The sequence below is a fragment of the Papio anubis genome, chromosome 1 (genome assembly GCF_008728515.1).
Source record: "Papio anubis isolate 15944 chromosome 1, Panubis1.0, whole genome shotgun sequence".
Taxonomy (NCBI): Eukaryota; Metazoa; Chordata; class Mammalia; order Primates; family Cercopithecidae; genus Papio; species Papio anubis.
In genome coordinates, this window is record NC_044976.1 from 16,273,807 (window position 1) to 16,850,522 (window position 576,716).

Below are 576,716 nucleotides of genomic sequence, written 5' to 3' on the forward strand. Positions count from 1 at the left end.
ATTGTTTACCACCCTGTCCTGACTGCAGGGGCCCTGACTCAGAGAAGACCCCGGGTAAATATTTACCATTTGAAGAATGAATGGCTTCCTAAGTTTGTGCACCTAGAGCTCTCTGGCCTTCAGCTGCTTCACCTGTAAGTAAGTAGAGCCTTAGGTCCCCAGGACTAGCTCACCCTTAAGATGACTTCTCATTCTTAGGTCCTAGAAAATGCTTTTTAAAATTCCATCTTCCTTTCCCAAATTGAAACAACAATGTCATACCAATCAGGCTGGAAAAAAAAGAGAAATTTGGATAACAGCATGTGCTGAGTGCCACTGTCCCAGAAGAAACCCGTCAGTATTCAGGGCAATGAAGCACTGCGCGCCTTCTGACCCCACCATCCCACTCCTGGGGGGACTCCAAGGAAGCCCTCACATGGTCCCAGTGGGTCACTCACACGGTGGGACATTGGAGGCAATCTAGTGTCCGCCCCTGGAACAGCGGACATCTCTCAGGAAATTCTGCAGCAGTCAGAAGCATCGAATGAGCTTTATGCACAGCAACTCAGGTAGATCTTAAAAAACCTGGTGTTAAGTGAAAAAATTAAGCAACAGAATGAGATCTATAGCCCCATACAATTTATGTAAATTAAAACACATTCGCACGATGAACAACACCATATATTTTATAGGAACCATCCATATCTGAGGACATATATTAGAGATTTTAGAGTGGAGCTGCGGAGGGGGCAGTCAGGAGGGGCCAGACAATAGCATCACGGAGAAGGAGAAAAATCGAACAAAGCAAAACAAGAGTGAGGCTGTGTGAGACCAGGATGTTAATGGATGGTGAGTTGAATGTTGTGTTGGACTTGGACTAATCCAACTCTCTTTTCAAGGTGAATATAATGATTGATTAACGAACGAAGATTCCACCTTCCCTTCCTCCCGTGGATCCCAGCAAGCTTCCAGGGCGTGGGTTAGCATAGGTTTGAAGGTTTCTCGGCCTCTGCACTATCTACATTTTGGGCCCACTAAGTCTTTGTGGTGGGGGCTGTCCTGTATATTGTAGGATGTTTAGCAGTTTCTCTGGTCTCCACCTACCAGATGCGAGTTGCACCCACCAAATTCTGACACCCAAAATGTCTTCAGATATCGCCAAATGTCCCCTGGGGGACAAAGTCACCCCTGGTTGAGAACCACTGGGTTGGAATAAAAGCCTGAAAAACCACTCCAAGCCTACCAGTTAAGTGACCCACACTTGCTTTACAAAACCCCATGCACAGAGCAACAGAACCTTGGGACCTGGGACTAGGCTTGTACCTCCATGTTGAAAGCCTGCATCGTCACTTGCATGTTTAAATCAAGGCTCGGTGGAGATTCCAGTTACAGCCTGCAACTGCGTCTGCCTTGGGCTTCCTACTAATTTTAACCAGCAGCTGGATTTGCATAGGACATTTGCATCTGAAATTACCCATGATTCTGTGGGAGCCACAGTCTACAGCAGATGATGGCAAAAAATATATATAATTCCATTTCAGCTTGCAAAGTAGGGGGGAGGAAGGAGATGAAGACTTCAGGGAGGGAGAGTACTTTAAGAAAATTTCAGTGCTTTATATAATTGGTGAGAGAGGTTGGAAGTAGATGCCCTGCTGGTCACTGGCAGAGAGAACTGTTCTGGCAATTCGCATGTGAATTAATGACTCCAAGAGTGAATGCACGAGGTCCCCTGAGACTCCCCCAGGAGTGGCCTACTGGCCCAAGTGGAGGCAGGCAGAGGAGAGGGAAGGATGGTGCAGACCTGTGTACAGAACTGCACACAGCCCAGTCCCAGGCCTCCAGGAACCCAGCCACCCGCTAGCACTGGCCTGCCGGGAGCCTGCCGCATGCCCGAGAGTACTCACTAAGTGCCTTCCCCACGTGGGCCATTTCATCACACAGCCTCACCTCTCTTGATGAAGCCATCATTCCCCACATTTGGAAGAGGAGGAGATGGAGATTCGCAAGTCTCACTCTTAGTAAAGAACAGAGCCTGAATTGGAAGGAAAGTCTGCCAGACTCTAAAACCAGTGCTCCTTCCTCTAGGACCCTCAGCGGGCCATTTGCTGACTTACAAAGTTAATGCACAGGCAAAAGCATGGCAGGTCATGCCGAGAGGGGCAGAAGACCGCTCCTTTGCAGCTCAGCAGTTTCTGCTCAGCCTGAGATTTGGCCAGGCCTGGGTTCCAGAATGTAAAGGTAGACATCTGCAAGCCATGCCCTAAATGCCAGGTGAGGTGTGTCTGTGCCACATGGGCTAAGGCTTAACTGGCACCTTCCTGGTCACCATCTGCAGACACCAAGGTTAACCACACCCTCCACTGGCTGCCCCAGGGCCTTGCAGTCCTCTGTGATTGCATTACTTACTCTTTCTACATCTCTCTCCCCTACTAGACCATAACATCTTGGGGGCAGAGATCATGACTGGCTCATCTATCACTCTATCCCAGAGCTCCAGAAATATATGTGCTATAAACTGAGCTAATTTGGGACTGGGAACAGGAGATTAACCAATCTATGTCATTCCAATTGAAATGCTATCTTGTCCAGGAATAGTTTCTTGATTTTCCCAGGAGGAAGAACATCTTAGGTGAGATCTTCCCTTAAGCTATGGGTAACAGGAGCACTTTCCACCTTGTACACTTGATCCCCTTGAATATGCTGAAGACTCCTCAAAGGAAGGGGTCTAGCCCAATTGTTTTTGCATTTTCAGTGTCTAGAACAGGGTTTTGCATAGAGGAAATAGAACATGGATGGATGGACGGATGGATGGATGGATAGATGGAAGGATGGATGGATAAACAGTTGATGAAAAGTAAGAAGGCAGACAGATGATTGGATAGGCATTTGGTTGAGTGGTGATTTAGTAGTTAAGTGGACAGACAGATAGATGGATTTATAGATGAGTTGGAAGATAGAGAGATGAATGGATGGAACAAGGGTTTGATGGCTGCGTGTTTGGATATGAAGAGTGAGCAGGCCAAAGATGAGCGGATGGGTGGGTGCAAGGTTGAGTGGGTAGGTCGATGGGTTGGATGTTGAGTTAAGTATATACGGGTGGGTGGTGAAGATCTGGATGGGTAGATCCACGTGGTGTGATAGAGTGGCTGGCTGATGGGGTAATGGTTGCATAAAGACACAAAGTGTCTTTTCACCTTCCAATGTTATGCTCAGACTTCTAAGTAAAACAGCTCCTTTGTACTCCTTTTTTTCCAGATCCTACTTTTAAGTCCTCCTTCCTCTCCCACTCTCTTCCATCCTAGAGCAGGAGCTCTGGGATGCCAGATGGAAGCTTCCCAGGAAGTTCAACTCCAGTCCCTGCCTGTGTGCTGAGCACTCCACATTGTGCAGAGATTCAATACTTAACTCCAGCCTCTCCCCGCTCCTTACCTGCCTGAGGAGGTAGAGGCAGCGATTTGCATATTTATTAAATATCTCTTAGCAGGATCCACAAGCCGCATTGCTACATCCCGCTCCCGGAGCCGTCCTGCTGACAGACAAGACCGTGTGCGATCAGCGCTGCATCACAGCCGGTTAAATAGCTATTCCAGGGCCCAGGAGGCTAGGAGGGAGCCAGGGGCCATGGGGAGGGTGGGGAAGGCAGAGGCCACGCAGCAAAGGAGGGCCTAGAGGCCTGGCATGTGGCTGTCTCACACTTGCTTAACAGTGGGGGCTTCTGTCCATGACCCAGGCAGAAAGTGCTCTGGGGGCATCTGTTTCAGACCCCTGCCTCCACGTGGGCACCCTGGAAATCAGCCCTTCCCTTAGAAAATTCCAAGAGGAGGACATTTTGAAGCATCTTTATTTTGTGTTTCTTCTGCTGCTTGGCTTATTTGGAAATTCTTCCTAGTGTCTGAACAGAAGTGTGCCTGCCTTTGCACAAGCCCCATTCTGGTAGGCTGTCTTCGGTCAAAAGACAGAACAGACATTCGTAAGCATGGCCGGGGTGTCCTCCCCAAGGCAGTTATCCTATAAGGTCTGGCCCTAGATCTAAATTTCCAGGGCCTTGGGCATCAGTCCCTCTTCTGTCTGGAAGGGTGCTCTTGAGGGTAGAAACTGGCTGTCTTTCTGGGAACCAGGAGCTCCCTGCTCTAAACTGGGATGAACCTGCCCTCTTCAACTGGGCTCCCTGACTCTTCTTCCTGTCTCCTGTCACAGTTCCTAGATCAGGGTTCAAATCCAATAATGTAGTTTCTGGAGTCAAACTATCCAGATGCTAATCTCTTCCCCACCTCTTACTAACTGGGTGGCCTTAGATAAGCGATAGAACCTTTCAGCCTCAGTTTTATCAACTGTAAAATGGAGATGATGACAGCACCCACTTCCTGAGGTTATTATGCAGAGTAAGTACAATGAAGGGCTTTCCGGCTTAGCATAGTACCTGGTTCTGATGTAGACATTGAGAAGATGTTGGTTATTATTGCTACAGAATCCCAGAAAGTTCTAAGTGCAAAGTGAGGTTGGTGGCCCACCTGCCTTTCCTAGGGTGAGAGAAAGAGTGGAGGGGTTCCTACCTACTCTGTCTGCTGACTGTGCTGAGCATGTCTCCTCACAACAACCCTGCACACTAATTACTTCAAACACTCCCTATTTTACACATGCAGAAACTGAGTCCCAGGGGGAGAAGGGAAATGCATGAGACCACATGAGTTGGGAACCCACATCTCTCTTGATCTCTTCCCAGACAGGTTATGAGGGATTCCCCCACCCCAGGAACAGCCTAAGATCTCAAGGAGAGGAAGAGGAAACCCACAAACAAACAGCTTTTCCAGTTTCATCTGCCCCCACCTCCCCGAGTCCTGGACTGGTGGGATCCAGAAGGAAGGGCCCAAACTGCAGCCTCATAAACCTTCCCGAAAGCCCTCATAAGCACCAGGCCCGGCTGGTGCCATGTCTGGTGCTGCAAAAAGCAAACGCTCTAGTTGTAAAGTAATCCTCATAAAACAAGGAGAGAAAAGAAGAAAAATCTATGTGATAAACACAGTAATGGCCTCTAGGAAACAAGGAAAAGGAGCCCAAGTTCCTATGACTGCAAAGGGAAGCAGGGGCTTCAGATCCAGCAGGCACCAACTGAAAGGCACCAAGCTCAGGGAGCCTGGTGGCCCAAGCCAGGACAATGGCTGGGGGTGGATGGGAGTGGAAAATGGCTGGGAGTGGATGGGAGCTGCAGCTGCTGCTGCTGCTGGTGGTGTTGGAGATGGTGATGGTGATGGTAATGGTGATCCTGGTGCTGCTGATAATGATGTTGATGCTGGTGATAGTGATGGTGGTGGTGATGGTGATGGTAATTGTGATGCTGCTGGGCTGGTGGCGATGGTGCTGGTGCTGGTGATGGTGATGCTAGTGATAGTGATGGTGCTGGTGATGATGATGCTGGTGATGGTGCTGGTGGTGATGCTGGTGATGGTGGTGATGATGCTGGTGATGGTGATGGTGCTGGTGGGGTGATGGTGCTGGTGCTGGTGATGTGATGATGCTGGTGATGGTGAGGGTGGTACTGGTGGGGTAGATGCCTGTGGTAATGATGAATGATGATACTGAGTGATAGGGTGATGTGGGTGCTGAGGTGGTGGTGATGCTGCTGGTGGTAGTGATGCTGGTGCTGGTGATGGTGCTAGTGGTGATGCTGGTGCTGGTGGTAATGGTGATGGTGGTGATGATGCTGGTGATGATGGTGCTGGTGGTGTGGTGGTGATGCTGGTGATAGTGATGGTGCTGGTGGTGGTGGTGATGATGCTGGTAGTGGGGAAGTTGGTGATAGTGATGGTGATGGTGCTGGTGGTGGTGATACTGGTGATGGTGCTAGTGGTGCTGCTGGTGCTGCTGGTGATGGTGATGGTGCTGGTGGTGGTGATGCTGGTGACTGGGGTGCTGGTGGAGTGGTGAGATGGTGGTGTGATGGTTCCTTTAGTGGTTGTGTGCTGCTGCTGGTGGTGGTGATGGTGGTGGTGATAATGATGATGGTGATGGTGCTAGTGGTGATGGTGATGGTGCTGGTGATGGTGATGCTGGTGATGGTGAGTGGTGATGGTACTGGTGGTGATAGTGATGGTGATGGTGCTGGGTGGTGATGGTGATGGTGCTGGTGGTGGTGGTACTGATGGTGGTGGTGATGGTAATGGTGATACTGATGATGGTGATGGTGATGGTGATGCTGGTGATGGTGATGGTACTGGTGGTGATGGCGTGGTGTTGATGGTGATACTACTGGTGCATGCTGGTGATGGTGATGCTGGTGATGGTGATAATGATGATGGTGATGGTGCTAGTGGTGGTGAATGGTGATGGTGCTGGTGATGGTGATGCTGGTGATGGTGATGGTGATGGTACTGGTGGTGATAGTGATGGTGATGGTGCTGGGTGGTGATGGTGATGGTGCTGGTGGTGGTGATGGTACTGATGGTAATTGGTGGTGATGGTGATGGTGATGGTGATGGTGGTCTGCTGGTGATGGTGATGGTACTGGTGGTGATGGCGTGGTGTTGATGGTGATGCTATGATTGCATGTGTAGTGATAGTGATGGATGGTGATGGCACAATTGGGCAAGTGACGATGGTGGTGGTGACAATGGCACTGCGTCTGGTAGGTGAGTGATGATGGGTGCTTGGCCAGGTGGTGATGCTGAGTGATAGTAGCTGATTGGTGGGTAGTGATAGGTGATGATGATGGTAATGGTGATGATGATGGTAATGGTGTTAAGTGATGGGTGAGTGCTGCTGGTGCATGTACTGGTGATGGTGTTGCTGGTGATGCAGTGATGAGCCAATTGTTGATGGGCTACTGGGCAGGTAGAGTGATGCTGTGTTGTGTGAGATGATGGTGATGTGGTCTGGTGATGGGCAGGAGTGATAGTGCTGGTGGTGATGGTGATGGTGATGACAGCACTGATGACAGCTTCTGTGAGACCTACATTCATGCCCACCCCTTTGAAGGCACCTCTTAAAAGTCTCCAGGTTTCCAGGTTAGGAATCCTATTGTATAGATGTAGAAACTGAGGTCAAGGACAGCAGGAACTCTCATCCAGAGTTCAGGCCTGCTGCCTGCTCTGTGACCCTACATTGCTGCTCTTGTGAGCCTGAGGAGAGATAGGGGCAGCCAGGCCCCCATGCTAAGGAATTGCCAAGGCTTGGGAGGTAGGCATGGCTATGGGATCTTAGGTGGGGGCCTGCACATCCTAGAGTCTCTGTTTGTCATCTGTACATTGGGGATGTTCACTCTTACCTCACCTGGGGAGGAGGAAATGAGCTAAGAGATGGACAGGGCCTGAGGGTCTGGTGTGAGCTAGGGGGTCTGTAAATGGGACCTATGGAAACCGAGGGTGGGACACTTAGAATCAGGATGCAGTGAGGCTCCCAGGCTCAGGGGACAGGAGAATGTTTTTGGGTGGGGACAGATGTCGCCAACTTAGCGCTGGCATAAACCACCTTTGCAATCTTCAGCCCTTGAGCAAGGCAGCCTTGCTCAGCAGCGAGTCTCTCAACCCTGACAACTCACCGCCTTCCTTCCCTTCTTCAATCTTTCCATTCCCAGGCTTATCTCTTCCCTCAGTGCCTCTCCTTCTCCCTCTGCCGCGCCCTCGGCTTTTGTCTCCCAGGCTCTGGCTTCTCCATCTTTCCTCAGTGCTAACAATCTCCTTTGCTCTCTCTCCCCAGGTATGGGAGACTATTGTCCCTCCTGCTCTCAGAGGCTGTCTCTGCCTTTCCCCCATTTAAGACAACACTGCCCCTGCCTCTCCTTGCTCTCTCTGGGGCCCTGTGGAGGACTTGGACTCTGCCCCATCCTTAGCTGCTTGGGGAAGCCTTCCTTTGGTCTCCAGCCCAAAGCCCTAGGAAACTCCCTTTAAGTGAAGAGGGACTCCTGCCTCCCACACACCCCTTCATAGAGCCCTACCCCATCTCCAGGGAGGGTTCAGCATGGAACCATCCCTGCCGCAGCACATCCACCGAGCTTTTTACACATCTGTCCCCGCTCCAGCAGGACAGGGCCAAGGGACCACACCTTGCTATCTTCTTCTCTACCCAGTACAGGCACTTAGGAAGGCATGTTTGCATGCATGAGCCTCTCCAGGAAATGAGCCCCTGACACAGGGGTTTCCGAGGTGGAGACCGTGCCAGCTCTGCTTTTGTCTTATCACGTGTAACATGGAATCATAGAACTTACTCACAGGGCTGCTGGGAGGCCCAAATGAGTTCATAAATATAAAGCATTTGCAACAGTTCTTGGCACATTGTAAATAAGCATAAGAGTGTAATACAAGTGTTTGCTACTGTCTTTTCTGGTAGTGGTGGTGGTGTTACTGGTGGTGGTGGTGGTGTTACTGGCAGTGGTGGCAGTTGTTACTGGTGGTGGTGGTGGTGTTACTGGCGGTGATGGCAGCTGTTATTGGTGGTGGTGGTATTATTGGTAGTGGTGGCAGGTGTTATTGGTGGTGGTGTTATTGATAGTAGTGGTAGTGGTGTTATTGGTGGTGGTGGTGGTGTTATTGGTAGTGGTGGTGATGTTATTGGTGGTGATGGTGGTAGTGGTGTTAGTGGTGGTCATATTGGTGAGGTGGTGTTGGTGGTGGTGGTGTTATTGGTGGTGGTGGTAGTGATGTTATTGGTGGTGATGGTAGTGGTTTTATTGGTGGTGGTGGTGGTGGTGTTATTGGTGTGGTAGTGGTGATGGTGATGGTGTTATTGGTAGTGGTGATGGTGTTATCGGTGGTGGTGGTGGTGTTATTGGTGGTGGTGGCGTTGTTATTGGTAGTGGTAGGTGATGGTGTTATTGGTGGTGGTGAGTGTGTTATTGGTAGTGGTGGTAGTGGTGCTATTGGTGGTGGTGTTATTGGTGGTGGTGGTGGTGATACTATTGAGTGGTGATGGCGGTGTTATTGGGGTAGTGGTAGTGGTGTTATTGGTGGTGGTGGTAGCATCACTGGTAGTGGTGATGGTGTTATTGGTGGTGGTGGTGGTAGTGGTGATGGTGTTATTGGTGGTGGTGTTATTGTTGTTGTTGGTATTACTGGTGGTGATGGTGGTGGTATTATTGGTAGTGGTAGTGGTGTTATTGGTGGTGGTGCTGATGTTATTGTTGTTAGTGGTGTTATTGGGGTAGTGGTGATGGTGTTATTGGTGGTGGTGTTATTGGTGTGGTGGTGGTGTTATTGGGGTAGTGGTAGTGGTGTTATTGGTGGTGGTGGTATCACTGGTAGTGGTGATGGTGTTATTGGTGGTGGTGTTGGTGGTGTTGGTAGTGGTGATGGTGTTGGTGGTGGTGGTGTTATTGGTGGTGGCAGTTGTGTTATTGGTGGTGATGGTGGTGGTGTTATTGGTAGTGGTAGCGGTATTATTGGTGGTGGTGGTGATGTTATTGTTGTTGGTGGTGTTATTGGGGTAGTGGTGATAGTATTATTGGTGGTGGTGGTGGTGGTGGTGATGGTGTCATTGGTGGTGGCATGATTGGTGGTGGTGGTGGTGTTATTGTTGTTGCTGGTGGTGTTATTGGGGTAGTAGTGATGGTGTTATAGGTGGTGGTAGCAGTGTTATTGGTAGTGGTGATGGTGTTATTGGTGGTGGTATTATTGGTGGTGGTGGTGGTGTTAGTGGTGTGGTGGTGGTGTTATTGGTAGTGGTAATGGTGCTATTGGTGGTAGTGGTGTTATTGGTAGTGATGATGGTGTGATTGAGTGGTGATGGTGGTGTTATTGGTGGTGGTCAGTGGTGTTATTGGTGGTGATGGTGGTGGTGTTATTGGGGTAGTGGTAGTGGTGTTATTGGTGATGGTCGTGGTGTTATTGGTAGTGGTAATGGTGTTATTGGTGGTGGTGGTGTTAGTGTGGTGATGATGGTGTTATTGGTGGTGGTGGTGTTATTGGTGGTGGTGGTGCTGTTATTGGTGGTGGTGGTGTTATTGGTGGTGGTGGTGCTGTTATTGGTGGTGGTAGTGGTGTTATTGGTGGTGATGGTGGTGGTGTTATTGGTGGTGGTGTTATTGATGGTGGTGATGCTGTTACTGGTGGTGGTGTTATTGAGTGGTGGTAGTGGTGTTATTGGTGGAGGTGTTATTGTTGGTAGTGTTACTGGTGGTGATGGTGGTGGTGTTATTGGTAGTGGTAATGGTGTTATTGGTGGTAGTGGTGTTATTGGCAGTGCCGATGGTGTATTGGTGGTGGTAGTGGTGTTATTGGTGGTGATGATGGTGGTATTATTGGTGGTGGTGTTACTGATAGTGGTGATGGTGTTAGTGGTGATGGCAGTGTTATTGATGGTGATGCTGGTGGTGTTATTGGTGGTGTTGGTGGTGTTATTGGTAGTGGTGATGGTGTTAGTGGTGGTGGTAGTGGTATTATTGGTGGTGATGGTGGTGGTGTTATTGGTGGTGGTTGGTAGTGGTGGTGGTGTTATTGGTAGTGGTGGTGGTGTTATTGGTGGTGGTGGTAGTGGTGTTATTGCTAGTGGTGTTATTGTTGTTGTTGGTGGTGTTACTGGTGGTGATAGTGGTGGTGATAGTGGTGGTGTTATTGGTAGTGGTGATGGTGTTATTGGTAGTGGTGTTATTGGTGGTGGTGGTGGTGTTATTGGTAGTGGTGATGGTGTTATTGGTGGTGGTGGTAGTGGTGTTGTTATTGGTAGTAGTGTTGTTGGTGGTGGTGTTACTGGTGGTGATGGTGGTGGTGTTATTGGTAGTGGTAGTGGTGTTATTGGTGGCGGTGGTCATGTTATTGGTGGTGGTGGTGTTATGGGGGCAGTGGTAGTGGTGTTATTGGTGGTGGTGGTTATGTTATTGGTGGTGGTGGTGGTAGTGGTGTTATTGGGAAAGTGGTAGTGGTGTTATTGGTGGTGGTGATGGTGTTATTGGTGGTGGTGGTCTTACTGGTAGTGGTGATGGTGTTAGTGTTGGTAGTAGTGGTGTAATTGGTGGTGATGGTGGTGGTGTTATTGGTAGTGGTGATGGTGTTATTGGTGGTGGTGATGGTGTTATTGGTAGTGGTGATGGTGTTATTGGTGGCGGTGGTGATGTTAGTGTTGGTGGTAGTGGTGTAATTGGTGGCAATGGTGGTGGCATTATTGGTGGTGGTGGTGGTGGTGTTATTGGTGGTATTATTCCAGCCTTCTTTCTGTCCCCAGTTTCACTTCCAATCTTAACTTCTTCTCTCCAACCCTGAAAATGCAGGATCTTCCACAAATGCAGAATTTTCACAGTGGGCTGATTTCTTTAAGGAACTGGGATAAAAATAACAACATGAGTAACCATAGTGTGAGTAGGTGCTGTTTATTGAGTGGTTACTGCATGCCTGATGCTGCACCAGTGTCCCTCTCAAATGGTCTCATGTCATCCAACCAGGAGCCACCACCATCCCCTCCCATTCCCAGGTAAAGACAGACCCAGAGAGGCGCAGCGACTTTCCTGAGCCCACAGAGGAGCAGGGCTCTGGCTGAACAGCATGTTCTGTCTGAACTCACGGGAGGATTCTGCTGCCTCAAGTCATCGGGTAGTGTTGGGCAAATCACTTTCCCTTTATGGGCCTCAGTTTCCTCATCTGTAAGATGAAGTGCCGGTGCCTGCAGGTCCTGGGATATGACAAAGGCCATGCTCCAGTTAAGCTTTGATGACTGGGCTGAGGTTGAGGGCTCAAGTGTGACCTGCCTGGAGAGGGTTAGGTGCAGAAGCCCTGAGGGCTGCATGGACTGGCCTAGGGGGCTGGGTCCTCTCCTCACGGGGTGCCTGTATACATGCAAGGACCTATGTGATATGCAGGGATGCTCATGTGGGTGCACAGATGTAGAATGTACATCCATCCCAGCACTTGGAGGTGCAGAGATAATCGGCTTCAGTGTCGCTCCATTGTGGAGAGAACAAGGGGTTAGCGAGGCTGACCAGAAAGCTCCTGAGACCTGGGTGGCATTGCCACCAGCTGGGTCCCTGAGCTCCTCAAGGGGTCTGAGGAGGGCAGAGGCAGATCGATGACAGAACCAGGGGCTCAGAGCCCAGCAAATGCGGCCCCAGACTCTGCAGATGGAGCAACTGAGGTCAAGAGCAGAGCGGGGCCTCTGACTTCCAGCCCAGTCCTGCCAGCTCCCCCCACCCCCTCAGCAGCTCTAGTAATAGTAGTAATAAAAATCATACTACCCCTAATCATTATGGTAATAATAGCTACCCTGATTGAGCCCTTTCTCTGTGCCAGACACCTGCTTGATGTCTTACAAATATGATCTCATTCACCCCCATGACAGTGCCCTGGAGAGGGAATCATTTCACCAGCCTCCCTGTAAAGGCGGGAAACGCAGGCTCCAAGATTTGCCCCAGCTCACCCGGCTGTGGGTGGCAGGGCTGGTTTCGCACCTGGGTCTGACTCCAGTCCATACTCTTTTTAAGACACTGGACGAACTCATACAGGACCTGTTCTGACTGATTCTCTGATGATTCTGTGTCCCTCTCAAGCTTAGCACAGATGGCACATTTCAGCGGGGGTCACTCTGTGAACTGGAGTTGGACAGGCCTGGGCTCAAATCCTGATGCCCTGTAAATGACAGGGTGCCTGTATACATGCGAGGACTTACCTGACATGCGGGGATGAAGCTCGTGTGGGTGCACGGATATAGTATGTGGTTATTTGGTTGATTAAGAGGTTGATGCATTGCCCCCACCCATCCCCCATGAGGGTAAACATTGACTAATTTCTCCAAGCCTGGAGATCCCTCACATTTAGCCATAAACCCATTTGTATTTCAGAGCCTTCCTGCCTGCATGCCTGGAATCTCCATTTCCTCTGCCTGGAATCTCTGCTATTTTCCCACCTGGTTGTTTTCTGCTCATTCTCTCAGACAGTTCTCCAGGAAGCCTCGCCTGATTCCCTAGGCTGAGTTAGACATGCCCCCCTTCCTTTGCTGGCCCCGTAGCACCTTTAACATCTCTCTCTTCCTGGTAATTGCCAATTACACGTCTGTCTAGAGTACTGTGAGGTCCCTGAGGGCAGGGAGAGTGTCATACTTGTCTCATGTCCCCAGCACTGTGCTGCACTTAGAAGGTACTCTGAAATGGCTGCAGAGTGAATGAGCTAATAAGCAAATGAATGAATCAACAAATGAATGAGTGATGGGAGAACCAGTGCAAGGTGCCCTCCTATCCTGCCTTATTCTGGGTCACAGACATGGATGACAAGATCCCTCTCCCATCCCTACTCCTTTCCCTAACGTCCCCATCAACCACCATAACCCACCTCTTCTCAGCATTTAAATTTGCCTGTTGTCTTTGCAGATGATGCTGCCAAATCTACCTCCAACCCACCCACGCCCTCTTTCCTCTTCTTTGTTTTGGTCTTGCATCTAGAAGGTCAAGACAACAGTGACTTCTGGACTCCAGCCCCTGGCTAAGGATGCAATCTACCTGCCCACGGGCCAGTGTGACGCAAGATGTCAAGGGATGGTGATCACTGAGAGACCAAAGAGTTCCTCCGAATTTGCCTGGATTTTCAAACCACTTGTTTGTTCACTGTAAAAGGGAAGAACATGTGTACCTACAGCAACCCGGCTGCAGAAATCGACATTATCCTTATTCCGAGAAACCCCCCAAAATACTACCACCAAAGTAAAAACCAAATTTATCCCGAATTGACATATACTCCCTAACCCCAGCCCAACTCCATACTCCTCTCAAGGAAGCAAAATCTATTTCCTTTGCTTTAGATTCCAGCATGTAGGCTTGTGGACTTCCAAATGCTGTCTTCCAAGAACTTGGAGTTTAAACACGATCCCTTGGGTGATATGTCCAAAGAAGTTCTCACTGAAATTCCCCGCATCGTAAAATGTCAGGATGTCTGCGGTCTTTATTTATAGACAGATTGCTTTTCAACTTTTCTCACTCCAACATTTCAATGTGTTATTCCTGAAGATAAATGCACATTATGATTTCATAATAGAAATTGCATTTCTCCCTTGTGTCACCTCTAAGCATGTATATACATAAATATGGCACATTGCCTCCGACAGTAATTTAAAAGGCACTTTGGAGAACATATTGATCATGACCAGAGTACGGAGCTGGCATGGTCTAGATTTCATCGAATCTGCCTCCTCCCCACCCCCGCTCTCTTTCCTCTTCTTTGTTTGGACTCCGAGGCTCGGGAACTTATGATTTCCATTTATGTTTGTATATCAGGGATGTTTGTTTATAAGCATCATGGGGTTTAGGAGAGAGGGAAAAAGTGAAATTTTATAACTCCAAAGTGTAAACAAGGAAGGAAAATGCAACTCCCCACCAGAGTGGGTTCCCTGGAGACAGGAATTCTCCATGTCACTCCCAGACAAACTTGAGATCTTGTGTGGTGGATGCTGTGCACAGCTGCCCAAGCCACTTGGGGATGTGGCTGTCTTTCAGCTCAGCATCATGTGCTCCGAGCATCCCCCTGGGCTGGCCCAGTATCCTCCTCTCGACTCCTTCATCTGCCTCCTGGAGACCTCAGGCTCACCTTGGAACTTACACCTCCTCTGAGCCGTTTGAGCCACTCGTCATCATTTGTGGAAACTGCTAGAAGCTCATCTCTTCTAGGAAGTTTCCATGACTACTCAGAGCTACATCCCAGTATCCCACTTTCTCCCTGGTACCATCTACCCTCTGCCCATGTTAATGATGATTTATCTCTGGGCTGCTTTTAAAGATGAGATTATTCTGGGTCAGGTACCTTGATGTGTTGGAGGAAACCAAACTGAAATCAATTAAGCATCTGCAACACACCAGGCAAGTTCCTTTAATCCATCTCATTTAGTCACGGCAACAGTCTTGAAGGGCAGTGTTTTATTCCCCCATTTTATAGAAGACCAAATGAGGCACACAAATGGTGAGTTACCCATCCCTTTAGAAGATCTTGAGCCACTAAGTGAAAGAGCCTTGATTAAAATCTTCAAATCCCACTCCCTCTGACATTTCCTAAAGGTGATGGGGCTAGGGTTTAGGGTTGGAGGTCAGGTTTTCAAAATATCAATTACTTTTCCAATCAAGATGGATAGTCCCATGGCTGTGCACTGATGGCAACCATGGCAAGTGTCCTGCAATGTTCACCTCTGGTCGTAAGAGACCCAAGCTGGAGTGAGCTTAGTTAGTTAGTTTTTTTTTTTTTTTTTTTTTGGACAGAGTATCGCTCTATTGCCCAGGCTGAAGTGCCCACTGCAACCTCCGCCTCCTAGGTTCAAGCAATTCTTGTGTCTCAGCCTCCCAAGTAGCTGGAATTACAGGTGCCTGCCACCACACCCAGCTAATTTTTGTATTGTTAGTAAAGACAGGGTTGGGTTTTATCGTGTTGGCCAGGCTGGTCTCAAACTCTTGGTCCCAAGTGGTCTGCCCACCTCAGCTTCCCAAAGTGCTAAGATTACAGGCGGGAGCCACCACACCCGGTCCTTGGAGTGAGCTTAGCTCTGTTGGTACTCACACTCTTTGTCTTTTCTACTCTCTCTTCCTCGCTGTCAGCCTTTTCTCTGCCCACTCCTTAAACATCACTATTCTCTACATTTGGTCTTGGGCCCCCTGTCTTTGTTCTCTTTCCACTCTTCCTCAGCTCTCCCCCATCTCCTACCAGTTACAAGGACCATTTTTCTCTTGGCAACTTTGCAACCTTCACCACAGCTCAGATCTCTCTCCTGCCTAACTGCCTACTGGACATCTCTGTTGGGATGTCTTGTAGGCCTCTGAAATGTAATATGGCAACTATTGAACAAAACATTCCACCCTCTCAGTGAGAGTACTGTCACCCACCCAGGTCACTAAAGCCAGAGACCCCAGCCATCATACTCCTCCTCTTTGTTCTCCCATCCATTGATTGATTCATGCTAGGTCCTGCATCCTCTGCATCCTTCACACCTCCCTTCTCTCTGTGTGTCCTCTTTTTCTGTGTTAGTTCAGACCAACACTCGTTCAGACCTGAGTCTCATGGCTGTAGCCGCCTGACTCATCTTCTAGGCCCCACTCTTGCCCCTTTCAGCCCATTTTGCATATGACAGCCAGAGCGGGGCTTTTATCAAGCAGAAAGCAGAACATGTCATGCTCTTGTTTAGAACCCATCATGGCGCCCATTCATGGCCAGTCGGGGCATCGGCATTATGTTTCCCCACTCACGTCAGGCCTATGTAATAGGCATTCAGTAAATCATTGCCAAAAGATTTTTCTCCCCATTCTCCTTGGGTCTGTTCTCAAGGCTTGGTGCCTGCTAACTTTTCCTTCCAGAGCTTCCATGACCCATTCCGCTTCAGCGTCTCAGTCCTGCCTTGGAGCCAAGACCTGGGGGCTGAGTTGGCCTTTGCCTCTGCCATTAGTTGTCTTCCCCTCTCAATTACATGGTAATCCCTGTTAAAATTACAAATTTATTTATAGTTTTTTTTTTCCATTCTTTTTTCTTCCCCACCCGGCAATTTTTACGGCTCATCGACCGTAACAAATTCTACTTCATAAAGCAAAGGCGCGTCTTATTATTACCTTATGGAAATAGACGGCAGCAGCTGGCTCCTATTCCCGGCCGGCGTGTTGTCTCCGCGAATCCGTAATGGTTTCAATCAATACCCCTGTGGGATTTGTTCCGCTCTTTGAGGACGAGAACATTTAGACCTGAGAGTGGTGTTTCTGCCTCCGAGCCAGTTGGCAGTGATGCCCCACCCAGAGGCCTTGGATTTTGGGGGTTGCCCAGTGAGAAGATTCCTGCAGGGAAATCCTGGTGTTTCTATTTTGTCCACTAATAAAGAGGTCACTCTTGTGCACAACATGTATGGAAGGCACTCAGTAAATACTATTATGGTAACCATATGAGGTGGGTGCTAACTGTGATCCCATTTTCTGAGTGGGGAAAGTGGGACTTAGAGAGAGCTTGGGCATCTCTAAGGGGCTTGCTCCTCCAGGCCCAAGCAAGAGGGCAGGAGGCTCTGAGGGTGCCCTGGGCTCCCTTTCCCACTGCAAACTTTTCCTAGACTCTACTGTGAGGACCATTAAGTCATTCCCTCATTCATTAGTTCGTTCATTCATTCATTCATTCAATACAAATGGACTGGCATTTACTGAGTACTGTCACTATAGCAGATGTTTGGATCCTGAGATAATTCAGCCGTGGATGAAAGGGGTGGACGTTATCTCCTTCCCCATCAGATCAGAGGGCATCTTTTTTAATTATAATGATACTACTAATAATCTGGAGGAAAAGAATTCTGAGAAGTCAAAGATGAAGACAAAGGGGAAGAGAAAGAGCGCTAAGACCAGGCACTCTGGCAATTGATCCCAGTGTGTGATCCTGTGTTATCTTCTTGACCCCACAGATGCCAGGGTCAAGGGGCTTAGGAACACAGACTCCAAGTGCCTGAGTGTGAACCCCAGCCCCTCCCACCCAGCTCTGTGACCTTGCTCAGGTAGTAATGCTCACTACACCTCGTTACTTCAAGGACAAAATGGGGGTGATACTAATACGCATCTTTATCTTAGCACGAGGAATAAAAGAAAAATCATATAATTTGTGTACAGTACTTATTAAAAGCTCTCTGTAAATAGTATTCGTAACCACACACGGTAAGTACTATTTATTATTCCATTTTACAGGTGAGGAAAGTATGGCTCAGAGCATTTGTAACTTGCCTAAGAGAACGAAGCCAGCAGGGGCAGAGGTGAGATTCTGGAGTCAGCCCCAAGGTGTGCCTTCTCACCCATCACCTCCCGAGACCCTGCATTACCACCATCCCAAGCATCAGTTTAGTAATTAGCTTTGCCAGGGCAGGGCTGGCCTCACAGTCAGGAATTCCCACAGGGTAGAGGTATCTGCCCTAGAGGAGTTACAGTCTCCTAGAGTACAGGGCTGTTAACAAGAGTTAATTCACTTTCAGCACAGCCCTGTGAACCTATGAGCAAACCATAGTGGGTGGGCACAAAAGAGGAGGGAGCATTCCCTAGGCCAGGATTAGGAGGGAGGGGCCACAGGGAGATGAAAATCCTTGCATTTGAGATATGGGAAAGGAGGATCCAAGAAACTGGTCCAACTGAACTCTTGTCATCATCAGCATCTCCGTGCTGCTGACCAGAGCGCACCCTACACATCAGTCAGGACTCCGCTCTAGAACCAGCTCCCCTAGAAATTTCCTGACCAGCTCAGACCCTGCTGGGCCCTGCACTCACCCTGGAATGTGCCTCCTCTGACGCTCATCCTTATCCTCAGGTCTCCAGGATGAGCATCACCCTCGACGTGACCTTCCTTTTTGGGGCATAAAATTCCTCATACTCACTTTTAAAAACCCTTATACGTGTATGGTCTTCCTGTAGTGTGAACAGAAGTGTTATTAGAACAAAAGCAACTCAAGTGTGAATTATTAGATTGTTTCATAATAAAAGATGTGATTTTTATGCGAAGGTCTTTGCTCCAAGTTGGCCCCATTAACAGGTCCATTATTGACCTTTCTAGGACTTGCAACTGATGGTCAACACAAGGTAGTCTGGGGCTTCTGTGAGTGGGAACACGGGCCACCTCCTCCCATCAGACTGGGTATAGGAGGCACGAGGGGTTAGGGTAGGAAATGCAAATCATCACTGGTGGGGACTCCACTGCTCTGTTGTTTCTCCCTGCCTCTGACCGCAGACCTGATTATATTTGGAAAGAAAAATCATGATCATCAGAGAATGGCAAGTCATCCTATTGGTTGGGCACAGACATGGAAAGGACTAGCAGGGCACACCTCTTCCAGCCCTGCTGAGATGCCTCTGAAGACAGGGAACTCACTACCCGCAGAGCAAGGCCATTCTTGAGCAGCGCCAGTTTTCTTTTGATGGAGTCTCAAGACGGCAACCCTGTATCTTCAGCTCAGACATCGCAGTTCAGCTGTTGGAGGCTTGAGAGTAAGTGGAATCCTTCCTATCCACATCACTTGCTTGCCTATCTCAGTGTGACCTTCTAGATGCAGGACCAAAACAAAGAAGAGGAAAGAGGGCAGGGGTGGGTTGGAGGCAGATTTAGCAGCATCATCTGCAAAGAAAACAGGCAAATTTAAATGCTGAGAAGAGGTGGGTAAACATGGAGAAGACACACACTCAGGGCAAACACCACATAAAGGCGAAGGCAGGCAGGATGGTGCCTTTATGAGTCAAGCCATGCCAAAGAGTGCTGGCAAATCACCCAGTGAGAGACGTAGAACAGATTCTTCCTGTAGCACTCAGAAAGACCCAACCCTGCAGACATCTCAATCTCAGACTTCAAGCCTCCAGCACTGAGTCAATACATTTCTGACTGCTTAAGCTTCCCATCTGTAGGACCCTGTTACAGCAGCTTTGGCCGGTAAGACAGCTGCTAAGTGCAGAGCCAGGATTACACAGAGCTGGATGCTCTGATTTCAGTTCGGTGTGCTGAGATGTCCTTTCACTCATACCCAACCTTTCACTGAGGCCCAGCCAAAGGGAGGTGGAGTGAGGATGTGCTCAGCAAATGCTTGGAGGAGGCGGGGCGTGGAAGGATGGGGAACCGAATACCACCGCGACCCCCACCAGCCTTTCTAATTAGAGAGCAAAGCAGATCCAGGCAGGAGCCAGAGTCAGGGGTGCAGCAGGACCGAGCTTCCACTCATGCAGGAGGACATGAGCCAGCTGAGAAAAGACCCTTATGCCCACTGAGTCCTGAACCTCTTTAAACCTCCAAGTGGTTAGGGATCAGCTCCAGGAGGAAGAACCGGCTGTGTCTGACAAAATTGACCGCCTTGGCAGCTGCCAGGGCTGGGCTGGGCTGGGTTGAGCTAGGCGCAGGGGCAGAGAGGGATGGGGCTGGGTGAGCAGGGACAGGGAGCCCCCGCTGCCTGTGGGTTGCCATGGTAACCGTGATCTTCCTAGTATGAGCCAGAGGGGGCTGAGGTCTGAGGGGATTTAGTGAAGACAAGGGTGCACGTGCCGGGGGCTAGGATGGCGAAAGCCAGCGTTTACCGAGAGTTGAGCGTGTGCCGGACACGAAGCCAAACACCATCCTTAGCTTCCCTTGTTAAAAAAAACCCCACAATAGCCCTTTGGGATGGGATTTTTTTTCTCTCTCTCTCTTCTGCAGATGAGGAAACTGAGACCAAGGGAAGGGGAAAGTTCTGAGTCAGGTCAGACATCTGTTACGAGAAGAAGCCAGAATTGGAATCTGATCTCTCTGTCTCCAGAGTCCCTGCTCTTTCTTTCCACCCACCAGGCTGCCTCTGGGACTCAGCAAGTCTGTACTTTGAGGCAAGGAAAGGGACATTTATTTGAGCTTCCAGCCAGGCTTCAGGAGACAGGTACCTGGTAGTTGTCAAGCCCCTTCCACATTTTGGAGTAAACCAAAAAGTTTACCGGACGGTAGAGCCTCCTTGCCTCCGAAGGCTGCTACCCTCCATCAGCCATATTAGTCAGATGGAAGAGGATAAAGACATGGTGGAAACAAAGCACTAGACATTCCACACGGGCCAAGCCGGGGCTGCACTGTATGTGCCCAGGCAAACTGGAAGATTATGGGGAACAGGCAGAACTGGCGTCAGACCAATCCTGACCAACTCTACTTTCTGCAAATGGTGATGATCCAAGAAGCCAAGGAGCAGGCTGGAGCTGGCATCTAGCCCCAGCTCTGGGGTCAAGTCACAGACGAACACCACATAGGCCAGATCCTGCTGCACAGATGAGGAAAGTAAAGCACAGACAACTTGTCCAGGGATGCAATGACCACAGCCCCATCGCACAACAGGCAGAGGGGTGCATTCTGAGGTCCTTTCCAGCTCTCATTTTCTTTATGTGGTGTTTGCCCTGAGTGTGTGTCTTCTCCATGTTTACGTTTCTCCATTTTATGAGGGTCATGTCTGATTAGTCTTTACTTTGATGACCTCCTTTTAACTTGATTATCTCCGTAAAGACCCTATTTCCAAATAAGTTCACATTTCTGAGGCACTGGGGGGTTAGGACTTGAACACGTGAATTTTAAGGGGATGGGATCGAACCTGTAACACAAGGTGTGGCCCTGGGCAAGTCACTTCACCTGTTGGGTCCTAAGAAAGGGTCGCCTTGAAAGTGGGGGTAAAAATTGCCACATCCTCAGGGGATTGTAAGGACTGAATGAGACAATGTGTATAGGTTGGTTAGCCCAAAGCTAGCTGTAGTGGGGCTGGTAATCATAACTGCTGTGAATTTCTGCTTGAGGGAGGGGACCATGACCATTGACGCATTTACTCTCAATGGACGAAGTGAAAGGAAGGGTGGAAAGCGAACTCTCAGGCCTCTTAGGGTTTGTTGTTGTATGACCTGCCTCCTAGCAACCCCAATAGGGCTACACTTTCGCCATTCATTCACCAACTCCATCAATCTATTTGACAAGTGCTGTGTGCATTTTATATCATTTAATCGTTACAAAAGTATTAGGTTGGTGCAAAAGAAATCACAGTGTTGCCATAAAAATCATGGCCAAAACTGCCATTAGTTTTGCACCAACCTAGTATTAATATTATTATTGCCAATTAACAGATGAGGAAATTGGGGGTTTGGGAGGTGGCATGGCCTGCTCTTAGTTCCACGGCATGAGGAATGGTGGGGGCTGGGCTCACCGGTTTGGCTGCGTGGATGTACACTCGACTGCAGGGGTATGTGCCTGGGGCAGCTTGGACTTTTCTGGCCTTTTCTGTCCACATGGGCTCCACAGATCCTTTGAGCCAGAGCTCCCTGACCCCCTTTGCATCCCATCCCTGGAAGGAATTCACAGTAGTTATGATTACCAACCCCACTATAGCTAGCCTTGGGCTAACCAACCTATACACATTGTCTATTCAGTCCTTACAACAATCCCCATGGGAACTCACACTCCCATGTTGTTGGCACTGGGTGCTGGAAGCCATTGGATTGCACCCCAGCACCCAGCCCTGGGTTATAATTTTTTGTATTTGTGTCTTTCCTTTGCCTGTCATCAGGCTGTTTATCGGCACGCGGCGACGCATCACTCGTACGTGTTAAATATATATACGTCTCTGTGTATGTGTGTGTATGCCTTCCCAGTTCTATTTATGCAGTTCCTCGGAGGATTAATTTAGCCAAATAACTGAAGTTATTTAGGTAGCTGACATTCACACTGGAAAGAGAATGTGGGAGCGAAGTCAGCGAGGCACTGGCTCCGCTCCCAGACCCCCCGAGACTCAGTTTCCTTCAAATTAAGGCCTTGCGTGGTAGAAAGTGCAGGAGCTCAGCTAGTCAAAGGTTCTAACCCAGGCCCTATAATGGTGAGCTGTGGATGCTGGAAAAAGTCCAAAGCTGAGCCTCAGTTTGTTCAGCTAAAAAGAGGCCTTTTTTTCTTACAGAGAACATGCAAGCTTTGATTGATTTAATGAATTTAAAGCTTTTTGTTCATTGTAGGCATTTATATGTTAGTGGCACTCTCTCCTCTTTATCTGTTTATGTCTGTGCCAAGTGATGCATAAGATGAAATGGAAATTCCCGGCCGGGCGGAGTGGCTTATGCCTTTAATCTGAGCACTTTGGGAGGCCGAGGCAGGTGGATCACGAAGTCATGAGTTTGAGACCAGCCTGGCCAATATGATGAAATACAAAAAATAGCCGGGCGTGGTGGGGCGTGCCTGTAGTCCCAGCTACTCAGGAGGCTGAGGCAGGAGAATCACTTGAATCCGGAAGGCAGAGGTTGCAGTGAGCCAAGATCGCACCACTGCACTCCAACCTGGGTGACAGAGTGAGACTCCACTTCAAAAAAAAAAAAGAAAAAAAAAGATTCCCTGGGTTGGCACCTGAGGTCCTTGGCATTCTGATCCTTATTGATCTTCCTTTCTCTGGAATTGTTACTCTCACGTACCTGGACATCATATAATTCAGTTGGGATGGTTGATGCTGTTGGTGCCCTTTTAAGTCTCTTCCTGGCACTCATCTTTCCTGTGTATGGTGACTCTACGGCTTCCATCAGCCAGCATACTGGAGGGCTTTCTCTGGTGGTCAGTTTCCAGTTCACATGCCAAAGGGCAGGCTGGAGGTGGGAGCAGCTTCCAAACAAAGCAGCCCCGAACCACCAAAGTAGGGAAATGGTACATACACACCCCAGTCATTCATTCATCGAATAACTCACAGGCCTGTTCTGTGCCCTCACCTACTGCTTCCCAGCAGGCTGGAACCCTGGTTGCCCCCTGCAGAAACCTGCTCCATAGCACTCTTAGTTGGCTTCCTTCTCTTCTCTTCCCTGTCTCACTCCCTCATTCTCCTACAGGCGTGTCTGGAAGTCACTTCAAAATAAACTCTATGCACTCAAATCCTTGTCTTAGGGTGTCCTTTTGGAAAAGCCCAACCTAAGGCCACGTAGGATGGTGAGCATTAATGGTCTGAACTCTGGGGTACACCCACCTGTCTTTGAAATCTGTTTCAAGAGTCAGCGAGAAATTATTTAGCCTTTCTGAGCCTCAGTTTCTTCATGTGTAAAGTAGGGGCAGTAATGACAGTACCTGCCCCAACAGAGGCATGAGATGACTCACAGAGATAGACAGGGTCCTGTCCCTCTTTGGCTACTTACCCTACTTCGGTTTGTTCCAAAACTCCCTTCACCCAGTTCACCTTGGGGATTCCATTATTTGTTGATTTGCACATGGTCTTTCCTTCACATAGACTGTCCCCACCTCATTTAGATGATCAATGTTGTGAATGGGGGTCTCTGTCACTCTTGTTCACTGCTGTTTCTCAGAACCATGGACAGCGCCAAGCCCACTCTACTTTCCGAGCATGATCAGATCTCTCATTGCTCTCTCAGTGGCCCCCACGGGTGCGTTACCCATTCTTGGCTCTAATTTTGCTCTAGCACTTCCTAGCACCTTGGATTCCTGTTCTATCCAACTCTATTCATTATTTATAGCTCAGGAAGTGATCCCATGCTTGGTCATGGCTGACTGGATCTGGGATCAAGGCCTAAACCAAAAGCATCTGCCTGTAGGCTAATGGGAAGCCTGTGAGTTGGCCTGGGGTGGAGGCTCAACCCCAACCTAGCAACAATAAATCATTGGTATTGAGCACATTCTGCACACCAGGCACGGCACTGAGCACTCCACCACACAACCTCCCTAACTCACAGCTGTCCTTTAAGGCTGGTGCTGTTATTATCATGCCTCATTTCATAGATGCGAAAACAGACTTGGGGAGGTTACACAACTTGCCTGATGTTAGGATTTGAATCAGATCTGTCTGACTCCAGAGCAGGCACTAGGAATGCCTCCCTGTCTTCTCCTTTGGGGTGGTAAATAACTAAAGCTCTCCAATCCTCCTTCTTGAACCATGAAGTTCTTAGTGCCCCTGCTCACAAATGTGTGTGGTGTGTGTGTGTGTGTGTGTGCATGAAAGAGAGAGAGAGAGAGACTTAGGGAATGGGGAAGGGCAGATGTGGCCAAAAAGTGTGGTGAGAAGGCTGGAAACTGAAGCCAGAGGTGAATAGATGTCTTAAGAGCAGAGACCAAGAGCTGAGAAAAGAGGAGCAGCAGAAAGGAAAGACCTGAGCTATGGGGATGGTGCCTGGGGGGATGATCCAAGCCTTGCCCCATGACTGTGACCTTTTGATCTCTCACTGGGCACCCAGTGAGTGCCAGACACCAACACTGAGCAAAGCTCCCATTCTCCATGAGGCCTGGCCCAGCAGTAGCTGGGATGGTTTCCCATCCCCCGAGGAACCCCAGAGCATATATTCTCTGCTATCTGAGTAGCCAGCCATGTGGCTACTCCCAATATCACCATCACACTGCACTCTTCCCTGACATCATCCCAACATTGGGTACCTCCATCCCCCTGACCTTGTGACATCATTTCATAGATGTCTTCTCCATACCACTCATATCACCTGCATCAGCACCATCTTTCATTTCTTCCTTCATCTGGCAAATATGTATGGAGCCTCTATTATGTGCCAGGTACTCTTCTAGCCACTGGGGACACAGCAGTGAACAAAATCAAGTGTCGGCTCTCGGAGTCTTCCATTCATCCCATTTATCATCCTCACCACTCCCTCCATGACCTTGGCTGCCAGCACTGTTACCGTCACTCTAATATCATCAACAATTGTTTCCTGAGCACTTCGCTTGGAGCTGAGCACATAAAAAAGTTACCCCATCCTTGCAGCCCATGTTCTGCTTCCTATCTTATCATCAGCACAGAGGGAAATCCCTCCTTACAGAGACATGCCTCCAGTTTTCCCTCAGAGTGTAGCCCCCCAAAGCCCAATGGGTGGAGGAGGGCTGTCTCGCCTGCTTGGAAATTTTCTTTTAGTGTAAAAAGGAGCTGATGCTTCATCCCAGAGACAGCTGCATTTCCCCAGAGCAGGAAATGAAATAACACAAAGACTGTGGTTCTCCCAAATGAAAAAAAGTGCCCATGAGATGCCAGAAAGGGACTCAGGAGAACACTGTGGCTTGTGCTGGGTTCTGGCTGCCTCTGCCCACAAGAAGCATCTCAGCAAGATCCTCTTAAAGAGTAACTGACAGGGCAATAAGGGAGCATGGGTTGGGGGGAACAGATCATCTTTAATTCTCTGGCTGCAAATGAGCTCATCTATTCACCCACGTGGCTCGTTTCCCCTCCTCCCACTTCCCAGCATCTGGCTTCCTTCTAACCTGGCACTCCGTATTACAGAGGGCTCCATTAGCCCCCAGGGCTGGGATTTATTTAAATGGTGAGTGAGCTGTGTGGCCAAAGCCGGTGTTAAGCAATGTTTATTACAATCAATAAATCATGGTCTCGTATCTGATCCAGAGACGGAAATAGCTCGCAAGCCCAGGATGCAAGGGAGAGTGAGGTGAGCACAGCCCGAGATAAGACAGACTCAGTTGAGGTCAGTCTCTCCACCCTGGGGCTCGGTGCTCTAGAGCTCTGGTCTCTTCTCTTGACATTTCCTCTCCCAACTACCCCTTTGAGAAACCTCCCCCAGGGTTTGCCTTGTCTCCACATGAGAGAAGGCTGACCTGGGAGCAGAGGCATGGCTTGGAGAGCCAAGTGGGCTCCTCAAGAGGAGCAGGATCTGGGTGAGAAAATTGCTGGGTCTCCTTTGGTGACTTCTTTCCTGGTGGGTGGAAGGGTAGCTCCACATCCTGCCACTCTGGAAAGCAAGCAGGGTAGTTAGGAGACAACCTGAAATGCCCAAATCTGCAAGTCTGCAGCTTGGAAGGAGAGGAGCACTAAAGAGATGTAGATTCATTTAGTTTTAAGAGCACAGTTTTGGTATCACCAAGAGCCAGCCGGGTTCAAATCCCAGCTTCACCACTTCCTTCCATTAGTTACCTAACCTCTCTGTGTAAACTGGAGGAAAGAATATGGCCTTCTTTATAGGGTTATTTAAGAGAAATGCAAGGAGTTAATGTGGATAGGAGTACTTCACACCAGGGCTGGCATATGGTTTCTGCTTAATAAATGGCACTTGCTGTGGTAAGCTGAATATGGCCCCCCCAATGTCCTTGTCCTAACTCCCGGAACCTGCAAATGTCACTTTTATGGCAAAGGGGACTCTGCAGAATCATGAAGGATCTTGGGATGGGGACATTATCCTGGATTATTCCAGTGGGCTCTGTGTAGTCACAATGGGCCCTGGAAGAGAACACAAGATAATAGAGAATTCAGTGTGAGAAGAAGGTCATGCAACAAGAGGGGCAGAGGCAGAGAGAGAAGATGCCATGCTGATGGCTTCGAAAATGGAAACGGGGTCCTGAATCAAAGAATACAAGTGGATTCTAGGAGATAGGAAAGTCAGGAAACAGGCTCTGCTCTGGAGCCTCCAGCAAAAACCAGCCCTGTGAACACTGTGGTGTTAGTACGTAAGCCCCACGTCAAACGTTTGGCTTCTAGAACTGCAGGAAAAGCAATTTGTGTTGATTTAGCCAGTGAGTTTGTGATAATTTTAAAAGGATCAAGATGGAAAGTAATATATCTAGGAAGACCATGGTGCTGATGATGCCAGAGCCAGCTTCTCAGATGTCTCCCAGAGTCCCTCAGGTCATACATGGAACCCCATCCATCTTCTTGGAAGGAGGAAACCAGGCTAGAGAACGTTTTACATGTGCCTACTTGGCATTACCAGCTCAGAGAAGTGGGAATGTGGAACTTCACACAGATTTCTGATGTCCATGTAGGTGGTGGTCAAACCCTTTGTGGTCCCAGTCTTGTGGGTCACCACAAGCTCATCAAGCAGAGCTTACTTCATGGAGTTTGTTTAGTCAACAGATGCCTTTGCACTGGCTGAGAGTTGGCCACTTGATGCATAGAGAGGGAGGAAAGGCAAGAGCAAGTTCTGGGGAACCTAAATGTTGTGCAGGTGATTAGGAGTGAGGACTTGGCAGAACCAATTGTCAATATGGAGAACTGGACAACGGCTTGATAACAGGGTGAGGTAGTAGATCCCTTACCTGGGTCGAAGATCAGGGCAAGCCTTCCTTGGTGAAGAGACATCCGAGCTGGTCCAGGGCCCCTTACAATGCCCCTGGCTAGGAGTAGGATTGGCCCTAGGCCTGAAAGTCTGGGGCAACCTACAACAGCATCTGTGAGCAAAAACCACCCAGGGAGATGGACTAAGGGACGGTGACAGTGGGAAGTTTCTCTTCCTTCAAATCATGTTCTTCTTTGGACAGAAGCATGGGCTCGATCTCAGGATCTACTCTGATAAGGGAGGGGCTCCTACTCCCAAGTGAGACAGATGAGCCACCCCCAGCAGTGACTCAGGCTGCTTGAAGCAGTAGGTGGCAGTTTCCTTTTCCTTTGTCTTTTTCCTAGGCAGGGCTGCCAGCTCTCCCGGAGGCTCCTTGCCTGTCCCAGAAAGACTGACGGGAGGAGTGGGAGATGGCGAGTGATGTTGAAGATGGGTGCTGGAACTGCCTCAGGGGAGATGCTGGGGAAGACAGGGATGAGGTGTCGCCAGCATGGATGATTCTGGGGTCTCCCCTGGTGGTTCTCTAATGCCGATGCCTGAAATAGATATAGCAGAATCACCTGGGGAGCTTGTCTACAGAGCACACTCCGGAGACCCACTGCAACAGATTCCCGCTCAGTGGTCTGGGATGGGGCTTGACATTTGCATTTTTAAGGGGTAGGTTTGGGAGCCACCAGTTTGCATGGGTTTCAGACAAGCAATGTCCACAAGGCTCCAACAGACTTGGAGAATAGAGAGAGGGGGGAATAGGAAAAGCAGGATGAGGACAAAGAGAGAGAGGGCAAAGCCAGAGTAGAGGAGAAGAAAAGGCAATGAGTTGAGCACCCACTATTCATGGAGGGCTCTCTAGGCACCGGGCTCATTTGTTCCTCCCTGGAATCCTTCGAGTTCAGTATCAAGATCTCCATTATTCTGTTGAGGATAATGAGGTCCAGGGAGGTTGTGTGACTTGTCTAAGGTCACATGGACAATGGGTTGGAATTTGACCACTGCATACTGTCCATATTTGTGGTCATTGTGCTTACAGAACAGCCCCTTGAGGACTTGCGTCCCCTAAGTTGAATGGCAGGGAAGAAACAAAAATGATTGTGTTCTTTTATGTTCTTGGGTATCTGGAGAAGAAACAACTTCCCAGCTGGAGAGCGGAGGCTTCTGTGGTGGCCCCTGGTCCTCATCCTAACCCTAGGTTTTAGTGACTTAACCAGGAGTGAGTTCTTATGGTCCAAAACAGAGTACCTCAGGGACCTGACAGAGCTTGTCCCTCTCCCCAATCTCCCAGGCCCACCCTGTCTCTTGCAGGCACCCAGCCCCTGCCTAGGGCAATCCCCTCTGGCCTTCCCATGAGCCCCTGGCCAGCTCCTGCTCCAGCTTCCTCTTGGTTCAGATTACAGCTGCATCTCTTACAATGGCCCTGGACCTCTGGATTTGGCTTCGTGAGTGGCTCTTCCCCTAGTGTTTCTGGCCCTTTCCCCCAAAATTTGCTTTCAACTCACCCAACAGGTTTGTTCTATTTCAAATGGTGAGCCCATCAGCAACCCCAACTGCATATCACTGCAGAACAGCGGTGCAAACAGACCCTGTACTTAAGGCATCATGTGGGAACTGGGAAGGGAAAGAAGCTTGTCTTATCCTATTAGTTTTTATCTTGTGTTTGTACTGGGAGGGTTGATCACATTGTCTCTATCCTGGGATCCCCAGACAGGGCCCATCCTAAAGAGCTGTGGGTATCACACTACTTTAGGGGTGATCATCATCATCAGAGGAGGAAGGAAGTTGAGAAGGAGGAGGAGGAAGGGGCACGAGGAGGAGGTAAAGAAATAATGGCCTGCTTCTCTCTTCCTTCCACCCCCTTATGGGCCACTTTCAGCACAGCAGCCAGAAACACAACTATGATGCATATGTTTAAAGATCTCTCTATTGGTTTCTCTGGCATTTTCGATCAGATAATGCTTTGTGTGGAGGGCTGTTCTGTGCATTGTAAGATGTTTAGCAGCATCCCTGGCCTCTACACACTTGATTCCAGCAACTCCTGCCCCGTCTTAACAGCCAAACATCTCTCCAGATATTGCCAAATTGCCCCCTGTTGAGAACCTCTGCTGAATTGCTGAAAGCCCTGCAACGACTTCTCCAGTGTGCTGCGCTGTTGCTCTTAATCCTTCCACACCCATAGCTATATGCCTCTGTACCCCTTTCCAGTAGAGGCAGAGTCTGTTTCCTCATCCCAGTGATACTGGGTTTAGCCATCGACTTACTTTAGCCAATGGCATGAGAATGGAAGGGACAGTGGGTCAGTTCTGATGGGCCTTAAGAGTCATCACCTATTACCATCTTCTGCTTCTGCCATTGCCTCAAGAAGGACATTCCTGGGGCAGTTCGCTGGCCCCAGGAAGAGGATGGGTACATGTGGCGTATACCTGGACCTCATCTAGAGTTCAAGCCACTCCCAGCCAAGCTCCAGCAAAAGTAGACAACCCCGATCCAAGCTGAAGATGAGGGAGGACAAGTGATTGTCACTTTAAGCCATTGAGTGGCTTGCTAGGCAGCATTATGTGGAGATAGCTGATGAACACAGCTTCCTGTTGAAACTCAGAGAGACTCTAAACTCTTTCTCTAACCTCTAAGGCCCTGCATGATTCAACCTCTGCCAAACTCTTTCAGGGATGGGAGGAGCATACGTGGCAGAGGGAAGAGCAAGGAAAAAGACCCTGAGATGTTTCCAAGTCAGGGTTCAGAAGACAGAAATATGGCCAGTGTTAGGCAAGGAGCAGATTGTAGCTGCAGGCCCTGCTTTCTAGAGAAGCCAGGCTAGGACAGGTACAACTAGCGTAAAAGTCCAGGAGATTCCAATTCTAGATTTCATGCCCTTAACTCCCACACTGTAGATTAAAAAAAATAATGATTATTAGAAGTAACAGTCATAGACTGGGTGTGGTGGCTCATGCCTATAATCCCGACATTTTGAGAGGCTGAGGTGGGAAGATTGCTTGAGCCCAGGAGTTTGAGAACAGCCTGGGCAACATGGCGAAATCCTGTTTCTACAAAAAAAAAAAAAAAAAGAAAAAGAAGTAATAGTAATAATATTGCTATTAAGCTTTCTCTACGGGCCAGGCACTAGCCTAAGCACTTAACCTGCAGCATCAAATTCAGTCTTTCCATGCGAATGAGGGAAGTTCATTATTGTAGCCATTTTACAGATGGGGAAATCAAATCATAACTTACCAGAGCTCACACAAGTCATGGTGACAGATTGAGAATTCAAACCCAGGTCCATCTGACCATAGAACTCAAGCTCTCAAGCCACCCCTTTGTCTCTCCCCTGACTAGCTGTGAATATCCAGACATTTTCTAGAACAAGTTTCTTTTCAGAGAGCAGGAGAGATGTGCTGCTTTTGAAGTGCATGACACCTTCCAGAGACAAGTGTCACCGTGGGGCCATCAAAGCCTTCAGTTACTTTCAAAGGCTGGCTGCTTGCTCTCCAGAATCACATCGCCATGTGCCCTCCTCTTGCAGGGAGGGGTTGGCTTGTGTATTTCTTTGGGGACAGGCTTTAGGGTACACAGCCTCCATTATAGGACAGACTCCAGGATTTTCAGTCTCTGGAATTTGATCTCATGGCTGAAAGACAACTGGGAGAGGGGCAGATAGACTAGGCTAAATAAGAGGTTGGTTTTGCAGAAGACTGGCCAGGGTGGAGGGTCTTGAGGAGGCCTTCAAAGCTTAGGAGAACTTTCAAGAGTACAGAAGGCTGGGCTCCACTCCTAGCCTCTGATTTGAAGGTCAAAACTGTAATTTTTTTTTTTTTTTTTTTTTGAGATGGGGTCTAGCTCTGTTACCCAGCCTAGAGTGCAGTGGCATAATTTCAGCTTACTGCAACCTCTGCCTCCCAGGCTCAAACAATCCTCTCACTTCACTCTTCCGAGTAGCTGGGACCACAGGCACACACCACTGTAAGCCATTAATTTTTGTACTTTGGCAGAGATGTGGGTGTCACCATGTTTCAGGCTGGTCTTATCTGAGCTCAAGCAATCTGCCCATCAGCTCAATACTGGGGCAAGGTTGGGATTACAGGCTTGGCCACCCATCTTCGGCCTTCCAGAGCTGTACTTGTTTTAAGCCTTCCTCCATCCCCAAGTGATTCCAATTTGCACTCCTGTTAAAAATATCTGCCCTGGGGAACCCAGGAGGCAGAGCTTGCAGTGAGCTGAGATCCAGCCACTGCACTCCAGCCTAAGGAGCAGAGGAGACTGCCTCAAAAAAAAAAAAAAAAAAAAAAAAAAAATTCTGCCCTGGAGACTGTGTCCATATGGAATGCTCTCTGCTTGTCCCATCTCCTTCCTCATTATGTTTCATGGCCAGGGGTTTTGGTATCACCTCTTTCTGGATGATGCCTTCCTGGGTTCATTAGTCAAAGGCAAACATCTTTTCTAGGCTTTTCCCATACCTGAACATTTGACTCTTAGAAGGTGCTTCAAAACCAACATACCCTCCAAAAACTCACCTTTGGCCCTAATCTACTCCCTCTTCTGGGGTTTTCTGTCTCAATAAATGGCACCTCCATCCTTCCAAAAGCCAGAAAGGGAAGGTATAACTGATTAAGGACTCAGGTCCTGGGCTGTGCAGTCAGCCTCCTGGGTTGACAGCTTGGTTCCACCACCAATGGCTGTGTGACCATGAGCAAGTCACTTCCTCTCTCTGAGCCTCAGTTTCCTAACCTAGGAGATGGGATGAATTACTTCTGTATCCCGGGGTTGTGGTTAGGAGTCGGTGAGATGCGATATGTAAAATGCTTAGAACAGCACTTGGCCCACAGTGTGTGCTCAATCAGTGCTCACTGTAATCATCCTGACATCTCCCTCTCCTTCCTTCCTCATATCCAGTCCATCACCAAGCTCACCAGTCCCTCACCACTTCTGTCTCCTAAACATCAATTCCATCCTCTTCTCTCCATTTCCACCTCAATGGCCACCTGCAGCACACAGTCTCTGCAGGACAACTACACCTGCTTCCTTATCGGCCTCTCTGCTCCCGCTTCCCTTCTGCTTCCAATCTATTCTCAACACAGCAATAGCAGCGGCCTGGACGATCTTTTAAAAACACAAATGCAATGATGGGATCGTGCCCCTCCAATGCTTAAAACCTCCAGTGACTCCTCAGTGCTCTCAGGATGAAATTTAAATTCCCAAACGTGCATGAACAGTGTTCTCGACCTGGTCTTAGACTTTCCAGCCTCCTGCCTTGACATAGTCTCTCTGTCTCAGTCTCTGTCTCCTTCTCATCCTCTCTCCCCAGGCTGTCACCATGCAGATTCTTTTGCCTAATCCACTCTACCCCCCTTCTGTCTTCCTCTGTCTTCCTCTCTCTTCCTCTGTCTCCCTCCTACTCATCCTTGCAGCCGCAGCCGAGATGTTGCCAGCTCAGGGGGAGTCTGATTCTAGGCCAGATCCCTGGCTCTGTGCCCCACAGCCCACCCTTTGCATCCCCCACTCCAGCACCTGTCATGCACACACCACGTTATGATGATCTCTGGTCCAGTCTGCAAACATGTTGTTGCCTGGCACAAAGTAAACAGTTGATGGATGCTGCTGTGATCGTCATCGTCAAGTCGTCACTATCATCATTTGCTCTGGCCAACTCCTGGTGTTTGCTGTCCTCTTAGAAGCTGCGGTATGAATTGCACGGATTACATTCATGCGTCACCCTTCCCTGTGTCTAAATCCCATGCCTGTCGCTTTGCAGTTCTCCTCTCTAAAGAGGCCCAGTCTGTTTCCCACCCCTTGAGTCTGGGCTGACTGTCACCCATAGAATGTGACGGAAGTAACAGAGACCAGTCTGGAGTCTACGCCTCGAGAGGCCTTGTGTGTTTCTGCTCTGTCTTTGGCTTCTTGGTCTTCACTGTGGGAACGTGCCTGGGCTGACCTGCCAGAGAGTGAGATGTGTGGAGCAGAGCTGAGCTGCTGAGACCATCCGAGACAGTAGCCGGCACCCAGCCAACCCCCAGACTGTGATCAGTAGAGCCACTCGGCTGACCTGCAGACGAGAACAGACACACAATCAGGCCTTTCCCAGACGAGCTGAACCTCACAGGCTCACAAGCTGAATAAATGCTTATCGTTGTGCGCTGCTGAGGTTTTGTGGATATTTGTTAGGCAGCCTTATAGCAGCAATCGATAACTGATACAGAAGCCACCAAAGGGAGTAAACTAAGTCCTAGGGAAAAATGTTGCCAGGCGTTCGGCCTTCTCAGAGTGATAGCTGCTCATTAGAAAGAAGCCAACTTTGACTGTCACCTTCTCTGCCACTTGCACTCTGTTAAACCCAGAGACCAGCAGACGCTTTTCAGCACAGCCGCACTCTGTCTCCCCTCCCTTCCTCCCAGACTCCTGTCTGAGACAGAACAGTATCTTTGAGAACCCAAGGGCAAAATCCTCCGCAGGAGTAGGAGGCGGCTCTTAAACAGCCCCAGGCGATGTGAAAGGTGGGCGGAGGCTGAGCTATTACACTACTCCCCAAATCCCAGCGCCTGGCTGCATCTCCACACCTGAAGTCTGCTTACCCCGGTTTAAAGACCTCCCAGCCTTCCTGGTGACAATCCCTCATGGATTCTTGCTACTCTCAGGATTGTGCAGTAAACCTTTCTCCTTCATGCAGAGTAGACACGACGAGAAAGTCTATTTCTGGCCTGACTATATCACATCTTATTTGACACCTCTGCTCAGCTGGCATTCAGGTGGGCACTACCTGTTCATGGAAAGTCCAGGAGAAAAGGGAAGAGAAGACTTTTTTAGGAATCAACAAGTAATTCAACATCTTTCTTTCTTTCCTTCTTTGAAAGAGAGAGAGAGCAGTGGACAAGTCAATTTCACAGAGGCTGAGCGTTTACACCAGTGTGAACCTGGGCTGGAAAACTCTGTTCACCCCAAGCATCATGGTGAGTGGAGAAGGAGGAGGCAGCTGCTGCCTTGAAATCACCAATATAGCTTTATTTCATTGGCCGTGAGTCAGCCAAAACATCAGAAGTTCCAAACATTAGACAACCTTCCAGGCCGATGTTAGCCCCAAAGCACAACCAAAAACCAAAGAGAAGCGTCTTTCAAATGTTCCTGAACGTTTTAAAATGTCTTGGACAACTACTCTGCTCTGAGGGAATGTGAGAAGAGCTGTCTGCTCCAGGGAGGCCCCAGAGAAAATCATTTCCCATGCCAAGGCTGGAGCTGGTGTCTGTTTCCCTGTAGGGAACGGGGTGGGCTCCATCACCCTCAGACAAACTATAAAACAGGCATTCAAAAAGCGTATACTCCGTGGGAGCAATTCCACTTCTGGAGATACATTTTTAAAAAATCAAAAGCAGGATCTTGAAGAGGTGTGTGCATACTCATGTTCGTAGCAACATCATACACAATAGCCAAGAGGAAGAAGCACCCAGACATTCAGTGACGTATGCATGGATGAACAAAATGTGGGACATCCATCCAATGGAACATCCAACCTTCAAGAGGAAAGGAATTCTGACAAGGATGCTGCAGCATGGATGAGGCTTGAGGACAGTATGCCAAGTAAAATAAACCAATCTCCAAAAAGACAAACATCACATGATTCCACTTATATGAGGTACCTAGAGAAGTCAGATTCACAGAGACAGAAAGTAGAAAGGTGGTTACCAGGGGCTGCAGGGAAGAGGGAATGGGGAGTTGTTTATTGGGTACGGAGTTTGAGTTTTGCAAGATGAAAAAGTTCTGGAGATTGTACAACTATGCGAATATACTTAACACTACTGAAATATACACTCAGAAATGGTTAAGATGCTATATTTTATGTAATATACTTTGTGCCACAATTTAAAATAAGTTTAAGGTCAGGCGCGGTGGCTCACGCCTGTAATCCCAGCACTTTGGGAGGCCGAGGTGGGTGGATCACCTGAGGTCAGGAGTTCGAGACCAGCCCGGCTAACATGGTGAAACCCTGTCTCTACTAAAAATACAAAAAAATTAGTCAGGCATGGTGACATGTGCCTGTAATCCCAGCTACTCGGGAGACTGAGACAGGAGAATGACTTGAACCTGGGAGGTGGAGGTTGCAGTGAGCTGAGATCACGCCATTGCACTCCAGCCTGGGTGACAGAATGAGACTCCATCTCAAATAATAATAATAATAATAATAATAAAAGTTTACACTGTTAGCCAGGTGTGGTGGTGTGTGCCTGCAGTCCCAGCTACTCAGAAGGCTGAAGCAGGAGGATCGCTTGAGCTCAGGAGTTTGAGGTTTCAGTGAGCCATGATCATGCCACGGCACTCCAGCCTGGATGACAGAATGAGACCCCGTATGCCAAAAAACAGTGTATGTTATACATGTGTTAAATGTTTTAATACACAAAAATATAAAGAAGAAAGCAAAAAAGAGGCCCTTAATTCTCATAGCCATGGCACTCTTTTGACATTTACATATTTTTAAAAACCCTGATATACACACATGGTCAGAATACTTAGAATTATAGACAAACATAACTTATATCAACTTTTAAAATTTACACAGAAAGAGTCTTACACCATTCTGGATCTTACCTTGTTCGCTTAAAATATATTAGAGACCTTTCTAAGTCAGCACTATCCAGCTACCTCATTCTTTTCAACAGTTTCACATTCCTAGTAAGAGTTTCCGGCCCAGCACAGTGGCTCATGCCTGTAATCCCAGCACTTTGGGAGGCCAGGGCGGGTGGATCACCTGAGGTCAGGAGTTTGAGACCAGCCTGGCCAACACGGTGAAACCTCGTCTCTGCTAAAAAAAAAATACAAAAATTAGCTGGGCATGGTAACGGGTTCCTATAATCCCAGCTACTCAAGAGGCTGAGGCAGGAGAATCGCTTGAACCCAGGAGGCGGAAGTTGCAGTGAGCTGAAATCGTGCCATTGCACTCTAGCCTGGGCAAGAAGAACAAGACTCCATATTAACAACAACAACAACAACAAACAAACAAACAAACAAAGGATCTCCATGTTTGAGCCCGTATTCTATTCTTATTTCCAAATGATCAACGTGATAACTCATTAAACCTTCCCAGCAACCTCTGAAGCAGATCCTGGCATCATCCTCATTTTACAGGGAGAGAAACAAGTCCACAGAGATTAGTGACTTGCCCAGGAGCATGCAGCTGGTAGTGGTAGAGCAAGGATTCAAACCCAGACCTTTGGGCTCCAGAACTGTGCTCATAGTTTGCCACTTAAACCAGGGGGCTTTTTATTATATGAATAAACTGTACTCAATGGAACCAGTCTCTTGCTCGTGGCCACCAAGATTGTTTTTGCTCTTTTGCTACTGTAAATAATGCCGAATATTTGTGTGTGTGAGTGTATCTTGCATGTAAATACAAGAATGAGTCTATAGGGTATGTTCCTAGCTACGGAATAGATGGGTTAAAGGGGTTGTGCATTTCAAATTTTGATATTATTGCCAAATCGCCCTCCAAAGAAGTAGCATCGATTTACACTCTCACCATTAATGGATGAGAAGCCAGCAAGAGTATCTTTTGAAGTACACACCCGAGGATATTACAGGAATACTGGGGAGGGCTTGCAATCCTCCTTTTAAAAGCTGACTTCTCACGCTTCAGCAGTGTACTAGCCACCTTGAACGAGCTTCTTAGGGAAGATTGGGGGCCTGGATCTGGCATTGGCATAGACGCCCGCCCAAACCCAGAGTGGTGCAGACATAGTCTGAACCACAGTAATGTCACGGCTCGAGGTCACTGAATGCTCAAGTGTGTTCAGCAAGCAGCATGCTGCTGCTGGGCTTTCCTGGGTGAAAGCAGAGCAGGTAGCCACACCTGGAGGATTGTGGCGAGACCTCTCGAGGTTGCAGTCAGACTAGATGACAGAGCACCTGGGTTTGAGTCCCAGCTCTCCCAAAACTTGCTCTGTGACCTTGGTCAAGTGCCTCTCCTTCCTGGGCCTCAGACTTCCCCTCTAAAATGAGAGAATGGGACCAGGTGCTGCAGAACCCTTTTCTAGCCCCACTATTCTGTGATCCTGTGGCTCTCAATATAAGCAAGGATTTTCCATAGGCCTCTGTCACCCGCAGGTATTAATATTTCCATGCAGCGTGATAGAATACTGAAATGTGTGGGCCCTGAAGCCAGTATGCTGGGGCTCAGAGTCCAGCTCAGGGTCATATTAGCTGTGCATCCTCAAGCAAACCACCTAACCTCTCTGATCCCCCGGCCTTTTATCTGAAGGTAGGAATAAAAAGAGTTTGTGAGAGTTATTTTGAGAATTATAGAAGAGATAATGCATCTATTGTGTCTCACTGTTAGCAAGCACTCAACAAATATTAACGACAAGTGCTGCTGCTACTACTGTTGTTCATTTCTTTCCATTGATATCTGGAGCAAGGAGGATGCTGGGGATGGATGTCTCCTTCCTGGACTCCAGTTGCCTGGCTGGCCTTTAAACAGAGCTCTCTCAGGCAACTTGTGCCTTGAAATGCCTTGAAGCTTCATTTCCAAATGAAGCTTCAGTGTCATGTGCTCCGGGCATCTTGGAGAGGTGGAGAGACATGTTTGTTGTTGCAATTAATGTTGGCAAAGGGTTTGGGTCAACCAGGAGAGGATGCTCCAGAAATGTAATGAAATAAACACACCTTTCCCTGCATCAGCGTCTTCGGTCCCAGCCAGCCCCAGGGAGGCAGTGCGAGGGGAGTGGTGAGAGGACACTGTGGGGAGGGGGCTGCTTCTTGCTCTGCTTTGGTGGGAAAGGCAGGGTTTAGGGAACCGACAGGCATGGAGTCAAGGCTGCCTCTGATATCTAGTAGCAGCCCATGTCCTTGGGCAAACAGCCATGCTCACGGAGCCTCTGTTTCTTCATCGCTAGAATGGGGATGGGAGTTGCTTTGAGACTGCAGTATTGAAGGTCATAGCATAGTGCCTGACACAGAGCAGGGGCTCAATAACTGTCAGTTTTCTCTCCTGCCCTTTTCAAAATTCAGGCAGCCCTGGGTGCGCAGCCTTGACTTGGGCACCGTGGGTTGTCCATGGGAAACAGCAGGTGTGAGCCTCTACCCCCAGGGAGCTCCCAGTCCAAGTGGCGTGCTGGGCCCTGCCCTTCGTGAGCTTAAAAGCTTTGGCCACCACAGGTGTCATTTATTTGTTCTTCCTGGAGAGGGACATGGGGTCCTGCTCCTCAGAGAGCAGCATGTGTTCTGGCAGCACCAACATCCCCAGAGACCTTGTTAGAAATGCAGACTCGCAGGCCCACTCCAGGCCTCCTGAATCAGCACCTGCACGTTGACAAGATCCCCAAGTGATTCATGTGTGTGGTCGTTTAAGAAGCGCTGGTACAGGGCACTGAATGTTGTTCTCATTATCCCGGCCCAGGGTTGCCATGGGCTGCCCTCTCCCGGGCCAAGAAGACAGTGAAGGATAGAAGAGGAGTGGCTACCCCAGACCACAGAAGAATTTGGAGATGCTCCCAAAGGGGGCCCTGCTCTGGGATGCAGATGTGCCTTCTGGGGTGGCAGCCTGCCCCGCTCCTCCTCCAGCCCTGGGTCCAGGTGGCCTGCAGAGACAACAGATGGTGTGCTACTACAGCAAAGCCATCTTCAGAGGTCAGGCCAGTGGGAAAAAGCCTCTGCCCCCACCAGGCAGGTTTCCCACAAACTTCCTCCCACTTCCCTCTCCCCTGTCTCAGAGGGAGTAAGTGAGCTGGGGAGACCGAGGCAGCGGGGACCAGCGGGCTGATAATGGCACATCCACCAAACAGCTGCCACAGAAGGCATATTAAAGACGCTTGCTTGATCCCACTTTAATAACCTGCCAGTTTGCGCGGCCAAACGCAGCTAAGAAGTTGTGGAACAAGAGGGCCATTTCTTATTATTTTTAATACAGAGCTTTTTATAACTGATTTCATTGGTGCTATTAACATGCCACATGTTTAATAAGACTACATGGTAACAAGGGGCCTGTCTCGTTACTCACAAGCCACAGAAGCAGCTGTGGGCACAACCGCCCTCACATACCCATGTGTACCCATGCAGGTGGAATCATACACATACAAACACGCCAGACAGGCACACATGCAGCTTTACCCACATAGGCAAGGGATACCTGTGCACACGGGAGCACATACTTTGACACATGCGTGCTGTCACACACGTAGACAAGTCACACACATGCAAACATGTGAGCCTGGTGATCATGTGAGCTGCACACACATATGCACATTTCACACACACACACGCGCACACTCGCGCACACACACACACACACACGGTTTTCCAATTGATGTTATGGAGGGGAAAGGCATATGAGAATTGTCTCCCACAGGCCCACATGAGTACTCTCCAGGTGCTCTTCAGGCAGCAGGACTGGGGCAGGGGTTCATGGAGCCCCTTTCACCCTGTGTGTGTCAAACAGGAGAAGGTGGGTGCAGCAGACCCAAGTTGGGTATGGCCAGAGAGGAGAGCGAGGCCCCAAAATCTGCCAGCAAAGGGAATTTTCAGAAACAGGAAGGCTGTAGAGTAGCAAGGAACTCCCTGATGGAGGAGAGGGGGAAGGAAGAGGAGGGCAGGGCAGGAGGGGAGTGGTTGGAAGACGGCAATTCTGCCTCTTCTTTCCGGGATGCCCCTCCACTCCTCAGGGTCTGTTTCTGGATTCATCTTGAATCTGACACACACACACACATGCACGCGCACACACACATAGTGGGGTAAAATAACAGCAATCGCAGACACTCACAGAGTATCTAGAGTGCACCTGGCCCTCTTCTAAGTGCTGCGTGGGTATTCGCTCATCTGACCCTCTCAGCCTCTGTGTAGTGACTCCATGATTCTCTGGTCTTACAGTCAAGGAACTGGTACTTGAAGAAGGTAAGTCATTGGCCTAAGGTCACCCCTCCTGGAAGGGATGGGGACTCTGGCATCCCAAGTCCAGAGCCTTGACCCCGCTGTGCAAACATTCTCTTCTAGAATCAGAGAGGGCAGAAGAGGAAGTGAGAGGTAGGGTTGAGGATTCAGAATGAAAAGAAAAAGGACCAGGAAGAGGGGAAAAGACATATGCTTGGGCCTGGGGGACAAGGGTGACGTTGAGCCAGGAGGACAGGCCACAAGTACCTTCCTGCCCACCCTGGGAGGGAGGAATTGGTGGCCTTATTTCTCAGTGAAGGACGGGGAAGTTGTGTTGCATGCCCTTGGTGACACGGAGGAGAAGGCGCCCCACCTAGGTCTGCTGGTTTGGGGCCGACTTGCAATGTGGCGTAGTGGAGCTTCTTCCCGCCACTCAGATCCCCAGCTCTCCTCCCGCTCCTTTGTCAGCAGAGGCAGCCGCAGAACAACGGGTCAGCATCTTCCTTAGAACAACCCCGTGCCGGGCGAGTGGTAACGAGACACCTGTCAGCCTTCTCATCCCCAGGCTTCTGTGCAGAGCAGATGAGAGGAGCTCTTTGCAGAGTCGCGCTGAGTAGGAATAAAGAGGAGGAGAAGGGCAGGAGTGCGAGGGGGCGGGAGGATGAGGAATAAAATCATCGACGTTTGCCGAAGAACAGATGCAGCGTTTTCTGCCTTCGGATCTGAAAGCCTCTGGAAATTGGGGGTCTGCGGGGGTCCCTCCGTGTGGCCATTTTAATTCTGGCCTCTCTGCTCCATGTGGCTTTCTGTAACTGTCATTGAACGGGCTCCCCAAAGGAGACATCGATACGCCCGGGAAAGACAAAACCATGAGTCCCCCTGCCTTCTCCGGGGGCTGGAAGGAGGCGGTGGGCAGTTGGGGAGCGATCGACGTTTTAATAGCTGCAGTCAGCGTGGCACCAGGCAGCCCAGGTCCAGACAAAGGCGCTGGACCCCGCACCTCCTGCACCCTGGCCTCCTCCCGGCTTGCTGCTTTCCTGGGCCCCTTCAGAGTTGGCCTCACACACACTGGGCCCTCATAAAGGTCAGAGGCTCCTGCCTGCCAGGCCGAACTTAGCCTTGAACTATAAAAGGAGGAGAGACTGTCAGGGGCTGGGTTTGGGGTCGATGGAGACTCAGGGAAGTGATTTGAATAATAAGGGCTGTGGTGCTTGGGGATGGGGAGGACCCCAGGGGCAGGGGCACGGGGTGGTCCAGGGCAGGTAGCACTGTAGTGGTCACCTCTGAAGTCAGGTGCAGCCACATCAGCCCTTCTGGCTTACACACTGTCCTACTTTCCCAGCTCTTCATCTCTGCACTGTTTCCCGGATCCAACCAGCACCCCCACCATACCTCTCTGTGCACTAAAGCCAGTGATAGTAATGGATGTGTCTTGGGTGCAGCTTCAGGATTCTCCATTATTGCCCACAGTCCTGACACGCAGCTCCAACCAAGCTCTGCCAGCCCAGCAGGTCTCAGACAAAGGAAATGAAACAATGGCCAGGAACATGCTTTGTAAATTGCAAAAGGGGCTGCATGAATATGGGCTGTTTGAGTTACTACTATGAGGGAAGGATTTTGGATGCACATGATCAGGACTACGGAGACAATAACTCCTGTGTTGAGCCAAGCATGGGGTTCAGAGGTTTGCATAAACAATTGTATTTGGTCTACACGTGACCCTAAAAGGTATGCATTAGGACCTTTCTTTTACAGGTGGGGAAACTGAGTCTCAGAGACATGAAATGGCTTGCCCACGATCACAGAGGGTCAGAGGCTGAGTTTGGGTCAAAACCCAGGCTTCCTGACTTCAGATTTCACACTGTTCTGCTTTCTCCAGTTATGGGGGGCCTGGGAAGCCTTGCGGCTCCTCCTTGCCATCTGGCTTCCCCTTCCCCCTTGGAGGATATCCTCTCTGCCCGTCATCTGTCCCCATCCCCGACTGGCCCAGTTACCTCCAAGTGTCCCTGGACTTACTGTCACTTGCCCCGGCACCTCTTTTCCCAGAGGCTCCGAAATTTCTCCCCAGTGGAAGTGGAATGATCACAGTGAATTTGTCTGAGCAGGCCTCAGATAGGGTGACCCCACCCCTAGACCCTGCCAGGAACAGTGAGTATGGTTTTTGAGCTCAGCAGCTGCCCATGGCAACACACTAAGATACTAGCCCAGGGGACTTGTTGGGGTAGGGGGTGGATAGAGGATGGGGTCTTGTCCTGGGAGTTTGAGGCCAGCAGGAGCAAGGGTCTGTCCCATAAGCACCATATAGAGAAGGATCCCAAGTTGGAGCAGGTGCCTGATTTCTTGCTCTGCTGCCAGCCCATGGCATGGAAAGTGCATATCCCTCCAGCCACCAGCCATATGTAGAATCAACCTCCCACATCCATCTCTGGAGGCTGAGGGACAAAAATGGGAGACCACTTGGAGTCCACACTTGGGAATCAACCAGACATGGGTTAACCCTAGTTTTATCTCATATTAGTGATGTGATTTGGGCAAGTAATTTCACCATACTGGGTCTATTTTGGGACTCAGTTTTCCCATCTGTAAAATGGGGATAATAAGACACTCTACAGATACTGCAAAGATTAAATGTACCTGATATAGCACAGACATTAAGTGAATGATATCTACTAATATGGGTGGAGAATTAGGTTCAAGCTAGGCCCCCTGACACTGCCTCCTGGAATTCTCCACTACATTTTTGGAGAACAGGACGAGGAGCAAGGAGTGAACATTGGGAGCCATCAACAATGCATTGGGGGTCATGAGGAGTGGGCAATCAGTGGGCAGAGGCCGGTTGACTACTTGGTAGGAATGCTTTGGAAGACTTCTCCCATGGGCAGCGAGGTAAAACTGGATGGCTCCTGAAATCCCATTCTATCTGTACAACTTCATGCAATCAGAATAGTTCTATTCTTCCCTCTTAGCTAGATGGGAAAAAAAAGTAGCCTTTGAATGTCAATGTCTAATTCAAATGACTCAGGTTGGATCAACCTGAGAACTGGGACCACCAGCTGAGGCTCTGAAATGCAGTTGTATCTTCACCAGGGCTTCTTCAAAAACCTCAGATAATGATGATGAGGACAGATGGACAGAACAGACCATGGGTCTGGATGAGCTGAAAAGGAAAGACAGGGATAGGAAACAATTCTTCCAAGACAATGGAAAAATGATTTATTGAACCTTGCTATTCCCCCAGGACTGGACCAGGCCTGGGGGCCCCATGGTGAGGACAGCAAAGCCCTTGCCATGGATGAGTGGGAGACAGACATTTTGGGCACCTTCAAGGCGGTAAGGCTAAGTCAGAAGTAGAAGCAGGATGCTGTGGGAGCTAGTGAACAGACATCTATCTCAGCCTGGAGACGACAATCTCCGATCAAGTCCCAAAGGGCAAATAAGCTAGAGAGAGTGATGGCAGAGAAACATAAATAAGAGATTCCTTTTAGAGAGAAGAAAAAGACAAAAAGCAAAAAAAGAAACAAAAAAGAAATCAAAAGCATGGTCTATAATCTATGTGTTGTTCACCATAATACTCTAGGACTTTGCACAATGCCTGGCAATAGTAGGCATTCAATAGACATTTACTGAGTGAATAATAAAGTTAGAACTTGCACATTGCTTATTAGTTTAATCTATTTGACAATCCTATGAGGCAGACGTTAGTAATACCTTCATTTGATAGATGGGAAATAGAGACATGGAGAGACCAAATAACTTGCTCAAGGTCAAGTAACTTGAATAAACTAGAAAGTGGCAGAGCTGGGATTCAAACAGAAGGATCCTAGCTCCAAAGCCTACATCTGAGTCTCTGTGCTCCAGTGTGGCCCTCTTCCATTCTCCTGATGCTGAGCAGTACACTGCGTCCACAATCCATGAGCAGGAGTGCTTGAGCTGGCCAGGGCTGCCGTGACAAAGGACCACAGACCAGGGGGCCTTAAACAACAGAAATTTATTTTCTCATGATTCTGGAGATCAGAAGTTCAAGATCAAGATGTTGACAGGGTTGGCTTCTTCGGAGGCCTCTCTCCCTGGCTTGCAGATAGCCGTCTTCTCTCTGAATCTTCACATCATCTTTGCTGTTGTGTGTTTGTGTCCAAATTTCCTCATCTTATAAGAAGACCAATCATACTAGATAAGGGCCCACTTGAATGATCTCATTTTAACTTTATTACCCCTTTAAAGATCCTATCTCCAAATGCTGTCACATTCCTAGATACTGGCGGTTAGGACTTCAAGACATAAATGCGGGGGCTGAGGGGACAATTCAGCCCGTGACAAGGGGGTTCAGGGAATGAGTGGCAGCTGAAGATAGAGGGGAAGGCAGGGAAATCCTGCTGGCTCTGTACATGGAAGGGATATAGCCAGACCACATCTGAAGGAAAGGATGAGGCCCTAAGCAGGGTGGCGAGGCTGTAACAGACACTCTCAGATGTTTCTCTACACGGATTACATCAGTGGGACAAAAGGGTCCAACGTGTGCCCACTTTACACTTGAAAAAATAAAATTGGTGATAACAGCAAAACATTAACATCCATGCAATTGCACACATTTGCTTTAGCCAAGGATGCATGGATGATTCATTGTTAACTTCAACACATACACATTTTAAAATCTAATAGGGTTACCTGAACACTGTAAAATTAACCAAACCATCCCAACCTACTAAATTGAACTAAATTGATAGTGACGTCAAACTATCAGGCATTGCTAATTACAGAGCTAGAGGAACCGCAGCTGAAAACCACAGCTTACTTGTGACCACCCTGCTTATTTGCTGATAACAGGACATCCCCTCCCCACCATGAACTGGGGGACTTGACACTCTCTGCGTGAGCACTGCACAATAGGAGCTCTGTGATACTGTCACACGTGTGAGGCAGCCAGACCTCTTAAAAGAAAGATAGATCCCTGACTTTATGAATACCACATTTTGGTCACTGGTAATAATTCACTGAGTAAGTTAGTAATCAATAGGTCTTTGATGTCAAAACAAAAGCTCATGAAAACAAGCAATTTACCTGGAAGAATGGAAGAAAAGTTCTAAATATGAATTAATTCATGGTCCAACAATGCCCTGCCTCCACCACCCATGATCTATGCAAGTATTTTGAAAGTTTCTGTAGTAGAGAAATATCTCATCTCTGTCACTACCAGCCTTGTGCCCCAGGGCCATCCACCATAGTACAGGTCCTGATGCAAACAAAACACACGTAAATACATTAAACACATTCTCGTTGAGAGATGCAAGCATTTTGTAAATCCATACTTAGAATGTAAAAGAAATAAAATGGCAACTTTTGACAAATTATGTTCTAGAAGAAAGAGTCCTGGACAGGCAGCCAGAAGGCCTTAGTTCTAGACCCACCTCAACCACGAATCAGCTATGTCAGAGATTGATCTTATTCTGGAATGTGCCCATGTATACAATAGGTGCCCAAGTTTCTTTTAGGTCTGTGTGCCTATGGAATATCTTCTGTTTCCTGCTCCCTTCCTGTATTAGTTATCTACTGCTACATAACAAATGATCCCACAACTTAGATGTTTAAAACACAACAAGTTTATTATCTTACAGTTTCTGTGGGTCAGGAATCCAGGTGCCACTTGGCTAGGTCTTCTGGCTCTGGGTTTCTCCCCAGGGCTGCAGTCATCTGAAGGCTCAGCTGGGGATGGGTCTCTTTCTAAGCTCATTCCATTATCACTGGCCAGATTCAGTTGCTCATGGCCTTTTGGGCTGATGGCCTCAGTTCCTTATGAGCTGTTGTCTGGGGTCAGGAGAGGCTTCCTTGGTTCCTTGCTACATGGGCTTTTCCACAGGGCAGTTCACAATATGGCGACTTGCTTCATCAAAGCTAGCAAGGGACGGGGCCACAGAGAGTGCTAGTGAAGCTGAAGTCACAGCCTTTTGTAACCTTATCTCAGAAGTGACATCCCATCACTTTTTCCCTGTTCTATTCATTAAAAGCGAGTCACTAGGTCCAGCCCACACTCAGCAGGAAGAGATAACACACATGCAGGAGATGGGGATCATTGGGAACCATTGTAAAAGCAGCCCACCAGACTTCCCTCCTCATTGTTCTTGGCCTCATTGGGTCATCTGAGACCGTGGCTCTCCCGCTTAGACTTTTACAAGCTGCTCCATTAAAAAGGGGCTGAGAAGTGGGAAGTGGTGATTGGGAGAGTGTGAGCTAGGTCGCTAAGCAAACCCCTGGAGGGGGGGTCGGTGCACTGGGAAAATGCAGAGAGGGGAAATTGACAACAGATGTAGCCCTATTACAGTAATGGGAGTTGCTTCAGCCAATTACCCCATGGGTGCTGCATCCTACTAATGCAACTCAGGAGAAAAGGCAGTGTCTGAGGCACATCAGATCAGTCTTTCTCGTGCCCCAGGAGGCCTCCTGGCCTCAGTCCTCTACTTCCATGTTGTCAGAGCACTGGAGGGTGGCAAGACCACTGGAGCAAAGCATTGCATTTAATCTGTTCTGTTGAGCTCAGTAGATATTAACACCTTCAGGAAGAGAAAAACAAAAAGGCAAAGCTTCTTTAAGAAGGTTCATGGAGAATCCTCTCCGTTCTGAAGGAATGACTCTTTTTTGTTGTTGAGGTGAGTTAAGGATAAGTTAGAAGCTTTGCAATATGTGGAAGGAAAAAAAACTAGGCGTGTTTCAATGGTCTTGCCTTGACCAGTGGCAGGAAGGACCTGGGGACTTGGAGTGTAGACAGTAAAATGCCCTTGTTTGACAAATGCAAAGATTTCATTTGAACTCCAGCTGCAGATTTTGGCTGTGTGAATGAGGCCTTACCACTCTACAGTCCCAGATGGCAGGGCCTGGGTAGGCCATAGTGGAGATGAGAGTGAGACATAAAGGGTACACAATTTTAAGGAGACCTTCATTCTCAGAAGCACAGCAGGACCCTAGTCCTGGCCCTGGTGTAGATACATTGGTTGTGTGGTTGTTTGTTCAATGTTAGCCTCTCCACCTACTCTGGGCATTCCATGTCTGTTTTTGTCCAGCTTCATGTTTCCCGTGTCTCCTGTGGGATCTGGTACTTATATGTGGGATGAATGAATCAATCAATCAATGAACCAATCAATAAACTCTCTCCTGGGTGAGATTCCATTTATCTATCAAGACACAGCTCAAAGGTTCTTTCTCCCTGAAACCTTGCCTACTGCCTGGATAGCACTGAGGGCCACCTCTTGGGTTTCCATGAAACTCCATACCGACTCCCCACCGACTACCACCACCACCATAGTGTGCTCACTGAGGTGCTGTGGGATGGTGCGTAGGAGCTGGGGTTCCAGAGTTGTAGTGCTGGGATTTGCATCCTTATTCCATATCTTATTGGCTCTGTGATATGGTCTGGCTCTGTGTCCCCACCCAAACCTCATCTTGAATTGTAATCTGAATTGTTATCCCCACGTGTTGTGGGAGGGACCTCGTGGGACGTGATTAGATCATGGAGGCTGTTCCCCCAGGCTGTTCTCATGATAGTGAGTGAGTCTCAAAGATCTGATGGTTTTATAAGTGTCGGGTATTTCCCCTGCTTTCACTTCTCTCTCCTGCTGCCATGAGAAGAAGGACATGTTTGCTTCCCCTTCTGCCATGATTGTAAGTTTCCTGAGGCCTCCCCAGCCATGCAGAACTGTGAGTCAATTAAACCACTTTCCTTTATAAATTACCCAGTCTTGAGTATTTCTTAGCAGTGTGAAAATGGACTAATACAATTTGTGACCTTGGCCTCATGCTGGACTTCTTTATACCTCAGTTTCCTTATCTATAAATTGGGGCCACTAATAGTTGTGTTGTAAGGATTAAAGACATTAATGCATATTAAGCACTTAGGATTATGCCAAGCTTATAATAGGTGCTCAATAGATACTTGCTATTCCCTGCACTCATTCACTCATCACCTTCTACTGTACTTATATACCTAGTTAGACAAGACTGTGATTTAATCATTTCAGTATCCTTTCTCTTGGCACACAATAGGTATATATACTGTATTTACTTAGGGAACCATTTTGTCTAAGGAGGATAGAACAGAGTCTTGACCTCTGAGAATATCCCTGCTATGTTTCATCTCCCCACCTCCATTCCCCAACACCCCTTCCTGGTACAGACCCCTTGGCCCCTGGAGACCTTCGAGCTCTGGGTCCCATGTTCCCCCTCCCTACCTCTTCATTAATCTTGATTAGGGAGTCCTTGCACTGGAGTTCATTTTCTTGCAGATGCATATCAGTCATGTAGCAGGGAATCTCTCCCGTGCTAATGAGGAATCATAGTCTTGCCATGTTATTACTTAGCTAATTAGTACACAGGCTTCTTTGGGGGGGAAAAGGTCAGGAAAGATATTGGCAGAAAGTTGTGATTTTCAAGGGGACTGGGCATGGTGGTGAGGTCCAGAAAAGGAGGAAAGGCGTTGAACTCCCAGCTTCTCCATCCTGCTGGACTCGTCCCAGGAAGTCAGGCCAGGGCAGAGAAGGTTTCAGGCATCCCTACCTTGAGCCGGTGTCTGCACACAACCTCAGCTCACTGGATCTAGGCCACAAGAGCCTCTGGCTTGTGAATCGGATTCAATGTCCTAATTAAGAAAGAGGCTGAGATGGGATAGGCAGTTCCTGAGGGCAGGAGGACTGTTTGGCTGCAGGCAGGGTTGGGAAGCATTGTCCAGGCCAGTCTGGAGACCAGGAAACCAAAGCCCTCCTGTCAACAGCTGAACTAGAGCAGAGGCGGTTACTGCTGTGGCATCTGCCTTCTCCAAGCTCTTTGTTCTGCCAAAAAGAAAAAAAAAAGAAAAAAAACCTCAGAGCTGGACAGTAGTTGAGGCTGTAAAAACAGATTTGATTCAGGACTGTTGTAATAGAGGAAAACAGACCAGCGTAGAACCAGGCTCATTTCTGAATACGCCCTGGGAAAGTGTGAATTTTTAGCCAAGGAGCAGGTTGGGGTATAGTCTGCCCTTTGTATCTGCCAGTTCCTCATCTGCAGGTTCAACCAGCTATGGTCAAAAATATTTGCAAAGAATACATACATAAAAACTAACAATACAACAACAACAAAAAATTAATAATAAAAACAACACAGTATAACAACTATTTACATAGCACTTATATTGGGTATTATAAATAATCTAGAAATGATTTGAAGTAAACAGGAAGATATACATAGGTTATATGTATATACTACATCATTTTATATGAGACTTGAGCATTCTCAATTTTTGGTCCTAGAACTAGTTTCCCAGACAATACCAAGGGATGAGAAACAACACCTGGGGGATGTGGAGGATGGGGCACCCTATCAGATATGGAGGATGGGGGATTCTGGTTAAACCGACTTAGCAGGATTCTTGCTAAAACTGGATTCCACAAGGAAGTGCATGAATGGACCTCAGAGGAAGTTCTGGAACCCGACTAAAGTTTGAACAAGCAAAGAATCTTTGTCAGTTCTTCTGCTAAAATTCCAGGGAGGGGGTCTGGATCACCTGCCAGCCCCTCGGTAACGGGAGGGTGTCACCACTGCACTGACACCTTATGGAAGGGTTAATCCTTCCAAAGGAAATCAGAGCCATGTTAGGAAGTGGGAATAGGTGCCAGACAGACAAGGTAAAAAGGGCTGCTCTGCCTCCCCCTTAAAGAAGTGTCCTTCTTTCATTCAACAAAGATATATTAGGTGCCTATTATGCGAATATAGCACCTTGAATATGGCACCTTGGGATGTGCTTAAGGAATTAACAGAGAGGTCCTTAGGGGACAGCATTAGAGAGACCCCCATGCATCCCTCAGGGGCACACGATGGAGGGCATGCTAGTCACAAGGTCCCACAAGGGATGGGGGCCTGGGAAGAGATCTGCAGTTTGAGGGTTGTAACATCCCAGGCAATTGCAAAGCAGAGTGGGGTCAGGACCAGGAAGGCAGCACAGCCTAGTAGGTCAGACAGATCTTGGCCACAGGCCATGAGACTTTAGGCAGTTCATGTCTCTGGGCCTCACCTTCTCCATCTGTAAAATGGGATGACATAAATAAAGGGTACAATAAAAGCCTGACACATGGTGGGTGCCCAGGACTTGTTGGGGAGGTGGGGGTAGGGTCCAGCGTTTGGTCCAAGGAGTAAATGTGTCTCTATCAGGGACCAGTTTAAAAGCTCAGGCTTCAAGAAGGAAATGCAATGAAAGACTGGGAAGGCCAGCTCAAGACAGAATGAGGTAAGACCGTCCAGGAAAGTCCTTTAGTTGGATTCTGCTAGAGGGTCTGGGGATGCATTGGCTAACTTAAAAATGGTTGCAAACTTGAGACAGCCATCTTCCCAACTAAACAGCAATGCTCTCAACGTGGGGAGTGTGCTTCCTGCATCAGATCAGGCCTTCTCCTGGGAAGAGGTTGTGCCTCCCTCATCAGTATAGTGTTTGACAGCACAGACTGCAGATAACTGCTTCTGTTCGAATCCTTTCTCTGCCACTTCTTAGCTGTGTGACCTTGTGTAAGTTACGTGGCCCCTTTGAGCCTCAGTTTCCATATCTATGAAATGGGGATATTAGTGGTTCTTACGTCATAAAATATATGCATGCAAAGCCCACATTAGGTGATTTTAAAATTTTTTCTTTATTTATCTTTTATAAAATGGGGTCTCACTATGTTGCCCAGGCTAGCATGCAGTGGCTACTCAAAGGAGCAATCATAGTGCACTACACCTGCAAACCCCTGGGTTCAAGACAGCCTCCCACCTCAGCCTCTTGAGTAGTTGGGACTACATGCATCCTTCCCCACACCCAGCTGATATTAAGTGTTTAATAAGTATTCACTTGTGTACTAGTCATCAACTACTGCATAACGCATACCCCAAAATGCAGTCATGTAAAACAACATTGCTAAAGAATTGAGGGTCAGGAATCCAGGTGTGGCTTAGCTGGGTCCTCTGGCCAGGGATGTCCTGCAGTCTGATTGAAATATCAGCCCAGGCTGTGCTCACGTCAGGGTTTGACTGAGAACAGATCTGCCACCAAGCTCCCTCCACCCACGGTTGGCAAGATCAGTTCCCCACGTGTTGCTGGGCCTTGGCCTGGGAAGCTGTTGTCTTCCCTCCTTTCCTTGCCACATGGGCCTCTGCACAGGGCAGCGCACAACATGGCGGCTTGTGCTATCAGAGCCAACAGGGGAGGGGCCTGGAGAGAGCGCAGGCAGGCCAAAGCCACAGTCTTTTGTAACCTAATCCCAGAAGGGACCTCCCATCACTTTCCCTATTCTATTCATTAGAAGGGAGTCAGTCTGTCCAGCCTGCACTCAAGCAGAGGGGATTGCATAGACCCGTGAATAGCAGGAAGCCTCATCAGGGCCACATCGGAAGTTGCGTTTCAGACCTAGACTGGGGGCTGCCTGTGAGAAGGGATGAGGAGAATGGGCTTTGTCTTTTCCTTCACTGCTGTGTCTCCAGCACCTAGAAAAATGCCTGGCATGACACAGGAGCTCCACAAATGTTTGTCCAGTGTATCAGAATGAGGGTCCCTTGGGGCAGGGGCTGGATAAACAGGAGCTTCCTCTCCCCTCTATCCCCCTCTGAGCACCCAGACAGAATACTGCAGCCCTGAGCCCCGAATAATCCCCCTGAGGAGAGCCTTGCCTACTCAGAAAAGCCTCTGGTGGCATTGCAGTGTTTTGCTCCTGACCTCCCCCTCTGAGGGAAGGCAAATTCCATTCAGAAGGAGATGTGTGAAAATTGGATTTGCTGCCGGGTCAAACTTTGCTGTGTTTTATCCCGGCTGTCACCTGCCTTTGAAACACAGAATGTTTCTCCAAATGATGCCTCTCACTCGTGGCCCCTCCTTTCTGGAATCAGAGCCCATGAGCTTCCACTGGCTTCCTCTGGGCCATCTCTCTGGCTGCTGCCCGGCCCAGGCCACGTTCCTCTCTCTCCTTGTCCCTTGCTGTGGTCCCTTGACTGGTATCCTCATCTCCACCCAGTCCCCCTCCTTCCCATTTTTCACGCAGTCAGAGAGGCCTTCAAAAACACAAATCGGATCACATAATTCTTCTCCTTAAAGCCTTCTCCTAGCTTCCTATTGTTCTGGAGTAAAATCCCAACTCCCACCCTGCAGGCTTTGGCCCTGCCACCTCTCCCAGCTCATCTCCTAAAAGAGGTCCTAGGCCCTCCCTTGCCACAGGCGTGGTCTGCCAGTTCCTGAAACATGGAAGCTCTTCCTCCCCACAAGGCTTTGCTCTGTTCTGTCTGCCTGGGCTCTTCCCCTGGCTCTTTGCAGTGCTGGCTCCTTATCCTTCTTATCTAGCTTAGTAGTCACCTCTTCAGAGAAGCCTTCCCTGACTGCACTATGCTTCCATTATTACCATTCTCATCATCTTGTTTACCTATTTCCTGGTCCAGATTACAACTTGTAGTCATTTTGGTTTAATTGGTTCTATGAGGATGGAGGTGCCTAATAGGTCACAGCTATATCCCTTAGGTTCAGCACACGGTAGGACAAATGAATTTCCCCTTTCCTGCAGGGATTTCAGTAGCCTCTCCGCTGTCTGCCCTGCCCAGGACTCACCTCCTCCAACCCACTCAGGACATAGCTGCCAGGGAAAGCATAGCCCTGAACATGTCCCTCCCGCCCTGGAAGCCCTCAGTGGCTTCCCACTACTCAGAAGCATCAGGGACGCTTGGGCTCAGCTTCCAGACTGCAGCCAGCCAACCATTTCTTAACATTCCCTTCCATCCACCCCATGCTCTGGTCAAACTGGAATATTTGCTACATTCCTGAGCACTCCTTGCTCTTTTGTATCTCGGGGCTTTGGCAGGGATGTTTTCCCTCCACCTGGAAAGCCTTTCTCTCCTCTGCAAGACAAAAAATGCATCCTCATTTCAATTCGTCTCCTCCTCCAGGAAGCCTCTCTGGCTGCCTCTTTGGTGAAGAGGGAAGAACTTGGAAGTTGGTGTCAGGCCTGGGTCCATATCTCTGCTCTACCATTTGCAGAGCAAATGAGTATATGAATCCCTGTGTCTGAATCTGTTCAGTGGGAACAATTCTGACTCTCAGAGTCATTGAATGAAACACCTTATAAGAAAGCCTCATACACCATGGAATACCATGCAGCCATAAAAAAGGATGAGTTTGTGTCCTTTGTAGGGACATGGATGCCGCTGGAAACCATCATTCTTAGCAAACTATCACAAGAACAGAAACCAACACCGTGATGTTCTCACTCATAGGTGGGAACTGAACAATGAGATCACTTGACTCCGGAAGGGAACATCACACACCGGGCCTATCATGGGAGGAGGGAGGGAGTGGGATTGCATTGGGAGTTATACCTGATGTAATGATCTAGAAGTTGATGGGTGCTGACGAAGCTGATGGGTGCAGCACACCAACATGGCATAGGTATAAGACATATGCACAAACCTGCACGTTATGCTCATGTACCCTAGAACTTAAAGTATAATAATAAAATTAAAAAAAAAAAAAAAAAAAAAGAAAGCCTCTGGCCCAGAGGAGATGTCAAGTAGACGTGAGGCCCTTTCCAGGTTTACTGGTAACTTGTGATACTCCTTCACACTTCATCTTCTTATAATGCACTTGGGGTGAACCTGTTCTCCTCTGTCCCCACTGCCCCTTCTGGGCAGGACCATACCTTCTGCCTCTCCCTTCCCTTACCCTGCCTGCTAAGATATTTTCTTTATGCCAAGTCGGGTCTAGGGAGAGTCTGCTGAATGTCCTTGACCTTTCCTCTTCTCTGGATATTCTTTCTTTACAGAGAAAAGCAACTCAGTACAATTTTATGCTAATTCATGCATTCTTTTACCGAGCTTCTATCATGTGAACAAGAGCCTGGTGGAATTTTCATTTTAGGATGTTGGAACTGCCATCGTTCATTCGGTCAACAAACATCTGTCTACCACGGTTGTGAGTGTTCAGTTACCCCAGTAATGTCTCTAGCTCCCTGGTGGCAGTCATTAGCTATTGCCCAGGGCACTTGAGTCCCTCTTTCCTATAGTTCAATCTGTTCTTAAGGACCATTCTCCAAGCTTCTAGACATTGTTCTTCCCCACTGGATAGCTGTGGCTCTGCTCTGTGTCTATAGTGAGGCCTGCCAGATGCAGGACCCTTGAAGGCAGACAGCTGTGAAATCCTCCCTGACCCGCTGTGGCCAGGGAGGGCAGTCTGGCATTCTCTGCCTCTCAGGCTCCTGTGTGCACTTCAGTCTCTCTGACCAGGCTCAGAGACGGCTTCAGAAGCAGCCAGGGGTGCAGGGCAGGTCTCCCTCCTTAAAGAGGAGCAACTGTCTGATCCAGCAGTTTCACGTCTGGGGATATATTCCAACAGAAAACAGGATTTCAAAGGGATATTTGTACCCCCATGTGTAGAGCAAGATTATACACAAAAACCAAGCAACGCAAGCAACGCAAGGGTCCATCTGCTGAGGAGCGGATAAGCAAAATGTAGTCTATCCATACAACAGAATATTATTCAGCCTTCAAAAAGAAGGAAATTCCGACGCATGTGACAACGTGGATGAAACTTGAGGACATTATGCAAAGTGAATAAGGCAGTCACATAAAGACAAATACTATGTCGGACTACTTGCATGAGGTATCTAAAACAGGAAGTGGAAAGATGGTTGCCAGGGGGCGGGAGAGCGGGAGTCGGGAGTTATTTAATGTGCATGGAGTTTCCGTTTTGCAAGATAATATGGTTCTGGAGAGCTGTTTCCCAACAATGGAATCTACTTAACACTACTGAGCTGTCCTCTTAAACACTGTTAAGACAGTGAATTTTGTGGTTTGTGTATTTTACCACAGTGAAACATGTAAGAGAAAAAGAGAAAGAGAGGTACAGAGAAGGCCTTCTGGGTAAGAGCACCTCATCAGGTAGGAATGGCCTTAAGGGATCTGGCCTTGGCCTCTGAGCCCTACCTCCTCCCTAAGGGCCCTCAGCTTTTACTTCTTCTCCCGCCAGACTCAGCAACCCTCCCTGTTTATCAGTGGCCTGAGTGTGGATGCACCTTCTTTCCTCTTACAACGCTGATCACAGCTGATTTCAGCTGCTATGTCCAGCTTTTCTAAAAAAGAAATAAAGTAGAAAGGAAATAAACAGAGAACAACCAAATTGGAAAACCATGTTTCCACCATCCAACAACGGCCAACTTGTTTCTGTGGATTCCGAGCCCTGCTCTGTCCCAGAAGGGCTACCCTCTGATGGCCTCATTTAATTCGTCATTTAGAAACAAAGATACTTTTTGTATAGGGAAGCTATGCCTGGTTGGTATGGAGTTTCCTTACGTCCCCACTGCCAGAGCCGCAGACCACCACCAGCATCACAGGCTCTGCCTCTGCCTTTGCCTTTGCAATTGTATTAGTCTGTTCTCATGCTGCTGATGAAGACTGGGTAATTAATCAAGAAAAAGAGATCTAATGGACTCACAGTTCCATGTGGCTGAGGAGGCCTTACAATCATGGCAGAAGGCAAAAGGCACATCTTACGTGGCAGCAGGCAAAGACAGAGCGTGTGCGGGGAAACTCCCCTTTATAAAACCATCAGATCTCATGAGACTTATTCACTGTCATGAAAACAGCATGGAAAAGACCTGTTCCCATGATTCAATTACCTCCCACCAGGTCCCTCTCATGACATGTGGAAACTGTGGGAGCTACAATTCAAGATGAGACTTGAGTGGGGACACAGCCAACCCATATCAGCCATGTTATTTGGGGTTCTCACTTCTGGCATGCTGATGTCAGCAAGCCCCAGGCAATCTCCTTGTCCAGTCCACCCTGGTCACCGGCCCTTCAACTTGGCACCTGCTCTTAGGGGCTGCACCTCCACTGGACCTTCAAGATATAGTTGGGGCCTCCTGACACAGGGCCGGGGGGCTGGGACAGCCCTTTGTGGATAGAAAGTCTGCCAGTTCTGAGCCCTGGGGCTCGGCTCTGGGCCATCCAGCTGGCCTCCTGGGATAACTAAGCCTTGCAGGAGGATCCCTTCTTGATCTTCCACAGCATGGGGTGTGGGTTAAAGAACTGAGAGACTGGAGCTCAGCATCCTCTAACCCCCATCCTTGGCCATCAGAGAGCTGTAATTGCTCTAAAATCCATCTTCTTCCCAGGCACATCCCTGCCAAAGCCCTTGGTTCCTCTCCCCTCCCCCTGCCCCGCCCTCTCTCTATCTCTCTCTGACTCTGGGGACCTGGCAGATGAAAGCCATCCTTTCTCTGTTCCAGCCCAATCCTGATGAAAGCTGGACCTGGGTTGCTGGGATGCAGCTTTCAGAGGGGGTGTCGGCGTAATGAGCTTGCTTCCAGACCATATGTTTGCTCTTCAGCCAGCGTCACTGTGGGGCTGCTTTGGGGGACTCAGCACAGGACGGCGCAACCCCTGACTGGAATTCACAGACCATCCCTCGTGCAAAGCAGGCAGCTGAGACAGCAACTCTACAGGCCACCTAGAGAAGAGCGTCACCCTCACCTGTGGTCAAACCTGGGCTGGACCACTCCATAGCCTTGTGACCTGGCACTAAGTCCTTACCCTTCCTGAAATTCAGTTTTCCTCATCAGTAAACAGGAATAACATGCCTCCTCGCACTGCCTTACTGTCATGTTCAAATGCGATTATCTATGTAAAGCCCCCAGCCCTGGAGCTGGAGGTCAATGAATGCTATTTCCTGTCCTCCTTTCTGAAACAGGTGAGGAAATCTGCAATGCCTGGAACAGCCATTGTTTGCATTACTAGATGCCGCCTTGTTCTGTCTCTCACCTGCTCCAAATGAAGGACTGGGGAGGAATAACGATAGGCCTCTTGCAGTTGTATATTACTGTTCTCAGAGTAATATACAAATTCTTCGTCATACTTGTTCCCTTAAGGGAAAAAAAAAAAAACCTGGGAGTCTTCCAGGGAAGGCACAATTAACTCCACTTTGTAGACAGAGATACCAAGGTCCAGCGAGGGCAACGACCTCATTCAAGGACCTCATTCAAGGTCACAGAGCCAGGAAGTGGCTGAGTTAAGATGGGAACCCAGATCAGGGTGCTTTTGTTGGCTTTCGTTTTGTTTTTAAGCTTTGTTATGGAAAGTTTGCCAAGGCCTCACCCTGTTCTCAGGAGTGTATCAGGGTAGACATCATTCTCAGGAGATGGGGCCAGGGAAGCTGTCAGGCCAGGAGAGGTGCTTTCGTACCCAGCAGAGCCCACGCCCCGGATGAACTAATTACCATGCTCCCTCACACTCATACCGAGCCTTTCTTCCAGAGAGACCCTAAAGTGCTTCTGAGCTGCTCGTACATATTTATATGCCTGCGTGCACGATAAAAATAAAACCACTTCACCCACCGCTGAAATGCAGCCTCTCGGGGTGTGAAATACGGGGCTTATGGAACAACGGCGAGGAGCGGCTCTGAAGGAGAGGCGTGTGTCCCTCCTGACATTGCAAGGGGGCAGCTGGAGGGAGGTGGAATTTAATTATGTGGGTGAGTAAGCGCTGGACGTGGAAGTAGAAGCCAGGAAGACTGTGGGTCCCTGGGCACCTGGGACTCCCTTGGCCTCCCTGGGATGGAGAGCTTGTCCTGCCAGGGAGAATGGTATCAGCTAGAGGAGTGCATGGGCCCCTCAGCTTCCATCTGTTTACAGACCCCTGAACCCCACTCCCTGGGAGCTGCCTGCAGGTATGTGGGCTCCAGCCTTCTGCCCTCCAAAACCCAATGTGCCACCAAGCACTATTTCTTCCTTTAAAGGAAGGCCCCAGGAGGCGTTGGTTAGTTAAGACCTCGTGGAGTGAGGACCAGCAACTTTGCTGCTGTCCGGTCAAGGCAGTTGTAGGTAAGAAAGGTGCCATTCTCAGAAGAAGCTGAGCTTCTTTTCTGGCCATGGCAACCTTTCAATGGTTCTTTGACTTTGTTCTGATTTCTGGTGCTGAACCTTGCTGTACATTGAGACTTCTGCTCCTGCCTGCCCTCTTTTCCCTCCCTCCCTCCCTCCCTCTCTCCTTCTCTCCCTCTTTCTTTCCTTCCTTTCCTTCCCTCTTTATTTCCCTTTCTTTCTTCCTCCCCAGTCCTTCTCTCCCTTCCTTTCTCCCTCCTTCCTTCCTCTGTTCTTTCCTCCCTTCCTATCTTCCTTCCTTCCTTCCTCCCTCTTTTTCTCCCTCTTTCTTTCCTTCTTTTCTTCTTTCTTTCCTTCCTTTCTTCTTTCTTTCTTTCCTTTCTTCTTTCTTTCTTTCTTTTCCTTCCTTCTCTTCCTTCCTCCATCTACCCTTCTTTCCTTCTCTTCCTGCCTCCCTTCCTTCCTCCGTTCTTTCCTCCCTTCCTTCCCCCCTTCCTTTCTTCCTTCCTCCCTCCTTGTCTCCCTCTTTCTTTCCTTCCTTTCTTCTTTCTTTCCTTCCTCTCTTTCTTTCCTTCCTCCCTCCCTTCTTGTTTTCTTGCTTTCTTGCTTGCTTTCTTGCTTGCTTTCTTCCTTTCCTCTCTCCCTTCCTCCCTTCTCCTTTCTTCCTCCCTGATGTATTTTGGATATTTTTCACTTCCAAATCTCATGTTGGAATTGATCTTCAGGGTTGGAAATGGGGCCTAATGGGAGATGTTTGGTGCCCTCCCTGATACTTCAGTGGTGAGTGAGGTCTACCTCTCTAGGTTACTGTGAGATCTGATTGTTAAGAAGAGCCTGACACCTCCTCCTCTTTCCCTTGCTCCCTCTGTTGCCATGTGACACTCCTGCTCCCCTCTACCTTCCACCATGAGTAAAAGCTTCCTGAGGCCTCACCAGAAGCTGAGCATATGCCAGTGCCATGCTTGTACAGTCCGCAGAACCACGAGCCAAATAAACCTTTCTTTATAAATTACCAGTCTCAGGTGTTCCCTTATAGCAACACAAGATGGACTAATACACCTGCCCTGTACTTTGCCCATCTGACCACTATAGTCTTAATCCCCTGGTGCAAGCACAGAGGCTGAAAAAGCCAAGAGAAGGCATCCAATGTACCAATGTAGGCTTCCTGAACTAGTGACAAAGAAAGCTGAGCTCTGGAGCAGGAGCAGAATTTAGCCAGTGTAAAGGATGTGTGTGGGGTGCATGGGACAGGGTAGGGGAGATGGGAGAGAGAGGGGAGCTTGGCTGGCTATCTCAGGCAGAGGGGGTAGCATGTAGAAAGGTCTGCAATCAGGAGAGAGAGCTTCATGAACTCTGAGAACTGAACATGTGAACAAAGCTGCAGAAGGGAGCCCAGGATGGAGCTGAAGACCCTCGTAAACCATTCCAGGAATGCTGGCTTTAGTGTGCAGGCCCTGGGGAGCCAGTGAAGGACTTTAAGGGAGGTGTCCTGATAAGCTTGTAACCCTGGGTGTACCCGGGTGACCTGGATGTGGATAGTTGAGGGTGGTGCTTTCTACAGAAGATGAGGTCTAAGGAATGGAGCAGATGTCAGATCTGGGGAGGCCCAACTGTCCTTCCTTTATGTGGAGGCCTGAGTGAGGTGATGACTGGGGACACAGCAGGAGGGCAGGAGCCTGAGAGAGGCATCTGGGAAAGAGAAAGTAAGTGGACCAGGCAGTGGGTACAGCTCTGCTGGCAATGAGATCTGGTGAGCAGAGACAGGCTGTCTGCCCTGAGATGTTGGCGCTCAGGTGGTCTTGATTCTGTACCAACACTTGCCAACTGTGTGCTCCTCAGGGCACAAACCATGTCCTTTTGCTTCTGTGTCCCTGGTACCCAGCTCAGTGCCTGGGCCAGAGGAGCAGTCCAATAAACACGTGTGTTCTTCAAAGCCCTCAGCGGCAGCAGTGATCCATTAGAACCATTTGTTTAGGGAACCTGGTATAATGCTGTTAAGGATTGGGGGCCCCTGAGCCCATGACTCTCAGCTGCCATGCCCCCAGTACCTAGGCACCTTCCCTTGAAGACATTAAAAGTGTAAACAATGCCTCTGTGTTCCCAGGGCTAGCAGTCCATTAGCACTCCTTTCAGGAAAAGATAGCTTTGAAAGGTTAGTGATTCTCCCTGTGTGCCTCTCAATAGCCTTTCGTTCCAGGGAAATATTCCAATCTGATTCACCAACTGCCTCTTTGGAAGATCATCCTCTTGCCAGGGACAATGGAGAGCAGGACAGGAGGCTGAGCATGGGTGGAAGTCAACACAAGGAAGCCAGGGAGGGGAGATAGCGTTAGGTGACCGGCTGGGGTATGGGATTGCTTCCGTCTTCAATCAGTAGTGGAGAGAGAAAGGAGGAAGAAAAAGAGCACCTTGGTGGAGATGTGAGGGCTCCAAGGATGATGAAGCATCTTCTGGGACTGAGAAGGAACTGGTCAATACAGGAAGAACTAATGTCGAGAGTCACCAAATCTCAAACTGGCATGTGCATCTCGTTCATTTGTTCAATGCAGTTTTCATTGCTCCTTTGCTATCCTTCAGCATTCACCGCCCTGTGTGGTCTACAATAACCCTGCCTAACCTCACAGCCTCCTCCCCCTACACCCACTGGTTCCTTGGACTACTTGCTGTCTCCCGGAAGGCAATGTTTGCTGCATGCTTTTGTAAGGCATCGCACATGCAGCTCTGCCCCCAAAGCTTTTCTTTCCCTGGCTAACTTGGGCATCCTTCAGAGCTTTAGGTCTCACCTCCTGCAGAAAGCCAGTCTCCCAAGTCCTAGCTCAGTGCCAGGTGCAGAGTAATCGCTTCCATAGTGGCAGAGGAAGGAAGAGATGAAGAGAAGGAAAGCGGAGGTGGACTTGTTCCCTGAAAAGCCATAGGTTGTTAGGGGCCTCGGAAAGCCAGCCCAGCCTTTGCCTCTTACAAATGAAAACTGTGAAGCCCAGAGAAATGAAATCACTTCCCTGTCCTATAAATCAAATGGGGATTTTCTCCAATGTTTCAGGGCCTAGAAACTCAAGAGGGAAAATAGGCTAAGGAAATTGTCAGGCTTCACTGGATGGCGTTTGTAATTAATCAGAGGACTTTTGTAACAAATGCCTCTTCATTCCCCAACTGAGTGACGAGCCTGGTTAGCTGGACCTTCCTTCTTTGCTCCGAGTTCCTCCAGAACCACGTGACCCAGGCTCGAGAGGGGTGGTGTGGAAGATAATAAAATAAGGAACAAAGTGAAATGGGCCCAGACTTCCCAAAGCATGGACTACTACCTGGGGAGGCAAGACACATGGGTGAACTGGCTGAAGAGAGCATTGCTGCGTTATGCAGGAGGGACAAAATGCCCCTCCAAGAGTGCAGGGAGCCGACAGTCTTGCTTTGGGTCTCATCTATAGTATTATGGACCCATTGCACAATTGTGGCTAATTAGGGAGCTTAAGTATTTGTGTTTTGTAATAGCCTTAGTCACTGCAAATATAATAAAGCCTAAAGAATTCATAAAACAGGAAGCTGGTTCGTTTTACAGAATATAGATAGGCCCTTGAACTTGAAAGGTTGTGAAAATGGAACAAATCATGTATTCGATGGCGCCACCTGTTGTCAATGTGTGATATTGCAGCTTGTCAAGGAAAGGAGGAAAGGGGCGGCTCCAAGGGTGACCTCAGAAGATCCCAGTGGCGGCTGGACAATGTCGAGACGAGAGTTCAGAGCCAGGAATAGACTGACTGACGCTGGAAAATGCCACAGAGGAAAAACGAATCACAGGTTCTGTTCTCATTGGCTTTTTCCTTTGATTTGGAGTCATGGCCAACATCTGACTCTCTTGAGATCTTGACCCTGGGAGTCTTTATCCACCCCTCTCCACTTAAGAATGTAGGAAGCTAAGGACAAAAAGAAGGAGCCACAGTGTGGGATGATTACAGCATCATATGGCTGCCTCAGCTTTCGGTAAAAGTTGTTACAGCTAATGTTTATTGGGTGCTTATGTCATTTGAAGCATTGTCTTAATAAATCAGCACAGCTTGATAGGTTGGTACTGTTATCCGCATTCCTATTTTACAGATGGGGAAATGGAAACACAGGAAGGTTAAATAATTTTCACAAGTTCTTACAGAAGTTTCCTCCTTCCGTTCCTTCCTTCCTCCCTCCCTCCCTTCCTCCCTTCCTTCCTCCCTTCCCTCCCTCCCTCCTTCCTTCCTCCCTCCCTCCCTTCCTTCCTTCCCTCCTTCCATCCTTCCTTCCTTCCTGCCTTCCTTCCTTCCTTTCTCCCTCTCTTCCCTCCCTCCCCCTCCCCTCTCTCCCTCCCTTCCTTCCTTCTTTCCTTCCCTCCTTCCTCCCTTCCTTCTTTCCTTCCTTCGTTTCTTCCTCCCTCCCTCCTTCTTCTCCCTCTCTTCCCTCCCTCCCTCTTCCCCCTCTTCCTCCCTTCCTTCTTCCTTTCTTCCTTCCCTCCTTCCTAACTCCCTCCCTCCCTACTTCCTTTCTTTCCTTCCTTCCTTCCTTCCTTCCTTCCTTCCTCTCTTCCAACCATCATTTTTTTTTGAGTGCTGAAGCTGGGATTTGAGCCTAGGCAGTCCAACTCTGGAGCTTAAAGCCCATGCTTTAAGCCGGTGCACTTGACTACCTCTGTTGGCACCTTCTAACTATGACTAATATCTGTTGGTCTAGGTCTCTCACACTTAGCAAATGCAGTGATACAGGAAAAAGTAAAAATCTTGCTGATGCTTTCTAACCTTGGTTCATCTATCCATGCTTCCATCCATGTCCTTATCCACCCAACAATCCTTTCTCTAATCCATCTGTCAACCCACCCACCCACCTACCATTACTCATCTGCCCACTCACCCATCCATCCATCCATTCATCCAAGGATTCCCATATCCATCCATACAATCATTCTCACATCCTTCCACCCATCCATTCATCCACCGACCCAGTAATTCTCATAACCAACTTCCTTCCTTGCATTTATCCAACAGTCACTTTCTTGAGCACCTACCACCTGTCAGACACAGTCAATACAGAGATGAATCAGCTGTGGTTCCTACGCTTATGTTGGTCACATTCCCGGACATCCATAAAACAATGTTACAGGTGCTGGTCCTGTGATCAGAAAGGCGAGTTACGCCTGACCCTGAGGGAGGGGAAAGAAAGGCTTCTCAACAGACGTGACTATCAACCTTGGCCTTAATGGATGAGTGGGAATTGTTGGTTGGAGAAGGGGAGATGGCTATCAGGCAGGTAGAACAGGACCAGCAAAGGTAGAGAGGCAACAAAAGCCCCATAGTGTTGGAGGGACAGAGAATGATCCAGAGCATGAGGTGAGGGAGAGCAGGGGAAGGAGGGACAAAACCAGAGGGGGCTTAGGATGCAGCCAAGGGGGCATACTAAAGAGCTTGGGCTTTCGACAATACAGAGTGCTGTGAAAATAGAGAGCAGAGGAGTTGAGGTACAGACATGGTCAGAACCGTGTAGGAGAAAGGTCTCTCCAACGGTAGCAAGGAGGATGAACTGGGGAGGCTGGGTCTGGCAGCAGGGAACAGTTAGAAGAGATCATCTGGATTCAAATGACAGCTTCACCTCTTATTGACTCTATGCCCTTAGGCCAGGGCTTGCATTTCTATGTGTCTCAGTATTCTTGTTTATTCCATAGTCTAAACACAGAAACTACCCACAAGATTCTGGAAAGAATTCAACGAATAGTACAAGCAAAGTATAGCACTTGGCACATAGTAAGCACTCAATAAATGGCATCAATTGGCAATGGTTGTTATTATTATTATTACTATTTCTACTGCTATGACATCGAGGAAGAGATCGGGAGGCTTGTTCAGGGCCAGAGTGGCATTTTCCACCCTGTGATTCACAGAGCTCTTGCTCACACGATGTTAATAGGTATTAATGGAAAGAGGGTTCTGAGGCCAAACAAGTGTGGACTTCAACCAAATAAAACTGGAAAACGAACACGGACAACCCAAACACAAAAAAACTGCAGGACTTCTCCTAACCTTTCATAGGCTCATGTGAACTATAAACTTCTGAGTGGAGAACAGATGAGTTTGTAGCATTTCTCGAATATATTTAGCCATGAAACCCTCTTGCAAGAAATGTTTATTACAAACGTGCAAAACAAATGGTCAGTGGGACCCGTTTTGGGGAACAATGGTCCTCCCAGGTCTAGTCCTTTTCTCTGGTCCCATAATGCTGAGGCCCCTTCTCCAGCCCACAGCTCGAGGTTCCCACGCACACCTGCTGACATCTTCCACCGAGAATATGTGATGGAACTTGAGAGCCCAGGTGGGGCTGAGCTTCATTAAGGACGGAGCATTGGACTTCATTCCAAGTGGCTGACTCCATATCAATTTGGGTCACTGGTGTTAAGGTGTCACTTTCAGTTGCATTTAATTTAAACAAACAATAAAAAGCTCTGTCCTGACTGCGATGGAAGGTGGTGGAGGTTTAATTCCAGCACAGCGAGGCAGAGTGCAGGATAGGAAAGCCGGAGGCCTGCAGGACTCAGTGGGTTGATGAGAGAGGGAGAGAGGAGGATAGAGAGGGAGAGAAATGTGGACCTCTGGGCAGGGCCTGTCTGGGGAAGCCCACACTAGATCCTTGTCCCCAGAATACAGTATCCTCTACCCTGGCCACCTTGGGTAATTCTTTTCACTTCTCTGAGACTCAGTTTCCTTATCTGTAAACCAGACATAAACGAAGTTGGCACAGAGGACTTCTAGGAGGATTAAATGAGATAAGAGAGGTGGAACACACTGGATTCATGAGTTTTTATATCCAAATACTGGCTTCCAAGATGTGTGCCTGTGTATGTGTGTGTGGACACGTGTGTGTGTGTTTCTGTATGTGTATGTATTCCTCTATGTGTGTGTGTACCCGCGTGTGTGTGTTCCTGTATGTGTGTGGACACGTGTGTGTGCACACTTGGGTGTGGACATATGTCTGTGTGTGTGCCTGGGTATGTGTGGACATTTGTGTGTGTGTGTGGATGTGTGTGTGTGTGCGCGCCTGTGTGTGTGTGTGTGGGCATTTGTGTGTGTTTCTGTATGTGTGTGTGGACACGTGTGTGTGTGTACACCCGTGTGCCTGTGTGTATGGACATTTGTGTGTGTGTGCCTGTGTGTGGGCATTTGTGGGTATGTGTGTGTGCCTGTGTGTATGTGTGTATGCTTGTGTGTGCCTGTGTTTGTGTATGTACACTTGTGTGTGTCTGTGTTTGTGTGTGGACACTTATCATGTGTGTGCCTGTATGTGTGTACACTCGTGTGTGTCTGTGTACATTTGTGTGTGTTCCTCTGTGTGTGTGTACACTTGTGTGTGTGTGCCTGTGTGTGTGTGGTGTACTGTGTCTAGGTAAGGTGTTTGAGAACTCTGGTTCTGGAGTTCTTTCTGGGTTCGAATCTGGTCCTATTCCTTAGCTGTATTGTATTGAGAAAGTTGCTTAACTTCTCTGAGCCTCAGCTTTGCTATCTGTAAGACAGGACTAATGATGGGACCTACCTCATGCATTATTGCGCAGTGTCAATGAATTTACATACATTAAATACTTTCATAGCACACTGCACAAAGAGTCACTTTCATAAGTACTTAAGACTCTTATTATTGAACCTCACTGGGTGTCCTGCTGCAAACCATCAGAGCCCACGCCCTTGGGAGCCAGGTTTGGGGAGGCAGTCATGTGCTGCATCCCTTCCCTTTCCCGGCAGGGAGGGCCGGGACTAGAGGTCACAGAGGGGCCCTTTGACCTCTGGGACTATTCCCTGGGGTCCGCAGAGGAGAAATTTGCTTTGTGCTGTAGCGCCCTCTGTTGGGAGAGCCTAGCTCAGCACTATGGACAGAGGGAGGCTGGGGGCAAACAGGCAAGGACTCAGGCTCAGCCAGTGTCCGAGGAAGAGGCCTGTCCTGCCGTGACTCTTGGGTCTGAGTGCCAGGACTGCAAAGTGGAGGCCCTGCCAATCTATTAGGAGACAGGAGCCAAGGGACGTTAAGCAAATTAAAAGCCCCAGGGCTGTCCCGGGTGACCTTTTCCTTTGGCTAAGTCACCCCACCCTGTGCCCTCTGCTAACTGTGCTTCTCAGTGCTCCAGAGATGTCTTTCTCTGGGACAAAAGAAAGGCTTCAAAGCTGTATCTCATGACACGGGAGCTGGAGGAGTGGGCTTCCCCGGAGAGGCTTGTGAAGGCAGCCGTATTGCTACTCTTGTTACCATATGGCCATAGACAAGCACACCACAGCCAGGCCCCTTTGGGCAAAACCAACCGTGCGCCTGGGCAGACACCTCCTCTCTGATGGGCCCAGTCAGAACACGTGATCCTGGCGCTCCGAGGAGGTTCACTGCCACAGGACGCCTACCAAGTCCCAGGCTTGTGCAAGGAGCTGAGGAACAGAGTGGATAAGACGGAATGACCTACCCTCATTCATTCATTCATTCATGCATCCATCCAACTGGTATTTGTAGAGGATCCACCATGTGCGAGGCACTGGCTAGGCATAATAATAATTATAATACAGGGTGATGTTAAAGAGAGTTGGGGTGATTCAGAAGTCCTGGGGCTGAAGGAGATCTCCAACACACCATCCCCAATCCTTGGTCCTAGGAAGCAGCCCTCCCTTGGCTGTTAGGCCTGCTTTCCTCTTCACTAGCGTATCCTCAGATGCCATTCTCTAGCTCCTTCTGTTGGCTCTCTTTTCTAGCTGGTGTGAACCATGGCTGGGAAGAAACATCACTAAGGGGCCCGGGAATCCCACCTGCTCCCTGGCCCTCATTTCCAAGGGCTGGGCTGCAAGGAGTGCAGCCAGGAAGCCTCACCCATTCAGGGTTCACCTGAGGAGCTGATGTTGTCCACCTGCTTGGCTGCACGCTGATTTGCAGCTGGGGCCGGGGAGTAGGAATGCCCACACAGTGATGCTTGGCATTTCCCTGCACAACTCAGACCAGCACAAGGGACCCCCCCAGCTTGATGCTGTTCCCCAGCCAGGGAGCGCCTTCCACAGAGGGCTTAGAACGTGGGATAGACTTTTGGGTTTGTTGACTTTTTCTTGGATCAGAGTGGGGAGGGGAGGGCTGGGGAGGAGGCAGTTAGGGACTGTGCCCTGCAGCCTGAGAAGAAGGCGAGGGGGAGAGGTGACCTCAAGCTGACCCTCAGCAGCCTGGAGAAGGGGAGACCTGGGTGGATGCGAGTGAAAGGGAGCAAAGAACAGCAGCCCAAGGGAGAAGAAAGGACCTAAGGCTCCAAGTGTTCAAGCCATATGCAGTCCAATCAACCTGGCAACCAATTAGTCTGATTCACAAAAAAAAAAAAAAAAAAAAAAAAAAAAAAAAATCCCACGTAGGGACAAACTGTAATCAAACACCTATTTATAAGGGTTTATTATGATCATTGTTATTATTTTACTGAGAGGATCATTCTAAAGCCTGTCAGGTGAACGTATGCTTTCAGATCTTCATAAATGCAAATCGCTGCTTCTGGGGCGGGTGAGCAAGCTGAGCCACAGGGCTGCCTTGGGAGGCCATGGGGTGAGGTTCCAGAGGGCAGGCGGAGGGAGCAGTTTGGTTTCATGGACACCTCTGCACAAAGCTCACCGAGAGGCAGCCCAGCAACCACCCATTGCCCACCCTACTCCCCACACTCCTCTCAGAGGGCTGCTGGAGATGGAACTGGCTATGTATCCATTGCCCATGTAGGTAAACAATGCAACACCCTGACTCGGAAACCTGCCAGAGCTAGGGAAGCTGGAGATTCTCCACAGAAGGCCTGGGTAAAGGGCCCTTCCTGAGTTCTGAGCCAGTTTTGCCCCTGGCTTTTCTGGTCCTTGTCAATCTCTTGGGTCCCTACCAATGGTGAAATTCTATCTCCTGAACTTCCTCATCTAACCACATCCCCAGCCCACCCCAAGGGCTAGAGTACCCCTCCCCTTCATCCTCACAGGAGGCCTCAAGGTCCACCGCCAGGGCTGAGGCTCAATGGTGTGTGCGTGTGTGTGTGTGTGTGTGTGTGTGTGTGTGTGTTGGTGGGAGAGTAATGGTAACATACAAGTCCCAAACCCGTTCTTCTCAGACCTGGGGAAAACCGGTGTCAGGTCTGGCAAAAAGGTGGAAACTTGGTCTGTGCCAGGAGGAAACAACCAGTTCCTCACCCATTCCTGGCTGGATCCCAGCATGTGGAAAAAAGACAGAACACACACATTTCCGTGGGTCCCTGGGGGAAGGAGCAGCCGTAATTGGGGAAGTTTCAGAACACGGAAACCCCTTAATCTTGCCCAACGAGGGCATTCATCGTTGGCAAGGCCAGAACTCCAGAGCCACACCCTGCCTGCCCTGCTCCCAGGATGGCATCTTTCCCTCTCGGGAGGGAGGCTGCCTCCTTTCATCAGACTGGGTAGTGGGGAGGGCGATGGTAATCCCGGGGATGCGGGGGTGCTAGGGGAAGGGGGATCCGACGGCAGGGCGGGGTGCTGGGTCACCTGGGTAAGGGTTAAGAAGCTGGAGGCAGCAAGCCAGTTTTGAGTGAGGGGAGAGGGGAGGTTAGGAAGGGGTGAACTCTCCTTCTCCCTGCAATAAATCGGCTTAGCGGACGAGAGCCGAACAGCCCAGAAAGGATTAAAGAAAAGTCTGTATAATACGCGGAGAGCGCGGCGAGGGGAGGGCGAGGAGGGCGGGGGGCGGGGAGAGGGGGAGGGACGGAGGGAGGGCGCGGGGAGCGGGGTGCTCTCGCCGCCGGGAGAGGCGAGCGCGAGGCAGAGAGCGCGCGATTCGGCTCCAAACTCCGGCGCTGCAGCCGATCCGACTCTGGGCCGCGGTGGGCACCGCGCGCAGCCGGGGAGCCGAGAACCGCGGCGCGTCCCGAAGACGCCCAGAGCTCGAGGGTTGCTACGCCTCGCAGAGCCGGAGCTGAGTCGAGCCGGGCGCCTGGGCGGCCCGGCCGCGGCGGCATGGGGGCGCCCCCGCGGCGCTCCGCTCTGCCCGCCACAGCCTCGGCCAGCGGCCGGAGGCAGGAGCGCGTCTGAGCCCATGGCGAGGGGACCCGCCGCCGCCGCCGCCACCGCCGCCGCCCCGCCACCGCAGCCAGCTCCCGGGCACCATGCGAGCCGTCCCGAGCCTCCGCCGCTGCGTCTGCCTGCTGCTCGCCGCGATCCTGGACCTGGCTTGCGGTGAGTGCGCGGGCGCCTGGCGGGTGCCGGGCGGGGAACGCGCGCGGGGATGGGGCACCAGGGGACAGCGCGGGCTGGGGTCGCTCCGAGAGGCTTGGGCTACGAGCACCGGTCCTGCCTGGGGTCTGTGGAGCTGGTTGGCTTGATGAGGGAGGGAGGACGCCTCTGGGGAGATCGCTCATGGGTTTGTGCCAGGGTGTGTGTGTGTGTATACAATCGTGTGTCTTTGTTGTGTCTCTGGGTGAGGGTGTCCGGGAAGGAGCTATGTGGGGAGAAGGTGCGGGATTGTATTTAGAGATGCAAGTGTGTGTGCGCCTGTGTGTGTGACGGTGTGGGGTCTGTGTGTGAGTGAGCGAGTGTCTGGAGGGGTGTTAGAGTGTCTGTGTCAGTTACATGGAGAAGGTGTATGTGTGAGAGTGTGAGAGAATGTTGGGGGGGGTGTGAACATGTGCCAGCTTCCCGGTGAGGGTGTGAAGTGTGTGAGCTTGTGCCATTGTGGGTGTGAGGTGTTAGGGGGTGGGTATGTGAGGTTTGGCGTTTCACGCGTCTCCCGAGTGTGCAGGTCTCTAGGGGTGTACGACAGCGGATTACTATTTCTGTGTGCACAGGAGACGGGACTTGGGCAGGAGTGTGCTTATCTGGGATGGGTGGGGGTGGAGGTGCCTGGGGGTCGTGTGCTTTGTGGGCCTGGGAGTGTGTGTATGCGTGCCATGGAGCGTGTGGTTCTTGTGTGCAGGGAGGTATGTACGCGTCCGGGACTGGGGAGTTGTGAGCAGCTCAGTGTGTGTGTGTGTGTGTGTGTCCCGTGTGGACTTGCTCCCGGGTTAGGCTAAGCCAGCTGGAAGGAGGTTGAAGCTGAGCGGGTTCTCCGGAGCCAGCGAGAGGTGGCTCCGCAGCCCCAGGGTCCGCGGTTCGCGGCCGGCCTCCCGCCCAGCGCAGCCGCGTAGTGGATCTTAAATGGTGACAGAGCCGAAACCTTTTCGCGCAGTGAGCGGAGAGCCAACGCGAGGCTAAAAGCCAGGCGGGAGGGAGGCGGGACCAGGGAAGAGCCGCGGGCACCGAGACTAGAGGGTCCGCGTTGGGATCCTCCTCCGAGCCTGGTGCCAACCTCAGCCTGGCTGGAGTCAGAGCCTGGCTCCGCCTCGGAGGGGGAGGGGGACGCGAGGTGCCAAAAAGTCGTCTTTATGATCAGTAAGGTCTCGACCCTGAGCCCCACTGGGTGATAGAGGTGGGCATCACCCCTGCCCTATGCCATAGCCTTGTCCCAGCAGGAGGTGCCTGCCTAGGCTCCGAGAGTGCCTGCCAGGAAGGGGTGCCCCCTTAAAAATTACCCCAACTCCTTCTACCCCGAAGTCCTTGGGGAGTGCTGGGTCTGCTGATAGGAGAAGCTGCAGAATTTGAGCCTGGAAGGTAGTCCTGACAGCGAGGGGGGAGGGGTTGGTGTAACCCAGAAGGAATGCAAACCCTGTACTTTGTTCCCCTATCCTTGGAACAAGAGACTTTCCAAAGTGGATCAAAATCTACCCCCTCAACTTTGGGTTGAGGGTTCCTGGCTTCGGATGCCTCTAGAGGGAAAGGTTATATGGGGGAGGTCCCGGTTCCAGCGCCGCCGAGAGGGCACTGGGTTTATTGAAAGGCACTGGAGCCCTCACCTGGACATTGCAGGGAGCGGGGGTTGAAGGTTGGGGACCGAAGGTAAGCACCCCTTTCCCTGGGAATGCGCATAACAGAGAGACGAGGCAAGGTGGTGGAGAGGACTGATGGGAAGGGCTTGGTGGGAAACCCTGGCTCCGTCAGGACCCCACCCTGCGAGCTCTCCCTGGAACCCGGGAGCAGCGTTCTTCTGGCTGCCGGGCTGCGGAGAGCTGACCCGGCATCCTGGCGTCTCCGATCCCTTTGCCCGCCTCTGCGGGCTGCGGGAGGCGGGGGTTGGCGTGGCTGAGGGTGAGCGCATCTGGGCCGGGGGAGCCAGCGAGGCCTCCGAGCTCAGCTGCACAGGATGAAGAAAGAGCGCAGACCCGGATCGCGAATGGGAAACTTTGCGCCTCTGGGGTGCAGAGGGAGGTCCGAGGCCGCCGGGAGCCCTCTCTTCTCCGCAGAGGAGAGCACAGGAGGGTGGGGTCCCTCCTTCCTCCTTCCAAGTCTGTACCCAGAATGGGGGGCGGGGTGCGAGAAGAGTCCGTGAGAGACGCAAGAGGCGGGCCGTGCCGGAGGAGGGCGCCCTTCCTGGAGGTGGCCGAGAGAGGTGCACCTGGCAGCGGCTTTGCAGGGCCACCTGCCTCGGAGGGCGGGGAGAGGAGCAACCCGAGCCGGCCTTTACGAACGTACTGGCGGTCACTGCTCGGGGAGGGAAACGGCCAGAGCGCCCTTGCCGGTTCTGCCCCATTCGCATGGCAGAGCAAGGGTGCCCGACGCTGGAGAGTCGGGTCTGGCAGGAGGAAGGAGGCCGCTGCCCCTCGCACTGGCTGGGCCGGAAGTCCTTGCCCTGGCTCCCCACTTCCCAGAATCAGACCCTCCAGAGGAGAATCCCACATTTCTCGGGGCTCCCGGGAGTGTTCTGGGGCGTTTTCAGCTCCTCCAGCCCCCGTGAACTGTGCCTGGGCACTTCTGGGAAGTCCTGCACTGGAGCCTGTGTAGTGGCGCCGGGCTGGGGGTGGAGGAGTGGTCCTCAGCCGCTGTTCAGCCCTGGGAAACGCTCCGCTGACAGCAGGGTGGGGGCGGCCCCAGTTAGGGGTAGCCTACGGCCCCATCCGGGGGTCTCCGGGATTGCGCGGGCGGAGGTGGGCGGCCCGGCCGGTTCTCTGGTTCTCTGTCTCCGCAGCCGCGTGTCAGCAGGTGGGTGGGATGGAAGGGCTGTCTCCGCTGGGCCGCCGCAGCCGCAGAGCCGAGACTGCGGGGGCTGTGCGCGCGCGAGCGGGTGTGACGACTTTATATATTTATCCTCCCTTCACACGCCCCCTTCCCACCGGGCGGGGACTCTGGCGCGGTAGGGTTTCTTCTCCAGCCCCAACCGGGGGAATTAAGGCTCCTAATCCCTTGCAGGCTGCCCCGCCCATGCCCCTCCAGTGGGCCCCCCCCCCCCCCCCTTAAACCCCCCCCCCCTCCCCCCCCCCAACCACCCTGCAAATGGGAGTTTTTCATTTTCGTGTTTTAAGTGCAGAGAATATTGGAGCTGGAGCGACCTCGGAGATCACTCACTTCGGTGGTGTTGAAACTTCTGTATTTTTCTTTTTCTTTAAAGTAGGAGAACCCGTTTGGAGGAAACATTATCACCCTCCTAAATTCCCCATACCTTGAGCAAGATGATAGGTCCGAAAGCAGAGCTGCCCTAGTGGATGCTGGGATGAGGCCCACATCGAGCGCTTCTTCCACACAAGTCTTTCACAGCCTTAGACTGCTCCCTTCCTCCGCAGCTAATATCGTAGCTGGGGTTTTGTTTTTTCAGTAGCCCCGATTATATGGATCAGCTGCGATGTGTCAAGCAGGATGCTGGCTGCTGCTTCGTAGTCCTCATTCATGCTGCAAGATGGATTTAAGACCTTCTTTTCACAGACTAGGAAACTGAGGTTCAGAGGTTTCAGACTTGTTAACGACAGAAGTGCAGGCTCCTTCCCTCTCCCTCCTAGTTCTGCCCCCGGGCTCCTGTCCTCCACATCTCCCCTCTCTCTGGCCACAAAGACTCCCTTGGGCAGGGCATGTGAGCAGAGAAGGACCCAGGTCATCTGAGTGATGCCTCAGATTTGCCTGGCTACTCTGATATTTCAGAACATCAGTCACACACATACTTGAACTTCACTACACTCTCCCAAGATGGGCAGAGAAGGGAGTAGGAGAAGGAGGTGGAGGAGTTTAGGGGACTTGCTTAGGTGCCTGGTTTATAGCAGTGTGTGACTTCAAAGGCAGAGACCAACAAAAAGGAGGCTGGTTAGTTCTATTAACTGGGTTTCCTGGGATCTGCAGAGGTATTTAACCTGGGCAGTTGACAGCCTGGCTTACCACCTTGCCTACCTCTGCTACAGTCCCAGGCCACCAGGAATTCATGTATTCATGCATCCAACAAATGCTTATAGTACACCATGTGCCAGACACGGTGCTGAGCATTGGGAAAGGCTCTGAGCTTGGTAGAGGAGTCCCCTGCCTCTATGGTGTTTAAGGTCAGTGGTAAATTGATGCTTCATTTAGAGGGAGGAAGGGGCTATTATCTCTCTCTGGCCCTAACCAAGCCAGGCATCATGCCATGTGGTTTATCATTCTTGTCTCATAGAATCCTTATAAGCACCCTGAGAAGTAAAATAAGGCCCATTTTGTAGATGAGGAAACTGAGGCTCAGAGAGGCTAGGTAACTTTGCCAAGCTACCGAGTCGTTAAATGGCAAACAGGAATTCAGATACAGGGTTCTCTGACTCCCTGACCTGTGCTTCCTCCCTCCATGCTCCACTATCTCCTGGTGATAATTTCCTGAGCCCCCGCCACATGGATGTGTCCAGTCTCCTGTCTGGATGCCTGACTCCTTCCCAAACCCACACTGAAATAGAATCATCCAGGGTGTTCATCTGCACAGATGGGAGAGGGAGTGTTCCTGAAAGCTATTGCCATCACCAAGAGAACGAATAGGCATCTGCTGTGGGCAGGGCACATCTGAAAAGAGCAAGGCCTATGAGTGTGATTCTCATCCCAGGGCAGCGAGAGGCTGGGCATGTTTCCGAAGAGATGAATGACAATCTGTTTTGTCCATCCTCCCTCTCCACCTCCTTTCCTCCCCCATCCACTCCTGCTCCCTTCCCCTCTTTTTTCTTTTCTTCTTCTTTTTTCTTTTTTAAATAAAAGGAGGTTCAGGATCTTTTGTATGTGGAGGAACTGGGAGTTTCAAAACCAGGTCTGAAGCAATCCAGAGACAGCTGCTTTTTCATCACTAGAAAGGGAGTACGGCAGCCCTTACTACTTGTAGGAGGGTGCAAAGCTGTTCATTTCGAATGATAAATGTCAGTGGTGGTAAAACACATGACATCACTTCCTAGGAGATGTCCTTCTTTAGGATGAAATTCCAAGGAAGATTGGGGTGGTGAGATCCTGGAACCCACCTTTATGCTTTCAGTGAGCTCCAGGAGTGGAGGGGGCCCATGTTCACTAAGACCCCTGGCCAAGATTCCATGGACAGAGCAAATAAAGGTAGTGTGTATGAGGCTGGAGGTGTAGGCCCTGTTCAGCCACCTCTGCAGCCCAGAACAGCAGGAGAGACAGGTCGTGGGCAGGGGGTGGATTGGGGGTGAGGCCTTTCTGAGACTGAGATTTCAGTCCCCTCCCAGGAAAGGAACTTGGTGTTTGTCTTGTCCACCAGTCTTTGTTACATCTCCTGGCCACGTACTAGATTTGCTTTGGGAAATCACCCCCACCCACCCCCACCCCTCAAACACACAAATTGCATGACATCTTGGTGAGTGAGACTACCGGGTAAGGCATCCCCAAGGTGGGCCCTGGAATCTGAATATTGAGCAGACTGTCACAAAGACTGAGAATCACTAGAATGTCCCCCTTGCCATTGGGACCCCCTGGAAACCATCCTTTGTTGGTTTCCTGAGACTGATAATGATGGGACCTACCTCCCAGGGTGCTGAGAGGGTGGAATCAGGCATTACAAGCAGAGCTCTTGGTTAGTCCCGTGGGCTCTGATGCTTGTTACTATTGTTAACCATGATAACGATGAGTACCCGCTGAAGCAGCCCCAGTCCTTGTGGTCCTCGACTTTTCCACAGTGTTCTCATTGGTTACTTTTTTTTGGTTTGAGTGTCCAGTGTCAATTTCTGCTGCTTGCAAGGAAAGCATCGCATGTGAATACCTCCCTAGGTGTGATGACCGGTGCCAGCCTTGGAGTTGCCAGTCAGTACACTCTTGGTAATACACAGAGGATGGTTCATGGCCCTCTGGCTGGGGATGACCAATCCCACCGCCTGTCCTCTGTCTTTCCCTGGAGTCTTGAGGCCCACTGAGTGCAGTCTGAGACACAAGCTGTTCCCTGCTAGTAAAATGTACAGATGGAGCCAGTCTTATTGTGAACTTCCAATCCCCTGACCCACTAGACCCTGCTCCACACAGGCAGGGACCCCATCTGGTTCTGCTCACTGTTGAGTCTTCTCCACAAAACACATAGCAGGTGATCAGTCAGGTTGTTTGTTTGGATGATTAGGCTACCTCTGGCCTTAAGACATGTGCATCCTGGTTTTGAAGAGGGCTGAGCATGTGGCTTTTTATTTCTATGGAAAATTGTGTGAAAAGGCTTATAGCATGTGGAATTGAGGCTGGACTTGCAGGTGGACTTCCTGGCAGCAAAGATGTTCTGATCCTGGAACTACATTCTTTCTTTCTGAAGTTTCTCAGATAATCAAAGTAGCAGAGGCCCAGACTAGACATCTTAACCCTCTACCTGCTGGCAGTACTTGAAAATGGACAAAACACTTCCACACCCATTATTCCATTTAGATCTCACATCAGACATGGAGACAGCTAGTCTTGTACCCGTTGAACAGATGAGGGAAAATGAGGCCCAGGAAGATGAAAGGATGGCAGTAGGCAGTGGTTGGACTGGAACCCAGATTCTGTGGCTGCAAGCTCAGCCTTCCTCCCATCCTCAACCCATTGCTCGGCTTCATTCAGTCCGCAGGGGTGTGGCATGAGACAGGTCAGTTTCCCATGTGCTTACAGGCCAGTAAGCTTTGACCTGAAGTGTGCACTGTGAGCTGTGTGCTGCTGTAGCCACTTTGCAGATGTGACTTCCTCCATCCTCCACTACTGTCCAAGTGGGTGTTATATCCCCAGTCCACAGGTGAGAACACTGACATGCCCATGGTCACACAGTTTGAGACCAGAACTCACTGTCTCCCCTGTCCCTACAGTCTTGTCCTGCTCAGAGATTTCTGGCCTTAGCTTCTCCATCCTTTGCCTCCTCCTCCACTTCCGCCCTTTTTTGGCTCAGAGAGCAGACATCTGCCCTCAGCTAGCACAGCCCCTGGCTCCCTATAAGGCTTTCTCCAAGTCTCTGCTCACCCACATCCTCCCTTCACAGCCCCCCCCCACCACACACACACACAGACTCAGGTGTGCCCTAAGCATGTTGGCAGCATGGGCAACACTTTGAAAGCAGCCCTCCTCTGGGGCTAGAGATGGTTGAGGGTAGTCTCCCTCCTGAACAGAACTCTTGAGGGTGAGCATCCCTGCACCCCCGGCCCTGGCACCCAGCCTGGCTCTGAGCACATAGATCCTGAAGATGTGTTTGTTGAATGAATGAATGCTGTCTCCCCTGAGCCTGAGGTTTGGTTCAAACACCAGACCCAGGCTTGTTTCTTGGCCCTACTCAGTTGCCTCTGGAAGTACTTTCTGGTGTGAGAATGTGTCCATTGTCCTTCTCCATTCCATGGACCACTGTGGCATCACAGCTGGCATCTGGAGGAGGGGCCAACATTGCAAGGTGGTGGGAAGACCAAGGGGGCTTCGTGTCCCTTCTATGTTCTCCCTGGAGAGGGGACTGTCGTAGATGGCCAATGGTAGGGGGATTTGGGAAGGTAAAGAAAGAAGGAAGGAGGGAGGGAGGGAAGGAGGGAGGGAGGAGCGAGCTTTCACTGAGCAGCTACTATGTGCCAAACCCTGTGCCAGACATGTTCACACGTAACATCATACTCAACTATCCCAGAAATGCCCATTTGGAGGACAATATTCTCCACCTTTACAGATGAGGTAAAGAGACTTGGAAAGATTATGTGACTTGCCTGAGTGAGGGGCAGAGCCAGATTCACACCCAGGCACTGATTTGCACATCTCTTCCTAACTCTGAATTTTTCCCATTGGTAGCTTGAAATGGACCATTACTGGAGTATTCACACAATGAAAATCAGCAAACTATACACTGGGGCTTCCCTCACCCCAGAATTGGTTGTTACACATTTGCCAGCACACCCCTAGGTATGCCCATCCTTCCTAATCCCTGTCTCTGTGGGGGAGCCACCTGGGGTTAATGTGCTTTGGTTTCCATCTGCACTGGGCTCATGTTGTCGACCGCTTCCTAACAAAGTATCCTTGGGCAAGACACTCGCTGTCTGAGTCATAGTTTCCCTGTCTTTTAAAAATAGAGGGTAAGTGAGAGAGAGTAATAGCACATGAAAGCTTTTGGCATGAAACCGGCCTTTCCCTTCCTCCTGATGGGACCAGCAGGCCGTGGAGACTCCGAGATGAGAGTGGGGTCACTGTTTCTTCTCCCTCTGCTGGAGCTGCTTTGGCCGAGAAGTCCATGATCCAGTTACTTCCATTAATTAAGCAGCTGCCCCAGGCCTGATTCTGGACTGACAGAGACATCTCGGGAAGTTTCAGGTTGTGGGCAATCCCACGTTCACTGGGAACAATAAAAAATCACGTGTAATCAAATGGCCAATACAGGGCTTGAACCAAGCTTATGTCTTTGGGGATTAAAGGCAGTGGCGCAGGAAGGCTCTGAAGGATTGAAACAATCTTGACAGGTCAGGAGAGGGTTCCAGGCAGAAGAAACAGCACATGCAAAAGGCTGGGGGGAGAAGGGGGAATGCCATCTGGGCAGGTGAGGGTTGGCGCCATGAGGCACGTGGCCTTGCTTCAGCGCAGGTCCTGGCTGAGAAGCTGGGGAGGAGGTTGGAGGAGCTGGCAGAGACCTGCCTGCTAGGGAAGCAGTCTGGATTTGAGCCCATGGGCTGAGGGGAACGGTTGAAAAGAGTGGAGTGGCATTCCCAGAGCACGGCTCTAGGAAGATTAATTTGGCTTTTCTGGGCCACCTGAAGCTGGAAGCTCTTTCGAACCTCCACTGGGTTATAAATGGTTGCTCTGAGCTGCCCAAAGAGACAATGGACTCCAGAAAGAATGCCATCATTTGGAGATGGCCCACTTCTCCCAGCACATCCTGACTCGGCAAGAAGCGAAAGCCAGGGCCCTGCCCAGGCCCTACCAAGATTGCGCAGCCTGGAATGGGGCTGCCCCAGCCCAAGTGTGTAACTTGGGCCTGATCCAAGAGGCCCAAGGGAGGAGGAGCGTGGTCCTGGGGAGAAGCTTCTAGACCTCCAGTGGGCATGGGCTTTGTGGTCTAACCGGCCTTCAGATTCCACCTCCACCACTTGTTCAATATGTGGACTCAAGTAACCTCTTCATTGCTTTTATCCTTGGTTTCTTCAACTGCACTTGTAACTCTTCACGGTGTCCTCATGGGGTGGGGGCTGCTGGGAAGCGTGAATGGATAATACCAGGAGACCACAGGCACAGTGGCTAGCACACAGTAGGTGTTTGAAAAGTGGTTGCTCCCTTGATGATGTTTGGCTCCCGACCACATGGTAGGAGCACCCTCCAAGTTTGAAGGGGAAGAAGTGTTTATAACCCTCGATGCCCAGGAGGAGAGGATGCGTGGCAGGTTTCCCCATGTGGATCACTGGAAGAATCTTTGGGTTTGGAATTACAGAGCATCTGAGCCAGAAGGGCGCTGGGAAATTATCTGCACTATCTCCTCTCTCCCCATTTTAGAGATGAGAAAACTGAGGCCAGAGAGAGGAATGAGTCCTCCTTTGTTGCATGCACTGAGCATGATGTAGGGGGCAGGTCTTCTCCTTCAATGTCAGGGATCTGTCCCAGGGCTTGGCCAGGTGGACCCACCACCTGAACAGCCTGGCACGGGGAAGCCTCTGGGTCCCCTGAAATTGGGTGGGGACATTGGCAGTGCTTCAGTAGGGAGCAACCCCCAGCCTCCTACATCACAGGACAGCTTGGGAGTCGCCAGGGAGAGAAGCAGCTGAGCCTTTGGGTTTTTTTTTTTGTTCCTTTGCCAAGCTGTTCCCTTTGCCCTTTTGTTTCTCTTTCTGCAGAGGCGCTCAGCCCTCCTCTGATGGGCTTGTTTGTCAGCAGTCGTTGGTGCTTCCTTTATCTCCCCAGCACCATCTCTTCCTCCTTTTATCCCTAACACCGCCCCAGAGGAAGGCGTCCATCACTGGCTGCCCTGGCATCATTCTGGGCTGGGCTGGGCTGGGGGAGGGGCAGCACAAGCCTCCGATACACTGGCAGAGGCTGGGGCGGCCAGAGGGTGGGTAGCTGTGGCATCCTGAGCTGGAGCTCACCGCCCGAGTGCTCTGGTTTTGTCCAGTGGGTGTTCAGGCCATACAACAGCCAAGAGCCGAAGGAAGGCCAGGTGTCTGGTTCCATAGAAGCAGGTGATGAGTTGCTCATTGTCGCCCAGCACCTAATGTCCCAGGCAGGGGCGGAAGGCGTGAGGTGGGGGGCGGCAAAGGCAGTCACCTCACAAAGACTTCTTTGTTCCTGTCTGCAGCAGAGAAGTGGATCTGATCTCGGCTTGGAAGGGAAGAGGCATCAGAAGGCCAATTCCTAGGGCCTGTTGCCTGGCTGGGGAGCTTTTGGGAAGGTGGGGGGAAGAAGGACAAGTTACCCCAGGGAAAGCATAGGGGTTACCTCATGGGGAAGAGTTAGCCATTCCCAGGCCAGTCTGGCTTGCAGAAAGGAACTTCTTGTTTCAGGAAGCAGCATAGTCTCTCTCTTCCTTTCCTCACTCCTCTCTCCCTCCCTCCCTCCCTCCCTCCCTCCCTCCCTTCCTTCCTTCCTTCCTTCCCTCCCTCCCTTCCTTCCTTTTTTTCCCTCCCTTCCTTTCTCCCTTCCTTCCTTTCTTTCTTCCTTCCTTTCTTTCTTCCTTCCTTCTTTCTTTGTGTGATTGAGGAACTGAACTTTGTTGAATTCAGTTAATAGAAGCCAAGACACTGCTCAGTTTTCATTTAAATGTCAGTAGTCACACATGGCTATGTATTGATTGGAACAGTGCAGCTCTAGACTGTAAGCCCTAAGAGGGCAAGAACTTACCTATTCCCTTCTTTCCTTCCTCTCTTCCTCCCGTCTTCCCTTCCCTCCTTTGTTCCTTCTCTGGCTCTTGTTCATTCGTGCAGCAGATATTCATTGGATGTTTCCTGGGGGTCAGGTACTGTGTTGGGTTCTAGAAATCCAGAGGAGGGTGAATGGGCAAGTTCTTGCCCCACTGGGGCTTACAGTCTAGGGCTACACTGTTTCAATACGTGGCCATGTGTGACTACTGACATTTAAATTAAAACTAAGCAAGTTTTCTCAGCTTCCATTTAGCTGAATTCAACAAAATTCAGTTCCTCAATCACATGAGTCACATTTTAAGTGCTCAACAGTGATTGGTGGCTAGTGATGACAGTATTGGGGTTGTGCACTTCCAGAAGCTCTACTGGACAGTGCTGGTCTAGGACAATGTTCCTCTTTGGGTGTGGCATGCCCACTGACAGGAAGAAAGTCACAAGGAATCGTAGCTAGGGGGTGGCTTTCCCTTTGCTTTTCTCAGATTGTCTGATGCTCTCATGCTTTAACTCCCCTCTGTCACAGGCTGATTTCTTTCCAACAAAAAGATAATGGGTCTGGGGCAACCAGCCTCCAGCAAGCCAGAGGGGGCAAGGCTTTTAATAACAGTGTTTTGTTTTCATTGTAATTATTTTTCAGTCACTCTCTGTTTAAGGCAACTGATACCAATTTGCCATTTGGGACAGTGATTTAAATTCTCCCTTTTTTAAAAAAAATGGCTTTATTTAAGTAAAAAATGAGTCAAGTTAAAAATGTTAAGTACATAGTGAAGCAGGTGGCTGCAGATACGGCCAGTCTGTGAAGGTGGCCGACGTGAATGTCTGCAGTTAGAAACCTTGGTTCAGACGGAACCACATGGGCTTCTGGAGGCACCACCATTTCTATGTTCTGTGATCCGGGGAACAAGTTACTTCACTCCTTATCAATCAGGTTCTGGCAGGAAATGGCAGGCTCAGCCCGGAACGTCTGAGGAGGGCTTGTTCAAGGGACTATTTGCATAGGATTTCTGGAAAACTGCAGGGGATGGTGCAGCACCTTGGAGCTAGAAGAATCAGGCACTTTCTACCTGTTGCCTGGAGGAGAGATGTAACCAGAAAGCAGGCTGGGCTGTGCCAAGAGGACTGCCAGACAGTCAGGTGGCTCTGTGTAGAGGATTACAGCCAACTCTTGGGGGCCTGGCAGGAAGCTGGAGGGAGAAATACCCTAACTTTACCCTCTTCCTGCCTTTGGGTCCCTTGATGGTGCCATCCATTGATCAACCCTATTGGAAGCCCATACAGACCAGCCTCCAATGTGCAGAGCTGGTAGAAAGGGAAGAGAACAAGCTGGGGTCCAAGCAGCAGAGATCCAGCACAATCCCACTAAGTCTCAGTTTCCCCATTTATAAAACACTCTATGATGCTCATTGTACCTGGCGGGGTTGTGGCGATGATGCAATGAGACAACATATATATAACTAATGATCGGTAGCTATTTACATTTACAACAATAGCAGCAATATGGTGCTTACTCTTGTGTCCAGTCCCAGGTTCCATGGTAGATTTTTCCTGAGCTAGGAAGTAGCGTATGAGAATGGGGTTTTAGGGTACACGGTGGAATTTGGCTTTTCAGCGGCACGTAGATTTGAAGGGGCAGACAACTTTGGAGGCACATTGCAGCTTGCAAAGCAGAAGCACTAGCGCTCTCCACCGGCTGGTATTGACCTTTGCAGTGTGTCCTTCCTACTCTGGTCTCTTCGACATTTCCACATCTCCCCTGTGCCCTAGTCCATCTTGCTGATTGATTACTTCACCCCAGGGCTCTCCGATTTGTCATTCCCCAGTCTATTTTCCACCCTATTTCCCATGGAGACGTTCTTTCTCCTTAGATCCATTTAGGTCATCTTTCCACCATCCCCACTGGTTCCCGTCATGTGCAGCCTGGTCCACGTCAGTTATGAAGAGGCTGAAAGCTGTCTTCTTCCAAATGGAAGGCAGGCACTCTCCAAGCCTCCGCTACTCCTGCCAGAGGCTGCTCTCACCCTTGCGGGAGGGGGAAAGGAGGATACTCTTAAGTAACTTAGCACTTTGGACCACTGGATCTTTATCCTTCACCTGAAAGCTGGAAGTGCCATTGCCACTTTTAGAGGGATCTAAAGGAGTAGCTGGAGCTCAGGGAGTAGCTGGCTTCTACGTGGAGATAAATATTCCTCAGGAAAACTTCCACCGGCAGTCCTCTTAGCTCCCAGCTTCTAAGTTGCCTGAGGTGGCTTTTCTCACGATCCTCTATTTTCCTTCGTCCAGTCCCTTTTCTCATCTACCTGACTGTTGAAATTGACTTTGATGAAGACTAATTTTGTCCGTTGAAATTCATGAGACACCCATTTCATGCTTTGCTGAAATTGCCGTGACAAATACCAGTGGCAATTTCTTCCCTGGCTCATTCTCTAAAGTGCTCTGGGCAAGACAGAGTGCCCCTGCCCTCGCCGACATGCCATCTGTCGGCTCTGCCATCCTCCACCAGCCCTGCTGTTGGCCCTGCCCCGATGCAGATCCATCTGAGCCCTTCCTATGTGCTCAGTGGTGTGTGATCCTTTAGGAGGGGATGAGTTGCCTAAGGGGGACAAATATGCCTCAGGGGGAAAATTTCACCCACACCCCCACTGGGTCTCAATGTCCAAGTTGACTGAGGTGATATTCCTTTACCCAGCCCCTGTTCCATGTACCTGACGGTCCAAATTGACTTTGATGAGGACTCATTTTCCAGTTGAATATGAGGACGCGTTCTGTAGGCCAGTCCTCCATCACAGGCAGGTGCACCACTTCTGTCTCCTTGAGCCAGGTCCCGGGTCACCAGGATAGCTTTGGTCACCCACGAGTGACCAGCCTTGTGGCTGGTGAGCTCCGAACCAGTCCCTGGTCTGAGCCTGGACACACTGCAGAGATTGCCAAAGAAACCTCAGTCACTCGCTTCACAACTTTTGTCATGTCTGTCTCATCTGTGCTTTTTTTTAAAAAAAAAAAAATTATTGTTTTGAGACAGAGCCTCACTCTGTCATCTAGGCTGGAGTGCAATGGCACAATCTCGGCTCACTGCAACCTCTGCCACCAGGGTTCAAGCGATTCTCATGCCTCAGCCTCACGAGTAGCTGGGATTACAAGTGCATGCCACCACACTCGGCTAATTTTTGTATTTTTTATAGAGATGGGGTTTTGCCATATTGGCCAGGCTGGTCTCAAACTCCTGACCTCAAGTGACCCACCTCCCTCGGCCTCTCAGAGTGCTGGGATTATAGGCGTGAGCCAACATGCCCAGCCACCCCATCTGTACTAATTTTTACACCATCATTTTCTTAAAATCAAATTTCAATGGACTCCTTTTTTGGCTTATCTGGTTCGAGGGAACAATGTATGGGTTTGTAGTATTGACCTTAGATTTTTTTTTTTTTTTTTTGGAGATGGAGTCTTGCTCCGTCACCTAGTCTGGAGTGCTGTGGCATCTTGGCTCACTGCAACTTCCGCCTCCCGGGTTCAAGCAATTCTCCTAACTCAGCCTCCCAAGTAGCTGGGACTACAGGTGCACGCCACCATGCCCAGCTAATTTTTTCTGTATTTTTAGTAGAGATGGGGTTTCACCATGTTGCCTAGGCTGGTTTCGAACTCCTGAGCTCAGGCAATCTTCCTGCCTCAGCCCCCAAAGTGCTAGGATTACCGGCGTGAGCCACCATACCCAGCCAGATTTTTCATTAATTCATATTAAAATAGTGAGTATTTGAAATTTTAAGAAGCTTCTTTCATACCATCTTAGCATCAGCCTGTCAGCTGCTTTGGAAAATACCAGTTTGGTAGGAAGGACACTAGCCTCGCAGTTCTGGACCCTAGGATCTGATTTTAACTTCTCCATTAACTTGCTGTGTGGCTCATCCTACTCTCCTGGGTCCGTAAAATGAAAGGGTGAGTCTGGATGATCCCATTCTAAGATTCTTCAATGGACAATAGGATTTAGAGGGAGCACCCCACTTATGCTCAAAATATTTTTTGAAGACTATTTTGATGCCTCCCCAGCGTCCTGCCTCTGGGATGAAGCATCTGCCTCTAGAGAACCCTGGCAAAGAATAGCTGTGCCAGTGACAAGGGATGCTCCATTTCCTGGAAGCATAGGACAAAGCCTTATTCCAGCTCCAGTCAGCAGCCCTGCACCAAGCATCTGCTCTTTCTCGGGCCTTCTACTAGGGCTGGGGCTGCAGAGACGAATAAGACCCAGTACCTGTCCTCAAGGAATTCCTAGTCTCTTGGGGCTGATAGGCAGGTGAACAAATAAATCACGGCATAATATTGGAAAATCTAAGGTTGAAATAGCTACCAAATCATAGGGGGAGTGCAGAAAAGGGAATGCTTAATCTGCTTGAGGTGTTGAGGAGAGTCACAGATCACTAGAAGGGGCGATGCATGATTGGGTCTTGAAGGATGCATAGGAGTTTGCCAAGTGAAGAAGGGAGTGGAGGGATCTGAGCAGGAAGCAGCAGCAAAGATAAAGGCTTATGATCTGGAAGAGGCCTGGGGCACATGGGGGACTTGGGAGGCAGGGGTGAAGGATGTGTATTGCAGGTAAGAAGTGAGGCTGGAGGGGACACAGGGGACAGATGAAGTGCATTTGCTAGAGGTAAATCAGTCCCCCAATTAGACAGATTCCGTAGCTGTGGGCTCCCTGGCCCACTGGCACTCACAGAGGCCTGGACTCTGCTGCCCCCCCTTCCCCGCCGGGAAGCACGAAGCTCCTCTTTCCCACTGAAAATGCCACTGGTGCTGTTTGCCTCACGCAGACAGGAAAGCACTGCAGGGGACAGGGCTTCAGAGCAAGAAGCAGAGGCTGGTCTTTTGACAAGATGCTGCCTCCTTCTAACCCAGGCCCTGCATCTGCGACAGCCACACTGGTTATAAAGCAGCCCCTCTCAGCCATGTGGATCCAGAGAAAGAGTGAAGTCAAAATAGGGGTGTGACCAGGTCCAGGCTCTCTTCTTCCTGGGCCTCCTCGTCCTCACCTGCAAAGTGATAACAGTAGCAAATGCTTATTGAACTTCTGCTGCGCACCAAGCACTGTGACAAGCTCCTGCTTGTATTGCCTCACTCCTGAAATCTTCTCAACCCCCCAGGAGGTGCATGCCGCTAGTATCCGCATTTTACAGGAGAAAGAACTGTAGTGCAGAGAGGTTAAGCCACCAGCTCCGGGGTTGCACAGCTTGTGAGTGGCCATGCTGAGTTTTGAACCCATTTGGCCTGCTTCCTGTGCTCTCTGCCTTCTTGCTTCTCTGCAGAATTCCCTTCCAATTTGACCTTCTGTGATTCTGAGGCTGCTTGGACTTCCCATCCTGACCCTATGTGGCTCTTCGTGTCTCAGGGGCTCCAGCCACAGCTGGAGGTGGCCCCGGACCCTGTGACTGGGCCACTGTGGAAGGTCACAGGGTTGTCCTTCCCTGCCTCGGCAGTCACTGGGTGGCAGCTCGGCTCTGCTGTGTTGTCTCTGGCCTCGTTATTATTATTATTTCTTTCCAGCATGCTGCTAAAAGCTTCCCACAGAGAGCACACAACCCAACTCTTTAAAATTTAAAGGGCTTTACTTAAACAATGCTATTTCCCTCAGAAAGGAGACAGAAGAGGCATATGCGATGGTTATATTTAGTGCGGCATGTGGGTCTGAGCAGATGAGTGTGGTGCTTGGTGGGCGTGCAAGTGACCAGGGAGATGTCATCCATGGGGATGGGGCCAGGGCAAGGGCACTTGAGGGGAAGAGTTGCGCCAGCGTCCCCTCCCTCTCCTTCCCCAGAAAGTGTGGCCTCAGATAGAACCTATTGTACAGTGCTCTGGGAAGAAGAGGAGGATGGTTGCCATCTGAGGGACTCGCTAGAGAGAACATAAAACTGGACAGCAGGCCCTGCCCCCCGGAACACAGGCTCTCAGCACTCCTAGCTGTCCCGGGGCCTTTGCACATGTGGTTCGGACTCTGCAGGAACCCACCTTCTTCTTTGGACTATATCTTCTTCATGATTCAGGTCTCATCTGGGACATCACTTCATTCAACACATATTTTCTGTGTACCTACTATGTTCACAACACCATGGGGTACAGAGACCAGTTGTGACTCCTTTTCATGTCCCCTGCGCCTGGCGCAGGTCCTGGTGCAGAGCAGGCATCAGTATGTGTTTAGGTAATTGATGAAGGCCTGTGAGGATGCTCTGGGGTCTGGAGAAAGGATATGGTTACCTCGTTGGAATTCACACCAGAAGCATCAAGAACTCTGAACGAGCTGATTAAGGCTGGCAGAGCCATACCTGCTCAGGGAAGGAAGGGAGAGTTCACGTCCTTTCTCCTTTAGCGCATCTATTGATTCATTCATTTATTCATTCAACTCATGTTTATTGGACTCCTGCTATGTTCCAGATAGTGTGCTGGGCACTGGCGATACAGTGGTGAATAGGCCAAAGATAAAACCTGCCCTCCAGGAGCTTACCTTCTAGCGTATATGACCAGCCAGCTAACACATACACGAACAGATAACGTAAGGAAGTAGTAACTGCTATGAAGAAGAGTAAGACCTGGAAGAGTAATGGTGAAGTGTGGGGGTTCAGGATTGGGGAGGGGCGCTATTGATTGAACATCTATGTTCCAGACCCTGTGCAAGCCTTGGGGCTGCAAACAAGTCAAAAACAGTAATCACCAACTCCAGGAAATGTTCAGGAGAAAGGAGAAAGCCAGGATAATCCAGTTGGTAGGACCGAGGAAGGCTTGCTATCAGGGAGGACTTCAGTGAGGTCCTAAGAGCAGAGCAGGGCCTTGAAGGATGGGAGGCCATAGGCAGGACTTAGCAGCTGGCTTTTGGTTTTCAAACTGTGCTCCTTGGAACCCCAGCTTCCTATAGAGGTGGCCCAGGGGACCACTTTGGGAGGCGAGAATGTGGCTCAAGATGATGATTGAGGGGGTTCTCGTGCCCCAATCAAGCTGAGAGCTTTGCTTTGGCGCTTTCACAGATGGGGCTTCAGCTCCAGTTTCACTTTGAATGAAAATAAAATAGCCAAGAAAGGAATTTGAAAATGAGTGGGCTGGATGATGAGGAGGAAGTGCAGGCCATCTGGGCTGGGGGATGTTCTGGAGATTTTCTGCTTGGTTGCACCCTCCTTTCCTCCATGTGTGGGGAAACTGAGGCTCAGAGAGGCCTTTGGGTTGTCCCAGGTCATCAGCTTGAGGGGGCCAGATCTGGGATAAATGCCTCCGACTTCTGCCTCTTTCCAAGCTGGGAGGGAAGCCCGTGAGAAAGCCCACTTTGACTCTGACCCTGGACCCGAGGCTGGCAGCTGCTGTTGGGGATCCTGACTGTGGCAGTGCCCCCCTACTTGTGGCTTCCCCACCCCAAGCCCAGCTGCAGGACACCCCCTCTAAACCTCTCGCCTCTGCCAGCCCAATTGGCCTGCCCCACCCTCATGGGACCCCTGAATTAAATGAAATATTTTATGATCCCACGCTTCGTTATGTTTTATTAAAAGAGCTGGTGCTGGCTTCCGCTGGCACAGCTGCCGGGCCCAGGCCTGAGGCTTCCTCCCCCCATCCCCTCCAGAGCTGACAGCTGCCACCCATCCCCCACCCCTCCCTCCAGAAACAGCCAGGGTGTCAGGTGTTGATGAGATGAAGGGGAATCCTGCAGGTGGGGACAGACTGGGGAATTTGGAACGATAATCCCGCCTGGTATTCACACGTCCCATTAGATGCCCCTCACCCTGCATTTCTGACCCTCCCCATGTACTCCATGCAGATACAAGCCCAGGCTGTTGTCCCTTCCCAGGCTGCTCATGTTCAGCGACCACATGGAATGCCTTGCTCTCAGCCAAGCCACTGGCTAGATGGGCCGTCTTGAACAGGACACGTGACCACTCTGAGCCTCAGTTTCTTATCTGCAAAAGGGGAGTTGGCCAGGCCAGGCAAGAGTTTTGGCCTCACGGGCTGACATTCTGGTGGATGAGACAGAAATAAACATACAGATACATAACCTACCTCTGGCTGTGGACCTATGTGAGGGGAGTACAGCAGGGCTGTGGGATAGTGAGGGACCCTGGGGGCAGAGAAGCTTCTCTAGATTGAGTGGTCAAGGAAGGCTTCTTGGAGGAGGTGCCCTATAAGCTGTCAGTTTCAGTGTGGAAGTCATGAGGAAAGAGTCCTGGCATCTAGATATTTCTGGTGGAGAAACAGCCCTCCCCTTCCCCTGCCCAGACGGTGCTGTAATGGTATCAGAGGCCAAGTGCAGAACTTAGGGTGGGGCCTACTTAGGTCTGAATGGGAGTTGAGCCACCAGCTAGATGGGTCATCTTGGACAGGGCACATGACCACTCGGAGTCTCAGTTTTTCATCTGCAAAATAGGGGTTGGTTGGGCACTGTGGCTCTTGCCCATAATCCCAGCACTTTGGGGGGCTGAGGTGGGCAAATTACTTGAACCCAGGAGTTCAAGACCAGCCCGGGAAACATGGTGAAATCTTGTCTCTACCAAACAAAGAATAGAATTAGCCGGGCATGGTGGCACACTCGTGTAGTCCCAGCTACTCAGGAGGCTGAAGTGGGAGGATCACTTGAACCAGGGAAGTCGAGGTTGCAGTGAGCCATAATCATGCCACTGCACTCCAGCCTGAGTGACAGAGTGAGACTCTGTCTCTTAAAAACAAATGAGAGTGAAGATATACATCTTTGCCCAAAGCATCTGACATCTATAGCTATTTAATTCACTGTGAGCTCCCTCACTAAAGGAGAGAGGGTATTTAATCAGGTCTTCATTCAAGGGAAGAGATTAGTGATACTCTTGGATATTATTATTATTGTTGTTGTTAGCTAATACTAATGGATAACTTACTACTGCTTTATCAAATATTTATTGATCTCCTACTGTGTGCCTGGGAGGTGGTTTTGAACAGGAGGCAAGAGCTTTGGCCGCGTGGGCTGACATTCTGGTGGATGAGACAAGAATAAACATATGGATTAATAACCTACCTCTGGCTGTGAACCTCTGTGAGGGGAGTAAAGCAGAGCTGTGGGATAGTGAGGGACTCAGGAGCAGAGCAGCTTCTGTAGATTGGGTGATCAAGGAAGGCTTCTGGGAGGAGGTGCCTTACGAGATGAATAGGGAAGAAAATAGCAAGAAAAGTCTGGCTCAGCCCTGGTGTTGGCATCTCCTGGCCAGGGTGTAGGTTTGTAGCTGATTCCTTCCCCGGAAAGGGCCTTCTCTGGACTCTGACCCCATTACTGGGAATCTGTCACTGGCAATTCCCTGACACCAGTGATGCAAGCTCAGCTGGCCCATGACAGTGTCCCCTTTGGCCCTGGGGAGACCCGAGGAAAGAGCATTCCAGACCCCAAGAAGCAATTCTAGACCTGTTCTTATTTAATTCTTGCAGAACTCCACATGGCGAGTCCCACTGCACTCTCCATTTTGCAGATGAGGAGACTGAGACAAGAGATGAAACTCCCATAGTTGGTTTGTGGAGGAGCTGGGATTTGAACTAAGGTCTGTCTGACTCCATCACTGCTGAGTTAGCCACTGCCTCCTGCTCGTTCACTGTGTGTGTCTCTGTGTCCCATGGGAGGATGATGGAGGGAAAAAGCCCACCCCTCACCTCCTTTTATTTCAGCTTGAACCCCAGGATGCCTCTGGACAGGGTTGGAGCCTCCAGTGCTTGGGTGAGTGGGCTGGGTGGCCTGGAGCCCACAGAGTATTGATGGCTCTTAAAGCTGGCAGGCTTTGGGAGGTAGAAAGGTATTAATTAGCAGTTATTCCCCGGCAGTGGGGAGATGGATAGAGATTAAGGTGGCGGTCCGCGCATCCGTTTTGTAGCAGCCGAGAAGCAACAGTAAATCAGTGCTATGAATCGATGCTGTAAGAGGGAGATATGTTTTAATCTTATTAGCAGTATAGCGTTACAGGGAGAGAGGCAGGAGAATTCCTCACTCAAGGTTCCTGGGTCAGGAAAAGGGGAGAGAGACTAACCGGGGCTTGGACCATCTGGGAGGGCACCAGGATGGCAAATTTTACTCAGGTTGGGAAAAGGCAGGGGGCAGGGAAATGAGAGGCGGGAGAGGAAGTGAGAGGCGGGAAAGGAGTGCTGGGTCAGCAGAGGGGGACCAATCCAGCCTTCTGAAGGGTGTCTGTCATGGATGCAGTCCTCCCGTGCGCCCCCTCTAGCTCCTCCCCGTGAATAAGGGCTCTGAGTTGGACATTGGTTCAACCACCCCACCTCGATGAGTCTCTGACTCTGGCACTGGCCCATCTGGGGTTACTGGCCTGGCTATACCACCAATAACTCAGAAGCTGAGGAGGCGGATGGTGGGTGGAGGCGTACAGGCCAGCACCCCAGGGTTGGTGAGGAGGGAGCCATCGTGGAAAGCAGCCTCAGCAGGTGCAGTCTCGTATTGACCCAGTGACCCCTCGCAGTAGGTGTCTTGTCCCCATGCACAAAGGATGTTGTGATTTGAATGTCTGTCCCCTCCAAAACTCATGTTGAAATTTAATTGCCATTGTAGCAGTATTGAAAGGTGGGATGGTTAAGAGGTGATTAGGTCATGAGGGCTCCACACTCATGGGTCAGATTGGTGCTGTTATCACTGGGTGAGTCTGGCCCCTCTTGCCCTTCCGCCTTCCAACATGGGATGACACAGCAAGAGGGCCCTCGTCAGATGCCGGCCTCTCCATCTTTCCAGCCTCCAGAACCATGGGCCAATACATTTCTGTTCATTATAAATTACCTATGTTGTGATAATTTTGTTAAAGCAGCACAAAACAGGCTAAGACAGAGGGGAAGAGGTGCAGGAGGTAAAAAGACTTGCTGAGTACAGGCAGCACCAGGACTTGGCCCTACCTCTGAGCGGCAAAAACCCAGTGTCCTTTCTGCTCTAAGCACTGGACACCACCCCCCAACCCCACCCCACAAAAGCCGTGGGAAACCCTATGAGATCTGGCCTTTGAGTGTGACAGGGGGCTTAGAAGTGAGACACCCTTTTTTTCTCTTTCTCCCTTGCTTTAGTTCACTTCTTCACACCAGGATAAGAAGTTCCTATGGGAAGAAGACTGGGAGGCAGAGAAAAGACAGAAACGGAGCAGTCGGGATGAACCATGAGCACCTGCTCTGTTCCACCCAGGGCAAGGGACTGGCTCTCTGGGCCTCGTTTTCCTTACCAGACCTCTGAGGGCTCTTCTAGCTAGAACACTCTCTGATTCTGTGTCTCTTACTTCTTAAACCATCAGTTGCCCACTGTATCATGTAATCTGAGTCTCAGTAGCCCCTGTGACATAAACATTATTAGCCCCATTTTCAGGATAGGTAAACTGAGGAACTCAAAAAGGGTTAGTAACTCACCCAAGGTTACACAGCTAGTGAGTGTCAGAGCCTGGATTCAAATCCAGATCAGTTGGCTCTCAGGAGCTCAGAACTCTTCATTACACAGTACACCTCCCTGTGTGAATATCAGGACATTTGTGGAGAAAAAAAAAAGTTACCTGAGAAAAAAGATGACTCCAGACCACTCATGGAGAGCAGCAGTCCTCCTGCAGGTGTGCAGTGGGCCCTCCTGCCACTCACCCACCTCAGGATCTGTCCATGTCTGGCTGTCCCTGTTGGCCCCCCGGTCTGATGGCTGAGCCAGCCCTGGAGAATATGACTCTCACAGCCTGGACGGGGGGCCTGAGTGCCCCTCAGCTCTGGCAACCTTGGACTGGCTAATGGAGATGTCTTCGAGGTCTGCCTAGGCTGCTGAGGACAGAGCCAGGCCTGAGGGAGCCTAGTGTCTGGACATCCTCATTTCCTCTATCCGGGGAGGAGAGAATGGAGCTCCCTGTGGATTGAGAAAAACCCCTCCAGAAAGATGGCCACTGCTAGAGGAAAGGGGCCCAGCCTGGGGCTTCCTGTCCCTGCTTGGGGAGGGGGAGACCCGAGACAGATTTTTGTTTTTTTCTTCATGTGTCTCAGAAGCAGAAATCACACTGGTAGCTCAGAGATAAACTCCCAACCCTAACTTCTGAACCCAGAGGTTGATGAAGACATCACTCTTCCATCCCAGACTGATTTTCTCATCTATAGCCCCAGCTAGGAGCACATTGTCATATAAAGTGAATGGATGAAGGATGTGGGAGTCGGGTTCAAATCCTGCCACATTGCCTACGAGCTGTGTGATGCTGGGCAAGTTACTTCACATCTCTGATGTTTGTGACAATTAATTGCCATGTGGAATTGTTATTAAGAATCAAATGACATTATTTTATCTCTTTGTTCACTTACAGAAAGGTGCGTTATAAAATTTAATTATATTAGCCATGGTAGAACTTGTTTCTGTAACAAACCCCCACATTTCACTGGCACAAGTTCGATAGAAGTTTATTTTTAGCTCACATCACCGTTTACTGAAGGTATCTCTGTAGGTGGGTGGTTTTCCTCCATGTGGTGACTCAGGGATCCACACCCCCTTCTGTCTTGTGGCTCTGCCATCTTCTGGGGCACATAGTGCTTTCCAGACAGTGGAAGAGGAAAGGTTAAGGACTGTCTTCTACTTCTTATCAGGCTGGAAGTGGCACATGCCTTCTCCTTGTGGTTCATGTACAAATATCACTGGCAACACTTGCATGCGGAAGAGACTGGGAAATGTATCAAGGTGGTAGGGGTGGGGGTTGAGGGGTGGTTTGCCTTCCAGAGACAACTCCGTATAATGCTGAGTAGGAGAGACATGAATTTTTGGTAGCCAGCTGCTGTCTCTACTTCAATAAATACCTCATTTACTTGCCTGCTTTACCCTCTGTGTGAAATCCATGAAGACAGTGTTTCTGTCTGTCTTATTGATCCTGGCTTATTAATTTCTGTAACCCCAGCACCTAACACTGTGCTGGACACAGAATATGTTTATCCAATATTTGGACGAATGGATGGATGGATGGATGGATGGATGGATGGAATGATAGTAAGCCAAACCACACCGACCTATGACGAGGTCATATCTATGACCCATAGATTTCCTCTGGATTTATGGTCAGCTCTGTGGGCATAGGGCCCTGCCTGACTCATTGACTGTCAGATTCCCATCACTGAGCATGGTGCATGGCAAAAGGCAGCTTTTCAGTGTTTGTTGAATAGAAGCCTTACAGAAGACCTTTGGAAAGGTCAGTATTGGAATCTGGGCTGAGCCTCGGCAACCCCAGCCTGGAGGCAGAGGGATGGCCAAGATGACTGAGGTATGAGCTAATTCCCACACTGCAAAATGACTGCAGAGATTTGCCCCATGATTGCATTCTGGGTCCTGGCCACCTCTTGGGCTGTCAGGGAAGGAGGGAGGGAGGGAAGCCCCGGCAAAGACTGGGAGTTGATACCCTCACTTCCAGGAGCCCCACGCAATCCATCCTGTGCTCATGGGTCCGTTGGTGGGCAAGGGGGTGGGGGACTGCTGCTGGGTTCAACAAGGTCTGCAAACTTCCCCATGATGCCCTTAAAAGGTGTCCTGCCATCCCTTACGCGTCTGGCAAGCCTCCTAGCATCTCCCTGTTTTCTTCCACTGGGCGAGGTCTGGCCTGTGGGGCAGAAACAGAGGCTCTGAGCAGGTGGAGGCAGTGGGGGAGGGAGGGGACAGAGACAGGGTTGAGTGTGTTCCTTTCTTCTTGCCAGACCAGTGAGAATTTGGCTTTAAATTTTTAACCTAAATAGAGTTATATTCATTCTCTCTCCCTCTAGATGCAAAGCACTTTTTTGGAGCAATTAAGGAAAAGCATAAATCAGTCCGGTTTTAAAAGCTCAGGCTGACTTTGTGGCTGGCTAAAATTAGCATCTCCATAAAGGAAGTGGGAGGGGGAGGGAAAGCTGAATTTGGCTTCAAGACACCCATGCACTGAGGCTGGGGGTGAAGCCAGGCCTCTGGCCCCAGCCCCAACCTTCCTGAGGTCCCCAAAGCATGGGAGCCAGGGCTCTGGTTCCGTCTCGCCTCTGCTGAGCAGCACAGCCTTTCTGGTCTAACCCCCGTGTCACGGCTTCCCTGATTCCAATTTGGCGAAGATAGTGGGTTTGCAGAGTGACTGGGTCTGCACTCCGGCTTCACTACACAGCTGCTGTGTGGCCCTGGACAAGTTGTTTCACCTCTCTGAGCACCCCTGCTTCTCTGTCTGACAAATGGGGCTATAATTTACCCTTCATGGCATTGTCCAGTGGGATCATCTGAGCACATGTGCTTTGTAAATGGACAGGTGCTCCATGCTGCCGCTTACAGGTAATCTACAGCCTCCTCCACCTGACTACACTGTCAGCCCCCTTGCACCACCACCACCTCCAGATCTTCCCCTACCAACTGGCTGCCCCACGGCACAGAGCTCAGAATACAAAATAACCACCTTTCCCTCCGTGACCTCTGCCTCGGTTTGTAATGACGAGTCTTCAGGTCAAATCCTTCACTATTGGACCACAGCAGATCCCCGTTATGGGGCTGGAAGCCTCCGGTGGGGGGTTTTGTTGGCTTGATCACTGCAGGCACATCGTAGGGGCTTGTGAATATTTACTTGTGGATGAATACATTCATGATGACCACATGGGTCAGTCACTTCACTCCTCAGCCTTCTAAGCATAAAATGAGAATCATAAGAATATTTACTTTGCAGCTAAATCCCTTATTTAAGAGATCTTTATCAAGTTTTGATAAAGCCAGGCTTTGGAGACAGCAGCGAGCAGCATGGGGAGGTTCTATACCTTCGGGTAGCTACAAACTAGAGGAAGGTAATGTGTGTTTTAGCACCTAGGAGAGTGGCTCACCAGTTACCCTTAGTAGAATGTGAGTGAGTGAGTGAATGAATGAATGAATAAAAGGAAAACCATCTGCTGTGACCCCTCTTAAGCCTCCTCTGTGGCCTTCCCATTACCTGGGGAGCTGGCGTCTGTGCTGTTTACAGGTCTGATTCTGCTCTCACCCTCTCTGAACTTTCCCCATCTGTAAGGGGTGCAGAGAGCCTGTCATCTCAAACCCTATTTGAATTGCCCGAGATGTTCTGATTCCTTGTGGACATAGCCTCAGAAGCTTCTGAAGCAGAAATCCTATAACCAGCCCTTTCCTCCTCTGGTTCTTCTCTGGGTCCAGCTTTGATGCCAGCTTATCTCCCCGGGGGAGGGCTAATTACTCGCAGGCACTATCCGCTCATCTCCCAGGCCTCTTATCTAAGACATAAGCGTTTAGGCAAACACATTAGGCCAAAGCAGGGCAGAGCCTTTGGACAAACATCTCTGGGCTTTTCCTGGGCTGTGGATGCACATGGGCCTTGGCCTGGCCTCCTCAGTGCCCCCCCACTGCTCCCCACCGCACCCACCACAAAGACCTGTCCAGCCCACGCCTTCAGGGTCGACCTCACAGGTCCTGAAAAATCCCAGGCACCCAAGCCCAGGTCCTCTGCCCCAGAGTCCATGGGCAGTGAGATTCCACTGTGGCTGGCTCCTCCCCCACTCAACCTGCTCAGACCTGGGCCTCAGTCAGTTATAGTGAGGCAGAGAAATCCTACATAGGGTTCCACAGCCATGCCTGGGAGATTAGAGGATTCTCTGTGATTTAGATTGAGCAACAGATTTTTCTGGAGGAAAAGGGCTGCTACTGAGCGTATGCTCGCTCAAGGCCCTGAGCTTCGAGCTTCCACACACACCAGCCCACGCCGTCCTCCTGCCAGCTTAGTGAGCTGGGGTATTGAGCTCCTGCTACAGATGAGGACTCCAAACCCCAAAAGTGAAATGGCTTCCTTCAGGAGGCTGGGGAGAGAAAGTTACCTTGACTGGGTGCTTCCTGGGGCAGGCTCTGTCCAAAATGCTTCACGGACCTGTTGTAGTAGACAGCTCTTACATTGCTGTAAAGAAACACCTGAGACTGGGAAATTTATAAGAAAAGAGGTTTAATTGGCTCATGGTTCTGCAGGCTGTACAGGAAGCATAGCACTGGCATCTGCTTCTAGGGAGGCCTCTAGAAGCTTCTAATCATGGCGGAAAGTGAAGGGGGAGCAGGTGCATTGCATGGCCAGAGCAGGAGCAAGAGAGCAAGACGGGGAGGTGCTGCACACTTTTCAATGACCAGATCACACACGAACTCCCTCGCTATGCAAAGACAGTACCAACGGGGGATGGTGCTAAATCTTTCATGAGAAATCTGCTCCCATGATCCAGTCACCTTCCACCAGACCCCACCTCCAACACTGGGGATTGCATTTCAATAGGAGATTTAGGCGGGGACACACATCCACCTGATCCACCTGATCCCCCTGTATCACCTGTCTTCTCTAATGCTCACCCCACTCTAAGAGATAAGAGCCATTGTTATTCTTTTTTCACAGATGGGGAAACTGAGGCTCTGAGACATGCAGTCACTTGCCCAAGATCCCATGGGTGGTGAGAGGCAGTGCCATATTTCGTAGCTGGGTGTGGGAAACTCCAGAGTCCCTTCTTTGTATACTACATGACAAAGCCCACTGAGGAAAGCCACTTTGTGGTGATGGAGACATAGAGAAAGTTCTTAACTCTAATATATTTGCATGGATTTCTACCACGTATGAAGGATTTTCATGTGTTTATCATCTGGTGATCCTACTACAACCTTTTGAGGTAAGCAAGATAGGTATTTATTTAACAAATATTTATGTAGTGCTTATTGTACGCTGAGCAGTCTTCTAAGAGCTTTATAAATATTAATACGTTTAATCTGCATTAAAAACTCCATGAGTTAGATTCTCTTATTTTCTCCATTTTATAAATGGAGAAAACTGAGGCACAGAGAGGTTACGTAGCTGACTCAAGGCCACACAGCGAGGGAGTGGCAGAGCTGGGATTCCGTTTCCAGCAGGTGTGACCTGGAGATAGAAACCAGGGCCACCTCCTTTCTCTCCCTGCTTTTGGCCCACCATGTCTCCAGCACCGGGGGCACGTGACACATGCAGCTGCCCCAGGATTGGGCTAAAGATAATGGGTTTGTAAGTGACAGGCGGACTGAGCTGGGATTAACAGAGCCAGAGACGGTCTGTTCTGGAGCCTTACGCACGGGCTACAGAGCCAGTGAGCTTTAAGATCCTTATCTCACCGAGGAAATATAATAATCCCTCGCAGGACATGTGGCCTCACTTTCTTCATTCCCACAGCTTTGTCCAGCTGTTTATCTCAATCCATCCTTACGACGGCCTGAGAAGTAAGCAGGGATCAGCGGGGTGTTGCTTGGTCACTCGCTCCTTAGGGGTCTAGCACGGGGGAGCCCGTATTCCTACTACTGCTACTGTTATTGCTCGCTTTTGGGGTTCCCTTCAAAGCAGAGCCAGAGAGACGGATTTGGATGTAGGGGTTTATTTTGGGAATGACCCCAAGAGGTAGAAGCAGGGGAGGAGGGGATGCAGGCTGGGAAAAGAGAGGCACCTGATGCAGTTTTCACTTTGGCTGTCTCAGTGGGGGAGCCGCCGAGAGGCAGTGTGGGACATACTCTGAATTACCAGGCAAGGGGCGAGGAAGCTGGGGTACTGATCCTCCAGCCCCCACCCCTCAGTGACCTGCCCCACACATGGGCCAAGTGCTCTCACAGCAGAGGCTCCTTTTAGGTGAAGAAGTGCAAGATGCCAGCTTGGCATCTGTTCCCTCACCACCACCATTAACTGAGCACTTACTATGAGCCAGGATGCCCCCTAAGGCTCTTCCCTGAATTAGCAAAATGTCTTGTCAATGGACATTATTGTCCTCTTTTTACAGATGAGGAAACTGAGGCCCAGAGAGAGCCGCAAAGAGAGTCTGTGGGAGAGTTGGGATTCAGACCTTTTATTTTGTCTTTAAGCACTTAGTAAGCACCTGCTGAGTGCCAGCCAGTGTGCTTTGTCCTGGCTTTGACTTTAAAACCCACATGCTTACCCACTGAATTCAGTGCTGCTGGTGCAGGAGCTCTGGTCCCTCTTGGGTGCAGAGTCCATATTTTCTGGATTCTCTAGGATGGTCCCAATGGCGACTACTTTTTATTCTTTTCAATAAAGATAATTTGTGGTATATATAACCAAATGCACTCTAATGTTTAAATCTTGGTAACACTTTTTGCATGAATAAATTCACTCTTCACTTCCCACTGGGAGTGCTGTGTCTAATGAGAAATTCTCGTTTGGGCTGGGAAAATGTGGCCACTGAACCAGAGGAACGGGAGCCAGGGCATCTGACTCAGAGCTCAGGGTTCTGGGAGGCACTGTCCGGGTCGCACGATGATGGGGCTAGTCAGGTTCCTGAGCACCTCCCCCTGCTAGAACATCGCGGAGGATCCCTGGGAGATCTGTCTCACCCTGCCTCCTCCCAGTGTCTTCAGCCTCCCAGAGCTTCTTGCCCCCATTCCAGAGCCCAGGGCCTTCCCCTCCGTCTGCATTTTTCACCACCCCCTGAAGTGCTGTCCTTGGGTCAGGAATGGACCACGGTCAGGCAGTGTGGTTCAATGGTTATGGTCAAAGGCTCTGGGACAGGTCTTCGGGTTTGAAAGCCAGCCCCACAATGTGTTGGATGTATGACCTGGGCCTCATTATCTGGATGCCCTAGGCTTCAATTTCCTCATCTGTGAGATGGGGTTAATACTGTGGCAGACGCTGTCAGTGCCTGGCCATACTCTCTCTGTATTTCTCTCCACCCACCAAAGTCTGCTTACTATGAATGAAACTCATTGCCTGAGGCAGCATCCCTGGCTAGTGCACAGGGCAGGCCGGAAGTGCAGAGAGCTAGGGCTCCTGGAAGCAGATCTCAACCGAGGACGGACAGCGAGTTTGATAATGAATATCCCAACTTCCTTTTTTTTAAAAAAAAAAATTTTTTTATTTAGACAAGGTCTCGCTGTGTCGCTCAGGCTGAAGTGCAGCGGTGCGATCACGGCTCACTGCAGCTTCAATCTCCCCAGCTCAAACAATCCTCTTGCCTCAGTCTCCTGAGTAGCTGAGCCTACAGGTGTGCACCACTGTGCCTGGCTGATTTTCAATTTTTTTTGTAGAGGCAGAGGTCCCATTATGTTGCCCAGGCTGGTCTCAAACTCATGGACTCAAGCGATTCTCCCTACTCGGCATCCCAGAGTGCTGGAATCACGCAACTTCCGTGCTATTGGTGTTGATACTTGGAGGTGTAGCTTCTACCCTGTCTCTCCTAGTTCCTCAGCAGGGTGGAGCTCCAGTTGCCTGCAGGAAAGCTGGCTTAATGCACCCAGCATCCTGCCCTGCCTTCCTGCTCCCTCACTGATGTTTCCTGGGTCACCTCCCGAATAAACTACCTGCACTTGAATTATTTTATCAGAGTCTGCATCTCGGGGAGCCCAAGCCAAGCCTCAATGTGCCTAGTGTGGGGGCAGCTGTGGGGATCATATGGGTGAGGGTCTGGAAAGCATCGGAACCGGCCGCACAGACATGCTCCGTGGAAGCGGGCACTCCCACATCGTGGCTCCAGTTCCCCAGCCAGACCATGCTTCACAGTCGCGTGTCTGCTCCTGCCACGCCCTCTGCCTGGTTGCCTTCCTGTTCCCCTTCACCTGGCTCATGCCAAGACATCCTTCTGGACTCAGCTCAGCGGTCACCTCTTCTCGGAAGTCTTCCCTGACTATGCCCGGTGCTTGGCTTGCAGGGGACTCCCTCCTCTGTCGTGGCATTTACACCCAGGATGACCATCCTCTGCAGGCTGCCCCTTCTTCCTACTTATTACTTGAGGCCTGGGACCACGTCTTTTTGCTGCCCAGCTCTCTAGGGGAGGAGGTAGCACAGGTGTGAATCTTGTACACCCCTTAGCCCTCTGCTCCCCATGGCCTTTGACCTGTGTCTGCACACAGGAACCCAGCAAACGTGGCACAATGAGGGCTTAGCGTCCACCTGGGGACATTGCAACCAGAGTGAAGGACCGCCTCGGGGGTCACCCAGCAGGAGAGGACGCTGGGACAAGTGGAACTGAAGGTTGGGCATCCAGGCTGATGGGAACTGGCTTTGAGAAGGAAGAATCTTAAGCTCAAGGTCTCATCTACTCAGAAGGAAGACGGGAAGGAGGAGAGAGAGAGTTTAAAGCTCTGAGACCTTGCTCTGTCTTGTTTCTATTTATTATAATGACGATTATCATTATTATTTAATGAGGTGAATGGTGAACCAAAGTTTTCCCCACTGGCCAATGATGAAAAAGAGACAGGTGACTTTAAAGCAAGAGAAACTGCAGTCAGACACAAGAAGGAACTTCCCACTTTCTGGTTGAGCAGGGTTGGCTGTCATCACATTCTCAGCAGGCAGAGAACTTGCTGGAACACGGGGATATAGGGCAGGGGGCTCAGGGAGAGGACAGGGAGGATGCTGTGGATCACCAGCAGCTGCTGGGGCAGGAAGAAGCATGTGACTGAGGGTGAGGGGCCTGAAGAGCTAACTCCCTGCACTACTCTCAACTTGCTGGATGCCTTTAGGCATGTCACTTCACCTCTCTGGGCCTCCATTTCCTTATTGGTAAAAACGGGGACCATAATACATTCCTGGACAACTTCTCCAGCTGTTTCACAGGTTATTAGATGGACATGCACTTTATACAATTTAAAGCACAGTTCATGGCTGGGCATGGTGGGTCCTACCTATAATCCCAGCACTTTGGGAGGCCAAGGCGAGCAGACTGCTTGAGGCCAAGACTTTGAGACTAGCCTGGGCACCATAGCAAGACCCCCATTTCTACAAAAAATACAAAAATCAGCTGGGCATGGTGGTGCACGCCTGTGATTCCAGCTACTTGGGAAGCTGAGGTGGGAGGATTACTTGAGCCCCGGAGGCCTAAGCTGAAGTGAGCCAAGATTGTGCCACTGCATTCTAGCCTGGGCAACAGAGTGATACTGTCTCAAAAAAAATATATATATATATATATATATATAGCGCACAGTTCGGATGAAAAATAAGCAAAAACAAAACCAACAGGGTGAGGAGAGAAGGTAAGAACCAAGTATGAGCTTCTCTTTCTCTTGCAAGCCTTGTCAGGACAAGGGGACTCCATTTAATGAATAACTACTCTATGACTAGCACTTTACCTATAAAGGCCTTAATCCTCACAACAGCCTATGTAGGAGGCTCATCTCCATTTTTCAGATGAGAAGACTGAGGCCCAGAGTAGTCAATTAACTGGTCCAACTGGGATTAGAACTCAGGCCTCTCTGACTGAAAGCCCTGGTTTTTTCCTCCTTTGCTACATTACTGGAGCTGGGATGGTCAGATGTTCCACGCTTATCTGATCACCTGATGGTTCTTCTCCCTCTGCCCCAAACAAAGATTAGGAAACAAGACCCAGGAAGTCTTCCTAGGCCCTCGGGCCCTCCCTGCCCCTTCCCAGATGGCCTGGGCTCAATCTGGGACTTCAGCGTCCACCCAACCAGGCCTCAGCTGAGAAGGAGCCGGGCTCTGAGCCCAACAGATAAAATCCCGAGCCCCACAGCCAATCCTGGTGGCCCGGCCAAGCATTAGGCAATGCTAATTGCTCTGTCCACAGTGGAGCCTTGTTTGCATATATGCAAATTGGGGGGCTGCTTAGCGCTTCCCCCAGATGGGTCAGTTCAGGCCTCTGCCTGACCCCTGTACTGCCTGGTTTAAAGCACTAGCGAGTGGGACAAATGCCCATCCAGATGGGAGACGCAGCAGGCAGAGGCGGCCTGTGGCCTGGGCAGCCTCCGGTGGCTATTGCCTGGCAGCTGAAGGGTCCAATCATGACCTGAGTGTTTGGATGGGGCAACCAGAGGCTGTGGTCACATGGTCCCCAAGTCCCTACCCAAAGGGTCTGGCCTCTGCAATCTGGGGGACCCCAGGATGCCCAGGGCCTGCCCCGGGCCTTCTTCTCTCAGGGACAGGACTCACGAGCCTGACCTTGGCCCCACACAGGCCTAGTAACAGCAGATGTCTGCGGTTCAGCTTCCAAGGCTCCCGCAGATGAGTGGGCATCTGTAGAGGAGGACCCTGGGCTTGTGTCCTTGAGCTCAGCCAGGCAGCTGCTTGGAGTGCAGCCGTGATTTAATCTCACTGGGCCCTTCTGTCAGGCCTGGGCTCAGGATGTGATGCTTCAGGACTTCTGTGTGCCATCCCCCATCTGCTCGACTGTCCCCTTTCAGGCCACGTCCCTCATCTCTAGGCTGGATGACACAACAGCCTGACTGCTGCTCTCCTGCCTCCACTCTTCCTCTAGACAGTCCCGCTGAGCTGCTCAAATCACAAATCTGAACACTCTCCCTCCTGCCTAGAACTCTCCATGGCTCCCCAGTGCCCGGTCATAAAGTGCGAACTCCTGCACCGGCCCACGCCCATGGCATGGGTTTCCAATCCCCACTTTCCTTGTCAGTGTCCAGCTCCCCACACCACGGATACCTGGTGCGGGTGGATGAAGTCTTGCTGGCAAATGTGTCCTCAGAGCCTGGCAGAGCATGGCTGGACTTTCAAAGGCCAGAGGAATCACCTTCCCTGGGAGGCTTCCTGAACGCCGTCTGTGCAACCCCTGGATTTCGTGTCTTTGAGAAAGTCATCTGCACACAGGTGACCTGGTAGGCCTGTGCCTTCCCTTCTATGTCTCTCTGAAGGGTTCTAAAGTCCCTTCTCTGGGTGAGGTCTTGTCTTTCTGTGTAGGTGGGAGCTGTTAGGTGGTAGGGGGGTAGGTGGTGCCCTTGAGACTTGGATTCTCTCCTCAGGGCAGGAGCTGTGATTCCCCCATCAGACTGGGACCTCACCAGGGCTGGAGCTATGGCTCTTTCATCAGATTTGGGACCTCCCCAGGGCTGGGGCTGTGTCTCCCCTGTCAGATTAAGGCTTCATGATGGCAGAAGACTGTGTCCCTGGATCAGAATGGGAGCCCCCTGAGGTCCGTGTCCCTAGACCTTGTCACATTTCCATCTTAGGGGAATGTCAGTGTCTACTCTGTTCGTTTTCTGTTCCTTGATGTTTCCACGTGGTCCTCTCGGGGAGGAGGCATGCAGAGGAAGGAGGACAGGCCAGCAGGAGCCTCTGCTCCTCCCATCTTCTCCCTCCCTAAGCCTGGCCCACAGCCCCTTCCCAGGACAGAGCAGCCCCTTGGTAAGCCTGAGTCGAGTGGGAAGGACTGGGTCCACAGGCGGCTCACAGACCTCCATGCCCTGCTGCCCTGGACTGGGAGCCAAGAGCCCCATGTTCCCCTCGCACTCGGTTCCCCAGGTCCCGCCCAGAGGTGGGGCTGCCCCCAGTCACGTCCCCGCCCAAGCTGCCTGTGACTGAAGCAGCTGATTGGGCTCCGCCCCGAACCCTGAAGAAATCTGGCCCACCTTTCCTTCCATTTATTCCTCTACCCAATTCTGACCTAGCTTAGCCTAGGTCTGGAACCTTCTGGAAGCACCTAGGTCCAGTCCTCCAGTCCCCTGAAGATACCACTAGGTAGTACTAGGTGACCTGGCCTAACCAGAGAAGCCTCCAGTAAATAGAGCCCCTTAGACCACCAAGAAAAGCTGCCCAGGACATCTTCAAAGCCAGAGCACGTCGCCAGTCTGAGAACGGTCAACCAGGACTTCCCCCTTGTGTCAGCAGGGCCACTCGGACAGACAGGGGTGAGAGCCAGACCAGAAGGGCAGAGTGGGATTCCTGTTGGGGCCCTTGTTCTTGACCTTGAGTAAGGCGTTTAACTTCTCCGTGCCTCAGTTTCCCCATTTGTCACAAGTTGACGACTGTGGTGAGAACAAAATGAGAGAGCAGAAGAGGAGCTTCCCTGATGAGTGATTATGATGGGTGAGTCCCGGGTGCCTCAAAAAGCCTTCCTCCCCGCTGTTTTGAATTATCTGACTCTAAAAGATAACTTTTTAAAATTATTATTCCAAAAGTAATACCCGAAAGCTGGAGATAATTTGGAGCGTTTAGAAAGGCACAAAAAAGAAACTAGCATGACTCAGAGATGACTGCTGCTCGTGGCATGGTGCTGACCCTGTCAGCCTTTTCTGTGCATGGGAACATGGAAGAGTGGAGGGAAACAGAGAGGAAGTTATGGGATATTTTTTAGAAAAGTTATCCTCGGAGTCATTTTTGTGGCGAGATGGCTCCTCCCCGCCTTTGTTCCCTGACCCTTGTGTGGGTATCTGAAAGCCGCCCATTACCCTATTCTTGCCACCAATTTCCTCAATTCACACTCCCTATAAACCACCATGGGGAACTTTATAGGCCCACAAAGGCATTCAAAGTTAATGGCAAAACCAGCCATGTGAAAACTCCGCAGTAAAATCCACCTCACTCTCTCCACAGTGCCCGGGCACCCCCAGCCCCTCCTGGTTCCCGTGAGGCAGCCTGATCCCCGCCGCCCCAACTGGCACTGGGCCCTGGGACAGAGGGACGGGCAGGCAGAGAGTCCTGGGGGTGACCTTCTTTCTGCCGAGGACACGAAGCACACACATCCTCTTGCCACAACACAGACGCAATAAATACGGGGACTGTAATTTATGTAGATGTTTTGAAGTCCAAACAGAAGGGTGGGGAGGGACTAATAAAATGCCATCCCTCATGTCGGCTTCTCGGGACAGCAAATGTGGCAGGTTCATAAGGAATGCGCAGGGCACCTGCCGGCTGAGCATGGAGGTTAGGGAAGTCCAAATGATGCCCTTGGGCTCCCCTGCAGAGGTCGACGCTCTGCCAGGGGATGGAGCCCAGAACCAGGAGGCACTTTGTTGCTCCTTTATTCCGCCTTCCAAGAAGTGTTTCCGGGCTCCAGCTCAAACCCTCCCGGGCAGAAAGGGACAGGAGCCCAGCTTTTAGGGGAGAAATACGTGGCTTCTGCTGGGGCAGTGAATGAAGAGTGGGCTTGGCACTGACCCTGGCTCTGCTGTGTGACCTTTGGGCAAATCCCTCACCCTCTCTGATCCTGTTTACATATCCATCTAAAGGAGAGAAAAAGGAGGGTATTATGAGGATTGAGTGCCATACTGTAGGGAAACAGACAGAGAGGGAATATGTAATCAATGCCAGGTTCTCCCCACTCTCCATCGGTTTCCGAATTTCTTGCAAACTGCAAAGGACAGATCTCTTGCTATATTTGTGCCAGAACACTGAGTCCAAAGCACTGGGCCTAGTGGGGGTGAGCGTCCATCAGTTTGGGGATGGTCCTTTCCTCTGCTTTGGACCAAGAAGGGGATAGGAGGAGTGCGGTATGGAGGTGGGGCAACGTGAGTCTACTCTGGGCCATATCGTTGGCTCAGCAGGCTACCTTGACTGAGTCATTCCACTCTCAGGAGAGGCTGGAGCTGAGCCAGTGCCCCTTCTCCTGGGTCCTCCCGGGAACACTGCTCCAATGCAGAGAGGGATTGGGACAGTGAAGAGTCAGGCTGCTCCCCACACCAGCCCAACCACATGCCACCCACATCTCCATTCCCTTAGGGGAGAAGTGTCTCCTTTTGGTCAGGGTAGTAGGAGAGGAACTGAGCATTCAGCCTTGTTTGATATGTGAGCAAACTGGAATTGGTTTCTGGCCAAGGTTGTGGAGCCACTGAGGGTCCCAGGTGAGACCAGAATCAGGTCTGACGTGCCCCTGTCCCCAGCCTTTCTTCCACATTTCTCTCTTCATGATACTCTCCCATCTCTGTCTTCCTGTCTTATCTTAATTGATCCTCATAGCACCCCTGATATGTAGATGAGGAAAGCAAGGCTCAGAAGGGTTAAGGGACGTATTCGAGGTCACACAGCTGGTTAACGGTAGGGTAAGAAATAAAATACGTGCCTTGTAGCAAACACCAAAAGTAAAAACATGAAGTCAGCCTGATTCCTCCTCTGCCCTTGCTCTCTACGCCTGGTCCAGGAACGAGTTCTGGCGGCTCTTCCCCCAACACATCCTCCATCTGGATGATGCTTCCCTCTGACACCACTGCCACCCCAGCCTAGGCCACCACGCGTCCACGCCTGCCACAGCCTCCCTGCTGGTCTTGCGGCTGCCACCCTCATCCTCCAGCTCTCGGGGTGTCCAGAGAGATATTATTCAAACGTAAATCAGATGCAATCGCTTCTGGGCTTGAACCCCTCCAAGGTCGGCCATCATGCTTGAAGTCAAATTCCACGCCTTACTCTGCTTCCTCTGGCGGTGCCTCCTCCCCCACCTCACCCTGTTTGATTCTCTGCTGTGCTCATGCCACTCCCGCCACTCTGGTCCGCATGCTTTCTCCCAGGTGTGCTTGTCCAGCCTATGGGCCTTTGAACTTGGAGCTTCCTCCTAGATCACCCTTGCTCGGATGTTCCTAAGGCTACAACCTTCCTGTCCTGCAGGGCTGAATTTAAATACAAAGAAATACCTTCCCTGACGCCACCCCCATTGAAACGTCACCTCCTTCCCCTATTTTCCCTTTATATGAATACATCTGAGCCATCTGTCAGGGCACTGCTTGCTAGCATTAATAATTTTGTTGGTTTTTTTGCCCATCATCTGTTTCCCCACTAGAATATAATTTTTGTTGTGACTATGATGATGAAACATGGTGTACCTCCTACATACCAGGATGGTTCTAGGTTTGCATACGCATAACTTATCTAGATTTGCAACAACTTTGTGAAAGGTACTATTATTATCTTCATTTTTACCAAGGACACTTGATATGGTTTGGCTCTGTCCCCACCCAAATCTCATCTTTACTTGTAGCTCCCACAATTCCCATGTGTCGTGGGAGGGACCTGGTGGGAGGTAATTGAATTGGGGGGCGGGTCTTTCCCGTGCTGTTCTCGTGATAATGAGTAAGTCTCATGAGATCTGATGGCTTTGTAAGGGGGCGTTTTCCTGCAGAAGTTCTCTCTTGCCTGCTGCCATATAAGACACCTTTTTGCTCTTCCTTCATCTTTTGCCATGATTGTGAGGCCTCCCAGCCATGTGGAACTGTGAGTCCATTAAATCACTTTCCTTTATAAATTACCCAGTCTCAAGTATGTCTTTATTAGCAGCGTGAAAACTGACTAATACAACAATGAAGCCCAGGGAAGCTAAGTAATTTGCCCAAGGCCACACAGCTGGCTAGTGGTAAAGCTGGGATTTGAACTCAGGCAGTCCAGCTTCAGCGTCCAGACTCTGGACCACAACACTAGGCTGTAAATTGCATCAAGGCAGCAGCCAGGTTTCTTTTGTTTCTTGCTGCATCCCCAGTGCCTAGTGCAAGGCCCGGCACCAGGGAGATGCACAGTAGATGTTTGTGGAGTGACAGGATGTATACCGCAGTGAGTAAGCATAGAACTTGCCCTCAGAGATCTCATATCATCGCTTATTTCACTGCTCAGAAGACACAGGGAAATAAAAATAAGAAGTGGAAAAAACAAGCCTGTATAATTCAAAGAATAAACATTTTATCACTGAATGAGTGAGATTGTTTGTAGTCAAGTACAGAGTAGCCCGCCTGCCCCTGCACAAACAAGTTAGTGTCTCATACTCATTAAAAAAGCCAGAGCATAAACCCAGTGCTTGAGCTAAGTGTGCATGAGTTCTTACGGTGTCAGCAAGGCGTGCCCACCAGAGTGTGTCTGGCGGCATCCTGGAGACTCTGCCAGGCTAAGTGCATACAGCAGGGTTCAGAGGTCTGCGTGCTCCGTAGTACTCCTGCGGCCCACCTTGCCTGGACAACAGCCAGGGCTGGCGTGTCACTGACATGTGTGCCTGAGCCCCTCTGTCCAGCCTGGCACAGCCCTTGCTGGCCAGTGCTGGGACATGGGCCAGCAGCCTGCAGAGGGTGCGTGTGGCCATGGTGGGTAATGATACGTGGAGAGACAAGAGGAGCACTTGCTGTGCAGGGGAGACCATGGGGGCAGGGACAGTCTCCAAGGCTTCAGGGCAAGGGACAGATTTAAGTGAACCATGCACAGTGGGGATGACACACACAGAGGGAGGAGGGGGTGGCCATCCCGGCACGGTTCAGAGGCTCAGACTCATGGCTGTGCTAATCATTAGTGTCAATACCGTGAATGCTGGCGAATCACAGAACTAATGGTGCTAATAATAAGGGGTGATATATCCTGACTCCTCAGTCCTGGCTGGGTGCCCAGCCAGCAAGACCTGCCTCCCCAGTACCGCTCAGCTAAATGGCTAAGCCACTCATGCATGAGCTCTCGGTGGCAGGCCAGCCTGACAGCTTGGCCCAATAGGTCTTCGTAACATGGACAGATTGTGGAAATCCTCAGTGTTTTTCTGAGGCTTCCTTCGGGGCAGGATCAGCCTGGCTTCCCTGATCCATCTCCAGACCCTGGCTCCATCCTTTTTCAGCTTTGTGACCTTGGGGAGTCATTTCCTCTGCCATCATTTCTGCATCTGTAAAATGGGAATCATTAATGTCTACTATAAAAGGTGGTTCCGGGGAGCCTCTGGGATGAGGTGGAACTCTGAGCAGAATACCAAGCGTTTCACTGTATGCTAATTATTATAATAATAATTCCATTTTCATTTATTCAGTAGCAAGAATGTAGGCTTTGGGGCCGGGGAGTGGTGGCTTATGCCTATAATCCCAGCACTTTGGGAGGCCGAGGCAGGAGGATTGCTTGAGCCTAGGAGTTTGAGGCCATCCTGGGTAACAGAGGGAGGTCCTGTCTCTGCAAAACAAAAAATTAGCCAGGTGCAGTGGCTCATGCCTGTAATCCCAGCTACTTAGAAGGCTGAGGTGGGAGGATTGCTTCAGCCCAGGAACTCAAGGCTGCAGTGAGCTATGATCATGCCACTGCACTCCAGTCTGGGTGACAGAGCGAAAGAGAATTTAGGTTTTGGAACCAGGTTGAGCTGGGGTGGAATCCTCTGCTGCCACCTGCTCTATGGCCTGGGCCTCTGGAAAATGAGGCTAACTCCTGCCTTACGGAGGCTGGGAGGATTGAAGACAGTCCACTTCTAACACGGAACATGGTGCTTGGCCTGGCGGAGTGTCTCAGGATACTTAAGGTGGTTTCTAGGTTTTTTTTTTTTCTTTTTTTTTGAGACGGAATCTCGCTCTGTCGCCCAGGCTGGAGTGCAGTGGCCGGATCTCGGCTCACTGCAAGCTCCACCTCCTGGGTTCACGCCATTCTCCTGCCTCAGCCTCCCGAGTAGCTGGGACTACAGGCGCCTGCCACCACGCCTGGGTAATTTTTTGTATTTTTAGTTGAGACGGGGTTTCATCCGTGTTAGCCAGGATAGTCTTGATCCCTTGACCTCATGATCTGCCTGCCTTTGGCCTCCCAAAGTGCTGGGATTACAGGCGTGAGCCACTGCGCCTGGCCCAGTTTCTAGGTTTTAACTGAGTTCCTGCTGCTTGCAGTCATTGTACCCTGCCCTGGAGATACTTGTCGCAGATTCTGGGTTCGCTCTAGGTGTTTGAGTCAGTATGGCCAGAGACAGGAATGCTGGCCTCTTTGGAGATGTGCTTGAGGGGCTAGGCGAGACCAGTACCTCAGTACCTAGATCAGGGCCAGCTAGTCCACATACATTTGACCCTTTCCTCGTCCTTGAATTCCAGAGGGGACTCAATCACTTTCTCAGCACCTCCCAGGGAGCCAAGAGCCCTGAAGTCAGTGTAGGGTCCTCCGTCACTCCTGCCATCAAGATACCCCATCAGGGACACCAGCACTTTCTCTGGGGCAATGGGTCTTGCTGAGTGGGTTCACAAATGCCAGTGCACTCTGGATCATTCTGCTGGCCGGGGCAAGATGGCCTCTGCACTGATGGGACAGCCCTAGCCCCAAATCCCTCTCGTGTCCATTACCACATCAGCCTCTCACCTTAGTGCCATCAGGAAAAAAAGCAGGGGTGGTGCCTTTCCCAGTTGGCACCAGAGACAACAAAGGCTCAGGCAGGGTATGTGATGAATCACTGAATACCTGAGTGCCCCAGGGCCTCCACCCAGGCTGTGTCCTCTGTGTGTAGGGATCTTTCATCACTTCGTTTAGGTCTCTGTTCAAATCTTCCCTTGTCAGAGAGTCCTTCATGAGCCACTTGTCACAGTCAGGGTAATTAACACCAGCTGCTGTAACAAACAATTCCAACCTCTTCTTGACACAGCACAGTAAAAGTATATTTTTTGCTTATGCAAAATCGAATGCATTTATACCTGGTTAGAGGTTCCCCTGAGCACCCACATCCAGGCAATGGTTCTGGGGGCCCAGCCTCTTTCATTTTGTGCCTCTGCCATCCCTCCGTTCCCCACTGGATCCTCTGTATTCAGTTGGTTGAAGAGTGAAGAGAAAGATCACATGGAGGATCTGATGAGTTTCAGGGACCAGGTCCAGAGTGGCACATACCACTGACATCCACATTCTAGTGGCCAGAGCAGGTCACATGGCCAAACCCAACACTGATGGGGATGGACAGTGTATGCCACATGTAACAGGTGAGGGAGAGGGGTGAATAATTCACACCATGGTAGAGGATTTCACAGGATATCTGGGGCCAGGCTTGGGTGACACTTATTCCCTGCTTCCATGGACACAACTGACTCACACGTCTTCCTTAACTGAAGGAGGCAGTGGGGGGTGGGTCTTGGAAATACAGAGAAGTTCATGGATGTTGGTGAAAACTAACAAGTTTCTGCCCCACCACCTAGTAATTAAAGAGAGCCTAGTAGTGCTTCTCATCATGTGGGTGACCTTATAATTCAGCTTCCAAATGGGACAATTTTAAGGTGAAAGGTGTCACTAACGATTATCCTCTGAACACCGGGTTTCAAGCAGGCTGCCCCAGGGATTTGGAGCATGTGGTCACCCTACTCATCACTCTGCATCCTCTTAGCCTGCTTTATTGTTCTTTTTCACACTTAATTACTGCCTAGGAGTGGACTCCGTGAGGACAGGGACCTTTCTTCCTCTGTTGCTATATCCTCAGTGGCTAGAACTGGGCCTAGCACATTAGAGGTGCCCATTATCTGCCTGGTAAACCATCTCACAGATTCCTTTCGAGGACTGACTGCACATTCATCCACAGTGCTCCTGCCCTCCTGGAGCTAAGCAGATGTCAAATGAGAAAGGGTGACATCCAGGGACTCCAGAAGCTCATGCCTGAGTCTGGAGGTGGTTTAAAGGTTTTAACTGAGTTCCACTGTGTGCAGTCATCGTGCCCTGCCCTGGAGATACTTGTCCCAGGATTCGATGTTAGCTACACATGTGAGGTCAGAGTGGATCCCTTGAGAAGGTGACATTTGAGCCACAGATCTTTAGAAAACAGAGACCATAGACTCAGTTCCAAACAGTCTTGAGCTCACAATTTGGTTTGGCCTTTGGATGCTGTGTAAGCCCAGGCGAGTCACTTGACCTCTCTGAACCTTAACTCCCTCATCTGCAAAGTGAGACCAGGCATCCGAACCTTTGCAGGTTGGCTGGGACCCAGCAACTGGTGTTGATTATCATAATCATGATTTCTCTTATTTGGATTTTAGACTTGAAGCTCCATCACGATGGAGCTTGGCCTCTGGTCATGGAGGGGTCATGAAGTTCCGCCCTCCTCATCATGCATTGCTGTAAAGCCAGTCAAGGATAGCTCCCCAATTCCTGGTGCCCAGAGCCCTAAATAACAAGATGCTACTTCTTCACGTGGAGTTCCATGCTCTGGCCTTAGCTCTGCCAATTAATAGCTGTGAGAGTCTGCACAGCTTAGCCTCTCTGAACCTCTGTTTCCTTGGAATAGGAATATCCAAGGCTATCTTAGAGGGTACAGGTAAGAATAGAAGAGATAATGCAGGTAACAAGCCTCCTACAGCTTCTGCCCACAGCTATGATGGAAGAGCATGAGGGCTGATGTTGATTGCTTGCAGTGTGCCGGCCAGCAATGGTGACAGCCCCAGGTTTGGGGGTTCGGTGTTTGAGCCCCCAAGGGCACTCAGGTTCTGCCCAGCAGTAGCCACCAGGGTGCCGAAAGGAGAAGGTTTGCTCCCAGCAGCTCAGCTGACTTAGAACAGGCAGTGGGTGGTAGGGAGGCCAAGAGAGTGATGGAGACATTCCCGAACGTCACTTCAGCTTCATTGTAAACTGTGGAAGAGTTATAGATGGATTTGTTCTCTTGGAGATGTCCATCCCATTAGCATCCGCACACGGCCCTAATGGGCTTCGGAAGGCCAATGCCAACAACCTTGTCTTCACTCCACAGAGGAGGCCCCAGCCAGAGGAATGGAGTGGGGCTCAGAGCTGCTCAGACATCCGCAATGTAGCCCCAGGAAACTCAAAAGGCCCCAGGTCTAGGGCTGGACCCTAAGTGCAGCCAAGCCCCAGTGACTTGGTTCAATAACAAGTCAGGAAAAGCAAGGCACAGTCACTGCTTGTAAAAGCCACAGGGTGGATGACTGACTGGGAACCAGGTGCCGAGTGTGAATTTTCTCCTTTCATCCTCACCATCCTATGGAGTCAGTGTGATGATCTCTACTTCACAAATGAGGCAACTGAGGGTCAGGAGAGTTAAGCGATCTTCCATGGTGGTCCAGCTAGGGATGGCAGAGGTGGTGGGGTGGGGGACTGGGAACACGGAAGGACCAAGACTTGAGTTCCGTTGGTCTGAGTCCCAAATGCATGCTGTCCCCAATTCCCCAATTCCCCACGCAGCGTCTGCGAATCCGTCACCACTGACTCAGAACTGTCCGGCTACATCTCACTTCATCAGCTGCTGTGAACCGGAACCCCTCATGCAGCCCTGAGCCCAAGTGTTCCTTTAAAAGATGGAGACACTGAGGCCTGGAGCAGGGAAGGGCCTTGCCCGCATCACACAGTGATTTAATTGTAGGATCCGATTCATTCCCAGGTCTCGCCACCTTATCTGCATCCGTGTGATCCACAGGCCACTGACCGGCATCCCAGGAGCCATGGTGGGCCCACTGTCTGTGTGTTTTAATTTTCTTACCTTTAGGTAGAGCATGCAATCCTCACTTCACCCCAGTCCCCACCCTTCCCTATCGCCTTCACCTGGGCTGATTTGCTCATTTGCTTCGCCGGCCTGATACTGTCTGCATTTGCCTCTCCTCCTGGGCTCTCCTTATAGGGAACTTGGATGGGATTTGATTTGGGTGCTTTTCTCTCTTTTGTCATCTCTTTCAAGGCCTACGAGTCCCATCTCCCATTTTACATCTTTTTTTCAGCCCTCTTTCCTATATCAAAACTTCCCCATTCAAAGCTTCGCCTCCTCAGGTCTTCAGACTTAGTAAAGGAAAGGAGACATCAATGGGCAGCCACTCAGTCTTCTTGGCTCATGGAGGCAGGGGTCACCTCTGTCACCCCTGACCCTGTGCTGGGCCCTGCCCTGAGAGAAGCCCACATGTCCCCAGCTGTAATGGATCTGATGCTGAGAATGATCCTCATTCCAGGCAAGGAGGCCTAGGGCAGGGCTGGGGGAGGAGGCCCTGCCCTGGGAGAGCAGTGGCTTCTGGGTTAGAACTCACTTGAAGGATGTGGGGAGGGGTGGGGGTGGGGTGCATTCCAGGCAGGAAACACAGGAGCTAAGCTATTTAGGCTCAGAGAAAATGGAGTTGCTTTGTGTAACCAAATTTGTCCTCTCCTTTCTCCTCCCCTCCCTTTCCCTCTTTCCCTCCCTTCCTTTCTCTTCCTCCCTTCACTTTCCTTTCGCTTCCCTAGAGGAGGGGTTCCTTGGAGACCCTTGTGACTGGCTGGAATATGGAAAAATCCTGGAGGACTGTCTGGAGGAAGCATGAATCCAGGGAGGACAGACTGTGAGGTGCAGGAGGGGTGCAGGGGCTGGGCAGATGGGGGGCTCACTCATGCCTCCTGCAGGTCCCAGCTGAGGCTGATATAGTCAAGAGACTAGGGCTACTACATTCACACTTCCTCCAGGCAGCCTTCCAGAGTTCTTGTAGATTCTAGCCAGTTACAAGGGTCTCCAGGGAGCCTCTGCTTCCTGGGTCCCAGGGCACTGTGCATGCACTTGGATTTTGTCACTTGCCTTTGTCATTTGCACCCACCTCCCCAGCCATGACCCCTTGAAGGCAAGGCTGTCCTGTTATACCTGGCACCTGGCATGGGATGGGACATAGAGAGAGCCTTGCCCCTGCATGGAAGCTGTCCTATGAGTCCTCTGAGTTTTGGCCCTGGCTCTGCCAGTGCCATGTGACTTCCTTGCTGAGCCTTTGCTCCTGCATCTGTAAAATGGGGATAAGGATACCTACTTTGTAGGGTTGCTATAGGAATAACCATCCAGCCCCTGCCTACCATGAGCTCGGCACCTCTGAGGCAGTCAACCAACTGGCTTGAGAACAGACAGAAAAAGGGGCCCCACCCAGGCTCCTCCCAGGGCTAATTCCGCTGAGCTTGCGAAGGGGAAGAACACACGGCACGCAGGGCCCAGGGTGCCCAAAAAGCTGGGGTGCCCAACAGAGGGACTCAGCCCCCCAACCAAGTCATGGGACATAGAGACTATCTTGGCAAGCCTGAAATCAAGAAAGACGGAGCCAGGCTTGGGGACTGGTGATGAACCCCTGGTGCAGTGTTGAGGGGAGCTGGGAAGGGCTGGAAGAGGGCAAGCCAGCACCCCTCTCTGCTGAAGACCAGACACAGGCTGGGCCTCCCAGGAGGCCTGGGCGCTGACCTGGGGTGCGCCATGCTCCCGTCCCCGCCGGATCAAGAACGGGAAGCTAAGAAATGTGGTCGGTCAGGAGGCTGAGAGCCTAATTGGTTAATGTTGTACATGTTTTGACGGGCCCAGATGTAGTGCTGGCGAAAGGTGAAGTATTAATACGTATAATATATAATTATGATGTGCCACCAGCCTGGCAGCCTGTGTAAATAGTTACCCAGCTGGGAGCTAATCCCGGTAAGTGGGCCGGGGCACCTCTCACACGCGACAGGCAGGCTTCTGCCCTGCGGAGAGGGCCTGGGCTTCACCTGGCCTTGTCTAGCCCTAGAGGATCAATCTGATTGAGTGGGTGGGCATCCAGGGCTGGGGCTGGCACTTCCAGGGGTTGGAGTGTCTGGGCTGGCGTGGAATTGTCCACTATTAAGGAGGTGGTCATCAGGGAAGGAAGGAAACCAGGCTGGACTGGCCTCTCCTCACTGGCTAAGCTCTGTGCCCACCGGGCACTCCCCACTGGCCAAGCCCTGAGCCCACAGCTTCACACCTCATGCCCACTCTGTGTCTCCTCCTCCTCTCCTCTCTGCAGATGGAGAAAATCAGAGAGGCTTAAGGAAGCACAGCAAGTGGGTAACAGGGCTGGGATTCAAATGCAGTCACCTGGCTCTAAGCCTGAGTGCTGATTCTCCCAGAAGGCAACCACAAGGCCACTGCCCCCATCCCTAGCCCCAACCAAGGTCACTCTTGCTGAGCCCCTAGAGGATTCCCATTGATCCCCTGTACTGAGGATACGGAGGGAGGTCTGCGGCCTTCTGGATCTCTCCCCTTAATGTAGCTCAAATGTTGAGAAACCAGAGAAAGTTTAGGGAAGATTCCAAACAAGTTGAGCTGCCCCTAACAGCCAGCTCTGAGGTTTTCGTCTCTGAGTGTTTGTAGCCCAGGAAGCCTGGCATCCACCGCAGGTGACCGGGCAGGGTGCGGGTGTGAGGCTAGGAGTGAGAGTGGACAGTGGGACTGAAATCCGGACTCAGCAGGTCCCATCAAAAAGACACGCAGACTCTCCCAGTGCTTTGGGAGGCTGAGGTGGGTGGGTCACCTGAGTTCAGGGGTTCCGGGCCAGCCTGGCCAATGTGGTGAAATCCTGTCTCTTCTAAAAATGCAAACATTAGCCAGGCATGGTGGTAGGCTCCTGTAGTTCCAGCTGCTTGGGAGGCTGAGGCAGGAGAATTGCCTGAACCCGGAAGGCGGAGTTTGCAGTGAGCCGAGATTGCACCACTGCATTCCAGCCTGGGCAACAGAGTGAGACTCCACCTCAGAAAAAATAAAATAAAATAAAGAAAGAAAGACATTCAGACTCAAAATAACTTTCTGCACCCCTCACTGCTGCTGTGCTGCTCAGTCCAGAGCCTCAGATTCCCTGGTTCCTCGCAGAATTTCGGGGGGCAGTGGGGCTTCTAGCCCATTCTTTGGAGGGCTGACTCTGCCTTGCTGTCTGTCTCCTGGCCTTGGTAACTCACCTGCCTGGTGGGCACCCCAGGACCTCATTCACCCTGTGAGCCGCTCTGGGGGCAGCTCCAGGAGCTCAGGTTTACTGCTCCCCCTCATCCGCTCAAGGTCTCGGTCATAGCCGCACCATGGCCCTGTGCGTGTGCCTGTCCATAAGTCAGTGGTTTTCTCCCCTGCCTCCATGCTGCAGCCCACAACCTGGGGACTCCCCAGGCAGGGGATTCATTCATGTCTGTGGTCACCATCGTCCTGTTCCCAACGTGTCTGCTGTGACTTCCTGCCTCCCAGCCCGGTCTGGTACACACGTTAAGCAAGACTGCAACCTGCAAGTCCAGCCCATCTTCCTCCCGGCTGCAGCCACTAATGGGATGCTAAGTGCCTATTTTGCAGATGAGGAAATTGCAATTAAGAGAGGTTAAGTAACTTTCCCAGGGTCACATATTTGGTTCGCCATTCCAACACCATGATGTTTCCACTCCATCAGATTGCCTCTGTGCTGGACGAGTCTTGGAGGGGAGGGCTGTTTCCTCCATCTGACTCAGGGCTCCCATAGGGTCTTCTCCATCAGAGTAAGCATTTGCTCAGAGCAGGAACTCTGTCTCTGCCACTAGACTGACAGCTTCCCGAGGGCAGAGGCTACACACCTCCCGTCAGCCAGACCCTCGTTAGAACCTGCAGTTAGAACCTGCATCTCCTCCATTACACTAGGAATATCCTAGTACAGGGTCCCAGGGGACACTATGAAGGTCATATCTCCCCCCCATCAAACTGGGATCTTTCCCTAAGGGCAAGCTCAGTGGCCCCCCTGCCCCCATCAGACTGGGAGCTCCCTGAGGGCAGGGACTGAGTCTGAAGTCCTTCAGCATCTCACATGCCTGCCCTGTCATCCTGTCCCTGGCCTTAGGACCCCCTGCCATGGCACCCCTGATGGTGTTCACTTCCTGCACAGGACTCACCCTCAGCCGGAGCAGAAGCTGCCAACAGACCACTAAACCACAGTGCACCCTCGGCATTAATTAGTGTTGCTGCTGTTAAGTGTTTCTTCCCATTTATGCAAATCAGCGAGGTAAGAGGCATATAATGAAGTGTTTGTGGTTTAATACTGTGCGGTAGGAACGAAGAGGAATTTTAATTACTGGCTCCTAATTGGATGGACGGCTTGTTAATATCCTCCTGACAGGACATCTGAGTCGCCGCTGCCCACTCACCCAGGCCCAGGTGTCTGCTGCCCACTCCCCACCAGGGCAGCGTCAGGGAACAGTGCCTCCAGGAGCCATCCTTGCTGTCCTTGCCCAGGGGTCATTCCTGGCAACCCTCCGCCCTTGACTTTGGAGCTCCTGTGGCTTTCAGTCTCTTCTCTTCTCTCTCTCTCTCTCAATCTCTCTGCCTTCGGAGGGCCCTGGGCTTGTGTTCGAATCCCCATTCTGCCACTTAACTGTGTGACGCTGGACAGGTCACTTCCCCTCTCTGAGCCATGTTCTTCAGGCTAAGTTCTGGAATATGGGTGATGGGCATTGAGAAATCAGGAAGTTTATGCAGTTAGGAAAGGTTTTCCGGAGAAGGATGAGAGGGTCCTGAAAGACACATAGCATCTTGAGGTGAAGGGAGGCCTACCCAGGCAGAGAATCTGGAGGAGAAAAGAATGTAGGGTATGTGGGAGAGTCTGGAGGTGGGCGTTACCCCCAGAGGTAGGAGGTGCTGAGGACAATTCCCTCCCCCTCATCCTTCAGGGCTCAGCCTGGTGTCCAGCACAGGTCCGAGACCTGAGACAGATGTACTCAAAGGACTTGTCTGCTGAAGATGCTCCAAGTCAGGGTGCAGTTTGGATTCTAGAGAAAGTAGGCAATAGGGTGCCATGGAGGACTCCGAACAGAGAGCTGAAGAAATGTTAGAATCAATGGCACCTTCACGGCTCCCTCTGCCTTCTCTCGGATTCACCTCCCGATGTGGTTTGACTGTGTCCCCACCCAAATCTCATGTTGAATTGTAGCTCCCATAATTCCCACGTGTTGTGGAAGGGACTGGAGGTTCCCCCATACTGTTCTCATGGTAGTGAGTAAGTCTCATGAGATCTGATGGTTTTATAAGGAGAAATCTCTTTTGCTTGATTCTCATTCTCTCTCTTGCCTGCTGCCATGTAAGATGTGCCTTTTGCCATGGTTCTGAGGCCTCCCCAGCCGTGTGGAACTGTGAACCCATTAAACCTCTTTTTCTTTATAAATCACCTAGTCTGGGGTGTGTCTTTTGTTTTTTTTTTTTTTTTTTTTTGAGACGGAGTCTCGCTCTGTCACCCAGGCTGGAATGCAGTGGTACGATCTCGGCTCACTGCAACCTCCGCCTCCCAGATTCAAGCGATTCTCTGCCTCAGCCTCCTGAGTAGCTGGGATTACAGGTGCCCAGCACCATGCCAGACTAATTTTTTGTATTTTTAGTAGAGACGGAATTTCGTCATGTTGGCCAGGCTGGTCTTGAACTCCTGACCTTGTGATCCATCCACTTTGGCCTCCCAAAGTGTTAGGATTACAGGTGTGAGCCACCACACCCGGCCTTGGGTATGTCTTTATTAGCAGCATGAGAACAGACTAATACACCATCCCACCAAACATCCAAATCTTGACGTGGTCCAGGTCCTCAGAGGACAAATTCAGAAGCATTTCTGGATCCCCTAGGATGGGCAGAGTGGTGACATTTGGGCAGGGCCAGGCTAGGGGGAGAGAAGGAAGGAAAAACAGTCACTTCTCACCGAACAAGTTTTAAGAAGAGTTATAACCAGTTAGAGAAGCCTCACTAGTCTCACTCTGCTGGAGTTAGAGCCTAGCTTTGGGACTTAACCAGCCTCGGGGTCCTTCTGAGCCTTACTATACTTATCCATAAAATGGGTTACACCTACCTTATCAGATGTGCTCAGAGAATACGTGACGTAAAGCACTTCAAGCGCTCAGCATTATGCTCACATGCAGTAGGTGTTCAACAAAAGGCAGATGTTATTATAATTCGATTTCCTACAATGGCAGGCAGTGAGCTCTCCTGGGTGTGGCTTCCTGGTGACAAGCCCAGGTGTCTGACTTAAGGCACAGCTGGCTCTGCACTTTCCAGCTGGGTGAACTTGTGTGATTTCCTGTTTAAGTCATACTTTCTTTTCTGGTAACATGAGGATCGTATAGTCCCTCCTCACAGGGTCTGGGGAAGGACTGGGCACTCAGAGTGTGCTCATTCGGTGTGGCGATGGCTGCTCCTGTCATAGTCATTATAGCCCACTGATGGGAGAACTAAACCAGCGGCTTCCCCGTTCTGAACTTCAGCTTCCCTGTTCTATCCAGGAATCACAGTCCCTGCACCCGCAGCCACCCAGAATCATTGCAGAGTTAGCAGATCCTATTGCTGACCAGCCTTCCTGAACTGTAGAGCGCTGGACCAATGTGGGCTCTGATGGTTAGGACCACAGAGGGTATGGAGGGGGGTGGTGGTGGCTGTTCCTGGAAGCTGACTTGACCTGCTCGAGATGGGAGGTGACTGTGATCCATGTACCCCCTGCATCCTGGAAGACACTGGAAAGTCATTATGGGTGCAGGGGACCAACTGTAGAGCTTTAGGCCTCTGTTCCTGCTGGGACCTGGCCAGAGACTCTCTTGGGCCAGAGTTTGGCCTCCTTGGCCTGCACTTGAGATCAGCAAGCTCCTGAATCTCAGGGGTCCAGGTAAGGCAAGAAAACCCTGTGACTCGGCCCTCTCCTGTTTCAGTACGGCCAGCCTTCTTTCTCCAGAGTGCCTACGGGGCCCTCCCAACCTCCACTGGCATGAACGAGAAGGGAAAACCAGCATTTATACAATGCCTGCTGTATAGAGCAGGTGCTTCTCTAGGCACTATTACCATCCCCATGCCACAGACGAGCAAGCAGAGGTGGCTCGCGGGGATTGTGCAGTGAATGACCATTGGAGATAGGTCACCAGCCCATGCCTGCCTGATTCCAACATCGTGCCCTCTATTCCAAGCCTGCAGATGCCAGCTTGAGTCCCAGAACTCTACCCAGGCCACCAAGAGCTTTATTTACCTTCCCCCCAGCCCACTTTCCTGGGCTTATCAGGCAGAGGCCGAAGCAGCTGCTCACACTGCAAGCTCCCGTTCCAAGTGCCCCGCCAGTGACAGGAGAAAAAAGGAGCCTGAACCCTCAGGAATCCCCTGGCTGAGAGGCCTGCCAGAGTTTTCAACGGCAAGAAAAGCTACGAAACGGGGTTAAACAAACACTTGTTTGAAAGGAAAACAGATGCCAGACAGATGCGCTCCCAACTTACACTGATACAGTCTCGCGTGGCGGTGGGAGGAGGCCAAATATTGATGAAGCATTTACCGCAAGAGGCAGAGCGGTGGAGCAAAGGCACAGAGGCTTGAAATTAAGCAGATGAAGCCGACCTCGGCTGGAATTCCAGATCCCCTTGGAGGGCTGTGTGACCTTGGGCAGGGCACTTAACCTCTCTGAGTCTGTTTTCTCATCTGCAAATGAGGACATTTGCCAATTAGGACAAATCGTACCCTTGCTATAGAGCAAGCTTCTTAATTTACAGGTGGTCCCCAATTTACAGTGATTTGATTTCCTGTTTTTCTTTCTTTCTTTTTTCATCTTTTTTTTGAGACAGGGTGTCACTCTATCCCCAGGCTGGAGTGCAGTGGCATGATTACAACTTACTGCAGCCTCAACTTCCCAGCCTAGGGCGATCCTCCCACCTCAGCCTCCTGAGTAGCTGGGACTACAGGCACATGCCGCCACGTGTGCCTGTATTTTTGTATTTTTTTTTTTTTTTTTGTAGAGACAAGGTCTTGCCATGTTGCCCAGGCTGGTCTCAAGCTCCTGAGCTCCAGAGATCTGCCTGCCTCTGCCTCTCCAAGTCTGGGATTACAGGTGTGAGCCACCGTGCCTGGCCCAATTTGCCATTTTTCTACTTTACATTAATGGTGTGAAAGCAATAGCCATTTGGTAGAAACCATCCTTTGATGGTTCAAACCATCCTTTGAATTTCGAATTTTGATGCTGTAGGAAACTCCCTAGCAGTGCTGGACAGCATCAGGGAGCTGCAGCTCCCGGTCAGCCGCGCCATCAGGATGCTGATACACTGATACCCTGCAGCTCACTGTGCTGCAAAATGGTTTTGCGCAATATAGGCCAATGTAAGTGTACGGAGCACGTTTCAGGTCAGCTAGGCTAAGCTTTGATGCTCTGTAGGTTAGGTGTACTAAATACATTTTTGACTTAGTATATTTTCAACTTAAGATTGGTTAGTTGGGATGTAACCCCACTGTAAGCTGAGGAGCGTCTGCATATTAGGGACATAGGTACTCAGTAAATGTTAGTTTCATTCCCTTCATTAGAGGATTTAGCAAGCTGAGATATGAGGTCGTATTCGCCCTCTAAACCTGGCCAAAAGGAAAGAGCCGCTCTCCTGGGGACAATGATGGTAAGTGAGGTCCAGAAGGCAGGAGGGTTGAAACCCAGAGGAGTCTTTGGACTTGGGGGACCGGGATCATGTTCTGTGAACTGTGATGGTGTCACCCTGGGGGTGCTAGATGGAAGGTGAGTTGGAGTTGGCCATGCAGGATTTGGACATGGGGAGCTTAAATTAATCCCCAGTCATTCTAGGGTGATTCTTCTGAAAGGAGGAGGTTTCCACGGGGCTTGGGGGCACAGTGGCAGAGGCTGGGTGTCACGTTCTAGGGTTAAGACCCTGGACAAGTCTGCTTCACTTCTGTGAGCCTGTTTCCTAAACTATAAAGGGAGGCTCATGATATTTACCTTCTAGAGTTGTCGGACAAAAAACGAAAAAAAAAAAGCAAAGTGCCAGGCCCGTGGCGACTACTCAGAATAGTAGTTGTTATTGGTGGTGGGGTTAATGTCATAGGAGGAGGTATGGCAGATGCGGTGGTGGACAGAGGATGAGTTGCAGAAGGAATAAAAGAGAAAGAAGTGAGAGGGTGGAGGGAGGAGTTAGTGCAGGATGGGAGGATCAGTGGATCTGCATCTAAATCCCAATTTCCTTGGCACTTGCGGGGAGACGGTTTCTTTACGCAAACCATGACACATTTGCACAAGGTTGGAGCAGATCTCCAAGGCTCTGGACAAGCCTGCATGATACATTTCAGGTACATCAGTCTCGGTTTCCCCAGCAGGAGACAAGCCTCCTGAGACAAACCTATACAGTCCTTTTCATCCACTCTGTTTGTGTTGGAGACCTGCATTTTTCCAGCTTCCCTGCAAACCCTTTGGAGCAGCCAGCATTGGTGGGTAGGAAAAGGTCCCCCAAGCTCCTGCCCAGCGCCTCTTTAGGGTGAGAAAAGGGAAGGAACGGAAGTGCCCACCGATGTCTTCTTTGACTTCACAATGTCTTGACAACCTAGGGGCATTGGCTGGATTTAGTTAAGTGCTCATAACTTCCAAACCAAAAGTCAGAGCTCAGGATTTAACAATAACTGGTGTTTTCCAATTCCTGAAAAAGGATGTATATGAAAAGGGAAATAACGTGATAGCTATCATTTATATGAAATGCAATTTAGTTGCTGATTTGGTGTATCACTGGACTGCAATGAACGTGAAAAGAAGTAGAAAATTCACCAATGGGAGACTGCCCAGTGGCTGACAGATGGAGGATAATGAAGACAATAATGATAGAACAACATACTAGCTCCATCTGTATAGCACTCTACATGGCATGTATTATGACTGCTCCCTTGTACAGATGAGGAAACTGAGGCATAGGCAAGATAAGAAACTTGCCCAAGGGTTTAGGATTAATAAGTAGCAGAGTTGAGATTTGAGCCTGGGTTTGACTGACTCCAGGGCACAAGTTTTTCCCTCCCTTGCTCCTTCCCTCTCTCCTTTCCTTCTTTCCTCCCTCCCTCTCTTCCTTTCTTCTGACCCCCTTCTTTCCTTCCTTTCATTCTTCTCCCTACCTCCTTTGCTGTGCTTCCTTTTCCTGTCTTTCCCTCCCTCCATCCATCTTTCCTTTTATCCTTTTCTCTCCTTTCTTTCAACTGGATATTGATAAATTGCCCTCCATGGAGGATGTACAATTTACGTTCCCTCCAGCAATGTTGGAGAGCCTCTCCCTATTCTCCCACAGATTTGCCAAACATGGTGTCAACAAACACGTGCCTTAGGAAATGTTGCCCATCTGATCAGCGAAAGATGGTATCTCAGTGCAATTTTAACTGATTGCAAAGGAGGTTGAGCATCTTTTCATATATTGATGAGCCATTTGTATTGCTTTCCTTGCGATTATCTTTCATAATTTTTGCCCATATTTGTTCCTTTGTTGGTATTTTTTCTTATCAGTTTCTAGGAACTTTTCATATATTGAGGATAATTTCATAATAGGAATCTGTATTTGTTTGCTAGGGCTGCCATAACAAAATACCACAAACTGGGTAGCTTAAACAACAGAAACAGATTTTCCCACAGTTCTGGAGGCTGGAACTCCAAGATCAAGGTGCTGGCAGGGTTGGTTTCTTCTGTGGCCTCTCTCCTGGACTTGCAGATGGTCACCTTTTTGTGGCATCCTCACATGGTCTTTCCTCTGTGCATAGGAATTTCTGGTGTCTCTTTTGTGCCTCCAAATTATTTCTTCTTATAAGGACACTAGTCAGAGTGGATTAGGGTCCACCCTAACAGCCTCATTTTAGGCCAATTACTTCTTTAAAGGCCCTATATCCAAACACAGTCACATTCTGAGGTCCTAGGGATTAGGGCTTCAAATAAGAATTTTGAGGGAACACTTCTCAGCCTGTAAAAAGTAAAGTAGAGGTTCTTCTTCAAAGACTTTCCTCCCCATCTAATTAAGGATAAATAGTAACTTCTCTTAGAAGGCAAATTTGTTCAAAGACCTGTGCTAACATTCTTAAACATCTGCTAGCTGTAATAAAGAAATCAATGCACTTTATGTTCTTAGCTCCCACAATTTAGCCTAAATATTTGCCCTGGCATGCTTATACTGGTCCAAGCAAGCATCAGGTCATAGCCTGTTACTCTTCCTTATTTAAAAATGTTTTTATCTTTCTCAACATCCCACAAGTTACTTCCTCCTTCCTTTGTTCTCTTCTGCCTTTGCCTCTTTTTTTTTTTCTTCTTTTTTTATTTTTTTGAGTCTCGCTCTGTCGCCCAGGCTGGAGTGCAGTGGCTGGATCTCAGCTCACTGCAAGCTCCACCTTCCGGGTTTACACCATTCTCCTGCCTCAGCCTCCCGAGTAGCTGAGACTACAGGCGCCCGCCACCTCGCCCGGCTAGTTTTTTGTATTTTTTAGTAGAGACGGGGTTTCACCATGTTAGCCAGGATGGTCTCGATCTCCTGACCTCGTGATCCGCCCATCTCGGCCTCCCAAAGTGCTGGGATTACAGGCTTGAGCCACCGCGCCCGGCCTCCTTCGCCTCTTTTAAAAAGTTCTAAGTGGCTAGCCAATCAGGACAAATACAAAATGTGAGGTCCCGTTCCAGCCAATAGAAACCGGACACAGCAGTCAGTTTATAAATGACCTGTCTCCTTTGTTCAGTATACTCCTGTGGCAAAACTGCTAGCAAGTGTACCCTTTCTGCAGAAAGTAAAAATGGCCTTGCTGAAGAAATTAAATGTGTGTTCAAGTGCTATTTCTTTACAGCACCAGCGAACAAGCATTCCTAACAAGCCAATAACAAGAGTCCCACAAATTTTTTTTTTCTGAGCTTGCTTTAAAAAAATACTTCACCTTCTATATTTTCTCTCTACCCTATGCAGTATAGTGTCCTCAAGTCTCCAAATTTGAATATCTGAAATCAGCTTTGCTCCAGAAAACCGAGTGTTTATCTTTGCCTGGTTTCCCCTAATTTGTCTTCAGAGACAGTTTGGTCCAGAGGAAAGGGTGTGATGGACTTTGGAGTCACTTTGACCTGGCCTGAAGTCCTGGCAATCTGCACAGCTGCAGGGTGACCTTGGGCAAGTCACTCTATCTGAGACGCAGTCTCGCTTCTATAAATGACACCAATAATAGCTAGCTGGCAGAGCTGCTGTGAGGACGAAGTGAGATGATGTCTCTAGAACGTGTAGCTCCATGTCTGGCCTGTCACCAGGGTTCAGTATGCTGCAACCATTGCGATTTTCTTTATGAATAAGAGGTCATGTTTATCAAGCATCCATGGCACCGAGGGCCTGAGGGGAATGGGGATGCAGAGTGGGGTCTGTCTAGGCATCTGCTCTCAGGGACTCACCGTCAGGACCACAAGCTGGAATGCATGGGCCATGCCCCTGCTGTCCTTCAAAGCCTAAATGGGGACGGGAGACTCATATCTGAGCCTTGTAAGTGGAAGAGGATTTTTGCAGGTGGGAAGTAGGGGCGAAGGGGAGGGCATTGCAGGGGGAGGGCCCAGGATGTCCCAGAGCAGGGAGGCAGGAAAGGAGAGATCACTTTCATTGGATCACAAGGCATCTCTGTCCACTCAAACGTTTCTGGTTTGAAAGCGGGAGGCAGCGTGGAGACTGTGTTGTGGAAACAGGAACTGTCCTTACCTGAAACAGGCAGAACACACAATGTTCATTGGAGTTTGACTGTGAGGCTGGAAGTGCTTGCAGAGGGAATGGACACAGGGGTGAGCAGATGATGTTCACACTACACATCACTGGCTGAGGCTGAGCTTGCAGGGAGCAAGGGCTCTGCTGGCACAGATCGCAGAGGACTTGAGGAGGGTGTATCTGAAGCGAGAGTGTTGGATGATCAGAGACATCCCCAAGAAGTGGGGATTGGTCAAAGGGCCCATGTTGGTTGGAGGTGGCTCAGTGCCTGGCCCTTTACCTCATCTAACGCTAACTACAAATCTGCAAAGTGGATATGATGACCTCATTGTACAGAGAAGGAAACCGAGAATTGAAAAGGTGAAATTGTTTGCCCAAAGTCAAATTAGGGACTAGGTGGAGGAGCTGAGCTTAGAACCTGGCAAGCCTCAATTCTCTGCATGCACCCCCGTGCTGGTTAGAAAAGGGTCTTGGATGGTGGTGACCCCAGTGAAAGTGATCCCTGTGGAAAGGCTCAGTGCCCTCCACCACCTGTCTTGCCAAGTTCCCTCCTTTCCCAGGGTGAGTGGATTAGGCTGAGAAGGCATGGGGTTTATGGTGAGCCCACTCCAGAGAGCCCACTTCCACCTTTTCCTTCTGCTGCTGGAATCTCATTTCATAACTCCACCCTCGTGATCTGCTGGGGTGAGGGAGCCTATGTGGGGCCTCACCTCCGTCCTCACTCCTGCTGAACAGAGGACAGAAGGGTCCCCACTGAACACTCTCTATTCCCCAAAGCAAGTGCGGTTGTGTGGCCAGGGCACTCTCAGGTTCCCGGCGCCCTGGGTGCCACTCCGAACTGTCTGGCTCCTCTCCACGGATCCCAGGGCCATCTCCTTCTGCATATTCATCATTCTTCTCCCTGCTCCGCGTGGACCACAAACACCTTGATCACATCTACCGCAGGAACACCTGCTGTGCTTGAAACGATCACATTCATGGAACGAGAACAACCAGCTTAGCATCATGGTCCAAAATGTCCCCCAGGGGCTGGACAGGACCTTGGGAGTCCAGCAGGGCCACCCTGTTGCCTTTGGGATGGGGGTGGGGTGAAGACATGTTAAACCCTCTAAACCGCAAGGAGGGCCTCTCTTGCTGCCAGAGCCCCCTCCTCGTCACTCCGCTCACCAAGGAAGAGCATCTGGCCGTTAACTTATATATAATAACCCTTAAACGCTGCCATTAAGTCACCTCTCATTCTTTTAAACTACCCAGGAAGGGAATTCAGGGTGATATATGGAGGCTTTTATGGCTGGTACTGGGCAGCTTAAGGACTTAGCAGCACACTGAACACGCACATTGTTGCATAAATAAGAATCACTGTAATATCAAAGCATCACTCAGCTCCATGCCTGAGTTTCTCAGCAGCACAGAACCAACACCTTGTACTCTGGGTCATCATCACTTAGACGAGGGGACCTGAGGACAGGGGCATTGCCCCAGAGCTGGACCACTGAATCCCATGATGTTACCACTGCTAGATGCACCAGGAGACCATGTCACTTTGTCTCCTGTCCCTCTCTCCTTCTTTCACTCAGCCTTCTCCTTAATTACGCCTCATGTTGCGAGGGTCAGGAGGGGAAGAGGAAAGGAATCGCTCCCTATCAGAATTAACTTGCTGCATGCCAGGCACCTTACACATAATATCTCATGAAATGCTCGATTTTACACAGTGGTAAAGATGTTATTGCTCATTTATAGCTGGGGAGACTCAGTAGCTTGTCCAAGTTCACCCAGCTTGTAAGTGACAAAGCTGGGATTTGAACCCTGCCTATGGCCCTTGCATATATGTCATTTGCAGGAAACATGGGATTCTGGGGCTGGAGGGGGGCAGGTGCTGGTGCAGGCGGACAGCCCTGAGGGGCCCCGGAGAACTCTGTGTGTAGAGGCTTTGAAACTGGGAGTGGGGGGGCTCAGAGAGTGTGTCTGGGTTTACAGGCAAGGGCACGGCACTCACCTGCGGCTGCTCACCTGCATGGCTATGCTCACCTAGGAGCACCCAGTTGGCAAATGGACAGTGTTAATATTTAATGAGTGATGGTGACTTTGGGGGAATTGCTGTTTACTCAGCAATTCTCACCATCCTCCCTTAGAGGAAGGCTCAGAACTCACATCGGCCCTGATGGCCCAGGCAGAGACTCCCCAGATCAGATCACCACCAGTTGGATCCGCCATGGAGGCCCATCTGCGAAACAGCTTCGGCGAGTGGGGTCCAGTGTCAGGTCCTGAGGGTGGAGGAATAGCAGGGAATTGGGAAGTAGGGCCCCTATGCTTGGGGAATTCCACTCATGCCTGGGAGTGGTTGAAGATGAAGCCCAGGCAGTATTTCTTCCTTCCACCTTTCCTCTAACCCCTCTCTTGCCCACGCCGACTGGGATGCCAGCCGTGGTGCTGGGGTCCTCTGCTCTTCCCAATTCACAAGGGCAGTCCAAGGGTTCCAGAGCTAATTCCACTTTCTCATAAGACCCCAAGGGAATCACATACCCCGGCTGCTTCTGCCCCACATGAGGATGGCGACACAGGTGGTTGAGTTAGCGAGTGTCTTTGCTCACGGCTGGACCCCCCGCACCCAGCCCAGGGTAGGGAGTGCTCACTGGCACTCAGATGTGCCTGATTAACAGAAATGAAAGATGAGCTAATTGCTGCTGAATGTGAGCCACTTTTTGGTAGGGAGAGCAGGGTTTTCAAATCATGGAGTCCTGGAGATGTGGGGAAGGACTGTCCGTGGGGCTCCTGGTCCACATTGTGGTGCTTGGCCCACAGAGATGAGCTGCCTGTTGGTGGGGGTGGCAGAGAAGCTGGAAAATGTGTGGACCATAAGAGAGGAGTGGAGCAGGGTTTTTTGGTGGGGGAGGGGATCTCTTACTCTGCAGGAGATGGAACCGGGAGAAGTTCAACAGAGCAGTGGTGCCAGCAAGGTACGGCAGGTGGCCATGAAGGCCACAGACCTCGGGATTGAGTGCATCTGCGTTCAAGCGCAGGATCTGTCACAAGCCCCAGCCCACAGCAGGCACCCGGGAAGTGGTAGCTGTGAGTGCCGTCATTGTGGAGAAGGTAGGGAGGGCATTCCAGTTACAGGGAGCCGCGTGGGCAAAGGCATCACTGAACCTGGATGCTACATTTGGGGGATGCTGCATTTGGGGGATCCTGTACCAGGATTAAAGGATGCAATGGCAGGGACAGGGGAGGAAGTGAGGGTAGAAAGAGAGATCCTTGGGGACCAGACATCTAGCTGAGGAATGGGGTCTTATGAAGCCAGTGACCATTTCTGAGTAGGGATTCTAGAATCCAGAGTGGTAGATAGATCGGTGGCTCCCAAATGGCCAACTCTGAACCCATGCTGGCTGGCTACAGACCCCAAAGACTCCATTTGGATAATACATTAACATACAGAGTACCAGGTCCCACTTCCAGAGAGTCTGATTCAATAGGTAAGAATGGCTAATATGTATTAAACATCTTCTACTTGCTTGATTTTATGCTATATATTTTGCTTGTTTAATATAATCCTCACAAGAATCCTATGGCAATAGGTACTGTTATTTTCCCCATCTTACAGATGGAGGAAGTAAAGCACAGAGAGGTTAAGGAAGCGTGTGACGGTACACGATTCCTGGCAAGGGCTAAATAATAATAGGTAAGGAAATAGTCATGCTGAGGAAGAGGTGTAGCAGAGCAGCTCAAAACTCAGTCCCCAGCATCAGAACGTTTTCATTCCGGCTCTGCTGCTCACTAGCCATGAGACTTGTCAAGTGACTTTTCCTCTCCAAGCCTCAGTTTCCTCTGCTGTAAATTAAGAATTTTGCTGGAGCTGTCATGCAGAATCAGTGAGATAATGCACAATGTTTATCACAAGCACTCAATAAACAAAAGCCTTCATTCTTATTTCTGGCACAAACTCCCTTGGCCAACTACCTAGCAACCATTCTTTCCTAGCAAGACTTTAATTTTGTTGAATAATTCCCTTTCTGCCATGTGGATATGGGCTTCAGGGGGCTTCAGGGGGGTGGCACCAACTCTAGAGCCAAGAAGTGAGTGACAATTGGTCTAAGGCTCAGCCAATCTTGGTTGACCTGTTCCCTCTAATAGTGATTGGTTAAGCCATGAGCAGCTGATACAGTTCTGGCCAATTAGAGGAAATCTATAAAGGAGCTTCTGGGAAAGGTTGAAGAGGTACCTGGGAAGAAATAGTTCCTTTTCTTCTTCCCTGGACAGGATTGTGTCTGCAGTTGAGGGCTGGAACCACAGCAGCCACCTTGCAGCCATGAGGGGAACTATGCTCACAGGCTGAGGAGGGCAGGGAAGAAAGATAGACTTGGGACCTTGATGAGGGCCTGGGCTGATGAATTAATCAGCCCTAGAATCCCCCTAGCTCAGGACTTCTTATGTGAGAGAATAATTTTCAACATTATTTAAACTAAATTGAGTTTCCTGTTGATGTTTCCTATTACCTGAGCTGGAAGCATCTACCTAATACTCTATTAATTAAAGTTTGGTAAGCGTCTGTTATTCCTGGAGCAAGGCACTTACGTACATATCACTTCTTGTTACCCTCACACTAATAGAACAGAATTAATATCCCTTTTGTCTTAGTCCGCTCTGGCTGCCATAACAAAATCTTAGTCTGCTCTGGCTGCCGTAACACATATCATAGACTGTGTGGCTTAAACAACAGAATTTGATTGTCTCACAGTTCTGGAGGCTGAAAGTCAGATCAGGCTGCCAGCAGGGTCGGGTTCTGGGGAGGGCTCTCCTCCTGACTTGTAGATGGTCGCCTTCTCACTGGGTCTTCACATGGCCTTTCCTTGTTGCACTTGCACAGAGAGTGAGAGTGAAAGAGAGAGAGAGAGCGAGAGAGAATCTTATACTCATCTTATAAAGCCCTCCAATCCTATCAGATTAGTACCCCACCCTTACGACTTCATTTAACCTTAATTACTTTCTAAAACCCCTATCTGCAAATGCAGTCACATTAGGGGTTAGGGCTTGAACATATGAACTTGGGAAGACACAATTCAGTCCATAACACAACTGCATCCTCAATAAAAATTAGGCTCACGGATGTGAAGTGACTTGCCCAAACCACATCACCTGCAATGGGACACAGCTGGGCTTTGAACAGAAGTCTGAATTCTAACGTGTGTGCTCCCTGCACTAGTCAAGCATCCCCTCTGGTGTGTGTGTGTGTGACTCAATCCATAAGTCATCTTACTATCCTACTTTGGGAAAGATTATTAATACACAATTTTTCACATTTTACAAAACAGCTTTAGGCCAGGTACGGTGGCTCACACCTGTAATCCCAGCACTTTGGGAGGCCGAGGCGGGTGGGTCACTAGGTTAGGAGATCAAGACCATTCTGGCGAACACGGTGAAACCCCATCTCTACTAAAAATACAAAAAATTAGCTGGGCGTGGTGGCGGGCACATGTAGTCCCAGCTACTCGGGAGGCTGAGGCAGGAGAATGGTGTGAACCCGGCAGGTGGAGCTTGCAGTGAGCTGAGATCACGCCAATGCACTCCAGCCTGGGCGACGGACTGAGACTCCGTCTCAAACAACAACAACAACAACAACGATAACAACAAAAATCAGCTTTAATTGAGGTATAATTTACCAACAAAAAAGTCCAATTAGAACTGTCCGATTAGTTGCATTTTGACAAATGTATGCAGTTGTGTAAACACCACCACAGTCAGGATACAGAACAAGCCAATCACTCCTAAAAGTCTCATCACAGACATTTTGGAATCTCCTTCATCCTGCCCTTAGGCCCAGGCAACCACCTACCTGCTTCCTGTCCCTGCTGTTTGGCCTTTTCTAGAATTTCCTACGAGTGGAAGCATATAGTTTGTGTCTTTTGGGTCTGGCTTCGTTCACCTGGCATGATGCTTTGGAGATTTAGCTGTGTGGTTACATGGACCACTTGTTCATCCCTCTTGTTTCTATGTAGTATCCTGTTATAAGGAAATATCAGATGTGGGTTTATTTGAATTTTATTTTATTTTGTTTTATGTGTTTATGTATGTATGTATTTATTTATTTATTTGGAGACAGCGTCTCACTCTATCACCCAGGCTGGAGTGCAGTGGTGCAATCTTGGCTCACTGCAACTTCTGTCTCCCAGGTTCAAGCGATTCTCCTGCCTCAGTCTCCTGAGTAGCTGGGACTACAGGTGCGCGCCACCACATCCAGATAATTTTTGTATTTTTAGTAGAGAAAGAGTTTCGCCATGTTGGCCAGGTTGGTCTTGAACTCCTGACCTCGGGTGATCTGCCCTCCTCGGCCTCCCAAAGTGCTGGGATCACAGGCATGAACCACAGCGCCTGGCCTATTTGAATTTTAAAATCGTGCTTTCCATACAGGAATGTTCAGGGAAGCTCAGCCTCATGTGTTCTGCTGCTTGCAGGGAATCACACCGCAGTCAGAAACACCCAGATGGCTGGGCCTGCCAGGGGCCTGTACTGCTTTCCAACAGCCATGCTGGGATCTTGCATCTAAACAGCTCTAGTTTCCTCCTGTCTCCAGAGAGCTTGCACCCCACCCCCGAGACATTGCAGGAAGCAATTCCATGTGTTCCCTGAATCCGAGCAGCCCGTGTTTAAGCGTCTTCGCAGATGGGCAGTTCTTCTTTTATCTAGTCTCAAGCCTTCATGCTTCATTACCATTCTTCCCGTTGCTGATGAAATGAGGCTTTGAAGTGAGGGAACTGCATGGATCTGAAGGCTCAAGGAAGAGGATGACGGGAAGGCCCAGGAGTCTCTCCCATGTCCCTGGTTAGACAAAAAGCTGCCTACTCCAGGAGCAGATGTTGTCGGAACCCACCCATATCCCCTCGCTCGCTCTTGTCACTTCAAGCGTACCACCCGACTTCCCCCTGCCAGCTCTCTAATTTCTTTGCCTAGGGTTCTCTTTGATTGGCAGGGCCTGTTTTGCCCACCTGATTCCCATCACCTTCTCCCCCAAGGGAAGGATAACACCGAGGTTCACGTCTGTTTGAAACTGGCTCCCAGGGTTTTCCCAGGGCTTGAGCCCCATTGCCCACCGGGGTAGCTCCTGATGACACACTCTACCTGCCTTCTCCTGTGCCCTGACAGTGGTTCTTGATGTTGTCTGCAAACAAACTACCTGCACCACAATCCTTGCCTCGGATCTGCTTCTGGGAAGCCCATTCTGAGCCAAATGGTAGCGGTGAGCACTGGCGGTCTCTGGGGCCCTGGGCTGGCTGCTTTATGGACTGATTTCATCACTATAGTCCCTGAGGTGGGAGGGTTCACTGCCGTCTTGCAGATGACGGGTAACTTGCCTGAAGTCGAGCACTTAGTAGGTGGCCAAGCCAGGTTTCAGACCCCCCAGCCCCTTCCCCACCCACCTACACCCTGAAACAAACATATTCAAATGCCCGTGTGACCCTTATCTGGAGTTTGAGTAAAATTCTTGGGCTTGGGAGTCCAAAAATCAGAACTCTGTTTCTGCCTCTGTCACAGATGTGCTGTGTTGTCTTGGACAAGTCACTTCCCCTTTCTGGGCTCTATTTCCCCATTATAATCTGGAGGGACTGGATTGTGTGATGTAAACAGGCCCCTCTAGCTCTGACATTTGGTAGAAGCTAAGGTGGAAGGAGGTGATTTTAGGACAAATACTAGGCCACCCTATCTTATCCAGCAGGGAGTGAACTGCAGTTAGCACCTGCAGACAGCAGGGAGGGAACGAGAAAGAGTCATTTGAAGGACTCAGAGGAAGTTGCCATGGAATAACAAGGGCAGCTCCTTGAGGGATGTTGCGGGGAGAGGGGTGCAGACATCCAAGGTTAAAGGCAGGAGGGGTCAGTCTGGAACCTCCTTGTCCCTTGCTCCTGGCGGGAAGTGACCTGGGAAGAATCTGGGGTAGCGGGGGCTCCCTTCCTCTGTCCGGTCCCTTAGAAGGGGTCCCTTGGGCAGAGGCTGTTCCAAACCCTCCTTCCTATGAGGACTCTCTCACCAGGAGGTCACCTCCCCTAGCACAGGGGTGGCAGGACAGGGTGGAGGGAGAGCTAATGAGCCAGAGCCATGCTCTCTCCACCTCCAAAAGCCCAGAGCAAGGCAGAGGGAAAAGCCGGGTGAATTATGCATGCGCCTGTTAATCACGCACTGATTAAAATGATTGTACTAATATTAATTCTTCCAGCCCTCTTGGAGGAGAGGGCAGTGCCTGTTCCCTGCTCCTGGCACTAGATCATGCCCAGCAGACCTGTGGATTTGTAGGATGCTGGCTCTCTGCCAGTCCCTGGGCACACTGCTGAGTGTGAGCTCTTTGTGCCCCCTGCCTAGTGAAGAAGGGAAGGCCCGGTGCCTGGCCTGGATGTCTGAACCTGCAGAGTGAGGTTCAGAGATGTCAAGGGCCTTAATTACGGACACACGCAATGAGCCTGGTTAGGAAACAGGCCTCCTGCTCCCTGGGCTATGGGCTGTGCCTATAGGGTGAAAACAAGAAGGATTTTCAAGGCAATGTCACATGGGTGAGCTGCTTTTAGGCAGATAACTGCAGGAGGGGACACTGAGGGGCATCCTAGCTTAAAGATATCTGATTTGCAAATGTCCAGACACCTGGCTTCATTTTTCAGACATCTGAAGGCATTGTGGCAAAGTTAAGGAAACAGAACAGATTCTGGGGCCAAACAGACTTGAATTCCAGTCTGGTCTCCCCCAGCCTCTAGCCAAATGATCTTGAGAGCAAGACTTTTCCTCCTTAAACCTTAGGGGTTCCATCTGCAAAAGGAGTCAGTCAAGCCCAGAACTGTTGTCAAGATTTAAGGATAAAATCTAATAAGTAGGGTATCTCTTGGCACATAGCAGATAATTCTTGGGACCAGTTTTCCAAGGAGTAAGCCTTTTCACACTGATGTGCAGTTTTCACATAACTGGTATTTAACAGCATCTGCGCCCCTGCCCCTATGACCTTCTGCTTCCCAGCATGGAGGACTTTCTTCCTCTTCCTTGGTGAGGTGGGAGGAGTTCCAGGGTGTCCACAGAGAATTTAGAATACAAAGCAATTCCCCAAGGAAACAATGTTACAAGTCATTGGTAACCACAGATACAAATAAAACATTGTCAGCTTCCTTGGGGATTAAGAGGGTTTAGGGGCTACCCTGGGACTTCAAGGACAACAGGCCAGCTGTGAACTTTAGCAATGCTATCAGTAGCCACGCCCACTGTTTACTGAGTTCCTATTTGCTGGGCACTTGACATACAGCACTTCCTATAATTTTCCTGGATGTATTTGAGGTTGGTGGATATTTTTATTCCCCACTTTAAGAGACAAGGACACAACAGGGTGGTTTGATTCCAGGCTGAAGTCTGCCTTCCTCCCAGTCTGTGCTTTTAACCATGACTTTCTTTATTGCATCCACTGACACTGTTTATCTGGGAAGATATATTGCTTGATCCAAGAAGTTGACTTAGAAGTGAACTTTAGGGACAGATCCTTCCATACACTAAAGATTGCAAAGACTCTGGTGGCCTGGAGAATCCAGAGTCAGTAATAATCCAATAATGGGCACTTTCTGAAGGGCTCAGACAACAGGGCACGTGGTCCAGGGTCCAAGGTTTTTCCTTTGCCCAGAAAAGTCCACACAGAGCCCTGAGCATGTGCCCAGAGATGGCTGGCAAGGACCGTGGTCATGTGTGGGGATGGGATCAGTGAGGTGTGTGTGTGTGTGTGTGTGTGTGTGTGTACACGGTTCTTGGAACATATACATAAACCTATCTATATTCATGTGCACATAAAACATAAACACAGGCCGTTATCCAGTCTCAGATTCTCTCTGATGATTTTTTTTTTTCTGCAGTTGATTATTGCCTTGTCCTGTCTCCTCATCGCTTATTCACAAACACACTTACTGATGTGGTCTGCACTTCATTAATTTGCATGGGTTTGCATAGTGCCTGGGGAATGAGCAAATGTCTTATCCTCTCTCTCCACTTGAGCAAGGAATTCCCCATTTAGAGCAACGACCCTGTGCAAGGAGGAGTGGGTGTGTTTGGGTGACTGGATCGAGGAGGTGGCACGTGTATGTTAAAAAGTCATATTCGGTTGCCCATTGTCTTCCAAATATATCCTATAGCAAACAAGCTTCTCAGTGGGTGGAGAAGACCATGAATTTGGATCTCCTAGGGGGTGGATGAAGAGGCGCTGAGATTGGTGAGTTTATCTGAAGGGGCAGGGGTGGGATGCAAAACTGGGCACAATGGGGCAAGTTTCTTTCTTTTTTTCCAGCTCTCATTGGCCAGTGCTTAAGCCATCACATAGATTTCAATCAGCTGTAACAGATATAACCTTGAAGTGTGAGGTTGTCAGGAAAAAGAAGAAAGGAAGGCGGGGAAGCGGGGAGAGAGAAACAGAAAGAGGGAGCAGGCTGGAAAAGAGAGAAAGGGAGTGTCAGACACTGTGATAACAGGGTCATTCCCTCCATTGTGTCCTGTTGACCTGCCCCAGGCCAGCCCCAAAATGCATACAGCCAGGTCTTGCCCAATCAGATCTTCTCATTATCCCCTTAATTATTCTTTACAATTAAGCTGTATGTTCTCCATTTACAGAAGAGGAAGTGAAGCCATAGAGAGGTCCCTTGGCCACCAAAAGGGAGACTCGGGTTTCAGCCAAATGTCTTTCTTCCTGAGTTCAAATCCCTGATCCGCCTCTTAGCATAATACCATGTGATATCAAACGAGTTATCTAACTTCATGTTGCCTCAGTTTCTGCATCTGTGAAGTGGGGGTAATACTGCAGAACTCATTAGGGTTGTGTAAGCCTTAAATGAGTTAATATATGTAAAATGTATAGAACAGTGCCAGGCGCATATTAAATTCTATATAAATGAGTATTAGCTATTATTCTATTGTTATTATTCTATGAGCATAGATTGTTCAGTTACAAACCTTGTCCCTCCCTCTTTCTCCCCAATGCCCCTTCCTGCCAGCTACTCCTTCCTTTTAAGAGTTAAGCCCTGGTGTGGGCTTCTCCAGCCAGCAAGTGATGTCATCCCCCCTTCCCCTTTTCCTTCCCCCTACCCCACCTCAGAGTCTGGCCTTCTGGAGGATGGTCTGTGCCTGTTTTCCAGACCCCCAAGCAGGCAGCAGCTCAGGGAGCAAGCACAGGGATGCTTATTCTCCGCCCTTCCTCTCTTTGAGAATCTAAGGGTATAAGTTAGATAACCGTGACACCTGTTTTAAATTAGCCTTCAGAAGCCTCCGACAGCTGAGAAATTATTTAACAGGGAAAGAATTGAGTACATGAATAAATATTAATATTAAATCACCACTTCCCTAGATTTAAGAGGAAGGGTGGGGGACTCACCAAGAGATGGAGGCAGCAGGTGTCCTGGAGATGCCACTGTGCAGGGCTCAGAGAAGCCAGCTGTGGGGCAGGACTACGGAGCCACCAACCATTGGTCACCCAGTTCCTGTCCAAGCCGAGTGGGGACTCTGTCCATCAGGGAGGCTGGCAGGTGGCAGAGGCAACATCCAAGCAGCTCATGGCAACTCAACAGGTGCTCGTTTGAGCTCCAGCCTTCCCAGGCTGCAGTCCTGGAGGGACGGAGACTCCGCCTGAGAGCTGCCCAAAGCATGGAGCAGACTCCCACCCCCATCCCGCAGAGAGGCGCCACTGTCCTGGCCCGGCCTGACCCCATTGTGGCTTTCATGGGCCCAGCACTGTTACCTCCGTGGGCCCCTGCCTCCATATAAAAATGGTAACATGTTTATTTTATGACCACATTGGAATAAAGATGAATCCAATCCAGGCTGGATTCGCAATTCTATATTCATTACTATTTTACTCATTTTTTTCCCCCTGATTTTAAAAGGAATCAAAATGAAAACAGTTTTTGGGCCCTGGGCATGGTACCTACTGGGCCTGATGGAGGGGGCAGCCCTCTGGCTGGGGTCAGGGTGGCAGAGGCTTGAGCTAGGGAAGCAGGAACTGGTGAAGAGGGGTCGGCTTGGGGGTGAGGGTCTCTGGGAGATGGCAGAGACTACACCCAAGGGCTATGGAAACTCAGATCCCATCCTTTAGGCCCCGATCACAGATTGAAATTAAGTAATAATAAGCAATGTCTATGAATAACAAAAGTAATAATAATGTGTATGAATGAGTAGTGCCCTTTGCTTTGACTGTCCTGACCACCTTGGCTTTCTTCGAAACCCTCCAAGCAAAAGGAAAAGAAACTGCCAAGTGCATTCCAGGCTCAGGGCCTTCGCTTCGGCCCCCCTGGCTCGGCATCCTCTTTCCTGGTATGTGAGTGACTCGCTCTCCCTTCTCCTTGGGTCTCCCTCTAATGTCACCATCCTAGTGAGGTTCTTCCTGGCTTTGGATTGAAATAGTCCCTCTACTCCCTTTATCCACTGTTCTTCACCCCTCCTTAATTTTCTCTATAGCACTTCCCGCTTCCTTATATTCCACTGCATGACTCATGTAAACGTAGGGTATAATAGAATATATGCTGCATGTAGCCAGGTGTAGATGTATACGTGGTTGTAGGGACTTTGTCTCATTCTTCTTTGTGTCCTTAGCAGCTAGAACAGTGCCCAGCACGCAGGGTGCTCAATAAATCCTGAATGAATGAATGAGACATGTCTGGTACATACATGGCAGCTATAACCATCTTTGTGCCTACCACTTTGGGTTGCTGAGCCCTCAGCCCCCAATGAAGAGGTATTGCCGTTCTTCTACCATTGCAGAGACTGAGGCCTGGACATACAGGCAAGCATGCCCCACAGTCATACAGCTAAGGTAGATCAATAGCTTCCCTGGATAAAATAAAGTGTAGACAGGTCCAAGGTTTGAGCAAAAAGGTGGTTTGGAAGGCGCAGATATGGAAGGATGAGAGAATAAGGGGGCTGATGATTTCCCTTCCTACTGCGGGTTCAGCATTTCAGTTTCTGTCTGCACCAGAGCCTTCTAGGCTCTTTGTTGGAAGCTGTGGATGTCACACTGTAGCTAATACTTGCTTATACAGAATTTAATATGCACCTGGCACTATTCTATGCGTTTTACATATATTAACTCATTTAAGACATACACAACCCTAATGAGTTCTGCAGTATTATTCCCGCTTCACAGATGCAGAAACTGAGGCAACATGAAGTTAGATAACTCGTTTGATATCACATGGTATTATGCTAAGAGGCGGATCAGGGATTTGAACTCAGGAAGAAAGACATTGGAGTTGGGGACACTGGTTTAAGTGCCTGCCCTGTGGAACCTAAGCAGATCTATTTCCCCCTGGGCCTCAGTCTTCTCCTCTGTACAGGAGGGAACTGGGCCACCGTCTGAGATCCCTGCGTCAGGCAGGGCTGAGCGCTCCCTTCTTCTGCATCCAGGCTTCCCACCAGGGAAGGAAGTGAGCCCTCCTCCTCACTGCTCCCCTCCTCCTAGTCCCCAGCTCAGGGCCTGACGCCTGCAGGTGGTGGTGGATCCTCGGTGGTGCAACGGATGTGTTCTGGCATCACTTAACACCTGCCTCATATCTCCAAAGTCCCATCCTACACGTAGATGTGAGCGCATCGCTCTGCGAACTCCAAATAGACATAAGCCACTGCCCTGCTCAGCTTCTTGTCTGCGACATTGATGTGACAGGGTGCGTTTAGTTAGAGGACCATGCGCGCTGACCCAAACGCTGTTTTGGCTCAGAATTTTCCAGCTTCAGCAGCCCAAACCCTGTGTGTGATGATAATAATAAGGACCTTTAGATTGTGCTGGGGATTAAATGAGATAATGCATGCATCTGGCAGGGAGCAGGGCACCAGCCAGTGACCTGTGGTCAGGTCCCAGCTCCTCCTTCCCCTTCCTGCTCCTGACATGGATGCCCACTCTGCCTAGCCATGCCTTGGAAAGGTGCCCATCCTATCTTGGCTGGGCAAAATGTCAGCTCTGTCTTTCTTGAATTCGTCCTCCAAGGATTTGCAGGAGATGGGAACAGGGGAGGCCTTCTGAAGATAGTGACTCTTCTCCCAACTCCCAGAAGCACATCTGGCTTGGCAGCATCTTTGGGCCACTCAAAGCCAGGGTCCCTCGGCCCAGGCAGCATTTGGGTCAGTGTGAGGGTCTTTAGTAAGCACATGTTCCCATCTTGACACCACTGCCATCATTAGATAAGACACCGAGAAGGACGGCGGGCTGTGTTCATTTTGTGACTGGTGAGCTCTGCTATAAATGAAGAAAGTAGTTCAGAGAAGTTAAGCAACTTGCCTGGAGTTGTCCAGCTAAGCATTTGCAGAGCTGGACTCAGATTCAGATCTCTGGGTGTCTGCCCTATGCCAGGCACCCCCATTTGTTAGCCTTTAAATGGGATCTGAAACCTTTATTTATCGGGACAATGCCTGAGTATCCGGCAGACCAAGCTTTCCTTCCTTTCCCTCCGCCACGAAGTGGAAAGTCTTGCGACCATTTCCAGAAAGTGTCGTGGTTTTTTTTGTTTTTTTTTTTTTTTAAGAAGTTCTCACTCTGTTGCTCAGGCTGGAGTGCAGTGGCACGATCTCGGCTCACTACAACCTCCACCTCCCGGGTTAAAGCGATGCTGCCGCATCAGCCTCCCCAGTAGCTGGGATTACAGATGCATGCCACCAGGTACAGTTAATTTTTTTGTATTTTCAGTAGAGACAGGATTTTGCCATGTTGGTCAGGCTGATCTTGAACTCCTAACCTCTGGTGATCTGCCCACCTCAGCCTTCCAAAGTGCTGGGATTACAGGCATGAGCCACCACACCCAGCCCCCAGAAAGTGTCTTTTGAGGGTAATTTGTTTCTTCTTTTCCTGAACCTGTGGCATATGTCATAGCCCTTTTTACCGGCTGTCCCAGCACTGGTCTTCTCCTCCTGGCAGTGACCGGAGCTGTCATTAAGTGACTCATTGTGAGAGCAGAGATTCTGTCTCTGTCACCACTGTTGAATGAATGAATGCATGCATGGATGAATGAATGCATGAATGAAACATGAAACTCCTGCATTCTGTCCTTTCACTGCTCTAGCAAGCTGCCCTCTGAGCCCTTCCCACCCCTTGAGGGGGGTCATCTGTACAGGGATGGGAAGAGAGCCAAGGTGCCTAATGGGGTCTGAGGCCTCTCCACCTGGTGAAATTGCCTGTAGATTCCACGTCTGTGTCTGTCCACTTGACCCATGCTCCAGGCCCCACTGCCCTCATCTCTTGTTCCCCTGATGAATCACACGAGGCCTGGTGACACAGCATCATTACTCTCCTTATCCAGCAGACGCGACATCACCCTCCTTCACCCGCTGCAAACTGGCTGCCCAGGCATTACAGGAAGCCACCCCGCCCCCTCCTGGGCCTGGCTGCCCTCGCCTCTGTAATATCCTTTTTCTAATAGAGTGACCTGAACCCCGTGTGCTGTTCTAAAAGCAGCCTCAGAAGCCCCTGAGACAGGCAGCCAGGTAATTCCCCTGGCAGAGGCACGATCTTACCTTGCCCTGCATCTCTGAACCTGCTGGTTGGCTGAAGAATGTCAGTTTTATAGAATATAATAAAATAAAACAGGTTCATTCCACGAATTTTGAGGCACCATCTAGCTCTGAGATTTGGGGGCTCTTCCTTTCCATTAAGTTGTAAACTGCATGAGAACAGGACCATGTCTGTGAATGGGTGAATTTTATTTTATGTAAATTAAACCTCAGGGTAGCTGGTAACAATGAATGCAAGTAGATAGGATATATGGCAGCTGAAAGAATATTCTAGGAACAATGAGAACCTTGTGCATCTGGTACCAATGAGGAGGAGGTCAGAGGTGAGCGTGGAAAGCTGGCACAAGCCCAGGTCATGGACAGCGTTGAGCAGCATTTAATGTCGTGAGATACATAACAGCCATTGCTGTGTAACAGCCAGCCCCAAACTCGGTGGCTTAAATGTAACCATTTAATCTCCTACCATAGATTTATGGTGGGTGGAGGTCAGCTTGCATGAGTTGGGCTCAGCTGGGCCATTTAAGCTGCTGGTCCAGCTGGGCTTGGCTCCAGATGGTGGGTTGAACTGTGTGTTCATTCTGAGGTCCCAGCTGAGGAAGCAGCAGCTCCCTCAGGTGGTGCGGGGGTGGGGAAGCTCTTCTTGTGAAGGGGGCAGAAAGGCAAAAGGGAGGGTCCCACTGGGCAAGCCTATTCCAAGCCATTGCTCAACTTAACATCCCATTGGCTAAAGCAAGTCACATGATCAAACCCCACACTGATGGGATGAAGAAGCATGTTCTGCCCACAGAGAAGGGGAGAAGGGAGTGGGTATTTGCTGAACATCAGTTCAAGCATTCACAAGGTAGCTCAGGATAATGTCAAGATAATAAGTTCTGGAGTCTGGGTTCACATTTTGATATTCATCAGCCATGTGACTTCAGGCAAGTAACTTCCCCTCTCTGTGCCTCAGTTTCCCATCGAAAAGGCAGATATCAAACATAGCCCATTCAATGACATAATCTCCATCAAGCCTTCTAGTTTTGGGCTTCTCACACAGTGAACACTTACGTTCACCACGATTTCAAAGATGATGATGAAAGATTCCAATTTCCTCTTTGTCATCCTTTCTGGTTCCCCGCATCCTCCTTTCTTTCTGCTGGGCCAACCACCCTCCCTTCTCCCCCTCCCCAGGGCCTCCACTCTCTTCAAATATTTGGAAACGTCCCTGAGGTCCCCAATCTCGGTCATGGTTAAGCCAAGCTACACAGATTTAGTTCCTTTAATCTTTCCTCGTAAATTAATCCCTCTGAACCTTTAATCATTTTCCTCGAATGAGATTCAAATGAGACTCTTGTCTGGACTCCCACCACACACAGGCTGCAGCCTGGTGACAGCCTGTCATGCCGACAGGTTTCTTGCCCTTTGGGGAGGGCACACCAAGCTGCCCCAGGGATAAGAAGATTGTGGATATCAGGAACCTATACCAACAAAACAGCCCAAGCTTTTGTGGGTGTCCTGCCTCTTTACCTGTGTGTTTCCTGAAGTAGGAATGGGTGGTTGATAACGTGCACCCTCCCTCCACCAGCTCCTCTTGTGACTCATTGACCACCAGTTATCCCTTATATGGAATGTGTGCCCTGTCTTTGTACTTGGCATGTCAAATCCTCACCATCTCTCTGAAAGGTGAGATGAGACAATAGTAAGACTGTGAGTTCAAATCCCAGTCCAGACACTTCTGAGCTGTGTGACCTTGGGCATCTATAACTTAACTGTTTTCTCCCCTGGAAAATGGGGTCATAGGAGTACCTGTATCATAGAGTTGTTGGAAGAATCTGATAACTTAATACAAGGGACAGCTTTGAGTAGTATTTGGCACAATAGTATTTGGTCTTGATGGATGTTGGTTGTTGTAAGTCATAATTATTCATGCGTGGCAGACAAAGAGAGTCATTCAGAGAGGTGAGGTGAGCTGCCCAAGTTGTAGAGATGGAATTAGAACTCCTCTCTTAATGTAGGTCCAACACTCTGGCTCAGCCTGGCAGAAACGGTGCAAGGGATCCCTGCATAGTGGGACAATGAGTGGGATCCACAGACCCATCTAGCGACTAATGGAATGTCAGATACATGAACAGCCTGTCCTTCTCTTAGTCTCTGGGATGTGGGTTTGGAAGCTGGCTGCTTGTTTCTATTACCTTCTAGGAAATATCCTTCTGACTGATCTTCGAAGTGGTTTCCAAGTATTAAAGTCAATGGTTGAGGAGAAACAGTTGGGACAAAACATATTCCCTCCCAGAGTTCCGCCAGGCAGCAGGATCCACATGAATTTGTAATTCCTAATGGCGTCACTCAGGCATTGTTTGGGCATTTAAGCTGCAGGTTGTGCAGCCTATAGACAGCTGGAGTATTGTTACATGGACACTGGGCAGATCTGAGTTGAATTTCTCCTTCCTAATTGTGAGGGCCTGGTGTTAAAGATAGATTTTGGAGTCAGACCTCCTGGCTCAGAATCGCAGCTCTGCCTCTTACTCTCTGACCTTAGGGAAGCCACTTAACCTCTCCATGCCTCAGTTTCCCCATCTTGGAAAAACAGGGATGATAATAATAGCACCTGTATCATAGGGTTGCTGTGAGGATGAATAAATCAAAATGTTGACAGTGCCTCTGAGAGTACCCAGCACAGAAGGAGCGCTGGTCATGCGTTTGTTGCCACTGTTGTTGCCATTTCACTGTATCTCTGCAGCTGCGCAAGTCGTTGCCCCTCTCTGAGCCTCAGTTTCTATAAAATAGGTGCCCTGGTACTTGTCTCCCAGGGGCTGGGTGAGAATCTGGTGAAATAAAGTGGTGGAAAGTGACTAGCAAAATGCCAAAGCGTTATGCATTTTGAAGGATTATTAGGGGGATGGCAGCAAAAGTGTGAGTGGCAGTGAGGTGAGTGATGAGCTGGGCTATTTAAATGAGAACTTCGAAGCTCCCCAGAAGCCTGTATTCCCTGTCCCCAAACACTCACTGTGTTGGAACATCTCGTAGTTTTCTGCTTTCCACCTGGGAGACTGATTTGCTCAAAATTGGCTTGGGGAGGGCAAAGCTCTTAGGGGGCTGAGCACAAAGGGAGAGGGAAATTGTAAATCTTGCCCCCAACAGCTAGATGATTGGGAAATGGATTGTTGAATCTCAAACTCTCTGTCTCCTGCTCTTCCTCCCTCCTCTAAAGCAATTGAAGAATACGATGGATACCATCTGTCTCAAAGCCAGGCACCTGGAAGTCACTCCTCATACCTCCTTCTCCCTCACCCTCCATGGCTAGTCAGTCACCAAGGCTTAGAAGGATCCCTCCAGAATATCACTTGGAGTGACCCAGTCTGTCTCCCTGGCTGGAGTGCCCAGTGTCTCTCCCCTGAATGTCTACAGTGGCATCTGTCTGCATCGTTTACCTCCTTTCTTGTCCTTTAGAATCCACTCTCCGAGTAGCAGCTAGCCGAGTGTTTAAAAAACACTCATCTGATCTTCCCCCAATTCTTTGTTGGCTTCCCTTTTTTAAGAAAAGTGTTCAAAATCCTGTAAAGAAGGAGCTGTTGTTATCTTATTTTGCAGAGGAGGTTCAGTCCAACTTCAGTAGCTTTGCATATGCCTTTCCTGCCCCCTGGAATTCTCTTCCCTCCTCTCATGATCTCCCTGCCCACTCTTAACTTCCCTGGGGTAACTCCTGCTCATTGTTCAGGTTCCCATTTCCTTGCTCACTGATGGAGGCCTTCCTGGCTGTGTCTGGGATCTATGCTCTCATAGCATCCTCTGTCTTTCTTCAACACATGTATTTTTGTAACCATCATCCCTCCTGTGACCATTGTTTTAACCTCTCCTAGGAGAGTGGTACCATAAAGGCAAGCTCGGGCTGCTATAACAAAATACTGTAAACTACATGGCTTCAACTATAGATTTTTTTTTTCTCACAGTTCTGAGGACGAGGAAGTCCAAGATCAGATGGCAGAAAATTTGGTTATTGGGGAGGGCTCTCTTCTTGGCTTGCAGATGGCTGCCTACTCACTGTGTCTGAATATGGTAGGAGGGGGGAGAGAGAGAGAGAGAGAGACAGCGAGAGAGAGCAAGCGCACTCTGGTCTCTCTCTTTTCCTCTTGTTACAAAGACACTAATCCCATCATAAGGGCCTGTATTAGTCCATTTTCACACTGCTGATGAAGACATACCCAAGACTGGGTAATTTATAAAGTAAAAGAGGTGTAATAGATTTGCAGTTCTATGTGGCTGGGGAGGCCTCATAACCATGGTGGAAGGTGAAAGGTACTTCTTACATGGCAGCAGCAAGAGAGAATCAGAGAGTCAAGCAAAAGGGGTTCCCCTTATAAAACCATCAGATCTCATGAGACTTAATCACTACCACGAGAGCAGTATGGGGGAAACCACTCCTGTGATCCAATTACCTCCCCCTGGGTCCCCCTCCAGAACACATGGGAATTATAGGAGCTACAATTCAAGATGAGATTTGGGTGGGGACACAGCAAAACCATATCAGGCGCCACCCACAAGACCCATCTAAACCTAATTACCTCCCAAACCCCTGCCTCCAAATACTGTCACATTAGGGATTAGGGCTTCAACATACGAATATTTTTTTTGGGGGGCAGGGGAGACATAAACATTGAGTCTGTAACAGGCAGTTATGTTCCTCTCTGGACCACTGATTCTGAGCACAGTTCTTGGCACTAAGCAGACACTCAGAATGTTTGTAAAATGAATGAACAAATGGATGAGTGAATGAATGAATGAATGAACAAGTTAATACATGAAAAAAATTATAGCCCTGCTTGAACATTGAATCTGGAGGTCCCCCCTAGATTTTGGAGGAACCCTGTGAATCCACGTATGCCTCAAGAGGTCTTCGTGATGACAGGGGAGGCTGGATAAGCCACTATTCAGCAAAGACTCTACCTTTTCTTAGCAGTGACCTAACTGGTAGCAAAGTTGTGGCTTGCTAGGATATTTTCACTTTTTCTGAAACAAAAATAAATTTTCGAAAAAGAAGAAGAGGAAAAGTCACGTTGAACTGCTCTGATCTCCCAGCCATGAAATATCCCCCTGGGATTAGATCCCCCGCTGTGAAGTATTGCCCCGTGATTAGATCTCAAGCCATGAAATATAACCATGAATTTAGATCTCCTCCTTGGAAATACAGTTTGCTGATTAGATCGCCCCCATGAAATATGGCCTTTGGGTTAGTGCATGCCAGTAAAATATGGCCTTTGATTAGATCACCGCAGGGAAAGCTGAGGTGCTAGCTGAGTCTGGGAACTCTCACCACATCCTCACAAAGTAAAATCTAAATATATGGAGAGGAAGAGAAAGAAGAGGAGGTAAATTAATAACGGTGAGATTTTGGAACTCGGACTTTCTTGAAGGTTGTCAGCGAGAGGGAAGGGATGGGGACAGACCCAGGCGTGTAGACTCCTTCACTGGGTAACCTGGTGCTGGTGACAGCTGGTGTATGAGGCTCCCTGTGTACCCAGAACTGTGCAGAGCCCTTTACGTGTGTTAGCTCCTCTAGCTCTCAAGAGGAAGGTGACATTATTATGGAAATTGAGGCACAGAGAAGCAAAGTCAGTTGATCAAGGACCCATAACCAGAAGTGTCAGAGCTGGATTTGAACTTGGCTCCTCTGCCCCTTGAGCTTTTACCCTTAGCCACTGCCCTTTGGTTGGCCCAACCGATGCCACTCCTGACTTGTGGTGTTAGGAAAGTGTGGCCCCCGCAAACCCTCTGCTGCTGCAGGGGTGAGGAGTGTGGATCCCTGCGAGAGTTAGAGATGAGCTGGCACTGCCCCTGGGCTCACCCTGGGTGAGGAACAGAACAGATAGTCCCAGAGTCAGAACCCAGAGAAAGGCCAGGGAGGCCCTTCCCCAGACTTAACAGGAAGCTCAGGGCCCAGAGATGGACAGTGGCAGCAGGCCTAAGGCCTCATAGCGGTGTGCCAGCAGATCCAGACCTAGAAGCCAGTGTCGCCCGACTTTGGAGCAAACATCCCCTCTTTGCTGTGTAGATCTCTCTCTTGCTCGCTGAAAGGAGCAGAAAACTAAACTGGGATCATGAGTTTATTCAGAGAGATGGCTTAGTGTCATCACCTCCCAGCTCAATTACTAATCATGTGAGCTGGACACTGTGCTGGGCACCATGGTGCAGCCATCTCCAACCTTTTTGGCACCAGGAACCAGTTTCGTGGAAGATGAAGTTTTCCACAGACCAGGACAAGAGTGATGGTTTCAGGATAATTAAAGTACATTGCATTTCTTGGGCACTTTATTTCTATTATTATTACATTGTAATATATAATGAAATAATTATACAACTCACCATGATGGAGAATCAGTGGGAGCCCTGAGCTTGATTTCCTGCAACTAGATGGCCCCCTCTGGAGTTGATGGGAGACAGTGACAGATCATCAGGCATTAGATTCTCAGAAGGAGCTCACAACCTAGATCTGTCACATGCGTAGCTCACCATAGGTCGGAGCTCCTATGAGAATAGAATGCTGCTGAGGATCTGACAGGAGGTGGAGTTCAGTGGTCATGTGAGCATTGGGGAGTGGCTGTAAACATAGATGAAGCTTGCCTGCCACTCTCTTCCTGATGTGTGGCCCGGTTCCTAACAGGCCATGGACTGGTACCAGATTTGAACTTGGCTCCTCTGCCCTGGAACCTTTACCCTTAGCCCTTTGGTTGGCCCAACCGATGCCACTCCAGGCTTGTGGTGCTAGGGAAGTATATGGCAGACCCTCTGCTGCTGCAGGGGTGAGAAGTGGGGGCCAGTATCAGTCCATGGCCTGGGGCTGGGGACTCCTACCGTGGTGGGCCACCCTCAGTCCCCTTCCTGGACAGAGGCCCTGCTCACAGCTGATCCATGTCTGGGAATTGCCCTTGAAGGCCACCACCAGACCCAAGGTGACGCTCTCCAGAGGCGGCCCCCATCTGTGCCTGCTGGGTGAGGACACAAAGGCCTGCCTCTTGCCTCAATTCAAGGAAAGCTGGTCTCAGCTTCAGAGCTCCCAGTGGATCCACAACCAGCTCCCTCTTTACCTCGTCCCCACTTTTCTGCAGAAGCTGTCTTAAGAGTACCCCAGTCTCCTGCACACAGCTGTCTATCTCGTGGTCTGTTTCCCAACCATATCTGTCCCTCCGCCCCTCCGATTCCATCTGTGGAATGGGAACGGAACACCTAACCCGTGGTAGTCTGGAGGCAAGCATGCCAATGTGTGTGTGATGTGTGCACAAGATTCCTGGCACACACTAAGTGTTCACAAATATTTGCCAAAATCCCCGCCGGGTCATCTGGAGCTGAGAAAGTCACAGAGAAGGGATTCTTCACCTCTATTCATCTGCAGCGTGGGACCGATAAGCCTGTCTTGTGGGTCTTTGTAAACTCTGCTGGGCAGTGCTGGGGACGGTGGGGGTGAGTGGTTCCTCCTCAGACGTCATCTCTGGTCCCTCTTTCTTTGCCTGCAGGGTGCTCAGTGAAAGCCCCCCGGGCAGGAGGCCGGCCACTTCCTTATCTCACAGGAGCCAGCCACTGGCCAGCTGTTATCAGGGATTTGTGAGCTTGTAAAACATGGCCAGCTATCATGCCATCTTCCCAGGGCACAGTGGTTTCTCGGCTGGGCCTAATCACTGGGTGATCTTGGCCTCTGATTGAGGGGAGAGGTGGGTTACCCTGGGAAGGCAGCAGCCAAGTCTTCTGGAAAAGGCCGGAGTCGGGTGGAGGAGCTGGGAGGCATCAGGGCCAGGCCTCCTGGAGCTGACACATCACTGGAACGGACCATGGCAGACTCCATGCCCCACTCTTCCTTCTTCTCTTCCCTGCAGGGAGATGGTAGAGTGTGGGGGGACCCTGAGAGGCTCCAGGGACCCAGAAGGGACAACTCCGGAAAAAACGTTAAGAACTGCATCAATGTCAGTGGCCCCCTCACCCATTCCTCGTAAAGCACCCACTCGGTGGGTGCTTTGATAGGCTATCCAAAGTGCTGGACTTTGCTGTGTGACCTCAGGCCAGTCACTTGCCCTCTCTGAGCCTCAAGTGTCCAATGGGAATAATAGTGCCCATCTCACCAGGTTACTATGGGGATCCCCTGAGGCAATGGATAGGAAAGAATTGCCTTACAATCTGTGAAGTCCTGTGCCCATAAGGATGAGATCAAAGGATAAGCCTGCATGTGAATTACACATCTAAAGGAATGGCTTTAGAGGGATGAGGGACATCTCAGGGGGACCAGAGAAGGACTTCTGGGGCAGGAGATCATGCGAGGGTTTGCTGAAGACTCTGGAGGAAGGCGGGGTTGAAACAGACAGGGCATTCCAGGCAAAGGGAATGGGATCCATACGGGCTGCTGGGCAGGGGATACACGGGGTGTGTATCCCCTGGCGCGGAAGCACACAGCTTGAGCTGTGTGGATCTGTGGCAGGCTTGCGGGTTGGGGAAGCCGGGCCCATCTGGCTCTGTTTTTCTGCTGTCATTTTGGATGCTTTTGTGCTGAATTCCCCGTTTGTCACTGTTTCCCTGCGATTTTCTTTTGAACCTGGCATCTGTTTGGGGCTTCATCCGGTCCCTGCCCCCTGCGTTCTGAGGCTCAGATCTGTTTGCAACCTGGGCATTGCTCTTAGGGAAGTAGGTCGTTCCGGCTGCCTCAGCAGGTCTCAGAGCCGGGGTCCAGAATGGGTGGGGCGAGGGCAGATCTTTGTGGAAGGCACTGGCCCTGCCTGACCCAAACATGTGACATCTGCCCTCCTGAGAGCCTGGTGAGCACCTTTCTTCCTCCAGCCCTCCTGGGCTGGGGAGGGCTGCCACACTCTGTCATGCACACCTGTCTCCCCCACCAGGCTTCAGACGGCAGAAGAGCCCAGCCTTCCCCGGCACTGGCTTTGGAGCCACGAAAGCCTGGGTGGACTCTTGGCTCTGCGTTTACCACATAAGCATCCTGAGCTAAACCTCTAGAAGCCTCTGTTTCCTGCCTCTGTGAAATGGGGATCATGCTCCCACTTTGTAGTACCATAGGGATGCAACAAGATCAGTCTCGTCTAGCACCTTCCTGCCTGTGGTCAGCAGACCGGGGCATGAACACAGCTCTGGGCCGGGTCTCTGGAGTCTGCATCCTGGTTCTTTTAAGGCACATTAGTGAATCTCTCTCTGTGCCTCAGTTTTCTCATCTGCAAGTTGGGAACAAGACCTGCTTCATAGAATTAATGGAAGTACTCGATGAATTTATACATCTGCAATGTACTTCGAAGGTGCCTAAGGCACAGTTAGCGCCACGTGGGTGCTCACATTGTCATCCCTACTGGTGGTGTTCTGTGACTTCCCTGGGATCCAGAGCGGGCAAGGCCATTGCCAGATATGCAGCTGGGCACACTGGGGACCACAGGGTTCAGCATCTGCACTGGGACGCTATGGCTGAGCTAGGATTTGAGTCTGTGTGCTGAGGGCTGGAGAGCAGTGCAGAGGGGTGATCAGAAGGCCTGGATTGGCATCGTTCCCCTGCATGAATTATCTGAGTGGACAATAGCCAGTTGCTTCCATACTCTGAGTTTAAATTTTGGTTTCCTTCTGCCAGAAAATTGGGATAATCTGCCTCCTGAAGTCTTTGTGAGAATTAAGCAAGAAAATAAACATGAATATCCTTTGAAAAACGTAAAATGCAGTGGGCTGATTCAATTCATTTATTCGACACATATTAACTGAATATCTACTAAATGGGAAGCATAGCCCTGGCGCTGAGGATCTGGGTTGAATAAGGCTACCCTGGAATCCTGGTCCTCACAGGCCTCCACTCCAAATGGGCAGCAGGTAGCACCCCCCAAGCAGAGAGAGAAGCACGCCAAGTTCATGGGGCTGAGACAAGGGGAAAGAGAAATGGCCCGCAGGGAAGGGGTGAGGGCTGTGTCCAGGGGCTTTTGGGGAAGGGCATTGGACACCGAGAGCTGAGAGAAGGAAGAACAAGCCCAGACTTGGAGGACCAGGGGCAGTAGGACAGAGGGAAGAGCAGCATAGAGGCCCCCATGGAGAAAAGCAGCAGTGGGAGAGCCAGTGTGGCTGGAGCTGTGGTCAGGGGCCCGTGCTTACAGGGCCCTGCGGGCCAAATTCAGAATCTGGAATCTAGTCCAAGGGAGATGAGAACCATGGGAGTCTGTATTAGCCAGGGTTCTCTAGAGGGACAGAATTAATGGAAAATATATATATATATATAAATTGAATATATATATATACAAGGTGTGTATATATATATTCCATATATATATAGGGATTTATTAAGTATTAACACTCATGGTCACAAGGTCCCACAATTGGCCATCTGCAGGCTGAAGATCCAGGAGTGCCAGTCCGAGTACCAAAACTGAAGAACTTGGAGTCCTATGCTCGAGGGCAGGAAGGATTCAGCATGGGAGAAAGATGTAGATGGGCGGCTAGGCCAGTCTAACCTTTTCACATTTTTCTGCCTGCTTTATATTTGCTGGCAGCTGATTAGATGGTGCCCATCCAGATTCAGGGTGGGTCTGCCTTCCCCAGACCCCTGACTCAAATGTGAATCTCCTTTGGCAACACCCTCACAGACACACCCAGGATTAATACTCTGCATCCTTCAATCCAATCAAGTTGACACTCAGTATTGACCATCACAGAGGCTTTGGATGGGGCAGGGCTGGATGGGGTGGGTGTTTGTCTATTATGTGCTAAGGTAACATACAAATATGGTTTAGCCTACAATGGAACAAACTGAAGGGGAGTTTCCCCCTGAGTGTGTGTCTGTGTGTGTGCTGGATGGTGCCACAGTTGAGGACATTCAGGAATCAGAAAAGGGTTGGACTAGTCAGCCCCAGTATGCCCTTTGACCTGGAGATTCTGTGGTTTTATGAAGAAACCATCATGTGGGCTGTTTCCTAAGTCTCCAGAGAGTGAATGAGTGAATGAGTGAATTTAGGATAATAGGAATTTAGGATGTGACTGGATGTGAGAGATGCTGGAGCAAACAGGTCAGCAGGGGAAGCCACTGGAATTCCCACTTCTGCAAGACAACAGGTCTCTGCTTTTGGTGAAGGGAAGAGAAAGGAGCAGCTCCTATTGAGTTAAAAAGGGAGGAGAACGAACATGTTTCATGCATGTACCGTGTGCAGGCTCCGTGCTGACCATTTCACAAACACTGTACTTTTGACCCTTGTTATCTTAGCTTCCTAGGGTACTGTGACAAATGATCATAGACTGGGTAGCTTAGAACAACAGAAATTTATTCCCTTGAAGTTTGGGGACTGGAAATCTGAGATCACGGTGTCGGCAGGGCCATACTTCCTCTGAAGGCTCCAGAGGAGGATCCTTTCTGCCTCTTCCAGCTTCTGGTGGTTGCCAGAAATCTTGGTGCTGTTTGGTTTGTAGATGCCTTGCTCCAAGCTCTGCCTCTGTGGTCACACAGCCATCATCTTCCTGTGTGTCTCTGTCCCTTCTCTTCTTATTAAGACCCCACTCATATTGGCTTTAGGGCTCACCCTCATCCAGTATGACTGCCTCTTAACTAATTACATCTGCAAAGACCTATTTCCAAATAAATTCACATTCTGATGTTCCAGGTGGACAGGGATGTTGTGGGGGACACTAGTCAACCCAGGAGACCCACTCTTTTGAGGGAGTGATAATGTCACCCTCTGTTCTCACACTTCTAATAAAGACACACCCAATACTAGGCAATTTATAAAGAAAGGAGGTTTAACGAGTTCATAGTTTCACATGGCTAAGCAGGCCTCACAATCATGGTGGAAGATGAGTGAGTACCAAAGTCATGTCTTACATGGTGGCAGGCAAAAGGCCTTGTGCAGGGGAAGTCCCATCTATAAAACCATCAGATCTCTTGAGACTTATTCACTACCACAAGAACAGTATGAGGGGAATGGCCCCCAGGATTCAATTATCTCCACCTAGCTCTGCCCTTGACACATGGGGATTATTACAATTCAAGGTGAAATTTGGGTAGGGACACAGCCAAACCATATCACACCCCCACTTCACAGAGCATCCAGAAAGCTAAGAAACTTACTTAAGGCCACAGAGTTAGAAAGCAGCAAAGCTGGATTTGCACCCAAGAGCATCTTTGATGACAGTCTTCACTCACTCTACACAGCCCGGCGGTCTCCAGGGGATGGAATGTCATGCCAACCTCAGAACAGCACAGGGAACTTGGGGTGTTCTGGGCACCATGGATGGATTATAATGGCTGGAGCAGGCATGGAGGGAGCTCAGTTGAAATGAAGTTGGAATGAGGATCAGAACAGGCTTGGAGGGGCAGAGGAACCCCTTCTTCCTCTTTCTTCTTCTCCACTTTCTGGAACCTTCTGAGCCCAGCACAGGGACCACCTTCCTCTAACACCTTCCCAGATTCCCCGTCTCTGTGTGAATGTGTTCCCTTGCTCTGAGCTGCCCAGCCCTGTTGTTTGTGTCTCTCTGGAATGAATTCCATTCTCTATGCACCTGACATTCTCTTTGGACCTCCTCAAGGCCTGGACTGTGCTCTTTTCTCCTGCATTCCCTGCACCTAACACAGGGAGCGGCACACAACAGCTGCACTGTGGGTTCACTCATTTCACAAGAGTTTTTGAACCCAATTACGTGTTCAAAGCAGGAAACACAGACGAGAATGAAATGAAAGACAGTCTGGTGGGGACCCAGATTCATTAACAGACATTGGTCCCCAGGGTAGTGCATGGCAGTAGTGGAGCCCAGAGAGAAGCCTGGCCCAGAATGTGGTATGGGAGAGAGGCAGAGAAGGCTTTCTGGAAGAGGTGGCAGCCAGCACAAATGGCAGGTGCAGAGCCCTTGGGCAAGACTGAGAGCTCAGCCTTCTGGAACTGCAAGCATCTTGATGATGCTTGGGGGTGAGTCCAGAGAGACATGGTAAGGGAAAATGTTGATAGAGAGGTCCACATGAAGAGGCTGGGGCTTCATCCTTGGGTATCCCTTTTCTTGAGATTGACACGAGGGTGGAGGAGGATTTGAAGGGTTTAAACAGGTCAGATCTCTGTCAGATATCCAGAGGCTGGAGGCAGGGAGGCCAGGGAGGATGCCACCTTATAATCCCCTAGAAAGATGCTAGCAGGGTGAATGGATTTGGGGTTACGGGGAAGGGAGGAGTAATTTGGGTTATTACTAAATGCTCACTGAGCTGGATTCTGTATTGACCCGCTGGACTCCATCTGACCTCATGGCAGGGAGGAAAGGCCATGCCTTGGATACTTCCTAAGTCCCTACAGGGAGTGTCTGCAGAATCCAAATGTGCAGTGTGCAGCCAAGAGCTCAACAACCAACATGCTTAGATGTCAGCAAGAGAGTCCAGGGTCTGTCCTCACTGCCAAAGCTTAACAGGGGGCTCCATAGGGTCCGGAACATACCCCCTGAAAATGATCCATGTCAAGGCTAACCTTTATTGAGGGCTGTCTGGTTGCCAGATCTCGTTGGAAGTGGTCTGTTTTATCTCATCGGAGCCACATAATGGCCCCATGAGGTGGTACTCTTATTATATCTATTTGATAGATGAAGAAACTGAGCCTCCAAGCAGGGAAGTGACTTGCCCAAGGTCACACTCCTAGGCAGTGGCAGAGCTGGGACTTGAACACATGATCTTGAGCCTCTCAAGCCCAGGCCTCTGCTGCCACCTCCAGAAGATGCTGTTTTCCCCGGAAGCTGATATCTCCAGGAAGACATCCTTCTACACAAGCCACAGAGACAAGTGGGGGAGCTGCCCCGCGCCCCTGTCCAGATGAGCGAAGGAAGACGGACGAGCTGGCTTCCTCTCTTTTCCCAGCTTCCCGGTACCAAGTATATATTTTTTCTAATCGGCCCGGCTGCTGATGGTTATCTGGCTTCGCTAGAGAGCGAAAGAGACTTTGTGTCAAATGCTGAAAAATGACTTTTCAGGCAGCCTCTCTGTCTCCTGAAAGGAGGTGACGTGCTCAGAGCATACAAATCACTCAGTGCTCGGGTGTCTCGATGCGAGGAAGGAGTGTGTTTGGATTGCTAAAACCACTCCTGTCCCTTCCCAAGGTCATGGGCAGGCAACCCAGCCTTGTCAGTGCCTGGAGAGCAGAGAGGCCTGGTGCAGAGAGGTGCTGTGGCCCCCAGATGGCAAGCCTGTGGGATGTCTGGATCCAGGAGGGGTCCCTTGGATACACAAGGTACAAGAGTCCAAGAGGGAGGCTGACCTCGGATTCCAGGTCTCCATCAGCCCACAGTAAGCTGTGTGACCTTGGATAAGTTACTTAACTTTTCTGGTCCTTGGAAATCTCAGTCCATAATTATCATCCCACAAATGCTGTTTTCAACTAAGCTGTTCACCCTGCTGGATGTTCTAATAACTGCGTTTGCCTGGTGCTGACAAATCCTCAGTGATTCCCAGGCAGCAGAAACATGCCTGGTACCTACAGAGAGGCCACTGGGTGTGAAGGACAAAGGCAGACCTTGGAACACTCCAGAGAGGGACTTGAATCCAGGCTCTGGAGGCAGCCTGTGGGTTCAAACCTTGGCTCTGCCACTCAACAGCTGGGTGACCTTGGGTATGTGACTTTATCCATCTGAGCCTAAGTTTCCTCATCTATCAACTGGGGAAATAACCAAGACTCCCTCATATTGGGGGTATGGAGAAAGCCAAGGGCTTAGAACAATGCCTGGAACAAGAGTATGTCTTCAGCCAGTGTCAGCTCCTGTCACAGTGACTGCGTCTTAGCTGTACCGATGTGGCCACTGCCTTCTATAAGAATCCAGTGGATTCTTGGAAAGGTGTCATAACCTCTCCAAGGCTTGTTTTCTTCATCTGTGTAGAGGGGATGGCGATTTAAAAATTTAACATTCTTAAAATGCTTGGCACACAGCAGTTTCTTAATCACTTGTAGACATTTCTCTGGCTCTTTGCAGAAAGATATTTTAAATAAAATTTCAGTTTTCAAGTGTATCTGATATTTTGCAATCCTTTGAAAATTTATAACAAAGATGTACGCGATAGAATCTGTCTCGAAGTGAACACCGGGTTGACTGAACTATGCCATTTTCTGAGTGGCCACACCAGAGTAAGAGCCCACTGGAGATCAGAACTTGGGGGAGAGTGCCCAGAGCCAGCTCCAGCGAGTAGGACGAGGCCCAGTCGTAAGTGGCAGCTCTGGGTCCTGCCTGCCTCTCTTCCTGAGATGCCATTTATAGCTGCTGAGACCCACATGGGCCCGTAGGGTGGCCCCTGCCCATGCAGAGAGGGGAGCAGCTCTCATTGTAAGAACTGAGTGAGCCCAGGAGCCAGGCTCCCAGGATGCCAAGGGATCGTCGTCATTCATCTCCCCCGTTTTTATTTTCCTCACTATAAAACGTAGAGAAACCACATAGCCAGACCTTAAAAAATACAGACGGTCTCCAGATGAGTCTGTGATGTTAGGCAAGGCCTGCCAGGCGCTTTCTTCATGCTGTAACAAAACTGGCTGGGGAAAAATTCTAAAATTAAGGAGGAGGCCGGCAGTATAAAATGTATGGGGGAGAGAGAGGGAGAGAGAAAGAGAGAGAGAGAGAGCAGAGTATTGCAGCGAGTGCCCCACACTGGGCCCCAGGTGGAACTGGGTGGGGTCACTTGATGGCAGGGTGACACCACTTCCGTCACTGCCCCCCTGGCCCCACTTTACTGCTGGGGTGTTTTGAGGATCGAATAAGATCAGGGGACCAATAGGCTTTGTTATTTACAAATAATTCAAATCAAAGGACAATGGGAATTCCTCTCCCTTGCCCCCTCTGCCCAGATGCCCCCAAAAGCAGGACTTCTTGATGGTGGCAGGTTCCATGAGACAGATGAGGGCGGCTGGCTGGGACTCTCTGTCTTTCTGCCCTGTCCATTTCACTGGTCCCTCTTCCCCAGTGGGCCTTGGACTGAGGCTGGAGTGCTTTAGTGCCCGTAAATGGGGTGAATGAATTAGACCCACGTCCTTATAAAGCAAACTTTAAAAAAATATTCAATTTTCAAGGTCCCCCAGTACATTAAACAGAAGGGAGGGTGGCTCTGGTGAATAAAGAGTGGGTTGGGGCCCCTGCACCCATCAGTGAAGTCCCCTGAGTTCAAACACTGTCCCTGCCACTCACCACCCAGGGGATGTGTTTCAGTGATTCGACCTCTTCAAGCCTCTATCGCATCATCTGTAAAATGAGGATAGTGCTAGAACCCACCTCTCATGGTGGAGATTCAGTAAGACAAAAGATGTGTCTGGCTGAGAGTAAACTCCACAGATGTCCCCATTACAACATGTGTGACAGTTATTCGACTGCTCTTGGATACGTGGACACCCAGGCGCCCCTCGGATCCTGGGCACCGAACAACTCTTGAAATGCCCTCGCAGAGGCCCTGTTAATCCAGGCATCTGAGACTCTACAGTTCTCAGCGTCCCAGCCCTGGTGACTCCGCTGCCTCCTCTTTGGCCATCTGCATGTGCGTGACGGGAAATTGTGCCTGTGCCTGTCCTCAGTGGCTGCGGTAATAGAGCCCAGAGGGAGCGGGTGACAGCTCCTCCCCCTTCCCAGGTCTCCCTCCCTCCCTATCTCTCACCTCGGCTGCAAAGCTCCGACTTTATTTAATCGCTTCCATTGTCTGCTCCACGCCTGGTAATCTCAGCTGGGAACACATGTTAACAAATGGGCAAAGTTTTATCGGGAGCCCAGAGCTCCTCCCTGCTTTGTCAGATAAGGTGCTCTCGCCTGGGGGCTCACACTAGGGAAGCTACTCCCGCCCCCCTGGGAATCCATCCCTAGGCAATTGCATTGTGTGAGCGGGATAACAGGAGGGATGGGTAGGAGTGGGTCCTAGGGGGCTCTGGGGATCCAGACAAAGACCCCAAGCCCCTGCTGCTTCCCAACTCATGGGTTCTGCTGCTTCTCCTGCTGGCTAGAAGATCCTTGAGATTCTGCCCATTGTGAGACAGTGGGAAGGCTTGCCTTGGTTCTTGGTTCGCATCCGGCCTCTTGCCTCTTCCCAACTGCATGACTGTCACTTCCGTTCTCTGCGTCTTGGTCACCTCGGTTATAAAATAAGAAACAAGCCTATCTGCCTCCCGCAAAGAGAGGTTAAGGAAGGTTATGTACGTGAAATTATCTAGGGAAATGCCTGCGGCTTAGTAGGTAGACAACGCCCCCCTTTGCTTCCTACCTGAATTAGTTTTCTAGGACTGCTGTAGCAAAGTGGCTTAAAACAGCAGAAGTTATTGTTTCACACTTCTGGAGGCTAGAAGTCCAAGATCGAGGTGTGGGTGGGCCACACTCCCTCTGATTCCTACAAGGGAGAATCCATCCTGGCATCTTCCTAGCTGCTGGTGGCTGCTGCAACACGGCGTTCGGTGTTCCTGGGCTTGTGCCTGCATCCCTCCAGTCTCTGCCTCTGCCATCATGGGGCCTTCTCCCTCTGTGTCTGCTTCTGTGTCCAAATTCCCCCCTTCTTATAAGAACATTATATTTGATTCGGGCCCTTCTTCATCTTCACTTGATTATGTCTGCAAAGATCCTATTCCAAATGAGGTCGCAGTTACAGGTGTAGGGCTTAGGATTTCAATATACCTTTTAGAGGGATATAGTTTACTCTACAATGCTACCTTTTGGCTAAGCCTTCCTAACGTGAGTGGCCAGGATCCTCATTGTCCTTGGATCAGCCTCTGTCACTGAGCGGACCCTGCTTTGACTTTCACTTGATTTATCTCATTGACTTTATCCCAGCCCCATGAGGAGGGGTAATGAGGAGGGGTCCACATTTGCTCTTCTGCTGCCCTATCCTGTTCTGTGCTAGGGACAGGTATAAACAGATAATGGTGTTTACATGAGACAGGGGCCACACTAGGGAGATAAGCATTTACGGAAGCAAAGATAGTGTCCCTTTCTCACCAAGGGGAAGTGAAATTAGGGAGGCTCTCGAGAGGCCCACTGAGCTGATCCTGGAAGGATAAAGAAGGCATTCTGGGAAGAGGAAGGAGCTTGAGCTGGGAACTGGAGGAAGGAGCACCCCTGAGCTGTCTCAGCATGGGTGAGCAGCCCTGGGAGACTGAGTCAGGGACTGAATGTGTGCTCAGGGAAGGATGGTGCTCCCTGGTGGTCACGCTTTAAGGGCAGCCAGGCTGACACTCAGAATGGCCAGGCTAAGAAGTGCAGACTTGATTGTGCCAGCACTGGGGAGTCAGTGAAGATTGTGGAGCTGAGAAATGGCAGGAGAAGAACTGTGGCTCCAAGGACTAATTCAGCAGCAAACACATTTCAAAGTTTTTGCTGAAGGAAAGCCTCGCCACAAAGGGACACAATGATGGTTGGAATTTCTATCGCCCAGAAATTCCCCAGAGGAACCTTCAGCCTGGCTGGGTGGACAGCACCCATGTCGACTCAGCCTCCTGGTCCTGATTCCTCCTTCACGCTAGTGAGGGACAGCAGGCGTGGCCCCAGGATATCTGGGAGCTGGGACCCAGCTGTTCTCCCTTCTCAGGGAAATAGCAAGGAACAGGTATCTCTGGACTTTGCTTCCTTTGCTTTCTCATCGGGTTGTATGTTGGGGGGCCTGTCCTTTACTGGCATCCCTCTCCCATCCCATGCCCAAGATTTTAACCTTTACAGCCAAGTCTGAGCTGTACTGATAGAACATCCACAAAATCAACACTGAGAAGGTTCCACAGGCCCAGGCATTCCTTCTTGTGCCCTATAAGTGGAATCATTTATTTCTGTCCTCTAATCTTGATTAAACCCACCTGAAAATAAGCTAGATATCAAATCTATGACTTCAGTCCTCCCTCCGTTCCTCACCCTCTTCTCCCTCTAGTTGCCCCAAGCGTGGCCAATTTTGTTCAGGAGAGCACCAAGCACTTGGAAAATTCCATTCCCAGCCTTCCCAGCTCATTTCTGCTTCCACGCACCCTACTGCCTCCTGACAGTCTCACTTTTAACTCTATTTACATTCTGGAAAGTACATAAGATTTTTATCATGTACTTTCCTAATGTCAATTTTCCCCTGATGAGAATAAGGCTGTAAACACCCATATTTTCATAAGCCTGTTACAGTCCTCCATGTATTCAAAGTCGATGAGCAACACAATCTCACATTCCCAGGGCTGGCTGGGACTGGCACGGCAAGACAACACAAGGCAAACTCTGGGAGCCAAATTCCTAGGCATCTTCTTTGTCTTTCTTTGGGTTACCACCTTCATTACTTTTGGGGGCCCTTCTTTTATGCCTAAATCAGTGTGTTGCTTCATTTTCACTCTGCTATAAACAAATACTTGAGACTACGCAACTTATAAAGGAAAGAAGTTTAATTGACTCACAGTTCCTCATGGCTGGGGAGGCCTCAAAAAACTTATAATCATGGCAGAAGGCCAAGGAGAAGCAAGCATCTTCTTCACAGGGTCGCAGGAGAAAGAGAGAGAGAGAGCCAAGGGGGAAGAGCCCTTTATGAAACCATCAGATCTCATGAGAAGTCACTCACTATCACGAGAACAGTATGCGGGAAACCATCCCCATAATCCCATCACCTCCCACCAGGTCCTTCCCTTGGGGATTACAGGTTGAGATGAGATTTGGTTGGGGACACAAAGCCAAACCATATCAATCAGTATATCTATTTTTTGGTCAGAGCCTGCTAGACTACTCTTAAGCTGTGAGAATGGACAAACACCAAAAATGGCACCCAGAGAAGGCACAGACTATGTATCCCCTAAACCTGTTATCCCAGGGAAAGGTGACATGGGCCTGGTCCATTAGACCCACTCCAGTCTTGGCTCTGGGTGAGGGACACCATTCATGACACTCCACAGACTTCTAAGGAAGTTGGGAGTGGCCAGGCTGCATCAGGCTAGCTGGGTAACAGTGGGATTTGCAAACCCCTGAGCCTCTGGGTGGTCGAGTGGGCCTTCTCTAGAGGACATGAGAACTCAGTAACTGAGATGTTTTCTTATCAATCTACTTTTACTGAAACCTCATGGACCTTCCTGCTGAGCCCACTTATTGCAAGGCTAGGTGGGGAAAAGCTCAAGGGATGCTGCAACAAGCAGGCTTTTGCCTCCTCAAGTCTATGAACATAGCTGGCTCCACCTCTGGTCCTTGATAATTAATTGTTTTTTTTTTGTTTGTTTGTTTGTTTGTTTGAGACCAAGTCTCCCTCTGTCACCCAGGCTGGAATGCAGCGGTGTGATCTTGGCTTTCTGTAACAACGGCCATCCAGGTTCAAGCAATTCTTGTGCCTCAGCCTCCTGAGTAGCTGAGACTACAGGAGCATGCCGCCACATGTGGCTAGTTTTTGTATTTTTAGTAGAGATGGAGTTTCACCATGTTGGCCAGGCTGGCCTTGAACTCTTGACCTCAAGTAATCTGCCCATCTTGGCTTCCCAAAGTGCTGGAATTACAGGCGTGAGCCACCACGCCTGAACTAATTGTTAATGAATGACTGAGTGAATGAATGAATGAGTGTTTGTGTATCCTTGAATCTGAAGAAGCTTCATTCACCAGGATGGGAGCAGCAGAGTCTGCTGTGAAGAGGAACAGGTCGAGGAGGGGCAAGGGTGGTCAGAATCCTGCCTCCAGTATTAGTTCTTTCTAAGCCTGGGGTCAGCAAATTTTTCCTGTAAAGAGCTAGATGGTAAACATTTTAGGCTTTGTAGGCCACAGGGCAAAATCGAAGCTGTTAGGTGGGTATTTGTATATCATTTAAAATGTAACTATTTATAAATATACAAATCATTCTTAGCTGGTGGGGCCTACAGAAACAGGCTGGCCAAGATTTGATCTGGGGCCATCGCTTGCCGAGAGCTGTTCTAAGCCTCGTTTCCTTTATCTGTAAGGTGTGACCAACTTCTGTTTCTGAGGGTTGTGGTGGGTATTCCACACACGATGGTAACACCACAATCCTAAAAGCCCTATGGCATGGAGGGCTTACCGGGTCCCAGGCACTCCTCTGAGAATATGAACTCATAAGCTCCTCTGACCCCATAAAATAGGTACTGTTCTGTCTCCATTTTACAGATAAAGAAACTGAGCCTTAGAATGGTGCAGTCATTTGCCCAAAGTCACATGCTGGTTAAATGGCAGAGCTGGGATTTGAACCCAGGGACTCAGGTTTCAGAGCCTGTGCTCTCAACTTCAGTGATCAGCAGCTGCAATAGTCATTGTTGCTGCTGTTAATTATCATTCTCAGGAATCCAAAGGAATCTAAAGTGAGCCAGGACAGGAACACTGCCAGAAAATAGATGATACAAAAATCTTACTTCTTTGAGTGTGGCGTTCATTGCTTGGTTTTATTTGGCCACCAATTCACCTCTTGGGTTACCATGGCTTGGATCTGTTGGTTTGATATCTCTGAATGTGTGCTCAGAAGTGGAGGGGAGAGGAAGGGGAGAGGGCCTAGGAAAGGCTGGGTCAAGTAGGAGGGCCATCCAGTTTACAAACACACAAAGCAGTGCATGTCTGGTCTCCCTTGGAGCATGAGAACTGGCTTCTCTCAGTCCTGGAAAGAGAGATTTAAGTTGGGCAGGAGCAGGAACTACAGAAAAATCCTGAGAATGGATCACATTCAATTCGTGACCCAGTTTTAGCCCAGAGGCAGGGGGATGACTGAGTTGACCTTTCAGGGCTACATCCTGCCTTCCCGTTGGGCTTGGGAGTTTATGACCCGCAGAGAAAAACTACTCCATAGGTACAAATATCTTCCTTACAGTTCGGGTGTTCAAAACTCCCTTTTCATTTTTTGTTTAAAACAAACAGGTTGGACACACAGCCTCTGAGAGGATTTCCAAAAACTCCTGGAAAAGTTTTAGATCATTATTGTGTAGGACAGAGAGGGATTCCATTTACACATCAAAAGATGTGAAGGCCACGGAGTCCTGCTAAAAAGTTGATGGGCGGAGAGAGGAATGGGGGAGGGAAGAAAGAGAAAAAGAGGGGGAAAGAGAGAGAGAAAAAGAAAGAGAGAGGGAGAGGAGAGAGAGAATTCTGCAATATTAACCATGGCTTTCTCTGTGTAGTGGTTTATGGGAGAGGATTTTTGTTTTTTTATAATTACCTGGGTTATTTTTTATTTTCTACAATAAACATATATGATTCTTGAAATCACCAGAGAGAGATGTCATTAAAGATTAAAATGTTGATAAGAGCGAGTCTGTGCCTCTTCTTCCAGAGCCAGGTGGGAGTAGGAAGCTGCCTTTCCAGCGGGAAAAATCATCCCGTTTTACAGGACACGTTTGTCATCTGGTGTTTCCTTGACTCCCTCTTATCTTGCTGACAAGGAGAAGGATGGAAAAGGGACTGTGATCGAGTGAGGCCCACGGAGCGTGACTCAAACAACCCATTGTGAGGGAGGGTAATCGCAAAATCAGCTTTGGAAATCAAATAAAATGCCGTGTCTTGTAGCCAAGAGACACTGCCCAAGCATTTGATTTTAAGCTCAGCTGAAACCCTAGAGTCTGTCTTGAACTGAGGGGAGGACTGACTCAAGGTGGGACTCAAGGTGATCTATATGAGGAATTCTAATCAAAATGTAGATTGAAATCAAACTTAGGAGAAATCGTGAATGATAACTGTCAGGGATTCGTGAGAAAGGTTCAAAATTCTACCCACAGGGTTCTTTTAAACACTCGCCCTGTATGATGATCTGTTTTAATGCTATGTTACAGAATGGTCGGATTGATGTATCATTTTCAAGAAGCAGTAGAAAGCACTTAACACTATGCCTATCTCATCATAGGCCTTATAAAATATCAGCATTTCCTGGATACTGTTTCTTCTGCTGGACACACTACGGTGAACAAAACAGACAAAATCCATCCCCTCATGGGGCTGACATTCTAGTCAAGGGGTAGATAAATTTTAAATATGGTGTCGTGCAAAGATATAGCACTGTAACAAATAAATCAATTTTCAGGACAGAAAGAGAGATCAGCTAGGAATTTTAGAGCATTTGAGACTGGGTGGTCAAGCCTTCTGTGGGTTATGACATTGAACAGAGACCAGAGCAAAGTGAATGAGCAAGCCATGTGCACAGCTGGCTCAAATGTGTTCTAGGGGCTGGGTGCTGTGGCTCATGCCTGCAATCCCAGCAGCTTGGGAGGCTAAGGCGGGAGTATTGCTTGAACCCAGTAGTTCATGACTAACCTGGGCAACATAGTGACACCCTCATCTCTACAAGCAATAAAAAATTAGTTGGGTGTGGTGGTGCATGCCTGTAGTCCCAGCTACTGGGGAGGCCGAGGTGGGAGGATTGTTTGAGCCCAGGAGTTCAAGGCTGCGGCAAGCCATGATCACATCACTGCACTCTGGCCTGGGTTAAAGAGCAAGACCCTGTCTCTAAAAAAAAAAAAAAAAAAAAAAGAATGATGTTCTAGGAAGATGGAACAGTAAGTGTAAAGACCTTGGGGTGAGAGTGAGCTTGGGGTGTTTAGTAATGAGCAAAGAGGCCAATGTAGCTGGAAGAGAGTGGGCCCAAGAAAGTGGTAGAAGTGAGGTTGGAGTGAGAGCTGGGTGCCTTATCACACTGGCCTTTGGGCCATGGAGAGGACTTTGGCTCTGGCTGTTCGGTATGATGGGAGCTACCTGAGGGTTTGGCACAGAGGAGCAGCATGATCTGCTTGATGCTTCAGAGGATTGTTACTGTCTCAGATAAACATGTTGTATTGGTCTGCTATTGCTGTAGTAACAAATTACTACAAACTTTGCAGTTTACAACACCACCTGTCTATTTTCTCACAGTTCTGTAGTTTAGAAATCTGAGTGGGCTACACTTAGGTCTCTACTCTGGGGCTCACAAGGTCAAAATCAAGGCATTAGCTGACTGGGCTCTTATCTGGAGGCTTAGGAACAAGAATCTACTTCCAAACCCATTTAGGTTGTTGCAGAATTCAATTCCTTGTGGGTGTAGGACTGAGGTCTCTGCTTCCTTGTTGGCTGTCACTCTCTTCTCCTATAGACTGCTTGCATTTTTCTTCAAAGACCATGAGGGCATGTTGAATCCATCTTGGACTTTGAATCTCTTTGACCTCCTCTCCCATCGCAAGAGGGAGAAAACTTCCCACTTTTAAGGGCTCATGTGATGAGATGAGGCCCACTGGGATAGTCTCCTTATCTTAAGGTCAAGCGTGTCATGTAATATTACATGATCATGGAGTGATAACCCATCATATTCATAGGTTCTGGTGATTAGGATGCGGAACCTCAGGGAAGGGGAGCGTTTTTAGAATTCTGCCCACACGCGTGTGAAGCATGGTTTAGCTCTCCTTGCAGGAAAGGCATCTGGGTATGTGGAAGACTCTCTAATATGGACCATGAAATCCAGGGTTGCAAAGTCAGGACTACAATACCAGCCTCTGTTGCACTCCTTCAAAGAGCATTTATTAAGCACTTTTGCATTCCTAAGAGTGTTTTGCATGATGAAGGATTTAAAACAACAGACACACTGGGGAGCTGAAACTAATGATGCAGAAAGCAAGTACTGGGTTTGGTAAAATGCGAGGGAGCTCAGTGCTAAAGGATGCAAAGGCAGGAAGAATCTGGCAGGGGCTGGCATTCCCTATTGACGCCTCTCCCCCCAGACCAGTCCATGTTCTTGTCTGGTGCCTGGCTCAGAAACTAGCAGGTGTTTCATAAATATTTGTCCAGCCAGTGCATGAATCAATGTGCTTCAGTTTTCCTACCAGTAAATAGGGGTATTGTCCTCCCCACATGTTTGTGGGAAGATCAGATACAGAAGAGCATGTATACTTGGGGGGTAAAAAAAAAAAACAGATTCAAAAGTCAGAGTCATTGTTTTTGGGAGTGGCAGGGATTTGTTTTGACATGGCCCTCGGAGAGAGATAGGGATTTAACAACCACATCAAATGCAAATAATTGGCCAACAGGGGAGTTTTCCTAAGGGAAGATTTATTGGAAAAAGTTTGGATTGGGGGAAGCAATAGCACAGAGGGGCCCCTGGGATGAAGTGAAGGGGCCCAGAGGCCTGGTGGGCATGCTGAAAGCACCCTTCACCTTCTTCATAACCCACTGGAGGGTCTTCTTGCCCAGAGCTGGCCAAGAGCAGAGTTCAGTTCCCCTGGGAAGGAAAATGCTGCCCCGAGGTTGTGGGTTTTGGGCAGTTCTCCTTCAGTCTAGTAAAAATATCTTAATACCAATAACAGACTTTTCTCATAATAGGCCCAAACTGAATGGCCTTCAATAGTAGGTGGAAGGAATAAGTGGACTGCAATATTTCACACAATGAGATACTAACCAGGACACATTTTCTAAAGCACAAACTCCTGATAAATGCAAAACATAGAGGAATGTCAAAAACATGTTGAGAACCTGTAGCCAGATGCAAAGGGGCACATACTGCAGGATTCCAGGTGTGTGGGCTCAAGAAAAAGCAAAGCTAATCTATATGGAGAAGCCAGGATAGAAGTTATCGTGGGGGTGAAGGTAGTGACTGGAGAGGAAGGAGAAGGTGGGAACTTTCGGGGTTTTGGGAATGGATGAGTGGTGTCTACATGAGTGTGCACATAAGTAAAAATGCATCGAGTTGTTCGCTTGAGCATTTGTGCATTTAACTGTAAATTATACCTACAAAAAGGAATAAAATCATTACAATAGTGGTAGCATCAACCACATTTTGAGTGCTAGATTAGCACTATACAACTATTATCTCCAACCTTGGGAGATAGGCATTATGATTCCTGCTTAATAGATAAAAAGACCGAAGCTTCCTGTGTCCAAGAGCATAGTTAGGAAGTAGCAGAACAAGATTACTGGCTGCTTTCTTGGCCTGTCTCAATGCCATTCTTTCCTATCAGGTGACCTGGGCCCAAGGCCTACCCAGTACCTGCATACAGTGGGCCAGCCTTTTCTTTTCTTTTCTTTGTCTTTCTTTTCTCTTTTCTTTTTTCTTTCTTTTTTTTTTGACGGAGTCTCACTCTGTCACCCAGGCTGGAGTACAATGGGGGGATCTCAGCTCACTGCAACCTCCGCCTGCCAAGTTCACATGATTCTCCTGCCTCAGCTTCCTGACTAGCTGGGAATACAGAAGCCCGCCACCATGCCTGGCTAATTTTTTTTTTTTTTTTAGTAGGGGCAGAGTTTCGCTATGTTGGGCAGACTGGTCTTGAACTCCTAACCTTGTGATTTGTCCGCCTTGGCCTCCCAAAGTGCTGAGATTACAGGCATGAGTCACCGCACCCGGCCAGGCCCACCTTCCTTTCTAAATGGCACTGGACAGTTGGTGGAATGTGCCCTGCCCTGGTCCTGCCATTTCTTGTCCCTGGAGACAAACCTGCCCCAGACACTGTCCATGCATCCCTTGTCTTGAGGCCCCAGGCATTTCTGTCTTCATGTGGAATCTGGCAGCCTGCAGCCCTGAAGAATGGGAATAAATGATCTCCTGTTCACCTCACCCCGGCCCACTTGCACCTCACCCAACCCCTCCATTCAATAAGACGTCTACAGTCTGCACCTGGGCCTTCAGCAGGAAGAAGTTAGATGGTGTGCAAATCGGGTCCAAATAGCCTTCGGGTGACATCCAGGCACTCTATAACCATGCAACTGTAATAGGCTGATGTTTATCATGTTTATCTTGCTGGATGTAGGAGGTATGCATTTAATAAAGTATTAATATGAAGACCAGATTGCTTCTCCTGTCAAGCGGCAGAATGAGATTAGAGAGGAGAGAGAAGTTGGGTGCTCCCCTGGGAAGGGGGATCCCCCCAGACATTCTCCTTTGCAAGCCAGGACTCCTTTGCTTTGCAGAATAAATGCATCCTAACAGAGTGACTGTAAAGGGACTTTCTCATAGGATTTTTGCATTGCAAAACCAAAATATGTTCCAGAGAGCAGGAAAGATGCTTCTGTGGAGTGAGTGGATCTATTTTAGTGGCAAAGAAGTTTGGCTGAATGTCAGGTGTTAGGCATAGCTAGTGCGGGGTAACGTTTGGGGAGAATTTTTTCAGTGATCTATACTTCCAGCTTTTGACGGCCGGTCCTGATGTTGGAGACTATCTCTGCTGTGCTAGGGAACTCCTGAGCCCACGTGCATATCCCCCTGAAGTTTGTTTTCCTCCCTTTATTGCAGGATGTCTCAGCCTCAGCACTTTTGGTGCTTGGAGCCAGATGACTTTTGGTTGTGGTGCTGTCCCTGCACTGCAGGGTGTTTAGCAGCATCCCTGGTTCCTGCACACCAGATGCCAGTGGCACAGCCCCCCTCCAGTTGTGACAGCAAAAAATGTCTTCGGACATTGCCAACTGTCCCCTGGGGGTCAAAAATCACCCCTGGTTGAGAACCACTCTGCTTTCTTGAACCGTCTCTTTATTTTATATTATTTTTTCTTTTGTAGACAGAGTCTCGCTCTGTCACTCAGGCTGGAGTGCAGTGGCGTGATCTCAGCTCACTGCAGCCTGCGCCTTCTATGTTCAAGTGATCCTCCCACCTCAGCCTCCCAACTAGCTAGCTAGGTTTACAAGTGTGCACCACCACACCCAGCTAATTTTTGTGTTTTCAGTAGAGATGGGGTTTCACCACATTGGCCAGGCTGGTCTCGAACTCCTGACCTCAAGTGATCCGCCCTCCTTGGCCTCCCAAAGTGCTGGGATTGTAGGCATGAGCCACTGTGCCTGGCCTTCCTTGGACCATTTCTAACGGCTGCTAGAGTGGAGATGTGAAATCTCCCTGGGCCAGTCGGGCTGTTGCCCTGATAACTAAGCTGTCCAGCTTGAAGAGTCTGAACTCAAGAGCTTTGATCCTGCAAGAAGAGCCCATTCCCTTGTTCTTCAGTGGGAAAACCCTGTCACCTGAGTTCATTTAAAACTGATGCAAATCCAGAGAGCAAAGCCACACTGCATTCAGAACATGTCTTAAGACAATAGGTTCAAGGAAACAGCTTTGTTACTGAGCGAATTCCCTTTGCAAATTTCCAGGCCCTTCCGTGCCAAAGCGAGGTAATCCAGTTTAACACGAGTTGCCTTTTTGGGAGAGAAAAATAAAAGACAAAATATTTAAGGATTCCTTTATTCTGCTTTTAGCTTCTGAGCCCAGCAATTAATTCTTATGTGCTAAAGGACTTCTGTGTTTATGAGGCATTATTATTTAATGTAGGCCTATTTTAAATTGTAATTTTTTTCATTAAGTTGCCTCTTTTTACTTATTAAGACCAGTTTTATAACCTAGCATAGACTGTATTCCTTGAGTAATAACTATTTTTCTTTTAAAATATTCCTTAATAACCCATCATCCATATTTTAAATTTTATTCTGAGTCAGAGATGCCTCCCTGTTGCTCACGCGTCTCTCCTCATGTTTCTGAGTGATGTTGGAGGATGCAGGGCTGCCAGATCCTCTGCCAGCTTTGCTTTAAGTCTCAGTGCAGAAAGCAAAACAGCAGCCACTGGTGACTGCCCAGCCTCCACGCTCCTGAGGCCCACCTGGAGCAGCCAACAGGTTGGGCCATCTGCCCCACAGCTTCCCAGCAATGTTCCACAAGGCAGACTTGCTGGGAGCAGCAGCCGATGTGGGGCACAGAGAAGTGGGATAGTTGCAGGGAGCCGGAGCATGGCAGGGCAGTGAAACCCAGGTCATCTGTGGCAGCACAGCCCCCGGGTGCCGGGCACAGTACTACGCTCCTTGCCTGGGCATCTCTCTGCATCTCCCCTTGCCAGCCTTAAGAAGTAAAGAGAATTATCCCATTTTGCGGAAGTGGAAACTGAAGCTCAGACCAACGGCGTGACTTACGCAGGGTTGCAAGGCTGGCTTGTGATAGAGTCAGAAGCTGTCCCCAGGTCTGTCTGATTCCCAAGCCCAAGGTCATAATCTCTCAGCACTAGTGGTCCTGACAATTCTCCTACAAGCAAGGAGACCAACTTCTCCAATAGAACATTTCAGAACACCTTCCCTGCTGTTCTCATCTTGGCATCACCATTGTCCTGAGAAGTAAGGGCCACGAGCCCATTTTTCAGATGAGATGACTGAGGCCCAGAGAGGAGTAGGGACTTGCCCTTTGTGTCCATAGCAGAATGAGGGCTAGCCCGGGGTCTTCTGCTTCAAGGTCCGGGTTGCTTTCTTTTCTTCCTTCCCCAGCCTATGGTTTCCCCATTGCTGACTGCACCACCAGCCCAACCCAGGGGGTCCTGGCCCCTCTGCTCAACATGCCCCTGGCCCTGGAGGGGGCACTGCAAAGACAGCCATGGGCTGTCAGAGCACCTCACAAGCATCCTGTGTCACATCGGTCTCAGCCCTCCTCCCTCTCAGCAGTTTTAGCTGTTCTTGGATACAGGATTGCCCCAGGGTTAAGAAAATGGTAATTCCCCTCACCTACCACAAAGGACATGGAGAAAGTTCCAGAGGGTGACCGCAGGCTGTCAGATGAAAGATGGTCAGAGAAAAGACACTGGTGTGGTAGAAAGGTCACAGGACTGTGCTTTAGGAGACAGGGGTCCTGGTCTTGAGTTGCCTGTTAATTGGCTCTGTGGCCTTCGCCTGGGCCTTTCTTTTCCCTGGGCCTTGATTTATCCATCTGTGTAACAAAAGGGTTTCAATTCCATATCCTTAAGTCCCCTCCCTCTGATGTTCTGCCATGGGAAACCTGCTATGGGACTCCAATTCAGCAATGGTATGGCCAGACCCACTGATTGATTTTGTTGCTTTTTCATTCATCTTATTCATTCATTCACTATTTTTCCACCAAGAACATTATTGAATTCCCACTGTGTGCAATGCATTAGCGGGAATGTAATAGTAGACTAATTGCTGTAACAAACCAAATTTCAGTGGCTTAACACAGTGGTATTTTATTTGTTATTCATATCAGGTCCACTGGGGACCATAGGAGGACTTGGCTCCACACAGTCATTCAAGTACCCAGGTTTCTTTCACCCTTTCATCTTATGATTCACCCTCTGCCAAGTCCTCAGAGCCCTCCCCACCCTGGTGATGAGTGGAGAGAGAGGGTGTGCAGGCAGCATGGCAGGTTTCTAGGGGCCAAGCAGGAAGGTCATATTCCCCTGGCCAGGATACAGTCACATGGCCCTGCCAAACTGCAAGTACCGACTGAGTAGCCAGGAGGGAAAGGAAATGGAGTGTGGGGAGCACACGGCCGTCTGCCTGGGTCTGGGGAGCACACACACAGCACAGAGCAAGGACCATGTACAAGACAGAAGCTTCAGACCCCAATGTGAACTCGGGTGAAGGAGTCTGGGACAAACACAAGAATGTGAGGTCCCAGGTGGACGTGGAATTGGCAAGCCCAGCATTGCATCCCACAGGAATCCCTGTCATCAACCCAGGATCTGCTGCCTAAGGAAGCATTTCCCTAGTCTCATCACCTTCCCTGCCCAACACTTCAGAGGCATGAGGACTGACTGAGCAAGTCCTGCCCTTCTCTGGCCTCATTGTCACCCATCCATAAAATGGGAAGAAAAATGACCATCATTAGCTTTGCAGGGAATTAGAGGAGCATCAGGTGTCTACAAAGGGTCGTAGAACAGCCTTCCCAAGTCTTATTAATAGTATAAGCATATCATTATCAATAATGAAACACAAATTAATAATAAATAAACAAACGAATGATAAATAATGCATACATCATGAATAATACATTAATCCTACAAGTTTTTGAACATCTATTGCCTCTGACAGAGGGGAATTTGATTAGTTTGCTGGAGATTAGAGAGGGGGAATATTTCAAAAGAGCCTGGGAGGTCGGGGCAGGGGATGGATGCCAGAAAGCACTGGGGATTGTTCCCTGCAAAGGCTGCAAATCATTTGAAGTCCCTGGTGGCCCAGAGTTGAGCTGACCTGTTAGGGGAGGTGAGAACCAGGAATCTTGAGTGGGATGCTCCCCCTCTGATGTACTTTCTTGGCCCAAATTTAGGATGGGAAATCCCTAGCTCAATAAGGCAAAAAGTATCCAGCCACAACAAAATTAGAGTCCATGGTCCAGGCTAGGCCAGTTGAATATACCTATTGTATTAGTCCGTTTTCACACCGCTTTAAAGAACTACATGAAACTGGGTAATTTATAAAGAAAAGAGGCTTAATTGACTCGCAGTTCTGCATGGTTGGGGAGGTCTTGGGAAATTTATAGTCATAGAGGAAGGTGAAGGGGAAGTAAGGTATGTCTTACATGGAGGCAGGAGAGAGAGAAAGTGAGGGAGAAAGTATCACACTTTTTTTTTTTTTTGAGATGGAGTCTCACTCTGTCAGCAGGCAGGCCAGGCTGGAGTGCAGTGGCGTGATCTTGGCTCACTGCAACCTCCGCCCCCCGGGTTCAAGCAATTCTCCTGCCTCAGCCTCCCAAGTAGCTGGGACTACAGGAGCCCACCACCACACCAAGCTAATTTTTGTATTTTTAGTAGAAATGGGGTTTCATTATGTTGGCCAGGATGGTCTTGATCTCTTGACCTCGTGATCCGCCCACCTCAGCCTCCCAAAGTGCTAATATTACAGGCGTGAGCCACTGTGCCCAGCCAGTACCACACTTTTAAACCATCAGATCTCGTGAGAACTCACTCACTCACAAGAACAGCATGCCCCATGATCCAAACACCTCCCACCAGATCCCTCCCCTGACATGTGGGGATTACAATTCAGGATGAGATTTGGGTGGTGACACAAAGCCAAACCATATCACGTGTAGAACTTATTAGTTCATTCATGGATTCATGGATTCATTCATTCATTCATTCATTCATTCATTCATTCATTCAATGCGTCTTCAATGCCAGTAGTGTGGCCAGTGGCATGCAACGCACCAAGAATGTAGTAACAGAGACATGCATTTGGCCCGTCAGAGGCTCCCAGTCTACTGTGGGAAACAGACTGGCAAAAAGAAGTGTCCTCATGCAATGAGTTAGGGCTATGGTAGATGTTGTGAGAGGGCCACCTAACCCAGATTTGAGAATGCTGGGCATGGGGTAGGTGAAACTGGAGTGTACATCAGGAGTGGTCTTTGGGGTAAATGACATCTAAGCTAAGACCTGAAGGACATAGCGAAGTGATGGGGGCAAAGTGACGGTCTTCCAGGCTGAAGGAATGGCAGGTACAAAGACCCAGTGGCCCAATGCAGCCTGACATACTTGGGAGCTCTAAGTAACTCAGGATGGCTGTGGCTCAGGGTGCAAAAGATAGAAGGGCAAGAGATGAGCAGAGAAGGAGGAAGGCTCATGAGCGGTCTTATGTAGGGGTCAGGGGTTTGGACTTCATCTCAGAGGCAACAGGGAGACAAAGAAGAATTTAGATGCAGACCAGGACATAAGCACCCTGGGCTGCAGCAAAATCCACATTGTTCCAGGGCTCCATAGCTCACAAAGCCCCAGAAGGTATAGTGTTCGTGTCTTGGTTCATTTGTTACTTCATTTGTGCAGCACACTCACTGAGCACTCATCATGTGCCAAGCATTATACGGAGGTGCATACCAGGTCCCTGGGCTTAAGGAGCACTAGTCTGATGTCTGAGACAGACACACGAAGAACCACATGTTATATTACGATGGAATGTGTTTGGACTGTGACTGAGATGTTTACAAAGGTCTATGAGCTCAGGAGAGGGTGTATCAGACTCATATCAATCAAGGAGGGGGTGACTGTCACATTGAACCTGGAAGGATACAAATTTCCCTACATGAACTCAGAGGAGAAGGGTATTCCAGGAAGAGGAAACAGCACAGGGAAAAAGAATTGGAGGGGTTTGGAAGGGCTGATGGGGGGTGCTGCAAGGTGGACAAAGGCACAATGTGAGACTGATTGAGTTGGAGGGGCCGAGAGAGGCAAGCTCATAAGGGACTCAGTTGGCCATGACAGAGTCTGAACTTTATCCTGAATTGGAAGGCAATGGGGCAGGGAAATTGAATGGCATTAACCAGACAGGTGGCATAATCATATTTGCATTTTAGAAATATCATTGAGACTTTAGGGGGCTGGGTACCTTAGAGGAACAAGTTTGGGGGCTAGAGATCAGTGAGCTGGCTATTGCAGCGCTCCACCGGGAGATGTGGAGGGACCAAACTAAGGCCAGATTGGTGCAGAATAGAGTGGAAAAGACAGTTGTGAGAGTTACTGGAGAAGCAGAATTGATCCGTCTTAGAGACTGATGACCTGTTAGCTTTTCCCCTCTTTATGGAGTGGCTTTCTTTTCTTAAGAGGCACTGCCCACCCCCGGCCCCACCTCTCACCCTTGTTTCTGCCAACTAGGAGGTGGATGGTTGGGAGTGCCCATTAGTCCAGCATAGAAGAGTGTATTTCACAGAACTCTCTGTACCTGCCTAGAAGATATGGTTGCAGTAATTGGTTTGTTGTAATAATATTTATTACAATAGTAATTACGCAGCACTGGAACCCAGGGAGGATGTCCTTAGTGTCAAGATAGGGTATTTGTCTTCATAAGATAGGGGTGACCTCTTTTCTTCATGAGTGGTAGTGTGTGGAGCTCCTGTTATCACATGGAGATAAATTCCAGACCCACAGCAGGGGGAGAGTGGTGCGAGGAATTTATGTGGCCCTGACCGTCATGGTCCATCCCAGCAAGACCTAAATTCCAGCTGGTGGAGCTGCTGCCAACCACCTGACCACCCGTCTGCCCCAGATCGAGTCGTGGTGTGGTCCACAATGGTTCTCTTAGGAGATAAGGGTCCTTGAATTCTTGTCACCACTGCTGCACTTCCAGATCAGATGCAGAGTGGGCTGAGAACCTGTCCCTGCTCTCAGGAGCTCCTAGTCCAGTGGCAGACACACCCGCTGCCCCCTGAGAAAAGGATGGAGGACCCATGTTGCTTTTCAGTCTTCACTAGTTACTTGCTCTCAATAAGTAATGGTTTGGGTGACACACGGCAGACACTTCTGGGCCAAAAAACTATTCCAGAGGTGGGTTCAGAGGACTGCGTGTCAGAGATGTGGTGGAACAAATTGGCCAGCCCAGCCACAAGTCTCTTAGAGTTCCAGAAATGTTCCCAGTCAAACACATCTTCCTGGCCCTCCTAGCAGCCTTTGCTGGCTTTGAACTTGAAAATAGCCTCAACCATCAGTCTTCCTGCTGCCCCCTTGTGGATGCATTGTGTCCTGTTACTATAGCGGGGTACTTGACCCTGCTACACCCCAGCAAGACTTCTTGTGTACTTCCTAGCCCCTAGTCCCACTACCCACTACCCACTCCTGTTTTCAGCTTCTTCATTTAGAAGCAAGGGGGAGTGGGTTGCCATGAGATGGTGGGAAGAGTACTGGACTCAGAGTCAAAGGGCCTGCCTGCCAAGTCTGGTTCTCTGTGATGGTGAGGAAGTCACTCTGCATCTCTGAGCCTCTGTCTCCTCCCCTGTAGAATGGGTACACTATCCTACAGGGCTGCAATGGTAATCAATGAGATAGTAATTACAGAAATCCTTTGAAAACTGCCAAGCACTGGTCACATGCTCATTTTTTCATTCCTTCAACAATTATTTATTGGGCTCTTACTAAGTGCTAGGCACTGTTCTAGATTCTAGGGATATAGTAGTATTAGTCCATTCTTGCATTGCTATAAATAACTACCTGAGACTGGGTAATTTATAAAGAAAAGAGGTTTAATTGACTCAAAGTTCTGCAGGCTGTACAGGAAGCATAGCTGGGGAGGCCTTGGGAAGCTTACAATCATAGCAGAAGGTGAAGGGGAAGCAGGCACATCTTACATGGCTGGAGCAGGAGAAAGTGGGGGAGCTGCTACACACTTTTAAACAACCAGAGCTCTTGAGAACTCACTGCCTCCATTGTCCAGTCACCTCCCACCAGGCCCCTCTTCCAACACTGGGTATTACGATTCGACATGAGATTTGGGTGGGGACCACACAGCCAAATCATATCAAAGTGGTAATTAAACAACATGAAATCAAGAACTTCCAGCTCTGGTAAGATGAAGTAAAGACAAGCTTCACTTCATCTTTCACTAATTCAAATATAAAACCTAGGTAGAATATATGGACATCTATTTGAAAAATCTGAAAAATAAGTACTAGCAGATGGATTGGGGAAAAACACCAGAATCAAAATGCCACATAAAGAATGAAGATAAATAAAACCTACAGTCTTACTAGGTAATACTTAAAGTGTGCAAAATACAAATGAAAATGCCTTGATACACACACAAAAAAAACACCCATGAAAATCTCAACTCACATGGAGAAAGACAATTAGTAGACTACAATGATGAGATGGCACAGATGGTTGAAGTATCTGACAGAGATTTTGAGGCAGCTATTAGGAAAATACTTGAACAAGTTATCAAAAACAGTCTTGAAACAAATAATAAAATAGAAGGCCTCAGCAAAGACATAGAAGATATAAAGAAGCACCAATTGAAAAACTAGAGCTGAAAAATACAATAACCAAAATAAAAAACTCCCTGACTAGACTCAGTAGCAGAATAGAGATGACAGAGGAAAGAATCAGCGAACTTGGAAGTAGATTAATAGAAATTATCCACTCTGAATAACAGAGAAAAAAATATTGAAACACACACACAGTCTCATGAGGTGTATAGTCTAGTTGGAGGTCAGGGATGTCAGCAGACAATAAACAAGTAAGTATATGTAGGTAGTGATAAACGTCTAAGAAGGAGTAAAGCAGGGTAATAAGTCAGAGAGTGACAGGGGTGCTCTTTACATGGGATAGTTGCAAGAGTCTTCTCCAAAAAGGTTTTGACATTTGAGCAGAGAAAGATTGAGAGGTTGAGTCATGTGGGTATCTAGGGAAAGATTGTTCTGGAAGGTGGGAGCAGCAAGTGCAAAGGCCCTGAGGTGAGGATATTCTTAGGAAGTTCAGGGGCCAGCAGCATTCATTGTGAGTAGAGAAACTGAATGAGTTCAGAGTGAGGGGAGCTGAAATCAGAGAGGTAGGGAGGACACAGGGCCAGGTGAAGGCAGAATAGGTGGGCCAGTGAGGAGATGGAGCAGTAGGTGACACAACAAATGATGGCCAGGTGCAAGGAGGTAGCAGCAGAGGGGTGAGCTAGTTGGAGTTTGCATATATTTTATAGAGCTTACAGGCCTTGCTGGCTGCTTTGATGTGAGCATGAGAAAAAGAGGTTCCAAGAAGTAGACTGGTGTGCTCTGCACTCCCTGATTGGGAAATAGGGGAAAACATCACATCAGTGTAGGGCCTGTTTCCTTGAGGTGCCTGGAGACAACCAAGAGGTACATCAGGCAGTGATGGACTGCCTTACAGCAGGGTTCGCTACCCAGGACTTGGGCATGGGCATGGGCATGGAGGATGTTTGCATTTCTATATGTGAAGTTTCCTGGTTAATCTGAGTCCATGCATCTGGGTTTGTGAGATAGCATGAAGAACCACACCCTCATCTGCTGCAAGCTCCTTTGTTAGCTCCCTTGGTGGTAAGGAAATGGGAGAAGCCAGGAAGATAGGACACCAGCTCAGCTCACTGTCACCAGGAGAAGCAGAATGTTGTTCAGGCTGCTACAACAGCTCCTCTTGCAGCCCTGAGTTTGCTGGTTCTGACACTCACCCGCTGAGGTGGGCACCAAGTTTCTTGCTCGAGGGCCCTGTTATTATGGTGGTTCAGTTAAGTGCCACTACCTGTGGATTTGTCTGCTGTACAGTCTCTCCCCTACCACAGTGCTGTCTGCTGACTCATGGTTAATGTCTCATATCCTACCATCCTGAGTGAGAGAACCCGAAGGGGTGGCCACTCACCACCCAGTGCTGATTTCCTCTGTTGGATGCAGTTCTGACACTTGGCTTCATGGGAGGCCATTGGATACTCCAAGCTGGCAGCAACACCAATCCAAGCAGATGTGGTCAGAGAGGCAGGTTCAGAACACACCTGAGGTCAGGGGAATCTTCGGCCCAGGCTGCTTAGGGAAAAGCCCATTAGAAAGAGATGCTTCTGTGAGGGCCCTCCTGGGAATTATAAAACAGTCAAGGAAATGAGTAGAATCCATTTGTTTCTTTCTTCACACCATCTTTGATCCAGGCACTGTTCTAGGCACCTGGGGACCATAGCAAAGAGAAACAGTTCATAACCTGTGTTGAGGTGAGCATACCCTGAATATGTCATTACAGGTAATTTTCAGCGTCCCAAGCAGTAGGAGTGTGAGAGGCAGGAGTGCTTTGAGGACTATGGAAGTTTGAGGAGTTGTTTTCTTGAGGAGGTAACATTTTTTGTGAATCCTTGAAGGATGACCAGGAGATATCCAAGTTATCCAAGTGAGGGAGAGGGCTTAGGGCAGAGGGACAGCCAGTGTTCAGGCCCAGAGGTTAGAGGAGGCTGTGTGTGCAGGAGAGCAGAGGCAGCAGAGCCAGGATGATGAGCGAGAGGGGCCGGAGGAACCTGACAGCTAGGCATGGCCACATCTCCCTACTGGGGAGATGTGCATCTTTTCCTATGGAGTAATGGGAAGCTCCTGGAGACCCTAAAGAAAAGAAGGCCAGGGGCGTGCATTTTAGAGAAATGATCAGGGAGCATGAATGGGTGCAGGAAGCCCATGTGGCATACTTTGTCACCACCATCATCTTCTGAGAACCCAAGAGCAGCCATGCTCTGAGGAGGGGGTTACCATTCACTCTCACTCAGCCTTACACCAAGTCAAGGGAGGCACAGTTACCCCTATTATCCAAGTAGGCACGGAGGTTTAAGTGAATCAGCCAGGGCCATCCATGGGCCATGGTGAAGTTATAACAAGGGTGAAAATTCATCTCAATTTGACAGAAACATTGTCAGTTTTAGGTGCTGAAAGTCTCTCGTCCCAGGAGACCCCCTCGGTCCTGGGCAGATCGGGACATGTGGTGACTCTAACATAATTTACGTCTCTTTTCAGAGACAGACCCATATCCCTTTCATGGAAGCCCCTGCTGACCCTGTCCACCCCTGGGGCCAGACCTGAGCCATCCCTCTGGACACATTCCCTTGGAGCTGGGAAAGGGCGGGGAGCGATGCTGGGATGTTGCCAGGCGAGTTCCCGGGTGGAGGAGCTATTTGTCATCACCTCGTTAGAAGGGTGCCAGGTTCCTAAATATTGTCTGTGATTTTGCTAAATGTATCTTAACAGGAGTGGTGTAAACACTGTCAGAGATAGAGGAGAGAGTGATGGCGCTATTCAGGATAATGAACTGCTTAGTTAAGATGGATCTGTCTCCACTCCTGATCCACTTCTCGATACCGCGCTTAGGGGGGCTCACGCATCGAGGCTGATTGGTGGCAAATTTAATGCCCTGAAAGACACAGCTCCATCTGCAGCTGGTGGCTGAGTAATTGGTGGGTTTGCTTCTCCAAGGAATGGTGTTGAGTGGTACCCAAAAGGAAGGTGGCAGGGTGGCCTCTGCTTCTGGCCTCCCAGGTTCAGGCTCAGTTAGCATCTGATATGGGGTTAGTTGGAGCAGGAAGGCCCCCAAAATCAAGTTCCTTTCTCATTTTACAGATGAGGAAACTGAGGCCCAGAAAGATGGAAAACTTGCCTGAGGTCCCAGCGCTGGGTGGCAGTGTAGCTGAGACTAGAACTCACCACTCCACTGCTCTTCACAGGCATCCCCCACCCATGCCTGCTCAGCTGTGCCTCCTCATTCCCAGGGGCTCCATAGGAGGGATGAACCCCGAAGTGCTTCCATTCAGAGGCCCCTCCTGGAGAGTCCCCAGCAGCGGCCTACTTGAGCCTGCTCTCCAGTTTTATGTCCTCTGCCTTGGGGGAAGCTCTCACTTTGTCGGTCTCCTGACTTTGACCCCAGCCTGGATGAAATGGCTGGCTGAGCAGGTCATCTCTGAATCTTTTCTTCTCTCCAGTCGGCTTCCAGATGCCAGTCTCTGCTCTTTCAGCCTCTACCTTGGAGCTGTCTTTCCTAGACTGGACAGTGGAATGCTGGAGTGAGGCAGGCCAGGGAAGGGAGTTGGCGGGAAGTGTGATGCCACCTCACTCGGATCCAGGGTGTCCTGTTTGGGCAGAGCTTGTGTCGAATGAAGTCCTCAACCATGCTTTACCACTTTGGACCCCGTGATTATTCCTGCAACCACATTACATGTGGGGAAACTGAGTCCCATGGCGGTCCCATAACTTGCCCAGGTCGCTACTGAATGCTAGAGTGAGAAACTTGAACGTTATCAACTGACTTCAAATTCTGGGGAGGTACGTGGGTGGGGAAGAGCCAGGAAGGATGGGGAGGAGATTTTCAGGAAAAGAACCAGTGCAGGGTATTTGGAAGATGATGGAATTTTGTGAAATCAGGGCTGGGGGAATATTCATTGGACCTAGAGGAGAACTTTTCCTGTGGTTTTCTCTTGGAAACAGCTCCCTTGCTCTATGAACCCTTGCCATCTCCTCTCCTGTGTGTGTCTGTGTCTTAGAGGTGTTTTCTCACCTGTGATCCAGGTGTTGATTAGTGCTGTCATGGCCTTGCCTGGCACATCTGTTGGAAAATCACCTTGCTTTCCGCCTTCTCCCTCCTCACCCCAGCCAGAGAGCCTACCTCCAGACCTGAGACTTAGACTCCACGTATCGCCTGATGTTTGTCGTGGCCTTGGATAATGAGCAGGCCACAGCTCATTGTCAGGTTGTGACCTCAAGCCCTGAGGCAGTAGGGTCTCCCCTCTGCCCACCATCGGTCACGTGAGCCTGGACCCAACCCTAGGTCTCTCTGTTTATGGTTCCTATCATTCAGTGTGTAATTCTGGGTCAGTCCTTTCCCCACTCACCTGGCCCAGCTCCTGCACTGACTTCCCTGCCCTGTCTGAGAGCCAGGCAGCTGGTGGAGACTCAGTGGCAACCGATGGAGCTGCAAATTGGGGGACACCCCCCAGAATTCCCAAGAGACCCAATCAAGTAGTATGATTCTGCTCCAGGCAGTAGTAAGAAGTGGTAGAAAGACACTGGCTTTGGAGCCAGACGGCTCTGGGTTCAGATCCCCGCTTGGCTGCTCTGTCCATGTGGCATGGAACGAGGTGCTCCACAGCTCTGAACAGTAGCTCATTCCTGTCTGTGACAGAGGCATATTTACAGGAGGGTATGAGGATCCAAACTGCCTGTGCCCATGAACGCTCAAAACGCATCACTTACTGTATTCATATTTTAATACTCTACTGATATTAATGGAATTCACATTCCAGAAGGAGAGGCAGATGTGCAAACAGACAATTGCACTCCAGTGTGACATACTCGTGGTCGCAGCATCGTACAAGGCACTGGCTGCTGCCTGAGCTGCTGAAAAAAATGGGAGTGAAAGTGCTGGGAAAACTAGAAGTGACACGTTTTTAATCCTTAGAGCGAAACCTGTCTCTGCAGCCTGGAAACCCCACTCCCTCAGCTTCCTGCGCGTCTGAGAAGGGGAGTGCCCAGCTACGAGCATTTCTCCCCGCCAGCTGCTACCATGACTCCAAGTAGGGGCATCCCTGGAATGGAAGGCACAGTCACTCCTGCCTCGGTTTACAGCGGTGTTTCCCGATGTTTGTTTTCAAGGACACCAGCAGGGCTGAGACTAGGGTGAGGCTAGCCAGGTGCACAAGGGGTAACATTCAAAGGGCCACCCACTCACTCTCAGGATGGTGCAATGAGAGTGTGTCCTTTAATTTTGCACTGCAGGCCCCTTGCTTGCCTCACTCTCTTCCCTCCCATTCCTGGCTCAGGTTCTACAAGATGCTCTGAAAAAGATGGGCTCCAGGGTGTAAAATATTAAGAAAAATTTCCCACTCTGGCCCAAACTTGGAGGGTTACAAGGCACTGTGAGCACACAATCCAGCTTCAGGGCCTTTGTGCTTGACATATCTTCTGTCTGGAATGCTCTCTCCTCAATACCCCCATGGCTCACACCTTCCTTTATTCCAGCCTCCTCAAAAGGGCCTCCCAGGGCCCCTCTGGCTGAAGAAGCCCCTCCCCCATTACCCTCCGTCACTTCACTCTGCTTCGTTTTTCCTCATTATGTTTATCACCACGGAACATATTTTCCATCATTTATTTGCTGCTAAACTGGCAGCTCCATGAGGGAAGGGACGTGTCTATTGTTACTGATATGTCCCCAGTGCCTACAACAGTGCCTGGTATGGAACAGATTCTCAATTAATATATTTTTCATGCATAAAGGAAAGACAGGAAAAAGGAAAGAGAGAAAGTTCAGAGAAGTCCTGAAGGGAAGAAGGGGTTTAATTATAGTTAACCCAAGACCTCTCAAAATTCATGGATGATGGAAATCATGTTTTCCTGCCAGACATGGTGGCTCATGTCTGTAATTCTAACACTTCGGGAGGCTGAGACGGGTGGATCACTTGATGTCAGGAGTTTGAGATCACCCTGGCCAACATGGTGAAACCCCATCTCTACTAAAAATACAAAAATTAGCTGGGTATGATGGCAAGCACCCGTAATCCCAGCTACTCAGGAGGCTGAGGCAGGAGAATTGCCTAAACCCAGTAGGTGGAGGCTGCAGTGAGCCGAGATCACACCACTTAACTCCAGTCTGCATGACAGAGTGAGACTCTGTATCACACACACACACACACACACACACACACACACACACACACAGAGAGAGAGAGAGAAATCATGTTTCTTGAAACACTGGTGAGAAACTCCCTATTCTCTGCACATTCTGGGAAAAGCTGTCTTGTCTTAACCTGTCAGAGCCACCCCACTCCTGCACACACCTGATTCACCTCTAAGACTGAGTGCCTGTGCCTCTGATCTCACCCTGGCATGCCCCTGTGAATCCTACTGCCCCAGACATCTGCTGCACCTGCCAGGGCTCCTAACACTACCACACAATCACCAGAGCTGCAACCGCTCCCCTACTTGCCCTCCCCACCACTGCCACACTTACACTTGTAATTCCCTCATGGCTTGCCAACAAAGGGTGACCCTCCATCTCACCCTGCCTGCCTCACAGGCACACACCATCTGCACCCACCTCAGGCTGCTCAAAGATTTATGCATCTGAGAATATGTCCTTCCCTCCTCTTTCCAGTGGGAGGAGGACCTTCTTGAGCCTTGATCTCATCAGCCATCTGGACTGATGATGCTCAACTCATAACTATATCAGAAAAGGTGAGAGAAAGCCCAGGGCAGGGAGGTCTCACTGAAAGATTGAGCCACATGGCTCAGAATTGTGGCCATGGGGTGAGGTCCTCAACTCTTATCACAGTTCCTGCCACAATGCCCATCCTCCATCTTTAGGGCTGGAAGAAAAAATGTATGCAGGCTGCAGATGTACAGTGTTTGCCACTTTCTCTCACCTCTTCCGAGAGGCTGTAATAGCATGGTGGTTGTCATGGAGCCCGAAGGTTTGGGTTTGAATTCCAGCTCTGTAACTTGCAGCTGTGTGATCTGGCAGGGGACTTCACCTCTTGGTTTGCTCGCAGAAAGTGAGAATCATAATAGTTCCTCTCTCCTAGGAGTGTCGTGGTGATTAAGAGAGTAGATGTATATCATATCAAGTGCTTAGCCCAATGCCTGGAATGAAGCAGGTGTGGACATCTGAGCCATTGTCACAATGCTACACATGGGCTTGGCTTGCCCTGAGGTCTCCCTTTCTGTGGGGAAAGTTGTCCTCCTGAAGGTGGCCTCCTTGTTTGTCATGCCCCATGGCTGGGATCATCCGGGCTGGATCAGGTTCCCTCTGTGCCCACCCACAGCCCCCCGTCTGCCTACCTAGAGGCTGACTGGTCACCTGAGTGGTGACTGTGTTGGGCATCTCTGTCTCACCCTTACCACTTGTTCCTGGAGGGCCGGGCAATGCCTGGGTCTCTGCTTCCTGGATCCTGGCCCTGGGCCTGCACAGGGTAGGTGGGAGTGAACTGGGGTTGAATAAAAGAGGAAAGAAGGATCCCCGTTGGTCCTTCTGGTCTTGGAGGTTGGACCGGTTGGCTCTGGTCGTGACTTTCTCGGACCAAGTGGGCTCCAGGGCTATCCAGGAGCTTGACCTCTGGCCTAAGTTAGAGGCCACCCTGGAGTGAGCCCTGTGCCTTGCCCCTCACCCTGGAGGCTGGGTCCTGAAGCCTCGGACCATGCAGATCCGCTCTGACTCCAACTTCCAAATTGATCCTCTCCAGGTCGATTCTTGTTTTGTTTTGTTTTGTCTTTTCCTGGAGTGTTGTAACCATTGAGTTCTAGGCAGGGGTCAGGCCCGTGGGCTCCATCTGCTCAGCTTGCCTGCACAATTGAAATCTTCAAACCCATCCTGGCTAGTTTTCTCATTAAGACTATTGGACTGGATTGATCCATTAGATCGATGACTGGACATCAGCCAGCAGGAAGCCGATCAAATGAGCCTGGATGATCCGCCCAGGAATGAGGTTCCCCTTGGAGCAGCAGTGAGGGTCCAGGCCTCTGGGATGGGGCTGGTGGAGGCAGAGGAGTGGGTTAGAGGCCTCACCAGACTGGACTTTGGTGTGGAGAGAGCAGTGTCCCCAAGGTGTGGCTACCAAGGCAAGTGTCCCAGCGTCTGCTCCAGGCATTCCCTGGTGATAGTCGGGGAAACATCACTTGGTGTCTGCAGTGAGTTGAGACTCTTCCCCAGATGGTGGGCCTATAAGGGACTTCTCCAACATATCACTACTGCCATGGCCAACGCTTAGACCCTCCCCTCCCTTTGGGTGGCAAAGTATGTGTGATGGGAAAGCCAATGATGGGTGTTAAGGAAGCCAATGGTTGTTTCCCAGGGCTCTCTTTTTACCAGGAGTCATTTGTTTATGAGGTTGGAAATGGAGGAGTATGGGCACTTAGAACAGCATGTCCCAGTGTGTATTTCCCAGATCCTGGCTGCGTAGGATGGTGATGGGGCTTAAAGGGTGGCTGAGCGAACTGTATTCAAATAGGTTTGGAAATGCCAAGTAAATACATTTCAGCATTCATTTCCTGGAGGACCGAAGAGATGAATCATGAATGCCACGACTCTAAAAAGGGGCGGAGGGGCGATGTTGGAGCACAGAAGCCTTCCCTGGGGTGTCTTATAGAAATACATTGAGGCTTTTCTTGGAGGTACCAGCAGGTCCTACCTTTAGGGGAAAACGTGTCCCAAGCAGAAGTGTTTTTGGTTTGGAGGGATCCACTGGAGCCAGGGAGGCAGCCTAACGGGAGATGTTAAAGAAAGGGAAGAAGAGGGTGATCGGCTCCATTCAGCCCTGCAGTCACCATTCACAGAGACCACAGTGTGAACAGCATCCCTCAAAGTTGTGCAACTATAGACCCCAAGGTTCCCTCTTCTGTCTGCTCTCTCCCTGGCCCTGCCCTCATCAGCCCAGCCCCGCGATCAGCTCGTGCCCTTACCATCCCTTTCTCCTCTCTTCTGTAGGCTACCTGACAGTCAACATTGAGCCTCTCCCGCCTGTGGTGGCTGGAGATGCCGTGACCTTGAAGTGTAACTTCAAGACAGATGGGCGCATGCGGGAGATCGTGTGGTACCGGGTAAGTCACCACCACTGCCCCCTCCATGCCCATAGCCAGGACTGATGGGAGGGTCCTCAGAGCCCTCTGGACACCCTCATTGGCGTGGCTATGTCCTCACCCCGACCCAGTCCTGAGCTGTCCTGGGCCTCTGCTGGGTCCCTGTCCTCTGCTGACACCCTCCACGGGGACTAGCCCTCCCTTCTACCCTCAGGATTGATCTGGTTTCCACCTCCTTTGTGCTCCTATTATGCCCCTACTCTCGGGAAACTCCATTAGGCAAAGTAGAAGTTACTGAGAACACCCTGGGCCCTGGGCGCAGTGTAATCACGAAGTGATGTCTGATGGTGGGATTTTGAGCATGAGGCTTTGGATAATGTTTTTGGCAAGGGAGAGAGAAAAACAGGAAGGCTTCTTGCCTTTTGCAAAATCAAATCACAGAGATAGTCTGCCACCTAATCTGACTGCATATAGGACTAATCCTGGTGTCTGGCACCATCTGAGAAGGGAATTGATTACAGATGAGCAGGTACCCACTTGCCCAGGGTCCAGATGTTGGCACCAGGAAGAATAGCTTGGAGTCTTGAGCACAGGTGACCTTTTCAACCACTGAGTGAACTCTTCTTTTGTCTGGATGGGGCATCCCAGTCTTCTATCCCTTTGCCACAAAGGAATTGGGGCTGGGCTGAGAAGATCCAGTGGGCACTGATGCTTTTCTTGCAATGCCATGCTCGAGTGTGCACAGATAGAAGCACCACCATCCTGGGGAAGAACTCCTCTTCCATCATCTAAACAGGGTTGGTAACATATTTTGGTGAAGACTGAGATTGTAAATATTCTCCTGTCTGCCAGACATTCAGTCTTGGTCACAGTTACTCAACTCTGTTGGTTTGGCACTAAACAGCCACAGACAGTGTGTAAATGAAAGGGCACGGCTGTGTGTCAATGAAACTTTACTCATGGGCACCAAAGTCTGAATTTTGTATAAGGTTCATGTGTCATAATTTCTTCTTCTTTTTATTATTTTTTTCAATGATTATAAAAGGTAAAAATGGTTCTTAGCTCACCGGCTGTACAAAACAGGCTAAATATAGGGTGACTTGGTTCATGGGCTACAGTTTGCAAACCCCTGATCAGAAGCCATGCTTTCCTAATCTTTGTTGTCCTTTCTTCAAATGAAACTAATGGGTAGCACAGTCAGGTGGAGTTGTTCTAGAGGGAGTGAGGGAGCGTGGAAGAGAGGGCAAGGAAGGTAGGGGGTGGGCACCAAACTGTGATTCGAGATCTAGAGCTGGCTCCTCTGCTCCTTGGAGCTGTCACCACATCTACACACAGAGCATGGAAACTCAGTGTTAGAGGAATCCCTGGGGCATGCGTGCTGTTCATGGTCTTGACTCAGAACAGCTCTCTTCAGTCTCCTTGCTCCTGGTCCAGGTGAGCTTTGAACCAGCCTGTCTTGGCTGCTCTGCTTTGCATTTTTGGTCTCTGATTCATGGTTTGCTTGTTGTGGCTATTTTGTTGGCTGTGATCTGCACTCCTTCTAATCAAAAATCATGGTTCTCTATTTCAGCATTGCAGTCTCTCCTGCTTAGAGTTAATTCTAGTGCCCTCCACCCAAGCTCTCCAGGTAGCCTGGGCCTCACAGGTGTGAATCTGACATCCAGCACCCTAAAAGGTCCCAGCCTTAGGGAAGGGCACCATCCTAGATAGATCAGTGGGCCTAGAGAAAGTCAAGGCATATGTTAAATAGTGCCATGAACTGAATCACTAAGAGACGTATTTACAGGATATGGGAACTGCTTGGCTGACACAGGCTGCGAGCATCTCATTAGCACCTGGCAGAAGGACAGGGATAAATTAACTCCAGCTCACTGCTGACGATGGGACCACATCTCTCCCTCAGCCATCCAATAGATGGGATCAGAGGGAGGGGTGGTGAAAGACAGATAGAAATATGGAGACCCAGTGGAAACAGTTAATGGAGCGAAATGGAAGGAAGCTTGGAGATGGGAAAATAGCAGTGGGCACCTCATTGCCTTCCAAGCTCTTGAAGCAACTGCCCTCCCTCCGGTTTGAAATCGAATGTTACCATAGTCACAGTGGCGAAAATCTCCCTGAAGAGACTCCTGCTGGAGTTATGGGCAATGCTAGTGCCAGGCTGGGCTCAGGTGTAGAAGCCAGAAGCAGGTTTTCCCGTGGCTTGACTTGATGCTCTTGAAGATGGTGAGCAGGACTGGGGCAGGAGGATCCGTGTCCTGGGCTGGACAGACTCTTCATTTTCTTCTCCATCCCCTAGTAGGGAGACTCTCCTCTCTCCCCAACTCTTACTGCCTAACCTTGATGCCACTGATTGTTTTAAGAATCAGTGGCATCTCTTACCAGTGTCAGGCCCTGCATATCGGGCCATGGTAGGCTGCACTAATTAATTTATTTTATTTCATTTCACATCCTTTGACTGAGGGCCTCTGGAGGATGGGTATGCAGATGTATGCAAATCACATGCAAATCACCCACTAGAGCCAAATGCCTGGGCCCTTGTAATTCTGTAGCTGGACGGAGGTGGTGGCTCAGCTGACTGGTTACTGTCCTCAGGTCCCGGGGAGCCCACGTGCCCTGCCTATGATGGGAAGGATGGGGGCAGAGGACGGAAGGAAATTCCAGGGGACTCCGTGTGGCCAGTTTTTGCCTACTGCTACTCCAGCTTTCCCTAGTGATTGTCTCTCTTCCCAAAGAGGCAGCTGAAGGGAGAGACATTAGAGCCTACCAAGATGGGGGCTCCAGGAGTCAAGGTCAGGGCAGGGCTTCCAGAGGGAATGGGAGGAGGAGCAACAGGAGCTTCAGTCTCCTTCTCCAGCCAGACCCTCCTCTGACCCCTTCCTCGCCTGCCAGATGAACTCCCCACTGCGGCTTCCTTCCCCATCTCCCTCTCCCCACAGTCTGCTCCCCTCCTCCAAGCAGGGAGCTGCCCAGTGCTGTTTGTTTTCTGTACGTGTGTTTGCTTCCCGTCCCAGCTTCCTTTCTCCATCCTCCGTGAATGAGCTTACAGAGCCCGGCTTGGAAGGAAATGAATAGATTACACAGGCCCAGTCAGGACTGTGTCTCCTACCCCGTTAGAAGGAAGAAGCAGGGCATTGTGATGAGGCCGCCACTGCCTGCTCAGCACAGTAGGCACAAAATGGCCCAAAACAAGTGTCAAGCCCAGCAGCCTCCCCTCTGGTCCTAAATACATTATATTAGCAAAGGGATCATCCTGAGCTGTTAGGAAACATCATGAATGCATTGGATTCTTTGGGTAAATCAGGGCAGCTGATGAAATTGTCTGAAGCCATAGGGATCACCTAACCTTGGAGCTAACAAGACCTCTGGCTGGGTATTTGGGATGGTCTTGCTTGTGGACCCCTCAAGGGAGGGGAAGGAAATTGGGAGGAAGTGGCAAGAGCCTGACCCTTGGGCACTTTACCCCCATGGTCTGGCCAAGTGGGGAGGAGCTCAGCCCATTTGTAGAACAAGATGCCAAAACTATGAGAATAAACTCAAGAAAGTATGTGTAATCATAGCCCCTGGGTCTGGATTGTCCAATATGGTAGCCACCAGTCATACGTGGATGTTAACCTTTAAATTAAATCAAATTAATTTTAAAATTCATTTCCTCAGTCAGACTAGCCACATTTCAAGTGCTCACTAGCCACCTATAACTGGTGGTCTCCATATTGGACAAATGAAGTATAGCACATTTCTATCACTGCAGGAAGTTCCACTGGACAGCCTACTCTAGAGCTCTGAGATTTTCTTCTGCAGCTTCTGGAATACACTGTGCTCACCTGACAAGAGAATAGCAGTGAATGCTCATTGAATCAGTTTTCCAGGCAAACTTGCCCTGAAATGATTTTTAGTAAGATGAATCTCATTTGGTAACCCGACATCATTAGATTGTGCGTGTGTGTGTGTGTGTGTGTGCGCACGCATGTGTGGTGAGGGAGGGTGAAAAGAGGGAGATGGTCATCATGCTCAAATCACTTCTTTGAAAACATACAGATGTCAAGAGAGTCATCAGTCCTCTGAGGTGCTGGGTATCGTAGTTGTCTATTAAAGCCCTGTTCAACTTGAGGATGCTTTTCTCCATCTCCCTCTGCTTTCTCCACTGTTACATGGGTTCATCTCCCAGATTTGAGTGTCCAGGCTTCATCTTCACAGCTCATGTAGATAAGCTCCAGAGAGCTTTTTTTTTCTTTTTTTGTTAATAGAGTAGGGGTGCAATTCCATACTTCACCAGTAGGAGGCTGTCACCTAATAACTAATCTACCCTAGCACTTAAGTCAGCTCTTGCTTCCAGAAAATGAATGACAAATAATGTTCTTTACTTAATAATTCCTATTTACATCTCTAACTGGGGACTCATTTATTAATGCTGCTTATACTAATTTGAGTGGCGGACATTGAGCCTTTACAATGTGTGAGCACTAGATCAAGTGCTTTACATACATGATGACATTTCATTTTCATGTTTTCACTGCAAGGTAGGTACTATGATTAATTCTATTTTCCAGATGAAGAAACTGAGGCCATTCGAAGAGACTGTGTCTCAGGTCATGTTGCCTTCCCTGACCTCTCCAGAAAGCTGTAGGCACACCCTCCTCCATGAATCCTCTTTGTGGATCTTTAGTGCTTACCTCATCATGTCAAAATACCTGCCCCTGGACCGTGATCGTCTGAAGAGCGAAGACTATGTCTTTTTTCCTGCTGTATTCTTGGCACCTAGAGCAGAGTCACCTCAGTGAACATTTGCTAGATTAACAAATCATAGAGCTATAATGTGCACCTGTTGACAGACCATGCTATGTAGCCCACTTCTGTCTCATGTGGGCATTTGTGTAATGTTGATAGTATCTGTTGGTCAGGGGGTGAGGAGTGTGGGTCTTTGGATACTCAGGGGGCTTTGTTAAGTATGAAGGAAAAAGGAACATTTCTTATTAGGAAACACTGTCTAAACTCATTTAGTTGGAGGCCACCTGCCCAGCAGGCAAAGCCGAAGGTCTGTTTATATCATGGAACTCCATTAAACAGCCACAGAGAGCCATGGGAGTTTAACCTTTTACAGCAGTTTTTATCATCCCTCCTTTGTTTTCTCTCCTTCTTTTACAATTTGTTCCCGGGAGTTGCTCTGGGCCCAGGTTACAAGGCCACAGAAAAGAGAGCCAGAGATAGAGAGAAGGAGATCTACAAACAATGATAACATCCCTGCTTTCAGTACCCCCTTATCTCACCATTTTCACCATGTGGGAAGATGTGTACCTGGGTGTGTGTTTTGTGGTGCAGATGATGCAACCTGGCCAGGGTGATCGTCCCCTCTGGGTTCTGCTGGATGCCTCTACAATGAGGACTTGTGGTCGCTTGGGACCATTTGAAAAAGAATTGAGACTAGAGGCTGGGAAGGCTGAGGTAGGAAGAGAGGACTTGGGCATCAGAATACCTGTGTGTGAGTTCTAGTGTTTGACCTTGGGTGGTGACCTAACCTTTCAGCCTTTTAGAAACTTCACCTGAAATTGGGCATGAAAACATGTATTTTGTAAGCTTAAATGAGATAATGTCTGCAACCAAAAGAGCCTGGTGTTTAGCTCACTGTGGCACCTATTCAATGATAGCTATTGTCATTTCATGTCTCTTGATAGCTTACAGGATCTAGAAAAGGAAATTATAGAATAAGAGGGGAAGGTAATTTTGGGGAGGATCACCAGGGTTAAATTCCTTGAATTCCATCCTACCACCTGCATTCCCAAGGGATATGGGCAGAGACAACATTTTAAATGGTTATGCTATTGAACTCACTGGGTTTCAATTCTTGGAAACCCAGTGGCTTAACACAGTTCAGCCATTTCAATGGATTTTAGCTCTCCCTGAAGCAGGGAGTTATTTCAGAATGGCTTTACTATCATTGGCTCTCTCTCAGTCCCAACCCTTGACAATGTTTCATTATTTGAAGCAAAACTGAAAATGATGATCCTAAGGAGACAATACAGTCCAACCATATCATAAGGGCAAGAAGGTAGGTACACTCTCGGGTGACCAAGAGAGACCAGCACCAAGGTCCCAGAGGATGGGACTAGACAACCCCTTTGGACCTTCTTGCTTGGCAGCCACTCAACCTGGCTGCTCCTTGTTACTTCTCTGACCCCACATTCTGATCTTGAATTCACATCTTACAGATATGAGATCTGGAAGAGGATGTGAGTGAGGAAGACAAAAGCCAGGGTTGAACCAACCCAACCTGTCTTGTCTAGGCCTTCCTTCCCCAACCCCCGGCCTTCCAAAGAGCCAGGTTCTCCCTGATGAGGTGTATGCAGTGCTCAATCTTATACCAGTCACATAGGAAGGAAGATAAGTCAGCCAGAGAGGGCCTACCAAAGGACAGCTGATTTTAGAACAAATGCAATAACACATAAAGAGGAAATAAGAAAAAGTTCCCACATCTAATTCCATTGTAATCTGTATTCATCCATTCTCATGCTGCTATAAAGAACTGCCTAATACTGGGTAATTTACAAAGGAAAGAGGTTTAATTAACTCACAATTCTGCAGGGCCAGGGAGGCCTCAGGCAACTTACAATCATGGTGGAAGGGAAGCAAAGCCGTCCTTCTTCACATGGTGGCAGGGAGGAGAAGTGCCAGCAGGGGAAATGCCAGGTGTTTATAAAACCATCATATCTCGTGAGAACTCACTATCATGAGAATAGCATGGGGAAAACCATCGCCATGATCCAATCGCCTCCCACCGAGTCCCTTTCTCGACACATGGGGATTATGGGAACCACAATTCAAGATGAGATTTGGGTAGGGGCACAGCCAAACCTTATCACAATCCTTTAATGCATCCCCAAGGAAAACTCCACCCCTAACCACAGCTGTTAAGTTGTAACCATCCAGACTCATCATATTGTGCTCTTCCTCCTGGGGATGGGGTGATGGGAGAAACCTTCAGCTCCCTCTAGAGGCCAGAGTGTGAATCACAATCATTGCTGCCCTGATTCTTGGTATTTATTGCAAGTTCTATTGGAAACCGGCAGGGGTCCCTCACTCTGACAGCTCATTAGACTTTTCAGAGGCCACTAAAAATATACTGTTGCCTGAGACTCATTCTACAGTTATTGAATCCGAATTTCCAGGACTGGAGCCTCAGGGCATTTGTACTTTTAACGAGCTCCCCAGATGACAGTGATGTACTCAACCCAGCCAGGGAGCATGTCATGGTGTTTGTGAAACTCTGATAGAGGGAGCTGTTCCATGCACTCATTCAACATTAATTCAACACATATTTATGAAACCAGGATGGTTCTAGGCACTGGGATTTCGCCAAGGAAGAAGACAAGATCCTGTGCTCACACAGTTTACCATGGGGGAGGAGTTAAAAGATAAACAAATAAGAAAGATACCAGCTAATGATAAGTGCAGTGCATATAATTAAAATCGAGTGGTGGGATAGAAAGGGATTGTGTAGTTAGGAAAAGGCATTTAAGCTGAGATCGCAAAGGCAACAGGAAACCTACCATGCCAAGGGAAGAAGGCAGAACAATCCAGGCAGGGGGGAAACAAATGCAAGACAGTTCTGTGGGAAAAAGCTTTGTATGTTCAAATAACAGAAAGTGCATGTGACTGGAACAAAGTGAATAGAGGGTGATGTTGGAAAAATGGCCTGGGACCGTTCATACCGGGCCCTGTGTTCTAAGGAGCTGAATCTGGAGTTATTCTAAGGGCACCAGGAAGCATTGAGGATTTTAAGCAAAGAAGTTACAGGATCTGGTTTACTTCATTAAAAAGGTCACTTCTGGGTGGAGAATGGATTGCAGAGGAGGTGAGAGACTGGCAGCAGAGGGATCACTTGGAGGTTAGAACAGTTCAGGCAAGAGGCAACAGTGGTTTGATTGAGTACCAGGATGGTGGTAGTGGAGATGATGAGAGGGAAAAGTGTTCTGCTTATGATTTGCAGGTAGAAGCTAAAGGGCTTGCTAACATGTGGAAGGGATGAGAGAAGGGGGGATTCAGGATGACTCCCTGCTTTGGGGTTTCAGCTGGTTTTGCAGGAGCAGTGCTATTTAATGGGACAGGGAGGACAGGACAGGAGAAGCAGGTTGCAGGGTGATATGGTTTGGCTATGTCCCCACCCAAATCTCACCTTGAATTGTAATAATTCCCATGCATCAAGGGTGTGGCCAGGTGGAGATAATTGAATCATGGGGGCAACTTCCCCCATACTGTTCTCCTGGTAGTGAATAAGCCTCATGAGATCTGATGGTTTTATAAATAGGGGTTCCCCTGCACAAGTTCCTCTTGCCTGCCACCATGTAAGATGTGACTTTGATCCTCATTCGCCTTCCACCATGACTGTGAGGCCTCCTCAGCCATGTGGAACTGTGAGTTCATTAAACTCTCCTTTATAAATTACTCAGTCCCAGGTTTGTCTTTATTAGCAGTGTAAGAACAGACTAATACACAGGGACAGGCGTCAGGCACTCTCTGTTGGCCATGTTAAGCTGGGAGTGCCTCCAAGACATCGAGATGGAGCTGCTGCAGCTGCTGTTGAGGCCACAAACCTGGAATTTTGGGGAGAGATGAAGCCTGGAGACTTATACTTGGCACTGTCAGAGAATAGATGGTGCCCAGTGCTAGATCCTTGGGCACTCCAATATTTAGAGACAGAAAAGGAGACCAACAGAGAGGCTGAGAAGGAGGAGGAACAGCCAGCAAGATGTGAAGACAGTGAGGAGAGTGGGGTGTCCTGGATTCCAAGAGAAGAAAGTGGCTTAAGAAATAGAATAGTCAGCTGTCAGCTAGCTGTGTCTCACACTCCAGTGAGTGACTTGAGAGCAGAGAAATGACCATGAACTTGGTAGCATATGGAGCCCAATGGGGGCCTGGGCAAGGGCAGTTCTTTGGAGGTACTGGGGGCTAAAGCCTAGCTAGAGTGGGTTGAGGGGTGCTTTGAGATCAGCAGTAACACGGCCTTGAGATTTTGTCTAGTAAAGAGATTTGACCTTGAACTTCTGAACAAACCTTTGCAAGTAACATAAAGACACAGTTCCTCCTATTGAATCCACTCCTATTCGCAGGTCATTCATAAAATTACAAGCCCATTGTCTTTTCCTACCATCCTTAGCCTTTCAATCTGGAACTGGTGGCAGCCTTGCTCTCCTCCTTGAGAATGTGAAAGTGGCTGCCCAGAGAGTTCAGGGGATTCTAGTGTAATTAAACAAAGCATTTGGTATTTGAAAGAAAGATCCTGCTCTACCATTTAATTAACTCAGTGGCCTTGGACGACAACTATTCCCACAACTTCCTAGGCATGGTACACAGGGCTGAAGGTATAAAGGACAGGTGGCCCTACTTCCCTCGAGGGGAGCGCTTCCCGTCCAGTTGCCTATCATTAAGTTGTTAAGTTCTGTTTCATCATCTGGCCAGTGGGCTTGATGGCACGTTCCCTAAGGATCTCACTAAGATTTGTGCAAAACAGATGAAAAGCCCCACAGACGAGCTGCTTCCGTCCCCCCTTGGTGCAGGGGAAATAGGCTTCACATATATTACTTCATCCTGTCTTTTCTGCCTGGACAAATCTTACTCATTCTCTCCTCTGTGAAGCCTTCTGACCCCTCTCACCAAAGCAGAATTAAGACATCACCTGCTGTGTTCTCTCAGCATTTTGTACATATTTCGATTAGAGAGACAACACCTGGTAGCTTAGTTATCCATCTTTGCATCTCTTGCAGAGTTTCATTTTTCTGCTTCTCTGATGTGTCATTCATAAAATTACAAGTCCCTTGTCTTTAGCCTTTCAATCTGGAACTGGTAGCAGCCTTGCGCTCCTCCTCGAAAATGTGAAAGTGGCTTCCCAGAGAGTTTAGGGGACTCCAGTGTAATTAAACAATGTATTTGGTATTTGAAAGAAAGACCCCGTTCTAGCCATTCATTTATGAATGATCTCTGGGCCAGGGATTCAATGTGGGGGCCTCAGGATCCCTAGGAAATATGTGGATGGGCTTCTGGGGGTGCTTAAAATCCCAGAACGTATGCTTAATATGTTGTGTGTGTTTTTGTAGGAGAAAGGGGATGAATATTTTCAAAGGACTCTGTGACACCCCCATGCCTCAACTGAAAAACCCAGGTACTGCAACAGCAGGTGTGCAGGTGTTCGCTGAGTGTGAAATGTGTAGGGCATCTCATTATCTCCACTCTTGGGTCATCAAGGTCCATATTTAGGATGGCTCTACCAGACCCTGTAGCTACGAGGTTGTGTCAGATGGCCCATGAGTGATCCATGAGCTTCCAAGGACTACAGTGGGAGATGGGGGGTGAGAGGTGCTGTAGTCAGCCTCAGGCAAGAAGAGCTGCCGGGTGATTGAGATCTGTCCAGACACCACAGCTCAGTCATCCTGGATTTGTGCACAGATGCCCTTGGACGGGAAGAGGAGATAAGAAGCAGGGTGGTGGGGGAAAGCTGGCTTTGGCCACGCATCACTGCTCTCCCTGGCTTGGTGGGGGAGGGGTTTTTGACCAAACAAATCCATCTTCTCTTGGGGATTAAGATCAGGTTTCTGATAATGGCACTGAGACCACTTCACTGCTCCACGTGGGGTTGATAAGAGCTCTTGGCTTCCCAACTGTTGAGAGGAGGTGCCAACAGTTGAAGTGGACAACCAAATAACATGTTTCACTGGACCACATGCAGAGTCCACCAGTGATGGGCTCCCACATTGGATGGCTGAGAAAGACATAGCATATCTAAGAATAACACACTGGTGGCTCAGCTTACTCTGGAGAGTGTGTCCTCACTTACCAAGAAGAGAAAAGAGCAAGGGCCTGGGGCACAGCATCCTGCTGTGTGACCTTGAAGAAACCACAACCCCTCTCTGAGCTCCAGGATCTTCACAGGTAAAATAAAAGCGTGCAGTGAGATGGTCTCTAAGGAATGTGCAGCCTCTCTCCCACCTTGCAGTCACCTCCTCACTCCGCTATCCTTTCCCCATAAGACTCTGGGCTAATGGAAGAGGTGGGTGCCTCCCAGGTCAGGGCACCCCCCAGGTGAGGCTTGGACAATGCTTTCTCAGGGGGTGAGAGTCCTGGCCTGAGCTACTTCGGGGCCTCCGAGCACATGGAATCCAGAAGCTATATTAAGCCCAAAGTGTAATTTCCAGCAGATTCTCCTGGCTTTCCTATGCCCTGTTGGGTTTAAATGACAAGGGGCTGACTTAACTTGTCAGAAAAGGATTAAAGGTGAACTTCCGCTCCAGCACACCAGTGAAAAAAAAGAACATGACTGAAATGAGGGATGTTTCCCAGAAAACCAGCTCAGGCTCACCCTCCCTCCTAAATCCTTTCTCTCCCTCCTCTCCCCACGTTTTCGTTGTTGGGTGTGAGCTCCCACAGGGCAGGCAGTCTTCCCGTTGCAGACAGGCACAGTCGTGTGCTTTTCTAAAGCACATATCTGATCTTACCATGACTGCCCCTCCCTGCCCCACATTTCACAAGAGCTTCTCATCACCTGAAGGACCAAGTTCAAGGTCATTGGCCCAGGATACAAAGTCCTTCTTGATTCAATCTCTGTTGACTGATTTCTTCAGCCTTGCTTCCTACCACGTTCCCAAATGGGCCCACCACTCGAATCATATGGCTGATTTGCAGTTCTCAGAATGTGCCAACGCTCTTTCCCACCTCCGAGCTGGTGCATATGTGCTGCCTCTGCCTGCAATGCCCTTCTCCCCTCCATCTGGTCAACTCCCATTTGCCCTCCAAGACCCAGCTTCAATGTTGCCCCCCGCCCCGCTTCCTGCCACCAGAGGCCTTTCCCCATCCTTTTTTCCCCTTTCAGTCTTCCGCATTCAACTGCCATGACCCAGACTGAGTTAGCTTCTCATAACACTCTCAAAATACTAAGCACGTGACCATATGACTCAACACACTGGACTCGTGTTCATTTTTACAGCAGATATTTCTTGAGTACCAACTAGTGCCAAGCCTTGGGAATAGAGCACAGAATAAGAACAATGGGCTGGGCACACACAGGCTGTGGCTCATGCCTGTAATCCCAGCACTTTGGGAGGCTGAGAAGGATAGATCGCTTGACCCCAGAAGTTCAAGAACGCCCTGGGCAACATGACAAAACCCCATCTCTATAAAAACACAAAAAAATTAGCCAGGTATGGTGGTGCTCACACCGGTAGTCCCAGCTACTCAAGAGGCTGAGGTGGGAGATAGATCGAGCTCAGGAGGTCAAAGCTGCCGTGAACTGTGATTGCACCGCTGCACTCCAGCCTGGAGGACAGAATGAGATCCTGTCTCTGTCTCAAAAACAAAAACAAAGGAACCCAAAACAAATAAGTAAAACAATGTAGCCCTGTTTTTTATGGAGCTTGTAGTTAGGTGGGAGGAAAACAGGTATTACATGAAAGATAGTCAAATGAATGCCTCTTTCAAATTGTGGTCACTGCCCTGACAGAGAAAGACAGGTGTCTGCTAGCTGAGAGCTCATAATGGGAGATGAACTGTAATAGTTGCATGTCTCTCTCCCAGAATGCAAACCCTTTGCTGGCAGGAACCAGGTGTCTGTTTGTCTTTCTCTCCTGAGTATCTAGCATGATGCTGAGCACATAGCTTAGAGGATGGATGGATGGATGGATGGATAGATGGATGGGTGGATGGATAGATGGATAGATGGATGGATGGATGGATGGATGGATGGATGGATGAATTGATGGGTGAGTGGGTGAATGAATGGATGGATGGATGGATGGATGGATAGATGGATGGGTGGATGGATGCATGGATAGATGGATGGATGAATGGATGGATGGATGAATTGATGGGTGAGATGGGTGGATGGGGTGGGTGGATGGATGGGTGGGTGGATGGATATCTTATGTGGCCCTGAGGGTCACAGAGGTAAACTTGTAGTTAATGAGGTAAATACTTTTCCCACAACTGGAGCTTTTCAACCATGGATGGGCTGTCTTAAGGACTGGTGGACTTCCTAACCCTGGAGATGCCTAAGCAAATGGCATGGCCACCTGTCAAAACTGCAATAGGAAGTAATCCTGGGCCCAGTGCACCCAGAACTATTGACCCTATTTGGTTCAGCTCTGAATTCTGTTCTGCCTCAAGCTCAGCTGCGCAGCCATGACATCATGACAAGGGGTAGGAGCAGAGCATCCAGCCAACCTGCATAGTTAGGATTGAGTTTGGGAATTCTGCGGAAACCAGGCATCAGAAAGTTCCAGATTCCCCAGGAGTGGGGTTATGTGAGTGTTCTGGGAAGCAGACACATGTGGCTGTAAATGTCCAGAGAAAGCGCCCCACCCTTGAGTGAACATTCAAAGGTGAGGCCAGGGGACACCTGGGAGCTGAGAGGAGGGGGAGGATGCAAAGGAATTTTGTAACTTCCAGAAGTCCACTCCACAACTTATGGCCTTATACAAAGCATCTCTGTCCGTGCTACCCCGCTTTAAACACATCAGTGAAGCCTCTCCATGGTTCTTAGGATACGGACCAATATCCGTAGTGTTGCCATAGAGGACCCTGCATTGTCTGGACTCTGCCTGCCCCTGGAGGCTCCTCTACCAGTGTGCACCCTAAGTGAAGATTCTGGGGATATCAGAGACCTCAGAGAGCCTTGAGAGAAGGAAGTGGAAGGATTAGAGTCAGGGAGACTGAGGTTAGGTGAGGTTAAGCAACTTGCTCAAAGTCATGCTGCTAGACAGTGGTTGAGTCAAACTTCAAACCCCAACTCTCTGACTCCAAAGCTCAGCTCTTCCTGTTAGGTCCCATTGAAGGCCGTAAATACCCTGTTAGGGATGGGAGGGATTTCCCCCCGAGTGATGGGCAGCATGAGGACTGGACCCTCGAATGCACTGTATCCCTCTGGCTTGGGGAGCCTGTGGCAGGTAAGACAAGTCTTCCTCCCATCTCTCCCTCATATCATCATGAATGCCACCACCGTAGCACAGGTCAGGCGCTGCGCTAGGTACGTTACAGAAATCACCTCACTGAATCCACACAGGAATCACAAGATGCTGGTACAATTGTCCAGCTTAGGGTTGGGGACGTTGAGGCTCAGAGAAGTTAACTAACTGGCCCCAAGTCTTGCAGATGGTAAGGTGCAAGGGGTTTGTCTGACTCCCCTTAGAGCAGCCCAACCTTCTCACTCCAAGCTGATGGGGTGGCCTGGATCCCGCTTTGGGAAGCTCTGTGGCCTCCTCTGTGGGGGAGAGATGGAGATGGCCTGTGGGGCAGAGGAGCCTCTGGACCTGGTTGCTTCTGGCTGTCCTCATCATCACCCTGCCGGAGCCACCTGTCTGCAGAAGTGCAGCGGCACAGATCCACACAGACAGAGGCTGTCAACACCAAATGAGGACTTGAGGGAAAACAGTTTCCACCCCGCAGAGATGACACAGGCAGCACGGTTCACCTACTCCAAGATGACACAGGCAGCACGGTTCACCTATTCTCAGCACAGCGGAGCAGACAGGTGTAAGGAAGGGACCCTTCTCTCCCACGCTGCCTCCCTGTGTGCCCCTCCCAAGCTGGACTCTCTTTTGGTGAATGGTGGAAAATGTGCAGCAAAACTGTCCATGGCCAAGGCTGCTTCCAGGCATGGCACACAGACCTCAGGAATCCCATTAATAAGAGGGATGGCTTCTGAATTGGATACCATTCTTCAAGAAACGAAGTTGTATTATTATTATTTTATTATTTTTGCAAAGTGGTGGAGTAACTCAAATGAGTCTAAACAAGTATTGTCAAGTACTGGTTCTTGGGGGACCTGCTGTAATGGCTATAATAGTCATTTCAATTGGCACATTAATTATATGGGAGCAGGTGCTTCTAAAATAATTGAGGGTGTAAGAAGGCTGTTTATTTCCTTACATGCTTTAAACATTCCCCTTCAACCCTGTTTATTCTATGAATATCAAGTCATGCAAGGCCCGTTCTTTGGAGACAGAGAAGTGAAGCCTGTCTGAAATCGCAGGTTCTAATTCAGAGAAGTCTCCAGTTTATTTATTCATCCCTTCATCCTTCCAGGTGGAGAACTAGCACCTTTCAGAAAACCTTGGCAGGGCCTTGGCTGCAGCATAGACATGCCATCCCTGGCTCACACTCTGCTGGAGGGGACAGGTGTCATGTGACCTGCACCCTGGTCTGGAGCTATTCAGGAGTGAGGAGAGGACAGCGGGCATGGCAAGTAGAGGCGAGAGCAGGTGCAAAGGCCTGAGGGGTGCCCATCTGACTCCCATCAGGCACTCAGTGAAGGGGCAGGAAGAGGGGAGGCAGGAGGAGGAGGCTGAGAGCAATCAGGGATCTATGCCAAGTCTGGGGTGCCCTGCAATGGAGCTTGAGCTATATCCAAGGGAAACAGTCAAGAAATTTTAAACGTGAAAGCATCATCATACGATTTTAGGAAGCTCTGGACCCCTCCCTAGAGGTGTCTGATGAGCATCTCAGAGTTAACATGGCCAAAGCAAAGCTCTGCATTTCTCCCCTAAACCTACCCCTCCCTTAGTCTTCTCCACCTCAGCAAATGGCATCACCATCCACCAATTTCCGACGTGAAAAATCTAGGGAGTCTCTCCTGCCACCTCCCGTTCCTTGCCCCTGCCCACTCCCGGCACCTCTTCCATCGGATCCATTCTAAAAGACAAGCCCTGAACCCACTACCTTTTCCCCATTCCTGGGCCTCCACACCAGCTGAACCCTCTATCCAAGTCAGCACCCTCCTGATCACACTCCCTGCTTCCACTCTTGTCCCCTCAGCCGCCAAATCCAGTGTTCACCAAGCAGCCAGAGTAACCTTTTGAAATCAGAACAGTCTTATCGTTCCTCAGCTTTGCCTGATACTCAACAATGAAACCCAGGAGGCACCACCCGGTCTGGCGCTGCCCCTTTCTGGCCTCGCCCACTCCACTACCTCCCACCACACCATCTCATTTGGGTTCTGTAAACAGGAGTCAGCCCACACCTCCAGATCCCCGATGTGCAGCCCCTGTGTTGGGTGCTGCTGGGATTTCAAAGATGAGCAGCATGAACCCTGAGGAGTGAGCATATGGACCAGCAGTCAAGACGCTGCTTTGCCAAGGTGCCTCTAGAGACAGAAAGATCCAAGACCATCTCCTGCCTCCACCTCTTCCTCTGTCACCTCTCCCACTCTCCATAACTGTGTCTGTAAAATGGGATGGCGATAACAGCACTGACCTCGTGGGAGGGCCGTGACAGCAACCATGCAGCGAAGTGTGCCTGGAACAGTCCAGATGGCACTAGTTATCTGAGGGTGACTGTTAAGAGCAACCCTTGTTCAGCTTCAAAAGTGCCTGATTTGGACAATAAATGACACTTTTGCCAAAGCAGCATTCTGGAAGCGCTTTGCAAACGTCAGTTCTCAGGATGGTGCTCTAGTTCTCTGTGCACACAGACTACAGGACAGATTCAAGGGCAGCGCTCCATGCATTGCCCCCAGTCGGGAAGTTACTTAAGCTACCACTCTGGGCTGTGGTAGGAAAGAGGGACGGAGCCCTAGTCTGCCAGATGAAAAGAGGGTTGACTTTGGAATTCACCTCCTTCTCCCTTTCCACCATGGACCATGGGCCTTGATCCCACCCAGCTGTTAGGCTGAGATGGGCAGGACAGGAATCACAGTTTAAGGAGCTGTTGCAGGTGATGCTGGATGGTCCTTTCTCTGTGTCCAAAAGCACGTGAAGGAAAGGCAACCCAGTCACCCAGGAGTGGACTCAATACCGGAACAATGGATCCCTTGAAGAAGTCCAGCTGCATTGCCGACCTATGTGGCCTTTCCAAACTGTGCCGCACGTAGAGCCTGTTGCTTCATCTTTCAGCAAACAGTTATTGAGAGCCCACCGTGTCTCAGGCCTGATGCTGGATGCTGCCACAGAGGCCACTGCCCTAGTGGAATAAAGGAAACTGGTAATTGTACATTGATCTTCTATGCAGACATCTTAATGGCACTTATCAGTGCTAATAGATTTTTTTATTTTGATCTTTTGCATTTTTATGTGAAAATATTATCTGCAAATAATAATAATATTTCTCTTCTCTTTCAATGCCTGAGAGACGGCATTTTTAAGGTATAAAAATGTATATCCTGGAACCAGATCACTTGGATTCAAATTCCAGCATTGCCACTTAGAAGCTGTGTGACTTTGATCAAGTTACTTAACCTCTCTGTGCTCCAGTTTCCTCATCTCATGTAATGAGCTTAGGACAGTGCCTGATGCTTTATAAATATTGGTGGGGTTATACTTATTGAACTTATTATAATTTCTTGCCTTATTCCATTGTCTAAAATTTCCAGAATGCTTGTAAAAAAAGGTTTCCCTGTCTTATTCCTAGTTTTCATAGGAATGGATTTATAATTTTAACATTGCATATGATACTTCCTGCTGGTTTCTGATAAATATTCTGTTGTGTTATGAATAGAAAGGTTGCTTCTATTCCAATTTCACCTAGAATTTTTATAAAGAAAAATTAATTAAATGCTTCTTAAAAATCTATTGAAATAATCATATGGTTTTTCTCCTTTAATTTACTAATGTAATGAATTATGTTGATGTTTTTCCTAATATTGAGCCTCCATTGGGTTTTTATAATTTCTTTAAACAAATAGCTTGTGTACCAAATTAAAATAACTCTCAAGTATTTATTTTTTATTATTATAAATGGGATCTTTTTCATTGGATTTTCTGTGGGTCTCTGGGATGTAAGAATGCAATTGATTTTTTGTGGCTTTATCTCGCATCCTACAAATTAGATGAATTCATTTTTTTTCTCTTTAATAAGCATGTGGTGCTTTCTCTGAATTGTCTAGGCATCCAGTCTCCCCAGCTGATATTTTTGTTTCCTTCTTCCCTGTATTTTCAGATCTATTGCATTAAGCAACGAGCAAGCATGTGTGGAGTGCCTACTATGTGCCAGGCACTGAGCTAGGATCTGCTTCCTCTGCTGCTGTTGCTGCTGCTTGGCGGGGTGGGGTGGTTGGGGTACCCTCCTCAGCTGGAATATTGACAGCAGGGGCCTTGTGAGGGAATGAATCCCAGGAGGTCCCAAACCACTTACACAGATCAGAATTCAAACACATTAACCCTCAGGTCGGGCTGTCTCCTGACTGATGACTCTCCCCTTCAAGGGGCAGGGGTAATTAACCTTGACCCGGAAGGGGAAACCAAAACTTGGGAATGCAGCAGTCATTTCTGGCCTGGAGGTGAAGATAGATGCCGTTACCCTGCAACCTGACCTTGAACGGTCCAGCTCTCTGCCCTTCTTTTTGTTCCTGCATCTGGGACTTGCTGGTATTAAACAGGAGTGAAAGTCCCAGTTATAGTTTGTTTCTGTTGAGCAGCATCCCGGCTCTGGGGGGCATGAGATGACACAGCAGCATGCTGCCCTCCCAGGCTCTCCCCGAGTCTGTGAATGAGGCCCTCCTGCTTCCTGGGTGAACGTCACTAAGATGCTGATGGCATCTCAGTGCCCAGCAGGCCCCCCTCACTGCCTGGCATGCCTCTTGCTGCCTTAGGTCCCACACTCTCCTGCCTATAGATTTGCTCTTGGTTTTTGAGCTAATTACTCCGTCTCATCACTGCACTGACTCTTCCCAGCATCTGACACCCCTATGAGCGTGTATCTTGTAATCTCCCTTCACCTAACGCAAGTCAGCTTAATTATCCGTGTGGAACTTAGGACTCCAGCCTCCAGGCTCGTACTCTGCAATTATTTCTGTGGTCGTGTCCCCTCTGGCTTCCTGCAAAGATGGCAGCTGGTGTCTTGCTGTGGAGTCCCTGGAGTTACACCCTACACAGGGTGCCTGACTGAGAAGGCAGAGGGAACTAGCTCAGTATGTGCTGTAATCTCCAAACTCCATGCTTGAGACGTCTTTTATTAATTCACACAATTGCAGTGTGGTTTGTGGCAACCTGTCTAGCATACCCTGGTGGCACCAAAGAGCTGCCCTGTCCACACCAATGACAGGCTTGGGAGCCTCCCAGGATCCCGGGAAGTCTTCAGGCTCTGCACCCTGCCCCAAGCTCTTGGCAGATTCTGTGAAGCTCAACATGTCTGAGTTTGGAAGCTGCTTCGGACTCAGGGAGAAGAGAGCAAATCTTTCTTGATTATTCATGCCGAGCCAGGCACTAAGCTAAGAGCTCTCCATGTATCACTGGAAGGAGGAACTACGAGTAGCTCCATTGTATAGACAAGAAAACTGAGGCACAGAGACGTGATGTGAATTCCCAAAAGTTGCAGAGCTGGAATTTTTTTTTTTTTTTTTTTGAGACGGAGTCTTGTTCTGTCACCCAGGCTGGAGTGCAGTGGCACGATCTCAGCAGAGCTGGAATTTGAACCCAGTCCTTCTAACTCCAGAGTGTTGGTCTACCCATTTTCTTCTTCCCTTGAGATGGTCAGGGGATGCGATTCTTCCACTTCACGGAGGCTGCCAGCCTTGATGACCGCAGGATGGGGCCAGCTCTGTCAGGCTTCTGGAGGTAAAACTGGGTGTCTGACCTGTGCTGGGGCTGAAGGAGCAGGTACATCCCCTTCCTCCCATGGGACGTCAACTCCCTCATTGCCCTGGGACCTGTCGCCAGCCTCATCCACCACCTGTCTTTGTTGCCCTGGATGATGGCAGGGAATGAGGGCGCCATCCTTTGAGTGTGAGCTTCTGGGGCTCTTACACTCAAAGCATCAGAGATGAACGTGGCAGGGGAGTGCCCAGCAGGAACCACGGGCCAGGAAGCAGCCCATCCTCAGAGGTGGCAGTTCGCTGGCCTGTCAAAGCCTCTATTCCCTTATCTGCAAAACGAGGGAAGTAACACTCCTGGATGGGATATTGCGGAGAGAAAATGACATCATTTTGTCAAGGGCTGGCAGATCATATCAATGCCAATAACAAGCTACTGTTTATTGAGCACTGACTACAGACCAAACGCTGTCTAAGCACTTCACATGTATCGGCTTCTTTAATCCCCATGGCAACCTTATGGGTGGGTACTGTCATTGTCCCCATTTTATAGACGAGGAGACAGAGGCACAGAAAGGCAATCGTTTGCTCAAGATCCCACAGGATTTGAAGTGGGATTCAAACTGGTGATTTGACTTCTTTGTCTACACCCTCATTTAGTACCTTCTTCAAAATGTTAATTTCTCCTCCAAACTCCAGCCCCCCCGACACACAGTCTGCCCAGGCAAATCAAGCCATTAGCTATAGGTGTGAACAATCCAGTAAAAAAGCCCAGGGATTAAAGAATCTATACTGGCAAGGATAGAAGCGTCTACACTGCAATGAGGATTTTTCCTTTAGTGCTGGAGAGAAATGTGCACTTAACACCACCAAAGGAGATGCAACCAGGTTTTGGGGATTATAAATGTTCCCCTAAGCTGAGCCTCTGCCTCTCCTTCCCTTTTGTTTCTTCAGCACTCCCCACAAGAGGCTGTGTACATAGCGGAAGCCTGGCCAATGCTAGCTAACTGGACTCTGAAGGGAGACACTGCAACTCATTTCGAGCTGCCAGAATTAACCCCTCTGTACATCTCAAAACTTTGCACAGCATAGCGGGAGCTTTGGGCAACCTGTTGGAGGTTGATTTCTGTGAGCTGGTGAAATTCTGTGGCGTGATTGATAGATTGCCTTTGTAGAAAAGCGATGCTGGGATTTTCCATTAGAACAGGGCGGCTCGCTGTTGTGGCTTTCTAGAAGGTCAGAGGGTAGGAGCTGGAAAAATGCTACCCAAGCAGACAGACAGTCTCCTTCTTGGGGCCTTGAGAGATTCATTCAATGTGTTCATTTCGTGCCTGCCGTGGTGCTTAGGAGGCAGATATTGATAAGATAATATCTGACAATTCCACACGGCGAGTTCTCCAGTGCAAGGTACTCTGGGTGAAAATCCTTCATTCCTCCAACATTCCCATGCCATTCCTTTACTTAGCAAATAGTTACCAGGCCCCTACAGGGGTGTCAGGCCCTGTGCTAACTGCTAAATACAGTATTTAGTGCTAAGACTAAATACAGTGTTGAACGAGTTAGGCAAGTTCTCTCTGCACCCAAGGAGCTTACATCCTGTTGGGATGCAGAGGGAGTAGGCCTGAACTGTTTGATAAGTGATGGAGGGGTACATAGAATGACCCCCCCCAAGCCAGACTCGAGTGGTCAAGGTTAGTTTCGCAGGGGAAGAAAAGTATACGCTAAGGTTTGAAGAATGAGCAGAACCTCGCTGGGAGCCTGTGCAGGCCTTCTAAAATGAGAGAAAGAGTGACACACTCACCCACATTAAACTGGATCATGCAGTTGGAGGCCAGACAGGGAGGAGGAAAGGAATGGATAGCAGCCAGAGAGGCGGGCAGGACCCAGATCAGGTATTCACCTTGGTGAGATGCTTGAACCTTACCCGGAGAACAAGGGGGGCCACCCTTCTTAAGCAGAGGAGCAGCATGGTCTCATCTGCTCGCTAGCTGTGAGGTCCTTGAACTAGGATTAGGGGAGGGTGGGAGGTGTAAGGACAGGGCAGGGGCTCCAAGTTGAGGGCAGCTGCAGCCATCCAGGTGACAGCAATGGCAGCCCGAGTTAGGGGATCGGCAGTTGGGGGTGGATCATGGGCGATGGGTGGGTGGCCTGGTGCCTGCTAGACACACCGCACAGTGAACAGATGGTTGAGTGAGAACATGGAGGCTGCTTCACCAGATGCAGAAGGTGAGGGAGAGGGAAAGGTGGTGTGGGCAGGGCAGCTGTACGTGTAAAAGCAGTGTGGGCATTGGGGGCGTCCTCTCTGGGCTTGGAGAGCTCAGCCAGCACAGTTAGATGGCCGCCCTGAATGAAGCCCAAACCCAGTTTTGCCCCCGTGGTGTCTCTCACCCCGCTGTGCCTATAAATCTCTCTGGCTGGGGCCAGAGGAATGGCCCAGAGCCATGTAGCAAGAGAAGTTTCAGTTTTTCAAATAACACCTGCCAACAGTTGCTCTGATTCTAGATGCTAGGTTTTGCCTCCCTTTCCCCTACTGACCCACAGTTGTGGATGGGAAACCCACTGGCGCGGGTGCTGGCAACAGTCAGAAACTGCACCCTAGGCCCTGGCTCCGGACCACCTTCCCTTTGTGTGTCCTCAGCCTCATTTCCTGTTGCCAGGGGAGGCATTGGCAGGATCTGACTCTGCTGCTGGCTCTGCTATGAGGCAGGCTGCTCCCCTCCTTTCCCTGGGGAGAGAGGTGTGGACACGGAGGAGGCAGATGGGGCTCCAGTGCCCAACATGGTCTCTGTGTCTCTGTCTCTCTCTTTCTCCTCCCCTCCCTCCTCCCTCCCCACTACCCTCCCTCCCTCCCTCCCTCTCCTGCTCTCTCTTAGCTCAATTTGTACAGGCTTTGCAGAGACCCCAGGGAATTCGCATGTGTATTGCTTTGTAAATGTTCTTATGATGCTCTCAGATGTCAGGGCTGTGTCTTCAGCATCAGTTTGGGAGTTCCTTCAGGAGCAAATGACTGCATCTCCCTCATCAGACTGGGAACCCCTGAAGCCAAGGGCTGAATAAAGAGAAATTACTAAAAACAGAGTACGTGCTTTTGCACATACCGCTGCCCCTGCCCACACCACCTTTCCCTCTCCCTCACCTTCTGCATCTGGTGAAGCAGCCTCCATGTTTTCACTCAGCCATCTGTTCACTGTGCGGTGTGTCTAACACGCACCTGGCCACCCACCCATCGCCCATTGCTGTCTCTCCCTCTCTTCTTTGTGCTGTCTCATAAAGAGACATGTAATTAAAATACCTTCAGATATTATATGGCAAAAATTATAAACTAGAAAGAGGATTGCCATGTAGTTAAAGCCAGTTTGAAATCTCAGCTCTGCCATTTACTGGTTTGAACCTCTCTGGACCTCAGTTTCCTCTTGTGCTCAATGGGGATAGTAACTCCAACCTCAAAGAGCCATAAAGTTAATGTTCCCAGTCTACAAGCATTTATAAAGTGCCTACGTGCCAGGAACTATTCTAGGCACCAGGATATAATGGTGAATAAGACAAACAAGATCTCTGCTTTAGTGACATAAGGATACAGACCATTAATTAATTAATTAGCAAGAAAACATCAGACAGTGATAAGTGTGGTGTAGATAATTTCAGGTGATGTGATAGAGAGTAACTGGGGGTTCTTAGATCAGCAGGCCAGAAAAGAAGCCTCTGGGGAAGTGACATTGAAGCTGAGCTCTATATGACAAGGAGTAAGCCAAGCAAAGATCTGAGGGAAGAGCATGCCAGGCAGAGAGGGTATCTGTGGATGGGATGAGCGTGATCACACTGTCAAGGGATTAGGCTGTGTGCTTGGAACATACAGAGCCAAGGGAAAGGGAAACGTAAGTCAGGGAGGTGACAGGGCTATCTCACACTGGGCTTTGTAGATTTTATTCTTAGCATAATAGGACTTAGCAGAGAGTCTTAGGTGGAGAATGACATGATCTAACTTAGGTTTCAAAAAAAATTCTCTAGCTGTCGTGCAGAGACTGGACTGTAGGGGAGTGTGCTAGTCAGGAGAGCCTACATTGTGCCCCACTAACAAAATAATCTTTATTCTCAATGGTTTGATGCAACAAAGGTTTATTTCTTGTTCACAGAAAGTTGGATGTGAGTCTGGCAAGTCTCCAGAGCTACTCTCTTCCATGAAGTGACTCAGGGATCCAGGCTCATTTTGTCTTGTAGATCCACCCTCTCAATATGCAAAGTTACCATCCAAAGGGGGCACAAAACCAAGAGAGTCATGTGGTTTGCTCTTATGGGCCAGTCTGGAGGTGGCTTAGGTCATTTCCACTCATTGCATCCAACCATATGGATGCAACTGTGAGGGAGGCTGAGAAAGTGTAGTTTTACTGGATGCTCAGGAAGAGGATAATGAAACAAGATTTGGGGATCATACAGCACTGTTTCTGCTAAGGACAGAAGTGTGTATATGGAGGCTCTCCCAATCTTCCTGATGAAGGGCTAAGAGGCTCTCCTAGTCTTCCTGTTGAGAGATTATGGTGGCCTGTGTGTGAGAAGTGGCAATGAGGATGCAGAGAAATGGACACATGTAACATTCATACAACACTTGGTACTATGCCTAAGCAGTAGGCCCCTGCTACACAATAGTTCTTATTTTAATATTCCTTATAATTAAAACACCTTAATCTTTCTTTACAGGATGAAGTCATATTTGCCAAATGGTTTTTCTCTGATTTCATAAGGTCAATAGGCTGGAACACTTGCTAACCAAGGCTTTTTTTTTTTTTTTTTTCTGAGATGGAGTCTTACTCTGTCACCCAGGCTGGAGTGCAGTGGCACAATCTCGGCTTACTGCAAGCTCCACTTTCTGGGTTCATGCCATTCTCCTGCCTCAGCCTCCCAAGTAGCTGGGACTACAGGCGCCCGCCACCATGCCTGGCTAATTTTTTGTATTTTTAGTAGAGACAGAGTTTCACTGTGTTATCCAGGATGGTCTCGATCTCCTGATCTCGTGATCTGCCCACCTCGGCCTCCCAAAGTGCTGGGATTACAGGCATGAGCCACCGCGACTGGCCTGACCAAGGCTTTTTTAAAGACATGGTCATAAAACCTTGGAATGTAGTAATGGCTTTTAGAGATGCTCAAGTTTTCCTTCTGCATTTTACCAGGCAGAAAGAATGAGTGCCTCAGAGGTGGCTGTGGCCTTGCTCCAGTCACAAAGGTGGTTGACATCTAAGCAGGGGCCAGGGCCAGGGCCCAGGTCTATATGCCTCTCTATGAAATCAAGTGATTTCTGGATTTTTTCTCCCCCAGCAAGTCCAAGAGTGCAAACAGCTGGGGAAGCCTGGGGTAGAGTTTCTCTCCCGGTCACATAGGTTAAGATTTGAGTGGAGGAGGAGGAAGGGAATCAGAGAGGACTTGGTCTTGCCCACCCAAATCTGTCTGCTGCTCTTTTTCCTTCTCCTTGTTCCCGAGAAACAATATACAGGGGCTGGGGGTACAAAGATCATGGGTTCAATTCCACCTCTGCTATCTCCTCACTGTTACATCTTGAGTTAGCTACTTAACCTCTCTGAACTTTAGATTTCCCTTTTAGAAAAGAAAGCTAATGATGCCAGCCTCGCCAGGTTGTTATGAGGGCTGAATGAGACAGTGTAGGTAACAAACCTTTAACTTACAGCTTGAGACCGAGAAGATCCTCAACCCTGAAAGTAATTAATTGGAAGAAATGCTGAGCCTCCTCTCCTCGCCTTCCTCCTCACAAGCAGCACCCTGGGTGCTGTCCCTGTGTCACCTTGTGAAAGCTCTTCTGGAATTGGGACAAGCTTAGGAACTCACTCTACCATAATGAATGAATGTGTCCCTCTTTCCCCAAGCAGGCTGCCTTTCCCAGCATCTCCATCCAATGTGCAGGGTCTACCCAGCCTCGTGTTTCTCTGCTGTAAGATACACTATGCATCCTTGGCACCTTGCCCAGAGGGCCAGGAGGTCCTCAGTAAACCCAAACTTTCCTGAGTCATCTGATGGGCTGCACTGTTTCCTGGCACCCTAATGTCCTTAAATGAGCTTCTGTTGTTTCACTGGGAGCAGGGGAACCAATGCACACCAATGAGGACTGGGCCAGGTCCCAGGATTCTGGCCACAGCCTGTCAGCCTCGCAGAAGCTGCATGGACCCCTTCGTTGCTCCTTGGTCCTGCCCAGGGAACCCCCAGGTTGGATCCTGCCAGTCCCTGGGATACAGCATGGCTTTCAGAAGTAGCTCAATAAAGAGAATTTTAAAACCTTTTAATGCTTGGCAGGGAATCTGTCCTTTGCCAAAGCACCAATTAAAGGGCCAGGCCAGTTCAACATGACTTTATTACTAGCATTTTATCTGGAAGAGGAGGGACGGGGGGGAGGTAGCATTTTATCTGGAAGAGGAGGCAATGAAGCCTCTGGGACACCCCTTCTCTGCTTCCTCTGCCAGGGACAACCCTGCACAGTCACTGGGCGCCTGCTTCCTAGAAGGCTCCAAAGAGAAGCCAAAGGAGAGAAATGAGATAATGGAGTGAGGTTACTCAAAGAAGCCTTTCTGAAACAGCAGATTTTAAGCTGGGCTTTGAAAGGTGGATCAAGTCAGGGGAACGTGGAAAGAAAGCAGGGGCTTCTCAGGCGGGAGATTCTGCAGCAGCAAAGGCGAGGCTGGAGGACTAATCCTCAGTGCTGATTGGACACCTTCGTTGTCTCGGGAACTGCACTAAGCATTTTAGACATGATCTCTAATCTTTCAAACCACCCTGGGACACGGGCTCTATTATTATCACCATTTTGTAGATGTAGAAGCTGAGACTTAGGTGCTTCTACCCAGTTCCTGCTTGTAGTAAGTGCTGGAGCCTGAACTAGGCCCAGGCAGATGATTCCAGTGCTTCCGCTCTTAACTCCAGGCTGAGAAGTGAGAGATGAGGTGGGGAGGGCTCAGGCGGATGTGAAGTGGAGAGAGTTTGTCCAGAGGCCCCCATTCCTTGAAGTCCAGAGGCCCCCATTTCCCGCTTTTTGAGCCATTCACTGGATCTAGACCTCTGTCTGAATACAGTGAATGGCTCAAAAACCTAACCCTAGCCCTAACCCTAACCTTACCTAGCTCCATCCACACATTCATTGGATCTAGACATCTTTAACCCTAACCCTAGAGTTAGATTCAAAAACATAGTCCTAACCGTAACCCTAACCCTAACCTTATTTAGTTCTACCCACTCATTCACTGGATCTTGACCTCCTGCCTGAACTGGTCCCTGCGCCCCAGTCCCTTTTATCAACTGTCTTCATCCTTTCTAGTCTAGTAGGTGCCATTGAAAGTCATTGCTCCCAAAGGGGTATCTATCTGTCAGGTGGCCTTCTCAGGTTGTGGCTGATGGACTTGAAATTTCTCATCAACCACTAAATAGGCTGTTACCTGTGCCACTCCTGGACATAGGCTGTCCAAGTCAAGTGTCTGGTGGCTCTGTCCCACTTCTGGAATCTTCCAGAAACTTCTAGAACCTATAAGAGTGTGGTGATCATTCAGTTGTTTGCCCATTCTTCCATTCATCCATCCGTCCATCCATCCATCCATCCATCCATTCATCCATCCATCCAGCCAGCCAGCCAGCCAGTCAGCCAGCCAGCACTTATTTTGAATCAGTGACCTTGTCCTTCTTACACTGGGCCCTCAGCACTGTGGGCTGGGACTATCTGGAGAATGAAGGACTTAGTTCACACAGCACATCTGCCTTCAGGCTTTGTCAAGGGATAGGTGCTCTGAAACCACAAGGTGAAATACACTGACCCCAGCGAAAGTGACAGGGTTGGCCCTGCCCAGATCTGGTCTTCCAGTCTCCAGCCCCTTCCTCTGTAGGGACATGCATGAAGAAGTGTCCCAGCACCTGGATTACAGAGTGAGAAACTGAGGCTTGGAGGAGGGTCTAAGCCTGCCTCAAGAGCATGGCAATCTAAAGCCCAACTCCACTCTGCACTCCCCTGGGTACCTGCTCAGTACTCACCCACCTTGATGCCCCTGCTGGGCTTGTGGGGGCTTTCTCTCATCCAAGCAGGATGGTTTTTGTGAAACCCAATATTGCTCATGGTCTTGTGCAAAAGTCATATGTCCTCTGCCTGTTGCAATGCTGTGATTGGGACAGACATGGACACATCCTCATAGGACACACAGATGACAAAATAAAGACTCAAATCCCTTCTCCTGATTCTGCCATCATGCCCCTAACTTCCTCGTTCCCTCACTTCTCATGACCCTCCCTTTCTCCCACATTCCTCACTCTCATTTATTTGGCTCTGTTCATCTCTGTTCTAAATCATTCCCTCTTTCTTTCCCTACAACTCCCTCTCAATTATACCCTGTGTTCCTCTCTTCCTCTCTGCATCTTACACCTGCTCACACCCATTGAGAGTCATCCTCAACCCCCCTCCCTACTATTTCCCCATACCCAGGTCATCTTGCTCCAAGTCTTGTCAATTCCACTTCCTAAATCTCTCTCCAATATGCCTGCTCCTCCCCTCCCTCCTGAGGTCCTGCATGCTGTTCCAGTCTACCATGATCTTAGTCTGAATGACTGTCACCTCCCCACTTGCCCAGGGGTGCAGGCTTGTGCAGTCCCAGTCCATTCTCCACACTGTAGCTAGAGGGAACTTTCAAGATGCACATCTGATGGTGTCATTTCATGGCATAAAGCCCTGCAGCAACTTGCCATTGGCCTCAGGATGGAGTGCAGCTCTGTTCCACGTCCTAAAAGGCATTACAGGATCTGGCCCCTGCCCACTCTGCACCCTGTCCCAACCCTCCCACCTGATGGTCTAGCCATGCAATGGGACTTCTTTCTATTCATCAAATAAGGCATGCCCTCCCTGACCTCTGGGCCTTTGCCTGCTGTTTCCCTTCCTGGAACATACCCTGCCCTCTGACTAGGGTAATTCCTAATTCCGCTTTAGCCTGGAAATCTTTTCTCAACTGCCAAGTCTGGGTGAGATGCTTCTGCACTGAGACGCCACTGCACTGCAATGGTTCCCTGTGATTCCTAAATTACAGCATTTATTAAAGGGAATTCTAACTGCCTGTTTAATTGTCTACTTTCACTACTGGAGCCACAAGGGCTTAGGGTACAATAGGCTTCCAGTTTCCCAAAGAAAGTGTCCAGCTGGTTCCCCAACGTTTGGTTTCAGGTTACCCAGGGAGCCGGCTCCCAGGGCTAGCTCTGAGAGCTGTCCATGGTGCTGATAGCTTCCGTGTTTCAGCAAGGGGCAGCCTCACTCAGAAAACACCCCGGCAGTGCCCTGTGCGCTTCTCCTGGATGTTTCCCACGGGGGAGGGAAAGGCCTTGGTCTGACCTTCTTTTTTTTTTTTTTTTTGAGACGGAGTCTCGCTGTGTATCCCCTGGCTGGAGTGCAGTGGCGGGTCAGCTCCTGCAAGCTCCCGCCTCCCGGAGTGCCACGCCATTCTCCTGCCTCAGCCCTCCCGAGTAGCTGGGACTACGAAGCCATGCACCTCGCCCGGCTAGTTTTTTGTATTTTAGTAGAGACGGGGTTTCACCGTGTTATGCAGGATGGTCTCGATCTCTCCTGACCTCATTGATCCACCCGTCTAGGCCTCCCAAGTGCTGGGATTACAGGCGAGCCACGGCGCCGGCCTGGTCTGACCTTCTGAATCCACGATCTGCCCTGCCCTGTGGATCGGAGCCTGCTGGTTTGTGGAGGTTCACTGGGAAGGCTTTGAGCTGCTGCTGTTACCCCCTGGTACCACATTTGCCTCTCAGCATCTGGCCATATTTCTGAGACAGGGGAGGAGACATTCCAGCCGCAAGTAATTTAATAAAGACTTTTCCATCCACTAGCCTAATCCCCTCTTCCTCCATCTTTTAGTACCAGGGACATGGAGACCAGGACTCCTTTACTAAAACCCTGGCCCAGTTGCTGGCAGGCGGACCCTCTCTAGCCAACTTCTTTGCTCCACATCATTCCGGGAACTGTCTGACTCTCTACGTAGCTCACCCATCTCAGTTTCCTCCTCTTTTCCTCTCAAACCCAGCCCTCTTGGTAATATTGGATTAGCCCACTTTCTTGAAAGCTGATTTTATTTGCATAATCCTTCCCTCTCAGAGTTGCTAGGGCCTCCGTGATAAGCTGGTGGGCCAGGGCAGTCAAGCAAATTATACTCTTTATTCTGAACAGCCATTGAAAGTGAGGGAAATTATTTTTTAAAGAAAACACATGCTTTATTTTCATCTCCACATTCCTTTTGACCAGGAGTTTCATTCCAGTGTTGACTGCACTAGCCTATGTCTCCTGGAATACACAGATCTTTATTTTACTAAACTACAGCAGGCAGAATGGAAGTCAGACCTATGGAAAGACTTCTTGATATTAATAGTGAAGAGAATGCATATGAAAGTCCCTTATAATGGCAATACATTATGCTTTATGTATATAAAACATATTTCCACCTGTCATCTAATTTTTTCCCCATCCAAAACTATAGACTACTGGATAGGCATTTTCCCCACGTTACAGTGGAGGCTACAGAGGCTCAGAGAGACCATAGGTCAAGTCATGGCTGGAGTGGAAACTGGAGCTGCTGATTAGAGTTTCTAGGACGCCTAATGCACTGAGCTCAATTCTGGCCTACAAACACTTAGCAGCTACCCACTGTGTGGCAGAGGCACCGAGCTACAGCCACAGAAAGGCTTGGGTACAGTGAATTTTTACCGCATGCCTACTGTGCATCAGGTTCAGACACTACAACCTGGAGCGATTGAGCCCAGAGCACAGACATCTACAAAAAGGGGGCTGGAAAAATAGTCAAGACGAAGGCATCCTTTTCCTTAAGGCCTCTTCTCTCTGTCCAGTACTGGACAAAGGGTAGAGGACATGGGAAACTTCTCCCTCCTCCTCATGAACCCTTCAGCTGAAGTCTTCTGAGGGCCCTGTGGGTGAGGGTGAGGGGCCCCTGCTGCAGTCTCCCACTCGCTTAAAAGTGAGTGATGCTCTTCGTTAAGCTGAGGCAGGGCTGCTGGCTGCTGAGTTATATTTATACCATTTGTAAATCATCCTGTCAGACCCTCCTGAGAAACCCAGGCACCACTGTGCAGGAGGTAGCAGCCTCTGTAAACCCAGGCACCACTGGGCAGGAAGTAGCAGCCTCTGTTGGCTTCTTCAGTTCCTTTAGGACAATCGCGCTCCCTGACGCTCCCCAAGTTTTTTGCCTGCTTAAGGTGAACCACCAAGGACACACGAGCAAAGACAGAAGAGATGGGAGAGGGAAAGGGGTCCCCTTCTTTGCATTGGGTTTTGTTGCTCTCTCCAAGATCTCTTCTAGGGGGTGTTTGGGGATTAAAGGGACTTCTCTCTACCACCCTGCCTACTTCTCTTCTCTTCTCTGTCTAGACTGATTAAGGAGCAGAAAGTCCCAGAGGCAAGAGAAGGGACTCAGTAACCACCAATGGTAAGGTGGACCCTGTAGCCTTTGGGGCTCCAGCAACCTTGACCTTGGCAGTTGGTGCTTTTAGCAAAGCCAGGCAGGATGGTAGAAGGAGGACTGGATTGGGAGTCAGGAAACCTGGGTTTTAGTCTTGATTTTTGTCATAAGTACACTGTTTGAGCTTGGGCGTGTCTAAGCTTCAGCTTCCTTGTGTGTGAAATTTCCTCTTCCCCTATGTAAGAATGTTTAAGGAGAGAATTCTTCCATAGGGTGGAGGCATGATACAGTGAAGAGCTTAGACTTGCATTCAAAGTCTGGTCCTTGCATTTTCCAGCTGTGTAACCGTGAGCTGTTTGCTTCACTTTATTGAGACTCAGTTTCCTCATCCATAAAATGGGAAGATACTTCCTTCCATGTGATCTTGTGAGAACAGAATGCACAGCAAAGCTGAGTTTCTGATACAAGGCTTAGCAACTAGTAAGTGTGCAAAAGTGCTCATATCTCCTCTTCCCCCAAATCCAGTTTCCAGACATGCTTTCTGCAACTGGATCTGAAAGAGTAACCAGGTTTTGGTGCTCATCTGAGTTTCATGGTGGACAGAACCAGGCAAGAGGCCAAGTGCAGCCCCTTTTTCCCTCCCTCTCCCCTTGGCCTCTGCTGGGGCCCTTTTGAAAGCAGGCAAAACACGAACATGCATTGAAAGAAAGTAAGTGGATTTGGCCACTGGGCCTTTAGGTAAATAAATAAAAGAGTAAAAGGAGAAAGATTACTCTTAGGTTGGGTGCCTGCCACATCCCCTTGAGGTTGGGCCACATGGCTGATGCCAGTTTATGAGAGAAATCTTAGCTGGAACTTTGGGGCCAGGCCAGCTTGGGTTTGCATCTTGATTCTCCCTTTGGGCATTTTTCTAGTGCTGAATGGGGCCACTCTAAGTCTCAATTTTTCTATCTGTAAAATGAGGAGATCCATACCCATCTCACAATGGTCAGGACTAGAAAGAAAGTCACCATGAACTCATAGTGGACAGTAGGTGCTCAGTACAGGCTAGTACTCCACCCTGTCCCAGAATCATGGAACAAATCAAGGTCATTCATTTTAACTGCAGAGGATAAAGAAGAGGTCTGAAAAAGGCCACTGGGTTTGGCCCCCATGAAGCTCCTGTTGGAAGGAAGTCCACCTATAAACGCCTTTCTTCCATTCTTTACCTCCCCAGAACCTCCTGCATTCTAGTCTTCACTCTTGCCTCTTCACGGAGACTTTTCTCCTTACATTTTATATAAAGAAGAGAGAGACAAAAGTGTGAGGGATGAGGCACAAGGAGAAAGCATGTGTGAGTGTGTGTGTGTGCACATATAGGATGAGGAGTTGTACACACGTGTGTAGGCTGCAGAGAAGGAGCCAGTGGGTGGAGAGAGCTTGTAGGTGCAGTGATGGAAAGTCAATGAAGAAATGAGGCCCCAGCATGTGTAGGCAAAGGTGGGCTTGGGAACTCAAGTGAAGGGCTCACGATAGAAAGGAGCATGAGTTCTTGGACAGTAGGGGCACAATGGTGTTCTGGAGATGTGTGTGTGGTGACAGACAAACCTGGGTTAAAACTCCAGCTCTATAACTTGCTGGATGTGTGGCATTAGTCATGTCCCCTCATCTCTTTGAGTCTCAGCTTTCTCCCTTCTTGAATGGGTACAAGAAAGACCACCTCATCAGTTTGGAGAGGTGGTAGATTTCAGTAAAGACTAGCATGGTGCTTGGCACTTGGAAGATTCTTAACAAATGTTGGCTTCCTTTCCTCCTCACTGTGGGAGAAGCACACAGAGGATGAGTGAAGATGTGGAGAGGGGCAGACAGGAGGGACATTGAGCATGGTCTGAGAAGAGTAAAAGCCCAATGTCTGTTGAGGGAAGGGGCAGGCCGGTCCAGAGGCCAAGGCCAGCCAAGAAGCAAGAGGCCCGGAGATGGTGGCAGGAGAGCTTTGCCTTATCCTTGTGCTGCAGGGTGGGGGAGCCCCAAAATTGGACCTTAGCCCTGGAGGGTTCTTGGCTTCACCAGGAATAATTCAGAGGTAAGCCGATCGTGTTAGACAGCGACTTGTATTGAAGCAGCAGTGCCCAGCAGCAGCTGAAGGATTGCTCCTTGCAGAGCAGGGCTACCCCACAGGCAGTGCACCCAGAGTCATAACTCAGAGGCAGTTGCACACCTATTTAGACCCACTTTTCATTACATGCAAATTAAGGTGTGAATTATGTGGCCATTTCTAGAAAAAGGGTAGTGACTTCTGGGTTATCAGGTCGTTGCTGTGGAAGGAGGCAGTAACTTCTGAGTGTTGGCATGGCAATGGTAAACTGACATGGTACATTGGTGGGCATGTCTTACGGAAAGTTCCTTCCATCCAGTCCCTGTTTTAGCTAGTCCTCAGTTTGGTCCAGCATCCAAGCCCTGCCTCTGGAGTCAAGTCCTACCTCCTACTTCATTTGGAACTTTTGTACAGTTGCCATAGGAATCCATCCTGTTCTTGGCTAGTGGGGGCCTTGTCCACGTGGAGGTGATGGGGGCCACCTACCTAAGGGGAGGTATGCAGAGTGAGGGAGCAGCAGATGGAGCCTACGTGAAAAGATGCGGGGGCATTGCTTTGCCTTGAGGTCCTATCTCTTGTATTCTGATTCAAATGGAGCCTGGGACTGCTGGAGCACCCAGCTGGGGACCCCAGGCCAACACAGCTCGCTGTTCCTCCTCCCACTTCAGCCAGGCCAAGCAGCTCTGGCTGCACCTGCTTCAGGAGGATGCTTGCAGCAACTAAATGAGAGGATGCATGGGAAGCCCTTAACACACTGGCTGGCCTAAAAAATGTTTTGCAGAAATGTCATGCAAGAAGATAGAAGAGGAGAAAGAGAAGAAAAGCCAGTCAGGGGTCTTAGGTCTTGGCCTTCTGGGCCAGAACAGAAGGACCTGGTACCTCTCAGAACTCACCCTCACCGTCAGCATCCAGAATGTTTCCCCGCCTTAGCCTTGAAGATGGCAGAGGAAGTGGAGGGACTTGGGTCTGTCCTAGGCAGGGTTTCCCCTGAAGCCCCCCCGACTCCCCGCACCCCTCAGGCAAGGATTTGAGTACAAATCATTTATTTTGGAGGTGATGTCAGGAAGTATTGTCAGGGGCATGTGGACGTGAACCAGCAAAGGGAAGAAAGCCAGTGAAGTTGTACCATTGGGCAGGTGGGGCATGAGGCTCAGCTTCACCAGGGAGCTCTGGGAGGTGGAGTAGAATGGAGTTGCTAAATCTCCAATGTGTGTAAGAATCACTTGAAGAGGTTTCTAAAAGCTTCCAGAGCCCCACCTCCAGAGATTCTGATTCAGCAGGTCTGGGGCGGGGCTAATAATCTGCATATAACAAACTCCCAGGTGCTACTGATGCTGCCAAATCGGGGACTGTACTTTGAATAGCAGTGTAGACTACACCTCTGGGTTAACTCCCAGCCTACAAAGGGATGGGGAAGCTGGAGCATTTATCCACCCACTCCCCGTCTGTCCTTGTTGAGGGGCTGCTTCTGGGGGTATGAACTCTGGAGATCCTGGCAGCCAGATAAAGCACCTGAGGCAGAGGGTGCAGTGGATGGCAGCAAGTAGACATGTGAGGAGGGATGGGATGAACACCGTGGCATCTGCTGCAAGCTCAGAGGGTCCGGCTCTGAATCCTGGCCCTGTCATCTATAATTTGTGGGATTTAGGTAAAGTCTATAATCTCTCTAAGCCTCAGTTTCCTCACTGAAAAAATGGGGATAATAATTCCAACATTGGTGTCATTACAGAGATGTAATGAGATTAATCTGGTGCGAGTGCCCAGCACATAGTAGATGCACCATAATTGTTTATTGCATCTGTAGCAGCGCTGTTCCAGAATTGGGATGAGAGAGATCTGGTTCCTAGAGAGAGCTGGAGGTTGCAGGCTGGCACAAGCCCTGCATGAGTCCATGTCTGCTTGGATCCTCGTTGCCTTGATAAGTAAATAATAAATTGAGAGAGATTCTTCCTGGGTGCTAAGAACTAATTACTTTCCATCTGCAGCCATCCAGAGGCAAGCTTTACTAAAGACCCGGCCTCACAGGGCTGCCCGCAACCTGGCATGTTTCCCAAGGGGCTGGTGAGGAAAGTCTGCATTTCCAGGGGTGGTCGGCAACTGCAACTGCACACTGAATGCTGTGGGAATGGAATGCATCGACCACCTCCCCCTCCCCCTCCCGGGGTAGCTCCCAGCCCTTTCTTTTCCCTCCCTCCCTTGTGTATCTGTAGGATGGCATAAAAGGAAGCATTCTAGGACATCTGCAGGATGGGGCGATTGGCACCTTCAAGACAAAATCAAGAATTTCGGGTGGTGGAAGTGGAAGGTCGTGCAGAGAAGAGGAGGTCGACGGTGAAAAATACGGAGGGCCGCTTGGGGAAATAAAAGAACAACAGCTCAGAGAGTTAACCACATCACACTGAGTTCTTCTAGTTTGTAATAGCACTGGGGATTTGGATGTAGCATGTCACTCACAGCCAGTTTCGGGAAGGACTCTTTCTGCCTGGGAACCGTTTGGCTTTCTCAACCTACTTGCATCACTGTTTGTGAAATGACAGTGAGGTGAGTCTGAGCAAAGAGAAGAAAGAGTGTGGGGGTCTTCCAGTCCCACCCCCACCTCTACTAGGCACCCGCTCAGCACCATTGCAGTGTGATGGGTCCGGTTTTGGACCGGGCAAATGCACGTCTGAGTTTCAGGTTCATGTCTGCCTCTCACTCGCTGTCGGATCTTGGGACTCCAGATTTTATTTGCGATGTGAATCTATTCGATTATCTCTGGGGTCCTTTTTGCTGACAGCTTCCGGATCTTAATCTTGGAGAGGTCTCTCAGAACCAAACACTTCTCCAGCCAAGCAGGTTTAGGGAGAACCTAGAGCAACCTTCTCAGAAGATATGGCAGCATCACCCAGAGCGCTTGCAAAGAGTGCAGATTCCCTGTCCTGCTGGGGCCCTGCAGAGTCAGACCCTCTTCCTGCAAAACCCAGAAATTTTCATCTTTCACTGCATGCTCATCCCCCGTGACTCTCACACATATTGCCTTTTGAAAACTCCTGTCTAAAAACAAGAAAATTTTCTCATCTTCCTTCTCTTCTGTAACTGGTTAAACAAAGCCACCCAGCCGGGCCAGGTCACCTGATGCTGGTGCATTTAATATCTAAGTGGAAGCAACAGCTCATCAAAAGGAACAGTTTACAATTGCCTGGGATAAAACTATTTTCTTTTCAATCTTCCCTGGAAAGTGACAGATAATAACCAGCCTGGAGATTGTAATATTATTAGGGCCAAAAATAAAATAAAACCCCTTAACTGCTTCCTCTTACAGAGAGAAGCCAAATAGTTCTTCAACTCATTTAAATAAAGTGATTGTTTTCCTTGCTCATTATCTTAAATTCCCAGGAGCCTGAAGTCCCCTCCTTCCTTAGGAGGGGATGGTCCTATTTTCCCCTCTCTCATCATTTGTCATTTCACAAGAATCCCGTTAAGACCAGCAGCAAGAAACCACACATTTATGAACCACTTTTAGCATGCTTGCTTCCTGCCTAGCCCCCACCCCTTAAATTAAATGAGATGATACATCGGAGGCATATAGAACAACTCCTGGCATAGAGTAAGTCCCCAACTCATGTTTATTGTCATTATTAATGACATTTGAACACCATGATTCTGGTCTCACCAAGATAGCCTGTGCCTTGAGACAAGTCATAGCACACTGAGCCTTAGTTTTTCCAGTGGTGAAATGGGGAGAGAACACATGGACAGAGGGAGCCCAGAGCAGGGATTATTATGCTAGGATCTCATTGCAGGACATGAGGGCAGACAGCTCCTAAGCAAAGGGGTTAGAGTTCTTAAGGCCTTGTTATTTCCTTAACATACCTACAGAACATACAGGAGCTATGTCCGCCCCCAGACCTCTTGGTGCAAACGTAGCTGAAGGAATCATTGAGTTTGACCTAAGCCTCTGTCCTTCTAGGCACTTTGTTCCAGATGATTCTCTGAGGACAATTTACCTCCTCTATGCTCTGTCTCCTCTTATCAGTGTGGTGACTTAGATGGCTCCCGTAACCTTGACAACCCTACCTTTCCCTTCTCTACCAAGTGAAGAAGACAGGGCCTGCTTTGCAGGGCCATGGTGAATATTCCAACCAGCTTAGGCTCAGGGCCACCACATGGCACCACCCCACAAATGGCAGCTTTTACAGTGGTTATGAGGATGATGTCACAATTCTGGCTCTTTTCACAAGCCTGCAACCCCTTCCCTGCAACCCAGAAATCCAAAAAACTCTGATAAATGAAAGATTTATTTTATTTTATTTTTTCCAATTCATTGGATGAGAAAACTGAACCTGATCTGAACTGACTTGAACTGACTTGGTGGCAAAACCCAGCCCAGTTCAATGGGAGGATATTTATGGTATTTGTTCTTCTCCCTTAGTATCACCATCCAAATGCATCACTGCAGAAATATTAATGTGGGTGATTACATAGTGATTCTTTGGACCCCACTTGTGTTGTGTGATATATTGTACATGCCCCATATCACCTTTCAGAAGTAGGGTTCAGCCTGAGCTCTGGGACACATCTGGCTTCAAGGATACGGGATGGTGGTTGTTGGACTAGTATTAATGTCAGGCAAAGATTCTCACCTCTGAGTGTCCTCTGGGCGTTCCTCCTGCAAGCTTTCATTCTTGGAAAATTGTTGTTCATGCAGCTGCCTCTTCATTCACCCCTGTGCATAAATCCATCTCAAGCCCATCCACCTGGGTACACCTGAGCGTGCACACACACACACACACACACACACACCAGCATCCCTGCACCCTTGGGGAGCCCCTTTCTTGGAGTGCTCAGTCTCCATCCTATCGCACTGCCCACCTGCCCCTACACCAGTTCGGTTTCCAGGCCAACGCCTGCGCCCATCAGGCCACTAGAAGGGACAACGTCCTCCCTGCCTGATGTCCACATGCTTGCCTTCCCCCATGTGGTGCTGCTGGCTGAATTATCTGCTCTTCATGCCAATTTTTGGCACCAGAGCCACACAGCCAGGATCTCAAAACAGAAAGCATGCGTTTCCTAGGCAAGCCTGCTCTTTCCTTAAGCTCGCAGCCTGAGGAGCGGGCGAAGTGCAGCCAATGGGCTCTGTCCCAGCACCTGGGCCTTCCATTGGCATTTTCTCCAGCAGGTTTTCCTCCTGAGTCATAGAGATTAAGAGCTTGGAGGTGCCCACTGAGGAAGAGGCTTTTAGGGATTTAATGCAGGCATGATGAAGCCAGGAGACAGGGGCAAGGGGTTCTTTTCTATCAGACTGTGCAGATGAAGTGGGAATGCCCCAGAAGTTTACCCTGCAGGCTCTGGAATAGCAATATTATTATGAATAATATTGATGGATCACTTTCTATACTTCAGGCTCTGCGTTGAGTACCTTACATGAACTATCTCATTTAATCTTCACAACACCCTAGGAGGTGGCTTCTGTTATTATTCTCACTTTATGGGAGAGGAGACCGAGGGTCAGAGAGGCTAGGTAACTTATTCCAGGCCACACAGCCAGTATATGGCAGAGCCAGGGGCTGATCACAGGCAGTTGGATTCAAGAGCCCACATTCTTGACCATATGTGTATCTGTGATCTATTACCATGCAAATGCTGTGTAATACATGGACATAGAGCCTCAGTGGTGTACAACAATAGGCACTGTTTTGCTCACATTTGGGTGGATGAGCCAGGTAACTGTGCACACTCCTATGTCTGAGGGTACCTGACCATTGGCTGACCCAGGCTGTCCTTGCTGGGACAACAGGAGTGACCAACTCTGTCCCATGTGTCTCCCATCCTCCAGTGGGCTGGCCCAGCATGTACTCATGGGAGTGGCCCAAGGACATAAGTGGAAATTTGCTGGGCCTCCAGAGGCCATGCACTGTCACTCATGCACTGTGGCCTCCCTGTTGGCCAGAGCATATCACATGGCCAGCCCAGGTCCAAGGAGCAGAGAAACAGATGCTGCCTTTTTAGTGAGAAACCCTGAGTGTGGACCCAAGAAGGGGTGAAAATGGGAACCATTTTGCAATTCACTATGTGACACAGGGGCCTTCACAGCCACAGTGTGCACCTGTGTTCTCCTGGGAGACAAGAGGGACCACCTGTCAGTCTCATGACCCTGGATTCCACCGCTGTGAGCTCCCAATCAAACTGAAAGGGAGACCCAGCTACTGGGGTCAACACTCTCTGCTTTCACAAACTTCCAGGACTAATAAGGGAGACGACACTTGACCTCCAGGAGAGGCCAGCATGATGGAGGAGACTAGGTCTCTGCCCTTGGAAAGCCCATGGCCCCTGGCTGTGGAAAGCTGTATGTATGTAACTCAGGCTCAGAGAGCTCCCAGTAGGACAGGGTAAGCACTGACCTCACTCTAATGGGAATGGATTGTCTAATGGGTGAGGCAGGACACGGATATAAGCAGAAAATAAATGTCACTGTGCACTGAGGACCAGCTGATTTGGGGAGATACAGGAAGAACTTATTCAGGAGAGTCAATCTGGGTGGGCATTTTGGAGGTGGTGAGTTTTGGCCACAGTTAAGGAAGCAGAAGCAGCTCTCAGCTGGACGAGGATTAGAAGGTGAGGATCAGGGTGCTCGGGAAAACAGGATGTGGGGAGCTCATTTTCCAGTTCCTTGGCCGTTGGTGGAGACTCTTCTCTACCCTGCCCTGGCCTCCCACTTAGGTCTACTCTCTAGGAATATTCTAGATTCTCCACAGTAGCCACTATGGAAAAGGACATTTCTAGGCTCAGAGGGAGAGTGGAAAGAGGTTTAGAGAAAGGTCTCAGGCCCCTTTGAGAAGCTTGGAAAAAGGGGAGGATGGAGGAAAGGGGAGGAGAGGGTAGCTCTGCGGCTGGACCTGGGACTTTCCCAGACACTGAGCTCTCAGATCATGGGCCCCAGGTGGAGGCTGCATTCCTTGGACCACGCCTGGGTCCACCATCAGAGTTGGAGGAGCTCATTCTGCAGCCTCTGTCTTCCAGAACAGGCCTCTAGGAGAGATGGAACTGCAGCCTGCAGGCCAACTCTGGCCCACCACCTGTTTCGTAAATAAGATTCTGTTTGAACACAGCCATGCTCATTCGCTCAGGTATTGTCTACAATAACAGGCTGAGGAGTGGCAACCTAGAACATTTGGCCAGTAAAGCTTAAAATAGTTACTGTCCGGCTCTTTACAGAAAATGTTTGCCAATCCCTACTCTATCTAGAATGAGAGCACCACTAAGGCAGGGATCTTTGTCTGTTTTATTTGCTGCTGCTGTGTCCCCAGTGCCCAGAACTGTGCCTGGCACATAACAGATGCTTAATCAATGCATGCACAATGCAGGAATGGATGACTTGGCCTCTCTACAAATCCTGTTTTCAACCACACGGAGCAATATTACCCAACCTCTTTGTTTTAATCTACTTCGACTGATCTTTTTTTTTTGTTGGTTTGTTTTGAGATGGAGTCTTGCTCTGTCACCCAGCCTGGAGTGCAGTGGCCAGATCCCAGCTCACTGCAAGCTCCGCCTCCCGGGTTTACGCCATTCTCCTGCCTCAGCCTCCCGAGTAGCTGGAACTACCATGCCCGGCTAGTTTTTTGTATGTTTTTTAGTAGAGACGGGGTTTCACCATGTTAGCCAGGATGGTCTCGATCTCCTGACCTTGTGATCCGCCCGTCTCGGCCTCCCAAAGTGCTGGGATTACAGACTTGAACCACCGTGCCTGGCCTCAACTGATCATTTTACGGATGGGAAAACAGAACTTAGGGAAGTCAGAATGAGCAGCATTAGTCCTCCAGCCAGTGAGTAGCAGAGCCAGCTCTGGGACATGGGACTACTGACCCACAGGGCAGGGCTCTTTCTGGACATGCTGAAATACTCCTCAACAGTTTCTTTTTTTTTTTTTTTTTTTTTGAGATGGAGTCTCGCTCTGTCGCCCAGGCTGGGGTGCAGTGGCCGGATCTCAGCTCACTGCAAGCTCCGCCTCCTGGGTTCACGCCATTCGCCTGCCTCAGCCTCCCGAGTAGCTGGGACTACAGGTGCCCGCCACCTCGCCTGGCTAGTTTTTTGTATTTTTTTAGTAGAGACGGGGTTTCACCGGGTTAGCCAGGCTGGTCTCGATCTCCTGACCTCGTGATCCATCCATCTCGGCCTCCCAAAGTGCTGGGATTACAGGCGTGAGCCACCGCGCCCGGCGCCTCAACAGTTTCTTACCCAAGGTAGCCTGCGCTGTCAGTTCAGAGGTTTTCTCCTTTGGTGTTTGGTAAAAGATTCCCAGTTGCTGTAAGTGCCTTTGGGCTGTGGCTGGGGGTGTCAGGGACTCCTGGGTCCCAGGAAATGAAGCTGAAGCCAAGATGGGTCCCAAAGACAGGTCACCAAGCTTACCTGTGATATGTCTGGAAAGACACCCAACCCCAACTCAGGTGCGCGGTGGAACCTGCAGCCGTGGTTTGTCTCGTCTCTCCTCCAGCCCTAAGGTGATCACCAATGTGCCTTGGGAGTGGGGGAAATTATTTGTCAGAACTTGCAAAACAAAAAGCCAATTCATTCCTCTGCAGATCCAGAAAGAGATGGAAGGGTGGAAGGAATCACACATGTAGTTGGTCTCCCTCCTGAAGGGCTCCAGGTTTGGGGCAAGGGCTGAGAGCTGTCCCACAGGCTTATCCAGATGGAAGGCAGTCTTATGTCCCACATGTGACACCAAAAGCAGGAATCCCCTCATCCTGTCCTCAGCAGATTCTACAAGTTGAAACACGTATCGGACAGGCCCACCTCACTCTCATGACAGCTCCCAGGTATGTTGTATAGTAAATCCTGTGCCTGTAACAATCCAGAGCAATCTTGTTCCTGAGCTGGTTCTTGATGTCCTCAGCTCCTCATCCAAACCTTTTAGTCCAGGAGCAAGTGAGCTGTAAACAACCATGTCACATGGGGCGTGAGAGGAGCTGCTGTTGAAGGAGGAAGTGAGGCTGCAGCAGCTTTGCAGACAGAGGCTCACTGGGGATTGGGGTGGCTGCAGCCTCTGATAGGACCCCACAGCATCTGCAAGTGAGGGAGGCTGCTGATGTTTATGAGACTTGGGGTGATCCAACTGGGGCAGGCCTGGGACAAGTGTGATGCCCCGAGGGGCCATTTGGGCACTTGCCTGAGGTTTTAGGGTGACTGTTCTTTCTTAGTGCATGCAGAAGGATTCAGAGAGCCTTGATCCTGTGTCATTGTGATGGATGCAACTGCTTGGGGAGGACTTCTTGGAGGAGGAGGAGGAGGAGGAGGACAAACATCTTTGAATGAATGATACGTTTACAAGGAAAAGCTTACTGTGGGCTCCCCTCAGCCAACAAGTGGGACTGAACAGAAGGTCTCTTCTTGGCCCAGAAACTCCCTAAAGTCCAGAGTCTGCACCTCCTGCTGCAGAGCTCTGTCTGGGAGCTAAATAAGAGTCAGAGCTGTGTCTCCACCATCAGTCTGATGATTCCTCAAGAGCAATAAGTATACATATGCACCAGACCAGTGGCTCCTGGCGGGTGGGTGCTAGATACCCCCAGTCTGAAGCGCATCTCCCTCCTCCCTCCAGCAGCAAGGTGAGCCCTTCCTTGCTCTCTAATGGTGATTCGGACCTTTCTTTCCCTGCAGGGTCCACTGAGAAAGAGCAGAGTCTTCCAGGAAGGCAAGGGCAGCCACTGAGTTAGGAAATGGAATTTACTGTGTGACCTTAGGCAAGTCTCTTTCCCTCTCTGGGCCTCAGTGTCCCTCAGACATAAACTCAGAGGCTTTTCCAGCATGTTAGAAACTGGAACCTTACAGTTCTCTCAGTTCCTGCCGTATGCCTCCTGGAGATAACCTGCTAAGGACTCTGCACCAACCACCGCCCTTCACCCTCATGCTATCTCCCTTCCTCAAGGACCCCAGGCCCCGAGGCAGAGCCAGGTGACATCTTAGCACTTACAGTGGCTGACTTTACACTAGCTGTTTTACTCCCCACTCTGCATTCACAGCATTTCTTGTGGTTGAACTACCGGTCTTGCAGGGAAGCAAAATGAAGAGACCCCAACCCTGCCTGCCGTCCACTCACTCTCCAAAGCGCAGGGAAACAGCTCCTTTGAAGACCTCAGTTTACACAAGGGAGAGAACAATTCTGAGATTTTCTTCCCACTCTCTTGGCTCCGTCCCTTATAATGGTTTCCTTCCCAAGCCCCAGATATTCTGGGGAGGGAGAATGGGCAGCGGATGGGGGCGGACCTGGATGACTTATGCCCTGCAAGGTTCTGCCAACACTCGGCATCTGGTCCTGCTTCATGCCTCTCCAGGGCAGCCTCATGCAAGAGGGAGCCCTTGGTGTCAGAACTCAGGGAGAGGGCACATGAGCACCAAGCTGGCACCTGGGTGAGAGGTGTCCAATACATGCGGCTTCCTTCCCTGTGCAGAGCACCTGCAGCGGGACTCTTCTTGTGTACTCAGAGCCCACCGTTAACTAGAGACCAGATTTCTGACCAAGGCCATGGAGGTGACCATGTCAGCTGCCTTGAAAACGACCGGGCTCCGTGACAATGGGCTTCCTGCCCTTCGTGCAGATCCCACCACTGGAGGGGGGGTTCTTCAGCCTCCTTCACATCAGTGTCCATCAGAGATTCAAAAAGAAAAAGAAAACTACCCAAACTGGTGCCATTGAGGCTGTCACTCACTCTCCTCCCTACGAGCCAGCTGAATGTGTGATTTGACGCACTGGTAGCATTTCTGCAAATTACACATCATTCTCCCCACTGATGCCGCACCTTTGACTGCTGTAATATTTACCTGACCGTGCAAGTAATTTTCAGGCTTCACTTAGTGGGCCACTGAGGCATGGAAGAAAGCAGGGATGGCATTGACTTTGGACAGCAGGCCCAAGAGAAGCTAAAATGTTATGAGAAGGTGTCCTAATAGCTCAGGCAAGCACAGAGAGACAGCTGCTCACAGGGCTATGGGCAGAGGATGGGTGTTCATGGTTCTCTATGAAGCATTGTCTCACTGCTGCTTACATGCCTCTGGTGATGGGGAGCTCACCACCCACCGTAGATACACCATTCCATCTCTGAGTGCCTCTGACAGTTACAAAGTACTCTATTGACACTGATGGTATCTGTCATCCCATAACTTCAACCCGTTAATGCTGTCTCTGCTTCGTGGGTGATGTAGAATTAAGGTGATCAGCTCATTTCGACTTGCCTGGATGTTTCCCAGTTTTAACACAGAAAGCCCCACATCCCAGGCCTCCACTCAGTGTGGTTTGTCTAAACCTATCCAGATTTTAAGTCTGAAAGTCCTGCATCCTGGTAACCCTCTCAATCGCAAGCAAACTTGGCCTAGTGATCAACCTGCACAGAAAAATCTATGTCTGAAAATCTGAAAATCTTTCCTCCTCCATCTGATAGCCTACCCAAGGTACAAGGGCTGTTTCCATGATTCCTCTTGCCCTCCCTCCCCTGGGCACCCCAGGGAGGCAGGAAAGATCAACCAGGAGCATCAGTGGCTGGTCCTGTCTCTAGAAGGGGCAACAGGATGGATGGGCCAGACTCAGTCTTGGACTCAAACCCACCTGTGCCACTTCTCAGCTGTGCGGCCTCAGCCAAAGCCAAACCCCTCAGGGCTGTGGAAGGGTGTCAAGGAGATTCTGTATAGGAAGCCCTAAGACCATGGGTGAGTAGCTGGCATAGAGGACAGCACCTTGAGAGGCTAGGGATGGGGTGTGGCTAGTGATGGACAAACAGGGTGTCATTGAGAGTCAGGGCAGTGTGGCAATGGTCATAGCCTGAGTTCCAAGCCCACTGTATTAGTTCATTTTCATGCTGCCAATAAAGACATACCTGAGACTGGGTAATTTATAAAGAAAAAGAGGTTTAATGGACTCACAGTTCCACGTGGTTGGGGAGACCTCACAATCATGGCCTTACAATCATGGCAGAAGGTGAAAGGCACGTCTTCCACGGCAGCAGACAAGAGAGAATGAGAACCAAGTGAAAGGGGTTTCCCCTTATAAAACCATCATCTCTCGTGAGACTTACTCACTAACACTAGAACAGTATGGGGGAAACCGCCCCCATGATTCAATTACCTCTCACCAGGTCCCTCCCACAACACGTGAGAATTATGAGAGCTACAATTCAAGATGAGATTGGGGGTGGGGCGGGGGTGGGGGGGACACAGCCAGGCCATATCACCCACTCTGCCACCTCCTGGCTACATGACCTTGGGCCAGGCACTTCACCCCTCCAGGCTTTGGTTTCATCTATGTGGTGGGAATAAGAGCTCTACTTCCTAAGGCAGTTGCGAGGATCCAGTGAGCAGGTGCACACACGGCACTTACCACATGGCCTTAGGTGAGTTCTGAGGAAACGGTCGCACCTCCACTGTTGCCATCGCTGCTCTCCACATCATTATGTTGATGCTGCAGATCCATCACCCATGTGACTGTGACAGCCCCTTCTTCCATTTTCCAGTTTTGGAATGAGTGGCTTGGAAGAAACTGGATCTCTTAGTAGGTTGAGTGTGTCCCCTCAGCTCTTGCCAGGGGCCTGGCTGCCCTGGGGCAGTGGAGAGGGGGCTTCTCAAGCCTCTCACAGTCTCGCCCACTGGACAAAAGAGGCATTTTAATTCAAAGATGCACTTAATTTTAAAGGCCCCTCCCCCAGAATTTTCCCCATTTGGCCTTTAACATGCATTGAGACCCCTCAGATGACAGAGACATGTGGGAGGAGACAATAAAACCACAAAAGGAATGGACAAGGGGTCCAGCCTCTGTTCACTTTATACTCAGGTGGGAGCTGGTGTCTTTCTCCATTATTGACCAGGTCTCCTTGCCCCCACTGGGCCCTCCAATCCCTTCTTCACCAGAAGTCAGATGGATCTTTTAAACACATGAATCAGGTCAGTTTACTCCCCTGCTCAAGACCTTGCAATATCTTCCCATTGCAGTGAGATGAATATTTACCCTCCTTGCACCAGCCTTTAAGACCTTATATGATCTGATCCCAGATAGCTCTCTTAACTGAGAGCCCAGGGCTCTCTACCTTGCTTACTCCACTTCTGCCATACCAACCACCTTTCTCTTCCCTCAACAAAACAAGCTTTATTCCATCCCAGGGCCTTTGCAGTTGCTCTGACCTCTGCTTGGCCAAGGCTGGCCCATTCTTATCATTCAGGCTTTAGAGAAGCCTTCTCTGGCTCTTAACATAATCCCCAGATCATTTTCTTGCCCCTCATCCCCTGTGCGTTTTTGGCTTCATAGCAATAATCACCACCCAAAACCATCTTTCTCTTTAGATTTTGTAATTTGGTCTCTTAGTACAATGTATACTCTCTGAGAGCAGGGTCCCTGTCTCTTATAAAGGGGCATGGCACAGAGTGATAACTACTGACTACGTTATCACTTCATTCTTGCCACAACCTTGGGAAGGAGGCATCATATTCCCATTTTACTGACAAGCAGGCTGAGGCCTCCAGAAGTTAAATGAATGGGTTAAGTCACTCAGTGAATCAGTGGTAGAGCTGAAATTTAGATGCAAGATTGTCTGACTCCAAATCCTGCCTTTTTCTTTCTTCTTATTCTTTTTTTTTTTGAGATGGAGTCTTGCTCTGTTGCCCAGGCTGTAGTGCAGTGGCATGATCTCACCTCACTGCAACCTCCACCTCCCAGGTTCAAGCAGTTCTCACGCCTCAGCCTCCCCAGTAGCTGGGATTACAGGCACATGCCACCACGCCTGGCTAATTTTTGCATTTTTAGCAGAGACGGGGTTTCACCATGTTGGCCAGGCTGGTCTTGAACTCCTGACCTCAAGTGATCCACCCACCTCAGCCTCCCAAAGTGCTGGGATTACAGGCATTAGCCACCACACCCAGCCTTTTTCTTTTCTTTCCTTTTCTTTCCTTTTGTTCTTTCCTTTTCTTTCTTTCTTTTTGTCTTTCTTTACTTTTTTTTTAACCACTCTGCCCATAAAGTCCTTGCTGTTTGGGGATAACAAAACACAACACAACCAGATCTCTAATGAAAAGCAAATGGGATTTTGTTGTTGTTGTTGTAATAACATCAAGTGTTTGGTTAAAGCCAGGCAAAGTTTTTTTTTTTAAAAATACACTGGGTGATTTTTTTATTGGACAGTTTCCTTATAATGGAAACCAACACTAGACTCTTAAACTTCCTCTCTCCCAAAGGAAATAAACCAGGCCTCCTGCAGATGAGGTGGGAGGGAAAACATGCTCACAGCTCTCACTGGGACCTGAGATAGGAGCTGCCCGTGCTACGTCTCAGACTCTATTAGGACCCCACTGCCTAAGTCTAACTCCTGGGTGTGGCTGAAATGCACCTGGCCTGGGAGTTTGAATTCCAGCTTCGCCACTAGTCTGCTGCTTTATGTCTCATGGAAAATCACCCAGCCTCTCTGGTAAAGACACCTACCAAGTCAAAGATGAGTCAGGGGCTCACACGGTCCAATTAGAAGGAAAGAATTGTAATGTATGGCAGTGCGTTTGGGTACTGGCTAACTTGTTTTTTTACCCCATTATACTAGGACTGGAGATACACAGTGTTGGGCAAAATGGTTCCAGCCCCTATCCTTCCGCAGTTTATAGCCAGCTACTATCAGGTATCTACGACAAAAGCCTATGAAGGTTATAACCACACCTTCTTGCTCAACACTCTGGCCCTTGTGCCTATCACAAAGCTAGCCTCTTAGCTTGGGCTCAATAAGTAAATATGTGCAGGTTTCGGTCAGGTTGGGCAGAAGAGGAGAAACTGAACTCTTCCTGGAGAGATTAGGAAAAGTTGTTGACCTGAGTCACAAAGAATGAGCCAGAATCAGACAGGTAGATGAGGAAAAGAGGGGCTTATAATCTAGTCCAGGGGTTGCCTGACTCTGGCCCATTGGCCAAATCTGGTCCACCATCTGTTTTTATAAATAAAGTTTTACTGGAATGCAGTCATGTCCATTCATTTCTGGATTGTCTGGGGCTGTTTTCATACTATAAGAGCAGAGTTGATTAATTGTGACAGACGCTGTGTAGCCTGCAAATCCTAAAATATTCACTATCTGGCCTCTTAAAGAGAAAGTTTGCTGTCCACTGATCTAGACAAAGGAGTCAGGCCAAGGAAAGGCCTAGAGATCTCTTCCTTGCTTGGAATTAGAACTGGCCACCAAATGACTGGGCATGGTGACTCACACTTGTAATCCCAGCACTTTGGTAGGCCGAGGTGGGTGGATCACTTGAGGTCAGGAGTTCAAGACCAGTCTGGCAAACACAGTGAAACTCCGTCTCTACTAAAAATATAAAAATTAGCTGGATGTGGTGGCATGCACCTGTAATCCCAGCTACTGGGGAGGCTAAGGCAGGAGAATCGCTTAAGCCTGGGAGTCAGAGGTTGCAGTAAGCCAAAATCGCACCACTGTACTCCAGCCTGGGTTATAGAGTGAGATTCTGTCTTTAAAAAAAAAAAAAAATAGTGGCTACCTACCCAAATTGTGTGGCCCAATGCAGAATGAAAACAGGGACCTCTTTTTAAAAACTGATTACAAATTTCAAATTTCAGCAATAGAGTCTTAAACCAACTGCAGAGCCCTTGTAGGCACAGGTCTTTGTGCAGCTCTTGCAGGCTCTGGGCAGAGTTAGAAGCTGCGCTCATGCTCTTCCCTGGGAAACCACACTGGGAGTAGATCTGAGACGCAGTCCTGACCCAGGGATCTAAGCTGGGGCTTGGCGTCTCCAATCCCCTAACCAAACCTCCAGAAAGACCAGCTCTGATCTACTCCCCAAGCGAAGGGGATGGAGAACTGGCCTTCCCGTCTCAACTCTCCCGTCCCATTCATGGAGCCTGGCTGTGATGAGAAGCAGAGGTGGGCCCAGCTCCCTCTCCCACCAGGAGTGTCTTGGTGATCAGACATGTGGCAGCCATAAGAAGACACATGGCAGTTTAATGGGACCTTTTCTCTGGCAATGCTGTTCTTCCCATGCTCACCTGGAACTGTCTGATGGGGGAGCGGTGGGGAAAGGGATCTCACTTCACCCAACTATGGGACAGCAAAATGAGAACAAGGGCTCACGGAAACCTCCCATGCTTGGCGTCTGCTCAACCCCAACCCCTTAGATTCTTGGACTAAAGTCTGTGTCATCTGTCCTTCCATTGCACATCTTCCCTAGACCCTCCATCTAGACCTGCTCCTACCTTCTCCATCCTTCTCTGTGCCCGAGGATGACCTGTACGGGTGGTTTCCATGTCTGCTAACTTCCAGTTGGGTTTGGCCAATGGGAGACACCTGCAGGAGACAGGAAGCCAGATGGAAATGTGGCCAAATATTCCCCAGCTCCTCCCAGTGGGAACCCTGGGTCCCTCCACCCAAGCTCTTGGGTGGAATTCTTCTTCAGCTGCTGCTCTCTTGGATTCAGGGAGACCCCCCCACTCCTTTGCCCCCTTCCCTTTTCTCCTAAGAGTACTTCAGTCCCCACTGGTCCCTGCCCCAGTGCTGCCTCATGCCTCATTGGAATTCCTCAGCCCTGCCCGTATCTTTGTAAATCATCTTGGAATTAAGGTCTCCTTATTTATGATCTTTTCATGGAACATCTGTTTCCTGCTGGACCCTACCTGACACAACATTCTTCCCCCAACCCAAATGGCTTCAGTCAAATAGAGCCTTGCAACAGTCAGATGGAAGTTGCATCCACACTTCCTGTTGCACAGGTGGGTGCTGAACAGGGCTCCTCCTTGGCAAGAAGTTGACCACTGCTCTGGCTGAGCAATTCTAATGCTTCCCCTGTTGTCCACTGGGATTACTTGGTAGTATTCAGTGGGTGGCTGATCAGGTCTGCAGGGGTCAAGGCAGCTTTACCCACCTGCAGGCATGGCTAGAAGGCTGGCTTAGCAAGGTCCCCCTCCTTCTCCAGGTGATCTCTCTAACGCCACACTCAGATGTCTTAAGCAGCAGCTCAAGATGTGCTTGTTCCCAGAGCCCTGAATGAAAGCTTCCAGCCCTTAAGGCTTGGGCTTGGAAATTGGCACACGTCTGTGATGTCCGCCAATTCCACGGGTCGAAGCAGTCTCCAAACATATCTAGTTTCAAAGGCAGAGATCATAGACCACCCCGGCCCCCCGCCAACCCACCATCTCTCAATGCAGGAATCTCAAAGAATATGTGCCATCTTTCATCCACACATTCCTTCCTTTCATTATCATCACCTTCTTCATTTGCTGAGAGCTGGGGTCACAAGCCATTGTCTGGGGCCAAATCTATCCTGCAGATTGTGTTAATTTGATCTACACTGGGGTTTCTGTTTTTAATTAGATGACTTGGACCTGCATAGACTCCCTGTCTCAACACTGGTCCCACCCTTCCCGCTGCCTGCCAGGGGCTCACAACTTGGCTCCCGGGGCCATCACTTGGTGGTCCTGGATTAGCAGGTACAAGGCACAAGTCGGATGGGTCACACAAAACGACACTCATACATACAAATTATCAGGACTTTTATATAACTCAGCTCTCCCAGTCCGATTTCTGTAAATAAATGCTGGTTCAACAAATGTGTAGACCTTTTTTGAAGTCTCCAAGACGGTGTTGGGGAAAGAGCCGGGACTGAGAGACCCAGGGACCCATGTTCTTGTCACCCTACTGCCCGGTGGCCTTGAATAGATCGCCTGGCCTCCCTGGGCTGTTGCTTCTGCATTGTGCAGAACCAAGAAAAGATGTCACCCCTGCATCGTGCAGGACAAAGGCTGGGGTCACCCCAAATTTGAGGCCCAGCTCCTGCTGCTTGTCTTGGGCAGATCACTCCATCACTCTGGCCTCGGTTGCCTCCTTTGAAGATTGGGGCCACAACGTGAATCCCGTGGGGCTGTTGCAAGGATGAAATACAGTGCCAGGCACAGAGCACTTGGTCCTGGCAGGCCCTCCTGTCCACTCTGATGCTCTGTGCCTGCGTGGGGCCTTTGGAGGCCAAACTCCGCCGCCCTAGCTGAGACTCACTCACCTCTGTGTCTAGCACAGGGGCTGACACATAGTAGGTGCTCAGGGAAGCCTTGTTGGATTGAACTGACGCTTTGTCAAACAAAGTAGTAGCAAGAGAAATGAAAACATGTGATTTTTTTTTTTAAAAGGAAACTTATGTAAGAATGTTCTTAGCAGCTTGAAGCATAGCAGAGCCCAACTGGAAACTGTCCAGGTGCCTTTTAACAAGAGAACAGCTAAACAAACGTGGTGTCTCCTTGATATGGCATACTACTCAGTGATTAAAAGGAATAAACCATGGTACACACACAGCAGGGGCGGAGCTCAAAAACATGACGCTGGGAGAAAAGAGCCTTCATTGGAAACTACGTACCATATAATTCGTTGATACGAAATTCTAGAACAGGATAAAATGTGAGAAACAGATCAGAATAATGATCATCTCTTGGGTGAGGTTTGGCTGGGAAGGAGCGGAGAGAATTTTCTGGAGTGACAGTAGTGTTCTGCATCCTGAGACGGGCTCAGCTTACACTGGTGCATGCATTTGCCAACACTCAAAAAGAACACTGAGAGGTACTCTTGAGATGTGTGCAATTCATTATATGTAAATTTGACCTCAAAAGGAAAGGGATTGTAAATAAATACTGAACTCTAAATGGAGGGTTTAGGTGTAAACTGTACGGGTGTCTGCAGCTCACTTTGGAAGTCATCAAATAAATGAGGCTGTGTGTCTGCATCGAGAGGGATGAATAGAGGGTAGGGGAAGATATGATAAAGCAAACATGGTTGCATTTATTTATTTATTTATTTATTTTATTTTGAGACAGAGTCTCGCTCTGTCGCCCAGGCTGGAGTGCAGTGGCACAATCTCAGCTCACTGTAACCTCTGCCTCCCAGGTGCAAGCAATTCTCGTGCCTCAGCCTCCTGCGTAGCTGGGATTACAGGTGCCCCCACCACACCTGACTAATGTTTGTATTTTTAGTAGAGACAGGGTTTCACCATGTTGGTCAGGCTGATCTCAAACTCCTTCGCTCAAGCAATCTGCCTGCCTCAGCCTCCGAAAGTGCTGAGATTACAGGCATGAGCCACCGCACCCAACCCATGTTCACATTTTAATTGTGGAAGCCAGGTAATAGGTATACGGGTGTTTGCCTTAAAGTTTTTCACACTTTCCTGCATGTTGGGAAATGTTCATAATCAAATGTTGGGGGAAGAAAACATGAGGCTGTAGAACTAAGCTGGGGCTTATCTCTGAGCCTCATCTATAAAATGCAGACAGCACTATCCAGACGGGGGTCCCTGGGATCAAACAAGAAGCAGTGAATAAAGAGGAGCCCATTGGGAACTGGCAGGAAGTAACTTGATTCTTCTAAGCAAGCGGGGCCCCGCCTCCTCATTAGGATGTCAGCTTACATGTGACCTTCTGAGGCTGCCCTCCCCTGGTCACCCATCTCTTCTAGCCATCACCCTATGTTAATGTCTGCATGGTAGTTCTCTCTAACTGATACATCTCTTCCATCTTCCTTAATTTAAGGTATCTGTCTCCTGACAGTAGAATGTGGATTCGAGGAGAAGAGGGACATTGTCTTATTCATGGCAATATCCCTGGCACATAGTAGGGACACAGTAACTCTTTGTGGAATGAAGGAAGCAACGAGTAGGGCCCACCTAAGCTCTAGTGTAACCCCACAAGTGCAGAATTCTGCCACCCAGAATTTGCCTATTGCCAACGCCACCCCCATAGAACAGCAGGAAGAGAACATAGAGATCAGCCATCCCCATCCCATTTAACGGATGGGGGAGCCAAGGCCCAGAGAGGGAATGCAAACTTCCCAGCATCCACTACCAGTGAGTGACTGAGCAGAGATGGACCCAGGTCTCCTGGCTCCCAGCTCAGTGCTCTTCCTCTCCAACTGGCTGCTGGGGCTCGTGGTAAAGTGCTGATTCCCAGGAACAGCCGGCAGATGGACAGACAGGCTTCACTGGGCTGGGCTTCCCTGATGCCATGTGTTAATTACAGCAGACACGATATGCCAACCTAGCAATGTTTGCCGGTGCACCCGCCCCTCGTTTAGCAGGTGGGCAGGCTGGCGCAGGCCGCTGATCTGCCACGGGTCTGCCGGCGGCCGACCATGCTGACACAGGCCCAATTGTGCACGGCGCCTGCTGAGTGGGGTGGGCCGGGCAGATTGGCACAGTCAGGTCCCTCCCCGAGGACTGGCAGCCCCTTCTGACTGCATCGGTCAGCCAGACTGGTATAAGCTGGGCATCTGTCCCGTGATGAGCCCTTGCTGAACACAACCTGTCTACACAGGTGTGCCCACTGACCAGCAGCCCAGGGAGGTAACACGGGGACTGAGTGCTGAGCATGACTGGGGGAGAGATTGTAGGGGGTGTCACAGGCAGGGGACTGGGGGGAGATTTTAAGGGGTGTCACAGGCAGGGGATGTGGGCCAGAGCCTCGCACACAGGTATACAGATACTGGGATCAGATAGGACTCTGCCAAGCTCCCGCCCCTAGCACCTGCCCTGTTGACTGGTGGGATCCAAAAATCAAGTTTGCAGCCCTGAAAGAAGGGCTGGAAAAGTGGTCTCTTCTCTCTAACCCAATGCCTCTTCCCAGTTGCCACCAGTTCTACTATTCACACCGCAGCCAGGGGGATTTCTCTGATACCAGTGGAGCTGGTCACAATCCTGTTTGAAGCCTTCAATTGTTCCCCATTTCCCTCCAATAAAATAATAGCAATAATAATATGCATTATTATTAGCATTTTACAGCTAACAGTACTCAGTTACAGCGTGTGTACTATGCGAATGACACCTCCTTTTTTTTTTTTTGTTTTGACAGAGTCTCCCTCTGTCGCCCAGGCTGGAGTGCAGTGGCACGATCTTGGCTCACTGCAACCTCCACCTCCCAGGTTCGTTCAAGCAATTCTCCTGCCTCAGCCTCCCGAGTAGCTGGTATTACAGGTGCCCACCACCATGCCCAGCTAATTTTGTGTATTTTTTTTTTTTTAGTTGAGACGGGGTTTCGCCATGTTGGTCAGGCTGGTCTCGAACTCCTGACCTCAGGTGATCCACCCGCCTTGGCCTCCCAAGTGAAAGACATCTCCTAAGCACTTTATAGGGAAGAACCTGATTCATCTTCCACCCTAGAAGGTGGTGCTACTGCTATCCTCATTTTACAGGTAAGGAGACTGAGACAGGGAGATAGGAGACCTCAAATTGACTTGAACTCAGAGGTCTGACTCCGGAGCCTAACCACTACCAAACCCAGACTCCACACGTGTGAGCCATGACCCTCCCACACTAGGCCCTTCCACACAGCACCCCCAGAACTTGTCCTGAATTCCCCTCACTCTCTGGCCAAGCCTTGCCTTCTTGTTGATGTCTGGGGGCCCCCATGCTCTCCTCCTGTCTGCCCCAAAGACTCTGCTTCATCCTCCAAAGCAGGGCTCAGGGTCCCCTTCTGGGCAGGGCCTGCCCTGGACCCTCCCTGGCAGAGCTCCTCGGCCCCCACGCCAGCGCCGTTTCCACTCCATGTCCCGAGCACCTGCTGCTAATGTTTCTCTCCCGACCCCAACCTCCACCTCACCCATTCTGTGGACTCCCTGATGACCCCTCTGTCCACAGGCCTGGCCCGCAGGAGGTGTTTATGAATGAACAAATGAATGAATGAATGAATGAATGAACGAACGAACAGGTGAGTGAGTGAATGAATGAATGAATGAATGAACTGGTGAGTGAATGAATGAATGAACAGGTGAGTGAATGAATGAGAAGCTGAGGTCACTCGGGTTACAGGAATGCACACTGAGGGTGCATAGTGAAGAGTGGCTTTCGGCTGGGTGCAGTGGCTCACGCCAACATTTTGGGAGGCTAAGGTGGGTGGATCTCCTAAGGTTAGGAGTTCGAAACCAGCCTGGCCAACATAGTGAAACCCCGTCTCTACTAAAAAAATAAATAAAAACTAGCCAGGCGTGGTGGTGGGCACCTGTAATCCCAGCTACTCGGGAGGCTGAGACAGGAGAATTCCTTGAACTCAGGAGACGGAGGTTGCAGTGAACTGACACGGTGCCACTGTACTCCAGCCTCAGCAACAGAGTGAGACTCCATCTAAAAAAAAAAAAAAGAGTGGCTGTCATGGAGACACAGGTGGCTGAATAAGTCCCTCCTCCTTCCTCCTCAGCCCACTCCTTCCAGAATACAAGAGGGGAGGGTATTTGTTAAGCTGGGAAAGAGCCCCCGAGCCCCTCTCTTTAGGGGTGAGCCGTGTGACCCTGAACCCTGTCTCTAACGCTGGATTTTCCAAGAGCATACTTGTCGGGAGGCAGGGAGGAGGCAGCAAGGAGCTGGACGTGATCACCTGGTCTGAAGGAGGAACCTGAATGTCTCAGGTGCTGCAGCTGTTCAGCACTCAGTGGTGAACCTGGGCTTTTAGGGTCTGGATTCCAAGCATCTGAATTTGGGGGTGTGGTGGGAAGAGGATGTGCTTCAGAGCCCAGCGCCTGGCTCCCAGCCCTGCTGCCGCCTCCCTCTGTGAGCCTGGGCATGCCCCTCTCCTCTTTGGGCCTTGGCTTTGCCTTCTGTAAGGTGAGAGCCTTAAATGGGACAGTCAAGGGCGCTTCTACTCTGAATGACCTCCTAGGGCACCAAGGGTCCAGCAGTTGATGGCCCCCTGGGAACGCTGTAAAGAGGCCCTGGTGAGGAGTGGTCCTGGGGGCTCAGGACAGTGTCTCCAGCTGTGGTTCCTGACCCCTGTATCCAAATGACCCGATGAATCTTGCTGAAAATGCAGAATAAGACTGCACTCAGGACTCACTGAATTTGAACCTCCAGGATGGGCTTCCGAGGAAACTGACATATTCAAATCCTACCCCGACTCTGGCCCAGGTGATCCCACTGTGCACTGAAGTTTGAGTGTCTGGCATCTATCTGAGGCCCTTTCTATTTCCCCTGCTTCCTATCTGCTAGTCCCTAAAGCATGAAGGGGGAGCAGGGTGCTGCACAGGAGGTGGAGAAGGAGGTCTCAGAGCTTCCATGCGTGTGTCTGATAGAGTTTGGGGGGCTCAGGTGGTTGGGTCATGACTATGGGCTTTGTGTTCGACTGGTAGGAGCCTGTCTGGGCATGGGACATGGCAAGGGAGCAGAGTTGGCATGACATCCCCCGCCCTGGTAGATACGACCTGACATTTGCCAGAAACTCATCCCCTTACACATACACACAAACACACACCCTTTCCCGGAGTGAGAAGCAGGGTATATAACTGCACTTACAGCCGTGGGTGCAGGCATTGTGCACGCACGACACCTGAGTCCACAAACAGACACGCAGCCCTGAAGATGCCTGCACACACTCTCTTACACTCCCTGTAAGACCTCCTGGTCTTCCCTGTGCAGACATCTAGAACTACGCATGAACATTCTCATTATTACTTTGCCTTGCACACATACGTGCAGCCTCGTATGCAGCCTGGAAACACACCTATTTGTACAGTCATCTCTACTGACGCACGTCTGCACGCCCATACCCCATTGAACACAGGCTTCCTCGTTCACAGCAGGCTCACCCACGGGGGCTGGGGCCCCAGCTCACAGCAGTGGCACACACCGCCTCACACTTGCAGGAGCATCTGCCCACATGTGGGGTGTGGGGCCCACAAAGAAGCTGCAGCCGCTCTCCTCCCTGCCGCTCTCCCCCCAGCCCCCAGGCCCATCTCTGAGCTGCTGTCTGCCATCACACGGTAACCAGATGAGACAGGCAATTTATGACACCAGCTGTCTCTGTCAAAACCGGATCTCCCACACACACCAGGGGAAGCCAATTACCTTGAGCCCAGCCCTGCCAGAAACCGGGGCCCACAAGGGAGAGCAGGGGCTGCCCAGAGAGGTGGGTGGCACCTGACTTGAGGATTTTCTGCCTCTTCTTGTCCTTGGGAATCTGGCGTCCTCTTCCTCCAGACCCCCTTGGGGAGGACACAGCCTGCCCTACCCTCTACGAGGCTGCTTCTCTGGCCCAGCTCCCAGGCCTAGGAACTGCAAGAGCCATTTCAGGGTGGAGAACAGGTGGGCAGGGAGGTTTAGGGGAAGAGTGGTCCAGGGTCGTTATGGCAACAAGAAAGGCAAGAACCCTGTGCCCCTCCCCCTACACAGCAGGCGGCCAGGCGGCTGCGTCATTCTCCCCGGCTTCCTCTCCGCCTTCATTCTCCTCACCTCTTCCCTCAACACCCCTGCCCTGGTTGTCCTCTCCCTAGAATACCTATTCCCTTTCTTGTCCGCCTGCCCAAAACTAAATCCAACTCTACTACCTGAGCCACTTCCTGTCTGGACTTTGGAATCAGACCCAGGTTCAAAGCTCTCCACTTCACCACCTCCTAACTGGGAATCAGCACAAAGGGCATCCCTTCTCTGGCCATGAGTTTTGCATAAAAAAAAAAAAAGAATTTCATTTCTATTAAAAAAATGTTGAACAAGGGTGTTCTAAGTACCAGACCCTGTTCTATAATCGAGGATGCAACATTGAACAAAATGAAGTCCCATCCTAGGCTTCAGGCTTCCCTGGAGGAGTTGGAAAGCACATGTTTCAGAAATTTAAGAGGGATGAGTAAGTTTTCTCACTGTCCTCATCTGCTTTGTTTACAGCCATACTCCCAGCACCAAGCGCAGCTCCTGAAAGGACCTCAAGCAATAGACAAACTCACAAAGGCACCAGTGGACTCAAGCTCTAACCTGAGGTTGACTTGGTCTAGTGCCATCTTTGTGCCCAGTCTTGCAGGGAGTTTTCTAGGCATACTTTCTGAGTGGCTGGGATGGCGGCAGATCTGCTTAAGTGAACAGGGAGTCTGTTCCTTCCTTCACTGACTCATTGGTTCATCCCACAAATGCACATTGAGCATGTGCTACGTGCCAGCTCCCGTGCTAGGCTCCTGGGATCAAGTGAGATAAGCAAGGGACTCCCACGTGATAGTTGCATGGCAGAAGTTTCTAGATTTGCTCATCACCTCCCACAGTCTAGAAGCTGAGCAATAAATTCACACTAACAGCAATGTCCACTTGCCTTTGCATTTTACAAGATGCTTTTACATATGTTTGTTTCTTTTAGTATTTCTTACAACTCTGGGGCGTGAGTTTGATTAACATCTTTCACTTTACAGATGAGGAAACTGAGGCTTCGAAACAATCAGTGACTTTTCTGAGAACCCAGAGCCAGGGAGGGAAGCACCCACAGTAGAACTGAGTCTCCTTCTAGCCCTCATTCATCTCTTGCATTATCTAACTTAAGGCCCTTTTCCCCATACTACCATGAAAGGTAGGTATCGCCTCAGGCTGTTTACAGCCAGGGAGCACCTCTTGCCCAGGCTGGGATTGGAAGCTGTGCTGGGCTGACACAAGATCCCAGGCGCCATCCGCTCCTCTCTATCTAAACAGTTCATTAAAACCCTCCTTGCAAACACTCTCACGCTGCCTGGACACGGAGACCTCAGCTGCTCCATTTCCAGGAGAGCAAATTCCTTCCCGGCTGGAGAGGAGTTGGGATAATGTAGGCAGGCAATTTAAACAGCTCCAGCAAAATACACCAGCAGTTTTCACTCTCTGCCACTATTACACTTTCCAGCCATGGCGGGATTGGCCCATAAGTGGGATATCAAGTTTATTACAGCTATTTCCAACCTGTAATTGGTTTTGTGGAACACATAGAGAAGGAGGTTGGGAAGGTGGGGGGAGGCGATATTTTCCCCCTTTCTTTTTTTTTTCTTTTTCGGATGACGGCACCCAGGGACATGAGTGAGGCAGCCGAAGTTGGAGACTTATTTGTTTTTCAAATTGAAGATCCAGGCCGGTAGGTGGACTTTCACACTGCTGGTTGGACTAAGTCCACCAGCCACGTTTTGATGACTGTACTTGTAAAGCAACCTGGCTTGGCTGCAGCCAGATTTGCTGGTTGGGGTCAGGGAGCAGCCGGGGCCCAGAGGTGGGGTCTGGCAGCTCTGGAGCATGAGAAACTGTGGTCTGTAGGCTGACTCTTCTAGAATCAGAACACTGTGGGCATTCAGGGTAGCCAAGAGTCCTCAGTTTCCTCATGGAACATTTAGGGAAACTGAGTCCCAGAGAGAGGAACAATGCAGAGACAACCTTTGGGACTTAGAACCTAGCTCTCTGCCTCTCAGAAACTTCTACACAGTGTAGCTGGTCATTTGGGGAATTCCTGGCTGAGATGCTCTCAGGATGGGTGAGAACAGAGACACCTGTTCTTAAGAACCTATGTTACGGTCTGCTGCCATCATTGCAGTCCACCTACCCTGACCAACCTCCCTACTTTGGACTTAAGAGAAAATACATAATAGCTAATATGATGGAGTACTTTTCTGTTACGATGACATGAGTTGATGTTTGCAAGCAATATCTGGCACAGGGTAGGCGCAAATGCATGCCAGCTATTATTATTTCCATCACGTTACTACTACCACATGCCAAGCAATCCCCCGGGCTCTCTGTGTGTTCACTCTTATGCGCTGAAATCTCACACACGTGCCTTACAGGGAGGCATCATCCTTCCCATTTTGCAGATGAGGAAACAGAGGCACACAGAACTGTCCGACATCACCCAGCGATCAACTGAGTGGCATAGCTGGGGTCTGAATCCAGAGCAGTGTGACCCCAAAAGCCTCTGCACATTTTCCATATCCCCAGCCTCACAGTAGGTCTTCTGCTCTCTTCTTTGGGACTAATCCATGCTGACCGGTCAGCTCTGCTGTTTACTATTACAAGTATAACACCTGTGTGACCTTGGGCAGTTCACTTGCCTTTTTCTTGGCTGTGGTTCCTCTGTCTGCAAATGCGGATGATGACACACGTCTCTTGGTATAGTTCACTTATTCAGCAACCCTTCATATGCCGGGCACTGTGCTAGGCTCTGGGACACATGGCTCCTGGAGCTTACAGTCCTGAGATTCCAAGGAACAATGGAAGGGAGGGCTGGGGGACACTCAGCCTGTGTAGGCACTGATTAGGATGCAGATTCTTTTGCATAACTACATGCACAGCTTCTTCTGTTTGGTCCAGGTGTACCCTTTGCAGGGTTAGGATGCTTTCCTGCACAGAATACAATTAATGCTGGGAGCTTTAAGAAAGAGAAACCCTGCTGGTTCCTTTTGGAGCCTCACATCGGGGGTGGTCTGAGGCCACTGTCCCACCTGGGCCAGACTACTCTTACCAGGGAGTCCCAGACAGATCAGGATCCAGGCACAGCAGGCTGTCCTGGGGCCAGTCTATCGCAGAGCAGCAAGGGCCTTTTCCCTTTTCTTCATGGTATTCCCAGTGCCTGGCACATGGTAAGGTCTCAACTCATTCATTCACTCATTGATTCCTTCAGCAGATATTTATTGAGCAAGTGCCATTTGCTAAACTCTGGAAACAAAGCAATGAACAGGACAGATAAAGACCCCATATTCGGCCAGGCACAGTGGCTCACGCCTATAATACCAGCACTTTGGGAGGCCGAGGTGGGCGGATCACGAGGTCAGGAGATCATGACTATCCTGGTTAACACGGTGAAACCCCATTCCTACTAAAAATACAAAAAAATTAGCCAGGTGTGGTGGCAGGTGCCTGTAGTCCCAACTACTTGGGAGGCTGAGGCAGGAGAATGGCGTGAACCTGGGAGATGGAGCCTGCAGCGAGCCAAGATTGTGCCACTATACTCCAGCCTGGGCGACAGAGCAAGACTCCATCTCAAACCAAAACAAAAACAAAAACACCCATCCTCATAGAGTTTATGTTCTAGGAGTAGCTCATATTCAAGGACCTGTTTGTTTGTTCAACAAAATCTGTTGAATATGGAGTGAATGAAATGATTCATTTCAGAAGTGCCTCTCGCTCTGGGGCCAGGCAAACCCACACATCCTCAGGGCTTGGCCTACCTTGTCTGCCCTGTCAGCTCTGCGGTTGTTGGTCTGCCCTGACCTGGTGGTCCCTGCCCACTGGCACCATGGGAGCCTCTCAGAGCCCATGAGACCTGCCTGCCTCCAGGTACTCACTCAGGGCATCCCTGCACTCTGTTTTGAAGCTGCTATGATGACTACTAACAAATTCTCGGTCCCTGCTCTCTGCACCCCACTCCTTATAGACACAAGCCAGCCTTCTGGCACCTCCCACCTGCCTCCCTATCTGGGTGTGGGCTCCCTTCTTTCATTTACTGAATTTTAGCAAGAGACAGTTTGCTCTCCAGCCCCACAGACAGAAAGAGGTCTGGAGGGTGGGGAGGGACACAGAAAAAGAGATGGTCCAGAAAAGCGTGAGTGCTCGTGAAAATACCCCATGAGTGAGCACTTCCCACCCACCAGGGACTCTACTAGGTTCATGTAATCCTCACAGGGAGGAATGTTGCCTTATCCCCATTTCACAGATGAGGACACTGAGAGCAGGGGAGGTGAAATGACTTCTTCAAGAGCACAAAATCAGGAACCAAAATCAAACATTCAACTGGGGATGGAGGAAATCAGCCTTGCGTCATGCTCCAAAGCCTCCCATAGGCAGAAAGAGCCAGCCTAGGACCGAGCACTCCCTGAAAAGAGCCTACTTCCTCCAGGAAGCCTTCCATGATCACCCCTCCCTTCAAGGGGATCCTTAGCTCCTTCAGAAGCATCAGAACATCATTGGATAACACTTGGTAATTACCTGTTGCTGCTGCAGCCATTATCTTACTGACTCTGGAACCTCAGCTAATTGTGGACTGTGTACCTCTTGTGAATAAGGTCATAATGGACTGCGACCATGTCTGAAATGTATTTCCTTCTCTGCCGTGAGGCTGCAACTGCCCTTGTATGTCTCAGGTGTGGAGAAATGTTTCTAGAATTAAAGGCGAGGTATCTTCCAGCACACCCACCACACCTTCTGTCCATAGCATGTACTAATCCCCCACTCCCACCTGGCCTCTTTCTTGGGCCCTCTAACCACCAAGAACCACAGAATAACATCCTTGCAAATAGCTGCTCGCCCGCTGGCCCGGGACCTGAGCGTGTCTGAGTCTCCCATTTCCTTTACCTTCTGGGAGGCTGAGGGAGGAGGGAGTGTGTACCACAGAGAGCTGGGACAGTGGGGCCTGCCCTCCAGATCCCTCATGCTGCAGTGGAGATAAGCACTTGTCTCCAGCTGCCTGAAGCAGGTTTCACAGAAGCAGTTATTTACTCCTCCGGCTGACAGTGAGGCACCAGACACAGCCCCAGAGAAACAGATGTAAATAAAACCAAAGGAAAACTAGGCTCGTCCTTGAAACTCCCCTGTCCCTCGGCCTGAAACAGCGATTTACGACTCGGATAATTCTTCAGCGCTTTATCTGGGGTGTGTGGGTGTGTGTGTGGACGTGTGGGGTGCGGGTGTATTTTCCTAGTAATAAAACCCTCAGTCTCGGCGAATAAATTTGAGGAGACAGTTTTACTGACAGATTTTTTTTCTCTTTTGTGTAATAAAAAAAATGGAGTGAAATTTGAGATTGGGACGATAAGGGCTGCCGCATTTTAGGAGGAGATAAAAAAGCAGTACCTGAAGAGAGGCGAGGCCAGAAGACGGGCTGCCAGTTAAACGGGCAGGATGCCTTCCGCTGTATGACTTTGGGAGGAAAAATCCTCACACCTCCACTGAGACTCTGACATCCTTTCTCCTAATGAGCCCGGCCACCAGGGGTGGAAAGGAACGTTGAGAGGCATTCAGTTCACTCTCAGCCTCTTCCAGCCTGGTGCGATGGGATGTGAACTCTGGTCTGGAAGCCAGACACTTGTCAGGAACCTAGTGTGGGGCCTCAGCTGACTCATTTTGCCTCTCCAAGCCTCAGTTTCTTTACCTGCAACATGGGAACATTCTTGTCTATTCAGCTCTGTTCCCAGGGACCTGGTACGGCCACACAATGCGATGGGCTTAAAGCTGGGTTTCTCCACCTGGGTACTGTTGACATTTGGGGGCCAGATAATTCTTGGGAGGTGGGCAGGGGGCGGTCCTGGATATTGTGAGATCATCAGCAGCTTCCTAGCCTCTACCGGCTACACAAGAGTACCAAACCACACCTCTCCTCCCCAGTCGTGACAACCAAAAATGTCTCCTGAGCTTGCCATATGTCCCCTGGTGAGCAAAATCACCCCCCCAAGTGAAAATACCCTGCTTTAAAGGTACTTTGGTGGCTCTATAGGAGTCAAACGGGAGAGGTGGGGATGGGAAGGGGGTGCATGGAGAACGAGGAGCCCCTGGAGGGTCTTGGCCCCCACCCCAGGCTGGGACATCGGGAGGTGGGGAGATGGAAGCTCTAATCCCAAGTGCAGCCAACTCTCTTCTCCACCCCATGCGGAGCCGGACACAGTCAGCTCAGGGACATTTTTCTGGGTGATGACAGTGGACGCAGAATCAAGCTGTGGTTGGTTAGGGGTGGGCATCTTTCTTGGGGTGAGTGCAAACATGGATCCCAAGAGGAGAGGGGAATCCTCCTGTCCCCTTCCTCCTCATCTTCCTCCACTCTCATGGTTCCAGTTCAGAAGCTGGGCCTGTGGTGCAGAAGCGGCCAGGTGAGAGGAAGTGGTCCTCTGTCTCCCCTCTGCACATGAAGGGAAGAAAGTGACACTTGTGCATGTCGCTAAGTCCCGACAGAGACAGGAGGGGTGTGGGATTATGGAGGGGTAAGGAGAAGCCGTGGCCCTGGGAAGTCTCACTGCCGCTTCCTCTCAGGGTTCCAGAGCCTGAGAAGGCCTTCTCATGGTTCTAACCATCCCCGGTCCTCACAGAGGCCACCTTACTCTTTACAAAGCTTGCAGTCTATGGAAAGTGACCGGTACAGATGTAGCCTGTGTCTGCACACAGCTGGTGCTCAACCAATGCTGGCCAGATGCATGGAGTCTCTCCTAAACCAGTAGCAACACCACATAGGCCAGAGAGATGTGGTCCAAGTCAGCTTGGGTGCCTATGTGCTGAGAGGAGCCCAGCTGTGTCCAGGGCCAGTACTCCCAGGCAGGGGACAGGGGGACAGATTCACACTCCAATCCTCATCTTTTTGCCTGGGGAAGCTGCTTTCAGCATCCCCCCAGCCCAGCCCCTTGGAGACACCCATCCCTAGCTACCCCTCTCCCAGCCCCCCTCCCCGCTGCCTCCACCACGCAGAGCCGCAGGGAGCTAATTCCACTTCTCGAGGCCTAGGCATGAGGCCTCCACATTGCAGGCTGTTAGCGTGGAGCCCAGCTGAGCTGCGAGAGGCTGCAAGCTCCCAGTCTATAATAGAGTTGCTGAGACAAGCGGAAAACTGCAGCCGAGTAAACAGATAAATAATTGAAACAGTGACAACACATACCTTGCTGCTTTGTGGAGTAACACTTTCATTAGCTGGAGGCAGCGCAGATGTGGGGAGGCGGGCGGGCGGCAGCTGAGGGCACGGGACGCTTGGGTTCGCTTTCCATCAGCCGTGAACAGCAGGAGAGCCCGGCAGCCTTAGGCTTCCAGCGCTGGCTTCATCACCACCTCTCTGCCTTCTCCCACTTCCGCATTTTTAGGTGAAATGGGGACTTCATGTCCTCCCTCCTGGCCCAGCCCAAGAGGAGGGCAACTGCCCCACGCTGTCCCCTTCTGCATCACCCATGCCAAGATGTTGGATTCCTGACCTCCTCCCGGGCTCCCTGCCTCTAGTCTTGCCCCTTTCGATTCGTCCTCAATCTGTAGCCAGTGGAGCTTGTAAATCAAATCTAAGCCTGGCCCCGGGGACCACTGCCTTCAGGAGAAGCTGAGCTCCTTTGCGGTGGAGACTCTTCATGACCTGGTCCACATTTTTCTTCACAGCCTCTTCTCATCCCACTTCCTTTCTGCTCCAGGTGCTGCGAAGGCAGCAAGCTTCCCCTGAGCACACACTGCTCTTTTCTGCCGCAGGGCCTTTGCTGTTTCCTCTGCCTGGAAAACTCCCACCTGTTGCCAGGCTGGCTCCTACTCTTCCTTCAGGAGGCAACTTAAACATCACTGCTTCCAGGAAGCCCTCGGTGATTACCTTATTCTCAGGATGGGGCTGTCCTTCTTCTGAGCTTCCTGCCTGCATCTTCTCAGTGTCCTGGGGAAAGGGGTGACCAGGGCTGGCTGAGCACTCACAGGTGGCTATCTCTGTGCTCTGTGGCAGGTGACGGATGGCGGCACCATCAAGCAGAAGATCTTTACCTTTGACGCCATGTTCTCCACCAACTACTCACACATGGAGAACTACCGCAAGCGAGAGGACCTGGTGTACCAGTCCACTGTGAGGTGAGGGCCTGTGGTGGCGGGGGGACAGCGGGGGAAGGGAGGAGGGATGCAGAGTGGAGCAGAGGGCAGTTCTCCAGCCCTTTCACATCAATCGCTTGGTGCTCTTGGGCTTGGAAGGCAGAACCGGGGGCTCCCCTTGTGGAAGTGGGACTCATTCCCTGGAGGGACATTCCCTGGAGGGAAGAGGCAGGAGAGGGCCAGGCCAGCTCCTCTGCCAGCTCCTCCAGCAGTCCTGGAAGGTGGTTTTCCAAACTCCATTTATTTCCAGTTGAGATACTGAGGCCCAAAGAGGGTGAGCAATGGGCCTAAAGTCACACAGGCAGCAATGAGACCGCTGGGCGGTGAGGCAGTTCTGCCTGGCTTGGAAGCTCATACAACATGTTCTACTGTTTCTTGTGGGTTCCAAGGCCATAAGGGCCCAAGCTTAAGAGAGAATGACCCCAAGCAACTGGACTCCCAGGTCAAAAGCAGCAGAGTGGGGGAAGCAGTGCTCAAGTCAGAGATGCTTGATTTTCCTACCCCATCCCTCTTTTCCAGAAGGTGGGGCGGCAGAATCAAGCCGACTTCATCTCCTTCTACAGCCTGCTATTTCCTATGTGTGTGGCTCCACCTCCTTCCCACAAACTCCCCACAAGATCCTAGTCCTGTTTTATTCCTTTGACACTTAACACACGCTGGTCCCTCTTCTCAAAGGGCCTTTCTCCCTTTGGTCATCTGGTAAACTCCTCATCAGCCTTCAGAACCCCACTCAAGCAATTCCACCCATGGGATCCCTCACCTCAGCTGAACCGATCCCCCAAAGCTGGTTGGCTGCAACTGCCCCAGTCCCCACCCCTCCTCAGAGGGAATCTCACTGCATTCAGGAAGAGTGCACAGCTTCGCACATACACACTCTTCCACGCCACACCGCCAAATGCTTTGCCAGGTGCCCAGCCTGAAAGTAGTGGTCTGCTCCAAAGCTGGAGGGGGACAGTGCTGCATTGGGCACCCTGAGGGGGACTGCAGCCAGCAAGCCCACATGACGTGCACTGTGGCACCATGCTATGTGGATGTCCCAGCTGGTGCCTGGTGCTGTGCTGTGTTTAGACTCTGAGCCTGGAGGAAGGGGAGGCCCTACTCTCCAGCATGGGCTGTGGGTCTCTCTGTGACCGTGAGCTCCAGGAGGACAAGGGACATGCTCCTCCTTCACTTTGCATCCCCAACTCTCAGCCCAGGGCCTGGCACACAGTGGGTGCATAATGAAATTTGCAAAATGAGTGGACAGCTCAGGCTACGCTCCTCGGCCCTTCAGGCCTATTTTCTATTGGGTAAAATTAGAAAATGGGACGAGAAGATTGTAAAGGGTGAGTCCAGCCCTGCACCGAGAACCTGGCCCAGGCATCCTCCTCTGCCTGCTTTTGTGAAAATGGGAAGGTGAGTGTGCTCCCCAGGCAGCCTGGCTGGTCCTCCTCCTCTCCGAGCTCTGTGCCAGGACCATGCTGACAATGTGGACGTGAAGGTGTGTGAAGAGGTGTGTGAACAGTCACACAAACTCCTTCAACCATCTAGTTGTGACTTCTCCTGAACCTGCTTCCAAAAAGAAATTATGGTTCCTTAAAATATTAAAGCACACCTAAAACAAGCCAGTTACGATCAAGATGAAAAAGGAGATAAAAACTCATTTTGGAGAAAATAGCTATTCTGGAAACCACAGATGGTTTTGTAGTAAGTGAACTCCCAAATAATCTCCACGATTCCCAGAAACCTAATGCCACCCAGCCCACCCCTGCCGGTCACCGTGTCTCTGAGAATTCCTTCCTCACCAAGCCACCTACTGCCACCAGCATGGCCTCTAGGACTCCTTGGTTCTGATTTCTAGCTAAGAAAGAAATCCAGGGACCGTCTAGAATATTCTTGAGCCCCACCCTCTCCTGCTCCCTGGAGCCTCAAGGGCAAGCCCTGCTACCAGAAGACCCAGATGCAAATCCCAGCTCAGTCTCTGCCTACTGAATGACCGGGGACGAGAGCCTTAACCTCTCTCTCTCTGCTTCCGGTTCTTTGCCTGTGAAGCAGGCTTGACATGACTGGCTTTGTACAATTGCTGTGGAATTTCAGTGAAATTTACGTCCAACAGCCTGAGTTCAAATCCTGCCTCTTCCACCTCCTGGCATTAGTTAAATCTGGGGCTGGTAACCCCACAATTGAGTTTCCTGACCTCCAAAGGAACATGACAGCACTAAGAGGCTAGCTGCAGCTTGTGAGGAGCTAACGGGTGCATTCAGGTGAAGTGCTGGTGTCCGGTCTCTAAGTGGTACATGTTTCCTGCCATTGCCTAGAACAAGCTCTCCTTCTCCCATCATAAAACAAACAAACAAATAAAAAAACTCACCTTTTTACAAATCTCTTAAAGCCTCCTTTTATGCACCCTTTCTGTTTTGATCTGCACAAACAACCCCATGAATGCAGACAGGTGTTACTATTATTAATCATTTTCTCTAGCCCTGTTCTTACTACGGAAGAGGTAGAAGTTCAGCCAGGCCCAACAGTCTCCCTCTGGAATGACATGAACTTGCCCAGATCCCTTGTTTTTCAGTTGTGGAAGCTGAGGCCCAGAGAGGGAATGAGACTTGCCTGAGGTCACACAGTGGCACTGACTTAAGCCTGATCTTAGGAGCCAGTGCTCTTTCCTTTCCTACATGGGAACCAGTCTCCCCCACCTTCTCCCTGAACCTTGGTGACAGGGGTGATCTCCCAAGCAGACAGCACCCCAGGGAGCTGAGCCGTCCTGTTTGTTGATTACCAAGGGCGAGGGAAGGAAGGAGCAGACCCTCTGGAGCCTAAGAGGATCACGGAGGATTGTTGGGCCCTCCCAGCCAGCCATGCTGGGGGCCACTGCCTTTCTAGGCTGCAGAGCCCGTCAGGGCTGGGGGCGGGTGCGGGACTCCGCATTTACATATAAATGAAGATATTTACAAATTAATGCATCTCAACAAGAGAGAGTCCCAGCTCCGCAGCTGTCTGAGCCGGTTCCTCTTCTGCTGGGGAAAGTGGGGAGAGAATGAGGCTGAGAAGATTACCAAGAATTGGCTGAGAGCAATTTCCCGGGTAGCCTAGAGGAGCCCCAGGGGCTCCTGGTGCTTTTTGTCCCACTGAGGGGACCCTGGAGGGATGGAAGTCGGGTGGATCATCAGGACTTCTGCCCCCAGGGGTGCAGGTGTGTATCCCCAGTTGTATGACCTTGGACAGATCATTGCCTCTCTGAGCATCCCAGAGGCCCATCTATCAAATGCCTTTCTAGGTCTTAGTCCCAGAGCCCAGAACTCCCAGGTTGGAATTGACAAGAATGTATTCCCTCCAAGGCTATTTAGTTGAGCACCTACTAGGACCCTGGCTTGGTGGAAGGTGCCCAGGGATACAGGGGGGAATGAGAAAAGCACGGCTTTGCAATCTAGTGGGGGAGACACGGCAAAATGTAGATGAATACATCATTCCACATTCTGCAAAGAAGTGATTCTAAACTGTGGGCATGCAATGAAGGGGCAGGTGGGGTGCAGTGCCGAGAAGGAATGAGATGCTGGGTGCCATTTAGATGGGGGTCAGGCAGGGCCTCCGAGGAAGGTGGCACTTGGGTGGAGACCTGAGGGCAGGAAGGAGCCCTCTGTGAAAGGGAGGAGGCAGATGCGGCCAACGGTTATTCCACCATGCCCACATCCTCTTACCCCTCGTTCTTCCTGGCAGTGCCAGCATCCTTGACGCTTACCCAGGGCTTTCTCAGGTCACTGGAGCCCACTCAGCCTGCACATGAGGCAGGTGAGAAGTGCTGGGGAGTTGACACCACCCGGGAGCAGCCTTGACCAATGACTGTTTATTGGATGCATACCCAGCCTCCTCATCCCTCTAGGGGGATGGTTCAGATGCATGCTCAGGACAAAGTACCTGCTCCTTCTTCACCTCGCATACCCAGCTCTCAGCCCAGGGCCTGGCACACAGCGGGTGCATAACGAAATGTGCAATATGAGTGGGCAGTTCTGGGTATGCTCCTTGGCCCCTTGGGGGTGTTTCCTAATGGGTAAAATCAGAAAATGGGATAAGAAGGAGGGACATTGGCCGGGCGCGGTGGCTCAAGCCTGTAATCCCAGCACTTTGGGAGACCGAGGCGGGTGGATCATGAGGTCAGGAGATCGAGACTATCCTGGCTAACATGGTGAAACCCCGTCTCTACTAAAAATACAAAAAACTAGCCGGGCGTGGTGGCGGGCGCCTGTAGTCTCAGCTACTTGGGAGGCTGAGGCAGGAGAATGGCGTGAACCCGGGAGGCGGAGCTTGCAGTGAGCCGAGATCATGCCACTGCACTCCAGCCTGGGAGCACAGCGAGACTCTGTCTCAAAAAAAAAAAAAAAAAAAAAAAAAAGAAGGAGGGACATTGAGACACTCTGAGAAGAATGCTGTCTAATCTCTTGGAGTTTCTCAGTGCCCCCTAGAATAATCTTGAGAATGCACCCGTGTTGGCTTCCTTCCCTTCTAGCTCATTCTACCAGCTTCCTGGGACCCCTTCTCACATAAACCCCTTGCTCCCAAATCCTTGTTTCAAGGTCTACTCTTCATTCCACCCTTCTAGGTTCTTGGCGGGGGCCCCTGTAGCAAAAGACAAATTCACAAGACAAAAGGATACAGGTCTAGTTCGTATACGTTTTAGGCGACACGGGAGATTTTATAAGGAAATGAAGACCCACAGAAGTGGTTCGAGCTGAGTGTTTTTTGCTGCGTTGGATGAAGGATGGGGAGTCCTACCTCAGATAGAAGGGTCTGAGCTAAGGGCAGTAAGCTGGGAACACTCAGCAGGGTGGTTTGTTCAGATCCCTCGGAAGTGAAGATGCTTCCTTCCTCCAGGTACAGAGAGGGAACCTCTCACGTGAAGGTCTTGTGACCCGCTTCAGGGAAAGGTCAGAGTCCTTCCTGCGCCTGCCATTTCTCAAATTCCATCTGCTTAAAATATTCAATATACCAAGGTGCCATATTTGAGGTGGCGTGTCCTGAACCCCCTCCCCATGGAATGCGGCCATCAAAGAGGCCAGCTGTGACCTCCTTGGAGGTCCGGGTGAATCATAGCGAGGCTTCAACCACTCTGTCCACACAAACACTGTGTCTTCCATTTCCGGAAGCACCCTGAGGCCCTTGTCCCACTTGATCTGCTCAGGAAGCGATGAGGAGCACCAGACAGATTTCACTGGCCTTAATTCACTGGTGCAGGAAATCTAGACTCGAGGGGCTCAGTGTACTCCTGCCCCTGATCTGTCATTGCAGGTCCCTCCAACACCTTGGCCAACTCTCTTTGCCAACAAGGTCCTACTTGTCCTTTCAAGTTCAGCTTAAATGTTGCTTCCTCTAGGAAGTCAACCCTAACTGCTCAAGCTCACAGCCTGGTGCTGTGTCTTCAGAGTCTGCACCACCCCCGCCCCCCACTAGACTGGAAGCCCCGTGAGGACAGGGACTAGGTCTGATGTTTTCACCACCATCCTCTCCCCAACCCCCAGTACAGCACCCTAACCCTGGGCACGTGGTAGATGATTTGTAAATATCTACCACGGGGTAGTGAATGAGTTCGTGGTGAACATGGTGGTGGAGTGCTTTCATTGCAACACTTGCTGCTGCTGGCAGATGAACGAGCCACCTTAGGAAAGGAACATCCAGTCCCCTATTTCTTCCCCTAACACTCACATCATTCATTCATCACAAAGGAATTGAGTAGTTGCCGTATATTAGGGATGATGATGGAGATAGAGTGGTGAACAAGACGTAATCAGACCTGCTCTCGGAAGGTTTCTGATCTAGTGGGTGAGGAGAGACACACTACAAAAATGCCTTTAAAATAACAAGGAAAAATAGTTACAATGTGTGATGAGTGTGGTGAAGGGAATAAAGTACAAGTGTCCCCCGGGATCTGTGGGGGGATTGGTTCCAGGACATGCCCAAGCAGATAGCACAATCCTAGGATTCTCAAGTCCCACATATAAAATGGCACAGTATTTGCACATCACCTACGCACATCTGCCTAGATCCTTTAAAGCATCTCTAGATTACTTATAATACTTACTATCATGTAAATGCTAGGTAAATCACTGTTATACTATATTTTTATTTGTATTATTTATATCGTTGCCTTATTATTTTTCTCTCTGAATGTTTTTGGTCCACGGTTGGTTGGATCCGCAGATTCTGAACCCATGGATATGGAAGGCCGACTGCAATGTGATAGAGAGCAGTGACAATAATGGGGTGAGGGCATTGCACAGCTTCTCATAGGAGATACCCGGAATGTATCTCCAGGAATCTGGAGACATCCGAGCAGCGATATGTAGTATAAGAAGCCAGCCAGGCAAGGTTGGGGCTTGGGAGGGCACTCCAGGTAGATGACATGGCAAGTGCAAAGGTCCTGGGGTGAGAAAGAGCTTGGTGTGATCTGGAAGCTGCCAGAGGGCCATTGCTGCCAGAGCACAGGGAACGGGGAGGTCAGCTCACGTTCATTCTCCACGCACTGGAAGCCACTGAAGGTTGTGGCATGCTGTGATATGTGGTTTGTCAAGCTCACCTTAGTTCCTGGGTAGAGAGGCTTGGTTGGAGGTGCCAGGGAAGGAAGACAAAGCTGTCCACAGAGGAGCCTGGAATCTGACCTCCAGGTATAAAATATTCAATATACCAAGGCGCCATATTTGAGGTAGTGTGTCCTGAACCTCCTCCCCATGGAATATGGCCATCCCAGAGTGAAGCTGTGACCTCCGTGGAGGTCCGGGTGAATCACAACGAGGCTTCAACCACTCCGCCCACACACATGCCGTGTCTTCCATTTCCTGAAGCATCCTGAGGCTTCAGGAACAAGCGTCATCCCCCAAAGCCACAGGCGGTGGGGAACAGCCGGGCGGGGTGGGGGGCGGGGGGCTGGAGGCCATGTAGAGAAAGCCAGTGCTGGGCTGTACCTTTTGATGCATGTTTATCAGGAGGGAGACGCGGGAGAGCTGGAGTAAATGGAACAAAGAGGCTGAGAATGCAGGGCGCTGGAAGAAATGCCACTTGCTTTATTACTCTGAGGTGCATCGGTTCACACACACACTCAACAGTGCACAGTGAGCATTCGCTGGTTTGAGGCACAGAGCTACGGTGCACAAAGGTGGCTAAAATCAGCCCCTGCCTCTTTGGAGCTTAAAGCCTGTTCCCCTCCGTTGACGCCTGTTGGCCTATAAGCTCCTCCAAGGCTCGGCTACATCTTCTTCATCTCAGTAACCCCAGGACCTACTTGGCATTTAGAAAGGAACAATAAATATTTGTGGAATGAAAAGAGAGAAAGGGGAGATAAAACACAGAGATAAATAGCGAACAATTCGAGTAATAAAGTGATAGCTGTCATAGAGAAGATTCAGATATAACCCAATGATGAATCAGAGATGCAGAGACTGGGGAAATCAGGGTGATGCTGGCATTTGAAGTGGTTCTAGAGGCGTCAGTGGGTTTTAGACAAAGAGGAGCTGGGTGCTGATTATCTGGTTGGAGGGTCCCGTGTGTGCAAAGATACGGCAAGAGGAAACGGCCCAAGGAGTGGCAAGACCACTCCACGGGCAGACAACAGTTTCTAAGCAGAAGCCACCTGGAATCCGTTCAAACGAAAAAAAATAAGGGATTGATTTTTAAATAGGCACATTAACTGTCTGGTTCAAAGAGCAGAGGGGTTTGTTTCCCTTTGAAAAGTTAAATGATCCTTCTACAATCTATTCCTGTGGAGACCAAACTCTTTTTTTACAGTTGATACAAAGAAACGTGCCATCCGACCGTCGTCGGTTTCAAAGTCTGAATTCTCCAGCTCCCTTCTCCCTCTGTATATTTTCACGAACCAAACGTCTTTTCTCTCTAAAACATACCTAACAGGTGCTGCTTGCCACATGAAGTGGTCATTCATTTATTGACTCCTTTGACCACTCAGCAAACACATGTTGCCTACGTACTGCATGCTGGGCTTGTGCCAGGCACTGAGCAACAACAAACACAGGCCCTGCCCTTATGAAACTAACTCTCCAAGAATATCCTCAATTCCTGACCTGCTGGAAACCCATTCCTCTCACTCCCACCCAGAATTCATCCAGGAGTGTGAATGAGAAAGAGTGGCCTGCTGGAAACCCATTCCTCTCTCTCCCACCCAGAGTTCATCCAGGAGTGTGAATGAGAGAGACTGGCATTGTTTATTTTATTGTTCTTAACAGATTATGCCTCTTAGTATTAGACTTGAAAGCCCCTGGTTTTCAACCCCAAGTGGGAACCTGGTCCCCATCTCCAAACCAGGGATGATTTTAGAAGACAGGGTTGCGGGTCTCCTCCCAGCCACTAGGGGTGTGCTCAGCAGCCTTCAGCAGCCTGAAATTACGCATCAGCTGGCCAGTGGCTCATGCCTGTAATCTCAGCACTTTGGGAGGCTGAGATGGGAGGATCACTTGAGCTCAGGAGTTCAAAACCAGACTGGGCAACATAGTGAGACTTCTTCTCCAAAATAATCAATATATATAAAATTACATGTCAGCGGAGCAACAAGTCACCCACTGGTGGTGTCTACACCACAGGCCAGCTCACTGACCACCTGCATCAGGATCACCTTGGAAGCTGCTTTAAAATACCAATTCCTGGGCTCCACCAAGATAGAATTTGATTCAAGCCCAGAGCAAGACCTGGGGAATCTGGAATTCATTTGCTAAAAAGTCTTCCAGGTTAAGATATGGGCAGTGCGATTTGGAAAGCTCGCTTCACACAATCCCATCCTCCTGCTCCGATGTGCACACTGGGGTCAAAGAATTCAATGGCAGGCACCAAGGCATAGATAATTCTAATTGTTGGTGGCCCCCATCCACCAACAGGTGGTTATTCTAACGCCCCTACAGCCAGACCACTTTTAATTGAAGATGATGAAATAGCCAGGCCAGTCAGTGACCTCAGAGTCTATTCCCTGAGGCCTGAGTGACCTCACAGGCACCAGCCAACCCCGGAACTGGGGCTGCCCCCATGCCTGGGCTGCCAGTCATTAGTGGAGCAATAACAGCTGGCATGTGCGGTGCGCTCATTGGCCAGGCCCTGGGCTAAACTCCTCAGGAAGTGAGGCCTCGCTTGCAGGCCAAAGGGAAGGCCAGGAGCAAGATGCTCTTTCTATAGCTCCCGGGCCATGGCACTCTCCCCAGAGATACAGCGTGCCCATGCTTTCCAGCTAGAAGTTCCACTGGACCCAATCCCAGGCCTCCCACCTCCAGAGCTCTAATTAGGAAAGGCACCCCCCCCTTTGTCAGGTCCCAGAGCAACTCTCTGCCCAGACTGCAGGAATCTGCTCCCAGCCTTCCTCCCTGGTTCTCATCTCTCTGACTGGGACCCTCCCTGCTTCATCTCTGGGTCCTCCGTGCTCAGCCCAGCTCCTGGGATAGATGCCCAGGGCCTCCGTAAAGATCTGTCGAATCAATGGGCTGATGGGTTGTATTCCAATGTGGAATTATCATTTCAAACAAACAGTCAGCAAAACTCTTTCCCAACCCGTCATCTGGTTCGATCTGTGGAGCGCAGATCTCAGACTCATTGAATTCTGTTATTCAGATGCTGACATGGAAGAACAGAGAGGTATGGTCACTTGTCCAGGGTCACACAGCTTGTGCAGGGGGAAGCCTGGGTAACGCCCAAGCTGTGGCATTCCATGGACCACTGGAGCCAGGTCCACTCATTAGGCCCCTGGGCCATGGAGCATGGAGAGCAGGTCATCCAACAAACAGTATTTTTTTTTTTTTTTTTTTGTCAGAGTCTTGCTCTGTCGCCCAGGCTGGAGTGCACTGGCGTGATCTTGGCTCACTGCAACCTTTGCCTCCCAGGTTTAAGAGATTCTCCTGCCTCAGCCTCCCAAGTAGCTGGGATTATAGGCACCCACCACCACCCCTGGCTAATTTTTTGTATTTTTAGCAGAGATGGGGTTTCACCATGTTGGTCAAGCTGATCTTGAACTCCTGACCTCAAGTGATGCACCTGCCTTGGCCTCCAAAGCGCTGGGATTACAGGCATGAGCCACTGTGCCCAGCCCCAACAAACAGTAATTGATGCCCACCCCGTGCCAGGTCACTTAGTAAGGGAGACTGGCACATGACCTTATCTCTCCACCCCTACACACATGTATGTGTACAGAGGATCTACCCGGGATGCTTGGACTCTCCAAGTGGGAAGTTGCCAGCATCAGTCATCACCTTAAAAAGAGCCACAGCCTGGCAGTCCCAGGACCCTGGATGCCACAGCCAGGGAGAGCAAGTGATGCCCACTCTTGGCTCTGGGAGAGGGACCTGGGAAATCAGTGCCCTGCATCTTCTCTGCTGTCTTGGCTGGTAGCATCAATTCCATTGACTAGTGGAGAAATCTGTTTAACCTAATGTGCTTCGGATGCTCTGCCTCAGTCCCCATTAAGCTGGGCACACTCCCCTGCTCCCCATCTTCCCCTGCCCCTGCCACCTTCTCCCTGCCTCCCCCATCCCGGCATTGACTCCTCAGGTTCCCACTTCTTCTCTCCTTCTCCAGAGGCTGCCTGGCCTTCTCTGCCTTTTCAAAGCCCAGTGGTGCTCCAGGCCCAGCTCCAATGCTCCGCTTGACGCAGCAGCCCTCCCTGACCCTCTCCCCAGCGGCAGAATCGATCCTGCCTGCTGCACCCAGGGAGTGCCCCATACTTTCCACTTTAGCGTTCTCCTGCTGGCTCCCACCTGTCCACTCGCACATCTGCTGTCCCCACGAAGGCCATGAGCAGCCCAGGAAGGGCAGGGCTGGGCTGATTCCTCTCCATGGCTCCTCCCTCCTGCACAGGTGCAAGCTCCACAGAGGACCGGCACCACCTCCCTAACTCTCTCCACCTCCTGTCACTGAAGGTGGACACTCTTCTCCTCTTGTTCCTTGACTTTCAGTCTTTGATTTTCATTTTTAGAGTTATATTCTTCTTTCCTTTCTCTCTCCCCTTTCCAATAGCCCACTTTTCTATTGGGGTGCCCTATTCCTGCCATCCTGTGCACAGAGGCATGCACGGTGCTTTCATTCCCTCTCTTCCCATGCATTCTTGCATCACTTGGCTAGGAGTCCCTCTGTGGTCCCCAAATCTCCCCTGCACACAGACTCCAGATCTTCATGCCCCAGAGGCCCCTGGAGCTTCAAGGAGGCTCCCATTTCCAATTTAGAAGGAGGGTCAGGGGTATTTCTCCTTGGTTGGGTCTTGGGTTAGTGAAGAGATTTGAGGCAGGGAACTGAGATGACCCCTGTTGCATTCACAGCTGCCACTGAGTCCTCTACCCACCTTCCCCCACTCTCTGTTTGACCTCAGACCCACAAGGAGGCCACTGGAACTCCCAGAACACACACGTCTGTCCCCAGCCTAGCTCCCCAGGGAGGGAAGCACTTGCAAAGCTGTCTGCTGCCCTCTGGTGATGCACTAGGGTATTGCAACTTAAGGGTCGGGGGGTTGGGGTGGGGGGGGCTCTTGCCTGGGGTCCCCAGTCACCAAGGATGGGTCTTGTCTCTCAAGGCTAGGGACACCTCCCTTCTTCATCTCTAGGTTCTCAGTGCTGAGCACAGGGTCTCCGGAAAGGCTTGTTAAATTAATGTGCTGACAGGTTATCCAAATATGGAATTATGACTTCAGCAAAACTCTTCCCCATCCATTGTTTGATTAAACCCTAGCAACCATCCTGTGCAGTGCAGATCTCAGATCCTATTTAGGGGGCTCAGATGCAGCCCAGAGAAGAGAAGCAACTTGCCCAAGAGCTGAGAGAGCTCCCCCTCAAGGCAGAATTATCCTCCCCCGGCAGCCTCCCCAGCTGAGGAGGCTGAGTCCTATGCTAATGGAATGGGGTGGGGGCAATGGGGTCACCTGCTCCTACCTCTGGGTAATGGCTTGCCTGGATCAGGGGCCTTCCAGAGACAGCATCTTCACCCAGAGTCAACCGTCAGGAATTGCAGCCCAGTGCCAGGAAGCACCCCGGGCGGAGTGGTGGGGAGTTAGTTCCGATGTCGAATGCACCTTGACATGTTTCAAGCACCTCAAGTAAGGGCTTGCCTTAGTTATTCATTTGTCCTTTTAAAAGTGTTTGTTTGTTAACTGTAGACATCGGGAGACAGAGATGTGCAGGACAGGTAAGTTCTCTGTCCCCATGGAGCTGACATTCCCAGGGCTATGCTAGCAACACAGAGAGAGGTGGGGAGGCGGTGGGGCTCTGCAAGGAAGAGGTCAGATATGGCGGGGGGCTCTTTCTCTACTTCCTGGATGGCGAGCGAGATGACGCAGCCACTCAAAGGCCGGGGAATGAGCATTCTGGCAGAGGGAAAGCAAGGACCTGAGACAGGAGCAAGCTCAATATGTCAACAAAGAACGTAAAAATGTCCAGAGGGTCTGACGGAGTTGGTGAGCCCTGCAAAGAATGCAGATGAGGCCAGGCCTCATGGAGCAGTCTTGTGGAACTTGACTATTAAAATGCAGATTCTCAGTGGGGCTGGGACAGGGCCCCAGAGTCTGCATTTCCAATGTCCTCCTAGATAAGGCTGATGCTGCTGCTCTATGGCCCACTCAGGGGAGCCAGAAACCTCCCAGTGCCCAGGCCAAACCCCTAGCCCTTGAAATCAGAACCTCAGCAAGGGTGAGGGACACAGGCATCCATGTATCAGATCATCCAATCTGCAGGTGAGTTTGAGGACCACTGTCATAGAACATCCTTGGTCATTAGAGAGAATCTGAATTGTATTCTTAGTGATGAAGAGTCACTGAAATTGACCTCGGTTTGAGTTTTATGCTGCTAAATGATGAAGCAGGGAGATCGGGGTGGGGTGTGACGGAGCTGGACAGGCAGAGGTGGAGAGAAGGGATGGGGATGAATTAGGAAGCAGACCTGGCAGCACTTGCTGATGGGCTGGAAGGGGGACACCAGAAAGTGAGAGAGAAGTTAAAGGTGGCCCCTAGGGCCATAGCCATTGCATTTGGGAGGAGAGGGGCTCCTTCCTGAGAAGAGGAGACTGATGAAGACTAGCTCAGGCTGAGGGTGTAGGACAGAACTCACGAGTTCTGTTTGGATCAGGTTAGACATATCTGTTAGACGCCTGAGCACAGACTGCAAGTAGGTTGGTGGAAACACAGGGCGGGGGAGAAGTTGTGACCACAGATACAAATATGGGAGCCACCAACACACAGATGCCACTTAAAGCCACCATCCCCTCCAGATTCGGGACAGATCTGCTGGCAGTCTTCAGACATCACCCAGGCCAACCCTCTCATTCTCCACCTGAGAAACCAAGGCCCAGAGACTGTGGATGACTTCCGTAAGGTCACACAGCAAGCCAGCCGCAGAATCAAAAGTCAACTTCTGACTCCTAAAGGAGAACTGTTTCCATTCCATAGTGCTCAATGCAGCTTTCTCCTGACCTGCAGCCTGCTGGGCAGAATTGCTGATATGGCAAATCATTTCTATGTCTGCAGTCAGGAAACCAGAGCTGTTGGAAATTATCTACACACACACACACACACACATACATTATCCTTTTCCTTCCTAAGTAAAAAATCAGTAACCAGGCTGTCAGCTTTATTACTAATTATGCAAGTGCTTTATTGCTGGTATTTAAAAAAATTGAAGGCTAAAAATGTCCGGGAAAGACCTAATTTAGTAAACAGTTCAGAATAAAGTATTTGTTGCTGTGGTATTTCTTCACATTAGAATTTGCTCCGGGTGCTTCAAACCCTCTTTAATATATTATTGCAGTCTAATAAAATTCCCGGTTCTGGGAGAATCTTTGCCTTGGAAGATAATCGTGTTTCAGGGAGTGATGGTTAGGTGGGATTGAGGGTGATTGGCAAGGTCTGGTGAGCCTGAAGTTCCTGGGAAAGTAAGGCTGAGAGAGGGCAGAAGATGAGTGGTTAAGAGACTTGCCTGAGGTCACTCTTGAGGTCACAGTAAGCACTCAATAAGAGATAGGGAAGGGGATGGATGGATGGATAGATGGATGGATGGATAGATGGATGGATGGATGGATGGATAATGGATGGATGGATGGATGGATGGACAATAGATAGATGCATGGATGGTGGATGGGTGGATGGATGAATGGATAGATGGATGGATGGATGCATGGATGGGAAATGGATGGATGGATGATGGATAGATGGATGATGGATGGATGATGAATGGGTGGGTGGATGGATGGAGGGATGGATGGATGGATGGATGGATTATGGATGGATGCACGCATGCATGGATGATGGATGGATGGATGAGCTTTCAGATGAATCATCAGGTTGTTGCAGACCTAAATCTTAGTCAAGGAAAAGAAGTATTCTAAAACTTGCCATTGATAGAAATGACAGAGATAAAAGTTGGTGGGCCATTGGGCCATTTGTACAAAATAGGTACTATCACCTCTATTTGCAAATAACAGACTTCAACTGAGATAATGAAGCAGCATTGCACAAAGTTGCAGGGCAGGGAAGCCTTCCTCATTTTACAAAAAGGAAGAAGAGGATCGGAGACATTGAATGACTTGCTTGAGGTCACATATTCCAATAGCGATGGAGCTAAGCCAGGGGCCAGCCTTCCTCGTGTCCACCTAACAGCTATCGTTTTCTTTCCAGCTCACAACTTAGGTCCTTTCTCTGTGCATCATGGCTTCTTGCCACCTGGGTTTTTCTACACCCACCCAGCAGCCAGAGTGAGCTTTCTAAAGTGAAATCAGATCATGACACCTGCTGCTTGAAGCCCTCCATGGGCTTCCCACTCACTTGGGATAGAACCCAGTCTCCCATCAGACCTGGGAGACCCTGTATGCTTGGCTCCATCCACCTGGCCAGCCTCATCTCCTACCCTCTCCCTCTCCAGCTTCCTAAACATCAGCTTCCGGACACCTTGGCCTTCTCGCCAAGCTTGTTCTTACCTCAGGACATTTACTCATGCTTCTTCTCTGCCGTGTCCGATAAAATGTCACCTCTGCAGAGATGCTTTCCCTGACTGCCTCACCTCCACCCAGAAGTTTCCACCCCCATGCCCCATCATTCTTAACCCATTGATCCAATTTGTTTGCTTGTTTTTCAAAGCATTGATTGCTACCCAGTAAGATTCATTTATTTATCTGAATATACATTTTCCTTTTTCCCTCTCATATCAAGCACCCTGAGGATGAAAACTTGGTCCCCCTGCCCCTCCTCAGAATGGCACCAGGCAGCCCCTCCCTAGCCAGGGGCCAGTGCAGATTTCTTATACGATAAGCGAATTCCTGGTCAGAGGGCCTGGCTGTTGGGCCATCAGCCGGCATTGGGCAGAGAGGCCTGAGTTATAGTCCTGATCCTGTGACAGAGCAATAGGGTGAGTTGGCCAATCACACAATGTATCTGAGCTTCAGTTTCCTTTTTGTCCAATGCACAAAAGGGAGGGGGTGCTGGATGACGGGAAGCCCCCTCAGCTTCACTTATCAGCCCCTTCCTTGGTGCACGATTGAGGGAAACAGGCAATAGACCAGGCCCCAGGGTGACCGGGCTCCAGGCACAGCCAGGACTGGGGCTGGGAACCTGCAACCTGCCAGGAACCCAATCACCGATTGGTTCTGCATATTGGCATTTGGATTCTCGGGGGAGTGGCCTGCCCTCTCAATGGCATTTCTTTGTGAGCTGTGCTGACACTCCCAGTTATTATTTGGAGAGGTTTGGGGAGGCTCAGTTAATTGATGACATATTTCCTTCCTTGACAGGGCATTTGTTTGGCCACGTCTTGTTTTTTTCCCCCTGCTTGGTTAATGTTCCTGGGCATGTTGAGTATTTTGTGGGGACCGTGGGACTAAGTCCAGTCATAACTCTCCCTCCTCCTCCCCAACCCTGTCAGGGGCTTTCGAACACTTTAATTTAACTTCCCTGGACCTCTGCTTCCCCTATGAGAGTGATGATATAACAAGAGCCCTGAGATCTGAGGACTAATAATAACAGTGCTCACAGTAATGTTTATCAAGTTCTTAACGTGTGCCCTGCCCTGCTCTAAGCACTTCACTTGCATCGACTCATCTATCCTCACAATGTTACAACAAAGCGGGTCCTGTTATGATCTCTATTTGTAGATGAAAAGATGGAGCTCAGAGAGGTTAAGTGACTTGCCCAAGCTCACACAGCAGGCAAGCAGCTGAGCCGGGACTCAAACCTGCCTTCTGGGTGAAAACTCAGCAACAGGGCACAGGCTGTCCACCACTGCCCTATGAGTGCTCCAGCAGGCTTGGGAAAAGGAGATGCACAATCCCCATCACCCTTGGCCACGTGCAGGCAGACAGGCAGCTGTGGTCAGCCTCTGCCAGGAGCTATCAGTGGTGACGCTGGGCAGGACTCAGAGCTTCAGCTTCTTCATTGGTAAAAGGAATCACAACTCTGACCCCCAAGCTGAAGTGAGGGCTGTAGCGGTTCTCATCTTCAGGGTGCCTAAGCCAGCATCTCACGCACAGTACATGAAGTAAAGGAGGGCTCGACTCCAGGCCCTTGCTCGTGCTGTGCTTCAGAACTTACACATTTATTCTCCTGAATGGAACAAATGTCACATTATAGAATGCAATCGTGATCTTAAGGAGAGAAGGTTGTCGCATCATAGATGACCCTCTCAACGGCCCCTAAAGGAACACCCTGCTCCCTTGGGTGACCTCATGAGCCTCTCTCTTCCACGGTTTGGCGAAGGTTCCCTTCCTCCTACTAGTCTGTGGCTCCTAGAGGGAGAGGCCATGTCCACATCTCCCTCCTCACTGCCAGATGCTCACCCAAGATCCCGCAGAGCTCAGCACAAAGAGGTGAGGAGGGAACAGAAGAATTAACGAGGGATCTGGCCTCTCCCTCTGCTTCTTGGGACATGGCTTCTCTCCCTGGCCAGCCTTCCTAAGTGCAGCCCCTGCCCTATCCACCTTCTGGCCTGGAGACATCACTGGACATCCTGTTCATTTCTTCATTCAGCAAACACATGGTGAGCACCTCTGATGCACCAGAGGCCAAGTGCAGTGGGATGATTGGGTCATAGAAAAAACCAGACACCCTCCACACACACAAGAAGAATTTCTGCTTGCAGAGCACCTGTACAGTTTAAATATTTTACATGGATTCTCTCTTTGAGCCCCACAACATTCCTGGAGGCAGCTCGTGCCCCATGTCCCATTTTCAAAGATTAAAAAACTGATGCCCAGACAGACATGTAAGGAGACAGTTATAGTACAGTGTGCAGAGCCCCGGGATGGGCTGTGGGAGTCAAGGGCATGTGTGTTCCATGCCTGGGCTTTCCCCACTTCCTACCTCCCCCAGGAGACTCAGATATGGAGCAGGAGCCCTGTTTTCTGGCTTGACCTGAGTGCGGTGGGAAGGCAGGGAGATGGCCTTGCTGACCTGTGAGACCTGTGGGCCCGGCAGAGCCTGAGTCCATGCCCAGGACCCATGCAGCCTGCAGAAGAGACCCTGGATTTTAAGGTGGGCATCAGGCTAGATCAGGGCAGCAGGGCTTGGCAAGCCCAGGCCAGGGCACTCACAGGTGCAGCCTGGAGCTGCTGGGAAGTGGGGGCCACTTGGCACCTGGTGGCACCAGGTCCCCATATTTGTATTGCTACCTCCAAGGAGGGACTGCAGCTCTGCTTCAGAGCTCTACCAGCTGGGTGAGAGCCCCTCACTGCATACCCCCACACTCCACCCCCAGCTTCCCCCGAGCAGAGCCACTGAGAAAGAGGAGGAGGTAGCTGCAGGGAGTTTGTCTGTGGGCCTGATGCCCTCGAAGGGCTTCCAAGTGGAAATGTCACTGCCATTGCCCTTAGGGAAATGAAATGAAATATAAAGGCGTAGTTCATCTCTGTAGCCACCCTAGGGGCAATGATGCCACCGTTTGCTAATAATAACACACTCTCGGGTCTAGGGCTTACTGTGTGCCAAGCCAATTGCACTTACCTGTGAGAACTCAGCCACGGAGGGGATGGCACTGTCAGCCCCATTTCACAGATGGGAAACCTGAGGCACCAAAAGGTTCAATGCCTTCCCCCAGGTTAGGCACCTGGCAAGGGTCCGAGCCAGGATTTGAACCCAGGCAGCCAGGTTAGGGTACCAAGCCTTCCCCAGTAGACCACACCCCCTCCTTTCCCCGTTGGCCTGTCAGTTCATTTCAGAGGATCCCCACATTTGCCCCTTTCACAGTGTGGGACCTCGGGCAGATCAGTTGGCCTCTCTGAGCCCCTGCACCGCACTTTCCATGACAGGGAGCTCAGTCCTCTGCAGCCTGGGTGACCCTTCTCTCCACCGCCTCTAGCCGCTGCTGAGGGCCGGCCTCCTTTTGCCTCTGCCCTCTGCCCTCTGCCAGTGCGGGAGGCAGCAGTCAGCAGGGAGGAGCTGCGGTCTGATGGAGGAAATACCAGGGTGCCCTGGGAGGGCTGGAGCTGCTGGAAACGGAGCAGGACCGGCAGAGTGAACTGATTAAGAGAGGCTGGCAGGGGAGGGAGAGAGTCTGAACTGAGTCTCCACACCATTAGCTCTCCCGCTCTGTTTCTCCACCACCTACCCAGGCTGTGATGCCAGCCGACGAGGCCCTGGGGTGTGCATGGAGGCCCTGCCAGCTGCTCTAGCTGCTGATGGGCCAAGGGGGCTCTGGACTTGTCATAAGCTCCCTTTACACACCACTAAAGGTCCCCAGTCCTGCCTGTGGCTGCATGTGCCTCCTCCTCTGCTCAACACCCGGCCATCCCCAGCCTCATGAAGGCCGACAGAACCAACAGATGCCTTGGTGAGGCCTTCAAGGCTCTCCACTGTGGAATGGCTACCAATTTCTTTTCATTTTACGTTAAAGTATAACATACACACAGTTAAGGGCTTTATAAAGGAGTTGGTATCCATGCACACACAGCTGCCCAGGTCAAGATAAACATTCTCAGCACCTCACGAAGTTTCCTGATCCACCAAGAGGGAGGTGCTATTCTGACTTTTGTAGGAACTTAGACTAGTTTTTCCTTAAGTCTAACTTAGACTATTAGAATGTTGGGGAGATTTCTCTATGTGGTTGCTCGTAGCAGTGGTTTGTTCTTTTTCATTGTTATGTAGTACTCCACTGCACAGACCTTATTAGTTTATTTAACTATTCTCCTGTGGAGGGGCATTGGAGCTGTTGCTTCCAGTTTTTGAGCCATGACAAGTAAAACTGCTTTGAACATAAGCATTCCTTTTTCTTGGATGTATCCCTGGGAGAAGACATGTGGGGTGCAGGGAAGGCAAATGTTCATCTTTCAGAGATGCTGCCTGTGCTTGTTTGCCAAGGCTGCTGTAACAAAATGCCACAGACTGGGAGGCTTAAAACAACAGAACTGTATTCTCTCACAGTTCTCAAGGCTAGAAGTCTGAAATCAAGGTGTTGGCACGGCCACACTGCCTCTGAACGCTCCAGGGAAAAGTCATGCCTGCCTCTCCTCACTTCTGGTGGTTGCCAGCAGTCCTTGGCATTCGTTGGCTTATAGACGCATCACCCCAAACTCCACCTCCATGATCACACGGCATTCTCCCGCTGTGTGTCTGTCTCTCTGTCCAGATTTCCTTCTTAGAAAGACACAGTCACTGGATTAGGGCCCACCCAACCCCAGCCTGACTTTATCTTAACTTGATTACATCTGCAAAGACCCTATTTCCAAATCAGGTTACATCCACAGGTCTCAGGGGTTAGGATTCAACAGATCTTTCAGGAAGGGGGAGTGCAATGCATCCCACAACACCGCCTACCAGTTTCAAAGCACGTGTACACATTCCCATCCCTGCCAGCAGGATATGAGTGCTCCAGGTGCCCCACATCCTGTGTGTCCCCGCTCTTGACCCAGCTGCAAGGATGACTCCCTATTTCTGAAAGTGTTCACCATGCCTCTCCCCATCCAGACTTTGCAGGAGCAGCACCCACTACCTCTGCCTGGCAAACCCCTCCCCATCCATAAGACTAATCTCTGTCCCCAGGAACCTCCCCCAGCACATCTGCCCTGGCCAAGTTCAGCAGGCCCTCCCTCTGCTTCATCTCTGCACTTTGGTCATTCTGGACAGACTCCACTGTCATTCTGTGTCAGGGAAGACTGCAGCCTCTGGAGTGGCAGAGCTGGTCTTTGAATCCACATGAACAAGTGTCTTCACCTCTCTGTCATCCATTTCTTTACCTGGATTGTTCCAGGAGGAAGCCCAGGGACCACCTGGCTCCTGTATTAGTCTGTTCTCACACTGCTAATAAAGATGTCCCCGAGACTGGGTAATTTATAAAGAAAAAGAGATTTAATAGACTCACAGTTCCACATGGCTGGGGAGGCCTCACAATAATGACGGAAGGCAAAAGGCACATCTTACATGGCGGCAGGCAAGAGAGAATGAGAACCAAGTGAAAGAGGTTTCCCCTTATAAAAACATCGAATCTTGTGAGACTTATTCTCTGCCACGAGAACAGTATGGGAAAAATCGCCTCCATGATTCAATTATCTCCCACCAGTCCCCTCCCACAACACATGGGAATTACGGGAACCACAATTCAAGATGAAATCTGTGTGAGGACACAGCCAAACAATATTAGCTCCCTCCTCTGGTCTCTCTGGGTCTCTGCTCAGGTGTCACCTCCCCAGAGAGGCCTTCCCTGACCATCTTCTCCAAAATGTCACCCCATCACCAGGTTCACCTTCCTTCTGCTTCTCTGTAGCTTGTATCTCTGCCTAGGGGTGGGCAGGGCATCCTCATTTGTTTGCCCATCTCGTGTCTCCCTCTCGCACTAGAAATCAAGTTTCCTCTTGTCTCCTGATCACAGCTCCATCTTGAGCACCTGGAAGGTTGCCTGAGGCAGTCAATACATATCTGTTGAATGAATGAATTAAATGAATCTGCAAAATGAAAACAAAAATAGCATCTACTTGCGGGAGCAGCGGTAATTGTCAGGAGATTCACTGAGACAGGTTGTGCTCAGTTAGGTTTTATCCCAGTAGGAACTCGGTCAGTGTTAACTGTTGTGTTAGCTTTTTATTGCTTCTGTCGCAAATCGCCACCAACTTGGTGGTTTAAAATAACACAAATTTAGTATCTTACAGTTCTCGATGTTGCAAATTCGAAATGAGTCTCTGGGCTAAAATCCAAGTGTTGATTGGGCTAAGCTCCTTCTGGAGGCTCCAGGGACAGTCTGCTTCCTTACCTTTGCAGCTTCTGGAGCCCACCCGCATACCTTGGCTTGTGGCCTCTTTCAGCAACGGCATCGCTCCGGCCTCCGCTGCCATCATCACATCCCCTCCAACTCCGACTCTCCTGTCTCCCTCCAATAAGGACATGTGTAATTATATTAGATCCACGTGGATAATCCAAGATAATCTTCCCCATCTCAAAATCCTTAATCACACCTGCAAAGCCCCTTCTCCCACTAAGGAAACATCGACAGGTTCCAGGGATTTGAACGTGGGCATCTTTGAGGCAGGAGGGTGCGTTACTTACTACAGCTGTGGTTATCACTGTGACAATCATTCACCGTGTCCAAGTTTGCCTCCTCTGTTGGACAGCGACCTTGTTGCAGCATGGACCCTCTTCTTTCTTTCTGTGTCTCCAGTTCCCTCTTCAGGGTCTGGCACGCAGGAATGTGGCCTGAGCTCCTGAAGGGCAAGAGCCCCGTGTTACTCATCCCTGTGCCCCCACCGTCCAGGGCTGATCCTGGCCCCGAACATTTGTTGGACTGAGCAGACCCGCGGGTACCATGCAGGACCGGTGAGGACAGAGCCCCAGCAGAGGGACAGGGAAGACCTCTGGGTGGAAGATGAGGGAGGGGAAGAAGCTCAGGGAAGTCTCGGGCTTCAAATGAGAGAACTTGCCCTTGCCTCACCTCAGGTGGGTCCCTCCCAGGGAACCACTCATGGAACTGGGTCTCTGCTATGGATAATAAAGCTAAAACATAAGGAACACTTCAGACAAGAGTGAGATGGGTCAGCCACCTGGAGCCAGGCTCCTAGCCTCTGAATCCCGGTTCTGCCACTTCCTGGCTGTGGAACCCTAGGCAAGTCACTCATCTCTCCGTGCCTGTAGAGATGGTTTCCCCATCTCTAAAATGGAGATGATGATAATTGTAGCTACCTTGCAGAGTGCTCGTGAGGCTTATATGAGTTAATAAAGCTCTTAGAACTGGCACCAGGTATGCAGGATAGGGGGCTGGTGATGACTATGTGCTAAGCACCCAATGTGGACTTTAGCCTCTGCCATATTCATTCAGTGAATGTTTTCTGAATACCTGCTCTGAGCCAGACATGGTGCTGGGCTCCAGGGAGACAGCAGTGAGCAATTCTGCCTCTGGCTACACAGGGCTCTCCATCACCACCTAGATAAGGATTAATATTGCTCCCATTTTTCAGATGAGAAAACCGAGGCCTAGACATGCCAAGTGCTTGCCTGAGGCCACATACTTAGAAAGCAGAGGAGCCAGTATTTAGAACTGGCCTGCACTCTGGGCCACTGTGCTCTCTCACCTTTCAGATTTGCAGTGCTGGGACCCAGAGCCCTGAAACTCTGCCCTGAATCTTTCTGGAAAACTTGGAAACAGTTTTGAAGCAGGGGTCTTTTCCTTTATTACGGCCGTCTCGGGAAGACATGAAAATTTGGCTCTGATCAAATTAGGCCCGTGTTGTGATATAACTTTGTATATCCACCATAAAGCTAATAAACTAATAAATTAGACAGAATGAAAATATCATTGGGCAAGGCTGCACACTGAAGCATTGCTGTAATTACTCTCACGACCGGGGCCAATTTCTCAAATTTCACCTTGGCCAAGTTTCTCAGCTCACCGTGTCCCTAATAAGGCATAACTCACTCTATAAACATTAAATTGACTTATTTATTTTAAATTACAGTGGAACTGAAACCACCTTGATAAACCTATTCTCATGCATCTGCCTTCCTCATAAGCACAGCCCACTGATTTCTTTTTTTTTTAACAAAGAAAATATCTAGTCTGTCTCAGAACTCATTCTCCAACCCAGCCTAGCTGCCCCTTTCTTACCGTGATTCCAGCTTAAGAGATTTGACTCACTCCCCTGAGGTTAGTGGGTCTCTTATGGATAAAGATGATTCACACCTAATTAATAATAATAATGGTGCTACATTAATTGAGTGGGTTTGACTGGTATTGTGGGCCAGGCCCCTTGCTACGGCCTCTACAGGAACTCATTTAAACCTCATAATAAGCCTGCAAGGAGTGCCCTCTCATGATCCTTGCTTTGCAGGTGAGGGAGCCAGGGATCAGAGAAGGCAAGCGACTTGCCTGAGACCACACAGAGTGACTTGCAGTGGAGCTGGGACACAGCCAGGGAGGTCTCGTGCCAAAGCCTTCGTCTTCACCACTGTGCTACCCGAGCTCTCAGAGAACTTGCACCAATGGCCAGCTGGGAGTTCAAGCTGCCATGAGACACATTTATTTCTTGAGCAGTGGGAGGGGCTCAAGCCAGGTTGGGGGGAGGGGGAGGGGAAGAGCTGGATGGGCAGATGATGTCCATACTCAGCGGCAGGTACCATGATGGGGACACTTGCTGGGGGCCCCAGGAGGCCACAGGTATCTTCCTGGCCCAGCTGATGGAGGCGTAGGAGGGAAAGGGGTTTGGGAGGTTCATCAGAGATCATGATTGGTGCGTGAGTGGGGGATGACAAGAGGACAGTATCCCAGGCAGAGGGGAGAGCAGGGGCAAGGGCCAGGCAGTGTGTCCAGAGATCTGTGGCTGAAGTGAGGGGAGGAAAGTGTGGCCATGGGGTGGGGATAGGAGAGGATCTCAGCAGCGGAGAGCATTTCCACGGCCCATCCATGCTCTCCAGGGCAGGTCTCATTTGGCCACATGCAGATGATGCAACAGCAAGCTGATGGTTTTGCTCCTCCTCCTGACCTCTGCTTTCATGTCCCTTCCTAGGTCAACTTTTCCTGACTTTCTGGTACAGCTTAGTCAGATCTTTCTGTTCTCAGGTCTATCAACACCCCAGATGCCTCTGGGAACTCCTCACACTATTAATTAAACACATATTTAAGTGGTTAGTTCCATCCCTGCTTGTAACACTAGAAAGTCAGCTCCATGACGGCAGGAATCATGCTCATCTTGTTCACTGCTAGCTTCCTAGTCATTACCCCATGTGCCATTGAGTGGTACATGCTAGACACTCAATGTAGAATTGTTGGATAGGTGGGTGGATGAATGGATGGATGGATGAATGGGTGTATGGGTAGATGGTGGATGGACGGATGGTAGGTGGATGATGGATTGGTAGATGGTAGGATGGATGGGTGGGTGGGTAGAGGGATGGAAGATGGATAGATGATGGATGGGTAGACGGTGGATGGGTGGATGGTGGATAGGTGTGGATGGATAGACGGCTAGATGGGTGGATGGTAAGTGGGTGAACGAATAGCTGGAAAGATGAGAAGTGAGTGAATGGATGGATGGGTGGTGGATAGGTGTTGACGGATAGATGGCTAGATAGGCAGATGGTAGGTGAGTGGATGGATAGCTGGAGAGATGAGAAGTGAGTGGATGGATGGATGGATGGTTGGACAGATGTGCTGAAGGTTTAATGAGACGCTGTGTAGAAGCCTCCAGCATATACCTGACATAGAAAAGTCATTTGGTGTTCATTAGGTTGGAAACACAATGCCCCAGCCATGCTCCAGTGCAGGTATTCCCGCTTGCCTCTCAAGCTCACTTTCTGGAAGGCAAAGACCCTGATGGGAAACCGAGACCCAGAGCCTACGCCAAGCAGAGGCATCATAGAGGCCAACTGAGGTCCTTGGCCCATGCCATTCACAGGGCCTGGGCTCTGCCAGACGATGATGCAGAGCGGTGGCGGTCAGGTGCCCCAGAGACCTTGGGCCTTGTCAGAGCAGAGCTGTCATCCTGTCCCCTCCTTCCCAGCATGAATCTGACTACTGCCCAGGCCAGAGGGAATGCGTTTCTGAACTGATTATTGGAGAATGGAAGTCTCCCTGCTGTTAAGGGAGCAGTCCTCAGGGCCTTCCAGAAACCACAGCTACCCTGCCCCTTCCTAACCCTTGCTTGTGGACTCAGAGGGTCCTATGCCTTCTCAGGGCTCTGCATGGACTCTCCTTTGTATCATCCTCTCTCCAACCTTGAACTCTGGTGTGAACAATTCTCCTGCTGTCTTGTGTGCAAGCCCCTGCCCCTCCATTTCATAGCAAGTCCCTAATGCAATCCCTAGGTCCCAGCTGTAGTCTGTCTCTGGGATGCCAATTCCTCCCGGATAAGACCCTGATTTGATTTTGCCTCTTGGATTGATAGTGAGATCTCCATTCTTTTTGTGTAACTTCGGGCATCTTACTAGACCTCTCTGTGCCTCAGTTTCCTCAACTGTAAAATGAAGATGAGAATATAGTACATAATATAGTCATACTACCTCATAGGCAGCATATGGTTGCAAGGGGCATAATGAGCTAATATGTGTAAAGTGCTTGGTACATACTAAGTGCTGTGTGTTATCTATTATTACTCAACAAATAAACATTGAACACCAATCCATGTCTGGCAATGTTCTCAATGCTGGGGCTGCAAGCAGACAGAGGGGGTCATGGAGCTAACCTCAAGGACAGAGTCCACCCTTTGTTTTATTTTGCAGAATTGATCGACATCTCTCTCTAACACTCCCTGTTTGTGTGACCTTGGGGGACCCACATAATTTGACTGTGCCCCAGGTTTCTCACTGACCTGTGCCTGCCCCTCTAGGCTTTGGGCAGGGCTAGAGATAGCATGGATCAAGTACTTAGAACCAGAGCTTTCTCAGTAAATGGTAATTAGTGTTGTTCATGTTAATTTTTCCAGGACCAGTGGTGGTTCCTCTACTCCAGATCTATGGCTAAAAAAGAACATTCCATGTTTTCCCATACTATCACCTCACTCCTCACCACAGTCCTGTGAGACAGGCATCACAGTACTGAATTTTACAGATTAGGAGACATTGCACAGAAAGGTTAAGCAACCCACCCAAGGTCATGGTGTTTTCAAGTGGCAGAGCTGAGATTTGACCCCAGGTCCGTCAGATGCCACCACCTGTGCTCCTGGCTACTAAGCCACACTCCTCTCCATGGGAGCCACACCTGAGAGCCAAGACAAAACTTTGCTCTTCCAGGAATCATTTGAAAATGTGGATTCTTGAGGCTTGGTCCTAAGTGTTTGTCAAGAGGAGCATCTATGCACCTTCTCTCTGGTGCACCTGATGTCTCCACGTTCCTGGGACCTCCTGGTCCTGTTCTTTTCTCCCACTCACTCTATGAGCATGAATCCACATTCATACCCAGGAAACCCCTGGGTACAGCAGAAGAGAACTGAGTGATTGGAAGAAAGCATGAATACCAATGCCAATGCATGGCATGATGACAATGCAAACACACACATGCTAAATTCGGGGCAGGCACCATCCTAATTGCCTTCTGTATATTATCTCATTTAATCCTCTCAACAACCCATGAGAAAAGTACTCTCATTACCCCAAATTGTAAGGTGAGGAGATGGAGACCCAGAGTGGTAGAGTAACTTACTCCCGGTCACTCAGCGAGTCAGGATTCAAAGCTGGGCAACTAGGCTCTAGAGTCCCTGCCCCACCGTCTTTGTCATCTACGCTATTCATGCAGGCCCTAGCAGTGGGGGCTGAAGAATGCATGGGAAAGGTTACCTGCAAAATGAAAGACCTTCCTAGAAGCCAGCAGGTAGTCATGTTGACTATAGATGGCTCTTCCCAAACCAGGATTGTGGGCCAACCATTGGCATTTCCTGAACCAGTGTAACTGCTAAATGATGCAGCTGTGGGAATGAGGAAGAACCCCTGGCCCTCCCTCCCAAACTCGCAGGTGGGTGGACAGTTACTTCTTTTCTTATTCTCACCTTGCCCTCACTACCACCAAAACCCACCTCTCCTTACGTTGTTGGCAATTGGCAGAAGAGACAGATAGTGAGGGTTTTTGTTGATTGTGATGTGTCCATAAAAATGTACCAGCTTGCTAAGCCACTGCTCACTTCTGCAGGCCTTGTCTCCACTGATAGAGTGCATGCATGTGTGTGTGTGTGTGTGTGTGTGTGTGTGTGTGTTTGGCAAAATGGGACTGTTTCTGCTTAGACCTTGGTGAGAATCCAAGGGGCTCACTCCATGAATTTGAATCCACTGGGCACTCGCCCATTCAGGTGGATGCCACCCCATGTCTTCCATGGCAGGATCAACCCTGAGGTCCCGACAGCCCCAGCTCTAACACTCGCTGACTTGCGCACTCTCTCCTGTGGGGCCCTTTCCTCACCAGACCTTGCTTACAAACCAGGGACTCACACCCCAGAACTAGCCTGTAAACATGTTCTATTTGACCAACATTGAAATTTTTTAATTAAAACTATGCTTTTAATTAAATCAATGACAAATTATTGAAAACCAGGAGATTTTACATACAAATCTATATGTTTGGCTTTGCTTTAAAATGCTGAAAATGTGGTTTTTATACCAGTTATTCCCAAATTATAATAAACAGCCACCCTAAATAATGGCTGGATTTTTTTTTTTTTTTTTTTTGAGACGGAGTCTCGCTCTGCCGCCCAGGCTGGAGTGCAGTGGCCGGATCTCAGCTCACTGCAAGCTCCGCCTCCCGGGTTCACGCCATTCTCCTGCCTCAGCCTCCCGAGTAGTTGGGACTACAGGCGCCCGCCACCGTGCCCGGCTATTTTTTTGTATTTTTTAGTAGAGACGGGGTTTCACCGTGTTAGCCAGGATGGTCTCGATCTCCTGACCTCGTGATCCGCCCGTCTCGGCCTCCCAAAGTGCTGGGATTACAGGCTTGAGCCACCGCGCCCGGCCAATGGCTGGATTTAAACCAGGGAATGACCCCTTCCTTCCCCGACCGTCCACACCACTTTCTATTGTCTGAAATGATATCAGTGAGAACTACTTTTGGCTCCATGCAACAAAAACCCAAAGTGAGTGTGTCTTAAACTAGATAAGAGTTTATTTTTCTTTCTCCTAAGAGTCCCAGGTAGCCTGTCTAAAGGACAGAGGGTGCTCCATGGTGTCAGGGACTCAAGCTCCTTCCCTCTTGATGCTCCACTGTGCATGGTTTCCACTCTGAAGGTCAACTCAAAGTTTAAGAAGGCTGCACCAGCTCCAGCCATTACATCCACATTCCAGCCAGGAGGGAGCAGGAAGAGAAGAAGGACACCCCCCCGCCCCCACCCATAAGAATCCTTTAGGAATTTGCATGTAACACATCTACTTACATCCCACTGGCCAGAACTTAGTCACGTGGCCACTTGCTGCAATGGTAGCTGGGAAGTGTAGTTTCTATTTTGGGCAACCATGTGTCCAGCAAACTATCATAGTAACTATTACTATGAAAAGAAGCATAGCTGCTAAATTGTTCAACTTCTTTACACAGGTTGTAACCCTGTGAAGACGAAACTTTGTCTTTGACTTTGGCACTGAGCTTCTGCTACTTCATTAAAAATTTATGTACTGTTGTTCGTCTCATTAAGTTGTTCCAAGGAATTCACTAGGAGATGACGAGCGTAAATATGCCTACGAGAGTTTGTGGTACTTCATATAAGCTCAGCGATTGTGCGTTTGTTTCATCTATTCTACCCCAGATGTCACGTGGTTCCCCTGTGTCAGGACTTTGCTCGTCAGTGAAGCCTCCCTGACCTCCCAGCGATTTCAAATTTTAAATATAAGTGCTCCCTCCACTCCCAGCACTCCCTATCCCTGTCCTATCTCTATTTTTCTAAATACACCTGTAATCGCCGACCTGCTATATTTTTCAAATGTTACTTTGTTCACCGTCTGTGTCCCTCAACTAAAATACAAGTTCTATGAAGACAATGGTTTTCATTTCTATTGTTCACAGCTGTACCCCTAGCACCTAGGATAGACCCTGGTACATAGTAGGTGCTCAGTAACAATATGTTGGATGCATGAATGACCGGACAGCTATTGCCTTCTCAGTGCTGGGTACTGTGCTAAGTGTGAGAGACAGAACAGGAATCAAGGTATCTTCTAGTTTCCATCTCCCCATGGCACCGAGCCCAGAGCCAAACACACCAAGATAAATACCTATTACCTTGGATGGGATCTTGGTGCCAGCAGGAGTCCAGGCATTTTAATTTTGTTTTAACAAAGAGGCTGATGGGAGAAGCTGGCGGGCTCCTCTGTCTCCCATCTGCTGGCGGCCCTGGGCACCCTGGCCTGACCTTCCCCGCCTTCAGCACCACGTAGCGCAGGACAGTCAAACATAATTGGCCTGCCCTACTTTTTAAGAGAACCCAGATTGAAGGATTGGGCTTTTGGTGGGCTGACCTGTTTAAGAGTCTTAAGAGGAAGCTCGGAGTTTCAATTTTCCACTGCCAAAGCAAAGCTGTTTTTAGCTCCACTTTGATGAAGCGGCGGGAGTCAGGTTCGGCCTCGGGTCATCCATCAGCTGACCTGGTTGGGAAAGGCCTCCTGTGGGGGCCCCAGGCCTAACTGCAGCTTCGCAGGGAATGTTCAGGTTTGCTTTGCCCAACTGGAGTCATCAGTCCTGCTCTGAAGCTGCCCCTGGGCCATCCCAAAAGACACAGAGAGAGAGAGAGATCTCCAGCCACTCTCAAATATTTTATCTTGTTGATGGACCCCTGGACTTGAGTTCCTGCCCAGTTCCTCCAGGAATTAGCTGCGTGACCTCAGACAAATTGCTTGGCCTCCCTGGGCCTCAGTTTCCTAATCTGTTCAACGAGGTTCATCATTCTGATCTCAATGGGTGGTTGTAGGTACTAAATGATACAATGCCGGTTGACTGCTGTGTCCATCTCAGGCTTTGAGGATATTTCACCTGGACCCTCTCTCCCTGCAGGAAACTGGGCTGACTGACATCCACGCGGGTAGGCCAAGTCAGCTCAGAGCTTTCTCTCTGAATTGCAGTGTTCTGGCAAGCTACCTGCTTTTCTAGGGGTCAAGGACCATCTCTTTGAACCTCTTTTCTGATCATTTTGTCAAACTGTGGTGGAAGAGTTTGGCGTCGGGGGCTCTGGCCCCATATTGGAGAGACCCATGTGATACATTCTTGCTGGAGTTTTCTTCCAGGGAAAACATGGTCCCTGCAGACAAAAGGGTCTGCCCTTGGTCACCAGAAGCAGAGCCAGGCCCCCATGTTGCTCTAGAGCCACAGTCTAATGCCTCGAGGACCCCAGAGCCCCCACTCACTCTGCCTGCCCTTTATGACTCTCTCTCCAGCCTGAAAGAGTTTGTTTCTGTTCTGCCAGTGACTGATGGTGTGACCTTGCAAAAGCCTGGGCCTCTCTGTGTGCTACACGCACCTCAAATAGCAACTAGCATGTGAGTTAAGGGTACTGTCTTCATCCGTTTGGAAAGCTATAACAAAATACCATAAACCAGGTGGTTTATGAACAACAAACATTCATTTCTCACAGCTCTGGAGACCGGGAAGCCCAAGGTCAAGGCAGATTCCCGGTTGGCTGGGGGCCTGCTACTTGGCACATGGAGCCTTCTCACCCCATGAGCCAGAAAGTGGCTGTGTCCTCCCATGGTGGAAGAGACCAGGCAGCTCTCTGGGGCCTCTTTTGTGGGGGTGCTCATGCCACCCTAATCACCTCTCAAAGGCCCCTCCTTCTAATACAATTCCATTGGTAATTAGGTTTCAATATCTGAATTTGAGGAGGACACAAACATGTAGACCCTGGCAGGTGTCAGCTCTGGAGCCTGGCTGCAGGGTTCAGGGCCCAGCTTTGACATTCTCTGATTGAGTAACCTCAGCCAACAAGTTATAAACAACATCCCTGTGACTCAGTTTCCTCATCTGTGAGGTCTGGGTGACAATAATAACACCTACTTCATGGGATTGTTGTGAAATTGAGTTTTACAGATGGGGAAACTGAGGCATTAAATAACTTGTCCCAGATCACTCAACTACAGCATGTTAAAGCTGGGCGGTTCTGGCCCATGGGAAAGTCTAGAGAGGCATCAGCTATTATTGTTCTTATTGCAAAGGGCTTTCCCTGAGAGTTGAATGAGATCAGTTTTCAGTGCCTCGCACAGGGTCTCGCACACAGGAGGTGCTCAGTGAACCTCTCACCGGTTCACAGATGAACGAGACCTGCATCGGCTCCTGGAATCTCAAGGGCAAGGGACCTGACCCTGACCTTGCACACAGTAGGGGCATAGCCGTGTTTACGGAAAAAGATCATAGCAACAACACGTTGAGGAAAACCGGGAAACCCAGAGGCAGCCACCGTCCACGCCCGTCTTCCCTCTTCTGCTGGAGGCAGGCTTGGTTCCAACAGGCTTGGGGCCTTCCTGATGCCAGCTCTCACCCACCGCCAAGTAGGGAGGCAGAGGCAGAGACAGAGATTCCTGTTAAATAAAGCAATCACGAGGGAGAGGAAGGAGGCGGTGAGCTCAGCCACGAGCCCAGCCTTCCAAGTTCGCTCACTGCCCAGCTTCTTTGGTCTCATTTCCCTTTGACCAACCACCTGCCTCCTGGTTCCCCACCACATGGAGTCTTCTTCTGAAGAGCATGTGCTCCATGCCCCCTGCCTGCCGGTCCTGAGATGGCATCAGGTGAAGCTGGGAAAAGCACTCAGAACCCTGGGCCCTCCCGCCCCTGCCCACCCCTGAACCCAGAGCCTGAGTCCAACAGGCTGACTGGTGAGGGGCTAAGTGGATCAATCAGGACCTGGAGGAGGAAGTGGTTTCCATGGCAGCAGCCAGCGTCTGGAAAAGAGATCTGGAGAGGAAGCCGGTGGAGAAGAGCGGGAGGTGTCGGAATAGGTGAAGGGGAGCAGGAAGCAATGGGCCAGGAAGTCAGGGGAAGGGGTCAGCCAGCGAAAGATGGAGGTTGGGAACAGGGAAGCAGGTTCAGGGCCCAAGGTGAACAGCAGTGGCTAGCCAGGGGGGGAAAGAGCGGTCGGGGCCAGCGACCCCAAATTTGTCACCACCCAAGGGCCCGTCACTGACTTCCTGGGCTTGGGTGATCTGGGATGCCAAGCTAAGCTCTCTCTGTTTTTTCTTGGGGAATTCATCATTGGAAAATAAAACCTGATTTCTCAGAGGCGCTTTCTCACATTGGAAATAGGTCCCTGCCAGTTTGCCCACTGGTAAATCATGACTGGCAAGTCTGGGGCACTCCTCTGCTCAGGAGTAAAGGAGCTTTCCATGGTGACCTTGTCCTGTCCCAGCTTCACCACCCAGGGCTTCAGGACAAAGGACTTGAGGTGCAGGAGCTGAAGCTGAGAGCCGATGACCTGCTTGAGGTCACACAGTCCTGGGAGGCAGAGTGGAGTGTGGTGAGCCCCACCCGTCCAGCCCCAAAGGTCCCCTTGCAGTATGCAGATAGAACCAGGAAAGATGTGGCTCAAACGTGGCCCAGTGTGAGCCAAGAGCTGTCCCCTCGTCCTCACCCTTCATGGTCAGCAGGAGGAAATGGCCAAGGAGCCTGAGGCGGGTCCCAGGCTGCCTGGAGAGGGTGAGGGGAGGGCTTAGGGAGGGAGCTGGGGGCAGGTTGGAAAGGGCATTGGCTGGAGTGTTCTGGAAATTCTCCCCTCTGTGCCTCCTTTCTCTGGTACCCCTCCTAGCCAGCCCTGCATTCCAATAGATGCCACAGATATTTTGTACCCGCTGAGCAATTGTATGACAGAAACAGTTTTCAGGTTGGGGGGCGGTGAAAATCATACCAATGGCTTTTTAAAGGCCCTGAAGAAAAATAGTTCAGGAAGCCTTGGAAAGGGCGAAAACACACAAGGAGGAAGGTCATAAAATTCTCAGTGTCGAGGGACTCAGCTCTTAGATAGTGGGGCTTTTCCGGAGGCTTCAGTCCTCCTGCCCAGTGCTGCCCCATCCCTTCCTCTCCCTCCGGGTCCCACTCCCCAACTCCCCACTCCCAGGCTATACAATCTGGGAGGCCTCCCATCTGTGCTGAGTGTTCTCAGGGAAGCCCACCACATTGAGAATGGCCGGGCTCCTGACTGGCTTCCCAGTCAGAGGAATGGCTGGAAGGAGGCCGGAGACCCCAGGCAGTGGGCTCCCAGCCCCATGGAATGATTCTGCCACGTCTTTTCCCTATTTGGCTGAGGGAGAAGTTGGACCCAAGTTCTCCCGCGTTGTGTGGTGAAAAGAGCACCAGGTATTTCTGTTTCATTGAGATGCTTTGACTCATTGAGACTTTTGGCTCACAGCAGCCACGGCTGCGGATCACTGAGCCTCTGGATGCATCAGCTTTGTAACAAGATCGCCGGATCGCCAAGCCTCCAACCGCCTGCAGGGGGCGGTCATGAGCCCCCACTTCCCAGAACCCTTGACTGGCCCAGGTGGCCTGGCCTCCCCTTCCCAGATCTGTTGCTGATTGCTGCCTGGCCTTGCGTAAATCACTGTCTTTAGTTTTCTTGACTGGACAACCCAGGACCAGCTGGTCACCCTGGTTAAGACCAGGCTTTTCTGGGAGAGCTATTAAAGGAACAGAGCTTCACGTACATTCTGTGCTCACAAGACAGGTCCCTTAGCTCAAGTGAAGGTCTCCTGTGTCCCCCTGCTCTCTGCTTGGTGCTATCCAGTGGCCCCACACCTTCCGGAGGAAGTGTGTCCCTACTGTGTCCCTGGAAAGGGCCTGATGGAGGAGAAAACCCAGGGCTTGGCCAAAAGGAGGGGAGGGGGTCATTTCTGGATTTCGGATTGTTCTGTCATCGGTATCCTTGGAGTTGAAACTTCACCTTCACAGGCAGGTCCCCAGGAATATATTGACGCCATTGTTAAGGTGTCCTTAGTCAAGTTCACACCAGGGAGGATGAGACAATGTGCTCTTGAGCTAGGTCTGGAGTCTAGGTCCCACTTTCTGGGCTGAGCTCGAGTGTAGACCCACCTCCACCAGGCAGGGAAAGACGGAGAAGTGCGTCGTCATCTCTTTCAGAAGCTGGAGGATGGGAAGCAGGTACAGAGCAGGGGTTGGGAGAGCAGAGCGAGGCTCAGCATTTGGTTAGTGCAGGGGCCATGTCTGTGTATGGCCAGCTTTCTGGCAGTCCCTGGTGTTTGAAAGAACCCCTGTCCTCAAGTAATTTCCATTCAACGATATTCATTAGGCAGCTGCACTCTGTCAAAAACATCCAAGCACCGGGCTCTGGTATTTGGGGTTTGGTGAAGCCAATGGAAGGAGAACACCCAGTGTGTCTGTGGCGCGGCAGGGCAAGGGTAAACAGATGGATGGACTGATGGGGAGGGAGAAGGACTGAGGCCCTGAGTCTTCGAGCGGGCTTCTCTGACCAGCAGCAGCAGCACCTGGGGACTGGTTAGAAATTCTCAGGGCCCCGGAACAATTCTACCATGCCTCTTTCCTATGTGGCTGGGGGAAAAATTAGACCGCAACTCCCCAGCATTGCTTGGTGAAAACTGCACCAGCTATTTTTGATTCACTGAGACTCCAACTGTAGGCTCACTGGAATCTGCATTGGAGCTAGATCCTCAGGGGATTTTTGTACATCCCAGCATCCCCCTGGGGTCTCCTGTAGGGGATCCCACCCCACCACAAGGTCTAGGGAGGCCCTTTCCTGCCTGTCTCCATCTGTCTTCCCAGGTCTGCCAGCTACCACAAATGCTACCCCCAGTAGCCAATCTATTCCCCAGTCCTGGGAGGTATGTTTCCTCACCCAGGGACTGTGATGGAAAAGCAAGACGCTGTGAAGGCAGCCGGGGATAAGCAGCAGCCAGGGCTGGCTGAGCAGGTGCACACCTGGGCCACCGGGCCAAGCTAACTGACCTGAGCTACCCACAGCTCCCAGCCAGTTGTGCAGATTACACAGGTGTGAGGAGGTGGGGGGAAGGGCAGAGACCTCTTCCCCGCCCGCACCCCCCTTTTATTTCCAGGGAGTAGCAAACCCTTTCCATGTGTCTTATTAGCAAACATCCCTCTAGTACCCAAAATGGCCAGACACTTTATGGCCAGTTTTATTAGCTCTGCCTCACGGCTCTATCCAGGTGGAGCAAGCATTCTGCAAATGTTGCCCCCGTATCACAGGGCATGACCCTGAACTTGGAGAGTGAGCAGGTGTTGGAAGGAGTGAGAAACAAGGCCCGGGTCTCAGAAAAGAAGCAGCCCATCAGGGATGCGTGGCAGGCACAGAAACAGTAAAACTTCATTACTTCACACTTGGGATCTTTCCAGCAGGAATGAGGGAGGGCAGAGCCCAGGCAGGCACTTGGCTCATAAGATTGCAGGGGGTGTGTTTAACCTACTTGCAGGAACGACTCTGTCCCCAGTCCTTTAGAAGCTTGGTTTCCATGCAAACAATGGTTATACAAATGAAAAGCCTCTCTCATCTCTTCATTAAAGCACAGCCTCAAAGGACCCATCACTACCTGAATCTTTTCTGTTAGCCCAGAATGAGATACGGGGTATATAAATGAAGACGTTTGAATTACAAAATGCTTTTTAAATTGGGTAGATTAAGAAAGTTTGGTCCTGAAGTGTCTTCTTCTTCGGTTGCTGAATTTTGGCAAGAGATGCAAAGCCACACACCACGTTCCTCCCTCCATCTGTCCCTCCCTTCCTCCTTTCTGGGTCTGGGCCATATCTGAGTTTGCAGTCAGACTGAATTTGGGCTTGCCCCTCCAGTCGATGGAAGCCGCAGGAAGGTTTTATGTTGGGAAAGGACAGGCCAGATCTTCACCGTCATAAGGTCACTCTGACAGCAGGGTGGGGGCCTCAGGCAGGGAGATGGTGGCAAGAATGAAGACAAAAATGGAGAGGTTCTGGGCCAAGCAGAGACAGTGGGGTGGAGGCAAGGAAACATCGATGAGCCACATCGATGAGCCACAACATCCTCTAATTTGGGGGAAGACTAAAGAAAAGAGGATCGGGGCACCCAGGCAAATGTCATGCACCCTTTTCTCATAGAGAAATCCTGTAGCTCTCCATTCTTCTTCTCCAATCCTTTTTATCCATGTTCCACACACAGTTCCAACAGGACTTGTTATTTGAAGCTCACTGCAAATTGACAGCAACACTTAGAAAGTAGGAATAGGTTGGCAGGGGGGCACGAGGGACAACATGGAGTGAGCTGCTTCTAGAAGAAGGCACTGAGCAGTGTGGGCAAAAACCAAGAAAAACCAAGAAGCCGTCATGCAGTCACTTTAGAATACAGTTGGGCAGTGTCTTATAAAGTTGTAGGACCAACCGTGCTATGTCCTCACTTGCACACACAGCACCTCTCCCTGGGCTAACAGAGACGATCCAGGTAGCTGTCAGGCCTTTGAGGCTCCGTTTTAATGAAGAGAGAGCCATCTAGGTGTCCATCAACAGAAGGATGGGTAAGCAAATGGTGTATAGTCATGAAATGCAATGCTGACCAGTAGGGAAAAGGAAGCAACAATTGGTAAAGGCAACAACATGAATGAATCTCAAAATAATGACGAGGAGTGGAAGAAAACAAGCAAAACATCATACACACTTTGTGATTCATTTATATAAAATCCTAGGAATCATGATTTATAGTGACAGAAAGAGGATCAATGGCTGCCTGAGGATGAGGGGCATAGATTATAAAAGGGCACAAGGAGCCTTTTAGGAGAGATGAGTATGTTCATTATCTTGATTGTAGCAATGGTTTCAATATGTCAAAACTTATCAACTGTGGAAATGTTGAGTAGGTACAATTTATGGTTTGTCAATTACACCTCAATAAAGCAATTAATAAAATTGAAACAAACAAAGGCAAGGATCCCAGGAGACCTTTAACATCAGGGTAAACTCACCTAACACATTGCAAAACCCCTGAGACTCGACAGGATGAGATTGATGTTTGTTTTAATGACCTTGATCCTGGGACAGGTTAATTAACATCTAGCCTCCTCCCTTTAAGAAGGAGACAGATGTAGACAGGAGGCAGATTCCAGAGAAAAGGCATCTTTACAGTGTTGTCATTTAAAAGTACAGACGTTCCTGGACTTACGATGGGATTACGTCCCAATAAGTCCGTCGTAAGTTCAAAATATCTTAGGTCAAAAATGCACTTAAAACACCTGATCTACAGAACATCATGGCTTAGTGCCTAACCTAGCTTAAATGTGCTGAAAACACTTTCATTAGCCTACACTTGGGCAAAGTAATCCAACACAAAGCCCATTTTATAATGAAGACTTGAGTATCTCATGGAATGTTTTAAATACCATACTGAAATTGAACAGTGGAACGGTCGTACGGCTGGTTTCTACTGAGTGTGTATGGCTTTCGCGCTGTCGTAAAGTCGAAAAATCGTAAGTTGAACCATTGTGAGTCGGGGACCGCCTGTATCGTTTTGTCTGTCTTGTTCCCCAATATATACTCAACACCACAAGCAGTGCGTAGTACATGGTAGGTGCTTGACAATTTGTTTTAAAATTTTCATCAATTCACAGTGTAAGGAGAAGAATATGACAAGCACCCCCAGCATGCCAGGCCCTGTTGTAAGTACACTGCTACGTGTTCATTCATTCAGGCTTCAGTTCTCAGCAAAAGTCAAATATTGGATCACTTTGTTCTTCAACAGCACAGGAAAAGCAAATCAAACTCATTTCCTGTGTCCTCGCAGCTCCACCCTCCCCTCCAGTGTCTTCGTTCTATGAAAATCTAGGACTCTTCCCAGTGGAAAGACGAAGCCAGGAAAAGAAGGCTAAGCAGAGGCTGTAAACTCGTGTAGGGCGTGGAGAATGTGCACAGGACTTGCTCAGCAAACCTCAGTCATCAGCATTAAGGGCCCCGCCAGAAGCTTGGAGCAGGAAATTTAGGAAAATAAAAGGCCATCCTGTTTCTCCCAGCAGGGAGGAAACATATGGCTCTCATTACCTAGAGAGGTGGGAAGCCTCAGAATAGAAACACACTCAAGAGCAATGGAGGCAAATTCGGAGACCAGTAAGCTCAAATCAATTTGCTGATAAAGGAAGATCTGGAGGCAGTGGGGGAGAGCACTCATGGGCTCCAGCCTCCATCTGGCTTGAATTCAAATCATGCCACCTACTCACTCTATGTAGCAAAAATTCAATTAGAGAGGGTAAAATGCTCAGTGCAGTGCCTCCTACCGTAACTCTTTACACATATTGGCACCTCCCCAGTGGCTGTAATCCCACAAGGCAGGTGTCATAGCACCCATGTATCAGATGGAGAAACCGAAGCTCAAAGAAACCAAAGGACCTCATCCAACATCACATGCTAGTCAGGTGCAGAACCAAGACTAGAGCCCACGGCTCTTGACTCCTGGTGCAGCCTGTTTCCACTGACGTCATTCATATAGGCGATACTCCTTGAGCACCTACCAAGTGACCTTCCCTCCTTGCTTGGGAGGGAAAACAAACAAGTTATACTACAGCATGACATGGACAGGTGTGTGCTCCCAGAGACAGATGCAGCCCTGAAGTGGTGGAGATGAATTATGTCTTCGGAGGGCTGGGCAGTCAAGGTAGCCTGCCTGGTGGAGGTGGCATCTGAATGTAGATCCTATAGAGCTTAACATTATAGGTAAAAGCATGGAGGCAGGGACCAAAATCTCCAGCATCCCTGTACCCATTCCCAATCCAAGCCTCAGCTTAGGGCATGGCATACTTCTGTTGAATGTGGATGGCCTACAGCCCTGGCCCCAGATTCAGCAGAAGCTGCAGTGCCCAGCCCTTGCATGGCCTTACCTAGTGAAGGCATGCAGGCCAGGGGGCATGCAGCATCTGCTCTCTCTGTGCCTGACTTTTCAAAAACACAATTACTCACCCTTCAGAGACGCCATCAGTGTTGGTAAACTCCAGCCACTAAACTGCATTACACTGATCTCTCCAGAAACCTTTGCAGTTATTAATAGTTTATTGATTGCAGCCCATTGCTGATGAGGGCAGGCCTCCTCACCCTCACCCCCCTCGGGTCCCTGCTATCTGTGGAAAGCCTTCTATTCATCATGCAGATCAATGCCACTCAATTCTGGGGAAAGGGAGTCTCTGGGCCACTTAATCCACTTTAGAAAGACAACAGAAAAGGCAAAATTTTAGATGAGGTGCTGAGAAGAGGTGGATTGGTCCAAATCAAAGCTGTGACCTGGCAGCTGTTGGATCTGCCAATGAGAACTAGAATCTGCCTTGGTTGGAGGTGGGGGGCGGATCCTGGCCATGTCAGGTGGTAACAGGGGAAACCAGATGAGGGGTATACAGCGATCTCTGTTATCTTTGCAAATCTTCTGTAATTCTAAACTTATCCAAAATACAAATTTTATTTTTTTTTAGAAAATAACTTGGCTCACGGGAGGAATGGAAAGAATACCACTGTAGCTGGAGGAAGGAGCAGGGGCGTGGGAGAAGGGAAAGTGTGAGACATGGCTGGAGGAAGGGGCAGGGGTGTGGATAAGGGAAGGTGGGAGGCATGGCTGGAGATGTAGAAGGAGCAAAGTGTGCTGGGCCCTATTGGCAAAGATGACGATTCTTATCTCTCTTTTTGCCATTTTTATTGATAGCTTTATTTTTTAGAGCAGCTTTAGGTTCACAGCAAAACTGAGCAGAAAGTACAGAAAGTTCCCACCTGCCCCTGTCCCACACACGGACAACCTCTGCCACCACTGACTTCCTCCATTTCAGTGGCACATTTGTTACCATCAACAAACCTACATGGATATGCCATTATCACCCCAAATCCATAGTTCACGTTAGGGTTCACTTTTGGTGTTGTGCATGTGATAGGTTTTGGCAAATGTTACTACCTTTTAAAATGTTTTTATTGAATTGATATTGCTGTCTCGTATTTTTAAATATACAGTTTTATTTCTATTTAGAAGATTTTTTCTATTCTCCATTTTATTTTATTTTATTTCCATAGGTTTTGGGGGAACAAGTGGTGTTTGTTTGGATGAGTAAGTTCTTTACTGGTGATTTGTGAGATCTGGGTGCACTCATCACCCGAGCAGTACGCCCTTTACCCAATTTGTAGTCTCGTATCCCTCACCCACCTTCCACCTTTTCCCCCAAATCCCCAAAGTTTATTGTATCATTCTTATGCCTTTGCATCCTCCTAGCTTAGCTCCCATTTATGAGTGAGAACACACAATGTTTGGTTTTCCATTATTGTGGTACTTCCCTTAGAATAGGGGTCTCTAATTCCATCCAGGTTGCTGTGAATGCCATGATTTTGTTCCTTTTTATGGCTGAATAGTATTCCATAGTATAGATATATACCACAGTTTTTTTATCCACTCATTGATTAATGGGGATTTGAGCTGGTTCCATATTTTTGCAATTGCAAATTGTGCTGCTATAAGCATGCGTGTGCAAGTATCTTTTTCGTATAATGTCTTTGTCATAAAAGAAGGGAGAGCCTTTGATGGGACTTAGGTAGAGGAGTACCATTCATCTCATTTGCATTGGAAAAGATCTGGATTCTATCTGGAGAATGGATCAAGAGGGAGATTACCAGGGACAGAAAGCCCAGTAAACCCTCTGCCTCCATATTCCAGGTGAGAAGAGATGCTGACTGTGGAGATGGAGGGAAGTGAATGGTTCAGGATCTATTAGGAGTAGAACACCCAGGACTTGGTCACTGTCTGTATTTGGAGGGTGTGGAAATGGGAGATGTCAAGGAGGGTGCCCAAGAGTGTGCCTTGGGCTAATGGTGGAGGACAGGTCTGGACATTGGAGGAACTAGGGAACCTGGGCTTGCTCCTTCAGTCGATGGGAGAAGGAGCATCTGGTGCTGTACACATAGTCCTCAGTGAGAAGCTGCCTTTTTCATAAAGCAGCAATCCAGGTGTACCCCGAGCTGTCTTCTATACCACCTGTGAGGTGTCACCTACATGTGTCACCCAAGCATATTGCTTACGTTACTATCACCTGAGCATGTCATCAGGGTGGCAGTTGCCTAAACATGACACTATAAACACATCTTCTGCAGCCATCACCTAGGTGGCGGTTACTTGCACGTATCTGCCTGGGTGTCAACCAGGTTATTATTATCTTATTACCTCATCTGGGGAGCTGCCAGCTACACATGTCTCCCGAGCCTGTTTCTTTGCAGAGCTGTCACCTGAACCTGCCACCTGCACTTCTGTCACCTACAAAAGTCATTTAAGCAGGTTGTCTCTATAACCAACACCTATGAGTGTCACCAAGTGCAAATTCTGCTCCTACTGTTTGTAAGCCATGGGGCCTTGGGTAAGTCATGCCATCTCTCTCTGAGTCTCCATTTTTTTTTTTTTTAATCTAAAGTATGTCACTCCAGGTGACTGTCACTGAGTAATGGTGCCCGGTAAAGAGGCTATTTTTTCAGTCTAGCTGAGTTACAAACAAAGAAAATCATTCCCGGAGGGGAGACTGGTCCCCTGCTGTTCCCATGTCACTGTGCTCTTTCTTCTGAGATCAGGGAGTGGAGGGAGACAGCGTCTTCTCAACAAAGTCCCCATTCTTTACGTCCTTCCTTGACAGTCGGTAGACCAGATGTCAACCTCTGTGTGTTCTATGTAAATGAAGGTGTTTGTTTATGCTAATGTGTGCTGGGTAGTGGGAGGGATGGGCTGGCTCAGCTCAGTAAGACGACAGTGATGGAAAAAGAGGCTGGCAGCCCAGGTGTTGGGGGACAGTGAGTTACAGGGGAAAAGGAGCCAGAAGATAAAGATGAAGCAGGTAGCTAAAAGGACAGAAGAAAAGAGTGAAGCTGAGGTTACATTGCTCTGCAGAAGTAGGTGGAAGAGCAAAGTGGTAAGTGTGTCCAGGAGGCAGAAAGGAGGATGAAGAACTGGATTGAAAGAACCTCCCTTCTCAGGGGTGGCAGAGCAGGGTCACACGCCCAAGAGCCTGAGCGTTAACCAACTACTGCTCTTCCTGTCCCCAGTGGGGTCCTTGTCAGGCAGGTTAGTGAGGTAGGGCCATGGGTATGGATGGATCCCTTCCCGTGGTTTCCTGCTATGACTTGGGAACTTCTAAGACTTAAACAGATACCCCAGTCCCGCTAAGTTGTAGCCAGAATAGGCTGGAACTCGCATGAAGACAGACATATTTCCCCAATGCAGCAATGACATAGCCTCTGCAACTTCAGGCCAAGGCTCCTTCCAAGTGTCCAGATTCCACTTGCCAGGAATTCCCTCTCCTCACAGAGCTTCGAAGGACTGAGGAACAATACAGAATGGCCTCTCTGTCCATTTGGGTGCAACGTTCCTGCTTACAGAAGTCCTGCAGTGACATCATTGCATTTAATCTTCACTGCAGTCACAGGAAGTAGCACCTCCACTGTTTAGGAAAGAAAATGGAGAGGGGAGATGGACTGACTTATCCAAAGTCCCATGATTTACAAACAGTAGGAGCAGAATTGGAACCTGGTTCTCTTTGACTCCATGTCAAGGCTCTTTTCAATACAGAAGGGAGGAAAGAGCCTCCCTGCTGGCGTTTTCCATGGGGAGAGAGAACATACCAACTCATTTTCACATGGTCTGACCCTGTAGATGCTATAGAAAGATCTAGAACAGGAGCCGTCCAACTACAGCCTGCGGGCCAAATCTAGCCCATTGCCTATTTTTTCAAAACTTGTGAACTGAGAATGCTTTTCATACTTTGAAATGGTTGCAGAAAAGAAAAGAAGAAGGATATTGTATGGCAAATGAAAATTATATGAAATCCAAATTAAAATGATCATAAGTAAAGTTTTATTGGAGCACAGTTGCACCAATTTGTTTACGCACCGTCTGTAGCTGCTTTTGTGCTGCAAGGACAGAGCTGAGTAATTGCAACAGATAACGGAAAGGGCAGCAAAGCCTAGAATGTCTACCCTCTGGACTTCTAGGAGAAAAGTCTGAAAGCAGGTTTGAGGGGGTCTCTCCCATCCTCAGGGATCACCTCCTCTGAGACACCCTCCCATCACCTCAGGGGTGGGATTGGCTGCTCCCCAATCTGAGCTCAGATAAGCTCATGCTTTTCCATGTGAGTGTGGAACCCAGATCACCTTCCCTACCTCCTTATCCGCTGGGATGGGGGCTCCTTGTGGACCTGAATTTTATTGTCTTTCTCTTCCATGATCTCAGGACTGGGCATGAAGTGGCAGCATGGCGGCGTGGAGAGAGAAATTCAGATTTCCATACTGGTTCTTATCTGTATACAGGGTTGGGGGCAATTGACTTCCGTCCCAAGCCTCAGTTTCCTTGCTTATGAAATGGAAATATGGACCCTGTGTGGAGGCCGTCATGAGGAAAGAGGGAGCTGATGCCTCCAGTGAGAGTTTTGAGCCCATGCTCATGCAGTGATACACTAAATGCCCACATCTATTCACCTATGCCATCCTCACGGCTCCCTGGAAGTGGGCAGCATCCCAGGCTCATGGAAGCCGACAGGCTAAACAACTGCTCCAGGACCCACTGAGCACAGATTGGACTTGGCTGAACACAGTCCACACCTTCACTGTCTGAAAGGCTGAGTACAGGGCCTGCATACAGTCGGTGTTCCATAAATGCTCCCCTCCTCCCAGCCCAGCACACAGGCATGTGTTTGTTAGTGGAGGCTGCACCAGTGGGCATCAGGATGAGTTTCCTTGAGCACTGCCTTACCCTGCCCCACAATGATGGGCCCTCACCCTGTCTTCTGCCTCCCCTAGGCTGCCCGAGGTCCGGATCTCAGACAACGGTCCCTATGAGTGCCATGTGGGCATCTACGACCGCGCCACCAGGGAGAAGGTGGTCCTGGCATCAGGCAACATCTTCCTCAACGTCATGGGTGAGTGCAAGGCCACTGGACCCAGCGTCTCAGTGAGGAGGATGAGTGTGTTTGAGTGTGTGTGTGCGTGCACACAGCAGCCATCCTGGGGGCCATCTACCAGAAGTTCCGTTGTGCTGGTGTCTTCCCTCTCCTGCCCTTGTCGTGGAGGGTCAACCAGACCAGGCTGAGCCAAGGTGTGACCCGTGAGGTCTTGCCCCCCATGGGCCTCCCCTCAGGAGGTCCCCTTCTTGCAGCACAGGTACCCCAACAGGACCCTCCCCAGGGAGTGAAGGACAGCACCTCAGCCAAGATGCACAGCTGCTGCAGGGGGAACCATTCTGCCCCTCAGTCAAAAGTTCCCCCTGCACTTCCTGAGGCCTTAATGGAGATGGCATAGGATCTGGAGACGAATTAGGAAGCGCTCAGGGCTGGGATTCAGAGCTCCTGGGTTCTCACCGTCTCCTCTTGTCTCCATTTATGCACCTGTAAAATGGAGGCAACAATACTGGTGTCTATCTCCAGCTGGCTGGGTCCTTGGGTAAGTCTATCCCAGTCCCAGACTCAGTTTCCCCATGTGTAAAGCAAGAATGCTGCTCTGCGCATTCTCAGAAGCCCCCACCGGCTCTAATGTTCTTGTCAGATACACACCTTTGGATTCTGGCTCTACTGCAAGGATGCTGGGGACTTGGCCTTGACTCTAGACTCTGTGTTCTCCAGTTTTCTTATCAAATAATATTTATCAGGGAAACAAAGCTGTGGTACACAGGCAATCAATGAAAGCATAAAGGCCCCGCTGAAAGCCGCTGCTTCTGGGGAAATTGAAAACCCCCAAAGGCCAGACCTCCAGAGGGACATTGATTCCTGCAGCGCGCCAGTGGTGGTTCTGGCTTCCCAATGGAGCCACGAGGCAGGAGGTGGCGTTGCCAGGAAAAGCCCCTCTCTTGCAGTTACTCATGCACCAGTCAGCTCCTCTGATAGAGGAACTAGCAGCGTTTGGGTGCCTGGCTCTGGGTTGGCCACACCAGGGAACCTAGGAGGGACATAACTCAGTTTGCACCATCAAGGAACTCCCAGTCTGATGAGAGACATGTACTTAATCAACCATTTATGCATCACAATGTATCAAGCACCTACTTACGAGGTAGCAGGGAATGGACCCAAACTTTTTATAGGGCAAATACTTATCTATAGAGATTTTGCAGGAGACAAGCATAAAACACACGCATAGATGAATTGAAAAGAGCGTGCAACATGCTGGAAGAAAATAAAGCAGAGTAAAGGAATAAAGAGTGACTGCAGGTGGGTGGCTGCTAGCATAGGGAGGGGACTCAGGGAAGGCCCCTCTGCAGCTATTGGGCTGAGGGCTTTACATGTGTTACATCGTTTAGTCCTCACAACCAACCCGAGGGTACATGCTCGCATTAACTCCATTTTGCAGATGCAGAAATGGATCACAGAGAAAGCAAGCAACTTGCCTAAAGTCACACAGCCAAGTTCACAAAATCTTCCTATGATATCAGGCAGCTCAGTGTTGCACTGGGACTCAGGCGTCTTGACTCCAGGGCCAGCTCTGTCACACTGCTGGAGGCAGTGAAGATGCTGTGCTAAGGCCTCACTCTAAGGTGCCTTCAAGCAAGGCCAGAGTCCTCAAAATCCATCCCTCCATGAGGCCCACACTTCCCATTACTTTACCAAAGAACTCTGAGCAGGTTATTCTCCCTCTGTGGCCTTGATTTCTCCCATCTGTACTGTATTAGTCCATTTTCACGTTGCTGATAAAGACATATCCAAGACTGGGCAATTTGCAAAAGAAAGAGGTTTAATGAACTCACAGTTCCACATGGCTGGGGAGGTCTCACAATCATGGTGGAAGGTGAAAGGCACGTCTCACACGGCAGCATACAAGAGAAGAGAGCTTGTGCAGGGAAATTTATGTAACCATGAGATCTTGTGAGACTTATTCACTACCATGAGAAATAGCACAGGAAAGACCGACCCCTATGATTCAGTTATCTCCCACTGGGTCCCTCCTACAACACAGGAGAATGGTGGGAGCTACAATACAAGACGAGATTTGAGTTGGGACACAGCCAAAGCATATCATGTATCATCAGAGAGTTGACAGATAATCCTATGCTCCCTCCCAGCTCTGACACTTGTGAGTCTCTTACTCCATCCACTAAGTGAGGAAACTGAGCGATCTCATGGGACTGACTCAGGTTGCACAACTGGCCTGATGGTCTCTGCTGAGCAAGGGAGTGTGCTCCTGGCAGGCTCAGTGCCTGAGACTTTTCCTCTCCTTCTGTGTCACTGCCTGGGGATCAGGGACACTCCCTGTGGGAGGCAGCAGTCACCAGAGACCAGAGCACTGGAAAGGAGGGAGCAGCTGCTGTAGTTCCACTTACCGAGCGGTCTGATGGGGCTCCATGGACTCTGCAGGCAGCTGAGTCTTCCAGGAGGGGCCGGGCAGGGGCAAAGCTAGTGATGCAACCCCTACCTTCCACACTGGCACTTTCAGATGCAGGGTAAGGGTGACCCCTGGAAATTCAGGGTTTTCCTGGCAGGATTTTCCCTGGCATTGCACCCACCCATCACAGCCCATCCTTTGCTGGCCGCTGCTCAGAGCTCACTGTGCTTGCTGTTGGTCTTCCCAGCCCAGCTGTCCCCCAGTGGAGCAGATCCACCTTGGCTCGCTATGCTCATGGGAATTGATATGGTAGCTGACACGTCTCCCGTCCCTCCCTGGACACGTGCATGTGCCTGACAGCGTGTGAGCCTCTGGCTTCACGTGTGTTACCTTTTAGAATCCTCATGACAGCCCTGTGAACTGAAGGACTTTATGATCCCCGTTCTATGAGGAGACCGAGGCTTAGCGGGGAGAAGTGACTTGTTGGGTTCTAACAGCTTTCTAAGTCCAAGTCTCATGATCTAAACCAGCACTTCTCAAACTTCAGCATGCAGCAGAACTGGCTGGAGAGCTTGTTAAATACAGATGGCTGGGTCCCATCCCACAGCTTCTGACTCAGCTAGGCTGGGGTGGGGCCTAAGAATATGCATTTCTCATAAGATCCCAGGGGATGCTGCTGCTGTTGGTCCAGGGGCCACACTTTGAGGACCACTGATCTAAATCTCTAAGTATTTCCCAAAATACTAGTTCTGTGTGTATCTATATATTGATGGTTATTCGATATTATACATATCTACAACTATGCCTATAGTCTTACCCATATGCAAATGTATTTTTCCTCCCTCCTCCCACTTCTCACCTCACCCCAAACACAGGAGGATCCCCCCCGCCCGATTTCTTAGCATACAAGTTAAGGACATACTAGTTTAGGTCCCAATCTCAGCTCTGCTCTGTGAACTCAGGCCCGTTTTCCTCTGTGGGCCTCAATTTCCCCATCTGTAAAATAGGGATGGGGATGCTTCCCTCCTAGGGTGGCTGTGAGGCTTAAAGTAGATGAAGTTTGCAGAACACCTAGCCCATCAAGAATATCATTGAAGAGCTCAGTTACTTGGAATGTGTTGTTTTTATTATCACTGTCTCTGGTTTGTCCGCTCCTGGGCACAGCCGTGGCTGCCTCCCTCTTGCCCCTGGTTTTGGCCCCAGCAGAGAGAAGCCCCCCATTCACAGCTCCGAAGAGCCCTGCACTAGTCTGAGGAATGACTGTTCTGGGAACACAGCTTCGTGCACCGCGGTGGCCTGGAAGCCAGGGAGTGTCCCTGGGAGCGGCAGGGACAGGGGTCTCTGCTTACTCACCTTCTCTGGGCTTCTTCCCCAAAGGTCTGCGTGTCCTGGCACCACTCACCTATGGAAGGAGTCAGGATATTTCCCAACTGTCATGATGACAGTAATGCCTCACACTTGCCCGATTTGAGCACTTTCAGAGGGCTTTCACATTGAGGACATCACCCAATCCTCACTGCAGATCGGAGCATGGGGTTTACAATCATCCCTAACTCACAGAGGAAGAGACTGAGGCCCAGGGAAGAGAAAGTATTTGCTCCAGGCCTTATAGGGTGGGGGTGATCTTTGTGCCAGAGCAGCGTGGCTTCTGTAGCTCACCAAGGTCCTGAATGGTGAGAGGAGGACTGGGGGAGGCGGCGTGGCTGAGTGTTTCTCATACAGCATCTCCTGTAACCCATCGACCACGTGGGCCTGGGAGGAAGGCACCACAGTGAGCCCATTGCACAGACCTGGCTCAGAGGGGCATGGGACTTGGCCGAGGTTGGAAGGTTAAATGAGATAATCTATAGAACAGAATGTTCTGGGCCTGAGGCTTGGCACATTCTGGATGATCAAGCAACAGTATCCCTTACAACAAATAGTAGTCAGGTCAGATACAAACCAGGCACAATTAGACCAATCTCTGCGAACGCCTCCTTCAAATATGTTTCAGGGCAGGTTTCAAAAATTAAAACCGACTCATTGCTTTGGTTCATCTGTGGCATTGTGTTCACCCACAAAGCCCCTCCCTTCAAGTGAGCGGAGGTCACTGAACGCTGGGGTCTCTTTTGTGCCACATGGGACCCCAAGGGCCGCTGCAGCCAAATTGAGGCAAGACAGCCCCTCCCTGATTTGGAGGTCGATGGGAAGGAAGCTCCCAGGACAGTGGGGAGAAGGAGAGCCGAGGAGCTGGGGATGGCCCAGGGCCCACCTGCCTCAAAGCACAGAGTAGTTCCGCCAGACAGCCCAGCATCCCAGTCTGCCATCACACGTCCACATTCAGCACATTCTAACGCGGCCGTTTCCAGAGGCCTCCGGGTGCAGATGAAAACGTGAGTGCAGCTGTAATTTCACGCCTATAACATCCCACTATGTGGTGGGGAAAGACATTTGGGAGCCCCGTGGGTGACAGCAAGGGTATATGCTGCACACAGTCATTAAAATGTTTTTATCCGAGCTGCAGATAAATTGTAAGCCAATTTGAAAGTCGCGTGCTGGGCCCCAGGAACGCATTATACACAGTCATGGAAGGATTTTGAAGGTTCTTCTGGGGGTGCAGGTTAGGAGGAGGGAGCGTGTTGAAGGTGCGCTGTTACAATCAATTAAATGTTGTGAGAGCCAGGCACCCCACCCCCATCCTCACCAAAGTTAAAAGACTGCACTTCTGGCTCCTCTGGAATGCCAAGGGGCAGGGTTTCTCTGCCACCGAGTGGGGCCCTTTCAACCCAAAGCTAAAAAGCAAAACCACCCTCTGCATGCCAGCATTGAGCTCAGGGTTCAACCTAGAGTTAATCCCTCGCAAAAGCCCTTGGATGTGACCCTGGTCATCTCTATTTTAGGGATGATGGAGCAGAGGCTCCGAGAGTTTAAGGGGCACGTCTACGTGAGTGACAGAGCAGGATGGGCAGGAGTGGGGCATCCCACCAGGTCTGCCTGAGCCCAAAGCAGGTACTTACACAGCAGCCTTAACTCCCAAAGGAAATTTCCCTCCCTTTGACCATGAGTCACACAAACCTCAAACAAGCACTGGAGTGGGGACAGAGTGCAGAGGGTGGGGACTTCCTTAAGACTGAGCCCTAACTAGGTTGCTCAAAAACTCTGATGGTCCTAGCATGGCGGCTCACATCTGTAATCCCAGTACCTTGGGGAGGCTGAGGTGGGTGGATCTCTTGAGCCTAGGAGTTCTAGCCCAGCCTGGGCAACATGGGGAAATCCCATTTCTACAAAAAATTAGCTGGGCTGTGGTGGCACGTACTTGTAGTCTCGGCTACTCAGGAGGCTGAGGTGGGAGGATTACTTGAGCCTGGGAGGTAAAGGCTGCAGTGAGCTGAGATCATGCCACTGCGCTCTAGCCTGGGCAACAGTGAGACCTTGTCTCAAAAAATGAAACCAAACCAAACCAATAAAACCAAACAACAACAACGAATTCCGATGGATGGGTGGGGCTGTTTGCCTTTCGGGATAGTAGGAGTCTAGGAGGAAGACAGAATGTCTGTGTCCTTGCCTCCATTCCTGTCCCCATCCCCATTTTTGGTTCTCTCATCCACTACTATCCAGCACCTCCCCCACTTCTCAAACCCTTTGAAAGGAGCACTGAAGTTGGATTCCAGCAGACCTGGGTCCAAATCCCAATTAGTGTCTTCTTTTGACATGGACAGTCTAGTATTGAATTTCCTTTCTGGTAACAGAGGATATCAGAACGTCTTTTTTGTTCAAATATGTTATAAGGTGACTTGGATGCCCACGTGCATGGACATTCTAATTTTCATTTATTCATTTGTGTGTTCATTCATTTAACATATATTTATTGAGCACCTAGTACATTGCAGGCACTGTTGTGTGCACTGGAGTTTGCAATGAACAAGAAGGGCAAAAAAAACCCAAAAAACAACAACAACAACAAAAAACTGGCCCTCACAGACAGTGCAGTAGGGGAGGCAGAAGATGAGCAAGTGAAGAGATGGGGAGACAAATAGGATGTCAGTGGGTGGTAAAACAATGTCAGGAACAACCCATCAGGGATGGGGCTATTCTAGGTCAGTGTGGCCCCTCTGAGAAGGTACACTATTTCGAAATAGAGGTGACATCTATAGGGAATTCGATTCAGAACTTCATGCACAGTGATCTTCAATGACTTACTAAGCATCCCCCAGGTGCCAAGCACAATTCTAGGTGATGTGGATACACTGACAACAAGACAAGGTCCTTGCTTGTGGTACAGAGGAGAAAACTAGTTTTGGGGGCTGCCCATAGCAAATGACTGCAAACTGGGTGGCTTAAAACCACAGCAATGTATTGTCTCACAGTGCTAGTCCCAGAAGCCTAAAATCAAGGTGTCAGTAGGGCCATGCTCCCCATAGCAAGTGAAGAAACTGAGAGGTGCCGTCACTTCCCTACACCACCTTGTCTCTGGTGTTGCTGGCGATCCTTGGAGTTCCCTGGCTTATAGATGCTGATCTCTGCCTCTCTCATCATATGGCCTTCTTTCTCTGGCTCTGTGTTCCTGTTCCTGTGTTAAGATTTGTTTCTGCTGCTTCTTCTGCTTCTGCTTCGTGCTCCCTGTCGCCTGCTTCTGGAAGCTTCCAAGTGAGGTTGGCAGATGAAGTAGACTTTTGGAACCTGAGGCCAGAGTGGCACCAAACCACACTATATGCTTTGCAAGTCTGGAGCCAGGAAACACAGCTTCCACCCCAAAGAGCAGATGTGAATGAACTTTACATGATGTTTCTGGTTGGTTTGTCTTTTTTCAGTATGTTCTACTGATTTTTATTAAGTGTGCCTGGTGTGGTGTGTTTTTCCTTTTGTTTGTTTGTTCTGTTTTATTTTGTTTTGTCTTGTTTTGTTTTGAAACAGAGTCTTGCTCTGTCCCCCAGGCTGGAGTGCAGTGGCACGATCTCAGCTCATTGCAGCCTCTGACTCCCGGGCTCAAGAGATTCTCCTGCCTCAGCCTCCCAAGTAGCTGGGATTACAGTCATACACCACCATGCCTGGCTAATTTTTCTAGTTTTAGTCGAGATGAGGTTTCTCCATGTTGGCCAGGCTGGTTTTGAACTCCTGACCTCAAGTGATCCTCCCGCCTCAGTCTCCCAAAGTGCTGGGATTACAGGCATAAGCCACCACGCCCGGCCCTTTGTTTTTTCTAAAAAAGTGGTTTTATTGAGATATAATTCATATAACATACAATTCACTCATTTAAAGTGTACAAGGCAGTGGTTTTAGCATATTCATAGAGTTATGCCTCTACCACCACAATCAATTTTAAAACATTTTCATTGTTCTCTAAAGAAACCCTGTACACATCAGCAGTTACGCACCACCCAACATTGTCCATCCTCTCCTCAGCCACAAACACCCTTTCTGTCTCTATAGATTTGCTGGTTCTGGGTATTTAATATGATGAGATTATACAATATGTGGTCTTTTGTGACTAGTTTCTTTTGCTTTACATAATGTCTTCGAGGTTCATCTGTATTGTAGCAGGTACCAGTACTTCATTCCTTTTCAATGCTAAATAATGTTCCATTGTACGGACAGATCATGTTTTGTTTACACATTCATCAGTGGATGGAAATCTGGGTTGTTTCACCGTTTTGGCTATTATGAACAACACTGCTATAAACATTCATGTACAAGTGTTTGTGTGAACATATAGTTTTAGTTCTCTTGGGTGTGTATCCTCAGAGTTGAACTGCTGAGTCAAACAATGACTCTGCATTTAAACTTCTGAGGAACTTTCCAGACAGCTTTCCACAGTGGCTGCACTGTGTTATATTCCCACCAGCTGCATATGAGTCCCATCTCCACATCTTTGTCAACACTTGTTACTATCTGTCTTTTTAAATATAGCCATCCTAGTGGATGTGGAGTGATACCTCTTTGTGGCTTTGATTGGCATTTCCCTCAGGGCCAATGACATTGTACGTCCTTTCCTGTGCTTCTTGGCCATTTGGACATCTTCTTTGGAGAAATATCTATTCAGAGCCTTTGGCAATTTTCAATGGCCTTATTTGTCTTTTTATGATTGAATTGTAAGAGTTCTCTATCTGACCTACATGTAAGTCCCTTATCAGGTATATCATTTGCACATTTTTCTCCCATTGTGTAGATTGTCTTTTCACTTTCTTCATGGTGTCCTGTGAAGGACAAAATGTTTTAATGTCAATGAAATCCAGTTTATCTATTTTTCCTTTTGTCACTTGTGCTTTCTGTGTCATATTTAAGGAGACTTTGCCTAACTCAGTGTCACAACTTACTCCTGTATTTTTCTTCTAGGAGTTTGTATAGTTTTAGCTCTTACTTTTAGGTTTATAATGCATTTCAAGTTTATTTTTATGTATGGTGTGAGGGAGGGGTCCAACTTCATCATTTGCATGTGGATGTCTGGTTGTCCCAGCCCCATTTGTTGAACACACTGTTCTATCCCCATTGAATTATCTTGGCATCCTTGTCGAAAATCAATTGACTGTAAAAGTGCAAGTTTATTTCTAGACTCTCCATTCTGTTTCACTGCTCTATATGTCTATCTCTGTGCACGTCTGGTGCTTTTCTAACCATCTGCCACCTCCAGCCTGGCTCTTACTCTCCAGCTATGCGACTTTAGGCAATGAGTTTCACAGGAAATTCTCCTGTTTAGTTTCTTGAAGTTTCCCCTTAAAAGAAACTTACCCTGGGACTAGTGAGGGTTCCCAGAGGAAAAGAGAGTACAGAAGGTCCTGGGGGTGATGAAGTCTGAGTCTACTTCCAGGAGGCCTGGCCAGAACCTTGGATTTCTGGAGAGCTGGATTCTTGCTTTCTAAGACCAGATTCTTGAACGTGATTCTCTGGAATCCCAGCCTGGCACTCCCCTCTGGAAAAAGCAGCAAATTTCCAGGACCAATAATCAGAGTGTCAAGAACTTCTCTCTCTCTTTTTTTTTTTCACTCTGTCACCCAGGCTGGAGTGCAGTGGTGCAACCATGGCTCACTGCAGCCTCAACTTCCCAGGCTCAAGCAATCTTCCTGCCTCAGTAGCTGGGACTATAGGTGTGTGCCATCATACCTGGCTAATTTTTAAAAATTTTGTAGACACAGGGTCTCACTCTGCTGGCCAGGCTGGAAGAACCTCTTTTGACTTGGGAAGAAGAATCCTCTATACCTCCAAGTGAGCTAGGGAGATCTGAGGGCTGAGCGCAGACCTCACCCCTCTCAGAGGCCTGCTGATCTCCTGCAGGCCTGAGCAAAACAGAAGTAACACCACTGTGCTTCTCTGGGGGACAGCAATGGGAAAGCAGAGTTTGGTTTGCAGAATTCCCTTTCAAGAAGGCTGTCTGTGCACAGGACAGCTGTAGGGGAAGTGAGGCTTCTTCCAAGCAGAGCCACCGCACAATGGTGTGTATGGTGGTCCAAGGGGCAGGTAGGTCAGTGGAGGGAGGCTGCCAGTCTGAGATCCCTGGGAAATCCCCAGAAAGGCAAGATTCAGAGCCTCAGCTACCTCTTTTCCCAGGATGCCTGCTGGGTGGAAAATGATCAGCTCCTTCCTCTGTCTTAGAGCCTGAGTGGATGAACCACCAGCCAGACTTGGGCTAATTACACTAACTGGCCCCAGGCGATTACTGTGGCCACAGACTCCAGGGAGCCAGGCTGCTGCTCCACAGGGGAAGTGAGGAGGCTGTGGAGGGAGGCATGGGCTGGCTGGGATCCAGGCCAGAGCTGCAGAGAATTCCCAGAGCACTGAGGGGGAGAAGGTATGAACACGAGCTTCCACCTCTTACCCCAGAAACCCGCGGGGTCTGAGGACCAGGCCTGGGCTACTCTTACCCCCAGGCAAAAGGCTAGACAAGCCCATCCCCAAGACCTCTCCCCCTGCCTGCACCCCTTCTTACCACTCTGGGTGAGTGACATGCAGACGCCCAGCCCCTCCAAACTAGACAAGGTGGAGGCCAGATAATTCCCCATTTGAGAATGATCTCTCTAGTAAATCAGCTTGACCATAAATGTAGTTTACTTCCTTAGAGAGTTGAGGAATGGCTAAGGGTGTGTGTTTTGGATTCAGACATGACTTTTCTACCAGGTTCTGCAACTGATAGTAATAAAAGTGGTTAATGTTTGCTTGTTTGTTTATTTATTTATTTGAGACAGAGTCTCACTCTGTCACCCAGGCTGGAGTGCAGTGGTGCAGTCTTAGCTCACTGCAACCTCCACCTCCTGAGTTCAAGTCATCCTTGTGCCTCATCGGAGCAGCCAGGATTATAGGCGCGCACTACCACGCCCAGCTAATTTTTGTATTTTTAGTAGAGACAGTGTTTCTCCATGTTGGCCAGGCTGATCTTGAACTCCTGACCTCAGACGATCCACCTACTTGGGCCTCCCAAGATGCTGGGATTACAGGCATGAGCCACCATGCCAGGCTATGGTTAATGTTTATTGAACATTTACTATATACCAGGCACCGTTCTGCTTAACACCTGCTATATCATTTATAACAGTTTTCTAAGGTCAATTCTGTTATTACTTTATCCATTTTACAAGTGTGAAAATTAAGGGGTTATAAAATGTGCCCAAGGACACAGAACTAGAATTCAAACCCAGGCAGGCTGCCTTCCGCGCCCAGGGACCCAGCCACTATGCTCCCCTACCTCTCACTGGAATGTAGCCTTTGGAAGTTTATTTTATCTCCCTAGACCTCGGTGTCCCTTTTTGCTGAATAGGGGTTACAGTAGCACCTGTTGGGACATGAAATGTAACAGACAAGTAAGGGGCTGTGTCACTAGCACACAGTGAGTGTTCTGGGGGAGGAAAGCTGTTCTTATTTCCTACCCGTGTGGCTCCAGCCCTCACCCTATAAGTGTCAGTGGGGCTGAGGGTAGGGTCAGAACTGTGAGAAGTGACAATGGCCCTGTGGGAGCTCTCAAAGCCAGGCAGTGACATCTCTGGCCTCCCACCCTGGATGCTGGCAAAGGTGGTCAGGAAAGAGGATGCAGCCAGCAGCCCGGAGTCCAATCACACCTCCTCCACCATCTTGCTGTGACTTTTTCTTTCCAAGCCTCAGTTTCCTCCTTTGGAAACTGGGGGTAATCATGCTTTTTACCCCACAGGCTGTCTCAAGGAATGAATAAGATGGCACCTTCAGGCGTACAGAAAGTGCTTGGCCCAGATGCTGGCATCATTGTTAGGGCAGGGCAGGAAGTCAGAACAGAGACAATAGGAGCCAACTCAGGACAATAAATGCAGTGGTCGGACATAGGAGTAGCCTTTCCAAGCAGAAGCCACAGGACATGGGGACCAATTGGAAAGATGGGAACAGATGTGGAGACACGGTGGACCTGGCAACGGATGGAGATGGTCCTCTGAGAAGGTTCCAATGCAACCATGTGATCTCACTCAGCAGCCAGCAACTGCAGAAAATGGGCTGCTGGGGTGGAGAGGCTAGGGCGTGCGGACCTCTACAGGCTTCCTCCCTGCCAGCCGGAGCTTCTGAGGAGGGCAGCAGAATGAGAAGTAGGGGGCCTGAGACAGCTGGCTGGGCTGAGCTACCACAAGCTGGCTGGAGTGGGGGATGCGGCCCACAGGACTGAGGTGGGAGTGGTCAGGGGCCCTTGAGCTGGACGTGAGCATGTTCAGAGACTGGCCACTGTCGTCTTGAGTGCCTGGACCTGGTCAGGGAGCTGGAGGAAGGACACCCATGCTGCTCGCCTGCCTGCCACGGGCCTCCCAGCCAGCTGAGGTCACCGGCTGAGTGCCAGTTTAGAGAGGGGACAGACAGATGGGTTTGGGGCTCGGAGGAGCATTTTGAAGCTAACTGGGTCATCTAGCAAGGACGGTCACTTCCCAGCCTCAGCCCCAAAGGTCTAAGCCTACTGACTGCTTCCTGGACAGGCTTCTAGAACCCTCCCTCCCTCCCTCTCTGAACACAGTTCTGCAAAGAAATGCCCTTGACCATAGCCCACCCTCACTGAGGAACAGGCCCAACTCGTTCCATCAGCTGTCCCTCTAATCCCCCTACAGCCTGCAGGGCGGAGCCTGTGGTGCCTCAGTATGAGCGCCTACAGAGGTCAGGAGACATGCCCACTGTCCCACAGCAGTGAGTGGCACTGAGATCAGAGCTCAGGTCTTCTGGGACCAGAGCCCTTGACTTTCCCACTCCATGAAGCTGCCAGGAAAACAGAGGGACAGCCACATCTCTGAGTGTGGGACAATGTGGTAGCCATATGGATCTCTGGATCAAGGGCCTCCCAAAAGTCTTGGAAGTCAGTGGGGTGGGGATCTGTATCCCCATTTTACAGAGAAGAAAACTGAGTCTGCTAATAAAAGGAAGGCTAGAGTTTGAATCTGAATATTCTCTGATTGCCACTCTCCTTCCGTGGGGACCTGAGGCCCTGAGCTGGGGAGGGAAGCGAGGCCTTTGAAACCTCTGACCCATTATTGTGACTGGATGAATCAGACAACCCAGTCAAGCAGTTTTTGGTGCATCTTGTCCCTGGGGAATAGAGCTAGCCGCTTGTCATCAGCCCCTCTCCAAGGGAACTTGAAGCCTAGGGCAGAAACAGACCACTTGCTCATTCATTTCTCACACTTAAAAATCCTTTGATTCAAGCAATATTTGTGAGCACCTACTATGCACCTGCTGTGGGGGGAGCACTGAGAGAGTCCCACCTCCCTTCAGGTAGCTATACAAATTAGAAATTCATTTTTATATAGGGCAGCAAGGATACAATCTAATAGCAATGAAGTTCTCAGTTACAAGGTACCAAAAGTTGCCCCAGGCACTTAAATATATAAATTCATTTAATCCTCACAATCCTTAGGAGATGTATACTTCTATTATTTTTATTTTAATAAATGAAGACATTGAGGCCCAGAGAGGTTAAGTAACTTGCCCAAGGTCACACAGTGAGTCAGTGACAGAATTTGTTTTCAAACCCGGATTGCCTGGCTTGGGAGCTTCTCTATAGCCTCTCATGAGATGGCCCATTGAGCCCTCCTGAGCCAACTGAAGAGATTCTTCTGCTTCTGGAATTATCTAGGCAGGTGTCTGAAGCCCCCTGGTGCCCTCACCAACTCCCTGGATCTTCTGTGTCGCACATACCAGGGCTCCCCTCTTGTTCCAGAGTCAGATCGGCATCAGCCTCCCAGGCCCCGCCAGAGCAGGCCTGCAGGTGCATCATTAAACCTTGACAAGTGTGAGGTCAGTACGATGCTTTCTCCTCTCCACCCCTGGGAGCTGGATTTAGTGGCTCCAGCAGAAGGTAAACTTCCCCTCCCTGGAAAAGGCCCCTTAATTACTAGTGATATGTGGCTGTTGAAACTGCAGTGCCTCGGGCCCAGTGATTTAAGGGGCAGGCAGGAAGTGGAAGTTACAGGTGTTAACAGAGCTGTATCAGGAGCTGGGAGAGCAGGGATCATAGCGTGAGGAGGCCATAGCTGCCCCTGTAGGAATGCTGCCCACAGGCACTCTTAGGGAAAGAGAGGTGAACCCACTGCCTCAGGTACAGAAGGGGAGACTGAGGCCAAGATCACACTGCAATTTGGCTTGGCCTGAAACTCAGCAGCCCTGACTCTGCTGCCAACTTGCAGTGAATCCCTGACTCAGTTTCTCCATCTGCATATGAGAAGCTCATGTGCTGTAGAGAAGCTCCCAAGTCAGGCAATCTGGGCTTGAAAACCACCAACTCTGAGGCGGAAGACTTCACTCACTCCCTAGGAACGATAATCACAATAATTTTCATAACAAAAACTAGCACTGATTGAGTGCTCACTGAGTGCCAGGCATCCTACTAAGTTCTTTAAGAGCTTTCTTTGGTTTAATTCTCACAACAGCTACTGAGGTGGTCATTCTTGTAATTCCCATTTTACAGAAGAGGAAACCGAGGCTCAGAGAGAAGAAGCAACTTGCCCAAGACTGCATGGCTTAGGGAGTGACCAAATGGAGCGTCCAAGCCTCTCTCTCTGAAGCCAGAGCTTGGCCTCTCTGCTCTGGGACATAAGGTCCAGTTGGCCCTCAAGGAGTCCATGAATGATGAGTGAGAGAGAAAAGGGCACAGGTTTCCAGAATTCCAGCAGAAGAAAAATAGGGATGATGGGGGAGGACTAAGGTGCAAGCTAAGAGATGAGGAAGTTCCCAGGAGGGAGTCTCCTCCAGAGGAGGGCATCAGGGAAGGCTTCATGGAGGAGGTGGCATGGAGCTGGGTCTAGCAGGCGGGTGGAGAGATAGGACAGGAGGTGCTGCAGGCAGAAGGAGCTCTGTAGGCAACAATCAGGGGCAGAAAAGCATGGCAAGAGGGGGGAACCCTGCATGGCAGTAACCCAAGGCATGAGGAAGGGCAGGGGGAGTGGCATATCCATCTGGCTCAGCTTGCGCATCCTGGCAACCAATCACCCTGACAGTAATCCCCTTACAGCAGCACTCCACCACAACAACAATCACCACAGCAGCTGATCCGCCTGACAGTCCACCGCAGCAATGCTCACAGTGATCACCGCAGGCAGTGATCACCGTCTGGCACTCTTCACGGCAACCAGTCACCTGAAGCAGCACTCACCACCACAGCACTCCTCCGCAGCACCCGATCCGCCTGAGCACTCACCCACAAGACGATCGCCACAACGATCACCGCAACCGCGCCGCAACGGGTCATCACAGCGGTCACCCACGGCAATGATCACCTTGGCGCTCGCCTGGCAATGATCACCCACAGCGCCTCGCCGCAGTGACAGTAGTCACCCACGGCAGCAGTCATGGCAGTCACCTGCAACTGGCGCTCACTGTAAGCAGCAGTCGCCACAGCCGCCAAAATGCAAAGAAACCAGTCACGAAGCGGTCGCCACAGTAGCGCTCTGCAAAGAGCTCACCGCGGCAAACGATCGCCACGGCAGCGATCACCACAGCTGATCGCCGCAGCTGGCGCATCTCCTGACAATCCCACCACCGCAGCCAGTCCGCCGCCTGACACTCGCCGCGAGCAACCAATCCCGCCACAGCACTCACCGCAGAACCGATCACCGCAAACAGTCACCTGATGGTGCTCACTACTGTGGCTTGCTCTGCACGAGCAGCCAGTCACTTTTGACGGCTCCGCCCGCAGGCAGTCACCTGACGGCGCTCGCCTCGACGATCCTGGCAGCCAGTCACCTGACGGCACTCCGCCGCAGCGGCGCTCCGCCGCAGCGAGCCAGTCACGCCGCGGCGTGATCCATACGGAAAATGATCGCCGCGGCGGCGCTCCGCCACGGCGGCGGTTGCCCGCGGCAGAAGCTTGATCGCCCGCGACAGTCACCACGGCAATGATCCACCGCGGCTGATCGCCGCGGCAACTCGGCAATGATCACCCACGGCAGCGGTCACCCATCCCACGGCCTCAGCTACGGCAACCCAGTCACTTACGCAGGCAATGCTCGCCCGGCAACCCAGCAGTCCTGTGGCCTCCACCTGACGGCAGTCACAGGCGGCCATCAGTACAGCGGCGCTCACCCGCGGCAGTCGCCTGGTAGCTTGATCGCCTGACAGTCCCACGCAGCAGCAAATCACCACAACAATCACCACAAAAACAATCACCATAACAATCATCACAACAGCACTCACCACCCACAACAATCCTGCAAGCAGCCTCCTGCCACAACAACTTAATCCACCGCCTTGTACTCATACAGCAACCAATCATGACCGCAATCCACAGCAGCACTCAATTACTTCAGCGCTTCCACAACAATCACAACAACAGCAATCCACCAGCTCACCCTCCGCAAAACAGCGCACTTCAACACAGCTGACGTTTATTCATCCGCGTGGCAGGTGTCAGGTGTAGATCTACATGCACTATGTGGTGCTCTGGAACCCTAGAGAAACGAATCATAGTGACCCCATTTCACCAGATGAGAACTGTAATAAAGAAGCACACTGTGGCTCATTCCTATAATTCTAGCACTTTGGAAGGCCGATATGGGATGATCTCTTGAGCCCAGAAGTTCAAGACCAGCTTGGACAACATAGGGAGACCCCATCTCTACCAAAAAAAAATAAAAAATCCTAAACCAAATTTAAAAAATAACAAATCACATGAGGAAACTGAAGTGCAGCAGGAATAAGTGACTTGCCAAGGTCACCCAGCTGGTAGGTGTCAGAACCATAATACAATCGTCAGCCCTGTCCCTGAGCCCATGGAAGGTCTACTGCTGTGCCCAGTCCTGAGGAAGCAGGAAGTGGTGAGGAAAGGGCCATCTCTCCTCCAGGCTGCCAGGGGCCCTGCTCACCCACTGTCCACTTGACTTGGCTACAGGCAGAGAGGGAAGGAGAGACCCTGAATCCAGTGCCATCCGTCCACCAGATATGGGGAGCCCGTAGCCAGGATGCCTGAAGAGCCAGATGGGCCAGGGGACACTCCCTGCAGCAGCCTGTGTGTGGGGAGCAGGAGTGAGTGTGGAGAGAGTATTTCCTAGGGAACAAAAGTGCATTCCAGGTCCCAACACCTGGGTCATGGCAAGGCCAGAGGAAGAGGCCTCAGGCGCTGGGTCTCTGAGACACCCTCACTCTCAAGTCCTGCCACTCTGGTCAGAAGTTGAGTTCCTTTGTGAATGAGGGCTCGATCTGCCTCACCCTGCTCTTTACAAAGATGTAATCCAAGAGATATTCAATCAAGCAAATGGAGTTCAATGTTTATTGCAGAACCTGAGTGATGGGTGCATGAATGTTCATTGTACAATTACTTGAACTTTTTGGTAGGTTTGGAAATTTGCAGAGTACAATGTCACGGAGAAAAAAATGCATCCCCCTCCCAAAAAACGCCCTTCTCTACAACTCCTCATCTCCCCTGGAAATTGCTTTATGAGGAGCAAGCGGCAAGAATGATTTACTTGCTCTCTGACTCACAAAATCAATCCTAAAATGCTGAAAGGACAGGAAAGACGGCGGCCACACTGCCCCCCCGGGAAATCTCCTGCTTGAAGGAAGGCTCGGAGCCAGGCCGTGAGTGCGGTGGGAGGTAGGGGCAGGGAGATCGGCAGGAGTGGCCCAGTGGTGCTGCGGGTGGTCCAGAGGCTGGGAGTGGCTCAGAGCACTGAGCTGTGGAAACCATGAGGCCTTCTTACCACTGCCAAATTTAGAGGACAGGTGGGCCCTTCGACACCGTGCTCTGCACCTCTAACTGTCTGGATGAGGAAACCGAGAAGGGGAAAATGATGGCCAAGTCATGGAGAAAGTCCATGGCAAAGCTGAGACAGAATCTTCAGCCCCCTGACTCTTGGTTGACACCTTTTCCCCAGACACAATAATAAACTAAAAAAGCCGTAACAACTAGAATTGCTCTTCTGCTCGCTAAGTGACAGTACTTCATTCCCCACAAGCACCCTCGCATGAGACAGCCACCCGTGCCATCTTCATTCTATGGGGGCGGGGGGTGGTGGGTAGGGTGGGCAGGAAGTCATCAATGGACTCGAGGACACACCGCTTCTAAGCAGAAGGGCTGTGACCTCGGAGCCAGGTTTCCCAGGCCTTAGGCCTTCAAGGCCAGGGTTAAGCTCTGTTCTAAGCCTCAGAAAGCCAAGGCTGGTGTTTGAAGCGACACAGTTTTCCTGGAAGGGACAGAGGTTTTGGACGCTGGGGGAAGATGAAGAGGGGTCTACCCACAGCCTCCAAGCCCAGCCTACTGCTCTCTGCGGGGAGGACGAACAACAGCTCATAAGGAGCTGGTGCTCTGCCACTGGCCAGTTCTTGAATGTGCCTCCCTACCTACCTCCCCAAGCTTCCGTGGGCTTCCAGAGGCTTCTCTCATAAAGTTGCAAGTATGGTACATGGTGAAATTGCCCATGTGTGTAATACTCACCTTTCGGATATATTGAAAACATTCCCCAAATTGGCTAGCTTTGCTGCTATTTAAAACAGATTCATGTTACACCCCATAGATTTCATCTCTCTAGACACGGCACCTGTCATGGGGCTTAAACACATTCTCTCTATTGCCACATAAACTATAGAGCGGAGGCAGGCACAGGCAGTGGCCACCCACAGGCTGCGGGGCAGGTTGCTTCCAGCCAGCAAAACTCCAGGTGCAGAGAGGGTCTGCATGGGCCTAGAGGCCTAGGGCGCCAATCAGAAAACTGGAGACATTGACAAGCAGCCAATCAAGGCATGAGTAGACAGTTGCACCGGTTGTGGGGAGTGGAGCTTTGGAGATTTGAAGTCCTTTGACCCAATCAGTGTATAGGGCCAGGGAGGCTCCAGAGGGTTCTCCCCTGTGCCCCTCTGCTGAGGCCTGGGGTAGCCTGGCTAAGGTTCTCCAGTTCCCCCAAGCCTTTCTTTTTCTATCAGTAACCATCTTCACTCCTGTTTACTGAGCACCTACTATGAACCAAGCCCTTAGTTCACATAATTGCACCATCAAGTGCAGTGACCCTCATTTAGACCCTCATTTATGACCCTCACTTAGAGATGCACTAACTGAAGCTTGCATAGATTAAAGCAGCGGTCCACATACTTGAACTTGCATTAGAATCTCAGAACTTGTTAAAACTCACCCCGTCCCAGGTTGAGCAGGTCTGGAATGGGGATCAAGGATTTGCATTTCTAGTAAGTTCCCAGATGATTCGGATGCTGGTGGTCCAGGGAACACACTTGGAGAACCACCAGGTTAAAGGACTAGTCTTGAAAATAGTGCTAGAATACAAATCTAGATCCAACACAAAACCTGTGGCCTGGGCTGCCCAACACCCCTTTCTTTACAGGTGTGTGGCATTTTATTTCTCCACCAGCAATAGCCTCAGTTGGGTCTGCTCTGCCCAGCTTCACTGATTCACTGCCTAGAAGGCTGCCTTCCCCGTCTGCAGCACCCCCCTTGTTCACCCAGAGCAGCCAGCCAGAGCCTCCAGCTGGGGCTGTTAATTTTATCTTCTACTACTGCGAAAGCACAACAGCTGGCAGGGGAGGGGCAAGACAGGTGAGCGGGTGCTTCCAGGCCCGCAGCTACTGGGATCCTTCATGAACCCACTCCACCCAGAATGGCCCCCATCTCAGATTCTGGCAGTGACCTGGACCCTGGGCCCTCCACCCCTCACCACTGCGCCAAGCACAGGAGCTCCCATGGCCGCTTTCAAGTTAGGGGGTGGGGTTAGATTCAGCTCTGCAGCTGCCACATAAAAGGGTCTATTGCAGCCCATATAAGCACAGACGCCATGTTTATCTCTCTTGTCACTGATGGCAGTTCCATTCAGGGGCTTTTTGTTGTTGTTGTTGTTGTTGTTGTTCCTTGGCTGCTGTTACTCCTCAGTTCAATATTTAATTTTCCCATAAACCACAGAGTTGCACTTTTTTTCCCTCTCTCTTTTTCTTGCCAGGGACTCCCTCCCACTAGTGGGATCTGTCTCTTTGGGTCTCTGCTGGGAGAGAAGGGCTTAGGGTGGGGCTGGAGATTTATTTCAGCCTTTCCAACTTGGGCAGGGATTGGAGGGGAGGATGCCTGGGCCCTTCCCCCCAATCTATTCACTCAGTCACTTGGAAAATATTTATTGAGCAAATCCTGGTGTGCCAGGCTCTTGGGTGCAGCAATAGGTAAGAAGACTTCCCTGCCCTCATGGTGCTTACATTCTAGTGAGGGTGTTGGAGGAAAAGAGAAGTGTGTGAACCAATATGTGAAATAATTATACACTGTGAGGTGCTCTATGAAGAAAATATACAAACTGCTGGGGCCCAAAACAAAAGAGAACTTAGCTTAGATTGAGGGGTGACATTTGAGCTGAGGCTTCTTGAAAGTCCTGAAAGGGCTCAGCCAGGCTAAAAAGCTGAGTGAAGGACTTCAGGCAGGGGAAGCTGCAGATGCAAAGTCCCTGTGGCTGGAAAGAGCTAAGCGTGTTCATAGATCCAAAGAGAAAAATATCTCAGTGTGTTTGGAGCATGACGATGGGAGGGTATTGGTCAAGGTGTAAGGTTGAAGAAGGGAGCAAGGTCCACAGCACTGCAGGGTCTTCTGGAATTTTCTTCCACAGACGGTCTATGTGCTTTCCTGTGCCGGGAGAAATGAAGAAAACAAACAGACATTGAAATTGAACCCCTATTGCGTGGCTGGGCGACACTAGTTCTGAGGCTAGGTGGAAGAAAGACAAAGCTCCAACTTCCAGGGAACACGCACTCTAGTGGGGAGACAGACATTGACCCAGAACAGAATAACAAGCAGTAAGGAGTATGACAAGCACAGGGTGCTCCAGGCACCCAGAGGACAGGCTCTAACCCTGTCTGGAAAAACCCAGGAAGGCTGCCTGGAGGAGGCACCATCTGAGGCCAGCCTTAAAGGATGAGGTGGAGTTAAGCAGCAGAAGGACCAGTGTGTGCAGGGCACAGAGGAGATGAGTAAAGTGAAGAGGGAACCACAGGCAACTCAGCATTGCTGAAGCAGGGAGGGCTTCCCAGAGGAGGTGCTCTTTTGAGCAGATTCTTGAAGGAGCAGAGAAAGAGACTAGTGGAGATGATGGGGAAGAAACTAAGATGTGTGGAACCAAAAGAAAAAGAAAGAAAGAAATTAAAATAGGGAACATTTATATTCACGGACACTTTTATATTAAGAAGGTGATTTTCTTCTTTTGTGAAATATGGTGTAATGACTAAGAGCTGATTGAAAAGGAGGGCAGTCAATAGAGCAGGCATGCTGAGAGGAAAGAATGGATTTTTTTGCAAACAATATAATTCTGAACTTGTCTCTCCCCTCCCCAATCCCTCCCCCAAACCTAATTGATTACCACCCCGTGATGAATGACACTGGGAGCCAGAGTGTGCTAAGCACCTTCGCAGAGTGGAGCTGGAGAGATTTTCCCTTCCTCAAGACAATGGTTACTCCTGGGAGGGAAAGAAATTCCCCTATACATTGTTCTCAGCCAAGAGAGGGGCGTGGGCCATTGGAGAGGTAATATAATTAAAGCTTTCCTGTTTGCTCAGCACTTTGCTATCCTTACAGAAGGTTTATGGTTATTTTTCCATTTGCTTCTCCTCTCAAAAACCCTGGAAGCTAAGAGGCTGGCAGGGTATGTCTTATTGAACTCATTTGATAGATGGGAAGACTGACGACCAGAGGCATCAACTGATTTGCCCAAAGTTCTACGGGATGTTGGGAGCAGAGCCTGGGCTAGAACCTTGGTCTGACTGTATTAGAGTCAGCACCCTGAGAGAAGTGGAAGTGAACCTCATGGAAGAGAATTTAACTCTAGTACTCACAGTTTGACACAGGCGTGGGGCGGATTTCCCTCTCCAATAATTCTGGGATTTATATCAGATCAGGTTTGTGTTCCCAAATTTCAAAGGCCACAGGATGATTTACAGAGCCAAGAGGAGCTGCCGCATTGTCTCCAAAGTGAGTTATGATGACCGAAATAAAGTTCTGCTTTCAAGATAAAGACAGGCAATATTTCAGAGTTAATTTCATAAAACCGATCATCCGACCATTACCTCCCTGTGTCGATGTTAACTGTTGAGTCTAAAATAACTTCAACTCCTGCCTCCCTTGGTGTCCATGGAACAGGAGTGATGGAGGTTGGCTGTGACATGCAGCTGTGTCAGATGGGAAGCCACTTTCTCTTTCCCGATGCTAGAAAAAATTATTCATGGAAACTTCTAGCAGCAATTCTCTCCTCTTAAGGCAAAGTAAAAAAATAAACTAGAAAGTCAACTGGTTTGGTTGGGGGTGGGGGCAGGGGTCAGTGGATTCCACGGAGTTTTATGGTGGTGCCCTTGGTTGATCATCATAGTGGACTTATAGAATAGGGTCGGCCTTTCCTACTGCCCAGGTCTGGTGTTACACAAATGGAATAATGTGTCTGGAAGTGGTTTGTAAATTATGAAGCTCTGCCCATGTCAAGATTTTTTTTTTTTTTTTTTTTTGTGGATGGAGTTTCGCTCTTGTTGCCTAGGCTGCAGTGCAATGGCGCAATCTCGGCTCACCGCAACCTCCGCCTTCCAGGTTCAAGTGATTCTCCTGCCTCAGCCCCCTGAGTAGCTGGGATTACAAGCATGCACCACCATACTCGGCTAATTGCGTATTTTTAGTAGAGACACGGTTTCTCCATATTGGCCAGGCTGGTCTTGAACTCCCGACCACAGGTGATCCGCTTGCCTTGGCCTCCCAAAGTCCTGGGATTATGGGCGTGAGCCCCTACACCTGGCCTAGATTCTTACTATTACTACTACAACTACGACTACTGCTTATTCTTCCCCAAGCAAAATATGCCTGCGTGGTGTCTCTTCGCCTTAGAAGGGTCATTTCAGATGAATGATGCCGATGAGTGTGATGGGTGTGTTTACTCTCCCACCCCCCCCCCCCCACACGCCCCAGAGAGCATTGCACTGTCACAGGCATTTCAGAAAACACAGCCTCAAAGGCCACAAAAATGAGGCACTGATGGTGGGAGCACTGGACATCGCTGTCTAAAGGTGATAACAGAAGAGTGGGAGGGAGATTGGTGAGCCAGGGGTCTTCATTGATGAGTCTTTGCCGCCTGGATCTCATGTGAATACAGTAAAACACAGGCAGGTGGCCTCACCTTACACTGCTCATTCTGTTACCTGACTTTCTACTTGGGATTATTCTTGTCCAGGAAGTCATGTAGAGTTGATATCTGTGTTCACAGCTGATCTTCCACCTTTGATTGAACACGTCCTGGGGCATGGGATCTATCCCAGGCATAGGGCACATTAAAAGCTGCTGGCTTTTGATCTTGGTTGGCCAGAGACTGTAACAGGGATGGGAATGGCGATGAGGATGGAGACGGCATTGGGGTTGGGGATGGGATGGAAACAGAAAGGAGAATTGAGTTGGAGATGGGGATAGAGATGTGGTAGAGATAAGTGTGGGGACAGGAATAGAAGTGGTGATAGGAATGGAGGTGGGGATAGAGATGGGGGAGAAGATGGAGTTGAAGTTGGTCATGAGATGGAGACAGAAATGAGGAGAGAATAGAGGATGGCGATTGAGGATGGGGAGGGATGGAAATGGAGCTGAATGTGAGGATAGAGACAGAGATGAGAATGGAGAGGGAGTGGAGGTGGGGATAGAAATGGGAATGGAGATGAGGATGGGGAAGGGGATGTGGATGTGGATGGGATGGAGATAGAGACACAGATGGAGATGGGCGTAGGGTAAAGATAAGAATAGAGAAGGAGATTGAGATTGAGATGGGGCAGGAGATTAAGATGACGATGGGGAAAAAGATGGGGGAGGAGATGGAGATGGGAATGAGGTTGGGGATGGGGACAGATATGGGAATGGAGATGAAGACGGGTTTGGAATCGTGATAAAGATGAGGAAGGAGATGGAGTTGGAGATGAAGGTGGAGTGAGGATGAGGGTGGAAATGGGGATAAAGATAAGGAAGGAGATGAAGATGGAGATGGGGATGGGGATGGGGATGAAATGGGGAAAGGGATGGGGATGAGGATGAGGGTAGGAAGGGTGATGGGGATGGGAACGGAGATGGGGAATGAGGTGGGGGTGGGGATGGGAATGGAGATGGGGGATGAGGTGGGGATGGGGATGGGAATGAGGTGGAGGAGGAGGTGAAGAGGGGGAGTAGGGTGGGAATAGGAGTGTAATAGGGGAAACCTAAGTGAAGGAAGGCTGTAAACTCTGAGGCTCTGAAACTGGCTTTTATTGGGCTATGTGGGTAGGAATGCCGTACTTGGTCAAGAGACGGGAAAGAGAAAAGAAGAGGGAGATGCTAATAGTGACATGCAGGGTGAAGCATCTGTCAGGAGCCAGGGACTCCTGGATGGAGATGGCTCCCTGACTGCCGACACTCAGAGCCATCCACCAAGAGACAGGAGGTGAGATGCAGAGTGACATTTTCCTAGGACTCACTGACTGGGGAGTATATTGATGGGGAGGGTGTGGGAAGCCTGAGGTGTCCACGCTGATATTAACAGCTCTGCTATGTCATCGTCCATACAACTGAAATCTGTTATTGTCTTATGAGCTTGATTAACTATACATATTGCTAACACCTGCTCAGAAATATAACGAGGGATGGGAACACAGCTCCAATCAGGGTCTGTGTGGGTGGTACGCGTGACTCAGGTGCAGATCTCCTGTGTGTGTGTATGAATGCTTGTGGGGGTGGGGAGTGTAAGCACCATGCTGTGCAAAGAACCCTAGCCAGGATTTGGAAGGCGAGGGGCCATTCCAGGCTCTGCCACTGACTTAGGGTATGATTGTAGCCAAATCCTGTGTCTCTCTCTGATCTCAGTTTGCTTACTTATAAAATGGAAAGTCTAGACCAGAGTTGTTCAAGAGAAACATAATGTAAACTACACATGTCACTGTAAGTTTTCTAATAACCACATTAAGATAAGTTTAAAAAGGAAAAGGTGAAATTAATTCTAGTAATATATTTATTAAACCCAATATATCCAAAATATTATCATGTCAACATGTTACACTTACAATATATCTTACACTCTTCTTAAAAACGAAGACTTCAGTTTTACACTTATAGCACATGTGAACCTGAACAAACCACATTTCAGGTGCTCCCCTGCTGCATGTGTGAGTGGCTACTCCATGGGACAGCCTGAATCTAGGGCATTTTCTGATCTCCTCACTAAACTGTGAATGCCCCAAAGGTACGACCATGTTTTATTCCTCCAGTCCTTAGCAAGGAGGCTCAAACAAGAATGCTAGTAAATCACATTGACAATAAGCACAGCTAATATGTAATTGGGTGCACTTTCAAAACACTTTGCAGGCACTACATTACTGAATCTTCACAAATACCTTATAATTCAGTTTTTCAGATCAGGAAACCAGGCTCAGAGAGGTTAAGTAACTTGCCCAAGGTCACACAGCCAATAAGTGGTACAGCTGATCTTTGAAATTTGGCTAGTCTGATCTAGAGCCCACCTCCTTAGCCATTGTCCTATACTACCTCCCTTATTTGTAGTCTTACAAATAATTAAAATTGCTACCTTGCATTGCAGGTAACTTACACATGCCATCACATTTACTCTTCAAAGCAAACCTCTCAGAAGCCAGGCACAGTGGCTTACACCTGTAATCCTAACACTTTGGGAGGCTAAATTGGGAGGATCACTTGAGGCCAGGAATTCAAGACCAGCTTGGACAACATAACAAGACCCTAGCTCTACAAAACATTAAAAAAAAAAAAGCTAAAAACAAACAAACAAACAAAACAAAAAAACAAGAGTGGTGGCACACACCTGGGGTCCCAGCTACTTGAGAGGCTGAGGCAGGACAATTGATCACTTGAGCCCAGGAGGTCAAGGCTGCTGTGAGCCATGATTGTGCCACTTCACTCCAGCCTGGGTAACAGAGTGAGACCCTGCCAAGAAGAAAGAAGGAAGGAAGGAAGGAAGGAAGGAAGGAAGGAAGGAAGGAAGGAAGGAAGGAAGGAAGGAAGGAAGGAAGGAAGGAAGGAAGGAAGGAAGGGGAGAGAAAAAGAAAAAAGAGAGAGAGAGGGAGGGAGGGAAGAAGAGAGAAAGAGAAAGAAAGAAGGAAAGAGAGAAAGAGAAAGAAAGGAAGGAAGGAAGGAAAGGGAAAGAAAAGAAAGAGAAAGAAAGAAAAGACAGAAATAAAGAGAGAGAAAGAAAGAAAGAGAAAGAAAGAAACAAAAGAGAGGGAGGGAAGGAGGGAAGAAAGAAGGAAAGAAAGAGAAAGAAGGAAAGAAAGAAAGAAAGAAAGAAAGAAAGAAAGAAAGAAAGAAAGAAAGAAAGAAAGAAAGAAAGAAAGAAAGAAAGAAAGAAAGAAAGAAAGAGAGAAAGAAAGAAAGGAAAGAAAGAAAGAAAGAAAGAAAGAAAGGCAAGCAATACTCTCCTCTCAGGAAGGTTCTAGGTGTCTGAGCTCTGTTGGCTCAGTGAAGGTAAGAAAGAATGAATGAGTGATTTTAAAGGAACCACCTGCCTGGTTCTGAGCCTCTAGGATTCTTGGAGGGTATCCTGATACCTACTCACCTGCCATCACCAGCCACGCCAGAGTTTTATGCTAAGCTCTAACTGCAGAGGTCACTGATCTTTAGGGTAACTGAGTAACTGGAGCCACCCACAGCATCCGTTCCTGATGGAATTGGATTATAAGGCATCCATGGAAGGTAGGTGAATGTTCCTGGTGGTTCAAATGTGTACTTACATCTAAAGGCACCAATAGATACAAGCTCGCTTTTTCTTCCCAAAGGTTGAGGTGGCTCAGCTTCATGTCAGAGGCTGGGCTCTGGAGTCAGACGGTCTGAGTTCAAATCCTGGCTCTTCCTCATACTGGCACTATGAGCCTGAGCAAGTTGCTTCACCTCTTAAGTTTCCCCATCTGTAAAATGGGAATAAATAAACCCAGCTCGTAGACTGATGGTGAAGACGGAAATAATGCACACACGTTAAGAACTCAGAACGGGTCCCGATTCCTAAGTGTTAGCCATTGTGGGTTCTTGTGTGGGATCCAGGTTTTCGGTCGAGTGTTGGAAAAGTTAGACTGCAGAATCTGCAATTCCTAGGTAATTGACGTATTCTGGTGTATTTCTCCCTTCTCGGAATTCCTATCCCACTTACCATCTGTTTTATGCGATGTTACGCTTAATTACAATTCTCCATCTATTGTTCTCCCATTGTCTTCTGTGTGCTCTGCTTCTCTTGCCGACAGCATGAGTTGGCTCCCTGAATGAATGAATGACTCATACCTGATTTCATTTCACTAGGCCTTGAAATAGAGTTGCCCGTGTGTCTGTCTCCCCCACCTGACTGTGAACTTTGTAATGCTTTACCTGTTTCATCATTGGGCACCTCCTGGCAGCACCTGGCATCATTCCCGGCACCTAGTAGGTGTCAGGAAATGTTTGTCGAATTTAATTAAACTTAACTGGAGTGAAAACCCCCTGCAGGAAGGAAAGGCCCACACCTCTTTATTTTCTCTGCTTCCCTCCCTGTGCATGGCCCAAGGCTGGGTAAGTCAGAATTGACGGATTTTCCCAAGCGAGGCTCTAAGATTCTGGCTCCTGTCCTGCTGATTATGAAGTGGTTAGGGAAATAATATCAGAAATCACAATAATAGCAAATTCCTACCATATGCTAAGCCTTTCATATGCATTAGCTGGTTTTGTCCTGCAAAAATGTCTGCTAAGTATTAATGTTATTCCCATTTAGCAAACTGGAGGACTGAGGCTCACAGTTTTGGTGACCTGCCTAAGCACGTGGAGGTGGTAGTGACTGAGCTGGGATTCGGACCCAAGTGTGCCTGATGGCCTAGCCCCTACCCCTTGCGATGACCCGTAGTGTCTGGGAGCAAGGGTTTTGACAAACCAGCCAGGGGCAGTGGGTGAGGAGAGAAGAGAGGTTCAGTGGGTGGGAGGGGTGGCCAACAAAAACAAGCCAACTTCCAGAAAGGAAGGAAGGAAAGACTCCTGGCCACAAATACCTGTCCAGATGCCCCCATCCGAGTGTATGGTACCATCTTCCCCAGCTGAAATTCCCGCTCTGTTTTCAGTCTCTTCCAAATGCAAGCCAGACGATGTCACTGCTCTCACTGAAAACTTTCAGTGGCTCCCCATTGCTCTCAGAATAAAGAAGAAAAACCCGTAACCCATGCTTTAAAGATAAATCAGCCCTCTGGGGGCTAGGGCAGAAGAAGGAGGGAAAAAGCCCCAAAGTGTAGCAGTTGCTGTTTTTTGTGATGTGAAAATACTCACTGTGACAAGTTACAAACGGTTAACTGCTGGTTCACAGAAATCCCGAAAATGTCACAACCTGTTCCAGCATGCCAGTTCTAGTCATAATCCCCCTGACAGCATGCCACATGCTCTGTGCCCTGCCCATATGCCCAGCCCCGCTGGGCACCACATTCCCCCTGGCCTGCCCCTCTCTCTCCTGGCCAACCTACTGCCAGGCCCTGGCACAAAAATAAGCCAGGCATAGTGGCACACACCTGTGGTCCCAGCTACTTTAGAGGCTGGGAATCTCAGGGTTTGTTAAAACTCAAGGTGTTAAAACTCAAAGCTCCTTCTACCTGCCATGCTATCTCCCACCCACTCTTGTGACCTCAGATCACAGCAGCAATGTGGCTGCTTCAGCAGCGTCTGCCCGGAACTCCCAGGCTCGGGCAGAGTCCCCTCAACACACCGTGATTCCTCTGGGGATCGGATGCACTTCACACTTTGATCTGTGCCATCTCTTGATTCCTGTCTGTCTTCTGCACTAAGCTGCAAGCTCCAGGAGGACAGGGCTCTTGTCTATATTCCCAGCAAGGACATCTTCCTCACTGTAATGGATGCCAATGGTACCCCCTGGAGTTCGACAACACCTGCCCTCCCCCACCCCGGCACCCAGCATGGACCTGGGCCATCTTAGGTGGTCAGTGAACTCTTCCTGAATCTCCCAGTTGAGTCTTTGTCTTCCTGTGCTTCCTTTTGGGGCAGCTCCTCCCACCTCCATTGAAGTGGTGGCCGCTGACACACCAGCACCCTTCAGCCGCTACCAAGCCCAGAACTTCACGCTAGTCTGCATCGTGTCTGGAGGAAAACCAGCGCCCATGGTGAGTACCCCTGGAGCGCCCAGCTCCTTCCCATCTGCCGAACCACCCTGCTTCGGGGCTGGTCCAGCTGTAGGTGTCTCCACTGTGCCTGGAGAGGGAGTGGTTGGCCAGGGCTGACTCTGTCCCCATCTGCCTTTGTCCGATCCCGTTTACCCATCGGATCGGCCCAGGCATCCATGTGCCCCTGTTGCTCCCCATCTCCCCATGCTGAGAACCCCCACTCCTCCTGGAGGCAGAGTCCTAGAACTTCACAGCAGGAGTGGCCTTCTGGGGAGCCCAGGATCCAGCATGTCAACCTCAGTTATTGAGTCCAACGGAGACAAATGAAAGGGAGCCCCCCCGAGAGGGAAAGGGGCTTGTCCCAAGTCACCATGGCACTCCCGACAGAGCTGGGTCTCAGGTCCGTGTCTCTAGCTCCAGGTTCACTGGCCTTCCCAGAAGCCCATGTGATCATCAGGAATCCCATCTGAAAGAAGGAGGGAGAGGATGGAAGGGAGAGAAGGAAAGGAGAGAAGGAAGGGAGGGAAGAGAGAGGAAATTCCTTTTTGACCAACTTATTAGACCCAGCGTAGTTTCTTAGATATTTGTCAGTGCAGTTCATGAGATTTTTCATGACCTCTTGAAGGGGTTAGGGTAGGAGGTGCAGCGTCTGGAGAGCTGGGGTCCCGGCCATGCTGTACTCACCGAACCAACGGTGAGCAGGAAATCCCCCCTCCCCACCTCTGCCTCTGTTTCTGCAACGAAGTTGAGGGGGCTGGACAACATTCGTTTTTCAGCTTTTTTAGAAGCACAAGGACCCTTTTGGTCTAAATGGTATACAGAGAAACCTCATATGTATGACATTTAAAAGTGAAGAGCGGCCAAGTCACTCTCATTGACACCTGAAGCACCACTTTAGAACCCGTAGGGTTCCATGAAGCCTGTTTGGAGAACCTTCAAGCTACGTACCCTTTCGTTTTTGACATTTTGTAATACTTTGTGTCTTGATCCTATGAGTTTCATACAGTACTAGGATTTAGCAAGGTGTGGAGCTAGAGCAATGGGTATGTAGGGTTACAGTTCAAGACGGGAGCCAAATGGTTCCCCTCATTCCAGACCCAACTGTCTCCCAGGCATGGTCCAATGGTGTGGCCTTGGGAATCTAGGCCAGCCCTGCCTTGGGAACTGGGGCAGGGTGGTAAATGGGTATGTAGAGGCCCAGGACAGGGCAGTAAGCAGGTGCACAGAGACACAGGTGAGGCAGCAGGCAGGGGCACAGGGATGCAGAGACACAGGTGGGGTGGTGGGCAGGGGAGTAGAGACACAGGTGGAGCAGTGGGCAGGGGCACAGAGGCACAGGTGGGGCAGTGGGCAGGGGCACAGGGACACAGGTGGGGTGGTGGGCAGGGAAGTAGAGACACAGGTGGTGCAGTTGGCAGAGGTGCAGAGGCACAGGTGGGGCAGTGGGCAGGGGCACAGAGACACAGGTGGGGCAGTGGGCAGGGGCGCAGAGACACAGGTGGGGCAGTTGGCAGGGGCACAGAGACACAGGTGGTGCAGTGGGCAGGGGTGCAGAGACACAGGTGGGACAGTGGGCAGGGGCACAGAGACACAGGTGGTGCAGTGGGCAGAGGTGCAGAGACACAGGTGGGGCAGTGGGCAGGGGTGCAGAGACACAGGTAGGATTGTGGGCAGAGAAGTAGAGACACAGGTGGTGCAGTGGGCAGGGGTGTAGAGACACAGGTGGGGCAGTGGGCCGGGGTGCAGAGACACAGGTAGGATTGTGGGCAGAGGAGTAGAGACACAGGTGGGGCAGTGGGCAGGGGTGTAGAGACACAGGTGGGGTGGTGGGCAGGGGAACAGAGACAAGCCTCAGTCCCTAGGAAGTGGACCAAAAAAGGTAGCTTCAAAGCCAGTTGCTGAAAGCAGGACATGACCCCAGATTTTCTCCTTTGGAGGCCTTAAAGAGGTCCAGTCTCCCTAAAATCAGGAAAGCTGTTTTTTTCTCACAAACAGAAAGTCCTTTCCTGAAAGGCACAAAGAAAGGCTTTTCACAGTCCAGGGGCTGTAGGAAGACCCCCCTCCTACCCATCCTGTCTGCCTGCCCTGACATTTGCGACATGGCAATAAAATATTCAGATATAAACATGCAAAAGAACCTCATCTCCCCAAATCCCAGGCATCTTATGTTTGCCTGAGACATCAGAACTTTAAAGAAATTCTTTTGATATAAATTACAAACCTGCATTTAAAGCACTTTTCAAAAAGAAAAAGGAAAAGAAGAAAATAAATGGGGGAAAAAAAAAACCCAACGCAGGCTATCATGTGCATAAGAGACTCTTCATTGACGTTACAAACTCTGACAAAAATCCCACATTTCATACCCCCCATCCCCTCCCACCTCCTTCACCCCCCTGCAGCCCCTCCCCCTGCACACTTTCCTTTCGCTCCCCCTACCTGTGTCCCAGAGAGCTGCATCCTACTTTTCCCTCTCCTGGCCCCCTATCAATATATTTATCTGATTTATTAAAAATACATCTAATCCCCACAGGCCTCTGGGTACATGTACCAAAATAAAAAGACAGCAAATTAAATTAAATGCCGCCTCGCAAAACTTGAGCTCCCATTAGCAGAGAAAGCGAGGAGATGTTTGCTCTCACCTCCTCCCCACACCTAGCTTCCTCCCACACATGCACCTGTTTTCTGCCTTCCATCTCCAAAATACACACGCACACAGACTCTTTCTTTCCTCGTCCTCTCCCAACTTCTCAATCTCTGGTGCCTTCCATTTTTCCCTCATCCCCATGCCCTCCCCGAGTGGTGCCCTTGGACCCCAGGTGGCCGCCATGGTGTAGGCCAAGGTCCCCATTTCCCACGTGGTTCCACTGACACATCCAACAGCCCCATGAAGCAGGTGTCTTATTCTTCTCTTGACAAGTGAGGAAACTGAGGCTCAAAAAACCTCACCAGTTGGTAAATGATGGGATTGGGCTAAGCCTCTGCCCCAAGGGCCTGCATGTGTTCCCATTATACCACACTGGCTCATAGTTCTTGGTAGTGTTGGAGGGAAAGGAGTGGGGTGTGGGTGACTGTCTAGACTGCTATGCTCTGGAAGAACTGGCATCCTGTGCCCAGTTCATCGGAGAGCCCACTGGGAGGTTGAAGTTAGTAGCACAAAATCTTTTTCCACACCCTCCTTGCAATGGCAGGTTTATTTCAAACGAGATGGGGAACCAATCGACGCAGTACCCCTATCAGAGCCACCAGCTGCGAGCTCCGGCCCCCTCCAGGACAGCAGGCCCTTCCGCAGCCTTCTGCACCGTGACCTGGATGACACCAAGATGCAGAAGTCACTGTCCCTCCTGGATGCCGAGAACCGGGGTGGGCGACCCTACACGGAGCGCCCCTCCCATGGCCTGACCCCAGATCCCAACATCCTCCTCCAGCCAACCACAGAGAACATACCAGAGACGGTCGTGAGCCGTGAGTTCCCCCGCTGGGTCCACAGCGCCGAGCCCACCTACTTCCTGCGCCACAGCCGCACCCCGAGCAGCGACGGCACTGTGGAAGTACGCGCCCTGCTCACCTGGACCCTCAACCCACAGATTGACAACGAGGCCCTCTTCAGCTGCGAGGTCAAGCACCCAGCACTGTCGATGCCCATGCAGGCAGAGGTCACGCTGGGTAAGGCTTGGTGGGGGCCCTTCTGTAGAGCCCTTGCAGACCTGGGTGTGGTGAGAGCCTTGGAATAGGGTTCCCGGGCTGTGGACACCTATGGAGAGGGGGAGGAGATGGAGCAAACTGGAAATGGAGCAAACTGGAGCGCAAAGGGTAGAGTTAGGGTTCTTAGCGGAGTTTGCTGAGCTGGATTGGAGAAGATCCTTGGTCATGTGTGGGGAGGTACCCACAGGCCAAGGTAGTTTGCTGGGTTGAGCCAAGAACATGAGAGGTTAGAGGAGTTTGCTAGACAGGGTCAGGGACACAGGAGATCAGGGGAGGTCAGAGGAATTGCTTCAAAGCCAGTTTAATTTGATATAAATTACAAACCATTTAAAGCACTTTTCAGTTAGGATTCAGTCAGGAACTTGAGCGGTCTGGGAGGTCTTCTGGAAGGATCAGAAACAAGAGACTGAGGAGATTTGCTGGGTTGGGTCAGGAACACGAGAAGTTGGGGAAGAGCAAGGGAGTTGCTGGGCTGGGTCAGCAACATAAGAGGTCAGGGAGTTTGCACAGCCTGGATAAAAAAGATGGAAAGTCAGAAAAATCTGCTGGATTGGTGTTAAAAACAGGGGAGGTTTTCTAGGTCAAAAATGGAACCAGGAAGTTTGCTGGGTAGATAAAGAATACACAAGAGTCGGGTTTCTTCAGGAAGGGTTGCTGAGTCAAGTCAGAAGCATAGAAGGTCAGTGTGAAGACCAGGGGAGGCCAAGATTTTTCCAGTCAGCCTCAGGAGCACAAGAGATCAGGGGACATTTGTCGGGTCAAGGAGAGGAACCTCGAGGTCACGGCCTGCTCAGGGAAGTTTTCTATATCACAGGTGGGAACAAGGGAGGTGACAGGGAGATTTTCTGGGTTGCATATGAGCCCAGTGAGCTCAGAGGACGGTTTCTGCCTAAGGGTTGTGAACCTGGGAGGTTGCAGGCTTGCTGGATCAGGTTTTGGAATTCTGAAAATCATAGGAAGCTTTGGCAGGTTGGGGTCAGGAACACATAGGACATGGAAGGTATCGCTCTGGCTTACACTTTTAAGTACAATGAAAACCCTGTCATCTGTGGGTATGTGGGAGGCAGGCAAAGAGGACACTGGGTGCCCAGAGCTAGCTCAGCCCAAGAGCCCAATCCCTGTCCATGATCTGCTCCTCTCCCCACAGAGCACCAACCCAGGGATCCCCAAAGCACAAAGAACTCACTCCCTTCCCCTTATACTTCTCCTCCCCGCTGACTCAGGGCAGGGAAGGGGGAGATGTGGAATCTTCACTGCTGGAAATAGACAAGACTCTGGTTGTTTGTATGGACTGGGTGGGTGAGGGCAGGGGATGAGCACGATGACCTGTACTTGTCCTTTCACCTATGTCCTTTGAACCTTGATCCGCAGCCCCCAGCAGCTCCTCCCTAAGCCCGAGATGCCTGGGCTTGTACTCCAAAACTCCTGTAGTGTTCAGAGGCTGCCTGGCTCAGTCCACAGCCACTAACCCAGGCCACTCATCACCAAGGACTGAGAATGGTGACTGACGAGCACTGGGACTGCAGCTTGTGTCAGGTGTTCCAGAGGGCTTCTGTTTTAGCTGGACCACCAGAAAACCCAACATCTCCTCAGTATCGAATACCAAAGAAAAGGATTTCTTGTACAGACAGTATGTACTATGTGCTAGGAACATCTGCAAGGATTCTCATCCAATCCTCATAAGCACAAGTTGGCCATGTAGTCCCATTTTGCAGATGAGCAAAACTGAGGCTCAAGTTGGTAGAGTCCCTTGCCAAGTCGTTAACTTTGTATATAGCAGCGTTGAAATTTCAAGCCAGGTTTATTGGTGCCTTCTTCACTCACTACCATGCCAACCACTGGACTCAACAGCTCCAGGATTGCTTGTCTTGGCTGGTTATGGGACTGGTTCCCTGAAGACCCATTATAATGGCCCTTTGATTTTCTCTCTCTCTCTCTCTTTTTATTTTTATTTATTTATTTATTTTTATTTTTTTGACAGAGTCTAGCTCTGTCGCACCCAGGCTGGAATGCAGTGGGTGATCTTGGCTCACTGCAACCTCAGCTTCCCAAGTTCAAGTGATTCTCCCGCCTCGGTCTCTCAAGTAGCTGGGATTACAGGTGCCCACCACCACATCCAGATAATTTTTTTTTGTATTTTTAATAGAGATGGGTTTTCACCATATTGGCCAGGCTGGTGTCAAACTCCCAACCTCAGGTAATCCACCTGCCTCAGCCTCCCGAAGTGCTGGGATTACAGGCGTGAGCCACCACACCCACCAGCCCTTTGATTTTCACAGGCCACCTGCCCATACAGAAACTAACAATAAAGGCTAACATCTACTGAGCAGCTACTATATGCCACAGACTGTGGCTTCTCTTATATTAACCCAGTGAGGTAGGCACCATTATTATCCCATATCACAGAGGAGGAAGCTGAGGCTCAGGGAGTTTAAGATACCCAAGGTGAGTGGGGGAGAATTCAAAGGCTCCAGAGGCTGCTCTAAGCCTTTCACTCTGCCTCCTCACGGCATCCCTCTGTCACAGGTGCCCACCTCCTGGGTACTCTTTGTTCATCATTCCATAAAGATATCACTGGGGCCAGGTCCATTTTTGACCTAGGCACTGGGCCAGGCACAGTGGCTCACGCCTGTAATCCTAACACTTTGGGAGACTGAGGCAGATGGATCACGAGGTCAGGAGTTCAAGACTAGACTGACTAACATGGTGAAACCCCATCTCTACTAAAAAAAAATAATACGAAAATTAGCCGGGCATGGTGGTGCTTACCTATAATCCCAGCTACTCAGGAGGCTGAGACAGGAGAATCACTTCGTCTAAAAAAAAAAAAAAAAAGAAAGAAAAAAAGAAAAAACGAAGATATTACAAGCATCACTTAAGGCCAGGTCCTGTGCTAGGTGCTGAGGTCTTCTCAATCCAGGGTCTGCTCCAACCCCTCTCTTGGTCCTCCCACCTTGCCAGCCCTTCACCCCTCTCTCTGGATCCTCCATCCTTCCATGGCCTCTTCGTCCCCCAACAGAGCAGCCTCCACCCTTCACCTGGTGGCTTCTTTTATGAAAGACCCCTCCAGCCCCTCTTGTGGAAGCTCCGGTTTCCAGCAGGGCGGCACCCTTGCCCCACCCCACCAAGAATAAGGACGAGAAAGATGAAAGGCCAGATACAGACTTCAAGGCAGCTGGTGAAAAGTGAGCTTGTAGCTGACATCTCCTAGTGATGGGAGGCGGTGTGCCCCTGCTGGCCTGTGTGACCCTTACCGACAGCACCCCAAACCACATTAAAGCGCTTGCCTGCTCTGTCCTGGATCCCAGGCCCTCCCTTAACTGGAGTTGCTTCTGTGGGCACCCCCGCTCGCCATCATCAGAGCAAGGGAAAGAAGGGCTCACTCATAAGCAGTGGGCCTGGACAGGCAGGTCTGTGCACACCGGGGGATTTGTGGCATGGGGGACACAGCAGGGCCACCAAGATGAAGGGCCCTAATTGGGTGGGTGAGTAAAGAGACACCTAGGCTGACTTCCTAGTCTCCTTCGACTGCTGAGTGAGAACTCAGACTTCTTAACGTCTCTGAGTCTCAGTTTTCTGACCTGATGAAGGGGGAGAATAGTAACTGCACAAATATTTTGAGCACCTGCTTAGATCCAGGCTCTCTGCAAGATGCTTTCCTCATCAGGTCTCCTTTAAGCCTGCAGTGAACCCGCTGAGAGATGCTATCATATTATTCCCATCAAGCCTGAGGTGAGGGACTCAGGCTTAGAGTAACCTTTCTTAGGTCAGCCAGTCAAGGTTGTCTGGCCCCAGAACCCACGTTCTTAACCACTGTGCTCTATAGCCCACCTGTCAGGGTTGTGGTGAGGTGTCACTGAGCCAGGGGGTGTGACCAGTAGAGAGTGCCATGAGCCAAAGGGCCGTGAGTGTATGCACCTTGCACCATCAGGGCACCCTGCACTCTGGGTGAGACAGTGAGATGGATGAGATGACCTCAGAGCACAAAATCCAATCATTCAACAAGGATTTTGAAGATCAGGCCAACAAGGGTGGGGCGTGTCTCCCTGCAAAGAACTTTCACTCCTGCTCTTCCCTCGCAGGGATGCCCTCCCCAGCTCAAATGCCACCCCTCCAGGAAGACTTCTCTGACCCTCCCCCAACCCTTCGAGCTGTTTGTGCCTCTCCTGAGTTCTTGTCTCACCAGATTTGTACCTTTATTGTGATCTAGACCAGAGATGCCTGAGCGTCCTGGCACCCATCTCACTAAATGGCAACCATATTCTTCCCATTGATCAAACCAGACACCTTGCAGCCACCCACCTTTTCCAGTCTTTCCTCTATCCCACATGCAAACCGTCATTAAGCCCTGGCAGCTCGACTTCAGAATATATCCCAAATCTGCCACTCCTCACGGTGTCCTCTCCGAATACCCAACCCAAGCAGCATCAGTTCAAGCCTGGGTTATTAGAGTAGCCTTCAAACTACAAGCAGTTCTGCTTCTACTTTTGCACTATCCTATTTCCCACTCCGATTGATCTACTTAAAATATAAATCAGATCATGACACCCACCCAAAACCTTCCTGTGGTAGACAAACAGTTTGATAAAACAGGATAGAGTCCAGAAATAGACCCACATACATACAGTTCATTGATTTTTGCCAAAGACCCCCAAGGCCATTCAATCAGGAAAGAGAAGTTCTCTTAACAAATGACCCTGAAACAAATGAATAGGCATAAGGAAAAATTGAACCTGGACCCCTACCTCGCACACACACAAAAATTAATTTGAAATGAATCATAGATTTAACCATAAAAGTCAGCATCATGAAGCCTCTAAAACAAAACATAGACTTTGTGATATTGGTGTAGCAAGGATTTCTTAAAGTGGTCACAAAAAAACTAAGTAAAAACTAAATGATAAATTGAAAATTGGTAAATTAGATTTAATCAAAAATTAAATCTTCTGCTCTTACAAAGACATCCTTGAGAAAAATGAAAGGCAAACTATAGAATAAGAGAAAATACTCTCAATACATATATCTGACAGAGATTTGTAACCAGAATATATAAAGAACTATGACAAATCAATAATGTAAGACAACCCAATTTTTTAAAAAAGAAAATATACAAATGGCTAATAAACATGTAAAAACGTACACTACATTATTAGTTACTAAAGAAATGAAGTTTCTAACCTCAATGAGATACCATTTCACATCCATTAGACTGGCTAAAATTTAAAAAACTGACAATACCAGATGTTGACAAGAATGCAGAACAATCAGAATTCTCATGCTTTGCTGGTTGGAGTATAAAATGGTACTACTACTTTGAAAACCTGGCAGTTTCTTACAAAGATAAAAATATTTCTGCTCTTATGACCCAACAATTTCACGCCTAGGTATTTACCTGAGAGAAATGAAAACATATGTCCACAGAAGCTTTATTCATGACAACAGCAACAACGACAGAACTGTAAATAATCTAAATGTCCATAATTAGAAAAATGAATACACAAACTTGTAGTATCTTCATATAACAAAATACTTTTTATAAATACAAATGAACTCATGATACCTGCATTAGCATGGATGGAGCTCAAAAACATGTTGATCAGCCTGGGCATCGTGGTTCACACCTGCAATCTCAGAACTTTGGGAGGCTGAGGCAGGTGGATCACTTCAAGCCAGGAGTTTGAGACCAGCCTGGTCAACATGGTGAAACCTTGGCTCTACTGAAAATACAAAAATTAGCTGGATATGGCAGCTCATGCCTGTAGGCCCAACTACTTGGGAGGCTAAGGCAGGAGAATGCCTTGAACCTGGGAGGCAGAGGTTGCAGTGAGCCAAGATCATGCCACTGCACTCCAGCCTAGGCAATAGAGTGAGACTCTGTCTAAAAAAAGAAAAAACAAAACTGTTGATCAAAAGAAGTCAGATGACAGAGTACTCATTGTGTGAGTCCATTTATATGAAATTCTAGAACAAAAAAATAAATCTCCATTGATAGAAACGGGAACAGTGTTGACCTATGAAGAATGGAAATTGACTGGAAGGAGGCCTCTGCTCGAGGCCTCTACTCAAAGGGTCCTTCCTTGAACACTCTATCTAAAGCAGCCTCTTCCTCCTGGTTCCTTCAACCCCGTCTCTTGCTTTGTTTTCTTACATAACTCTTTTCCACCTGCAAGTATATTCTATATTTGCTTATTGTCTGAATCGCCCACAAGCTAGGAATTGAGATTTGGTTTTAGATGTAATGGCAGTCAGGTGAACTGGCTTAAAAAATTCATTCTTCATATATGTTTTAACTGTAATAAAATTTACCTACTGGGAAATTCAGGTCCTTCAGTGCACAATTTAACAAATTTAAATAAATGTGAATGCCGGTGTAACCACCATCCCAGTCAAACTCTGGGCATTCCCGTCACCCACTAGAATTTAAATGGCACATGGGCAGAGTCTTTATCTACCTAGTTCACAGAGTACAGGGCTCAGAACAACCCCTAACATAATTCTTAATAAACAACTGTTTAACAATTAATTAATTAATTAATGCTTTTCTAGGTTGTTGAGAAGATTAAGTAAGGCAGTGCATACAAAGTGCTTATAGTGACAGGCACAGCAAATATTCAGGAAATATAAGCTACTGTTATTATTCATCATGGTGTCCCCAACAGTGACCCTGGATAGTGACCACCACAAATTAGGTGTACGGTAAAGAATTAGATGGATAGAGCAAAAGAATAAATGGATGGGTAAGCAAATTGGTAGATTTATAGGTAGGTGTGTGGATGGATTGGTGGATGTTTGAATAGATGAATGAATAAAATGAATGCCTGGATGGATGGAAGGATGGATGGATGGATGGATGGATGGATGGATGGATGGATGTTTGATGGGTGGATGGATGGATGGATGAGTGTTTAGATGGATGAATGTTTGGATGGATGGATGAATGGATGTTTGGATAGATGTTTGGAGGGATGGATGAATAGATGGATGTTTGGATGGATGGATATTTGGATGGATGGATGGATGGATGGATGGATGGATGGATGGATGGATGCATGGATGATTGGGTGAATGGGTGAGTGATTGTCTTAGAAAACACCCAGAATTCCTGGGGGAAAGCTAGAGGAGCTTTTCCTTGAGATTCCATAGTACTATCCTTGCATCAGGATGCTCAGGAGAGGTAAAGAAGGCAACTTATATGTCCAGGATCTTTTTCATTCCCTGAGCAGATAGACATCACTTTACATTTCACACTGCAGTCTTATCTCCCTCCTCCATTGTCATTTTCAGAATGTTTCCTCAAGCAGGGTGGTAGCCTATTCTCCCCATTTGCGGGTTAGAAAACTGAGGCCCAACAAGTTGAAATGACTCATCCAAGTCATGCAGCCAGAAAGTAGAGGGCTAGGCATCAATTCTGGGTCTCTGGACTCCTACTCTTTCTCTATGTCCAGGGGTTGACAGGCAGAAAAGTCCAGAGACTAAGAGCATTCCTTTCGGGCACTCTCAGCCACTGTGGTCAGAAGCAGGCAAGTGGGGCCAGATTTCGACTGTCTGGAGCTGCTAATGGGCCAGGCTCTGAGTGTCAGGAGCCTGAGGGTGGAAGGAGTGGGGAGGCTGACAGCAGCTGGCTTGGCTTCCGGAAGCAACATCTTAACGCAGCAGTGAAGGAGGGAGTCAGGGACCATCTGCTGCAAAGGCTCTTGTCTGGTGGCAGCTGCCAGGATAGAGCTTGAAAGCAACGAGGGAGGACCAGACCCCTCCTCTGCCCACCCTCTGAGCCCCTCAGGATCAGATGCACACAGGAGCCCAGGAGCCGGGGTGCCCTGGGTGGAAGAAGGCACCCATCTCTGCCTCACCTCTGCCCCTGGGCTCTGAGCCTCCCTCTGAAGCCCTATGTGCCATCACGTCTTGTAACTGATACTTCCTATAGTGTGACCTTGGATAAGTCACTGCCCCCCTGGAGGGCCGGTTCTGTGACCTGCACAATGGGTTTTGGGGTAACTTGCCTCATAAGTACCAGAATGGTGTGACCGTCCTAAAATGGAGTCTAGCGCATGCTTGACACCTGAGAAGGTTAGTTCCCTCTTCCCTTAGAACCAGCAGGCCCAGGCCCAGGCCTAAAGGAGTAAGGCAGGCCCTTTAGAAAGCAGGGCAGTGAGAAATCTAACCTAGAAAGGAAAGGTGTCTGCCGGGTCCTCCACGGCTCCAGCCTTCTCCAGGACCGGGATGCCCTTCCGCGCCCTCTCCTGGCTGCAGCCAACAATGCCACCCTAGCAGCACTTAGAGCCGCCAAGATTACCCAGGGTCAGACTGCCCTAGACCTGGTTTCCCATCTGCAAATCGACGTCTACAGCACTTGAGAGTTCATTTTAAAACCCAAAAACTTACTTGGGCTCCCTGAGCCTTCATTTCCTTATGGAGACAATCTCAAAGGCTGGAAGGCTAAATGAGATTATGCATATGGCACTTCATAGGTCCTGGCTCTTAGGACGCGCTAAACAAATGTTAGCCATCAAACCTGCCACCGCCTGATGTTCCTAATGGCCCCGCGTGTTAGGCAAGGGGTATCATTGTTCCCATGGGGCACTTGGGAAAGCGAGGGGGAGCCACTCATCCAAGGGCACACAGAACAGATGAGAACTCAGCTCGCAGGTCTCCCAGGCCAGTGGCCCTTCCACCTGACTGACTGACAGATGCAGCTGCAGAACCAGCCCTTCCCTTCCCAGCGATTCCCCCACCCCGTGGTGCAAGCCCTGCTTTTCCCATGGATGCTTCCCTAGACCCATGTGGCATTTCAGATGTCTTGCTCATGGTTTAATTAATAATCCTTTGATTTCATTCTCAGAGAATGAAGTTGGCAGTGCCTGGGAGACCACCCACATCTGCCAACTGCTCTGATTTCTGTTCTGAGAGCTTTGAGTCAGAAAGGGAGGTCTGGGGACCAGCAAGGAAAGGTGGGGGTGATCCCAGGGCAGCCCCAGGGCCTCAGGACAAACCTTTTCCACCCTTAGAAGATGTTTACACAGAGTAGCACAAAGCATAGAGTACCAAACAAAACCCTCACCCCTTCCTCCGGCCCTGGAAACTCTATGGGATCTGTCTCCCAACACCCTTCCCTCCCTGACCTGCCTCTGTCCCATGCCCTGGCTGTTCCCTGTGCCTGGAATATGCCTCACGGGGTTCACAGTTCAGCTTAAATGTCACCTCCTTGGAAGAGGCACCCTGACCACTATCTGAAGATGTTACCCACCAACTCTGAGCCCCCTCCCCTGGGTCTAGTGATCTGCATGAAGCACGGTCACTCTCATCCTGTTTTGCATATGTGCTTGTTTGCTTACGAACTCTCACCCCTACTGAAGTGGGAGCTCCGTGTCAGCAGGCACTGGGTCTTGTTCACCACCATATCCTCTGCTCTGCTCCAAATGGCTGGCTCCCTAATTATTGTTGAGTGAGTGAGTGAATGAATGAATCTGGGGAAAAGAGTGCTGGCGAGAAGGTCAGGAAACATGGGTAATTGGTTCTGTGAGTGACCTTGGATAAGCCTCTACATTATCCATTGAGCTCTGTTTCTCAGCTGAAATGAAGGGAACAGACCCAATGATTCCAAGTATCTCCTCCATCCCTGATATTCTCAGGCATTGTTCAGAGGATAGCCCTGCCCTTGGGCATCTTGGCTTTCAAGTTCAGCGATATAAAGGGACTGAATAAGAGGTGATACAAGGAAGTGAGGAAGAGAGGCAGTGAGGCTGGGCACAAGGAAGGAGGTCGTCTTCCCACACTGTGTCCATCCCTACCCAGAGGTTCTAGAAAAATCCCACTGGGAAGATTAACCTGTTAGAAACAGCACTGAATCAGGAGGAGGAGACCCGCACCTTGATCTTGGCTCTCATCAAGGTGTGACCTTTTTCAAATCACTTCATGACTCTCTGAGGTCCAGTTAACTCAACTGGACAAGATGACACCAGAAATGCACCTCCCAAGGGGGTAGCGTGGGTGGGAGTTGGGGATACCTCAAGTCTGGCTGCTGGCACAGGCTGCTCCCCATCAGCAGCCTAGTAGCACCTGCCCCAGGTAAGTTTCCCTCCCTGACCCCGCCGTCCACTGGGCCTCTCTGATCTTGTCCCTCATGGTGCTGGCTTGTACTTCTCGGTTGTTTGTCTTTCTCCCCTACTGATGTGTGAACCACCCAAGGGCAGGAATTGTGTCCTATATAGACCATTGACTCCCTAGGTCCTAGAGGGCATCTGATTCATTGCATGGGCTTAGGGAATATGTCTGAATGAATGCAGGTGTGAATGAATGAATGAATGAGCACACTGAGCTTCTAACAGAAGCAGCTGATCCCAAGGATGTTGATCGCTAGACTAGAACTTTCTCTTCCATGTACCCTGTCCCTCCTTTCCTTACTCTCTCTGACCTGGCCTTTCTCTCCCTAAAGTTGCCCCGAAAGGACCCAAAATTGTGATGACGCCCAGCAGAGCCCGGGTCGGGGACACAGTGAGGATTCTGGTCCATGGGTTTCAGGTCAGCCTCTCTCTGAGCATCTGGGAGGGTGGTGGGGGGGAGGTAGAGGCATCGATCCAGCACCAGCATTCCTGGCGGTCCTCTGTAACACCCTTCCCTCGATCCCCAGCCACATCCAGTGGGTTTCAGTTTCCCAATGTGTAATTGGGAGAATCGGTTCCCATGGGGAATGGCAAAGAGGTACATACATGTTTCACTTCTCCATCTAGAACTCAGAGTAAACCTAGCTCTTCAACGAGACATTCTCTTCAGTCTCAGACTCCCTCTCCTCCTGGAGTTCAGGGCAGCCATTCCCAACCCATCAGATGAGAATGCTGTGCCAGCCCTGGCCGGGCATGCCCATGACCCCTTGCTGCTCTGGCAGAATGGGCCCTCCTGTGACCCAACTCTCCCCTGCTCTGGCCAACAGAACGAAGTCTTCCCGGAGCCCATGTTCACCTGGACGCGGGTTGGGAGCCGCCTCCTGGATGGCAGTGCTGAGTTCGACGGGAAGGAGCTGGTGCTGGAGCGGGTTCCTGCTGAGCTCAACGGCTCTATGTATCGCTGCACTGCCCAGAACCCACTGGGCTCCACCGACACGCACACCCGGCTCATCGTGTTTGGTATGGCGCGCTCAGCTGGGGACTGGGAGAACAACCACAGGGACGAGTCCTGACTGGGAGGTATCCCCAGGAGGAGGAAGCAACAGGGGCCCAAATCCCCTAAATTTGCCCTGGGAGGGGGCCCCACTGGGAGGCAGGGTCGTTCGGTGGTTACAACTATAAATAAGCTTCGGACTCAGAAAGAACCTTAGGCAAACTGCTTAACCTCTCTCACTTCCTCCATCTGCAAAAGGGGGCTGATACTATCCAGCTCCCCTGGAGGTTGTGTGGCTGCACTGAGACACTGCATGTGATACCTCACAGCAGGTGCTGGGTAAAGGGCCACTCCTTCCCTGAGCTCTGAATGCCATCCACTCTTTGGTTCTCTTTCTGTTTCTTTCCAACAGAAAACCCAAATATCCCAAGAGGAACGGAGGACTCCAATGGTAAGTCTCCACCCTCAGGATTTTTTGCTTGAAAGAGAGTGGCTTTTGAGGCACCAGAAAGCTCTGGTTTCCCACACTTCCCATGTGCATACCCTTGCCACTCCCTGACCCCTCAGGCACATCATTGCCCTCTAGTAGGGCAGAGTCAGAGTCCAAAGTGGGCAGAGGTAGGGATTGAGGCAATAAAGGGGGACTCAGCCTGCCAAAGCAGCCAGCTGAGATTTCTGGGGCCAACTGTGCCCCATCTCACCATCCATGGCATCTCTGGCCCTCTTAGCTCAGAGCTTGGTCTCACTGTCCATGACATCTCTAGCTCTCTTAGCTCAGAGCCCGGCTGCTCTGACCTCAGAAGGGTGTGTCCAACGTCGACCGTGGGGCTGCGTTCTGAGACTCTGAACCACTCCATAGGGTGGTTGGGAGCATCAACGGATGTCTCAGTGCAGGCCCTTTATACTGTCCTCCCTGGGCTGCCCCCACCCCCCAACCTGCTCTAGCCTTAGCACCACCCCAAGGGGCCCAGACACTGCTCCCAGGCCTGCCACACCCCCTCCCTACATGGAGCCAATCTCACAGTTCACAATGGAGACTCCCACTGTTGGTCCTCACTGCACCATCTTCATGGCTTCTAGGAAGTCTGACCACAGCCCAGCAAGCCTAGGGGTAGGGGAGGGGATCATGGACAGTTAGGTAGCCAGGTGGCAGAGCTGGTCTTCAAACCCAGTTTGTCCTGATGCTGAAATCCAGCATCTTTGCTGGGGACCTGGAGGTTCTGCTGTTCTGGAACAGGGTTGGGTCTGCAGGCTCTGACCCTTTTCCTGTCTCCCGGCACAGGTTCCATTGGCCCCACTGGCGCCCGGCTCACCTTGGTGCTCGCCCTGACAGTGATTCTGGAGCTGACGTGAAGGCACCCACCCAGGCCACTCCATTGGGCACTGACATCTCCGCGACCGGTTTTCATTTCTTTTCTAAACTATTTCCAGTCTTGTTCTTAGTCTCTCTCTCCGTCTGTGTCTTGGCTTCTTCAGTCAGTTTAATTAAAACAAACAGAACAATTTTCCCCACCTCGGTTTGTGGCTCTGCATTCTTTATCTGCTCAGTAGCAGCAACCGGGCCCCTCCTCCTGGCATTCAGTATTGGGACAGGCACGGAGAGGGGGATGGCAAGGGAGATGGAAGGCATGCTCTTCCCAGATGAACAGGGGACATGGGGCTCACTATCTCACTCAAGTCCTAGCATCCAGGTGTGAAATGTGGCCAGAGACTTGAGAAATCCAAATTCCTCCGGGCTAAGTGTAATAGTCAGCTGTTGCCACAATAATGCTGCATAACAAACCAACCCAAACCTCAATGGCATGCAACAAGAAGCATTTGTAATTATGTTCATGTTCAGGTTGAAGTGGTTCAGCTGATCTAATCTGGGCTCAGCTGGGCAGTTCTGCTTCAGACAGCAGGTCAACTGGGCTGGATTCCAAGCTGTGGGTTGGGTTCAGGCCTCCTCCATGGGTTGGTTGGTGTCATGGGTGTTTGTCTGGGGCCCACACTAAAGGGGAAGTGACTACCTGACATTTGATCCTCTTATGGTACATCACCAAAGCTCAAGAAGAAACTCAAACCATTCAAGCACGTTTAAGGCCTCTGCCTGTGTCATGCCCATGAACACTCCTTTAGCCAAAGCAAGTCACATGGCCAAGGCTGACATCAGTGAAGGTCACATGTATGTCAGTGGTAGAGGTTTCTCAGAACTTTCTACTCAACCACTACAAACTCGTCAGGACATTCAGCTATTAACTCAGAGAGAAGGGCCAAGAATCTTTGGAGAGGGGTGGGGCTGGCCCCTCTGAGCCATGGTCAAGACTTGGCATTCACCAAGAAGAGCCCATGGAAGATTGTGAGCAGTCTGGATAGGATAGGCCCTGCTGCAGTAACATATTGAGCCCAGAGTCTTACTGCCTTAACACAATTGATGTGGTTTGGACCTGTGTCCCCATCAAATCTCATGGTGAAATGCAATCCCCAGTGTTGGAAGTGTGGTCTGGTGGGCAGTGTTAGGATCATGTGGGCAGATCCCTCATGAATGGCTTAGTGCCATCCCCTTGGTGATGAGTGAGTGAGTGCTCGTGAGATCCGGTTGTTTAAAAGTGTGTAGCACCTCCCCACTCCCAACTGACTGTCTCTCTTGTTCCTGCTTTTGTCATGTGACATGACTGCTCCTGTTTTCCTTCTTGCCACAAGTAAAACCTCCCTGAGGCCTCCCCAGAAGCTGAGCAGATGCTGGCACCATGCTTCCTATACAGACTGCAGAACCATGAGACAATTAAGCCTCTTTTCTTTATAAATTACCCAGTATCAGGAATTTCTTTATAGCAACGCAAGAACAGCCTAACACAATAATAAAGATTTATTTTGGGCTCATGAGAAGCCCAAGCAGGTTGAGCAGCCCTGTTGCATCTTGTAGCTACATCACCTGGAACATACAGCCTCCAAAATCCCCAGGGGAGGATAAGAGAAGGCTGGAGTGTCACTGTGGTAGGCAGAATAATGCCCTCTCACCAAAGATGTCCATATCCTAATCCCTAGAACCTGTGAATATGTTACCTTCCATGGCAAAAGGGATTTTGCCGATGTGATCAAGTTAAGCATCTTGAGATGCAAATATCAGCCTGGATTATCCAGGTGGGCTCAATGTAATCACAACGTCCTTATGAGAGAGAGGCAAGAAGGTAAAAGGCAGTAGAAGGAGATGTGATGGCAGAAGCAAGATATAGGAGTCACGCAAGGAAGAGGCCACAAGCCAAGGAATTCAGGCAGGCTCTAGAAGCCAAACAGGGCAAGCAAACAGATTCTACCCTTTGAGTTTCCAGAAGGAACTGGCCCTGCCAACACATTTAGCCCCATGAGACTCATTTCAGACTTCTGACTCCAAAACTGTAAGATAATAAATTTGCCATATTCTTTTAAACTTAGGTTTGTGGCAATTTGTTACAGCAGGAGTTGGGCAACTAGTATGATCACACAGGATGTGATAAGGCCCAGGCCTAATAGAACATAAATCACCCCTGTCCATACTCCATTGGCCAGGAGTAGTCACATGGCCCAATCTGATTGCAAAGGAAGCTGGGAAATGCAGTTTTCCTATGTACCCTGGAGAAGGAAATAGAATGGTGATCCCAGAGCATTGCATCTGCCACAGAGAAGCTGGGACCCATTTAATGATTCATTTCCATGAAATGAAATGAATGGAAATTATTCATCATTTATTTCATCCCATGGAAATGAATGAATTCTGCCTAGGGCAGAGTGGCCAGAGGAGGGAGGACTGGGAGGAGGCTCCATCACCAGGAATAGCTCTCATCACTTCTGCCACATGAAGCACAGGAGAAGCCCTGTGCTTCTCCTCCCTTTCCAACCAGCAGAGACATCACTGAGTCATCTGTGCCTCTCTCAGACAGTGCAGATGTCATAAGGAATCAGGGCCATCCTTACAAAAACTCCAGGTGCCAGACACACCAAGCTGAGAACTAAGCATTGGCTCTATCTCCCTGTGGTCTTCACAGCCCATCTGGCCCTGGTCAAGTCAGGTCCTGGATGACCATTTCAATCAATTTCCACATTGACTTTCAAATTTCTGACTCCCTAACTTTTCCTAGGAATTCCAGACTCAGATGTCCAACTTCATAATGTGGTTCCCCTACCTCATTGGACATTAAATATGCATTTCCAACTTCATGTGGCCAAAATCCAATTTTTGCTTTTCCCTACCAAAACATGCTCCTTCCCTAGCATTCCTCTTCTCTAGAAATAGTACCATCAACCCGGTTGCTTGGGTCAAACATTTTACTGTTATCTTTCATTCATCTCTTTCTCTCATTCTTCCACATCCAACCCAATAGATCGTTGGCTTTCCTCTCAAAACTCATCCGGAATTTACCCCCTTTTCTCTTTCCCCACTGCCTACCTAGACAAAGCTTCCTTTTGTCTGGAAAACTGCATCAGCCTCCAATCTGAAGAAATCCATCTTCAGATTTCCTCCCCCACCTCCAGTCCAGTCCCCCCCATAGCAGCCAGCGGAATCCTTTTAAATCTGTCATGCCACAGCGCCCTCCTTCTCAGAACCCTGGCTTCCCATTGCACAGAAAACAAATCTGAGCCCTTTACAGGTTGACCAGGATGTGCCCTGCTCTGCCTGACCCTCTAACATGTCTCATCCCCACTCCCTTTCTCCTGTTGCTTCATTCACACTCATCTTTTCATTCATTGAATTCTTCAAGTCCACTCCTGCTTGAGAACCTTTCCTCTACTTGTTCCTTCCACCTGGAATTATCTTCTCCTTTGTAGGGCTAGCTTCTCCATGCCATTTGGATGGCAGCTTGACTCCCACTGCCTCAGAGAGACCTACCTGATCACCACACCCCTCTCCATGGTGCCACCCTCGATTTAATTCTCTGCAAGACATGCATTATTACTCTATGCTTTTTCTACTTACTTGTTTATTTATTGGCGTCTTCCCCTACCTTGAGCCAGAACGTCAGTCCCATGAGCACAGGGATCATGTCTATATTGTGCACTGCTGTATCCTCACACTTAGACCAGAACCTGGCACGTGGCTCAATAACTAATTATTGAGTGAGTGAATGAATGATGAATGAATGAATCAGTACCTCCCAAGGACCTACTATGAGCCAAGCACTGTGCTAGACGCAAGGAAGGAGCTCACAGTCCCGGGATGGGAAAGCATTTACCCAGCTAAACAATGGAAGTCAAACTGTGATGTACGCTTGGCACCAGGACCTGCCCAGGATGCTGAAGCATCAGTGTGAGATGGATGAGTCAGAGGAGGCCAGAGAGAACAGAACTTTGAAGGAAACATAGAAATTCACCAGGCAGAAAACAGAGGAGAATATTCTAGACAGGAGAACAGCATGAGCAAAGGCTTGGCATTAGGACGATTTAGTGTACATGTTGGGAAAAGATAAGTAGTTAGGTCAGTGATTCCGAAAGCACATTCATTCACTCAACATATATTTACTCATCACTGGGAGTCAAGTAATGTGATGAAAGCTGCAGATGAAATAGGAACACTGTCTTATGACTCTTGGGTCAGTTATCTATTACCACAATAATGCTGTGTAACAAACATCCCCAACATGTAGTGGCTTAAAATAACAGCTGTTTATTATGTCTCTTTAGGTGATGGCTGCTGATGTGGGCCAGGTTTGGCTGATCCAGCTAGGCTCATTCTTGCATCCTCAGTCAACTAGAGGTCAGCTGGTGGCCAGCCGGCCTAGAGTGGCCTTGGCTGGGACAACTCAGTTTTGCTCCATGGAGTCTCTCATCCCCCAGCAAGATAACCCAGTGAAGCAGAAGAGCGAGAGAGAGAGAGAGCCAAAGCACACAGGCCTCTGGTGGTCTAAGGGAACCTGCACACTGGCACTTCTGCTACATTTTTGTTGGCTTATGCAATCATAAAGCAGGCTCAGATTCCACGGGTAGAGAAATAGATTTCACATTTTAATGGGAGGAGCTGAAAAGTTCATACATTCGTAGTGTGCAAATACAAGGAAGGAGGCAGAATTAGAGCCATTTTTTGCAATCTGCAATGACCCTATATTCTAAAATAGATGTTCAGGAATCTTGGTTCCCCATGCACCATATTGTGTACTCTTATTTAAGCTAGGAAGCCCAAGTGCCTCCTAGCAGCAATTTCTCTTTTAAAAATAACATGACAGGGCACGGTGGGTCATGCTTGTAATCCTAGCACTTTGGGAGGCCAAGGCAGGCAGATTGCTTGAGCTCAGGAATTCAAGACCAGCCTGGGCAACATGGTGGGACCCTGTTTCTACAAAAAGAATACAAAAATTAGCCAGGCATGGCGGCATGCGCTTGTAGTCCCACCTACTTGGGAGACTGAGGTAGGAGGATTCCTTGAGCCCAGAAAGTTGAGGCTACAGTGAATCATGACCACACTACTGCACTCCAGCCTGGGTAACAGAGTGAGACCCTGCCTCAAAAAAAAAAAAAGAAAAAAAGAAAAAAAATACACATACACACACATATACCCACACATATATAAACACATTATAACAAAAATATAACAAATGATTTTATTCAATAAATATTTGTATGCCTACATTTTGCAAGCTGATAGCAAGACAGAAGTAGATGATTTCAGTTGCTGAAAGCTCTCAGCTCTCATCAGTGTATAAACACCCAGGCCTGATCAGCAGGCAACAACCACAGAGTAGCCCCTGCCTCCTCCTTCTACTTCCTTCTTCCCCAAAGCCCTGCTTTGTCTCATGGGAACCACCTTCCCCCTCACTGACTGCTAGCAATTCTACATAAGCCTCTGCTGCACAATACCTTTGCCTGTTTTCTGGAGGAAATTTTTAAAAAAAGAAAGATGTGTTCCTGCTCTTTGTCTTAACAGAGGGAAGCCCATGTAGGCATGAAATTGGAATTGCCTTGCTCCATTCACAGCATGGGCGTTGGGCTCCACTGACCCCTGAGGTGCATTAATATCTCAGCAGCAAGTGGATGAACCTCGCAAAGTGGCAGGGGACACGCCCGAAGAGAGCCAGCTGGGAGGCTTAGGGCTACAGGGGTGGGGCGGCTGCCTGCTTTGGGCTTTGAATTTGAGGACTTTGAGCCCTGAGCAGGCTGAGATGGTGGCTTATTCAACCTGAAATTGAGAATTAGGGGGAGGGCGATGGGCAAAACAGAGCCCAGCCCGAAAGGGGAGATGGATGCTCATTTATTCATCTACATGCTCATTCAGTCATTGGACAAACCCTTAGCATCACCCGAGTTAGGCTCTATGCCAGGCAGGAGAAGCACAAAGACAAGCAGGCCAGGCCTTGCCCTTAAAGAGCTCCCATCCACCAGGAATGGGGGAGAAAGCACTGCAATTCCATGTGAGAAATATCAGAATAAAAGTATGAAGAGGATGCAATATGGGCACAGAAAGGGTGAAAGACTGTTCTGCCCGAGGACATCAAGGGAGGCTTCCAGGAAGTGCTGACATTGCAGCTAGGCCTTGAAGGACAAGAAGGAGCATCAAAGTCAACTCTGCCACCAACAGAGTAGGGCCCCAAGTTCTGGTTAGGTTTGCATTGTCACCTGAGCAGACCTCATCTTTAAAAAGGTAGACTGGCCAAACACATGGTTGCTGGGCCTGGCCAGAGCACCAAGTTCCCGATCCCTTGGAAACTCCACCTCAGCTCATGGCTCTTCCCAATCATGAGTCCTGGTCACCACCCATCATCTGCAGATTCCCCCAGGGATACTCTGACTGTGCAGAGGCCCCCTGGGCTGGTCACCCTTGGGATGGCCCAAGGTGCCCACTGATCCCTGCTGGCTGCAGGTGTGCCTAGCTGGCCAGGTAGATGCAGAGACACCTGCTGGGTCTCAAGGGGGCCACTGTCACCAACACCTACTACATTATCCCAGGAATCAGCCCCCACCTCCTGGGCAATCAGCTCTCAGAGTTGGGCTCATCAGCAAGAAGTGCCCACAGCTGCTACTTAGCATTCTTGTGTGTGGTGGTTCTAAGACAGGCCCATCCTTTCTCTGGCCTGGGCTCTTCAAATGTGAACATCTGGGGTCCTCCCCATCACTCTGGACACAGGAAGGTGGGGAAGCCATGCCCCTCAGCCTATTGCTGCCCCTTCCAGGAGGAAGGCTGCCACTTTCAGGGAGGAGGGCTGGCGCTGACTCTATGGTGGTCCGTTTGGCCAGGAGCCTGTGAGAAAACCAGAGTCTGAGGTGGCCGTCTTCTCCATAGCACTGGGGAACTGTGCCTCTGGGGCCCAACAGAAGGGAACCCAAGGGAAGTCACATGCTCCACTGGCCTTGTCACCTCTGCAGACTGGAGACCTTTATCCCTCTTGCTTATACCCTGCCAGGGCTCTTGGCCAAGCAGGAGAGGATCTGGAGGCCCCATCCCTGACAGGTGACCCAGCAGCCAGCTTCATCTTGGGCCATGGTTACCTTGTCTGCAGGGAGACGCAGGGCAGTGAACTGTGGCTCCCATCCAAGAGGCACTGGCTGCCCTCACAAGACAGTGACGCAGGGTTTTTAGATGTACTGTCCTGACCTCAGAAAAGCTGTAGGTTTTATTAAATGCACAAGTGTACACAGAGCTGAGAAAACAAAAACAAGGTCCCCTGGGCTCTACTCCTGCTGACGGGAGCCAGTAGCCCCAGAAAGACCCCTAAACGTGGACTTGCACATTTCTGGGGCAGAGGCAGGGATCAGGGTGGGCCAGGGTCAGGGGCTGACTCCCCTTGGAAGCACTGCAGTGCCTGTGAAAATGAAAGCAAGAGGCAGGGAGAAGGAAAATCAGAGGGAGAGGAGGGGAAGGAGGAGCCTGGAAAGACAGGGAAAGGGAGTGGGAGGGGAGCTGAGAAAGGGGAGGTGGGGAGAGGCCAGGGAGCAGAGGGAGAGAGGAGAAGAGTGGGCAGCCAGCTGCGGGAGGCTCAGAGATCCACGGAGATGGGAGGCTCCTCCAAGTATGTGGAGACGGGATGGAAGGGGCAGAGAAAGGGAGTCACTTGGGGGAGGGGTGCTGAAAGAGAGCAGAAAGAGGCAAAGATCAGCAATGAATGAGGCAAAGAGAGAATTGGAGAAGTAGGAAGTGAACAGAAATGAGGCAGAGATAGACAGAGACAGAGGGGGACAGAGGACGTAAAGAGAGAGGGACAGAGACAGAGACACACACACACACAGAGAGACACACAGAGACAAACAGGGACACACAGAGACACAGAGACAGAGGCACAAAGAGACAGAGGGGGACAGAGTACAGAGGACATAAAGAGATAGGCACAGAGACAGAGACACACACAGAGAGGCACACAGAGACAGGTACCTAGAGACAGAGTGACAGAGAGAGACAGAGGACATACAAAGACAGAGAGAGACAGAGTACAGAGACACAGAGACAGAGGGGGACAGCGTACAGAGGACATGCAGGGAGAGAGGGACAGAGAAAGAGAAACACACAGAGAGAGACATACAGAGACAGAGGCAGAGAAAGACAGAGTGCAGAGAGAAACAGAGAGAAGAGGAGAGGAAAAGACAGAGAGAGAGAGGACTGGCAGAGCAAGCCTGGAAGCTGAGACACAGAGACGGTAAAGAAAAAGAGACTGGCCCTGGAGCCCAGCCGGGGAGGTGGAGCTGCAGACCAGGCCAGAGCAGGGAAGTTTTCCAAAAAGCATTTAAGCTGTTGCGTCAGTGATTACGCCCTTGGCCTCCTCCAGGGAATGACAGTCCTGAGTGATGGGTGGAAGGAAATAGATGTGCAAAATGCATGCATTTTTTCAAATGGGGCGGCAGGCCTAAATGTCAGCAGGCACAGTAGAACCCTGGCCGCCAGCTGCACCTGACCTTGGGGGCGAGCTTCCACAGCCGCTTCCTCTGCGTCGTCCCTGCTCTTCCCCCTCTTTCCTCCCATCCTATCCCAGCAGCTGCCAGCTCATGAGGGGCCCTTGTAGTCCCTAACCCAGGCCCCCATACCTTCCTGCCTCTTACTCCATTGGGCCTGGAGTTCCCAGAGCTACAGACAAAAGGTCCTCGGAGGAATCTTTCTCTAAACTGCTTCTCCCCTCCAACTCCCCAAATCTGACCTCCTCCAGGGACCATCCTTTCCTAACCACAGGAAAAGCCCTTCCTTAAATCCTTTAAAGCCTAGGCTTAGGGGATTGGGCTTCTGCTTTAAGAAGTGCATGGCAGAGCCATCAAGCATGGGGACCCAGCCTGTGTCTGAAATCACTGTCAGCTCTGTCATTCACTATTTCCATGGCTTCGGCACTTTACTAACTTCTCCATGCCTCTACTTCCTCTTCTGTAAAATGGAGATGACGAGGTCCATGGCATTCACTTCGGAGAATTAAATACATGAAGATGTGGAACATCCTTAGAACAGTGCCTGGCACATGGTAAGTGTTCAGTAGGTGTCAGCTATTGTCATCGATATCATGCAATAGGGAGCAGCGGGTGAAAGCCTCAGAGTCACAGAAGATGCTTGGAAGCAAAGTGGAACAAGAGAGTTCCAGATCCTCCCTACTCCGTGCACAGTCCCAGGACCAGCAGCGGCCGCATCCCCTGGGAGCTTGATAGAAATGCAGGATCTTAGGCCCCACCCTGGACCTGCTGAAACATAATCTGCTTTTTCAAAAGGGCCCAGGCCATCTGTGTGCCCAGTCAAGTTGGAGAAGTCTGCTCCTGGCCCAGGGAGCCCAGTTAGAAGCTTACTTAGGTAGTTAGGGTGAGAGACGCTATCAAGGTCAGTCATGGCCGGACAGGGAGGGCCCTAGGGTGCACCTGCCCTGACCTGTCTGCCACACGCTGTGCTGGGTGCTTTATCCTGCAGGACGACCCTGCTCCCCACTCTTCAAACGAGGGGGTAAAGCTCAGAGAGGCTAAGTGACTCTCCCAGGCACAGATGGCCCATATGTGTCAGGATGGATTCCAGAGAGCAGGGCTGCCAGATAATGGGGCTGGAGGAAGGCAGCTTCAGAGGCAAGCTCCCAGCCCTCTGCGAATGGAAGTTGTGTGGTAGTGGGGGTGACAAGAAGCCCGAGGCCCTGGGCCTGCATAGTCGGAGTGATGGGATAAAGAACCAGGAACAGAACCAGGCCAGTGGCCCACGCCTGTAATCCCAACACTTTGGGAGGCCGAGGTGGGTGGATCACTTGAGGTCAGGATTTCAAGACCAGCCTGGCCAACATGGTAAAACCCTGTCTCTACTAAAAATATAAAAATTAGCAGGCATGCAGGCATGGTGGTGGGCTCCTGTAGTCCCATCTACTCAGGAGGCTGAGACAGGAGAATCGCTTGAACCAGAGAGGTGGAGGTTGCAGTGAGCCAAGATCGTGCCACTGCACTCCAGCCTGGGTGACAGAGCCAGACTCTGTCTCAAAAAAAAAAAAAAAAAGAACCAGGAACGAGAACACAGGGGATGGTGGTGATTAGTTGGATTATGGACAAACTAAGCTCGAGGGGAAGAAGGTACATTCTATGTCACTGTCCAGCAGGCCAGGAGCTCAAGAGGTATGACAATTTAGGATCATCTGCCTTGAGAACAAGAATTCATATTCATTAAGGACCAACCATTGGCCAGGCACTTCGCCTAACTGCCTATAAGAACAGATGCTCCCCACCCTATAGGTGAGCAAGTGAGGGCTCCCAAAGGGGAGTCATTTGCTTAAGACCACACAGCTTACAGGCACAGTGCTATGATCAGAGCCTCCCATCTGCCTGGACAAAGAACTCACACTCTTTTCCGCCACACCACCACATGACCTGGTGCTCGAAGTGGCTGAGGGTCTTAATTAGGGTTCCTCCTAAGGTAGACCCTGAGATAGGGACTTGAATGCAAATGGTTCATTTGGGAGGGGATCCAGGAAGCACAGTGACACAGGCAAATGGGGTAAGGAAAGGAAGAAAGCTCATACAGGGTGTGCCTGACCTGGGCAACTGGGGCTTTATCCCAAGGGACCCTGAGATTCTGCATTTGCATGCATCTCAGATTGGCCCCACTAAGGAGCAAAGAAGCTGGAATCACTGTCGCCAATTGCTGGAGCATTAAATCCACTACCTGCAACCAAACAACCAGAGAAAGTCCCTAGTAGAAAGCCATGGCATGGTAAATTGCAGGAGACCCTTGGTGGGCTTTGAGGATGGAGGTGGGGCAGGGATAGAATCTGCTAGACTGAGCCTTTTAGTCTTCCAGGGCACCCATTGCCCCCTTTGAAATCCCAAGGTAAGACAGAGAAAGATCTGGGGGTAGAGGGATGCGGCTGGCACTGCCCAAAGACTGGCACCATGGTCTGAAATTCTTGTTGAAATTCTAATCCTTGAGGTGATGGGATTAGGAGGCGGGACCCTTGGGAGATGGTTAGATCATGGAGGCAGAGCTTTCACGAATGGGATTAGTGCTCTTATGAAAGACGTCCCAGAGAGGTTCTTTGCCACTTCTACCATGTGAGGTTACATTGAAAAGACCTCTAGGAAGTGGACCCTCACCAGACACTCAATCTGCCATTGCCTTGACTTTGGACTTTCCAGCCACCAAAACCGTGAGAAATAGATTTCTGCTGTCACTCAATGTATGGTATTTTGTTACAGCAGCCTGAACAGAACTGCTGTGCAGGAAGAGAAATGAAGACAGAGACCATCCAGCGAGCCCAGTGCTCAAAGCCCCAACGGATCCACTCCTGACCCTGGAGGTGACCCCAAGCCAAGCCCTGGGGATGCTCTTAGAGCTTCCTCTCCCAGTGCAGGCAGCTGACTTCACTCATCCGGGAATGGTCTTCATTTAATGAAGAGGCAGTCAGGGCTGAAAGGTGGTGGGCGGGCAGGAGGCGTCTGCTGGAGCTCCGTGGCAGTGCAGCTGCAGAGCCACAGAGGACAGCTCTCAAATCTACCCAGAAACAGTGAGACCCAGGACTTTGAAAGACTTTGGGGGTCAAACTGCAACTTTGCCACATTCCCATTGTGGGATCTTGGGCAAGTTGCTTAACCTTTTGGAACTCAGTTTTCCCACTACGAAATGGGGATATTTACACACATGTAAGAATTTACATAAGTAACAATGTTTATAAATTTAGGAATTCATCATTTACCAGATATTCTTTATGTGTCAGGCACTGTGCTAAGCACTTTGCATGAATCATCTTGTTTGATGTTTATAATAACCTTTCAATAGAGGAAGCATTATCTCTATTTTACAAATAAAGAAACAGAGGCTCAGAAAGGTTTTGTAACTTGCCCCTGATCACACAGCAAGTAAGTCTTGGAGCTGGGATCTGCACCTAGGCTTAATGCACCAGGTAATTTTGCCTCCAGAGGTGAGAAGCCCAGCACAGGGTCAGGTGTAGGCCAGGGACTCAGTAAATGTTGGTTCCCTTTCCTCCTTTCTCCCTGGAAACTCCCTGAAGGCAGATGGTTCTTCTAAATATTCTAATGATCTTTAGCTGGTCAGTTCAAGAGGCAGCACCATGCAGTGTTTAAAGAGCTGAACTATAGAGCCAAATCCCCCTGGGTTCAAATCCTTGGTTAGCAGTCGACTGGCTTTGTGACTTCAGGCCACTTACATAACCTCTCTGTGCTCACATGACCCATCTATGTAAATAATGAGGCTCACAATCATGCCCACCATGCCCATTAAGGCTGTTATGAGAGCTGATGGGAGAGTGCATATAAAATACTTAGAAACGTGTCTGCATATACTATGTGCTCAACAATTGTTCCCCGTCATTATTACGCACTTGGCACCAGGTGTTAACAGTAATCTCCATCTTTAATACTAGACAAAAAGGACCTCGTGGGGCTGGCTGCTCTTCCCCCAAAGTCATTCTGTGCCCTCAGATCATCCCACTATAAAGGGAAGGGAATGGAGGAAAAGGAAAAGAACAAAGGAGAGAGAAACTCACATGTACTAACTCAGATTCTTCGCAAGGTTGTTTCCCTGGGTCCACCCAACAACCATGTAAGAAGCTATTACTGTACGCAATAAATGAAACAAGAAGTGACCCCAAGGGGAATAAAGGACATGCCTAGAATTACACAACTGGTAAGTGGGGAGCACAGGTGAGAATCCCATCCTTTTTAAGCACATCTCCCACTTTCCTGCCTTCAACTAATAATGCTGTCTGCACACAGCCACCTCACCACCGACCCTCTGGGGAGTCAAGCCTTAAGCTCCTGCCAGCAAGGAAGGAGGGCAGGCAGAGAGCCATACTCTCCTATGGCCAATGGCAGCTTTAGGAGGACAGAGAGCCACTCGACAGAAAAAGGAGAGAACCTTCTCCGTGGATGCCCAGGGCAGGCCCGCTTGTATATTCCCCGACCATCTGTCTACTATGTAGGGTCCACACCTTCACCCCAATACCAGAGAGGAGGCCTCTTCTTTCCACCTAAAGCAGAAAGGCCTGGTGAGTCTCAACCCACATTACAGCTGGGAAAACAGAGGCCCTGAGAATCTTGCCTGGGATTGTACCTGGGTTATACCCAGGGTTGCCCAGACTTAGTGGCAAAACAAGGGCAGGATGCCAGGCTGGCTGACCCCCACCCCTTTTTCTGGAATTACACTCTGCTGTCTGCCCAGTAAAGAAAATAGTAATGTAGCCAGTGGGTCCCTCTTTGTGTCTTTTGGAGTGTGGAACTTATGAAAGGGAAGAATTCCAGGGCAACCCAGACAGGGAGGGAGAGGCTACAGTAACCACAGCAGGCCTCCCCCAGGGAGAGGGACCGTGTCCCAAGTAGGGGTTGAGTTCCGAGCCTGGTGGCCCCTCCTGCTGCCACCTCCTGGAGAGGGGAACCTTCTACCAGAGAAGGCAGCCCACCCTCCAAGACACAGCCCTGACCGTGCCACACGCACGGCCATGACCAGGCTCCAGCGTTCTGCACCCTGCTCTGGGTTCTAACAGCTTTAAGGGCTTTAGTCTGGGGCTCTGGTTTAGTTTCCGAAGTGCCCAGGTTTTAAATAATAACTTCGCCTTGCTATGAACCTACTTCCACCTTGTTCTTTTCCCCTAAAATATATATGTGTGTGATTTTGTGTGTGTGTGTGTGTGTGTGTGTATGCGTGTGGGCGCCCGCGTGTTGAGGTTGTTCCTGGGGGACTATTAACTAAGAATAATTTATCCAAGAAATTTGTTATGTTAGAATTACCAATTAGATATGATTATAACTTACCCTGGCTAACACTGCACTACTGTTGGAAATCTGAATCCATTAAAATCTAATTAGCATATATTAAGTCAAAGGCGGTTTTACTGCAGTGCGCCAGCAGGTTTGAGCTGCGACGGGCCGGGCATGTGGACTCGCTGCCCACTTCAGCATGCCGGCCATGTTGCCCACAGTGCCCAGGTGGGTGCCAGGCAACCTATGGGCAGCTTTTCTCCTCCTAAGCTGAGACCAGATGGCCCATGCTCACAGAAAGGGGCAGCTCCAGGCGTGGACATGACGTTCGAGGTTCTGTCTTCGGATGAGTGGCCATCATCTATGGAAAGGTTTCTTTGACACGTGGCTAAGCCAGCCAAGGTGCTCTGGGGTCAGTGCTCTGGCCTAAGAGGATGAGGGTGGTTTTGGCAGCCCCTGGGAGCCAGTCAGCTTGGTGGTTGAATGCTAGCATCACAGAATATATCCTTCCCTGGGCTTACGGGTATGGGGGTGCTTCTGCAAGCGTATAACTGCTATATCCTCATCTCTGGAAAAGCGCCTGGCATAATAACAGCAAACAGTTACTTAGCTCTTACAATGGGCTAAGGGTTTTATTTTCATATTCTCAACCTCACAAAAATTCCAAGGAAAAAGTACTAGGATTAGGCCCATTTTATGCGCATTGAACCTGAGGCTTAAAGAGGTTAAGGAACTTGCTCCCGGTCATGAAGTGGCAGAATCAGCATTGGAACTTAGGTGACTTTTTCCTTTTTTTTAAGCTCTGTCTTGTGATAATTTGCCGGTGTGGACGAGGTCTGTGGTCCAGGTCCAGAGACCAGGTCTTGCCAATGTTCTCTGCCAGCAGGGGGCGCAGTGAGAGAGTTAGGGAGACCATGGCGAGGCTGCTGGTGGATGGCAGCTACAGGGTCATTAGCGGACATTCAAGGTATAGGCTGGAGTCCTGAGGTGATGCTCCAAGGAGACTGTGGAATGCAATCATGCCAACCGGTGATTTTTGTTTTTTCAGGGAAAATAAATCCTTTTGTGAAAAAGCTCACTGGGTGAATAGATGAGTTTACCGGCCAGGAAACATTCACTTTCTCCCCGCCATCCTGTAAGCCAAGCGTAATTATCTCCACCATTGTGTGTACCTCCTTTCCTCACTCCAGTGATGCCGGACATGGACATGTGATTTGCTGTAGCCAATGCAATGTGCGTGGGCCCAGTGGGAGCCTGGGCTTCCTCACCTGTGTATCTGCTGTCAATGGGAACATGCCTTCAGGAGCCAAGCCCAAAGAGGAAGAGGGACACTGGCAGCAGTCCAGGGCCCAACCTTCAGCATGGAGCCAAGCCCAACCAGGGTCAGCTGAAGCCGAGGGGACCATGCATGAGATATAAGCGCTTGTTGTTGAATGACACTGAGTTTTCAGATGATTTGTTACACAGCAGCAGCTGATTCGTGTATCAGGAGATGCCATATGTGAAAGAGATGAAAAGCAAGCTATTGTGATCATGTGCAGAGGAGGGGACAAAGTCCCACTCCCTGATCACACATGCCACCTTCCTGTCTATCAACACCAGCCTTATTTCTAATTAACATCCCAGCAAATGACCTGTTTCAGCCACATTTCCTCTCTCCCCACCCCTATGCTGTCTGTCTCTTCTAGGCTTCCTCCCACCTCCATTCAGGTTCCCCTTACCACCCCCTCCATACCTCACAAAGCATGCACGCAAGCTCAGCAGACCTGGGACCCACTGTGCTACCACGTTACCTCCTCCTTGAAGCCTCTGGGCTTCAACCCCACCGTTGAGGCCCCCTTCACCTTCTGCTTGCTGCTGCCCAGGGGGTGAGAGACACAAGGGAGTCCTTCTGCAGAGCTTTTCTGTCCCGTTCTGCACATGCCACACTCACAGAGCTACCTCACGGATGGTCATTCCCATGGCCCCAGAGACCCTCCATATTCTCTTCCATGGCTCAGCAGATTTCCACTCCCAGCTCCAATCTTGCAGGAGGAAGGGGAAACCCAGAGAGGTGCGGCTACCCGGCAGGGCCACATGGAAAGTCAGTGATGAATCTTTCTTCTGGGTGCTAGAGAACTTTGGCTCAGAGGAGAATGATGGGGCCTGATAGTGAGGGCCCAGTCCAGGAGGGAGTAGGTGTAAAGAAAGGACAAAGGATGGAGCATGACAGGGAGGAGAGGAAACCAGAGACCCACTCGAGGGGATCCTCCCTCCTCTGCCCGGCCCAGTGGGGACCAGGGAACGTCGAGCAGCTCCCTCTCCTTCAGCCTCTGTGCTGAGCTGAAACTTCCACTAAAACAACCACTTAAAACCTCACTGCGCTCAGTTTGTACAAAGCCTGAGGGCAGAAGGAAGGTGATGTTCTCGGGATAGGCAGTCCCTGTGTCCCCATCATCTGTGGGTACCACCCTGGTGACTTAGGGGTTACCAAATACAGAGATGGCAACCAAGAAGTAGACACATACTAGTTTACTAGGGCTTCTATAACAAAGTACCATACACTGTGGGGTGTAGACAACAGTGTGTAATTTCTCAGAGTTCTGGAGGCTGGAAGTCCAAGACCAGGGATTTGGCAGGGTGTGTTCCTTCAGAGGCCCCTGTCCTTGGCTTATGGCTGCTGTCTTCATCCAGTGTCCTCCCGTGGCCTTCCCTCTGCAAGTGTCTGAGTCTTAATCCCCTCTGTCATGAGAACACCAGGCACGTTGGTGTAAGGCTCACCCTGGTGACCTCATTTTACTGAATTACCTCTGTAAAGACCCTTTCCCCAGACAGTCACATTCTGAGGTCCTGGGGGTTAGGATTCCAACATACAAATTTGGGGTTAGGAGGTGCAGCCTGAGCAATCTCACCTACCCACAGGACTCCAGTTACCTCCAAATGCAAATGACTCCCAGTTTTAAATCCCACACCCAGAACTCTTGCTGGGATTTCTCTCCATGCCCTGAGGCATTCAGCCCAAAGGAAGCCACTGTCTCCTGCATTCTTCTCTCCTGTGTCCCCTGTGGCCAGTGGCCCCCAGTCAACATGACCCTTGATCCTCCTGACCCTGCCCCCTCCACACCTTCCTGAAACAAATATGGTCACATTCTGAGGTCCTGAAAGTTAGGATGTCAGGCAAGGTGCAGTGGCTCCCACCTGCAATCCCTCCACTTTGGGAGGCTGAAGCGGGTGGATTGCTTGAGGCCATAAGTTTGAGACCAACCTGGGCAATATAGCGAGACCCCATCTTTATTTTAAAGAAATATTTTTTAAAAATAGAGTTAGGACATCAACATATGTATTTTGAGAGACACAACTCCATCCATAGTAATGCCCCTGAGACTTAGAGACTCTAAGACCAGTTCCTCTGACTCCCCAAAAGTAGGGCAGCTGGGGACCAGGGCAGCTGTGCCCTGTGCCCCTATAAAACTCTCTGCCCATCAGCAGCGTCAATGAACAAGCTGAATAAGCTGCAACTACACACATGTGGATGCAGTGGTCTGGCTGGAGGGAGGGCAGAAGAAGCCAGTCAGAAAGAAACTCATGCTGCCATGGTTCCAGGCACACAGAGCCCACCATGGTCACCGTGGGAGCAGAGGAGCCTGGAGGGATTACAAGAGCATCCTGGGGTGCTGGCGATGTTCCTTCTCATTCTGGTGACTGATTATGGGGTTGTGTTCAGGTTGTGAAAATCCGCTGAGCTCACTTAAGACTCGCAGACTTTTTTGCTTAGTGAATACTAAAGTACCAGCATCAATTTCCTGGTTTTGACAATGTTCTGAGGCTAAGATGCCATTGGGAAAAGCTGGGTAAAGTGTTCACGGGAACTCTCTATGATTTTTGCAACTTGTGAGTCTTACATTATTTCAAAATAACTTTTTAAAAAATGCTACACACACAAAAAAGAATAAAAACAGGACATTTTATTGGCTTAAGGTTTTGTAACATTCCCAGCCCCAGAAGAGTTGAAATAAATTGTAAGTTAAAAAACAAACAAAACAGCTTTATGCACTTTTCTATGTGTATGTTACACTTCAATTAAAAGTTTAAAACAAAACAAAACAAAAAACACCTCTCTGCCAGTCTCTGAACTTATCCAAAGAAATGAGGGAGAACTGGTATCCACAGAGCACATATTATGTGCCAGACATTTCTAGGCACTTAGCCCAAGTTATCCCATTCATTATTCACAAAGAGAGAGAGAGAGAGATTATTGCCTCCATTTGCAGATGAGGAAACTGAGGCTCAGAGAGGCCAAAGGAACTCCCCAACATCACACAGCCTGTTCAGAGCACAGCCGAGGTTCCCCCCAATGACCTATATGGTCTGCCTAAAAGCCCCATTCTTGTCCCCGCCCTTGCTGGGATCACTCTGAAAAACACTTTCCCCTCTGTCCCACCCTCCACCGCCCTAGACTGCCTTGCCCAGCCTCAGGATAAGGCACCAAGGTCCCCAGTCACCCCCGACTCCCACCAGCAAAGCTGCTGACGTGGGGTTTTCTAAAGAATACCAAGCCCACCTGCCAAGCTCCCTCACTGGGATCGACCATCGGACCATTTTAGCACCATTAATTGCAGTGCTGAGTACACAGCTGTCCTTCCTCGGGTCTCCACAAACCCCCTGGCGCAGTTCTATGCAGGACCTATTTCCCCTATCCCCCAACAGATATGCACACCCTCAGCACCAAAGTCCCCCAGATGTTTGCAGCTTGGACAAAATTAACTCATTTATCCAACCAACCCACTGAGAGGACACCTGCTTATTGTCATGGGCCCTAAAATTAACCTGGTTTATCATGTCTTCTGAATTTTGGCTCAAGCAGCACTTTCAGGGATTTTCAGGCGTCCGGGAATGAAAGAACAGCTGGAGGAACTGCAGCTAATGTCAGTCGTTCCAGCCCCAAAGATCACTTTCTAATGGACTGAGGCTGGGGCAAAGACGCAGCCATCAACCTGAGGACGTCCGTGGATCTGTATTTGGTGAATATAACTGGGACTCATCTTATCTGGGTCCTCCTAGCTCGACAGCCACCAAAAGAAAGCCACAGACCGTTCTGTAGGCAGACCGTTCATCATGGATGGCCGAGCAGAGACTGTAGGATGCTGACGGGTGTTCTGCCCAAAGGACATCCATGAGCAAACAAATGTGAGAAAATCTCCTTGTGGCAGGACTTCTCAGAGCCTTTACTATACTAGCATGTCTCCTGAGTCTCCAAGAGGGGCCCACCTAAAGCAATGCTTTCCACTCTTTTCTGGAATGTTCTTCAGAGAAATGCGGATCCAAGGCCTTCAGCACAGATGTATCTTAGTGGTGGTTCTGGAACAAGATGGAAAAATAAAGAATCTGAAGTGGTGGTAAAATGATAGGCAGGAGTAACTGCTGTTTCCATTTTATAAACAGAGAAAACTGAGACCCAGAGGGAGAGAGGAACTTGCCAGGTCAGCAGGGGAATTAGTGACAGAGCCGGCCCTAAATCTCCATCATGTCTTCTTTCTTCTGCTGCTATGGTTTTGATATTTATCCCTTCCAAACCTCGTAGTGAAACGTGATTTCCAGTGTTGGAGGTAGGGCCTAATGGGCAGTGTTTGGGTCATGGGGGCAGATCCCTCATGAATCTCCTTCCGGGTCAGGGGTGAGTGAGTCCTCACTCTGTTACTTCCCATGAGAGCTGTTTGTTACAAAGAGCCTGGCACCTCCCTCCCTTCTCTCTTGCTTCCTGTCCTGCCAGGTGATCTCTGCACACACCACTCCCCTTCACCTTCTGCCAGGAGTGGAAGCAGCCTGAGACACTCACCACAAGCAGATGCTTCTGTACACCCTGCAGAACCAGGAGCCAAATAAGCCTCTTTTCTTTAAAATACCCAGCCTCAAGTATTCCTGTATAGCAACACAAAAAGACTGATATCTGCCCGATCTCAGGTCAGGTGGGAGGGAATTTGCTCATAGAAGACTTCCAGGGGTTCCATAGTGGGAAAGAGGCAATATCCACAATCTGTACCATTCTTGGAAGGAGGAACCAACAGAGATACATCATTTTATAACATGTCTGTAATATTTGCAAAGCTCTTTCAAAATTGTTCATTAGCGTTTTTCATCTTTCCAATCTTTCTCTAAACCTTAGGCAATAGAGCCCCATTTTTAAAATGAGGCCACTGAGCCTCAACCAGGAGACATGATTTGCCCAAGGTCGCAGGTTTCATGTTTCATGGATGGCAGAGCAGAGATTTCCTACCTGGTGGGGTTCCTCATCTCTGGCCAGCGTTCCCTTGAGGGCAGAGTCTGGGCCTGGCTCAGCTCAGTGTCCCAACACTCCACCCCTGGTGAACAAGCTGTGCTGAGGGAAGTCTGGGCCCTGATGCAGAGACCCCTAGAAGCAAGCACTAATGGGGCAATTTGGGGTCCAGAGCACCAGTTCTCATAAATCTGAGGAGCTGTTTCTCCTGGCTACTTCCCTCCTTTTCCTTCATTACATCCCTGCCAAATACAACTTCTGCCCTGTGCATGGCAGGACTCCTTCAGAGAGGGGCTTCCTCCTTTTCCATCAGTAAAGGAAGAGGCTACCTGAGACTTGACTTAACCTCCTTGGAGGGGAGCATGCTTTCACTGCTGCAAATTGTGAAGTCAGGTCCAGAGTGATCTAGTCACTTATCATGAGTCATACAGTAACCAGAGGTTGAGCTGACTGAGCCAGCTTCATCCACCAGACCAGTGAGTAAGTCTCGAACTATAAAGTACGTAAGAATCGCCTTGAAAGGAAGCAGGTGGTGCAGAGGAGAGTGAGCAGAGCTGGCCTGAGACTGCTGTCCTTCAAAGGCCTGCTTGCAAAGTGGGCCCGTGTCTGGCACCTGGGAACTCGGGTTTCAGGAGGGCTCTCAGCACCCTGGTAAGAGTGGCTCACAATGTGTAAATGGTGTGTACAACGTGGCTTAGGCTGAACTCCTCTTTCCTTCTGAAAGTCTGGAATCTGGGTACGTGCCAGGCAGAAAGTGCCTGTATAACCAGCCCCCAGGAGACATCCTGGGCACTGAGTCTAATGCATTACCCTGGTAGACAGCACCTCACCCATGTTGTCATAGCTCATTGCTGGAGGAATTAAGTGAGTCCTGTGTGACTCCACGGGGAGAGGACCCTGAAAGCTTGCACCTGGTTTCCTCTGGACTTCACCCTGTTGCCTTTTCCTTTTGCTGATTTTGCTCTCTATCGTTTCTCTGTAATAAATATTACCTGTGAGTACAACTATGCTGAGACCTGTGAGTCCTCTTAATTAATTGTCAAACCTGGGGTTGGTTTGGGGGACTCCTGACCCAGGGAGATATTACAGTGCCGATTTTGGGTCCTCTGCTTCCACTGCCAAAGTGTTTGTGTCTCCCAGAAATTAATACATTAAAACCTAATCCCCAATGTGATAGTGTTAGAAGGTAGGGCCTTTGGGAGGTGACCAGGATGAATGGGATTAATATTCTTATAAAAGAGACCCCAGAGAGCTAGTTAGCCCATTCTTCCCACTATGTGAAGAAGCTCCAAAAAGACATGATCTATGAACCAAAGAGCAAGCTCTCACCAGACACCAGCATCTTGATCTTGGACTTTCCAGCCTCCAGAATTGTGAGCAATAAAGCTCTGCTCTTTTTAAGTCACCCAGTTTATGGTATTTTTGTTATCACAGCCAGAATGGACTAAGATACCCACCCTCTGAATTCTGATCCAGTAGGTCAAGTGAGGAAGTCCAGGAATCTGCATATTTGCACACACTCTGGGTGGTCCTGAGACCAGGCATCTGTGGGCCTCTCTTTGAGAAGCATGGCTAGCTGGTTCTGCGATGGACATTTCAATGAGGAATGGGTTTCCAGGGAAGCTTCTTCTCTGAAAACTTCCCTGTGTCATCTGTGCAAGACTGTGGAGCAGGGGAATGGGCACTTTGGAGGGTCTCAGCGGCACTGTGTCACCACCTTTCCACTTGGTTCCTCTTTGGATAAGAGCCCAGAGCCCAGGGCCCAGCCCTGAAGCTATTAATGCAGCAGCCTCAGTGTCCTTGTCCCACTCCATCAGGCAGTCCCTAATCACCCTGGAAGCTGCCAGATGAAGAGGCTCAGACAGAGTTGGGGAAAGGAGGGCTAATTGGCTGCCAAGGAAACAGGGACTGATGAGAAGGAAATCAGGGTGTGAGCTGGCTCTTCCTCTCCAAGCCTCTCAATGCAGCAGGCAGCAGCAGACCCCCACGCAGTGCACAGGCTGGAGGTGGGGACAAGGTGAGATTTCATATGGGCTTTAAGAACAAAGGTTGTCCTCGGCAAAGTGGACATTATTCTCAAGGTGCTGATGGCAGCTGATAGAAATGACAGCTGTATCACTGCCAGCTTTGCATCCACACTGGAGAGTAGTTTGACCTCACACACAGTCAACTTCCTCCCAGTTCTCCGGCTTTGCGAGCCCATGTCATTGGCTCAGCATGTTTTAGGCTGCCGGGCACCAGTACCTACACTTTTTTTTTCAGGACTACATTGATTCATTGATTAATTCAGTGAATATTTCGTGAGCACCTGCTGTATGCCAGGCACTGCTCTGGACTTGAGATGCGGCCAGGAGCAAAACAGACGGAAGTCCCCAAGTCTATGAAACTGACACTCTAGTAACAGAGGTAGGCAATAAACAAAACAACTAAGTTATGTTACATATTAGCAAACACATCATTCTAAGGGGAAAGATAAAACCAAAAGGGAGGCTATGGAGTCTGGGGAGGCTGTCATTGTAATAAGCCCCCACCACCTCTTATGACGGGAGGGAGAACCGGGCATCTTGCATTCCAGCCTTGGCCTGAGGATCAAGCCAGGGAAGGCAGGAAACCTGCAGCCTGGCTCCCCAGGAGCAGCGCAGAAGCAAAGGTGATTACTCTGAGAGATAAGCTGGGTCAATGCTTGCAAAGGAGCTCAGCAAAAAGAGAAGTTGACAATGTCAACTAATCGATGATACAACCTGCCCTGGCCTCGAGTTTTATAATGAAAGCCCGGGATGACTCCTATCTGGTCTGTGTGGCCCACCCAGAGGTTACAGACATCACAAAGGTGAGTGCCCATCCCCCATAAGCCTTAGCTCCCAGTCTTTTTCAAATGGTTTTCACTGTGGTACCTCCATGCAATCAAACATTCCATAAGGGTCTGTACTGTGGCCACCAGTGCTGAGCCAGTCACTCTGCCAGGTAGGTGCACCAGATGGACGCCCTGGCTGGGTACTCGTGGCACAGGGGATACAGCAGGAGCTGTCCCACCTGACTTTCTTCCCAAGCACAGAGCTGGTCAAACCAGGGACATGGGAGGATCAGGGGAGTACCACCCCAGTCCATCAGAGGGACTGAAAATATAGACTCCCCTCTTTTCTGGCTGTTGGTGTTCCAGGGACAGTGAGTATCCCCAAGCATGGAGCTGGTCAAACCAGGAACATGGGAGGACCGGGAGTGTACTGTCTCAGCCCAGCAGAGGGACTGAGAATGTAGACCCCCTCTTTTCTGGCTGCTGGTGCTCCCAGGGACAGCGAGCATCACTCCTGCACTTAGCAAGGGCATGACCTTGCAGTTTCCATTAACATGGAAGACAAGATCATCAATTTCCTTACCCCAAGTTCAAGAACCAAAGCAGGGATCAGGGAAGGGCTCTTCAAGATCCCGTGGTTGCTTCATGGCAGGGGTAGAATCTCAACCCAGGCCTCTGGCCCTAAGGGTCCCCTCTGCCATCCACTGACTCTGCCAGGGCTATTTCGGGGCTGCTCGCACCTGGCCTCAAAGGCTTCTCGGAACATCTCACCTCCTAGGTCTTGGGTTTCCTGGCTCTGTCTGAGACTTGACAGGTGACTCACCTTCGTGGAGCCTCATTCATCATCCCCATTTTATAGACAGGGAAATTCACCTCGTAGTGTTGCTGGCAGGATGAGATGATGTCATGGATGCAATGTGCTTAACGAAGTGACAGAGAGTGATGTGCTCCATTACAGTATTATCTTATGATGATGATGGTGCTTCTGCAGACTCTTGAGCCTCTCAGCACGATCTTCCAGGACTTTTCTGACTCCATGAGTACTGCAATCAACTGACAAATCTGGCTGGCCACTCACCCTGGGTACAAGTACCATGGGACTGCAAATAAAAAAAAAAAAAAGCATGACTCTCCCAAGCCACTCTCAAGGACCCACAGTCTGACTACAGAAAAGATACTCAAAGGACACAATCAGTGAGCAACTGGGCCGCACTGGGAACATTGACAAGGAGCCATGAGAGGGCAGAGGTGGGGGAGAGGGAGGGGCTGCAGGGCTTATACAGGAGGGTGGGAAGGCTTCCAGCCTCATGAGAGGATTTGCTTTTAAGGAGCATGAGATTTACCCAAAAGGCTTAGTAAGCACTAGAGGCCAGGCATGGTAGCTCACGCCTGTAATCCTAGCACATCAGGAGGCTGAGGTGGGAGGATCGCTTGAGCTCAGGAGTTTGAGACCAGCTGGGAAACACAGCAAGACCCTGTCTCTACCAAAAAAAAAGAAAAAACAACATAGCCAGGTGTGATGTTGTACTTGTAGTTCTAGCTACTTGGGAGGCTGAAGTGGGGGGATCACTTGAGCCCGGGAGGTGGAGTCTGCAGTGAGTCATGATCGTACCACTGCACTCCACCCTGGACAACAGAGCAAGAACTTGTCTCAAAAGTAAAAAAAATAAATAAAGGTACCTAATGTCTGCCCCCAAGTGATCCTGACTCTACGGCCCTAGCGAAGGGCCCAGAAACCCGCCTGTATAAGAAGCTCCTCAGGTAACTTTGATGCAGGTGGCTCTTCCCATTGGTGCCTGGGACTACCCCCTGCTCCAGTCCCCAGCCCCTGCCAGGCACTTCATCTCACACTTCCAGGACTTCACATTTGCAGAGTTCCCACCTCAGGGCCTTCCCTTCCCTGCCAGGCTCTGAACCAAGCACCTTTCAGGACCAGTGAGACAGAGCCCATCACACCCGCACTGACACCCACAACCCCACCCCTGGGCATACCGCACTACCACATCCTTCTTGGAAGCAAAAGCACAGGTTCAGGCACCTGGCAGACTTGAGGGTGGATCCCTGCTCCTCCACTGTCTTACTGTCTGGCCTTGGCCACATAAATTAACTTCTCTGAGTTTCAGGGTCTTCAGCTGTAACATGAGTATAAAATATTCCCTGAGAATGACTGTGAAGTTTGCAGGAAGCGATGTATACAAAGTGCTTGTTGCAGTAAATATCCTGTAAATGGTGGCTAATAGATTAGAAACATTAACAAGCACAATGGCAGCCACGGCATTGGTTGGCATGCACGTCCCTCGCTCAACTGGAGATCCTCAGGGGACTGCAGTAAGCCTAATGATGTCATGGAAGCAATGTGCTTAACAAAGTGACAGAGAGGGATGTGCTCTGTAAGTACAGTATTTTCTGTAACTTCTAACATTGGGCTCAATATTGAGCAGGCATTTAGTGAATGGATGAATGAACTAATGCATTAATGCATGTAAGCAGGTTAAAGAAGTCAGGGAAAGCTTCCAAGGAGAGGTAAAGACTGAACCAGGCTAGGGAAGCCTTGGAGGATTGGGTGATGTACAGTGAACTATGGCCTATATTACCCCAAACCTCAGTGATATACAACAAAAAGCGTTTTTGTTTTGTTTTGTTTTGTTTTTTGAGACAGGGTCTTGCTTTGTTACCTGGGCTGCAGTGCAACGGCACTAACGTGGCTCACTACAGCCTTGACGTCCTGGGCTCAAGCGATCCTCTCACCTCAGCATCCCAAGTAGTTGGGACTACAGGCGTGCACCAGCGTGCCCTACTAATTTTTGTATTTTTTGTAAAGACAGGGTTTCATCATGTTGCCAAAATTGATCTCAAATTCCTGGGCTCAAGCAATCCGCCCGCTTTGACCTCCCAAACTGCTGGGATTACAGGTGTGAGCTACCGCGCCCAGCCTTCGGAAAGCATTTATTGAGCTCCCTCATCTGCAGGTTGGCTGGGGAGCTCTGCTCCGGGGCTGGACTCCTCTTGGGCAGCTGGACCAGGGCAGCTGTGCTCCACTGTTTCTCATTCTGCTTCCAGCTGGCTAGCTCGGGCACATTCTCCAGCAACTACGGCAGAGGGCCAGCGGAACCATGCAAGGCGTCTCCGTCCTATGCTCAGAATTAGGCTCACTGCCTCACTTTGTTTTATTGGCCAAAGCCAGACACATGGCCAGGTTCACAGTCAGAGGGTGAGAAATGTTCTCTGCCTACTAGTGGGAGGCAATGCAAAATCACACGGCCAAGGGCACAGATACCCGGAGAGCTGAAAAAGCAAGACAAAGGCCAGTCCAGGCCCGTTATGGGATGAGAAGACCCTGTACAGATGAGTTATGAGGGTCCTTCAGCCTCCCAGGACTTTTAGAGCATCATTCACTCATTCATTCATTTGTTCGAAGAACCGTATTCATGGTGTCCTTGCTGTTTGCTGGGTCCTGTTATCGGTGCTATGGAGACAACTTGAGTAAAACGAGACAAGGTCTCGACCCTTGGGATAAAGAAGAGGTTCCACTTATTTTTCTGGCTCCTCTACTCACTTTCTCTGTGACCTTGGGAAAATCACCTCCCCTCTCAGGGCATGGCGGCCACTGCTAATAATACCTTACATTTGTAGAACACTTTTAACTTTATCAAAACGTCCTCACACGCGTTCTCTGTGAAGCATCGGAGACCGGTTTTATTACATCTCTGATTTGACAAGTGAAACTCTAATGGCTATAAAATGCACTGAGCTCCTTGGAAGTGCTCTCCTGAGAGGGCTCAGTGGGGCAAAACCCCTTATAACAAACCCTAGGATTCTCTCTCCACAACAAAGCGCGTCCCTGGATATCTGCTGACGGTTGTCATTTCAAACAATGTTTGGGGCCACACAATCCCCGTGTGACCCAAGGACTGGGATGGCTTCCTTTATCTTTCCTTTTATTTTAAAAAGCCACCACTCTGAACATTTCAAAGATTCCCGCAGAACTTTGCCAATTTAATTTAAAAGAAAAAAATAAAAAGATTGCCTCCTCCTAACTGGCTTCACAAATGAAAATGGGACGTAAGCCAGGCCTCGGAGAACAGTCTAATCACTCCAGCTCCTCATTTAATAACCTCAGAAAGCCAGACTGTGCATTTTACGAGGAGTAAAGAGAGACAGAAGCAGCCCTTCCTCCCTGTCCCATCAAGTGGGTCTCAGCCCTCGGATCTGGGGTTAAGCACAAAGACAGCCTCCTTTGCTGAGGACACATGTGCTGCATACTTACAATCCTGCCTTTCCTTATGCCAATCCTGTAAGGCATGAGCACCATTTCACAGGTAAGTAAAGTGGAGTTCAGCAAGACAGCAAGTCACACTAATAATCGCTAATAAGTGGCTGAGCTGGGTTTGAACTGAGATCCCTTTGAACCCAAATGCCACGTTCTTTGCTCCTTCTCCACACCACCTCTTTGCTATGTAGGGTGGTTTCATATTTCAGGGGACCTGATACCAGGTTTAGTGAATGCAAAAGGAAAGAAGGAAATGGAGAGGAAAGACAGGACGTGAGGGGAAGGGAGGAAGGAAGGAAGGGAGGACAATACTTATGGTGTGGTTACTATGAGCCCAGCACTATTAAAAGCTGACCTCCTTGTGTGATGTGCCATAATTGAAGAAAAAGGCATCCTGGAGATGCAGAGGAGGAACCCCCAGTGTGGCCTGGGGGGAAGGCTTCCCAGTGAAGATGCTGCCGGCGGATGAATCAGGAAGGAGACAGGAGCAAAGGTGGGGTTGGAAGGTCAGAGCGAGCCCTTGTTGGGCTCCTTGATCAAGGCCTGCTGGCTTCACCTCCTCAGTATCTCTTGGATCCACCTATGTCTGTCCATCTCCACACCAACACAAGTCTGCGCTTTGTGTGAACTGTGAGATGCCTTTCTCCCCTGCCTTCTGCCTTCTGCCTCTGCTCCTCCAGACCTTTCTCTACAAAGCAGCCAGAGCGGTCTTTCCTAAAGCAAACCAGACAAAGCCTCCTCCTCTAACTCAACCCTTCCTTGGCTCTCCATTTGCTCTGGGGAGCCGTATTGGGGGTCTCTAAGGTCCTACCTGTCCCAAGTCTCGCCTTCCACTGCACTCTCCTTCTCCTCTGGACTCCAGTCACATGGGCACGGGCACAGGGGCCTGTTGCTGATCTTTCTGCCCAGGGATCTCTGGCTGCCCCTGTCCACCTGGTTAATTCCTACAAATCCTTTAGCTTCAAGTCAATGTATACTTCATCCATTCTTACATCCAATGATTATTTATGGCACACTGAGGCACTGTTCTAGATGGTGGCAATCCAGGTGTCTGTATTCCTGAAGCTTAGTTGTTAGAAGGAGTATCTTCCATGGTGAAGCCTTCTCTGATTATTCTCAGAGCCAGGTGACTGTAGCAGGTGCTATTGGTGCTCTGTCCCAAAAACTCAGCCCACCCGGAAGTCGCCTAAGGCTCTGATAAACAGTTCTCATACCCTGAGATGAAGTCCTGCCTCAAAATAGGATATCTCCCTGATTGAAGGGTTTCTCTGAACATACAAATCCAAGTGCAGCAGGACCAGCCAGAAGCACCTGGGAGTTAACACCCCCAGAACAACCCACAACAGTAAAGGATAGGAATTGTTGAGTGTATCAGTTATCTGTTGCTGTGTAATAAACACCAAACTTCACGGCTTAGCACAGCAATCATATATTTGCTGATAACTCTGCAATTAGACTGTGCCCAGCTGGGAGGTTTTCCTGCTCATCTCACCTGGAGCCACTAATGCAGGTGTAATCTGGTGCCTTTCCTGGACTGGATGGTCCCATATGACTTCATTCCCATTTCTATTGTGCAGGGTCAGCTGTGAGCTGGGGTGCCTCAGTCCCCTCTGTATGGCCTCTCTGGCAGAACAGCCCAGGCTTCTTATGTGGTAGCAGCAGCAGTCCCAGAGGGCCAGCCCTAATTCTAAGTGTTCATCAGTCTTCTGCTGGTGTCTTGTTTGCTGATGTTCCAATGGCTAAAGCAAGTTACGCGGCCCCACCCAGAATAAATGTGGGAGAAGCCTCCACAAGGGTATGGACCACAGGGAGGCCATTAATGAGCCATCTATCCAGCGCATAAGTCCACCAGCTTCCTCAGCCCTCAGGGGGACAACTCTAAGGTGTGTTCCACTCAGGGTCTCAGAGAGACAACAAAGGACTTGAGCCCAGTTGCCCACAGCTGTGATCCACTCACTAGCACATTTTAAAAACTTTTCTGTCTTCCCTGGTTCACTCTTCGTACTCCCTCACTGTGCTTCCTGGAATCCCCTCCCAGATTAACTACCTGTACCCAAGTCCTTTCTCAAGATCCACTTTGGGGAAACCTAAACAGGGGCCCTAGCATAGCTAGGAGTTGAAATCCCAAGCATGTGTTCAATTCTGCCATACTGGCCCCCATGTAGGAACAGAGGAGAGAGGACAGGATAAGATGGGAAACGTGGCAGCTGGGGCTCTGGGGAGCCACTGAAGGCTGCATGCAGAAAGGAGCATGATCAGCAGGTACCTCTGGCCTCTCTGAGACTGGCCAGGCCTCCAGGGATGGATTCGGCTGGGTCAGAGTTGGAGACCTGCCACATCCAATAGTAACAGGAGGCTAAGACCCTGTAGGAGCACCTCTAAGTTAGGGAAGTCGCCCCCCCCCACCCCCACCACCACAAACAGCCCATCAGCTCTCCTAGGTCAGTCTGGGTCCCCAGAGCTGTTTTCACAATTTGCTGGCATAAAACCAACTCCCCCCAACCCCACCACTTTTCTGAGTTTTATTATTACTGATTATGCAAATCTCCCACCCCAGCCTAAGCAAAGCAGGCAGGACGTGGGGCAGCTCGACAGGATAAGATGGGCAAACAGCAGATTACAGCCACCCACTCTGGTAAACACAAGTTTAATTGCTTTTTTGTAGGGGAGAGAGGGGAGGTAGGCTCAGAAATAAAACAAATTCCCAATCAGCTGTGTCAGGGCTGCTGAACTGAGCTGACAGAGAGGAGCACCAGGCTGGGAGCAGCAGACTCTGACCTGGGAAAAGGAGAAGGCAGGTGAAGGAAGGAGGTGCTGGGGGCATGGAGGTATTGTCTGGGGGAAAGCACTGGTCCATCAGGTCAAGGGCAGGACACTCTATACCACCAGGGTTGTTGTCGGAGTGAGGGGGCAGTTGGGTGCCAAAGTTCTCACCTGGATCTTCAATAACAATGATAATAATACTATCCAGCATTTACTGAGAGCTTACTGCCTTGGGCTAAGCACTCTACACAAATTAATTGTTTAATTGTCACAACAACCGGCCAAGCGCAGTGGCTCACACCTGTAATCCCAGCACTTTGGGAGGCCAAGGCAGGCCGATCACCTGAGGTCGGGAGTTCAAGGCCAGCCTGACCAACATGGAGAAACTCTGTCTCTACTAAAAATACAAAAATTAACCGGGTGTGGTGGTACATGCCTGTAATCCCAGCTACTTGGGAGGCTGAGGCAGGAGAATCGCTTGAACCCGGGACGGGGAGGTTATGGTGAGCCGAGATTGTGCCATTGCACTCCAGCCTGGGCAACAAGAGTGAAACTCCATCTCAAAAGAAAAAAAAAAATAGGTCACAACAACCTTATGACACTATTATCACTCCATTTTACAGATGGGAACTGGCTGAAGACACAGGCGAAAGTGTTCTTTTGTCTACCCAGAGCCTGAGGGACTATTTATTCAACAAACCCCCATTTGCTGAGCCCTTGCTCTGTGTCATTTGCTTCATGCAATCAATAAGGAATAAGGCTGGGATTCCAACCCAGGTTTTTCTGATGCCAATGACTATGCCTTTAACTACTAAGCTAGACAATGTCCCTGAATACTACTACACATGTCCAAGTAACAACTCCTGTTTATCGGGCACTTATTCTGGGCAACCTCCAGGCCTACAGGCCAGACTAGAGATGAGATAACGCCCCTGCCATTGAGAAATTCATTATTTAATGATGAAGGAGGAGCATACATGAGATATTGTAGTGGTAAGGGTTTGAATAGGTGAACAAGGTGGGATGGGAACATAGGCAGTATGTAACTCTGCCCACAGAGGTTGAAACAGACTTTGCAGAGGAGGCCAGGTTTGAGATGAGATGTAAAGGATGAATAGGGCTTCACTAGGCAAGAGGGGAAGGAGATGGTAAAGCAGCACAGAGAAAGTCCACAGCTGAGGCAGCAGCTAGCACGTTCCAGGGCAGCCATACAGCCTGCGGTGGCTGGAGTTTGGGGGCACGTCGTGAAGGACGTGGCCACTGTGGTGAGAAGGTCGGCAGGAACCACATCACACATCACAAGGGGCCTTCACCGCCAACCTGAGACCTGCCCCTAACCCACAGCACCAGCCTTCCTCAAAGCAGCATCTGGTTTGACAAGATGCTTCTGGAACAAGCAGGTTCTGTGGCTAGGGGTGTCTGGGAAGAACTGCACAGTTGTGTCTCTTCTGGAAGTCGCATCAGGTTTCTGAGAAACCGTGTAGTAAAGAAACCTGCTTAGCTCTGCCGAGCCCAGCCTTTCGCAGACCCATCCGACCTCGGAAACCTCCTCTGCCCACAGAAATCCCCGAGGCTAAAGCAATGGCAATGATTGGGGAGGGCTCACTGCTCCTTCCTGCAACTTCAGTCACTGGGACTCCAACCACACGGTGGCAAGAACAAGCCCAACAACAGCTGACGTGTACTGAGTCCTTACCAGGAGCCACGCCCCGTGCTAAGTCCTCTATATGTCTCATCTCCCTGACTGCTCACGCTGTTACAATTTCCTTTTTACAGATCAGGAAGCCGAGGCACGGGGCAACAAGAACTTGCCTACATTCTCTGCATTTGTAGGTGGAAGAGCCAGGATTCAAACCCTAGTTTGCCAGATGCCGAGGTCCACAAGCCTCTTGCTGCCCTGTCCTCCCGTGTGTGGCTTCCTGCTGCTCTGTCTGCGGGCACAGCCCCAGCCCCACCCCGGAGGAGGCGGGAGAGGACCGGCGCTTTCATATTTTGGAAAGCTTCAGCTGTCAGCCCCTCCAGGTTGGTTCTGCCGTTCCTGGGGACTGCATAATTTCTGACACAACAGAACCTAGTCAGTTCAACTCAGCAAACATTTCCAAATCCCCTCTGTACACCAGGGGCTGCCCAGGGAGGCTGGTCAGTCCCCGGTTACCCCGAATCCCACTGCCTCTGGGAGCTCTGATCCCAGAATCCTCCAGTGGAAGGAACTTGGGAGATCACACAGTTCCCAAAACTCAGATTTAAAGAAAAACTGAGGCCACACCCCCAAATTTAGAGCAGAAAGAAGTGGAGCTGTTCTGCTTGAAGTGAGGGTGGGCATTCTGGATCCTACCAGCCTAGCCTTCCCTCCCCTCCCGCAGGCTCCGTAAAACAATCACCTGATCGGACCTGACCATGTCACAGGTGAGAGTGGCAGAGACAGGTACAAATAAAACTATGAAGTCACAGGAAAAGGAAATAATTTTTTTTTTTTTTTTGAGACAGTTCTCACTCTGTCACCCAGGCTGGAGTGTAGTGGCGTGATCAAGGCTCACTGCAGCCTCAACATCCCGGGCTCAAGTATCCTCCCACCTCGACCTCCTGAGTAGCTGGGACTACAGGTGCACACTATCATGCAAAGCTAATTTTTAAATTTTTTTGTAGAGACAGAGTCTCCCTATGTTGTCCAGGCTGGTCTTAAACTCCTAGACTCAAGCAATCCTCCCACCCCAGTCTCCCAAAGTGTTGGGATCACAAGTGTGAACCACCACACCTGGCCAAGAAATAAGTTTTGACAGGAAAGGCTTCTTCAAACAAGGTGGGCTTGTTCTGGACCAGAAAATCAGAGTGGGAGCACATTCCAGGCCCAGGCAAAGGTCTGAGGACAAAGCATTCTAGGAGTGTTTACAGAGAACGAGTTCTGAGGGGTGTGGGGATGGGGGCGGAGGGAGGGGTTGATGAAAGCTCAGCTTCACTCAGACCTCAGCCCATCTCCAGCATCATGCCCCAGCCCCTCCTGGGCAGGCGAGGGCAGGACGGGGCAGGAGGGCTGGTGGCCAGATGTTCACAAGCCCCAGCGCCCAGACCTTGCTGCTTCCTCCGGGAAGCATTTGAAAAGCTGTTAAGAAATTGGAGACTTTCTGCTGCTCCAGGCTGAGCTGGTTGTCCCTGGTAGGCCCAGCCTAAAATTTCAGGGAACAAAGACAGGCTTGAAATGCCACCTTGGGAAGGTCAGGTGCCCCGTCCTAAGGCCTGGGATTCAGCCAGGTGACAGAGGAATGCACCTTACTCCTGACGCACACAGTAAACAGACCAGGAATGTCCAGGGCTGACACAGCCCCGGGAAGGCTCTAGAGGAGGTTCAGGGACTGAACTGAGGCTGAGCACCCTTAGGCCACGCCTCCCACCTCCCCTCCCACCTGCAGCCCCAGCTTTCAGAGGAGCCCCAGGAGCAATGACCTGCAAAGGTAGAAATGATCAGAAGATGAAAATCTCTGCTTGCTCCTCATAATTGGAAGAAAGGGACACAAAGCATTGGAGCAGAGGGCATGTTTCACATCCAGACATCCTGAGAGCACCTTCTCACTTTGCTCTTGCATGAGGCAGCAGAGGGCACAGGAAACAGCCCCGGACCTGGGGTAAACCTGCCGGGGTTCGAGCACTGCTCCCCAGCAGGTGACCTCAAGAAAGCCTCTTTCCCTTCAGATCCTGTTTCTTCCTCCACAAGAGGGGACAATGGCATAGATTTCATGAGGTTCTTGTAAGGATCGCACTAGATAATGGATGTGACAGGGTCATATTAATGGTGCAGGGCTTTATACAGAGTCAAGGTCTCTGGAAACATCAGGTATTATTTGGAGGAGCACATAGAATGCAGCCCCCGACAAGGGGCCACCTGAATTCATGTATGAACAGCAGGACAAGTCAACGCACCTGCTGCCACAATGCACCCGTGGCAAGGCAGGTACTTAAAGGATGCTGTCCTGGCCAAATGCATGTTATTACCTCTTATCAAGCCCTAAAGCTCTATTTCCTAAAATGCCTAAGGTTTGAATCAGAACAAATGCAGACAACATTTTAAACAAGCTCCCCAGTAACTGATGTGAAAGTCTGAGAATCACAACTATAGAGCAGCCCCCCAAAGACCATCCCTCTCCATTTAAGGGTAATTGGGAATTACATTGACTACTGCTTAAAAAGCCCCTACTGTGTGCCAGGTACTTTACATACATGATTTGGAAATACTCTTCTCAGTTTATAGATAAAAATCTGGACTCCAAAACAGTTGAGTGACCTGCCCAAGGCTAATCAGGGACAGGTCAGGATTCGAATCCAGGTCTCTCTCAAGCCACATCTCAGCCACTGGCTACAACAGGTCACCATTTCTCTTCTTTGCAGTATAATGGGAAGGCTTGGGGAGTTTCAGGTGAAAACGACTTCTGAGCAATCCCAGAAGCCTCCCTGGAAGGGGACAGGGAGCTACCCAGGTCCTTGGGAACACCAAACTGTCCTCCTGCATCCCCAGACAATGTGGCCTGGCAAGGAGGGGTGACTCCTCTGCCTGAACGCCCCTCATTTGATCTTTGTCTCTGCTGCATGGATTTAAGATGCACCAACCCCAAGTGCTCCGGGGGGTTCATCTAAACACAATTAAACAGCCATTAGGCCTCCGCGGTTGGGAAATGGAGATTTACAGACTTCCAAACCTCCATTTAAATGCAAATGCAGCATTTTCTCCCGGAACCAGGGATCTGAACAGCATTAAAGGCACTGTCTCCCCTTGCCTCCGCCTTCACTCCTGCCGGTTGGGTCACTTCTGGCTTGCAGTTAATCCGAGGGGTGCTGCGGGCACCTGATGGAGCCAAGCCAGGAGAGGATGGGGCCAGGCCTGCTGCAATGGATGCTGAGTCAAAGTCCTGCCTTCCTTCATCTGCAGTTGCCCTTTCTGTCCTGGGCTGGGGTGCAGATGTTGACCTCTGGCCCAAGTCAGCATATCCTCATCAAGGTCACACATGCCGCAGGGAAATCCTGGAGTCAGGACACTCAGTCTCCACTCTGCCTGGCTCTGTAGCCCTAGGAAGGCCAGGCTCTGTTTTGAGTGGCGCACCCTTGCCCCTGGGACCTCCAAACAAAGGGCCTGGACATATTCACTGACTGAAATTGGTAGGGGCTCAGGAAATAGTCAAAGCAGAAAGCAGAAAAGAACCTACTACTCAAATTAAGAGAATAACAACCAGGTCCTTTATCAAGCACCTACTATGTCAGAGGCAGAGACATAGGCAGAGAAAGTACCATTTCATCCTCCCAAGACCCTAGGAAGCGGGTTTTGGGATCCCCGTTTTTAAAAGGAAAAATTGAGACTTGAGAAGATGAATAGGATGTAGAGGTCACTTATGGAGAAGGTACCAGAGTCAAGATTTGACTCCCAAATCCATCCTCCTAACTATCTCTCCAAGCTCTTCCCGTAAGTTCCTGTGTGACCTTTGGTGAATGACTTGACCTCCCTGAGCTTCTGTTTCTGGACCTAAAATGGGAATAAGAGAGTCAGGAGAGGAACAGCTGAAGAGTGGGAAGCAGAGTCAGGGAACTGTCCTTCCAGGCTGAGCCTGGGGGCCTTACCGAAGGGGTAGGGAGGCTGCAAGGCTTGGCTAGGGCTAGGCCTGGGCCGCCACAGCTCAAATTCCAACCTGGGAAATAGAGACCATATTTTACAGGTGATGGAAGCCCTAATAGGTTTGGCAGATTTTGGCCATGCACTGAATGTAGTGAGTGAGGAGGAAGAGGGTGCCAGGGACGACTGTCATGAGAATGGCCTTTTACTGAACATTTACCGTGTGCCAGGGTGCTGTACTGAGTCAGTTTCACACCTGATCTTACTCGCTCCTCAGAACCCTCTTGCAAAGTTGGTTTTTATTATGTTAGGACAACTAAGTTCCTCTTCAAAGACTCAATTTTCTGATCATAAGTGATAAACAATCCTACCCCTTCTTCAGTTAAGCCTAACCGTTTCTTCTTTGCCCTTCTGCCGTCGCAAATCGCACATTTACCCTATTTGGAAAGTTTAAGTCTTAGCCAGTCAGGATCAACTTAGATTGTGCAGTCCAACCCCAGCCAATCAGGGAAGGACACAGAAACAGAAACTGCCTTAGGGTTAAAAACTGCTTCTCTACTTTGTTCGGTGTGCTCTTGTGATTATAACCGATGCAAGCAGCACCCTTCTGCAGAAGTAAAGGTGCCTTGCTGAGAAATTTTCTAAGTGTGGATTTCTTTTGGCTACACCGAGCACTTGTTTCCAACATTATTATTACATTTGTTTCAGGTGAGTCAACAGTGGAAGTGTTAGGGGCCATACCCAAGGTCACCTAACCCTGGGGAGGTACAGCCAGGCTGCAGATACAGGAGGAAGCTCCTCTCCTCCCTCCTCCAGCACTGTCTCTCTCTGATGGTGAAATTTTCAGTCCGGGTGCTCAGAAGAAAGGGGACACTAGGGTGGCCAACTATCCTGGCTTGCTTGGAACAGTCCTGATTTTAAAACAGAGTGCCTGTCCCTGGAAACCCCCTTGTCCTGGGTACACTGTAATGTGATGATAGCTTACCTTAGCAGTGACTCAGAAATAAGACAAAGGAACAAGTGTGTGGGAAGCTGGGAGGGAAATGGGTGGCGTTTTTGATGGGTTGAGTTAGGAGCCCAGGGAGCAGACCCAGCCATTGCATTGGCACAAGGTCAGGCCAGAGAACCAGATTTGGGACTCACCCATAGAGGCCCAGGGAGCCCCTGGGACCTGCCCAGTTGCCATGCATACAGAGCCATGCATACAGAGAGGGATCCCTCCCAAGGGTGGGGTCTTTCTTCCCTGGACAGTGATGGCAGAAAAGAGCACTGGACTCAGAGTACTCCTTCCAGCTGGTCTCGCTTCTCTGGATTTCATCTTAGCTCCTGACCCTCCCAGGACATTTGCTTGAGGGTTAGATGAGGGAAACCATGCTCACAGGGTGGGGATTTCAGGCACCAGGACTTTCCCTTGTTGCTGGAATCTGCCCAGTCAACAAGTGGGAGCAGGCCTGTGCAACGGTGTTAAAGAGGAGAGAGGGAAGCTGCCTTCTGTTTCTGTCTCCCTTCACTTCCTCCCAGCTCATGACCTCTGGCCACTGTTTGTTTCCAATGTTTGGCCTCAGAAACATATTCACAAGGGGTGACAGAAGTCCGGGCCAGCTCTGTACATGGGGCAGCAGGGCTCCCAGGAAGAGGCCTGGGCTGAGGTTGATAAGGAAGAGAACAGCAGCTTCCTCTTCAGTGTCGGAGGGTAGGCACACTATTGGGGCAGGAATGGGGTGGCCTGTCTCTCACTTGGTCTGAGATGTGGGGGGAAGGAGCACAGGTCTGGGAGACACGAAACTGTAGGTCTAGTTCTGACTGTCACTGACTGGCTCTGTGACCTTGAGCAAGTCACTTCCCCTCTTTGAGCCTCAGTTTACTCATCTGTCAAATGAAGGCCATAGCTCCTCCTCTGCCTTGTGACATCATGGTGCATGGCCAGAGGGCAGAATCTGGCCAAAAGAGCCTATGAAGTAGTGTCCCGGAAAGGAAGAGATGAGGGGACGGTGAAGGGCAGGGAGCAGAGGGAGAGGGGTACAAATGAGTTAGCCAGAGGAAGGGGGCAGGCTGGGTGGAGATGACTGACAGATGGCAGAGGCAGGTGAGAGCATGTTAAAAAGGGGAGCCAGATGTGAGCTCATCAATCAGTTTTTATATCCCCTGCCTTTCCTTCCCACCCCTCCCCACCCCTCCCAGCCCCTGTGGTTAATTACAAAGGACACCGATTAAGAGGACCTGGCACCCTCAGCTTCTTTGTTTGAAGCCCTCCTGGTGAATTATGCAGGAGGCTGCGGGGAGAAGCAGGCGCTGGGATCGCTTCATTATTGATGAGAGATGACGGGCCCTCTGCTGACAGCCTGCCTAAGAGATATGATTAGCTTGTAAAAAATTAATCACCGTTCTCAGGGAGGACACAGATTAAAACCCCAAGGAGTGGTGTTATCAATGTTCCCTAATTTCAGGGGACTTTGAAAAGGTTTTAGCGCAACTTGGAGAAGACAATTATATTCAATTAGAATCACTAGTGCCACAATGTCACTCCCTGCCGTGAGGTGGGCACTTGTGGGGGAGGTTTGAGGAAGGAGGGGACTGCAGGTGGCCGTCGGGGAGGCCTGCCCGACGCGCTGCCCTCTTTGGAGGCTCCTCCCACCCTGTTCCCTTTCCAGGTGATCTCATGTTCACCTATGGCTTCATTTCCACCCAGACTCCGATGACTCACACTTTTATGGCTCCAGCCTGGACCTCTCCCTGAAGCTCCCCATCCATATAGTGTATGCAGCTCCTGCTCAACTCCTACTCTGGGATGTTTCAAAGGCACCTCCAGACCATCAAGTGTGACCCTGAACTCCCAAATACCTCCCACATTCCCTACCCTTGTGCCTGGTTCTCCTTCAAGATTCTCTTTCTTAATGAAGAGCACCACCCTTAACAAAATCCATCACCAAGACCTGTCAATTTAACTCTTAACCATTTCAGGGATCCATCCACTTCCCCTGTCTCCCATGCCACTGCCCTAGACCACACCACCTTCCTCTCACCTGGATGACTACAGTGGCCTCACAGGTGTCAGACACTTCCTCCTTCTCCTCTCACCCTCTTGGTTTCTCCTCTGATTGCATCCCACGGGACAGCTCCCTGTGGGATTTGATTCACTGCATTCTGATGTGTCTGGTCTCACATGTGTGCCATATTTGTCTTCTCTTTCTTCCTAAGATTCCTCTGATGTTTGAGGCGGGGGGGCCTGTGCTCATGCACAGCCCACAAATGAACACTCCAGGGGGAAATCCTCCACCAGTGAAAGCAGGACTGATGGATAACATTTGGCCCCCCATTTAGGGTGGAAGGGCAATTCTGGGAGACCTTGTGTTGCTTCTCAGAAGGTCCTAGCCGAATGGAGTCCCTGTTGCCTGGTACAGCATCCCAGAAATCCATGGTTCCTCAATCCTACTCCCAGAGATTGTTCCCAAATGAGCCACCTGCACCCAAGTCCCTGTCTCATTTCAGCTTTTTAATGATCCCAAGCTAAAACATCCTGCTTTCACTCTTGCCCCTCCACTCTGCCCTCCCCACAGCATTACTGACCTCCACAAACATACCTCTGACGGTGACACCCTCCCACTTCAGTCCTTCCAGAACTTCCTGTTGGTCTCAGATAAAAGCAAAACCCCAAACATGGTGATGGGGTTCAGGACATGCTACCCCGAACTATGGCATCTAGACACTGGGGAAAATGGCAGAAGTAGAAAGGTCATTCTTCCCTGAAGTGGGCCATACCACCTGGGAAGGACCCTCTGACCTTCCCCTAAAGCTGTTCATAAGACCTTCATTCAAGGCCAGGTGCAGTAGCTCAAGCCTGTAGTTTTAGCACTTTAGGAGACTGAGGTAGGAGGATTGCTTGAGGCCAGGAACTCAAAACCAGGCTAGGCAACATAGTGAGATCCATGTCTACAAAAAAAAAATTTTTTTTTAATTAGCCAGGCACAGTAGGATGCACCTATAGTCCCAGCTACTCAGGAGGTTGAGGTAGGAGGACTGCTTGAGACCAGAAGGTCCAGGTTGCACTGTCAGAGACATTCGAACCAGAGCGACCCCATCTTGAATAGGTAAAATAAGGCTGAGACCTGCCACATTGCATTCCCAGGAAGTTAGGCATTCTAAGTCACAGAACAAGCCAGGAGGTCCGCAGGGCTGTTATCAGAAGATACAGGTCATTAAACACCCTGCGGATAAGACAGGATGCAGTAAAGAAGCCAGCCAAAGTCCATCAAAACCAAGATGGGGACAAAAGTGACTTCAGGTCCTCCTTACTGCTCATTGTACACGAATTAAAATGTATTAGCATGCTATAGGACACTCCCACCAGTGCCATGACAGTTTACAAATGCCATGGCAGTGTCCGGAAGTCACCCCAGATAGTCTAAAAAGGAGAGGAACCCTCAGTTCCGGGAAATTGCCCACCCCTTTCCTGGAAAACTCAAGAATAATCCACCTCTTGTTTAGCGTATGATCAAGAAATAACCATACAAATAGCCAGTTAGCAGCCCTCAGAGCTGCTCTGTCTATGGAGTAGCCATTCTTTTGTTTCTTTACTTTCCTAACAAACTTCTGTTCACTTTACTCTGTGGACTCACCCCGAATTCTTTCTTAGGCAAGACCCAAAATCCCTCTCTTGGGGTCTGGATCAGGAACCTTTTCCAGTAACAGCACCGCTGCACTCCAACCTGGGTGACAGAGCAAGACCCTGTCTCAAAAAAACAAATAGAAAGACCTTCATTCAAGAGGGGGCTTCCCTGTATCCAGAGGAAAGGAACATGTTTATCTCCATAGACACTGGGACAGGGAGAAGAATCTGAATACACAGGCCTTGTTTGCCCGGGTGTGGTGGCTCATGCCTATAATCCTAACACCTTGGGAGGCCAAGGTGGGAAGATCACAAGGTCAGGAAATCGAGACCATCCTGGCCAACAAGGTGAAACCCCTTCTCTACTAAAAATACAAAAATTAGCTGGATGTGGTGGTGCGTGCCTGTAATCCCAGCTGCTCGGGAGTCTGAGGCAGGAGAATGGCTTGAACCTGAGAGGCAGAGATTGCAGTGAGTGGAGATCACGCCACTGCACTCCAGCCTGGTGACAGAGCGAGATTCTGTCTCAAAAGAAAAAAAAAAAAACAGGCCTTGCTAAGTTCCTCCCAGTTTATTACCATTAGATCATACTTTTTTTTTTTTTTAATCAAATTATACTTCTCTACAACTATTCATTTTTTAAATACATAGGCTTACCATTTCTTTGGGTCTTTATTTCAGGTAAAACATATTAAATACATTTGTATGCTTTTCTCTTGTTAATCTCTCTTTAGTTATAGAGGCCTCAACCACGAACCTAGCGATGGGTATGTAAACCCAAAAGTATATGAGACAGGTCTCAATCAAGTTACAAATTTAATTTTGCCAAGATTAAGGATGTACCCATGGCAGAGCTGCGGGAAGTCCTGATGACATGTGCCCAAGGTGGTCAGGGTACGGTTGGCTTTTATACATTTTAGGGAGACACAAGACATCAATCAACACACCTAGTATTTATGTTGGTTTGATCTGGATGGGTGGAGACCCATCAAAACCAGGGTGGGTGTGGGCCTCCAGGTCACATGAAGATTTAAAAATTTTCTGGGCCAGGCACGGTGGCTCACGCCTGTAATCCCAGCACTTTGGGAGGCCAAGGTGGGCAGATCACCTGAGGTCAGAAGTTTGAGACCTGCCTGGCCAACATGGTGAAACCCCATCTCTACTAAAAATACAAAAAAATTAGCCGGGCATGGGGACAGGCACCTGTAATTCCAGCTATTCGGGAGGCTGAGGCAGGAGAATCTGTTGAACCTGAGAGGTGGAGGTTGCAGTGAGCTGAGAACATGCCACTGCACTCCAGCCTGGGCGACAAGAGTGAAGCTCCATCTCAAAACAAACAAACAAACAAAAAAATAAAAACAAACAAACAAAAATTCTGACTGGCAATCAGTTAAAAGAATTATCATCAATAGGAAGGAATGTCTGGGTTACAATAAGGGATTGTAGAGACCAAGGTTGTATCATGCAGAGCCTCCAGGTAGCAGGCTTCAAAGAGAACAAACTGCAAATGTTTCTTTTCAGACTTAAGGTCTGTGTTGATGTTAATGCTGGTTGGCTTTTCCTGAATTTCAAAAGGGAGAGTGGTATAATGAAGCATGTCTCGCTCCCCCTTTCCATCACGGCTTGAAGTAGTTTTTCAGGTTAACTTTGGGATGCCCTTGGCCGAGAAGTGGGTCCCTTTAGATGACTGGGGGGTCTTAGAATTTAATTTTTGGTTTGCAGGTAGGAAAAGGTGTCTCTTCTGCCCTACAGAGGCCTCGAAGAGCATGGATTGTCTGACTCCTCCAACCTTACCTCCCACCATGCACTCCATTATGAGGAGGAAAAAGGATTCCCTCTACCTTTCATAGTTGTTAACTGGGACTCCCTGTAACAAAAGACAGATTAACAAGAGAAAAACAAATAGAAGTTTATTAGCATGGATTACCTCCCTGTACATGGGAGAAAACTCAGAGAAATGAGTCATTCCCTAGAGAAGATGTTGAAGAAAGAGCTTAAACTTCAGGCTTAAATACCATCATTTTTCTGAAATGAAGGAAAAAAAAGACTGTTGGGAAAAGGCCCTGTTGAGATGACCAGGAAGAACACATTAAACAAAGGCCAGATTTGTTATGCAGATGGAATTCGTTGCTTTCTTCATCATTTAAGAGTTTCTAGTGATTAAGTCAGCTTTTTCTCCCTGGTGCAGTCAGGAAGAGACTATCACAACTAGAGATTTTCTTTACAGATGTAAATTTCTCTCATAAAAGGGCAACTTTTGAGTTACTTCTGTGTCTGCAGTTTTTCAAAATAGCCAGTTCAAAATAATTATTATGCCAAAGAGGTATATTTGGGGATGGCATATTCTGGTCTCCTACAGTCACATTTTGGGGTGGTGTGTCCAGAGCCCCAGCACCACCTTCTAGAGCCTCATGTTCACCATGCACCTCCCAGCCACAGGACCTTTGCCCATGCCGTGCCCTCCACCTGCAATCCTTTCCCAGCCTTCTTTGCTCCTCAGCTCATCCTTCAGATCTTAACCAGTTGTTGTGTTTGCTGGAAGTTTTCCCTGAGCCAGTGAGGGAGGTGAGATCCCTTCTCTTATTAATTTCCACTGCACCAGGCCCCTCTCCTTTTATTGCTAATTGGAACTGCAATTTCACATATTTCACATTTCTTTGTGGGATTATTTGATTAGCATCTGCCTCCATCATGTTGAGCGAGTGTCATGAAGACAGCCTGTGTTTGGTAACCCCAGAGCCAGCACAGGAATAGTTGATGGAAGAAGAAAGGAAGGAAGGGAGTGAGGGAGGAAGGTGTAACCATTCGATGGGTTCATTTTGCTTGCTGCCCAGATAGACCTGATTTATCGAAACAGGGGAATTGCAATAAAGAAATACTTTAATTCATGCAGAGCTGGCTGAACAGGAGAATGGAGTTTTATTATTACTCAAATCAGCCTACCTGAAAATTCAGACACTAGGGTTTTTCAAGAGTTGGTTGGCAGGACAGGGACTGAGTACTGCTGATTGGTTCAGGAGGCAATCACAGGGGTGTGGGAATGGTCTGCTTCTGGGTGGGGCCACAGGACCAGCTGGTGGTCCAGGTGGAGCCATCACTGCCAGAAATGCAAAACCCTGGGGGCAGGCATGGTGGCTCACGCCTGTAATCCCAGCACTTTGAGAGGCCGAGGCAGGTGGATCACTTGAGGTCAGGAGTTCAAGACCAGCTTGGCCAATACAGTGAAACCCCATCTCTATTAAAAGTACAAAAATTAGCCAGGTGTGGAGGTGCACACCTGTAGTCCCAGCTACTTGGGAGGCTGAGGTAGGAGAATGACTTAAACCTGGGAGGCAGAGGTTTCAGTGAGCCAAAATTACGCCACTGTACTCCAGCCTGGGTGACAGAGTGGAAGTCTTTCTAAAAAAAACAAAAAACCAAAAAACAAAACTGAAAAGGCATCTCCAAAGGTCAATCCTAGGTTCTACAACAGTGATGTTATTTGCAGGAGTAATTGGAAGAGCTGCAAATCGTGTGACCTCCAGAATCATGGCTGGTAATCATTTATGTCTACACCTTAGCAGAATTCAGGCTCCTCTCATTCTCCTAATCTGACGGCCTTTCGTTAACCTTACAAAGGCAGTTGATTTGGGGGGAAGAGCTATTATCATTTGAACTATAAACTAAATGTCTCCCAGAGTTAGCTAAGTGTAAGCCCAGGAGTGATTAAGGGCAGCTGGAGGTTAAAAGTGAGATGGAGGCTGGGTAGATCAGATCTCTTTCAATGTCATAATGCCCTCACTGTTGTAATTTTTGCAACTTCCCTCAAAGCGATAAGGGAAAGGAGTCCACCTTGAGCTAATGACAAATCTCCCACTAGCCTACACTCTTCACTGCTTCCCCAGTGTATGTGGAGAGAAATCAAAACAACCTATTGAGGCTTTAAGACCCTCTGCTACAAACCCCAATTTATGTCCCATATTATTCCCCTTTACTCCATCCATGCGTCCCCGAGTTCCAGCCAATCCAAGCTGCCTGGACATCTCCATTTGGACCCCATAGGTGAGTGCCCATTACAGTGTAAACTCCATGAGCTGAGGCGCCTGGACACACACCAAGGGCTCCATGAAAATTTGTTGACTGAATAAAAGACTTTCCACATAGGCCCCCGGTACTGCTTACCCTGCATCTGAAAAGCTACCAGCTTTGCTTTGCGTCAGGTGTTCCGTAGGGCTATTCTGAATGCATTCCTTGGCTCTTTTTATTTTACAGGTGAAAAGAATTGGGGCTTAGAGATGCAAGCCACTTGCCACAGTCACCCTGCTTGAGAGCAGCAGAGATGGATATCATCCTGGATTTTCCCACGGGGCCCATTGTCCAAGCCCAGCCCCCATCATATTGTAACCGCCCAGCAGGTTCTTCCTGCCGGCTACTCAAACAAAGTCCATTCACCACGACCCTGGCATTGCAGTAAAGAGAGGGTGTAATTGACACAAGGCTGGCCACGCCACATGGGAGATGGAGTTATTACTCAACTCAGTCACCCTGAAGGCTCAGAAGTTAGGAGTTTTTCATAGATTGTTTGGTGAGCAGGGACCTAGGGTGGGGGCATGCTGAGTGATTGGGTTGGAGATTAAATCAGAGATGAAATCTGTTCTCTTTTGCTGAGTCGGTTCCTGGGTGGGGGCTCTGGGTGGAGCCATCATCATCAGGAATGCAAAAACCTGGAAAGACATCTCAAAAGGCCAATTTTAGGTTCTACAATAATGATGTTATCTGCAAGATTATTTGGGAAAGTTGCAAATCTCATGACCTCCGGAATAATGACTAGTAATTATTTAGAATCCAAGCCTCTCTCATCCTCTTAATTTGGTGGTCTTTCATTTGTCTTACAAGAACAGTTTAGTTTGGGGGAAAGGCTATTATCATTTAAACTATAAACTAAATTTCTCCCAAAGTTAGGTTGGCCCGTGCCCAATAATGAGCAAAGACAGTGAGGATAGAAGCACAATGGAGTCAGCCATGTCAGATTTCTCTCACTGCCATAACTTTGCAAAGGCAGTTTCAATATCTGGCGTCCAAATTCTCACCATTCTTTTCAGTCCAGTTGCCACTGTTGGGGTTCAGAAACTGATACCCCAAAATATGATGCTTTTTTTTTGAGAGGGAGTTTTGCTCTGTTGCCCAGGCAGGAGTGCAAAGGCATGATCTCTGCTCGCTACAGGCTCTGCCTCCTGAATTCAAGGGATTCTCATGCCTCAGCCTCCTGAGTAGGAGGAATTACAGGTGTCCACCACAACACCTGGCTAATTTTGTGTTTTTTTTTTTTTTTTTTTTTTGAGACACAATCTCACTCTATCGCCTAGACTGGAGTGTAGTGGTGCGATCTCAGCTCACTGCAACCTCTGCTGCCCAGGTTCAAGCAATTCTCCTGCCTCAGCCTCCCAAGTAACTGGGACTCTAGCCATGCACCACAACTAACTTTTGTATTTTTAGTAGAGACGGGGTTTCGCCATGTTGGCCAGTCTGGTCTCGAACCCCCGACCTCAGGTGATCCGCCCGCTCCCCACCCCCCAGCCTTCCAAAGTGCTGGGATTATAGGTGCGAGCCACTGTGACCGGCTGACCCCAAAATATGATGCTTTGATGCACTGAACCGAAGAAGCCTCAAGGTCTCTCTGACCTTTCCCTCCTGGCTCTCAATCTTCCATCTCTCCCAAAGCACAGGGGGAAGTTTTTCTCTGAAGTTCCCTTTTCTGCTGAAAGTCTGGACCCGCCAAAGAAGAAAACAGTAACCTCTGGTCCCTTTCCTGAGTTTTCATTAACAGAACTCATATTGCGGGGAAGAAAGACTGAATTCTACCAACCCACCTGGAGAGACGTGTCACAAACCATTGTCTGCTCTGCGGGTCCCACAGACTTTGTCCCAGGCCATTGTATGTTCTCCATGCCTACTGAATTCCCTCAAAATCATTACTATCCCCCTAAAAATCATCCACAATTTCCCATCACCCTTTCACCTAAGAAAAAGAGCATATAACCCTCTGTACCCCATTGCGTGGTGGGGTAACCACTCTGCAGTTCTTCCCCATGTGTACCAAAAAAATGCATATGCCTTTCCTTCTATGTATCTGCCTTTTGCTAGTTTATTTTCAATGAACCTCCAGAGGGTGAGGGAAAACTACAGTTTTGGCGCTGTGAGCAGTGTCACCAAAGCCTCTCTGTTCAAAGCTGCCGTGAAGGAACCCAGGACCTGAAAAGTCAGCAGAAAGGAAAGAAATTCTTACCAGCCAGGCTTCCAGACTCTTTCTGTGTGGAACCTGTTTAAGCAGATGGTAAAAATCACAATTTATTCTGTTTCTTCTCCAAAATCTTGATTAATGGGAAAAAAAGGATTCGTGTGATGAGTCCTGAGTATAGTGACTCTGGTGTACTTTTTGATATTAACATTCACATTGTTTGAGAACTTTCCTCCCAGAAATAGTCTTTTTCCCTGTCTCTGTCTTTCTGTGTTGTTCTGTTATAAAGAGGGTACCATAGGGTAGAACACAGGCCTGAAACATCTATAGGCCTGTTGTTCCAGCTGGCCCAGTCAGGGGCGTTTGAACCAGAGTGACTCCATCTTGAATAGGGGGTGGTTAAAATAAGTCTGAGACCTACTGGGCTGCATTCCCAGAAGCTTAGATGTTCTTAGACACAGGATGAGATAGAAGGTCAGCACAAGATACTGGTCACAAAGACTTTGCTGATAAAACAGGATGCGGTAAAGAAGCCGGCTAAAACCAAGATGGCTATGAAAGTGACCTCTGATTGTCCTCACCGCTCACGATATTCCAATTACAATACATTAATATGTATTGTCATGGCGCTGGTGGGTGATATGTTAATTATAATACATTAATATGTACTGTCATGGTACTGACACTCCCACCAGCGCCATGACAGTTTACAAATGCCATGACAATGCCAGGAAGTTACCTTACACATTCTGAAAAAAAGAGAGGGACCCTCAGTTCCAGGAAATCTCTGCCGCATTCCTGGAAACTCATGAATAATCCTCCCCTCATTTAGCATAAAATCATACTCAGCTGAGCAGTCCACACTGCTGTTCTGCCTATGGAATAGCCATTCTTTTATTCTTTTAGTTTCTTAGTAAACTTGCTTTTATTTTACTCTATGGACTTGCCCCAAATTCTTTCTTGAACCCTCTCTTGAAGTCTAGATCCGAACCCCTTTCCAGTAATAGCCATATAGACTGGTCAGTTTCATGGTTTTGATCAGACCAGCAGTTAAGACAAATTTTGCTGTGGGTTCCCAAAATAAAACAGGATAAGATTCCTTCTTGTCTTGTTTGATGTCCTTGAGAGCTTGACTTGTGACCAAGCTGGAGCACTCTCTCTCGGTCTCTGCTCTCCAGCAGGCATGATTTTCGGGTCACATCTGGTGGCCAGTCTGAAAATGGCTGGGAACCTGAGACACATATGATGTTGAGCAGCACGTTTTTTGTTCCAAAGGTGTCAAGCTCTCAGGGGAGTTTGTCTTACTAAAAAGTCCCATCCATAAAGGGCTTTTGTTGTCTTTTGCTTCTGTTGTCTGGTTAGCCCTGGGGAAGCCCAATCCCAGGAGGGCCTGCTTGGTGTCATAGATTAACAGGTCTGTGACTGGTAGACCCCACCTATTTGTGGGGTTCTGGGGACACCATACACACAAACACCATCCTCGACCATCTGTGGCAAGAGTCTTTTGCTATCTTAGCCTAACCTTGGAGTGAATTTTTGGAGATCATGGGGACTTCCTCTTCTATGCCCTCTCCACTGTAAACCAAAAATAAGATTCTAAGCTCCCCTACCAACTGAATGGACCCCTCCTCTTGGCCAAGGGCATTCTAAAGTAAACCTGAGGCCAGGCACAGTGGCTCATGCCTGTAATCCCAGCACTTTGGGAGGCCGAAGCAGGTAGATTACTTGAGGTCAGGAGTTGAAGACCAGCCTGGCCAACGTGGTTAAACTCTGTCTCTACTAAAAATACAAAAATTAACTGAGTGTTGTGGTGCATGCCCGTAGTCCCAGTTACTTGGGAGGCTGAGGCAGGAGAATGTCTTGAACCGGGAGGCGGAGGTTGCAGTGAGCTGAGATCATGCCGTTGCACTCCAGCCTGGGTGACAGAGTGAGATCCCATCTCTAAATAAAAAAAATAAATAAATAAAGTAAACCAGAAACACTAGTTCAGGCCATGATGGGAATGGGTGGTCAGAAATGCCTCATCATACATTCCCCACTTTGGAAGTCAGGCACAGTTGACTAGCATTCATGTTAAAACAGAGACCTCAATACTGACAAAATAGACTCTTTAAGCCTGATAAGAAATATTTACTATTCTCTCTGACGCCTGCTACCTAGAGGCTTCATCTGCGTAATAAGAGCCTTGGTCTCCACAACCCCTTATTGTAACCCAAACCTTTCCTTCTATTGAGTCCAGGTCTTTAGATAAACTCTTTCAACAAATTGCCAATCGGAAAATCTTTGATTCCACCTACAACCCGGAAGTCCCCTGCTTGGAGTTATCCCACATTTCTGGACCAAACCAATCTTACATGTATTGATTGATGTCTTATGTCTCCCTAAAATGTATGAAACCATGATGTAGCCTGATCACCTTGGGCATGTGTTGTCAGGACCTCCTGAGGCTGCATCACAGGCATGAGCTTAATCTTGACAAAATAAATTTCTAAATTGACTAAGACCTGTCTCAGATACCTTTTGACTTACACCAAGAACACCACTTACTTATATGGTGGAAACTTATTCTAAACCTGGAAAATTACTTCCTGGGATTTCCATGAAGAGGTTTATTGAATTGAGTCACTATTGGAATAAGTACACCATTGGAAATTATTTATATAACTTTTGACTTTTGGGGGTACTCATTTGTTATTGATCCTTTTTCCTTCCATGGACAATTTTTGATTTCCCATCTCCCATCTGTAGGGCATATGGGCCCATTTGGACCTTTGTGTGTAGATGGTCAGCTGAGAAACTGAGGCCCTAGAGAATATGGAGGACAGAAACGTGGATTGGAGCCCGTTTGTGTCTAGTGAAACTTGCCTTTCTTTGAGCTATCTTTGGGGGTGGTTCTGGATCTTATGAAGACTGATTTGTACCTCTTTGTAGATGCCCAGTGCATCCTTGGTCAGGTCTTAACCTTGGTTAAGGCTTATTGGTTTGGTAAGTCACTTGGTAAGGCATTTTTTTTAAAAGAAAAAAGAAAAAAAAGTTCAAAAGCCAAGAGTATTGGGTGTCCTGGCTGAAATCTGATAATAAATTTTTAAAAACTCTTTTAAAGAACCCTATAGTCAGAAGTCAGCTTAATTAAAAGCTGATATTCAGGCTACTATTTTTATTTTTAAAGGCCTTACTTTTTTTTCTCTGGATCCTATTGCTGGGAAGCTTTTTAGTTGATTGAAACCACTTTTTAATATATTTGGTCCCTCCTGTTTGCTCCTTTTCTTGCTGGCATAACTTTTGCTGAGAAAAATGTCAAAATTCATTGGCATTTTAGGAAGCTTAAAATCTCTTCAAATTGGCTCCTCTAAGAATTGTCGTCTCATTTACTTCTACTTCGCCTTCCTCTTTGCCATCTTTAATAGCTCATAAAGAAAGCTAGAGGTGATTTCTAGTGTCCCTGAGACCCCTTGAGGAACACAGAAAAAGGAAGACAGAAGACCCCACACCCCCTTCTTGGGGTCTTCTGCCGTCCTTGCGTAGTCTCAAGATTTAAGGGTAGTTTCCTCTCCAGTCTAAAGCTTTACTCTCATTTGCTAGTTATCTGATCTCTTTGGCTTTGGGGAAATAAAGGGGTTACTTTGTACTATACAAGAACACAGTCTTTGGGTGTACAGTGGCCAGAAAGTCACCTGTCAGGGATGCAGTTTTGGAAGTGACTGACTGCAGTTGTATTGGATGGTTATTACTACAGAGGGCTACTTGTTTCTTTGCACATTTAGATAAGAAGGGCACAGTTTGAACACACAGAGACTACAGGAACACACAGATTGGGTCACTCACCAGCCTCAGGAAAATGTCTTTGCAGCAAGTGCACTGTGGAAGCATTGAGCAGCCTGATTCCTCTTTTTGGGGGACCTGAGACTCATTGTAAAAGTGACATCCCTGATTTTTAATGATTTAAATGATCTGCTTTCCAGCTGCACCTACTTTTCATACATTTAAATATTAGCAACTGCAAATCTCAAATGCTTTGTTGGTTCTATTTGTTGATGAGCTCCACTCTGAGCTCCATGGTCCAGTTGGAAAACAGAGACTAAGTGAGAAGCTACCTATCCAAATGAAATTGGTCTTCTTATAAAATCCTATGATGCTCTGGCATGGTGGCTCACATCTGTAATCCCAGCACTTTGGAAGGCCAAGATGGGAGGATCACTTGAGCCCAGAAGTTCAAGATAAGCCTGGGCAACACAGTAAGACCCTGTCTGTACGAAAAATAAGAGAAACGTTAGCCAGGCATGTAGTACATGCCTGTAGTCCCAGCTACTTGAGAGGCTGGGGCAGGAGGATCACTTGAGCCTGAAAGGTCAAGGCTGCTGTGGGTCATGATTGCACCTCTGCACGCCAGCCTGGGTGACAGAGCAAGATCCTCTCTCTCAAAAAAAAAAAAAATTATATGAGGCATTCTTATGATTTTGTGTTCCCTTGGCATCCATTTTTAATCTTCCTCTAAATAACAAACCCAGTTTCTATCTTGAAATAGCTTTAATTCTCTCTCTGCTTTGAGATATAAATTTTCTACCAGTTCTCTCTAAAACTTAGTAAGGGCTTCCACCATGTAAAATGGATTAACTTATTCCATTTACAGAGTCACCATTTCACCCAACTGTCTAGCCAGTGAGTTTTACCTGACTCACGACTGAAAATTTAAAATCAATGCTACCATAACTTTGTGCCTCTCTGTATTTTATTTGTACATGTCTGTATTTGTATATTGTCTACCTGGTACCAAATTGACTTATAAATAAATGAATACTTATAAATTAGTAAGCCCAAATGCTTTTCAAATTCATATGATGTTAGCTATCTTGCATGAATAACACTAGTTTTAAAATTGTTGGTAAAATAAAATATAATGTTTTTAGAATTTAAGACATTTTTGCCTGGGTGTACTGGTCAGACCAATTTATACTGTCTTTACGGGATGTTTTAGGGTCATATAACTGTGACTTCTATGATATTTTTGTATTTGTTTGATTTGTTTATGAGCTTATGCTTTGATTTTGACCCGTTGGATCCTGGGGTCTACACAAGTGGCCATGGTGAGGACTGGGGACATATGTGTGTCCTCACAGCCTGGACCTCATCCTGTCTGCCCTAGCTGTGCCTCTTGGTCATGCCTGGAAGTATCTGATCCCTTAGACATTGTCCTCACAGCTCTGTCCTCTGTCCTAGACTCTGTGTCTGGTATATAACAACTCAAAATGCTTACTCCCTTGGTGTTCCACTAAAAATTAGAGTTACTAAGAGTTAACATTGTAATTGATACATATAATTAAAACTAATTGCTGTAAGAGCAGCAATTCTATATGTAAAGTATATAATAAAAGTAGAATGTGTTTTTCATTTTTAAAAAGGATTATAAAAACATGAGAATGTGGTTTTTATTAAAGGGAGAGTAATTATGCCTAGTTTAGAGGTTATTTACATGTTGTTTTAAATTGAAGGAATTTTTTAAATGATAGATAAAACTGAATGGATATGAAATGTTTGGAAAAGAAAAAGAGAGAAAAATTGTAGGAGTTTATTAAGAGTTTATTAAAAGTTTATAGAAATCTTGGGTGGTCAATGCTGATTGAGATTGGATAGATGTATTAATAAGGTTTTTTTTAAAAATTAGCTTTAGTATTAATAATACATTGATATGAGGGCAGAATTTGATTCTCTCTCTGCCTCTATCTTTTTAGAAACAGGAGCTCACTCTGTCATCCAGACTGGAGTATAGTGGCACAATTAGAGCTCACTGCAGTTTTGACCCCCTGGGCTCAATTAATCCTCCTGCCTCAGCCTCTCAAGTACCTAGAACTACAGACATGAGCCACCATGCTTGGCTAATTTTTAAAATTTTTTGTAGAGACAAGGTCTCACTGTGTTGCCCAGGCTGGTCTCAAACTTCTGGCCTCAAGCAACCCTCCTGCCTCAGCCTCCCAAAGTGTTGGGATTACAGGCATGAGCCACTGTGCCCAGCCTGATTTTCTCTTTTGAACAAGATTTTCATATAGTATTACTAAGTGGTAAAAGATTTTTGTTCACCCTTTGAATAAACTGCAAAAAAATACAAAGAGGGAGAGAGAGAGCGACAGATTCTGTTGGTGTCATAATGTCTTTATTAGGTGTTTTGATTGTTTGGAAAACTGAGTCTCCTCTCTATCAAAGAGCAACATATTTTGCTTTTTGAAATATTCAAATTATCACTTGGCTAAATAAATGAATTTTTTTCTGCAGTGACCTCTGATCCTGTTTTGATCAAGTGTTTTAAGCTTTTCTTATTTTGATATCAAGTGTGTTAAATCCTTGATATTTAACATGCTTCCCCAAATCAAATCTTAAATCCTAAAATTTAGACTTTTTGACCCCAAACTAATTTGGGTATTCTATATAGGGTCGCTGGAAGTCCAAAAGAAAAATACTAGGCTTATTTGGTATGTTAAAATCGCACCAGAAGCACTGCCAAATAAGAAATGGTGTTTAACTTTTTTTGAGTTCTACTTTCATGGATATGTTATTAACCCATTTACGCCTGAGTTGCAATTTTTTGAATTTTTGCAATCAGACCTTGGTGATGACCTTGAGCAGTATGATATAAATAACCCACATGCTTAGTGTTCCAATAATGGAACACTAGGCATAAATGGGTTTAATATGTGTTCTAAAATTGCATGACATTTGTGATATATCTTAACATATGCAGTAAATTGCTTTATTTTGATGCTTTATTTTCTAAAAGCGCTTGGCAGATCCTAAAGTGTTGTATCTTCAAGGAAATTCATGGAAAGGACTCTGACAAGTACTCTTGAATACAGGTTGCCAATAACTTTGGAGATTGTACTATTGGACTAGATAAAAACTTTCAGAACTGTAGTAAAAAGTTCTGAAACTATGATGAGTTCATGAAGATTCCTAATTCAAGATCAAACAGTCCTAGAATTAATTACATTGGACTGAACCGATAGAGAATTAAAATCATTCTTATGGCTTTGGTTTGAAATATTGCTGATCTTTTGTGTTTTGTTTCCTAGAGTCAAGAAATTCTTTTTTTTCTTTTGAGCTATTTATAGCATATAGCAATTACATAAAATATACTTTTGTGAGCAAAATTGAAACATTTACCTTCCTCTCTCCCTGATTTCTCCAGAATTCAGGAATTATAAATATCCTTATTTTACGGCAATATAGTTATCTACATAAATTCAATAAGAATCTATCGTCTTATGTAACAGGACATGTTGGAAACACTGGTTGTCTTACTAAAGTTTTGACTGAATGTCTTATTTTCAAATATGATCAGACCACTTTGAGGGATTGAGGGTGACTTTGTAAAGCCAGTAGGCTTGGAAAAATATCGGCGTATATCTTGCCTACACAGTTCCCTTACAGGATTCCTTGTGATAAATATAAAATGTCACTTTTTGACAGACCCATGAACCTCAAGATATTTGGGGAACTCAAGAAGAGAAGAATTTGCTCAGTTCATACAGGTATTACAGCCACTGTCTGGTGGCAAATTTTTGGCTTGGCTTTCTCTCAAGAGACTTCTAAAAGTCTAATCTGAGATTCGTTATGCAAAAGTTCCAACAAACCCAACTTAAACAGAGCCTATTTAAGGTTCTATATGGCCAACCACTATTCTTACCACACTTTATGGAAATAATCAGTCCAAACATAATAAGACTAAAACTTATTGTGCAAATAAATTAGTCCTTCTATAATTTATCTTTGGTAGAAATAGAAACTGAAGAGAGAAAAATTATGTTTCAGAAGAAAACTATAGTACACCTGTTATTAGATTCCAACCCTGACTATTTTTTTTTTGAGTTTGTATTATTTGCCTACAATTTGGACTGAATCCTGAAGTTTTTCCTGTCTACAAGTCTCCAAACTGATGTTTCCAAATTTGTCTTCCATTTCGTGACTCGGACTCAATGAAATTGCTATTACCTTTTTTCCTGAGGCCCTGCAAGCTGAAGCTCATATATAAACAACTTGTGACATACAAACTACAGATAAGAAAAATATATCAGATTGCCACTGCCTACTTCCACTTTAACTGAAGATGCTCCTAATCTAACATCGAGAAACCTCAACTGACTGCCCTCCAGGCTCTAAGGAAACTGGCTTTTAGATTGTTCCAAACATTAACCTCTGTTTTCTTTCTGAGATTCTGTCTGCAGCACCAGCTCCTGAAATGAAACAGGACTGGCCAGTTCCCAGAAATGGGAGCCTTTGCATACTCAACTCTTAACGTGATTTTTCTCTCCACAGCCACAGACTCAGCTTTTAGTGTGTAAAACTTCTAGGGAAGTTTCAGACAGGGGAATGTTGGGGCTTAGAAACCAAAACCCCAAAATATGGCACGTTGATGTGCTGAACTGGAGAAGCAGCCTCAAGGTCTCTCTGATGTTTCCTTCTCTCCTGTCTCTTGATTCTCTGTCTCCTTCAAAGCACAGGATAAATTTTTTCTCTGAAGTTCCCTTTTCTGCCTAAAGTTTGATCCACCAAAGGAGAAAACAATTACCTCTGGTACCGTCACTGAGTTTCACGAACAGAACTCATATCACAGAAAGAAAGACTGAAGCCTGTGAACACCACTGGACAGACATTTGTTGTAAACCATTGTCTGTTCTGTGGGCCCAACAAACTTTGTCCCAGGCCATCATATGTTCTTCAAGCCATTGAATTCCCCTAAAAATCATTTACTGTCTCCCTAAAATCACCCACACTTTTCCATCTTCCTTTCCCTTGAAGAAGAGTGTGTAACCCTTTGTACCACATTGAGTGGTGGGGATCACCCTGTGATTCTCCTCTGTGCACATTAATAACTGTGTGTGCCACTTCTACGAATTTGTCTGTTGTCAGTTGATTTTCAGTGAACTTTCAGAGGATGAAGGGGAAGTTTTCCTGTCACCCCTACACCACCTCTTCCCAAGAGCCTGCTGTGATCAACCGCTTCCTTGGCCATAACAAGTGCTCACTATGCTGAAAGGCCACCAGAGTCTTTGTTTTAGGGGTTTGACTTTACTTTAAGAGATCTATTGAGCTATAATCTACATATCGTAAAAATTCATCTGTTCTAAGTATACAATTCAGTGATCTAGACTTTGTTTTTTTGTTTGTTTGTTTGTTTTGAGATGGAGTCTCGCTCTTTCGCCCAGGCTGGAGTGCAGTGGTGCGATCTCAGCTCACTACAACCTCCGCCTCCCAGGTTCAGGGGATTCTCATGCCTCAGCCTCCCGAGTAGCTGGGATTACAGGATTACAGGTGTCTGCCTGGCTACTTTTTGTATTTTTAGTAGAGACAGGGTTTCACCATGTTGGTCAGGCTGGTCTCAAACTCCTGACCTCATGATCCACCCACCTCGGACTCCCAAAGTGCTGGAATTACAGGTGTGAGCAACCGCACCCAGCCTGTTTTGTTTTGTTTTGTTTTTTGAGATAGTCTTGCTCTGTCACCCAGGCTGGAATGCAGTGGTGTGACCACGGCTCACTGCAACCTCCTCCTCCCAGGCCCAAGTGATCCTCCCACCTCAGCCTCCTGAGTAGCTGAGATTACAGGCACACACCACCACACCCGGCTAGTTTTTGTATTATTATTTTTTGTTGCTGTTTGAGAGATGGTGTCTCGCAATGTTGCCCAGGCTGGTCTCCAACTCCTGGGCTCAAACCATTCATCCGCCTCAGCCTCCCAAAGTGCTGAGATGACGGGGGGAGCCACTGCATCCGGCCAAGGCTTTGTTTTTCTACTTCAACTGGGACATATATTGGTTTCTAGCTATGGCCATTATTCATGCACCTTTCTCAGCTTCCTCTTGAGCTTGGGACCAGGGTATTCTCACCTCTGGGTCCCCCACTAGCAGGGCCTGCATCCACCGGGTGCTGAGCAAGGTGAGTTCACCCACACATGCATTATCTCCCTTGGGGGAAAGAGGACTTGAGAAATAATAAGAGCTGGCATTTCATAGCAGCTGCTAGATCCCAGAGCCTGTACAAAGTGCTCTACACGCACGACCTAGCCAAACATTCAGGAACCCCACGAGATGAGATGTATGACCCCTTTCTTTAACAGATAAAAATACTGATGCACAGAAAAAGTCAGTTACTTGCCCCAAGTCACACAGTTAGCAAGTAGCAGAGCTAGGTCTCTAACCCAGGGAGTCTGGCTCTAGACCCCTGCTTTTAAGCAAAGTGCTCTGCTGTTAGGGCAACCCAACCCCATTATCAGGGCTTCCACGGGGCTGGTGCTTATCAGGACAAAGCCAGCAGGAAAAGAAACTGCAGGAGGAAGAGGCAGCGGCTGCTCTGCTCACTGTCAGCTTTCTGAGTCACCGCAGCTACGAGCCTTCTCGCCTTGCTGATCTGCTCAGTGAGTCCCTGCCACTTACCACCTCATCCTAAGGGTCTGGACAGTTTGCTAAACAAGTTTGCATTCATTGTTTGATGGGAGCTTATAGCAGCCTGAGGAGCTGGGCAGGCTAGGAATGATTATCTTCATTTTATCACCAGGAAATTCAGAAAAGTGTGGTAACTTGCCCAGAGTCACACAGCTTAAGAAGTGGTACAGATGTGGTTCACAGTGAGGCCATCAACAGCATGCTTTTCACCACTCCTCCCCACTGCAGTGGGGGAAGGCAGCACAAGCCTTGGCCAGGCCTTGGGGCCAGCCTGGAGGCGTGGGGATTCTGTAGAGGAATTCGTCCAACCTGAGATATAAGAGGATCAAACACACACTGAGGTCAGCCATGACACTGCACAAATGGGAGCAGGGAACCTACTTTGAAAGCCAACCAATTGTGAATATTCAAGTTCTCAAATTAACTGAACCAAGATTTACAAAAGATGTGCCGTCTTCCCATGGACTCCTGCCCTCTGGGTTTCCAGTCCTTCCCCAGACTCATCATTTTGGGGGTGAGATTCTAGATTCCTACTCCTCCTCCCTCTGTGCTCTCACCCACCAGAAAGTTCCTTTCCTTCCTTGAACTCGCCTCTGGTTATAGCACCCAGGTTACCGCATACGAGAACAATGGATGTGGTCAATATGTGTAGAGCAGCTCACGGGTGACTCTGTGCCAGACACTGGGCTATGAACTTCTGGATGCTTTTCTCAGGAGTTCCACAACAACCCCTTCACATGTGTTGTTACACAGACACCCCAGGCACACAGATGAGGCCTGAGGCTTAGGGTGCTGAGAATTTGCCTCCCTCCCTCACTGACAGCTTCTGAATCATCTTGGGACCCATCCTCAGGACAACAGAAGGCCAATTCTTTTCCATCCAGATTATACAAGGTGGGAACCAGGAAACTGCATTTTTTAGCAAGACCCCCGGCCAGTCATTGTTCGCCCCCTGGGGAAACTGAGTCTTGGGGGGTGGGTGATATGGTTTGGCTCTGTGTCCCCACCCAAATCTCATCTTGAATTGTACTCCCATAATTCCCATGTGTTGTGGGAGGGGCCCAGTGGGAGATAATTGAATCATAGTGGCAGTTTCCCCCATACTGTTCTCACGGTGGTGATTAAGTCTTACATGATCTGATGGTTTTATCAGGGGTTTCCATTTTTGCTTCTTCCTCATTTTCTCTTGTCACTGCCCTGTAAGAAGTGCCTTTCGCCTCCCACCATGATTCTGAGGCCTTCCCCGCCACATGGAACTATAAGTCCAATTAAACTTCTTTTTCTTCCCAGTCTCAGGTATGTCTTTATCAGCAGAGTGAAAACGGACTAATACAGGGGGGTTAAGAATACAGGCACAGTGGCTCATGCCTGTAATCCCAGCACTTTGGAAGGCTGAGATGGGCATATCACTTGAGGTCAGGAGTTTGAGACAAACCTGGCCAACATGATGAAACCCCATCTCTACTAAAAATACAAAAATTAGCCAGGTGTGGTGGTGGACACCTGTAATCCCAGCTACTCCAGAGGCTGAGGTATGAGAGAATTGCTTGAATCCAGGAGGCAGACGTTGCAGTGAGCCGAGATTGCGCCACTGCACTCTAGCCTGGGCAACAGAGTGAAACTCTGTCAAAAAATAAAATAAAAAAAGAAAAAAAGAACCTACTCAGGGTCACCCAGCTTATAAGCTGCAGAGCTGAGACTCAGAGGCTAAAGTGCAGGCCACCATCACCTGACGGCCACCTCGTCTCCCATGCAACTGAGTAACAAGCACACGCATGGTACCCAATTTTGGCTAGTCAGGAACTCTGATGCTCAGGCTGGGAGGGTCAAGGTGGGAACCAATGCTGCCCAGACCTTAACAGCAGGCTCAGGCCCAGATCTGAGTGCTCCATCTGCTCCATCCTTCCTGAGGCAAAAAAGGCTGGAGGAGAACGACTGAGATCCACCTCCCAGAGCAGCCAGTGAGGAGTAAGTTTCATTTGCTGGAATTGGAGTAGCGCCATCCACCTGCGTGAGGAGTTCCTAATAATGGCTGAGTTTCAATGAATTAGCGGTGACAATATTACAGATCCAAGGGTGCTCCTGGAACTGAGTGCATTAGCCAGAGATGGTATCCTGAGCATCTTTGCCTCAGGGCTGGGGAGAGGAGGCAAAAGGAGGGAGGGAGAAAAGACACCAAGGGTGGAGGTTTGCTACAAACTGAGGAGAGATCTGAAAAGGAATCATTGGGCACTGAGACCTTTATGCTAAGGGAAGCAGGACAGCAGAGAATCACACGCTCAGATTCCCAGCCTGCCACTTGACCTCAAACTGATATCCTTCATGTAGAATAAGATTAGCTAACAATCACAACAGCGATGAAATAGTAATAATGACTGGCTTTTAGTGAGCAATTATTAGATGCCAGGTGCTGCTCTCAGTGCTTTCCATACATTAACTAATTTAACTTTCACAACAGCTCTACAGGTGAGTACCTGCAGCTGTTATAAAACATGACTGCAGTCCAGGCACAGTGGCTCAAACCTGCAGTCCTAGCACTTTGGGAGGCTGAGGCAGGGGGATCACTTGAGCCCAGGAGGAGATTGAGGCTGCAGTGAGTCATGATTGCACTCCAGTCTGGGCAACAGAGCAAGAAGCTGTCTCTAAATAAATAAATAAAACATGACTGCAAGTTCTTTGTCCTTCAGTCCACTGGGAGATATGGTCTCTGTAATTTTCCCTTGAGTCTGGGCAGGCCTATAACTAGTTGAATACAGTGAAAAGTGATGTCATTTGACTTTCAAAGCTGGACAAGCAAAGGCAAAGCAGTTTCTGCCTTGTTTATGGGAGCACTGGCTTTTGGGGCCCTGAGTTTCCACATGAGAAGTCTCACTACTGTGAGGCCACCATGCTGCGAGGAAGCTCAAGCTACATGGGGAGGCCCTACGTAAGGTGCTTCTGTCCACAGTCCCCCAGGTGAAACTGCAGACTACACAGAGCAGAGACAAGCCATCCCCACCATGCCCTATCCAAATTTGCATCCTGAAGAATCATTAGCATGATAAAATGGGGGCTGTTCTATACCACAAAGTTTTGGGGTGGTTTTCTACACAGCAGTGGATAATCAGAACAGTGTTATTGTCATCTCCATTTCCTGGTTGAGGAAGCTGCTGCACCACAAGTGATAAAGATGACATCAAGCCCAGGTCTGGTCCCAGAATCCATGGGCTTAAAAGCCCTCAATAAATGATAGTGGTTATAATTACTACAGCCCTGTCATTATTCATAATACTTTTGTGGCCTAATCGCAGAACCTATGTTGACTCCAAAAACCCTCTTCGGCAGCCAGAGATAATTAAAAGTAATTACATTCTTTACCAAAGTCTCTCAAGGTGACTCAAAAATGTAGTCCCCAACCTTATTAGCATCCCTTTCCCTCTCCCATCCACCTCCCTCATAACCCACTCTCTCAGCACGCTTTTCAGATTTACTCCCCGTAAACCCTCCTCCTCCGCAGGCTGTGCCAGTCTCAGCTTCTCCTCCACCCAGCCCTCAACACCTTATTTCCCAGGTAGAAAGGATTCTTCTGCCTTAAAAAAAGGGGTCCAGGACACATCGCCTGACAGTTCTGGAGTTCTCCACTACAAACAGGGGAAGTGTAGACAGTCTGGCAATGCTCCCACTTCTCACTTGGGCCGTTTTTGTCCCCCTCTCCCATTCCTGGAAGCTCCCTGCCCTTTCTGGTAATTTCAGAAGCTCTGATTAATATCAAGAGTTCGACCGGGCATGGTGGCTCATGCCTGTAATCCCAGCACTTTGGGAGGCCGAGGCAGGTGGATCACCTGAGGTCAAGAGTTCAAGACCAGCCTGTCCAATATAATGAAACCCTGTCTCTACTAAAAATGCAAAAATTAGCCAGGTGTGGTGGTACACCCATGTAATCCCAGCTACTCAGGAGGCTGAGGTGGGGGAATTGCTTGAACCCAGGAGGTGGAGGCCACAGTGAGCCAAGATGGTGCCACTGCACTACAGCCTGAGAGACAGAGTGAGACCCCGTCTCAAAAAAAAAATTTTTTTTTTAAATTAAGAGTTCCCAGAAGCTCCCAGTTTTGGGTTAAAGAGGCCCCAGTATTCCAGGAAGGCAGTGGCTTTCGAAAGATGACATCTTTACCTGAATGTTCCCAAAGGCATGAATGTTCAAATGTCCAAAATTGGAACTCCTCCTACCTCGTACCTGACCAACCTCTCCCATGTCCCATCTCAGGGATAACGGCACCCCTCCACCCAGTCAATAACAGCAGCATCCCAGAGTTATGCCAGGGGCCTCTTCCTAAGCCAAGGTCCTGTGGGTTCTCCACCCACAGGAGAACCTCGGATTCTTCCCCAATGCTCTGTCCCCTCTGTCCCTAGCATCTACTCTCCCTTTCCACAGGTGCCCAAGCCAGGAACTCAGGTGTCCTCTTTCTCTCCTTCTCCATCACAATTCTGGTTGATTCTACACCCTTAAAATCCTCTCCTTCCAACCTCTTCTCTCCATCCTCGCTGTCCAATTATCCGGGCCCTTACCTTCTCTGGCAGGTCTCCCAACCTCTGGTGTCTCCCCTCCCCTGAGTCTTGCTTCAGGCCACTGGAAGGTGAGCACCCTGCTTGTCAGTTTATTGTTGTCTTCCTGGCGACTAGGACAGCCTGCCGTGACGAAGCTGTGACTGCACTCAGCTCTTGCCCCATCCCAAGCCCACCATAGAGAGATTGTGGTTCCCATCCCTAGAGCAGCGGAATCTCCATTTCCATGTCTTCTGCATTTGTGGATGCAGAAGTGCCACGGCCTTGATGCCACCCTGATTCCTGAGTCCTGGACATTGGGACCTTTCCCCAGAGTCCACTTCAGCTGCCTTTACTCTTTGGGAGCTTGACGCATACCTCGACTGGCCACCCCAGTTCCAGCCCTCCTGAGCCCCCTCCTCCACAACAACCTAGTCCAGTTACAGCCCACTGAGTTCACCACACCCCCCCAGGAAAAACTCCCAATCCTTTCTCTCCACTTGCTTAATGATAATCCCTTCTGTTGGCAAAGACTGTTGTTTACAGGTCTGTTTGGTGCACTGTTCTTTTTTTTTTTTTTTTTTTTTTTTGAGACAGGGTCTCACTCTGTTGCCCAGACTGGAGTGCAGTGGCACAATCATGACTCATGCAGCTTCCATCTCCTGGACTCAAGCAATTCTCCTGCCTCAGCCGTCTGAGTAGCTGGGACTACAGGTATGCATCACTATGACCAGCTAATGCTTTTTATTATTATTATTTTTAGTAGAGATGAGATCTTGCTAGTTGCCCAGGGTGGTCCCAAACTCCCAAACTCAAGTGAGCCTCCCATCTCGGCTTCTCATAGTGCTGGGATTACAGGCATGAGCCATCATGCCTGGACTCCCATACTGTTTTTTTAAAGAACATTTGTTGAGGCTTCTATATGCCAGGCACAGGGCAGGGTGTTTTCCCCATCATCTCCCTGAAATCCCCACCATTCCCCAGTGAGGTGGACATTCTGATCCCCATTTACTGAGGAGAGCATGGAGTTCCCTGGGAGATTCTGTGTTAATAGGAAAATAAGGGGCATACATAGGCAATTGGCCAAAGAAGGACTAGAAATGCCCAATCAACATATGAAATGGCGTAAATCCTGTGTAGTCAGTGCAGGGTGGCGAAAGGTGCTTTATGAAGTGGTTTAGTCTTTTCTTTTTTTTTTTTTGAGATGGAGTCTCACTCTGTCACCCAGACGAGTGCAGTGGTGCGATCTCGGCTCACTGCAACCTCTGCCTCCTGGGTTCAAGCGATTCTCCTGCCTCAGCCTCCCAAGTAGCTGGGACTACAGATGCCCGGCTAATTTTTGTATTTTTAGTAGAGACAGCGTTTCACCATATGGGCCAGGCTGGTCTCGAACTCCTGACCTTGTGATCTGCCTGCCTTGACCTCCCAAAGTGTTGGAATTACAGACGTGAGCCATTGTGCCTAGTCGAAGTGGTTTAGTCTTTAAACTTCGAGACAGAGAACCCTGGGCTCAAATCCCTGTTCACAGCACCATTTGGCTGTGCAATCTTGATCCATGTGTTTAACCCTTTGTACCCGGGTTTCCCCACCTATTAAACAGAGATAATAATAGTACTTCCATGGATAGAGCACTGCCTTCTACATAAAACTCAATAAAGGATGACTTTAAAAATTGCATGTAATTGACACATCAGTAAATCTTCCATTAGCTGTTAGTCAGTAAACAAAGTTAGCAATAATATCTTACCTTTTAGCCATCAGATTGATGGGAAAATTAACATTGTACAGCTTTGGAAAGAGCTCAAAGGGGAGTGGCATCCTCTTTCGCTGTTGGTAGACATGTAAATTGGCACCATGTTTCTAGAGAACAAATTTGCCCATTTATATCAAAATTCTGTTATATACAATTTGCATTGTTTGTTGTCTGTTACCTCCTGGCACTTGGGACTGCTTTCCTCATGGCTGTGACCCTTGTGCCTAGGATCGTGCTTGTCGTGTAAACTATTCAATACATCTTGTTGAATGAATGAATGTGCCAAATTGACCTAAGACTTCTGCTCCTAAGGATCAATCCCAAACCAGTAGGCAAAGCAGTAGGTGTGAAATACTAAAGAGTATGATTTATAGTAGAAAAAAAAAAAAATGGGAACAGCCTCCTGTCCACCTACCCATGCTGGATGAACTACTTGAGGGTACAGCCAAAAAGTCCTGTACAGTGGTCAAAAAGTGACGCGTGTCTACATTCATTGATACCCAAGGTTCTCTGCGACTGTCAATGAATAAAAGAAGTAAATGGCCAAGCAGAGTTTAATTTGATGCAATTTGTGTAAAAGTGTGTGTGTGTGTGTGTGTGCGTGCACGTGCATGCACAAAGGTGTGTTTGTATGTGTGTGTGAAGGTCTGGAATGGTGGTTACTTGTTTCTGGGTGATGGGACTCCAGGGAATAGTTTCTCTTTCTCATGCTCTTCTGCATCTTTTGATTTTTTTAAAATTGAAAATATATAAACTTTGCAAACAAATAAACTAAAAATGAATTAAAGGACAGAAAATTAAAAGGAAAAGAGAAGGAAAGGGAACAGAGAAGAGAAAGGTGAGGTGCAGAGCCCAGGGTCTCGCAGCCTGAGGGGCGTGCATGCAGGTCTGGTCCTAGGCAAGCTTTCTTGTCCCCACCCTTCCCAACTCTTGCCTGCCTTTCTCTCTCCCTCCTTGGGGTGGGGTAGGGGGTAGGGCAGCAGGGCCAGGGGTGGTGGGCACTGCTGCTGCTGTTATTCCTGCCATGGGAAAGGCAAGGGCATCATCTGTGGTGGAAATACAGCATCCACCTAATGCTCTACTTCCATCTCGTTTTTTGGAGGGAAGCGGCGAGCACCCCATAATCACCAGCATTATGGACAACTGAGGAAGGGACAGGACCTCTTGTCATAATGGCAACAGCAACAATAACGGTAGAGTGTAAGCATGACGGGCACTCTAACAGGCATTGCGTGCCCATTCTGTACCCAGCTGCAGGCTCTGCAGCATGCATTACCAAACCTAATGCTGACCAGAACCCTTGTCGAGTGGTACAACTGTGGATATCTATTCAGTTCACTGCCATTGGCACAGCTAATAATGAAAACCACCAGAATGCCTGTGTCAATGATGGGCTTTATATCCTACATACCCATAAAGTGCCTTAGATGAATTAACTTAGGCGATTATTACAACTACCTATGAGATCCATACTATCATCCCCATTTTATAGATGAGGAAACTGAGGCACAGAGAGGTTTATTAACTTGCTCAACGTTATCAAACTAATAAGAGGCAGACATAAAAATCAAATCCAGGTTATCTGACTCCAGACTACAGAATCATGCCCTCTAGGCTGTACTGAATCTGAGGTTCAGGAACCATAAACTGGCAGCCAGGGTCTCACTGTCAGCAAAGCTGCAATGGATCAGAAACACCAGGCTCAGGGCCTCTTTGTGCCTCTGTTTCCCCAGTTTTCTCTGCAATGCTGATTGCTCCCCTTACCCCACCTCCTGGTAGCACTCAATCTAATTAATACTTGTGAAGCTGCAGGGCGGCTTATTTAACAGGTGTTCCCAGAGCACAAATGTTTTCATCTTTCCTCCTCAAACGCTCTAGACAAGTAAGGACTTCCCAGAGCAGAAATGTGTATTAACTACCGTATGTTTTTATTTTCTGTATTCTTGATGGTTTGACATCTTAAGGGTCTTGCCCAGCTGGGGAAAGACCACCCTTCCCAGGGCCAGCTAATTCCTAGAGATGAGTGTACCTTTCATATGCAAAGCAACAAGTCCACCTCTTAAACAGAGATAGTAATGGTACCTCTGTGGATAGAACACTGCCTTCTACATAGTACTCAGTAAATGATGGCTTTAAAAAAATGCATGTAATTGACACATAAGTAAATACTCAATAGCTGTTAGTCAGTAAACATAAATGTACTGAGCCCAACTATCTCCTTTATAGAGCCCACATTTGTCACCCCTGCCCTAATCACCCCAGGTAACAGGCAACTAAGGGCAGTTCATACACCTCAGAGCCTGCTGCAATTATTCAAATTAGCCAGTCCTAAACCAGCTTAGCCTGTTTACTCTGCCTTGCCCATTCCTTCCTGGGAAAACCACAATAGAGGCTTTCACCTTTACTTTTCCCTCACCCCTTCTGCCTCCTGGTTGACCCTGTGCCTCCCTGTGTGGCCCTGCACAGTGTGGCATGCCCCCTTCTCCTGGGACTTGTGAGTAACAAACTGTCTTCTCAGTGGCAGGCATCTCCTGGTCTGTTGGCTTCATCATATCTGAGTGATAGTGAGACACATCCCAGCCTGCCTTGGGGAAGGGTGGCCTAGTCAGGGGGACACCTATGACATCATAAATCTCTATCTAGGAGTCCCCTCTCTCTATGGCCTGCAAAGTCCCCTTCTACCTAACACAGCCCCTCAGACTCTGCTCTTCTTATATTTGCTTCAATGAGAGATTTTGCACCACGGTTGCTGAGAGTGTGGGTTCAAGGCCCCACTATGCCATTTCCAGGCTGCGCTCCCCTGGGCCAGTTGTTTAACCTCTCTGTACCTCAGTTTCCCTATGTGTAAAATAGGAAAATAATTCCAACCTCCATTGCTGCCTGGGACCCCTGAGAAGGGAAGAAGGAACCAACATTGGTTAGTACCTATGTCCAGCACCCTGTGAGGCAAGCATCAGCACCCTCATTTTGCAGGCAAAAGGACCAAAGTTCTGAGAGATGTATGTTTTCTCCCAGGTCTGGCAGAAAGAAACAAATGGAGCCATAGTATAAGCCTATTTTATTGCATCTCTCTTCTTCTGTTAGCAGGGTTGGTACTAGGATGCAGCAAGCAGAATACTGGGGGTGCAGTGTCAGAAGCCACTCATTCGCAGGTTTGAGCACTTGGGAGCAGATGTGTGTGTGCTTAAATTTTAGACCCTAGGTGCCTCGTCTGCCTCACCCTAACCCCTGTCCTGCCCACCAAACACTCACGCCAAGGCTACCTTTCTCTCCCAATCCTACCCCCGGTATAAGTCTGGGGACCTCATTTAACTAACCTACAGAGGAAGAGAGGGCCTCCTGGGAACAATCTTTTACTAAACAAAGAAAGCTAAGGTTGGCTTGGTGTGTGTGTGTGCGCCTGTGTGTTTTTGTGTGTGTGTGTGTGTTTGTGTGTTGCAGGGAGGCAGTCTAATATTTCCAGGTCCCAGGGAGCAGTTGGGGGTCAGGGAGCTACAACAAAAGAGGGACCCTCCCTCCAAGTCGTCAGCCCAGAACTCTACCTACCACTAAGAATGGAAGTGTGAATCCCAAGGGCATTTGCTCCATGCTTTTTCCCACTTCATCATTGGGAAAAGTTCCTAATAATAATAGTTACCCTTTGTTGCTAGCTTATGTGTATAACCCTAGTACAGTGGCAGCCCCCATGTTCCAGTCTCAAGGCAACATTATAGCTAAGGAACACAGCCCAGCAATCAAAAAGAAATTTCAACATAACTCAAGTTCCCATGTGTATTTCCATCAACAGGATTCCTAGATCACAACAGCTATTCCTTTTTCTTTACCATCGTCACCTCCTGAAGACTTCTGGGATCTCTCTTCTCCCCATGCCTCCTAATGCCCCTTCTCCTAAATGGCTGAACCTTTTCCCTCCCATTCCACAGCAAAGAAGTACAAGAAATCAGTCTGGCCACTGCAGAGCCTGCCTCAAAGGTAGTTTAGGCCGGGTGTGGTCATGCATGCCTGAATCCAGTGCTTAATCCCAGCACTTTGGGAGGCTGAGGCAGGAAGATCACTTGAGGCCAGGAGGAGCTCAAGACCAGTCTGGGGAACCTGGCAAGACTTCACCTCCACTAAAAGTAAAAATTAAAAAATTAGCCTGGTGTAGTGGTGCATGCCTGAAGTCCCAGCTACTCCAGGGGCTGAGGTGGGAAGATCTCATGAGCCCAGGAGGTCAAGGTTGCAATGAGCCATGATCACACCACTGCATTCCACCCTGGGGAACAGAGCAAGACCCTGTCTCAAAAAGTTACATTGAGCTTTAAAAGACTTTAACAGGTACAGGCAGAATTCTCCGACAGATTGAAAACAAGCAGAGATTAATCATTTCTGCTTGTCACTCAAAGGTACCCTCTTCATGTCTTTACAACAGACCATCTCCTACTGCTGGTTACCCACTTCCATACAGGGCAACGTCATCACCCAGCTGCTCAAGCCAAAACCCCAAGGAGCTTGATTCATCCCTTTCCTCACATCCTACATGTGATATATCAGGACACTTGGCGCTTGTGCCTCCAAATATACTCTAATTGTGTGTCCACCTATTGCCTTCTCTGCTGCTACTGTGAGAGTCATACTCCAGCAGCCTCTGTCACTGCAACAGCCTCCTCACTGGTTTCTCTGTTATCGGAAAAAGGGGCTTGATTCAGATTCCAAGAGAGGGTTCTTGGACCTCGTGCTGAAAAAAAATTCTAGGTGGGTAGCAGAGTGCAGTGAGAAGAGATAGCTTATTGAAAGCTGCTTTGTTATAGAGTAGAGCATCCTCCAAAAGCCAGCAGAGGAACACAATGTCTTTGGTGTAAACTTTTCTTATATAGGAGTCTTGTCTATGTAAAGACTACGCTAAGCTGTGCCTACGTGACGGTAAGCAGACAGCATGACAAAATGTATTATCTATTGATTTAAAGAAAACTATCCTTGACATTACACTGTGTGAGTACATCAAAGCATAACTACAATTATCTTGAAGGAATATGTTGTTATGGCTGTTAGGATGTGTGGACTTTCTGCCGTTGAGGGAGTGTGTCTTTGTAGGTATCTTTAGGCTGTTTCCTCAACTAGAAACATTTTATGACTCTGAGTTGTGACTGGTCAAGAATGTGCCTCGCTAGTTTTAAGATGGAGTTGATTTTAAAAAAGTGTCACTCTGGCTCTCCTAGGCTCCAGCTTCCCTAACGTTTCTGCCTTTGCTATTCCCCACAGGTGAAGTCCATTGTACACACAGCAGCCATGGTGATTGCATACAAAAGCAAACCAGAGCACGCCATTCCTCTGTTTAAAACTGCAACAGGCCAGGCGCTGTGGGCTCATACCTGGAATCCCAGCACAGAACTTTGGGAGGCTGAGGTGTGCAGATCCCTTGAGCCCAGGAGTTCGAGATGAGCCTGACCAACACGGCGAAACCCCGTCTTTACTAAAAATACAAAAATGAGCCAGGTGCAACGGTGCATGTCTGTAATCTCAACTACTCAGGAGGCTGAGGCAAGAGAATCACTTAACCCGGGAGGCGGAGGTTTCAGTGAGCCAAGATCACACTACTGCACTCCAGCCTGGGTGACAGAGCAAGATCCTATCTCGAAATAAAAAAATAAAATAATAATAACAATAATAATAAAAAACTTTGCAGTAGCCTCCCGTGTCCCCAGAATAAAATCCAACCCCCACCCCACAGTGAGCTACAAGGCTCTCCATGATCCATATCCTTCCAGTTCCTTCCCATTCAAGCCTCCCTTCCAATGCTGCCTCCTCCAAGACCCCGGTCTGATGATTTCCTCTGATGCCAAGGATGCCCCTGTCTTGGTGCCCTCTCGTTCCCGTGTATATCACCCCAGTTTCCGTGGTCCCTGTCATTGATGGCTTTTGTTTTGTTTCGTCGCTCATTTACCACCTGTCTCCCCAACTAGAGAATCAAGTCCATGTGACAGTCCCTTCCTCACCTGATCCTGCCTCTCCAGTGCCCTGGTATGTTGTCTGGCCAGTAATCACTTAAATACTTATTGACAAAATACATGAACACACAAATCAACAATCCACTAAAAATACATTTCCATCAGTTTGCCTGCAGTAACAGAAACTGGGACTCAGCCTGGCTTAAGCAATGAGGACTTTTTTTTATTCCCCATAACAGGAGTCCAGAGGTCAGATGGGTTCTGAGTGCAGTATGACCAGGGCTCTGGCTCAGTTTCTTTGTGATTATCTCAGCTCTGCCTTTCTCCAAGTGTTGGATTTATCATCAGACTGGGAGCTCTCTTAAGCACATGTCGGCCACCAGGAGCAACTGAAGCAAGAGGCTTCACTGTTCCCATCCAGTGGAAGAGAAGACGACCCTACCACCACCACCTGCCCCAGACAAGACGATTGGCCACCCACTTGGAATGCCATACACTGATTGGCTTAAGTCTGGACTCCTAGCCAATCACTGGCAATCATGACCATGCTTGAGGACTCTAACTAGAATCACCCACCGTAGCCCTGGGGAGAAATCCTGCTTCCCATGTATGTAAATGGCTTCATCAGGGAGGGGTGAATGCTTGAACAAGACAGGAGTCCCCTTAGGAAGAAGGAATGGGGAGTGAGTGTTGGGAAGGTGCCCTACAGCATTATTATCCCCATTTTACAGATGAGGGAACCCCTGCCCAGAAAGTTTGGATTATACGCCTGACATGGTTTGGATCTCTGTCCCCACCTAAACCTCATGTCGAACTGTAATCCCCAACGTTGGGGGTGGGGCCTGGTGGCAGGTGCTTGGATCATGGGGGTGGATTTCCACCTTTGGTGCTGTCCTCGTGATAGACTTCTCACAAGATCTGGTTGTTTAAAAGTGTGGAGCACCCCCCTCCCCTCCTCTGCAACTTTCTTCCTTCTGCTCCAGCCGTGTAAGACGTGTCGGCTTTCCCCTCACCTTCCACCATGATTGAAATTTTTCCCGAGGCCTCCCGAGAAGCTATCAAGCTTTCTGTAAAGCCCACAGAACCATGAGCCAATTAAGCCTCTTTTCTTTTTCTTCTTTTTTTTTTTTTTTTTGAGACAGAGTCTTGCTCTGTCGCCCAGGCTGGAGTGCAGTGGCGCGATCTTGGCTCACTCCAAGCTCCACCTCCTGGGTTCACACCGTTCTCCTGCCTCAGCCTCCCGAGTAGCTGGGCCCACAGGCGCCTGCCACCGTGCCCGGCTAATTTTTTTGTATTTTGTATTTTCAGTAGAGACGGGGTTTCACCATGTTAGCCAGGATGGTCTCTATCTTCTGACCTTGTGATCCACCTGCCTCTGCCTTCCAAAGTGCTGGGATTACAGGCATGAGCCACCACGCCCAGCCAAGCCTCTTTTTTTATAGATTACCCAGTCTCAGGTATTTCTTTGTAGAAGTGCGAGAATGAACTAACAGAGTGCTCAAGTTCAGAGTTCTTCTGCAAGGAGATCTAGATTTGAACCCAGACTTCCCCAACTCCACGGCTTTCAGTGGCCAGGTTCTAAGCTCTCCAAGCCTGCTTGGATCAGCCTGCCCCTACTGGGGAACGGCCAAGGGGCACGCTGGAGAATGGCCATGTCTGGGTTCCCAGTGATGCTGAATCACTAAAGGGGTCTGGTGGGGGTGGGATTAAGATTCCACCTCATCCTCCCAGGTGTTTTTTTAAGCCCTGAAGTTCTGGTCTTGGTCCCCAGGTCCAGGGAACATCCACAGTCAACCCAGTCTTGATGGCGCTCCCGCCTCTACATTCCTAAGCCACAACCCCCGCAGGGTGGGATTCATCTCTGGGAGTAAACTCCACATTCCCTACCTCCCTGAGACTGCCACCCATGCAAGGTAGCACCCACTGGGATCCACCACAGCCTCCCTACTCACCACACTCCTCCTCACACCTTGTGTTCTAGCCCAGCTCCCTCTCTCTCACCTCCATGATTTTGCAAGGGCTGGCCATTCCCTCTGCTTAATACACTAAATCCCTGCTTCTCTTCTTTCTCTCCCCAGTGCTCACCTCTTCATCATTGTCCCTCACTTCTTAGCTTGTGACCCTGCAAGTCACCTCCCCCTGCTTCAGTTTTCTTATCTGAGAAGCAGAATTAATAATAGAATTGTTGTGAAAATTAAATGAGAAAATGCATGTAACATGCTTAGAACCCTGTTCGACATATAGTCAAGTGTTTATGAAAAGTTTGCTATTATGATGATTATTATCCATCTCATCCTTTAGGTCTGAGTTTACACATCACTTCCTCCAGGAAGCCCTCTCTGAATGTCTTTCCCAAGTCAAAGTTATTTGCCCTGCTCTGTGCTCACACACATCTTGTGTAGCGCAAGAGGCTATCACTTGTCACACCAAAGTAACCCTTTACTCATCCCTGGAAGCAGAGATGACAGTGTCTGTCTGGTTTACTCTTATGTTCTAGGTGCCTAACACATCGCCTGCCACATTGTCACAAATAAATAGACACTTATGGGTAAGAAAATCAATGAACAACCAAGCAGCAATAAGTCTCTGTACACCTGAGTCATTGGGCCACCAGTAGTTTCTCAACAGTGATGACAAGGGTTTTCATCTTCCCTGAGAACTTCCTTTCCCTCCCTGCCCCCTGGTGAACACCAGCCCAGAGTTTAGCATTCAAGGCGTGATTAGTGCTTTCTCTTCTCCCCAGCCTGCCTTTCAAAAGAGACGCCTCTCCCTCCCAATCAGTCCCCTCTGATGCTGCACCTGGTGTTTCATCAAAGGACCCTGATTTCCCTCCCGCTGCCCAAATCCATCAGACACATTTTGGCTGCCAATAGGGGCTGACCCTCCCCACCAGGGCCAGGCCCTACCCTGGCATGGAAGCAAAACCTGGGCTCCATGGCCCCACCATTCCAGTCCCTCCTGAAACCATGTGCACTATTCACAGATACAGATAATCCACACAGGCAGATGGGAAACCAGGCAAAGATAATCCAAAACCAACCGAGGATCCAGCAGTCATTTCTATTTGGCTTTGAAGTGCATTCAGTTAAACTTATTTTTCCCCTACTATAGATTTAACTTCCTAATCCTCTTTTACTTCGGCTAATATTGAAATGAGTTTGCCTGCCCTATGCACACACTGTGTGTGTGTGTGTGTGTGTGTGTGTTTATGGTGGGGGTTGGGGGACCCCAGGATGCACCTAATGATTGCAAGGAATGCAATCAGAGATTTGAAGCTGGTCAGTGCAAGGAGCCAGGCCTGCTGGAATCCAAGGACCTGGGGTGCAGCGACCCCAGATACAGACTCTGAAGAAGCCAACGGTGGTCAGCAGGTCAGCCAGGCCTCTGCCTCACTGTCTGCCATGGGAGGCCCTCTGGTTACACAGCAGCCCAGCCTCCAAAGAAACAAAGGGCAGCCCCTCCTCACCACCCCCAACACTTGCACACACACACACACGGACATACACACACATACACACACATGTGCATGCACACACATACACATATGCGCACACACGCACACACACACATACACACATGTGTGCATAGATGCGCACACACACATGCACATACACACATGCACACACGTGTGTGCAAGGTACGCACATGCACATACACTACACCAGCGTTTCCCAGGGTGGAAAAATTAATGTTTTTCTCAGAAAAAAAAGAAGTCAAAAATCACTTCTCATTTACTTGGGGAAAGTTCTCAGAATCCTGATCTATGACAGAATTCCCTGCACTCCTGAGAGGAGAGGAAGCTCCCAGACACACCTCCACCCTGTCATCCTCCCAGCCACTGGGAACATCCCCTCTTTCTGGGTAGAGGGAGTGGGTTTGGAGGCAAAAGCTCATCCCCTGTCAAGCAGCTCACCTGGAACACACCATGTAACCTCTCAGAGTCTCAGTGCTGTCTGAAACATGAATGCTAGTGCCTCGCGTGTTACCTGATCAGGTGCCTGTGGGGAAGTGTAGACAATGGCATTGAATATGGAGTCACCTGGGGATGCCATCTTAGTCACCTACCACCATGATAGCAGATGATGTTAGCTGAGCGTTTACTTAACACCAGGCCCCATTCACAGTGTTTTGCGTAGATTAGCTCACTGAACGTTTCAACAACTTTACAACACAAGGGTTATTATTCTATCCTCTTTCTATGAATGCAGACACGAAGACTTAGAACACTTAGTGAGCAGCCTCAGGTCCTCCAGAGCCAGGATTCAAACCTATGCCGAGTCCTGGACTACGGTGAGATACAGCCATATCCACAGGCCCACAGTGCAGTGAGGATGCAGGGATGGAGAGATGGACAGGACCCATCTGCTCCTAAGGAATCCAGCCCTGTCTTTTGGAAATGAAAACAGCCAGAGGCTGCTTAGGCCAGCCAGGGAAGGACAGAATGCACACAGTGACCCCAATGATGACCCCCATAATCCTGATGACCCAGACCTTAACAAGAAGGAGAAACCATCCAACTATAGACAGGCATGGGTATCTCAGCCCTTGCTTTATCCCTATCTCCATCTGCCTTGGACATTCCTTCAGTACTTTGACAAGCCTTCATTGGAGCCCTACTGTGTGCCATGCCCTGGGCACTATCAGGCTCCCCTGACAATCACCTATCCCCTCCCTATCAGTGAAACCTAGAAAGCCCCAACTGAGGCAACCAACACTCCCTGAACGGTTGGTTAGACTTGCGTGACCCCTGCCTCCAGTCCTAAGCTAAGCTAGGGGTGTTCAAGAGACGTGGGCATCAGGTCCTTCCGTGGGGGCAGCCCTGGCTGCCCCTCTGCCATGCCCTTCTCATGAGGAGCCGGCAGCAGATTGAGGCACAAGGCCGTGCTGCAGAGAGCAGCTGGGGAGGGCCTCCTGGTGGTATGGGTTTAGTGCACAGAAGCGTGAGGAGTAAATTCTGTCTCCACAGGAGCCCTAGAAGTCTCTCTTCAAAGTCATTCTTGACAAATAAGGGTCAAAACCTCTTTTTCCAGAAGATGATTCTCGTTTCCTGATAACTTTGTTCCTCTTCAAATCCCTTGTCAAACAAGAAAACGGAGAGTTCAGGACAAGAAGGTCAAAAGATGTGTTGTAACATCGAATATGCTGCCAGTTAATTAACTGCATAACCTTGAGTGAAAAGTCTTCTCGGGGCCTCAGTTTTCTCATCTGTGCAATCAGTTAGCAATGCCATGCTTCTTCCATGACTGTGTCCAGGGCAGGCACGCTAAAGGGTCATTTATTCATCCAGCAACTTTTATCATCACAGAGTATGGCCTATGTAGCAGGTGGTGTCCTAGGTACTGGAAATATAGTAATTTACAAGATAAAGAAGTTCTCTGCTTTAAAAGAACTTGCATTCATGTTACTCGGATTCATTGAGTCTAAATGTGGCCTCAGAGTCCTTCTGAACACAGCCTTCAAGGCAGCCTCTACTAATTAGATTAGCATGAGAGAGGATCTCTGTATCAGTCAAGGTTCTGTTGTTTCCTGACGTTTTCCTCTGAGGGTTCTCCAGAGAAACAGAACATTTCATATATAGAGAAAATGAGAGAGATGGATTTTAAGGAATTGGTTCAGGCAGTTGTAGGGGCTGGCAAGTCTGAAATTTTTAGGGCAGGCTGAAAACTCAGGCAGGATTTCCACGTTACAGTCTGAGTCTTGAGGCAGAATTACTTCTTCTTCTTCTTCTTTTTTTTTTTTTTTTTTTTTTTTTTTTTTGAGATGGAGTCTTGTTCTGTTGCTCAGGCTGGAGTGCATTGATGTGATCTTGGCTCACTGCAACCTCTGCCTCCCAGGTTCAAACAATTCTTCTGCCTCAGCCAGCCTCCCAAGTAGCTGGGATTACAGATGTGTGCCACCATGCCTGGCTAATTTTTGTATTTTTAGTAGAGACGGGGTTTCACCATGTTGGCCAGGCTGATCTTAAACTCCCGACCTCAAGCGATCTGCCCATGTTGGCCTTCCAAAGTGCTGGGATTATAGGCATGAGCCACCGTGCCCAGCCAGAATTACTTCTTTCCCAGGAAACTTTGGTTTTGGTTCTTAAGACCCAGAAATTCAAAGACTCAAGACAATGAAGTTTCATTCCTCTCTGATGTTGTATGTCTGCTGCAGATTGGCAGGTGGCTCTGTCCCTGAGTCACTCAGGAACCCAGATGGGTAGAGGGACTCTGAAGGATGCTGTTATCTCAACTTCTAGAGTCTTTGTGAACAGGTCAGAGAGAGTTTGAAGAATTCACGCATGGTTTTAACTGATTGAATGAGAGCCACCTACAATTACCCCATTACTGAGGGTAATCTGTACTTAAAGTCAACTGGCTGCAGATGTTTATCACATCTACAAAACACCTTCACAGCAACATCTAGACTAGTGTTTGACCAGACAACTGAGCAGTGTAACCTGGCCAAGCTGACACATAAAATTGAACCATCACAGGCTTGTTTTCTCATCTGTAGGAATAACCTCTAAGCCAACATTCAGCATTGACAATCTAGGACTGGAAGTTTTCAATTCTGTATAGATCTTGGGGAGAGTACCGTCTGCTGGCAGTGGGCTGAATCATCAAAGAGTCCACTTGAGTCTCAACAAGAGAAGTTAGGAAAGCGTATTTCTGAGAGGACGATTTAGACAATCACCTCCACAGAACTCTCTCAGGATGCTTTGTTAAAATGATCTGTTATTATCAACCAAGAACACTTTCTTCTTGTTCAACTCAGAACTTGGGAATGCAAACCTGACAAAAACAAGCAATGGGGAAAGGATTCCCTATTTAATAGATGGTGCTGGGAAAACTGGCTAGCCATATGCAGAAAACAGAAACGGGACCCCTTCCTTACACCTTATACAAAAATTAACTCAAGATAGATTAAAGACTTAAATGTAAAATCCAAAACCATAAAAACCCTAGAAGAAAACCTAGGCAATACCATTCAGGACATAGACATGGGCAAAGATTTCATGACTAAAACGTCAAAAGCAATTGCAACAAAAGCCAAAATGGACAAATGGGATCTAATTAAACTGTAGAGTTTCTGCACAGCAAAAGAAATGATCATCAGAGTGAACAGACAACCTACAGAATGGGAGAAAATTCTTGCAAGCTACCCATCTGACAAAGGTCTAATATCCAGAATCTACAAGGAACTTAAACAAATTTACAAGAAAAAACAAGCCCATCAAAAAGTGGGCGAAGGATATGAACAGACACTTCTCAAAACAAGACATTTATGCGGCCAACAAACGTGAAAAAAAATCATCAATGGTCATTAGAGAAATACAAATCGAAACCGCAAAGAGATACCATCTCACACCAGTCAGAATGGCGATTATTAAAAAGTCAGGAAACAACAGATGCTGGCAAGGTTGTGGAGAAATAGGAACACTTTTACACTGTTGGTGAGAGTGTAAATTAGTTCAACCATTGTGGAAGACAGTCTGGCAATTCCTCAAGGATCTAGAACCAGAAATACCATTTGACCCAGCAATCCCATTACTGAGTACATACTCAAAGGATTATAAATCATTTTACCATAAAGACAAATGCACGCATATTTTAATTCCAGCACTATTTACAATAGCAAAGACTTGGAACCAACCCAAATGCCCATCAATGATAAGCTGGATAAAGAAAATGTAGCACATATACACCATGGAATACTACGCAGCTGTAAAAACAAATGAGTTCATGTCCTTTGCAGGGACATGGATGAAGCTGGAAGCCATCATTCTCAGCAGACAAACACAGGAACAGAAAAGTGAACACCACATGTTCTCACTCATAAGTGGGAGTTGAATAATGAGAACACATGGACACAAGGAGGGGAACATCACACACTGGAGCCTGTCGGGGAGTGGGAGGCAAGGGGAGGGAAAGCATTAGGACAAATACCTAATGCATTTGGGGCTTAAAACCTAGATGACAGGTTGATAGGTGCAACAAGCCACCATGGGACATGTATACCTATGTAACAAACCTGTTCATTCTGCACATGTATCCCAGAATTTAAAGTAAATTTAAAAAAAAAAAGGTAAAACAAAAAGAACTTGAGAATATACAGTCCTTGGCCTTTTCAGAAAGCTCCATCTTAGAGAAAAAGGTGCTTTCCTGGTCAGTGAAGTTCTCTCCACATTACCTACCCTTTCTACATTGGCGTGTGACTTACACTTCTCTGAGCCACTGAGGGAGGGGACAAGGAAAAAGCATAAGCCTCTGCCATGGACCAGGCCCTGTGCTAGGAATGCGTATTGATCAGGAATAGCCTAGGGACAGATCAACCCAGAAATCTCAGGGACTCAAGACAATAAAGTTTTATTTTTCTCTGATGTTATATGTCTGCTGCAGGTTGGCAGGTGGCTCTGTCCCAGAGCCACTCAGGGTCCCAGATGGGTAGAGGGACCCTGAGTGATGCTGTTATCCCAACTTCTAGAGTCTTCATAGACAGGTGAGGAAGAGTGTGAAGAACTCACATATGCTTTTAAATGCCTTGGTCTGAAAGTGGCACATATTACAGCTGCTTGCATACCATTGGCTAGAACTAGTCACATGACCCCACATGACTGCAAAGGGGTCTGGGAGATGTAGTCATCTGTATGCACAGGAAGGAGAGAAGAACCAGATCTACTGAGCATAATTCTTCTTTATTACAGTGCTTTTTAATCTGCAAATATTGCCTATTCTCATGCTTAACTCACAGCAATATTCAGCAGCAGATATTGTGCTTATTTAACAGATACGGAGTCTAGGGGCATCTCCTATTATCCAAATGCAGGAGCTTTGGTGTAGGGATTTTCAAGGGCTACTTTTGGCTGCCCCAAGTTCTTTTATAAATTCAATCCTGGTTCTCACCTCTATTCTTGGCCAGTGGTTCTCAGTCTGGGTGCTATGACACACTAGGAGGGTTCCCCAAGCTATTGGATATCAACTAAAGATAGGATACCAAAAAATGCAAATTATTTGCTTTGTTAAAAAACAAACAAACAAGCACAGGCATTAGAGTGAGTTCAAGGTTAGCCCTAGAATAGCAACAGTCTCTGTGAGGGTACAAATGGAAAGAGTGTAAGAACAGGTGCAAAGACACATGGAAATATTTTTCCCTCAGGAATTTGCATCTCATCAGACAAAAGGCTTGGGAACCACTGCTCTTGGTTGCTGAGTTTTCTAGTCAAATGCCCCCTACAAAGCAGCAGAATTTGTATGTGACCATTTGAGGGCAGATAGCAAGTCATTGCATTGGATAGATGTGTGGTCTTCCGGTCACACCCATGAGGGAGCAGTGTGGGGCAGAGAGGGAAACATGACCCGAGATTCATGCTCATCTCAATCAGAACCGTGGCTCTGCTCAGCACTAAGCCTGTGACCTGGCTCACTGACCTCCTGAGCTTTGGTTTCCCCCACTGTGAAATGAGAACAGTGCCCATCTCCCAGATTGTCGAGGGAACTGAACAGGAAAGTGCACAAGAATCTCCAGGCAGATGCTTGTCTCTCTTTTGGACCCTCCCTTCCCCTGACAAATAGACATTTGGTGTGAGGGCCAGATGTGTTGGTATATGCCACTACAAACCCAGAGGGAGCTGCCACATCCACCTTCACCTGCCAGGAGGTGTTTCAAATGCTATACTGTTGGTTGGGGGGGAAGGAAATGAGTTAAATCCTCAAGTACAGGAGCTCAGTTAAATCAACTCATTCAGATTAATGAAGATTGTGTTGCCAAATGTTTACAAGAAACTTGAAGTAGCAAAGGAAATGTTTATGATACAATTTGAGAAGGAAAAAATAGGACACAATATGGTGTATACAAAATGGTATCAACTATGAAAAACAGAGTTCCTGGCCTAGGAAAAAGTCTAGAAAGATACACTCCATAATACAGTATGGGTCTACTAATGAGCATTATCCTTTTCTTTACATATTGCATTTAATTTTATGTTTACTTTTGTTGCAATTTCAATTTTTTTGTATTTTAATATCATTTAAAATATGATAGATTATAATGAGAAAGATCTCTTTTTATAATAATGTGAATATGGAATTCCCATAGGTACCAGTTGCACCAGTATGTCAGAGATCTGGCTGTTAAGTGTTGGGTATGATTGGGGCAAGCAGGGTGTTGCATAGAACGAGAAGCAGCAAGCACTTTGGGGAGAGCAGAGCTGAACTTGAGTCCTGTCCTACTCCTTTCTAGCTCTGTGACCTTGTGCAAGTCACTTCAATTCTGAGCGCCAGGATGCTCCCGGGTCAAATGGGGATGAAAATTCTCACCTCATGGATAATTCATATAAAGTCCCTAGCAAAAATCTTTGACACAAAGTAGAAGCCCATAGCAGGGGCCCAGTAGATGCCAATTCTTTTTCTTCTCTACATCCAGTGGGCATTCTGGGGTGGGTGGCTGACCACTACCCAGGTCGGGACACTGGGAACTGCTGCCAAAGCCTCTTGCCCAAGATCAACGGGAAAGAACTGACTTACAAACTCAGAATCCCTCATCCGTCTCTACTTCCCCCCAACTGAGATTGGTCCATGCATCCCGAGTAATTCCCCCACGACTCCGGATCTCCTGAAACTTGTCTGCAACTCTCTGTGCAAGTCACGAAGTATTGCTGTCGACAGATTCCTCTTCAAAGGGACCTTGAGTTAAAGAGCAGCTTCTTCCTTTGCTGAAAGCCTTTGAAGTCCAGACCTTGGTAAGCAGAGTGATTAGGCAAGATGGCCTTGACAGGTTCCTTCCAACCCAAGGGTCTGAGATTCTCTTTCCGCTCCTTCATCACATGCTCTGAGAGGTAAAGTGGGCTGAGCTGGGCTGGTGCAAGCTGTTGCCACAACCTGGGATGCCCACCTCCCTCCTGTGTGCCCTCCAAGCACACAAGCAACTCCTCTTCTAGAAGCCCTCCTAGCCTCACCACTCTCCTTCCAGACTGGCTGGAACCCTCTCCCCCAACCCTATTCTGTATCCTTCTTAGTAGTGTAACTGCCTTGCAAATGACTGTCAACCCTCTGGATGCTGGGCTCCTTGAGGGCACAGATTGAGTCTTGTTCATCTTCATATTCCACCCAAGGCAGGGTCTGATGCAGGGCACTTGCTCAAGAGATGTTTGCTGAATTAATTAATCCCACTTGCCCCCAGAGATAAAGTCTCATCAATGAGGTTAGGCTTAGTTGTGACTCCCTTAGAAGGAACTAGCATGCACAGGCGTATAATCTCTGTACTAGGCATCCTGCTAAACCTTTTTATTACCCCTTTTTAATTCCCAAAAGTACTCTAGGAGGTAGACGTTATTATCCCCATTTTACAAATGAAGAAACTGAGGCCAAGAGAACTTAATTGACTTACCAAACAAGTGACCGAGTGGCAACTCAGTCCCTGGCTGTGGCCCAAAGATTGGGCTTCTGTTTTACATTTATTTCTTTATTTTGAGACACAGCCTGGCTCTGTCACCCAGGCTGGACTGCAGTGTGCCATCATAGCTCACTGTGCCTCAACCTCTTGGTCTCAAGTGATCCTTTCCCCTCGGTCTCCTGAGTAGCTGGGACTACAGGTGCACAACACCAAGGCCAGCCGAATTTTGTTTTGGGTAGCGATGGGGTCTCACTATGTTGCCCAGGCTGGCCTCAAACTCCTCGGTTTCAGTGATCCTCCCACCTCGACCTCCCAAAGTGCCGGAAGCCACATTACAGGTGTGGGCCACCATGCCCAGTCAGATTGGCCTTTTCCACACTTTCTCTGTCACCACCCTGTCAGAGGGTTAGAAGTTGTCTCCAAAAATTTCTTAATTATTTCCCTTTGAAGACATGCTATGGTCTAAAAATATATCTATTTTTTAACAACTTTATTGAGGCATAACTGGCGTACCATAAAATTTGTGTAAGTGTACAATTCAATGACTTTTTAGTAAATTTTACAGAGGTTTAGCAATCACTACAATCTAATTTTAGACGATTTCCATCAACCTAAAAAGAAACCTTGTGCCTATTAGCAGTCACTGTCTGTTCCCACTCCCAGCCCCAGGCAAGCACTAATCTACTTTCTGCTCAATAAATTTGCCGGTTTTTTTTTTTTTTTTTTTTTTTTTTTTTACTTTTCATATAAAAACGGAAATAGCATAGAGCCTTTTGTATCTGGGTTTTTTTTCTCACTTAAATATTGGACACTTGGGTTGTTGCCACTTTGGGGCTATTAAAATATTGATGCTGCTGTGAATGGTCACATACAAATCTTTGAGTAAGCTTAAGTTTTCATTTCTTTCTTTTTTTTCTTTTTCTTTGAGATGGAGTTTTGTTCTTGTTGCCCAGGCTGGAGTGCAATGGAGGGATCTCAGCTCACCGCACCCTCCACCTCCCAGGTTAAAGTGGTTCTCCTGCCTCAGCCTCCCGAGTAGCTGGGATTACAGGCGCCCAGCACGCCCAGCTAATTTTGTATTTTTAGTAGAGATGGGGTTTCTCCATGTTGGTCAGGCTGGTCTCGAACTCCCAACCTCAGGTGATCCGCCCGCCTCAGCCTCCCAAAGTGCTGGGATTACAGGTGTGAGCCACTGCACCCAGTCAAGTTTTCATTTCTTATGGCTGGAACCCGAAGATTACAATTGCTGTGTAATATGAAATTATGCTTAACTTTTAAGAAACAAACTATTTCCAAAGTGGCTGCACCACGGTCCATTCCCATCAGCAATGTGTGAGGGTTCCAACCCCTCCTCGTCCTCACCAATACTTGGGATGGTCTTTTTGTTTTATTATAGTCATTCTAATGGATGTGAAGAGTATTTCATTGTGGTCTTAATTTGACCTTCTGTCATGACTAATTATGTTGAGCATTTTTTCATGTGTTTATTGACCATTTGAATATCTTCTGTGGTGAAATATCTATTATAATTTTTTGCCAATTTTTGTTTTTTGAGGCAGGGTCTCACTCTGTTGCTAAGGCTGGAGGGCAGTGGCATGATTAGAGGTCACTGCAGCCTCGACCTTCCAGACTCAAGTGATCCTCCCACCTTGGCCTCCCGAGTTGCTGGGACTACGGGTGTAAATCCCTATGCCCGGCTAATTGTTGTATTTTTTGTAGATCAGGGTCTGTCCATGTTGCCCAGGCTGGTCTCAAACTCCTGGGCTCAAACGATCCTCTTTCCTCGGCCTCCCAAAGTGCTGGGATTACAGGTATAAGCCACCACACCCGATCCCTTTTTGCCCATTTTTAATTGAGTTATTTGTCTTTGTGTTGTTGAGTCATAAGAGCATATTTCTCCTCAAGCCACATTATCATAATTGCTTTTGGGAGAAGACAAGAGGAGCTTATTTGGTGGGAAAACAGATCCAAGCATAAATCTTAGTTTTGCCACTTTCAGGGTCTGGGGTCTCCAACAAGTACCTTAAGGACTTGCCAAGAAAGGGACAGCATGGCTACTCACTCCCTGGCTGTGACTTCTGCCATCTCTGCTGTTTCTGTCTTCTCTGCTTACAGAGTAATGATAATAACACTCTCTTGAAGGACCGTGGTGTACATCGATTGCGATCATGCAAATAAAGCATCAGGCACACAGCAGGTCCTCATCTTTTATTTACTCAGCAAGTAGGTATTGAGCCCCGTGTTGTGCTGGGCATGACTGCTGGAGTTGGGTAGACTGAGGGAACAAGGCAAACAGTCAAGCCCCTGCCCTCATAGAGCTTACATCCTAGAAAGGGAAACAAGACAATACACAAACAACAAAGTAAATGTATGATATTACATCAGGAAGTGATAAGTACAAAATAAAGCAAGATGAGGGGATGGAGTGTGGCCAGGAGTGGCATGGAGCCCCCTTGGATAAGGTGGTTAGAATATATTAGTTAGAATACAGGTTTGTCTGAATGTAACAATGGTCCAGAACAACAAGGGCTTACACGAAATAGAAGTTTCTTCTTTCTCACTTATCACCAGGACTGGCTTGACGGCTCCACTTCTCAAGGTTACTTAGGCACCCTGGTTCCTTCTAGAGTGTGGTTCTGACTCCCCTAGAGCTGAGTCCACCTCCATGCCACTTCGTCCACACCGCACAACGCAAGAGGGAGGAAGCCAGGAGGAGAGGCACACACTCTCCCTTCTGGAAGTGCCTGGAAGTTGCGCACATGCCTTGCCCTCATATGCTATTGGCCAGCACTTAGTCACATGACTACATCTCACTGCAAGGGAGACTGGGAAATATACTCTTTATTCTGGTGCCCAGCCAGTCATCCAGCTAAAACTCAGGGGTTCTATCACCTAGAACTAAGAGGGAGAAGATATTTAAGGATATCAACTGTCTCTGCTATAGGTGGTCAGGGAAGATTCCTCAGAGTAGACAGATGAGCAAAAACCCAAGTGAAGTGAAGAGGGGAGCCATGCACGATTCTGGGGGAAGAGCATTCCACAGCAGAGGAAACAGTGGCTCCAATGTTCCTGAGTCAGGAGGAAGTGTGGAGTGTTGCAGGGAAAGCCAAGCTCAGTGCAACCCATGTCCCCCATGAGGTTGAGCAGGTGTTGAAGCATTGATTGAATTACTGTGTTGCTGATGACTCTGGGTCAAGTCTTGCAATGTTTCTCCAGCCCCTGCCTGGACATGTGCACACAGGCATACGCACTTGCACACGTACCCTGGCCTCTTTCCTCTGCTGGTTCTTCCTCTCACACTAGGAGCCCAGCAGGGGGTTCAGCCTGTCAGGCTAAAATAGCCACAACTCTATCATCTTCAAAGGAACAGTATACTTTTCCATTAGTGGCGCACAGACATCCAGAACTGCTTTTTGCACAGCGGGAGATTCTCTCCGAGCCGTCGGTTTAGCCTGCAGCTCTTGGTCCTATCAGCATTCCTATGCAGAAGGAGGCTGTGGCATTCCCCGACCTTTCTGATGGGGCCTTGGGGATCGGGGGGCCCTCCTAGGGCACATTACATGGCATGGTGCCTTGCACACTGGAGATGTACAATAAAAGCAGCTCGGAGTTCAGTGAATCTTCCCCAGATACCTGCTTTGCCTGAAAGTCTCCTTTCTGCCTAGAAGTCCTCCTTCCCTTCAGGGATTGCATATCCTGGTAGTTTAGAGCAAGGGCCCTAGATCAAGACTGCCTGGGTTCAAATCCCAGCCTGACTCCTTACCAGCTTTGTGTCACTGGGCAAAAACCTTAATTCCATGTTTCTTCATCTTAATTCCACACGTTTCCATTTCTTCATCTGTTAGACTGACGATCTTAAGAATACGCAGCACAAGAGATTCTAGTGATGATTAAGTGCTTGGGTTGCTGCCTGGCACATATATTAAGTGTTGAATGATAGTACTATTATGCTGATGAACTCTTTTTCTGAGACTGATCCTGACAGAACCCCTCTCTGCCTCTGTACAAACCACACGGCGTGTGTGTTCATGTCTCCCTTTATTCATCATTCTACTTCAGGGCTTTTCATGACCTACTTAAACTTTGGTTTGCCTTCTGTCCTCAGCTTTTTCCACAATCCCTCTTTCTTTCTCTTCTCCAGCCACTCTGGCTCTCCTTTCTGCAGAAGTTATACTCCTACAGCAGGGCCTTTGCACATCCCTCTAAGTGGGAAGCTCTCTGTCTGAGAATAAGATATCGCATTTATAAAAATGACAGATATTTGTTAAGCTCTGACTTGCACTTGGTGTTTGGTGCTAAATATATACATCTTCCATGTGTTCACTTGTGAATTCCTCACGACAATCCTAATGAGATAGACGCGATTATTGCTGACTGTAGTGGAGGCTGTGGTGTTTCACGCTCCCACCCTCTCCCGTCAAAGTTAGATAACCCCCTTCAGGGCCAAGACGCCCATCCCTTCAGCTGTCAGGAATGTTGCTAGCTCACAGCTGAGTCTCTCCCCAGGCTTCCCTTCAGCTTGGAAAGATCCTACCCTAAAGGCTACATCCTTTCCTCCAGGAAGCCCATCTCTAATGACCAGTCCGATCAGGAGCACTGCTTCAGTTTGGGATAAGGCTGCAGGGCCACCCTACCGTCATGGCCCTCTGGGAGGCAGGCTGAGGCTTCTGTTAAGGCAGAGTCATAGTTCAACTCCTCCTGTCCAGTTCTACGTCCTTCACTCCCCTGACAGCTTGATCCAAAAGGCATTTCCCTGTAAACTCTTTGCTTTCTAAAGGAATCCAATCTAGGAAATTGATGCCTCATGAAATTTAAGTAATCAGGCCAATGTGCCCAGTGGCACAAACTTAGAAAGTGGCAGAGCCAGAATTTGATCTCGGGTCATCTGGCCTCAGAGACAAAACACTAATCCACTGCACCAACAGCCTCCTTCCTTCCTTCCTCTCTGTCATGACATCAAAAAACTCCCCCTCAGGACACTTCCCTCAAGTGTGTTAATATCCCACGAAGGTCTGTCTACCCCAGACTGTGAGCTCCATGCAGGCTGGACTGAAACCCATTTTGCCACAGCATCCCTGGTGCCCAGCATGTGATGTGCAATGCATATTTATTGAATGAATGAATGAATGAATCTCTCTGCTACATTTGTGATTTCCAAGAGCAAAGACTGTCTTTATCTCTGTGTCCCCAGTGCTCCACGAAGTGTCTTGCAAGGGAAGTCATCAATGTGCCCACTGAGTGGAAACTAACCTGTCTTTCTGGCACATTTACCAGCCTGTGCCCACTCACACATACGCGTGACCGGCCATTTCCCTAGTACCCAGGTATGTTTATGTGTCTACCTTGTTCATTCTGTTCACTCTTCCTAGAATTCCCTTCTGCTTTCTCCATCTGCTGGAAACCTCTTCACATCCTTCAAGGCCATGGATAAGCAAGTCCTCTTCAATCCTCTCCTCCTGGGCAGATTTTGGGCTCTGTCCTTTGCACCCCATGGCATGTTTGTATTACTGGTTGCGCCCTACAAAACAGTAGTGTAGCTTATTTCCTGCTAAACCATGGGCCCCCTGAGAGCAGGAGTCATGTCATATTCATTTCTACACCCCCAACCTGGAGGCCTGGCACCACGGGTTCTCAGAGCATGTGTAAGATGCAAGAGATGAATGAATGAGCAATGTTACTGGCTAACCCTTCTGAGCACTACGCAGGATCAGGCACACTTTTAAGGTATTAACACAGAGAATTCTCAGGAGGCAGGTACTGTTCTTAGTCCCATTCTACAAAGGAGAAAACAGAGGCACAGGAATATCTAGCAATTTATCAATGAATGAGAGAAGAATTCTCCTAACTTGAGGGGCTGCTGTGGGTCTGAGTGTTGCCATCCTGAATGGCCTAGAGATTTGAGAGGAGCTGGAAGACACTAGTGTTGTTCTTCCTCTTCTCTCTCTGCAGGTCATGCTCTGTTCAGAGCAGCGAGGAGAGTCCCTGCCAACCAGGAGCATCCCACCCCAGGAGCGGCCCTGCAGAACAACACATGTCTCGGATGTTTCTCAGGTTGAGACTCCAGTGGCCTCCCGGCTGCTGGCACCAGAGCCTGCCTTTGTTTGTGGCGATAAGCAAATTCCTGAAGTGTGCAGCGGGAGCAGCTTGCTCTTGGGTGGTGATTTGGAGCTGGCCAAAAGGCAGGGAAGGATTCCCAGGGAACGTGGCCCTTCTGGGACACCCAAGCAGCAGCTCACGTTCTGTCCTTGTGGAGGTGCCGAGGCCGGGAAAGTTCACCAGAGCATCCATGCCCGGATGATTCACAGGCCCAGGTGTTCAGGAACAAGGCCCTGCAGGCCAGGTTTTCAGAGTCTAAGCGGCTTCGGGGGAATCTATGTTTTCTGCTGAATGATGTGGGGTGAGAGGGGACCAGAACTTGGAAAGCGATTATGGAAACAGGATTCAGGAATTGGGATCACCAAGTTGAGTCTCTGCTTCCTAGAAATATGAGCTTGGCATCCTACAGAATGGGAGAAAATTTTTGCAATCTAGCCATCTGACAAAGGGCTAATATCCAGAATCTACAAAGAACTCAAACAAATTTACAAGAAAAAACAAACAACCCCATCAAAGGATATGAACAGACACTTCTCAAAAGATGACATTTATGCAGCCAACAGACATATGAAAAAATGCTCATCATCACTGGTCATTAGAGAAATGCAAATCCAAACCACAATGAGATACCATCTCACACCAGTCAGAATGGCAATAATTAAAAAGTCAGGAAATAACAGATGCTGGAGAGGATGTGGATAAATAGGAACACTTTTACACTGTTGGTGGGGTGTAAATTAGTTCAGCCATTGTGGAAGACAGTGTGGCGATTCCTCAAGGATCTACAACTAGAAACAGCATTTGACCCAGCAATCCCATTACTGAGTATACACCCAAAGGATTATAAATCATGCTGCTATAAAGACACATGCACACGTATGTTTATTGCAGCACTATTCACAATAGCAAAGACTTGGAACCAACCCAGATGTCCATCAATGATAGATTGGATTAAGAAAATGTGGCACATATACACCATGGAATACTATGCAGCCATAAAAAAGATGAGTTCATGTCCTTTGCAGGTACATGGATGAAGCTGGAAGCCATCATTCTAAGCAAACTATCACAAGAACAGAAAACCAAACACCTCATGCTCTCACTCAGAAATGGGAGTCGAACAATGAGAACACATGGACACAGGGTGGAGAACATCACACCCCAGGGTCTGTTGGGGGGTAGGGGGCTGGGGGAGGGATAGCATTAGGAAAAATACCTAATGTAAATGATAAGTTGATGGGTGCAGCAAACCAACATGGCACATGTATACCTGTGTAACAAACCTGCACGTTGTGCACATGTATCCCAGAATTTAAAGTAAAATAAAAAAAGAAAGAAAAGAAACGTGAGCCTGGGACAAAGCGGTAGAGTAAGCTAGGAGAAACAAAGTGTGAGCAGCTTCTCCTGCACCGCCATTGACCCTCAGGCTCCACGGAACACTTCCACTTTCCTGTGCCAGGCCCAGAGGCAAGCTCCTCCCCAGATAGGGTGCCACGCAAGGGAGCAGTGACAGAGTCTGGGGCCTCAGCTGGGCCCAAGTTCCTGCCCAGTCACTTTTGCTCAACACCCCCGTGTGAGCTTCTAATTGCTACTGCTCCACACTACCGTGGGCTTGGTGACTCAAAACAACACTCTCTTACAGTTAGTTCTGGAAATCGGACATCTGACGTGGCTCTCACTGGGCTAAAATCAAAGTGCCAGTAGGGCTGGGTTCCATTCTAGAGGCTTGTAGGGAGAACCCATTTTCTGCCATTTTTTCCAGTTTGTTGTGGCTGCCGGCATCCCTGGGATCCTGGCCCCATCCTCTGTCTTCAGAGCCAGCAATGGCAGGCTGAGTCCGTCTCACATCTCATTACTCGGACAGACTCTCCTGCCCCTCCTTCCACTTTTAAGCACTCCTGTGATCACACTGAGCCCCACCAAACAACCCAGGACAGCCTCCCTGTTTTAAGGTCAATCAGAAACCTGTTTCCCACCTGAAGCCTTCATTCCCCTTTTCTGTGTAGGTGGACACAGTGTAGTTTCCGGGCATTAAGACGTGAACATCTTTGCAGGGTAGTTACTCTGCTACCTCACCCCTCACCCCAAATCCAGTGACTATTCTAGGGACACCTCCTGTGTTCCAGCGACCTTCACACAGCCTTCTCACTTCCTCCTCCCAACCACCCTGGCAGGTCGGGATATTACACCAGACCATGTGTGATTTTCAGGGGCTCTGAGCACTTTTGCCTTGATTCATTAAAAATAAATACAGACATACATAAATACAAAAATAAATAAATAAAATAGAAAGTGCTCAGAATCTCTGAGCACTTTTGCCTTGATTCATAAAAAGAAATTCTATTTTCTTACAGTGGTATAAACAAATATAATCTAGGCTGGATTATATTATTTTTTAGTTTCTGATTTGGAAAAGAAATTAAGACATTTCATTGGCCCCTAAAAGTGCCTCAGCCCCCAATCATGTGCCCGCTGTGGTCAACATTGGCCCTGGGAAGAGACAATGTGACTGGCCCAGGCCAGCAAGAGGCAGAGCTAGGGCCATTCCCAGGGCCTCCGCCACTAGGACAGAGCTCACCTCACCAGCCACCTGCTAATCTTCAGCAACAAAACAACTCTTGGCAGAATCAGACTCAGTCGTGGGGACACTGGAGGTCATTTGGCCCAAGTCCCTTATTTTACAGATGAGGATCTAAGTGCTCAGAGATGACAAACTGCACTCTTAGGGACACACAGCGAGTCAATACTGTAGCCAGGACCAGGACCTGGTCTCCTAATTGTCCATCTAGCACTTTTCCCTGCCCTCAGCTCCTCCCCGCTGCTCTGCACACACACACACACACACACACACACACACACACCGTTCTCCCTGTCATATGCGTGCAGTGTCAATATTAACTTTGGTAACAGCTGTGTTGACTGTTCTCTACACCTGAGCTATTTAGGATCTACCTAGTGCACTCATTTTACAGGGGAAACTGAGGCTGGTACGGCAATGGCATAAGCCAAAGCCACTCAGCAGGTAAAAGGAAAGTCAGGGCCCAGCCCAGTTCTCCCAAATCCCAATCCTCTGCTGCTTCTGGCTCTGCCGCACCCTTGCCCACGCAGGTGTTCTGTGCAGCCGATCACAGATGTCAGCACCAGCCTCCCTTTTACTTCACCAGCCGACGGAGGCAGAAGATTTTGTGACTGGAAGGTTCTGGAAGAGCAGTTTCCACGTCCTCCCTGTCCAGACTTGGCACGGTGGCTGCCTCAGATTCAGATCTGGAGCAAGAAAAGCCAGTTCCAGAAGACTGCTCTGGGGCTACTTGGAGTCACCTTCCAGCCTTGACTTTAACCCTGCCATGGGGAGAGGCAGTGGCTGGGTGCCCAGGCTGGGAAGGGTTACTGGGCAGAGCCTGAGGTTCAGGCTTGCACGGCAGAGGAGTGGTGGCCCTTCCCTAGGTACTTCTGGTTTTTACTGTATGTCATTTAGCCCCTCTGAGCCTCATTTTTCCCACCTAGGAGTAGTAATATCTACATGTCCAGGCACAGTACCGTAAGCCCAGCATTTTGGGAGGCTAAGGTGGAGGATCAAGAGGCCGGAGTCTCGAGATCAGCCTGAGCAACACAGTGAGACCTCATTTTTACAAAAAAAAAAAAAAAAAAAGTAGAAAGAAGGAAGGAAGGAAGGAAGGAAGAAGGGGAAAGAAAGAAAAAGAAGAAAGAAAGAAAGAAAGAAAGAAAGAAAAGAAAGAAAGAAAGAAAGAAAGAAAGAAAGAAAGAAAGAGAGAGAGAGAGAAAGAAAGAAAGAAAGAAAAGAAAGAAAGAAAGAAAGAAAGAAAGAAAGAAAGAAAGAAAGAAAGAAAGAAAGGAAAAGAAAGGAAGGAAGGGAAGAAAGAAGGGAAGAAAGAAAAAAAGCCAGGCATCGTAGTGCACACCTGTGGTCCCAGTTACTCAGAGGATAAGGCAGGAGGATTGTTTGAGCCCAGGAGTTCTAGTCTGCAGTGAGCCATGATCATACCACCACTGCAGTATGGGTAATAGAGTGAGACCCTGTTTCTAAATAATAGTAATAATAATAACAATACCTCTCAGGGTTGTTGAGCATTAAATGAGGTGCTTGGCACAGTGCCTGGCACATAGTGAAGGTGAAATAAATGTTAATGACAATTTTCATTGTTAGAATTAATAGTGATTAGTTACAGGACATGAAGTAGCCGATGCTTGAACTGTCTCCAGAAGACCAAGAGGAACCGATGGCCTAGGAAAGGAATAGCACAGCCTCTTAGAGGAATGGTGTAGGAGCAGAAGCCAAGGCCAGAGGGGAAGCACGGGATGGGACACTGACTAGAGAACCCCCACATGGCCTCCAGCACCACAGAGAAGGCCTCGATGGGGCCTCAAGGTGACAGAATCTTAGGTCTCCACCCACTGTCCTCTGCAGCTTCCCACTGGTGGAACACACGTTCAGGATCTTGCATCATGGGAGAGAAATTTCCAATTCCCTACCCATTTTACAGATGGGGAAACTGAGACCCAGAGAACAGGACTCACTCATCCAAAAACACTGATTTCATGACAGTGCCAGGACCCAAACCCTGGGTCCCCTGAGTTTTGAAGGAAATGATTGTTCACTTTGTTTTTGGAGATTTCAAGTCTTCAAATCACTCAGCTATCCTAAGAACAGTTTTTCTTTTCTTTTTATTTCTAAGCCTTATCTGACATCTAACTCAACACAACCCACGTGACCCTGTAGCCCTGAGAACAGCTTTAAGAAAGAATGTTGTTCCCCTCCCTGTGTCCCAGGGAAAAGAGCTAATGCCTGCTGGGCTTGATACCTAGGTGATGGGTTGATAGGTGCAGCAAACCACTATGACACACGTTTACCTGTGCAGCAAACCTGCACATCCTGCACATGTCCCCCAGAACTTAAAAAAATAATATTTTTTAAAATAAAGAGTGGATTGCTCAGCTCAGAGACTGCAGCCAGCTCCACTCCAATGGACAGCCCCTACTCCAGCCACATCACTTACCTTCCAGCAAATGCAGCTGCTCATTCCTACCTCAGAGCCTTTGCTGGAGCTGTCCTCCCTTCCAGAAATCCAGAGATTCCGTCCTCAGGAATCTCTCTGCAAAGCCATGTCCCCTCCCTCCAGATGTAGCCCCAGCACCTCCTCTGTCCCCTCCACCTTCCAGCCCTCCCTGATGGATCTTGGCCCTGATGACACCAGCTTGTAGCCTCTCGGAAATTAAACGAAGGAATCTCTTTCTGTACTGCATTTATTTGCTCTTGTTGACAAGGCAATTTTTAAAGCGTCTCTCAGTCTATTCTCATTTATCCATTTATTTACTCAACAAATGTTTATTGGACACCAAGTGGAAGCCAGACCCTGTCACACACACTGCCTGCCCTCACGCCTGTCACCTCCCTCCTCTGCGGAGGGCAGCCACTGAGAAGGGAATGATGCAGGAATCTCACTGCAGCTGGGTCCAGGAGCTCTGCCTTTGTCTCAGGGTGTCTTCCCAGCCAACAACCTTGCAAGGTAAGAAAGGTTCTCTCCCATCATCACAGATGCTACCCAGAGATGAGGACTGTGGTTTCAGAACCATCTTGAGTTCCCTACTGGGTGGCAGCAGGGCTCAGTGGACAGCATGTGGGCTCTGGAGTCAGACAGACCTGCTTCAAATCCCAGCTCTGCCACCCCCAAGCTGAGGAACTTGGACAAGGTCACTTTCCAATTGGGCCTCAGTTTCTCCTTTGTGAAACAGCACTGGGGCCTCCCAAATCATCAGTTTACTTTCGGCTTGGGGTCACAGCCGAGGAGAGGCTCCAGCCTACAAGCACATGGGGGAGTGAGGACAGTTTGCAGAGAGCAGGAGCCTGAAGCTGACTTTTCAGTCCTATTTATTTAGAGATGGAGTCTCGCTCTGTTGCCCAAGCTGGAGTGCAGTGGCATGATCTCAGCTCACTGCAACCTCCGCTTCCCAGGTTCAAGCAATCCTCCTGCCTCAACCTCCCGAGTAGCTGGGATTACAGATGCATGCCACCATGTCTGGCTAATTTTCATATTTTTAGTAGAGCTGGGGTTTCACCATATTTGTCAGGCTGGTCTCGAACTCCTGACCTCAGGTGATCCACCCACCTCCGCCTCCCAAAGTGCTGGGATTACAGACATGAGCCACCATGCCCCGCCTTCAGTCCCCTTTATGCTGACTGTGGGGTAAGTCACCTCTGTTGTCCCACCTTTAATGTGAGAAAGTTGGACCAGGACTCTCCAAGGCCTATCTCAGCTCTGAGAAGCTCTGATTACTGGAAAAGCAAGCCAGCTGCCCAGAAAGAGTGGAAGCCCAGGCTCTGCCCTGAAACACTTGTGCTTCACCTCTCCTCTAGGCTCTCAGGCAGTAGTGTGTTAGTCCGTTTTGTGTTGCTGCAAAGGAATACCTGAGGCTGAGTAATTCATAACGAAAAGAGGTTTTTTTGGTTCACAGTTCTGCAGGGTGTACAAGCATGGCACCAGCATCTGCTCAGCTTCTGGTGAGGCCTCAGGAAGCTTCCAATCATGGCAGAAGGTGAAATGGGTGCAGGTGTGTCACGTGGCGAGAGACAGAGCAAAGAGAGAGGTAGGAGGTGCCAGGCTCTTTTTTACACAATCAGATCTCTAGTGAACGAATAGAAAAAGAACTCACCCATTAACACCAAGCCATTCACGAGGGATCAACCCCTGTGATTCAAACACCTCCCACTAGGCCCCCTTGCAACACTGGAGGTCACATTTCAACATGAGATTTGGAGGGGACAGAACATCCAAGCATATCAGTGATGGAAATGGAAACATGGCACCTCCGAAGGTGGAGAATAAAATAAGCAGCCTTCACCCATTGCCAGCTAGACAGATGTGACTAAAACCATGTGAAAAACAGCCCTGCCTCCTTCCAGCACAGTGCCCAGAGCCAGAGTGCAGAGCTCGGGCATGATCTTGCATGATGGAACCGGGGAAATCAGAACTCGGAATACACACCACAGAAAAGAATCACGCTCCTGCAGGATGGAGGGACAAAATAATGGGGTTACACCTGGGGGACACAGACAATGAAACACACAGCTTAAGCTCCTCTCTTTCCAAACCAGAACTGTTCACTCTGTCACTTCCTCCTGGTTCTTGGTGACTGCTGATGAGGGGAGTGACTGAACTGGCATTATCTGGAATGTTCCAATCAAAGGAAGTCCTTCCCGGATTCTTATCTCCATCTTTCTTGTCTTAAACCCTACAATTCACTGAATCTCCGTGTTGTTCCATCCCACTGGAAATTTCTGGCCACTTTACCACCTCATTCCCTTTCTAGTGCTTAGAGCTCTGCCTGCATGTAGACCTATGCATTGTGGTTGCCAGCCCCAGTGCCCTTGCACCCGGTGGACTCTGCTTCCACTGCCTTTTCCCCACCTTGTCTCCTGGCCAAGTTCCTCAACTCAGCTCTAAGATCCTTCCCCCAAAGCCCTAGTTCTTTCCTCCTTGTTTCCACAGCGCCATCCGTCATGGCTCATTATGATTTGCTCTGATGTTGTCCCCCCAGCTAGACTGTGAGTTTCTGGAGGGCTGGGAGTGGGCCTGATAAGGCAGAGGGGAGGGTTCCACTGCAGATCTGAGGCTCAGCCTGACAGTTGGGTGAGTTTGAGCCTCTTGGAACCTCAGTGTTCCCATCTGCAAAGTGGGAACTATCACTTCTACCCAGTGGAATGTATATTAGTCCAGGAAATGAACACTAGCTTCTGCAACCAACAAACCCTGAAATCTCAGTGGCTTAACCCAATACCAGTTTATTGTCACAATTGCTGGTGAACTGCGTGGCCCTGGTCCATCTGGAACATGTGGCCTCCAAGATCACCATGGCAGGGAGAGAGAGGAAGAGGCAACACACTGGTTCTTTACTTCCTGGATTCAGAAGCAGCTGGGCACTTCTGCTTGCCCTTCCTAGGCAGTAATTTAACCACATGCCACCCTTGCAACTTCAGGGGAGACTGGATAATATAGTTTTATTGGGTGCCCAAGAAAAGGAAACTCAACCAGGGCTTAGTGAACACATAGCCTGTCTCCACCACAGATTTGTTATAAAGATGAAATGACAAGGAACATGGCGTTCCTAACTGAGTGCCCCTCACATAGTAAATGCTCAACAAAGCTGCTAGTTCTCCATGTGTTTCTTCATCCAGAGGTCGTGTGAATGCTGGGTGCTGCCCTCCAGTCCTGGGCCCATGCTTACCTGGCTGTCTCACCCTGCAGCCTCCCCTCCCTCCTCCAGCTCTCTCCAGCCCTGGCTGGGGCAGCTCTCACCACCTTTTGCACCTGGGTGGCTGTCTCTTTTCGGAGCATTGATTTGCAATCGGCCAGCGCAGCTCTAATGGGTCTGCAAGGCCCCTGGCTGTGCTGTGTTAGCTCCATTTAGAGGCTCAGGGCTGTGGAACACAAACCTGCCCTGCCTCTCTGGAGCCAGCACCGGCCCTGGAGTCTCTGGGAGAGGCAAGAGTCAGATCAGTTCTGAGGGCTGCCTGCCGGGGCTCCTTACCCAGCAATGCCCACTCTTACACCCTCCCACAGCCTCTCTCTGCTGGCTTGGGCAGAGAGCTGGGAGCCGCAGCCACACTCAGCCAGGCTCTCAGCCCATCTGGGGCTCCCTCCCCACTGAGGGTAGAGAGTAGAGGGTCTCTGCTTCTCTCCCTGTTGGGGGTCTCTTGAAAAGAGCACAGGACACAGGGGCCTAAAGGACAGTGTGGTCCTCACTGCACCTTAAGTCATTCCATCATCACTACAGCTTAGATCAAAGTAAGTCTTATTGGGCCCATTTTACAGATAAAGAAATCGAGGCTTGCAGATTGCAAAGCAATGCTTTCTAAACACATTTGGCCAGACAACCCACCCACTTTTTTTTTCTGCATGGAGTAAACCCAAAGCACCCACTTCAAAGCATGCCAGTCATGGTGACCAATTTCTCACCCACAGCAGATCCAACACATGCTTCCCAGTGTGTTCCCTCCTTTGGCTCAGGGGTTTTGAACCAGGACCCCAAAGGCCTGGGGCCTTCTATCGTTCGCATGAGAAATATTACCTGAATGTGCATCTTTTCAGCAGGGTCCATCATTTCCAGTAGATCCTCAGAGGAGCCTGGGACCCGGCATAAGTGAAGAGCCCTTGCCCCAGCTTGAGCCCCTGTAGACAAGGCCCAGTTTTGATCTGGGGTTTTGCAAAAGTGACCTGAATGGCAGAGATTCAGGGAAGAGCTCCATGAGAGTGGGTGAAATGGCCCATGTTACAGCAGGGATGAGGGGACAGTAAATGGATGAGCTTGGCTGGAGCAGAACGGGTGTTTGGAAACAGTGACAAATGAGGCTGGGGCATCGAGGGGACCTCGGAGAATGGGCCAAGGCATTCAGATTTGATTGGAGAGACCACGGGGAGCCAGTGGCCATCCCAGAGCCAGTAAGTGGCAGCTTGGGAATCAGGTTTGCAGGAAAGGCCAGCAGGAGTGTAGAGGAGTAATGTACTATGAGGAAGGGGCTCCATGGGCAACTGGATCCAGGGAGATTCCTGCTGCTTTAGGGGCACAAGCAGGGCTGGCGACTGTCAGGAGTATTGCAAAGGATGCCCTGGGAAGACAGCCCGGCTGGGAGCAAGGTCCTTGGATCTGAAGGCTCCTGGTTTGAATCCCAGGTCAGCTGTTTCCTAACTGCAACTTCAGGCAAGTAACTTATCCTGTCCTCTGTGCCTGGGTTTCTTCCTTATAAAACAAGGATAACTGTATCTGCTTGGTGGTTGTGAACATCCACTTAAATGAGAGAAAATGCACCTGAAGAAGCCCTTAGCTAACAGCAAGGCACATTCATCAGCACTCAACAACAGTGGGGTCTATTATGACCTCTCAATCCATCCTGTAAACACTTACCAAATCCCTGCTAGGCACCAGGTGCCCTCCTGGGCATCCTAGCATGTTTGCTGACCATAACTCAATGAGACGGATGGCATCTTGCCTACTTGACAGATAAGGAAACTGAGGCACAGAGAAGTTTTTTTTTTTTCATAATCAGTAGTGACATCTGTTAGGTTTGATCCAGAAGCTCAAAAGTTAAGAGGTCAGTGACAAAGGTCTGACCTCTCTCTGACCCAGGGTGAGAGAAAACCTGCTCTTGATGATGTTCAAGGTCATACAATTGATTGATCTTTGGGACTGTGGGTGAATGGGGTGCTGATCCAGGCACTGACAGCATCTCACAAACTGTAACATGCCCAAGAATCACCGGGAATGGGATGCATGTAAAGATTCTGACCTTTTGAGGCTGGGGTGGGTATCAAGACCCTGCATGCTAACCGGCTCCTAAGTGATGCTTCTTTTTTCTTTTTCTTTTTTTTTCTTTTCTTTTTTTTTTTTTTTTTTTTTTAGACAAAGTCTCGCTGTGTCACCCAGGCTGGAATGCAATGGCACAATCTCAGCTCACTGCAACCTCCGCCTCCCGGGTTCAAGCGATTCTCCTGCCACAGCCTCCTGAGCAGCTGGGATTACAGGCATAGGCCACTATGTTCAGCTAATTTTTGTATTAGTAGAGATGAGGTTTCAGTATGTTGGCCAGGCTGGTCTCAAACTCCTGACCTCAAGTGATCTGCCCGCCTCGGCCTCCCAAAGTGCTGGGATTACAGGCGTGAGCCACCATGCCTGGCCAGTGACACTTTTTTGAGTAGCAAGGATTTCCAAAGAATGGATTTGGGGTCCACACACTTGACTCTGAACAAGAGACTGAGCCTCAATTTCCTCATCTGTAGAATGGGTACATCTTATCAATCTTGCAGGGCTGCTGTGAAGATTAAAGGAGATGATGTCTGCAGCCTTAGCTCTTAGTAAATACTGGCCAGCATTTACGATTAGTAAATATCAGTAAATAGTAATTAGTAAATTAGTAAATACTAACTAGTAAATAGTAATTAGTAAGTAGTAAATTAGTAATTAGTAAATTAGTAATTAGTAGTAAATAGTATTAGTAATTAGTAAATACTGGCCCGTATTTACAAATAGTAAGTTAGTATTACTAATTACTAGTACTAATTTACTATCACTAATTACTAAATAACAAGTTAATTATTAGTAAATACTGGCCAGTATTTATTAGTTACTATTAGTATTAGTGAATACTAATATTGGGGTATTGCAAAGGAGGAGAGAGAAGAATAATACTAAAACAATTTAGTAATACTAATTTGCTATTAGTAAATACTGGCCCGCATTTACTAATATTAGTAATTAGTAATTATTATTATTCATATTTATGTTACTATTACTATTGGCTCTGAGCGCTCTGTGAAAGTCTGTCTCAGTATGCAGGGAGACAGAAGGTCATTCCCACATGTTCAAACCTCAGGATGCTCCCTTTGCTCTGCAACTCCTTCCACCCCAGGAGAAAAAAAAATCAGGATGCATTCTGCCATCTCAAACAGCACCCACGAATCGTTTCACATTCAATTTCCCCATCAAATTCACAGGCACGAAGCTCATGCTATTATTCCATTTCCTAATGATCTGTGTGGTGGCAATTGTAAGTAGGACATTTCTTCATGCCCTTGGCACTCCCAAATCTTTGAAACTCCATTTCTAGGCCAGACGCCCTTCCTGGCAGCTGCAGTATGCCTCTCCCCCTCCAAAATCCTGACACCACCTGCCCCTGGTTTCTGCTTATCCAGAACATAAAGGAGCAAGAGTAACGTGTCTCTCTGGGGAACAACACTGGTTCTCCCTTGGGTTCCAAGGAGGTGAACTTCGGCAGCAGGCAGCTGGGCAAGCTGGATGGAAGTAGGTTCCAAGGTCAAAGAGAAAACTGTGTGAGCACCCCCTGCGTGCCACTCACAGGCTGCGAGCTTGGGCAAGGAGGTCACCTTGCCTCCAGGAAGCCTCAGTGTCCTCTTCTGTAAGATGGGGATGATAGCCACACAGGATGGCAGAATCAAAGTGTCTGGTCAAGTGCTGTGCCCTTAATAACCGTGACAGCTATTTGTTGAGGTTGTATGAATGGATGGCGTGATGAGATCCCCTGGAATGAGCTGCTATCCAGTCTCAGCAGGCGGTATTCCTCATGGACGGTCCACTGCTGTACCTGTTTGGCCTCACCTTTGCAGCCTCAGAATCCCGACTGAGTTAACATTATCAGAGTAGCTACTCCTGCACCAGCATCTCCCTAGACAGAACAAAACAGGGGCCTGGGGGAGGCAGAGGCGGAGAGCTATTCAATACATTCACCACCATGTAATGCATGGGACTGACCTAACTGAATAAGGCAGGGTTTGGAGGACCCTGGCGATGCCAAGCATTGGCTTCTAGTTCATAAGTAGTGGGGAGGTCTGAAGGGGTCCTGGGGGAGTGCCAGCCAGGCTGCTGGGGTTGGGGCAGTGCCTATTTACCAACTGGAATGGAAACTTTTCAGCATTTTAACAACCAGTATGGATGGTGCACCACACCCTAGCTGGGGCTGTAGCACTGGGATATGAACAAACCCCAAGACATGTCCAGGAGAGTTTATCAAGAGAGGCCCCCTGTGTGAGTGATAAAGACTACACCTAATCCCAGCACTTTGGGAGGCCAAGACAGGTGGATCACCTGAGGCCAGGAGTTCAAGACCAGCCTGGCCAACATGATGAAACCCCATCTCTACTAAAAATACAAAAAATTGCTGAGTGTGGTGGCACCTGCCTGTAATCCCAGCTACTTGAGCAGCTGAGGCAGGAGAATCACTTGAATCCGGGAGGCGGAGGTTGCAATGAGCCCAGATCATGCAACTGCACTCCATCCTGGGCAACAGAGCAAGACTCTGTCTCAAAAAAATAAAAAATAAAAAATAAATAAAAGGTCTATGCCACATACTTACTGAGCACCTTTTGGATGAGTAGGAATTAATCTTTTACCTCCTCCTCCAACACCCAGACCCAGCCAGGTGCCCTGTATTCTAGTCACAGCTAGACTGGACTCTGTGTCTCTCTCTGTCTCTCTCTCTCTCTCTCTCTGTCTCTCTCTCTCTCTCTGTCTCTCTCTCTCTGTCTCTCTCTCTCTCTCTCTGTCTCTCTCTCTCTCTCTCTCTCAGCCTCAGTCTCCCCATTGATCAAACCAGAATCCAGTTATCACTGAACCCTCCTGGACTCAAAAGGTGAGATATGTGGGTATGCGTGTGGGTGTGGATAGGTACTTGTACTTGTGTACACGTGTACATGGGTGCATGTGTGTATATGTGTGTAAAAGGCCACACACCTCTCTCTCTGACATCTTCACCCCTCAGGACCTACCTCTCCTCTCCGCAGGTGCTCACACCCATGTCCTCTCAGCCTCTTGCCCTCCACTCAAGGCCTTACCTGACACACCTACCTAGAGTCTGACCTCACCTTGGAAAACACAGCCCCTTAGAACAAGCTGACTGGCGAGGGGACTGGCACGATGGAACACAAAGCTAATCACACAGAGATGGGCCTCTTTATTTGCATGGCACGCATTTGTCTCTGACTGTTTTATCCACCCCCTGAGCCAACTGAGGAGTTCTCAATTTATCCTGCCCGCGCAGAGAGACCAGATTGGTGGCAGGCACGCACATTCACAGAAGCCCAATATAGACTTCCAATTATCTTTTAATTTCGCTCCTGTCTTTATTTGTTCATTTCACTTTTTCCAAACAGGGACTTAAAAAAAAAAAAAAAAAAAAGCTGTAATTTATGGAGTTTGAAGTCAACTAGCGGGAGCGTCACGTTCACCTGCCCGATGGAATGAGGCCTCAGGGTAGAGACGAAAGCTCACCTCCCAGCTGCCCTGCAAGGAAGACGTCTGCCTGTCAGGGGCCACAAAGTTCCTGTTCTTGTCTGTTCTTCTGTCTCTCTGTATTATCTATATTTTCATCTCTCTCTCTCTCTCTCTTTTTTTTTTTTTTTTTTGAGACAAGGTCTTGCTCTGTTGCCCAGGCAAAAGTGTGATGGTGCATTCAAGGCTTACTGCAGCCTTGACCTCCTGGGCTCAAGCGATCCTCCCGCCTCAGCCTCCCAAGTAGCTGGGACTACAGGCATATGCCACTGTGCTCGGCTAATTTTTTAAATGTTTTTATAGGGATGGGGTCTCACTCTGTTGCACAGGCTGGTCTTGAATTCCTGGGCTCAAGGGATCCTCCCACTTCAGTATCCCAAAGTACTCAGATTACAGGCATGAGCCACCACACCCAGCCTATTTTCCTATTTTCTATATCCTTCATGTTTCACATCTAGGGCCTCTCTGACCAGGAGAGACTGCCCCTCCCAGGGTGAGCTAGTTCCTAGAAATAGCAAGTGGCTTACCTGAGTGTGTATCTCTCACATGCAAACCAACCAATCCAGAGCCCATCTCCCCCAACCACCTCCTTCATCAGATTCCCAAGGTCTTTCACACTCTGGTCCAGTATTCCCCACCTCTAATCACCCCAGGCCCAGGTACCAGACAACTAAAGACAGCCAGCCCTGAGCCTGCTGAAATTATTCCAACTAGCCAATCTGAATCCTGCTTACCCTGCCTCTGTCTCTCCTTCCTGCAAAAACCATCATAAAGCCTCACTCACCCACGCTTCTGCCTCACTCCCTCTTGCCTTGATTGACCCAGTGCTTCCCAACGTGGTCCTGCCTGGTGCCGTGTGCCCCCTTCTCTTGGGACCAGTGAGTAAAAAAACCACCTTTCAGTGGCAGTCACCTCCTGATCTGTGGGCCTCACCAGACCTGAATAATAATGCAACCTACATTTTTACACACTGTCAGAAGGCTGTGTTCACCGAGAACTAGAATGCAGGGCAGACAGCAGGAAGCCTCATTTAATGAAGGCATCTTCTATGCTCAGCTGTTTCACAGGCATTACTTCTGCCCTCAAACAAGGGAAGGTCGCAGGAAGTGCCAAGCCAGGGATCAAATCGGGGACATCTGGCCCCGCCCCAAGCTCCAACCTGGAGGTCTCCAGGCTTTGTTGTTCTCACATTTCCCCGTGCTATTTCTGCCATTCCCAACACATCAAATGCCATCTCCACACCGTCTCATCCTAGCCTGGTGCGGGGACTCCTGTTCCAAACTCCCATGGAAGCTTCTTCAAACCGGCATCCGCACCCCCATCATCTCCCTGCCTGGTGTCTCCTAGACCACAGTCTTCATGGGCACAGGAGCCAAGGCGGTCTCCTTAACCTATGACATCCCAACACATGGCCTGGTACATGGTAGGCATCTTGTAAATGTTTTTTGAATCAATAAATCAATCAGTCTGTGCCTCTTCCTTTCTTTATCAATACCCAATTCCAAACACTTCTTTCTGGAATCCTTTTTCTTGACCTCTATTCTGATAAACCACCTCATTCATCTCTCCTTTGTGATGTATGGTAGCTTGATCGTATCTCAGGCTTATGCCCTGTCTTCTGGACCAGGGACATACTAAATTCCCCTGCGGCTTGGACTGTCTTCTGCTCCCAGTGGTCCTCCTACCTCCCCACACCCCAAGGCTGGTTCGGGCACATCCAGTGCCTAGGAGCTTTTCAAATGGAAATGCTGATTGTTTGACTTGAAGAGTTTAAGCTGAAGCCACAGCGAGAGGGCTCTGGGAAACAACCGAGCATTTATCAGGTGGGAAGCAGCAGTCAGAGGGGCTGAGACCCTTCTAACTTGGTGGCATCTGAGAGGAAAATGCGAGGTCACATCTCACCAAGGGGGCATTTCATATGTCTCCCCTTCTCCAAGGGTGAAGACATATGACATATGACAGCCACCAGTGGGACAGGCTGAGGACACCTGACTTCCTAAGAGGTCACATCTGCTAGATGAAGTCAGGCCTGTAAAACTCTGGACTCTGCAAACAAGGTTTTGAGGCCCCATTTACAAGCCAGTTGACATAATCTTGGAGGTCCAGTTACCCTTGCTGTCAGATGGGGATAACAATCATGTCTCTCCCCAAACGGGCTGTGAGCATGAGATGGGATGAGCTTCACACCCCTACCAATGGAATGGTAGCCTGGCCCCTCATCAGCCTCAACAAAGCATTTTTCACCCCTGGAAAAATCATTTGTATTGCCCCACATACCTCATTCTCTAGGTTCTAGATGAAGACAATGGGCTGTGCAGCAAGAAACATTATAAATCAGGATTTGTCACTCTCAGTCCATTGGCATTGTCTCTCTTAGCCTCAATTTCCTGATCTGTAAAATGGGGGCAATGATAATAACTACCTCTCCAGATTACTGGGAAAATTAAATAATTTTACTTATACAAAGCACCCAGGACTTCATTCCCATTCTGTTACCCACCTTGAGTATGTAACCAAGAGGAACTGATTATGTAACTTGAAAGGAATTGCTCACCCACCACCCAAGAATGAACAGGAATTTTCAGCAGACAAGTAGAAAAGCTAACTTATTTTTAATTCCTAGACTCACTGAAAGCTCCCGAGATGACTGTTAAAAATGGAGGTTTCCTGGGACCCACCCAGCCCACTGAATCAGGACATCTAGAAGGTAGAGCTTAGAAATTTGCATCCCTGGCTTGGCGTGGTGGCTGACGTCTGTAATCCCAGCACTTTGGGACGCCAAGGCGGGTGGATAACCTGAGGTCAGGAGTTCGAAACCAGCCTAACTAACATGGTGAAACCCCATCTCTGCTGAAAATACAAAAATTAGCCAGGTGTGTTGGTATGCACCTGTAGTCCCAGCTACTCGGGAGGCTGAGACAGGAAAATTGCTTGAACTGGGAGGCAGAAGCTACAACAAGCCAAGATCGTGCCACTGCACTCTAGCCTAGGCGACAGCGTGAGACTTTGTCTCAAAAAAAAAAAAACACACACACACACACACAAAAAAAACAAACAAAACAAACAACAACAACAACAAAAACAGCCTGGTGAACATGGTAAAATCCCGTCTCTACTAAAAATACAAAAATTAGCTGGGAGTGGTAGTGCATGCCTGTAATCCCCACCTACACGGGAGGCTGAGGCAGGAGAATCATTTGAACCCTAGAGGCAGAGGTTGCAGTAAGCCAAGATGGTGCCATTGCACTCCAGTCTGGGTGACACTCTGTCTCTGAAAAGAAAGAGAAAAAGAAAGAAAGGGAGAAAGGGAGAGAGAGAGAGTAAGTTAAAAAGGAGGGAAGGAAGGTAAGGAAGGAAGGAAGGAAGGAAGGAAGGAAGGAAGGAAGGAAGGAAGGAAGAGAGGGAGGGAGGGAGGGAGGGAGGGAGGGAGGGAGGGAGGCAGGAAGGAAGGAAAGCTGCATCTCTAACAAGCACCCCTCCTGATCCTTGTGCACATTGCATTGATAGGCACTCTTTTGACCAGGATGGAAAGAAAGGGAATTCAGGGGACCCCTCTTGACAGTCACCAGTGGGACAGGCTGAGGACACCTGACTTCCTAAGAGGTCACATCTGCTAGATGAAGTCAGGTCTGTAAAACTCTGGACTCTGCAAACAAGGCTTTGAGTCCCCATTTACAAGCCAGTTGACATAATCTTGGAGGTCCAGTTACCTCTGCTGTCAAATGGGGATAACAATCATGTCTCTCCCCAAAGCAGCTGTGAGCATGAGATGAGATGAAATGAGCTTCATCCTGAGTGTCCACCCCAATCCACTCAGTGTAAAGACAATCCCTGCTGGCTACTGTCCCAAATCATGCAGAGCCCCACATAGGTTTAGGGTCCACAGCTGAGCCAGCTACAGCCTGTCCTCAAGGACTTGGAATGCAGCAGGAGACCAAATCTTGCACACAATGCACTTTATGATAAGGCAGCTGTGGCCAAGCCTAAAAGAGGAGTATCAGAGAACATGAAACCCAAAGGAAGAAAAGGTGATCTTGGATGGATGAAGGCACCAGGAAAGAAGATCGAGACACAGCCTTTCACCCAACTCTGATGGGACAGAGGGATGTCCACCAGCCTTCCCTGCCAAGAAGTCACCCTAAGCCCGGTTTGCTAGGCAGTGATCAGGAGATGAATTTGGAAGAGTAAACCGAAGCTGGTACATCGAGGGTTGTGAACATTGGCATAGGGAGTCAGGATTGTCTCCTAGAGTCACAGCCTTCAAAGCCAAATTCCTTCCATGTGTGTGCTTCCTGTGGCCCACAGAGTGGCTTTCAGTTTCATTTTTGAATCAGATGCCAACATTTTAAAATTGAGAGTGATGATGTCACTACCAGGATTCTAAGCTTCCCTGAAACAGTGGGAGGATGAGGCAATGCTGTGCCACCTGGCCTGATACCATTGGCTGGGGTGGGGCGGACAGGAGTCCTCACTTGTTCACTTTACCTGCCCAGCCCCCATAGGCAGCAAGAGTTTGAGACCCCTGCACAGGACCTTGGGGACTCTTTGAGGACCTTGATGAGGAAAACGGTAGAATTAGTTCTGTGCTTTGGAAGGTCCTCTGATGACACTTGATACTAGCGATGTTGGTGCCAATGATAAGAAAGAGGAAGAGGAGGGAGAAGGGGAGAATAGTTCATATTTAGTAAGCTTTCATGATGGGGGGCTCTGCCCCAGGGTTTATTTCTAGTAGCCCATTTAGTTCTCACCACAACCTGATGAGGTACATATGCTGTCATCCTCCTTTTTCAGATGAAGCAAAGAGTGGTGAGATCTCTTGCCTAAGGTCATATAGTTGGTAAGTAGCAGAGCCAGGTAGTCTGGGTCCAGGACCCACAGCACCGGTGATGGGGGAAGGAAGATGGTGAGGGGGCTCTGGTAGATGTGAGTCTTCCCTCAGTCTTTCACCATAGGAGATTGTCTGGTTTTAAAAGAGAAGATGCGTCCACATCTAACCCTGATCTGAGCACTAATGCAACGTCTTTCCCCACTGTTCTCAGAAAGGCTGTTTTCTCTTAATAAACTTGTCAGGCAGGGAAGGAGGGCAGAGGCACTCAAGGGCTGGGTCAGGTGGCTTGGCTGCATGCCCTGGCTCCAGACTCCATCGCCACGTTCCTGTCCCCTGCTTGGCCAGCATAAAGCTGACCCCACTGCGAGGACCAGCAGACCTCACAAGAATGACCCCATCCACGCCTACTGGGGCTCCACCTGCCCATGAGTCAACACACCCAAGCCTGCGAGCCCAGTGGATTTGCAAAAGAGAAAATAAAGCACACTCGTAAAGAATAACCAACCCCGCGCATTTCCTGGCATCGGGTGACTGTTTGGTTAAGAGCTTCCTCCTTCTTTGTATGCCCACTGGATACTCTTAACATCCCCTAGCTGCTGGCCACAGAGCTGGCTCAGCTGGCCGATCACAAGCTCAGCCCCTGGGCAGGCCCCCCACCCCCACCACCAGGGAAGCATCAAAGGAGGCCAGCCACTGGCATCTGCCAGCTCTGGGCCCCCAGCAGCCACCCTCTGCAGCTCAAAGTCAGCTTTGCTCTGACTCCTCTCCTCGGCTGGCCAGCCAAAGCCAGCTCAGAACTCCCTCCCCTCCGCTCGGCAGGACCCAGGAACTGGTCCCTACTGGGCAATTATTAATCAGATTCTTGGCATTCCTCAGCCCCAGGTTGGCTGGAGAAGCATGTTCCCCAGAGGAGCAGAGGCCCAGGACTGGCATTTGGACATGCAGCTGACGGGCAAGGTGGTGCTGTCGGCTGCTGCCCTACTCCTGGTGACTGTGGCCTACAGGCTGTACAAGTCAAGGCCTGCCCCAGCCCAGAGGTGGGGTGGGAATGCCCAGGCGGAAGCCAAGGAGGAAGCAGAGGGCTCAGGGCAGCCTGCTGCACAGGAGGCTTCTCCCGGGGCTCTGCAGAGGGGGCCAAGACGCCGGAGGAGCAGCAAGGGGTCTGAAGCACCACAGGGCTGCAGCTGGGAGAATCCAAGAGGCCCCTGTGTCCTGGTCACCGGGGCCACTTCCACAGACAGGAAGCCCCAGAGAAAAGGCTCAGGTGAGGAGCTGGGCGGGCAGGGCTCGGACTCTGAGCAGGGGCCTCCTAGCTGCCGCGGCCAGGAAGCCAGAACAGCTGTTGGCGGTAACCCTGACCCTCCCCATCTCCCCCGCTTGGGCAGTGAACCGCACAGCACCCCAGCTGGACTCATTGCAGCAGCCGACGGCACCTGTGCCGGTGGTGAGCCTGCTCCATGGCAGGACGGCAAACGCCCTGAGCCTCCAGGGCTGGGGCAACTGGAACCTCCCCACTGTCACCACGTGGCTCCCTTGCAAGGCAGCAGAGACATGAACCAGAGCTGGGTCTTCACCCGTGTGATAGGGGTCAGCAGAGAAGAGCCTGGGGCTCTCCAGGCTGCCTCCGATGTTGGCCTGACCCTTCATCAGCAGGAGGGAGCCCCCAACGCCTCCTATACCTTCTCGTCCATAGCCCGGGTGCGAATGGAGGAGAATTTCATACAGAAGGTGGAGGGGGTTGAGCCCAGGCTCAAAGGCAAGGTGTACGATTACTACGTGGAATCTACGTCTCAGGCCATCTTCCAGGGCAGGCTGGCTCCCAGGACAGCAGCCCTGACTGAGGTTCCATCTCCTAGGCCACCGCCAGGGTCCCTGGGAACAGGGGCAGCCTCGGGAGGCCAAGCCGGTGACACAAAGGGTGCAGCCGGAAGAGCCGCCTCCCCACAGCCAGGGCCGTCGCCCTCCAACCGAGGTTTTAGCCGGAAGGAGAGCCTCCTGCAGATAGCGGAGAACCCAGAGTTGCAGCTGCAGCCAGATGGCTTCCGGCTCCCCGCTCCACCCTGCCCAGACCCGGGCGCCCTGCCGGACTCAGACAGAAGCAGCCGGGAGTCCCATGTGCACCTGGTGGCCGGGACTAATTTCTTCCATGTACCGCTCACCCCTGCTTCAGCCCCACAGGTCCGCCTGGATCTGGGCAATTGCTATGAGGTGCTGACCTTGGCCAAGAGGCACAACCTGGAGGCCCTGAAGGAGGCGGCCTACAAGGTGATGAGCGAAAACTACCTCCAGGTGCTGCGCAGCCCGGACATCTACGGGTGCCTGAGCGGGGCAGAGCGCGAGCTGATCTTGCAGCGCCGGCTCCAGGGCCGCCAGTACCTGGTGGTGGCTGACGTGTGCCCCAAGGAAGACTCGGGCGGCCTCTGTTGCTATGACGATGAGCAGGATGTCTGGCGCCCGCTGGCTCGCCTGCCCCCCGAGGCCGTGTCCCGGGGCTGTGCCATCTGCAGTCTTTTCAATTATCTCTTCGTGGTGTCCGGCTGCCAGGGCCCCGGGCACCAGCCCTCCAGCCGCGTCTTCTGCTACAACCCGCTTACGGGGATCTGGAGCGAGGTGTGCCCGCTGAACCAGGCCCGGCCGCACTGCCGGTTGGTGGCCCTGGACGGGCACCTGTACGCCATCGGCGGAGAGTGTCTGAACTCGGTGGAGCGTTATGACCCCCGCCTGGACCGCTGGGACTTTGTCCCGCCGCTCCCCAGTGACACGTTCGCCCTGGCGCACACGGCCACGGCGTGTGCCAAGGAGATCTTCGTCACCGGCGGCTCGCTGCGCTTCCTGCTGCTCCGTTTCTCGGCGCAGGAGCAGCGATGGTGGGCCTGCCCCACCGGGGGCAGCAAGGACCGCACGGCCGAGATGGTGGCGGTCAATGGCTTTCTCTACCGCTTTGACCTCAACCGCAGCTTGGGTATCGCCGTGTACCGCTGCAGCGCCAGCACCCGGCTCTGGTACGAGTGTGCCACGTACCGGACACCTTACCCGGATGCCTTCCAGTGCACGGTGGTGGACAACCTCATCTACTGCGTGGGACGCCGGAGCACCCTCTGCTTCCTAGCAGACTCTGTCTCACCCAGGTTTGTGCCCAAGGAGCTACAGAGCTTCCCGGCCCCGCAGGGCACCCTCCTCCCCACTGTCCTGACCTTGCCCACCCCCGATTTGCCTCAGACCAGGGTCTAGCAGTCCCTCAACTGAGCTCCTCATGCAAAGCTGGGGGCCACAGGGCTCCACCGCCAGCCATCTCTGTAGGCCATTTCTAGGCAATCACCAGGCAACCCAGGAATGTGGCCATCAAGAGGTGAATTCCAATCCTTTCTCCTCCCCTGGCTGGGGAGAGAGGGATCTCAGATGAGTCTTACCCTTCCTGGGCTGCAGAGGCCCCACTGCAGAAAAGAGGATCAGGAGCTTGTGTTTCAAGGCAGAAGGCATTCATGTCTTCAGGGATGACCGCCCTCGCTTCAACTCTGAATTTTTTGGGGGGATACACCAGGACCCCACCAAAGTGTAGGGGGCATAGCCTTATTGCAATCACAATTCTAGGAGCCAGTTGACCCCAGCAGTCCCTCCCTGGTTGCCCTGGAGAGGGGTTGGCTCTCTGAGTCATCAGTGCCCGTTGGTAAACATCAGCCACTGGGCCCCACCTCCACAGTTCCCAGAAGCACAGGGACACACAGGTGGGAAAGATGGAGGCAGGTGACTTGGACAGGACTAGGAAGGAGCCCAGGGAGCCCCAGGGAGCCTGGCCAGAGGGAGTGATGGTTTGAAAAGTAGAACAGCTGAAGCTGGGGCCAGCCTAGGAGATTCTTGCTTGCCAGAAAATGTACCAAAGCCCACCTTACTTTTCTCCTTATTGGAAGAAAGAGAAGCACCCATTGTACCAAGCTATCTTCTGGTGAAGGTCTGCTGAGGATGCACGGAGGTCTCAGCAAAGGGAAGAAACTATGTGATCCCAGCGCCACCCTGCTCCTCGACCCTGTGCATGTTAACTGACCGTTGCACTCATTCCCAGATCTGTAGCCATCTTCCAGTCTGGAAGCTGGGGCAGCCACCACCAGTCAGCACTTCAGAGGGACAGCATAATTGCCCTCCTCGTGCCAGGTGCGGTCACCTGGTTTGCCTCATTCACATTTTCAGGTCCATGACCAAGTTGAGGAACTAGAAGATTCTAGTGAAGCATCCAGAGACTGGATCTCCTTTCACATCGGGTTTGATAAACTCTGAATGAAGGAGACCCCCAGCCTCAGGAAGGCACCTGTCCTTCCAGGAGGGAAGGGAGAGAGCCTGACCCAGTGTATTGCCACAGCCCTTTTTCCACCTCTGAGGGAGACAGTGAAAGATGGGAAGGCAGTGATGCTCTTGGTCCCAGCCAGAAGCCAGGGGAGATGGGAGGTACACCAGAGCAGAGCCTGACAAGGAAGAAAATAAGGATGCTTTGGACCTCAGTGTCCTTGTCTTGAAAATGAGAAGGACAATTCATGTCCCTATCTGCCCTGGGGATAAATGAGAGCCCCCAAGAGAAAGCTCCTCCCAGTTTCCCAGGTGTTGCCAACTAGAGCCTGTGTCCACTGATGCTGTCGGGGTCCAGGCCGTGGATCTTGTTGGAAGAAGCAGGACTGGAACAAAAGATGAAAAAGAGGTTGGCATGGACATAAGAGGAGAGCTTGCACTGGACCACCAACGGCCACCATCCCTAGTCTGGGCTTGGGCGCCAGGCTCTGCCAATGGCAGCTCAGAGGCCACAGGGTGCCATTGCCCACGCCCCTGCCCCACTTCCCTGGCCTGGGCCTTGAAAGATGAAGCAGCTGAGTTTATTCCTAAATCAGAGACCAGGAAGGGAAAGTCAGCTGGGGCCATGGCTGCCTTCTGGGGAGAGTGACCCCCGTCCGCAGGCAAAGTCACATTCAAGCTCAGTGTCAACACTAGCCATGAACCTCCAAGGGACCTGTGGGCTGGGGGAGAATGGCTTCAGTGACAAGACTCAAAGGAGGCACTAGCATTGTGCTGCTGGACTAGGGGAAGGACTTGCTTGAGAGGAGAACACTACATAGGAGCTGGGGGAAGGTGGACCCAGATCTAACCTTCAACCCCTAGTGAAGGGCCAGGCAGAGGACGAGGCAACACCCAAGCTAGGTAAAGTTCTGGAAAGGTTCCAAGCCCAGGAGGAACAAGGACCACTCTGGAAAAAACATTCCGAAGCCCATTGCATACCTGTGTTAGAGACTAGGGGAGTGATTCCAGGGATAAGACAGACAAATGTGTTCCAGGCCCCAACCCATGGTGGGTGTGGTCTTCGTAATGAGAGGGGGAGCTGAGATTTGGGCCTGGGCTGGGAAGAGAAGTACACAGTCCATCTGATCCACCTCTCTTTTGGTTCCATTGGCAAAATCATTCATCAGTCATCATATCTTCTCCTGGCAAGCCCTCACAATGGCTTCATAAGTGTTGCAACACAGTGTCCCAGGCTGTCACTACCTGTGGATTAGAGCAGATGTGCTGGCCTGGGGCTGTAGAGCTGGGCTTCAGGAAGAATGTGGTCGGGGCCATCAGGGTGGAACAAGGTGGCTCAAGACCTTGGAAAGACCCCCTGATGGCACAATGGTCCTTGCAGTTTAAGATGACACTTTAAAAATAAATTCTCCTAATGATGGCTTAAGTCCTGCCACTCAATGGGAGCATCAGCAGAACCTGTAGCATCTTATTTGGACTTGACATTCTCTATTGTAATTTTGTTCCTGTTTATTTTTAAGTTTTCTTTTTGTTTCACTGGAAAGGAAAGATGATGCTCAGTTTTAAACATTAAAAGTATACAAGTTGCTTTGTTACAATAAAACTAAATATGTACACACACCAAAAAAAAAATGGTCAGGATATGTTCTTTCACTCCTGAAATAAACATTTACAGAATATTTGGGCTGGGCAGTGTTCTAGGTGCTGGAAATGCAGCAGATCCCTGCCTTAATGGAGCTCACATTCTAGCAAAGGAAAATGGACACTTTTAAAAAGAAATACATTGAACCTAGTACCTAGGCTGCATATACACTAAGGAGAAAACCAAGGCAGGGACATGGGATGATGAGTGCTGGAGGAAAGGGGTTGCTCTTTTAAATCATGTAATCAGGCCTCCCTTATAATGACATTTGAACAGGGACCTGAATGGAAATCTGGGAGATGCATAGACCAGGACTGGCTCTGGGAACCAGAACGGTGGCCTTGCTGCCAGAAGGACTTTGCTGTGCCCACCAGGGAGAGCACGGCTGCTTCCAAGGAGCACCATCTTGGGGTAGGAAGAAGGACAGGGGCCCAGCTATTCTGGTTTAGCCTTTGGTGTAAGGGAAAAAATCTCAATTACACCTACATTTACAACATATAGGAGCGAGAGCCAGCGTCCTTACCAAAATGTTGCAGACCCTATACTCAGGTGTGCAGCTGAGATGACTTCATGGGGCCAGAGTCTCAGATTTCTACTTGACTTTACTTAATAACCTGGGATCTGTTGGCCTCCTGCCCTTAGCCTCAGAGTGACATCTGTGTCACTCGGCTTCTTGCTTTTCCAATAGGAATTCTTTCTTCTACAGAAAAACAAACAAAAAAAATTAAATTTGGGTCGCTTTCCACTTTAAACCAACCATGCCCATTACAGAAAAAAAAAAAAAAAAATAGAGAAAGGTATTAAAAATCTCCCCAATTTTGCCACTCAAAGACACCCCCTACTGTGCTGTGTGTCCCTCTGGTCTTTTTCTTCTGTGCCAAGTTTTTGTTTGGCTTGATTTTTGCCTAGGTGTGATTATGCTAAATAGACAATTCAGTTTCTTCCTTTTTTCACTTAGCATTTTATAATAAGCATTTTCCCGTGTTATTACAAATCCTGGGTAAACATCGTTTCAATAGTTGCACAATATTCCATGGAGTGAATGCACCAAGGTTTATTTAAACATCTCCCCTCCTGTTGGGCCTGCCTGTAGATTTTTGTTTTCTGTTGGGTTCTCTTTCTATCATAAATAAAATGTCCTTTGTTTTCTTATTCCTCCCTATCTGGGGCCTTCATCAATATTTACAAGAGAATGCCAGTCTAGGTCCCATTTGCAATAGTAGAGTTGTTGAAACAACCATAGAAGCCACAGCATTTGCCTAGGGCTGGGGTCTGTCCCCTCTGTGACTATAGGACAGAGCTGTCCTTGGAAGCGCATGGGGAAAGAGGCAAGGCTGGCTGGAGGGGCCATCCAGCGGCACCACGTTCACTGGGCCTCTGCTCTCCTCTGCATGCTTTTATATGCATCTCGTCACTGATCCTCACAACAACCCTATTTTACGGGTGAGAAAGCTGAGGCTCAAAGAGTTTAACGAAATTTCCCTTCATGGCAAAATCCAAAGACCTTCCCTTTTCGTTAAAAGTGCTTGAATCCAAGGCCAGGCAGAGTGGCTTATGTCTGTAATCCCAACACTTTGGGAATTGAGGTAGGAGCATCACTTGAGGTCAGGAGTTCAAGACCAGCCTGACCAATATGGTGAAACCCCGTCTCTACTAAAAATACAAAAATTAGTTGGGCATGGTGGTACACGCCTGTAATCCCAGCTACTCAAGAGACTGAGGCAAGAGAATCACTTGAACCCGGGAGGCGGAGGTTGTAGTGAACCAAGGTCGAGCTACTGCACTCCAGCTTGGGTGACAAAGTGAGACTCTGTCTTAAAAAAAAAAAAAAAAAAAAAAAAAGTGCTTGAATCCAGCCTTACTGCCTTGCATGCTATACTCTCTCCACTCCTCTGAGGCAGTGGAGGCCAGGACCCAGTATCAGCCTTGCCTCCATCCCTGTCTCCACCCACACCAATCAACTGTGCTCCACCTTTGAACTTTGAACGTAAAGGACATTTTCTTAAATTCTCTGATCCTCAATACCTGTATCTGTAAAATGGGTTTGCCACTGCCAGCCTCAAGAGGATATTGTGAGAACTAACAAAATAATACAGGGAAAGCTCCCGGCCCAGGAACTGCTCTAAAGTACATCTTGTACTACTTGCAGTCCATGCCTGTAATCCCAGCACTTTAGGAGGCCCAGGTAGGAGGATTGCTTGAGCCCAGGAGTTGAAGACCAGCCCAGGCAATGTGGCAAAATCCCATCTCTACAAAAGATACAAAAATCAGCCAGGCGTGATGGTGTGTGTCTGCGGTCCCAACTTCTTGGGAGGCTGAAGTGGGAGGATCACTTGAGCCTGGGAAGCAGAGGTTGCCTTGAGCTGAGATCATGCTACTGCACTTGAGCCTGGGTGGCAGAGTGAGACCCTGTCTCAAAAAATACATAAAAATAAAAGTAAAATAAAACTAAACATTTGTTAAAGTAGGTCTTGGAAGAACAGTCGTCTCCTGCAGCGGGGCTGCCCTAAGCCGGCTCAGAGGAGGTTTTCTTTTACCTTCCCCACCAGCTCCTGCTCTCTTTTGTCCTGGCCCTGGAGGAGGAAGGTGGAGAATTAAGCTGCAGCAGCCTCTTCGTGTCTCAGAAGGTCTGGGGCAGGGGATGCTTAACAGAAAAGTTACTCATATTTTAGACCATCCAGGTTTTGAGATTGTGAGCCTCTCCTCTGCTCTTCCAGGGTAGTTCAGGATTGACTGACTGGCTGATTTGAGTTTCCTCAGGCTGGAAGCATTAAGCAATTTCCAGGGGGTGTCAGTCGGGGCTACAGAGCTTCAGAAGCTGCTCAGAGGCCCCTGGGAACCCTGAGAAGGTGCGAAATGGAGGGGGCTCCCTTCTTTCACAGATTGGGAGGAATCACCACTTGGGGGAACTGGGAGTATGCTGGGCTGTGTCTGAACTGCAAATACTTAAAGGCCACAGAGAGAGGCAGCCAGCACTTCCCATCTTTGTAATCCTTACTGGAAAGGGTCTTGTGGCCCTAAGGTGCCTTTTAGATCCCCCTGAAGCTGTGGCTTCAGCCAGGAGCAGCCCCTTGGCTGAGGCAGAAGGTGGAGGATGAAACATAAAGGGAGGAGGTACCTTTAGGGAGCGAGAAGAAAGGATAGCCTGGAGGAAAGTCTCCACAAACAGCTCTGAGCCTAGAGTTTTTTGAAAAGTGAGATGTGAGTCAAAAAAACCAAAAATGAAAAAGCGATCAAATTTGCGTTGCCTTTTTGTGTGCAGGGAGGAGACGTAAATTTTATACCATAATAAACAGAGTCCCTCTCACCAGGCTCTGTGCAAATACTTTACTGTCATTCCCTCACTCTTCCCTCACTACATCACTGTCTGATAGAGCGATTATCTTCCTGACTAGAGGAGGAAATAGAGACGGGACCCTGCACAAAAATTAATACCAATTGATTTAATGATTATTAGTAATTAAAACACCTACCTTTTTATTGCTTAAAAAAACTGGAAGAGAGGCATGTAATCATTGTCAATACATTTATAAAACACTCACAAGGCTAATAGGAGCTTTACTTATATCGTCTCAGGCCAATTTCTCCCTTTCCCATCAATTTCTCTACGTCTTGAATCTGGTCATGACTTGCTTTGGCCGCCATGGGGCAGTAACAAATTTGACATAAGCAGAGGCTTGAAAATTGCTAGGGCATTGGATGTGCTGTCTCATGGCTCTTAGAAATCACAAGACTGCAGCCAGGTGAACAAGCCCAGCCTAGGCTGTACGATGATGAGAGACCCATGGACCAGTTACCCCAGTTACTCCAGTCAACAGCTAGCCAAATCCCCAACTAGTGAGTGAGGCCACTGACCACCAACTGACCAACCACAGATACCTGAAAGAACCCAACCAAGCCTGGCAGAAGAACCACCTGGCTGAACCCAGCCCCAGTTGCCAATCCACAGGCTCATGAGAGAAATAGATAGCTGTGGTTTTAAGCCAGTCAATTTTGGAATGGTTTGCAACACCACAATAGGTAAGTGACACAACAATCCTGTGATATATTATCACTTTGCAGTTGAGGAAACTAGAGTTCAAGAAAGCGAAATCTCATTTGCAGGGTCCTACGCCTATAAGACAGAAGAGCTGGGAGACCCACCCTACCCCCCCACCACCCAGGTCTGCCTGACTCCAAATCCTCGGTTCTTCCTTATTCAGCCATAAGGCCCTGGCTCTGGTCTAGCCAGACTAGGGCACTGGGGACCCTCTGGGTGCCTGCCTGGCCATGGGGCTTTGTGCTAGCCCTCAGCTAGGTCTTTTCCATGACCCAGGAACCAGTGTCTGCAGGGGGAAAGCTCTGAGCCACCTCAGAGGAGGATCTTTACAAAAAGATCAAGAGATCAGCTCCTTAAAAAACAATCACTGACACCTGTTGAGCACAGCCACTCTATCAGCCAACTATCTTGGGACAGAGCACCTGCACTCTGCCCCCAAGAGCCTCCCCGCTGCTGAAAGGTGCTCTGCTGCCATTACCTGGGGATTGTTGCTACCTAGAGGATCCCTGAACCAATTACTGACAGGAGTTGGTGTGTAAATACCCCAGCTCCCTCAACCCTGGGGTAAGATAACTCCTAGGTTCCTGTTCTGCACTCTCTCCCAGATTTCCTAGTGGGACTGAGCCTCAGTTTCCACTGGCAGTACCTACCTTGATAATATCCCTTTAATAACGTCACTCCAGTCTTCCTGGCTGGTGCTCCTACCTACTCCTCCTCCCTTTATGAGACCATAGAGGAGCTGCACCCATCTTTCCCCTCCAACCTGCCCCCCTCTATTTCTTGAGGGCTTCACACCACAGACAGCCCTACACTGGCACCAACAATTGTCCACTAGTTCCTGGATGATTCCAAGCAGCATTCAGATGGGCTCTGGCATCTTTTATCTTAAAAGAAAAGCCACTTCCACATGACTTGCTTGGTAGTACAATAAATAAAAACCATGAATATACTTTAGAAGGTTAAAACCACCATACAGATATAATGTATCTTATTTGCAATGAGTGTCAAAGTGATGTGGTTTCTTTGTGTTCTTGAAAACAGTTTATCCTCTAAAGACTTTTGGTTCTTTCTCCTGCAATCATGTTTATACGATCACATTCAGCAATCTTCACTTTGTAGATAAAATGAGGGTCAGCTTTAACCTGGCCTCAATTTGAATCAGAATACATTCTGAGCGAATTCTTTTAAAAACAAAACAAAAACTCCTGTTATAGAATCAGATTTGAGGGAGCCAGTGTCGGGCACCACCCACACCCTGAGGTCAAGTGTTTAGCTTCTTCAATTGTACCCAGAAACATTTAAACCCATATCCGGTACCTTTTGACCACTTGCTTTCAGTTCCTAAATTTGGTGTCTCTCCCCTGGTTGATGCAGTGGGGTGGATGGTGGAAGCTGGTGACAAATTAGGACAATATCAACCTCAAAAATCCCAAGCAAGTAATGTTTTAGTACAAATTGTCTTTTTAAAAAACATATTTTTTATTGTGGTATAATATATATAACACAAAACATACCATTGTAACCACTTTCAAAGCATGCCATTCAGTGGCATTAAGTGCATTCACAACAGTGCATCTATTTGTGTTATATGTGATTATAAAAGATACACAAACATTTATTGTAGAATATGCAGTTGGAAAAATCTAGAGAAGCCCAAGAAGACAGTAGAAATCACTTCTTCTCAGAAATAATTTGTTATTGTTTTGACTTCTTTATTTCCAGTTTATTACCCATATTTTTAAAAATAAAAAAATGGGATCTTATACATCACATAAAATTTACCATTTTGCCGTTTTTAAGTGTACACTTCAGTGGCAAGAAGGACTTCCACGTGGTCATGCAACCACTGTCATTATCCATCTCCTTTTTCATCATCCCAGGCTGAAACTCTGCACGCATTAAAGGATATCCCTCTGTCCCCGGCTCCCTCCTTAAGTAAAAGTTGTCTTTAACTTTGCAAAGCATCCTTCACGAAGATGAGGAAGTTCTTTGCTCAGTCAGCACAGAAAATTGGAAATGTGCCTTAAGCACAAAGACAGACTTGCTTTCATTCATTCTGGAAAGTTCCGCAAACAACACAGCACCCAGCTCAATGGGATGCTCCAGGGCAAGAAAGTCCTCCCTCTCCAGAGGACATGATGGATAGCTTTCTTCTCTAAGTCACCAGCGCTCCCTCCTCATTGCCATGGGGAAAGACAAAAGGAAAATCACCCTTTCTGTTCTGTTCTCCAGGTACTCCCTCCATCCTCTCGCTACATGAATTACTTTTGGTGCTGTGACAAAAATATAGATTGAAAATGATAGAGGTATAAAATATGGGGATGACTGGCCGGGCGTGGTGGCTCATGCCTGTAATCCCAGCACTTTGGGAGGTTGAGGTGGGTGGATCACGAGGTCAGGAGATCGAGACCATCCTGGCTAACATGGTAAAACCCTGTCTCTACTAAAAATATAAAAAAAAATTAGCCGGGCTTGGTGGCAGGTATCTGTAGTCCCAGCTACTCGGGAGGCTGAGGCAGGAGCATGGCATAAACCTGGGAGGTGGAGCTTGCAGTGAGCCGAGATCGCGCCACTGCACTCCAGCCTGGGTGACAGAGCGAGACTCTGTCTCAAAAAAAAAAAAAATATGGGGATGACTTTGTTTTATTGTGGGTCCTAATTATGCAATGACAGGCACTTTGGGGTACCTAGAACTGAGTAGCTGTGATCACGGAGTAAGAATCGCTTGAAGGTTGTTTGACACCCAGGACAGGGACTGTACTTAAGAAGCATCAAGTTGCTGTTAACCACAGGGATGAATGGGAGTATGGAGGATTGGAAGACCAAGGCTTGGATGCAAGGTGGGCATCAGGGAAGGTTTCCAAAGGCAGCAAGGTCCACAAAGGGAGTGACAAGGCTAGCACATCTGCCTGTCAAATTAACTGGCATGGGTTCCACCCTTCATCCATCAGATGTTCATTAAACCGGTACTACTTGCAAGGTGCCAGGGGAACCGTTGTGGATGGCTGAGCCCATTGTGCTAGGGAATGCTGAAAAATAAACAGGTGAACAATTACGGAAAATGATGGGAGATTGGCACAGATTCAGTTCAGGAATCAAATGTAATGCTAGGGTGGAGAGTGACAGCAGGGGCACACTTAAGATAGTTCTCAAGGTGTCTTCCCCAAACAGGTGGCATATCAGCTGGGATGTGAACAGTGAGGAGGGCTTGGACAAGAGGGATGAAGTGTGGGGTGGGGTAAAGGGAGGGAGGGAAGATGAGAGACAGAGAGATGCATAAGAGGAAGAGCACTCTAGGGGAGGGAACACCAAGAGCAAAGGCCCTGTGTCCTAGCCCAGGTGAAGGACAATGTGGCCAGAGAGGGGATAGGAGACCAGGTTACACAGTTGTTGTCAGCCAAGATAAGAAGGATGAATTTTATTCCTAGTCCACTGAGAAGCCTTCAACACATTTTGTTTACTTAATTTTTACAATAAATGTCATATTTTGCAATAGTTTTAAATGTACAGGAAAATTTCAAGGATAATACATCCCACATACCTGACACCCAGTTTCCCCTGTTGCAGGGGTCCTCAACCCCTATTAGAGTTCTGGTACTGGTTCATGGCCTGTTAGGAACTGGACCACACAGCAAGAGGTAAGCAGTGGGTGAGTGAGCATTACTTCCTGAGCTCTGTCTCTTGTCAGATCAGTAGCAGCACTGGATTCTCACAGGAGCATGAACCCTATCGTGAACTGTGCATTGGAGGGATCTGAGTTGCACGCTCCTTATGGGAATCTAATGCCTGGTGATCTGAGGTGAAACAGTTTCATCCTGAAACCATCCCCTGCCACCCCAGTTCACGAAAAAATTGTCTTCCACGAAACCGGTCCCTGGTGCCAAAAAGGTTGGGGACCACTGCCCTATTGTTAGCATGTTACATTAACATGGTTCACTTGTCACAGTTAAGAAGCCAGCATTGACACATTACGATTAACTAAGGTCCATACTTGATTCAGATTTGCCTTTTATCTGATGTCCTCTGTGCTCCAGTGTTCCATCCAAGACACTGCATTACTTTTAGTTGTCACGTCTTCTTAGGCTTTTCTTGGTAGTGATGGTTTTGATACAGGGCAGGCAAACCCCAAAATTGGGGCTTATCCTGGTAGGGTTCTTGGCTCCACCCAGGAAAGAATTCAAGGGCAAACCGACAGTGATAAACAGCAACTTTAATTGAAGCAGCAGTGCACAGAAGCAGCAGAGGGAATGCTCTTTGCAGAGCAGGGCTACCTCATAGGCAGTGCACCCACAGTAGCAGCTCAGAAGCAGTTCTGTGCTCATATTTATACCCACTTTTAATTATTCGCAAATTATGGGGTGGTTTGGCAGGGCACAGTGGCTCATGCCTATAATCCCAGCTGAGGTGAGTGGATTACTTGAGGTCAGGAGTTCCAGACCAGCCTGGACAACATGGCAAAACCCCATCTCTACTAAAAATACAAAAATTAGCTGGGCATGCCTGTAATCCCAGCTACTGGGAGGCTGAGATGGGAGGATAGCTTGAACCCAGGAGGCAGAGGTTGCAGTGAGCCAAGATCACGCCACTGCACTCCAGCCTGGGCGATAGAACAAGACTCCACCTCAAAAAAGAAAATGGGGGCTGGGCACAGTGGCTCACACCTGTAATCCCAGCACTTTGGGGGGCCAAGGTGGGCGGATCACGAGGTCAGGAGATCAAGACCATCCTGGCTAATGCAGTGAAATCCCATCTCTACTAAAAAAATACAAAAACTTAGCTGGGCCTGGTGGCGGGCACCTGTAGTCCCAGCTGCTCAGGAGGCTGAGGCAGGAGAATGGTGTGAACCCAGGAGGTGGAGCTTGCAGTGAGCTGAGATCGTGCCACTGCACTCCAGCCTGTGCGACAGAGCAAGACTCCGTCTCAAAAAAAAAAAAAAAAAAAAGAAAGAAAAAGAAAAGAAAATGGGGTGGTTTGTGCAGACATTTCAAGGAAAAGGGTGGCAACTTCCAGGTTGTTAGGTTGTTGCCATGGAAATGGGGGCAGGGATTGCCATAACCATGGCAGACTGACAAGGCACACTGATGGGCATGTCTTACAGAAAGCTGCTTCCACCCCGACCTGTTTTAGCTAGTCTTCAATTTAGTCCAGTGTCCAGGCCCCACCTCTAGAGTTAAATCTCATTTCCTACCTCAGTTTTTCAGAGCTTCCTAGGTTTTGGTGTTCTTGATAGTTTCAGGACTATTGGTCAAGTGTTTTGTAGACTGTCTTTTCAATGTGGTTTTGGCTGATTTTTTCTCATGGAGTTGTGGGCTTCTTAACTGGGTTTATGGGTTTTAGGAGGAAAACCACAGAGGTAAAGTGCCCTTCTCCTCATATGATATTAAGAGTGCCTGCTACTAACACAACTTATTACTGTTGATGTGGACCTTGATCTCCTGGCTGAAGTGGTGTTTGTCACATTTCTCTGCTGTAAAGCTATTCTTTTTTTTCCCTTTCCATACTCTACCCTAGAGAAGGAAGTCACTGTTTACAGCCCACAACTTACGGGGTGGAGTGTCATCTGCCTCCTTGATGCAGGGAGTATCTACATAAATTATTTGTAACTTCTGTGTGGCAGATTCATCTATTCTTCGTTATTTATTTACTTATTCAATCATCTATTTATATCAGTACAGACTCATAGATATTTCCTTTATACTTTGAGTTGTAGTGCAATACTACATTGTTTATTTCCTTAATCAAATTATCCCAGTTTAGGCCATGAGGAGCTCTTTCAGTTGACGCCTCTGTCCTTTTGGTACACCCTCACTGATTTCTTTTTAGCATTTTCTTACTCTCTGACAGTACAAGATATTCCAAACTAATCTTGTGTATTTCCTACCCGGTCTTAGAACCAGACATTTCTCCAGGGAGCAGTGATTTGTTTTAGAGAAGGATATTGAAAACCAAACTCTGGACACTGGGTCTTCAGAGGTTTTGGCACACACTAGTGGTCTAGGGAAGAAAACACATTTTTTTTTTCTTTCTCTTGTTAGGCCCCTAGTTGAGATACTCTCCTGAAAACAAAAGTCAGATTAACGAAAGAAAAACAAACTGAAGTTTATTAATGCATCCTGTACCCATCATGTGGCTTCAGTTCAAAAGTATTTCTCTCTTAAGGCAGTGGCTTAGGAGTTGTGCCTAAATAGTATTTTAACAAAGACCCATAAATCCTATGTTGGAGAGAAATATTTTGGTTTCCTTCAGTGGCATTGTCTAGTTTCAGTTTTAAATGTGTCCTCTGGCTGCCATGGAGAGAATGTATTGGGGGCTGGCCAGAGGGGAAGTCGGGATACTAGCAAGAAGAATACAGAGGTCATCCAGGCAAGAGGCAATGGCCTTGATGCCACAAGGACACAGGGGCAGGCAAAGCTGAGTCCGAGTAGTGGCAGCATACCTACCAGATGGCTCCTGCTGCCTGGCCTGCCTCTGCCCCTAACACCTCCAATACATTTGTTTTGTATCAATTATCCTGAATTTATTTCTGTTGCTTACAACCAGGAGCTCTACCCTACAGAGTTTAGCAACTCTCACCTTTGACCTCTACATTGGGCTCCTAGAAGATAGAGTCTGGGTGTGGTTTATTCCACCATCCCGAACTCTTGCACAGAGCCCAGCACAGGGGCTGTGCTCAGGAGATGCTTGACAAGCTGGATTTGTGCTGTTCGATGAACAAAACATTTGGCTGTGCAACGAAGCCCCCTACACAGGGCTACAGGGGGCACCATGGTAACCCACTTAAGGAAATAAACTGTAAGATATTTCCCCACATTCATTTGCATGGAAACAATTAGTGTGCTAATTAAAATGGAGTCTTATCTGTTCATTAAAGTAGGCCCAGCAGGACCTCCAGTTGGCAAGACTTCGTTGGCAAAAAGTTTTTGAGTTTCTCCGGGTGGTAGAAAAGAAGCCATTTTCATCTCTCAACAAATGCTTAATAATTCAGGTGATGCTGAATCTGGCTGGCCCTCAGTTCCATAGGTTCTCATTAGTGAGGTTGGCAAGCACTTGTCAACACCTCCATGTCCTATCTCAAATGAGTAACAATTTGTAATCCTTCTCCCAGCCTGGCCTGGCTGGAGTTTGTCTTGCTCCATAAAAACAGAGTTTGGGCTGGACGTGGTGGCTCATGCCTGTAATCCCAGCACTTTGGGTGGCCGAGGTGGGTGGATCACCTGAGGTCAGGAGTTTGGGAGCAGCCTGGCCAACATAGTGAAACTCTGTCTCTACTAAAAATAAAAAATTAGCTGGATGTGGTGGCGTGTGCCTGTAGTCGCTACTGGGAAGCCTGAGGCAGGAGAATCACTTGAACCTGGGAGGCGGAGGTTGCAGTGAGCCGAATTCCCGCCTGGGCGACAGAGTGAGACTCTGTCTCAAAAAAACAAAAGAAAGAAAGTAGAGTTTGTTGCTCAAATTAATAGTATAAACAAGATTTCAGAAGGGAATGTTTAACCTACTTAAGAGAACACACTGTTTTCAAGCAATTAGTGCCATTTGCACACAATGAATGAGCTAATTGCAGATAAGCCTTATTTCTCCAGTTAACGGGGATCCAGCAGGACCAGTGCTTGGCAACACTTTGCCAACAGTTAGTTTGTATCACCACATGTTCTTGAAAGGAATAATGTGGCAATTCACCGAAAGCAGTCCCCTATCTTCAGATATTTGGGTAATTTTCATTAATTCTCACTAGGCCTTAATTTTGGCATCTACAAAGTAGGGGTAATGCCTATCTCATAGGGTTACTCTGAGGAGTTAATGAGTAAGTTTATGTCCATAAATGGGAGCTACATTCACTATGGCCTTCCCCCAAATTTGATCAAATGAGGAGATAGACTCTAGGCTTAGCTGCGGCTGGGGAGGACCAGGCATCCTGCTGACTGATATAGCCAATGCTGTATTTGTGGAATGAGAAGAGCGTCGCCTTGAACCTGATGTATTAGTCGGTTTTCACGCTGCCGATAAAGACGTACCCGAGACTGGAAAGAAAAAGAGGTTTAATTGGACTTACAGTTCCACATGGCTGGGGAGGCCTCAGATTCATAGCGGGAGGTGAAAGGCACTTCTTACATGGCAGCAGCAAGAGAAAACGAGGAGGAAAGAAAAGCGGAAACCCCTGATAAACCCATCAGATCTCAAGAGAGTTATTCACTATCATGAGAATAGCACAGGAAAGACACGTCCCCATGATTCAGTTACCTCCCCCTGGGTCCCTCCCACAACATGTGAGAATTCTGGGAGATACAATTCAAGTTGAGATTTGAGTGGGGACACAGCTAAACCATATTACCTGGGCTCTGCTACCAACTAGCTGGGCAACAGGGAGCCAAACTCCTCTAAATTTCAAGTGTCTTCTGACAAAGAATCTGGGTGCATTTGCTTTGTGGTTTTAAGCTTTTAAAAAAAAATTTCTTTGCTTGTTTATATTCTGCTGCAGAGGAAAAACTTTCCCTCTACCCTCTTTGGTTCAGTGACTGGAAGCCTACAAATTAAAGTAACAAAACAGACTCACAAGAGGAATGATACCATTTTTGTTAATATTCATGTACCCAGGAGTTCACAGAGAATTGAAACTCAAAGAAGTGGTTAGACTCAGGGACTTATCTACTCTTTTAAGAGAGGAAAAAAGGTTGGGGTTCAAGGGATAAGAAGTTATGGGAAGTAACTAGAAAATATGTAGGGGAACTAACGGAAGATAAAGGCTATTTGAGTGAAGTCTGTTTACAGCAAACTCATCTGGGTGTCAACTCCCAGTCTTTGATGGTAAGAGTCCTCCTCTCTCCTGGAACAGGGTGTGAGGGAACCCATTACTCAAAGAGAAATTTATGCCCTGCTTTTAGGCAGATGAGGGGAGGCCAGAGAACTCTTCCTTCATCTGTTGATTCTCAGTTATCTTCAGCTCAAATAATCCTTAGGCCAAAGTGACAGGTTTTGGAGTGGCATATCCTTTTTTTTTTTTTTTTTTTTTTTTTGGTAGACATGGGGTCTCACTCTGTTGCCCAAGGTTCAGTGCAATCATGGCTCACTGCAGCTTCCAACTCCTGGGCTCAAGTGATCCTCCTGCCTCAGCCTCCCAAGTATCTGGGACTACAGACATATACTGCCATGCCTGACTAATTTTAATGTTTTGTAGAGACAGGGTCTTGCTATGTTGCCCAGGTTGGTCTCAAACTCTTGGCCTCAAGCAATCCTCCTGCCTCAGCCTCCCAAAATGCTGGGATTATAGGCATGAACCACCATGTCCAGCCTTGGAGTGGCATATTCTGATCTCCTTCAATTTCAAGTGGGACTACAACATATATAGCCCAGAGTTTTACTGGGTTGAGGGGGTCTGGCCCAGAGACAGAGTCCCCCAGCTGAGTTTCATCCTTGACTAGGGGGTGGGACCTTGAGGCAATGCCTCCTGGAATCCAGATGGGAAAACACTCTTCTCTCCTTCATTCATTTCACTAATACTCACTGAGCACCCAGCCAGCTTCAGATCCTGTTTCAAGCACAGAACAAATGAATAAATGAAGAAGACCATTTTGGATAGTGAGAAATGCTATGAAGACAATAAAACAGGGATACAATAGATAGAGTCTTCAATTGGGGTTCCTGAGAACAGACTGAGAAAAGGATTTGAGTGCAAAAGAGTTCATGAAGGAGGTGATTCTAATAGAGGCAGGAGGCAGGAGGCAAGGAAATACTGGGTAAAAGAGGGCGGTTCCCTGGCAAAGGCCCCAACCTCAAGCTTGAAAACCCACAGCCCTGAATGGGAATAGAAATTTAGTGCCCAAATGTTGCCTTTTGGCCTGCCATGTCCCCCTACCCTGTACCCATATAATCCCCAAACCCCAGGTTCCACAAGCAGACAAGCAGATGAACAGAAGAGCAAAGGAACAGAAGAGTGACACAGAAGAGAAGGAGAAAAGAGAAAGGACATGTGAACATTGAGAGAAGTTTGACTGGGGACAGTCAGAGAGGAAATTGATCATAAGATGGCCAAACTCCATGGGAAGATCTTCCCACTTCATCCCCTTTCTAGGTCCCCATCCATCTGGCTGAGAGCCACCTCCATCACCCAATAAAATCCCCACATTCACCATCATTCAAGTCCACACGTGACCTGATTCTTCCTGGACGCTGGACAAGGCCCTAGGTAGCAAGAGGGCACTGAGCTGGTTAACACTTAAGCCACCTGTGGATGGCAGAGCTAAAAGACCCCTGTAGACTACCCACTAGGGTTTCAAAATTAACAGGCATCCATCCCTAGATGCTAACCTGGGGCCACAGCCCAAAAGCACTCGCTCTGGTTCCTGCACCTGCCTGTCTGCGTGCTCTCCTTCCCATAAGGGGTTTGTGCATGTGCTTGAACAGACAAGCCTCACCCCTGCCGCACATCCTGCGAGGTAGGTCAGGGAACTCTCCCATTTCAATTCCAAGAAACATGGAGAGTGGAGTGTGAAGTAAAACAAGGCATGGAAAAAAATCAGTAAAGGGTGTGCATGAAACTCAATCCTGTTGGGGAAGTTAGGGAGCCAGTGTAAAGCATACCTAAGTTATCCCACTGGAGAAGAGAGGGGATTGGGGTATTTAATCACCGGCTCCCATCAGTCACTGTTTGAGAGACGTTCTTGGGCAAGAGGGGAGGAGGCAGGAATTCCCTGATGCTTCTTCCTGCTGCACATGGGCACCCAGAGAAAGTCCTCAGGCGGAGTCAAAGGTGTTAAGACCGAGGGATTGTACACAGCGTGGGGTCCCTGCAGAAAGTGTAGGGAAGAGAGGTGCCAGTTTCAGTGGTGTGCAACTGCTAATGTTTCTCTCCACTGGAATTATTTTTCTCAGGGGTGAGGCAGAAGGGATAAGCCATGAGATAATGGTTGTTTTCTTTTCTCTTTTTCTTTTGAAGTAATTTCAAGTTTACAGGAGAGTGGCAAGAATAGTCCCAAAACCTTTTCTTCTGAACTTTTTTCTCTATGAGCAGATTGGTGACAGGATGCTTCAACGCTCTCAAATTCTTTAGTATTTATTTATTCCCTGCAAATAAGGACATTCTCCCACATAACCACAATACAACCATCAAAATCTGGAAATTAATATTGATATGTTACAACCACGCAACCTGCCAACCCCAACTATCTCAATAATGTCCTTTGTAGCAAACTAATCCAATCAGGGTCCTACATTGCACGCATCGCCGGAAGTCATTTCAGTCTCCTTCAATCTGGAGAAACTCCACTGACTTTCATGACCTTGACACTTTCAATGATTTCCAGCCAGATATTTTGTAGAACATCCCTCCATTTGGGTTTGCCTAATGTTCTTCCATAATTAGATTCAAGTTTTGCATTTTGGCAGGACTTATCACAAAAGTGCTGCTGTGTTCTTCTCATTGCATCCTGTCAGGTGACATGCAATTTTGATGTGTCCCATTACTGGTGGCATTGATCACTTGACTGAGGTAGCATCTGCCAGCTTTCTGCATGTAAAGTTACTCTTTTTCCCTATATAATTAATACGTATTTTATGGTGAGGTATTTTGAGACTATGTAAGTAACCTGTGCCTCATCAAACTTTCACCCAATGGTTTTAGTAGCCATTGATATTTCTTGGCAGAAATTAGTTATTAATGTGATGGTTGCCAAATGGTGATTTTCTAATTTTATCATTCCTTCTACACTTATTAGTTGGCCTTCTACAGTAATACCTTTCTCCTCCCCCCATTATCTATTTATCTATGTATATCCATGCAGACTCATGCACTTCTCTCTTATTCAAGGATTATAACCTCCTTTAACATGATTTATGTTGAGGTTCAAATTGTTTCAGATCTGGCCAGCGTGCACCCCTTTAAGCTAGATTCTGTATAGCTTTGTTCTGTAGGGGAAAAAAGAGCCACATAGGAACATGGTTAAAGATGATGTCTAGGCCGGTCGCGGTGGCTCACGCCTGTAATCCCAGCACTTTCAGAGACTGAGGCAGCCGGATCACTAGGTCAGGAGATCGAGACCATCCTGCCTAACACGGTGAAACCCTGTCTCTACTAAAAATACAAAAATATTAGCCGGGCATGGTGGCGGGTGCCTGTATTCCCAGCTATTCAGGAGGCTGAGGTAGGAGAATGGCATGAACTCAGGAGGTGGAGCTTCCAGTGAGCTGAGATCCCATCACTGCATTCCAGCCTGGGAGACAGAGCGAGACTCCATCTCAAAAAAAAAGCATGAAGTCTAGCTTCTGCCTGATCCCACAGAGAGTTCTGCCGCACACTGCCTGACTCCAGCCAGCTACAGAAGTGATAGCTTCAATCATTCCAGGACATTCCTCCTAAGAAGGTAGCAATTTGCACAGGACCTGGGGGATGGGCAATCTACCATAAAAAGGAAGCCAGGGATCTGGATGTGGCACCAACAGCGCCTGCTATATGTCCATTTTCTCTAAGTTTGAATAGAACAAATATTTATATTTGGTTCAACTAAGTTTTTCTCTAAAGGGCCAGATAGTCAACATTCTAGGCTTTGAAGGCTATATGCTGTCTCTCACAATTGCTTAACTCTGTCCTTCTAGCACTTAGGCAAGCATGGACAATATGTAAGTGAACGGGTGTTGTGTTTCTATAAACCTTTATTTACAAAGCAGGCAGAGGGCCAGATTTGGCCCATGGGCTATATTTCGCAGGTCCTTGCAGCCTCTTCTGTTAGGTTATAAGTCCAAACAAATTTAGGCACTTTACCATGATCAATCTATGGACACTCCCTCTAAAACACCAAGTTTCACCTGTGCCAGTCCTCCCATTGTTTTTCAAGCCCTAAGTAGAGCCACCAAATAGAGTGGATGAAATCAATTTTCTCCCAGTTTGGGACCTAGAACTGGATTAAGGAGCAAATTGGTCAGTCAAGGGCTCATACCCTCTAAGGACCCTGAACACATTACTGGAATCTTAAGGAGATGGTGAAAATTGAACAGAGAAGTTTCAAAAGATGACAATATCACACGCGAAAGAATGAATTTGGATTCCTGCCTCATGTTATACACAAACATTCACACAAAATGAATCAAAAACTTAAATGTAAGACTAAAACTATAAAATTCTCATACAAAAACAAAGGCGTGAATCTTTCCCACCTTGGATTAAGAAATGGTTTCTTGGCCGGGCACGGTGGCTCACACCTATATTCCCAGCACTTTGGGAGGCCGAGACGGGCGGTCACGAGGTCAGGAGAGTAAAACCATCCTGGCTAACATGGTGAAACCCTGTCTCTACTGAAAGTACAAAAAATTAGCCAGGCTTGGTGGTAGGTACCTGTAGTCCCAGCTACTCAGGAGGCTGAGGCAGGAGAATGGCATGAACCCGGGAGGCAGAGCTTGCAGTGAGCGGAGATTACACCAATGCACTCCAGGCTGGGCGACAGAGCGAGAATCTGTCTCAAAACAAAAAAAGAAAGAAAGAAAGAAATGGTTTCTTAAATATGACACCTAAATCACAAGCAACCAAAGAAAAAATAGATAAACTCAACTTCATCTAAATGTAAAACTTCTATGCATCGAGCAACACTGTGATGGTTAATTCTATGTGTCAACATGGCAAGGCTACCATATTCTGTTACTTATACAAAACACTAGTCTAGATGCTATTGTGAAGGTATTTTGTAGATGTAGTTAACATCTACAATCAGTTGACTTTACGTAAAGGAGATTAAACCTCCATAACATGGGTGAGCCTCGACCAATCATCTGAATGCCGTAAGAACAAAACCTGAGAAATATGAATGAAAAAATACATTCTATCTTAAGATGACATCATTAATTCTGTCTGTGTTTCCAGCCTGCTGGCTTGCCTTATGAATCCCATACTTGCCAGTCCCCACAATTCCTTAAAATAAATCTTTTTCTGTTACTTCTATTGTTTCTGTTTCTCTGGAAAACCCTGACTGGTTCAGACACTATCAAGAAAGTAGGTTGGGTGCAGTGGCTGACACCTGTAAACCCAGCACTCTGAGAGGCCACGATGGGCAGATCTCCTGAGATCAGGAGTTCACAACCAGTCTGCACAACATGGTGAAACCCCATCTCTACTAAAAAGACAAAAATTAGCTGGATGTGGTGGCACACACCTGTAATCCCAGCTACCTGGGAGGCTGAGGTGGTAGAATCACTTGAACCTGGGAGGTGGAGGTTGCAGTGAGCTGAGATTGTGCCAATGCACTCCAGCCTGGGTGACAGAGTGAGAACTTGTCTCAGAAAAAAGCAAAAAGAGGCTGGGTGTGGTGACTCACACCTGTAATCCCAGCACTTTGGGAAGCCAAGGCAGGTGGATCACCTGAGGTCAGGAGATTGAGACCACACTGGCCAACATGGTACAACCCCGTCTCTACTAAAAATACAAAAATTAGCCAGGTGTGGTGGCGTGCACCAGTCCCAGCCACCTGGGAGGCTGGAGGCAGGAGAATCCACTGAACTGGAGGTTGCAGTGATCGAGATCATGCCATCAGACCCAGCCTGGTGACAGAGTGAGACCTGGTCAAAAAAGAAAAGAAAAGCAAGAAAGAAAGAAAGAAAGAAAGAAAGAAAGAAAGAAAGAAAGAAAGAAAGAAAGAAAGAAAGAAAGAAAGAAAGAAAGGAAGGAAGGAAGGAAGGAAGGAAGGAAGGAAGGAAGGAAGGAAGGAAGGAAGGAAGGAAGGGGAAAGAAAGAGAGAGAGAGAGGAAGGAAGGAAGGAAGGAAGGAAAGAAGGAAGGAGAGAGGGAGAGAGGGAGCGAGGAAAGAAAGAAAGAGAGAGAGAAAGAAAGAGAGAGAAGGAAAGAAAGAAAGAAAAAAGAAAGAGTGAAAAGAAGAAAGAAGAAAGCGGAGGTGGAGGAAGGAGGGAGGAGAAAAGTTACGAAAGAACCCAACAGCCCAAAAGAGTGGAACAAATTACCAAATAATAAGAGAAATATTTATGAAATCACAAGATCCGATGTTACCAATTCAGAATAAAACAAATTCCTGCAATCAATTAGTGCACAATGAAAAGCGGGGCAAACACCGGGAAGAACAAAAAGAAAATATTCAAATGGCCAATAAGCACACAAAAAGATGCTCAGCATCATTAGTCATTAGGGAAATGCAAACCAAAACCACAAGACACTACTTCACATCCCCTGGGATGGCTACAATTTCAAAATAAAAAATAACAAATGTAGGCAAGGATGTCGAAAAATCAGAACTCATAAATTTCTGGTGGGGGTGTAAAATGCAGTAGCCACTGTGGAAAATAGTTTGAAAGTTCATCAGAAAGTTAAATAGAGTTGCCATATGATCCAGCAATTCCACTCCCAGGTATATACCCAAGAGAATGGAAAACATATGTTCACACAAAAACTTCTGCACGAGTGTTCATAGCAACATTATTCATAACAGCCAAAAAGTGGAAACAGCCCAGATGTCTATCAAGTGATAAATGGATAAACAAAATGTGGCATAGCCATAAAAAGTAACAAAGTACTGATATACACTACAACATGGATAAACCTTGAAAATATTATGCAAAATGTAAGGAGCTACACAAAAGACCACATATTGCATGATTCCATTTATACAAAATGTCCAGAATAGGAAAAATGTATAGATACACAGAGCAGATGAGTGGTTGCCAAGGGCTAGAGAGACGGGGAAATGAAAGGTGACTGCTAATGTGTACAGAGTTTCTTTCTGGGATGATAAAAAATACTCTAGAATTAAATAGTGATGATAGTTGCACAACTCTGTGAATATACACAAAAATTTGCTGAATTGTACACTTTAAAATAGTAAATTTGATGGTGTGTTTGTCCGTTTTCACACTGCTATAAAGATACTAGTGAGGCTGGATAATTTATAAACAAATGAGGTTTAATTGATTCAGTTCTGCATGGCTGGGGAGACCTCAGGAAACTTACAATCATGATGGAAGGCGAAGGGGAAGCAGGCATGTCTTACATGGTGGCAGGTGAGAGAGAGAGAGAGAGAGAAGGAGGAAGTGCCACTTCTAAAACCATCAGATCTCACGAGAACTCACTCACTATCATGAGAATGGCATGGGGGAAACCACCCCCATGATCCGACCACTTCCTACCAGGTCCCTCCCTCAACAAGCGGGGATTATAATTCGGATTACAACTCAAGATGAGATTTGGGTGGGGACACAGAGTCAAACCATATCAGATGGTATGTGAATGTCTTAATTTCTAAAAAAGACATGATAGAGGCTTAGTTTAGCCGACAAGCATTATTAATTGCTCGTCCCAGTAGCTCATGCTGGCCCCAGCAGTAGTAGAATCCACAATTTTTATCTGAATTTATGGCCGTCTGGGATAAAGAGCTCCTTTCCCATAGTCTGTAGCTAGATGTGGCCAAATTCTGGCCTAGAAAAATTGCTGGCCTTCCCTCCCTAAGCAGGGAGGAAATCTGCCTTTTTCCACCCTTTCCCTTTCATATTGGCCAGAACATGCCATGATACTTGGTACTCAGTAACTGTCCTGGACCATGAATTGACATCCAAACACGGTGTTAGCAAGACAGAAGGAATGTCAATCCCAGATATTGATGAACTGCCATGTTCTGTTCACTACCTACCTTAGACTTATTTTACAGTAGAGAGAAATACACATCTTTTCTATTGAAAGAAGAAAGAAAAGACGACACTGTTTATTTCACTCATGCATCTGCAATTTGCTCATGCAGCAGCTCATCTGCACTAGTCAGCATCAGCTGGATTGGCTTGAAGGCTGGGGGCTAGAATCACCTGTGAGTGAACAAGACTGGAAGATGATGGTGACTGTTGGCTGGGATCTTAGCTGGGGCTGCCAGAGAGAACGCTTAAATACACCCTGTCTGTCTGACCTGGACTTCCTCACAACATGGTGACTGAGGTTCTTTTGCTGTTGTTGTTTGTTTTTGAGACAAGATCTGTTGCCCAGGCTGGAGTGCAGTGGTGCAATCACAGCAATCACGGCTCACTGCAGCCTCAACCTCCCTGGGCTCAAGTAATCCGTCCACCTCTGCTTCCCAAGTAGTTGAGACTATAGGTACACGATACCATACCTGACTATTTGGGGTTTTTTTGGGTTTTTTGTTTGTTTGTTTTTTGTTTTTTGTTTTCTTTTCTTGGTAGGGGCGGGGTCTCACTATGTGACCCTAACTGTCTCAAACTCCTGAACTCAAGTGATTCTCCCACTTTGGCCTCCAAGCTTCCTAGGATTACAGGCTTTGAGCCACTGTACCTGGCTAAGTGACTGAGTTTTTAAAGGCAGAGGCAGAAAAATCCCCGGGCAGAAGTTGTATCACTTTTTATGACGTGATTCCAGAAGTCACGCATTTTTCACTGCATTCTATTCTTTAGATACAAATCCCTAGGTCTTGGTTGTTAGCGTTGTTCAAATAATCTATGTCTTTACTGATTTTTTGTCTACTTATTTTATCAATTCCTGATATAGGAATAGTATGAGCTTTCTTATTGCTGCTATAACAGACTGCCACAAAACTTGCAGCTTAAAACAACATAAATGTATCATCATACAATTCCGTAGGTCAGAACAGTTTGACATGGGTCTTAGTGGGCTAACATCCAGGTGTTGGCAGGGCTGCTTTCTTTTCTGGTGGCTCTGGGAAATTACCTGTTGTCTTGCCTCTTCCAGCTTCCAGAAGCTGCCTGCACTCCTTGGTTTGTGGTCCCTTCCACCATCTTCAGAGCCAACAATGGCAGATTGAGTCTCTCTCACATTGCATCACTTGACCTCTTCTTCTTCCCTCTTCCTCATTCCACTTTTGAGGATCCCTGGGATTACATGAGGCCAATTCAACCTAGGGTAATTTCCCTATTTTGATGTCAGCTATTAGGTTGGTGCAAAATAATGGCAAAAACAGCAATTACTTTTGCACCAACCTAATAATTATCAATCTTAATTCTAGCTGCAACCTTAATTCTCCCTCACTGTGTAAGGTAACAAATTCACAGGTTCCAGGGAGTAAGACATGATCATCCTTGGGGGACCATTATTCTGCTTACCACAGGAATCTTGAAATCTTTGACCATAATTACATAGTTGTATTTCTTGCAATTCTATTAGTTTTTGCTGCATGAATTTTAAGTCCTATTATCAACTGCATAAAGATTTAGGACTATCGTATCTTCTTGATGAATTGATCCCTTTTTCATGATGACATATTTCTCTCATATTTCTTGTCCTGAAATCTCCTTTGACTGATATTAATATAGCCACTTTGACTTTCTTTTGATTAATGTTAGCATGGTATATCTCTTTCATCCTTCCACTTTTTACTTGTGTCTTTATATTTAAAATAGGTTTTGGCTGGGCATGGTGGCTCATGCCAAAACCTATCACTAACACTAACCTATCCTAGCACTTTGGGGGGCCGAGGCAGGAGGCTCACTTGAGCTCAGGAGTTTGAAACCAACCTGGGCAACATAGTGAGACCTCGTCTCTCCTAAAAATAAAAAAAATAGGCTTCTTCACAAGAGATGCCAGCTCACATCAGTCAGAATATCTATTATTAAAAAATCAAAAAATAACAGATATTGGTAAGCCTGTGTAGAAAAGGGAACACGTATATACTGTTGGCAGGAAAGTAAATTAGTTCAGCCCCCGTGGAAAGCAGTTTAGAGATTTCTCAAAGAACTGAAAATAAAGCTACCATATTCAACCCAGCACTCCCACTACTGGGAACCTACCCAGAGGAAAAGAAATGGTTCTACCAAAAGGCATCAGCACTCATATGTTTATTGCAGCACTATTCACAATAGCAAAGTCATGGAATCAACCTAGGTGCCCATCGATGGTGGACTAGATAAAGAAAACATGGCACATATACAGAATACTGTGCAGCCATGAAAAAGAATAAAATCGTGTCCTTTGCAGCAACCTGGATGTAGCTAGAGGTCATTATCCTAAGTGGATTAATGCAAGAACAGAAAATCGAATACCACATGTTCTCACTTCTAAGGGGGAGCTGAACGGTGGTACACCCAGGCACAAAGATGGAAATAATAGACACTGGCAGCTTCAAAAGAAAGAAGGACAGTGGCAAGGATGGAAAAAACTACAACTGGGTACTATGTTCACTATTTGGGTGGTGGGTTCAATAGAAGCCCAAGCCCCAGAGTTACACAGGCCCCCACTGAATCTAAAATAAAATAAATTTCTTAAAGACAGCATTTGATTAGGCCTTGCAACCTTTTTTATTCAAACTGAAAGTCTCTGACTTTTAATCAGTATCATTAGACCATTTATATTTAAAGTTAATTAACAATATGGTTGGGTTTGAATATTCCATCTTGCTGTTTGTTTCCACTGATTTCATCTGTTATTTCTTCCTTATTTCCTCTTTTCCCACCTTCTTTTGCATTCATGTTTTATTATTTCCTTTTATCTCCATTCTTGGCTTATTAACTATATTTCCTTTTTGGTACTGTTTTGTTTTTCAGAGGTTGCTCTTGAGTTTACAATATACATCTTTAACTTGCTGCTGTTAAAAAATATTACTTCACACATGGGGTAAAAATCATAAACAGTGTTCTTTTATCCCAGTCTCCCATCTTTTGTGCTGCTGTAATCATACATTTTATTTCTGTAGATGTTACAAACTCTAAAATACGTTGTTATTTTTACTTTAGCCAGTAATCTTTTAAAGAGATTTAAAAATTATAAAAATATATATTTTATACTCATCCACATATTTACCATTTCTGGCATTTTTTATTCCTTTGCATAGACCCAGTTTCTATCTGGTGTCATTTTTCTTCTGCCTGAAGAAACTACTTTTACATATCTTATAGTTCAAGTCTACTGGTGATTAATTCTCTAAGATTTTGTTTGTCTGAAAAAAACTATTTTGCCTTCATTTAAAAAATTGTAGGTATGATTATAAATCGACAGATTTTTTTTATTTCATTTTTTAAAAATGTCACCTTAATAGTCTTCCAGATTACATAGTTTCTTATGAGAAGCCAGCTTTCATTCTGATCTTTCTTATATGTAATGTGTCCTCTTTCCCTGGTTGTTGTTAATATTTTCTCTTCATCACTGGTTTTTAGTGATTGTATTATCATGTGACATAGCTTGGGTTTTCTTCATGTTTATACTTTTGGAGGCAGTTCATTGAGCTTTGGATCTGTGGATTTAGTTTTCATTAAATTTGAAAGGTGGTTCACACCTGTAATCTCAGTACTTTTTGAGGCCCAAGTGGGCGGATCACTGGAGCCCAAGAGTTCAAGATTAGCCTGGGCAACATAGTGAAACCCCATCTCCACAAAAACTAAAAAAATTATCTGGGTGTGGTGGCACACCCCTGTGGTCCCAGCTACTCGGGAGGCTGAGGTGGGAGGATCGCTTGAGGCGGGAGGCAGAGGTTGCAGTGAGCCAAGATTGTGCCACTGCACTCCAGCCTGGGTGACAGAATGAGACTCTGTCTCAAAGAAACAAAAGCAAACCCAAATCGTGGCTTCCCCAATCTTGGGGAATCTTCCCCGAATCTTGACTTCTGGACTTACCAGCTTCATGACTTCAGATGCATTATCTCTGTTTCCGAGCCTTAGAGATTAGCCTCAGACATAATAATAGCCCACTTCATAAGGCTGCTGTGAGACAAAATGAGGTAGAACATGCGAAGAACTTTGCACAATGCCTGGCACATCAACAACCTTGATGAATATTGGCTGATGTAGAAAGAGGAATGACTGGTCCATACGGGCCACCAGCCTGCAAGTGCTATTGCTGATGTGCAGAAGAGAGTCGATTGCAGGTTGGATCTCTGCTGGGCCTTCTCCCTTCAGCCTATCTCAGCACAGTTTATATAACCAGACCAGCAAATTCAGGTTTCTCATCAGCACCTAGCACATGAGTTTGTTTCTACATGGATTCCCGACATAGAACACTGTCTGACTGAATAAAGGAAGGAAAACTCATCTGGCTGATTCGTTTGTTGACTGTTTTTATACAAGTAACTCTTGCAAACAAGGGAAAGCAGGAGTCTCTATTTGAACTGACTTCTGTATACTACGGCCAGCAGGGATGCTGGCCAAATTTTCTAGGCTGGAAATAAAAAGGAAATTTTTTTTTTTTATTGTCTGTAGGAACCAATCTACCTTCAGGCCTGTGTATTTCATAAGGGTCACTGCTAGATTCCATATTTTGTTGATTTGGGGGAGTCTGGGGCACCATTCCAAACTTTTTTCCAAATGTTGTTAGCATTATTGTCCATGTAAATGAAGGTTTATTTTATGGTTTCCGCTAAGATGACCATTTCAGATGGCAACCGTCCCTCATCATGCACTGGTCCCCCTTTCATCACTAAAAGACTGATAAGCCACAGGAAGGCAGATGGTCCTGGGTACTGGTGGGCTCACAATTCCAAGCAAAAAAAAAAAAAAGCAGAATGTTTGCGGTCAGTCTCCCCTGGTGGTCTTGGTCACACTAAGACTAAGAAAGAGTTTTGTGGCCGGGCATGGTGGCTCACGCCTATAATCCCAGCACTTTGGGAGTCTGAGGCGAGTAGATCACAAGGTCAGGAGATCGAGACCATCCTGGCTAACACAGTGAAACCCCGTCTCTACTAAAAATACAGAATATTAGCTGGGCATGGTGGTGAGCCCCTGTCGTCCCAGTTACTTGGGAGGCTGAGGCAGGAGAATGGTGTGAACCCAGGAGGCGGAGCTTGCAGTGAGCTGAGATCACACCACTGCACTCCAGCCTGGGCAACAGAGTGAGACTCTGTCTCAAAAAAAAAAAAAAAAAGAGAAAGAGTTTTGAAAATTGAAGACAGAGGAGTGAAAAGCAACTATTGTTAACCCTCCCATTAACTGGGCCATGTTACAATGGAGGAGGAAGGGATCGCTTTGCATATAAGACACCTCTGCCCTTTCTTTGGTCAGCTGCTCACCTGGCCACTTTGGGGCTGGGACTAGAAACATCTTGTGACCAAGGCATGGCAGCAGGAAAAGCCCATCTGCTCAGAGGAAGTAGTATCAGGTCATCTAGGAAACAATGGCACACTCATTTCTATATATGCTGTGCCATGTTTTTGTCTCTTAAAAGGCCACATACCTCCCCACTTTGTAGAGAATTTAGCAAAAAAGATCCTCCTCAAATTCATAGTCGCCGATGACATTTAGCCTGACTCCTGGGCTCGGAGTTCAGCTTGAGTGTTGGGTTTAAGAACATAGAAACAGTTTGTTCTCTTAAGCAGATCAACTCTCATTCCCCCACCTTTGGTGCATGTCGTTGGTGCATAAATGATGCTAATTTAATCCCACATACATTGCTTAAGACTTAGCCTCCAACTGCTACGCTGGGTGGGCAGTGTGTGTGTGTGCGTGTGTGTGTGTGTGTGTGTGTGTGTTGGGAGGTACAGGGATAATAAACAAAACACAGTGACTGTCTGCCTGCCCTTAAAAACTCACCCCTGGAGACCATCCAGCAGATGATTTTAAGATGCTCAAGCCTGAGACAGCCAACAAATTGACCCCATATTCTCCCTGTCACCCCCAGAGATTCACACTGCTGGGTTCCCTAGAGTGCTTACTGCCATCTTGTGGGAGCACAGGAAGCATGGAGGAAAAAGGACACACAGTTTGGGGGTCAGTTGGAGAGGTCGTCCACACCCTCTGCCTCCCCCTACCACTTTCCTGTGACACCAGGGTAACCGACACATTACCCACAATCCCTGCAGGTACAGGAAGCCAGGCAGCCGGAAGGTCAATGCTAATGAAAGATGCTATCTGGAAAACAAGTGCCAAACCAAGCTGGCATAATTAGCTGTATTTATGGTCCTTGAGGTTTGGCAAGTAAGGATGGGGTGGGAGGAGAATTGGGGATGGGGGTGTCTTCTTCCAAAGCCTCTGAATAAAGAGAGCAATTTGGATGGCTTCCAGTTAGCGATAGCAACTTTCCGAGTGGCTATCTAATTAGTGCCTGCCCCAGCTTCTGAAGATGGCTGCACACAGCAAATAAAACAGGGATGCTTGGCTTCCTCTTAGCTCCAGCCCATGGACTTTCAGGATGTTGACAGCTTCAGATTCAGCATTCATTACCACTATTCCAATGTGTGGGGGCGTTTTTCCAAAAAAAAAAAAAAAGGGGTCATTCGCGTCATTGGTGTTTGGAGTGCAGCTTGATAATGTTGTTGACTTCCCAAATAACCCAGAGTCATGTCAGAGGAGACGTTAGTTCTCTGAGGTTGATAGGGAAAAGAGAAACATGGATGCAACAACAAACATCCTTTTTATCTGGTTTTAAATTTTCCAGCGAGCCAAAGTTTCTTCTGTATGATCTTGAGCAAGTGGATGATCCAAGACTATTCTCAGTTTCCTCACCTGTAAAAGAGGGTTGATAATCAGCACAACCTGAAAGATTGCTGTGCAAGTCTATGACAAGGGTATAGTTTGGTAGATGTTCAGGAAATGGTCCGTGACGATGATGACAATAACAACAATAACAGTGATGATGACAATTATCATGATGGGATGGTGACGATGATGGGGTAGGTGAAAACAACAGTGACAATACTTGCTTCCCCTCAGTGATCTTGTTTCCCAGAATAAGAGGTTATAAAAGAGGGATCATTGGTGGATGAGCTCATGCACTGCTCCTCATTGTATGATGAGGCAAAATAAGGGCAATTGCCATATGGAGAGAGTACTTGACCGTTTTCGAAGTGCCTTCACACATGCTCTCATTTGCAGCATTCCACTCTTCCGTGAGGAAGTTAATATGACCACCCTTAGTTTACAGATGAAAAAAAAAAAGTGAGACTCGGAAAATTAAGGCCCTTGCCCAAGGTTCCATCAGTGGTAAGTAAAAATAGCTAGGTCTTAAACTTGAGCCTTGAGACTTCAAATCTGATGTTCTTCCTGTGGCACAAATAGTGCCTCCCGTTAGATGCGCCACAGCTTCAGTAGCCACGGCAGCTCCAGCCCCGCCTGAGCGATGCTAGCATCTCCCCGAGGAGACTGTTGCAGTCGGCCAGCCCACTTCTCCACGGTAACCATGTGCCGCCAAAAGGCCATGGTCAAAAATGCGGACATGTTGGAAGAGATGCAACAGGACTTGGTGGAGTGAGCTACTCAGGAGCTGGAGAAATATAACATAGAGAAGGACATTGCGGCTCACATTAAGAAGGAATTTGACAAAAAGTACAATCCCACCTGGCATTGCATTGTGGGGAGGAACTTCGGTAGTTACGTGACATACGAAATCAAACACTTCATCTACTTCTACCTGGGCCAAGTGGCCATTCTTCTGTTCAAATCTGGTTAAAAGCATGGCCGGGCGTAGTGTGGTTCACGCCTGTAACTCCAGCAGGCGGGTGGATCACCTGAGGTCAGGAGTGTGAGACCAGCCTGACCAACGTGGTGAAACCCTGTCTCTACTAAAACATACAAAAATTAGCTGGGCGTGGTGGCACCTGCCTGTAATCCCAGCTACTCAGGAGGCTGAGGCAGGAGAATTGCTTGAACCCAGGAGATGGAGGGTGCAGTGAGCCGAGATGGCACCATTGTACTCCAGCCTGGGTGACAGAGCAAGACTCTGTCTCAAAAATATAAAAATAAATAAATAAATAAGTAAATCTGTTGCAGATGTGGGGGGGGAAAAAAAAGCAAATAGTGCCTCCCAAGCATTTCAGGGAGAGAAGTTTAGGACATTGGTTAAAGTGGCTCCAGCATATGGACTCTGTAATAAAGAAATTCAAGAGACAGATATTTGAGACAGAAAGAAAGTGGACCTCAATGGCCAATGACCCATAACACTCACTGCTTCTGCTGATGGGAGAGATGAGAAGTTGATAGAAGCCCAGTAAAAAGACAAAATTCCAAAACACACTAAAAGAAGTTATTTTTGTTATCTATGCATAACAAATCCTCCCAAAATTCAGTGGCTCAAAACAACCACCATTTAATCTTCTCTCACATTTCTGGAAATTGGGAAATCACAGGTGGGCTTGCTGTCCTCTGGGGCCTATTCTGAGCGGAATCATATGAGCTGGCTCACTCATAGGCGATGCTGCCGATCAGCTGAGATCTCTGCTGGTGCACCTTGGCTCCCCTCCACGTGGCCCTCCATGTGGCTCGGGCTTCTCACAGCTGGACAGCTTTATTCTAAAAGGGAGTGTCTCAAGAGTAAACTTTATAAAAGGAAGTATCTTCATCCATTTTGTGTTGCTATAAAGGAATATCTGAGGCTGCGTAGTTTACAAAGAAAAGAGGTTTATTTGGCTTATGGTTCTACTGGCTGGAAGGTTCAAGACTGGACATCTGGTAAGGGCCTCAGGCTGCTTCCACTCATGGCGAGAGGGGAAGGGAACCAGCATGTGCAGAGTTCACCTGGTGAAAGAGGAAGCAAGAGGACGGTAAGTGCCAGGCTCTTTTTAACAACCAGTTCTTGTGGGAACTAACAGAGTGAAAATCACCCCAGCTCCACCATGGACTATCAAATTTCAACATGAAACAAACTGTATCCAAACTATAGCAGGGAGGAAAGAGAAGCTGGCAGTTCTCTTAAGACCGAGCCTCAGAAGTCCCAGAACATCACATCTACTAGGTTCTGGTGACTCAAAGCAGTCGCAGACCAACCCACATTCAAAGAAAAGGCATAAACTCCACTTCTCGATGTGAGAAGAGGCATGTTCACAAAGGGAGGGGAGAAATTGATGGTGGCTGTCTTTGAAGATGAGGTACTCAGAAGCTGAGTTCTATCACTTTCAAGCAGGAATTATACTGAACTTGGGTTTATGTAGTATTATCTAGAGTAATGAAATAATAATCACTGCAACTTTTTTTTTTATTTTCTTGAGATGGAGTCTTGCTCTGTCACCCAGACTGGAGTGCAGTGGCGCAATCTTGGCTCACTGCCAGCTCCTCCCGGGTTCATGTCATTCTCCTGCCTCAGGTTCCCGAGTAGCTGGGACTACAGGCGCCCACCACCACGCCCGGCTAATTTTTTGTATTTTTAGTAGAGGCAAGGTTTCACCATGTTAGCCAGGATGGTCTCGATCTCCTGACCTGGTGATCTGCCCGCCTCAGCCTCCCAAAGTGCTGGGATTACAGGCATGAGCCACCGTGCCCGGCCTAATCACTACAACTTTTTGAGTCAATGCTACACACCAAGTGCCATCTCAACTCTCACCACAGGTAGGAATTATGGAGATTAAGTGACTTACGCAAGCATCACACCCAGACACATATTCAGAAGAAGAAAAGGAGTCATCTCTTGCCTGGATGTCCTTTCTAGAAGATAGACAATGTTTCCTGGTATTCCCTGCTCTCTCCCCACCACAGATTTCCCCTTAATCCTTCTTCACTAAAGATTGAATTGCATGTCCATTCCTAAGCTAGTTGCCGGCAAGGTTGTCATGCATGGTATAAGCAGGTGCTTCCCCACACAATAAATAATATTTTTGCACCTCTCTGAAAGTGACCATCCTAGGGGTTCTGATCATCCCTCTGCACATTCAGCTATTTTGAGGGCCTAAGGGGATGATCCCTCAGCTTAGATAATCACTTGAGTGGCAGTGAAGAAATGGGTGCTGGGGAATCAACCACAAAGACCATTCTGGCTGGAAAGCAGCAAAACCAGAACCAAAGGCCCCCCTCTTTCCATTCCAAAGACCAAGTTCTTTCCATTACTCTCTAAAAATCCAAGAACAGAAATGTGATGAAAAAGGAAGTTCTAGTTTCCTCCTTTTGCTCTCTATGCTGATGACTTGGATATCCACACCAGGCTGAAGTAGGGGGTGTTCCCTGTGCTTTTGCCTCCAAAGCTCTCCTTCACCATGATGAGTAATTGAGAGCAGCAGTCACAGAACATCAGCCCAGGAGGTAGAAGAAATTGCTCTCCTAGCCAGGCGCAATGGCTCATGCCTGTAATCCTAACACTTTGGGAGCTCAAGGTGGATGGATCATGAGGTCAGGAGATCGAGACTATCCTGGCAAACATGGTGAAACCCCATCTCTACTAAAAATACAAAAAGCTAGGTGTGGTGGCGTGTACCTATAATCCCACCTACTAGGGAGGCTGAGGCACGAGAATCATTTGAACCCAGGAGGAGGAGATTGCAGTAAGCCGAGATCGTGCCACTGCACTCCAGCCTGGCAACAGAGTGAGACTCTGTCTCAATAATAATAATAATAATAATAATAATAATAATAATAATTGCTCTCCTGCCGGCCAGGGCTTTGAGCATGCCCAGACTGCACCAAGGCAGGTGATGTCTGATGGACACATGGAACTCTGAATCCCCCTGCCCAGCCACTGGAATCTAGTCCATCCACAGATTTTCATGGAAGTATCTGGGCAATGGTATGTATGTTATATAAGACCCTACTTTCTTTCATCAGAACAAACTCAGATCTCCCCATTTGAGCTTTTGTAAGGGAAACCTCAGATTTGAGCAAAGGCAGTGGATAACAAAACAGGCCAACTCTGTGGGCTGTAACATCCAAGCTGACCTCTTCACTAACATATCTGGCACCCTGTACCTCTCCACATGATCTCCCTCTCCAGGAGGATAGTTGCACTTCTTACATGGCTGCTCAGGGCTCACAAGAGCACAAAAGCAGAAGCCTCCTGGACTTCACTTCTTCTGCATTCCACTAGCTAAAGCAAATCGGTAGGCCAGCCCTGATCCAACATGGATGAAATCACACAAGGAAATAAATACAGGGAGGTGTGGTTCATGGCAGCCACCCAAGCAAATAGTAAGAACTCCCAACTGCTCAAGCTAGCACATTGAATCCAGATTCTCTGGAAAATCCCCCCAAAGAATCAATCAAGGATTCATTCAGAAATGTTCCATAAAATTATGTTTTTCCATCCCTGGTCTAACACCTTCTGAGTCTATGCCCACCTATCTCCCCATTTTCTGCTAACAAGAATTTCAAAAAAAAAAAAAAAAAAATCACTAGGTGCGTACAATGCTTGAGTCTAACGTTAAGCATAGCTCTAGAGATAGATTAGATGCAGTGGAGGTGGTCAGGAGGAAACATGGCTTCCTCTTGCAAAGTGGTCATCCCAGAATTTTCAAACAAGGCAAGATTCGCTGACATGGGAGGCTCTGTGAACTGGGGATTGCTTCAGGCATTAAAAGTCTCTCCAAAAATCTAAATTTTAGAACTGAGTCCCACTCTTTTAATGCATGTGCTAGCTGTCACTCAAGAGACCTATAAGGCTATGAATTCAACTTATATTGTAGTTCAGCAAACTGTAGTTTCAAGCAATGCAACTAATTTTCAACTATGCTAGATCTATGTCTAACAGAGATGAGAAATTACATTTAGAGCAGCCATAGAAGTTTACTGGTTCCCTTAAGTGGCCTAGAGTCATGAATACAGAATGCTGAGTTTATTGTTTTCTTCCTTTAAACTCTACAGTATAGTTAGAAGTAGTTAACATATCCCACTGTGCTTATATTAGGAGCACTTCAAAAAGTCCCATCCCCAGGGAAGTGTCACAATTTTACCTAACTGGCAGCTCCCTGAAAAAGCCATATTTTCAAATCTTCTCATTATTTAACCTGAGACAGAGTTTGATAACTGGAAAAAGCCATATCCCAGGGAATTTGTCAAAAAAAATTGGTGGAAATTATTTAACATCACAGACCAGTTGGAAGAAATAAGAAGCTGATCAAAAACTTAACGTTTGAGAAATGAGATGTTCATACGGAACTTTGAAAACCTCCAACACATTCCTGGGAATCTGGACTGCCACAAACATGTGTATGGCTGTGCACGTGCCCAGAAAACACCAAGTAAGGTCTTAATCTCTCACCTCAGGATGACCTGTGACCCTACACAAGCAAGAAGTGAGAGTAAAGCAGAGTTGTAAGCTGACAGAACATTGAAGGTGCACACAGAGCCCCTTGACATAGGGCAGAAGTCCTATTGGTTCAAGACATTTAAGGGACTCTGTCCAATCATTAGCTTGACACTAGGCTAAACAGGAAGATATTTTAGCAGCCACACATGACAAGGAATATAGACTGTGTACAGTTAGTCCAGAAATGTCACTAAACAAATATACAGGGGAAAAGAAACATCAACAGCCACAAACCCTGGGGAAGTAATCCAATTTCTAGAGTAGCCACATTATATTATTAAAAATGTCCAGTTTTCAACAACAAAAAAATTAAGACACACAAAGAAACAGCAAAGTATGGCACATACACAGAGAAATAGGCAACCAAACTGTCTTTAAAGAAGCCTAAATGTTGAACTTACTAGGAATAGCCTTTAAATCTACATTATAAATTAAATATATTCAAAGAATTAAATAAAATTGTGTATGAAGAATTTAAGGAAAGTGTGAGAACAATGTCTTATGAAATAGAAAATATCAAAAAAGAGATAGAAATTATAAGATGAACAAAATAGAAATTTTGAAGTTGAAAATCAAAACAGAAAGGAAGAATTTACTAGAAGAGCCCAGTAACAGATTTGGATTATCCTTTCTGTGGAACAGAAAGTAAAATGAATAACAATAAATAAACAGAGTCTCAGAGACCTATGAGACATAATCAACCATACCAACATATGAATAGTGAGTCTCAGCAAGAGAGGAGACAATAAACATCAGAAACAAATTTGAAGAAATAATGGCAGAAAATGTACCAAATATAATTTTTTAAACCATGGTAATCTGTGCATTTGGAAGCTCAGTGAACCCAAGGAGGATAAATCCAAAGAGATCCACACCTAGACAAATACAGTCAAAAGAGATAGACAAGGCCAGGTGCAGAGGCTCACACCTATAATCCCAGCACTTTGGGAGGCTAAGGCAGATGGATCACGAGGTCAGGAGATCAAGACCATCCTGGCCAACATGGTGAAACCCCGTCTCTACTAAAAATACAAAAATTAGCCAGATGTGGTGGCATGCACCTGTAGTCCCAGCTACTCAGGAAGCTAAGGCTGGAGAGTTACTCGAACCTGGGAGGCAGAGGTTGCAGTGAGCCGTGATCATGCCGGTGGATCCAGCCTGGGCAACAAAGCGAGACTCCATCAAAAAGAAAAAAGAGAGAGAGAGAAAGAGAGAGACAAAGAGAGAATCTTGAAAGTAGCAAGAGAGAAGAAGCAACTCATCACATACAAGGGATTAAGGGATTATCAATAAGATTAACAGCTGATTTCTCATCAGAAATCATGGATGCCAGAAGGTAGTGGGATGGCATATTGAAAATAACGACAAAAAAACTGCCAATCAATAATTCCATATCCAGCAAAACTATCCTTTAAAAATAAGAAGAAATTAAGCCATTTCCAGATAAATTAAAACCGAATTTGCTACTACAAGACCAAAAAAATGTTAAATGAGGTCCTTCAGGCTGAAATGAGAGGACACTGGACAGGTAATTCAAATCCACAGAAAGAAACAAGTAGAACTGGTAAAAGTAACCGTGTAAGTAAATATAGAAGATAGTATAAATGTGTTTCTTATAAATCTCTGCTTCTCTTACCTGATTTAAAAGTTAACTATATGTAGCAATGTTTTTAAAAACTATGTTAAAGATATTATAATATATAAGGATGTAATTTCTATGACAACAATAACACAAAAGAGAAGGAAGGTAGTATTGGTTGGTGCAAAAGTAATTGCCATTTTTGCCATTACCTTTAATGGGAAAAAAACTCCATTATTTTTGCATCAACCTACATAGAACTATATCAGGGCAATGTTTTGTATTCAGTTATGCATTGCTTAACAATGGGGAACTTTTTGAGAAATATGTCTTTAGGTGATTTAATCATTGTGCAAACATCGTAGAGTGTACTTACACAAACCTACAGAGTGTAGCCTACTACAACCTAGGCTCTATGATGTAGCCTATTACTTCTAGGCTACAAACCTGTATAGCGTGTTACTACACTGAATACTGTAGACAGTTGTAACACAATGATAAGTATTTGTGTATCCAAATATAGAAAAGTTTCAATAAAAATATAATCCAAAAGATTTTCTTAAAGGTACACTTGTCGAGGGCACTTATAATGAATGGGAGTTTGCAAGACTGAAAGTTTCTCTGGGTGACTTAATGAATGAGTAGTGAGTGAATGTGAAGGCCAAGAACATAACCATATACTACTGTAGACTTTATAAACACTACACATTTAGGCTACACTAAATTTATTTTTTAAATTTCTTTCTTCAATAATAAACTAACCTTAGCTTACTGTTACTTTTTTATTTTATAAATTGTAAATTATTTTAGCTTTTTGACTCTTGTAAATCAAATGCAAACACAATGTACAGATGCATAAAAATTTTTTATATTCTTATTCTATAAGCTTATTTCTGTTTTTTTACATTTATTTTTTTACTTTTTAAACTTTTTTTGTGAAAAATGAAGACAAACACACTCTTAACCTAAGCCTACAATGGGTCAGGATCATCAATATCACTATCTTCCACCTCTACATCTTGTCTCACTGGAAGGTCTTCAATAACATACAAGGAACTGTCATCTCTTATGATAACAATGTCTTCTTCAGGAATATCTCCTGAATGATCTGCCTGGGGCTGTTTAGCAGTTAATTTTTTTTTTAGTAAATAGAAAGAGCACACTCTAAAATAATCATAAAATGTATAGTATAGTAATATATAAACTAGTAATATAGTCATTTATTATCATTATGAAGCATTACATGCTACACATAATTGTATGTGATATACTTGCATATGACTGGCAGCACAGTCATATACCAGCATCACCACAAATATGTAAGTAATGCATTGTGATATGACCTTACAATGGCTATGACATCACTAGGCAATAGAAATTTTTCAGCCCTATCATAATCTTATGGGACCACATCATATATGAGGTCCATCATTGACCAAAATGTTATGCAGTTCATGACTGTATTGTCTAAGTTGGTATTAACCCAAACTAGATTGTTTTAATTTAAGATGGTAATTGTAACATCCAGAGGAACTAATGAGAAAATAACTAAAAAATAAAGTGAAAGGAATGAAAATGGTGTGCTAGAAAATATTTGCTTGATACAAAAGAAGGCATTAATGGAGAAATAGAGAAACAAAAAGATGTAAGACATATAGAAAACAAATAGTAAGATGGGAGATGTAAATCCTATGTTATCATTAGTTACATTAGGCACAGATAGATTAAACACTCCAATCAAAAGGCAGATATTGGCCAAATGACTTTTTAAAAATGATTCAACTCTATGCTGTCTGCAAGAGACTCATTTTAAATTCAAAGACACAAATAAAATTACAAAAACAATTCCACTTGCAATAACACCAGAAAGAATAAAACGCTTAGAAATAAATTAAACAAAAGAACTGCAAGACATGTACATTGAAAGCTATGAACCATAGTTGAAATGAATTAAAGACCTAAATCAATGGAAAAGCATCTCATGTTCATGGATTGAAATACTTAATATTGTTAAATTGGCAATACTCTCCAAACTCATCGACAGAATCAAAACAATTCCTATTCCAATCCCAGCTGCCTTTTTTGCAGAAATTGACAAGCTGGTCCTACAATTCATATGAAAATACAAGAGATCCCAAATAGCCAAAACAACCTTGATAAAGAAGAATAAAGTTGAGGGACTCAGCTTTCCCAATTTCAATGCTTACTACAAAGCTACAGTAATCAAGACAGACATATAAAAACAGACACATCAATCAATGGAATAGAATTCAGAGTTCAGAAATAAACATCTATAGTCAATTGAGTTTTGAAAAGGAAGACAAGATAATTCAATTGGGAATATTAGTCTTTTCAACGTATGGTGCTTAATATTCACATGTAAAAAAATGAATTTGGATTCCACCATACAAAAAAATTAACTCAAAAGTGGTCAAAGGCCTAAATGTAAAATCTAAAACTATGAAACACTTAGAAAAAAATAAGTGTAATTAGGCAATGGTTTACTTATATGCATATCATATCTAAAGCACAGAAAAAAATACATAAACTCAACTTCATCAAAATTAAAACTTTTATGCATCAAAGGGCAGCATCAAAAAAATGAAAAGACAATCTGCAGAATAGGAGAATATATTTCCAAATCATACAGCTGATAAGGAACTTATGTACAGACATATAAAGAACTCTTACTACTCAACAGTGAAAAGACAAATGACCAGATTTCTTAATGAAAAAAGATTTGCATAGACGTTTCTCTAAAGGAGATATACAATTGGCCAATAAGCACATAAAAAGATGCTCAACATCATAGTCATAAGGGAAATGCAAATCAAAATTTAAAAAATACCATGTCACACGGCCAACAGGATGGATATAATTTTTTAAAAGACGATAACAAGGATTGGCATGAATGTGGAGAAGTTAGAAAGCTTATGCACTGCTGGTGGGAATGTGAAATGGTGCAGTTACTTTGCAAATCAACTTAGCAGTTCTTAAAAAGTTAACATAGAGTGACCATATGACTCAGATTTCCACTCCAGGTATATACCTAAGAGAACTGAAAAGATCTATTCACACAAAAACTTATACACAAATTCTCATACTTTACTCTCATACAGTACTTACAGTAGTTAAGTGGGAACATCTCCAAATGTCCCTCAACATGGATAAGCAAAATGTGATATATCCATATGATGGAATATTATTTGTCCATAAAAAAGAATAAAATACTGATACATACTACAATATAAATGAAACTTGAACACATTATAAGTGAAATAAGCCAGTCACAAAAGAGCACATATATTATATAATTTCATTTATATGAAATATCCAGAATAGGTAAGTCCATAAAGAGAGAAAGTAGATTAGTTGTTACCAGGGTTTGGAGAGGAGGAATGTCAGGGGTCTCCTTTTAGGTTAATAAAAAATGTCCTAAGATTAGATAGTAGTGATGGTTGCACAACTCTGTGAATATACTAAAAGCCACTGAATTATACACTTTAAAATAGTGTATTTGGTGGTATGTGAGTTTTATCTCAATAAGCTGTTATTAAAAAAAAAAAAAGTAAACTAAAATGGAGGAAACTTACTTAACTCGTAGTGTATTTGCCAAAGACCTAAAACAAACATTATATGAAATGGTACAACTGTAAACATATTATAATTAAAGTCAGAAATAAAATAAGTGTTCCTGCTACACCTTTTTTATTCTTTATTTTATTTTATTTTACTTTAAGTTATGGAATACATGTGCAGAACATGCAGGTTTGTTACATAGGCATACATGTGCCATGGTGGTTTGCTGCTACACCTTTTTATGCAGCATTGTACTAAAGACCCCATTTAGCAACATAAAGCAAGAAAATGTCATGTAAGGAATTTTTTTAAAAAGAAATCATTGTTGGTTTATCTGAAGATCATTTGTATGGAAAATCTCAGATATTCTGTAGACAATTATAACTAGCAAGGTAAGATAGTTAGCTTCATTTCTGGATACAAGCTCAATCATGTTCCTATAAGCCCACAATAATCAATTAGAATATGTAACTGAGAGAAAGTTCCCAATCATAAAAGCAAGAAAAACTGTAAGTTACTTGGAAATAAATCCAATGAAAGATATGAAAGACCTTTATAGAGAAAATTATGAAAAGTTACCGAAGGACATAGAAGACCTGAAAAAAATGGAGAAATATAACACATTCATGCATGGGAAGACTCAATATTATACAGATGTCAGTTCTCCCCCAAATTAATCTATAAATTCATTGCAATTCCAATCCAAATCCCAATGGAGCTTTTCATAGAGCTTGACAAACTGATTCTAACATTAATCTGAAGTACTTGAGAACAAAGAAGAGTCAAGACAAAAGAATAAGGAGAAAGAACTTTCCCAGCTAGACATAAAGATGAACTATAAAGCTGTGTGAGATTAAAATAATGAAGGCGGTATGCAGAATAGACAAATCTATCAGTGGAACAGACTAGAGAGCTCTGTGTATTTATGAGGACTTGGTGTATGTTGGAGGTGGCTTTATGTATCATCAAGAAAAGAATGATTATTCAATAAACAGTGTCAGACAATTAGCTACCTCTATGAGGGACATTTTTTATTTCAATCTTTTTGGGGTACAGGTGGGGTTTTGGTTACATAGATAAGTTCTTTAGTGGCAATTTCTGAGGTTTTGATGCACCCATCAGCCAAGCAGTGTACCCAATATGTAGTCTTCTATCCCTCACCCTGCTCCCACCCTACCCCCTCAAAGCTCCAAATCTCATTATATCACTCTTATGCCTTTGCATCCTCATAGCTTAGCTCCCACTTACAAGTGAGAACATACGATGTTTGGTTTTCCATTCCTGAGTTACATCACTTGGAATAATGGCCTCCAGCCTCATCCAAGTTGTTGTAAAACACATTGTTTCATTCCTTTTTATGGCTGAGTAGTATTCCATGGCATATATACACCACATCTTCTTTATCCACTCATTGGCTAATGTGCACTTAGGTTGGTTCCAAATCTTTGCAATTGCGAATTGTGCTGCTATAAACATGGGTGTGCATTTGTCTTTTTTCATATAATGACTTCTTTTCCTTTGAGTAGATACCTAGTAGGGGATTGTTGGATCAAACAGTAGTTCTACTTTTAGCTCTTTATGGAATCTCTATGAGGGACATTTTTAACTGGATCTCCACCTCATACCACACATAAAAATAAATTCCAGATAAATCAAACAAAACTTTAAAACTATTATAAGGAAATGTAGCTGAGTATCTTTCTGGTATGGAGTTAAGGAAAGATTTCCTAAACAAATAGCAAGATACTCATTATAATGGAAAACACTGTCCATTTGACTACATCAAATACTAAAATTTCTGTATGCTAAAACCATTATAAAACAAAGTAAAAGTACAATATATTTGAAAAAGATAGTTGCAACAGTATAGAAATAGTACTCAGAATATACAGCTGTGCAATTTCTATAACTCAAAAATAAATGATAAATGGCTTAAAGTGCAGTGGCCTACACCTGTAATCCCAGCACTCTTTGGGAAGCTTAAGCAGTAGGTAGGAAATCTTTTGAGGCCAGGAGTCTGAGATCTGGCCTGGCCAACATGGTGAAAACCTTGTCTCTACTAAACAAATTGAAATGCAGAAAAGAATCTGTAATCCCAGAAGCATGAAGAAATGAGGCAGATAGGAGAATGGGCAAGAATGGAGTTGGAATGGTGGAAGAAGGAAGGAAGGAAGGAAGGAAGGAAGGAAGGAAGGAAGGAAGGAAGGAAGGAAGAAGGGAAGGAAGGAAGGGAAGGAAGGAAGGAAGGAAGGAAGGAAGGAAGGAAGGAAGGAAGGAAGGAAGGAAGGAAGGAAGGAAGGAAGGAAGAAAAGAAAAGAAAGAAAGAGAAAGAAAGGTGACAGCCCAATTTTTTAAAACTATGTAAAAGAAAACACAAAAGATGTATAAAAGAAAACCCTAATGATTGACAAATATATGTTAAAAACCAAACTTAAATACTAAGTTGGGAAATAAAATTTTTTAATTGAATTATCTTTCACACAGATCACATTGGCCAAAAAAAAAAAAAAATCATTCCCACCATCCTTGTCCAGTCAGACTCACACATGCTGTTGAGGCTATAATTGGGAAAATCACCCTGGAAAATAGTTTTGTAATAACTATCGAAGTTTAGCATGCAACTATTCTATGATCTAGCATGTCTACTGTTGGGTCTATATATAGACCTAGAAAATTCTATGTGTAGCAGTGACCGTAACTGAAAAGAAAAGGCAATGACCTAAATGTTCTTCCACATGGAAATAGTTTTTAATGTGTTATATTCACATAATGGAATATTATACAGCTATTAAAATGAATGAACTAGATCTGTGAGTATCAACATAGATCAAACTCACACAGAGTATTGGGATAATAAGGCAAATTGCAGACGGTTGATAACATAGTGAATCATTTATGTAACATGTTCAGTCACACAAAAGCCACTACATATTGTCTGTAAGTACAAATACATATGGCAAAAATGGGAAAACATAAACAGAAAGCATGAAAACAAATTAATGATTATGATTGCCTCTGAGGGATGAAGAAGGAGAACTGGGACTAGAAAGGGGACTGAAGAACTTCAGCTTCATTAGTAATTTTTAAATTTTCGTATTTTATGAAAGGATGTGGGACACATATTAATATCCATGAATTCACAATAGTAAGTAAAGAGGAATCTCTTTCCTTCCTTCCTTCCTTCCTTCCTTCCTTCCTTCCTTCCTTCCTTCCTTCCTTCCTTCTTTCCTTCCTTTCCTCCCTCCCTCCTTCCCTCCCTCCTTTCCTTCTTTCCTTCCTTCCTTTCTTCCATCTTGTCTTTCTAATAAGACATAAATAATAATGGCCTCTGCTTCCTGGAATTGGGGATGGAACATGAAAAGGTAAAACAAATCAATTTTTTCTTAACTCATACTCATATATATCTTGGAATAAGGATTATAAGAATCCAGGAGGCCTTCAGTGAGGAGGTGATACTTTAATGGAGTTTTGACGGGTGAATAGAAGTTCCCCTCTGTACAGGATCAAGCAGAAAGATGGAAGAAAGACATTCTAGACGAGGAGACGAGCATGTGAAAAACGTCAGAAATCTAAAACAGCATGCATATTCAGGAATGATAAGTAAATGGGCAAGGAGGGGTACGGGGAGCTGGAGAAATAGCCAAGGACAGATCATGGAGACACTGGGGAGACAGGCTAAGGATCTCAAATTTCATCCTGTGAGCACTGGGGACTCAGGACTAGGAGCATCCTGCAAGGTAGAACCCTTCTGACCTCTGCCTGTTGTGCACCAGAGTTTAGAACAAATTCCATACCACTTTGAATAGGTAAAGGTGGGTCTGCCATTCCAGTGGAGACATCCTCCCTATTGCCACTTTCTAAAGTGCCATTTTGAGAGCAACTTTATTCATGGGGGATACAACAGACCACTTGGCACCGAGTGACCGGATACAAGCGACTAGCATCCTGCAGGAGTTTCCTGGGAATACCAGCTGTCCAGTACTTGGAGACTTCAGTGCCCAGGGGATATTGTAGCCTCTTCACCAAGGAAGAGAAAGTCTTCAGTCCTATGGGGAGCTGAGCTTCGGTACAGCTCCTTCACTGGAAAGAGTGGGACAGAGAGAACTCAGTGTTCGCTAGTTTACTGTCCAGCCAGCCCAGAGTCTGCTGCTGTGGTCAGTTCAGGCCATTCTTCTCATCATACTACAAACACCAAAGGCCATGGTTAGGCTTGTATTTTTAAAGCCTAGCATCGAGTAACAGATGAATTGGAAGAAGATGGCAGGGCCACATTATGACTTCATGGGCCTTTTGACACTGTGCCTTCATGGGATCCTTCCTCCATAAAAACACTAGAAATTATATTTTATCATGTGTTGATATAAAGGTAAATCTATTTTTTTACAGTACTATACTATTTATTGAAAATTTTTATGCATATATATAAAATATGCTGTTACATGTATAATAGAGACACAAAAATCATTTTAAATCTGTGATATCTGCTGTAAAGGTGAAAATGTTAGTATTACATGTTAAAACATTTTTATTGACCTAAAAGTTTAGTTTTTCTTCTGATTTTAAAATATCTTCATAGGTTCCCCTAAAAGTATCATGGGCCATAGGTACTGTACCTACTGTGCCTATTGGATAAGTCAGCAGCCCTGAGGACAAGACACAGGGAGACCACGCAGGAGGCATCACAACAGTCACAGGGGTCCATGCTGATGCAGTCACCATGACGATGGAAAGGCTGGTGAGAAAGCTATTTGATGAGCTAGACTGAAGTGAATACAGATATTCTTCATGGAAAGGTAAGGATGGAGGGTGGAGGGGAAGAAGCAGCGACCCAGCAACCAGAGAAGTACCTCTGCCTCCCACATCTCATACACTATAAATGAAGACAGACAGAAGGAAGCTAATTGGAGCCAATTGCAGCCTAAATGGAACTGCTTCCTCATCCCTCCAATGGGACAGACCCACCTGGGAAATGAAGCATCCAGAGCAGCCAGTGTTTAAGGGCTTACTCGTTCAAGCACATCACTGCTAAATGAGCTCCCGGGAGAGCCTCTCATGCCATAGTGGAGACACTGGCATTCCGGAGTTCCAGAGCAGGGTCAGGGACCTGGCCCTCAGCTAAGATGCTCCTTCCGCTTCATCCTTCTGTGGGCAGGCTGCTCAGCTGGCATTGATGCCCCATGCAGAGTCCTTGCCACAACAAGAGCAGGCCACAACATTGCCCAGACTGCTAGCTGTTTGTCAGCGTGTTGCTTCTCCATGAGCTGAGTCAGCAGCTTGGGAAAAAGAGAAATGGATCCCAATTAAGGTCTGCCTCAAGCTGTGGCAGGATGTCAGCAGGTTCCTCCAGCTACCTCTATACACACACACACACACACACACACACACACACACACACACACACACCCCTTTCTCCTATTTTTTCTTATAAAGCTGGGTCAGCATTCACTGCCTCAAATTCTGTCACAAAACCTAAGGCTCAGCTCCCTGCAAAGCAAAAAGAAAGCAGGAATGTGAAGCTTTCTGTGCCCTCATTCTACAAATGAACTTATTAATACCTTCCACAAATGTCTTGATATAGATCCCTGAAATCTCTCCCTTGCATTTCCCCAGCAGAGGTCAGGCACTTTGCCAAGGGGACTCTTGGGTACCTACCTATTGTTCCTAGGCCAAGTTTGAGCAATCCCAGTTGTTCCCAAACTTTAGTGTGCATCAGAATCACCTGGAAAGCCTGTTAAAATGCAGACTGCTGGGCCCCAGCCTCAGGGTTTCTGGTCCAGCACGTCTGGGTGTCCCAAGGACCTGCATTCCTAGCATGTTCCCAGTTGATGCTGATACGGCACCTTGGGGACCACACTTTGAGAACCACTGCCTTTACCCATTTCCAGCCTTTTGCTTTTCTGCTTTTGACCTTCTGGCCTGTCCTCCAAATCCTTACCTTTCCACTGTTTCTCACATGTCTCCTAACTTGACTTTTAACCTTGTCCTTCCACCCAAGCCCTTGGCTCCTCTGAGCTCCAGTGCAGCCATGCTACCTGTGGCCTCCATGACTAATGACTCCCCTATCCAGCTCTGCCCCAGGAAGAAGGCACCAGCTGTGGCTTTCATGGGGCCTTTTACTTTTCAATAACCCCTCTACATGATTCACCTTACATGTTGGAGAGGATTCTCTGTCCACACTAAGTGTTTGTCAGAGAATAACCAACGAGCTTTCTCTTGTGTTGAACAAGGAGATCCTGGGGTTAGAAATGCCCCCTACATCTCACTTCGGCCCCAGGGGAAGCCCTGTCTCACATATCAGGAAACTGAGCTGCACATCAGTTAGTGACTAGTCCAGAAAGAGTCCTGCTGGTTCCACGACAGAGATGAGTGTCCCAGCTGGGTCTTCTGATGCGAGGTTCCCTGCTCTTCCCACTTGCAATCAACTTCTATATCTGTTGGGAATGCTTTCAGCTGCAAGTGACATAATCCCCAGCTAATAGTGGCTGAAACCCACCAAGGTGCATTTTTCTCATTCATGGTCATGTATTTTCTCGGAAGTCTAGAGGCGAGATATTTTAGGTCTAGATCAGTGGTACACTGATTATCAGGGCACAGATGGCCTTTGCAATTCTCTGACCTTTATCTCAGGATCACAAGATTGCAGCCACAGTTCAGGGATAGGATTCTCCCTATGGCCATGTTAAAGCCAGCACATAGGGGCTTGCAAGATGCAGATGTTCCCCTGACTTGTTCCTCTCTTTCCTCTCTTATGAAGGAGGAAGCTCCCTCCCCAGCTGATTTCCCCTTACACCCATTAGCCAGAACTAGACAGGCAGGGAAGTTCTGCTATCAAAGAGAAAAGATGGTGATAGCTTTGTGGCAAGCAACCAAGACAGTGTACCACGGCATCCTCCTGAAATAAGTGTCCCACAGGATTCTGGGAGCTTCTGGACAGCCAACACATTCAAGCCTATTGAACTATAAAACCACTGATCTGTGCCCTAGTCCTCTTTCTATTCTCAGTGTCTGACACACTAAATCTGTGCATTCAACACACATCAATTCATTCCCATGTGCCTGCTATGTATCAAACACTACAGCAGGCATTGGACCAGCATGGCATAGTAGAAAGAACAGGGGCTTTAGAATCAGACTGGATTGTCTCCAAACTTCACCATTTTCAAGCTGTGTGACCTTAGGCAAGCCGCTTCACCTCTCTGTGCCTCACTTTTGTCATTGCAGAATGGTAATGAAGACTTAACACACATCAGGCACAGGACACATAGTCATTCAGTGGATGAGAGCTGATGATAATGACCTAAGAAGGGTGGCACATGGCACACTGGCCATACCCTCAATTAACACACTACCAAGTCTCAGGACTTACAACCCAGCGAAAGAGACGGACAGCGAAACACATAATCACAGCATAATGGGACAGGAGTGGAGATGGCACTAAAACAACACAGAGGAGGGGGCAGCCAATGCATCTATGCACTCACCACAGCTTTCCCACACAGCACCTTAGCAAGCAGGTCCGATCTATCTCACCACTGGGGAGGGACAAAGGGATGAGTCACCATCATGCAGAGTTCCAATTCCTTTGGAAGGCCACCACAAAAAAACAGAATGAGGCCAGGTGTGGTGGCTCACGCCTGTAATCCCAAGACTTTGGGAGGCCTGGGTGGGAGGATGGCTTGAGGCCAGGAATTTTAGACCAGCCTGGGCAACATTGTGAGACCTCCTCTTTATTAAAAAAAATAAAAATAGGCCGGGCGCGGTGGCTCAAGCCTGTAATCCCAGCACTTTGGGAGGCCGAGACGGGCGGATCACAAGGTCAGGAGATCGGGACCATCCTGGCTAACACGGTGAAACCCCGTCTCTACTAAAAATACAAAAAACTAGCCGGGCGAGGTGGTGGGCGCCTGTAGTCCCAGCTACTCGGGAGGCTGAGGCAGGAGAATGGCGTAAACCCGGGAGGCGGAGCTTGCAGTGAGCTGAGATCCAGCCACTGCACTCCAGCCTGGAGGACAGAGCGAGACTCCGTCTCAAAAAATAAAATAAAATAAAATAAAATAAAATAAAATAAAATAAAATAAAATAAAATAAAATAAATAATAAAAATAAAATAAGCTGGGGATGGTGGTGTGCACTTCTAGTCCCAGCTACTTGGGAGGCTGAGGCAGGAGGATCACTTTAGCCTGGGACGTTGAGGATGCAGTGAGCAAGATCATGCCACTCCATTTTTCAGTTGAAGAAACAGAGGCACAGGGAGGTAATACATTTGAACCCCAGGCCCCAGCTCTGGAGCCTGTGTTCTCACCATTACGTTACACTGCCTCCCTGAGATGGGTTTCAAGGCATCTTCCCTGCTCAAGGACTCTGTCTGGAAGATGCCATTTGTTTACATGGGGGATATCCAGGTGAGGCTGGATTTGAATATATTCCCACCATGAAGCAGCTGGCAAGGCCTCGTCACACCTCCACTCCCTGCCTAGCCCAGATAGAAGGGGGATGCTCCATTCTGTACCTCCAAGGGGATGTGGGCAGAATGGCATGGGCCTAAGTGATGCCAGTGGTACCTCACCTCTTGGCAGTATTGCTTCTTCATTGTCGTTGAAGTCCTGCATTCCCAGGCCATGCTGCAGGATCCTTCATCCCTTTCCTGGCCCCTCTTCTATGCCAATTTCTGGCCTGGGTACCAGATACAGGAATACATGTACCAGACTCAACCTCAGCCCCTGAAGGGCTCAAGATCTAGGAAAGAACACAAAAGACCAATGTTTGCAAGGCTGTCTGCAGAAGCGTAGAGGAAGACATCTCACCCAGCCTTGGAGAAATGATGGTTAGGGGAGTCTACAGTGAGATACTGCAAGATACTGCACGCTGGCTCATGAACAGAGCCCAGCCAGGTGAAGCATTTGGGAGAGGTGATAATAATAACAGCAAACACTTACTGTGGCAGGCGCCTGTCTAAACACTTCACTGAATTAATTCACCAGGACTCAGAAACAACCCAGTAAGGTAGGTGATACGATTTGGCTGTGTCCTCACCCAAATCTCCCATAATTCCCACGTGTTGGGGGAGGAACCCAGTGGGAGACAATTGAATCATGGAGGCAGTTTCCCCCATACTGTTCTCACGGCAGTGACTAACTCTCACAAGATCTGAGAGTTTTGTAAGGGGAAACCCCTTTCACTTGTCTCTCATTCTCTTGCCTGCTGCCATGTAAGATGTGTCTTTCTCCTTCCACCATGATTGTGAGGCCTCCCCAGTCATGTGGAACTGTAAGTCCATTAAACATTGTCTTTATAAATTACCCAGTCTTGGGTATGTCTTTATCAGCAGACTAATACAGTAGGTATGCCTATCATCTTCATTTTACAGATAGGAAACTGAGGCACAGAAAAGTTAAAGAGCTTGTTCAATATCATTGAAATAGTAGATGGTGAAGCCAGCATCTGGTTCTGGCCTCTGGGCTCTCAACCTCCACACCATGCTGGAGAGTGTTCCCTGCTGAACAGCAGCTCGTACAAAGGCCTAGGCAACTGGCAGAAGGGTCCACCCAGGGCAGCCAACAGTGGTGAGGCTGGAGAGACCAGCAGTCGACTTTTGTTCACTGACACAGCTCTGGAGTGGGCTGACAGCAGTCCAACCATGCACCATGCGGGAAAGCTGGTCAGTTCTCTCCACTCCCCTGGCTGATTGACAGCAGACCCATAGACTCAATCCCCAAAGACCTAACCCTGATTCCAGCCCCAGCCTTAACTCCAGCTCAGTTTCTGCAAAACCTTCCCCAGTTAATTACATGCGTGGAGACCATACAACCAACCAGGCAGTTTTCCACACTCCCTCCTCACTCTCTGCTCTCACCCTTGCCTGGTCTGGTACCCATAATGCATTTTCACAACTTATGTATGCCCTTTATGGGATCTTTTAATATCTCTCCTCAAACCACACCTGGCTAATTTGCTAAGCACTGAACCAAAATCCAGAACTGCCCAGCAGATAAATTAAGGAACAACTGTTTCCCTTTCAGGAAGACTGACCACAAAAGTCACCAAACAGCAAACTCTTTTTCAATGCCAGTGCAATACAGAAAGATTCTATTTTTAAATCAATCCACAAATGTTTGTCCTATTGATTTTGTTGATTTGTTTATATACACCCTGTCTCATTCCACTAAAAACAAAAAAGGCTTGGGCAATTTTCAAAATACATGTAACCAAATACAATAAATAGATGTAGAGTCAGGACAAAGAAAAGCAAAGGTAGGAAATAAAATAATGCAAGGAGTTTTATTCAGCTTCAAAATATCCTGCACGGTTTGTTTTGGTTGGGTAGCTTGCTGGGTTTGAGCTTCCTGGTGGCCAAGGCAAGGACAGGTGCATTCATTAAACAGATTCCTAGGGCTCCACCATCAGCGGGGGGCCTGCCATTCACCCACCCCTGATGACATAGTTGCTTATCTTTGAACATAGATGGGCAATGGTCCCCAAGGCCCAGACAAGCCACCTTCTCGACCAGCGATGTCCCCTCCCCTGGGCTCCTAGAAGTTCTTACTCTTAAGATAAGAAGGGGTGGGCTATCCTCTTTTGAAGCCTCCTAGGTTCCAGGCATTTTGCCAAGTACTGTATGTGTCTTAACTTACCTAATGCCCCCACTGCGAGGTTCAAATCTCCAGCTCCAACATCTACTTGGAACCCAGGTTCTTCCAAAAATTATTGGTTACTTAGATGTCTCAAAGTCACATGGAACTCACTGTGTCTAAGTTGACCCCTCACAGTCTCCCCATCCACTCATCCAATCTCTTTCCTGTGTTTTGGGGCTCAGTGAATGGCATCACCATCCGGTGGCTCAGGCCAGACCTGATGAGTCATCCTTATATCTGTCATGCCCATAAAACACCCATAAAACACCTACTACCAAGTGCTGCCAGCCTTACCTCCTAAACAGTTCCTGAAGCCCTCACTTCTCTCGACTGTATCTGCACCTCCCTCCCTTGATCAGCCACCTCCTCTTGTGTGAGCCCCTCCAAGAACTTCTCACCCTGGCTCCTCACATTAACTCTGGTTCCTCTAATACACCCTTCACTCTGCAGCCAGAATAATCTTGTCAAGACACAAAACACATCTGACCTCAGCAATCCTAATTAAAACCCCTCACTGGCTTCCCCTTACTCTTAAGATGTAGACCACAGCCCTCAGAGTGGAGAACAAATTGGCCCCTGTCCATCTCTCCAATTGTACTGCAAATCACAGCCCTATTGGCTCTTCTCCAGGCTCACTGGCCACCTCCTCCTTCACTGTGCCTGGGACACTTCTTCATGCCATTCTGCTCATCCATCAGCTCTTCCTAGCCATCACCTCCTTTGGGGAGCCTTTCCTGACTCCCGTCACTAGTCAAATCCTGCTTAAGCTTTCCTCGTGCCCCACACCTTCCCTTTGAGGCCCTCATCCCACCTGGGAGGATGGGAGACCCACAGGCTGGCCTCAGTGTCTGCACTTACACCCTTTCCATAATAAGCAGTTGATTAGCCCTTGATAATATTTGTTGAATGTTGTTAAATGAATAGATTAGAGGCTTGTCATAGACCAAATGATGGCTGCTAAAGATATCAGGACCTAATCCCTGGAACCTGTAAATGTGACCGTATTTGGAAAAGGGTCTTAGCAGATGTGATTAGGTGAAGGATCTTGAGATGGGCAGATTATCCTGGATTATTTGGTAGGCCTTAAATGCTGTCACATGTATCCTTATAAGAGAGAGGCAGAGGGAGACTTGAGACACAGAAGCAAAGGTGATGTGGGGACAGGGCAGAGAGAGATTGGAAGACACTGGCCTTGAAGACTGGAGTGACAAAGCCACAAGACAAGAGGTGCCACAGCCACCTGAAGCCAGAAGATGCAAGAAGCAGATTCTCCCCTCGGGCTTCTGGAAGGAGCGCAGCCCTGCACATACCTTGATTTCAGCCCATTGGTAGCCGATTTGGACTTCCGGCCTCCCGAACTGCAGAAGAATAAATGTGTGTTGTTTTAAGTCACTAAGTTTGCAGTAATGTGTTACAGCAGTCAAAAAAAACCTAACGTGAGGCTCATAGATGATGAAACCCAAGCTCAGAGAAGTTAAGTTATTTGCTCAAAGTCACATGGCTAGTCCAGTCCTGCCCTCCCCTCAATCTTCTCCAGGAAGCTATTTAGAGAGAGCTGACTTTTCCAAAATGAAAACCCCAGTGGGGCTGAGTTTACTTGGGAACAATGAGAGCTCACAGCCCCCAGACCAGGTACGGGGAAACCGGTCCCTCCCAGCACACATGGAGCCAGCCAGGGTCCTGGCCTCTTCTCCGTCTCTTGTTCTGAGGATGCAGATCCCAGCTTATCCCCTCACCTCAAACTCCAGGAGAGGACCCTTCTCAGGACTTGATTATTCCCAGCATAGTCCCTCAGGAAGCTGGGCAATGCAGCCAGGAATTACCCAAAAGCTCTGGCTTAATCACTCCTGAGCCACGACGACCGCTTGCTAATGTCTCCCTTCAGAAAGTTCCAGGCCCCTGCCTCTTTGTTTCCTCCTTCCCTTGCTCCTTTCCTTCTTGCCACTCCTGGCATCATACAGAGAGTGAAGCCAGTATGGATTTCACCTTGGTAGCCGTCTTGCTAGGGGAAGCTAAGACAAGAACAGTGCTACAATGAGCTGAGCACAACACACCCCAGGCACATGCTAGGTACTCTCACATGGCACACCTCAACAGGCTCAACAGCCGGGCAAGATAAGTGGTACCCATCTTGCTGCTGGGGAAACTGTGGCTTAAAGAGACCAAGAGCTCAAAGTTACCCAGCTAGGAAGTGGCCAAGTTGGGATTCAACCAGGTCTGCCTGACTGCAGATCTAGTGCTTTTCCCACCCACCCCACGATCCCCAGTCCCAGTCCAGGAGAAACTGCTTCTGCCTTAATAGAGAAGACACCCAGGGGCCCGCTTTCTCAGCCTGTCTCCACCAAGTCTTCTGCCCTGAGTTTCCATTTATCCATCCAAAAAATGAAGCAACCACCCAACCTAGCCCAAGTCCACTCAAGGCAAACTCATGCAAATCAAATGCAATAATAGATTAGGAGCTGTTTTGAAAGTAAAAGTTCCGTGCCTGGGATTATTATTGTAAATACTGTATACTCAACTCTTGATTTCCCACACTAATGGGAGGGAGCAGTGGCGCAGATAATTAAAAATGCATTTATATTTGGCTCTGGAATGTGTTTTTGTTGTCATATTCGGAGATGACTGGGTCTGATGTTCTGGGAATTCAGTGTGACTTCATAATCCTTCTGAAAAAAAAAGAGGAAAAGAATAACAAATGCTTGTCTCGAGAGCAACCAGAAAACCATCCCGTGCTCAGTCTCAGCTGGTCTCCCTGTCTCTGCTAAGAATGGGAAGTGTCACCTCCAAGGTAGACACAAAGGCACCCAGCCTGGCAGAGCTTTGAAATAAACGACTATTGTTACTTTAAACCAGTGGATTTTCAGATGGTTTGTTATGCAGCAGTATTTAACTACTACACCCCCAATTCCACATTCCCAGGAGGTCTGTGTCCTCTCCAAGATTTCTATGAATTCCTGGTCACTTTAGAGTCCAACTTCTTTTAGTCCTTCCATCTGTCCCCCCACTCCTTTCCTCCCACACTGTTCCTTTCCCAGACCTGAAACCCATCTCTTACCCCTGATATTTCCTAAATAACTTACAAGGTTTTTGTGAGTGTAACAGACTACTGAGAATCTGGAGGCGATGGAGGAGTGTTCCTATCACAGAATCTCAGATGACTTTCAGTTGGATGCTAAAAATCTCTGTTCTTAAAAAAATATTTGGTCCCCTCCACCAACAACTTTCTTCCTTAGCTTTGGTCTCCTGCCAGTTTGCCTCCTCTCTCCCTCTATCTGTTTCTCCTCTCTTCTCTGTTCTTCCACACCTCCAATTTCCCATGCGTATCATCGGCTAGCAGTTTAGCTATCTGCCATTTCCAGACACTTCATGCTCTCTGAGTCTTATCTTCCACTCCCAGAAGATTGTCAAAGTATTTTCCAAAACAAAGATGGTTTCCCCTAAGGGGATTCTGATGCCAGATATTCAACTAATAGTTGCACTTTCTAATCCTGCTGCATAAGTGAGGGAAGATACTTCCAGTTGTCCATTGAATATTCATTCTTTTCTTCCTTCTTACCTTCAGTTTGCTCATTTTATTCAGGGGAGTTAATTTTCCTGCCTCCTTTGCAGACCAGAGTGGACAGGAGACATGGTTATGGTCCTTGAGGTGTAAAGAGAAGTCTGCTGGGGACTGATGAGAATGTCCAACTTTTCCTGAGACAGGTGCCACCCCGTCCTCTTGCTTTTTTCTGTCTAGGACACAGACCCAATGTCTGGCAGTGCAGCAGCCATCTTGCCACCATGAAGACGAAAGCCACATGCTCAGGACAGCAGAGCAGAAAGACAGAACGGGTCTGTACTCTTGACTTCCTTCAGCTGCACCTGGACTGCTTAATTCTGGACACCACGTTCAGGGCAAAAAATAAACTCCTGTATGTTGGGTTTTCATCTCTTGCATCTGAATGCAATCCTATGCAATCCTCCCTGATTCAGTAAGTAATTACATTTTGATTTCAAAAACCCTTCCTTTCACCGCTGCTGCTTCAGGTAAACGGATGGTGCCGTCAACCACTGACTATAGGTTAAACAAAGCTGCTAATGATGTCAATTAAAAGTGCTCAAGTAGGCCGGGCGCGGTGGCTCAAGCCTGTAATCCCAGCACTTTGGGAGGCCGAGACGGGCGGATCACGAGGTCAGGAGATCGAGACCATCCTGGCTAACACAGTGAAACCCCGTCTCTACTAAAAATACAAAAAATTAGCCGGGCGTGGTGGCGGCGCCTGTAGTCCCAGCTACTCGGGAGGCTGAGGCAGGAGAATGGCGTAAACCCGGGAGGCGGAGCTTGCAGTGAGCCGAGATCGCGCCACTGCGCTCCAGCCTGGGCGACAGAGCGAGACTCCGCCTCAAAAAAAAAAAAAAAAAAAAAAAAAAAGTGCTCAAGTAATATCACCTGCAACGATTGAGTGTTGTCTCTAAGTGGAAAAGAACAGCTGGGAACCCCATGCTCATCTCAGAATAGCACTAACCTGAGCCCTCCTGAGGGCAGAGATGGTGCCCTTGTTCGTTCAGTCTCCCTGTGACATGCCAGGCACTGAGGGGACTCAGAGCTCGTGAGTGGAAAGGGAACGAGCCACAGAGTGGACTCGGAGCTTCCTGAGCAGTCTTTTTGGTATGGGGTGGCCCTGAGGAGGTGGGTTTCTTTAGATGCTAGGCAGATAGGCAAACCCCATGGAAAGCGACTTGGCAGGACTTTAGACCTCACACCTGGCTGTTATCCCAGCTCAGCCATCTGAGTAGGCAATAACCTTGGGTGGGGACAATATTTACCCTACAAACTTCAGCCTTCTCGACTGCAAACTGACGACATTAATCACACCGTCTTACACAGTCATGAGCATTACCCGAGATGACCCGTGCAGGGCATTTACTACCTGCTCACAGTAAGTGCTCAGAAAAAGCCTGCTTTACTACCATTACCTGCAAGGAGGTCATTTCGGTGCTGGATTCGGGAAGGAGACATAGACTAAATGGGTAACAGTCACTCAGCAGAGGAGGCCCCATCTGGGTTCTGCAGGGAAGTCAGCCAGCAGCAGTCATAGGGCTGAGTGACTCCCTACTTGCAGCAAGAGCAATTGCTGGCTCTCGGGTGCTCCTGTCCCCTGGTCAGACCCTCCTCATCACCCCGATGTGTCAGGATTCATCTATCTGTCCACTTTTCTCATCAGCCTGGGAGTCACTCTCTGCACCTCCAGGGTCCAGCACATAGTAGGTAACAATGAATGTATATTCAAGGAGGAAGGGACAGCTAGCCAGAGGCAGTGGATCTGGAAGTGGCGGGCCAATCTGAGCTCCCTTCAGGCTCCCTAAAAAGAGAACCTAATTCTAAGGGACTCTGGAAGTTGCTGAGGTCTTCTGCAAGAGTGGAAAGGGATCATGGCAGTGGGGACAGAGGCAGAGAGACTTAGGATGGGGACAGCAACCAATCCCAGCTATGTAGCTGGGTTCTCAGCCAGAGAAGACTGAGATCAGCAGGACAGACTCTGAACAGGAAAGTGAGCATCTGATTCTCCCCAGGGGTGGAGAGAGAGCATGAGATTTGGTGCCTGTAGCCTGGACCTGCCTCTGGTGTCCCCTTGCTGTGGAGTTGGGGCAGCACAGCCCCTCTCCAGGCCTCAGTTTCTCTGTGTGTAGAACCAACAATTGAGTGGGGTGACCTAGGAAGGCTCACCCAGCTCTGACCACCTGGGCTCTGGGAATGGGCTGCTCTTCTAGGGCTGGACAGAGGCTCTTGTCAGAGTCCTTAGCCCCAGGCCCATTGAGTGCTGCACTGAGGACCCCTGAGGGGAACTCTGACCTTATTAGGCACCTGCTCACCAACGCCCCAGGACTCCATCCCAAGAAGACATCAGAAAAAAAAAATCAGAAATGAGAGGAAGAAAACACGAATAAACACAGTACCTGCAACTTCCTGCTCTAAGAAACTATGGATCTAGAGGGGCCTTTGCTCCCTCCCTCCTTCATTCTCTCAGTCATTCAGTCAGTCAGACAGGCAATAGCTCATCAGACCTCGAGTGGGTCCTGTTGGTTCCGGGCCCTATGCTGGGCACTGGAGACAGTGCCACGAGGAAGATCCTGCAGAAGCCCATAGTCTAAAAGTGAAAACAGACCACGGGACCGACAATTCAGATCTGGAGCAGTAGGGGGTGCAATTGGTGGCAGGAGGCAGGCTCTAGTGATAAGGAATGAGAGGAGATGCACCGGCCAAGTCAGAGCCTTCAGCACAAAAGCATCCTGGGAAGCCCCCTTAGTCCCATGTAAATGGGAACAGCTGATCTCCCTCTTTGGAGGGGGTGCTCCACACCTCCAAGCTTGTAACAGAGGAGATGATGGGGCAGAGGAGGACCCTTCAAGAGAGGGAAACTCACAAGGGGCGGTGGAAGAAGGCAGATGGAGTCATTTCTTCCCTCTACGTCCTGGGCTCTGCCTCTAGGTGAGGTCTCCCTGTGCCCTGACCAGGTCTGTGAGCTTCACCTTCTGCGTCTTGAGGTCAAGAAGGCCCTATAGCAGGCAGCAAGTGGCAGTGGAGTTTTTCAGCATCTTTCCACATCCACTGACAGCCCAGTGGGCAGAGTATGTGCTGGCTCCCCCATCCACTGCTGCCTTTCCTGGCATCAGTCCCCAGGGCCAGACGGGGTCTCTGGCACAACCCCAGATCCTTTGCTCGCCTTGGGGGACAGCAACCCACATTGGCCCCCACTTCAGCCGGGCTCCTGCTGCACTTTGATATATTGACCTAATATTCCCGGAATTATTTTTTGCTCGGTGTTCTTTTTCTTAAACGGCCCCTGGGAGGCCCCATGGCTTTGCTCTGAGCATGTGGTGCTACTGTCATCAAGTCACCCCTGAAGAATCCTGCACAGCCACGATGACACCTGAACCGGGGCCTAGGAGGATGCAGAGACAGGCACCCAGCAGCTGAGAAGGCGTTGGGCTGGCGACCTTGGAAGTTTCACCCATCCAGGGAGCTGGGAGCGCATTAGCACGTTCATCCTCACCCTGTTTCCGGAGTGGCCAGCTTTCACACCTGGCTCAGCTGAGGAGGCAGCGGCAGACCTCCCTGCTGAGGGGCCCAGCTCTACTCACCCTCCTCTTGCCTTGATTTCCCTCTTCCTGTTTCCAGGGTCTCTGGTTTTGGGAATTCTCTATATGTCCTTTTTACCCTTCTCCTCCTCTGCTCCAGAGAGCTCAGGGAAGCACTGGCCCCGGAATTAGTGGGAATGGGGTCCATGCCAGGCCCCGGACTCAGTGCCCTGTAGCTATGAGCAGGTCCCCCAGGCTTTCAGCATTTCACTTTGCTCTTCTTTAAAATGAGGGTGCAATTTTCTGCCTTGCCCATTTCTTAGGCATTAAATATTTAATGAGCAGCTACTATGTGCTAGGCAGTATGCCATGCTCCCTTGCCATAATGCTATTGTAAAAGTTAATTAATAATAGCAGCACAACAACCACCAACCTATGATGTACCAGACCCCTTGCTAAGCAAGCATTTCCCCTCCTTCACTTTCTGCTTCACCTTCCTTGTCACCTTCCTGGTCACCATTCTCATCACCAACCTGGCCCACATGTACCAGCTGTGTGCCATGTGCACTACTCTAAGTTAATTATGGATATTAACCCTTTTAATCCATGTAACAATGCTGCGAAGGATATACTGCCAGGATCCTTATAGTGCCGGTGAGAAAGCTCAGTCTCAAAGAGGTAATACGACCCACCCCAGGTCACACGGCCTCTCAGTAGCGAGGCAGGATTTTGAATCCAGGTCTGACTCCCAAATCCATGCTTTTAACCACTACATTCAACTGCTTCCAACATCAAATAGCATATGTGAAAGTGCATGGAGCATTATGCTAAGGTGAATATCACAATTCCCAGTCAAGGCAGCAGCATTGCCAGAAGACTCCTCTGCCTCTGCCTCCCTCACAGCACTCAGAGTGGTGTCTTGAGGCCATTCATACCCAGATTCAACCCTGACTCTGCTACTAATCTGCTGTGCTGACTGGGCAAGTTCCTTCACCTCCTGGAGCTTCAGTTTTCCCATCTGTAAAATGGGGTTAATGATACCAGCTTCTCCAGGTTGCTATAAAGGTGGCATGAAATATAAATCTGTGTATGAGCCTCGCACACTGGCTGCTACGCAGACTCTCGATGAGAGTGGCTTCTTTTCCAACCCTTTCACAATCCAGACCCCTTTGCCCCAAGGTAAGACCACAGTGTGGTACCATTCACACCCCAGCATTCCCTGTGGGATCAGGCTGAGGCTGAGTTTTACCTGAAGCCATGAGCTTTGCTGGCTCCTTTCCCTGCCCTGTGCTGCTTTCTTTGCTCCCTTACAGTGAGCACCCTCCCTCAGTAAGTCACATGCCCCAAAACCCTGTATTCAGAACCCTGACCTAAGGCCAGCTGCACAAGAAGGCATTTCAGTTGGCAGCAGGAAGGGGAAAGACGCAGAGGGTGGGCAAATGAGCTTGGCAGCCTCTTGGCCTTGCCACCACTGAAAAGAATTGAGGAGGCTGGGCATGGTGGCTCACGCCTGCGATCCCAGCACTTTTGGAGGCCGAGGCAGGCAGATCAGCTGAGGTGAGGAGTTCAAGACCAGCCTGGCCAACATGGCAAAACCCTGTCTGTAGTGAAAATAAAAATATTAGCTGGGCGTAGTAGTGCATGCCTGTAACCTCAGCTACTTGGGAGGCTGAGGCAGGAGAATCACTTGAACCCGGGAAGCAGAGATTGCAGTGAGCTGAGATCGCACCACTGCACTCCAGACTGGGTGACAAGAGCGAAACTCTGTCAAGAAAGAAAAGAAAAGAAAAAGAAAAGAAAGAAAAGAAAAGAAAAGAAAGAAGGAAGGAAGGAAGGAAGGAAGGAAGGAAGGAAGGAAGGAAGGAAGGAAGAAAGAAAGAAAGAAAGAAAGAAAGAAAGAAAGAAAGAAAGAAAGAAAGAAAGAAAGAAAGAAAGAAAGAGAGAGAAGGGTCGAGGAGCCCAGACCAGGACTCTGGGGTGGGAAAACGTGGTTCTGAGGCAGGAAAACCACAAGAGCCTATGGGTAGTCAACCTGTCAGCTCCCCTGTGGGACACCCGCCAATTCCCATGCCTGGGCTGCCAAGGAGTGTGCAGAGGTGCTGGCTCAGCGGACCCCACCCACCACTGGAGAAAATGGTCACACTGTGGAGTATCCCTGCAGGAGGTGCCTCGACTCTGGGGCCCCGGCAGGAGGCCCCAAGCTGGTCAGAGAGGCCTCCTCCAAAAGAAAGGGTGGACAAGTAGTAAAGATGAAGATGGCATCCCGTGTGTGACAGCTGGGTTGAGGCTGCCCAACACTTCCCTACCTGGTCACACTCCACACTGCGACCTTGGTTAAGGTACCTGACCCTTCTCCATTCCCTGCCACAGAACTCAGGGGAGCACTGGAGCCAGAACCAGTGGGAGTGGGGTCCACACCAGGCCCTGCATTCTGTGCCATGCAGAGGAGGTCGAGCCCCCAGCCTTTCAGCATCTGGAGTTGCTCCTCCTCCCTCTCTTTATTTGTTCATTGAACAAATATTTTTCCAGCACTGACCATGTGCCAGGCTCTGTACTAGGTCTTCACACCCAGATACAGGAAGCAAGTAACAGTAATAACAGCGATGATGAGAGCCAGCCTCCTCCAGACGATAGCATGAATGGTGATCAAGATCTAGACCTGCATGTGAGTCCCCCTGCTACTTTCCTAGCTGTATGATCTTCGGCACATTGCTTCACCTCCCCGTGCCTCAATTTCCTCCTTGTAAAATGGAAGAGATAGACTGTGTCTGATGGAGAACAAATGGGATCACCCAGTCCAGGCTTTCAGCATAGCGCCTGGTGCATGGGGAGGTCTCATTACATGGCGGCCATCGCTCTTACAGTCCCACAAAGCAGGGGCTTCAGACAGAGCTTGAAGAGGTGAGAAGGGATCTGGAGTGACTCCTCCTCTTGCTCTTTTCCATCCTCCCTATTGTGGCCCTAACTCAGGCCTTGTCATCCCTTACAAGGAATTTCCCCCCAGCCTCCCTGCCTCTGGCCTCATCCCATCCAATTTGTCTGCAACACGGCCACCAGGTTGATCAACACCAAATCGCAGGTTGCCTTGGGATCACATCACTCCCTGGGCCTCCTCCTACATGCATGATAAAGACCACACTGCTCAGCGGGCCCTCAAGATCCCCAAGGGCTGAGGCCAGCATTGGTGCTACCTCCTGCCACTTCCCACCTCCCACCAGCCTTTCCCAAGCCTGCCACCTAAGGTCTACTTCACTACCCAGAGCTTCTGGAAAGAAGACACCCAATGGTTATCTGAGTGGGCTAGAGGCCAGCTCACATGGGCATGGAGGCCCATACCTCGAGTTTCTGGGACCTGGAGAAATTGGGGTTACAGCAGAATAAGGGGCTTCATATGGAAAGGGGTAACTCTGGAGGCTCCAGGCGAGAATCCTTCCTGGCCTATTCCAGTTTCTGCTGGTGGCCGGCAGCCTTGTCATTGCTTGGCTGGTAGCTGCATCACTCCAATCCCTACCTCTGTCATCACCTGACCTTCCCTGTGTCTCCGCGCCTGTGTCTTCAGTTGGGGTTCTCATAAAGACACCAGTCATTGGATTTATGACCTACCCTAATCCAGCATGATTCCGTATTAACTTGATAACATCTGCAAAGACATTATTTCCAAATAAGTCATATTTGAAGTTCCAGGTTCACATGGATTTGGGGGAGACGCTATTCAGCCACATATAATGGTATTATTCCCCCATTTTCTAGAAGAGGAAACTGAGACACAGAAAGTGACTTGCTCGAGGTCATGTGGCTTTGTAAGTGGCAGGTCCAGGATCCGTGCTCCTGTCTGCCTGACATCAAGACCTGCCCTACTCACCCCACCACCCGAGAACTCCGAGGACCTCAGTCATCACTGTCACTTATTGATGTGCCATTTGACATCCATTCTTCCATTTAACCCTCAAAACAGTCTTCTGGGACTGGAGACATCATGCTTGTTTCGTAGACATCAGCTTAGAAAGGCTAAGTGGCTTGCCCAAGACCACACAGCAAATTAGGGAAACAGCCAGGATTAGAACTGAAGTCAACCTGACTTCAGAATCAAGGGCGTAACCACTACGGCCTTGAAACACTTTGATTTGTCTCTTTGCTTTGTGACCATTTAAATCTGGAGGAATCACACATCACCATCCCTGCCACTCAAAGGCCGTTTTCCAGAGTCAGAGATCCTCCCCACCTAGTCCATGTTGAAGGGGCTGTTCCATCCCTAGGGGCCTGGGAGGGGGATGTGGATCGGAGAAGCCACCTCCCCCATCCACATTTACACACACTCACACTCACACACCCACACTCACACACACTCACACTCCTCTGCCAGCCAGCCATCTCCCAGAGCCAATTAACAAGGCTGGGTGGTCTCGAGGGAGCCCCACAGGGTGATAGACTTATTGATCGGCTAGAGTTGCGGAGTGTCAGGCAGGAGAGAGGAGTCATTTAGGCAGTGTTCTCTCTTTCTGAGTGCGGCAGGGACTCCGGGGGTGGAGAGTAAGTTGTATTTACTGTGACGATAATTGAAAGGCAGCAGCAGCCACCCCACATTGTCCCCGACAATACCTAATTGGTGGACCAAAAACTGCAGGAGAGCTGGGGCTGGGGCTGGGGGTGGGGAGAGGGAGAAAGAAAGTTAATATAGCCCAGAATCAATAGTGAAAGCTTTCACAGTGTCAGGCACAATAAATGGAGCTGAACGACTGGAAGCTGCAGAAAATTAGCCTCGAGGCTGACTCGGTTTGAAAGCTAAAAGCTGGTAAATGCAGAGACAGACGGGAGTTCCCGGCCGCCCCTGCTGTTGTCATGTTTTCTGGTGGCAACTGGAGGCCTGGTGCTAGCTCAGGGTGCACAGGCCTGGGGGAGGATGCATCTGATGGACTCTTATTTGGCCACCTGGTAAAGGACTCAAGACATGGAAAGGCTGTGGTCACCCAAGACCTTGGCCCAATCGTGTCAGCTCACAGAGCTTTGGTTTGCTCATCTGCAGAGTGTGCACCTAGTATGGGAGTGCAGTGTCGTGTGGTGGAAATAACATGAGAAGACCAGGGTTTGAACCCCAGTTGTGCCATGTCCTCATGGTGGGACACCGGTTAGGTGGGACTTAACCCCACTAGAAAAGGAGAATTGTGATACCTGGCTGTGGAAGGCTGAGAATGGACTCCTACAAGATATTCACATCTCAATGCCTGGAACTTGTGAATGCTACCTTATAGGGCAAAATAAAAATGGATCTTTGCAGATGTGATGAAATTAAGGATATTGAGATAGGCAGATTATCCTGGAGCATCTGGGTGGACCTTAAATGCAATCACCATTGTCCTTTATAAGAGAGTGGCAGAGAGAGATTTTAGAAAGACAGACAGAGGAGGAGGTGACATGAAGATGGAGCAGAGGGTAATCTGAAGATGCTATCCTTGAAGATTGGAGTGATGCAGCCACAAGCCAAGGAATGCTAGCAGGCTCAAACACTGGAAGAGATTCTCCCCTAGAGCCCCTGGAAGAAGAACAGCCTAGCTGACACCTTGCTTTCTGCCCAGTGATCCTGATTTTGAACTTCCGGCCTCAGTAACTGTGAGAGAATAAATGTCTATTGTTAAAGATGCCAAGTTGTGGTCACTTGTTATAGTAGCCTCAGGAAACTGATGCACCAGCTTTGCAGAGCTGGGAAGATGAGAAATGTGCATTAAAACAGCTGGCACATGGCAGACTTCAGAGCCGAGAGGTCACAACTCTCAAGCAATCAGCAGCTGCCAAGCTAGAGCCCAGGGCCCCGTTTTAAGGCCAAGTCTTCAGTTTCTACATGAAGCATCTGAAATTTCTCCAACAAGATTAATTGAGAAAATTATTATAATCTTTTGAGACAATAATAATTGGTCTCAGTCACCCAGGAGCTCACTGCAGCCTTGTCCTCGTGGGCTAAAGTGATTCTCCCACATTAGCCTCACAAGTAGCTGAGACTACAGATGCCCACCACCACACTCAGCTAATTTTTTTATTTTTTCATTTGTGAAAACAAGGTCTCACTATGTTACCTAGGCTGGTCTCGAACTCCTGGCTTCATGCGATCCTCTCACCTTGGCCTCCCAAAGTGCTGGGATCACAGGTGTGAGTCACTGCATCTGACGGAGAAAATTACATATTGTCTGTTTTCTTTTGCTAGAATGCAAGCCCCAAGAGGACAGGTGTCTTTATTTCATTCACCCATATACTCAAATGCCTAGGACAGTGCCTGGCACTTAGCAAATGTTCAATAAACGCTTGCTGAATGATAATAACAGAACAACACCCAAAAAAATACTCACCTAATGCAAAGCAGATGCTCACAGGCTGGCAGCTGTCGTGATATTAACAAAAGGCTTTGTCTTTCCTCTCTGGGCCTCAGTTTCCTGATTTGGGGAATGATGTTGCTTAGAATAGCGTAGCTCTGGAGGATTGGCCATGTGGGGAATACTCAGCGAGGGAAAGAAGAGTGCTTTGAAGATTATAAAATGTTGTCCAGAGGCCTTACCCAGCCTTCCTGCCCTCTCATGAGACTCCAACCACTCACAGCCCGCTAAACCCCCTGAGATCCAGACAGTGTCCTTTGATTGCCTTCGGGGGTCAAGAATTCCCTACAATTATGTGCAAAATATTCTGTAAATATATACTCCTGCACTTCCCTTGTTAAACGCTCAATTTTTAGATTCTCAAAGAGGGCCTGTGACCTTTAAAAGATCTGTAACCCCTGGAACAATCTATCTCCTCCATCTCCAGCTATCAAGAGCCCCAGAGGCCAGCTAGGAGAGCAGCCTCCAGATTCGCATTATCACTGGCTGTGCACCAAGGCAAGACCCTCTGGGGCACATGGCACAAATACCTTGCCTCTGTGAGCACAGGGTGAGAGGGCAAGAAAAGAAAGCAGTGAGGCCTGGGGAAGCAGTGAGGAATGAGGGGCTTCAGAGCACCAGAGGTCAAGGGAGAAGCCTCAGGAGTGCTGCAGATGACCTACACCTCCTCCCAAATGAGTGCCGACGGTGTACATCTCACCTCAATTCTGCAGTAGCTTGAAGGTGGCCGTTGTGGGAATATTTATACCACGGAAACTGGGAAATGCTACAAATCAGTGTACTTTTTTATTTTCCTGGAAAACTGGCTGTTAAACATTTTACCATCACACCACTGGAAAAACCCCCCTTGGAGACAAGCCACCTATTCCAGAGCTTTGCAAGGAACTTCCCCACCACACCAGCATCCCCATGCAGGAAACCCGTGTCCAACATGCATTCATGAATATTTATTTACCAGAACTCAGCTGAGGCAGCTCCAACACCTGCTGGATCTAGAACGGGGAGGATGGCCCATCTCACCCCAGCTTGTCTTTCCTGCGGGGCCTCAGTCCCAGCTCCACCGGCAGCAAAGGGTTAGTGGGGCCGTTTGGGCACCAGGGAACTCAGCTGGGGCTGATCTGCCCAGCATGCAGAGATGGCTCCACCAGAGACAGGCCAGCTTCGGGGTCCAGCCTCTCTCCATCCCTCTCCTGAGCCAGCATTCACTTCGCTTGACTCCCTCAAGCAAGAATCCTAACCCGGGAAGTCAGGCAGCCTGAGGCCCAGGAGGTCTTGCACTTTCCAGGTGGTGGGATCACACTTTCCACCTCCCAGCCTCCATCTCCTCCTCTGTACCCTGGCAATGAAGGGCAAGGACTGTGAGAATTAAACATGACAAAGTCAGAGAAAGCCCCAAGCCAAAACTCCCATTCGAGGTGCATCTTCCACACACCAGGAACTTGACAGATGGCATCATAATTCACCCTCCTGAAAATACCTCTGTTGTCCCTCCTTTCCAGTTGAGGGAACCGAGGCTCAGAATGAGTAAATTCCATGCTCAAACCACACTAGGAGCTGGAGGTGACTTGGAAATTAGTCCGTTTCCAAGGCCTTTGCCTTCACTGGCTCGCAGCAGTGCACATGGCACATCACCTTGGGATTCCAGCATTGCACCCTCCTCCCACTTGCCATAGGGACCACACACCTGCCCCCCAGTTCAGCGGCTCCACCTGTGTCCCTCCTTCTCCAGCAAACAACACGAGTCCTGGGTTAATTGCTGGCTTGAGAGCAGGGGAGGGAGGCCAATGTGCGCAGCAGTGCAGACAGTCCAGGCAGGAGCAGTAAATTCCGCAGGTGCATTGCTGCAAGCTCCACGTCTGCCCTCTGCCTCGCTAATTGGCACTTCCTTGTTAGAGTCATTTCATCGAGATGGAAAAATACATACATGTGTGGATGCAGTGGGAATCTGCTAGGAAGGCTGGAATATCAAATTAAGGTGGCTGACTCCTTTGGAGAGTTGCAAAAATGCAAGACAGGGATGGACAGGACAAGGGTGAGAAGGGATGCGGCCAGAGAATTTGGTCTGGTTCAGCGCTGCCCCTCCAGTGGCAGACAGATCTGAATGAGAAACTCTCCAGGAATTCACGGGAATCCCTTGAACCCGGGAGGTGGAGGTTGCAATGAGCTGAGATCACGCCACTGTACTCCAGCCTGGGCAACAGAGTGAGACCTTGTCTCAAAAAAAAAAAAAAAAAGGAGATATTTGTTATGAAGCAAGAGCCTGCAGCATCCACAGGTGGTCAGCTGGAGGAGATGCAAGCCAGTCACACAAAAAATGTATCTTTCTCACATCCTCTCTCACACCCCACACACACTGTCCTTCAGGGGCTTCCAGGAGCCAGCATCAGCCCCTGACTGCTCCTGACCACAAACACCCAGTGGCAGGTTCTGTCTGTCATCTTGGAGAGCAGAAACAATTTGACTCTGGTCACCAAAGCAACTCAGCATCCAGACCCCAAGAGGGAGAAGAAGAAGGAGTGAGCATCTTCCATTCACCCACTCACCCATCCAACTCAATAAGCACTGAGCGATTCTCTCCTGGGGCTTTGGCACATGCTGTTTCCACTTGCTGGAATGCTTTTCCCTTTGGGTGCCCACATGGAAGATTCTTCTTATCATTCAGGTCCTAGCTCAAATGCTGCCTCTTCAAAGAGAACTTTCCTGACCATCTATTTAGAACACTTCTTCTCCAGCTCTGGGTTTAACAGCCTTCTTAGCACTTGCTTCTCTCAAAATCATCTTGTGCCTTTGTTTTAGTCCTTGATTACTGATGAATCCTCCCTCTCCCAATAGAAAGCGAGCATCACCCTTACTGCTGCGTTCCCAGTGCCTAGGGTGCTGCAGGGTGCAGGCATGGGTGAGTGAGTGGGTGGGCCAGGGAGTGGCACTTGCTGTGCACCTGCCATCTGCTGGGCCCCGTGCTAGGGACCCCCAGAGGAATGAGAGTGGTTCAGTCCCTGTCTGCAACCTCCCCAGCAGTTCACAGGCCTGCTGCCACAGGACAGGTGGGCTCCTTGTTTTAAGTGTGGTCACAAAGGCACCAGGGAAGCCTGTGATTTCAGAGAAGGCTTTCCGTAGCCAGAAGCATTTAAGCTGAGCATTGAAGGAGGAATAAGAAGTCCTCAGGCAGCCATGGGTCAAAGGGGATTCCAAGAAGAGGAATTCGCATGGCCCAGGCCCTGATGGAGAATGTTTGGGGAAACTACAAGTTGCTTGGAGAATCTTGAGCTCAGGAGAGAGTGACGCACCCAAGTTGTCTCTTAAGATCTCTTGGGCAGCAGTGGTGTAAATGGATGGGAAGGAGAGATTTGGTGTGATGCAAGGTGAGATGAGAAAGAGGACGCTGTTGCAGGAGGCGGATGGAAAAAGGAAAAAAGGAGAGGGCAGATACAGGAGATATCAGGATGTGGAAGGGAAAGGATTTGGATGGAGTAAATGGAGAAGCTCAGGATGGCATCCAGGGTGCTCTGCTGGGTCACTGGAAGGATTCCTGGGGTTCTCACTGAGCGAGGAAGCCAGAAGCAGGAGCCAGTGGGAGGAGGAATTGTTCTGGGTCTACTGAATTTGAAATGGCAGAGGGACCTCCTCCTCTCCCCAGCCCACCCTGTCCTTCCAGTGCAGCCCACCTGCAGCAACAACAGAATCTGCTGGCTTAGAGGGTGTGTGGCAGGGGTGAGGCGGGGCAAGGCAGGGGTGAGGCAGGGGCAAGGCAGGGGTGAGGCAGGGGCGAGGCAGGGGTGAGGCGGGGGCAAGGCAGAGGTGTGGCAGAGGCGTGGCAGGGGCGAAGCAGGGGCTCCTGTTTGGGAGTGGACAGCAGCCCCTTGATTCCTCCCCTGAAATGGAGGGAACCCAGAGACAACCTGGCCACTGGTCCAGCTTCTCATCTTCCAGGTTAGGAAACAGGTCTAGAGAGAGGAAGGAACTTTCTCACCAGTTGGGAAAAACTATGTTTGCTGCACTCAGAAACAGTCCCAAATTATCAGCAAATGGATTCAAGCCGTAATACTTACTTCTCATTTATTTAATATGACCAGATAGATCCTCTGCGGTCTGTTCCCAGACTGCCCCAGTCACTGGGGCAAGGGAGAACGAAGTCCCTGGAGAGTCGCCCACAGGCAAGCATGATGCCCGGGTCACTTCCCAACTCGTTGGCTGGAAGCAGTCCACCACTCCACTCGATCCCAAGGGAACCAGAGAAGCTGTCTTCCATGTGTCCAGAAGGAGGGGGATTGGGAACGTTTGGGGACTGCACTGATGAGCCTGCAGCCCAGGTCACTAACAGAGCTGACTCAGTGCTGGGCAGCATGCTGTGTGTTTCACAGACACCACCCATGTGATCCTCACCACAACCCTGCAAACACAGCACCACGACCGCATCCATCTGCCAGTCCACGGTCTCATGGCTCAGAGCGGGGATGTCCTGGCCAAGACCAAGAGGTGGAGCTGGGGTCCAAACTCAGGGCTTCCACTTTTGGAGGACCAGCAGAAGAGTCTGGATGACCCAGAGGAGGAATCCCAGACTCAGCCTTACTCCACAACCCTAACATGCTGCCAGTTTCCTCTGAGACCCGCTGTATTTTTCCTGGACACGGCAGCCAGCTCCACCCTCAGATCTCCAGGGAGTGATGGTGAGAGTGAATTTGATCTTAAAATCTGTCAAGTCATGCGTGTGGTGAGGAGAAAAGTCCCGTACACTTTCCAGGTGTTTTCATTGGAAAAGAAAGGTGCAAAGTCCAAAGTCAAGCTGCCTTCGTAAGTGGGACGAGGCCAGCCGGCTGGAAAAATGACAGCTCCACACCAGCCTTCCATGTTAATTGCATCCCAGCCACTACCCCCAGCTGGAGAAACATGGATGCAATTAGCATGCAGCCCACGACTCTCCGGGGCCTGTTCCGTCAACACATTTGTCCGATGGCATTAACACCACCCCGCTGCCATCATTCTCACACAGCTGGGCCCTCATGCTCTTAAAAAGACAAACTTGGGATACTTTTTGTGCATAATCCTGGTTACCTGCCCAGACGTCTTAACTTCTCTTTTGCTCACCTTGTAGCCCCGGCAGCATGCCAGGCATGTAGTAAATGCTCAATTAATATCTGCAGATGAATGAATGATGTTCCAAATCTTCTAGTTTTATGATTCACCTGCCCTTTAATATTCAAATAAAGTGGCTCCAGGAACCGGCAGATGACTTCTTTTGCTCTCGCTCCTCATCTGGGAAAGGCTCAGTTTTACCCACCTCCTCTCACATAGACTTTCTCTCCTCCTTGCCTCTTAATCCCAAACATGGGACATAGTGGCCCCCTTGCCTTGGTTCCTCCCAGCTTCCACCAGGACAAGGCACATGTGTGTGTCCAAAATTTGCTGAAGATTTGGGTAGTACTGATGAAAAAAAAATGACATTGCCTGGAAATGGAAAAGCAGACATCTCTGCTCTGAAGTTCCTTCCTCCAAGTCCCATGGATGGAAGGAACCTGGCCCTTATGAGCTCCCCAACCCCAGCCCTCTAGCCTCCCACCAGCTCCTCAGCCTCCCCCTCCTCCCCTCTCTTGCTCCTGGCCTCCAACCCCTAGCAGTCATCTGCTCCTGTTTCTCATAAAGGCAGCTGGCTTTCACCCACTTCCCAGAGCTCCCCCAGGCCTGCTGTGACAGCCCAAACCTCACTCAGGCTCTGCCAAACAATCTAATCTTCACCCTTACCAGCCCAGAGTCCCAGGAGAAGCTCGGAAATTGCCTGGACAGGGAATTTCTGGGCTTGGCTCTTGGCCTATATGTGGGCTCTGTAGGTGGAGGCCTCAGTGCAAAGATGTATTCTCCCCTAGACACCAGTTGTGCCACCTCTGCCTCCTCGGGAAGCAGGAGTGGCTACGGTCTGGTTCGGGGAGTGTAAATGGCAATGCATTTAATCCTCACAATAACCATTTGAGGTGATGTCATGATTCTTGCCATTTGCCAGATGAGGAGACTGAATCCCAGAGAAGTAGGTGACTTCTCTGAGATCATCAAGTTACCAGGTGGTGGAACCGGGATTCAAACACAGCTCTGTGTGAGTCTGAGGTCCATGCGGTGCCTGCCCATCACACAACCCACACCATGCCCTGTCATTCCATCCAAAATCCACATCTGCTTAATAATAAGGAACATGCAGAGGGCAAATAGGCCTTCTCACCCAGGACTGAAGGGGCAGGGGGAACTTTTGGCTCTGGAATGGGAGAGAGGGGCAAAGCCAGAGGAAGAACTACCTTTGTGGGACACATGTGGTGTGACAGGCACCAGCTGGGCACACTGCACACAGTGTCCCATTCATCCTTGTGACAACCTTTTACTACTATGTTACAGATGGGGAACTGAGGTCCGCAGAAGGTCATGCAGCTTGTAAATGGCCAAGCTGGGACTGAAACAAAAGTCTGTTGGCCTCCAAGGCCCACACTCCACCCCTCCATCTCAGCACAGTCTTCCAGGGCAACTGTCTCAAGGCTAGGCTGGATGGGGAGAGGAGTCCAATCCCTGTTGTGGCAAATTCAGCCAATGGACTCTCATGACAGCCCTATTCTCACACAGTGCTCCATGCAGACAGGTGGGGCCCAGACACTGCCAAGCAACTGGTCCACCCAACCTACGTTCACTGCTTTCTGCAGCCAACAATGTGGAATTATTGCCCACCTGGCAAATCCACCCTTTGGGCCACTTCCCATCCCTCTGTCCCAAGACACAGCTCCAGCATCCAGCTCCATGGGCTGCCACATCTGGTTGGAAAGTAAAATGCTTGGTTTCATCTACATGGCATAGGCTTTGCAGTCAGACCAAGGTCAAGTCCTGATTCCACAATAACAACCCAAGATAGCCTATGAGTGACTGCTAAATAGAGAACCAAGAGGCAAGGTTATGGAGGCTAATGAAATCATAGAAGTAGCTGGGCACAGTGGCTCATGCCTGTAATCCCAGCACTTTGGGAAGCTGAGGCAGGTGGATCACCTGAGGTCAGGAGTTTGAGACCAGCCTGGTTAATGTGTCAAAACTCTGTCTCTACTAAAAATACAAATATTAACCGGGCATATTGGTGTGCACCTGTAATCCCAGCTACTTGGGAGACTGAGGCAGGAGAATCGCTTGAACCTAGGAGGCAGAGGTTGCAGTGAGCCAGGATTGTGCCACTGCACTTCAGCATGGGTGACAGAGTGAGGCTCTGAAAAAGGAAAAGAAAGAAAGAGAGAAAGAAGCCGAATGAAATGGGATGAAATGAATGAATGAAAACAATGAATGAATAATGATGGAGGACGGAGGAGGGAGGAAGGAAGAAAGAAAGAAAGAAAGAAAGAAAGAAAGAGAGGAAAGAAAGAAAGAAAGAAAGAAAGAAAGAAAAAGAAAGAAAGAAAGAAAGAAAGAAAGAAAGAAAGAAAGAAAGGAAGGAAGGAAGAAGGAAAGAAAGAAAGAAAGAAAAAGAAAGAAAGAAAGAGAGAAAGAAAGAGAGAGAGAAAGAAAGAAAGAAAGAGAGAGAGAAAGAAAGAAAGAAAGAAAGAAAGAAAGAAAGAAAGAAAGAAAGAAAGAAAGAAAGAAAGAAAGAAATCGGAGTTTGGGGAGTACATACACACAGACACACACAATCAGAGAGAGAAAGAGACAGAGAAACGCCATCTGGTGCAGTCTTCTGTCTCCACTCTGGTAATATCCCCATTTTACAGACAAGGCAACCGAGGCTCAGAGCTTTGCCTAACATGTGGCAAAGAGGGGACTAGAACTTGGCTACTCCATCAGTGGAATTCACACTGGGTCCCATGGAGCCTCAGACTTCACAGAGATGCCGCAGGGAGGGGAGGCAAAGTCAATCGGGCAGTCTTCATCGTCAGAACAGCTCTCCTTTGGTCTGCACCTGTCGGGGCTCTGTGTCAAGTTTCATTTGAAGAAATGGTTTGCTACTTAAGGAAAAATCTGAAAGCCAAGGCACCACTGCTCCAGGGAGAGGCCGCGGCAGCCTTTGAGGAATGAGAAGGTCAGGATGACAGTGGTTAAGCCTCAGGAAATCAACTACCCAAAAAGCGTGCACCTTATTTCATCTACAGAGTGCCTTCGCCTCCCCAAGGAACTTGTGCCTATTTTCTCTCCTCTGTCTTCTATGCAGCCCTCCCTCCTCACTGGCTCTCTGCTGCAGGCCTTGCCCCTTAAGACTTAGGGAATAGAGAAGCCGTCAGATGCAAACCCACCATCAAGTCTTCCTCCTGCCCCACTGCAATTGGCCCCTCCTCTTACAGGGAGAAAGTCCCCCCAAACTCACTGAAGGCCAGTCTCTCCACCTGGACCCTGGGTCCCTCTAGGAACCCCCTCCATGCCATATTTCACTTACCTCCCACATCTTCAGTCTGTCCCCTTCCCTGACCCTTCCCATTAGCTTTCAGAAACGTTCTGCCCTCTCTTGTTTGTCAGGACACCTTCCCTTGAGCCCTCATGGCTCCCAGACCTGCCTCTCTGCCTCCTCCCATCAGCTGCTTAGCCCCAACCCCAACAGGCAGCTCGCACCAAAGGCCCCCACCCACTGACCTCACGTCGCCAAATCCAACAGGCACCTGTCAGCCCGCCCATCGGGAGCTCCCAACAGCATTTGGCCAGTGGAGGTTCCCTTCGTCTCGCGACGTGCTTTCCTGGCATCTGCACCCCCCTTCCCTGGCCTTTCCTTCTCAGTCTCCTCAGTTGTCCCTGCCCCTCCACACAGCTCCTAAGGAGTGGCCTTCGGGACTGGGCCTAAACCATTTTCTCCCAGAGTGATTTCCTCCATGCCCACGGCCTGAAATGCTACCTGCTCACTGATGACTCCGAAATCTCACCTGTGCATGAGGCACTGACAAAATCACACGCTTGGTGTCTTTAATCTGCTTCCTGAGCCCACCGGGATGTCCCAGGGGCACCTCAAACTGGCTGTAACTGGAACTGCTGATCTTGTCCCGGGATCTTCTTGGCCATCCCTTAGACTCCCCACCTCCAGCTTCTCCCACCCCAGCACTCTGTCCAGAAACCCACACCCTCTGCAGGCTGCCTGACCCCTCTGCTGGCCCTGCCATCCCTGTCTCCAAAAGCATCCTGGAACCATCCACTGAATCGCTGCCGCCCCTACATAGCCCGAGCCACCAGCATCTATGGCTCGGAACTGCACAGGCCCCAGCTGTGCCCTCTGCTTCCCCTCCAGCTCTCCCTCCAGTCCTTCTCCACAGGGCAGTCAGAGGGGCATGATGAAAATGAAATCTGGTTCGGGGGGCTGCTCCTTCCCACTTCAGCAGCTCCCCGACCCCATAGTATGGCTCTGAGGCTCTGCCGATCGGCTCTGCGTCCACGTCCCTGGGCTCACCCCTCGCTCTTGCCGTCAACACATGGCACCCCCTTCAGCCAGGCGTCCTCTTGCCGCAGGGCCTTTGCACGTGCAAATCCCCTTTCCTGCCCCAGCTCCAGTGCCACTGGCTCACTGTCCCTTATTCTCAGGGCTAGGGAAGTCTCAGCTCTAGATGAAGTCAATTGACCCCATCTTTCAACTTCTCCAAGGCCTTCCTCTCTTTAAACCAATCTGAGCAATGTCTCCTTCCTCCCTGGACCGAGGGCATCATGATGCAGTCGAGAGCTCCATCCACCTCCTCGACATGATACCCCACACTTAGCACTGTGCCCAGCACCAAGCACATAATGGGTACCCAATAAATCCTCGCTGGGTGAATAAATGAGTTAGAACAACCCTCAGAGCTCTCTAGGAGCTGCCTTGGGGCACAGTCAAGTGAGGAAGCTGGGCAAGAATTCTCTCCGTTCTGCAGATGGGGATACTGGGGCTCAGAGAGGAGCGGCGACTTGCCCTCAGGGACACAGCCAGGATATGGTGAGCCATGACACCGAGCCAGGTCCAACCCGCAAGCCCTGGGGCTCAACCTTTATATATCCCGGTGACCTCCCTCCCACCTGACTTTGACAACCAGCTCCAATTAGAGTAGCATTATAAGTGGTGATAGATCCACAATTGGTTATAGATTTAACTAAGCAAACCATGTCCCAAACCATCTATTGTGTAATTGGCCGCATAAGACCCATTTTTCTTTGCCGTTCAGTTACAACTTAATTTGCCAGGTCAGCAGTTCTGCCTAAAGTCACAGGCAGCAGCCTGGTTATGAATATCAACTGATTCTCCCAGCACTGCTCCATGAAATGGAACTCATCAGCACTTACCCAGGGATGAGTGTGATGGAGGGGGACACTGAGGCACGGAGAGGGGAAGTGACTCACTCTCCAGGCCACGAAATCAGTAGGTGCTGGAGCCGGAACTGGAATTCAGTTCATGTGTCTCTGGCCTCACACCCGACACCTACCCTACTGCTTTGCACTACACATGACTGCTTGGTTTGGTTTTGATTTTGTTGTTTCTGTTTTTGTTTTTTTAATATAAGGCTTCTCTGAAACTAACCGCTTCCCTACATCTCAGGTCCAGAAAATAAGCATCACTTTATATCCAACCAGATTGTAGCACTTAGTCGCCATGTTTTGGAGTTGTGTATACTCGTCCCCTCTCTCTATCCTGCACTCCTGGCCTCTGATCGGGAGCTCCTGGTGGGGGCAGGGACTGTATTTATCTTGGTATCGAAGGTGTCCTGCATAAGCTTAATCCCCACGGGTGCTTCCTGGATGGAGTTGTTACTTTCAGAGCAGTCACCTTGTACATTATTAACAGTGATAGCGATGAAATATTTATGAATGAATGATGTGATGTTTGAAATTTACTTTAACTTAATAAGGGTCAAGAGGAGAGGATGGGGGCGTGGACGGGGCAGAACTGAAGAGGGGTTGGTGGCGAGTGGGGCTGGGGACTGGATACATGGGGTTCCTTAGACACCCTGTTCATTCTCATGGAAGTTCAAAATTCTCCATAGTCAAAATATTTTTAATTAAATATCCTTTCCAAAATAATACTAATCATGGCAAGGGAAGTAGCTAAAAGTGGAAGTAAAGATGATTTGTTGATCACTGCTCACGTGCCAGGCTCTGTGCTGAGATTCACACGTGTCATCTGATTCCATCCTCATGTTACCACTATAAATATTTCGTCTGTGTTGCACCCAGGAAGCAGTAGGTCAGACAGAGAGATCTAGAGATTCAAACCCAGACCTGTCAGGGACCAACATCCACAGTCTCTACCCCCAAGCCACATTGCACATGGCCTCGAGGCTGTCAGTGATGGAGACATCCGGGCCTGCATTTTGGGAAGGGGCCTCCGAGCCAGCGCCTTTCCTCTGGGGGCCTGTACCTTTACCCTTTAAAGAGAGTGATGCTGATTTTTTGAGTCATCCAGGAATCACTTGGAGCTAAAATCTCACAGGCCAGGAGGGCTGTCGAGTTGGCCAAAACTGCCTTGGGTCAAAACAAGCAGCAGTCATGACTGCCTGGGCCTCTTGGTGCCAGGTGCCACGGCTCTTCCTCTTTAATAATTCTGAAGTTCCTTCCACCACAGGTGCCCCTGCTTCTACCCAGGTTCAGGCCTCAGCATTGCTCACCCAGATCACCCACTCCCCTGGTCCACCTACCTCCCACCTGGCCACAGTCTGTTCTAACCTCCCCACAGTCAACAGAGACTCAGTTTAGTACCCAAAAGTGACATACCCTATCCCTTCCCAAGCCCTGGGAGATGAAGCCCAAATTCCTTAGCGTGGCCCTGGGCAATCTACCTGCTCCCTATCCTCTTGCCCTTCACCTTCCAACCTCATTTATCTTACTTGCCCGCCTCTTACCACCCCCTGCCACGCATTCTCCTCCCCATCCCAGTCAGACTGGACAATCTGCAGGCAACAAAAGCCCCACATTCTCATATCTGGATGGCTTTGCTTGTCTTGTTACTCCATGTAGCTGGGACAACACTTCCCTCCTTAGCTTTTACCTCTCCCAGTCTGACAAACTTCTAGTCAGCCTCTAAGACTCAGCTCAGGTGTCACCTTCTCCAGGCAGCCTTCCCTGATGCCCCAAGCTGGGAACAGGGGTATGTTCCTACAGCCTACTATACTCGACTCCAGCTCTGGGTTATACACACCTGCTGCTCTGTCTCCCACTTCAGCCAGGGCACTTCTCCAAGGCAGGGACCCATCTCTGTGCCCCCAGAGCCTAGCACTGAGCCTATGACACTGTAGCTGCTAAACAGAGCCAGGATGTACAATGGCAGCCTGGCCATGTCGTCTTTCTGAGCCTCAGTTTTCTCATCTGCAAAACAGGATTCATGGCACCTACTGCATAAGGATGTTTGTTCACTCAGCAGATATTTATTGAGCTCCTATAATGTGCCAGGCTCTAGGCCCCAGGTTGATAGTTGAGAGCAAAGCGGGACGAATTCTCATGAGCTGACATTCCAGCAGGGAGAGACAGATAAGAAATAAGACAAACAAATACAATGTATAGCAGTGGTCCCAACTGTTTTGGCACCGGGGACCAATTTCATGGAAGACAATTTTTTTCATGGACTAGGGGGTGGTGGGTGGGGAGGGAGGGTTTCGGAATGATTTGAGCACCTTACATTTCTTGTGCACTTTATTTCTATTATTATTACATTGTAATATATAATGAAATCATTACACAACTCACCATAATGTAGAATCAGTGGGGGCTCCTGAGCTTGTTTTCCTGCAACTAGATGGTCCCATCTGGGGGTGATGGGAGACAATGACAGGTCATCAGGCATTAGATTCTCATAAGGAGCGCGCAGCCTAGATCCCTCACAGACACAGTTCATAGTGCGGTCCATGCTCCTGTGGGAATGTAACACCGCTGGCCATCTGACAGGAGGAGCGGCTCAGGCAGTAATGCCCACCCGCCGCCCACCTCCCACTGTGCAGCCCCATTCCTAACAGGCCGCGGACCGGTATCAGGGACTAGGGACTTGTGATGTATATAGGATGTCACCTGGTAATGATGAAAATGAATCAGGAAAACAGCACTAGAGATTTGGGGGAGCCTGGAGACAAAGTAGCACTTTTTTTTTCTTTGAGACGGAGTTTCATTCTTGTTGCCCAGGCTGGAGTGCAGTGGCACAATCACAGCTCACTGCAACCTCTGCCTCCCAGGTTCAAGTAATTCTCCTGCCTCAGCCTCCTGAGTAGCTGGGATTACAGGCATGTGCCACCACGCCAGGCTAATTTTGTATTTTTAGTAGAGACAGGGTTTTTCCATGTTGGCCAAGCTGGTCTCGAACTCCCAACCTCAGGTGATCAGCCCACCTCGACCCCCCAAAGTGCTGGGATTACAGGCGTGAGCCACCACGCCCAGCCCAAAGTAGCACTTTTAAATGCTTTGGTCAGAATTCGCTTCCCTGTGAAGGTGACACTTAACGAGCGTCCTGGAGCAGGTGCGGGAACGGACTGTGTGGGTGTCCTGGAGAAATCTAGGCAGCAGGAAGGAAGTGCAAAGGCCCAGAGGTGGAGCCTTGCCAGGGGCAGGGTGGGAGGTGGGGAAAGGAGGGTGGGGAGGAGAAGCAGGCCGTGGTAACCATGGTGATGAGTCCTGTACTCTGAGTTCAATGGGAACTCATTCTGAGCAGCGAGTGACACAATCCGATGGCTGGGCTGGCAGGGGGCAGGCGTGTGAGCACTCAGCCTGGTGCCCAGCACACAGAGGTCGCTGCAGAAGCGTAGCTGTGGCTGCTCTCATAGCAGCAAGCGGCATTCTCGGCCTTGTCCTGATTACTAAGGCATGAATAGTAGCTGCTTCTGATGGCCATTTCCGGAAACGTTCTGCACACGGGAGCTTCTCTTGAAAGAGCCCTCGGCCCTCAGAGGGGGCTTCTTTGAAGGACAACCATGGTTGTGATGTGCGAACCCTGCCGCGCCTCTTTAGAGCAACACCAAAGTCTCTTTACCTAGTGCAAAGGCTCTGTGAGATGACTGGGGAGCCCTGCCTGGGAGCTATTTACAAGCTGGCTAGGGACAAGAGAGTTGAAAGAACAGCTGTATGGAGCAGAAGACTACACCACCAGGATGAATTCGGGGTAATCGTGAGCCCCGGAGTGTGTAATGCAGGACGGGGTCAGTGGAGCCCAGCGGGGAGGTGCCTACTGGGGCTGAGATCATCGAGGGCGAATGTGACTTCACCTCTGCCTAGAAGGACTGGGGTGGGGGAGGGACAGCCTGGGCTCACCAACCCACCTGTGCACGCAGGCAGTGGAAACTTCTGCCAAGAAGAACACTGCTTGTGCCTGACCCTTCTGACCCAGGATGGAGAGCAAGGACCGGGAAGACCTTCTCCTGGAGGAAGATCAGGAGGAGGAGAAAAGGGAAGACAGGAAGGAGGAGGGGGAGAATGGAGGAACTGCTTATACAGCAAAAGGTATCCGGAGGTATCTGGCAGTCCGATGGAGGAGACAGCCCTTATGCTGGGGAGCTCCCAATCTGATGGCGGAGGCACACCACCACCTACCTCTTTGCCCTCTGCCTTCCTTCCTGGATGTATCCCAGAAGACTTACAGAGGGGGGTGAACCGTCCAGAATGAAATATCTTCTTTCAGAAATTGAGGCCAAGAAGTGAAGCAAAAGCAGAAGGTAGCGACAGGCTGCTGACTTCTACAGAAGTTTCTCCTAAGGGGATGAGCGGGGTTTGTTTTTAAATTCAAGGAGAACCACAGGAGCAGAAATAAAACGAACCTCAGCTAAACCCAGAGAAAGATTGGCCGGACTGCCACAGCGGAGCTTCGTCTTCACACGGTTTGGGCATTTTTTCTAATTATAAAATTTAAATGTGCACTTTCCAGAGTCCAAAAAAATATAGCCGATAAGACAGGGGAAGAGTCCCGTAACATTCGTTTGTTACCTTTCTTTCTCCTTTTTATTCTATGCATTTTAACGTGGTGGAGTCACACTGCATACCTCCTTTCGCTTATTCATTGAAGAGCCATTTGAGTCTCTCTTACATGCCAGGTACTATTCGGGGGATGGAGGATACTGCGGTGAACAAAACAAGCCCCCCGCCCTCACGGAGCTGAAAGTCTACTGGGGGAGACAGGCAAGACACAAATAATTCCATACATAAAGTATGTTCAGCAAATGAGAACTGCTATAAAGAAAATAAAACAGGAAAATGACAGAAAGTCACTGAAAGGCTTGGGGCAAATTAGTCAAGGTGGTCAGGGAAAGTCTCTTCTGAGAAAAACCTTTTATTATTATTATTATTCCTATTATTATTATTATTGTTTTTTTTAGACGGAGTTTCGCTCTTGTTGCCCAGGCTGGAGTGCAATGGCATGACCTCAGCTCACTGCAACCTCAGCCTCCCGGGTTCAAGCAATTCTGCTTCAGCCTCCTGAGTAGCTGGGATTACAGGTGCCCGCCACCACACCCGGCTAATTTTGTATTTTTAGTAGAGATGGGCTTTCTCCATGTTGGTCAGGCTGGTCTTGAACTCCCGACCTGAGCCCAATCATGGAAGAACCAGCTATGAAAAGATCCAGGGGAGAGGCACCCCAGGTAGAGGGCACGGCGGGGGCAAAATCCCAGGGACTGAGATGTGCTTGGCATCTTCAAGGAGCAGAAAGAATGCCAGTGTAGCTGCAGACATGTCCCTGTGCTATTATTAAGCACTCAGGAAGAACTTTTTAGACATCCAGGGGCTGTGAGCCTAGACTGGGTGATCAGGGGTTTTGTTCCTGGGAAGACACGAATATCCCCGCAGCCTGCATTTATCCCAGAATTGGAGCGTGAGGAGAGAATTTAGAACCCGTCTGCTCTCCAGCTTCCCTTACTGGAGGAAGGAGAAATTGGGCATTTCCCACTAAAAAGCCCTCGGCCCTCACAGGGGGCTCATTTGAAAGGCAACCGTTGTTGCAATGCGTGAACCCTGCAGCGCTTCTTTAGAAGGACACCAAAGTCTCTTTACCTAGTGCAAAGGCTCTGCGAGATGACTGGGGAGCCCTGCCTAGGAGCTATTTACAGGCTGGCTGGGGACAAGAGAGTTGAAACAACGACCGTACTAAGCAAGATGAATTCAGGAGGATGATGTTGCTTGAGAGCTGCCAAATGCCAATTCTGCCAGATGCCATTTAGTGCTGTGAAAATCTTAATTCATTTCAACCTCTCGGCAGTCCCATGAAGGAGATAATGTTATTCTCCCATTTTTATCATCAGGAAACAGAGACTTAGAGCTGTGAAATACCTCGTCCCAGGGCCGGGCACGGTGGCTCACACCTGTAATCCCAGTACTTTGGGAGACCGAGGTGGGCAAGTCACTCGAGGTCAGGAGTTCAAGACCAGCCTGGCCAACATGGTAAAACCCCATCTCTTCTAAAAATACAAAAATTAGCTGGGCATGGTGGCAGGCATCTGCAATCCCAGCTACTCGGGAGGCTAAGGCAGGAGCATTGCTTGAACCCGGGAGGCAGAGGTTGCAGTGAGCCAAGATGGTGCTACTGCACTCCAGCCTGGGCAACAAGGTGAGACTCCATCTCAAAAAAAAAAAAGAGGAAAAGAAGCCAGAACAAAGACAGCAGACATGCCCCAGTGAACCCTGCACTGCCTGTTTGGAGGCTCTGATCCTACATCAGGACAAGCCCTGGGAGGATAAAATTAACTTCTATTGGCCAAGACCAAGTAGTATTAGCTCAGCACAACCTCACCAAACCTCACCTCTGAACCTGTAGTTGTAAGGCCGACAGGGGACCCTGCTCGGAGAGGAACCGTGCAGATGCCCTGGACGAGAAAAGTCAGGCACTGCACCCAACCACACCACCAGCCCAGCAACCCTATCCCACCTCCATGCAGAGCAGGAAACAGTGAAACACCACAGGGAAAAGAATGAGACAGACCTGGAGTTTAGTAAACAAACACACGGAACAGGTGGATAGGTGGATGGACGAATGAGTGGATTGCAAGTAGAGAGTTCCCGGCATGATGACAGATGTGATAGCTATCAGAGATCTATCAGAAAGAGGGGAGTAAATTACATATTATATATGTATGACTATGCTTATGTGTCAGATAGATTGACAGGTGTTTGAGATACACAGATTATATGTTTCAGGTAGACGAAAAAATTCAAGGGTGGACTGGAGCCCTCATTCACATCAGCCGGTGAGTCAATCCCGTGCATCTCTTCCTGACTCTGATTTGCAACATTACATGGGTTGCCTGAAATCAGCCTTGGTGGGAACGTTTACACCAGAGAAATGGGCAGACGCTACAATCAGGGCTATATTTTTTTCCAAGGGCTGATTTAGCAGCACATGCTGATTAGATATGATGTAACAGGTTGGTAATTGGATATATCTCAGATAGATTGTATATACAATGTACATATATGAGACAGATTATATATGCAAGGTATATAAGTTATATTTCTTTAATAAATTGACAAATATATATATACCTAGATATAATTTGCATTTGACCGAACCTTATGAAATTGCTGTTCTTCTACTGTTTTGCTCTACCAAAAAAAGGCACTTTCATAGGATTATACCTAGTATACAAGTTATAAATGTGTGTGTCCCTGTGTGTATAATCTTTAGAAAGCACCCGGGACTGAGAGTCAGAGAGGAGACAGGGACACCTGGGCTGCAGGAACTACGCCACCTCTTACTAGCTGTGTGGTCCTGAGCAAATGGCTAGCCTTCTCTGAACCTCGGTTTCCTTGCTGGGAACGTGAGGGTACTGACAGCCTCACCTCCAGGGTCGCTGAGGGGACCACAGGAGGGCACAGCCCAGGGCAGAGCCCCCGGCAGGGCTTCCTGGGAGCCTCTCAGGCCTGCACGAACCCCGACAGCACATTCCCACTGCGGGTCGGCCCTGGGCATCTGTGTGACCTCACTGGATCTCCAGAGGTCTCCACCTGCAGAAATGGACTCTCCCTAGAGGAAGCGTCTCCTTTCCTGGTCCACGACCCTCCCCAGGTCCCCCAGTCAGAGTGAGGATGTGCCGGCTGACAGATTCCCAGCCCTGGTGCCAAGCTGCGTCTGGCTGGGGGAATGACACCCCTCGGCCATCAATCAACAGAGCCATAACCAGCACCGGTCTCTAGGAGAATCCATCATCAGTTTCCTGTTCACCCAGCCCCTCCAGTCCATCCAGCAAACTCCCTAAGGGGAAGGCTCAAAGGGAACCTTTCCAGTGGGACGGAGGCAGAGCCAGGTGCTGGATGGGGCTCTGGTTCTAAGTGTGCTGAGTGTCCATGGGCAGGGCCACTTCCTTTCTGGGCCTCAGTTTCTCTTCTGTATGTTTAGCCTGAAAACATTGTTTAAGACAGGTTCTCACTCTATCGCCCCAGCTGGAGTGCAGTGGCATGATCAGGGCTCACTGCAGCCTGGAGCTCAAACAGTCCTCTCGCCTCAGCCACCCGAGTAGCTAGGATTACAGGCATGCACCACCCACCCAGCTAAGCTGTTTTGAGTTTTAATGGAGACAAGGTCTCACTATGTTGCCCAGGCTGCTCTCAAATTCCTCAGCTCAAGCAATCCTCCTGTCTTGGTCTTCCAAAGTGCTGGGATTACAGGGATGAGCCACCACGCCTGGTCCTAAAAATATTTGTACATCAACTGAATAAAAACAAACAAAAAAAAACCTTCCAGCTGAAGAAAGCTGCTTGTAGGTGGATCCAGCTCTGGAGAGAAGAGATTACAACCCTGCCCTTTACAGAAATCAGTTCTTGGAAATCTTACCTTAGTAGCTGGTGTTAAGGAACAAATACAGGTTCAAACTCTAGCTCTGTGACCCACTAGCTGTGTGACTTTGGGCAAGTTACTCAACATCTCTGAACCTCAGTCTCCTCATCAGTAAAATGAGGATACTAACACCTGCCCCACAGGGTTCTCATGTGGATTAAAAGCCATAATCATTAAAAATGATGACATCAGGCCGGGTGTGGTGGCTCACACCTGTAATTCCAGCACTTTGGAAGGCCGAGGCGGGCGGAGCACTTGAGCTCAGGAGTTTGAGACCAGCCTGACCAACATGGTAAAACCATGATCTGCCTGGGATGCTGCTAAGTTTACTAAAAATACAAAAATTAGCTGGACGTGGTAGCATGCATCTGTAGTGCCGGCTACTCAGGAGGCTGAGGCAGGAGATTCACTTGAACCCAGGAGGTGGAAGTTCTAATGAGCTGAGATTGTGCAACTACACTCCAACCTGGAAGACAGAGAGACTCTGTCCCAAAAAAAAAAAAAAAAAAAAAAAAAAAAGACATCTGCCATTTTTAGAGCACTGGCTACATGCCAGTTTCTGTGCCGTGAACTTTATGTACCAGCTCATTTCTTACTACAAGGATACTGTGAAGCAGGTCCTATTATTCTGCCCATTTTACAGAGGAGAAAACTGAGGCTTAGGAAGATGAAGTGACTTGCCCAAGGCACACAGCTGGCAAATGGCAAATCAGGATTTGAATTCAGGTCATCTGGCTCACACAGAGTGGGTGCATGTTCTCACCCACTACACCACAGCAATAACACTTGTAAGATCTCTGATGCATAGGAGGGGCTCTATCCAAGTCAGTTACTGGGGTAACCATTGTTAAATTTTCATCCTTTATTCACTAGGCTAACAGGACCTTCTGGACTGAGCTATTTCCTCCAGGATTCAGCCTCAGGGCTTTTGGACCAAGGCTGTGAAAGGGAAGGAGTCTATCCGAGTCTTTTGAAAGCCTTGATTGGAACTGGTTTTGCTGCTGCTGCCCTCTAGCAACAGGCTTTCCCTGAGCCTAGTAGAGCTTAGCATCCCTTCACTATGTTGGGGACATTTGGGGCTGTGCAGAGATCTGGGGCAGGATGCCAAGGGGAGGCAGCAACAGGTAAGCTTGGTGTGCAGAGCCTCAGCTTGGCCTCCTGAGCATCCACCAGAGAGGAGAGCTAGGGTGAGGGCCTCTTGAGCCCATTTCACCTCAGACCCTACAGGAAACTAGTTTGCAGTTGCAGGGAGAAATCTAAAGCATGAGGCTGGGAGCAGTGGCTCACACCTGTAATCCCAGCACTTTGGGAGGTCAAGGCGGGCAGATCACTTCAAGTCAGGAGTTCCAGACCAACCTGGCCAACATGGTGAAACCCCATCTCTACTAAAAATATAACAATTAGCCAGGCGTAATGGTGCATGCCTGTAATCCCAGCTACTCAGGAGGCAGAGGCAGGAGAATCACTTGAACCTGGGAGGCAGAGGTTGCAGTGAGCCAAGATAGTGCCACTGCACTCCAGTCTGGGCGACAGAACAAGACCCCATCTCAAAAAAACAAACAAACAAAAAAAGAAGTATGAGCTTCAGCCATGAGAGAGACTAGGAATCAAATTCAGGCTGTCCACTGGCCAGGAAGCCAGCTGTGTGACCTCAGACAGGCGAGCTCACCTCTCAGAGCCTAACTTCATCATCAGTAAAATGGGGATGTTAATGGCAAACTTGCAAAGTTGCAACGCACAAAAATGCCTGGCTCATAGCAGATGCTCAATAAACGGTAGCTGTCACCATTGATTATTTTAGTTTGGCAAACCACTGTTTCTGAGCCAATTACAGTCAGCCCACTTGAAACCCAGCAGCTGTTGGCAGAAGTCTGTCTAGCTGGTTTCAATATACCCAGGGGCTTGGGTTCAACCAATGGCTTTTTGGGGAGTTGGTTGAGTTTCGCTGCTGGTTATCTGCAAAGTATCTGGCTGCTCAAACCCAGCCCAGCTGGCCAGCTCCTCAAAGAACCATTTCTGGACTGAACCGTGCAGGCTGTGTCGGGAGAGCTGGCTGTTTCTTGCACATCTGCAGAGCAGCCAGCTGTAGAATGGAATTTAAGCCTTTCCTTTTCAAAAACAAGAGTCTGGCTTGAAAATAAAGCCTGGCTTAGCCCCAGAGGCAACCAGTGTGGCACTCAACCTGTATTTACAGGGGAAGGGGAGGTGCTGACAGCTTGGGACTCTGCTCCAAGCCTGTTTCTTTTAAAAAAAAAAAAAAAAAAGCCACTGAGCAGCTGCCTGGCTGTAGAACATTCCACTTGGGGTGATCTGCCTGGAACACTGCTAAATTCCAAACCAATATTGAAATCAGCCTTCGTAGGTAGGCAGGGCATCCTGGGCTCATGGAAAACAGCCAGGGAAGGGCCAGTTTTTTTGTTCTAAGCAGAACCCAACCCCACTGGATAAGCCCCAATTTCCAGTCACCAGCTGAATGCAAGGATGCTGCAACACAATTTGGAGAGGAGCTGAAGAAGGGAGCCAGTGTGCTGGGACTCTGGCAGAGGGAGCAAGGAGGGACACTGATGTTGCTGAGAAAGGGATGAAGCAGGAGGCTTGGGAAGCAGTGCGAGTTTTCTTTCCACCTCTGCTGTGTGATCTTGATTACTCTGCTTGCCCTCTCTGGGCCTCTTCTGCCTAAATGAGATATGACCATGAGCTGTATGAGCACCATGGCTGGGCATTGTTCAATGCTGCCTCTAAAGCACCTGGCTCAATGCTTGGCACATAGTAGGCCCCCTATAAATAATTACTGAGTGAAAATGCCTCTCCCTCCAGCCCTTCTCCATGTAATTTTCCCAAAGGCAAGCCTTTGATTAGAGAAGCATTCTGTATTAGTACAGACTGTTCTCAGTGCAAGAAACAGTGTCAGTATGTATCTGATTTTTAAAAGCATTGATCTTCAGCCCATTCCGATCCTAATGAGGCAGAGAAGAGTAGAGAAGCCTTCATTCTCGCATTCCTCTGTGGAATTGCTCTCCCACCCCTGCCACCGCGGGCCGACAGCTACTGAAGGCAGACAGTACCTCGGGCCCCAAGGCCAGGACTGCAAACCCAAATGCCTACAGGACTGATGAGGTATTGGGAGAGCATGGGGCCCGGTGAAGTCTGGGGCAAGCTGGATTGTATCTGCCCCATCCACAGGGCCACCTCCTATCAGCTCCTACCAATCATTACTGCAGGAACTGCAAGCCTGCTACAGATACAGCCAGCCCTTATAATATTTCTAAGATATAAATATAGATTTGTATGTTAAATCACTTAATTTTAAGAGTTGACAACTAACTCAACATTTAAAAAGAAAAATTACTGGGTGAGGCAAACACATTTTGCAGGCAGGATTCAGCCCAGCCTCTGAGGTCTACTGGGTAGTAGATAGGAACCTGTTCGAAGAGGGAAGACAGCTCTTGCCCTAAGGGACGTGTCAGTCTGATGATGGGGACCCAGCTCTGCCCTTGGGAATCCTTCAGTTGAGATGGGAGAGGCAAAAAGAGACAAGAATTCCAGATACTTCCAGATTGATCCACAAAAATGTGCAGATGAATGTCACACAGACTAAGGCCACAGCCACTGGGGACCACAGGGTAGAGGACCCACCTGGATCAGCTTGGGTTGAATCGGGGAGATGCCTCTGACACTTTCCTACAGGGTCTTGAAGAAAAGAAAGGATGTGGATGGTGAGGGTGGGTGGCCCAGGTGAGGTGAACAAGGGAAAATCCAGGCAGAGCAAGGTGCTAGGTGGGTAGCAGGTGCACCTGGCCGCTGAATGGAGAGGCGCAGTCTTAGAATGTCTGGGCCGGAAGAGCTGCTGGCATGGCCTGGTCTCATGGTCCCAATACAAGATGGGAAAATAGAGGTTCAAGGAGGGGAGAAATTTGCCCAAGATGAGGCAGGGCACTGAGAGCATGGACAGGATGGAAATGAAGTCACAGGAGATGAGGCTGGGTGGGAAGGGGCCAGGGAGCCCACCTGAGGGATTGCAGTTTACCACATGGCAGTTTACATGGGGGAAAAGCTTCTGGCTGATGACCCCACCTGCCCTGCTTCCTGGTCTGTGAACTGGAGCCAGGTGGAAGGCACCATCTCCAGCCCACGGCTGCCCTTTGAATTAACCTTTAGACTGCACAGATGAATGGCTCCATCTATCTTCCACCCAACAGGCTCCAGAGGTCTGGCAGGGGGTGGTGAGTGTGGCCCAGAAAGGGCAGAGGTCCCGGTAAGAACAGGAAGGACATCCTGGAGACAGAAGGCCTTGCCTGCCAGGACTTAGGGGCCCATGAGGGGTGGACAGAAAGCTGCATTGAGCGATTTCAGTGGTGAGCCAGGAGCTTCATGGGCATGGCCTCCCTGACTCCTCTCATCAACCATGCAAGGCCAGGACCATCATGACCCATCCCACAGATGAGGAAGCAGAGACTTGCCCATGGTCACCCAGCCAAAAACAGCAGCTCTGAGCTTAGGATCTTTCGAACAGACCAGCCAGGTGATGCCACACCCCGGTGTGGAGCCACTCCGTGACCCTTGCCTCTTTCTCCTGCTCCTGACCCTCCAGATGTTTCCTCACACAGGGTCTTTGCACTTGATGTTCACTCCTTCTGGAGCACTCTTCCAGCATCCTTCATACAGCTGGAGACATTCAAGAATCTCCAACAGTCAGGGGGAGAGGAGACAGAACTCAACCCCAAGGGGACGCTGGGAGCTGGGTCTCGAGGGCCTCCCTGTGCCAGGCCAAGCATCTTGGACAATTGGGAGCTGGCAGAGGACTTTTACCCTCTGTGCTAATTCAAATACTCTTTATTACAGCCTTTAAAATTTCCTAAATTGAGGTATAAAATGCATCAAGGGTACTGAACTTAAGTGACCAGCTCAACTTCTGACATATCCATATCTATGTCCTTTCAACCCATATCAAGGCAGAGATCATGTCCCAGTCCCCAGAAGATCTCTTTGTGTTCCTTTCTAGTCAAAGTTACCTTCCTCTAAAGATAACGTGATTCTGACTTCTCTTGCCATCCATTAGGGATGCCTCTTGTTGACTTTCATCTGCATGAAACCACAGAGCATGTGGCCTATGGCAGATGGCATTTTCCACAGCTGGCTTCAACAGTATCTCCCATTCCCCATACTCTTGTTGCAATGTGGTGTTGATACTCCTCCCATAGAGAACTGAGTTCTGTGTCCCCTCCCCTTTAATCCGTGTGGACATTTAGCCCCTCATCTAATAGAGCATAGTGGGTGGAATGCTATGTGAGTTGAACAGGTGATTTAAAAAAAAAATGCCACATACTTTGCCATGCTCTCAGGGCACCGTTGCTCTTGGAATTGGCCACCATTCTATAAGGAAGCTCAAGCAGCCTATGGAGGGACTCATAAAAGAGAAATCCATTGCCCTGACTGAGCCCCTAGCCCACAGCCAGAGCAGCCCGATAGCCATGGGAGTGGGTTCTGCCGCTCCGGCTGAGCTACCCACAAATGCCAACTGAGCAGAAACAGGCCACCCCACAACATCCTGCCTAAATTGCCTCTTTTGAGTGAAATAAATTATTTTGTTTTATACCACTAACTCTGAGGTGGTTCATAAAGATTTTAAGCAGGAGAGTGATTTTGAGTAAGAGTTTTGCCCTTGTATATAATAAAAGACACAACATAAAGTGGCTTGAGGGAAAAGAAAGGAAAGAAGGAGGGAGGGAAGGAGGGAAAGAAGGAAGTAAGGAAAGAAGGAGGGAGGGAAGGAGGAAGGAAGAAAGAATGGAAAGAGTGAGGGAAAGGAGGAGGGAGGGAGAGAAAGAAGGAGAAAAAGGAGAGAAGGAGGGAAGGGAAGAAGGGAAGGGAGGAGAGAGGGAAGGATGGAGAGAGGAGGGTATATATTGGTTCTCGTAACTAAAAAGTTCAAAGAGGGTTTGTATTGGTTTCCTAGAACTGCTATAAAAAACAACTATGGACTAGGGGCATAAAGAACAGATAGTTATTGTCTGACAGTTCTGGAGGGTAGCAGGCCAAGGTCAAGGTGTCAACAGTGTTGGTTCCCTCTGAGGGCTGTGAGGGAGGGATCTGTCCCAGGCCTCTCTCCTTGGCTTGTAGTCAGCCATCATCTGTCTTCACGTCCTCTTCCCTGTATGCATGTCTGTGCGTCCAAATGTCCCCTTTTTATAAGGACACATGTCATATTGAATCAGGGGCCCGCCCATTCCAATATGACCTCATCTTAATTAATTACAACTGCAAATGACCCTGTATCTAAATAAAGTCACATTCTGAGATTCTGGGGGTTAGGACTTCAACATAGGAAGTTGGAGGGGGTAGGACACAATTTATCTCCTAACAAGGCTAATCCAGTCATGGCTAGGTCCAGCCATCGTCAATGTCACCAGCATCTCTACACCTCCCAAGCTTTGTTTTCCTGTTTGGTCTCATTCTCAGGCTCCATGTGGTGACAAGATGTTCCAGGCCTGCATCCTCCCGGGCTCATGTGCCTGGGAGAAGAGCGCTGCCTCTCTCAACAGCCGTTTTGAACACACTGCTCTGGCCAGCTTGGGGCCGGCGCCTGCCAGTGATGGGGACAGGGCAGGAGAGTGGGGACGGCTCTGTGCCAAGCTTTCCAAACCTGCCACATTCTTGCAGGAACGGATCCACCATCACCAGGTCGCTTGTGTCACGTTCCCATTCCGAGAGCAGCATGCTCAACACCAGCCCTGAGATTAAGAGGAAAAATAATATTTAAAGGCACTTATTAAAGACACTCAGAAGGCCCTTCGAATGTCAAACAGCTGTGAGCAAACCCTAATTTGATGATCTACGTGTTAATGAATCCCAGACATGCAGATTAAATGCTCTTTAAATTGCACGTGGTTTTAAAATGCATTTCTCTCCAGCATGTCTGGTTCAGAACAAGGTTAGCGAAACACCTGTGAGGCAAGTCCAGAGATCTGGGGATGGAGCAGGAGCTGGCAAAGTCCCCGGCTCGGCCCTCAGGGAGCCTGCGAGCTGGATAAAGAAAAAACCCACTAAGAAGCGCGTCGGCAGCAGTGTGGACTGGAGCACGCGGTTGACGGCAGCTTGCCACGTGCGGGTCTTTCACTTAGCAAATATTTACAGAGCTTCTACTAGGTGCAGGCCCTCCCCTGGGCATTGGGGATGCAGCAGTGAAGATGGAAGCCGCGGCCTTGCCCTTACCTCCAGGTGAAGGGGACAGACAATAATGAGAGAGGCAGATTGCTAATCAAGGGGATTCAGAGCAGAATAAGTGCTGTTAAGAAAAGAAACAACCTTAGGATGAGGAGCAGGTTGGCAGCAGGAAGACTGGGGAAAGGAGGTGGTTTGAGAAAAGGGGTGAACCATCATGAGGCTGGGGGACGGCACAGGCAAGAGCCCCGGCACCGACCAGGCCTGGCCCGGTCAAGGCGCCAAAGCTGGCCTAGAGGGACTGGGGAGGTGGCATATGGCAGACACAGGGCAAGCCGAGGACTCCACGGCAGGTGATATGCATCTTCTGAACAGCAACTCGGATACACCTGAAAACACAGTACATGGAGACCAAGGTGAGAAACAGAATTGCAGCATTAACTCAGCCAAGGCTGGGACGTTAAACATAAATGTTGGCTGGGCACAGTGGCTCATGCCTGTAATCCCAGCACTTTGGGAGGCCGAGGTGGGTAGATTGCTTGAGCTCAGGAGTTCGAGACCAGCCTGGGCAACATGACGAAACCCTGTCTCTACAAAAAAATTATAAAACTTAGCTGGGCATGGTGGCACATGCCTGCAGTCCCAGCTACTTGGGAGGCTGAGGTGGGAGGATCACTTGAGCCTGGGAGATCGAGGCTGCAGTGAGCTGTGATCATGCCACTGCACTCCATTTAAGAAAGTGAGACCCTGTCTCGAAAAAATAAATACAAATAAAATACACGTAATATACCAGAATGAGGCATAGCCAGGTTACCGGGCGCTGGCCACAAGCTGGGGGCTGAGTCCATTCTGGAAAAAGTCCTCAAGTTGTATTTGTGGGACCTGTACACCTTTCTGTCGGTATGTTATTCTTCAATAAAATGTGTACCAAAATGATGGCACAATGAAATGTTTGAGATGCTGGATATGCTAATGACCCTGATCTGATCACTGTGCATTATAAATATTGAAACGTCACTTTGGACCCCATGAATATGTGCCATTATTTTATGTCAACCATTAAAACATACAATTAAAAATACAAAAACTAAAAGAAAAAAGACCAAAAAAAAGTATGTACATGAGAAATAGCAGCGTGCCTTTGGCAAGAACGTGGACCCACAAAAGGATAAATCTTAAAGACATTCAAATGGTTGTCTAGGAGGTACGGGAATCAGGGATGAGGAGGAGCAAATCTTCTAAAACTCTTCCTGGAGTCCCCAGACACCATAGCAAGTGACTCTGTGTGTAACTCACTCACTGGTTCTGCATTCTCAACAAACCCGTGATCCATTCAAATGAAGAGGTAGGCCCTGGTAGGACCCCTGTTTGACAGATGCAGGGGACGTGGTGGCGCATGCCTGCAGTCCCAGCTATTCAGGAGGCCAAGAGGGAGGATCCCTTGAGTCCAGGAGTTCGAGATCAGTCTGGGCAACATAGCGAGACATCCCCTACAACACTGTCCCCATGTCATAAATAAATAAATAAATAAATAAATAAATAGCTGATGAGTTCTTTGTGCCACTGATAATGAATGAACAGGTGAGCGAATGCCAGCGAGAGGCCCCAGGTGCCTGGGAGTGGCTGTGAGGCACAGGTGGGGAAGAGGTGACAGAGGCTTAAAGGCCAGTTCTGTGTGCTCTCTCATCCCTCCCCTTAAGCTGCCCCAGACACCCCCAGCCCATCTCTGGTCACGGTGGGAGCTGGCCCTCCTACCACTTTCACAACCTGCACCTGCTAGGGTGGCAACATGATGGATGAGGGGTTCCATGACCTCAGCCACTGGCATGAGGAAGGAAAGGAGAGGAAAACTTCCCCGCCGTCCCATCCTCTATTTTTATTTCTCTCTGAACCTTGAAAGACAAGGGTTCCGACAAGTCACTCCTGCTGGCTAATAGAGCCTAGAAGTGTCTTGTGTCACCCATCAACATCCTTGAGTCAAGTCCTGCCCTGCTGCTCAGACTGACCACCACTACTTCTGGCCCAGGTCTGGAGGGCAGATGTCTCAAGACCTGAGAGACAGGGACTGAGCTGTTTGTCCCGCCTCGATGCCGCTGGTAGGGCAGAGTGGACAGGGGTCAGCTCCTTGTGGGTTGCCAGGTCAGTGAGCCCAGCCACCTGCCGCCCATCTGCTCTAGGGACAGAGGAATCAGGAGCATGTGCGGCTGAGGTCAGACTTGCCCACTCATTCATCATGCCCTGCTTCTTTCCTTCCCACACACCCTGTAAGCCGTGGTTCTCTTACGGTAGAAATTAGTCGACTTGTTTTTCATCTTCCTACTGCAGGTAAGCTCCATGAGGGCAGGATCCAGAGCCTGCCCTGTCACAGGGGGTCCCCAGGTCACTCATCCCCACATGCCTCGTGGCAGAAACTCAATCAATATTTGCTGAACGAGAGAGGGCTTCCGTGAAGGAGGCCGGGATTATTCTCATTTACAGATGAGGAGACCAAAGCTCAAGGGAAGAGCATTTGAACCCAGGACCTGGGAACTGCATGCCTCGTATTGTTCTCCATGCAGGCTGCCTCTTGGGAACCCTGCTTTAGAAGGGATGGTGCAATCTAAACTGGTGCATGCAAATGAGATGCAAATGACAATGCAAATATCACTGGCTGGCTTACACAATGTCCTGGCCTCTGGGAGGATTCTCTGAGTGACACTGTCGGAAGCTCTGCTGCACACTGGTCCCTCCAGGTGGCAGCTGGAGTGGGAATAGAACACCCAGAAGAGGCCGGGGGAGCAGTTACAACACTGGTCCTGACCCCAACCACTCCAGCGTCTAAGGTCTTTGGAGGGGCACTCACCATCCCGTGGGTTCAGGCCCTACCCTCCCCACTCTGCAGAGAAACCAAGGCACACAGTTGAGAACTGGAATGGAATGGAGCTGAAACAAGGACCCCACCATGATGAGGAGGATGGGAGTTCTCAACCCCTGTACCCGGCTTTATGCACAAAATCTCATTCGGTCCTGACGCACCCTCTGCAAGAGGGATCCGCATGCTTCATTCTGCAGATGAGAAAACTGAGGCTCAGCAAGGTCAGCTAACTGGCCTAAGGCTACAGAGCTGGCAAGTGTGGCTGGCATCAAGGCCCATTTAAACTTCTGCACGGTTCCGCCTCACTCATCCCTGTATTTCTTCGTCCTTCTCACCCACACCCATGTTGTTCCAAGGAGTGCCTCTCTGCTCCTGCTGTGCTCCAAGACCCCCCATCCTTCCAGCCTGGAGGAAGCCCTCCTCTTCCAGGGAGCCCTCCTTCATGTCTTCCTCTCTGGGAAGCCCTGCAGCAGGGAGAGGCTGTGCCCGTAAAATGTGTGGTTTCACTTCCTCTGTATTTCTTGCATGAGTCACCGGGCATGGTGGCTCATGTCTGTCACATCTCTCATTTCTTCAGCCCCGACCCCAGTCAAACCATCCTCATTTCTCCCCCGGAAGACCCCCACCACGTCTCCTCATTCCATCTCAGCCACACAGACCTCCTTCCTGTTTCCAACACACCAAGCTATTGTTGCCCCAGGATGTTTGCACCAACCATTCCCTCTACCTGAAGCCCAAAGCCTCTGATCTCTGTTTAGCAGTGTCATAATTTGAGGTCTCAGCTCATAGTGCACCCGTGAGAGTAGCCGCCACCCCTGTGGCTCCTTATCTCATCCCTCTGTTCATGTCTCCTGCAATGCACAATGACCTGTTTGTTTCTTTGTCTCCTTTCCTTATGGTGTGAGCCTCAAGGGCAGGGACCTTGTCTCTCTCGTTTGCTGTATATTCCCCGCACAGAGGAGGCACTCAATAAATATTTGTTGAATAAATGAATAAATCAACTAGTCAATTGAACAATCAATCATGAAGGAGGGTTTTAATGTTTTGAAGAGGCTCTGGGTCCAGAGTCACCATGAACCGTCAGAATCAAAATCCCAGAGAGGTGACAGAGCCACCCTGGCCTCATTCAGTCAATCATATGGTCAGTCAACAAACACTCACTGGGCTTGATCATCCAGCTGGCACAAAGATGCACCAAGGAATATGACAGGTGTCCACCCTGCCCCCTGAGCTTGGTGTCCAATAGAGATGTTGAATGGCAGCCGACAAAACCACTACTTCAACCCAGGCCCCACACTTGGGCCAGGCCTCTCTACCACCTCTGCCCTGAGTCCAGCCTTGGCAAGACTCTGAGACCTGGGTCTAGGAAGCCATTCATTCACTCAACTTCTGCTCACTAGGAAGCAGTAATGTGATTAGCAGTGTGGACCTGAGTTCCAATCCTGTCTCTGCCACCTACTAAAAGCATGATTTCCTGCAATGTGTCTAGGCCTCTGCACCTCAGTTTACCCATCTGCAAAAGGGGACAGTAAAGGCATCTCCCCCATGGAGTTTCTCCAAGGAGAAGGGGTCAAGAGGGACCTACCGTGGTGCTGGGCACATACGTGAATGCTGGTCACCATTACTGAGCTGCCCAAAAGGTGCCAAACCGGGGCCCGGGGGTACAGAGCGGATCCAGACACTACTGCAGGACACTCCCAGACCACAAGGCCACATGACAAGTGTAACAGGACAGAGTTGTGGGGAGCCTCAGGGAGCCACAGGGCCTGGAACCCACCCTGGCGGCCAGAACAAGTTCCCAAACCTAATAAGCTGGGTCAAATCACCCTGCCCACAATCCCATCTTGTTTTTGTTACTTAAAAAAAAAATTTTTTTTCTGGCAACATGCAGTGGCTCACACCTGTAATCTCAGTGCTTTGGAGAGCAGAGGCAGGAGGACTGCTTGAGGCCAAGAGTTGGAGACCAGCCTGGGCAACATAGCGAGACTCCGTTTCTACCAAAAATTTTAAAAATTAGCTGAGCGTGGTGGCATATGCCTATAGCCCCAGCTACTCAGGAGGCTAAGGTGTGAGGATCACTCGAGTCCAGGAGTTGGAGGCTGCAGTGAGCCATGATTGTGCCACTGCACTCCAACCTGGGCAACAGAACAAGATCCGTCTCTTAAAAAAGAAAAAAATGGAAAGCTGAAGCCAGGATAAGGGTGTCATTGGCTCAGCCCCTCCCTGCCCATGTCCCCTCATTGGCTCTGAGGCCTCTCCAGGTGGGCAGCAGCTGAGGCCTGGGGTCTCCTCTAGGAGCTGGAGGGGTCTCCTGGGTAGAGGGAAGGAGAGAAGAGAGAAGCCTCTGCTTAAATCCAGCATATCTCGTCCTACCAGCGGAGCACACGGGGTTTCGCATCGCAGCCCAGCTGGCTCAGGAGGGACTCTGTCCTCCAGGGCAGGGCTACCCGGGCCCAGCGGGGGCTGTCAAGAGGGAACCTCACAGAGCCCTTTCTGCTCATGAAAAGGAGCCTGCAGGTCCCACAGACAGGACAGAGGCCTAGAACCCAAGGTAGGTAAGACTGGCAGAGACAAGCCTGGCACTCAAGTCCCCTCACCCCCACGGACACACTGCATAAGAGGGAAAAAAACAGCACCAACCTCTGGATGAAGGGGCTGGGGGGGAGTGACATCCGGCCAACCCGACCCCCAGCTCTGTCTCGCCTAGGGCAGCCACCAGCCCAACCAGGCACCCAGCTCCCTGGGACCGCTTCGCCCAGGCCTTGACTCTGCTGCCCCCCAGTGGCCACCTGTGTTGTTCTCCAGCGCCAGGTCCCTGACTGAGCCCACAGCTGGTCCAGGGCCTGAGCCCTGGAGGACGACGAAAATATGCAGGAATGAGGGAGCAGGAAGCTGAGGTGACAGGCCACAGAAACAGGCTTGGCCACTTCCCCTAACTCCTCCCCACAAACACAAACATGAAAGAGACGCTGGGGAGAAAGTACAAGCCAGTCAGTGTGGGGTCAGGAGAACACCCCTGGGGGTCTTTGGACTCAGACTGAGGCTCCAGTCCCGGCTTAAGTGGACGTAAAAGGCAAGAAATTATCCTCGGCTGTCCTCCCACGCCATGGTGCGGTCTGTTTCCCTCCCCCGAATCTGGCCTACCCTTGGTTTTGTTTGACCAGTAGAATGCAGCGGGAGTGGCGCTGTGTGAGTTCTAAGGCTGGGCATTAGGGGACCCGCAGCAAGCCAGGTACAGTGGCTCACGCCTGTAATCCCAGCACTTTGGGAGGCCAAGACAGGCAGATCGCTTGAGCCCAGGAGTTTGAGATCCACCTCGGCAACATAGCGAGACCCTATCTCTATAAAATTTCTATACAAAACAGCAGGGTATGGCGGTGCACACCTGTAGTCCCAGCTACTCAGGAGGCTGAGGTGGGAGGATCACTTGAGCCCAGGAAGTTGAGGCTGTAAGTGAGCTGTGCACGCCCTGCTGTACTCCAGCCTGGGGTAAAGCAAGATCTTATCTCAAAACAAGAAAAGATCCACATAATAAGCACACAGCAAAAAAAAAAAACAAAAAAAAAAGGTCATGTTCACCAGGTCATCACTGTCACCACCACTGCCATCATCAACACTGTCATCGCCACCATCACCACCATAATCATCATCACCGTCATCACCAACTTTATACTTTGTGACCACAGAAAACTGGCTGAGCCTCTCTGGGCCCAGGAAAATGGCGCCTTCCAAAGTGGGCGGGACCCTCAGCAGTGGAGAAGAAATGCAGAGAGCTTTCTTCACTGTCTCTTCAGCCCTCCTCCACGAGGACCAGCACAGACGAGTGAGTTTCCACCCCGTCTTCACTTCTGGGCAAAACTCCCTGAACATGTGGAAGACAGAGTCAGTTTTTTAGCATCTGGGGCTTCCTTCCCCACATTTGAGCTCACCAGAGCCCACAGGCCTCAGAAAGGTGTCCCTGATCCGTTGCCCCCACTTGTCTTCCTGAGAAGGCCCAGACAAGGACAAAGACACATTTGAAGAGCCCACATTCTCCAGTTATTGGTCTTTCACAAGTATTTCCTGAACCCCCACCCCCTGGGGCCATACACTACACCTACACCTACACCTACACAAACAAGATAAGAACAAGCTTCGGAATCAGACAGGCCTAGACCCAGGCAGACCCCTTTAATTCCTAGGCACATAAAGGTGGACAAGTCATTTAGCCTTTCTGTGCTCCAAATAACAGAGAGATGACTGAGCACGGGAAGACCTTCCAAAGCTCCTCCCAGACCTTCTCTGCACGCTCACCCCAGGGTACCAGTATCCAAGGCAGGGTCTGGTGTGGACTGAATAGCGGGGCTGCTCTCAGGCCTTCATGGACGCAGGTGTCCTGCCCTCCAGCTCCATGGCTAGTGGGCTGAGCATGATGTTCTCACATACAGAGGGGACTCCCCAATTCTCTGGACCTTGCTTTTCTCTCTGTTCCCAGCTCTGAACCACTTCCAGGCTCTAGAGAAGGGATGAGGTGTCAGTCAACAGCCACTGGGTTATGGACCTGGCTAGATCCCTTGCCATGGCCTGGCTTTTCTTTATTACTGATGCCTTTGCCAGATGGTCACCTGCACAGGCCATTTGAAATACACAGGAACCTGTCATCACGGACAACTTGAGGCCAGGAGTTTGAGATCAGCCTGGCCAACATGGTGAAACCCCGTCTCTACTAAAAATACAAAAATTAGTAGGGCATGGTAGCACATGCCTGTAATCCCAGCTACTCAGGAGGTTCAAGAATCACTTGAACCTGGGAGGCAGAGGCTGCAGTGAGCCAAGATCACGCCACAGCAATCTGGGCTGGGAGACAGAGTGAGGCTCCGTCAAAACAAAAACAAAAATAAAACCTCTCAGGGTTCGTAATGACAGCTGCTACCACTTCTCAAATGCCTAGGTGACCCAGGCAGAACTCTGGGACCTTTCCATATGTACTGTCAGCAAACATTTATTGAGCACCTACTATAGGCCAGGTGTTTTTCTGGGCCCTTGGGAGACAGTAATGACAAACACAAAGCTCCCTGACTGTGCAGAGCTGATTTTTCTATCAGGGAAAGGAAGAAAATTAAATCATAATAAATAAGTAAACTATGTAATAGGTGATAAGGGCAATAGAAAAAGAAAAACCAAATGGGGAAAAGGGATTGATCCTGCTGAGAGAATCTCAGTTTTCATCAAGTGCTCAGAGTGGACCCCACTGAGAGGTGATTCTGAGCAAAGGAGGTAAGGGGATGAGCCAAGCAGGCATGTGAGGAAGGTTTAGGCTGTGGACAGACCCTGGGACAGGAAGAGGCTGTCCCATTCCAGAAGAGCGAGAAGGCCAGAGTGGCCGGAACACAGTGGAAGTAGCAGGAGACGGGGCCCAGAAAAACTTTGGTTTTACTCTGGGGCTTGCTGCAGAGTGCTGAGCAGAGGGACAATAGGATCTGACACAGTTTTCAATGCTCTCTCTGAAGCTGGCATGGTGGCTCATGCCTATAATCCCAGCACTGTGGGAGGCCAAGATGGGCAGATTGCCTGAACTCAGGAGTTCAACACCAGCCTGGACAACATGGCGAGACCCCATCTTCACAAAAAAATACAAAAATTAGCCAGGTGTGCACCTGTGGTCCCAGCTACTCAAGAGGGTGAGGTGGGAGGATCACCTGAGCTCAGAGAGGTCAATCAGCCATGATCACATCACTTTACTCCAGCCTGGGCCACAGAGTGAGACCCTATCTCCAAAAAAACAAAAAGTATATATAACTTCCTCTGGCTGCTGCGTGGAGACTTGTAGGGGGCAGGGATGGGAGCAGTGAGACCACGGAGGAGGCTGCCTAGAGTCCAGGTGTCAGAGGATGATGGTTCAGAGCAGGGTGGCCCCAGTGGAGGTGGAGAGAAGAGATCAGAGTCAGGATGTACTCTGAAGTTCGGGCCTTGTATTAGTCTGTTCTCAGGCTGCTATAAAGGACTGCCCGATAAAGGAAAGAGATTTAATTGACTCACAGTTCCGCAGGGCTGGGGAGGCCTCAGAAAACTTACAATCATTGTGGAAGAAGAAGAAAACACATCCTTCTTCACATGGCAGCAGGAAGGAGAAGTGCTGAGTAAAGGGGGAAAAGCCCTTAATAAAACCATCAGATCTCGTGAGAACTCACTCACTACCACGAGAACAGCCTGCGGTAACCGCCCCCGTGATTCATTTACTTCCTACGGGGCCCCTCCCATGACAAGTGGGAATTATGGGAACTATAATTCAAGATGAGATTCAGGTGGGGACACAGCCAAACCATATCAGGCACCAACCAGGACTCCCTGATGGACTGGATGTGGCTTTATTTCAGCTTCCTGGCCCCTCTGAGAGGTGGGCATGATTATTCCCACTGTATTTTATTTTATTTTTAATTTAATTTTTATTTTTATTTTTATTTTTTCTGAGACAAGGTCTCACTCTGTTGCCCAGGCCGTAGTGCAGTGGTGCAGTATCAGCTCACTGAAACCTCCACCTCCTGGGCTCAAGCGATCTTCCCACCTCAGCCTCCCGAGTAGCTGGGACTACAGGCACATGCCACCACACCTGGCTACGTTTTGTATTTTTTGTAGAGATGGGGTTTTGCCATGTTGCCCAGGCTGGTCACAAACTCCTGGGTTCAAGCAGTCTGCTCACCTCAGCCTCCCAAAGTGTTGGGATTACAGGTGTGAGCCATCACCCAGCCTATTCCCATTTTAGAGCTGAGTCAACTGAGGCTGAGAACTTGTATTTCTCTTCCCACTGGCCCAGGGGTATGGCAGCCAGGCAGAGTTCCGCCATGAGTAGCACCGCTGGCATCCAGAAGCCGCCAGTGACAAGCCTGGGGCCTCGGGCAGGGGCAGTCAGGGGCCAACACCTGCCTGCCCAGCACTCCATAAAGCCAGCTTGAGCATGAATTGATGGTCCATTAACAGCCTGGAGCTCACAGCAGCCGTGTCCTCAGCAGTTTATAAACCCATAAAAACGCCATGGTCACGGCCACACATCCCTGCCTCCTTTAGCCGACAATGAATGGGCTTTCCTGGGGGAAGAGGTACTGGGCTGTTGGGGTGTCCCTGAGCTCAGGCATAACAGGACTCCTGTGCCCCTCCCCATCTCCTCCTCACTAGGAGTCTGCCCAGGACCAGGCACCCACTTCTCATGGCTGCCTCAGGGCTCTGTACCCCTGTCTCCACTCTTTAAGGAAGCCCCCTGGGGAAAGGGGGTACAGGAAAGGATGAACGAAGTTTATATCTGGCTGGAATGTACCATGTGCCTGACACAGCCTTTGGTCATCATAGCATCCCCACAAAGTCAGTGGCACGGCCCCCATCTTACAGGTGGACAAACTAAAGCCCACGGCACTGGAGGGACTCACTCAAGGTCACCTGGCTGGTAAGATCGGAGCCCCGGGGGTCTGGTTCCTGAGTTGATCCCCTAAGCCCCCACCCTCTGAGGCCACGTGAGTGCCCCAGCCCTCGGAGTGTGGTTCCTGGTTTGCACAGATGGATAAATGGCATCACGTGGGCACCAATATACATGTGCCAATGTGTGCCATCCGGATGGGATCCTGCCCTGATCCCTGGCATGACTCTGGCACGTGTATCCCGGGGACACACTGCCATCTGGACAGAACCCAAAGGCACTGCCTGTGCTCCCTCCACCATCTCTCCTTCACCATTCATTCAACAAAATTCACTGCATATCTTGACGTTAGGGGATGCTCTCTCTGCACCAGGCTCGGTTCCAAGCTCGCATCGATTCACCTGACCCGCCCACCGTTTGATGAGATGTGAATTCTTTTTCCTGATGTGCAAATGAGGAGTGTGAGGCACAGAAAAATTAAACAACTTACTGAAGGTCACACCGCTGTTGAATGACAGAACCAGGCTTTGAACTCACGTGTGTCCAACCAGAACCCACTATACCTTCTGGCTTGGTCTAGCTGGCTTTCCCCTGAGGGTCCCCTCACTCCAGGGCAGGGGGTCTCTGTGTCCAGGCTCCACCTCTGAGCCCCAGTGGAAGAGCCACCAGGCATATTTGCTGTGGCTGGAGAAGAGGATGGGCAGGTACCCACCCCCACTCCTAAGCTCTGGTAAGGTTTCTGTTCCTGCTCCTGGACCACCTCCAGCGGGGCAGTGTAGCTCCCTCCCCTCAGGAGCTCACCCCAAGGTCCCTGGAGGGATGCCCTGAGAGGCGCAGGCATCCAGGGTTCCAGAAGGCGCGATCCCGCCCACACCTGCATCAGGTGGGACACTGGCGCCACCTCGCGTCCTTCCGCAGCCCTGCAGCCCTCCACGCAAGAGCTCTTTGGACCAGGCTGGGCCTTGCACCCCAAAAACCTCAGTCCCTCCTGTGCCACCTTCATTTTGTTGTCACAACAGCACACCACCTGAACTAGTTTTTTTTTTTTTGAGACAAAGTCTCACCCTGTCATCCAGGCTGGAGTGCAGTGACGCGATCTCGTCTCACTGTAACCTCCACCCCCTGGGTTCAAGTGATTGTCTGCCTCACTTTCCTGAGTAGCTGGGATTACAGGCTCACGTCACCATGCCTGGCTAATTTTAGTGTTTTTAGTAGAGATGGGGGTTTCGCCATGGTGGTCAGGCTGGTCTCAAACTTCTGACCTCAATTGATCTGCCTGCCTCAGCCTCCCAAATTGCTGGGATTACAGGCATGAGCCACCACACCCAGCCTGAACTATTATTTACCCAGTATGTTTTTCTTTAAATCAGCTCACTGGTTTTAGCCAACCTCATCCTGGGCAATAATGTCCACAAAATCCCAAGTATGATGTGCCAGTAGCATTTTGTCCTAATTCCAATAAATACTAAGTATACACCTTCAAAAATTGTATTCATGTGCCATGTAAACCTGCTTCTCCACTGCACTTTGGACAACAAACTCATTCATGAGTGTGCCCCCTCTTCCTTGGGTGAGTTGACAGAGACTGAGAGACTTCTTTATGGAAAGAGAGAGGCAGACGTCACCCCTGTCCTCACCCAACTTGTAGCCCAGTGGTGGTGCCAGATGTTAATCAAAAAATCACAAAAATAAATATAAAATGATGACTCAGCAATGCTATTGAATTATAAAGTCGATTTCCTATGAGGAAGTAAAGACCATTGGATGAGCTCACAATATGGAAGTTTGACCTGGATGGGGAAATCAGGGAGGGCTTCCTGAAGGAGGTGGTGTTTAAGCTGAGAACTGAAGGAAGAACAAAACATGTACTAGGTGAAGAGGGAAGGAAAGTGTTCTGGGCTGAAGGACCAGCATTTCCAAGAACCCCAGGGCAAAAGGGAGCCCTTCCCATGAGTTCATGGTCTTGGAACTTGGCTTCCTGCCTGTGGCCAGGGTGGGCATTCTGCCTGTGTGGCCTCCTTCTTTTGCCTTCCTTGACTCAGCTCCAGCCTAACCCACCCACCCATATCCCCAGCACGACCAGGTTCTTTGGGTCTATTTCCTTTTTACCCTTGTAACTGGGCAGTTTTGCCATCAAGAACCCCATTTTTAAATCAAGAAAATCGAATTTTGGGGATGTCCAGTTATTTTTCCAAAGTCACACAGCTTGGCAAAGCCAGGATTTGCACCCAGGCCCAGTGGCTGTGCTCTCCTGCTACATTCGGCCACCTCTCAGCAGTGTCCCAACTCTCATCTCCATGAATTTAGAATCAGGAGATCTGGAAGCAAAGCCTGTCTTAGCACTAGCTTGCTGGGCAACTTTGGGCAGGTCACTGTGCCTCTCTGAATCTTGGTCTCTTCATCTATAAAATAAGAAGGCTGCACAATAATGGTATTAATAACTAACATGTATCGCTCCTCATATCCACCCTTTAAAGTAGACACTAGAGTTATCCCCACTTTACAGATGTGGAACAAGCTCAGAGAGGTTTAGCAGTTTGTCCAAAGCCACAATGCTGGTAAGTAGCAAAGCAGCCTGGAACCATCTCCAAGGTGCTTTCCAGTAACAATGCTCGCAATCTCACTGTCCCAAGGTTGTCCCTGGAATGCCAATCCACACGTGGCCCCAGTCACAGGATTCCAAGGCTGTCCATTTTAGTCCACTCCCACTGTCTGTGGGTGTGAGACTTTTCTGTCCAAAGAAGCAGGGGCCCAGGATGCTGCCTGCCTGGCACTGCCCAGCCCACAGTGAGCTGAGCTGCGTCCCTGGGGTTCTGGCTAAGCCCACCCCTGCAATCCAGGCCACCCACTCAGCCCCCTTTACAGAAATGCGTTGACCCATTTACACACTCTCGAGGGAGCCATTGCTCTTCCAGATTGACATCATTCTTCTGGTCTCCGGTCAATACACAGATTTGTTCCTGGCATTGGAAAACATTGAATGACTGGCTCCATGGCCCTCCGTCAAAGCTGCCTTCACTCCCAGCCATGGCCCGGGCTCCTCTGGGAGCCTTGGGAGCCCCAGGCTGACCCACTCTGGCCAAGAGCTGGCCTGCAGGGAGGGGCGGAGCCAGGGTGTGGGTGAGGTTCTGATCAGGTCTCCCCTGAGGTCCAGGGTGATGGTGCAGCACAAGCTCTGCACATGCTGTCAGGAGCAGGGTTTGCAAGCCTCTGGGCCAACCTTTGATGCGATACACTGGTCTGGCCCGGCCCCTTCCCTTCGAGAGTCTCCAGTCTGATGGGAGAGACCCAGCCTCTGCCTTCAGGGATCCCCAGTCAAATGGGGGAAGCCAAGCTTCTACTCTTGGAGGCCTCAGCCTCAGAAGGAAGAGTAACACCAAGATGAAAACAGCATTAAAACAAAGCCACAAAGAGACAAAAGCAAATCAATGCCCAGAAAACGGAGCCTGGCCCATGTGCAGGAAGGGTTTGACAAAGGTTTGGAGTTTATCATGACTGGCTGCATGGAGGAGGCACACATTGCAGTACATTTAGAGCAAAGCAAACTATGGATGGACTGAAAGTATGAGAGTGAGCAATTTGAGGAAGGAAAGCCCGTGCAAAAGTTCAAAACGGAACAAACTGCAGCTTGTACAAAGGTGAGTAGTGGAGCAGTTGAGGGATAGATCTTAGATTGTCCACGAAGAGCCAAGGTTTTACTGAGAACATACTATGTGCCAGCTCTGTTCTAAGGGCTCCATCTGTATCATTTCATCAGGTCTTCACAGCAACCCTATGTGCCAGGGTGCTACCATGTTATCATCCCCATGTCCACATGAGGGCACTGAAGCACAGAAAGGTTAAGTAACTTGCCCAAGGTCACACAGCTGGTAAGTGGCAAAGCTGGGAAGGTCCTAAGTAGTGGCCCAATCTAATATCTCTGTATTACAAATAGCAGCTAAGGCTTGGAGAGGGATGACACAACTTGCTCAGCATCACACAGTAAGAGGCAGGGTCAGAATGGGAGCTGAGGTTATAGCGCCCTGGAATGGAAGGCTAGGAGGGATCTTCAGAAGGCATTCAGATCAACCTTCTGTAGATCTGACTGACGCACTGGGAGTAGGGGGTGTGGCAAGAGCAATGTGGAAAGGTTGTTGTCAATAGATAGAGAAACGGCAGCATCAACGTGGAAGGAAGTCTTAGATCCTGCAGCACCATCTACCGGAACCTAAAAATAGCCTGACATTCCATCTGTAACAGGCAAAAGGTTTTAACAGATGCTCCGCCAAAGAGAATATGTGGATGGCAAGTAAGCACATAAAAAGATGTTCAACCTCATTAGTCATTAGAGAAATGCCAGTCACAAACACAATGAGATGCCAAGTGTTGGCAAGGAAACAGGACTCGTCTTCTGGGAATGAAAAATGGTACAACCACTTCAGAAGAGTGTGGTGAGGCCAGGCTCGGTAGCTCACGCCTGTAATCCCAGCCCTTTGGGAGGCCGAGGCGGGCAGGTCACCTGAGGCCAGGTTCGAGACAAGCCTGGCCAACGTGGTGAATCCCCATCTCTACTAAAAATACAAAAATTAGCCGGGCATGGTGGTGTGTGCCTGTAATCCCAGCTACTCGGGAGGCTGAGGCAGGAGAATCACTTGGACTCAGGAGGCAGAGGTTGCAGTGAGCCGAGATCATGCCACTGCACTTCAGCCTAGGTGACAGCAAGACTCTGTCTCAAAAAAAAAAAAAAAAAGAAAAAGAAAAAGAAAGGAAAAGTTTGGTGATTTCTGAAAAAGTTAAACTTACACCTACCACATAATCCACCCATTTGGTTCCTAGATGTTTACCCAAGAGAAAAGAAAGCACGTGTCCACACAAACACTTGTGCACGCATGTTCCTCAAAGCTTGATTGGAAGTAACCAAAAACCAGAAACCACCCAAATGTCCATCAGCAGGTGAATGGCCAGATTGTGGTACATCCACACAGCAGAACGCTATTTAGCAACAAAAAGGAATGAACTAGGAATACACATGGCAACGTGGATGAATTTCAAGATAATTGTGCTGAAGAAAGAAGCCAGACCAAAATGAATCCATGCGGTATGATTCCATTTATATAAAACTCTAGAAAATGCAAACTAATCTGTAGTGACAGAAAGCAGGTCAGTGGTTGCAGGGAGTGGGGATAGGGGGAAACTGGGAGAAGGCAGGTTTACAAAGGTACACAAGGAAGCTTTTGAGGATGATGAATATGTTCCTTATCTTGATTTTGGCTATGGTTTTGATAATGAATGCATATATCAAAACTATCACATGGGCCAGGCACAGTGGCTCATGCCTGTGATCCCAACACTTTGGGAGGCCAAGGCGAGTGGATCACTTGAGGTCAGGAGTTCAAAACTAGCCTGGCCAACATGGTGAAACCCTATCTCTACTAAAAATACCAAAAAAATAGCCGGACGTGGTGGTGCATGCCTATAGTCCCAGCTACTCGAGAGGCTGAGGCACAAGAATCACTTGAACTCCGGAGGCAGAGGGTGCAGTGAGCCGAGATCGCGCCACTGCACTCCAGCCTGAGTGGCATAGGGAGACTCTGTCTCAAAAGAAAAAAAGAAAAAAAATAAAGAAAAAAAGAAAATGTCACATGGTAGACTTTAAATATTTGCCATTTATTGTGTGTCAATTAGATCTTGATAAAGCTGTTTCAAGAAATGGCCTGGTATTAAGCAGCCCCCAGGAAGAATTCCCTGAACTAGAGTAGTTCACCTCTCGCTCAGGTGAGGTCAGCCTGAGGTTCTAGTTCGGGTGTCCGAGGGAGGCACCTGGACACCCTCAGAGGCCCTCCAGGCCCTACATAACCCCACCCTCCACCTCAAATCCCGAGAGTTCAGGAGGTTTAGATGTTGATTAGTCCAACTGCTATGGTATAAAAGGGGAAACTGAGGCCCTACCCACTACACCACTGCTGTACCTGTACTCAGCCTGGTAGAAAGTACACCCCACAGAGCATCCTGCCTGGCCAGACCATAGCCATGGTCATGGATGGCCTAGAGCCGGGCACGGGCCTGGTTCAGCCCCACTCAACACCCTTTACAGCCAACCGATGTGCAGAGCTCAACACACTGAGCAGGGAGGGCTCGTGCAGCAAGAGAAGCCTTCAGAGTCAGACAGATCTGGGTTCAAACTCTGGCTCAGCCTCTTCGTGGGTCCGTAATCTTGCACAAATCACACAGTCGCTCTCTCCTTGAGTCCCTCATCCATGAATGGGGGTGAGAACACCCACCAGTTGCTTTCTCAGGATGCTTTCCATTCCTAGTAACAAACAACCCAACTCGATCAAACTGAAGCCACAAAGAGACTCCACTGACTCACAGAACCGTGAAGCCCAGCTTCAGGTCCAGTCTGGCAAGGATTGGTCCAGTGGCAGCTCAGCAATGCCAGCAAGAAACCACTTTCTTTCTATTTTCGTTTTCTGCCTTCTGATGTGTGGGCATTTCCCTAAAGCTGGCCACCCACCTGATCCCAAGAATGCAGCCAGCAGTTCCCGGGCTATAGGTGTCCTCGTTCATACCCTGCGGGAATGAGAAGAGAGCTTTGTCTTTGTTGCCCCAGAACAAGTGGTTAAAATGTTAGCAACCTCTAATGGGCGCTGCCATTACCCAGACAGGTATGGACATGAGGTGTCTGTATCCCATGGGGACTAAAGGGCGGGTTCTGGGAATGGGGATGAGAGCAGGGAAAGGAGGTGGAGAGGCCCAAGAAATGAAGGAAAGAGAGAGGAGATCAGAAGCTAGATCTCTGGTTAATTCACGAAGCCTCTTTGGAATGGGTGAGGATTTCCAGCTGGTGGGAAGGAGGCTAACTGAGACAGATAGAAACCGCTCTCAAGGCTTAGAGTTTTAAATGTGTCACAGAGGGTGTGTCAGGAACAGAGAAGAGTATATAAGGCATAACGTACATCCTTGGGCAGTTTTATTTTAAATTTCATTTTGTTGCATTTTAATTTTTGAATAGCTAATACATTGACATGCTTCGAAAACCAAAAGACATCAAAATATATGCAGTAAAAATCCTCCTTCCACCTCTGTCCCTCATCTGCCCAGTTCTCAGCATCGACCCCACAGGTGACCGCCGTTCATGCTTTCTTCTGTATCTTTCCAGCATTTTTTTCTGCATCTCCATGCAAATGAGAATATAGAGTCTCGGTTGTCCCTCTTTTGACACAAAATGTAAAATACTAAACACACTGTCTCTCACCTAATTTTTTCTCTTAACCATGGTATTCTGTGGTCTAGACATACCATAATTTAATTAACCAGCTCCTTATTGCAGGGCATGGGCTGTTTTTAGCCGTTTGCTAAACAATGTTGTGATGAACAGCCTTGTATACAGCTGTCATTTCACACGTGCAAGTATCTCTGTAGGATAAATTCCCACAGGGGAATTGCTAGGTCAAAGAGAACATGCATTTGAAACTTTGATGGATACTGCCAAGGTACCCTTAGACATTGTCCCCGCGGCGATACAGGAGAGAATGTCTATTTCTCCCTCACACTCACCAACAGAAGGTGTCATTTTACATTTGGATGATTGCCAGTTTGATAAGGGAACGTGACACGTGTCTGTAGCTTTAATGGGCATTGATCTTACTACGGGTGAGCTGAACTTCTTTTCCTATGTTCAATCATTTTTGGATTTTCTTTTCTCTAAATTGTCTCTTTGCAGTTTTTGCCCATTTTTATTTTGGGTCGTTTGACTTTCTCATCCATTTCCGTAGGTTCTTCAGGAGGGAGATTAAGCATTTACCTCTGATATGAGTTACAAACATTTTGTCCCAGTTTGTCATTTGTTTTTTTGACTTTGCTCATGATGGGATTTTTTTTGACAAACAGAAATTTTTTTATTTTATCTATCTATCTATCTATTTTGAGATGAAGTCTTTTTTTATTTTATCTATCTATCTATCTATCTATCTATCTATCTATCTATCTATCTTGAGACGAAATCTTTTTTTATTCTATCTATCTATCTATCTATCTATCTATCTATCTATCTATCTACCTACCTATCTATTTATTTATTTTGAGACGAAGTCTTGCCCTGTCACCCAGGCTGGAGTGCAGTGGCGCACCTCAGCTCACTGCAACCTCCGCCACCCAGATTCAAGCAATTCTCCTGCTTCAGCCTCCCGAGAAGCTGGGACTACAGGCATGCACCACCACGCCCAGCTAATTTTGTATTTTTAGTAGAAACAGGGTTTCGCCATATTGGCCAGGCTGGACTCGAACTCCTGACCTCAGGTGATCCACCCACCTCGGCCTCCCAAGGTGCTGGGATTACAGGTGTGAGCCACCGCACCCAGCCAATTTTTATAGAAGTAAATTGATCAGCCAACCATGGTGGTGCGTACTTGTTGTCCCAGCTACTTGGGAGACTGAGGTGGGAGGATCGCTTGAGGCCAGGAGTTCAAGACCAGCCTGGGCAAACTAGGACAGCCCCATCTCTACAATAAATAAATAAATGAATAAATAAAAATTAGTCAGGCATGGTGGCACATGCCTGTAGTCCCAGCTACAAGGGAGGCTGAGGCTGGAGGATCGCTTGAGGCCAGGAGTTCAAGACCAACCTTGGCAGCATAATGAAGCCCTGTCTTTAAAAAAAAATAAAAAATAAGTAAATTATCCATTTTTAATGGCTTCTAGATTTATGAGTCATAATTAGAAAGTTCCCCCATTTAAAAGTCATAAGGAAACTCTGATGTTTCCTTCTGAAATGTTTAGGTTTCAATTTCACACATAAATTTTTGATTCCTTCAACATTTATTTTTTTATTTTATTTTATTTTATTTATTTTTTATTATTATTATACTTTAAGTTCTAGGGTACACGTGCATAACGTGCAGGTTTGTTACATATGTATACTTGTGCCATGTTGCTGTGCTGCACCCATCAACTCGTCAGCACCCATCAACTCGTCGTTTACATCAGGTATAACTCCCAATGCAATCCCTCCCCCCTCCCCCTCCCCATGATAGGCCCTGGTGTGTGATGTTCCCCTTCCCGAATCCAAGTGATCTCATTGTTCAGTTCCCACCTATAAGTGAGAACATGCGGTGTTTGGTTTTCTGTTCTTGTGATAGTTTGCTAAGAATGATGGTTTCCAGCTGCATCCGTGTCCCTACAAAGGACACAGAGAAATCCAGTTTTTTTTTCCAGGTGTCTATCCAGTTGCCCAACACCATTTATTAAATAATTCAGCTTTTCTTTGCTGGTTTGGTATGGTAACCTTACTAACTGTCCATCTAAACGCAGGCCTATTTCTGAGTTTTCTTTTATTTTATTGTCTGCTTGACTATTCATGGGTCAAAACCACATTGTTTTAATGATTGAGGCTTCATAATATGGGTTGGTCCTTCCCCTGAGCACCCTCTTTTTCCAGAATTTTCCTGGCTATGCCTACTGGTTAATTTTTCATACGAACTTTAGGATAAGCATACTTCATTCAACAAAAACTGTGGGTATTTTTATCAGAATCAAAGTATATTTATCAATTAGCTGAGAGAGAATTAAAATGTAATGGTGTTGAGTCCCCCCTGCAATACGATGTATCTTTCCACTTATTCACATTCTCTTGCCTTTTAGTAATTTTGTTAATTAAAATGCTTATTGAAATAGAACATGTATACAGGAAAGTCACAAATCATAAAGGGAACAGCGCTGTGAATTTTCACAAAGCAAGCGCCCCCAGATTGAGAAATAGCCACCCAGATTAAGAACTGGAACATGACCAGCTCCCCAGAGCCCTCCTCCTTCTCCTCCTGATGATCATACCTCTCCTCCCAAAAGGAAACACCTTTCCCATTTCTATTAGGTTGGCGCAATGTCATTACTTTTAAGGGCAAAAACCACAATTACTTTTGCCTCAAACTAGTATCATCCTGTGTTGTCTGTTTTTAAACATTATAATGTAAATCAAAACATATGTAAAGACAAATAATGAAAAAATAATTAAAAAGAAAAAAATGTTTAAAAAATATGTGCTCTTTTTTTCCTATTTTTTGTTTTGTTTTGTTTTGTTTTTTTTTGGAGACAGTGTCTTGCCCTGTCACCCAGGCTGGAGGGCAGGAGCACCATCACAGCTCATTGCAGCCTCAACCTCCCAGGCTCAGCCTACCGAGTAGCTGGGACTACAGGTGTGCACCACCACCACACCCCACTAATTCTCTTTTTTTTTTTTTTGAGACACTCTCACTCTGTTGCCCAGGCTGGAGTGCAGTGATGAGATCTCGGCTCACTGCAACCTCCACCTCCAGGGTTCAGGTGATTCTCCTGTCTCAGTCTCCTGAGTAGCTGGGATTACAGGTGCATGCCACCATGCCCAGGTAATTTTTTTTTGTATTTTTGGTAAAGACAGGGTTTCACTGTGTTAGCCAGGATGGTCTCAATCTCATGACCTCGTGATTCACCCACCTTGGCCTCCCAAAGTGCTGGGATTACAGACGTGAGCCACTGCGCCCAGCCACATCCAGCTAATTTTTCTACTTTTTTCAGAGACAAGGTTTCACCATGTTGCACAGGCTGGTCTCAAACTTCTGGGCTCAAGCAATCCACCTGCCTCACCCAGCCACCCAAAGTCCTGAGATTACAGGTGTGAGCCACTGTACTGGACCCACATGTGCTCTTTGGTGTCTGACTTCTTTCACTCAACACTGTGTAAGATCCATCCACGCTATGATGCACAGCAGTGCATCATATTCTCCTCACAGCAGTGCATCATATGCTATGATGCACCAGCACCATGACTGGGCCATACAGTGTGTGTATGTGAACTCTGGCAGACACTGACAAGTCATTTTCTAAAGCACATTCATTTCCACTCCACCAGTTGTCTGCTCAAATTCATTCTTCCTTTCTTGTCAGGAACATTGTGAGACTACATTTCCCAGGTTCCCTTGCAGTTAGATAAGGTCACATGATAGTGAGTTCTCACCAACAGATTATGAATGGAAGTCTATGGGTCCCTTTCATACTCCACAGTGGGTGCACTTCCTTCACTCTCCTTTCCCCCTTCCCTCTCTCTGGAGCCCACAGTGACCCAGTATCAACCATGCAAACAATGGCAATGCCCTAGGAGAAGACAGAGAAACATGTTGGAAAGGATCTGGTTTCCTGAAGACCCTTTGGAACAGAGCTGCCCCACCAACTAAGCAGCTCACCTCACACTGTGAGGAGTTAGACCTGTTTGTCCTCCAAGCCAATGTATGTTGGAATCTTTTTGTTCCAAGAGTTAGATCTTTCATCCTCAATAATACAGGAATTGGTACCAGAAGTGGGGTGTCAATCTGTGACATTGTCTTAACAGCCAGGCAATGGATGAGAGTTATCACCTTATGAAGATTTTCTTTATCTTTTATTTGTCATGTAACAAGGAAAGTTCACTGAAGTGTGTTTCTCCTTGTATCTCATGTGATTTCTCCTTTAGAAATGCACCTACTATGTTATTTAGAGCACAGATGTTTATAACTCTCATCTTCATTGTGGATACACACTTGTATATTCTGACTTTCTTTGTCTTATTAAATACTTTTTAATCTAAACTCCACATTGTGTAATATTAAGATATTTTTTATCTGCATTTGCCTAGCATACCTTTGCCTAGCTTTTAGGTTCAACCTCGCTGAGTTACTTAGGTTTATGAGTGCCTTGTTTATAGAATACTGAGTTAGATTTGGTTTTGTGACCAAATCTAATTTCCTTTCTTTCACTGGGCAAATTAAGCTCATTTGCATTTATAAGACTTGTGTTCTGTCATATTATTTTATGTAACTTTTTCCTGTTTATGGGTGTTTTAAATGTCTTTTGTTATGTGGTTTGTTCTTTTTCATGTGGTTCTTTTGATGTAGAAGGAGTTTTATACTTTTGTTCATTGTTATAACTTTACATAACATTCTTAGTCCACAATTTCTCAGAAAGTAAGAACACTACAGTGTTTCTTCCTCTTCTTGCCCATCTCCCCGGCTTTCCCCCAATACACCTAATGAGGCACTGATGGGTTCCTTTCTCAGTGATCTCCTCTGTTCTGTTGCATGTTTTCATACTACTTGTCTCGATTTGCCAGCTTTGAAAGATGTTCTTTCTGCTTCCATTGTGTAATGGTTAGCACTCTCGACTCTGAAAGATGTTCTTTGATTCCCACCTACTACAGAAGAAGCACTTTGCAAACACACCCTGTTTCCTGACTTCTTTCGCCCATGCCCTCCCGTTTCTTCTCAGATGCATCATTTCTAACCTCATCACGGATGCCTGCATTCACATCACATCTATTCCTCTACTTCCCACATTTGTGTTAGTCTCAGTTCCACACTTTACCAGTCAATGCACTACCAGCCCTCTGCCAGTCATGGGGCTGAAGTTCATCCTCTAGATGAGAGGACTCCAGAGAGACTCCACAGGGACAATATCCACTGAGTTCTGCCATGCTCAGAATTGCTGGTGGGTGGTGTGTATACCTGAAGGACAGCATGACTCAATATAAAATCCTGCCTCACACCTTCTTTTCTCAATTAGATCTCATTGGCATTGCTCGGCTATCTTCTGATATCTTACTATTGCCTTATTATTACAAATATGGGAAGGAGCTAGGTTTTCCTGGCCTATTGTAGGCAATGCCTTCTGCTCTTTGGTGTTTAAGAGATAGAGACGCTGTCTCTTCTGGATGAGCCTCTTGCTGGCACAAGTGCGCTTTTGCTCATCTTTTCTGGACTCTCCAGTGGTGCAGCAATCTTGCCCTTTATACACTCCCACGTTGTTTCTGCCACCCTTCACCCCAAGTGGCTTATGTGCCAAGGGTGGCTGCACTTGACAGCCGTTATGCCTTATGTTCCAGGCTGCTCTTTCTGCATTCAAGTTTGGCTGAAGATGGAGCTTGTGAGGGTCATTAGGCACAATATCCAGACAGGGAAGATGAAAACTGCTTTTTCATGCTGACACGTTCACATCAGCATTCTGTGGACCTTATAGCTGCCCTCACCTGCATGCGGCACTTCAGGTGCCACAAACAGAGGCCACAGCTCCTGCGTCTGACAAGCAGCCATCAGTCTCCTGGCAGAATGGAGAACCAGGAAACCTCTGGAATCAGAGGCTGTCTCTCTTGCCGTTGTCCCACATACCATACAAGTTGACTATACAGCCAGCCTTCTGTATCCACACATCCTCATCCACAGATTCAACCCATCAGGGATCTCAAAAGTGTGAAAAATAACTAAAAATAATACAACAATAAATAACGCAAATAATAAATAGAACTAAAGAAAATACACATTTTAAAATACAGTATAACAACAACTTATACAGCATTTACACTGTATAAGGTATTATAAGTAACCTAGAGAAGATTTAAAGTACATGAGAGGATAGGCCAGGCACAGTGGCTCATGCCTGCACTTTCAGCATTTTGGGAGGCCTAGGTGTGCAGATTACTTGAGGTCAGGAGTTCAAGGCCATCCTGACCAACATGGTGAAACCTGTTGACCTGACAGAAGGAGAATCAGAATTAGTCTCAGATTTTAATGTCGAACATGCTGCAGGCCCACTTGCCCTCTTTTTTATAGCAGAGTACATGAACATCATTATAATAAATGCCCTAACTACTACTATCTTTCTAGGAGCACTATACACTATGCATTTTCCAGAACTCTGTACCACACATTTTATTATCAAAACCCTCCTCTTAACCTCCCTGTCTCTACTTTATATATATATATGTGTGTGTGTGTGTGTGTGTGTGTGTGTGCATATATATATATATATATATAGAGAGAGAGAGAGAGAGAGAGAGAAAGAGAGAGAGAAATCAGCCGGGCATGGTGACTCATGCCTGTGATCCCAGCTATTCAGGAGGCCGAGGCATGAGAACTGCTTGAACCTGGGAGGCAGAGGTTGCAGTGAGCTGAGATCACACCACTGCACTCCAACCTGGGTGATGGAGTGAGACCCTGTCTCAAAAAAATAAAAATAAAAATAAAAATAAAGTATATGAGAGGATGTGTGAAGTTTATATACAAATACTACAGCATTTTATAGAAGGGACTTGAGCATCTGCAGATTTTAGTATCACCGCAGATACCAAGAAACAACCGTATATTGTGAGTCCTGTGAAGAAAGTAAAGTAGGCAAAGGGAAGAAAAGTGATGGAGGCTGCTAATTTAGTTAAGGCAGACTTTTCTGAGTAAAGGCTGTTTAAGCAGAGTGATAAATGACACAAGGGCCCACCTGGGCAGCTACCTAGGGGAAGGTCATTCTAAGCAGAGGGAGCCACAGTGAGAGTTTAAGGCATGACAAGGAGGCTGGAGAGGAGCTGATGAGGGGCAGGTGCAGTCTGAAAGATAAACAGAGCTGGGAACAGTGGCTCAAGTCTGTAATCCCAGCACTTTGGGAGGCCGAGGTGGGAGGATTACTTGAGTACCGGAATTCCAGACTAGCCTGCACAACATGGTGAAACCCTATCTCTACTAAAGATACCAAAAATTAGCCAGGCATGATGGCGCACACCTGTAATCCCGGGTACTCAGGAGGTTGAGGCAGAAGAATCACTTGAATCCGGGAGGCAGAGGTTGCAGTGAGCTGAGATCGCACCATTGCACTCCAGCCCGGGTGATAGGGCGAGACTCTGTCAAAGAAAGAAAAGAAAGAAAGAGAGAGAGAGAGAGAGAGAGAAGAAAGAAAAAGAAAGAAAGAGAGAAAGAAAGAAAGAAAGGGAGAGGGAGAGGGAAAAGGAGAGGGGGAAGGAGAGAAGGAAGGAAGGAAGGAAAGAAGGAAGGAAGGAAGAGAGAGAGAGAAAGAAAGAAAGGGAGAGGGAAAAGGAGAGGGCGAAGGAGAGGAGGAAGGAAGGAAGGAAAGAAGGAAGGAAGGAAGGAAGGAAGGAAGGAAGGAAGGAAGGAAGGAAGGAAGGAAGGAAGGGAGGAAGAAAGAAAGAAAGAAAGAAAAGAAAGAAGAAAGAAAGAAAGAAAGAAAGAAAGAAAGAAAGAAAGAAAGAAAGAAATGCCAATTAGCTGTGCATGGTGGTGCACACCTGCAGTCCCAGCTACTCAGGAGGCTGAGGTGGGAGGATTGCTTGAGCCCATCAGGTCGAGGCTACAGTGAGCCATGACTGCACCACTGCACTCCAGCCTGGGTGACAGAGTGAGACCCTGTCTCAAAAACAAAACAAGGCCAGCTGCAGTGGCTCATGCCTATAATCCCAGCATTTTGAGAGGCCGAGGTGGGTGGATCACCCGAGGTCAGGAGCTGGAGATGAGCACCAGCCTGGCCAACATGGAGAAACTCCGTCTCTGCTAAAAACACAAAAAGTATCTGGGCATGGTGACACACACCTGTAATCCCAGCTTCTTGAGAGACTGAGGCAAGAGAATTGCTTGAACCCGGGAGGCAGAGATTGCAGGGAGCTGAGAGTGCACCACCGCACTCCAGCCTGGGCAACTGAGGAAGACTCTGTCTCAAAATAAATAAATAAATAAATAAATAAATAAATAAATAAGTGAATAAATAAATAAATACTAAAAACAAAAACTAAAAAGATAAACGAGGGCAGGGAGTTACCCACGGGCCCTGATGCTGTCTTGCTGTCTTTGGTTTTACTCTGAGTGGGAGTTACTGCAGGATTTGAGCAGCGGCAGGGCATCGTCTGACTTGCTTTTAAAGGGATCACTCTAGAAGCCACGTAGAGAATAAACTACAGGAAGACACGAAGTAGAAACAGGGTGAAGCTCACACGAAGGAGCTTCTTGACTTCAACACTGACAGGCACCCCTGCAGATGAGGTCTGCAAGCCCAGGCCTCCTGCCCTCGCCTGCTCTGATGGAATCTCCGCCAAGCCAAGTCCAACGGCAGGAGGCGCTAGGGGGCACAGGGACAAGCTGCCCTTCATAAGGGCAGGGACCCTGCCTCCTCAGCTGCTCTTCTCCACTGCAATATTTGCTCTCTCATGACCAGACACGGAAGCCCTGACCACCGGTAGCTTTGCAGGTGAGGAGGGGCACCTGGGGACAGCTCCCAAGGGCAGGCGCTGCGGGTCAGTCCCTGATGCCAAGGTGCGGGGTGGACACTAGGTGGCAGCATGGCTCCGCTGAGAAGGCGGCCGTGCGCTCCATGGAGCTGGATGTGTTGAAATCCCAGAAAGAAGGGGCTTCTTGGGAAGTGCCAAAACCTCCCTCAGCCCCCTCGCTTTCATGGATGAGGATGGCAGTGAGGAATATGGTGGTGAATTCAGGAGTTTCCAAGACGATAAATACTTTTCACTTCAATCACTTCCTGTGACCCTAACAGCAAATATTGTGAGTTGGTCCATGGGGACCTGTTACTTCATTTTGCAGTGTATACAGAGGCTCAAAGACAGCACCGTGGCTGCCGAGCCCGGCCTTCTTCCGAGCTGTTCACCCCTTCCAGAACTGGGCCCAGTGGCAGGGCAGACAGTGGAGGTGGGAGGAGTGAGAAGTCCCTTTACCTGTGTCTGGTACACAGGTCGAGAGCAGTGTACATAGTTTGGGACCCTTTTAGGGCCCTCCAGAAGCCCCTCACATGAGTTGATGGAGGGGTATCTAAATTCAACACACATAAAATCAAAAGTGGCAGCAAAGGAGGAATTATATTTGTCACTGCCTGTCTTTATAAACACTCCACTAACGGTGTCATTATTCATTATCATGCAAAAAAGTGAGGGTGGCTTCCTTTGTGCCTCCCTCAACAGACCTAGTCAACCCCCATAGTTTAAAGCATCCTATACCTCTCCTTCAGCACAGAGCTAAAGAAAATCTGTTCAGAAATACCATTTGACCCAGCGATCCCATTACTATGTATATACCCAAAGGATTATAAATCATGCTGCTGTAAAGACACATGCACACATATGTTAATTGTGGCACTATTCACAATAGCAAAGACTTGGACCCAACCCAAATGTCCATCAATGATAGACTGGATTAAGAAAATGTGGCACATATACACCATTGGAATACTATGCAGCCATAAAAAAGGATGAGTTCCTGTCCTTTGTAGGGACATGGATGAAGCTGGAAATCATCATTCTCAGCAAACTATCACAAGGTCAGAAAACCAGACACCGCATGTTCTCACTCATAGGTGGGAACTGAACAATGAGATCACTTGGACACAGGGTGGGGAACATCACACACTGAGGCCTATCGTGGAGTGGAGGGAGAGGGGAGGGATAGCATTAGGAGATATACCTAATGTAAATGATGAGTTAATGGGTACAGCACACCAAAATGGCACATGTATACCTATGTAATAAACCTGCACGTTGTGCACATGTACCCTAGAACTTAAAAGTATAATAATTTTTAAAAAGTTAATTGTAGAACAAATTAAAAGACACCGTACAAACAAACAAAAAAAAGAAAATCTATTTAACATTCTTTGTTTTTTTTTTTTTGTTTTGAGACAGGGTCTTACTGTGTCACCCAGGCTGAGCACAAACAGAGCTCACTGCAACCTCGACCTCCCAGGCTAAATTGATCCTCCCACTTCAGCCTCCTTAGTAGCTGGGACTATAGGCATTTGCCACCACGCCTGGTTAATTTTAGTTTTCTTAGAGATGAGGGTCGCAACTGGTTGCCCAGGCTGGCCTCAAACTCCTGGCCTCAAGAGATCCTCCTGCCTAGTCCTCCCAAAATGCTGGGATTACAGACATGAGCCACCGTGCCCAGCCAGCATTCTCTTAAGTAACTATGAGATCAACGTCTCTCCCTTCCAACAAACTGTTAGCTTCAAAAGAACAGGAACTGGTCTCTGTGCTCAGCACTGCAACCTCAACTCCCAGGACTATGTGTGATACATAGAAGGTGTTCAATAACATGAGTTAATGAATACGTGAAGGTCCTGGCCTAATCTCATGGCCTCCAAGAGGTGTCTCCTGCCGCAGAGTTTTGCAGAGCCCACAGCAAACGGCAATCTGTTGCTGCATCAGGGCCAACTGCCTTCCATGAACCCGAAACTGAAGTTGGTTCCAAGTCAAAAGCTTCCCCGGGTTTGGGCTTGTTCCCCCAGCTGATGGGCAGATAGAGCAGAATTGGAGATGACCCAGCGAGGCCGGCCCCAGCCCCACTCCCGCTCCCCAGCTCATTCACTGGCTGGGAGTCCTGCCCAGGCTGCAGGATGGAGAAGTCGGGAGAGCCTTGCTCGTAAATTACATTTTAGACAGTCTGCTGGGAAGATTAGAATCACACTGGTTTGGAGCCAGGGCTTTCCAGAGTGTCCCTGCAGGAAAAGAGGATCCGGGATAAACAGTGAAAGGGAAAGAGAGAAGGGGAGGAGAAGGGGGAGAAGGAGGTGGCCAGGGATAGGGAAGAGAGGGAGGGGGAGAAGGAGAGGGAAGGGAGAGAAAAAAAAAGAGAGAGAGACAAAAGACAGGGAGCAAGGGGTGGGGGCGGCATGCACAGCCAGAGCAGTGAAGACCAGAAGGCACAGAGAAGGGCCAGAGGAGACAGAGCTGGGCAGAAGGAGCCAAGATGCCTACACAGGCAAGTGGGCTGGCACCACCGCCTCTCCCTTTTGCAGTTTTCCCAATCCTGGGTGCTGAGGGGAGCATGTCCCAGCGTCTTTCTCTCGCAGAGAAGACTGACGGCCTCACTGGTCCTCAATAACAAGGGAGAAGGATTCTTCCCAACCAAGGCCTGGGCTGGGGAAGACGTTTCTCCAAGGTCACGCAGCGAACCTGGTGGTGGATCCGAGGACTTCAGGTCCTAGGCCGCCACTAAATGCTGTTCTTGGAGTCCCCTTATTGGAGCAGGACAGGCCTCGAGGACAGATGTGTGGAGGACGCACGTTCTCACGCTTCCTCGGTTTCCCCTGCAGCAGCATCTACTTGTTTCTCACCGCGAGACTCCTCTTCTCCCACCACGCTGCAACACGGAATGAACTTTGGCCTCAAAATTTTAAAACAATGAGCTCCAGCCTCCAGAAAGAAACCTTTTTTTAACCAAACTTTAAGCCCTGAGATCACAGAGGGGCACACCTCTTGGAATGGGATTCAGCAAACCTGGCTTCAGATCCTACTCAGCTACAAATTCACTGTGTGGTCTTGGGGTACCCACATGATGTCTCTGGGCCACATTTTCCTAGAGAAGCAGAAAGGTGGAGTAGTGGTCCCCAAAGGGAGCTTTCAATTGTTTAACGATCCTTATCTCCCCCTTGGAAGAAAGCCCAGGTAGGGTACACAGAGTGAGCACTGGATTGGGAGTCTGGGGCGCCGTTGGTCCCAAGAGACATAGCTCGTAGCTCACTCCTCACCTTGGCAGGCCCTTTCAGAGCCAGCAGCACTGGTTAAAATGCAAGCATGGCCGGGCGCAGTGACTCAAGCCTGTAATCCCAGCACCTTGGGAGGCTGAGGCGGGCGGATCACTTGAGGTCAGGAGTTCAAGACCAGCCTGGCCAACATGGTGAAACCCCCTCTCTACTAAAAATGCCAAATTAGCCAGGCATGGTGGGTGCGTGCCTGTAATCCCAGCTACTTGGGAGGCTAAGGCAGGAGAATTGCTTGAACCCGGGAGGCAGAGGTTGCAGTGAGCCGAGATTGCGCCACTGTACTCTAACCTGGGCAACAAGAGCGAAACCCAGTCTCAAAAAAAAAAAAAAGGCAACCATATCTCTTACCTGCTACTGCATTTGAGCTTTCCTGCAACCCTGTGGGATAGGCCTTTCAATTCTGCCCATACCGAGGAGAAAAATGAGACTTGGGCAGAAGTGATTTGCTGTTGGTGACTCAGCTCAGAGGCAGCAGACGAGGCAGGAGTCAGATGGACGGAAGCCCGTCTGAGCCCACAGCCCCAGCACATCCCTGCTCTACCCAATGGCTGAACTGAGATGGGAAGAAATTTGGGGTGGATGAACGGCAGATAACAGCCACCTCCCGCAAGGAACCTCTGGATCATGTCCCCAGGAAACCACTTGCCCCAAATCTCTATTGTACAAAAAGATATTTTTGTACTGACAAGAAAAACTGAGACCCAGAGAAGGTTTTGTAGCTCCGGGCATCCTTTCTGCTCCACTCATAGGACAAGAGTTACCAAAAAAAAATTCAGGACAATAATTGAGGTATATACTAAAAATATATTCCTAGTTTATCTGAAATTCACATTTAACAGAGCAATTTTATTTGCTAAATCTGGTGCCTTCGGTGAGACACATCCCACTCCCCAGTTTCCATCACCCTTTCGGACTGGGATAGATGGGGATGATCCGAATCCATAGCCTGTGTCTCTTTCTTCCCAACCTGAGCTATACTCACCTGGAATCCTGGGCCTTGCAATGAAGAAACATTGGAACAGAAACTTGGGATATAATTATTTTGTTCAACAAAGCATTGAAGTCCAGCCATCTCTAATGCACATCCCAAGTCTCTGGGGTGGTCCAAGGAGGCCTCTGTGTTGGGCAGCCAGCGGCCCTTGGAATCCATTGAGCCCTGACTATGTGACCTCAAGCCAGTTCCATCACCCCTCTGGGCCTCAGTTTCCACATCTGTGAAATGGGAGCCCATTCCTCCTTTCCCCACAGCCCTGGTCTAGGACACCACAGCTCTGGAAGCATCTCCACACCCTGTGCCCATCGCTCTCGGGACCCAGGCTTTGGGCTCGGTGAAGGCTTCATGTCCCTCCTCCTCCTCCAAGGTCAGGGTGGAGGGTAAGGGTTGGGAGGGCAGCCTGGTCCTTCCACTGGAAGATGATACTTCTGCCTTGTGACCAAGTATCACACATGCCCTAGACCTATGTGTCTCCTGCCCCCAGGCCCAGCTAGTCAAAACCCCTGCTGATGCAAATGAAACACTGAGCCTCACACGAGGTGCCCCGTGTGGATGATCCGCTGCAATCCCCACCATCATTTCAAACCCCCTGAGACTCCCATCACCCGGCGATGCTACAGTTACTATGTGTGTGGTCCGCCTCCCCCCAGGTCACTGGGCCCCCGTGGGCAGTGATCCTGTCTGTTCCATTTACTGCAGCATGCCCAGGGCCAAGAACAGTGCCTGGCACGTGGTAGGTGCTCAGGATCTTGTGAAATACACAAGTGGACAACACAGTAAGGTGACTGCTTTACTATCCCCTTTCACAAATGAAGAAACTGAGAGGTAGAGATGAAGCCAGTTGCCCAAGGCATACAGTGAGTGTATTTGAACCCAAGCAGCCTGACTCCTGAGACTATCCTGTTAACTACCACCCTACACAGAAGCACACGAAAAATGAATGCATGAGTGAACGAATACATAAGTGAATGAATGAATGAATGCATGAGTGAATGAATGAATACATGAATTAATGAATGCATAGTGAATGAATGCATGCATGAGTGAATGAATGAGTGAATGAATGCATGAATGAATGAATGCATAGTGAATGAACGCATGCATGAGTGAATGAATGCATGAGTGAATGAATGAATGCATGCGTGAGTGAATGAATGAATGAATGTGTGAGTGAATGAATGCATGCATGCATGAGCCACCCTCCATCCTTCACCCATCTCCCTCAAGGACCTATATTTCTCCCACAGTGTGGAGCAAAGCAGTGCCTACAAATGGCGGTAAACAGTCAACTTGAGGCTTTAACCATCAGGTGCTCATGGGGACCCACTCAGAGACGAGCAGCACTGGCCCTGAGTCACACAGCATGTTGGTAGGGGGCAGAGCATCCTGTCCCAAGGCCCCTGGCCCTCGAGCCTAGCCCTCCCCCACTCTGAGACCCTCGTGTGTTTGGTAGCACAGTCGTGGCTGGGGGTAAACTCCAGGCTTGTTGTTGACTACCTGGGTGATCTTAGGTGAGTCCTGCACCTCTCTGAGTCTCTCCTGTTATAAAATGGGAACACTGCTACCCAACTCTCAGGGCTGTTCTGAAAATGATGAGGTGACATCGTGGACAACAAGTTGACTTGGAGAACAGACTCCGCTCAGCAGATACCACCAGTCCCCTCCCAGCCTCTACCCCACCAGCACTGACTGGGGCCCGCCAAACCCCAGAGCCAACCTGACAACTCTATGAAGTCTGAATCACTGGGAAATAATTGAGGTTAATTCCTCAGCCTCCCGCACATACCACCCACCTCTCCTCCCAGCAGGCCTGGGAGGATTTATGAGTTAATGGTGGCATTGTCATGTAAAGGGCTTTGAGATCCGGAGAGAGAGCCCTGGGAACGTACAGAGTATGAAATGGGAGGCACAATGGTATTAGCACCCAATTACTCCAGGATGTTCGCTCCACTCCCCCACAGCTAAAACTAAGAGCTCTCTCCCTTCGTGACCCTTCCGCACGCCCCTGAAAGGACCAGGCAGGCAGATGCATTTGGCTCAGGCCTGAATCCTTCCAGCTTGCTGTGTGGCCTTAGGAAACTCACAGACCCTCTCTGGGCATCTTGCCGCATTAGCTCTCCTGAGGGTCCCAGCAAATCAACAATGATACACCCAGCCTGCCCCTCCGCCCCCAAGTGGTGGCCCTACCAGGGATAGTGGGAACCTCGCATGGGTGTCAACTCAGAGAAGAAGCCGGGGATCTCAGCTGCCGGCCCAAGCTCCTTCCCCACCTCTCACTGAGGCCCCGACACGTGGACAAATCGCTCTCTGAATCTTTCATATGAAGAACTCGCATGCAGCAGCTCAGATAACCTTCCAGAGGAATGCACTTAATCCCGGCCACAGCTCTCTAAAGAAGCTGCGATTATGAGTCCCAATCTTTGGGTGAGAAAACTGAGGCCACAGGGCAAGTTCTTGCCCACAGACCCAAAGCTATGAAGCAGGTGACCAGGGTTCAAATCCAGGAAGCCTAACTCCAGACCTGCCTCATACGTGCTCAGTATGGAGGAAAAGGCCCAACCTCCTTCCAGAGTTCTCACCCTCCGAGCTTAGTGCTGGAGCATCTGCCTGCTCCCCACTTCCCCTTGCTGATAGTAGAGCCAGAGCACAGCTTCAGTTAGCAGTGACCACCCTCCAGGCCCTGTGCTGAGCGCCGCTGACCTGAAGCCCAGGAAATGCATGTCTGCATCCTTGTTCTACAGATGAGGAATTTAAGGCCCAGAGAGGGTACTTGGCCCAAAGTCTCATAGCTAAGATGTGGCCACTCCATCATTTACATCACCTCCCAATTTCATTCTTTTTTTTTTTTTTTCTTTGAGACAGAGTCTCACTCTGTCACCCAGGCTGGAGTGCAGTGGCATGATCACAGCTCACTGCAGCCTCAACCTCCTGGTCTCGAGGGATCCTACCACCTCAGCCTCCTGAGTAGCTGGGACTGCAGCTGCATGCCACCATGCCTAGCTAATTTATTTTATTTTTTAAAGTAGAAACGGAGTTTTGCTATGTTGCCAAGGCTAGTCAAATGACCTTCCTGCCTCGGCCTCCCGAAGTACTGGGATTGCAGACATGAGCCACCACTGCCGGCCTGAGCCACCATGCCCGGCCTGATTTCATCTTCCTTAGAGCACATCCTGCTCCCTCCATCTCTTTTCTTGCATTTGCGCACAGTGCGGGTGTCTGCCCAGGCCTCACCTTTCCCCTTCACTGCTGGGTTTCTAGTGCCTGGGGCAGCGATGGGCACATAGTAGGTGCTCAACCGCCATGTATAAATAATGCTTGGAAGGAAACGTTTTGTAGGCTACGGGCCTGAGGAGTCTTCCTCATGGGGTAAGAATGAGGACCTTCCACTTAAGCAGCCTGAGCAAAGCGAGGGGTTGAGGCTGGAATGGGTATGGAGGCCACCCAGAGAGAGAGAATCAGCAAAGGCATTGACCATGGCTGCATTGCACCCAAAGCCTCTCAATGTCTTGGGTCTGACGTGCAGCCCAGCCCGTCTGGCACAAATGACACCCAAAGGAAACATTCAGATCCTTCGTTCCCTCAGGCAGCTGGGGGTCTCTAGGACCCTCCTGGGTCCCAAAGCTCCCTCTGCCAGCCACAGTGGTTGCGAGCCCACCTGCCCTTCCCAGTGGGAGCAATACAGCCTTTCTGGAAGTCTCTAAGGCCTCCGCCTCCTTCCTCGGAGACTGCCAGTATCCTTGTCTTGGCCCAGGTCCTCACCTTCCTCCTTTGGCTCCCTTACCCCTCCCCACCTGCCCACCCCCATCAGAAGTTAATTCCTCAGAAACTTTCCTTGGGAGCAATTTCCACTTCTTATTATGCCCGCTGCGCCGGCCCGGCTCGGTGCTATCTGGCTCTGTACAGCAGGGAAGACGGTCTGACACTTGCCTGGAATAGCAGAGGTGACGGAGAGGGGGACGGCTCCTGGGATTACGATAAGGGCTCTCAGGCCTCTTGGTATGCCAGCCCAGGCTGCACGCTTTACCTTCCATATTGGGGTGATAAAGATGATTTTCCATGCTGGTCCCTATCTCCTATCAAGACCAAACATTCAAATGCAGCCCTACGTTTTCAACTCTGCAGCACCCTGCAAGACACCGCCTCCTCCAAAGGAAATGGAACCTTACTATTTGAAAGGTAAAAAAAAAAAAAAAAATTAATTGAAGTAGCCAGGTCAATCCCTCCCTATCGACTCCTGGATTTAATGAAAAAATGGAGACCCATTTTGAAGGCAGGTGTGCCTATGGGGGGCAGAAAGAGAGAGAGGGGGACTGGGAGGTATTTGGCCGGCTTCAAGAAAGCCCCATGCATGCCTTCAGGAGGGTTCCAGACAAGGGCACCCTGTCCCAACCCACTTGCAGGTGCCCTGGCCTCAAAGTTGCAAGATCCCAGCCAAGGAGGAAGACCTTGACCCAAAAGAGAGGTGCCAGGTTGGAAGAAGCGGGAGGGGTGGAGTGGAGGAGGGAGCGTGACTTCCCTTCCCATCTTAATAAAATTTTACCAAAGAAGAAAGAGGCTTCAGGAAGGTTTGGCTTCTGTTTATATTATTATTATTATTTTAGGATTTCAGAATTGTTTCCTGGGTTCGGAGTCTGTCAGCAGAATATTTATTGTACTTTATGGTACATTAGTAACGAGATTGTCTTCCCTTTCCACCGCCAACTTCAAACCCCCTGTCATTCTGGAAGGAGAGGGTATTAAGGAGGAAGATTTCTTTTTTGCCAAAGTCAGCAGCTACGGCAGAGATGTCACAGCTCCCGGAACTCCAGCTGCCGTGGCGTCGCCCACAGGGCCTGGGGAGGAGTGGGGGAAGCCGCTAAGCTTTCAGGCTTTGTGCCCTGGCTGGGCCTGGCACCACCATGATCATTGTTCCTCTTGGTCATCGTGCACCCCGTGCACCCGCACCTGACACCACCTGAACTCTTCAGAGGGCTGCTGGGAGCAGCCTGTGGAACAGGAAGAGGCCCTGCCCCCTGTGTCTCCCCATCCCCAGAGGGGCACCACACCCCAGCACAGCCTCAGCACCAGCCACAAATTACAGCCTGGACAACCGTGGATCACTGGCCTGCAGGAAGGGGCCGGAGTTGGGCGCCGGGGATAAGGAGGCAGCCCCATCCCCCTCCTGTGGGAGCAAAGGGACAAAGGGGCCGGAACAGAGAGGTTGGCTGCCTAGCCAGCTGCCCTGCCCACAGCAGCTTCTCCTACAGGTTTTACAAGTCTGCCCTGGAGGCGGGGAGAAACGTGGCCACAAGCCACTAATTACAAATTGGTTCAGGGAGGGAAAGGCTGGAGGGGTTTCCACATGAGTTCCAACCTCAGTGGGAATTTCTCCTCTTTCTGGGATGGGTCCTGCAGCAAGCTCTGGGCTGGCAGAGGGGTCCCAGCCTCTGCCCCGCTGGGTGTTTGCCTGCCGTGCCTCTCCGGGCCTCATTTTTTTCCCACCTGTCAACCAAGGGATTGGATGAGATCAGCTCCAGGGATATTCCTAATTCTGGTAATAACAACAATGATAAGAGCTGCCACAGGCAGCCGGCCGCAGTGGCTCACGCCTGTAATCCCAACACTTTGGGAGGCCGAGGCGGGCAGATCACAAGGTCAGGAGATCGAGACCATCCTGGCTAACTCGGTGAAACCCCGTCTCTACTAAAAATACAAAAAATCAGCCAGGTGTGGTGGTGGGCGCCTGTAGTCCCAGCTACTCGGGAGGCTGAGGCAGGAGAATGGCGTGAACCCGGGAGGTGGAGCTTGCAGTGAGCTGAGATCATACCACTGCACTCCAGCCTGGGCGACAGAGCAAGACTCCGTCTCAAAAAAAAAAATAAAAAGAGCTGCCATAGGTATTACCTCATTGACTCCTCCAACAACACTGTCAGTTGGGTATTGTTACTATCTTCACTGTGCAGGTGAGTGAGCAGGAGGAGCAGCGAGTGCGGCGGCCTCGGAGGAGGCAGAGTCAGGCTTGTCCTTAGGTAGGTAGTGGCAGTTGGTGCCTAGAGTCCTGCCTGACTGCAGAGCCCTCCTCGTGACTCTCAGCGTAACGGCATCTGACAAATCTGCAGGCCTAAGATTATACATTTATCTTCCAACTTTTCCTCATCAATTAAAAATAAATAAAGAAATGTGTCTAGAATCTTAAAAACTTCAGGATGAGTTCCTGGGCAGCAGCAGGACTCTCCGCACCCATGCAGACATCGGCTGCAATGTGAGAAAATCCAGGCCTGGGCCTTTCGTCTAGGTGGTGGAGAGGGTGTGGAGAAGGCAGCCAAGCCCGGTTAGTACCCTGGGGGCACCATCGCCCACCACCTTCCCTCCTCTTCCAGAATCCCGCATGCTGCCAGGCCCAAATCTCCCCTCTCTGGACCACCCTCAAGAAAGGTGGGATGTTACAGGGCAAAATTCCGTGTTGGGGGGCTGTCCTGTGAATTGTAGGGTGTTCAGTGGCAGCCTTAGCCTTACCAACTAGATGCCAGGGGCACCCCCAACCGCAGTTGTGACAACATTCCCAAGTATTCCCAATTGTCCCCTGGGGGGCAGGGGGGCAAAATCCTCACCCAGTTGAAAAACTTGCTCTAGTACTTAAAATTATGGGGCCAGGATACCCCAGTTCAATGCCCCCTTCTGCCACCTAGAGTGTGGCATTTGGTAAGCTGCTCAACCTCTCCAAAGCTCAGTCTCCCCGTCCATCAAATGGGAATCGTAACGATTACAAGGACACACCCTGAGGACTCGACAAGAGAAAGCCTGTGCGGTGCACACAAGGCCCTTAGCCCAGAGCCTGGAAATGGCCTTAACCAAAGGAAATGGTCATAGGACGGGAGAAGCAATAGTGTCACCCAGAGAAGAGGAGCTTCACTGATGGAAGTCACCAGACTTGGGTCTGGTGTCATCACAGGTTGGGCACAGCACAGGCTGAAAATTTGTATGCAGACTTTGAGACTCTGGCTCTGAAGGCCCTGGTAGTCACCTTGCCTGATCCTTTAACCAAACACCCCACATCAAGGTTTGCTTCATTTCATTAGGTCATCAGTTCTCAACCAGGGGCAGTATTCACTCACAGAGAACATGTGGCAATCTCTGGAGACATTTTTTATCGTCACAACCAGAAGTGGGAGTGCTATTGGCACCTAATAGGTAGAGACCAGGGATGCTTCTAAACATCCTACAATTCACAGAACAGCCATCAGAGCAAAGAATTGCCCAGGCCAACATGTCAGTGGTGTCCAGATTGAGATATACTGCATCAGACTGATTTGACTCCACTTTCTTTCCCTTTTTGCCTTGGCCACCAGGAAGCTCAAGGCAAAGTTTTATACTCAACTGCCATAGCTGTTTTCATTCTTGGTTTCCAACTCAACTATTTGTCTCCCCAGCTCTCATCTTTAATTACTCTATATGTTCTTTTATCCTTCTTTCAAAAGGCCTATAGGATTTTTATTTTGATTTAATCATGCTTTACTCTTTTAGAAAGAAGATGGTATATACACCAAAAGCCCAACTAATCTCTATTGCTTCTTTTTAGGTGATTAAAATTTTTGGTGTATGGTTTGCACTTTCTTTTTTAAGTTATTTTATCCTCTCAAAAGCCAAAAAAAAAAAAAAAAAAAAAAAAAAAGCATGTATGTAAAGAAACTGAGGCTCAGCCAGGTAATCCTGTGAGTAAATAATGAAGCTAGGACTTACAAAACAAGTGAAATGTCAGAGACTAAATGAACCATATTAACCTGCTTAGATGGGCAATAGTAATCATTCTTAATGTATTCATCCTAATTAACCAATTAATCCCTACAGCAACCTTTTAAAAACATAACACCATTTCCTTTTTAAAGATGAGGAAACCCAACATCCCCAGCCAACATGGATGACTAAATTAGATAGTCT

The 576,716-nt window shown here is 48.9% G+C and overlaps 2 protein-coding genes, 1 long non-coding RNA gene and 1 pseudogene across 4 annotated transcripts; all 4 read left to right on the plus strand.

Moving 5' to 3' along the window:
- The first annotated feature begins 68,778 nt into the window (after nucleotides 1-68,778).
- IGSF21 (immunoglobin superfamily member 21) lies at nucleotides 68,779-339,598 on the plus strand. 2 transcript variants are annotated; one of them, XM_003891213.4, is made up of 10 exons: nucleotides 68,779-69,242; nucleotides 185,352-185,464; nucleotides 250,558-250,679; nucleotides 294,275-294,393; nucleotides 323,175-323,290; nucleotides 326,479-326,953; nucleotides 337,425-337,510; nucleotides 337,920-338,112; nucleotides 338,499-338,537; nucleotides 339,369-339,598. In XM_003891213.4, the coding sequence occupies exons 1-10, from the start codon at nucleotides 69,173-69,175 to the stop codon at nucleotides 339,437-339,439; spliced, it is 1,404 nt and encodes a 467-aa protein (XP_003891262.2). In that variant the 5' UTR covers nucleotides 68,779-69,172; the 3' UTR covers nucleotides 339,440-339,598. The 2 variants fall into 2 exon arrangements, with proteins under 2 accessions (XP_003891262.2, XP_017813154.1); XM_017957665.2 differs by having other exon boundaries at nucleotides 326,716-326,953.
- LOC116274410 lies at nucleotides 69,279-77,661 on the plus strand. The gene is made up of 2 exons (XR_004183015.1): nucleotides 69,279-76,798; nucleotides 77,442-77,661. It is a non-coding gene; the product is annotated as an uncharacterized LOC116274410 (long non-coding RNA).
- A 105,503-nt stretch (nucleotides 339,599-445,101) lies between the features above and the next one.
- Nucleotides 445,102-450,350, plus strand: KLHDC7A (kelch domain containing 7A). The gene has a single exon (XM_003891214.4). It carries the CDS (start codon nucleotides 445,291-445,293, stop codon nucleotides 447,622-447,624), a length of 2,334 nt encoding a protein of 777 aa, XP_003891263.2. The 5' UTR covers nucleotides 445,102-445,290; the 3' UTR covers nucleotides 447,625-450,350.
- A 25,802-nt stretch (nucleotides 450,351-476,152) lies between these two features.
- LOC110742558 lies at nucleotides 476,153-478,730 on the plus strand (annotated as a pseudogene).
- Nucleotides 478,731-576,716: the final 97,986 nt, after the last annotated feature.

Coding starts and splice junctions, on each gene's coding strand:
- IGSF21 (XM_003891213.4), top strand. CDS start 69,173: ATGCGAGCCGTCCCGAGCCTCCGCCGCTGCGTCTGCCTGCTGCTCGCC. Junction 326,954..337,424: donor GCAGGCAGAGGTCACGCTGG/GTAAGGCTTGGT, acceptor CTCTCCCTAAAG/TTGCCCCGAAAGGACCCAAA. Junction 338,113..338,498: donor CACCCGGCTCATCGTGTTTG/GTATGGCGCGCT, acceptor TCTTTCCAACAG/AAAACCCAAATATCCCAAGA.
- KLHDC7A (XM_003891214.4), top strand. CDS start 445,291: ATGTTCCCCAGAGGAGCAGAGGCCCAGGACTGGCATTTGGACATGCAG.